Below are 455,755 nucleotides of genomic sequence, written 5' to 3'. Positions count from 1 at the left end.
CATGCTGTTGTCCTGGGCTTCTGTCTCTCCTTGCCTTGGGGTCTCGTGAAAGTCCGTGATCACAAACCTTCCAGGGCTTGCCAGCATTCGTGCTGATTCACAACCTTTGTTTTGCATATGAACACAATGTTAAAATATAACCTGGAGAACTTAAAACTGCTGATTCCTGATTTCCTGGTTTTAGAGAACTTTCTTTCAGCCAAAACACATAATAGAGACTGTGATAATAGAGACTGTTGTTTAATAGAGACTCATGATAATAGAGACTGATGATAATAGAGACTGATTGATAATAGAGACTGTTGATAATAGAGACTGATGTTTACGGAGCACTTAATGTGCGGTCCAGGCCAGAAATGCACAGACATCACATGTAGCTGACACCTTTGTGTAGTGGGCACAACTCAGACAGGGTAGCTAGGCCGGGCTCAGTGGCTCATGCCTGTAATCCAAACACATTAGGAGGCTGAGGCAGGAGGATCACTTGAGGCCAGGAGTTTGAGAACAGCCTGGGCAACATCGCAAGACCCCTGTCTTTACCAAAAATAATTATTTTTTTAGTTTGCCGGGCGTGGTAGTGCACATCGGTAGTCCCAGCTACTCATTGAGGCTGAAGGGGGAGGATCACTTGAGCCCAAGAAGTCGAGGCTGCAGTGAGCTATGATCGGGCCACTGCACTCCAGCATGGACGACAGAGAGAGCTGCTGTCTTTAAAAAACTGCCTCACCTTTAGAGAATTTCCTTTAGTAAGTCTGGAATAGGTCCAGAATCTGGAAAGAAAGGGAGGGAGGGAGGGAGGGAGGGAGGAAGGAAGGAAGGAAGGAAGGAAGGAAGGAAGGAAGGAAGGAAGGAAGGAAGGAAGGAAAATAAAAGAAAGAAAGGATAGCTAATTACCTGAAGAGGCACAGGAAGAGAGGAGAGCCGGGGGATTCCTGGCAGTTGAGATCGCATCACTCCACTACAGTTATTGACTCATTTGTGTAGTCCCGACTAAACTGACAAAGCACACCCGGGACTTCTTTCTATTGCCAGCACTTGGTAAATGCTTCAACCTACAAATTTATTAAATGAACAAATGAATGAATGATGTGATTCCTTAGGTTTGGTTCTCTGTGAATCAATCTAATTAAAAACAAAATCCTGTATTTACAAGGTACACTCAAGTCCTCTTGGACCACCAAAAGATATCCTATAAATGTTCTGTATCCAAAACCTCAAACATATCTTCAGCTTGTGCCTAAGGAGTTTTCAGAACATTCCCTGTTTGGCACTTGCTCCCCAGCCCCATGTTATAGGGAAATCTACTGACCGTGATTTCTCAGGCCTAGGTCCCAAAGAATGCAAGCCTCCATCAGAATAATTACATATATTTGATTCTTCTGAGAGAGCAAAAAAATAAAATTGAAAATAAGGAATTTTAAAAGTATGTATTTTAATGGGCAGTGTATGGGAGGGGCAGCTGCTTTTTGTCTTCATGTTCTGAAATGGATGATTGCTTAGGATTCCTGCTCTACGTACTCATTAGCGGAGACACCTGCCTTTCTACATTTGACCAACCAAAAACAAGCTTAACAAAGCACTGTTTTGTTTCAACAGGCCTGCTGACTCATATTAAACCTATCGTAAGATTTTTTTTCCAAATCCACCTGTGTTTAAATCTGCTACCATTGGATTGGGCGTAGTGGCTCACAACTGTAATCCCAGCACTATGGGAGGCCAAGGCAGGAGAATTGCTTGAGCCCAGGAGTTCAAGACCAGCCTGGGCAATATAGTGAGACCCCCCCCCCCCCCCCGCCGACCCCCACCACCCCATCTCTACAAAAAATTTAAAAGTTAGCCAGTGTGGTGGTGCATGTCTGTAGTCTCAGCTATTCGGGAGGCTGAGGTCGGAGGATTACTCTAGTAATCCTAGTATTTACTCCTAGGCTCTAGCATAGGAGTTCAAGGGTACAGAGAGCCATGATTGTACCACTGCACTCCAGCCTGGGTGACAGAGTAAGATTCTGTCTTAACAACAACAACAAAAAAAGATAAATAAAAATAAATCTGCTACCACTAATCTGTTGCTCCACTGCTCCCCTCAATTTAGCCCCTTTCCCCTCTCACCTAAGCCTACTTATTCCTTTGCTATTTGTAAGAAATTCAGTCATAAGATCCCCTGATTGTGGGGAGAGGAAGGAATGAGGTCAAACTGATTAGCCTCAGTTTCTCCATTCATTATCTTTGACTCTGTTCAGTTTCACAAGGACTGTCTGCTTAGGTTTATCTTGGTTTCCTCTGCCCAGAGCTTCTGCTGGCATCTGTTACCTGTAACTTGGCATCAGCCCACAGCTAGTGATATACCATGGTGTTCCCCAAACTGGGTAACGGTCCCCCTGGAAGAAGTTTAAACTTCAGGGTCTATCCTGTGCTGATCCTACCACTTTGGAAATTCCCTCTAAGGCTTCTCCCACTGCTGACACCAGGGTTTCTCAACCTCGACATTACCGATACTTGGAGCCAGATCATTCTTTGTGGTGGGGCTGTACAGTAGGATGTTTAGCAGCATCTCTGGCCTCTACCCACTAGATGCGAGTAGTAGATGCCCCTCTCCTAGTTGTAACAACCAAAAATGTCTCCAGAAGTTGCCCGTCTTCTCCCAGTGGAGAATCTATACTGACAATAAGTTAGTAAATGAGTCACTTATGAATCACAGGAGTTCTGCTGAGATTCATTTCAGTCATTGAGGAGCCTGCTCCTGTCAGGAGGTTCACATGGTGGTCCTGGGATGCTGGTGGCTCCAGCACAGGCTCTGATTACTGAGTTCTGTAACATGGTCTGGATGCCTCCCACCTTGCCAGCCCCTCTGCAGGTCAGAGACATCCTGTGGAAATCTGGCCGGCTGGTCCAGGCTCCAGTAATGGCGGGAATGGTTATCATGATCACATTTTCTTCTCCATTTTTTTTTTTTTTTTTGAGACAGAGTCTCACTCGGTCACCAGGCTGGAGAGCAGTGGCACAATCTTGGCTCACTGCAATCTCCACCTCCCGGGTTCAAGTGATTCTCCTGCCTCAGCCTCCCAAGTAGCTGGGACTATAGGTGAGCGTCACCACACTCAGCTAATTTTTGTAATTTTAGTAGAGACGGGGTTTCCCCATCATCTTGGCCAGGCTGGTCTTGAACTCCTGACCTTGTGATCCACCCGCCCTGGCCTCCCAAAGTGCTGGAATTACAAACATGAGCCACCACTCCCGGCCTCTTCTCCCTTTCTTATAACTTATTTGTTGGGTTCTATGAGGTTAAAGAAGTAAGACATGCAAGTGTTGGGAACTTTTTCCTCTTGAGGTTTGTCTCCTCCCTCCCATGGGCTACATTTTCTGCTCTCTCCTTACTGGCTTCCTCTGTTTACTCAGTTTCTGTCCCCCTGAACTTTAGCTTTGACTTTGCTCTGATGAGGATCTATCAGCAGGCAAGCCCTACTTAACTTGGTGAGGATTAGATTTTAATCGGTTTGAGAAGGCTTATGTTTGGGAATGAGCCAATGTTCTCCAAATGTTACCCTAAGAAAGCCTTAAGAATAGTTTGTTTTAAACAATCCCATTAAAAAGTGGGCAAAGGACATGAACAGACACTTCTCAAGACATTCATGCAGCCAAGAAACATATGAAAAAAAGCTCAACATCAGTGATCATTAGAGATATGCAAATCAAAACCACATTGAGATACCATCTCATGCCAATCAGAAGGGCAATTATTAAAAAGTCAAAAAACAGCAGATGCTGGCAATGTTGTGGAGAAAAAGAAACACTTTTACACCCTTTGTGAGAGTGTAAATTAGTTTAACCGTTGTGGAAGACAGTGTGGCAATTCCTCAAAGACCTAGAGGCAGAAATACCATTTGACCCAGCAATTCCATTACTTGGTATATACCCAAAGTAACAGAAATCATTCTATTATAAAGATACATGGACGCATATGTTCATTGCAGCACTATTCACAATAACAAAGACATAGAATAACCCAAATGCCCATCGATGATAGACTGGATAAAGAAAATGTGGTACATATACCCCATGGAATACTATGTAGCCATGAAAAGGAACAAGATTATGTCCTTAGCAGGCACACGTATGGAGGTGGAAGCCACTGTCCTCTGCAAACTAACACATGAACAGAAAACCAAACACCACATTGATATGGTTTGGCTGTGTCTCCACTCAAATCTCAACTTGAATTTTATCTCCCAAAATTCCCACATGTTGTGAGAGGGACCCAGCAGGAGGTAACTGAATCATGAGAGCTGGTCTTTCCCATGCTATTCTCGTGAAGTGAGTAAGTCTCATGAGATATGATGGGTTTATCAGGGGTTTCCACTTTTGCTTCGTCCTCATTTTCTCTTGCCACCACCATGGAAGAAGTGCCTTTCACCTCCCGCCATGATTCTGAGGCCTCCTCAGCCATGTGGAGTAAGTCTAATTAAATCTCTTTTTAAATTGTAAGTCCAATTAAACCTCTTTTTCTTCCCAGTCTCGGGTAGGTCTTTATCAGCAGCATGAAAACAGACTAGACATGTTCTCTATCTGGTAGCTGACTGATGAAAACACACGGACACATGGAGGAGAATAACCTACAATGGGGCCTGTCAGAGGGAGGCAGGAGGGGAGGAAGAGCATCAGGAAGAATAGCTAATGGACTCTGGGCTTAATACCTAGGTAATGGGAAGATCTGTGTAGCAAACCACCATGGCACGCATGTACCTGTGTAAAAAACCTGCACATCCTGCACATATACTCCTGAAATTAAAGTAAAAGTTGAAGAAAAAAAAACAAAACAAAAGAATGGTTTGTTTTTGTAAAGACAAATGAATCACATTGATTATTAGCAAGGAGGTTAAAAAAAAAACAGCAATGTCTAGTTACACAACTGCACACCAGATGGCCCTATCCACCCACGATTTTAAAGGCTAAAGCCCAGCTCCTAACAAGGGTCTCTACATTTAAACTTTCTTTTCTTTTTGACTGATTACTTCTGCAATAACTGACAATTTACGCACATAAGATTGATCAGATTTTACTGAACACAATTTGGCATTACTCAAAAGAAATGTATGCAGGAGGCACAAAGTTTTAGTGCAACATTCCTGGAGCCACATTTTATTAGTTTATTATCATTACCCTGAAGATGATCGTTTCCTTCCCCTCCCAACCTCAAATACACAAACACCCCGACAACTCTGCAAACCTGATTTAACTTAAATTGCCATTCCTTGGAAAATTAAGCCTGATGCTTTGGTGCAAAACTCAATGTACCAATGAGATCTGGGAGGCATCCTAGCTCTTCGGATAATTTCTCATTGAGAAGTAACCAATAAGGAAGAATGTTGAACAGCAGTCTTATGGAAAACTCTTCTAATCAATGCGTCCTTATTTAGGAAGATATGTTTGTATTTCATCTATTCATTCAAACACACAAATGAAAAAAAAAAGCTGTCTCTGATATATATATAGAGAGAGACTCCTTATATCCAGAAATAACAGTGAATTAGCAGAAGGTCAACAGTCAACCCAAAGAACTGTGGATTGAAGGTTCTAAGACAAATTTAAACCAAGACCTGTAAGGTATGCTGAAACAGGGAGAGTTCCCATGTTAGTTTCCTGTAATTTATCTTTTGAACCCAACTTATGTCACAAACTGTGACAGTGGCCAAGCCCTTCAACTTCCCTTAGTTTCATTGTCTGAAAAATGAAAATAATAGTAATGCCCACCTCACAGCCGTGTTACGATATTAAATAAGTCAACACATGTCATCATATATATGATGGGGTCTGATCAGGAAAATAAGCCAGGATTAACATTTGGATTTTTTTTTTTTTTTTAAGAGACAGGGTCTTGGTCTGTTTCCCAGGCTGGAGTGCAGTGATGCAATCATAGCTCACTGTAACCTCGAACTCCTTGGCTCAAGCGGTCCTCCTGACTGAGCCTCTCAAAGCACTGCCATTACAGGCATGAGCTCCCAACACCAGCAAACATTTCGAATTTGACAGAGGGAATTCATTACACAGGGTATGGAACAGCTGAGAAGACAAATTCGGGCTAATGATGCAAGTGAGAGATGAGCCAGAATGGAAAGTCATTTCCAGGACACAGGCTGGAGGGACGAAGAGGAGCTATGACAGAAGCTAGGGAGCCAGAGGCAAGAAGGGGGCTATGTGGAGTCCTAATTAGGAAAAAGGAGTCAGGCTGGCAGGACCAGGGGAAAGCAAAGAGGAAGCTATAGATCGGCCTTTCTTTACGGCCCCAGACACATGGCCCTCCTGCACAGATAACGCACACAGCACACAAGTTTCCTGCTTGTCATCTAACTCTTCAATTTATCAAACACTTCGGCTGACAGAAGAATGCAAGTTAGCTCCCTGCTACCTTGGCGTTATCCATCAGCCCAAGAATCATTTTAAAACTATATAAAATCTCCAACAAGCCTTTGTATCCTTGCCGTCAGCTCCTCTTCTGCTGATTCTGCCCATTGCAACCTTGCAACAGATTTTCCTACTGCCTTTAATAAATCCGCCTTTCTTTACCTACAACTGTCTTGGTTCATTCTTTTACACCCACGACACCAGCCCACATAGTCACTGCTCATCCACGACAGGCTGCCCTGAGGCGACTGGACCCTGGAGAAAGAATAATTGCTGCAGGAAAACCCTGCAGAGGTCATGGGGAGAAGAATAGCTGGCTCCCTGAAGTCACCTGCCAGGGCTTCTCATCGGATGAAACCACTCAGAAGCCAGAGGGCTTTGGGCACCTGGGAAGAATCTCCTCTCCAGAAGAAAGGGAGGGAATGGATCTGAGAGCAACAGGAGGAAACAGTAGCTCTCCAGCATCAGCACTTAGGACACTCCAAGTGTTAGCTACAGCTGCAGAAGCCTGTGATGGGGTCAGGAGGGGAAGTGGTAAGATCACTCTGAGCCCCTTAAGTAGGGTGACCATATAACTTTATATTCCTAATGGAGACACATTGGAGAGAGCAAGAGGGTGTTATTAAGAATTACTCTGAGAAACCTCTAGGATATATAGCCAAGCACCTGTCTAGCCAAGGGAGCCTTTCAAGCAAGGGAGTGACACAATCAAATTTGCTTATTTAATTATTTATTTATTTATTTATTTATTTATATATTTATTTATTTGAGACGGATTTTCACCCTTGTTGCCCCTGCTGGAGTGCAGTGGCGCAATCTCGGCTCACTGCAACCTCTGCCTCCTGGGTTCAAGCTATTCTCCTGCCTCAGCCCCCCAAGTAGCTGGGATTACAGGCACGCACCACCATGCCCGGCTCATGTTTTGTATTTTTAGTAGAAACGGGGTTTCACCATGTTGGCCAGGCTGGTCTCGAACCCCTGACCTCAGGTGATCCGCCCACCTCGGCCTCCAAAAGTTTTGGGATTACAGGCATGAGCTACCTTGCAGGCCCAAATTTACATTTTTTAAGCCCTCCAGCAAATGGGTGGGGAATGCATTGACAGGGAATTAATCCAGTCAAGCTGCTCTCAGAACTAACAGTGATTTAATTTGGGTGATAGAGTGGCAACATGGCCAATGGGGGTAGGGTAGGAGAGGAGGATGTAGTTGCCTGGGAGTTGGTAACCTAGGATGCCAACAGAGGCACAGTTAAAACAATGACGTCAGAACTTTGCAAATGTCTGAGGGGCCTCAGTGCCTCCTTAGCAATTGCTCTGTTTCCACCTCTTCCCTGCACACCCCTGGTTCAGCCCAGTGTCAGGTCCCACTGATACTGACATAGGAGTTAAAAAGTAATTACTTAGGCAGATAGTGAGGGTATGGGAACCATTGATAAGGTTTTCCTTTTGATGAAAAGCAGTCTCCAAATCATTTTCTTTTCTAACAAAGAGCAGCCTGTAAAATCGAGCTGCAAACATGGGCAAGCAAGCTAGAAGCTTGCACAAGTGAATGCTGGCAGCTGTGCCAATAGGAAAAGGCTACGTGGGACTAGGCGTGTTCAAAACGGTAGCTCCATCTTCTTTTTTCCTTTCAAACCATGTGTGCAGTAGGGAGCAGACAACATGGTGCTGACCAAGTGGAAAGCCTATCTGCTTAATAAGATTAGAGTGGAGTGGCCAGTCTTCCCCATGCAATATGTAAACGTCACACCTGTGACACGAGAACAACTACACAATCTGTAGGCCCTACATAAATCAGACACTGCCTCCTCAAGCCTATCTATAAAATCCATGCCTGGCTAATTTTTTTTGTAGAGATTGGGTCTTGCTACGTTGCTCAGGCCAGTCTCAAACTCCTGGCCTCAAGCAATCCTGCCACGTCAGCCTCCCAAAGTGCTGGAACTGCCGGCATGAGCCACCATGCTCATCCACATGGCCTTTATTTTTATGAACAAGTGGAGACATGGAGGGATTAAGTAACTTGCCCAGGGTGACCCAGTAAATGTCAGAGCTGGTATTTGAACATCTGCTGTCAACCACTATGCAATGTAGCCTCTTTGTACTCCTGCATTTTCACCTTTATGAGTTCATTTCCCCATCCCTCTGTCTCTGTGCATCCGTCCATCTGTCCATCACCACCCTATTCACCCAGTCCACTCATTTGTGTCTCCACATATCCAGACTGTCATTAATGTCTTGAATGGTGACTTTAGCTTTATTTTAACATTGCTTCATACAAGGCAGCAAACACATATGAGAAATTTACAATGTAAATTGCAGAAGCCAGAATATTTTAAACTATTAAGCTAAAATTAATTTAAGCAATGAGAGTTTAATATTTGGTTCAATAGGGGAAAAAATAATGGATTCTAAAACATTCCCCTATTTCATTATGTCTGCCTGTTAATGCCTTATCTAGGTTTACACGTGTCCATTTCTTATTTTTCAGCTGGCATTAAAGGGGATCTGGTGAACTTCCAATTTCTTTGGTCAAGCAGTTGACAGAGTAAAAGAGACTTGGCCTTGGAGGTCAGTTCATCTACCAGTATTAATTAAATGTCAGTTATATGCAGGTATTGAGGAAAGACTGTTCTACTCCAGTTTATTCCATGAACCAGCCACACACCCTGGCCAGCCGGCAGCCACACTCTCTCTTGCTGAGACACTACTATTTCTCCTGTTATTCTATAAACATGAAAACCTCTTCTTTTGTAGTTCCTGCACTCTGGGTAGTAAGTTCCAACCACGTACCTGCCTTGTCATAAGCTCTGTTCATAATCAACCTTTCATCAAATGTGGGTTTTATTCCCTAAAACAGTAACAGGAAAGAGAAATACTATAGCTGTGGGCCAAGTCCAGTTGGTGACGTGAGTCCTCACACTAGTGTTCTTCTGGTTGCTTAGCTCAGTCCATTGACTTCGCTCTGCCAAAAGTTCCTGTACTGTGGTAGGCAGAATAAAGGCCTCCAGTGATGTGCAAATCCTAGCCCTCAGAACCTGTGAATGCATTACATTACATGGCAAAGGGGAATTAAGGTTGCAGATGAAATTAAAGTTACTAATTAGGGAGGAAGATTGAGGCCGGGTGCAATAGCTCCCTCTTGTCATCCCAAACCCTCGGAGGCCAAGGCTAGAGGATCATTGAGGCTGCCAAGAGTCTGAGTCCAGCCTGGCCATCATAGTGAGACCACTTTCTCTACAAACAATACAAAAACCAGCCAGGCATGGTGGCCCACGCCTACAATCCTAGCTGTTTCTAAGGCCAGAGGATTGTTTAAGGCCAGAAATTCGAGGCTGCAGTAAGCTGTGATCACTGCACTCTAGCCTTGGTGACACAGTGAGACCTGGTCTTGAAAAATAAATTAATTAATTGAATAAAATAAACAGGAACATTGGAAAGGGTGGGTGGATCTGCGGGGACGATTGTCGCAGAGCCTCCCAGAGCATTCATCTCTGGCCTGCTGGACAGCACCGGGGGCAGGCAGAAGTCAAGCACACCCCAGAAGTGAGGGTCCCTGACCCAGGTGAACAGTGGCTCTCATAAGACAATCGCTATCCCCCGACCTCATAGCAACAGCAATGCTGGAGAACCCTGTGGCTAGGCCCGGTGCCATGAGCCAGGCTCCTTATGTACCAAGTCCAGTAGCCTCTTCCTCTGTCCCTTCGGCTTTCCATTTTTTGGGTTTTGTTTTTTGTTTTTGAGACACGGTCTTGCTCTGTCGCCCAGGCTGGAGTGCAGTGGCACGGTCTCAGCTCACTGCAACCTCTGCCTCCCAGGCTCAAGTGATTCTCATGCCTCAGCCTCTGTAGTAGGCTGAGTAGCTGGAATTACAGGTCTACACCACCACACCTGGATAATTTTTTGTATTGTTAGTAGAGACAGGATTTCACGATGTTGGCCAGGTTGGTCTCGAACTCCTGGCCTCAAGCGATCCACCCACCTCAGCCTCCCAAAAGGTTGAGATTACAGGTGTGAACCACCGTGCTGGCCATTTTGGGGAATTTTTATTGCTATTAAGCTGATGGGACTTACAGTATTTTTACACTGACTCTATGCATAGGCCCTTTCATAAAGCTAGACTATGCCTTTGGTGCAGCCTTTTTTTTTTTTTTAAAAAAAAAGGGGAGATTATTCTGGATTATCCAAGGGAGTCCAGTGTAATCACAGGGGTCTTTAAAAATGAAAGAGGAAGGCAGAGGGGAGGTCAGAGTGCTGCAGTGTGACAGGGGCCTGACGCACTATTGCTGGCCTTGAAGACAGAAGGAGGGGGCCTTGAGCCATGGAATCCGAACGGGAAGCCTCTGGAAGGTGAAAAAGGCAGAGAACCAGATTCTGCCCCAGAGTCCCCAGAAAGGCACCTCCTGTCTGACTCCATGATTTTAACCCAGCTTCAGGCTTCTGAGCCACAAACTGTGAGATAATGTGTGTTGTTTAAGCCACCCAGTTTGCAGTCATTTGTCACAGCAGCAATAGAAAATGAACACACATAGCTATAAAGAAATGGGGTTTTATTATTTAACAAATCCTCATGTAGCACGCACTACATGCCAGGCATGATAATAGGCCGTTTACCAATATTAACTCACTTCATCCTTACAACCACCTATGAGAAGACACCGTTTATTAGCAACCCAAGTTTCATAGATGAGGAAACTGAGGCACAAGAAACTTAAGTTAACTTGCCCAAGGCCACGTGGCAAGCGAAAGCTAACAGTGGCTGGGTTTAGAATACAAATAAGGGCACTAGCCCTGAACTCATCCTGTCAACTTGGTGCCCTGAGCGCTGCCTCTCCCAGACAGTGGAGCCCCAGCTCTGGTCCTCTGACGGGTGCCAAGAGATTTTCACTACTCCATGGGAAAGTGAGAAAAATTAGAAAAAAGAAATGGCTCATGCCTGTAATCCCAGCACTTTGGGAGGCCGAGGCAGGTGGATCACTTGAGGTCAGGAGTTCGAGACCAACCTGGTCAACAGGGCGAAACCCCATCTCTACTAAAAAATACACAAATTAGCCGGACGTGGTGGCACACACCTGTAGTCCCAGCTACTCGGGAGGCTGAGGCATGAGAATCACTTGAACCTGGGAGGCAGAGGTTGTAGTGAGCCAAGATTGCGCCCCTGCACTGCAGTCTGGGTGGAAGAATGAGACTCCATCTCAAAAAAGAAAAAGAAAAAAGAAATGAAAATTTCTTAAGCTAAATATATTCTACTTAAAGTACTGTCCTTTTATTTTCTGAGATCATATCTGTCCTACTTTTATTGCTTTCTGATGATTTTTTTCTCTCATCCCAGCATGTGTTATTAAGAAAATGTTTAGACCTAGGCACGGTGACTCACGCCGGTAATCCCAGTGCTTTGGGAGGCCGCAGTGGGCAGATCACCTGAGGTCAGGAGTTCGAGACCAGCCTAGCCAACATGGCAAAACCCCATCTCTACTAAAAATACAAAAATTAGCCAGGCATGGTAGCGGACGCCTATAATCCCAGCTACTCGTAGGCTGAGGAAGGAGAATTGTTTGAACTTGAGGGTGGAGGTTGCAGTGAGCTGAGATCGTGCCACTTCACTCTAGCCTGGGTGGAAGAGTGACACTCCGTCTCAAAAAAAAAAAAAAAGAAAGAAAGAAAGAAAATGTTTAGCCATCCAGAAAAGTTGAGAGAAGAGTACAACGAATGCGCAAATACTCCTGCCCCCATATTTGCTTTATTATGTATATAGTAGAGTTGGGGGTCTTGTTATGTTGCTCAGGCTTGTCTCATATTCCTGGCCTCAAGCAATCCTCCCACCTCGGCCTCCCAAAGTGCTGGATTAAGAGGTGTAAGTCAGCTTACTCAGCCCATATTTGCTGTAAAGAGCCCATTCTGTTGTGTGAGCTCAGCTAGATGAAAATGCATTGCCAGCGTCATGACAATTGACCTATGAATACATCAGCAGGTCTCTCCTAAGAGTGAGGTTATTATTCTCCATATCCCCAATGCCATTTTCATACCTAAGAAAATGACTGATATCTCCATTATGTCAATTAATTGTACCTAAACTATTATTTTGGGTTTTTAAAATTGAGATACAATTCACATACCATAAAATTCACCACCCCCTCAAAGTGTACAATTCAGTGGTATTTAGTATATCTATAGAGTTCTGTAATCATCACCACTATCTAATTTTAGAATATTTTCATCACCCCAAAAAGAAACCTATTAGTACTCTCTCTTCATTCTCCATAGCCCCTAATCCCTGGCAACCATTAATTGACTTCCTATCTGTATGAATCTACCTGCTCTGGGCATTTCCTATAAATTGAATCAAATAACAAGTAGTCTTTTGTGCCTGGTTTCTTTCACTTAGCACAACGTTTTTGAGGTTCATTCATACTGTAGCAGGGATCAATACTTTGTCCTTTTTATGACAGAATAATATTCCGTTATATGGATGTGCCACATTTTATTTATTCATTCATCACTTGATGAACTTTTAGGTTGATTTCACTTTTTTGGTTATTATGAGTAATGCAGCTATGCACATTTTTGTGTAGGCATGTGTTTTCTTTTCTATTCTTTTTTGGTAGAGACAAGGTCTCCCTATGTTGCCCAGGCTGATCTCAAACTCATGAGTTCAAGAAATCCTCCTGCCTCAGCCTCTCAAACTGCTAAGATGACAGGGAGGAGCCACCACTCTCAGCTGACATGTGTTTTCATTTCTCATAGCTAGGAGTAGAGTTGCTGGGTCATATGGTAACTCTACACTTCACTTTTTGTAAAATGTCTTTTATAGCTTTGTCCCCCTCTGAGCACCAACTCATTCAAGGTCCATGCATTGCACTTGGTCGCTTGTCTCTTTGGTCTCATTTATTCTAGAGATTTGCCCCCCCCCCAAATCTTTTTCCCTGTGACAATGACATCTAAAGGTTCCAGGTCATGCCGTCTTACAGAATGTGCGCCAAAGATTCTTCTGATTATTTCCTCATGGCCCTATTTAAATTGCTCCTCTGTCTCTATGTCTTCTGTAACCTGGAGGTAAGACCAGAAGCTTTATTAGATTCTTGGCAAAAATTGTTCTCAGGTAATGTGTAGTATTTTCTACTGTTTTGGTGTTAAAATGTTTTACCTTTTATGGAAGGTGATAGTGATGGCAGGGTATTGATTTGTTTTCTCACTTTTATTTTATTACTTTTATTATTATTTTGGATAATAATAATACCCAGGCTGGAGGGCACTGGTATGACTGTGGCTTACTGCAGCCTCAACCTCCAGGGCTCAAGCGATCCTCCTACCTCAGCCGTCTGAGTAGCTGGAACTACAGGAGTACACCACCACATCTGGCTAATTTTTAAATTTTTCATAGAGACACGGTCTTGCTATGTTGTCCAGGCTGGTCTTGAACTCCTGAGCTCAAGTGATCCTCCTGCCTGGGTGTCCCAAAGTGCTGGGATTACAGGTGTGAGCCACCATGACAGGCCAGTGTTTTTGTTTTTTTTTTTTAAATGGTCTTTCTTGACACATTGATAAAGTTGATAATCTCGCTATAAAACTCATTAAAAACAATGCACAAATAACGATAAAAACAACAAACCAAAGCTTTTCTCTATTGCGTGAAATCTGAAAGATTGGGATTCATTAAACTAGGTAGCTTGTAAACCTAGCACCTATGATAGGCTGTGAAATGGGTTCCCTGAAGCATAACAGGGAGAGCCTGATTTTGTTTTATCATGAAAGTCCCCAGGACTAAGTAATAAAGCACATTTTCTCCTGGGCCACACTTAGGCCCTCTCCCTTGGTGAGTGCATTCATTGCTGTGACTTCTGGAAATTAGGCCTCTAAGTTTGGAAACTTCACTGGAAACTTCACTGAAGCCCCAAGCTTCAAAGTAGCCGTAGCATATAATGGCTAACTTGCTGGCATTGGTAAAATGGCATTTCAGTCCAACTTCATTCCTGTCTGCAGGGAAAAAAATCACCCTCCCGTGGGGGCAGGTATGTTGGACCCAAGCACTCAAAAATTGCAGCAACAAGTCCATTCTGTCTAAAGTCTTTTTTTTTTAATTGAGACGGAGTCTTGCTCTGTCACCCAGGCTGGAGTGCAGTGGAGCAATCTCAGCTCACTGCAACCTCCGCCTCTCAGGTTCAAGTGATTCTCCTGCCTCAGCCTCCCCTTCCCGAGTAGATAGGATTACAGACACCTGCCACCATGCCTGGCTAATTTTTTTTTTTTTTTTTAGTAGAGACAGGCTTTCACCATCTTGGCCAGGCTGGTCTCGAACTCCTGACGTCAAGTGATCCACCCGCCTCAGCCTCCCAAAGTGCTGGGATTACAGGCGTGAAATACTGTAAAGTCTTTCATTGTCTGTTTAGAGTGTCTTATTTTGGCTGCCGAAGTTTTGAAGATGCCGCTCTGATCCATTGCTGTTATAATCTTGCAAGTAAGTTCTTCCAAAGAGTCCAGGGCCTGGAGCCCAAGATTCACCCCAGATTTTGACAGACATGCACATGCAAAGGTACCAGAAAGTGGGTGAAGGGAAAAAAGGAAAGGAAGTGATGACTACAAAGCACTCAGCACAGCACCAGGCACAGAGTAAGCACTCAGTACCTGTTAGCTATCGTCATTGTTGTTGGTGATTAAAGCTGGGCTGGCAGAACCTTAAGACTCAAAAATGAGGCACCACTCTGATGTTAGATCTGACTTTAAAGTATATGCATAACTGTATGGAACGTTTTCCAAGCATTATCAGATACACCATCATCAGGAGTAGATAGAGGTGGGTATTAAAAGCCTTGCTCTATAGAAGCAATAACTGAGGCTTAGTTTAGCAAATAGCAAAGACTTAGCAAATGGTAAAGCAGAGACTCAATCCAAATTCTCTCAATTCTAAAGTCTGCAAGTCTGCATTTTTGGGGGTTTGTTTGTTTTTTGGGGTTTTGTTTGTTTGTTTGTTTGTTTTTGGAGACAGGATCTCACACTGTTGCCCAAGCTGGAGTACACTGGCACAAAAACAGCTCACTGCAGCCTCAAACTCCTGGGCTCAAGCTATCCTCCTGCCTCGGTCTCCTGAGTAACTGGGACTACAGGAGTACACCACCACACCTGGCTAATTTTTAAATTTTTTGTAGAGACAGAGTCTTACCTTGTTGGCCAGGCTGGTCTTGAACTCCTGGCCTCAAGTAATTGTCCTGCCTCAGCCTCCCAAAGTGTTAGGATTACAGGGATAAGCCACCTCACTGGCCTGTGCAGTATTTTTAATCACCTCGCTGTACTGCTTCCCATGTTTGGCACAAGAAATCTGAACTTACCAACCAAATGAATTGTGTTTTCTCTGCATGTGTGGAATCTGCAAACAGCTTTGTGGTTCACTCCTTTAGAAAGTAAAGAATAACATTCTCCCCCTCATATTCCTAGCCTTGCTTCTCACCCTCACCAGCAGCTTCTCCATAAAGCCTTGTCTCACTTGGCAACTTGATCAGAGTAAACTACTTAAAATGCAAATCTGAACAGCCATTCCCTTACATAAAAATGTTTTCTTGAGAATGTAAAGAAACCCGTGGTGGCTTCTGGATTGCAAAACATTCCAGAGTAGCCGCAGCAAGTAACAAAAGGAAGCATTCTGCCATATTCACTTTAAAGTTTGTATTTGTACATGAATTATGTATTCTAAAAGAAATAATTATTAAATAAATACATAAATCAAATTTTTTTGGATCTCCTATCCCAGCCTTTACTACCACATGGTATCGAGGTCAGGTTCTTTAGCCTAATGTTTTATGAACTGGTCCCTATTATGTTTATGGCTTCATTTACGTCCTTCCCCTTTTTGGACTTGAAACTCTTAGTAATACACAAGTATACATACACAGTTGCCTGCTTCTTGCCTCTGCCTGTAATGCCATTTCTTTTTTCCTTTTAATGGATAATTCCTATTCATCCTTCTGCACTCTCTACTTTTGTATATATGTGTGTTATAGACCTATTTGGCAGCTGGTAACATTTATGGTTTCTTTCTCAAAAGGATGTCCTTAATTGCATAATGTAAAACACACAGTTACAAAGACAAGTACATTGAAATATAATTACTAAACTATTAAAAACAAAATTATATACAAATATCTGTAATTCATTAATTATGCATTAAATATCAAGATCTGGTGTGAGGTCTAACATCACTCTAATGTTTTTTATTTTAATTTCTGGGATATATATGCAGAATGTGCAGGTTTATTACATAGGTATACATGTGCCATGGTGGTTTGCTGCACCTATCATCCCATCATCTAGGTTTTAAGCTCCGCATGCATTAGGTATTTGTCCTAATCCTCTCCCTCCCCTTGTCCCCCATCCCCCAACAGGCCACAGTGTGTGATGTTCCCCTCCCTGTGTCCAGGTGCTGTCATTGTTCAACTCCCACTTGTGAGTGAGAACAATAAGTCTGACAATCACTATAATTTTTGTTAATTTTTTTTTTTTTTTTTTTTTTTTTTTTTTTTTTTTTTTTTTAGAGATAGGGTCTTTCTCTCTCACCTAGGCTGGAGTACAGTGGTATAATCATAGCTCACTGCAGCCTCAAACTCTTGGGTTCAAGCGATCCTCCTGCCTCAGCCTCCTGAGTGGCTGAGACTACAGGCATGTGCCACCATGCCTGGCTAGTTTTTAATTTTTTGTAGAAACGACAGTCTCACTACATTGCCCAGGCTGGTCTCAAACTCTTGGCTTCAAATGATCCTACTCCCTTGGCCACCAAAAGTGCTGGGAAAACAGGCACGAGCCACTGTACCCAGCCTCATAATTTTGATTAATGTAAGCAATATTTCATGATATCTACAATAACAGTAATTAAATTTTTTTTTTGTAAAGACGGGGTCTTACCATGTTGACCACACATGAATGCAAAACAGTGGAAATTTCTGCTGGTGACAAAGTCACAGGTATTACTAACAACACTGGCATGGGTTCTTACGTTGATAATTGAAAGAATGTTACTTTTCAATATAGGTATGTGAAAATGAAGCTGTAATCCTACCTCCCCTGACTCAAGTTCACAGACTCCTTGAGTTCTGTCCATGGAGCCCAGGTTATAAATCGTCGTTCCTGACTTAGCTGTTTCAGGCATCACCCCTTCTAGAAAGTCTTCCCTGAACCACCAGATAGAGCCAGTTGACCTCTGTGGTAGCCACCCTCCAAGGTGGCCCCAGTGATTCCTGCCACCTGATATTTTCCCTCTTATATAGTCCCTCCCACCAAAAATAGGGCCAACCCCTGTAATGACACAATGTGACTTGCAATCCTACCTTACGGAAGACATGTGGCTTCTGCCTTGTTCTCTTTTGGGTCACGTGCTGTGAGGAAAACTAGCTGCCATGTCAGGAGGACACCCAGGCAGCAGGTCCACAGGACGAGGAACTGAGGTCTCCTGCCGGTGGCCACATCAGCTTGCTAGCTAGGAGTGAGCTGTCTTAGATCCTCCAGCTCTGATCAAACCTTCAGGTGCTTGCAGTCAAGGCTGATAACTTCATTAGAGACCCTGAGCCAGACCATCCTACTAAGCCATCCTGAATTCCTGTGGTTCAGAAACTGTGTGAGACAATCAATATTCATTGCTATTTTAGGTTTGGGGGTCATTTGTTACACAGCAATCACTAATTGCAATAACTAACACATCTTTTTCTTTGTGTTTGCATAGGTAGATCACATGCTTTCCTCTAGCATAGCATTTAGTACATAGTAGTGTAATTGTCAAGGCACGCCTCTTTGTCTTCCCCTTATTGCAAGAACAATCACATTAATGACTGTGTCCAACTACGCTCATCCTGCAATCTTTAGAATCAAGTATGAAAGTCAGCATGGACCTTTGTTCACTGTGGACATTAATAAAAGTTTATTAAACATCAAAGAATTGGCAGCCACTGTTCTCCTCCCATACCTCAATAACAGCTGCTTTCTGGACATGTAATAAGGCTTGAATCAATGAATACTGCCATTATTAAATATTAGTATAGTCATTGTGGGCTCTCTGTATCTTCATTTTGTCATCTAATGGGCTAATAGTCCCTAATGAATGATAAAATCTAACATTTATTGAACATTTACTTTGTTGCAAGCACTTGCTAGAAATTATGTCATTCTACCAGTCACCCTATGAAGTAACCAAAATTATTATCCCTACTTTACAGTTGAGGCTAAGAGGTAAAACTTGCTTCCGAATCAGAGAAGTGGCAGTACTGCCCCGAAACCTACTTTCTTCTGACTCTTCATGACAGTACTATGTACTTCACAGGCTCCAAAAGAGATTTTGTGAACTTGTAAACTGCAAAATGCTGTTTCCAAACAAAGGATCCTTACTGCCCTTTGCTAGTGTGCCGTAGGTACTCTTAGAGGCCTGCAAAAGGGTAAAGAGATGAAAAGAGATTAGCATCTGGGAGAGAACTTATGCTGCCTGGGCTTATATACAGTACCTCATTGCATATCCCAGCCACCATTTAGAGAGGCTCTCCCGCCTCCATTATGCTGACAAGCACATCAAGAATGAAGGAGATGAAATTACACGGTTGTGGTTCTTCCCACAGCTAATCTTGGAGCTAGCATCCTAGTAAGAGCTGGCCACAGTGCTAGGTGTTTCAGACTGAAAAGCTAAGAACATTTCTAGCATTTGTTTAATAAAGGTAAATTAATTAGGATCTGGTTAGCCATAAAACTAGATATTAAAATAGCTTACTAAACCTAGATAACCTCTATCCCTAATAGAGATTAATATCTTGAATAAAAGACATGTGATTATAAAAACCTAGAAGAGAAGGGTCTACTCTTTTTTGAGACAGGGTCTCCCTCTGTTGGCCAGGCTGGAGGGCAGTGGTGCAATCATAGCTCACTACAGCCTCGAACTCCTGGCTTCAAGTGATCTTTCTGCCTCATCCTCCCAAGTAGCTGGGACTGATGGAAGACAGGTGAGCCCCAAATTGGGGCTTAGCCTGCAAGAGTTCTTGGCTTCACCCAAGAAAGAATTTAAGGGTAAGCTGTTAGTAGAGTAGAAGAAAACAGTTTACTGAAGCAGCAGTGTTATAGCTCCGGCAGTGTTGCAGCTCTGTGACTGCCCCTGCAGAGCAGGACTATGCCATAGGCAGAAAGTAGCAGCTCAGGGCAGTTCTGCATTCATATTTATACCTACTTTTAATTGCATGCAGATTAAGAAGCAGTTTATGCAGAAATTTCTAGGGAAAGGGTAGTAACTTCTGGGTCATTGGGTTGTTGCCATGGAAAGGGAAACTCACAGGCATTGCCATGGCAATGGTAAACTGACATGGCACACTGGTGGGCATGTCTTATGGAAAGCTGCTTCTACCCCCTCCCTGATTTAGCTAGTCCTCAATTTGGTCCAGTGTTCGAGCCCACCTCTAGAGTTGAGTGCCACCTCATGCCTTAGGACTACAGGCATGAGACACCATGCCCGGCTAAGAGAAGTGTCTTCAAAGTGAAGTACATACCTGTCTCACCCCACCTTTCCTCTTTACTAGAAAATGGACATGATGTACGGAACTTGTGCAACTATGATCCAATGAAACTTCTTTGCTTTATAAATTACCCAGTCTCAGGTATTTCTTTATAGCAGTATGAGAATGGACTAATGTGTGCCCTGACATAGGAATTAATTCACCATTAGTCCAATTCATTCAAGGCAACCCATTCCTCCTGGCCCTAGTCAAGACCTGAGCCTAGTCAAGGCTCAGCACAAATACAGCTTCCCCTGGAAGCCTTCACAGGCCCTCCAGAACCTTTGCTATGGTTTATTTATTACCCTATATGTCTCCTTATAGCATTTATCTTTATTTTAGTTGAAAAAAAATATTTTAAGTGTGTTAGTCATTTAATGTCTGTTTCACCCAACAGAATGTTAGTGACTTTAGACAGGGACCATGTCTTAGTCATCACTGTAATCCCCAGTACCTAGTAAATTGCCTGGCAAATAATAGGTGCTTAGTGAATATTTGCTGAGTGAATGACAGCTTTCTGAAGAGAAGTTTGAAATGATGCAGATACTCTATCACCTGGCATGTTCTGCTCGGAGATGCTGGTTAGCAAGCTGCAACTATAAGTGGCTTATACAGTTAAGACAAAAGTATTTCTTATAATCAGAACTCCTGACTTAGAGTGGTTTCAGGGCTGGTTAATTCCAGAACCCAGGCTCTTTTCTTTTTTTTTTTTTTCTACACAGGGCCCTGCTCTGTCATTCAGGCTGGACTGCCATGCCATGATGACTGTTCACTGCAACCTCAAACTCCTGGGCTCAAGTGATCCTCCTGCCTCAGCCTCCCAAGTAGCTGAGACTACAGGCATGCAGCACCATGCCTGGCTAATCCAGGCTCTTTTAATCTTTTCATTCTGCTATTCTCTTCAGGGCATCAGCTGGCTCCACTCATGGTTCCTAATATACTGACCTTAATTCCAAGGTGAGAAGATTATATCCAGGAGCAGAAAAACATTCCTTCCTTGTGCCCTTGCTCAAGAATGAAAGAAATCTCCCTGTACACCCTTCATTGGCCAGAATTTTGCAACACACTCATCCTTGATCATTGGCAAGGGCGATGGCATTCTGATGATCACTTTAGACTAAACCAGACTCAGTATTGAGTCCAGGAAGGAGCCCAGTTTTACCGCTTCCCTGGCCCATGAATGCAGTCATGACTGCATTGGCACAAAAGATGCTGGGTGTGTGTGCATGCGTGTGCCTGTGTGTTTGCTGATGCTGGGGTGAGAAGAGGAGTTTTATAAGCACCCAAGAATGCCTGCCATCCACCCTCACTGTGCATCAATAGGCTAGTAACATGCAGAAACTCATTAGAAGAAATATTGGCATCCAAATACTGTGTGTAGCCATGGAAGAAAAGTGCAATTTGCCTTAAAAACATTCCTATTTTTCAGGGTCATTCAGATGGCAATGGAGTGCTGATTAAATCCACTGAAGTCAGTAATTCACTGCAGACAAAAAATAAAAAAAAGGGGCCTCATAGTTACTTTCACTGTAATTCAAATATTAATGCCCTCATTTTCAGAAATTTAAAAGAAGTCAGATTACACAGATTTAGTGACTAATATAAAAACCAAAAGAAGGTGAACATTACAAGATACCAAGTCAAAATATTTACCATATAACAACAATAATAGCAGCAAGTAACATTACGTACATAGTGTTTATTTTGTGTTTCAGTGCCAGGCACTGGTAGTGGTATACTGGCATTATTTTACCTGATCACAAATACAAGGAATTCACAGGCTGCCTTGATGGTTTTAAAAATCTTTTTATAGAGCAACTGGAATATTTATATTCAATAGGCAAGAAGAGAGAAATATGTAATATATAGTACTAGAATATAACAATAATACAATAAGTATAATATATTGAGCCATTTGAAAGAACTAGGTGCAGTGGCTCACGCCTATAATCCCAGCACTTTGGGAGGCCAAGGTGGGTGGATCACCTGAGGTCAGGAGTTTGAAAGCAGCCTGGCCAACATGGTGAAACCCCATCTGTACTAAAAATACAAAAAGTAGCTGGGCATGGTGGCGGGCACCTGTAATCCCAGCTACTTGGGAGGCTGAGGCACAAGAATCGCTTGAACACGAGAGGTGGTGGTTGCAGTGAGCTGAGATCGTGCCATTGCACTCCAGCCTGGGTGACAGAATGAGACTCCATCTCAAAAAAAAAAAAAAAAAAGAACTAGATTGAGCATGGAGGTTCATATCTATCATGCCTGTAATCTAGCACTTGGGAGGCAAAGGTGGGTGGATCGCTTGAGTCTGAGAGTTTGAGATCAGCCTGGGCAACATGACAAATACCCATCTCTACAAAAATTATAAAAATTATTCAGGCATGGCGGTTCCCACATGTAGTCTAAGCTACTTGAGAGGCTGAGACGGGAGGATCACTTGAGCCCAGGAGGCAGAGGTTGCAGTGAGCCCTGACTGTACTACTGCACTCTAGCCTGGCTAATGGAGGGAGTCTCTGTCTTAAAAAGAAAAAAGAACCAATTTTTTTTATTGATTAAGGAAAGTTAGGGCATTAATAAATGTGAAAACCTTAGATGACACCAAAAAGTGTCAATTTTTGTTTGTTTGTTTTTGAGACAGAGTTTTGCTCTTGTCACCCAGGCTGGTGTGCAATGGCACAATCTTGGCTCACTGCAACTTCCACCTCCTGGATTCAAGCGATTCTCCTGCCTCAGCCTCCCAAGTAGCTGGGACTACAGGGGCCTGTCATCACGCCTGGCTAATTTTTGCATTTTTGGTAGAGACGGGGTTTCACCATGTTGGCCAGGCTGGTCCCGAACTCCTAACCTCAGGTGATCCACCCGCCTCAGCCTCCCAAAGTGCTGGGATTACAGGCGTGAGCCACTGCGCCCAGCTTAAAAGTGCCAATTGTTATTTAGAGTGAGGCAATGGTCAGCAGATCAAGGTAACCATTGGACCAGTTAGTGTCCTCTTCAATGTCACATCCCTGCCTGCCCTGCCTCTGGGGTAAGGCTGCCCCTCCAGCACTATGCAGTGTGGCAGCCCGTGAGAGGCCAGTCTTCTCCAGACTTCCCTGTTGGGAAATGGCACCACCATACTCCGAGCTCCAAATGCTACACACCCAGCAGCCAAGCTTGACCCTGTTGATTCTGTCCCAAAATGCATGAATCCCATGCATGAATATTGGGTGTTGTCTGGGAGCGTTGGCCCACATTTACTGCCTCTGGAACCCAGCATGGTGGAACGGCTGCTCTTTCAAGTGATGCTGGTTGCTAATTGCCATGGCATAAAGAAAGAGAGCTCTGGAGGGTCTCACAATGGTGATTAAATGACCTGTCGCTTCTATTCACAAAGCATTGGTGAGAGCAAGTTTCATAGCCCTACCCAACCACAAGGGGCCAAGGAAGCACAATCCTATGAAGGGACCAGAAGGCAGGCAGTTGGAACTATTCAGGAAACAGCACCAATCACCAGCTCCCCAGCCCTCTCACCATTTCAAATACCTTTGTCACCCTATTTATTTCTTTCATAGGAAACCACTATGAGAAATATCACTAACATCTTATTCATCATTTGCAGTTTTATTGTCTGTCTTCCCCTCTAGAATTGAATCTCCAACATGACACTGCTCGTCTGTCTTGTTTGTCATTATGTCTTCAGTACCCAGTGCAGTGCCTGCCACACGCTGGGAGCTCGTTCATTTACTCATTCATTCATACTACCAAATTATTGAACATATTAGTGTCCTTGAGTTAGCCTCACAAAGTGTCACAAATTGGGCAGCTTACAACTAATTTATTTTCTCATAGTTCTGAAAGTCAAAAGTCAGTCGGAAGTTAAGGTATCAACAAGGCCACACTCTGCTCCCTCTGAAGGCTCTAGAAGGTAATCTTTCCTTGCCTCTTACAGCCTCTGGTGGCTCCCAGGCTCATTGCCGCATCACCCCAATCTCTGCTTCCATCTTCAATGGCTTTTCCTTTCTGTTGCTTAAAAAGATACTTGTCATTAGATTGAAGGCCTACTCAGGTAATCCAGGGTGATATCATCTAAGATTCTTAACATAATTATATCTTCAAAGACCTTTTTTTTCCCCCAAGTAAGATCACATTCACAGGTTCTAGGGCTTAGGATGTGGACATGCATTTTGGGGGGGGCCACCATTCAACTCACTGTAAGCACCTACTATGTGCCACACACCATTCTAAGTGCTGAGATGACCACAGTGAACGATATGAATACAAATCCCTGACCTTATAGAGCTGAAACATTAGTGGGTGATTCAGAAAGCAGGCACAATAAACACGAGAAGTCTACACTGTGTTGGGAAATGAGTTCTATGGAAAACAATAAGGAAAGAAGGGGAGGTAGGGAGTTTAAGAGACAGGCTTCTAAATGTAAATACAGGGGGCAAGGGAAGGCTTCGATGGGAAGGTGATATTCGAGTAGACCCTGGAGAAAGGTGAGCTTGAAGATGATTTGTCACATAAACAAACAAAAGATTGACTCTTGAACTGCGAGTAGCACATTCTTTCTCCTTCTGGTTTTACAGTCATTATCTTGCTCTGATTAATACAAATCGTGAATCTTGAAAAAGCCCCTTCTCCTGCTTCAGGTGAGGTGTTAGGTTATTAAATGAGATAACACTGTACTGGTCCCTTTAGACTTCCAGCAACCCTGTAAGGACGATGAACTCCCAAGAAGCAAGAACCAAGCTGAGATCTTCTGACTGCATCAGTGGTTTTCAAAGCACAGTCTCCTGACCCCACAACATCAGCATCACCCTGGAGCTTGTTAGAAATGCAATTCTGGGCCAGGCACAGTGGCTCACACCTGTAATCCCAGCACTTTGGGGGGCCAGGATGGGAAGATCATTTGAGGCCAGGAGTTCAAGACCAGCCTAGGCAACAAAGTGAGACCTTGTCTCTACTTTAAAAACAAGACAATTAGCTGGGTGTGGTAGCATGTGCCTATAGTCCTAGCTACTTGGGAGACTGAGGCAGGGGGATGGCATGAGCCCAGGAGTTCGAGGCTGCAGTTAGCTATGATTATACCACTGCACTCCAGCCTAGACAAGAGAGTGAATACTCTCTCTTAAAAAAACAGTGCAATTTTGGGGACCTCACTCAAGACCTGCTGAAGCCCATTCCAGAAACTCTGCCTTTTTATACACCAATTTGTCCCTGTGAGTCTGACCCCAAATTCCCAGAAAGTCTTGGACACTCAATCCAAATCCTACCTCCTTTCCTACCACCTCTAGCCAAGAATCTGAGACATATTTATCTCAGACAGGTCCCCAAGTAGTAGGCCAAAGCCAGCTTGCCCTAGCCCTGAAGTCCTGAATGGTAGACTGCTCACCAGGGGGAAATAAAGATTTTTAAATTAAGCATCTCCTTAGTAAGAATCTTCCTTGAAATAATAGGCTGCTAGATCCTAGCAACATCCGAATTAGAGAATCACATTAGAGAATCTCATTAGAGAATCACAACATGCAGGAAAAAGGTTTTCACCTCTCTGTCTTCAGAGGCCATCCACTGCCTTTCTCATTTACTCATCAGCTAGTATTAGCTGAGTACCATGCTTATGAAGTTCCAGACACTGTTCAGTCCTAAAAATGGACACTGAACCAAACATACACAATCCCTATGATTTTGGAGTTTGCAGCCCAGAGAAGTAGACAGATAATTCATCAGATAGACAAACACATCACCAGATTGTGAAATGTGCTATGAAGAAATGAACAGGGTTCAGAGGTGGAGAACAACCTGAGGACTTTATTTTTTTTAATTATCCAAAGCAGTGGTTTTATTTATGACCTCTTTTTCTATTTTTAATTTTCATGGGTACATAGTAGGTGTATGTATTTATGAGATGTTTTGGTACAGGCATGCAGTGTGAAATAAGTGCATCATAGACAATGGAGTATCCATTCGCTCAAGCATTTATCCTTTGAGTTACACACAAGCCAGTTAAATTCTTTGAGTTGTTTTAAAATGTACAGTTACTATTGACTATCATTGCCTTGTTGTGCTATCAAATGGTCAGTCTTATTTGTTTTATTTTTTTTTCATACCCATTAACCATCACCACCTTCATCCTAGCCCCCGAGTCCTCTTCTTAGCCTCTGGTAATTATCCTTGGAGAGGCTTTTTAGAGCAGGTGGTTCAGGAAGGCCCTACTCACTGATGTCCTGTTGTTTGCTGCAAGAACACATGAATGAATGAGTGAATGGTTCTTCACTTTATTCTCACACACATTTCAAGTGGTCTGCTTTTCCAGTTTTTATTTTTCCTTTATCTGGTTTCTGAGAATCACTTATTTGAGAAGCACAGGGCAATGGATGTCCCCACTTCAGCTATAATGGTGTTAACTCAGGCATCCCTCCTTGAACTGGCGGATCAATGACCAGTGCAGAGGGGAACTCAACTGCTTTGATGATCCCTGTTAAACATACACACACACGCAAACACACACGCAAAGAGAGAGAGAGAGAGAGAGAGAGAGAGAGAGAGAGATTTAGAGAGAGACCGAGTGAGTTATTCCGGCATAAAAAGAGAAATGTGGATTCATTTTGGTTGAAAAAAATTACTTTGCAATAATTTGTTTTTATTTTCCTATAACTCCTGCTGTTTCAATGTGACTTTTAAAAAAAAAAAAACATATATATGCTTAGTGGAAAGGGCAACTTTCCCAACTTATCTTAACGGGTGTCCCTGAGTCACAGTTAGCAGTAGACAGTTCAGCCTTTTTCACGAAGCACTGCTTTCAAGGTTAGCCTACCTGGGTTATATCCCTGAGTCAACATTTAATCAGCAGCATGGCTGTAGGCAATTTAACCTTTCACCGCCTTAGTGTCTTCAGGTGTAGAATACTACCACCTGCTAAGTAGGGTAATTTAAATTGCATATGTAAAGTACACCGCGGTTTCCTGGGGGTGATATTCATTCTACTTCTCCTAACTCCTTCAGGTAGGCTTTGCACTACCTGGGGCACCAAAGGCCACAAAAGCAATCAAGGCAGCAAATGGCCACAACTGCCAGCAAAACAGGTCTATTCATCAAAACCCACAGGGCAAGAAAATGACTGCCTTGTCCCAGTTCCCAGTTCTAGGGTTCCTTCTATGCGGCTCTGACTCTAGGTAGAACTGGTGAGAAAAACTATTTTATTTTATCCTATTTTGAGACAGGGTTTTGCTCTTGTTGCCCAGGCTGGAGTGCAATGTCACGATCCGGGCTCACTGCAACCTCCGCCTCCCAGGTTCAAGCAATTATCCTGCCACAGCCTCCCAAGTAGCTGGGGTTAGAGGTGCCCGCCACCATGCCCAGCTAATGTTTTGTATTTTTGTAGAGACGGGATTTCACCACGTTAGTCAGGCTGGTCTCGACTTCCTGACCTCAGGTGATCCACCCACCTCGACCTCCCAAAGTGCTGGGATTACAGGCATGAGCCACTGCGTCCGGCCGAGAAAAACTATTCTTGAAAATGCCTTGCCTTGCTTATTTACCTTGCCTGCATCTGCGAAGACAATGAGTCTAAATTAGCTTCCTGGGAAGCTTGATGCAACCAGCTTTTGTTTTTTTGTCTTGTTTTGTATTTTTAAGAGACCAGGTTTGGCTCCGTCATCCAGTTTGGAGTGCTGGAGTGCAGTGGCATAATCACAGCTACAGCTCTCTGCAGCCTCGACTTCTGGAACTTAAGTGATCCTTCCATTTCTGGAGTAACTGGGATTACAGGCACGAACCACCATGCCCACCTAATTAATTTTTTTTTTAGAGACAGGGTCTGGAGTTCCAGGCTGGTCTGGAACTCTGGGCCTCAAGCAATCCTCCCAAGTTACTGGGATTACATGTGTGAACCACCATGCCTGGCTGCAACCAGTTTTAATTACAGCAATGACTTCCTCATTTTTTCTTGAATAAATCTCCCCCCAGCCCAAATCCCTCTTGGCTCCTCAGGCAAAGCTAACAAGACCATGTATTGCTCCATCGGTAGTTCTGCTGCCTCATTTGCAGGTGGACAATTTTCTTCTCTTTTTTTTTTTTAAAACAAAGTCTCACTTTGTTGCCCAGGCTGGAGTGCAGTGGTGTGATCTGGGCTCACTGCAACCTCCGCCTATCAGGTTCAAGCGGTATCTTCTGCCTCAGGCTACCAAGTAGCTGAGATTACAGGAATGCACCACCATGTCTGGCTAATTTTTGTATTTTTAGTAGAGACAGGGCTTCATCATGTTGGCCGGGCTGGTCTCGAACTCCTGACCTGAAGTGATCTGCCCACCTCGGCCTCCCAAAGTGCTAGGATTACAGTAGTGAGTCACTGCCCCTGGCGTAGATGGACTTTTCATTCATATAGTAGGAAGATGAGGATGGGCCCCCTATACAAGGCAGTTTATCTCAGTTGAACCCTCTGCTGTTGTTGGATGATTTTGAACTGTATTCTTCGTTCATCTTAATCTTCTTTTCTCGAGATTTAAACAACTTGAATTGTCAAAAACCAAAATTACAACAAATTTAAAGATCTCAACTGACTTGATGATTCTAGGATAGGGCAATAGTTCGTTCCATAAAACAGAATTAGTGTTCCAGTGAGCCAAGCAGAGGAGGCTGGCCTTGTAAGACACAGTAACGGTGCAGAAAACAGAAACCAAGAACAGAGTGTGTACAGAGTGCATTCATTACTTTTCAAAGTTACTTTTTCTTGAAAACCACGTACAAGAAGACAGAACAATAGAAAAATTAAAGATTTAAACGGGCCTGTTTGGGCAATTGGCTATTTTTCCTTCTCCTGATTTCTAGAAAGGTCAGACAAAAACTTAGTTTAGGTTTGGTGACACGAAACTTTAACATGCGTGACTCCATTTTGATTTTTAATCAGTTCCGTTGGGGCCTTGTGCAGGAGCTTAGTCCAAAACAATGGTCTCCTATAATTTTTATCTAACGGAAGTCTCCTCCATATTATTGTAGCAGAATGCAGGTCCAGGTGCTCGCCATTTGCAGAGTTCAATTAACAAGAGCAAGCTCTGGTAGAAAGAAAGTGACTTTATTAACCAAAACTATTGAAGGGGAAGCAGCTGGACTCCTATCCAAAGTAACTGCTTCAGTTGTGGTTGAGTGGGAAGGCATGGGTTTTAAAAAGGGAAAACTTGATAAGGAAGGCATGCAAGAATTGGGCTGAGTACAATGTCCTCGTGTCTTGTTCTGGTGGCCACCTTGGGTCCCAGTCCACCTGGACATCAGGCTGACGTCATCTCAACAATGGCCGGGTTGTTAATTCGCCACCTTGAAGCCATCTCTGGAACTGTGCAACTGGGTCTCCAGGCTTGGTCTGTTTCAAGATTAGCTCCTAGAACTTCTAAGAAGACACATAATTAGATACTAGCATACAGTTAGATAAATGTGAAGAGAGTGAGAATGGGAGGTCCGTGGAGTCTATTTCAAGGATAAGGAAAGGCTGGGCGCGGTGACTCACGCCTGTAATCCCAGCACTTTGGGAGGCCGAGGCGGGCGGATCACGAGGTCAGGAGATCGAAATCATCCTGGGTAACACAGTGAATCCCCCTCTCTACTAAAAATACAAAAAATTAGCCGGGCGTGGTGGCGGGCGCCTGTAGTCCCAGCTAGTCGGGAGGATGAGGCAGGAGAATGGCGTGACTTCTGGGAGGCGGAGCTTGCAGTGAGCCAAGATCATGCCACTGCCCTCCAGCCTGGGCGATGAGCGATACTCCGTCTCAAAAAAAAAAAAAAAAAAAAGATAAGGAAAGGCTTCTGCAGTTTGCCTCAAGCTTATATCTTGAAATCCAAGAGAAAGGAAAAATAAAAATGTTTAATGCATTTTGAAGCTAAGTTGTCCAACTACATTATGTCTATTTTCCCAAATACCTTTTCCTGCACTATGTATTGATTCATTGTATTCATTTTAATACCTAAGCCCTTACACTACATTACAATAGTTAACCTTTTCATCAATATTATCCAATGCTTGGCACAGAATAGAACACTAAGCAGAAAGTAACCATTGTCATTATTACTATTGGGACTATCATTATACATGTAAAAAGACTCTTCCTGTGTTCAAACTGTAGACAAGATTGAATGACAAGAGGTTGTCTTTACACCAATATTTAATATTTGAGTCTCCAGAGTCACCATATTACAACCAGGAGAATTAAAACATGATATGAAATTGCTCAGTAATGAATTTATCACCTATAAAATACCCATAAAACATAACTTTGTTATTGACAGTAACTTCTGATTTATCCCTGCCCATTATCAATATATTTTTGATTGTCCTAACTGATAGTCAACATCTAGCAATACAATGCAAGTACAGTCAATGTAAATAGATTGCAAAGCCGAAGTGCAAATCTTTCCAAAAGCATGGGCTTTCATAAAATCAGTTTGGGTGATTTCAGAGAACTGCTTCAATTATAGGCAAAGGAACTCACAGAAGAAAACTAGTTAACAAATGAGTTGGATAAAGGACGACGATGGACACTTAAATATATTTGGATTAAAGGGTTAGAAAAGAGTCACTGTCAAAAATTCATGAAGTTCTTGACTATTCTTTTGTCAACAGGACCCTCTTTGTGATGTTAATGTTCAAGTCAATTGTGAAGAGTAAGGTCTGTAAAGCTGTCACACAATTTTGTAGAAAAAATTAACCATTTCCTCCAAAAAATTAACATTTTATTCATTTTTTATTCTAAGATTTAGTGAAGTTGCTATTATGAACTACATTTGGATAAATATAAAATAAACTTACTCTCATAATTTATAGCTACAGCTTTTCATCTATTCATAATAAAATTTTGATCACATTTTAGTAGGGTGTAAGGCCTTACTTTAAGAGAACAAGTAATTTTACGATAATGAAGATCTCTAGTATGTTAAAATGATGGTGCTGCTGGGCATGGTGGCTCAAGCCTGTAATCCCAGCACTTTGGGAGGCTGAGGACAGGCAGATCACTTAAGGTCAGGAGCTCCAGACCAGCTTGGCCAACATGGCGAAACCCCATCTCTACTAAAAAAATACAAAAATTAGCCAGCCATGCTGGTAGTGCATTCCTGTAATCCCAGCTACTTATGAGGCTGAGGCAGGAGAATCATTTGAATCCAGGAGGCGGAGGTTGCAATGAGATTGCACTCCAGCCTGGGTGACAGAGTGAGACTCCATCCCAATAAAAATAAAATAAAATGATCATGAGGATTGTCTGGAAATGTGGTTGATGCTTTGTAATATGATGCCAAGTGTTAAAAAATGGGCACCAAAGACTATAAAAAATTATAATCATGTAAAAATATTTATATATTTGAATAAGAACTAAAGACAAAAATTAAGATGTATGTTAGTGTGGGAGAATTAAAGATAATTTCCTTCCTTCCTTTTCTTCCCCCCAGTATACTTTATTCTTAATAACTTTTGGCTAAATAAACAGTAAGCTCAGAAGAATAATCCAATATGTATTTGAGCCATTTAGTCTGGAATCTTAGCAATGCTGCATGTTCATTAAGGACATCCCTGACTTAATTCTCAAAGGGTATAAATGACAGCCTCCAATGTGGCCTCCAGTGACCCTACCCCCTGGTATTCATGCCCTTGAAATCCCCTCTTCTTGCATGTGGGCTGGACTGACATTCTTATGTGAAGAACATGGAGAAGAAATGGGATAGTACATCCAAGATTAGGTCATAAAAAGTCTGTGGCAGCTACTCGGGAGGCTGAGGCAGGAGAATTGCTTGCACCCAGGAGGTGGAGGTTGCAGTGAGCTGAGACCACGCCACTGCACTCAAGCCTGGGCTATAAGAGCAAAATTCTGTCTCAAAAAAAAGTCCGTGGCTTCAATCTTGGGGGCTCTGCCTCTCTGGCTTTTTGCTCAGTTACTCTGAAAAAAGCCAGGTGTCACACTGTAAGCTGTCCTACAGAGAGGCCCATGTCACAAAGAACTTATGTCTTCTGCCAAGAGCCACATGAGTGAGCTTGGAAACTGAGTCACACTCTGCACATTCATGTACACAAGGGCTCCAGTTAAGCCTTGAGATGACTAAAGCCCTTGCCAACACCTTTATTGCCACCTTGTGAGAGGCCCAGAGCCAGAAGCAGTTTTTTTCTCATATACTAAGCACATACAACTTTAATCAACACCCTCCAGAAAAAGTACCAAATGTACAAGTCAAAAAAAGTAGTTGACACAAGCTTAACTAATATCAGCTGCTTTTGTATACAGCTGTATACCCTCAAAAAAGCTATCCTATATGCATATACAAAAGTTGTTTACATAGGTCTGTACAGAACATTAATGAAAAGGCAAAGAAAACAGTGACATCATAAATGCTATTTTAAGCTACTAATTTGTGGGGGCCATTTGTTACACGACAATCAATAACACATATAAAAATTTATATTCAAATCTCTGGAAGTTTGTCCTTTAAGAGGACATGAAATTTACTTGATTTACTAATACCGTGCCTAGAAACATTTTTAACATCTCTGGATTGAGAGTTACAGAACCGCTTTTTAGAAATAAAGAAAAACAAGAAGTTGGAGTGTATCATCAAGGAAGGGATTATTAGCTAAACGATTCGGGTGGCCTCTAGGAGCTGAAAAAGGCAAGGAAGGCCAGGCACAGTGGCTCAGGCTTGTAATCCCAGCACTTTGGAGGCTGAGGTTGGGGGTCACCTGAGATCAGGAGTTTGAGTCGAGCCTGGCCAACATGGTGAAACCCTGTCTATACTAAAAATATAAAAATTAGCTGGGTGTGGTGGCATGCACCTGTAATCCCAGCTACTTGGGAGGCTGAGGCATGACAATCTCTTGAACCCAGGAGGTGGAGGTTACAGTGAGCCAAGATGGCGCCACTGCACCCCAGCCTGGGTGACAGAGTGAGACTCTGTCTCAAAAACAAAAACAAAATAAAAAGGCAAGGAAACAAATTCTCCCCTCAGAATTTCAGAAGGAACCAACCTCACTGACACCTTGATTTTAGCCCAAGGAGACCAACTTTGGACATCTGACCTCCCAAACCATAAGATAATAACTTTGTGTTGTGTGACATCAGTGAGTTTGTGGCAAGTTGTGACAGCAGTGATGGGAAGCAAATAATAAAGCTGATTAAGCTTTAACAGGGCAACAGTTTCCTCATCCATAAAATGAGGATATTAACAGTGGCTGCCTCCCAGGGCTCATGTGAGGATACGGAGTCAATGTGCTTGTAGTTCATAGATGGCTCCTGCACGAGCTCTGAGGGCGTGAACTCCATTCCAGGCCTTTTTCTAGTCAATGGGCTGTGGTCTTCCTCCATCAGTGTCCCATAGGAAAAAATAGCCCTCCAGAAAATTATTGCAGTGGCTATTTTCTCATTCTTCCCAAAGATGGCACAGTGATGATACCTTAGATACATAGAGAAGAAGTTAATTCATTTCATACTTTGGGATGTAAGAGTTAAAGTAAGAGGAGAGAAACATGAAAAGTGACTTAACAGTCAAAGACAGGTTTACTCTCCAAAACCAAAGAACTCTTCATGCCCTCCTCAGCAGGAACTAGCCAGAAAGAACACACTATCCCTCATCCTTTTTATAACTATAGGGACTGGATTGACAGAGCAGGGGCGTCGCCATTTTGGACAAACTCTGCCATTTTAAGTTTCTCTTGACTAAAAAAAAAAAAAAAAGCCTAAATCTAGCCCCAAAACATCAGCCTAATGGCTAATGTCAGCATAACCAGAAACATTCCAGCCCTAAGATAAACCCTCCTCCAACCAGAAATATGCCAACCCCAAGACAGCCTCCCCTCTGACCAGTGACATTCCAACGCTGTAATAAACTTTCCCTCACATAGAAACATTCTGAACCTACGATAAGCTCCCCACTTCCTAAACCCTTAAATATCCTTAGTCTGTAAAAGGGAATGTTCCTGACCAAAATTGGACAGAAGCCCTGTTTATCTTGGAGAATAAACCTGTTTTTAACTGTTAAGCCGCTTTTCGTGTTTCTTTCCTCTTTCTCTAACTCTTATAAGGGGTATAGGGGTTTATTCTCTCACTAATACCATTTGAGAAGGGTTGGATAGAAGATGTGGAGATGAACAAGGTGCCCTGTTCTAATATGCCCACAGTTAAAGAGGTACAGGTGGAGTATTTCTAATTGGAAATGCTTGGGACTAGAAGGGTTTCAGATTTTTTTTTTATTTTGGAATATTTGCATATATATAATGAGATATTGCGGGGATGGGACCCAAGTCTAAACATGAAATATATTTAGGTCTCATATATACTTTATACACATAGCCTGAAGCTAATTTTATAGAATATTTTAAATAATTTTGTGCATGACACACATACGATCCATCATAGGAGGTCACCTATGGAATTTTTCACTTATGGCATCGTGCTGGCACTCAAAAAGTTTTAGAGTTTGGAGCATTTTGGATGTAGGGATGCTCAACCTGTAACATAACTAACTGAACAGTTTGATTAAAGAAAAAAAGAAGGCTGGGTGAGGTGGCTCATGCCTGTAATCTCAGCACTTGGGGAGGTCAAAGTATGGGAATTGCTCGCACCCAGGAGTTTGAGCCCAACCTGGGCAACATAATGAGACCTCTGTTTCTATCAAAAGGGAAAAAAAATGACTTCCAAATTGCTGGGGCCCCAAAGCTCATGGAGGTGGGGCGATGGAGCGGATTCTAGATTCTAGGCTCCACCCCACTCTGAATGAATCAGTCTCCAAGGGAGGGTTCTGATACATTGAAAAATGATTTTTACCTTGAGATGCTTAACTGAAGTCTGCTGGGGCTAAAGGACAACCTTTTCCCCGCCCACAAGGCCTAGGGTATATAAAGGGTAATTCAAAGGGGCTTGTTTCATACAACTTTGAATTAAAAAAGAGGGGATCAAGGGTACATTAAGGGGGATGTGCCACAGATAGGAGATGTGTTTTCCTTTAAGATTGTTCCTGAGAATACTAACTTGAGTGTTTAGAAAGAATACTTAGAAGGAAAGTGATAATGTAAAACTACGAACTAGCTAACTACAAACAGCTACAAGAAGTTCTGCTGCAGAAAACAAATGCAAATTTGCAGTAGGCTCAATAAGGGCAAAGGGAATTGAGGAGAGTGGAAAATACTTGCTGTTTTCTTTGCTTCTTTGACTTATTTTTTGGTTGGTTGTAAGTGGGAAAACTTGAATCTGTCTTCCCACTCCCTTTGTCTGCAGGTTCACCTTTAGCTTGGAAGGAATAAAAAACTCGCCAAAATTTCCTAAGTTGTAGAATAGAAATAGTCACCTCCAAAGATCATTAGAACAATCAAGAACAAACATTTCACAAACCTAGTAATAGGTAGACAATGCAGGGTTTATCTTACCTCTCTTCTCTACTTTTCTTTCCTGAAGGTTAAAAACTGCCCAAACTTAAACTGTGCCAGCTACACTGAAATACTGAGCAGTACGAAATTACCTAGTAGCAATGTTAGGGGAGAAGGGGATATTCCAGGAGAACTCCAGAAAAGTCAGCAAGCTTGTTCCCAATGTCTGGCCATGGAAGATCGGAGCAGAAGACTTACTTGAAATGGTTCCTATGATACTGTTTTTCTTCAGGAAGTGTACTTAGATTCTATTCAGTGTGGTTATGAACCAGCAGGATTTGCATCACCTGGGCAGCTAGTTAGAAATACAAATTTTAAATTAGCTGGGCCTGGTGGTGCATGCTGATAGTCTCAGCTACCTAGGAAGTTGATGTGGGATGATTGCTTGAACCTGGGAGGTTGAGGCTGTAGTGAACCAAGATTCTCCACTGTGGAGTTACCTTTTTTTTTCCTTTGTCTGTTGACAAAGGTTCTTTCTTTGACCAAGCTTTAACCGGGCTTCTCTAAACCTTTTCCACCTACATCAAACAACATCATAGAGGATTGTTTGAAAGAATACTTAGAACGAATTTTTTGACTTTTGGGCTTCCATTTTCACCTCTGCATTGTCCAATTTGGGCAGGAATCCTGCTATGTCAGTTTGCCAGAATCCCCCATCCTGGAAATCTGATCTGGTCTTTGCTCCTCCGCTATCCCCAGGTGATACCTATTCTGATCTGCTTGCAGCAAGAATTCTGTTAGGTTTATGCAGAATACTCTTACCCTGAATGGTTTTTTCCCCCTTTTTTTTCTTTTTTTTTTGAGATGAAGTCTCGCTCTGTTGCCCATGCTGCAGTGCAGTGGTGTGATCTCGGCTCATTGCAACCTCCACTTCCTGGGTTCATGCAAGTCTCGTGCCTCAGCTTCTCAAGTAACTGGGATTACAGGTGTTTGACACCACGCCAGGCTAACCTTTGTATTTTTAGTAGAGACAGGGTTTCACCATGTTGGCCAGGCTGGTCTTGAGCTCCTGACTTCAAGTAAGCCACTCACCTCTGCCTCCCGAAGTGCTGGGATTACAGGCATCAGCCACTGTGCCCAGCTGACCCTAGATATTTTCTGTTAGTAATTTCTCATCCTCTGATTCCCTCACCCTCAAGGAGTCAAGGGATAGATCCTTAGCTATAAATCCCCACTTTTTTTCTTCTTGTATTAGGAGTTGAGCTCAACCTTCATTGCAAAACCCCATTGCTGTGGTTTCTATACCTACTGCAATGGTCCTATATAAAGTCTGCTTTCCTGTTCTTTAACAAGTGTCAAGAATTTTTTTTCTTTAACATATGCTGTAGCTTTTAAAAGGAAGTTACTGTGCATGGTCCACACTTGAGTGCGGAGTCATGTGACTTTCAGAGTGAAATAGATACATATATTACCTGGAATTGGTCTAGTTATTCTTAAATATACTTTTGTTTCTATTACAACTCCTTCAACATCATAGAGGATTGTTTTTTGGATGAAAGAATGAGAAAATGTTATTGGAGTTAGCATTTTCTGTCATGTATGTATTTCTCCTAATCCACAATACATAAGGGACTTCTTTGAACTGTGGAAGCCTTATGAGGCTGTAGGCCTTCACGGGCAGAAACCACGCTTAGCTGCCTTTGTGTGATAGGGTTGGGCAAATTTGAAAATATGGAATGTGCCATTTTACTTGGGTTTTTTTTGGCATTTCAACCCAAGTTTGATTCTCAATTTTCTAGTTTCAATATTCTTATAAAACATGACAGTTACATAATAGTATAGAATCTTACTGTTATGTAAGAAACTACCACAGGGGAAACTGAAGATCACAAAAAGAGGAGGGTTGCAATCAGAAAAAAATGTTAAAAAGCTCCTTAGGGGGGTAATGGAAAAAAAATGTTTGAGAAACATTGCTCTCAGATGATGGGTAACATGGGAGGGCCTAGGAGAGTCTGCTTAAAATAGATTGCCAAGACTGAGGTGTTCAAGAACATCAGATCTAGTCCTGTTTGCCTATTTGAGAGATGAGAAAACATCCAGAAAGATGTTGACGTTTCCATTCAGCAAATTTGTGGCAGGCCTAGTACAAGAGGTGAGAGTTTCTGAGACCAAGAACTAGTTCTCCTTCCAATTTACTCTTCAGCTGCAATCGAGCATATACCAAATGGCCCCAGGCTGGAGTGCAATGGCAGGATCTCGGCTCACCGCAACCTCCGCCTCCCAGGTTCAAGTGATTCTCCTGCCTCACCCTCCTTAGTAGCTGGGATTACAGGCATTTGCCACCATGCCTGGCTAATTTGGTATTTTTAGTAGAGGCGGGGTTTCTCCATGTTGGACAAGCTGGTCTCAAACTCCCAACCTCAGGTGATCCGCCTGCCTTGGCCTCCCAAAGTGCTGGGATTATAGGCATAAGCCATCACACCCGGCCTACTGCTGAGTAGTTTTTGATAAAAAAAAAAAAAAACCTCTGTGCTTTTTTTCTCAGCTGAGGCTGAGACCAGAGCGTGGTGGCACATGCCTGTAATCCCAGCTACTCGGAAGGCTGAGGCAGGAGAATTGCTTGAACCTGGGAGGCAGAGGTTGCAGTGAGCAGAGATCACAGCATTGTACTCCAGCCTGGGCAACAAGAGCGAAACTCTCTCAAAATTATCAAAAAAACAACTATGTTGTCATATTAGAACTGCTTTACTAATAAACCCAAATGGTCAGTGACTAAGAAAAGTTTTCTTGTCTATGAATAAACCATGCAATAGAGCAAGCATATATATAAGAGCAGAGGGAGAAAAATAGAATCCCCGAAATACCTAGAATTTTAACTGAGCAGTACATTGACGTGCAGTATGGATCGTTAAATACAAGTGAGGAAAAGCCCCAGATCTCCCTCAATAATAAACAGAATGAAACAAAGGCAGTCATCTGGGCTTCCATGTAGACCCAAGGTTGGCGATCCATGGTCCGTAGGTCAAATCTGCCTGCTCCCTGTTTTAGTAAAGCTTTTGGAACTGAGCCACAATTATTTGCTTGCATATTATCTATGTTTGCTTTAGCCCTGCAACTCCCTCTTGGAAGGAGATAGCCTCTACTGCTTAAGAAATGGAATATAATCAGACCCTTTCTGATTTCAGGATTTTAAAAGGAAAAGCTGGCCGGGCACAGTGGCTCATGCCTGTAATCCCAGTATTTTGGGAGGTTGTGGCAGGTGGATCACAAGGTCAGGAGTTTCAAGACCAGCCTGGCCAAGATGGTTGAAACCCTGTCTCTACTAAAAATACAAAAATTAGCCGGGCGTGGTGGCAGGTGCTTGTAATTCCAGCTACTCAGGAGGCTGAAGCGGGAGAATTGCTTGAACCTGGGAGGCAGAGGTTGTATGGAATGAGACCACTACTTCTCCTGTTGTCCTTCCCAGCTTCTCCACAGCCTCCCCTTTTCCCTAGTTTATAAGACCAGGAGAAAAGGGAGAAAGCAAAAAGTTGGAAAGAAACAGAAGTAAGATAAATAGCTAGGTGACCTTGGCGCCACCACCTGGCCCTGGTGGTTAAAATAATATTAACCCCTGACCAAAACTACTGGTGTTATCTGTAAATTCCAGACATCGTATGAGAAAGCACTGTAAAACTCTTTGTTCTGTTAGCTGATGTATGTAGCCCCCAGTCACGTTTCCCACGCTTGCTTGATGTATCATGACCCTTTCACATGGACCCCTTAAAGTTGTAAGCATTTAAAAAGGCCAGTGATTTCTTTTTTGAGGAGCTCTGCTCTTAAGACGCGAGTCTGCGGACGATCCCGGCCAAATGATAAACCTCTTCCTTCTTTAATCCGGTGTCTGAGGAGTTTTGTCTGCGACTCATCCTGCTACATTTCTTGGTTCCTTGACCGGGAAGCGAGGTGATTAACGGTCGGTTGAGGCAGCCCCTTAGGCGGCTTAGGCATACCCTGTGGAGCATCCCTGTGGGGGACTCCGGCCAGCTTGAGCGACGTGGATCCTGAGAGCGCTCCGGGGTAGGCAATTGCCCGGGTGGAACACCTCGTCAGAGCAGTGCGTGGCAGGCCCCCGTGGAGGATCAACGCAGTGGCTGAACACCGGGAAGGAACGGGCACTTGGAGTCCGGACATCTGAAACTTGGTAAGAACGGTCTTTGGAACTTGCCCACTCCATTTGAGTGGAAGCGTGGCCTGATCACCCACGGCGTGCCTGTACCGGCACTTTGGTTTTTGTTTTTGACTTGACTTGAATTGCTTGATACTTTGGTTTTGGTTTTGACCTGGCTTGGATTTCTGGATACTCTGATTTTGGTTTTGATTTTGGTTTGGTGTAAACTGAAAAAGTGTGTGTGTGCCCTTTTTACCCGTTCTTTGTTCTGTGGTGTGCGTGTGGTGTGAGCTTGGTGTTTTGTCTCGAGGAAACATGGGTCAGACACAAAGTAAGCCTACTCCGCTAGGAACTATGTAGAAAAATTTTAAGAAGGGATTTAATGGAGACTATGGGGTTACTATGACACCAGGGAAACTTAGAACTTTGTATGAAATAGATTGGCCAACATTAGAAGTGGGTTGGCCATCAGAAGGAAGCCTGGACAGGTCCCTTGTTTCTAAGGTATGGCACAAGGTAACTGGTAAGTCAAGACACTTAGACCAGTTCCCATACATAGACACTTGGTTGCAGCTGGTGCTAGACCCCCCACAGTGGTTAAGAGGGCAGGCAGCAGCAGTGGTAGTAGCAAAGGGACAGATAGCCAAGGAAAGATCCCCTTTCTCCCACCGAGGGAAATCAACTCCTGAAGTTCTGTTCGACCCAGCATCAGAAGATCCATTGCAGGAGATGGCACCAGTGATCCCAGTCGTGCCCTCCCCTTATCAGGGAGAGAGGCTCCTCACTTTTGAGCCCACAGTGCTTGCACCTCCGCAAGACAAACATATCCCTAGGCCACCCAGAGTAGACAAGAGAGGAGGTGAAACCTCTGGAGAAACCCCTCCCTTGGCAGCTCGTTTAAGACCCAAAACTGGGATACAAATGCCCCTGAGAGAGCAGCGGTATACTGGGATAGATGAGGATGGTCACATGGTGGAGAGGCGTGTTTTTGTGTACCAGCCCTTCACCTCTGCCGACCTTCTCAACTGGCAAAACAATACCCCGTCCTATACTGAAAAGCCACAAGCTCTAACTGATTTGCTCCAAACTATTATCCAGACCCATAACCCCACTTGGGCTGATTGCCACCAGTTGCTCATGTTCCTCTTTAACACAGGTGAAATGCAGAGAGTGCTCCAAGCAGCAACTAAGTGTCTAGAGGAACGTGCACCGGCTGATTACCAAAACCCCTAAGAGTATGTAAGGACCCAGTTACCAGGAACCGACCCCCAGTGGGACCCAAATGAAAGAGAGGATATGCAAAGGCTAAACCGATATAGGGAAGCTCTCTTGTAAAAGGATTAAACTCAAAATCCCATATTCGGTTGATTTTATGTTGATGGTCTACAGGCTTTAGCTATGTAGGGGGCTCTCTGGAGACCAAAGAAAATCTAGTCTATAGTGCTCATGTTTAAGGTGATGGAGACTCCCAAAGACAGTTGTCTCAAGGACTTTTGTCAAGACAAATGTGGAAGCCAGACTGACAACCGTCGTTTTCTTTGGGCTATGTAAATGTCTGTGGTTTCTAGACAGCTTGTGAGGCTGAAAACGTGACACTTCAAAAAGATATTTCAGATACAGTGGGTGAGCTAAGTAAATGTTTTGCAATGAAAGGTTTGGCTCTCTTTTGTCCGGCTTGAGAGTGGCTAATGTATATGCCATCTCTGTTTGGACAACTCTGGTTATCGCCTAATGTGTGTGAGATGACAGATGGGTTTCTAGAAGAGAGGATAATGGATTCTTTGATCGATTTCATTTGAAATGATCAATGTTTGTCCAAAGATGGAGCACTTCTGGGTTAGTGCCAAGGCATGTTCACTGCATTACACAAATTGATTAGAGAAGTCATAGTCCCTCACACTTGCTAAGCTGACGATTCAGCCTGTCAAGGTGCCATTGTGCAGTCGGGTGGGAAGGTCACCTTGGCCATAAATCCTGGAAGCCACCTGGCTGAGAGCTCTCTGTAAACAGCTTTCCAGAGGCAGAACTGACTGGTCATTAATGAGCTACTACTCAACCTTCCATCTTAGAATGGAGTGGATGAATAAAATGGAATAGGAAATACCCTCTGGTAGGCATAGTGGCTCACACCTATAATCCCAGCACTTTGGGAGGCTGAGGCAGGAGGGATCACTTGAGGCTAGGAATTAGAGGCTAGCCTGGGCAATATAGCAAGACCTCACCTCTATAAATAAAAATTTAGGCAGGTGTGGTGTACACCTGTGGTCCCAGCTACTCTGGAGGCCTAGGTGGGAGGATCCTTGAGCCTGGATGATCAAGGCTGCAGTGTGTGACAAAGTGAGACTCTGTCTCAAAATAATAAGACAGCAGCATGGCAAGCATACAAATCTTGGTACTTTGGGAGTTTGGATCTCCTTAGAAGGACACAGCTGAGTCTCCAAAATCAATGTAATTGAACAATTTGCACCTGTTTTACCAGAAGTCCATAATGGGCTGAGGAACGTCTGTTACGGCTACAAGATTTAGACCGAGAGCTTAAATGGATAAAAATAGGGGATTATAAACTGGAGTTTACAATGCCCCTAAAACTGTGTGAAGTAGTTTGTGTATGTGCCTATGTGTGTGCCTTATGGATGAGAGTGCAAGCTTCCCTGATGGGCTTTGTATTATAATTCCACAAAATAGAGAATTAGTATAAAAACCTCCCTTTTTTCACTCATATCTCCACTTCTTGATTTCTTCCTGATTTTAAGTGGTCCTGGGTTGATACCTAACATCAGTCAGGGGACTCTGTTGCTACGCGTGGATGGAAAAATGAAAAATCCTGATCCAGGTCGTCGTCGCGGCACTAGTGGAAGCAAGGCCTGGGGCTCGGTGGAAGGCGCAGGAGTTGTGGGTTGGGTGGGATCCACAGAACTGACAAGGGCATTTCAGCTCCTCTCCCTCATGCCTGGGAACCTTGGAGCCAAGCCCTCTCAGCCACTGTCATCATGACCAAAGGCTGTTAGCAAGGGCGGGAGCCTCTGACAGGCAGGAGACAATGAACTGGACCTGAGCCTGGACAACCTGAATGAAGGCCCTTAAGGAGCTGGCTGCCCTTCCAAAGGCCCCCATGCTGGATCTGTTCTGAAATAAATCTGGGGCTCTACTGTTGAATTTCCATGGCCTTACATGCCTGGTGAGGCTAGATTAAGAATGAGCTGCAGGAGGTGGGAGGATCGCTTGAGGCCAGGAGTTGGAGACAGCCTGGGCAACAGTGAGACCCTGTCTCTACCAAAAAAAAAAAAAAAAAAAAAAAATGGCTGGGCGTGGTGTGTACCTGTGGTCCCAGCTACTTGGGAGGCTAAGCGGGAGGATGGCTTGAGCCTAGGAGGTCAAGGCTGCAGTGAGCCCTGATTGTGCCACTGTACTCAAGCCTGGATGACAGACCCTGTCTTGGGGGCAGGGCACAGAGAGGAAGAAAAAAATGGGCTGTAACGGTTGCCCACAGACTTGAGCCATTTGGTCAACATCTAGCACCTGGTTCTCCTCAGCAAGCTGGCCACCCTGCCTGTCTGCTTTGCTTAGCTCAAGAACCTGAAGTGTCTGGACCTGTAGGATAACTCCCTGGATCCTCTCCTGGCCAAGGTGGCAAGTGATTGCTTGGATAAGAGGCAATGTAAGCAGCACGCATACGAGGCGTCACAAGATGTGAAGGCCGTGCAGGTGGGTTAGAAGCAGGAGAGGCATCAGAAGTAGGAGAGGCAGAGAAACCTGAGGCCAAGCAGCGAGCTAAGGAACCTCAGGAGGGGGAAAGAAGGATACCTTCAAAGCAGTTAAGTGGATCAGGAGAAGAAACTCAAGAAGGAAACAAACCAGGGCCCGAAATCCAAGTCCCACTCCTGCTCCCACAAGCCACCACCCGGGACTCAATGTCCTGTCTCTGCTGAAGCTACTGCTACTGTCTTGTGTGGCCAGTGGGCTGGTTGCTCATGGGTGAGAGAGCTGCAGCCTCTCTGCGCCAGTGTGAATGCCATCTATGACAATGCAGTTGCAAGGTCTACGTCACCACAAGATCTTCCAGTGGGGTCTTCCAGACCGACTCTCAACAGTGAGCTTGTCCTCAGCACTGCTGCCTGCCAGCCTGGGAGTTTGGATTCTTAGGGAATTGAATTCTTCTGGATGCAACCTTTTTGTAGCATTAGACCTTACCCACCATCACCAAATGACTGCTGATTGGCATTTGAGACCTTCTCCTTGTAGGAATTATTTCTTAGGGTTACCTGTTTTGGAATGAGGAGAAATGGTCATCGGGGTGTCGGGACGACAGTTACCTGCATGCCTAATGGAATAAGCTTGGGCATGGGGAGAGAAAAAACAGCCTTTTCTAGCTATACAAAGTTGTGTAAAGGCATGGGCCATTTCTACTAAAAGGTCAGCTGTCACTACGCGTGTACTTTTTTTTTGAGAAAGGTTCTCTGTCACCAAGGCTGGAGTGCAGTGGCAAAATCAAAGCTTACTGCATCCTTGACCTTCTGGGCTCAAGTGATCCTCCTACCTCAGCCTCCCTGGTAACTGGGACCACAGGCATGTGCCACCACACCCAGCTAATTTTTAAATTTTTTGTAGAGACAGGGTCTCCCTATGTTGCCCACGCTGGTCTCAAACTCCTGACCTCTGGTGATCTGCCTGCCTCGGCCTCCCAAAATACTGGGATCACAGGCATGAGCTACCGTGCCCAGCCTAGGAGGAAGTGTTATCGGGGGACCTGGGGAAAACTCAGCAAAACTAGCCTAAATAGTGGTGGGGATGGGGAGGGATGTACCTATTTTCTTTCAGGACCTCAGAAATTTAAGCATTTTAGTGGCCATACAAAATGTCTGGCTATGAAAGGGACTTCATGACCATCCAATCCAATATAATAATTGCAGTCAGAGAAACTGAGGCCTTCCATGACTTGCCTGTGGTCTCCCAGCTAGTCTGAGGCAAAACTGGATTTCCACTCTGTTATTTGTTCTTCCTTTACATTACGTTGCCTCCTTTATAATGTCCTGAGAGAATAAAACTCTCACCAGAACTATGTCTCAGCCAAAGTATAGAATCATTCATGGCAGACAGATTAATGACTCAGATAGAAATCTCATGCCATCAGGTCTTGGGCAGCTCCCATAGAGTCCTGCTGCAACTTTTGTGCCTTCCGTAAAGTGGCAACACTCTAGGCTCCTTGCCTCAATTTTAGAGCATTAACTCCCTAATTGCTAGTGAGCAAAGGGGCAGATCTCTGCAAAGCTACATTGTCTATAACAGCTCTATTTGTACATGGTGTGACTAAGTACCTCAAAAGTAACCTGCTTTTGCAGGTTTTTAAGGATCAGCTGCATAATACACTGAGGTTTAGAATTGATTCCAGATCACAACTGAGGGGAATGAATGGAAACAGAGGAAATGAAGGGAAAAAAGCAGCATTGTGGAGCTGAATAGTGGTGCATCCACCAGGACTAGTACTGATAAGGACGACACTGTCCATTCTCTTGTCTGCTAGATTAAGCATTTTTCTTGCCTCCTTTGCTTCATCTTTTCACAACTGGATGGAGGGATCAGAAACAACTATGTCATGGTCCTCATTCCTGAAAACTCCCCATTGCAAGCTCCTTGCCTCTGCCTGGAGGGAGAAAGAACCTGTTATAGCTCAGAGATGAAGAGGGCAGGGTCTAGCCTTTTAGCCCTAGTGGCCCATTTGGATAGGACTGCCACTCATGACTCTCCTGATACTGGAAGAAAGGACTTTGTTAATCTTCTCCCTCAAGGATAGCTCTGCTGCATAGGCCCACACCCTGCTCAGAATCACTACACTTTAGTCTTCCTCCAAGCTCCAGAGCCGTTGGTACAAATGCTTTACTGAAACTAAATATGTAAGATTAAGACATACGGAAGATAGCATAGTCGTCACATCCTGTTCCTTGGTTAGCTGAGGCAGCTCAGTGGCTGAGCCTAGTCAAGCCAACCCACAGGTTCATTCACGACTTCAAGATTAGATGCCGATTCTTTTGGATTTCTACAATTATTAAATACACGTCTGAGTGGGGGGAAAAACATCCGGATCCATCGTAAGACCATGCATCTAGCTATTGGATGACACCTTGGTAATTCATCTTCTCTGCTCATCTGAGAGGGGGGCATTATGCTGAGATCTTTTTCCTTGTCTTAAAATAGTTGTTTTGACCCATCTGCAAATATTTATATAATGTATTATACTAGGCTATGTGTGAGATCTGTGGGGCATACAAAAAATAAAAGTAATCTGTAACCTCAATGGGCCTACAGTCCTTCTGAGGCGTAAATAGAAAGCAGGCCAGGTGTGGTGGTTCACGGCTGTAATCCCACCACTTTGGGAGGCCAAGACGGGCAGATCACCTGAGGTCAGGAGTTAGAGACCAGCTGGTCAACAGGGTGAACCTCCCATCTCTACTAAAAATAAAAAAAATTAGCTGAATGTGATGGTGGGCACCTGTAATGCCAGCTACTCGGGAGGCTGAGGCAGGAGAATCGATTAAACCAGGGAGGCAGAAGTTGCAGTGAGCCAAGATCACGCCACTGCACTCCAACCTGGGTGACATAGTGAGACTCCATCTCAAGAGAAAGCAAACACTTTGGGTGTTTTCTTTGTGGCAGGCTCTTATAACCATACATTCCCCTATCTGCCAATCAGCAATCTGAGGTTACGATTGTCCGTCTCCACCGACAATTTTGAAATCACAACACTAAAGCTTATCTTTGATCTCATAGAAATTAAGTGGTGAAGACAGGGAGGGGGGAACAAGACACACTAGGGCCTGTTGGGTGTTGGGGCAAGGAGAGCATCAGGTTAAATAGCTGCATGTGGGGCATAATACCTAGGTGACTGGTTGACAGGTGCAGCAAACCACCAAGGCACACATTTACCTATGTAACAAACCTGCACGTTCTACACATCTATCCCAGAACTTAAAATATATAATGTGGTAAAGCGTACTTAATAAGTGCCATGGATGTTCTTGTTCTTGTTCATACATTGAGGTTGTTCATTCCTCTTAAGGAATTCTCAGTAAACCCTGAAAGTCCTTTTAACTTTAAACGTGAGAGAGGAGGACTCTTTCCATCCCAGGGGCAGAAATAACAGGAGGATGAGAAAGAGGGAACTGAGCAAGGACCTTCTGCTTTTCCCCTCCTGCTGGCTATTCCACTTGTTTTAGAAGAAAAGGTTAATTCTGAGTAGCATGGTAGAATCGTTTTCGAGAAGAATACTAATACTCTAGATATTTCCTTTTTTTTTTTTGGAAGGAAACTGAAGCTGAAAGAAAGGGACTGTGGGTGCCATCCATACAATTTGTGACTAATGTGTACCTTGCCAGTCTGCTCTCATGTTGACATGTGCCCAAAGCAGTTCTGTCATGCTGCCTCTTTTTCTAGAATGTCAAGCCTTGATCACGCTGATGATTTACTGTGTTAATAACACATGCTGTGTTTGTGGGAATAAAATTTCTACCTTCTGCGTATGTGTCCACCTGTTGGGTTATACTGAGAACGCTCCAAAAGAAAGGGCCTGGATGGGGACAGCTCAGAAAAGGTCACCCCAAAACTCAGTGCCATGAAGGAGACCAGTGCTAACTGAACATCTGCTTGGGTAAAACACTGCATTTGACACATCTACATCTCTCATTCCATTTAATTTTCAACAATAATCCTCTGAGCTTAGTACAAGTATACACAATTTTCAGGGAGGATACTAAGTTTCTGAGAAGACACTCACCTAATCTCACCTGGCCGCTAGTTATTGATGGAGCCCATATGTGAACTCAGCCAATTCTTACTCTTTTCCTCTATGGCAGGCTCCCTGCCAGTGTTTGTCATGGCAGGTCAGCACACGGGATACTGGATCTGAGAATCTGATCTCCAGGGATCTTCCCCTTATTCTGTTCCCCTTGGAGGATTCAGCAGATACCTGGAGTGGAGGATAAACGGAGGGGGAGTCATTGTCTTCACATTTGGGAATATGTGCTCATATGAAATGATGCAAAGGAGGACAAAAATAGTTGGCCAGGGGGGGTGGCTCATGCCTGTAATCCTAGTACTTTGGGAGGCTGAGGCAGGTTGATCACCTGAGGTCAGGAGTTGGAGACCAGCCTGACCAACAAGGTGAAACCCCGTCTCTACTAAAAATAAAAAAAATAGCTGGGCGTGGTGGCAGACGCCTGTAGTCCCAGCTACTTGGGAGGCTGAGGCAGGAGAATTGCTTGAACCCGGGATGCGGGCAGAGGTTGCAATGAGCCAAGATCATGCCACTGCACTCCAGCCTGGGAGATGGAGTGAGACTGTCTCCAAAAAAAAAAAAAATTGTTAGCATTCACTTCATTGCATACATGTATACAATGACTAAGGTATCTATGAGCTTTCTTATTCAATCCTCCCAATAACACAGAAAGGTAAGTACCGTGACAATTCTTACCTGTAGATAAGAAGCTGAGCACTGGAGAAATTAACTAGTCCCAGTCTTCTAGTTAACTACTAAGTAAAGGATCCTTGATTCATACCCAGCTCTGAGTTCTGAGCATTAATTACTTTGTTGCATTGCATCTGGTGTTGAGTGATTATTCTGTCCCCATCAACAACTGGTAGGCCACAGAAACCTTTTATTTATGGGCAGTTCAGGCAAGTAAATTTCATCACCTAATGAGACAGCTTTTTTATTTAGAGAGCTGTCAACCTGAGATAACCTCCCTCTCTGGTTTGGTGGTGGTTACTCATTTATTCAGAGCTGCTATTAATTTTAATTATTTGTTTGACCTTTGACCACCATAAAGTTCATCTGATTAAAAAAATTCTTTCTTAACACAAAAAATTGCTAATAAATACCAAAAGCTCTAGGTCAACAAAGACAGGCATGCTTGATTAAATATCCATGGAGCTTATAAAATATCTGCCTAGGCCGTTGGCATTTGTAAAGAGACATTTATGACTCCAACACAATCTTTGCTATCATTGGGCTATGGCTAACATATCAATCTTGACCATCAGCTTTGACTTTTCCTCTGGAAAAATAACATAAGCTTTCTACATTTTCTACATTTCTGGCACCATACAGAATTCATGCATTTTAAGATACGCACACTTTCTCAGCAAATGAGGCTTTTAAGAAGCTGAAATAATATAAATTCTGCATACTTTAAAATCCATAAAGCAACAGAAACTCTCCACAGGGGACAGGGAAAGGGAGGCTTCAAAGCAGGAGGAATGTACATTAAACATAAAAGAGAGTTTCCTCTCTCTGAGGGTGAAGGACAATGTTTGCCAAGAATGTTCTTCTTTGAAGATGACTGTGAATAGAGCCGGTTTCTTTGCAGTAGTTTTTGGATTCAGGGAAAGAGTCTTTTGAATTTTTAAATTTTCATTCCATGTATTCTTAAATCTCTTGACTGATCTCTTAGTCTTTTGTGATGGTGGATGAATTGTTAGGCAAAAGTAACTTGGTGGAAAATATCTGAAAAAACTGAAAGGAGAAAGAAAGTGTTAAGTTGTTCTGCTTTTGGTGAGAATTCCCCAACGTGTGAAGATTACTTTTTGTTCTACTGTCCTGATGTTGAGTATCCAGTCATAATCCACTCCTTGCATTGTAGTTTGGGATGCAAGCTGGTCTCTGGGTAACAGATCCATTTAACTGGCAAATGCAAAAGTTAAGATGAGTCCTCCACTTAATGCAACTTTTTTCTCTGTTGCCAACCCCCTTTCTTTGGATTTATGAAGGATGCATTCTAGCTCTTATATTTTTTAATAAGGTAGGCTGAAACTTAATGGAAATAGTGCATTACTGAAATGCTAAGCTCTCAAATCAGTAGGATGTGTCTGACAAGCACCAAAGTATTAAAATAAGTTGGCGCATTGACGTCCAGTTACATATATAAAACGTGGTTCTTGATTTAAAAATTATGGACCAAGAAGCAGCTTCTCTGCTCCTTCTGGAATCTCCACTTGGTTCAGCCTGCCTACCTCCACTCTGCCTCCACTATGTCCATCAAGGTGACCCAGAAGTCCTACAAGGTGTCCACCTCTGACCCCTGGGCCTTCAGCAGCCTCTCCTACACAAGTGGGCCCGGTGCCCCCATCAGCTTCTCTAGCTTCTCCCGAGTGGGCAGCAGCAGCTTCCGGGGTGGCCAGGGTGGAGGCTATGCTGGGGCCAGTGGAATGGGAGGCATCACCATCATCACAGTCAACCAGAGCCTACTGAGCCCCCTTAACCTGGAGGTGGACCCCAACATCCAGGCCGTGCACACCCAGGAGAAGGAGCAGGTCAAGACTCTCAACAAGTTTGCTTCCTTCATAGAGAAGGTACGGTTCCTGGAGCAGCAGAACAAGATGCTTGGAGACCAAGTGGAGCCTCCTGCAGCAGCAGCAGATGGCTTGGAGCAACATGGACAAACATGTTCGAGAGCTACATCAATAACCTTAGGTGGCAGCTGGAGACTCTGGGCCAGGAGAAGCTGAAGCTGGAGGCAGAGTTTGGCAACATGAAGGGGCTGGTGGAGAACTTCAAGAACAAGTATGAGGATGAGATCAATAAGCGTACAGAGGTGGGGAATGAATTTGTCCTCATCAAGAAGGATGTGGATGAAGCTTACATGAACAAGGTAGAGCTGGAGTCTTGCCTGGAAGTCCTGACTGACGAGATCAACTTCTTCAGTCAGCTATATGAAGAGGACATCCAGGAGCTGCAGTCCCAGATATCGGACACGTTTGTGGTGCTGTCCATGGACAACAGCCGCACCCTGGACATGGACAGCATCATCACTGAGGTCAGGGCGCAGTATGAGGAGATCGCCAACTGCAGCCAGGCTGAGGCTGTGAGACCATGTACCAGATCAAGTATGAGGAGCTGCAGGCGCTGGCTGGGAAGCACGGGGGTGACCTGTGGCGTTCGAAGACAGATCTCTGAGATGAACGGGAACATCAGCCGGCTCCAGGCTGAGATTGAGGGCCTCAAAGGCCAGAGGGCTTCCCTGGAGGCCACCCTCGCAGATGCCGAGCAGTGTGGGGAGCTGGCCGTTAAGGATGCCAACGCCAAGCTGTCCAAGCTGGGAGGCTGCCCCACAGCCGGCCAAGCGGGACATGGCACGGCAGCTGCGTATCAGGGGCTGATAAACTTCAAGCTGGCCCTGGACGTCGAGATAGCCACCTACAGGAAGCTGCTGGAGGGTGAGGAGAGCCGGCTGGAGTCTGGGATGCGTAACATGAGTATCCATTCGAAGACCACCAGTGGCTATGTAAGTGGTCTGAGCTCGGCCTAGGGGGGCCTCACAAGCTACTGCCTGAGCTCCAGCTTTGGTTCTGGCGCCGGCTCCAGCTCCACCAAGGCCGTGGTTGTGAAGAAGCTTGAGACCCGTGATGGGAAGCTGGTGTCCGAGTCCTGACATCTGCCAAAGTGAACAGCTGCGATAGCCCCTCCCAGCCTGCCCGTCCTGAGGCTGCGCCAGAGCCCAGAAGCGAGGCTGCTGTGCAGGAGAGCTGGGCGAACGGGAGACCCACCTGAGGCTCAGCCCTAGCCCTAAGCCCACCTGCAGGGGAGTTTACTATCTGGGGACCCCCCTTGCCCATGCCTCCAGCTACAAAACAATTCAATTGGGCTTTTTTTTTTCTTTTGGCTAAAATAAAACTTGAGCTAGCTCTGCCAAAAATAATAATAATAATAATAATAATAATAATAATAATAATAATAATAGTGTTTGCTCCTTGTAGAAAGTGTAGAAAAATAAGAAAAAAATTTCACCCACATTATGTCGCCCATAGGGTAACACTTATTAACCATTTAATGCAGTTTTTTTTCCTTTTTTTTTTTTTTTTTTTTTTGAGAGTCTCGCTCTATTGCCCAGGCTAGAGTACAATGGTGCAATCTTGGCTCACTGCAACCTCTGCCTCCCAGGTTCAAGCTATTCTCCTGCCTCACCCTCCCAACTAGCTGGGATTATAGGCACCCACCACCGCACCTGGCTAAGTTTTGTATTTTTAGTAGAGATAGGTTTCTGCATGTTGGCTAGGCTGGTCTTGGACTCCTGACCTCAGGTGATCCAATGCAGTTCCTTTCAATCACCTGTGTTTGTTAATGGCTGCATGTTTAAAAATCTGGAATAGGCTTAATGTGCTGGAAACTTAATATTTGTAGTATGAGGACAAAATAACTTATGCAGTTCATTTGACCGCAGTTTGTTTTTGATTACTGTGAAAGCTCTGAAAGTTACAGCTATAAGCAACCTTAACCTGTTTTGCAAGTTACTCTTGCTTGTTACTTGATTTCTGGGGGGATGTTTTGTCTTTGACTTTGAGAATCTGCTCTCTAGACTTACATAAATATGACAGCTTGTGTTACTAATGTTAATAGATTAGTTAGGTAATATGGTTAGTTTTAATAGGTAAAACACAACCCAAAGAGCACTGTCTGTGGTCTTAGGCAGATCTGGACTCCAGTCCTGGCCCTGCAGCTTCAAACCTGTGCAGCCTTAAGCAAATCACCAAGCTCAAATCTCTTTGATCCTTAATTTCCTCATCACTAAAATGAGAGTAAAAACCTACATCATATGGTTATTGTGAGATAAAAATAGGTGCATATTCAAAGAAAATCACCAGATAAACTTGAATTGTCGTCACACAGCGTGACTTAGAATTTTTCTAAAAAATCAACACGTATCATAATATGTAAGTTTTTGTAAGTGAAAAAGCCATACTGTTAAAAGGTTAAATGGTACCTGGCCTTCTATTTTTCCTTCAAATGATACCATGCTAAAAGACAAATAATAAATTAAGAGTGTTCACTTTTTGAAGGGTAACTATAGGGCTGATTTAGGTTGCTCATTCTGGCTAAATCTACACCTTGGAAAATTACTGTCATTTTAATTTTCTTCCCATTGTTCTTGGAGTACTCGGGAAATTTATCATCTCTTCTCAGAGCCACCTGATACTTCATTTTTGAGCAAGTGCTTCTAAAATGATGAAGGCGTTTTTTATCTCCAGTTTTTAGAAACCAGTTTGCAGCTGGTGGTAATTTTAATTTTCTAAGTACCTCTTATGAGCAAAAAACTTTGTAATGCCTTTCTGCCTACATTATCTCACGAAACGGTCACAAAAACTTTAATGAAACAGGAATATTCCACTTTCTACATGTTTTTGTTTTTTTATTTTTGAGACTGGGTCTTGCTCTGTCACCCAGGCTGGAGTGCAGTGGTGAGATCTCGGCTCACTGCAGCCTCCACCTCCTGACCTCAAGTGGTCCTTCTGCCTTGGTCTCCCTGAGTGCTGCTGTTATAGGTGGGAGCCACTGTTCCCCGGCCTCTAGATGTTCTTAAATATTGCCAGCAATTTACAGATGAGGAAACCAAGTCAACAGATGAGTTGTTTTGATTCCTGGCAAAAAGCTGGATCGGTATCTCTGGCTTTTTTTCCCCATTACAGAGAGGGAGGCAAGACGGTCATTCCATCGGTTGTCACTGAGTTCCTGTCATCGGCTGCACTGGGGAGCGCGAGGCTAAAAGGGGGCAGTGAGTTCCCTTGGGTTCCTCCTCACCTGGGTGCCCAGGAGCAGATGGAAGCCAGGCCGCTTCCCTTTCCTTTCCAGGAGGCCGAGCATGTGCTGCTGGAGGACACTTTACGCGGGCGAAAAAGTGGCCCCGCTCAATCAGCCCTTTATGTTGTCCAAGTCCACCCGCAGCGGCCCGGGGAAGCCAGCGCTGCAGCAGCTCCGCTCGCGGCCAACACTTCAGCACCTGGCCCTAGCGGACAGCGCCAAGCGTGGCTGCAGGCCTGGAGGCCCAGCGCCCACCCCAGGCACCGCCCTGCCAGGGCCGCCGAGGGTACTTGGTCGCCTGGAACGTCCCAAGCAGCAGCACTGCCCTCAGCAGCCGGGTGCCGCGACCGGAGCCAGCGCCTCGCCGCTGTCCGGCCCCTTCGTCTCCGCGCCCATTGCCCGGCCTGTCCTTCCCTGGCCTGCCTTGAGCTATCTCCCCAGGATCCCGCGCTGTAGCCGCTCCCCGGGGCAGCATTCCATCCCTCGGGCCCGGACACGCTGCCTATCTGGGCCATTGAAATGTCCAAACACATAAACAAGTTTGAGAAGGGGTTGCTGTAAAGGTACCCTTCCTCCAGGCTGAGGGCTCTAGCCGCCCTTGGAGTCTATCCTTGATGGCTCGTCTTGAGACCTTTTAAAACTCCATTGTTGTGCTCCCTACTTTATTTAAAAGTATGTTTCGGGAGGCTGAGGCACGAGAATCGCTTGAACCCAGGAGGCGGAGGTTGCAGTGAGCCAAGATCAGGCCACTGCACTCCAGCGACGGAGGAAGACTGTCTCAAAAAAAAAAAAAAAAAAAAAAAAGTTACCAATCATAAGCCACTACTTTTTTTTTTGTTTTTTTTTTTTTTTTTTTTTTTTGAGACGGAATCTTGCTCTATTCCCAGGCTGGAGTGCAGTGGCACGATCTCGGCTCACTGCAACCTCCACCTCCCAGGTTCAAGCCATTCTCCTGCCTAAGCCTCCCGAGTAGCTGGGATTACAGGCGTAGCCCACCATGCCCCGCTACTTTTAGTAGAGATGGGGTTTCACCATGTTGGCCAGGATGGTCTCGAACTCTTGCCCTTGTGATCCGCCCACCTCGGCCTCCCAAAGTGCTGGGATTACAGGCGTGAGCCGCCACGCCCAGCCTATTACTGGTAACATTTAATGCTGATATCCATTGTCATATATGTCTGTGTTTAGTGTATTCCCAGTTGAATTTGCACAAGGCTTTTCGAAAGCAATTTCGCACCATGAAACAAAGAGTCTGTGGTAAATATTCTTTGATACTATAATTTCACTTCTGGAAGTCTAACAGCGGAGAAAAATCTAAAGTTGAAAAGTCAACCACACACAAAAATCACACAGATGTTCCTTTAAAAACTAATTATAAAGACTTATTACAGCATGATATGCAAAACTAGAAAAATGAAAAACATTTTTACTTATTTAAATAATGATTTTGTTTTTTTTGACAGGGTCTTGTTCTGTAGCCCAGGCTGGAGTGTAGAGGTGGAATCATGGCTCATTTCAGCCTCAATTCCCTGGGCTCAGGTGATCCTCCTGCCTCAATCTCTTGTATAGCAAGGACTACAGGCATGGGCCACCACATCTGGTTTATTTGTTTATTTTTTGTAGACACAGGGTCTTGTTAATGTTGCCCAGGCTGGTCTTGAACTCTTGGCTTTAAGTGATTAAGTGATCCCCTCTCACCTTGGCCTCCAAAGTGTGGGATTGTAGGTATGAGCCACCACACCTGGTGTCTTTTGTTTTTTTTTTCTCTTGACCTCTGCTATTGAAAGCCAACTAAACATTTGTATTTAGAATGTTTAAATAAAACTTCAACCATAAATGGATTCAAAACATGGAAATCATGCATGTGCTGAATGGATTTGTATATTGGAATATTATGGAACCAGGGAAAGTACATTATAAAAATGATAAAAAGTGCTTATTTTATAAGTAAAATAAAGCAGGACATAAATTTTTAGTACAGTTGATGTAATCTCTGCAACTTTTATGGGCGATGGCAGAATTATTTAGACAGTACTGGATACATGTGCTCAATAAATAGTAATTGGATAAATGAAAAGACAGGTGAAGGGTAGTTCCTAACATGTTTTTTCTACTTATAATTTTCTGTAGCAAGATATGTTGGTTTTATAGGAAACAACACTTTTTTTAAAGATGTCATGTCTAGAAACTTTGTTCATAAATTGTATTTTCAAATCTTGACTTTATTTTATTTGAGACAGGGTCTCACTGTCACTCAGGCTAGTGCAGTGGCATGATCACAGCTCATTGCAGCCTTGACTTCCTGGGCTCCAGCGACTCTCCCACCTCAGCCTTTTGAATAGCTGAGACCACAGGCCTGTGCCACCATGCCTGGCAAACTTTTGTATTTTTTTGTAGAGACAGGGTCTGGTTATGTTGCCCAGGTTGGTGTTAAACTTCTCAGATCAAGCAATCCACCCGCCCCCAGCTCCCATAAGTGCTGGGATTACAGGGCTGAGCCACTGCCCCTGGCTTCAAATCTTATCTCACAGTTCTGTGAGTGATGGTTTAATTCCCACTGATAGATGAGGAAGTGCGGGCCCAACACCTTATTCTTATGTGAAATCAGATTGTAAGTGCCGAGTCTAGGTCTTCTGACTCCAAGTCCCTTGACATTTCCTGACATTGAACTCGGCTGGTATGTTCCAGGCTCTGGTTTGGGAGACAGGAATCAAAATTGCAGTCCCTGCCCTGTCCCTGGCTTGCTGGGTGATTTGGGGGTAAGCCACTTTCCTTTGTGTCCCTTCCTTTCTTGGGCTCTTGACCTGGTGGTTTATAAAATCAATCTTTCCCACTGTTTCTTTCAGTGGAGAGAGGACTCTCTTAGGATGTTGGATATCCTGTCTAACGTTGCTCCCCTAGTCACTTTATCACTCATCTCCTTGTTTTTTCTTTCGTCATTTTCATCCTGTCAATTTATTATGTCCCTTTACCATGTCAACCTCTTGTTGACATTTTGTCATATTTTCAGAAATGGTATTTATTTCTTTGCTTATTATATATTTTACCTATCTAGATATAAGCTTTGTGAGGACACAAGTCCTCTCTGACTTTTGCTCATCTGTACCTCCAAAATCTAGCACAGGGTTGGACTCACTCATGGTTAGCTCGGTAAGATACTTGTGGATGAAACTGCAGGAATGGAAGTGTATGTATGATAAAGATAAGATGAGCTCACTTCTCCCACAACATCCCCTACTACTACTACTGGGGTTACCCCCATTAGTCTTGTCAGGAAATAAAATGCTAGAGCAGTAGTTCTTGGCTGGGTGATTTTTGCTATCCCAGATGACATTTGGCAATATCTGGAGCTATTTTTGGTTGTCACCATTGGGACATGCTACCGGCATCCAGTGGTCAGAGGCCAGGGAGGTTGCTAAGCTTCATACAATGCACAGGATGGCCCCAATCCACTCCAGCTCCTGATAAAGAATCCACAGATCCTAAATATCAGTAGTGCCAAGATTGAGAAACCCTGTGCTAGAGAGATTGAATGAGGTTAGTTTGCTTATCTGTTTTAAAGTTTTCATTTGGGTGATTGTTTTGAAATAATTTCAAGGATACAGAAAAGTTGCAAGAATAATATAAAAAATGACCTTCTCCCAGATTCTCCAATTGGTATCTTACCATATTACATTATCATTTTCTCCATATATGTAATTATTTTTTCTTTCTGAACTATTTAAGGCCAAGTTGCAGACATGATGTTTTGTTACTTCTATATAACTCAGTGTGCATTTCCTAAAAGGTTTTACATAAACACAGCACAATTACCAATTATGATGACCCAATGTCATTATCTAATTTAAAACCTTATTCATATTTCACATATTATCCCAACTGTGTGTGAAGCAAGTGTTTTATTCCTCTTGTATTTGGGATGATGGTGGAGCTTGAGTCCCTGGCTCTAACCCATCCCAGTGTTATTTAACAAGAATTAAAGCTTTATGCCGGGCGCGGTGGCTCACGCCTGTAATCTGAGCACTTTGGAAATCTGAGGTGGGCAGATCCCAAGGTCAGGAGTTCAAGACCAGTTTGCCAACATGGTGAAACCCCATCTTTACTAAAAATACAAAAAATAAGCTGGGTGTGGTGGTGTACTTCTGTAATCCCAGTTACTCCGGAGGCTGAGGCAGGAGAATTGCTTTAACCTGGGAGTTGGAGGTTGCAGTGAGCCAAGATCATGCCATTGCACTATCCAGTCTGGATGACAGAGGCGAGATTCCATCTCAAAAACAAACAAACAAACTTCTCCTGGAGCCAAACACTGATGATGAACTCCTGCAACTCACCAACTTTGTTGGGTTGAGTTTGGCCTTTGGATAACACCCCGAGTGATATCTTTAGACAGAGTCTGGACCTATTAGTGGAATTTTCTGCAGTGAGGATGGTACCAAGCCTCCTTCTGGCTTCCAGCTGAAGTGTCAAATCCTACTTCAGTACGACACACATCCTTGACAAATGGGAAGCTTCATGATAATGACTTATAATAGGAACTAATATCTCCCAAATTGAGGATTCTTTAACGAGCATTAACCTGAGCAATAACAGAAATCCTTCAAAAGGCTTTTTAGATTTTCTCTCTGCCTTGCTTCCATAATCTTTCTTGACATTTCAAATGAATTCTACCTGAAATCCATGAACCAACCTTGAATAGAAAGGCTTATAAGTGAATATTATTTGTCAGATACTAGATACTTGTTATTATTTAGTCTACTAGGGCTTAAAATTTCATAAGACTTATTGGATGTTCTTTTGTTCCTTCCCTTTTCAGCTTTCCTTTGATTCTCTGCTGCAGCACATAATTTTTTTCCTCTATCCTAAGAGGACCAGTGTCAGGCACGTTTCAGGTGCTACATAAATGGTGGCTATTATAAGTGATGTTGCTAGAACTGAAGCCAATGTATTAGTTCCCTGGGGCTGTTGTAACAAATCACCATACACAGGGTGGCTTAAAAATAACCGACAATACATCCTGGTTAACACGGTGAAACCCCGTCTCTACTAAAAACATAAAAAATTAGCCTGGCATGGTGGTGGGCGCCTGTAGTCCCAGCTACTTGGGAGGCTGAGGCAGGAGAATGGCGTGAATCCGGGAGGCGGAGCTTGCAGTGAGCCAAGATCGCGCCACTGCACTCCAGCCTGGGTGACAGAGTGAGACTCCGTCTCAAAAAAAAAAAAAAAAAAAAAGACTATAGCTGGGTGTGGTGGCTCACATGGAGAAGAAAGGCAAATGACGATGGAGCAGAGGCTAGGGTGATGTAGCACCAAGCCAAGGCACCTCAAGGATCGCCAGTGACCACCAGAAGCCAGGAGAGAGCCATATCTGAGTCTCTTCTCCTTTTCTTATAAGAACATCAATCATTGGACTTAGAGTCCATCCTAATCCAATATGACCTGATTTTAACACATTGCATTTGTGTCATAGCCCCTCAAATTCCTATGTTGAAGTCCTGATCCCTGTACCTCAAAATGTGTACAGTCATGGGCTGCATAACGACATTTCAATCAATGATGGACCGCATATATGACTGTGGCTGCATAAGATTATAATACCATATTTTTATTGTACCTTTCCTACATTTAGTTATGTTTAGATACACAAATACTTAGCATTGTGTTACAATTGCCTGCAGGATTTAGTACAGCAACACACTGCACAGGTTTGTAGCTTAGGAGCACTAGGCTACACCACATGGCCTAGGTGTGTAGTAGGCTATACCACTTAGGTTTGTGTAAGGACACTCTATGATGTTTGCACAACAAAAACATTGCCTAATGCCACATTTCTCAGAATATAACCCTGTAGTTAAGTGATCCATGACTGTACTTGGAGATAGGGCCTTGAAAGAGGTATTTAGGGTGAAATGAGATCACAGGGGTAGACCCTAACCCAATATAACTTATGCCCTTATAAGAAGAGATTAGAACACAGACACACATAGAAAAGACTTTGAAGACACCAGAAGATGGCCATCTATAAGCTGAGAAGGGAGCCCCTTAGAAGGAACCAACCCTGCTGACGCTTTGATCTTGGACTTACAGCCTCCAGAACTGTGATAAAGTATATTTCTGTTTAAAGCACCCAGTCTGTGTTACATTATTATGAAAGTCCTAGCAAACTAATGCAGTCTGCAAAGACCCTATTTCTGCCTGGGTGTGGTGGTTCATGCCTGTAATCCCAGCACTTTGGGAGGTTGAGATGGGAGGATCCCTTGGGTTCAGGGGTTTGAGGCATCATAGTGAGTTCTTGCCTATATAAAAATTTTAAAAATTAGCTGAGCCCCAAAAGTTGAGGCTGCAGTGAGCTGTGATTGTGCCACTGCCCTCCAGCCTGGGTGACAAAGTAAGACCTTGCCTCTAAAAAAAGACTCTATTTCCAAATAAAATGATATTTGGAGGTTCTGGATAGAAAATGAATTTTGGGTATCTCTGTTAAACCCACTGTACACAGTATAAGTGAAAGACTGCAGTGAGAAATAAGGCTAGAGGGATAGTCTAAGACCAGATTGTGGACAGCCTTGAATGCCAGGGTTAGGGTGTCTGGCCTTTTTTCTAGGTGTACCAAACTCTGCCAAACTGAGGATGAACATGTGAGAAGCATGGAGAGGAATGACAATGAATAGATGGGGAAGGTTTGTTGTAATTCCTAAATCATCTCATCCTTTGAGCATCCATGGTGTGTCAGAGTTAGGGAACTGGTGACCTTGAATTGGTGGGAAAGGCTTTCAGGGTGTGTATAACCCCAAGGGGTTATGAATGTGTTCTCCTATGCCAATCCTGATGACCAAGTGCTGGCTGCTGGAATTCCACCCCTGACAAGGACTGTATAATGAATTCAGGATGTCTGCTGTGGACAAAGGAGTGGGAAATTGGGGTTGCTACAGTTTGTTAGTTCCCTTTAAAACACTTGTTGAAATTTGGTTTTCATTGTAACAGTATGGAAGGTGAGAACTTTAAGAGGTGATTAGGCCATGAGAGCTCTGCCCTCATGAGTGGAATTAGTGCCATTACAAAAGGGTGAGTTCAGCTCCCTGCTCTCTCTCTCTCTCTCTCTCATGCACTTCCTTATTCTCCTGCCTTCCCCCCATGGGATGATGCAACAATAAGACCCTTTCCGGATACCAGCTTCTTGGTCTTGAACTCCCCAGCCTCCAGAAATGTGAGCTGATAAATTTCTGCTCTTTACAATTTACACAGTGTCTGCTATTCTATTACTGCAGCACAAACACACAAAGACAGATGCCCAGGTGCCATGTATTTGAGATCCCTAGTTTGGTTCTTTAACCCATTGAATTGGTTGCTGAATGTCTGCCATAGCTTGTTCAGAGTCCAATTATTGTGATTAGACCAACTACTTTTGTTTATAACCGTTTTGGAAATCAAAGCTTTAAAAATATTCTGTTGAGTGTTCTATTGAAGTCTCATCCAAGTACTTCATTGATTTTTTTTTCTTTTTTTAATCCGAACAGAGTAGCCAGATGATACCAAGTTAGAGGCAGTAATGTGTAAAATCGCTTTCATGAAGATGTTTTGGTTTATTTCCTTCAGTTCAGGGAGTAGAGCCCAGAAAGCTCTCACTTTACAGAGGCTTTGATCTTCCCATCTCAGTTTAGCTATTGGCTGTTGAGTCCTGCATTTGTTAGCCATTCATCACCAATAACGTATCCCATGATAATACAGTAGCTTTTGGCTCCTCTGGGTACAGTTTTGATGCAGTTTTTGGTTCTTGTTATTGTTTTTAATAAAGAAACCAAACTTCAGAAGAATGCAAAGTATTTAGGTATGGAGGTAAATAATTTGTTTTGAGTGAAAACAGAAGTTTCTTTTAAAGCTTTGTGTTCTCTGATAAAATAACTTGATCAAATTATTTAATTCATTAATTTAATGAGACTTAACATCATGATTGGAACCTGGGGCATAGAGAATAGTGCTTGCACTTAACCCTTGAAAAGAGGAAATATGTTAGCGCATTAACTCATTTATTCCATCAACAGTTAAATATTGAGCCTCTACCAAAAGTCATATTTCTCTGGAAATACAATCAAAAAACAATTTTTCTAGTTCTGAGCCCTTGGAGTTTATAGTCTAATAAGAGAAATAAATATAAATGTAACATCACATCTGAAAAATTGAAACAGACAGGAGGTGTTTGTGCTATGGGAATTTACAAGGGGATTTGATTCTGGAAGAGCCTGTTACTTAAAAACTTTCTATTCTTATTAAGGCTAATCTTGTTTGGGGTGGCAAAATATACAACAATATTTCCTTTTCCAGACTTTCATAGGGTTAGGGCATCCATATAGCAGAGTTCTGACCAACAAAACAAACTGCAGTCTCCTGGAGGATGTTGGTCAAAAGAGGGGCAAACCAGGCTGGTGGTGCTATTCTACGTGTCTTTATACCTTGAATGTGGATGTGATGTCTGGAGTTGCAGAAGACAACTTAGGATTATAAGAAAAGGCCCACAGAATAGCAGAAACATCATTCCTGGCCTTACTGATTTTCTGAAACAAAGAATGCTGCAATTCCTCACTTTCAGACTTCTTGTTATGTAATAGTAATAATTCCTATTTGCTTAATCCACTGTTAGTCATGTCTTATTTACTTGCAGCCAAGCACATTCTTAAGTGCTGTGAAGGGAGTCCAGAGAAAGTTTCCCTGAAGTCTTGATTAGCTAAAGTTTGAAGAATGAGCAAGGTTTAAGCAGACGAAGGAAGAGTTTCTCTGCAAATATTTGTGACAGGGGAGATTGGTGCCCACAAAGGGTGGCAGTACAAACGTAAAGGGAAGAGAGAATGGAGAGGGATGAAGGGCAAGACCTTGCAGCATTTCCAGGCCACATTAAAGTTTTGTTTTTAAGAAACTTGGAAAGCCATTGAAAGGTTTGAATTAGGGGAGGATAATATGATAATACTTGTCCATTGTTAGACAAATGCAATAAGGGCTGTGAGTTATATAAGGTATTATGAATGCACAGAGGAAGAAATATGTCTTGCAGGAGGGCAGAAAAGGTCACCATTGTGTTGAATATTAAATAAAGAGAAGAAAGTCACCAGAAACACAATGATAAGAAAGAGTTCTAGACAGAGGAAAGAGAAATATGATCAGAGTGCTGCTGGTGTAAATTAATGGTGCATTTAAGTTCCCATGAGTAGCATAGTTTGTCTCAAGTGTAGGGCTCCTCCATGAAAGGAATGGAAGGTGAATTTTAAAATGTAGGAATAGGCAAGATCATCAATCCTCTGAAACAAAGCCTGAGTTATAGTTAGGATGACAGTATAATTTATTACCCAAACTGGGAAACTTTCAGAGTGAAAAAGGGTGCTATAAATTTTTAAACAATTGTCATTCATCAGCACTCTCCAGGGCAAATTGGAATGTAATCCATGGTCACTCTACTTGGGTAGATTAAATATATTGGACAACTGGAATAATTGGCTTTTAATAAGATAAAATTTGCACATACCATCTCCCCTTAAAAATGCATGTCCCACTTCTAGAAAGCTATCACAGATGCTAAGAACCTGCCTTTGGAGTTGCATGTAATAATTCCAATTTATACAGTTAAACAGTTAAACTGACTTCCAGCTTTTGAAGCTTTGAACTCGGCTTCCATTTACCAAATATGAGATGCGTTTCTACTGCTATCTACCTATCTCCATGAACCCATTTTCTCTTTCAATTGGAATACAGGTCTTTCTAGTCTCATTTCTCTTCATGGCTTATGTTAATCAGAATTCTTTTGATTGCAAGTGACAGAAACCCAACTGTGGGAGACATGCTGATCACCACCAAGTATTCGAGCTCTCTACCTCCTGGGCACATGGCTGAACTGCACTTGCAGGTATCTCTCAGAGTGGAAATGTTTACTATTTCTGTATCAGATCATTTAATGGCTGCTGTGAGTCTCTCCAAAACTCTTTTCCTCTGCTGTAGAGAATGACAGTAGTTGCTTCTCCATCCGCTGGTTTCTAGAATGAGCACAATGCCGAGAAGAGCCCCTTTTTAATGCACGAAGAATATGAACATGAAGGGACAGTAGTAACCTTTGCTGTTTGAAGCCACTCAGGTTTTGAGATTGTTACTGCATCATAACCTAGCCTATCTTGGCTAATATGCCAACTGAAACTAGCACAAATGAAAAGGAAGAATTGTATTCTGTAGTTTGGAGGCATTGTGGGGCAGCTCACAGAATGTACAGAAATAGAACCCGGGCCTTAGGGGATTGAAATGATGGACTAAGAACTATCAGAACACACACATTTTCTCCCTGTTGTTTTCTTTCCCTTCCCTCTCCTTCCGTTTTTGTCCCCTTATTTCTCATCACTGCTTATCTTTGTTTTGCTTCATTCTGCACATTGCACTCATCTAGAAAGAAAGAATTCTGCCAGAAGCCCTAAATTTACTTTGTCCTTATTGAACATGTCCAGGGGAAAGTGTTCCATTGCTCCCAGTTTCCAGGTGACAACCACTGGAAAATAATCTGATTGGCTCTGTGTGGGCTGCGGATACCTCCCTGAACCACCCACACTGAGAGGAGAAGTGTCAGCTTTGCTTGCTGGCATGTGTGCACATGTTTTTGACTATTGTATATTCACTTTATAGTTCCTTAGCAGAATTTTATTTAAACTATTTTCCATTTTGTGGGTGTCAGTTTAGAAAAAAATTAGATAGTAATCCATCTGCTTAATGCCATGTGTAATTATAGATCCTAATATTGTCTTCACAGACCCCCGCAGGTAGTCTTGCTCTCTTGCGTGATATGACTGACTTTTTCTGTCTCTCCATATTACCTATTACCGTTAGTAGATAGCCTTTGAATTTCTTGCACCAGATTAAATAAGATACTGAGCTTACTAAAATTTGATGTTATTTATTGCATCCTCCAAATACTAAATTTTGGGGGTTTCATTTGTTAGATGTGCCTTTTTTGGTGATGTTATGGAAGTTCTTGCTAATCTGAGAGAAGAAAATATTTTATATTTCTATTTGTTTAATTTATTTATTTTGTTACTGTCTTTTGAGATGGGGCCTCACTATGTTGCCCGGGCTAGACTGCAGTGGCTATTTATGGGTGTAAGCATAGTGCACTGCAGCCTCAAATTCTTGGCCTCCAGTAATAGAACTTTATTTTTAGATAAGAAATGCTGCCCAGAAATAAATGAGAGTTATATAAGATCTAGCACAGTACCTGAAATGTGAGGAGAATGCACTTACTTACCAGTGTCTACCTATTGCATTAGGGTCGTTATCTTTAGGAAGACTATGGTTATGTTGGAGTACAGAGTTGGCCAAAATCAACCAGATAAGTGGGAAAGAGAAAGAAGCCATTGAGCCTTGCAATAAGCCAGTTCTTCACAATACTAATTGAGCCTGAGTCTGTTATAGGTGTTTCCTTTAGCTTACTGATTTTTCTTGTTATCTCACTTAATGACGGGCATGGAAGCATTTTGGTAAGTAGAAAATTGCTGTCTGTATTGTTCCTTACTCAGAAGAACTGTAAATCTTACCCTTTTGTGCTAGCAAGCAGCAGAACTACAATTAATCAGAGATGGTGTCTGGGCAAGTAGCTGAAACTTTAGAACCTTGCTACTCATGCTGTGGTCTGTGGTCTAGACTTTTGGTGTGCACTGGGAGCTTGTTGGAATCGGCCCAGCCCCATGGGATCTGTGGTTTAGCAAGGGCCTCAGGTGATCTGCAAGCATTTAAAATTGGGAGAAGCACTGCTCTGAAGATTAGAATCAGCTTCCTGGTAAGGTTTGGGGAGAAGCACTGCTCTGAAGATTAGAATCAGCTTCCTGGTAAGGTCTGGGGAGAAGCACTGCTCTGAAGATTAGAATCAGCTTCCTGGTAAGGTTTGGGGAGAAGCACTGCTCTGAAGATTAGAATCAGCTTCCTGGTAAGGTTTGGGGAGAAGCACTGCTCTGAAGATTAGAATCAGCTTCCTGGTAAGGTTTGGGGAGCCTAGACTGTTTGGGCTTCGAATGTAACTGACATCTTTGGGAAGACGGGAAACGCCTACCTTCCTGAAGATGTCAGTTATATTCGAAGTTTTATCACCTGACACTTACATGATACAATGTTCACATCCTCTGACCATGACCTTGTAGGGGAGACATTGCTAATTCTTTATGTCATTGTTTCCACCAGGCTTCAGGATGCTTCTCTATCCTCTAGTCCAGACAGCTTTTATGGAAGCATAAGAGTTGGCCTGAGGCTGGGAGCATGGGCTTATGCCTGTAATCCCAGAGCTTTGGAAGGCTGAGGCAGGAAGATCGCCTGAGACCAGGAGTTCTAGACCAGCCTGGGCAACATGGCAAGACCCCTGTCTCTACAAAAGTAAAAATTAGCTGGGCATGATGGCACACACCTGTCGTCCCTGCTACTTTGAGCCCAGGTGGTTGAGGCTGCAATGAGCCATGTTTGTGCCATTGCACTGCAGCCTGGGTGACAAAGCAAGACCCTGCGTCAAAAAAAAAAAAAAAAAAAAAAAAGTTGGCGTGAGAGTTAAGAACAATTTATCATTCCTGCCTGAAGACCATTTGTTTGCTAGAGAGTACCCAACAGGCAAAACAGACCAAAGAGAAGTCTAGGTTAGGGAATCTTGTGGGTGTGGCTTTCATCTGCTTTGTTGGCTAAGTAACAAAGTCGAGGTCATGAGTTAGACCCAGGAACAAACCAGGTAATCTTTTAATCCATTCCTTCCAGTTTTGCTGTTTCCCATCATCTGTGCTTTGTCTTGCTAACTGATCTTGATATTCGCTAACCCTCATCTTGATGTCACTAACCTTCATCTATTCCTTTGCATTAACTTACTCTCTTGGTCTTCTTGAGGCACTTTGGGAAGGATTGCCTTATTTAATGGATCATCTTCAAATGTTGTCTTTTTTTTTTTTTTCAATAGGGTCTCACTCTGTCTGTTGCCCTGGCTGGAGTCAAGTGGTACAATCATGGCTCCTTGCAGCCTCAAACTCCTGGGCTCAAGCAATCCCCCTGCCTCAGCCTCCCAAGTAGCTGGGACTACAGTCATGTGCCATCACACTTGGCTAGTTTTTAAATTTTTTTTGTAGAGACCATGTCTTGCTGTGTTGCCCAGGCTGGTCTTGAACTCCTGACCTCAAGTAATCCTCCTGCCTCAGTCTCTGATGTCGTTGGGATTAGGGGCTTGAACCACCATGCTCAGTAACATTGGTTGTCTTTGTCTTTATTTGGGCCCTTGCAAAGGGGGAAGGAAAAACACCTTCTGTGAAGTAGCCTCAGACTGAATGCTTCTCAAGGTCAGCTGTTAGTCCAGATTGTTACTTCACCTAAGGAAATTGAGATACTGGATTAGAATCCACTCCCATTGCCTTTCTGAATGGGCTTTACCTTTTATTGCTCCCCATGGGTAGTAAGTATACAGGATCTGAGTCAGCTTGTTAAGTTCCAGTGACAGTTCCACTATTTCCTGGCCTGTGACTTAGGACAACTTAACTCTCTTTTTTTTCTTCTTCTGTAATATGAAATGATTCTAGAGCCTAATTCTCCAGGTTAAATTCCCAGGGTTGTTCCTCAAGATAAATGATAATTATATAAGATCTAGCATAGTACCTGAAATGTGAAGAGAATGCACTTACTCACCAGTGTCCACCCGTTTCATTATGGTCATTACCTTTACGAAGACTGTGGTTACGTTGGAAGTAGGGAGTTGGCCAAGATCAACCAGATATAATTGCAGCTACATTTTTTGCTGTTTTGAGACAAGGTCTTGCTCTGTCATCCACGCTGCAGTGTCGTGGCACAATCTGAGCTCATTGTAGCCTCAGCTTCCTGAGTTCAAGAAATCCTCCCAGCTCAGTCTCCCGAGTAGCTGGGATCACAGGTATGCCTTACCACACCTGGCTAATTTTGGTACTTTGTGTAGAGACAGGGTTTCGCCCTGTTGCCCAGGTTGGTCTTGAACACTTGAGCTCAAGTGATACGCCCACCTCAGCTTCCCAAAAAGCTGGGATTATAGGTGTGAGCCACTGCGCCCAGCCTCTGCAGCTAAAATTTTTTAAAAGTTTCCCTCCTCTAGCCAGACCATACCTCTTCATTGCCAGGTAAAATTGTTCTCTGAGTATATCCGAATCACCAGTTTGATTAAATTCAGGGTAATTCCCCTCAAACTCTGCCAAGTTTAATATAAACCAACATATTTTGAATAACTGTAATTAACACTCGAACACATTTTCTATTGATCAGAATTCAGGCTTTATTATTGAGCAATGAAAACAGCTAAAACTTAATTCCAAGCATGTGTAGTTAAAGTTTGCAAAGTGGGATATTGTTCACAAAACACATTCAATGTTTAAACACTATTTATTTGAAGAACAAAATATATTTAAAATTGTTTGCTTCTAAAAAGCCCATTTCCCTCCAAGTCTAAACTTTGTAATTTGATATTAAGCAATGAAGTTATTTTGTACAATCTAGTTAAACAAGCAGAATAGCACTAGGCAGAATAAAAAATTGCACAGACGTATGCAATTTTCCAAGATAGCATTCTTTAAATTCAGTTTTCAGCTTCCAAAGATTGGTTGCCCATAATAGACTTAAACATATAATGATGGCTAAAAAAAATAAGTATACGAAAATGTAAAAAAGGAAATGTAAGTCCACTCTCAATCTCATAAAAGGTGAGAGTAAGGATGCTAAAGCAAAATAAATGTAGGTTCTTTTTTTCTGTTTCCGTTTATCATGCAATCTGCTTCTTTGATATGCCTTAGGGTTACCCATTTAAGTTAGAGGTTGTAATGCAATGGTGGGAATGAAAATTGATCAAATATACACCTTGTCATTTCATTTCAAATTGCGGCTGGAAACTTCCAAAAAAAGGGTAGGCATGAAGAAAAAAAAAAAATCAAATCAGAACCTCTTCAGGGGTTTGTGTTCTGATATGGCAGACAAGATACAAGTCCCACCAGGAGATGGAGCAATTCAAAATAAGGGTAATGGGCTGACAAGGTATTATTGCCAGCATGGGACAGAATGAGCAACAGGCTGAAAAGTTTTTGGATTATATAGCACCTAGAGTCTCTGATGTAGGGAATTTTTGTTAGTCAAACATACGCTAAACTTCCAAGGGAAAATCTTTCAGGTAGCCTAAGCTTGCTTTTCTAGAGTGATGAGTTGCATTGCTACTGTGATTTTTTGAAAACAAACTGGGTTTGTACAAGTGAGAAAGACTAGAGAGAAAGATTTTAGTCTGTTTAGCAGAAGCCATTTTATCTGCGTGCACATGGATCAATATTTCTGATCCCCTATACCCCAGGAAGGGCAAAATCCCAAAGAAATGTGTTAGCAAAATTGGCTGATGCTATCATATTGCTATGGACATTGATCTTGTGTTGCAATTTTTTAATAAGTAAAAATTATGATTTTTACTTGATCTTAGAGATCATGAACCTATAAGTTATGATGAATCTTGCTTGGAGGACACATTGGAGAAAGACCTATTGAGGGATGGTGAACTCGCATATGTATCTCTTGCTGCTGCGACAGGCCTCATCACTCCACTTGCCCTGAGCTGATTGGGAGAACAGGACACAGTTTTCTCGCTTGCCACCGTTAGGCTGTGCACGGTCCCAGTTGAGGAAGGAGATAGCGATTCCGTTGACGTCAACAAACTTGCCTTCCGTGACCATGTCATTGATGCCCAGCCAAAAGTCATTGACACCTGGCAGGCTCCTTTTACCATAGTCTTGGAGGGCGTTGATTTCGTCGGAGTTCCTGGGGATAACCAGGATTCCTCCTTTGGAAATGCAGTCTTCATTGGCCTCATGGAAATGCTTCAAACCTTCTGAAGCAAGGTAGCATTTCTTGTGAACTTTAGTGCCTCGGAGACAGACTGTGAAGATGTGAAGTGTAACATATTAAGATGCATTTTGAGTGTATTATGACTAGGGCTGGACCTGGCAAATAGCAATAAGTATTTGTGGAATGAAGTATGATAATGATGAGACAACAGTTAAAATTTTCTATGTGCCGGACAACATGCTAAGCATTTTACATAAATTAAGTTACATAATCCTGACAACCCCATGAAGTTGTATTTTATTACCCCTATTTTTACATATCAGGATATTTAGGCTTAGAGAAGTTGTTACTTGTAACACCTTAGCATTTTTTTTTTTTTTTTTTTGAGTTGGAGTCTCGCTCTGTCGCCCAGGCTGGAGTGCAGTGGCGCCATCTCGGCTCACTGCAAGCTCCGCCTCCCGGATTCACGCCATTCTCCCGTCTCAGGCTCCCGAGTAGCTGGGACTACAGGTGCCTGCCACCACACTCGGCTAATTTTTTGTATTTTTAGTAGAGACGGGATTTCACCGTGTTAGCCAGGATGGTCTCGATCTCCTGACCTCATGATCCGCCTGCCTCGGCCTCCCAAAGTGCTTGGATTACAGGCGTGAGCCACTGCGCCTAGCCACATTTTTTTAAATGAAGTAATTTTTGCAGCATGTGAGATCACAGCTACCCAAATGCAGGTCTGCCCTATCCCAAGACATGGCCTTAAACTTCATGCTGTTCTGATATATACATGCTTGCTACTCTGTGTTGGATTTCTTTGGGAGTTTTGGAACTAGATGGTATTTAATATTTATTTTTAAAAATATTTGTTTAAAAAAAAAATGCTTGGCGTGGTGGCTCACACTTATAATCCCAGCACTTAGGGAGGCAGAAGCGGGTGGATCACAAGGTCAAGAGTTCAAGACCAGTCTGGCCAACATAGTGAAACCCCGTCTGTACTAAAAATACAAAAAATTAGCTGGATGTGGTGGTGTGTGCCTATAATCCCAGCTACTCAGGAGGCTGAAGCAGGAGAATCGTGCGAACCTGGGAGGCAGAGGTTGCAGTGAGCCGAGATTGCGCCATTGTACTCCAGCCCGGGCAACAGTGCAAGACTCTGTCTCAAAAATCAATCAATCAATCAATCAATTAAATTCTAGTTTTGCATGTGGAGAGACAGGGATTTTCTTAAGCAGATAACTGAGCCTTGGTAATATTGTTTAGATTATTCAGGATAAACTGAGCATAAAGATAGTTTTAGGCCGTAGCACTGGAGAGTCAGGCCTCAGAGCCCATAGTGCCTGGGTTTAGGTCTCATCTCTGACATTTAACTAGCTGTGTATCTCTTGAACAAATTACTTACCTTCTTTGTGCCTCATTTTCCTCATCTGTAAAATTAGGATCATAATAGCTTAAGTTGCTGGAGGATTAATGGATTTGTGTTTATAAAGAATTTCTAGTACCTGACTGTGGGTAAAGGATGAACCAAACTCACCTTCTGCATAAGCATTTGACTGTCTTTTAACTTTCTAATTCTGTTCCCCCGGAAGCCTGATAAAGGGAGTATGTCACCCTTGTTACTAGGCAACATTGCTTGTGGTAAAAATGACCCCAGGTTGGTAACATGCATCTGGTCTGGGAGTTATAAATACTTGATGGAAAGCCGTAACTTCAGTCTTCCCTGAAGGCAGTAACTTGTAATGAGGCAGGTCTCTTGTGAGGAACCTCAACACCTTGCTTTTGAAATTGCTACAAAGGATATTAGCTCCTTGGGGGATGAGCCTTGTAAACCAGGGCTGTTCCCAAACCTGCCCACATGGCTCACTTCCTCACCCCTTGGAGAATAGCTCCTGGGCAGTAGCGCATGTGGCTGCATAACTGTGGGGAGGAACGCTGGCGCTGCCCTGTTGGCAAGCTGCGGTTCTAACCCATGTCCTTCCAGCATCTTAGGCTGGGTGTGGCCCGAGAGAGTCCTGGTGGCCTGATAGGCACTTAGCTATCATCCAATAAATGCTAATCATTTTAGTCATTTCATACTGGCTTCATTCTGTTTCACTACTCTTTAGAGAATAAGTATGGACTGACTTTTCAAATTTATTCCTGAACTACTTATTTTTATTTCTATACCACCCATATATAGGAGAATGGGATTGTAAATGAAGCTGATTTCCTAAAACAATCATCTCCCGGCATTGGGGCCCTCTTATTGGCCACATTATTGATTTGTCAATGTTTCTTTTAAAAAGACGTCCCCCAGAAATTGACCCAGAAATTTTCCTGTCTCCTTTGGGACAAGGCACTGAGAAGGTCTGCACCTTACCTGTCTGCAGGGCTTGAATTTCCTTCAAGGCATTGACTTCTGTCCAGAGCTTTTCAATTTGAGTCTTCAGATCTCCATCCTTGTCTGGGGAAAATTTTAGGGTGGGATGGGGTAGGTGGATGAAAAGCGTATGATTAAAATAAAATCAAGCTTTGGAATGTAGGACCCAAGGCAATAGTGGTTTTGGTGAACCTGAGCCCAGTGTATACAAAAAATAATGCGTGAAAATAACTTGGGGCTGGCGAAGTGGCTCACGCCTGTAATCCCAGCACTTGGGGAGGCCAAGGCGGGTGGACCACTTGAGGCCAGGAGTTCGAGACCAGCCTGGCCAACATAGCAAAACCCTGTCTCTACTAAAAGTATAAAAATTAGCTGGGCATGGTGTTGAATGCCTGTAATTCCAGCTATTTGGGAAGCTGAGGCATGAGAACTGCTTCAACTTGGGAGGCAGAGGTTGCAGTGAGCAAAGATCATTCCACTGCACTCCAGCCTTGGTGAGGGAGTGAAACTCTGTCTGAAAAAAAACCAAACAAACAAAAAAACAATGAATGAAGGAAAGAAGGAAGGAAAAAAAGAAAAAGAAAATAACTTGGACAGGAAGATTCTTAAGAGCTTCATGGCAATCATAATACTAGAAGGTCCTTCTGTGAGATGAGGCTCCTTCTGTCTCTCCAGTCACATCCTGTGACTCTAGGCTTGTTGACTTTCAGGGTCATCTGAGAATGAGCTCAATCTCATCTTCCCTGTGTGTTCCTTCTGCTAGGATCACTCTTGCTCCAGCGCTTTCCTGTATTCTTAGCAAGCTTAAATATCTCCTCTTCTGAGAAGGCTTTCCTGGTTATACTATAATTTAGTATCCCTTCTGCTAATCTGTCTTTGAAACTTATTTTTCTTCATTCTCTAGTCTCAGTTCACATTTTATTTTATTCCATATTTTATAGAGTATTCTGTATATTTTCTTTTCTCTATTTTACTTTATTTCATCTGTCTTATTATTCTTGGTTCTTCTGATGCTTAACATGATACTTGGTACATAATAGGTGTTCATAATATTGTCTAGTGAATACACACTTTATGGTATACAAAATTGTTTTCACTTGCTCTTCAAACATAGCTATGAAGGGAGAAAAATTGGATTCCCACTGAAGAATGAGGACAAGTCCAATGAGAGTGTCTCAAAAGATACATGGCAGAATTCATACTCTGACTGATTTGGGTCCCCAGGTCCCCTGTCCCCAGTGTTCCGACTCAACACATGCCTCAGGTATGGTGGCTACTAGCAGGGTTAAGTGCTAAAGGTTCATATAGAAATACGTCTATATTAGGTATTAGCAACTTAAGTCTTGTATGTTCCTGGATGAGGCTAAAGGATCTTTATAGCTGTCCTTGACCAATCTTGGCTATAAGTAAGTGGCAGAAAACAAGAAGCCTTGGATAAATTGAAATTTCAGGTGTAATAAGGATTCTCTTAGAGATTGGCAGCTTGTGAGGTCTTCAAAAGCAGGAATTATAAATCATAACAAAAATTATTAAAAGCTTCCACATACTGTTTGTCAGAGATCAATTCTTTCAGTAGTGCTTTGAGAGAGACACAATCATTGTCTCCATTCTGCAGAAGAAAGAGTCCCGGAAAGCTGAATTCACCTGCTGAAGGTCACCCAGCTAGTAAAGTGAAGAATTGGGATTTAAATTTGCCCAGCTCCAGGCCTGTTCTCATTTCATCCCTCTTACCTGCTTCTGCACAGTGATTGCCTCTACCTTCTTGGTCCCGAGCACATGGCCCCAGACAGAGAAGATACTTAAAGCTTGGTATGAACTGTTCCCAGCTGCTTCTTTGTGGGGATTCCATGGAGGAAGTCTATGTTCTGTACTGGATTTTTCAGGACAGTCTAAAATTCACATGTGCTAATTCACTGTCCCCTTAAACATGTGCTTCATAAGCCAGATGTTTCCTCATTTGGGTTAGGAAGCTGTCTTCTGGAATATCCAGGGGTGGCCCCTGCCTCTGTTTTACTTAATGCTACACATCAGTTCTCAAAGCATCCCATGGCTCAGCTCAGAAATACTATAACCTAAAGATTTTTACCTGTGTGACCATTTAATCCAGAAAAAATGTAAGGGTGCATTCAGAATGCAAATTCATCAGCTGGTGGGGGCCGGGCTTGCAAAGACTGCTGAACACTTTCTTCCAAGGTATAAGCTGTCACCTCTAAAAATGTCATCCCCCATCCCTCTCAGCTTCCTGCTCCATTCTCCTTAAATAAGTGGCCTCTACTGGGAGATTGTAAACATTGTAATTAACATGAAGACACATGAATTGATATTAGGCTCCTGGGAGATGGTTATGAAATTCATTGTCCAGGGACTTGGCTGTAGCTTCCATCCTTTGTAGCTGATATAGATGTCTTTTATGTACAACAAACAAAGGGAATATGTGGAACAACTACTGAGCTGGAAAAGTCATATTTTATTCATGAATGCAACACATAAATTGAGACCTATGAAGCAAGTACCAGAGAGATCTTGTGTTTGAAGCTAAATTCTTCGGTTGCTATTTTGAGTCCCCCAGAAGGCTCCCTTTCATTTTACTGTTGCTCTCCAGAGGTAGACACAGTGTAGAAACACAAAAGTCATTCCCAGAAGACATGGCCAGTAAAACCATTATATGATGTTGGACTGTCAAAATACATAGGAATGGGCACTCCCATACACAGAAGATGGGAAGATGGATTGGTGTTATCATTTGGAGGGACAATTAGAAAGTATAATTAACCTGCAATTTTACTTCTGGAAATGTCTCATAACATCCTAACATGGGGAGCAGTATGTGTGCAAAGCAGTTACTTGGGGCTATTGAATCAAAAAGAGATGTATTGGGAGAGATCAGATTAAGTGATGACCCATCCAAACAATGGAATATTATGCAGCTGTTAAAATGAATAAAGTATTGCTTACACTGGTAACTATCCAAGGTTTAATAGATGAAATAAATTTATTTGCCTAGCCAAACATTCTGCATAGCCAATTCTTATTTTGTTAAAAATATGTATTTTAATTGTGCATTTTAAAAACTCTGGGAATAGGCTGGGTATGATGGCTCATGCCTGCAATCCCATCACCTGAGGTCAGGAGTTTGAGACTAGCCTGGCCAACATGGTGAAACCCCATCTATACTAAAAAAGATGTATGTACAAATATCAGCTGGGCATGGTGGCGAGCACCTGTAGTCCCAGCTACTTGAGAGGCTGAGGTACTAGAATTGTTTGAACCTGGTGGGTAGAGGTTGCAGTGAGCCGAGATCACACCACTGCACTCCAGCCTGGGTGGCAGAGTGAGACTCTGTCTCAAAACAAACAATCCTACAAAAAACAAAACACAAAACTTCTGGGAATAGTATTACCTGATAGTTAATAGTGGATAATTTTGTGGTGAGGATTGGGAGAGAGAAGATGGCTTTCACTTTTGATCTCTTTAACACTGGTATTATTATATTTCAAGGTACTTAAACTATTTTAAAAGTATATGGATGGGTGGGGATATAATTGCTTGATCGGTTTAGGTTTATTGCTTCACCTACTGTAGAATCTACTTTCTAGGACCTAATGGCAAAAAGTAGCAAAAACTATACTGGGGGAATGACATTTAAGAGGTGTGTACCTAGTCAGTTTTGTTTTGTTTTGTTTTTAAATAAAAGCATGTGCATGCACATGTGGTTATGACAGAGGCAGTGGGGAAGAAGGGGGTAAAGAAGTGGGAAAGAAGGTAGGGAGAGAGAAGAGAGTGGGAGGAGGAAGGGGAGGGAGGCCCCTGGAAAACCTGGATGTGACCTAAGCTGCGATTACTTCAGAAACACCCACACAGCACCCACATGCACACTCAGTCATGTTCAGACCCTCTTCACACATTCCTACTGGGTGATCGCCACTCTCACGAGGAGTGCCACTCCATCCAGCAGTGAAGAAACGCTGGCTACAGAAATGTACCATGTCACCCAGTATCTTCTCTCTCCCCTCTCCTTTCGATACCATCTTCAGCAATATGTTTCATCTACTCATGAGAAATATTTTAATCTTTCACCGAAAGAAGTACAGTATTTCTTAAGGAAAAAAGATTCCACTTAAGAAACCTTGCACTAGCCGGGCGCGGTGGCTCACGCCTGTAATTCCAGCACTTTGGGAGGCCGAGGCTGACGAATCACGAGGTCAGGAGATCGAGACCATCCTGGCTAACACGGCGAAACCTCGTCTCTACTAAAAATACAAAAAATTAGTCGAGCGTGGTGGCAGGCGCCTGTAGTCCTAGCTACTTGGGAGGCTGAGGCAGGAGAATGGCGTGAACCCAGGAGGTGGAGCTTGTAGTGAGCCAAGATTGTGTCACTGCCCTCCAGCCTGGGCGACAGAGCGAGACTCTGTCTCAGAAAAAAAAAAAAAAAAGAAACCTTGCACCAGACCTAAATTTTGTAAATAAATGTCCCTGAAAAAATGGTACTTTATAATCCTTAAAGCACAAGACCCCTTTTTACCCACCAGCCATCTGTCATGTGAAATAGACTGTAACCTTGCTGAAATTTGTGTATGTGTGTGTTGTTACTAATGGAGTGAAAATAAGGAAATAGTCATAATCTGAAATATCCTGAAATGAAAATGATGCAGAGGATGTGATAAAACATGACCCTCTGTCTTGTTTTTTTCTTTTGCTTAGGTTTCAACGTATTGCAAACACCTCGCTATCATCATTGTTCTTTTCAATTTCTTTAACCTGTTAACCCAATTCAAGTCACTCAAAATTTGAGGTTCCTGGGAGATTCAGTTTTGCATCACAATGCCTTCAAATACTAGATGACTTTGCATATTGACTTTTTTAAGTTGGAGAGATTCAATGTCTCTGACATGAAAAAGTTTAAATATATGGTATAGGTTGTCCTTATGCTGCCAAGGATATGGAAATACAGCTAATGATAACTAATGACAAAACAGGAAGTCACCATTACCAAAATCTCTATCCTCTGCTACACATTGAATAAGATTATAGTTATCTTAAAATATAACTGAATTGAGTTACTCAATATCTACTAGTGAAACAGTGTGCTCAGTTAATACATTCTTCTTGCCCCATATTAATAACACCAGATTTTCAGAAATCCACTTGAGCTTCCTCTGAAGCACATTCTATTTAAGCCCACCTAACAAAAAATATACAACACAGAATTCTTTTACTATCAAATTTTTTCCCTGTTGTTTTTTTTTAAAACCCAGCAGCCTGGTTTCTTTAAAATAAACTATCCCAGAGCATTACAAGTTCACTTAATCCCCTGAAATGCCATATAGGGATGATGGCATGGTGCCATCACCGAAGATAGTCTCCTGGAGGAGTTTGAAAATTAACATTGTCCAGCACCTCCCCACACTGTCTAAGCCTAGAATTTTGCTTGATTGAGAAGCCCCATTACCTCTCACTCGACGTTTGCTGTGCTTCCTGGCTTTTAATCTGGATGTGTGGCTGGTGGTCTGGTCCAGGAGTAAGGTGATCACCAGGATGCAAATTACAAGTCCATTCTTTGCCATGGCTCTGGGGCAAGCCTGCTGAGCCATGTTGCCAGCCCCCTTAGAGCAGCTATGGAAGGAGACTACACAGCTACATCTTGCTCTGGGATGCCTGGGGCTGGCTTATAAAAGTGAGCTTCGGAGGTTGGCTGGAATCCTGCTGACGGAATGTTTGAATGCCTCTGCTGGCCACAGCATAAGGTGGCCTCTTGTTCTTGTGCCTCATGTTAGGCTTTCTATTTATTTAATTTCTGCTGCATTTCCTAGTGATTTGCCTTTTTGGAGTGTGTCAAACTTAACTACAGGTTTAGCCTGCTTTCTTTTTTTAAATTTAAACTCTGAGAAGATTGGGGTCTTTGTGAAAAATTCTTTGATTTGGAACTCTGAAATTCACTAAATGTTCTGGAAAATGGATTCAATTTAGTTTTCAGGGCAAAAAAAAAATTGGAGAAAAAGGAAAGTTACTGCGTGTGTGTGTGTGTGTGGTGCCACAGCACCATTCAAGCCAGTGTGTCTACTCATACTCATGTGTCTGCGCAGCTCAAGTGTAGCTTGGAAGTAGTTTTCTCAGTGGGATTTATGGAGATTGCGGAAATAGATACTCGATGATAAAATATAGGGCTTTCCTCCATTAGGATTTTGTAGACTCATCAAGAATTACTTCCTTGGGGCTGCATGTGGTGGCTCACACCTGTAGTCCCAGTGGGAGGCCGAAGTGGGTGGATCCCTTGAGGTCAGGAGTTCGAGAAGAGCACGGGCAACATGGCGAAACACCATCTCTACAAAAAAATAAAAAAATTCATCAGGCATGGTGGCACACATTTGTAATGCCAGCTACCTGGGAGGTTGAGGTGTGAGAATCACCTGAGCCCCAGGAGTTCGAGATCACTGCCCTCCAGCCCGGGCAAATTACTTTCTTGGGAAAATGTACCTTACAGTGAAAAGAAAATTTTAAAAAGTGAATTATTTCCATTAGAATAAGAATTAATGTAATAGATCAATAGCTATTTTTTCAGGTCCTCACCAATCATTTTTCCTTGAACACATTAAACAACACTTTCAAGTGCATGATGTAATAGCACAGAAACCTAGTGAGAGACTCGCCGGGCGTGGTGGCTCACGCCTGTAATCCCGGCACTTTGGGACGCTGAGGTGTGTGGATCACTTGAGGTCAGGAGTTCGAGACCAGCCTGGCCAACATGAGGAAACCCTGTCTCTACTAAAAAACGCAAAAAGATTAGTTGGGCGTGGTGGCAGGAGTCTGTAGTCCCAGCTACTCTGGAGGCTGAGGCAGGAGAATCGCTTGAACTCACAAGGCAGAAGTTGCAGTGAGCCGGGATTTTGTCACAGCACTCCAGCCTGGGCGACGGAGCCAGACTCCTTCTCAAATAAAAAATAAAAATAAAATTAATGTAATGAGAAACTCAATTATTCCTACCTTTAACCATAGGCTTTAAGGGCAAGTTTTCGGGACCTGATAGGCTTTTGCATCAAAAGCAATGGACTTGCATTACAGGAATAGCCGAGAGGGAGGAATTTAGACCCAGGGAAAGGCCTTCCTGCATTCCACATGCTTATTTGGCTGACCAGGTGCAAATGGAGGGCAGTGGTTGCAGATTTGGAAGGTCTGAAGGACCAAGTTCATTTTGCCTTTGTTTTTTCTTTGAGACAATACAGAAAGAATCAAGGAATGAGTGCTTCCTTCTGAATCTTAATGAGAAAAACCACAGTCTATTTCATCTTCATTTCCTCCAAGTTAAAGCCATTTTGTAACCTACCAATATAGTAAGACCATAGTAAGACCACTGATGTAGGAAAGTCTGACATGATTCAGCAAAGTAACTGTACAATTAAAGATCTGACCTCCGGTGTTGACTCTTTGTACCAACATGGGCAGTTAATGCATGGGCATTTGAGAACATTGTGAAGACAGGCTGAGCTCAGTTCACAACCTACCGCTTAGCTGTGTGATCTCAGGCAAGTCAATAAACCTCTATAAGGCTTCTCTCATCTTAACAGTGGGGGCTAGGAATGCTTATTTTACAGGGCTGTTGGAAAGATTAAATGAGATAATGGCTATGAAGCACTTAGCGCAATGTCCAGTATTTAATAATAAGATCCTTACCATTAATTACAATGGTACATACAATTTATGGAATGCCATCTTTTTAGTCTTCACAGCAAGCCTGTGGGATAAGTAATAATATTATCTCCATTTTAAAGGTGATTGAGCCTCAAAAGTTAAGTGGTTTTTGTCTAACATCACTAAGATCTCAAGGAACTGAGTAGAAATTACAATCCAGTTTTGATTAACTCCAGAAGACCTGGGCTGTGAAAATGTGCTTTGGTTTGAACAGGGGAAAAGATCAATGATTTACACCTGATCTTACAATTGATCAAAAATTTTCTTTGCCATCTTCCTAAATCCTTTTAAAAAAATTTCAAGTTATGGGCCAGGTGTGGTGGCTCGTGCCTATAATCTTAGCACTTTGGGAGGCCGAGGCAGGAGGACTGCTTGAGCCCAGGACTTTGAGACCACCCTGGGCAATATGATGAGATCCTATCTCTACAAAAAACAGAAAAAATTAGCCGGGTGCGGTGGCACGTGCTCGTGGTCCCAGCTTGCTTAGGAGGCTGAAGTAGGAGGATGACTTGAGCCCAGGAAGTTGAGGCTACCATAGCCTCAACCGTGGTGGCCCATGTTTGCACAACTACACTCCAGCATGGGCAACAAATCAAGACTTTGTCTCAAAACACAAAATATCTTGAATTAATGTTGTGTATTTGTCACAACTGCTGAATGAATACTGATGTTAGTATTAACTGAAGTCCACAGGTTACATTAGGGTTCATTTTGGTAGTATTCGTCCTGTGGGTTTGGACAAAGGTATAGTGTTGTACTGAATAGTTTCACTGAAACTATTAGCTATTAACTATTCACTGGGATATTTAACCCCTGCTTTTTGTTCTAATTAAATATTTGAGAATTCACCTCTTCCTCACTTCCGGTGCCTGGTGCTCCTCAGAGCTCTCCTTTGGCTGCTCTAATTCCCCTATACTCTCTCCCTAGAAGACCTTAATTCTTCTCATGGCTTCAGAGTGCTGTCTGTGGCTCCCGCATCAGCCTCCCCAACCTGGAGCTCCTCCCTTCAGTCTCATATTTCCAGTTGTCCATGTGACACTTAGAATTCAATGTCTCAGACATTTCTAACCCATGATAGTCAAATATTGAATTCTAGCTGCTTCTCTCACTAATGACCTATGAACTTAAGTCTCATTCCTCCAGAGTCTCCCTTGTCATAGTTAATGTCTCCACCCACTCAATGGGCCAATTCAGAAACATGGGAGGCATTTATGAGGCCCCTGTCCTTGCCCTCAACACCCTTCCCCACGACCTTGTCAGCAGCAAGTGCCCCCACATACGTGTTGATTCGTGACCTTTGTTCTTCACTCCTGCCATCATCATCCCATTCCAAGTCAAGAGCTCTTGTCCTAACCCATCCCAACTCAGCCCCTTTCCAATTCAAATGGATGCACCACGCATCACTAATGAAATTGTCACTCACCTACTTGAAACCCTCCAGAATTTTCCATTGCATTTAAAATGAAACCCACATTGCTTATCATGATTGCTGAGGCCCTTTTACCTGGTTCTTCCTGGTGACTTGTTCCAGTTGCAAAGACCGTTTGCCATTTCTAAATCCTATCTAAGTCTCTTCCCACACCCCCACTGTGCTTTCTCTCATGGGTTTTCTGTCAGTCCACTCCATGCCTTCCCAAACTTGATATCTCGGTGTGTGCTGTTTTGTATAAGGCCAACTCCACCTTGTCCTTCAGGTCTGAACTCACATGCTACCTCCACAGAGAAGCCTTCTCAATGTGCATAATCTAGAAAGGTCCTGCCCTGTGGTTCTCCATCAAAGTACCCTGCTTCCTTGATAGGCTTCATCACAATTTGCTTCTCATTTAAAGACTTACCTACTTAATTGATTTACTTGCTGGATGCTGGTCTGTAAACTCCTGCAGGGCAGGGGCTATGTCAGGTTAGTTCAACCATGCATGTGATATGACACATGGCACATAGTATTTGCTCAATAATTATTTTTGAATGTGTGGCTGAACAGCTTTGCTTTTGCTTCCTTCTCTTCCCACCGCCTCTCTAAGGCAACAAGGCATTTGGCCAACCAAGGAAAACAGCAACGCAACCCATGGAAGAGTAAAGAGACTGAGACTCATCTGTTGTACCAGCACTTGGAGTCACACTAAGAAATCATCACACTCGGCACTGGAGAAGCTCTGCTTGTCTTGTGGATTCTTGGCCCTGAGGCCAGACAGGGACAGAAGCTGTCCTTTAACTTGTCTTCCTCCTGTAGGAATTCCAACTCCAGCTTATCCCTCTTCAGGGAAAAAGCAGAGAAAATGAAATAAACTAAATGGCTGACAGGATTGGCTAGGAGAAGAGGAAGTGGGATGAGGGTCTGTGGATAGTGATGGACCTCAGAACATTCTCACGTGAAGGTTTTTCTCCCTGTCACAAATGCTGACGGACATCAGACATGGCCTTCCCATTTAGGTGAGGCTCTCCCCCTCATATCTTATCAGGAAATGCACGTGGGATGGCAGAGACCTGAAAAAAAAAATCACATCAAAAAAAAAAAAAAAAAGAAATCACACACATCAAAGATAACAGGGTGGGGTGACCCCTGCCCCACCTTGTCTTTGGGGAAGGCAGATCTCACTGTTTCATTGGAGGCTGAACAATTCCTTTTTTGTAGAGCAGGATGATGTCACCAGCTTGTCTCCTGGGCTGGACCTGGGGTTCTGAAAGGACTGTTTAAGAAGAAACACCACATTTATAGCCAGGGATAGACGCTATAAAAATATTGCTTTTAGACAAAAAGCGTTTTGATGATGATTTTAAAACTGTCACCAGGGTTTCATTTTCTTTAATAAATGGCTGTTTGCAACACATTCACTGACCACCCTGTGCCATTGGTGTGTTTATTCCACTGGATGCTATTTTAAAATTGCTCTAAGCTGTTTTCCAGAGTCTTGAATTCTAATAAACAAATCTATCCGGCCTGATGGTTATTTCTCCATGAATACTCAAGGCCAAACATGTTTAAAGGCTGTGTTCAAAGGTTCCAGGGTAGCATTTAAAGGAAGCGATAGGACTGCACTTGGATATAGCACAGGCAACCTGAAATGTTTATAGGAAAGGTCGGTTTCTGTATACGTGCAAAGCTGCCTTTGGCTTTCTACTTCCGTTTCTACTCTGGCTACTGTGGCTATTACTTGTAGCTGGCTATTACTTGTTAAAGAATTTACAGAAAGGGATGGTGACAGGTTTTAGGGAAGAGGATTAAGAGACTGCTAAATTGGAGCAGTGCCGCATATAGGCCAAGAACAAGAACTCTTGATAGTTTGGGATTAAAGTCTCAGATCTGTTGTTTATTGCTTTTGCCTCAGGGGTTGGACTTCCTCATGTCTCTGAACCTTGATGTTCCGATCGATTTTTGCAGACCGTTGAGGAAGCCAGAGCATGTGTCTACAAGACAGACGCATCTCATTACAGTAGGTGAACAATCAAAGGGTGTCTGGGTTTCCTGCACTACCATCATACAGGTACACAACCCATCATACTTGCATAAGGTTCTCAGACTTGCCACTGCCCTGGCCCCAGTCTCGCAGATTTGGTTCCATGTGCACCCATGGTAAACACGCTTCTACTAGAGAACTTCTAAAACATGCAGTTATTTTATATTACCCCCCACCCTTAGCCAAATATTTGGCCTTAGAGATGCACATTGTCTTATTCTCTTCTGATCTTCTAGACTAGTGCTGTACAATAGAATTACTGGATGACCACATGTGGCCAGCGGCTGCCATACTTGATAGCATAGTTCTAGTGTCTAGCAAATGGACTAATGTTTAGGGGGGCATTTTGTAAATGGGTATTATATAAAATTGTTCAACCAAGAGGTTTTACAGTCAATAGATAGGTGACTTAGATTCAATTCGTCTTATCCTAGGCACTGTGCTAGATTTTAAATGTAAATCTAGTAAGGAAGATATAAATATCCTTGTCTTATAGAAGATGAGACCCAGGCTTAGTGAATTTTCTTAGACTTCTCAACTTCTAAGAGTTGGTCAGACTTGAGTCTCCCATATTGGGGCTTGGCTGGGGGTGCGGCCCACCTGGTGGTGAAGGGATATGGGGCTTTTTGGGCTTACCTAGGAGGTCATTGTGAAATTTCTGGTAAAGTCAGGGCAGCAAGATTAGAACAACAGAATCTCAAGTTAAGGAAAGACTTGCAGTCATCAAATTCGCGTTGATACTTGCATCCCTGATGCAACAACAGCTGGCAAGTCTCTGAACATTGTCCATGATGGAAAATTGACTACCTAGAAGCAAGGCTGCTAGTTTTACTGCTAGAACATTGTGTCTTACCCAGAAGGCATTCCTCCTTCTCTTCTGCCTCCTTTACTGTCTTATTATGACCAGCCCTCTCTCTTGAAAACCTGTAAGGAAAGATACAGCCCCCAATTTAATTCACGAAGTTCCCCTGACATTGCTGTACTTGACTTGCTCTGTTTCCACCACTTCCACCATTACTGTAAGCTCTTTGGGTTCTCGCTGCTTAGGTTACAGCTGCCTCTGACTGGTTCCCTCTGGTTCTACTCTGTGCACATGGTTGTCACCTCTCTAAGCTGGTGTCTAATGTGTGATTTCATCTTATACCAGCTCCCTTCCCTCTTCTAGGACCCAGTGTTCTCCTGGCTCCTTCCCATCAGACATGATGCTGAGGCCACTGTACTCTTGGCCCCACACAACCAGACACCTCACTTCTATACTTCCCAAAGCAACTTGCAGTCGTGGAAAAATGCACAAATGACATCTCACAGACCTGGAGTTGAACTGTGGTGCTCTCGTTTGCCAGCTCTGTGATTTGGGCAAGCTCACCAACCTCTCTGAGCCTCATATTCCTCTATCTTGGGGATCATAAAGACTGTTTACCAGCAACGATGGGGAGATTAAACAGATGCCCTGAGAACAGTTAGGATAATGGCTGATATCCATTAGAGATATTTAATATGTGGAATTACTACTAATGATTATCATGGTTAAAATAATATCTTAGTTCTTACCAACTTGACCCTGAAGTCCATTCCTCTCCATGCATCCAGCCTGTCCCCATCTGGTTGTCCCCTCTACCTTGTCCTCCAGCACTCACTGCAGTGAACAGTCCATTTTTAAAGGAAGGCAAGCATTTGGTTGATCTGTTTTTCCTAGGTGTACTGACATATAAAATTTATTGTGATTTTTGCCTGATCCTGCTGCCAGATACTCCAAGAATACAAAAAAAGCCAGTATTCCTCTCCCTTTCACCAAAAGCAAGGGCAGCCCAGAGTGGAAAAATCTTCCTAATTCCTCTCTGTGGCCTTCCCAAGTTTAGACTTGGTAGAAACAGTTTTTGGCCTTCAGGTGACAACAACAGTGTTCTTGTTCTTCCTCAGAATTCAGAGGCTTGCTGACTCTAACTGTGCTTGAAGCAAGATGACTGCAGGTTGCAGAGTGAACCATTGGGAAAGTTTGCCTTTTTGGGGATGAACTGATTTTCCAACCCTGATGCTGGCGGAAATTGAGTGATGGAACTAAGGTCATCTGGTGCTCTCCTTGAGCTGCTTAATAAACAGTAAAGCTATTCCTTTCTATTTAAATGACATAAAAAGGAATTGATTTTTAGTCACCTTTCCAGGAAGTGCTTCCTGAACCTGAAAACCTGCATGGAGAAATTGAAGAAATTGTTCTTAAAGGGTAAACCAAGGAAATTGTGTCCAAGATCCCTGTTTCTCACAAAAAATAAGAAAAGGAACCAGGTAATTAGATGGATTGTTCGTTCAAGGCATTATGTACACTTCTTTTGGTTCTGAGGTTAATAAAGACAAAGAAGAGAAAAAGGCCAGGCACAGTGGCTCATGCCTGTAATCCCAGCACTATGGGAGGCCCCCTTGAGGCTAGGAGTTCGAGACCAGCCATGGCCAACATGGCAAAACCCCATCTCTATTAAAAATACAAAAATTAGCCAGCCATGGTGGTATGCACCTGTAATCCCAGCTCCTCAGGAGGCTGAGACACGAGAATTGCTTGCACCCGGGAGGTGGAGGTTGCAGTGAGCCAAGGTTGTGCCACTGTACTCCAGCCTGGGTGACACAGCAAGACTGTTTCCAAAAGAAAAGGGAAGGCAACAGATGGGAAGAAGGATGGAAGGGTAGAAAAAATTTGGTATTGCACAAGTTGGTCTTAAGGATTTCACTGGACATGCAGCTGTATTTGTTTAGTTGATGACTGGAAATGTTGGGTATGTGAATGAGGTAGAAAGAGTTGCATTGGGGAATCAAGTATTTGTTAATAGAGGATTAATATACTAATAGTGGAAACCTTGATGATGGATATGAAGCCAGGACACATGTGGAGAGATAAAGTAGGCTCAGAGACAAATCTCTGGGGATTCAGGTATTTGAGAGGTGAGTAAAGGCAGCCAGAAAAGATTTAGCGGTCAAGAAAGCTAGAAAAAAACTGCATTTCCCTCTACTGATTCAAGAAACAGTTTTTTTGAACATAAGATGAAAGTTTTTCGGGTGGATGGAGGAGACGGAACTGGCAAATATATCAAAGAAATAAAATAGAAAAAAAAAATAAACCTTGGTTTTGGGACTTAGAAAGTGACTTCCAATAACTTCTCTAGTGCATTAGATGTGAAAGCCAGATTGCACTGAGGAAAATAGCAAGTAGATCTTAAAGAGTTGACTTTAAAATGATAAACCTATGATACAGGAAAACATCTTTATGACATAGGAGTAGAGAAGACTTTGTGAAACAACCTATGAAGAGGAAAACCCATAAAAGAAAAACTGAGAAATTTCCCCATATCAAAATTAAAATACTTGACATGACAGAAGTTTTTATAAAGTTAAAACCAAAAAAGAAAACCCATAGGAGAAAATATTAGCAATGTAACATAAAAGGAATTATTATTCAGAGTATACAAGGAACTCTTTTTTTTTTTTTTTTTTTTTTTTTTTTTTTGGAGACACAGTCTGACTCTGTCACCCAGGCTGTAGTGCAGTGGCACGATCTTGGCTCACTGCAACCTCTGCCTCCTGGGTTCACGCCATTCTACTGCCTCAACCTCTTGAGTAGCTGGTACTACAGGTGCCCGTCACCACGCCTGGCTAATTTTTTGAATTTTTAGTAGAGACAGGTTTCACCGTGTTAGCCAGGATGGTCTCAATCTCCTGACCTCATGATCTGCCCGCCTCGGCCTCCCAAAGTGCTGGGATTACAGGCGTGAGCCGCCATGCCCGGCTGGGAAAGGATTTTTTTTTTTTTAATGGGCAAGAATATAAATAGGCAATACACAAAAGACAGTATCAAAATGGGTTTAAAAAAAACTATGGTAAGATCTTGATAACAAGTAGGAAATCTGTGTTAAAACAGTAGCTCCATAATTTTGTCTCAATCTTTTGGTGGTGGTGATTGTGGTGAGTTTGATTATATTGAGTACTGAGGACATAGGACAACCATTTTCATCCATGTTGGGGCAAATGTAAATTAGTGTGGCTACTTTGAAGTCTAACAATAAAACCAAAAAATGTGTATGCTTATCCTCTACTATGTCTATCTAGGTGTTTCTGGCAGAGAAACATTTTCACATGCACACATACAAAAAGGCATGTATAAGGGTGGTTATTGCAACATGGATTAAAATATGAAGAAGCTGGAAACAACTTACATATCCATCAGTAGGGAATGGCTCAATATCCGTTGGTATTTTCCTACTGTGGAAAACTCTGAAGCCATTACAAAGAAGTGGGAAGATCTAGATGTTCCAACATGACCTAGGTGGAGTGGCGAGCACCTATTATCCTGGCAACTTAGGAGGCTGAGGAAGGAGGGTCACTTGAAGCCAGAAATTCAAGACCAGCCTGGGCAACATAGCAAGACCCCATCTCTCAAAAAAAAGTTGTGATTACCTGAGCAATGTGGTGAGTGTCTGTAGCCCTAACTACAGACCCAGGAGGCTAAGGTTGGAGGATCACCTGAGTCTAATAGTTGGAGGCTACAGTGAGCTGTAATAGTGCCACTGTACTTCGGCCTGAATGACAGAATGAGAGCCCATCTCTCAAAATATAAAAATAAATAGATGTTCCAGCATGCACAGACCGTAAGACACACTATAGAGTAAAAATAACATCAGAGAACAAAATAGTGTCTAGTATCATCCATTTAAGGCACACACAAATACTTGGTTCTTTCTATGGATGTCTCTGTTCAGGGAGGTCTGCTTGTATTTTGGGAGCAGGTGGGAAGGGTGTGTGGTAGGTGGAATTGGTGCTTTTGCAATCTCCAGCCCCAGTTCCCACCACTAACCCATTCCCTACGTAATCCCATCTCCGGACTCACAATCTTGCATGTACCTCACTCTGCAAGCCAGAAATGTGCTGGCCACAGGGCCACACACATCCATGCCCACAGGCAGGCAGGCAGAAGGTGGCTCTCACCGCAGGCTGTGCTGGAATGGCTGTGTGGGGTGGTGGTTAAGTTGCAGACCCGGGAACCAGATGACTTTGGTTTGAATCCTGGCTTTCCCGCTTCTCAGCTGTGTGCTGTTGCCATGCCTCCTATCTCATAGGAAGAGAGGATAATAACTGAACTACCTGCCAGGTAGAGATTAAATCCCTGAATACACACGAAATTTCTTGGAACAACGCTTGCCCCATAAAAAGTGCTAACAATATTCATTAAATAGTTGGGAGTGTTGAATGGTTTTCATCCTGGTTGGAAGTTTTTGTCAAGGTTGGGGATAACTGTCTATTTAGTGAGTTCTCCTAGAGGCTGTGCTGGAAACCCTGCCTCCTGATTCTCTCCTAATGTTATTGGGGTGGTAGGAAGCTGGCTGAAGGCTGACAGGAACCCTACTCTCTGTATTATACATAAGCTTTCCGTTGATGAGCAGTAGCTACATGTTTACAACTGTTAGTCTGCTGACAATGCAGGTAATTGCACATCATTTTAATGTATGTATATTTCATGTACCTTACTTTACTTAATCTTCTCCATTGTTTAATTCCTAATTTTGCTTCTATTGTAAATGATGAGATGAACATCGTTGTGTGTCAATATTTTTTCTATAGGTAATTTCCTTAGGACACATGATACTTGAAGTGGATTGATTGAAAGGCAGCATAGTCTACTAATTAACTCAGACTGGAGCTGGATCATCTGGGATCAAATCTAGGCTCCCCATTGGCTTTTGCATCAAGTTTTCCCATCTACCAAATAGGGGCAATAGTAGGATTTAAAGTATAGGGCTATTGGGGGCTTAAACATAATGATGCTTATAAGGTACCTACTCAGAACAATGTCTAGCCTGTATTAAGCATGAGTAAGTAATAATTACTGGGCCAACGGAAGTGAATATTGCCAATTTTATGGTTGATGGGAAAGAGGAGGTCTTAGCCTGTCTCCTTCCCAAGAGGAAGGGACACTGATTGGATTAGGTCAATTTTTAGGATAGTGATTGGGCCACATGGATAAGCAGGGGGAGTCACTGGCTCTTAAAAGGGCTTTGCTGGGAACAGCCAGCTCTTCCTCTTTGGGCATTCCTTCTGATCTCTCTGTTTCTGCAACTGAATGGATGGTGATAAGGTCCTGAAATACAAGTTTAGACTTAGAAAGATGCAGAGGCTCCTAAATTTGGGGAGATACTCTGTTCCAGCCCAGCACACACTGCACAGTTCTCTGCAGTGGGGTTTGGGGCACAAGCTCTGTACCAGCATAGCTGGTCTGTGTGTCCATTCACCATTGTCCCTGTGCGTGGAGGAAGAGGGTTAGATGGGCCAAGGCAGGATTTAGGGAGTTTTGTGTTCCCTGATACATTTTATTATTATTATTATTATTATTATTATTATTATTATTTATTTATTTATTTATTTTCGAGATGTAGTCTCACTCTGTCGCCCAGGCTGGAGTGCAGTGGCGTGATCTTGGCTCACTGCAACCTCTGCCTCCAAGATTCTAGCAATTCTCCTGCCTCAGCCTCCTGAGTAGCTGGGATTACAGGCATGTACCACCACACCCAGCTAATCTTTTTTTTTTTTTTTTTTTTTTTTATTTTTAGTAGAGATGGGGTTTCGCCTTGTTGGCCAGGCTGGTCTCAAACTCCTGACCTCAAGTGATCTGTCCATCTCGGCTTCCCAAAATGCTGGAATTATAGGCGTGAGCCACAGTGCCTGGCCTGTGCTCCCTGATATAATCGAATAATGCCCCAAATGTCACCATCATACGTAACTGTATTTTAAAAAGGGAAATGCCAATTTTCCCACCAGGAAAAAAAAATGTAAGAGGTAGATTTCAATTTTATATTTCCTCTCAGATGTGTTGAGAGGCCCTTGCAGGCTAGGAGGAAGATGGCAGGCTTAATGGAGAGTTACTGGTATCTGGAACACATTGCTTTTTCTCAGAGGCGAGAGCCTGCCGGGGTTCAGAATATGAGACAACTATTCTTTCCTTTCAGGAAACCACCAGCACATCCATTTTGAATGTCTGGTAAACAGCTTAGGAGTCAGTGTTTTATTAGTGTCTCGTTTTCATCTCAGGAGTTTTTTTCAGCGTTCGCTTTTCCCTGATCAGCAGAGGGACTGTCCAATTTGCACTGGATGCTGTTTTTCGCTAAAGGGTTTCTTCAAATGGAAACCAGACAGGAAACGCTCGCAGAGCCGGGCCAGTTAGGTGTGGAGACAGCAAGTCCAGGAGACAGGCTGATGTCCCTGAAAGACCCACATTCACCATGCCTGGCTTCTTTCTATAATTTATTTCTGCCCAGCGAGACTTGGGCCACCCTCCAAAATATATACCAGATAGCTCGGATTATTGTTGAAAAACCTAGTACTTGCCTTGAGTGTCCCTTACTGAAAATAAAGAAGCAAAGACAGCCTCTGGCCTGGCTTTATTCATGGTAGTTTAGCAGGAACCAGAAAAAGAATTATTTCTTTTTTTTGAGATGGAGTCTCGCTCTTGTTGCCCAGGCTAGAGTGCAGTGGCATGATCTCAGCTCACTGCAAACTCTCCCTCCTGGGTTCAAGCGATTCTCTTTCTCAGCCTCCCAAGTAGCTGGGATTACAGGTGCCAGCCACCACGCCCAGCTAATTTTCATGTTTTTTTAGTAGAGACGGGGTTTCACCATCTTGGTCAGGCTGGTGTTGAACTCCTGACCTCGTGATCCACCTGCCTCGGTCTCCCAAAGTGCTGGGATTACAGGCGTGAGCCACCGTGCCCAGCTCAGAAAAAGAATTATTTCTAATCAAAAATTAAAAGGATATTACTAAAAGGGGATTAATATATTGGACTTTTAAGCCATCATTAAAATTCTGCTATAAAAGAACGTTGATTAACACAGAAAATACCCATGGAATATTTCCAAAGGGGAAAAGCAGTTCATACAAAAGAATGCAGGGGCTCGGCGTGGTGGCTCACGCCTGTAATCACAGCCCTTTGGGAGGCCAAGGTGGGTGGATCAGCTGAGGGCAGGAATTCTTCGAGACCAGCCTGACCAATATGGTGAAACTCCGTCTCTAGTAAAAAACACAAAATAATTAGGTGGGTATGGTGGCGTGTACCTGTTAGTCCCAGCTACTCTGGAGACTGAGACAGGCGAATTGCTTGAACCTGGGAGGGCAGAGGTTGCAGTGAGCTGAGATAGCGTGATTGCACTCCAGCCTGGGCCACAGAGCAAGACTCCGTCTCAAGAAAAAAAATGCAGGCGGTAGAGAGCCATGGGTGAGGGATGTGTGCAGATGAGTATCTGTATGGTAGGGATAGGTCAAAATAATAGTGGTTCCTTTGAGAGGATGAGATGGTAGTTTTTTTTTTTTTTTTTTTTTTTTTTGAGACGGAGTCTCGCTCTGTCGCCCAGGCTGGAGTACAGTGGCGCGATCTGGGCTCACTGCAAGCTCCGCCTCCCGGGTTCAGGCCATTCTCCTGCCTCAGCCTCCTGATTAGCTGGGACTACAGGCGCCCGCCACCACGCCCGGCTAATTTTTTTTTTTGTAATTTTTTAGTAGAGACGGCGTTTCACCGTGTTAGCCAGGATGGTCTCAATCTCCTGACCTCGTGATCCACCCGCCTCGGCCTCCCAAAGTGCTGGGATTACAGGCGTGAGCCACTGCGCCTGGCCTTCTCTTTGTTTTTCTAAGTCTTCTGCATAAAACATATCAATGTTTTAAATAGACGTTTTATTGAAATATAAACAGAAACGTTTCCAAATTGGAAGCATATCACTTTCTGATTTTTCATAACATAAATAGGAATGCGCCTCTAGACCTGGCTATAAAGCAAGCTGGAGACTGGCAGCTCTCCCGACTTGTCTTTGTGCCTGTCCCAGCCACGACTCTACGAAGGGTAAACATCTTCAGTGGCTTTGGAAAGTGTCACTTGGCGATGCTCAGCTGTGTCCCAGACTTCCCTGTGTGTGTCCAGTTAAGGTGAGCCACCAGCTTTCCTTGCAAGATACCAAAGCAGGATGCAGTGAGAGGTGCCCATCTCCATGGCTGGCCCTGTGGACCCCAAGTGCCAGCATTAGAGCTTCATAGGTAGCAGTTTATAGACTGTTTAACCGGTATGCACAATTACACAGGGTCAAATCCCTGTAATAAACCCTTTAAAGTGTGTGTGTGTGTGTGTGTGTGTGCTCGGCACACACCTGCAATTCCAGCACTTTCGGAGGTCAAGGCGGGCGGATTGCCTGAGCCAAGGAGTTGGAGACCAGCCTGGGAAACATGGCGAAACCCTGTCTCTACTAAAAACATAAAAAAAGTAGGTGTGGTGGTGTGCACCTGTAATCCCAGCTACTCTGGAGGCTGAGGCATGAGAATCACTTGAACTGGGGAGGTGGAGGTTGCAGGGAGCTGACCGAGATCATGCCACTGTACTCCAGTCTGGGCAACAGAGTGGGACTCTGTCTCAAAAAACAAAATGGAGTTTAAAAAATAAAGTGTGTGTGTGTGTGTGTGTGTGTATACACACATGTGTATCTCCTGATGCGCTTTGTTTCCCTGAGTCCTGTGTGACACAGCATTAGAGGGTAGGTGGTGGTGACCCACTTCCAGATGGTTCCCAATGACTGCTCCTTACTTCTTGATATTCATTCATACTTACATAGTCTCCTCTTACACTGAACAGGGATGACCTGTGTAATGGATAGGATATTGTGCAAATGGGAGTATGTGACCTCCAAGATAACGTCATAAAAAGTATTGCAACTTCCACTTGTCTCTCTTGGATTGCTTGCCCTGGGGGAAGCCAGCGGACATTCAGCCAGAACCACCCAGCTAAACCACTCCCAAACTCCTGACCCTTAGAAGACACTAGATGTTGATCATTATTTTGAGTTGCCAAAGTTTGGAATAATTTTTTTTTTTTTAGAGACACGGTCTCATTCTGTTTTCCAGGCTGAAGTGTAGTGGTGCGATCATAGCTCACTGCAACCTTTAGCTGCTGGGCTCACACGATCCTCCTCCTGCAGCCTCCAGAGTAGCTAGGACTACAAGTGTCCACCATCACGCCTGGCTAATTTTTTTTTTTTAAGTTTTTTGTTAGAAACGTGGTCTCCCTATGTTACCCGGGCTGCTCTCGATCTCCTGGCCTCAAGCAATCCTTCCCCCTCAGCCTCCTAAAGCACTGGGATTACAGGTATGAGACGCTGCACTTGGCCTAGGGGTAATTGTTACACAGCATTAGATCCCAAAATTGTGAACAAATGATTGTATTTTTGGCTCTGAGTTTTAGGCTTGTTTGTTATCTAACAATAGATACAAAACTCATTTCTAAAATCCTGACAGTCATGCTACAAATCTGAATCGGTTAGTTGTATGTACTGCTGTAAAGAAAATCAGGCCGGGGCGGTGGCTCATGCCTGTAATCCCAGCACTTTGACAAGCTGAGGTGGGTGGATCGCTTGAGGTCAGGAGTTTGAGACCAGCCTAACCAACATGGTAAAACCCTGTCTCTACTAAAAACACAAAAATTGGCCGAGCATGATGGCGGGTACCTGTAATCCAAGCCACTCAGGAGGCTGAGGCACAAGAATTGCTTAAACCCAGGAGGTGGACGTTGCAGTGAGTCAAGATTGCACCACTGCACTCCAGCCTGGGCAACAGAGAGAGACTCCATCTCAAAAAAAAAAAAAAAAGAAAAAGAAAAAAAGAAAAGAAATCCAGTTAACACCATGTTGAACAAATGGGGGTATATTTTTCTCATATAAGAAGATATTTAGAGAGAGAGGGTAGTTCATTCTAGTGTGGGCCCAGTGGCTTTACATTTGGGTACTGAATTAGTATCTTTGCAATTTCTATTGCTTCCCCCTCAGTCACAAGATGGCTGCAGCACCTCCAAGTGTCACGTCTTCACAGCATCACTTTGAAAGGAGGGAGCAGGGGGTATTAATGGGAAGGAAAGATGGTGCTCACATACCTCCCTCTTATTAGAGAGGGAACTTGCTCTCAGATGCCCCCTAGCGGATTTCCCCTTAATGTTTCATTGGTCAAAATTGGGCCACAGGGTCATTCCTAGACTGGGGCCAGGAGAACATTTTCTGAGCGCAAAAAAGTACCAGATACTTGAACAAAACAGATGTTCTGGGCCCGGCACCCATGGCTCATGCCTGTAATCCCAGCACTTTGGGAAGCCGAGGCAGGCAGATCACCTGAGGTCAGGAGTTCAAGACCAGCCTGGCCAACATGAGAAAACACCGTCTCTACTGAAAACACACAAAAAATTAGCCAGGCATGGGGGCGGGCGCCTGTAATCCCAGCTACTGGGGAGGCTGAGGCAAGAGAACTGCTTGAACCCCGGAAGTGGAGGTGGCAGTGAGCCAGGATCACACTGCTATACTCCAGCCTGGGCTACAAGAGTGAAACTCCATCTCAAACAAACAAACAAACAAACAAACAAAAATACCAAGTTTTCTGTTAACAAGAGAATCAGCAGGGGCAGCTTTTAGATAGGTAGTCAGTAAGGTTTGCTGTAGAGTCTTTACCAGACAAAATCCATTAGATTTCAACCTTTTCAGGAAGGACTCTGCTGACCGTCAGAACTTTCTTATAAACTTTAGGGGGACATGGAGTACTGGATACTTTCTCTTTGAAACACTAAGCACTGTACTTTGTGTAATTTGTAATTTAACAGTGCCTGTATTTTTTACTAGACCACACCTTTCAGAAATGGGATCTGATATCAGAGTGGGTCTGATTCATGGCTGAGGATATGGCATCTGGCACACATGACTCCAAGTTCATTCTCCTCCTCTACTCTCCCTCTTGCTGTTTTTTGTTACTTCTAGTCATTAGGAACCATCGTGACAAAGTCAAATTCTGGTTTTCCACTAATTTTTTTTTGAAACGGTCTTGCTCTAATCCAGGTTGGAGTGCAGTGGCGTAATCATAACTCCCTGTAGCCTCAACCTCTGGCCTCAAGCAATCCTCCCACCTCAGCCTCTTGAGTAGCTGGGACTACAGGGATGTGACACCATGCCTGGCTAATCTAAAAAAAAATATTTTTTTTACAGACGTGAGGTCTCACTTTTTTGCCCAGGCTTATCTCACACTCCTGGCTTCAAATGACCCTTCTGTCTTGGCGTCCAAAAGTGCTGAGGTTACAGGTGTGAGCCGCTGAGCTCGGTGTATTTATAAATGCATCCTACAGATGTTGAATGGACTTGTTGAGCACAACTGTCTAATAAAGCAAGGTATTGGCTTTTTAGCAAATGAAATGTTCCACTCTGAATGGAAGTCCAAAGATGAGAATTGGGTTTCTCCTTTACTTTATAGACCTGACAATGCTTGGTTAAATATTAATCAGACACTCCTGGAGATGGGGCCTGAGTATGGTGATATAACTGTGGCTCACAGTCACAATTTAGGACTCATACTGCTTCCTGCTTCCTCTGGAATAACGCCATTTCCCTCAAGGCTTGTCAAGTTGAGAGTAGGTAGGTAGAGGTGACAGGAAGATATTCGATCAGACCTGGTTTGCTGGGCGATGAGTAGAGAGGACCCTGATTAGTTTTGACTAGACTGCAGCAGCCCCTCTATCCACCCTCTTTCAGATTTATCTGTTAAATATCGGTTGGCCCCACTATGTGCCAGAAAGTGTCCTAGGTGCAAAGATACAAGAGTAAACCTGACTGACAAATATCCCTGCCCTCATAGAGCTTATATTCTAATGTTTACTGACATCTTCTCTCTTGAGAGCTATTCCATGAATTTTTAATTAATGTCCACTAGTATCTGAGATAAAATTTATTTTCACCCAAGGAAGATCATACAGCTTTTTTTCTGCCCAGCATTTTTTTTTTCCACGTAGATACAAAACCTGAGTTGTGAGAAATGCATTCTTAGTGGTTTGGGTGGAGATGAACAGCTCCTGTTCCAGTGTTCTACAGGCAGACAAGTGAACCACATATGAACACCCAGAGAAGCTTACTTATCTCTGGGCTGGAGGCTTCTCTGGGGCTTAAGCATCAGAACTATCAATAGGACTTTATTTCCTCCCTGCTGAGCTTGCTGAAGAGACAGTCACTGGTGCTGAAGGTTCACATCCCATCTCACCCCCACAGAGAGGGTGAAACAGTGTTACATCTTTCGACCTCCTGAGTTCATTGGTGCTAAAATCAAATAAATACCTTACAGAATGGACCCACCTACTTACTGTTTTTCCTCTGCCATTTCCCTCACTTTCTACTTTCCCGCTCTCATCTCTCTCGTTTTCAGTATTTATTGAATTTTTTTTAGTTTCCTATTTGTGTAACAAATGACCACAAACTCTGAGGCTTGTTTATGATATGATCATATTCATGATGAGTTTCTACAGGTCAAGAGTCTGGGCTTAGCTTATCCCCTGCTCAGTTTCGCTCAGTCGTCCAGGCTGGAGTGCAGTGGAGTGATCTCAGCTCACTGGAACCTCTGCATCCCAGGGTCAAGTGAGTCTCGTGCCTCAGCCTCCCGAGTAGCTGAGATTACAGGCATGCACCACCACGCCTGGCTAATTTTTGCATTTGTAGTAGAGAGGGGGTTACACCATGTTGGCCAGGCTGGCCTTGAACTCCTGGCCTCAAGCAGTCCTCCCCTGCTTTGGGCTCCCAAAGGGCTGGGATTACAGGAGTGACCCACTGCGCCTGGCTGAGAAAAGGATATTTTAAGCGAGTTATCAGAGTTGATGCAGAACCCTGTGTAAGCCATACTCCCTGCCTCCAGGCCTCAGTTTCACCATTGGGAATGATTTAACTAATGCCAGCACATTCCTTTCAGCGCTATAAGACGAAGTCGTTGTTACCTCCATAGCCCAGCAAATTGCCTGGCAACATTACAGGAGCTAGACAAATGTCCGCTGGATCAACCAATGAGAGTGGAGTGGAAATTAAGATAAATTAGCTGTGTGTCCCGGACTGACCACTAGGTGGCAGGAGGCTGACGCCAAGTCCAAGCTTGGTACCCGGTTGCTGGCTGGCTGGGAGCCTTCTGGGAGGAGCCTTGAATGTCCTTTTAGGCTGGGGCTTGTCATGGCGGCGGAAGAGGGGGAAGGGAGGGAGGCAGAAGGTGAGGTCTCTTTCACAAAAGGTCTGACACTTAGACTTTCCCCTTTATCCTCAAATGAATTTATTTCCATTGCCATAGAAATTCACAGATAGGATTGAGAAAAAGCTTTTCATGCAACTGTAGATCTGTATATTTTTATAAATTTAGCATCTAATTTTTAAAAATATATTGGAACATCTTAGTTGCAAGCTCTTTCTCCCCTTCCCATGAGCCATCCCACACTCCTGACCTACAGACCCAGGTATAGAACAGGGCCTCCCCTGTCATGGTGAGATGACACTGGGCTGTGCAGTCTCAGATCATTTCCATCACAGGAGAGGCCCGGGTCCTAACCAGCACTTTTCAAAATGCAGCAGAATCGCCTGGGGCTGCTGTACATAAAAATGCAGATTCCTAGGCAATGGCAGTCTCCGTAGATCAGAATCTCTGGGAGGGCTTTAGTCTGCAATTGTGTTGGCTTTTCACAAGTCTCCTAGGATTCTGAGGTACAACTGAAGTTTGAGAAACACTCCCTTAGGCTTTCTGGGGAGCCTTTCTGGGGCTCTCATCAGCCCTCTTGGAGGTCCAGAGATGCTCCAGCTACCTCCAGCTTCACACACACACACACACACACACACACACACACACACACACACACGTGCATACACGTGCATATGTACATACACATATGTTTTTTGTTTTCTGGATTACGTGCACAATGATGCATGTACATTCTACAAATCCATAGATTATAAAAGCAAATAATGTAGGAAATAGAAATCCTCTATGATATTGTAGACCGGAGAGAGCTGCTGTTGGTAATTGCTATTTTAACTGCCTCCAATCCTGATGCATCCCCTATTTAGGTACTAAAAATGTAGCAGAGTTTTTTCTCCCAGGAAAGCTTCATAAAAGCAAAATAGGGTGCCCACCCTCATCTAACAAATAACTCATGGCTTCTTTATGACCAAATACGTTTTTTTTTCCCCTCCTGGAGAAATCAAATGTCAATGTGGACCTGTAGCACTATGACATCAAATTCTCTACTCCTGAAGGTGAAGGGCAGGGCTCCTGTACTTGTTTCAGGATTTTTTAAGGAGGTGCAACAGGATTTGCACTGCAGGCTCAGTGACTTAGCTATCACATTAGCATGTGTTATTGGGAAACAGTCCAGAGTCCAAGTTCAAGGATTTCTTACAACTTTTGTTTTTACTTTATAGTGAAGTTTAAAGTTTTTGAAATATGTACTTGTCACTGTAATCTTTTGAGACTTCCTTTTCTTACTGAGGTTAAAATTGTCCAGCTATGCTAATGAGTTGATGGTATGTGAGCTCTATGAGCCAAACACTAAGCTAAATGCTTTATGTATATGATCTTAATTCTCTTGATAGCCCAACAGACTGATGGCTGTTATCCTCACTCTATTTATAAGGAAAGTGGTGTGGTTACGTGAGGTTATGACAAGCCTGCCCGAGGACCTACAGATCGTAAATCAGCAGTAAGGCCAGGATTTATAAAATCCTTGTAGTTTGACTATAGAGCCATGTCCTTAATCGCTATAATATAGTGGCCATTCAACTTTTTCTGTGACTTGGCCATGAAGAATCATGGTAAATATTTGCTATTCTTCCTAAGGGAGAATTGGCAGCTTTGCTCATTCTATACGATTTCTTGTTTTATTCTCTTGACAATATTGCAAGGTGGTTTAAGCTCCTCCCATTTTGCTGTTCTACAAAATGCAAAGAACATGAGAAAAACCTCCACTGGACTAGATGATCCTAGGTCAGGGTTCCCCAGAGTGTGTTCCCCAGAATTCTGATAAAAGCCTCCATGGGAACTGAGTATTAGAACTCATCTCGGAAGGTCACAGGGCAGCTACTAGTGAGGAAAGGCTCTAAGAAGGTCTGTCATTAAAAGAAAATATTTGGTACCATTAGCAGTACTATTACCATGAACAATATCAAAGTACGATGAAAGGAACTGATACTTACAGAGTATGATAGGCAGAACTTGAAGTTGATTACCCTGCCCTCCCACCCCCTAGTATCTACACCTGTATTATTTTTCACACTGCTGATAAAGACATACCCAAGTCTTAAGAAAGAGGATTAATTGGACTTGCAGTTTCACGTGGCTGGGAAGCCTCACCATCATGGTGGAAAACAATGAGGAGCAAGTCATGTCTTACGTGGATGGCATTGTGTCCAGAGTTGGTTCCTTCTGGTGGGTTCGTGGTCTCACTGACTTCAAGAATGAAGCTGTGGACTTTTGCGGTGAGTGTTACAGCTCTTAAAAGTGGTGTGGAACCAAAGAGTGAGCAGCAGCAAGATTTATCCTGAAGAGTGAAAGAACAAAACTTCCATGGCGTGGAAGGGGACCTCGAGCGGGTTGCCGCTGCTGGCTAGGAGATGGCCAGCTTTTATTCCCTTATTTGTCCTCACCCATGTCCTGCTGATTGGTCCATTTTACAGAGTGCTGATTGGTCCATTTTACAAACCTCTAGCTAGCTACAGAGTGCTGATTGGTGCGTTTTTACAGAGCACTGATTGTTGCATTTTACAAATCTCTAGCTAGCTACAGAGCGCTGATTGGTGTGTTTTACAATCCTAGCTACAGAGTGCTTGATTGGTGCATGTTATAATCCTCTTGTAAGACAGAAAAGTTCTCCAAGTCTGCACTCAACCCAGGAAGTCCAGCTGGCTTCACCTCTTAGCAGCAAGCAAAATAAGAGAACTTGTGCAGTGGAACTCCTCTTTTTAAAACCATCATATCTTGTGATACTCATTCCCTATTAGGAGAACAGTGCAGGAAAGACCCGCCCCTATAATTCAATCACCTCTCACCAGGTTCGTCCTACAACACATGGCAATTGTGGGAGTTACAATTCAAGATGGGATTTGGGTGGGGACACAGGCAAACCATATCAACACCCTTATAGAATCTCCTTCCCTTGAGTTTGCATGGAACCTGTGATTTGCTTCAAACCAGTAAAATATGACAAGGTGAAGGGATTGATTCTGCGTATACAATAAAGGTCCCAAATTTGTTGGCTTTGAGTTCACAGATGACCCTGTATGGACCTAGCCTAATACTGGGAGCCCTTTATAAAAGGGTCCTGGCCTTCCATGAAGGGAGAAGTACGCTGCCATGCTGTGAGATGCCCTGTGAGCATGGAAGAGGACTCTGAGCTTCAGCAGGGAATACAGCCTGCTAACAAAAGCATTGCAGGATTGTGAGACCCCAGGCAAACAGCACAGCCAAGGGATGTTCCGATTGCTGACCCATGGAAACTATGAGATAGTAAATGTACATTGCCTTAAGCCCCAAAGTTTGTGGTAACTTATTATGCAGTAATAAAAAACGAATCCAGAGACCTTCTGTAAATGACCCAAGGTCATTTCACACAGCTAAGCAGCAGAAACTCTACTCATAGCTCCAGAGAAATTGAGGCATATACCCAACCATGCCCATACTTAGTGATACGGGAGGGGGGCAGGGAAATGCTAGGTAGAGAAGGGCTGGGTCCCTGGTGAGGGCTCCACTCTTGGGCTTGTGTCCATGGACCTGAGTGAGAACAGGCACTCCTGTTTTTCCACCCAAATGTTGCATTTTCCAAAACCACTGTGGCCTGCCATACCCCAACCTGTGCCCATAAAAACCTGAGACGCTAGTGGGCACAGATACAAGCAGCTAAATATGAAGAGAGAGCAGAAGAACACACTGACATACACTAGCAGACACCGGCAGACCATCGAGGCAGGACAATGTATAATTTAGTCGGGACAGTCAAAGGAGAGTCCAGCTCCTGGGCGGCCTGACTCCCGGGGAAGATCACCTTCCGACTCCATCCCCCTTCTGGCTGCCCATCCACTTCACTGAGAGCTACCTCCACCACTCAGTAAAATCTTGCACCCATCCTCTAAGCCCGTGTATCATCCAATTTTTCTGGTACACTTAGGGCAAGCACCTGGAATACAGAAAGGCCTCTGTATTAGTTTGTTCCTTATGGTAAGATAGAAGGTCTAATTGAGCAATTAATACAAGCTGCCTGCAGACGGCAAAACTGACAGAGTTCACTGTAATACACATCCGCTGGGGCTTTGGGAGCTGGAAACATTCAACCCCAGACACGGCTGTGGGGTGAGAGCCCAAAAGCACTCCTTATAACCTGCCCGTCTGTATGCTCCCCCTAGGGGTTTGAGCAGCAGGGCACCAAAGAAGTGAGCCACACCCCTGTTGCATGCCCTGAGGGAGGAATAAGGGAAAACTCCTCCGTTTCATTAGTCTAATGCCTGTCACATCGCTGGTGCACAATCAAAACGTGTTGAACAAATGAAGGCAGGGTTTGAACCCAGGTCTGTCTCCTTGCATCACATCATATTTTCCTCTTCTACTCTAACATCCTGGGTCATGCTCTGCGCTGGAGCTGTGTGTCTATGAAGCAAGCATACCTTACCTTTGAACTTAATCTTCAGTTCATCAATACATCTGCAAATATTTACTAAGTGTAGCTAAATTCTCTGCCTGACTTGGGATGGACTTGCCATGAAGTTTTGTTTGAAAAAAGAGGAGTTAAATGACCATGAAGTGGTCATGATTACAGGAGGCGGATATATTTAGGTAGGTCAGTGTCTGTGCAGACCACTTCCCCAGCCGAAGGTTGTGATGCAAGGGGCCCTCTTATCTATATGCCAATTGCAGAGATTGACCGTGAATTTGAGGAAATGGCATTTCACATGGATTTCCACCTCTAAATGGCTGTTTCATAGATACTTAGTCAGGTGTTCTTTAGGGTGAAAGTAAGTGTAGGAATATCTGGGCCAAAGATTTTCTCTCTTTTATCAACACACCTTCCCAGAGCTCTTCCTCTCTAGTAGCTGCCCTATGACCTTCTGGGATGAACTCTATTATTATTATTATTATTTTGGGGGGGTAGATGGAGTCTCGCTCTTGTCACCCAGGCTGGAGGGTAATGGTGCAACCTCGGCTCACTGCAAACTCCACCTCCCTGATTCAAGTGATTCTCTTGCCTCACACTCCCGTGTAGCTGGGTTTACAGGTGCGCGCCACCAGACCCAGCTAATTTTTGTGCTTTTAGTAGAGATTGGGTTTCACCATGTTGGTCAGGCTAGTGTCAAACTCATAACCTGAGGTGATCCGCTCACCTCGGCCTTCCAAAGTGCTGGGATTACAGGCATGAGCCACCATGCCTGGCCATGGGATGAACTCTAATACTCAGTTCTTACGGAGGATTTTGGCAGAGAATTCTGGGGAGCACATTCTGGGGAACCCTAATCTAGGATCATCCAGTTGAGTGATTTTGTTTTCCCATTACCATTTTAAACTCATTATTATACTTAAAAATTAAGGGAGGGTAAGGCAGGTGGATCACTTGAGGTCTGGAGTTTGAGACCAAGCCTGGACAACATGGTGAAACCTCATCTCTACTAAAAATACAAAAATTAACTAGGCATGGTGGCCCACACCTATAATCCCAGCTACTCAGGAGGCTGAGGCGCGAGAGTTGCTTGAACCCAGGAGGCAGAGGTTGCAGTGAGCCAAGATTGTGCCACTGCACTCCAGCCTAGGTGACAGAGTGAGACTCCATCTCAAAAAATAATAATAAAACAAATAAAAATTAAGATGTAATTGAACTATCATAAAATTAACCATTTCAAAGTGTACAAGCCCGTGGTTTTTTTTTTTTTTTTTACTATATTTATGAGTTGTGCAACCATCACTACTATCAAATTCCAGGACATTTTCATTTCCTTAAAAGGAAATCCATATCTATCAGTCACTCCTCATTCCTCCTCCCTGTATCCCCGATCTACCTATTGTTTGTATAGACTAATCTAATCTGGATATTTCATATTAATGGAATTAGAGAATATGTGAAGTTTTGTCTTTGGCTTCTTTCATTTAGCATCTACTTTTCAAGATTGGTCCAGTTGGTTTTAAACTTCAGGATGCATCAGAACCTCTTGGGGATCTTACTAAAGTTCAGTTTTTCTGGCTCCTGTAAAATTGTTGGTTTGGTTTGTCTGGGGTGGGAATCAAGAATCTACCTCTTTGGGCTGGGTGCTATGGCTCACACCTGTACTCCTAGCGGTTTGGGAGGCCAAAGTGGGAGGATCATTTGAAGTCAGGAGTTCGAGACCAGCCTGGCCAAGATGGCGAAACCCTGTCTCTACTAAAAATACAAAAATTAGCTGGGTGTAGAGGCATACACCTATAGTCCCAGCTACTTGGGAGGCTGAGGTAGGAGAATTGCTTGAACCTGGGAGGCAGAGGTTGCAGTGAGCCAAGATGGTGCCACTGCACTCCAGCCTGGGCAACCAAGAGGAACTCCATCTCAAAAAAAAAAAAAAAAAAAAAAAAAAAAATACAGAATCTACCTCTTTGACAATTTCTCTGGGTGACTCTGTTGCAGGCAGACCAGAGACCAACTTTGAGATCCTCCAGCCTAGTTCAATGCTCTCCTTTTTCACAGGAGGAGGTTGAGGCTCAAAGAGGAAAAGTGGTGTCATGGAGGTCACACAGCTGCAACACTCCATCCAGGGCTTGTCTTGGGTTTGAGATGTGAGGCTCAGGCTTCTATCTCACTCTTTGGACCCAGTACTGTTGTGATTTAGGAGCTAAGAAGAAATTACTTAGATAGTGAAGGTATGGAAGTCCGTTAGAAACGAGCTCAGAATTGAAAGGAAAATGAGCACTCAAAGGATTTCTCAGCAAGGCAAATTTACTTCTGCAGAAGGGTGCTGCTCATACTTCTGGCAGCTGCAAGAGCACACCAAACAAAGGAGAGAAGGAGTTTTTATCCCTAACGCAGTCCCTATCCCTGTGTCCTTCCCCTATTGGCTAGGGTTAGACTGCATAATCTAAGCTGACCCCGATTGACTAAGACTTAAACTTTTCCAAGTAGGGTAAATGTGTGATTCGCAAGGGAGGGAGGGGGCAGTAGTGGTCCCTCTACTACAGCACAAAGCATGTTCAGACGTGTCCGGGCAAGTCAGGGCACAACAAGAGCAGGAGGGCTGCTCTCAGACTAGAAACAAAGTACAAGGAGATGAGGCCTCCAAACCAAGGACAAGGACATTACACAATTAACCCTTTGAAGAGGAATTCATCATCTCTGGCAAAGTCCTTGGTAAGGTTTCCCTTTTAATGTAAAGCAGCCCCTAAATCATATTCCTTTCTAGCAAAGAACATCCTGTAAAATCAAGCTGCAGACATAAGCAAGCTGGAAGCTTGCATGGGTGAATGCCCACAGTTGTGCCCATAGGAATATACTACTTGGGAATAGGCATGTTCAAAATGGCAGCTCCATCTTCTTTTTTTGCCAGCCACGTGTAGAAGTAAGCAGCAGACAAGATGGCCCTGGCCAAGTGGAAAGCCCATTTGCATAATAAGATTAGGTTGGGGTGACCAGCCTTTTCCCGATACTATGTAAACATCACATATGGTCAAACCAATCTGTGAGCCCTATGTAAATCAGCCACTGCCTCCTCAAGCCTGCCTATAAAATCTGCTGTGGTCCACACCTTTCCCCCACTTTTTTTTTCCTTAGCATCTCTCTCACAAGGAACTGCTCTCATCTCTCCTTTCTTTTGCGTGTTAAACTTTCCACTCCTTAACCTATCCACATGTGTCTGTGTCCTTAATTTTCTTGGAGTGAGATGACAAACCCGGTTTTTACCCCAGACAACAATGCTGCTTCAGTAGGTTTTTCTCACAGATATCCCTGTTTGTTCTTTATAATAATTCCTTGTGGGATTCTCTGGCATCTTGCTAGAACTCACGTACCACCATCCCACCAATGCCCCAAAATTAAAAAATGACCTGATGGTTATTAGGCACGTAGACATTTGGGAAGGTTTACAGAAGACCTGGATTCTGAAGCTGTAGTTGCTTCTTGTGGCCTAATAGTCAAGCCACATGTCTTCTGAGCTAGGGGTTGCATAGGTTTGGTCCTACCTGCTATAAGGTTTCCAGATTTAAAAATACGGGTTGGATGGATGCCCAGTTACATTGAAATTTCAGATAAACAATAACTTTTGTGGTATAAGTATGTATCATGTTATATTTGGAACATAATTATACTAAAAAATTGTTCCCCCATTGTTTGTGTGAAATTCCAATATAACTGCATATTCTGTTTTTCACTTGGCAACCCACCAAGTGGGTTGCCTCTTTTACTTTCCTTGGGGCAACCCAGCTTAGTGGTTGATAGTGGCCAAGAACATAGTTTCTGGAGGCATACAGCTTGGATCTGAATCCTGGTATCATGTAGCTGGCTGTAGAACCAGGGTGAGTTGGTTAACTTTTCTTAGCCTCAGTTTCTTCATCTATGAAACAAAAGCACAGTCTCATGTGGTGATGTTACCAGAAAGGGGTCCTGATCCAGACCCCAAGAGAGGGTTCTTGGACCCCATGCAAGAAAGAATTCAGGGTGAGTCCATAGTACAAAGCAAAAGCAAGTTTATTAAAAAAGTAAAGTGGTGAAAGTACAGCCATTCCATAGACAGAGTAGGGCATTCCCTAAACTAAGGGGGAACGCATCCACCTAGGTACAATACTTATGTGTGTGTGCGTATGTGTATATATATATGAGATAAGAAAAGATCATGGGAGGCTGGGCGCAGTGGCTCATGCCTGTAATCCCAGCCCTTTTGGAGGCCGAGGTGGGCGGATCACGAGGTCAGTAGATTGAGACCATCCTGGCTAATATGGTGAAACCCCGTCTCTACTAAAAATACAAAAAATTAGCCGGGCGTGGTGGCGGGTGCCTGTAGTCCCAGCTACTCGGAAGGCTGAGGTAGGAGAATGGCATGAACCCAGGATGCAGAACTTGCAGTGAGCCGAGATTGTGCCACTGCACTCCAGCCTGGGTAACAGAGCAAGACTCTGTCTCAAGAAAAAAAAAAGAAAAAAGAAAAGATCATGGGGAGATGAGCTCTGCTACAATGGTTTGTGATAAAGGATTAATTTTCTTAATTACTATATTTTGCAAGAATCAATATTATCTTTCAAGCAAAATTAGGAATGCTTCTCTTCTCAAGATATGGGGATATCGGGACCCTCCCAAGTCTGGGTCTGTTTAGTAAACACTATGAATCTGCTCCCTTAACCATAAACATCTAGAAGCTAGGAATACCTCACTTTCTGGGAATGCAGCCCAGCAAGTCTCGGCCTCATTTTCCTAGCCCTCACTCAGGACGGAGTTGCTCTGTTTCAAACTCCTCTGACAGTGAGAGGATTAAATGAAATAATCCATCAAGATTGCTTAGCAGGGATTCTTCCTGGTGTTAACAGATAAATAAATATGACTGGGGATTCCCAGTACTCTCTCAGTACCACATTAAAAATTCTATGGAGGTTGCTTTGGTAGTTGGTGGCACTGAAGCTTAGCCCTTTTAAAGTACTGGGACCATTTTGGGGGGGCCATTTCAGGGAGTTCTATCTCATTTGTGGGACTGCAGATGCTTGGCAGCTGGATATAGACTACAGGATTGGTGGGCAGATGGTTTCTCTTTCCATCTGGGTCTCCTGATGTGGGGAACAGAACTTCTCTCCTGATGACTCATTGTTGAAGCTGGGTTTAGCCAGCATTTAAATAGAAACGCCTGGCTGCAGACAATATTGTCACCACCCAAAAGTGAGGTCTGTTTCAAAACTGTTGTGAGCAAAGTGGATTTCTAACAGGCAAAACCAGTGTATTAAATTTAACATACTGGCACATCTTCTCAGCCAAGAGCTGTGCAAAAATGTCAGGCTGCTCTGTCCTACCGCCTTCCCTGGTTTTAGCTACTCAATGGGTCAAAGTTTCTGCAAGCCTCATTTGCTTGAGAGAAGGTTTCCCCAGGTTGAATGCTCTTACCACTGGCGCACATACATTAAAGAGCTTTGGATCACACTGGGGGAAATGCTTTTTCTTTTCCAATGCTCTCCAAACCTTGATTATAGTATCGAGGTAGTTTTTTATCTTGATGGTGGTATGCCTTTTAAAATCTTTCTAAAATGTGCCTCTTTCTTTTTTATTAAGAAACTGGTCTCCAGTATTAGAGAATTTGATGGGCAATAGTTTTTAACTTGCCACTGGGGATTAAGGTCTGATTTTTTTTTTTTTTTCTTATCTTGCCCAAATATCTAAGGGGTCTGGGAAGTCCTGCCCTGCAAACCATAAATTCTCATCAGATGGGTTTTATTTAACCCTATATATCATGACTCACATTCCAATCTGACTCTGGCATAACATTATGTGACAAAGAAGAAAATCAAAATATTTTACCCCAAAACATGTTTCTTTCCCATCTCTTGAAATCGCCCTGCAAAGCTGTCCTTTGTGTGGGAAAATTTACATCTGTAAAGAATCTCTTAACATAGCTACATCTTTTTCTTTCAAGCCCTCCCAATCCCAAAGAGATTAACTGAGAGTCTAGCACCTTTTAAAGGTCTTGAGTAGGAAACATTTACATCTATTGTCTCTAAGGGCAGCCACTATGAGACTTCAAAAGAACCTTGGTCTCCACAGTCTTTTATCTTAACCTGAACTTTTCCTTTCTATTGATTCCAGGTCTTTAGACAAACTTGACCAATTGTCAACCAGAAAACGTTTAAATTTACATACAGCCTGGAAGCCCCCTCACTTTGTACAGCCTTTCTTGGACCAAACAAATGTATTCCTCAAATATATTCGATTGATGTCTCGTGCCTCCCTAAAATATATAAAACCAAGCTGCACCCCAACCACCTTGTACATAAGTTCTCAGGACCTCCTGACGGCTGTGTCTTGGGCCATGGTCACTCATATTTGGGTCAGAATAAATCTCTTCAAATATTTTACAAAGCGTTAGAAACAAGAGCTTGGAGTTGGAAGGAAACCAGCAGTCAAAGGATTTCTCAGCAAGCCAGATTTACTTCTGCAGAAGGGTGCTGCTTACACTTCTGGTTGCTGGGAGGGCATACCCCACAAAATAGGGAAGGGGTTTTTATCCCTAATGTGGTTAGTCCCTCCTTCTGTGTCCTGTCCCCGTTGGTTGGAGTTGGACTGGACAATCTAAACTGAACCGATTGGCTACAGTTTAAAATTGAATATGGCTAATTAGATGGGAAGGGAGAGGCTGTCCATTATGGTACAAGGCATGTTTGGGCATGTCAGGGCACGGCAAAGGCAGGAAGAGCTGTTTAGGCAGGAGGGGCAGCTTACAGAATGGGTAGCCAGGAGCAAAGAGGACTCTTTCCAAACAACGGAGATGTGAATTACAGATTGGGACTGGCAAGAGATATTTAAAGAGCAGGTAGCTTAGGAGAAGGGACAAGGAAAAGCTGATCTTGAGAATGAAGAACAAAGAGGTCAAAAACTAAAGCTTTGAAGCAGAACTCACTGTATCTGACAAAAGTTAGATTTTTTTCGTCGACAACTCTAATAACATGTTTTATGATATTAATTTTGTTAGTGATTTTTGGTAACTTTTTATTATGATTTCTAGCTTATTGAAAAGTTGCAAAAATTATATAAGGAATTTTTTTATCCTATATCCAGATTCACCTGACTACATTTTGCCCCGTTTGTTTTATAATCTTCATTCTGTCTCTTGATGCGTATTTATTTTGGAACCCTGAGAAAATGAATGTTGTCTTCAACATTCAACATCAGTCTCCTTTACACCTAAGTACTCAAGTGTGTAATTCCTAAGACGTTCTCTCATATACACACAATGCAATAATCAAAATCAGGAAACATGATATTGATGCAACGCTGCGCTCTAATCTAGTGCATATGCAAATTTCATCAATTGTCCTGATAATGTTCTGTATAAGTTCCCCCCAACTGCTACTGCCTCACTCCAGAATTCAGTCCAGGATCACACATTGTATTTAGCTGTCTTGTCTACTATTTGGACTCTTTAAATTTGTAACAGTTCTTTAGCCTTTTTTTTGGCCCTTTTGATTTTGCCATGTTTGAGGAGTACAGGCCATTTTCTGGGATTATTTTCTTAGAATGTTCCTCAGATTGGGTTTGCCTGATGTTTTTTCCTGAATAAATTTAGTTGTGCATATTTTGGCGTGGATATTAAGGAAGTGATGTTGTGTCCCTCTCAGTGCATACTATTAGGAAGCAAGTAGTGTCGGCTGGTTCACATTGGTGGTGTCACCTTTGATCCCTTGGTTAAGATGTAGCCTGCTGGGCTTCTCAACAATAAAGTTATCAATTTTCACTTTGTAATTAATTGGTAATTTGTGGGGAAACATTTGAGGCAAGGAAAACCTGCTACTCATTAAACTTTCACCAACGACTTGATTTTCTAACTCCATTTTGTTTGTATTTATTTGTTGGCATTTGACTACAGTTGCATATTAGTTATTGCTGGGCTCATGGGTTTTTATTTTATTCGTGGGTTATGATCTACTATGTATTTATTTTGTGCTGAAATTGCTCCATATTTGACCAGTGGGACTCCCTAACCTTGCTCCATGGTATTAATGCTTATAATTGCCTTCTATTCATGGACAATATTTATTTTCCATTTATGGTAGTAATATAATTTAAAAATACATTTATATGACTTTAAAAGTAGGTGGATTTAAAGAGAAGCATTAATGATGTAATGGGGTATGTGTTGAGGGGGAGGTGTGTATACGTGCATGTGTGTATATATATCTACATATATAATATTAAAAAATATTAGTGATACCCGGGACCTAGGTATGGCAAAAATCACAAAGTGGTACACAAAAAATTGAAATTTGGCAAATACTGCTCTTGATCCATGAATATGTTGGCTGTATTTTTTTGTACTTCAAATATTTGACCATTACGTCTTAATGAAAAATCTGGACTGTTTCAGGAATGACTATAGTTTGGCATTCATACTCTCTTAGGCTGCTCTTGTCACTGATGTGCGATAAAAATCCTTTGCCAGCTATGTGTCCTGATCTTTTTAAAATAAATGTGCTTTTTATATGGATGTAACCGGGAAGTGGAACCATCTGAGTTATAACCCTGGCACATGATTCAAGACCCAGTTCAAAGGCTCTCTTTTTATCAGATAGGGTTCTTCGGTTGCATGTAACAGAAATCAGGTCTGGCTAACTTAAGCTCACAGAATCCAATTTTAAAACTTCTGGTCTCAGAGAAAAATAGAAACTTAAGCAGCTTTGGGGATCTGGGTATCAGGAATTCATGGAGAGTATCTTTAGGGCACTGTCTTTTTTTTTTTTTTTTTTTTTTTTTTTTTGAGACAAAGTCTTGCTCTTGTCCACCAGGCTGGAGTGCAATGTTAGGATCTCGGCTCACTGCAACGTCCACCTCCCGGGTTCAAGCGATTCTCCTGCCTCAGCCTCCTGAGTAGCTGGGATTACAGGCGCCTGCCACCACACCTGGCTAATTTTTGTATTTTTAGTAGAGATGGGGTTTTACCATGTTGGCCATTCTGGTTCCGAACTCCTGATCTCAGGTAATCTGCCTGCCTCAGCCTCCCAAGTGCTGGGATTATAGATGTGAGCCACTGTGCCCGGCCAAGGACGTTGTCTTTAGAATGAATGAGCTCTACCCTATTTGTCTGTGTTTGCATCTCTCTTCTTAAACTTCAAATTACTAGAACATTCATTTGACCTTCCCTGGGTCATGAGCCTCACTTGAGTAAGCAAGGGCTAGGCACGTTGATTTACAGAAACCCCAACACAATATATAAAGGGTGGGTCTTTCCCCAGAGGAAAATCAGGGGCAATGGACAAAACACATCACAATTACAGTTGCTTATGTACCAGGCACTCACATAAGCATCTTACACCTACTGACTCATTTAATATACACCATAACCTGATAACACTTCAGCATCATCATACCCTGCTACAGAGGAGCCAGCAAAGGTCCAGAGATCAAATAACTTGGTCAAGGTCATCCAGCTAGTAACTATACAGCTGGTCAGGATTCAAACCCAGGCCATCTGTCTTCAGAGTCTCTAGTTTTGACCACAGAACTATGAGCCAAATTTGGCAGGCAAAACCAAGAGTGTCCATCCCACCTCCATTCCATAGAGCTTCTTTATCCTCTATCCAAACACCACCTCTTCCACTGTTGCGCCCCCAAGCCCCATGCATCTCTTCTCTTTATGCTTCTAGCTTTTTCCTGGTGATTGATGTCCCTGTCTCACACCATCTTCTCAACCATGGACTTTTTTTGGAGGTGGGGAGACAGAGTCTTGCTCTGTTGCCCAGGCTGGAGTACAGTGGCACAATCTTAGCTCACTGCAACCTCCACCTCCTGGGTTCACTCCATTCTCCTGCCTCAGCCTCCTGAGTAACTGGGACTACAGGCGCCGACCACCACGCCTGGCTAATTTTTTGTATTTTTAGTAGAGATGGGGTTTCACCGCGTTAGCCAGGATGGTCTCGATCTCCTGACCTCGTGATCCACCCGCCTCGGCCTCCCAAAGTGCTGGGATTACAGGAGTGAGCCACTGCACCCGGCCCAACCATGGGCTTTTTGCCAGCAGTGGCCAGGCTGTGTTTAACTTCTTCACAACATGCAAAACAGGGCCATACACATAGCCAAGGCTTAGTAATATTTGTAGAACTGAATCAAGTCTCTTTCATAATATTAACATTAGGAGGGAGAGTGAGAGAGAGAACGAGAGGTCCTGAGTAAGAATGGGAGTTTTAAAAATACACTCTGAATTTATCTAGTTAATAATTAAATTATCTAAGTGCAATTTAATGATAGACTGACTTCCTTCATTGCTAGTTGATTAATCTCAAAGGACCATTGGGATAATTAAACTTCTGCCTCCAAACAAAGACAAGCAGAACAGCTCTTAACATCCGCGGTCAGCCTGAGCAGCAGCCTGGGCTCAGTAAATTGATATTTTGTTTGTTTTAGCAAAGGATGAAGAGAACAAATGTATTGTGATTCTTGGGGCTGGTCTGATTCCCTTTTTCCCAGCATAGCCCATTAATTCATCACTGCTGCTGGGTCCTCTCCTGTTGGCCTTGGATAGAGTTCTCCAGGATCAGGAAAACAGCAATAATCCCTTCTCACTCCCTCAGGCTTTTGAAATACTGTGAAGGGCTGGTCCCAGAAGTCAATTTAATTATGACACTAGCTTAGCTGTTGAATAATTTTTTCCAGCTTAAGCAGTAATGCATGTTTTCAGTGACTTGGACATTAGAGAGAACTTGGCTTGGTTTCTAAGCCCTAATTCTGGAAACTCAGTTGCTAGCTGTGTAGTTTTGGGCACTTTATTTTACTTTTCTGTGCTTCATTTTGTCATCAGTTAAATGGAAATAGCATCACTTACTTTATAGGGTTTTTTCTGGGTGTAGTTGGCAAGTTAAGACATGTAAAATGCTTTTACTTGGGTTCCACAATAGTATCCCTCAAGACAAGGACTTGGGTGGAAATGGTTTATTGGGAATGTGATCTCAGAAAGCAGGAGCAGGAGTGGGAGAATGAGACAAGGAAGGAAGAAAAGCCAGTAAGGGGCATGCTGTTGACTGAGTTGCCATTGTGGGAAATTTGCATTTCATCCTGCCAAGGGGCCCTTTGAGCTACTGTGTGGAACACACCTTCAAATCATGCGACTAGAAGGTGGGAAATCTTGGCATTTATCCACTGGCTGCCATCTTCCACTGGTTGAAGCTACGACCTGCCCCCCACCACAGTAACTCTGGGTTACCCCCATGCATTCGTCTCCTGTGATGTTGGAGGAAGCCTGCAGGCACAGTAGAAAGACCAGTGCAGGTGCTTGATGTGGAAAGCTGTCCCCATGCCAGGAACTGTCTATAGCTGCAGGTGAACTCTGGTGCACCAAGACAATATGTGGTGGGTGTCAGTGGTGATTTCTACAGGGGCTTCAAACAGTGTCTGGTACACAATGAGTATTCCATATACTGTAGCTGTAGTGGACATAGGTTTAACCATCCAGCATCACTTCCTATAAGGATCCTTCTGCAGCTTGACATGGTCCTGATTGGCTTATCAATCAGGTTGCTGGAACCTACAGGTGTGGGTATGTGACCCGGGCTGGCCAATCAATAGCCATCCCTCTGCTTCAGTGACTGTTTTACAGACTAGCATGTGACCAAAGATGGGCTAATCGGAGCCTTCCTGAGAGCACCTTGGTTCACACTAAAGCTAGTGAAGAGAAAGTTCTTTTTCTTTGCCAGGTGGTCGTTGGAATGCCTGGCCTCCATCTTGTCCCAGCCATTGAGAGGAGTCTTTCTGTCACATGGAGCCCTGGGTTCTAGACCGGACTCTTCTGCTTTCCGACTGAGTGTACATAGGCAGGCCACCTAACCTCTCTGAAATCCAGGATCCTTATCTGTAAGTGAGGATAATGCCTGATTTTCTAGGCACTGCCGCGATTCAGTGAGGGTATGTGTCAAATGCCTGGCAAGTAGCAAGTCCTCGGCAAATGCTAGTTTCATTTCCATGGTTGGTCTTGATTCAATTCCATTCTATGGGCATCTGTCAACTCTGAGCTCGGGCACGTTTTTGAAAACGATTCCAATCTTTTGAGTGTCAGTGTTTGTGAATATGCTGCATGGGTCATTTGCACTAGTTTTAACTCCCATGAATGGTGATTTACTTTCTGGGAGCTTCTACTTCCATGGAGACGATGCCCCATATCTCCAGAAAGACAGAACCACAGCCCCTCCTTGTCTCACAACTCCTGAAATGGAGAGGAGTTCTTTTGTTCCCATCCATGCCAATTCCATGGGCACCTTATCTCATGACTAAATAGACAATGGGTGGATGCTGGGAGACTGGCCAAAGAACTGTTATTCCAATATGGCACTTTCATCTGTTCCACCTCCCACAACTGAACCAAGTGAAATAGTAAAGCTCATTCTGGGAAGACTTCCCATGGTCTTCTCTTACTTGAGACACTCTCTAGCAATCTCTTGATTCATCCCTCAGTGAATTATTCTGCTTTTAGTACAAAATCCAGAACCTTTGAAGTGAAATCCATGGATTTCCATAATCCAGTCCTATTGATTTTCTATCTTTCCTCTTGATGCATGCAGTGGTTAAGTGGACCATTCCATGAACCTACCCTGGGCTTCCTCACTGATGGACCTAATGATAGTTACTTCTCCTAGATGTCTCTCTTTGCCTGTTCCTGATAGATATTTCTCATCAATTACAGCCTCTTTGCCACTCGGCCCACATAAATGCCCAGTACCAAGGCAGGCTCTACAAACAAATTGCCATTTGCACAATAAGTACCTTATTTATTACCACATAATTAAACTGAGTTCCTGAATGGCAGGGGCTATGCACTTATTTTTGCAGCTAAGACACTAAAAATAATATGTCGGGAACATACTAGGCATTTGATCAGTGTTTTAATGAGTGGAGAAACCTGGTTTTGGAGGCATTTGTTACCTGGCTTTTGGACTGGAATTGTGGGTCATGATTTCAGCCGGGTTACACCTACACTGTTACATTTGATCTAGAATATATACAATATGATCTTCTCCATTTTAATAGGAGAAAGGTCAGACCCCAAGCAAATTCCCCAAGTTTGACCCCTGGTTTGAAAGATTCTAAGGCTTATGCTCTTGCACAGTTGTTTGTGAGTGTGCACTCCTGTGCTGTGTTGATGTTTCAGTTACTCCTGTCTGAGTTTCTTCTTTGTATGGGTGTTTGGGTGCCAATTTGAATAACATACTTCCCAGCATTTTTGCTTGGCTGGCAATAGAAGCTGTGCTCATGGCAGAGAATACCAAAACATTTATTTTATTTTCTCCCACAAACAAATCTGGAAGCAAAATATTGAGATCTATATAGTCTCTGTTGTTTTAAAAAAAAAAAAAAGTAGAAAAAAGAAGCTAGGCCGGGCACAGTGTCTCATGCCTGTAATCCCTGCACTTTGGGAGGCTGAGGCGGGCGGATCACTTGAGGTCAGCAGTTCGAGACCAGCCTGGCCAACATGGTGAAATCCCGTCTCTACTAAAAATACAAAAAAACTAGCTGGCCGTGGTGGCACACACCTGTAATCCCAGCTACTCGGAAGGCTGAGGCAGGAGAATCGCTTGAAACCAGGAGGTGGAGGTTGCAGTGAGCGGAGATCACGCCACTGCGCTCCAGCCTGAGTGACATAGTGAGACGCTATCTCAAAAAAAAAAACAACAAAAATAAGAAAAGAAAAAGAAAAAAAAAAAGGCTACTGAGTTTTTCCCAAGCATCCCGTTCTTCCCAGCATTGACAAGTGGAGGTAGGAAAGAGAACTAACGTTTACTGAGTGCTTGCTGTGTGCCAGGCCCTATCCTGTGTGCTTTAAGTACCTTATTCTCACGGTTGACATGTGCTCATCTTTCATTACTTCACTCAAGCATTGCCCCCTCTGTGTCTGGTTTCCTTGCCATTCCCTCCCTACTTTGCATCTTCATTATGCCCTCTCCCATTGCATCTTTAAAGCTACATTTATATCTTACAGTCCATTCCTGCCCTTCTTCTACACCTGCCTGTCCAAAATGGTAGCCATTGGTCACAGGTGCTACTGAACGTTTAAAGTGTGTCTAGTCAAAGTTGAGATGTGCTGTAAGTATAAAATATATACCAGGGCCAGGTGTGGTGGCTTACCCCTGTAATCTCAGCACTTTGGGAGGCTAAGGCATCACTTGAGCCCAGGAGTTTGAGGCTCCAATGAGTTAGGATCATGCCACTGCATTCCAGCCTGGGCAACAGAGCGAGAACCTGTCTTTAAAATAAATGAAATACACACCAGATTTTGGAGTGTTAGTATGAAAAATGAACATAAACTATCTCAATCTTTCTGTTGATTACATGTTGAAATAACATTCTGTAAACATTGGGCTAAATTATATTAAAATCACGTGTTTCTCCTTACTCATCTAATGTGACGACTAGAAAATTTAACTTTGTGACTCACATTATATTTCTATTGGATAGCACAGCTCTAGACTGAATTTCTTGAGGCAGAATCTGTCTTGTTTGCTTTCTATTTCTGTGACCTGGAATAAGGTCTTGCATTTAGTAAATGCTCATTTAAAATGTGTTGAGGAAACACATGGAATTGTGTAACAGAGAGCCCAGATTTTTCTGGTCCCAATGAAGAAGAGACCTACAATTTGAAAGGAAGATCCTAATGAAGTAACACATCCTGATGAGATGGCAAGGCAATTTGGCTATCTCCTCTGAGCAGAAACTCTATTCTCCAAGTGAAGAGAACAGTTGACAGAACAAATGTAAAAAAAGAAGGGGTGGTGTGAGGTAATGGGATATAGCTAGAGTGGTTACTAAGACTGAAATACAGTTTGTGGAAAGCCTCAAAAGCTTCCCCCATTAACTTCAGAATATAAAGTAAGCTCTTGAGACAAGTTACAATAGGAGCTGTGGGCACTGCTTCCATATCTCCTAGCAGTTCCCATACAGACCAAGCGCTTCTTGTGGCTTTCCGCGACCAGTGTCCGGCGACAGCAATGTGCTTGGTTCATACAGGCAGCAAGATGGGAATGGAATTAACACCCTTGTTAAGAGTAGTCCCCAACCAACAGTGCATGGGAATTTATGGGTAATCATGACTGCCTCCTTACCCTTCAATGGGACCATTCTGATCATGCCTACAGACTCTTGTAGTGGTGCCTGCTCACCAACATAGCCTGAATGGGCTTCTTTCCTCTTCTGTCCTACTTCCCCTACCTCCTGCCCTCTGTGCTTCTTGGGGTCACCTCCCCAACACGACTTACATTCAAATGCTTGTTTCAGTGTCTGATTCTGGAAGACCCAAACTAAGGCAAGAGGAGTCAAGGCATTTGACCATCTGGCTCCTGGCCACCTATGGGCTCTTCTTATTTCTCCTTCCATTAAACCCAGCACCTACCCTCAGAAATCGCCTCCCAAGCGTTTACATCACACCATTCATTGTATGACCTTGTTCCTTAACATTTAAGATTCCCAGCTTGGCATTCAGCGGCCCCCAGACCTGGTGCTGACTTCCCATAGTGCCTGTCTTCCACTCTACTCCCTCCCCACCATCTTGTATTTCAGCTACACTGTTCTATTCTCTGCTCCTCAAATTTCTTTCCTCCTTGCTCATACACAAATGTTTCCTATACCCCAAATGGCTTTTGAAATGTTAATACCCTAACCTCCTTCAAACCTTTAAAAATTAATTTGGGCTGGGCAGGGTGGCTCACATCTGTAATCTCAGCACTTTGGGAGGCTAAGGTGGGAGGATTGCTTGAGCCCAGGAGTTCCAGAGCAGCCTGGACAATATAGTGAGACCCTGTCTCTACAAAAAATTAAAGTTAGCTGGGTGTGGTGGCACACACCTGTAATCCTAGCTACTGGGGAAGCTGAGGTGGGAGGATTGCTCGAGCCTGGGAGGTGGAGGCTGCAGTGAGTGGAGATCATGCCACTATACTCTCCCTGGGTGACAGAGCGAGACCTTATCTCAAAATAAAAAAAAAAAAATTATTTCCAACTCCTAGTAGACCTCTTTCCCATTTCCAGTTATAAGTGAACATGTGGATTTCGTTTTAGTTTTTGTAGGTGAGCCATTTTTAAATGTGACAGTGCACCAACACTGGCTGGATGTAGCCATGAGATTCATACAGAGAATGTGAGCATTAAATAAGAACATACAGCACTTTGGGAGGCTGAGGCAGGTGGATCAACTGAGGTCAGGGGTTCGAGACCAGCCTGGCCAACATGGTGAAACCCCATCTCTACTAAAAATATAAAAATTAGCTGGGCATGGTGGTGCGTGCTTGTAATCCCAGCTACTCGGGAGGCTGAGTCAGGAGCATCACTTGCACCTAGGAGGCGAAGGTTGCAGTGAGCTGAGATCACGCCACTGCATTCCAGCCTGGGTGACAGTGAGATTCAGTCTCAAAAAAAAAAAAAAAAAAAAGTATACAACAAAGGTCAAATGCAGTGGCTCATGCCTGTAATCTCAGCACTTTGGGAAACCAAGGCGGGAGGATCGCTTGAGCCCAGCAGTATGAGACCAGCCTGGGCAATATAGGGAGACCCTTGTCTTTACAAAAAATAAAAAAGCTAGCTGGGCGTGGTGGCATGTACCTGTGGTCTCAGCTACTTGGAAGGCTGAGGTGTGAGGATTGCCTGAACCCAGGAGGCTGAGGCTGCAGTGAGGTGCGATTGTGCCACTGCACTCCAGCTTGGACAATGGAGCAAGACCCAGTCTCAAAAACAAACAGACAAACAAAACAAACAAAAACCCACAAATAAAACCAGGAAACTTAGTAGTGTGTGACTTCCTAAGAAATTCACCAACAGCATGACTTTCTGCTTTGTCAATTCTGGTTTATATATGTGATATTTTACTGACATAGGCCTGTTCCGTTGGCTTCCTGCTGAGAAAGATGGTAAAGCACAATACACCCTCCCCAGCCATGAATTCCTCTTTTGTGAAACCCTAGCTGGTGGATATTTACTTCTTAGTATCTCTTTGATAACCTTGAGGATTTAAGATCATGAAAACGAAGGCTGTTGATGAGACATGTGAGTTTCAAAATCAGTATGTCACCAAACACTTGTATGGAAGGTAAGAAAAATAAATATGCTTCTGGACACGCATATTATTTGCTACCAAGCAAGACAAATTTACAAGCATATCCTTGAAATCAGAGAAAACCAAATCCCTAACGGGTTTCGAGTGAACAAGGGATCACTAATTTGAAATGCGTTATATTTTACCCTTATTTAAGGTTCAAGGTAGCATGATCAGGTGGTTAAGAGCATGAATTCTGGCGGCAAAAGTATGGCTGGAAATTGGTGAGTTGTAGCTTTCACTTAGTAGCGTGTGATCTTAGGAAAGGGCGCAGGCTCCCTTGTGTTTCAATCTTGTCACCTGTATGTGGACATAATGATAGACCTTACCTCTTAGGGCTGTGGGGAAGGCATGTGAGTTAATATGTGGACAGTTTTTAGCAACATATAGTAGGTTGCCTTATAAATGTTTGGCATTATTATTGTTATTTTATTCTTTTTTTTTCTTTTTTTTTTTTTTTTTGAGAGACAGAATCTCGCTCTGTCACCCAGGCTGGAATGCAGTGGCACGATCTCGGATCACTGCAAGCTCTGCCTCCCGGGTTCACGCCATTCTCCTGCCTCAGCCTCCCGAATAGCTGGGACTACAGGCGCCCGCCACCACACCCAGCTAATTTTTTGTATTTTTAATACAGACGGGGTTTCACCATGTTAGCCAGGATGGTCTCAATCTCCTGACCTCGTGATCCACCCACCTCGGCCTCCCAAAGTGCTGGGATTACAGGCATGAACCACTGCGCTTGGCCTATTGTTATTCTATTATCGTTATCTGTATCATCACTGTCATCATGAACATATGATAGTTTTTTTTTGGTTTTGTTTTGTTTCTGAGACCGAGTCTCGTTCTGTCACCCAGGCTGGAGTGCAGTGGTGTGATCACGACTCACTGCAACCTCTGCCTTTCGGGTTCAAGTGATTCTTCTGCCTCAGCCTCCTGAATAGCTGGGATTACAGGCATATACCACCATACCCAGCTACTTTTTGTATTTTTAGTAGAGATGAGGTTTCACCATGTTGGCCAGGTTTTCTCAAACTCCTGACCTCAAGTGATCCACAGGGTCGGCTTCCCAAAGTGCTGAGACTACAGGTGTGAGCCACCGCGCCCGGCCCATAGGATGTTTTCAATATATATATATTTTTTTAACCTAATGGTTTTACTTTCTGGTTTGAGGGAACCTGAAAGTGATTTTAAAGGCTTTTCTCCTCTTAACCCCTATTTTCTCCATGTGGTCTTTAGTTTCTTATCTGGAGATGCTCCCATTAGGTTTTTAACTTTTCTTGTTTCAGTTCCCCATTCATTGCATATTTAATAGTGCGACTGCTTATCCAGCAATGAATTATGTGGAATAGCAGATGCCAGGTGAGGTTTTGCTATGCTGAATACTTTATTTATATTTTTATGTAAACATAATTTGCTTTATAGGCACAATATAACAAAAGCTCTAAAGCCACAAAGACATTAGACAATGTTTCAGTTCACTTCTATCAAGCTTAAATTACAGAGAAGCCTTCACAGTTCCTTTAAGGCAGACTGAGACATTCTTTACACTTCCTTCAGAAAAAACAATCAAGAGACAGGAAAGAAGGTGCTTAAAATGAGAGTACGTTAAACAATTAACTTGCGTCCCCCGGTTCTTCATGGCAGAAATTGGTCTTATTGGTCAAACTCTAGTTTTCTCGTTCTGTATTCTGAAAGGGTTTTCTTTAACCATCTGGAGTAATTTGCGATTACTGGATTAACTTTGCTAGTTAAATAAAACCAAACCAAACCCAGATTTGGTAGGGGTGGTGGGGGAGAGTGCCTTTTTATGCCTCTCCTCTGGACATAACAAAGGCGATGTGAATTCTGAATGTGGCTGAGTTCCCACTCCCCGGGGGAAGGAGAGCCCTAGTATGGCCAAGGGCTCTTCACTCCTTCAGCTCTGGAAAATGTCATTTCTACCCAACTTACTAGGAATGCCACTTGGATGACAGTTCTCCCTAAGACCCCCTTTTCAGCATGGTTACGGGAGAAACAGCCAATAATATAGCACTTAGCAAAGGTAATAGGGGAATAAACGCCCCATTATCTCTCTAAATGACCCAGAACTGGAATATTGGTGGGTCCTGGAGTACGAAGAAAAGATGATGCTGGTGTCCTCCTTTGGGATACTCTCACCCCTTGGTTCCTCAGATGAAAGCACCCTTTCTTGTCTTCATATTTTACATACACATTCACAATGAGGAGAAACTCTTCAGATAAGTATTTGGCATACATAACTCATCATCATAAGCTTAGGATAGGTAAAAAGACCACGAATGAGGTGACATTTGCTACAAAAGGACTTTGGAAATCAGGTAATTGCTAAGATGCATTCGTTCCTACCACTTGCGGAAAGGGTTGGGTCCACCCTAAGGCTTGTTGGTGGAGAAACTGGGCAATGTAAAATCCCTCTGATGTTTTTCAGAACACAAAGTTGGGGTATGAATCAAATGAGCTCCTGGTATCTCCACATTTGTTTGTGAGTGATAGTTAAGCATTTTAGCCAAAAGGACTGGAAGGACGGGGTGAGGAGCTCCCTCTGTTTCTCGAAGGTAACTGTATTCACCTCTCAAGCACAGTCAAATTGCATGGGGGTGGGGTTCCTTAGGAGCTGAAAAGTTGAACAAGGTGTGTGAGCAGGTGGCTTGTTCCTTGGTTTCCGAAGAGCAGGGCGCTGCAGATTCTACACCGGGGTTTATATATGGGAGGGGAGGAACTGTACATCTGACATCAGATGCTGAATATAAACCTTTTGTATCCCTAGAGTTTGTTACATGTTGGGACATGCTTTGGCAAGGAAGGAGATGCTCATTGACTTTTCCACCTATGGTCTGCAAAGGAACTCTTCTTTGGGAAATCCATGGTCAAAGTGGTCACTTTCCACCAGGAATTGAAATTTACAGAATTGGTAATGCAGGTGGCAAGTGTGCAAACACCAGCAATGCTCAGGAATGACTTCTGAATGTGTCTTGTATGTGGTGCTTTCTTAAAATTGAAACAGATATGGAGCAGGAAGAATCCTGCCCATGAGATGTATTTTGGAGGAGAAATCTTCACAGCAGGTCCTCAAACTCATGCTGTTGACCCATTGTCTACTGTGAAAAATCCATACCTGCCTCCCTGTGTTTACAGATAAGAGCCAGTGAAAGGGTCAGACACTGAAGGGGTAGAAGAGAATGGCTCAAACTTTTGACCGTAGTTGTCTCTTAAATGGAGAGAGAAAAAGTACTACTAGGAGAGTTTCTAAATTTGTGGGCTCATGAAAACATCCGGCCTACTCTCTTTCTGCTGGCCAAATTGGCAAGTGTTCTCATCAGAGGCATGGGTGGCCAGCAGCAAAAAAGTGTCACTGGCCTGAGGAATTCTAGGAGCTGGACAGGGCTCTGTGATAACACCTTTCCATCCAAACTTGTCTTTGCCCACGTCTGGTCTCTTAGGCATTGGGCCTGGGACTTGTATTAATTTGCAAGGCTGTTCTAGAACTGTCAAGAAGAACCCACAGATGGATGGTTTTGATACAGGGGAGAGGGGAATGTGTAATACACAGATAGGAGAGGGACATAATACTGCATGGCATGGGATTGGCACTTCAAAAAACAACAGTGATCAACAGCTTTTTAGCTCAGCTGACTGCAGACAAACACGACACGCACTGGACTACAGCATTTGTTCACTGGGGCACAGAAGAGTTTTCTCAGCCGGGTCCTCATCTTCCAAACCATCCTTCACATTCTCCCACCTGGGTCCTCAGTTACTGGATAAAGGGCATCCGCTCCTTGTTCTCGCTGTCTCCCTCGTGGTCCTCCTCCTCTTCCCCTGCTTCACTGGTCTCTGTGCTGTCATTGGCCATCTGTAATTCAAAAGAGGATGTTATTGAGGGTTGTGCAACCCAGCCTCGTCATCTCTGAGCATCTGACAGAGTCCTATGGGAGGACTTCTTGGGGGCTAGGAACTAGGGTTGCTTGTTTCCCTGGAAGGCAATGCAGGATTAGCTGTCATATGTTGGGCACCCTGAGAGACGGTGCTGAGATAAGGATTTGAATACCAGTATCTGGAATTTAGGAGATGATCCCAGGAAGCAGTAGCAGGGGAGTGAAGAAATGAGACCAAAAAGGGGAAGAATCCAATGCAGGGTATGTTAGTAAGTTGGTTCCTGTGTGGGCAGTGGGACTCAGTCCTGCTGGGGACCTCTGAGAGACCCTGGGGGACACATCTTAGAGCTGTCTCTTCTGAGGGAGGAGGAAGCCATGTTATGGCTAAGGGCTGCTCTCAGGGGAGGTGAGTTATCTCCCTGCACCCCACGCAGTTTCTGTGCAAAACTCAAGCATGCTCTGGTGACAAGAGTTAGCTCTCAGGCAGAGAGGGGCAGGTGCCCACAAGAGGTGCCCCTGGAGCGCAGGGGACCCGAATGCCAAGGGGAGGTGTGAGGGGTATTGAGAGCATCAGCTGCACAGAGTCCCCAGGGTTGAAGTCTTGATGCTGTCACTTAAGAAGAGCAGACACAACAACCAGAACAAAGGTGTATTGATCTGCTTTTTGGTCTCTCTTCCCCCAACTGGAATATAGTTTCTGGGAAGACAGGGATTTTGCCTGACTCCTTTTCTTTTGTTAATCACTGGTACCTGGCATAGTTATGATTACCCCTCTGGGTCTTCATTTCCGCCATCATTACAGTGGCGATAAATCCACCTACCTTATAAATTTGTTTTAAGAACCAGGTGAAAGAAAATGGAGTAATGTATCTAAAGAGTCTAGCAAAGGGCTGAGCATATGACAGAGACTCAGAACAAACTAGTTCTGTCCATTAACATCCCCTACATGATCTGTGCCTCAGATTTCTTTTCTGTTCTTATCCCCTGATCTAGATTGGGCCCCAGATCTCCCACACTTGAGTCCTTGGCTGCTTCATGGCTTATTCTGACAAACAGGAATTTGGCCCCTGAATCTCAGCTCTCCCCATGTTGTCTCACCTGAAGCTGGGTTCTCCCCCTTGGCCACACCATGTGCAGTGCCTTCTCCCTGGAATGTCATTCCTCTACCCCCTCTGCCCAGTTCATCCAGTCCATACCTATGTTTCCTTTAGGGCTCATCCTGCTTCCTCAAGGAAGCCTTTGCAGAATTCCCTAACTGGAACAATCTCCCTATTATGAGCTTTCATGGCCCAAATACCTCTTCTTTGTAGCACTGATCAAGAGCTGCAATGTCCCATTTATATGAATGGCTCATTGGCCAATGTCCATCTGCCCCTGCCAAACGGTAGACACCACGGGAGAGGACCATGTCTCTGCAGTTTTCTTCCCTACCACTAGGTACATATGCAACAAGTGTTTTAGGATAATGAAGAACTAACCAGCTAAGCTGTTCCTTAGTAGTGTATATTATAATACATAGTCACCAATATGCCAATTGGCTCGCAGACATTGGTTCTTTTAATCTTCTCTATGGCTCTTTGAAGTAGCAGCAATAGTAGTAATTATTGTTGTTAGTTCTGTTCTACAGCAGTGGAAAGGGAGACCCTGAGGTGATGTGAACACAGAATCCATAAGGGCAGCAGAGGTCAGTAGCCTTCAGGAAAGGCCACCTCTATTCTCTGGGGCACTGGTCAGATGGCCAGGACTGGGGCAGGGCTGCCCGCTGGTACTGTGGGGTCTGGAGGCAGCAGTTCTGCCTCTGCTCTGACCTCATGACACATCATAGGATGAGTTTCGACTTTGCTTTGGTCCAGCCTCATTAAGAGGAGGCTTTCAGCAGGAGAGACTCCACTCTTAGTGTTTCCCAGGAAATTTACTTCTGGAGCTGCCAGTAGCAGTCGACTTCCCCTGCCTGGGTGCTGCCCACACGCCTTAGAGCCCAGACTATTCTAGAGGAGCAGTGTGTGTCCTGCAGCATGCTGGCTGGGCAGATTCGGGGCTGAGTGAGGGCTGAGACTGGTCATGGCCGGGCGCGGTGGCTCACGCCTGTAATCCCAGCACATTGGGAGGCCAAGGCGGGCAGATCACCTGAGGTCAGGATTTCAAGAACAACCTGGCCAACATGGTGAAACCCCATCTCTACTAAAAATACAAAAATTAGCCAGGTGTGGTGTGGTGAGCACCTCTAATCCCAGCTATTCTAGAGGCTGTGGCATGAGAATTACTTGAACCCGGAAGGCGAAGGTTGCAGTGAGCTGAGATCACACCACTGCACTCCAGCCTGGGTGACAGAATGAGACTGTCTTTAAAAAAAAAAAAAAAAAAAAAAAAAAAAAAAAAAGTGGTCATTCCAGTAGGAGAAAGCACCTCTGCAGGCGCCTCTGTCCCCTCCTCCAGCACCTGCTGAGCGGACAGCGACACATCCTGTGGAGCCTGGAGCTTGAGTTGTTTCCTCTTCTGTCAGGTGCTAACCCTAAAATGACCTCACTGGATCCCTCCTGCATCTCCATGTCTTCTGTTTAACCTCAAGACATGCTCCCTTTCCTTCAAGTCTGCTTTTCCATCTAGATAGGCCGTAGCCTCTTTTCCACCACGTGGTTGCTCTGATTACCCATTCTCTACTGTCTTTTTGTTTCTTTAGGTCCCAGGGATAAAAGCCTTCAAGGGGGCCCGGTACAGTGTCTCATGTCTATAATCCCAGCTCTTTGGGAGGCCAAGGCAGGTGGGTCACTTGGGGTCAGGAGTTCAAAACCAGCCTGGCCAACATGGTGAAACCCTGTCTCTACTAAAAATAATAAAAAAAAAATTAGCTGGGTGTGGTGGCATGTGCCTGTAATTCCAGCTACTCAGGAGACTGAGGTGGGAGGATCGCTTGAACCCAGGAGGCAGAGGTTGCAATGAGCCGAGATTGTGCCATTGCCCTCAAGCCTGGGTGACAGAGTGAGACTGCATTTCAAAAAAGAAGGCTTCAGGAGGTTCAGAAACAAGGACAATGACATTGTGTGTGGCACAGGCAGATCCTGTGCCTTTACCCTGAAAGGTGGATTTTTCAGCATCTGCTCCAGTAAGAATCCTCCCTTGGTAAGACAGGCCTTCCTATCAGCCCGAGGACTTGGGAGCAACTCATGTGTGATGGACACAGGAGCATCCCAGGGTGGGAAATTGGTGCCAACTATTTTCTTGAAAGCCATAAGCTTCCAGGATGGGCCTAGAGCCTGTCTGCCTTCTCCAAATGGGACTGAAAGAGACTTGGTCATATGTTTAAAGACTACAAAGAGGTGTACAGGAGACTCAGGATCCAAGTCACTCCCTCCCCTCCCTCTCGTTGCCCTCTCATCTGCTTTGAACAGCCCTGGAACTTAGTAAGTATTTAATAAGTTATATCCATGTTGTATCAGTCACTTAACAAGAGGGTGTTTTACAATGTTGAAGGTGTCCTTCATTGAATGAAATGACTGTCATACCCAAATTACATTATGGTTACAAGTCAAGGAAATACTTTTAAAAATACACACTCCTGGCCGGGTGCGGTGGCTCATGCCTGTAATCCCAGCATTTTGGGAGGCCGAGGTGGGCGGATCACAAGGTCAGGAGATCCTGGCTAACATGGTGAAACCCAGTCTGTACTAAAAATACAAAAAAATTAGCCAGGCATGGTGGCAGGTGCCTGTAGTCCCAGCCACCTGGGAGGCTGAGGCGGTAGAGTGGCATTAACCTGGGAGGTGGAGCTTGCAGTGAGCCAAGATCGCACCACTGCACTCCAGCCTGGGCGACAGAGCGAGACCCCATCTCAAACAAACAAACAAAAAAACACTTTACATGACAATATGCAAGAAATTTTAGTTCTTTTTTTTTTTTTTAAAGAACTGATGCAGCTTCAAGAATCAATGTGTATGTAAATGAAGAAACAAGAAACACTTCCCGAATATTTTTTCTGTTAAAGATAACCTGGGGGCCAGGCATGGTGGCTCACGCCTGTAATCCCAACACTTTGGGAGGCTGAGGCGGGCGTATCATGAGGTCAGGAGTTCAAGACCAGCCTGACCCACATGGTAAAACCCCATCTCTACTAAAAATACAAAAATTAACCAGGTGTGGTGGTGGGCCCCTGTAATGCCAGCTACTCAGGAGGCTGAGGCAGGAGAATCGCTTGAACCCGGGAGGCGGAGGTTGCAGTGAGCCTAGATCGTGCCATTGCACTCCAGCCTGGGTGATAAAGTGAGACTCCATCTCAAAAAAAGATGACCTGGAACTTAGTACATATCAGACAATGCTTTATGAATACTATTCTAACTGGGAACTTATCAATCTCCACTTTACCGATAGGGGATCAAAGCTGAGTAGTCATGTAACTTGCCCAGGTCATAAACAGGGGCTCAAGGTTTTGAATCCATGCAGTCGGATGGTCTGTGCACTGACCACACCACTACATAGTTCCTCCTCGAGAGGCCCCAGGGAGAATAGGTGGGATGTGAGTTTGACATGCTATACTCCTGGTGGTATCCCTGGGATATAAGGGTTTTATTCTGGTGAAAGAAAAAAAAAATCACAGCTGGGTGTGGTAGCTCACGCCTATAATCCCAGCACTCTGGGAGGCCGAGGTAGGCAGATTGCTTGAGCTCAGGAGCTCAAGACCAGCCTAGGCAACATGGTGAGATTCTGTCTCTAAAAATAATATAAATAATATTTTAAATTATATTTTTATTTATATTTTACATTATTTTTATTATTTTATATTATTATTATTATCATTTTTGAGACAGTCTCATTCTAGTCCCCCAGGCTGGAGTGCAATGACGCAATCACGGCTTACTGCAATCTCTGCCTCCCAGGTTCAAGCGATTCTCCTGCCTCAGCCTCCCCAGTAGCTGGGATTACAGGCACCTGACACCACACCCGGCTAATTTTTGTATTTTTAGTAGAGACGGGGTTTCACCATCTTGGCCAGGCTGGTCTCAAACTCCTGACCTCAGATGATCCACCCGCCTCAGCCTCCCCAAGTGCTGGGATTACAGGCGTTAGCCACCTCCCCTGGCCAATAATAATTATAATTAGCTGGGTGTGGTGGTGGTCTCCTGTAGTCTCAGCTGCTCAAGAGGCTGAGGTGGGAGGATCACTTCAGTCAGGAGGCGGGGGCTGCAGTGAGTTGAGATAGTGCTACTGCACTCCAGCCTGGGTGACAGAGTTTAAGACTCTCTCTCTGAAAGAAAGAAAAAAAAAATCTGTGGAACCATCAGGGAGCATCTCGGAAGCAGCTGGCATCATTCTGTTAGGAACATGAATGTGAAATTATTGAAATTTTCCAGGAATTTCTCCCAAGAGCTAGCAGCTGTAATAGACAGGTCTGTTGTTGCTATGCTTTCCTGCCTATGCCTTCAGATTGCTTTTGATATGCTCTCACTGAAGCACTGGCCTTTCCTTTTCAGCATTCATCTCAGTTTGTCATGAATCCCTCATGTATGACATCATTTGATTACCCCTGGTCTCCTCCACTAGCCCACAGGCTACCTGTACTTCCTTCTACCCCACCCGTGTCTGCATCTGATTGACCCGTGGTGCTCTCTCGCGTGGAACTGAACAGACTCCTCTGCTTTTCACTCACCAGTGGAGTTGGGGTCTTTTCTACATCCAGAATTAACTTGCCAATGTTCCCTCGGTCGTGAATCCGCTGCATGGCCTCCTTCACCTGCGCGAAAAGGTGAGAAACAGAGGTGCTGGTTAGGCGAGATGTTCCCCAGTTAAAAAGGGGGCCTGGAGAACTCAAACTGTCAAGTGACCACCAGAGGGCGCTGCGGCTCAAGTTTAGTGGCTAAGAGGTTGCTGTTGGACGCTGGGGTGCAACTACATTCTGGTTGGGCCATTCACACACACTGATCTTGTGCAAACATCTTCTGGGTCGGAAAAGTGAGGGTGACAGCTCTTGAAATAAGTAGATGAACATTCCTTAAAAGGGTGGGGGAAGGTTCTCTGGAGTTCTCAGAATTATGTGCTGCAGGGTGGCAGGGTGCATTAGTCAGATTAGATTTTGACCAATAGAGATATTTTCTGAAGGTCATTTGTGCCCTGCTTACTTCAATGTTATTTAACTGTGACTCGTAGTTGGGCTAAATTGACCCATTACTCAAGGCTGAACTGAACTCAGGAAAATTCTCACGATTCTGGTTATTGGGAGGAAATGTTGTCTCTATCTAAGTGCAGTTTCCCCTCAACACTATAATATTCTCCCCAGGAAAGAGGGCCTCCTGTTTCTTTTCAAATGTTGGGGGCTTGCCAGGCCAACAGGTGTCTCCTGGGATCCTCTGAAACGGTAAGTTTGTGGCAGAATCCAATTTGCCTTTTGAGCATTTCATTCTGTTGCCATGTGGAATTCCAACTGTTGAGGTGGGGATGGGGAGGGAGGCATGAGAGTTAAATGAAATCCAGAAAGGGCAACATGGAGCTTGGTGCTTGGTACAGGCCCATGCTCCACATCTCAATGAAATCTGCGTGGAAATGCAACATCTCTTGATTAAGAAAAAAAAAAAAGTTTTAATAGATCTAGCCTAAATATTTTTCCTGAAGTCTCAAATGTTTAAAATTTGTGTTAATTCAGTCCAAAAATATTCATTAAATGTTGCGTCTAGCCTAGATGCTATGGTTAAACAAAATTAAAAAGTAAGATACAGTGCCTGCCTTTGAGGAACTCACCCTGTGGCTGATTGATAGAGCAGTATTTGCTTGTATGAAAACCGAAGACTTCTACACATTTGGATAACAACTTGACACAGCTATTAAAATGTTTGTATTCTAATTGCTTTTCTGGAACTTTATCCTAAAGACATAATTTAAATTATGGGGAAAAAAACTTATTACACAAAAGATACTCAATTACAGTATTGCTTTTTATGGCAGAACATTGAAGCAACTTATATGTCCCAGAGATAAGGGGATGATTAAGTAAATAATGACTCTCACATGTGTCTACTGAAAGGAAATGATATGTGGTTGTTAAAGAAGATAAAGATATATACAGCTAATTACAAAGACTACATAGCAGAATTAAATGTTGTAATATTGCTAAATGAGAACTGACATGCATATTTAAAATGTTTTAATCTCTAGCTCCATAAAAACACACATATACTAAAATAACTAGAAAGGGCTATGGATATATGATAAAACATCATGTAGAAGAAATGGATGCCTTTTAACTTTAGCGTCAGTCTGGTAACATATTATCAAATCAGTATTTAATATAAATGCACTTTTAAATGCAGTCTTTGGACAACCTGGCAGTGATCGGAATCAACACATTTTTGGGGGGACAGGGTCTTGCTCTGTTGCCTTGGCTGGAGTAAAGCAGTACAATCACAGATCACTGCAGGTTTGACCTCCTGGTCTCAAGCAATGCTCCCACGTCAGCCTACCAAGTAGCTAGGATTACTGGCAAGCGTCACCACGTGCTCAGCTAATTTTTTGCCTTTTTTTTTTTTTTTTTTTTTTTTAGTAGAGATGTGGTTTTGCCATGTTGCCCAGGCTGCTCATGAACTGTTGGCCTCAAGTGATCCTCCCCCGTTGGCCTCCCCTAAGTGCTGAGATGACAGGCATGAGCCACTGTGCCCGGCCCTGATCTCTGATTAATAGTGTCATATGATTGTTAAAATTTCTTGACCCTAATACATAATTCAGTAGATTCCTTTTATTTTTGTAGTGAGCTCTGCTTTTCAAAGGTTTTCACATTTGTTCATTATAGCTACTGCCCACCGGGAATCTTCATATATTGTAGCAGACACCTTCTAAAATGGTTGTCAGTCATCCCCATTGCCTGGTACTCATCCCCTCCCCGTGAACATGGGCTACACCTAGTGACTTGCTTCTAAGCAACAGAATAGAGCAAAAGTGATGATACATCACTTCCAAAATTAGGTAATAAAGGACCGTGACTTCCATCTTGCAGTCCCTCTTTCTCTAACTCTTGATGCTTCCTTGTTCTGATGACTCAAACTGCCATGTTGTGAGCTGCCCTATGGAGAGGTCCACATGGCAAGAAACTGAAGGCAGACCCCAGCCGACAGTCAATGAGGAGCAGATACCCTCGGTCCAAATGCCAGTGAGGAACTGAATCCTGCCAACGACCACAGAGACCTTGGAAGCAGACCCTTCCCCATTTGAGACCACAGCCCCAGCTGACACCTTTGTCAGAGGCATTTGAACCAGAGCAACTCTGTCCTGAGTGAGGGCTAGGAAAATGAGGCTGGGACTTGCTGGGCTGCATCCCCAGAGAGTTAGGTATTCCTAGCCTCTAGATACTCACGGTTAAGGGAACAGATTGATAATGTTTACTAAACAGACCCAGACTTGGGAGTGTGCTGATAACAATATCTCGATATCTTGAGAACAGAAGCATTCCTAATTTTGCTTTAAAGATAATAATATCAGGCCAGGCATAGTGGCTCACGCTTGTAATCCCAGCACTTTGGGAGGCCAGGGCGGGAAGATCACTTGAGGTTAGGAGTTCAAGACCAGCCTGGCCAACATGGGGAAACCCCATCTCTACTAAAAAAACAAAAATTAGTTGGGTGTGGTGGTGGGTGCCTGTAATCCCAGCTGCTTGGGAGGCTGAGGCAGGAGAATTGCTTGAACCCGGGAGGTGGAGGTTGCACTGAGCTGAAATCGCGCCACTGTGCTCCCGCCTGGGCAACAGAGCGAGACTGTCTTTAAAAAAAAAAGAATTGATTCTTGCAAAATACAGTAATTAAAAAAATTAATCCTTTATCACAAACCCTCGTAGCAGAGCCTGTCCCCATGCTCTTTTTGTTTGTTTGTTTGTTTGTTTGAGATGGAGTCTCTGTTGCCCACGCTGGAGTGCAGTGGCGTGATCTTGGCTCACTGCAAGCTCCGCCTCCCAAGTTCATGCCATTCTCCAGCCTCAACTTCCTGAGTAGCTGGGACTACAGGCGCCTGCCACCACGCCCGGCTAATTTTTTGTATTTTTAGCAGAGATGGGGTTTCACCTTGTTAGCTAGGATGGTCTTGATCTCCTGACTTTGTGATCCGCCTGCCTTGGCCTCCCAAAGTGCTGGGATTACAGGCGTGAGCCACCGCGCCCAGCCCATGCTCTTTTTTTATTCTTCATTTAAACAAGCATTGTACCCAGGGTGAACGTGTTCCTCCTCTTTCAGGAACTCACTACTCTGTCTACGGCATAGCTATTGTTTCACCACTTGACTTTCTTGAACTTGTTTTTGCTTTGCACTGTGGACTGGCCCTGAATTCTCTCTTGTGTGAGACCCAAGAGCCCTGTCTTGGGGTCTGGATCAGGACCCCTTTCCTGTAACACCCCAATTGCAGCCTTGTGAGAATCAAAGGACCAACTAAGCTGTGCCCAGATTCCCCACTCACAGAAACTGGGAGATCATAAGTGCCTCTAAGTTTGTTGGGGGTGGGGGAGTTAAATGCAATAATAGATAATATATTCTTATCTCACATACATAATTATTACCTTGCAAAATATATCCCCATTTTACAGATAATGTACCCTGATGCTCAAAAATAGAAGCAATTTACCCAAAGATTACGTAGTTAATTGTGACACAATTGTGGTTGGCACTCAGGGCTGCCAGACTTCAAAACTAAAGCTCTTTCCCAGTTCTGCCTAGTCCGTACTGCTTTGTTTGACTCTCAAAGGCAGAGGAATGAGGTAGGTAGTGTCTCACGTCATAGATCTCCAGCATTCAGTTATTTATCACCCTGGCAAGTTATTAGCATCTGAAAACTCCTTGGAGACTAGGAACAACTTTTAAGCTGCCTCTCCAGTAAGACAGAGCCCAGAGAAACTGAAAAGCTGTTTTCTCACCAGTTAAAGCTTATTGTGATGCTAGGAGAAAAAGCTCCCTGCAGGGCTGCCTCTAATCTGCATGCTTTTTGGATATTTCTTTCTGAAATGAACTGACTCCTTGAAGTCCCTTACGGAAAGGATGGATAAAGGATTAGCAGTATTTCCAAGAGGCCATTTAAGTAGCCTGACCTCCTATTCACGCTGTGTGCATTTCTATCCTCTTGTTAGGCTGCTCTTGGAGCCTTTCTGATGACAATGTTGAAGGAAAGAAATGATATTGTTCTTGATTAATTCTTTCTTAGGCCACCATATGAGGCCCTTTGCATAAGTTGCTTCCTTTTATCCACACACACCAAGCCTCTTAGAAGTGTCTGCATCAGTTTCACAGAGGAGAAACCTGATGATAAGCAGAGTTAAGCATCACAATGATTAGCTGAGTTAAGCACCACAGTTTCACAGATAAAACATCCAAGGTTCTTGCCTCTGGTGCCCATCTGAAAGGTGGTGAGAACCATGGGGGATCTGAGAGGGCAGCTTCCCCTTCCTCTGTTGTCAACACCCCAAACTGCTCTCATATAACACCTTGGCAAAGCAAAGTCTGCACAAAAGAGACATTGCTCCCAAATTACCGTTTATAAGTGAAAGCACCCCGGCGGGGGTGACAGTGCCCAGAAGATAGTGGTGATGGGCTCGATGGGCTCCAGAAAGCTCAGTAGCACGTGGGAGACTTGTCTTCTCCGTTGGGACCACCAGAGGTGCTTTTTTTTTTTTTTTTTTTTTTTTTTTAAAGTACTCTACTGCTTAAAACCCTTCCCCACTGTATTCAAGAGAACTGTCTAGTAGACCTGCATTGCCTAATCCTATAGCCACTAGTCAATGTGGCAAGTGCGCCTTTGAAATTTGGCTAGTAAAAATTGCCACGTGCTGTCAGTGTAAAATTCACACCAGACTTCACAGACTTAATCACCATAAAAAAGAATCCAAACTATTTCAGTAAGAGTTGTTGACATTTATTACATGTTGAAATAACAATTATTAAAATTAGTTTTTTGTAGTTTTGAAAATATGGCTAGAAACTAGAAAATTTAAAACTTTGCATGTGGCTCACATAATTCTGCTGAACAGCACTGGACTGCATGTTTCTGGAGCTGGTAACTGTTGCCTTTTCTGGCTTTATTGCTTTTCTTCACCTTTCATCACACACTCACGTCCACCACTTACGATGTATCTGAAGTTCACTGGGCTCTCTGCACTGTGTCTCTGTACGTCCTGGGTCCCCTCCTGGAGTGCCCTGGTCCTGAGCTACCTTGGATTTGTCTTGCTGTTGTTGACTTGGATGTGAGCTCTTCTAAGTATTTGCCCTCCACCCTCAACCTCACAGTCTCGCCCAAGCACTTACCCCTTCACACCTCAGTTGGCTAGTGATGTCAACCTTACCCCAGCCTTGTAAGTTACACATCAGCCTCTCCTCTCCATTGCAAATCAATAGAACAGTGCCATCTAAAATAAATATAAAGCGAACCACAAATGTGGCTAAAAATTTTCAAATTAACCACGTCAAGAAATGTAAAAAGAAACTGGTGAAATTAATTTTGAGATATTTTCTTTAACCAAATATATCCAACATGTTATTTCAATATATACTCAATATAATGAAGTAATAATTTACGCTTTTTTGGGGGGGACTGTTTGGAATCTAGGGTGTATTTTACACTGAGAGTAAATCTCAATTCAGATGAGCCACACTTGAAGTCCTCATTGGCCTCCCATAGCTCATAGCTACCATATTGGGGATTGCAGCTCTATATGGGCAGGACAATGGTGTCTACCTCAGAGTCCATAGTGCAAAAGGACATCTGTCACACAATAGCTTCTGGGATGAATGAATGAATGAAAAAGTGGATATGTGGAGACAGTGAGATGTCATGTGGCTGAGCCTCACCTAGAGGTCTTTGTCCTGCCTACCCCACATCCTAGAGCCCCTGGCCTGGGCAGCTATCTCTTGGTGGCCTGCTAAGTGCAGCCTGGGTGGCCCAGCGGAGTCTGTTCATAATCAGGACCATGGTCCCACACCCAGTCTGGGATGCCACGGCCAGCTGCGTGGCTGGCCATATCTGGTCTTGGCAGCTGGATTTTCCAGGGCTGGGATTCTGGATTTACTCAGGCCATCTCCAACAGAGCTGGTTTCCCATCCAGACAGTGGAGGGAGGAAATCTGAGTCATGTCATTCAAGCACCTCAAGATGCCAACATTCTAAGCTCAAAGGACATCTGGACTTTCTCTGACACTTCTGGTGTCTGGGAGGCCAATTTGACAGCATCCCAAGTGCATGGTGGCAGGAGGCAGTGGGAACATTCCAGGGCTGAAACCTGGTTCTGCTTTGAGTTGGTAATATCATTCTAACAACTGGCTTCCTCTCTCTGCATCTCATCTTATGTGAGTGATAATATCTATACTACTCATTCGTTCACTCATTCATTCATTCATTTATTTATTTGTTCAGTCATTCAACAGAACCAAAGCCCTGGGCCGGGAGCTGGCTGAAACAGATGTTCTCTCTCTGTCCTGGGGGAATCACAGTTTCCCTTATTAAATAGGCTTATCATAATCATAAAAAAAAATGTGCTACAGGCAGCCGGGGTGGCTCATGCCTGTAATCCCAGCACTTTGGGAGGCCCAGGCGGGCGAATCACCTGAGGTCGGGAGTTCAAGGCTAGCCTGACCAACATGGAGAAACCCTGTCTCTACTAAAAATACAAAATTAGCCGGGCATGGTGGTGCATGCCTGTAATCCCAGCTACTCGGGAGGCTGAGGCAGAATTGCTTGAACCGGGGAGGCGGAAGTTGCGGTGAGCTGAGATTACGTCATTGCACTCCAGCCTGGGCAACAAGGGCGAAACTCCATCTAAAAAAAAAAAAAAAAAAAAAAAAAAAAAAAAGTGCTACAAAGGGCGTGAGCAGTGTTCCACGATGGAGAATAGATGGTGAGGGGTTGGGGGAGAGTGACCCAGTTAAACAAGATCCCTGGGGAAAGCAGACAGAATGACCTCACACTCCCAACCCATCCATTCCCTAATCTCCAGAACCTGAGGATATGTTTGTTACCTGACATGGCAAAGGGACTTTGTAGAAGTGATTAAGCTAAAAATCTGAGATGGGGGATTATCCTGCATTATCTGGGGGCCCCATGGAACCACAACGATTCTTGCAAGAGGAAGGCAGGAAGGTTTGGCTCAGAGAGCAGGTGATGGGACAAGGGAAGCAGAGTTTGGAGTGATGCCCTTGCTGGGGGGACCGTGAAGCAAGAAAAACGCACGTGGCCTCTGGAAGCTAAAGAAGGGAAGGAAATAAATTCTCCCTTAGGGCTTCCACGAGGAACGCAGCCCTGCTGACACCTTGATTTTTGGGCTTTCAGAACTGTAAGATAATACTTTTATGTTATTTAAGCCACTACATTTGTGGTCATTTGAACAGCAGCTTACAGGACACTAATGTAGGTGGGTTTAAGGAGGTGATGGGTGAGACCTGAAGAGCAGGAAGGAGTGAGCCACAGAAAGAGCTGAGCAATAGGGATTCAGGGAGAGGGGGAACATATGCTTTGGCTCCAGGTGGATCTGAATCCCACGTGGGATTCTCTAAGAGGAGGCCAGAGTGGTGGAGAAAAATACAAGGGCAGGTGGAGGGGAAGGCAGCGGCCAGATCCTGGGGTCTGGAAGTGGAGAGTGTGGCAGATCTTGAAGTCCCTAACCAGCCACTATTTGCACCACGGAAGGCCCTTTTGTAAGACTTTCGGTTTTGTTCTGAAGGTCTTCACGTATTGCGAAGACGTCCTCTTTGCTAGTGAGACAGCTCGTCTCTGATTGCTTCAAATCATTTCTGTGCTGGGAAGTATCACAGAGAAGTGAAAATCACTTTCCCATGGCTTCCCCAATATTCCCCTGTTTACCAAATGCATATGCCTTTCCTGTGAGGACCCAGCCTGTACTGTGGAGCCACGGGAGTCTCAGGAGGGATCCAGGCTCCTGCATTCTCTGACTGTGTGACTTCAGGCAGTTCCCCCAGCCTCTCGGTGACACTGTGGGTTTTTCCCCCCTTTATTTTCTACGAAGTGAAGGTAAGGTTTTGTATCAGTTTCCTATTATTACTGTAACAGATGACCACCAACAGTGACTTGAAGCACAAATTTATTATCTTACCGTTCTGGAGGTCAAAAGTTTGAAATGGGTTTTACAGGGTTAACATCAAGGCTCCGGCAGGGCTGCATTCCTTCCTGCATTTGTTTCCAGGGAGGAATTTGTTTCCTTGACTTTCCCGTCTTTAGAAGAAGCCCTTGCATTTCTTTGCTTGCAGGTCCCTCCCACCGTCTTCAAAGCCAGCAGGGTAGAGCTTCAAATCTCTCTGACTCTCACCCTCCTCCTGCCTCCCTCTTTGAAAAACCCAGGAGGATCTCCCCATCCCCAAGTCCCTAACTTAATCTCATCGGCAAAGTCCGTTTTTCCATGTGAGGTACCAGATTCACAGGTTCTGGGGATGAGGATGTGGGCACGTTTGCGTGGTATTATTCTGCTCGGCCCAGGTTCTCACCCACCTAATAGAACTGCCGTGAAGGTTGAGGGCAGATGTCTGTTAAGCATCTGACACAGTTACTGGATCCACTAGAAGCCTCTTTAGGAGAAAACTTGAGGATCCAGCGCCCTCTACTCGATTTCTGAAAGCTGTCTATGTCCTCCTCACCCAGAACCCTAAGATTGTTTCTTTTCTTGTTTTGTTTTTGAGGCAGGATCACTATCTATTGTCCCGGCTGGAGTGCAGTGGCATGATCACAACCCACTGCAGCCTCTACCTCCCAGGCTTAAGCAATCCTCCTGTCTCAGCCTCCCAAGTAGCTGAGACTGCAGGCATGAGCCACCATGCCTAGCTATTTTTTCTTTTCTCTTTCTTTCCTTCCTTCCTTCCTTCCTTCCTTCCTTCCTTCCTTCTTTCCTTCTTTCCTTCTTTTGTAGAGAAAAGGTCTTGCTATGTTGTGCAGGCTGGTCTTGAACTCCTGGATTGAAGCCGTCCTCCTGCCTTGGCCTCCTGATGTGCTGGGATTACAGGCATGAGCCACTGCTCCCGGCCTATTTCTTTCCTTATAGGATTATAGGATGGTCCCGCCTATGATATACTCGAGGCCACCTAATAAAAGGGGGACTCCAACTGGGTTCTGTTTGACTCCCAAGTCCAGAGGAGAGATTCTACTCTGAGACCTGGGCCCCACTTAGAGGGGCCTACCCTGGCCTTCCTCTGCTTGCATCCCTACCTATGTCAGCACCCCTACCTATGGCTCCCTTTGGTTGAAGCCAAAGGGACAGCCATGCAAAGCAAAGTCTCCCCCAACACATACACTTCTAGACCATGCTTTGGGTTCCTGGCCTTCCAGAATTCTATTCCCAAATGGCCCCAAGACCACATGAGGACTTTTTCCCACTACATGGGCAGGACCCCTCCTGGTGGTGTGGGTGGGACTCTGGGGTGGAGACAGAAGGGGACTGACCACGGGCTGGGATCCTCCATTTGCACTCTTGCCCAGGGCCCTGCAGATGTGAGGGGTGGGTCTGGCTACAGGACACAGTGATTACGTGGCATGACTGGCAGGTTCTGGAAATTAGGATGTGGGTATGACATAGAGACTGAGGAGAGAAAGAATTAGAGATGACTCACAGCTGACCAGGAGGACTATGATACTCTAGACACACTAGTCAGAATGGGGTTCCCAGTGAGGGATTTGTCACAATGCAATGATGATAATGACAAAAATGATGACAACAATATTCACATCTGTATAGCATTCCCATCATCTTTGCTGAGCTTCATTTTGGAACAACAAACCTTAGGTTCCGAGATGCTAAGTGTTTCACCTAAGATCACACAGCTGATAGTGGAGGAGCTGGGAGTAAGGTCAGAAGGCAGGGGGCCAAGCCCAGGCTTTTCCATTAGACCTGGTTTCCTCTCCAAGGAGAAGAGGCTGCATTCATGTCTAGTGTTGTGTTTGAGATCCTGGCTGGGCAGCCAGGGGAAAATGGCAGGAAATTCCTGGGTATGGGGCTTAAGAGAAAGAATGAGGTTGAGGAGGCCAATCTGGGATCATCCTAAGTCAAATGAAGAACCGTGGTGCTACCTGGCTGTTGTGAGTCACAGACTGATCCAGTCCTCGATAAGAAGAGGGCCATGGAAACCTTGGAGAACAATGGTTTCTTCTCCCACCTCCATCTCTAAAATGTAGATCAGAGATTGGAACAGGCCCAGGGATCTGAGAGCCAGGAGTAGGGCAAGGTAAGGGAACAAGAAGGTGAACAGATCCGAGGGAGGAAGGAGAAAGACTGGAAGGAAGCCCTTGAACCCGGTTCATGGTGATTTAGAGAGGGTTGACTTAGCAAAGCGGAGTGGGCAGGAGCTAGATCACCGTGCACCAAGGAGAAGCCCCCTTGGTGACAGCCTGGAACTCCTGTCTCCAAATTTTTTGCTTCTCTGTGAATAGACGTGCAGCCAACAAAGACTCTTGTTCCTCAAGCCCATCCTTTTTGAAAACTGCCCCAGCTGTTTCCCTCAAGGTTAAAGACAGACAGCAGCACAGGAGCTGCAGCGTCCTGATAGATGCTCTCAGAAAAATTTATTCAAAAATATTTCACTCTGTGTAGCTAGACTCATTAATGCAGAGTTCCTGATTTGTTTATTTAACCCCAGTGGATTGCAACCCATTGGAGCTGAACTCATGCCATCAGTTCATGCTCTCAATGAAGTTGGCTGGTGTTCAAGACTCAGCGCGTGACCCATGGGGAAAATTTAATTGGCTCACCCCATGCAAGCAGAGGAGCAGTAGTCACGGTCATTTCTCGGCAGTAGTTATAGTCATTACTGTCTGCAATGAAATTAGGAGAGGTGGGGTGGCTGGAAGCCTCAATCAGGGCTGAGGAGGGGTCCTGGGCTGCAACCTTGGGGTCTTGGTTATCAATAGGGGGTTCCTCCACTCTTCCATTCTCTGGCCTCTATTCATTCCCCCATGGACTATATCTACTGGGCTCCTTGTCCCATGGCTTCCAGTTGGCTTTGGCCAATGAGATCCTGCTAGATCAGAAAACAGGAGAAAGGAGAATGAAGATATTTCCCCTTTCATTCCTGCCTTGTGATGGGTCTCTGGAAGTAGCTATGCCTCTTCACAACTACAGCTCCTGCAAGGTCCTAGCTTTCTCTGTGCAATCTGTTAATGCCTTTGCTTCCTCGTGCCCCTTCAGGCCCAGGGTGGGTAATATCTTCCTACTGTGGCTAGTTTCTGGGCATCTCAACATCCCTGTTGAGTTGGTTTCCTTAACTCTGATACCTTTAGAACCCCAGCTAAGTGTGCTGCTTGCTTCCTGCCAGGGTACTGACTGATATATTTGGCTCCAAGCTTTTTCATTCAACAAATACACTGAGTGTGTACTAACTGTTAAGCCCTGGGAAGACAGTGGCAAGCAAGCCAACCCCCTACAAGACCCCCTAAGCTGGTGAGGCTTTTACAGTCTCATGGAGCCATGGGCTTTATCCAAGAATGACTCAAACAAATGTAACATTACCACTTGGTAAGATGGTGTTATGAGGTTGTGGATGGGGATTTGACCTGGTTGGGAAGATCAGGGAGTGCTTCTCTGAAGAAGTGATAATTGAGCTAGGATTTAGAGGATGGATGGGATTTAGCTATGGCAAGAGGAGAGAGAGAAGACCATTCCAAGCAGAGGAAGTGGAATGTGACAGGAGAGACTGAAAAAAGCCAATGGCCTTGGGGACAAAAGAGCAAAAGTCAAGGTGGGACAAAATTCTGGAAAGTAGTTGGGGACTTTGGTTACTACATTCCAAAGAGTTTCCATGAATGTGGTTGCAAATCTAGAACCTCCTATCTCCCCTCACCTACGTGAGTGGTTAGTTCCTTCACACTTGGGCCACGAGGGTTAATAATCCTCAGTCTTTGTTTGGGGCTTCATTTAGTGCTTCATAGTAGCCAACTTCCTTTTTAATGGTGTGAAAGGCACAAAGTCATTAGGGTACAAATGACAGCACTTAATAACCATAGCACTTGGCTTATGCTATGAATGATAATAAGCATATCCGTGTAAAAAGGGGGAAAAATCAAGAGGGGGGTAATTCCATGGATCACTACGCCTGTTAGATGATAAATTAAAAGCTTTGAAAAAGAAGAAATGAGTAATACTTTAATTAAGAAACACATCTACCAAAGTCATCTGTGAGATATTCCTCATATTAACAATATCCATCTTTGGGAGGGATTGATGATTATCTAAAACATAAAGTGGGTATTTAAATGTAACATGTTCATTGCAAGTAGGCTTGAGATCTGGAATTTCTGGCTTTTGCCAAGTAGCTTCTTCTGGAGTCTAAAGTGCGTGAGCCCCAAGATTCTGACCCAGATGGAAGAGTGACTGGAAAAGTAGAATGTCAGGAACCATGAATTAATCGACTGGAAGGGTAGAGAAAGGATTCAAACACTCAGCTCCTTTTTAGAGCAGCTGCATGTTGGGTCTTTGCAATAATGTGGGGAATAGATGAGGGTGGGGCAGAGGAGGTGACTGGCGTGCAAAATTTAAGGAGGTGGCCATTCTCTGAGTCACACAAGTGCAGGATCAGCACCTGAAAGTGAGCGCTGCCTTACATTTTATACCCTAGCTGTCTGTCTTGACTAATCATAGTCTTGGTCCTGCAAGAATGGTTACTATTTTTAAAGGAATGGGAGAAACATTCAACCAGCTATTATAAAGGAAGTACCTACTTGGCAACAGGATAACTAGTGGGATTCTTCAAGAGGATTTTTAAAGGGGCTATTAGTAGGAACACTGGCTTACAAGAGACAGAATGTTCTTCGAAGGAGAAGAAGAGAAAGCAAAAAGCAAGGCAGTGTAATCTGGATGGAGCAACTGTTCCTTTTGTCCTGCGTCCTTGGATGGTAGTTGTTCTCCTGATCAAATATACATCATGGTCGTAAGGGGTTCATATGAATTAAACATTGAACCAAGAGCCAGAATGTTCTACAGAAATCGAACTCATAATGAAACCAAATTATATATTCTTGTCTTATTGTGTTTTGAACTAAAGCAGAGGGAAAAAAAAATCTGGTGAATTCCCTCCAGTGTTTGTGTTAGTTAACAACGCTCCACAGTGCTGGATTTGGGTGGTTGAATAGAACTGAAGTGGACACTCAGGGGATGCTGATTCCTACATGGGAGTGAGACCTGGGGAAGAGGATAAAAGACATGTGAGGTACTTTAGCTTATGGAGATGCTCAGTCCCTTGGAAAGACCTGCGGGAAAATATCTGTTGCGCAGTGTGTAAGAGAGATGCTTGAGGTGTGATGGGCACAGAAGAGGAAGCAATTTATTTGATATGGGAGAAGGATGAAAACCAGAGGAAGCTGTTGAGAGGAAGTAACTTGAGTAGAAGTTGGTCACTCAGCCAAACGGAGGGACATATAAATAACCCAAGAAGGCCAGGCATGGTGGTTCATGCCTGTAATCCCAGCACTTAGGGAGGCTGGGCAGGTTGATGACTTCTGCCCAGGAGTTTGAGGCCAGCCTGGCCCACATGGCAAATGCTCATCTCTACAAAAAATAAAAAAATTAACCAGGACTGGTAGCACATGCCTGTAGTCCCAGCTACTTGGAAGGCAGAAGAAGGAGAATCACTTGAATCTGGTGGGCAGAGATTGCAGTGAGCTGAGAGCACACCATTGTACTCCAGGCTGGGTGACAGAGCAAGCCCCTGTCTCAAAAATAAATGCATTAATAACCCAAGGAAATATTGCTCTAGTAAGAGAATGAGGGGTTAAAGTAACAACCTGAGCTCCCACCACTCCTGCAATTCCACACGAGAATGGTAGAACTATAATTATTTTATAATTATTATTATTATAAATTTTATATTAATATAATTATAATTATATATAATTGTTTTATTTATTTTATTTTTTTGAGACAGAGTCTCGTTCTGTCGCCAGGCTGGACTGCAGTGGCCCGATCTCAGCTCACTGCAACCTCCGCCTCCCGGGTTCAAGTGATTCTCCTGCCTCAGCCTCCCGAGTAGCTGGGATTACAGGCACGTGCCACCACACCCAGCTAAGTTTTGTATTTTTAGTAGAGACGGGGTTTCACCATGTTGGCCTGGATGGTCTCGATCTCTTGACCTTGTGATCTACCCGCCTTGGCTGCCCAAAGTGCTGGGATTATAGGCGTGAGCCACTGCACCTTGCTAAAAAATAGATTTTAAACTTTTTTTTGGCTTTGAATCTTTCAACAAAACCCTCAACTCAGGGAGAAAGATATTATATTTCTGCATGGAGGACTCTAGTTATTTACTAATGATGTAATTGCCTTGCTTCCAGGTAACACTGGTTTTATTTACTCATAGATTGGTAGCTATGTCATTCCATAATGTCTGAAGGTTTTCACCCGGAATTGTCAAACATGAGAATTCATGGAAAAGGGCTAAAAATTTAAGAATTCCAAAGACCCTTCAAAACCTTGAAAGTTCTCAAGTGGGGAGCTATCTTTGAAAGGGATGACAGCCAGACCTAATAGCATTTGGGAAAGTACCATTTATTAAGTTGGTACAAAGGAATTGTGATTTTTTCCCTTATTTTCAATGGCAAAATCCACAATTACTTTAATAGAAGTCAGAGGTGATCATTTCTTAGGCTTGGAGAAAAAGGGCTGGTTTGCAGGAATAGGTGGTATTTTTAGTACCTAAGGAAACTGAGATACGTTGACTCTATAATCCATATATAACTGTTGTCTACACAAATGCTAGGGTTCCTAGGCTGCAAAATTAGTCAGCCAACAGAGACAGAGCCCAAGCCTGGGATAAAGAGTCTGGGGAACAGACTAAAGTATAGAGTGGAAATAAAAGAGCGATTCTATTTGCGAAAGCATTGCCAACCAAAGTGTTCTTATCAAAAGCCGGTTCTCCCCCACTTTGTCTAAAGCGGGGTATATATTGGATCCTCCCACGAGGAAGGATAGGAGGAGCAAACTATAGGCTCTGAACCTAAGAATGTAATAATATGAGAGTCACCAGATGCCCATAGGTTGTAATGGGAGAAGATAAGTCTCAAGGAAAGAGATGAACCCCAAATTGGGTAAATGTAAAGGACAAGGCAGAGGTGGTAAATCTATGGGGTGGTGGAGGCCGTTGCTCATGATCATTGCGGCAGCTGACATATGACAAGTGCTTACCAGGTGCTGTCACCGAGCAAAGCACCTCATGTGCATGACCTCATTTCATTGCATCAACCCAATGAGGTAAGTGGGAGTTTGTCAGGCTGTCAATCAGGGGTACATAAAAATAGGCCCCCTTTTCTTCCTGAGTCTCTGTTGTTCAAGGAGGAGAGTCGAGATGAGAATGAGGTTCAGGAAGGTTAGTGGCTTGTCCAAGGTTATTTTTTCTTTTTAATTAAAAATTTTTAAAATTTTTAATCTTTGTGGGTACATGGTAAGTATGTATATTTATGGGGTACATGAGATGTTTTGATACAGGCATGCAATAGATAGTAATCACATCATGGAGAATGCAGTATCCATCCCCTCAGGCATTATCTCTTTGTGTTGCAAACAATCCAATTATACTCTTTTAGTTATTTTAAAATATACAATTAAATTACTGTTGACTATAGTCACCCCACTGTGCTATCAAACAGGTCTTACCCATTGTTTTTGCTTAAGGTTAAACAGTGGATACAGAGAAACTAGGCTTTAGACCCCGCTTCATACAACCACAGGCTTGATGCACTGTTGCCAGGTATGAGACAGTGGGTTGGAAGCAATGGAGAGCGAAGAAGGAAGGAAGGATGTAGGACGCTGGGTATTGTATTGCAGGACCAGGAATGGTTTATTTCCTTTGTACTTCTATATGCATCTTGCTTGTCCCTGGGTCATTTCACTCATTCCATTCTCTCTCTTTTTTTTTTTTTGGGGGGGGGGATATGGAGCCTCTGTCACCCAGGCCGGAGTGTAGTGTTGCGATCTCAGCTCACTGCAACCTCCACTTCCCAGGTTCAAGAGATTCTCCCACTTCAGCCTCCCAAGTAGCTGGGGTTACAGACGAGTGCCATCACCCCTGGCTAATTTTTGTATTTTTAGTGGAGACAGGGCTTCATCACATTGGCCAGGGTGGTCTCGAACACCTGACCTCAAGCAATCTTCCCGCCTTGGCGTCCCAAAGTGCTGGGATTACAGGTGTGAGCCACCACGCCCGGCCCCATTCTCTGTTGAAGAGTTCCTCAATCTAGTAGCTATTGGCATTTTGGCCCAGATAACTCTTTGTTGTGGGGGCTGTCCTGGGCACTGCAGGATGTTCGTCAGCATCCTTGGCCTCTGCTCACTAGATGTCAGTAGCGCTACCCCGTTGTGACAAACAAAAATGCTTCCAGGCATTGCCAAATGTCCCTTAGGGAGGCAAAAGCACCTCCAGTTGAGAATCACAGTGTTATAAAAACTTTTTCTATATCTCTCCCCTCCCATTGCTCCATGGGCTCTTGAAGAGCATGCACCTGCCCCATCTCAGTATCCACATAACATGTTGCACACAGGGGATTTTGTTCTGCTCTTTCCCAAGAACGAGGAAGAGTGTGTGGTACACAGCTCAATAGGCGCTCATGAACAGAACACAATATGGTCTCTGATTTCAAAACACTCAAGTGGTTACATTAGCTTTTCTTAAAAATAGAAATTAAAGACTGCCTGCATTAAAATCACGTGTGTTTCCTATATTTGGAGTTGATCTTTAAAAAAAGTAAAAAATCGCATATGTTGCTTTTAAAAAGTGATGTATTGGCCTCACCCTAGGCCTCTTTTATTGAGACTGGACAGGTAGTCTACTCCTGGTGATTCTGGAACTCTGACGTTTTAGAACCTTTTAATTCAAAAGTGCTTTATTTAACAAATATTGACTGCCTACTGTGAGAAGGCATCGTGCTTGGGTGACTCATGCAAAGAACAAGAAAGACAGGTCCCCTGCTTGGCTAAGATGCCCCTGAGAGGGGGAGATGATGTTCCATTTATTTATTATTTATTTTTTTGAGACAGACTCGCTCTGTCGCCCAGGCTGGACTACAGTGGCACGATCTTGGCTCATTGCAACCTCTGCCTCCCGGGTTCAAGCGATTCTCCTGCCTCAGCCTCTTGAGTAGCTGGGATTACAGGCATGCGCTACCACACCCGGCTAATTTTTATAGTTTTAGTAGAGACCGGGTTTCACCATGTTGGTCAGGCTGGTCTCGAACTCCTGATCTTGTGATCCGCCTGTCTGGGCTTCCTAAAGTGCTGGGATTACAGGCGTGAGCCACCGCGCCCGGCCTGACATTCCACTTTTTGCTATCTGGATAGAGCCTAGTTTAACACTTGACTTAAATATCCTGGCATGCTGGAAAGCAGCAGATAGCCGTGACTACAACCCTTTTCACTCCAGGGCAACAGACAAGAAATCGGATCTCAGCTTTGGTTCTGCGCAAGTATCAAACAACTTGATTTCTGCTCAGTGCATGAAGAAACCTTCAGGATATTGTTTTTCTGTTAATTATACCTATTCATTGTCTCCATGTGGCCGCTCAAAAGACCCAGCAGCTGAGTTTCATCTGCTGATGGTTTCAGGGACGAATCTCAGTGGTGGTGGGGTCACACAGGATGTGTGTGAGAAGTTAGAATTAGCAGGTTACAAGAGCAACCCACAGTTCATGGTCTAATGAGCCAGATCTTAGTGCAACATGAGCAGAAAACTCAGAAGCAAAGTTGCATGCTGGAAATGCAGTAGGTGGGCTTGTTTCTTTTCAAGGAAGGAAACATCAGGATCTAGTGTGAACCAATGCCTACTAGAGATACACGTGCTCAAATTAAGACATGCAAATCAGGCTGGGCAAGATGGCTCATGCCCATAATCTCAACACTTTGGGAGGTCGAGGTGGGAGGATTGCTTGAGTCCAGGAGTTCCAGACCAGCTTGGGCAATGAAAAGACAGTTGGATGTGGTGGCACGCACCTGTAATCCTAGCTATTTGGGAGGCTGAGCCCCCAGGAGTTCGAGACCGCAGTGAGCTGTGATTGCACCACTGTGCTCCAGCCTGGGTGACAGAGTGAGACCCTTTATCAAAAAAACAAAATAAAACCAAACAAAAAGAAATGTAAATAGGTGTTCTGTCAAATGAAAAAAAGTCCAGAAATAAAACTGTATTGGGCTATAACTTCAACCAAGTAAACAATTGTTTGCATACAGACAAGGACTAGAAATAATGCTTTAACAAATCATACCCAGTCTTGAGCTAAACTAATCATTCTTTTCATTAAAATTAGGAACACATAATAATGTTTGGGTAGTATATTAGTTTCCTAGGGTTGCTGTCTAAGTACCACAAACCAGGTGGCTTGAAACAACAGAAATTTGTTTTCTCACAAGTTCTGAGGCTTAGTCTGAAATCCAAATGTCAGCCGGATTGGTTCCTACTGGAGGTTCTGAGAAAGAATCTTTTCCATTATTTTCTCCTAGCTTCTGGAGGTTGCTGGCATCTTTGGTGGCCCTTGGCTTGGAGACACATCACTCCTGTCTCTGCCTCCATCATCATATGGCATTCTCTCTCTCTTTTTTCCTTCTTACAAGTACACCATGTTGGATTAAGGGTCCACCCTAATCTGATATGACCTCGTTTTAAATATCTGCAATGTTGTTGCAATATATCTGCAACAACCCCGTTTCCAAATAAAGTCACATTCTGAGGTTCAGGGAGAAACATGGATTTAGGGGGACACTCTCCAACACAATATTGTTAGTAACAGCTTTTTTTTTTTTTTTTTTTTAAATGGAGTCTCACTCTGTTCCCCAGGCTAGAATGCAGTGGTACCATCTTGGCTCAGTGCAACCTCTGCCTCCCAGGTCAAACGATTCTCCTGCCTCAGCCTCCTGAGTAGCTGGGACTACAGGCATGAGCCACCACGCCTGGCTAATTTTTGTATTTTTTAATAGATACAGGGTTTTGCCATGGTGACCAGGCTGGTCTCAAACTCCTGACCTCGGGATCTGCCCACTTCGGCCTCCCAAGGTGCTGGGATTACAGGTGTGAGTCACCAGGGGCTCATGGCTCTGCAGGCTTTATGGGAAGCATAGTGCTGGCATATGATCAGCTTCTAGGGAGGTCTCAAAGGGGGAGCAGGCATGTCACATGGCAAAAGCAGATGCAGGCGAGGGGTGGTGGTGGGGGGTCACAGGGAGGAGGGGCCCCACAATTTTAAACTACCAGGTCTGGTGTGAACTCTGAGCAAGAGCCATTCATGAGGGACCTGCTCCCCTGATCCGAACACCTCCCACTAGGCCCCATCTCCAACGTTGGGGATTACATTTCACCATGAAATTTGGGTTGGGACACAGATCCAAACTGTATCAACAGGTTTCTTCCTGACTGTAGGTCCCTAATCCTCCCTTAGAGCATTTACCTTAGAAAACTTGATATTGTAAATTATTTTTGCTCCTTTAAGACATAAATCTTCTACAACCCAGGAATGTCTTTCTCAAGGACTTGGGAACCATCCCTTCAAAATGTAATCAAGAAAGATAGCATCCCTATCTCCCAGTCTCTGGGAAGGATAAGAGCCTAACTTCCATAAGCACCAATTAGCAAACACAGATGGCTTGATGGCTTCAGCTCACCTGCCTTCTTCCTGAAACGTCCTTTAGGACTTTGCCACTATCTCCCCCTAGTGCTCAAAAATTCTCTACCTTTTGTTTCAAAGGAATTGAGTTCAATCTCTCTGCCCTGTTGAAATAATCTTGCCTAGTAACAGCTTTCAGTTTGTTTTTTCGTGTTTTTTTTTTTTTAATTTTAAACTTTTAAAAGTTGTAAAACACAGATACAGAAAACTACACAAAACCAATACATCAAAGTAGAACTTTGTCAGCCACCCCGAAGTCCTTTCTGTGTCCCTTGTGCTAATCTCACCTCCTTCCCCTCCCTCAAATGTCGCTGGCTCAGTCCTGACTTTTAGAGTAATCGCTTCCTTAAATTTCCTTAATTTCACCCAACTCTGCATCCCAGGCATTATAGTTTTGTTTTGCTAATTAAAAGAATATACACGCACTCATACTTTTAAGTCCTATTTATTTATTTATTTTTGAGACAGAGTCTCACTCCATTGCCCTGGCTGGAGTGCGGTGGCGCAATCTCGGCTCACTGCAACCCCCACTTCTTGGGTTCAAGCGATTCTCCTGCTTCAGCCTCCCGAGTAGCTGGGATTACAGGCTCCCGCCACCACACCTGGCTACTTTTTGTATTTTTAGCAAAGACGAGGTTTCACCATATTGCCCAGGCTGGTCCCAAGCTCCTGACCTCAAGTGGTCTGCCGGCCTCCACCTCTCAAAGTGCTGGGATTACAGGCGTGAGCCACTACACCCGGACCTTGAGTCATTTTAAAACTACAAATTACCCTTCCACTTTGCTGCTGTTCCCTGCAAGTTGTACTGAAGAGCTCCCATTGTTGAGCTTTGTGGAGTTGCATACCGTCTGGACTTTACGGATTTTGAACAGCCAGTGCAGCCAACGTATCTTTCCATTCTCTGTATTTCCTTCAGGTGGATGGAAGCTTTGATCAGGTTAATATATTTTCTTTGCCAAGACCGCGGGCGCTGCTGTGTCTTTTCTCCAAAACCTATACAATGGCTGGCTGGCTCTCTTTCCAGCATACTAACTTAATGCCTAGATCCAGTAATTTACCGGAGGATGAATACAGTCGTGTTCATTTATTAGCTGCCATAATTTTATAAGGAGACATTTCCCTTCATCCATTATTTGATTACCAGTGATAAACAGTTTGTATAGGAAAGGCCGGATAAACAATGGATCCTTTCCTTATGTTTGCCAGTAGAAACAGCCTTTTAAAAGGAGAAAAATTAAAGAAATGGAATAAAGCTGTATAACATTCACTAATTTAACAGTTACTATATGTTATTCAATATTTAAAAGCAAAAAACTGGAGCAAAATGTCCATCAGGCTTAGGATGATTAAGGGCAACACAGAACATCCCTGAAGATCACTGCTTCCCATTTCTCATTAACATGATAAGATCACGCTGAACATACAATTTCTTATTCTGCTTATCTATATAAAATATATATTAATGCAAATTATAGGTTGTATCAACCTCACAACCTTGGCTATATCTGAGTAATAGGGTTAGGGCTAGTTTTCATTTTCTCCATTATAACTGTGTGTGTGTGTGTGTGTGTGTGTGTGTGTGTGTGTGTGTGTGTGTTTAGATGGAATCTTGCTCTGTCGCCCAGGCTGGAGTGCAGTGGCATGCTCTCAGCTCACTGCAACCTCTGCCTTGCAGGTTTAAGCGATTTTTCTGTGTCAGCCTCCTGAGTAGCTGGGATTACAGGCACCCACCACCACACCTGGCTAATTTTTGTATTTTTAGTAGAGATGGGGTTTCCCCATGTTGGCCAGGCTGGTTTTGAACTCCTGACCTCAAGGCATCCACCTGCCTTGGCCTCCCAAAATGCTGGGATTACAGGCGTGAGCCACTGCACCTGGCCAATGTTTTTGTGTTTTAAAAAATGAACACAATGAGCACATGTTCATTGGATAATAAGTTATTAAAAGTGATTATGAGGCAACCACCAGCTCACTTTGATCACCACAGCAGTGAAACGAGGCTACAGAGCCATGGCTGAGGGAAAACTTAAGGGTACAGTCATCTGGAATCTTTCATTAGAAGCTGTGTAAGTAACACCAAAATAAAAGTGACAACCAACTGTCTAGGAAGAGCCACGTGCTTCACAAAGGGCAGGACAAGCATTGCCATGTCATAATCGGCAGCCTCACCTGCTGTATTAGTCCCTTTGTGTTGTTATAAAAGAATACCTGAAGCTGGGTAATTTTTAAAGAAAAAAGAGTTATTTGGTCCATGACTGTGGAGGCTGGAAGATTGAGCATCTGGTGGAAGCCCCAGGCTGTTTCTGCTCATGGCGGAAGGTGCAGGGGAGCTGGCACGTGCAGAGATCACACAGTGAGAGAGGAAGCAAGACAGAGAGGTGAGGCACTAGGCTCTTTTTAGCAACCAGCTCTGGCAGGAACTACTAGAATGAGAATTCACTCTCCATTCCTGCAGGGAGGGCATTAATCTATTCATGTGGAATCCACTCCTATGACCCAAACACCTCTCATTAGTCCCCACCTCCAACACTGGGATCAAATTTCCACATGAGGTTTGGGGAACAAACATCCAAACTCTTAGCACATTGCCTATTCTTTTTTCTAGGATGCCCCAGCATAGGATGCCCTGTCAGTACCCCAGAGATCATGATCCTAGGAAGAAGAAACTCATTGTCTGCCATTGCCTCCACCTCCCTTGACTTACTCGCTCCAGGCCACCAGAATCTAGACTTGACCTTTAATTGCAGAAGGACATCTCCCTGCTGCAGGCAGTCGATCAGAGATCTTGGCTCTAATCTCCACGTGTGTATTGTCTCCACTCTGTCACTGCATCATTCGAGGTCTCATCATCTCCCTACAGTATTCTTTTTCTAGCCTCCTGTTTGTTCTCTGAAGGTCCCAGCTTCTTCGTGCTCCAATCTGCCCCCATCCTGCTGCCACAGTCATGATTACTGATAGATACAGATTACTGATAGATCTTATGTCTTTCATGTCCCAAGGGTTTGATGCTGTGCTGTAAATTCAGTAATGATAAGTGACAGTGATTTTAATGGCTGACACCGACCCCTTAGCACACCAGCTGAGTGCATGCTAAGTGTCAAATGCTTTCCATGGAATAGTCCCTTCACTCCTCATTATAACCCTATGAGGAATGTACCATAATTATCCTCATGTTACATATGTAGAAGATGAACATTAGGGACATTAATTAACCTGCCTAAGGTCATAAACATAGTATGTCAAAGAGCTAGGATTTTAACTTAGAATGTTTATGAAATATTTACAGATGAAATAATATTATGTCTGGGATTTACTTTAAAATACTCCAGAAAAATAGTGAGAAAGGGAAGGCAATGAAGGAAAAAATCAACCAAATATTAATCATTGTGGAAACCGGGTAACAGGGAAGGAGTATGGGGGCAGGGGGTGTCAGTATCCTATAATTGCTGCTTTTATATGTTTGAAATTTTCCAAAAAGTTTACAAAATGTGAACTTTGAGCTTTCTTCCCCAAATGACAACTATAACGACAGTTCCAGCACTCAAATGCTCAACTGTGACACCGTATTGCTAAGGACCCAGCATATGTTTGATGATGGTGTTGCAAATGAGGGGTTTGGATTTCCTAGGAGTTAGGTGTTAGAGAAGTTCAATGTGTTGTTCTCATTTCCTAGATAGACAAGTGTACCCTTTCAATCAAATGGCCTGTGTTTGTGGGGTAATAACCTCCACCTACTATGTGCCAGGCAGCATGCAGAGATGAGCACATGCAGCCTCTGCCCTTGAAGCCAGGAGAAGAGGGAAGGTGGCCATGGAGACAGTCAATTCCAACAGAGTGTGGGAGGAGCTATATCCTAGCTATGAATGAAGAGGCATGTGAGTCCAGTGGAGGAAATTACTCAGTTTAGAGAAGAACTACTTTTCCATTGGGTTTTAAGAGGGAGATGGGGCCGGGCGCGGTGGTACACACCTGTAATCCCAGCACTTTGGGAGGCCCAGGTGGTTGGATCACCTGAGGTCAGGAGTTTGAGACCAGCCTGACCAACATGGGGAAAACCCTGTCTCTACTAAAAATACGAAATTAGCTGGGCGTGGTGGCACATGCCTGTAATCCTAGCTACTTGGGAGGCTGAGGCAGGAGAATCGCTAGAATCTGGGAGGCAGAGGTTGTGGTGAGCCAAGATCATGCCATTGCGCAAACTCCAGCCTGGACAACAAGAGCGAAACTCCACCTCAAAAACAGAGGGAGGTAGGCATTTTTCAGGAAGAGAAACTGCATACACTCAGGCAAGAGAACAGAGTTCTGAAAGGACTGAATGCATTGCTCATTCAGGGGACTGGGCGTGAGTGACAGTGCTATTGGGTGTCCTGGGGATGTTGTGTGCTGGGCCAGGTCAGCTGGCCCCTCTTATGTGAGCAGGAGGGAGCTGGGCATGGTCTTCACTTGGACACAGCTAGAAGTGTGTTTCGGGAAGATAACCCTGAGAGTAATATTGGCCAGTGGGCCCTGGATGGGGAGAAACTGGGAGACCAATGACAACTGGGAATTATGGAGGCTGGCGGGGTGAGACCAAGATTTGAGGTAGGATGCTGAGACATGCTGTTAAAACCCACTTGATCTTTACGATTGCTTCAGGTTTTTTAGAAGCCAGGTAATTCCCCAAAGGGTGAAAAGAGTCCCTAAAATGACCTATGCTTTCAAAGATTCTTCATCAAGGAGACATGAGATCTGAGGTAATTTGATTTATCTTCATCCACTTTAATTAGCACTAGAAGCAGATGGTCTTGTGAGCGCTGGAATCCTCCTTATGTTCCTTCCGTCAGTGTCAGTGTGACTTTAAAATCTAATTTTTAATTATCTCTGCCCATTTGCAGAGGCACGGAAGGGAAACAGAAAAGGGCTCACCCTTTCTTTCCTGTGTCCTTCCCACTTGCCTATTAGCTGAGTGTTTTCCTCTAAGTGGCAAGGAATATCTATCAGCCTTGAGGCTGTGTTGCCATGGTAACGAGATAAAAACAGGCTCAACAGACAGGGAATTAAAGTAAGGGGTTGAGGGAGGTGTTGCCTTCCAGCAACTTTCCATTCCTGCTCAGAGGCCAACTAGGGATGGATAGCCAGACTTCAGCCATTCTTGTTTCAGCCTGGGCTTCACTGGGATCTCAAATGGGACTGATCCCAGAGGGGTGGCTATGAACAGTAGTCAGGTCCTCTAGAGTCACAAGGAAGGGTGAATCTAAGAAGTCTCCATAACCAAGAGTTTGGTAAGTTGGGGAGGTAGGTGGCAATTCTAAGAATCAATTGAAGTCACATCTTCCCAGAGTGACATGTTCATTTTTGTTGGTATAGCTACAACAAACATTTTAGATATAAATACTTTTTAAATAAAATTCCAAGTAGAGGTTTATTTCTTTAAGATACATTCTCGGGCTGGGTGCTGTGGCTCACGCCTGTAATCCCAGCACTTTGGGAGGCTGAGGCGGGCAGATCACGAAGTCAGGAGATCGAGATCATGCTGGCTAACACGGTGAAACCTTGTCTCTACTTAAAATACAAAAATTAGCTGGCCGTGGTGGCGGGTGCCTATAGTCCCAGCTACTCGGGAGTCTAAGGCAGGAGAATGGTGTGAACCTGGGAGGCGGAACTTGCAGTGAGCTGAGATCTCACCACTGCACTCCAGCCTGGGCATCAGAGTGAGACTCTGTCTCAAAAAAAAAAAAAAAAAAAAAAGAACAAGTAACCTAGATGTCCAGAACAGGAGAGTGGTTGAGTAAACTCTGTTAGAGCTGTTTGTTAGAATATTATGTAGCCATTATAGTTTAAAATGCTTATGAGTGTACAAGAGGGAAAAAAAGGCAGTCCACAAATTTTTTTGTACAATGTGATAATGTCTAAAAAACGGCAAGCCCTGGCCGGGTGTGGTAGCTCACGCCTGTAATCCTAGCACTTTGGGAGGCCGAGACGGGCAGATCATGCGGTCAGCAGTTCGAGACCAGCCTGACCAACATGGTGAAACCCTGTCTCTGCTACAAATACAAAAATTAGGTGGGCGTGGTGGCATGCGCCTGTAATCCCAGCTACTCCAGAGGCTGAGGCAGGAGAATCACTTGAACCGGGAAGCAGAGGGGGCAGTGAGCTGAGATCGTGCCACTGCACTCCAGCCTGGGCGACAGAGCGAGACTTTGTCTCAAAAAAAAGAAAAAAAAAAAAAAGTCAAGCCACTAAAGAAAACAAAACAAAGAACAAATCCCCATCTGTCCAAAAAGGAAATACTGAAAGAAAAGACAACTCATACAAAAGGGTTACTGTTGGTAATGGGAGTATGATTTTTCTTGCTTTGAAGGGACATGGTTTTAAATGTCTCTGTTGAATATGTGCTACTTTTCTTATCAGGAGAAAATAACAATTGAAAAAAGTTCTGGCCAGGTGTGGTGGCTAACACCTGTAATCCCAGTGCTTTAGGAGGCTGAGGCAGGACAATCGCTTGAGGCCAGGAATTCGAGACCAGCTTTGGCAACACAGTAAGAGCCTGTCTCAAAAACTATATATATAAAAATTACATGGGCATGATGGTGAGTGCCTGTAATCGCAGTTACTCAGGAGACTGAGGTGGTAAGATCACTTGAGCCTAGGAGTTTGAGGCTGCGGTGAGCTATGACTGCATCACTGTACTCCAGCATTAACGACAGAGTGAGACACACTCTTTCTCTCTCTCAAAAAAAAAAAAAAAAGTTCTGCAATCTGGAATTGGCCATTCCAAGTGAGTCAGTGGCCTCACTAAGCACAGATACCACAAGCCATGTTTTTTGTGCTCTTCTATGTGCTAGAACAGTTCTTGGGTTTGTGCCCCCACAGATTGGACAGACTAGGTCTGATAGCTTCTGGATGGTTCTGAAATTGAACACTCTGAATGGCCTGTGACTTAAGCTGGATAATCTGTATGAACATACAACCGACAGGTTTTTGTACCATGGTGAGTCTATAATTAGCCTCATCATTCTTCATTATCTGGGATTCCATGCAGGCTTTAAAGAAATTATCCCATGGATGAAGACAGCTTGGAAGAGTGTTTAGTTTCTGTGTGTGTGTGTGGCGGGGGGCAGACTAGGAGAAACCTGCCCCATGAAGTTTCCATCTGTTTGGACTCTTTTCCTTTCTTGCCGTTCACCACTCTGCAGAGTCTTGGCACAGAGAAGAGACAGGTACATGTGCCTCTCAGCCACCCACAACTGTTTAAGGAACTAAAATAGACCTAAAATAATAATAATGATGAAAATATCTATTTGAGCTCTGACTACTGTAGGCAGTATAATAGCAAGAGTAATGATGATAATGATTATGTTTGTTGAGAACATAACAATATACCAGCAGTAACTGGCTAACTGGCTTACAGGCATTATCTCCTTTAATCTTCACAACAATTTTATACAAGACAGGTGCATTATTTCTGTTTTTACAGTTGAAGAAATTGAGGATCCTAGCACTTACTATGCTCATGGTCACAGAGCTAAAAAAGTGGAAGAGCGAGGATTTAATGATGGGAATAAGACTGTTAAAAATCTATTCTGTCATGCCCATTATCCTTCGGTCATTTATTGCTTTAACAAGTCGGAGACATCTTTATACCTCTGCCTGGGGAGTGTAAAATTTAGTTACAATTTTTAGGGGCTATGCTACTCTTTCTTAGGATGGTAGCCTAAGGAATTTCTCTAGTATTCCAGTAGAGTAAACACATCTTTTAGAGGGACCAAGCTCACTTAATCCTTAGAGCAGGGTTTTTTATTCTTGGCATGGTGACATTTGGGGCTGGATAATTCTTCGTTGCAGGGGGCTATCCTGTGTATCTTGAGATGTTTAGCACAATCCCTGGCCTCCATTCACTAGATCCCAGTCATACTTTTCCAGTTGTGAGAATCAAAAATGTCTCCGGACATTGCCAGCTGCCCCTCAAAGGACGAAACTGCTCCCAGCTGAGAAGCACAGCCTTTGATGTAGCGTTAGAAATGGGAGGTTGGAGGGGAGCCAGGTCTGTAGCCAAGCAACAGGTAGGCAAAGGCAGGTGGCATCAAGCTCTAAAGATACATCATCTTTGAAGCTCTCCTTTAAACAATGCTCACGTGCCCTGGTTCTACACCTGTGGGTGTGGAGGAAAGAAATGGTGATGCTAATTGCATCCTAATAACTGCCACATGCTATGTGAGAGCCCTATGCTCTTGTGCTCCTAGAAATTTCATTCCTTAGAGGCTAAGTGACTTGTCTGAGACCACACAGCTAGTGAATGCTAGGGCTACTTTAGGAATACAGGGTGGGTCGGGCGCAGTGACTCACACCTGTAATCCCAGCACTTTGGGAGGCCGAGACAGGCGGATCATGAGGTCAGGAAATCGAGACCATCCTGGCTAACATGGTGAAACCCCATCTCTACTAAAAATACAAAAATAAATTAGCCGGGTGTGGTGGCGGGCACCTGTAGTCCCAGCTACTAGGGAGGCTTAGGCAGGAGAATGGCGTGAACCCGGGAGGTGGAGCTTGCAGTGAGCCGTGATGGTGCCGCTGCACTCCAGCCCGGGAAACTACAGTCCAGCCTGGGAGACAGAGCGAGACTCTGTCTCAAAAAAAAAAAAAAAAAGAAAGAAAAAGAAAATAGGCCAAGTGCGGTGGTTCACGCCTGTAATCTGTAATCGCAGCACTTTGGGAGGCTGAGGCGGGTGGATCACCTGAGGTCAGGAGCTTGAGACCAGCCTGACCAACATGGTGAAACCCCATCTCTACTAAAAATACAAAAATTAGCTGGGTGTGGTGGTGAGTGCCTGTAATCCCAGCTACTCAGGAGGCTGAGGCAGGAGAATCGCTTGAACCCGGGAGGTGGAGGTTGCACTGAGCAGAGATAGAGCCACTGCACTCCAGCCTGGGCGACAGAGGCAGACTCCATCTCAAAAAAACAAACAAAAAAGAATACAGGGTGGGCTGGGCACAGTGGCTCACACCTGTAATCCCAGCACTTTGGGAGGCCGAGGCGGGCAGATCACCTGAGATCAGGAGTTTGAAACCAGCCTGAACAACATGATGAAACTCTGTCTCTACTAAAAGTACAAAAATTAGCCGGGTGTGATGGTGGGTGCCTGTAATCCCAGCTACTTGGGAGGCTGAGGTGAGATAATCGCTTGAACCCGGGAGGCGGAGTTTGCAGTGAGCTCAGATTGTGCCACTGCACTCTAGCCTGGGTGACAGAGTGAGACTCTGTCTCAAAAAAACAAAGACAAAAAACAAAAAACAACAACAACAACAAAAAACAGGGTGGTTACTGAATTCAAACCACTGCTCTATCTGCACATGTAAGTGACCCTGTGGCCTCCCTCAACTCGATCCTTCTATGTTGGGAGAGTCAGTAATTGAAAAAGAGAAATGAGGCAACTATGGATGCAAGATTTCTGTTTCTCCAAAGGCAGTGTGGCAATTTCTCAAAGAGCTAAAAACAGAACTACCATTTGACCCAGCAGTCCCATTACTGTGTATATATTCAAAGAATTCTCCTCTCTTCACAATTGTATGCGCATATGAAAAAAAAAGCTCAACATCACTGATTGATATGGTGTGGCTGTGTCCCCACCCAAATCTCATCTTGAATTGCAGTTCCCACAATTTCCATATCGTGGGAGGGAACCAGGGGGAGGTAACTAAATCATGGGGGAGGGTCTTTCATGTGCTGTTCACGTGATAGTGAATAAGTCTCATGAGATCTGATGGTTTTATAAAGGGGAGTTTCCCTGCACAAGTTATCTCTTGCCTGCCACCATGTAAGACATGCCTTTCATCTTCCACCATGATTGTGAGACCTCCCCAGCCACATGGAACTGTGAGTCCATTAAACTTCTTTTTTCTTTGTAAATTACCCAGTCTCAGGTATGTATTTATCAGCAGTGTGAAAATGGACTAATACACTAATCATTAGAGAAATGCGAATCAAAACCACAATGAGATATCATCTCAAACCAGTCAGAATGGCTATTATTAAAAAGTAAAAAAATAACATGCTGGCAAGGTTGCAGAGAAAAAGGAATACTTATACACTGTTGGGAGGAGTGTAAATTAGCTCAACCATTGTGCAAAGCAGTGTGGCAGGCTGGGTGTGGTGGTTTGTGTCTGTAATCTGGGCACTCTGGGAGGCCGAGGCAGGTGGATCACCTGAGGTCAGGAGTTTGAGACCAGCCTGGCCAACACGGTGAAACCCTGTTTCTACCAAAAATACAAAAAAATCAGCCAGGCTTGGTGGCATGGTGCCTGTAATCCCAGCTACTCATGAGGCTGAGGCAGGACAATAGCTTAAACCCGGGAGCTGGAGGTTGCAGCGAGCCAAGATCATGCCATTGCACTCCAGCCTGGGTGACAAGAGCAAGACTCTCAAAAAAAGGCAGTGTGGCAATTTCTCAAAGAGCTAAAAACAGAACTACCATTTGACCCAGCAGTCCCATTACTGTGTATATATCCAAATGAATATAAATCATTCTGTCATGAAGATACATGCATGCATATGTTCATTGTCTGGTTGATAGCTTGAAATCAGCCATGGTGGGAAGATTTACACCATGGAAATTGGCAATAGATACAAGTGAGCAACTGCTGATACAAATCAACATATGACAGCACATCATAACTTGAATCAAAATCTGTTTCGGTGAGTAGGATGAATGGCAGCAGGAGATTCTAAAGGTAGAGAGTTACTGCTAATGCAACAAGCTGCCACTGGGTATTTCTGCCTCCAAAAGGCCCCACTAGCATGTCCCACAAGAAGCTGGGCCTTATCTTCTGAGAAGCAAGTGACTTTTGCTTATTCCAGGTACCACCTTAGTACAAGAAACATATTAACTGACATACTAATAACATATTTAAAGGAAAAGCCCACTCTGCATCCATAAATGGGAAAAAAATCAGTATTATTTGCCATAGACAGCTGAACATAATAAGCAAAATGTAAAGAAACAATTCTAATACATTCTAACTTGATACTGTTGCCAGCCTGAAGACTCTGAACTTGAAGCCTGCTCCCTCTTTGTTGAAAAGGGAGAGGGATGTGTTCAAGAGGTGTTAAAGCAGATTAGTACCTCACTGAGACTTTAATCTTAATATAATTGGGAAGATTGAGAGGGAGAAATGCAAAGGAAACAATGTAAGGCTATTCCATGTCCCAGCCCCCCACCAAGTCATCTCACATAAGAGTAGAGCTGTCTTTGGGAAACATACATTAGGTGATGCTGGAAAATTTGAAGACAGACAGAAAACCACTATTATTTTTAAATTAATTATGGATGTATCATTGAGCTGGGTGCAAAATTCATATTAACTTTTGAGCTAAAGACAGTGGTGTGGGGCTGGGCGCAGTGGCTCATGCCTGTAATCCCAGCACTTTGGGAGGCTGAGGCGGGCGGATCACGTGGTCAGGAGTTTAAGACCAGCATGACCAACATGGTGAAACCCCATCTCTACTAAAAAATACAAAAATTACCCAGGCATGGTAGCACGTGCCTGTAATCCCAGCTACTCAGGAGGCTGAGGCAGGAGAATCGCTTGAACCCGGGAGGCAGAGGTTGCAGTGAGCCAAGACTGTGCCGCTGCAATTCAACCTGGAAGACAGAGTGAGAGTCTGTCTCCAAAAAAAAAAAAAAAAAAAACCAAGTGGTATGTTAGACCTGGCTTGTACTAAGCTCATGAGAATCAATAGCTACATTTTCAGGAATACAGTAAGTCAGTTGATAGCACATTTGTAGCTTGAAATTGGCCATGGTGGAAATTTTGATGCAATGGAAGTTGGCAAATGCTGTAAATCACAGTTCCCCACCCCTAAGATTTGCTTGTTAAAACATTCACTAGCGTATCACTGGCCAAAGCTTTCTTGACATTTTGAGCTTGTTGAGACTCTTTAAACCATAGTCTTAGGCATCTGGAATGTCCATTTTCTTTCTCCTGCCTTGGAAAATTTCTGTGGAAAACCTTGATGCACTGATTAACTTCCTTAAGTCTGATGATCTCATTTCTATTACTGCATCTTAAAGAAGAGTGATAGAAACTACTGCTGAGAAATTTGCTGTAATTGATCATTGTATATAAAGCAGACTAACAAGCCTTTCCAACCCACACTCTTTAATGAGCTATTTTAGTGCTAGCCCTGCTAAATGTTTTAAATTTATAATGCCCTGGAAACTCATCAGTTTCTGAGGGTGTAATGATTATTAGGAAAAATAAACCTCAAGATATAAGACAATAAATTGAGTGCAGGAATTTTTCACCCTTTGTATTCCTTCAAGTCACTACTGTCTATTTTATTCCAAGCCTCTCTGTGTATCTTTTTGGTCTAGAATCTCAAACCCTTCGGTAGCAAGAGGGTTTGAGATTTTCTTGTACCCAGGAAGCAAGAGAAGAGCCAAACCCAGGTTACTGGATTTAGGGAGAGAGCTTTGGAGTTATGTTCTTCTGGGGCTATTTCTAGCACATAACTGTTACCACTGATGTGATGGTCAATATGTAACAACAGATCTCTAAAGGGAGCCCTGATTTGTGGCACTTGCTGAGTTATCACAGTTCTCAGTGTAACTAACTACTCCCACCGTCCCCACCCCGCCCGCCTCCGGCCCCCCACTGGTTTGAGCTATGATATAACACCACTGATGCCTAGCTGGAAAAAACATGCACACAATTGGCTCTCAGGAGCTCGTGCATACTGGCTCCAGCACCCCACAGAGTGTTGCTCAAATATATCTCCAGTCTTTCTGGTGTTTCAAAGAATTGGTTAAGCGTTTAGTCCTACAGGGAGGTTTAAACAAGCATTTTCCCAGAGTTAGCCTGGAGAGGTCGTCACGAATTCTGTTTAGCTAGCAGAGGAAGGTTACTTCCGTGCACTGTGGGTGGAGTACCTAGGAACTAACAGGGCAACAGAGCACTGAGAATCAGGAGGCAGGTAGAAGTGGGAAGCCCAGATCTGAGCAGTCCAGGTTGATGCAGGCAGGAAAGGTTTAAAGTCTCATTCCTGGAGTAGACAGAAGATCCAGGGTCACACCACCCAACCCACTCCTCTCTCCCATCCCCACACTCCTGTTTCCCCTTTTATCTGCCTCTTCTTTAGAAAAAGCAATGATGATCTTTTAATATAAAGTAAAAAATGATTTGTTGTGTTTATTGCTTATTTTCTTTCCTCACTCACCTATTTTTGCTGTATTAGTCTGTTCTCACAGTGCTGTAAAGAAATACCTGAGACTGGGTAATTTATAAAGAAAAGAGGTTTAATTGGCTCATGGTTCCGCAGCCTGTACAGGAAGCATGAGGCTGGCATCTGCTTGGCTTCCGGGGAGGCCTCAGGAAACTTACCATCATGGTGGAAGGTAAAGGGGAAGCAGGCACGTCTTTACATGGCCAGAGCAGAAGCAACAGAGAGAATAAGGGGGGAAGTGCCACACACTTTTAAACAACCAGATCTCATGAGAACTCGCTGTACAGTACCAAGAGGGAATGGTGCTAATCCCCATGATCCAGTCACCTCCCACCCAGCCCCTCCTCCAACACTGGGGATTACAATTCAACATGAGATTTGATGAGGACACATATTTAAACAATGTCACCCACACAGTAGACTATAAGTTCTAGAAAACAGATTTTTTTGACAGAGCGTTCAGTTTTGTTTATAGGTATATCCCAAGTGCATACAACACAGACAGCTAAATAGTTGGAATTCAATAAATATCTGTTGAATCAGGATCCAGCAGGCAAGGGAGACATAAGACACATTTAGAAGAGTGGTTTCCAGTTCATCTGTGCATTAGGGCCACTATGGTAGCATATTAAAACAGAAAACTCTGGGGCCCATCCCTAATAACTTCTGATTCATTAGGTCCAAAGTGGAGCTCAGGAACTGGTCCCAAGTGGTCCACATGTAGACACAGTCTATTTAGTCAGGAGGTATCAGCAACAGTAAACAGTGCTCATAAAAAGAAGGGTTTTGCCCTTTACGCTCTTAGAGTCATTCTTTCCAAATAGTAGCAGGAAACACGTTTTCCCAGTTCTTAAAAATACAGTGACTTAGCATATTCTTTCAGAGCACTGTGATTCTATCTTAAGTATTTGGGCAAGTTTCCTTCGGTAATTTTCAACTCTCTGTCTCTTCTGAATTCCCAACTAGTGGGCTTCACTGTGAGTTTAAGGCTCAGGTTATCTCCTCCCCTTATGTAATTCAAGGGATTCAACTCGCCTTTTCAAGGAGGTCCTTCTCCCGGTCTGAGAATTTGTGAGACAGTCAGGTGGGAAGGGCCCCCTGGCAAAACTCCAACTGGCCTATTCACTGGGAGGAGTGCATACTGGGATGTAACAGAGCAGGAGCACCGTCATTTCAGACAAGCATCACCACTTTAAGTTCCAGCTCCCTTTCTAGCCTCAAGCATTACAAGGAAATCACTTCTCTTCTAACTATAAGCAGCCAGAAAGAGCAAATAGTAAAACACAAATAAAACAGCTCGGCCACAAAGGGAGGTAGTGGGGGAAAGTCTCTTGGGTAACTGTCAAGCCACCCTTCGTGTTTCTCTCCTCTTTCTTTAATTCTTACATTTGGTGCCAAAACCTGGAATGGGTGTTGGGAGCACAGGCTCTCTTGCAACTCAGGAAGCAGTGGGCAACGGCGGCTCACTGTGAGTTAACCTCTGGATCCTGAAGGTCTCTGGCCACCCGCCCATCTTTTCCCTCACTTCATTTTCAACTGATTTGCGTGAGGAGGACGATGAACCTGAAGGGAACTGTGAGGCTCAGGCTGGGGCTACTCCCAGGTGGGCTCTCAAAACCCTCAGGTTGGGCAGGACGCGGTGGCTCACGCCTGTAATCCCAGCACTTTGGGAGGCCGAGGTGGGCAGATCATGAGGCTAAGAGATCGAGACCATCCTGACCAACATGGTGAACCCCGTCTCTACTAAAAATAAAAAGTTAGCCGGGCGTGGTGGCATGCACCTGTAATCCCAGCTACTCGGGAGGCTGAGGCAGGATAATTGCTTGAACCCGGTAGGTGGAGGATGCACTGAGCCAAGAATGTGCCATTGCACTCCAGCCTGGTGGCAGAGCGAGACTCCGTCTCAAAAACAAACAAACAAACAAACAAACAAACAAGAAACCAAACAAACCCTCAGGTCTTAGGAATCCACCCCTGACCACTCGCAAGTGGGATTTTGCTCCCTAACCCTTGCTCCCTCTTCCTCCCTCTCCTTCCTCTCCTCTTTCTTTAATCCTTACAAGATGGAGCCACAGTAACTAATGCTGTTTGCAGCAGGGAGGAGCCTGGCCCCTCCTCTTCCTGTGTGGAACCTGGGATTCAAACTGTGAGGCAGGAAGTGCACAGGTAGGAAGCACGCTCTCTCGCTTCACTAAGAGTCTCTGTTTCCCCTTTTTTTCCTTTTTGCCGAGTAAATCCCATTTTTCTCACTCTTCGAATCGTCTGCAAGCCTACATTTTCGTGGCCATGTGACAAGGACCTCATCTTTAGTTGACTTAAGGAGAAGTCCCCCAGCACTTGGGTCGTTTTCTTTGATGTTGGCTTTTACATAAAGGTGGGTGCCAGGTGCAATGAGGCAGAAAGGGCTGCCTGCGTGGTGACTTGAGGAGACTGAGGCTCCCCTTACTCACTGTAGTCATCCTGGGCAAGTCAGAAAGCCTCTCCCAGCCTCAGTTTCTTTAGCTCTAAAGTGGAAAATTGTCCCAGAGGGTTTAAGTGAGGAAGAAATATAGCTGAAGATGGACAAGTGTTTCGCAGCCTTAAGTCTCAGTATAGTAACATAACCAGGAATGTCCAGCTTGCTATTCCAGGCCATGGCTCCCCCTGTACCTACCAGGTCTTTCCCCAGCCAGTCCTGGGAAGTTATAAGAAAAGTCAGTGGTGCGATAGTCTCCCCACAACCTTATCATGCCTTCCCATTTCTTCCCACCTCCTTTTTTTTCTCCCCAGGTATGTATCACTGATTCTCAAAAGAGGAAAATTAAGGAGTGTCAAAAAGAGAACGAGAGAGAAGCAGGATGCTCTGGAGAATGAAGTGAGTATTTATTAGGCATCTACCATGTTTTAGACAATGCCGGGTACTTCAGATACATGATCACACCAGAATTCCCAATAGCCCTGCAAACAGGTATCATTTCTCCAATTTAATGAATGAAAAAAACTGAAGCTCATAGGGTTTAGATATTTTGTCCATGGTCACACAGGTAGTTTATGCCAGAGATGAGCTTTAAATTCTGGCCAGCTTAACATTACAGCCAGTGCTGGTCTACTGTGCAACCCTGCAGTCAGCAATCACTGCAGACACGATCCAACCAGTCTGAACCTCTTTCCCACATTTTCCCCTTCTCTCTCTCTCTCTTCCCCCCACTCATCCCTCTCCGTCTCTGTCCCTCTCACTCCTTTCTTCTCCTTTTCTCCCTTCCCCGCCACCGCCCCCATCTCTCTCTGCCTCTTAAATTTGGAATAAGGGTAGTTTTTTTTTTTTTTTTTATAAACCGTCATTGAATGGGGAGTGGAGGAAATACTGAGCACAAGGCTTGTGCTAATTGGAAGGTATTTGAAAAAAAATTCTCGTGCCCAAAGAAGATGCTCACCTCGTATTTCCCAAAGAGTTGTAATTCTCTACAATATGAGTTCTCTTACCCGCACTACCAATTTATTTCATTTTCTGTAATAAACAGTAATGACATTTCTTAACTGCACTCCATAAAAAAGTCTCAATTATCACTTTAAAACTGTATCATATCAGATGAGTGAAGAGACATCTCCTACAACCTAAAAGAGATTTCACTCTTCCAATGAATCTTTTACTATTTTTTTCAGAGATGCTGTACATTCTGTAAATCATTTTGCTGGTTTCAATAGAAAGTCCAGACCAAGTGGAATAAAGTGCATTTTGTGGGTCAGATGTAAAAGACAGAAGAGACCTGCCCAAAGAAACATTCCGTGGTACCAGAGGAAATCGAGCACCAAGAGGCCTTTTTATCCCCCCTATACTCAAAGATGAAAACTAGACTAGGGTCCCTTTTCAAGGTAAAATGACAGGCAGGTCCATTAAGCTGCTGTGAAATTGTTCCCCATCCTGCAAATTCATCCACCAGACCGGGCCCTGCATCTTACTCATCCTCATGTCTCCATTGTCTGATATAAGACCTGGCACAAATTGGTACTTCCTGCTTGTTAGTGAAACTCAATATATCACACAATTAAGTACTTTTCCATTTTAAGATTGAACAGTAAACCTACCCTGTCTCCCTCTGTTCTCTGCTCTAACTCCTAGTTTGCTGTGGTGATCACCCTTTAGTGTCTTAACAAGATTCAAGGCACTGTTCACATCCCACTAAATTAGTTCCCTATGGTTCCTATAACAAATTACTACAGACTTAGTGGCTTAAACCAACAGGGGTTTATTATGTTATAGTTCTAGAGGTCAGAAATCCAAAATGGTTTTCATTGGCCTAAAATCAAGGTGTCAGCTGGGCCATGTTCCTTCTGGAGGCTCTAGGGAAGAATCCATTTTTTTTTGTTTGTTTGTTTTTTGGATTCTGCTTGCATTCCTTGGCTCAAATCTCCCCAGCTCAAGGCTCTTAACTTAATCACACCTGTAAAATCCTTTTGGTCATGCAAAGTAATATATTGACAGGTCCAAGGGATTAGAACAGGGTCATCTTGGGGGTGTGGGGAGCATCATTCTGTCTACCAAAACCACAGAACCACAGCTCTTCAGGCCAAAAACCTAGGGGTTTTTCATGATTCTCTTCTTCCCCTCAATCTTTACGTCCAATCTGCCAATAAATCTGGTTGGTTTAACATCCAGAATATATCCTGAATCTAATGACTTTTCACCTTCTCTTTTGAACAGTCTTATCCAGGCTACCATCAATTTTTGCTTGAATGACTTCAGTAGCTCCCTAATTATTCTTCTTACTTCTATTCTTACTCCTCCCTCTAGCAGAACAGTCTATTGCACAGAAATAATAATAGAAAAGGAACCTTAAGAAAAAGAACACAGACCACGTCATTCCATCGCCCAAAGCACTCCAGTGGGTTTCTTCCCATCATGGCTAGAAATTTTCCAGATTCCCGATTGTGCCTCCCTCTCCCAGATTATGCACCATCTGCTTACTTCTCTGACCTAGGCTATGTGCCATCTGACTACTTCTCTGACCTCATTTACTGTTGTCCCCTTCACTTCCTTGCTCCAGTCGTATTTGCCTTATTGTTGTTGTTTTTTAAATGTACCCAGCCCACTGTCACCTCAGGGCCTTTGCACTTGTTAATCCCCCTCCTTCCAGCTCTGCTTAAGACCTCTCCTCCTTTGCTTCAGCCTCTTCTCCTCAGATCACCTCTTCAGGCTTTGCCTGACTCCCCTATTCAAAATACCTGCCTTCCCCATCCCTTTTACTCCATTCCTTTAGCTTATTTTATTTTTCTTTCTGAAATTTTTCCATTGTTGAAATTATTTGACCATTTTTCTTGTTTGTTATTTTATCCTCATACAGTTTTAAATTCTAGGAGAGCAGTGTCTGCCAAATTCTCTACATACTGACTAGTAAATGGTTCAGGTAGGTGTTTAATGAATATTCAAATGAATGAATGGATTTCTGATTTAATCAATCCTCACAACAACTGTTTAAGGTAAATACAGTTTTTGGAGTCAGGAAGATATGGGTTTGAGTCTGGCTTTGTCACTTATTAGCTAAAAGAACCTTGGACAAGTTACTCTACCATGCTGAACTATTGTTTTCTTAGGCGACAATGGGAACTAAGATAGGGGTTTACTATAAGTCCAAATGAGAGAGAGTGATGAAACTTCAAGGAGTGATAGTTGAAGTATTCCATCACATTAATTTCTTCTGACACTGGAATGACTAAGAACTTAGGGTCCTGAGGTGGAAAGATTTGTACTTTTCCATATCTGGTTCTCTTTTTCCTAAACACTCAGGAAGACTTCACTTCCCAGCCTCCTTGGAGTCAGGTGGGGCCATGCGATCAGTTCTAGCCAATGAAATGTGTGGGGGAGAATTGTCCCCAAGTGCTTGGAATCATACCAATGTCCCTCTGTTTCTGTAGAGTTCTAACATGCTTGAATCCTACCATTCATTCTCCTGCGAGCTATCTCAGCACTCCTGGTAAAGAAAGACCTCCTTTGTTTTTTCCCTTTGGATTTCTGTGAATCCAGGAGGCAGGCAAGAATGCAGGTTTGTGGGCAGAACAGAGAGGAAGAGAAGCTTGGAGGTACTGTGGCCAGCACAAATGAGTGGATCTCAGGGATTGCTGAATTGGTAGGAGGTGGCATTCCTTTCACCAGACACTCTGTTTCTACTGCAGGTACCAAATCATAAAGGACTGTCCTGCTTTTCTCTCAAGTGTAAGATATTGTGTTGCTACGATTTGATAATCTGATGGGATATAGGATGGGACACCAAAATCTTGTGAACTTGTATTCAGTGAGATATGAAGAAAAGAGTTTCCACAGTCAAATAAGTAGGAAAATGCTGTATACTCTGTCAACAAGAAGTCCTGCAGGAAAGAAACCTATCTAACTTAGTTTAATCTGGCATTTTAAAAATTTACTGTATTTTGGTTGGGAGTGGTGGCTCAAGCCTGTAATCCTAGCACTTTTGGAGGCCAAGGCGGGAGGATCATGAGGTCAGGAGATGGACACCATCCTGGCTAACACGGTGAAACCCCGTCTCTACTAAAAAATACAAAAAAATTAGCCAGCTGTGGTGGCGGGCGCCTGTAGTCCCAGCTACTTGGGAGGCTGAGGCAGGAGAATGGCCTGAACCCAGGAGGCAGAGCTTGCAATGATCCAAGATCGCACCACTGTACTCCAGCCTGGGTGACAGAACGAGACTCCATCTCAAAAAAAAAAAAAAAAAAATTACTGTATTTCAGGCTTATATAATGCATTTCCTTCCTTGCCATGAAAGAATAAGAATCCAAACATTCCCATGAACTAAATGCTCAGGCGTGGATGAATGAATGAAAATCCAAGGCAAAATAATACATGTCTACTCCCTTAGTGGTAAAACAGGCAATCCCAAAACATAGCAGTAAAGATACAATGTTTTCACAGTACATCAAAGTTTTCCTATAAAAAATAGCAAGTCAAAGTTCACATAGTTGCTTAGGTGATTTTCCCCTAACACTTTGAACTTAAATATAATTACTACTAACCCTACTAACTCTAGCATGTGCTAGCATTTAGTAAGATCAATATATATTTTTCCAGCTGTGTGATTTTCATATTGCCCCCTGCCTAGGGGCTTATAAGATATCACTACATATTCAGACTTCATTATTTCCTACTAGGATTCCACTGTACAACAATCCATGCTTACAAAAATAATTTTCCATTATAAAATCACTTTTTAAAACGTATGATGAAAAGTAATTCTTGCATATAATTTCTGTATAAAATTGGGTGACGTCTCATATAACTGGTGAATTTTACACATCAGAAAATATAGTATTTCACCACAGAACCCTTCTTTCCCCCTTCCCTGAGCTATTTTTAACATCTCACAGACCTTACTCCTCCATGAAACACATTTTGGAATATCTGATGTAAAAGTTATTTCTATGTAGGCTGCTTTTGTTTCCCAGAGGTAAAATTTGTGATCTTGGCTGAGTTATTTCTTTGTGGGTCTCAGTTTCCTTATTTAAAAGGAGCTACTAATACAGTTAAAGCCTAGAGCCTTTCATTTCCAACATTCTTTCATTCTGAGGGTGCTGACGTCATTTTATATAAAGCTAGGCTGCCTAATGCCCACCCACGTCGTTCAATGAAAGAAAGTTTATTAAAACTTCTTCTGAGAGTCATAATTCTATCGAGGAGGCAATCTAATAAGAGCATTAAGACATTGGCTGTGGAGTAGAATAACCTGGGTGTTAATTGCAGGTCCACCACTAACTGACTGGCTGTGCACTCTTGAACAAGTGATTACTTTTTAGCTAAATCTGTAAAATGAGGAGGGTACCATTATCCACCTTTAGAGTTTTGAGGTTTAAATGAGATAAAATTTAAGATTCTTAGTACAGCGCCTGGAAGATCCTAGCTACTCAATGAATTATGTTGAATGTTGTGTCTTAGATTAAATTAGTGTAAAGCCAGAAAGAATGCAGTGTCAAGAGAACAGCCTGCTTTTCTCCACCTGCTCTTTCCAGAATGACAAACACACTGGGTAGGAGAGAGAACAGTGTTCTCTCCATGCCCCCTTGAACAACTCTGCATGTTGGAGCAGGCCAAGAGGAGATGTCCATTTCCTGGGAAGAAGACTGAAGGTTTTCTTAACAGTGGGGGCTTTCAACACCCTGAGATTAGGATTATCCAACCACCAAATGATGATCCATACCTTGCAGAGGGTTTTATTGAGTGCTACGGAACCTACCTTGAGATATAAGCGGGGCACGGGCCCTGGAACCTGTCAAGAACGTTGAGTCCGGATTGAGAGTCTCTTTGAGTTTGATTCAGCGAGGGGTTATCTACCTCACACCTCCTTCCGTACCAGTCTTACCTGCCACTGCAGAGAGCCATTCAAAGGACAGGGCCAGACTAAATTCCTGTGGGCCCTTCTCCCCGAGGTAAGAGATAGGATCAATGGATGGGGTAGGTGGAATTGGCCATTGTTTGGAAACAGCTAAGCCATGTCCCCCCAAAGAACATCAGTAATGATACTCATGGGAGAGACCTAGTGGCTTTCACTGAGGCCATGCATGACCAGGAAAGACAGACAATACAGGCTAGGGGTCGAATTCAGTGGTTCATCTCAACAACAATAAGGAATATGTGTTGGGGGTGGGTGCTTGTGGTTCATTCCAAGGAAGACATGGAATATGGGCTGGAAAGAGGGGTGTGGGTGGTTTGTTTCAAGAAGGATACGAAGTTTGGGCTGGAAGGTAGGTCCTTCTAAAAGGGATAAGGAGTATGGGCTATGGGTATTGGTTGGAGGTTCATTTGGAAATAAGACATCTTTTCTGGAAAGGCACGCAGGAAGAAAAATATATCATGTTGAAGAGGACAGTGACTTGGAGAACTCGCTGTGTTGCCCAGGCTAGTCTCAAACTCCTCCACTCAAGTAATCCTGCTGAGGCCTCCCAAAGTGCTGGGATTACACACCCAGCCAGAGGGCAGTTTTTGAGTTACTGTGCTAACTTCCGATACCAGTTCTTCCACTTATTATCTGGGTCTCCTCGGACAGTTTGCTTAACCTGTAAATGTTTCATCAAATATAAAATGGGGATAATTCCAACACCTACCTCATGTCACCTTGTGAGTATTTAAGCATGTAGTGAGGGGGAGAGTGGCCTTTGTTTCTTTCTGTGAGGGCTCTCTATCTCACCAAAGCATTCCCATCTGACTCCCTATCTGTCACCCTCTCCGTCCTGAAAATGTTAGTGTCTTGAGATATGTTGACTATTTGGAAAAATGGGGCTCTTTTCTTCCACTTGAAATTACATTTATATTTTAAATGTTCTCTGGAATACATCCATGATTTGCTGGAGCTGAGAATTGCTAATAAGGCTTTATTTATGAAGTATTAAACACTGAAGGAAATTCAGCTTGTCTTGAAACTCCCTAGGGCCTAATACAAATACATGTACCTAAAAACACATGCACAGAGGGCTCATATAACTCCTCTTTCTACCAGTGTTGAGAAAATGTTGCCAATCTTTCACTAATGATCCCTGCCTGGAAGAGAGTATCCCGCTGTTCAGGCAGTACTAAGTCTAGAGACTCATTATTGAAGGAGAGGGGGAATTTCTGGAGACAAAGAAAAATGTCGCGTTCCATCAATCCAGAGAATGCAGAGCTCAAATAGAGAGCATTCAAAGTACATCAGTATCACACAGCATAAAAATAATAGAGCGGCTAGGCACGGTGGCTCACACCTGTAATCCTAGCACTTTGGGAGGCCAAGGGGGCGGATCACGAGGTCAAGAGATCGAGACCATCCTGGCCAACATGGTGAAACCCCATCTCTACTAAAAATACAAAAACTTTTACCGGGGCATGGTGGTGCGCACCTGTAGTCCCAGCTGCTCGGGAGGCTGAGGCAGGATCGCTTGAACCCGGAAAGGGGAGGTTGCAGTGAGCTGAGATTGCACCACTGCACTCCAGCCTGGTGACAGAGTGAGACTCCATCTCAAAAACAAACAAACAAACGAAAATAGAGCATACTGGCACAGTGACTTAGAAGACTTCAACAGTCATTTAAAAAAAAAATTCTTACTCTCCTGACACCCCCATCAATTTAAGACATTTTGTGTAATTGTTTTTGTTACTGATTTTGGTGAGTAATATGAAACACGTCATTTACGAGGGGCTTGCTTTCAAATCTTATTTCCTTGATTACAGAAATTTCTTTAAATATCACTATGGTCAAGGGGAGGGCTACAAATGCCTTATTTAAGAGGAAATGTTGGTTGTCACATCACATCCAAGATAGCGGTTTCTGAGATGACAGTTATGGAAGATTCAGCTATGACTTTTGTCTCTCACAGGATAGTGTTATGAAAAATCTCAATACTTGATCTTTTAAAAGATGAGTGACCATCTCCCTCCATCCCTGAATTCTCCCCCAACCATGATGGAATAATCATAAGAGAGAAATAATAGCAGTCACAATAGCAGGATTAGCAAACAGCTGAGTTTTTACAAGTGTGTTAAGCAATTATGTAATTTTTCTCATTTAGCATTCTCCACACACACATTTGCTAGAGGGAAGCCTGGTGACCAGAGAGATGTTGGCTTCCCTGGGACTTCTCAGGTCACAAATGAACCAGAGCCAGGTCTTGCTCTGGTTCATCTTTACAAAAGGAGGCCAGCTCTGGGGTCTTTGATTGAACTAAACAATATTAAAATGACTTTGTCAATAAGGCCTGCTGTGAAAATGGCCCACTTGAGCCCAGTAGACACTGAAGATACTGCATTGTTTTATTATTCTGATATTGTATGGAAGAGGCATCCCATCCTAATGGGAAGGATTGAATTAGAGGTCAAATGACTTTTGATTTCCATGCAGAAAGAGAGTCAGAACTGTAGATCAGGGATACTAGTGGTAAGAATTTTCAAAGGAAATTGAAAAGTTTATTTATTTATTTATATTTATTTATTTTGAGACGGAGTCTCTGTCACCCAGACTGGAGTACAGTGGCGTGATCTCGGCTCACTGTAACCTCCACCTCCCGGGTTCAAGCGATTCTCCTGCCTCATCCTCCCGAGTAGCTGGGACTACAGGCGTGTGCCACCACACCCGGCTAATTTTTTAGTAGAGACGGGGTTTCACTGTGTTAGCCAGGATGGTCTCGAACTCCTGACCTCATGATCCGCCCACCTCAGCCTCCCAAAGTGCTGGGATTACAGGCAAAAGCTACCGCGCCTGGCCAAAGTTTTTCAATTTTTTTGAGGTGCAAATCAGGACAGGCGGCCTGATGCAAATGAATGGGTGTACCTAGGGTGGCCATAGGATGACAGCAAAAGCTAGTGGCTAAAGAGTGCAGATTCTGGAGATGGATCAATTGGTTTTGATCCTGTTTGTACTTCTTACTAGTTGCTGAGCCTCAGTTTCTTCATCTGTAAAGTAGGGACAACAGTAGTACTCACTATATGCAAAGCCCTCCCAACAGTGTTTTTTTTTTTTTTTGAGATGGAGTCTCGCTCTGTCACCCAGGCTGGAGTGTAGTGGCGCGATCTCGGCTCACTGCAAGCTCTGCCTCCCAGGTTCACGCCATTCTCCTGCCTCAGCCTCCTGACTAGCTGGGACTACAGGTGCCCGCCACCACACCTGGCTAATTTTTTGTATTTTTAGTAGAGATGAGATTTCACCATGTTAGCCAGGATGGTCTCAATCTCCTGACCTGGTGATCCTCCTGCCTCGGCGTCCCAAAATGCTGGGATTACAGGCGTGAGCCACCGCGCCGGGCCATAACAGTGTTGATGTGTACTAATTCCTCAGGAAATAGCCTATGACTGTTATGTTGTCTTCTACATTCCTAACCAGAGAGGTAGCATATGTAAATGTGTAATGGTCCTTGACAATCTGGAGGAAGTGATTGGTGGATTTCTAACTTCAGGGGTAGCCACGATAGAGTGGCCCAAGAAGCCAGAGTCTCTTTCTAGGTCACATGTGGAAGGAGGGAGGGTGTCCCCACCAAGGGAGACTGCAAGCGGAATGGGACATGTCTGTGTCTCAGTGCTGGAAACAAAGGCTCAGCCAGAGTTCTAGAGGGGGCAGTGATTTGCTCAGAAGAGTCATTAGTGGGGCATAGAGGTTGGTGAGGACTGTGAAGTCAACCTTAGTTTTTATCCTGAAATACTCTTTAGAAAACCTGGCCACACTTCCATGTCCTTAATCAACCACCGTATCTTTTAGCTCTTACCCCTACTTCTACTTTTTTTGAGATGGAGTCTTGCTCTGTCACCCAGGCTGGAGTGCATGGTGCAGTCTCAGCTCATGGCAACCTCTGCCTCCCAGGTTCAAGCGATTCTCCTGTCTCAGCCTCTTGAGTAGCTGGGATTACAGGCGCCTGCCACCACACCCTACTAACTTTTGTATTTTTAGTAAAGATGGGGTTTCACCATGTTGGCCAGGCTGGTTTCGAAACACCTGTCCTTAGGCGATCTGCCTGCCTCAGCCTCCCAAAGTGCTGGGATTACAGGTGTGCACCACCGTGCCTGGCCCAACTCCTATTTTATTACTCCTATTTTTTTTTTTTTTTTTTTTACTTTGAGACGGAGTCTCACTCTGTTGCCCAGACTGGAGTGCAGTGGTGCGATCTCGGCTCACTGCAAGCTCCGCCTCCCGGGTTCACGCCACTCTCCTGCCTCAGCCTCCTGAGTAGCTGGGACTACAGGCGCCCGCCACCATGCCTGGCTAATTTTTAGTAGAGACGGGGTTTCACAGTGTTAGCCAGGATGGTCTCGATCTCCTGACCTCGTGACCCACCCGCCTCGGCCTCCCAAAGTGCTAGGATTACAGGTATGAGCCACCGCACCCGGCCCCGACTCCTATTTTTTAATGACAGATTATCAGCAGTAAAGGATCAAATGCATACATGCCATTGATCACTCAAGGACCCAATAAAGCATCTAGGCAGCTTCATGGTCAAGGACTTTCAAAGCCAGAAGCAGGGGGAGGTGGGGGGAATTAAAGGAAGATGCTGCTTCTGGCTTTTTATGTTGTTTGGTAGATTTCTCAAAAGGCACTTTTCTGTAACCCAGCAACAACTCTGCAGGATCACCATCTATTTTATTCTTTCAATTTCCTGTAGTCTCTCTAGATTTTACGTCATCTGCAGAACGAGGGAAAAGCAAAATTGATTTTAGGAAGGGAAACTGTAAAAACAGTTCTGGGCTAGCTAGTCTCATCTCCTGCTGAGTTCATTTTATTAAAGGAAGCAGTGAAAACGCTAGAACGTGGAAAGCTGAAATAATCTTTTGTTCTTATATTGACTCTGGGCAGAGAAAAGCAATATTGATTGAAGCGCCATTGCATATATGGACCTCTTTAATACCCCGAAACAACCCTTTCCACTAAGGGGTATTATTAGCTTGATTTTGTAAATGGTAGGCTGAAACTCAAGCCACTTGATCGAGGTGAAATTAGTGACTATTTGGTAAAGCTGGGATCAAATTCACATTTGTCAGATTCAGATAACCAGAAGGGGTAGATGGTTTGGCCAATTCTGCAACCAGGGCCAGGACTAGGCAAGAGAAAGACCAGGGGGTGTAAAATTTAAGGAGGCCCTCACTCTCCAGGCTGCACGTGAACCTGAGAGTGAGTGCCTCCTTAAATTGTGTACACTAGGTACCTTGCTTGCCTGACCCTAGTGTGCCCTGGCAGTAACCATTGCTTGGTGGTAGGGAAGGCAAAAGCTACTAATTTTGAGGACTACCTATAAGCTGAACATTCCATGAGGAGCTTTACATAACGGACCACCCATGTTCTCAAAAGCCTTGTGGGTGAGTATTCTTACCTTTAATGCATACACTATTAGACAGAGATAGTTTTACATATCTTAATTCTTATGGAAAGGGCCATGTATTTGGAAAGAAATCCTTTAGTAAAATGAAAAGGTACAGAGACTGAGCTGGCTATCTCTCTACCCAGGGCTTAGGTAATTTATTTGCTGATATTCTTGAGACATTACCCTGCTAGACAGAGGGGGAAAAATTGAAGGTCTTGGAGTCTGGGTTGAGGGGATATGAAAATAAGGGTAAATGGGCCAGGCGTGGTGGCTCACGCCTGTAATCCCAGCACTTTGGGAGGCCAAGGCAGGCAGATCACTTGCCAGGAGTTCAAGACCAGCCTGGCCAACATGGTGAAACCCCGTCTCTACTAAAAATACAAAAAATTAGGTGGGTGTGGTGGCATACGTATGTAATCCCAACTACTTGGGAGGCTGAGGCAGGAGAATCGCTTGAATCTGGAAGGCGGAGGTTGCAGTGAGCCGAGATTGTGTCACTGCACTCCAGCCTGGATGACAGAGCAAGACTCTGTCTCAGGAAAAAAAAACAGTGGGGAGGAAGGAAAATAAGAAGTGGGTGGAAGCTTGGAGAAGGCTGGGAGTTTGTGCATTTTGATGTGCTCATTCCCGGCTCTCATACACTAAAGCTTAAAATGCCTGATATGTGTGCCAGGGAGGGGCATCTTATGGGACCCAGTGAAGAGGCTGAGCTTGATGCTGGGGTGGTCCTGCATGAAAAAGAGATCCTGCCTGCAGTCATGAGGAAAACCTCCAGATCATAAGCCCTAGAAAATAGCAAATATTGAAGGAAGAGTTTCAGACTTTCAAAGACCACAACATTGACTCGGGGGTGTCTGAGTCAATATAGCTTCTCCGGGAGAAAGGGGGATGCCAGCTGACATCTGTATTATGTACACATGGAGACAAGGAGGTTCAGAGATGTTGAATCAGTTGCTCAGTGTCTCACAGCTGGTAAGAACCAGTGGGGATGCAACTTCTTGTGTGTCTAGTTTCAGAGCTGCATAAATAGATTTCCTCATCTTTACTGGGGGAAGGGAGGGGGGGAAGGCAGACCCCAGACCATGAGGGAGAAATCCAAGCTTGTGGAGAGACAGTCAGCTTGACAAATGGGTCCTGTACACACCAGTGTGTCGGCTGCTAAGCTCATATGAGCTATCCTGGGATGGTTTTCACAGCAGCTTTTGTTTTGTTTTGTTTTGTTTTCCTCTCTCCCCAGTGTAGTGAAGGCACTTTGTTTTCAAAAACTGTGTGAAGCCACCCTGGGTACCAACTTTGAGAAAGAAGCAGGCTTGGGAGAAGCCTTTGTCCATCTCCCTCACTTTACAGATTGGGAAACTGAGGCCCGGAGGAGAAAGCTGTGTGACTAGGCAGGAGGCTGGCTTCTGAAAAATACCAAAGAAATTCTACAGAAGTCCAACAGAGAGTAGAAAAAACCTGATAGGTGAGGATGCTGGCTTAATTTTGTTAACATCAATCTTTCCAGGGACCAAGATTTTAAGACCTGATTCTGGGCCCCTGAGTTTATTCCATTCATTCATTCATCCATGACAGAGTCTTGCTCTGTCTCCCAGGCTAGGATGCAATGGCATGATCTTGGCTCACTGCAACCTCTGCCTCCAGGGTTCAAGCTATTCTCCTGCCTCAGCCTCCTGAGTAGCTGGGACTACAGGTGCGCGGCACCATGCCCAGCTAATTTTTTGTATTTTTGGTAGATACGGGGTTTCACCATGTTAACCAGGATGGTCTCGATTTCCTGACCTCATGATCCACCCACCTTGGCCTCTCAATATGCTGCAATTACAGGCGTGAGCCACTGCGCCCAGCCAAAGTTATTCCTTTTAACGGATGTTCAGAATTGTCCTCCAGAAGCCGAGGTTCGGGGGGTCACACAGGTTGCAGGGTCTCCTGCTGAAGGAGGAATTGAGAGCTGGGAGAACTCTCCAAAGCCCACCACTGTGGCAAGGAACTGCTGACTTTTAACAGGCTGCAAGGTACAGTGGTGGCTCTGAAGATTTAGTGCTTGTAGACGTCAACGAAGATTGAACAAACAGGTCTGGGTTGAGGTCCCGGAATCTGCATTATAAAGCTCCCCAGGAATTCCAACTCAGGTGGTTCACAGTGCACACTTTGAGGGCCACTGGCACAGTGAGAGTGGCATGGGTTGGAAAGTCAGGCAAACTTAGGTTTAAATCCTGGCTCCATGGGGAGGGGGTTTCAGCCCTCTGTTCCTCACCGTTTTTATCCATCAAATGGGAAGCGTTTGGGAGTGTGCAAGCTTAAAGGGAATTTCTAAAAAGTGCCTAAAACACTGCCAGGCACATAGAGTGGCATTCACTTTAATACCGTCCTCTCCCTTTGCCCTATTTTCGAGGCTGTTTCCCTACTTCTCCACTGCATAAGTCCTGTCCTTGCTGGCACATGTCACAGCACCTCTCTCTTCATCACATGCCCAGCTGTGACAAGCCGCTGACAGCTGCCTGTCTTTTCATTGTTAAGAATTAATCTCCTTGCATTCTGAGGCCAAGGCAGGAAAAGAATTTTCCTTTGCAGCCATTAATAAGCAGCACATTTCTAACAGTGGCTTAGGCTCCCTTTGTCTGTTCATTTGAAACGTGTGTGACTCTGCTGCCTTGATGGAACTGGCCTTGGTAATTACTATAATTCTGTGGCTCTGAGAAACTCAGCTTGAACAGAGTACCTTTTAATTCCAAGACCTAATAAGAACCACATGGATGTTGTACATGCATTTGTACACGCAGACATAGACACAGATACACAGAGACACATACAGACACTGCCCCTCCACCCCCGCCCGCCATCCCAAACTCACACAGCGAGAGATTCTTCATTTATGAAATAAAATATTCCACATGCTTAAATTTTCCAGAAAGTAACTTGTCTCAGTAGGTGCTAACCTGAAAAAAAGGTTTTTCTAAAGTATATGTGGCTAGAATGCAGTGGCTCATGCCTGTAATTCCAACAATTTGGGAGGCTGAGGCAAGAGAATTGCTTGAGCCCAGGGCTTCAAGACCAGCCTGGGCAACATAGTGAGACCCTGTCACCATAAAAAAAAATTATAAAAATTACCCAGGTGTAGTGGTATGCACCTGTAGTCCCAGCTACTCGGGAGGCTGAGGTGGGAGGATTGCTTGAGCCTGGGAGGTAGAGGTTGCAGTGAGCTGTCATTGTGCCACTGCACTCCAGCCCGGCCAACAGAGTGAGATCCTGTCTCAAAAAGAAAAAAAAGTGTACAAGTTTCCTTGATTGTTACTTATTCAAGTAGGATTTGAGGTGACTTAGTACAAGTGCCTAAAAGTCACAAATAAAGTGACCAAATTAGGACAAAGGGAAAATATTAGTAGAGACATAAAATTAAGTCACAGGTAAGAGGAACAGATAAAATAGATACGAAAGGTCCTGCATAGGTTTACAGGAGAGTGCATATCTGACTTCCACAGCCGATGCAAAAATAGGAATGTAACTAATTAAAGGATCTGTGGTCCCCAGAAGATCAGAACAAACACATTTCTCAAGAGAAATAGTTTTCTCTCCCACTGGATGTATTTCTTCCATGGGTTCTCCTAAAGGAGAGTCACTTCCATGGATAAAGTTATCAAGCACCCGTATGAGATACACAATAGAGCTGCTTCTTAATGCAACACGTCTCAGTGCAAACATAGGGGAATGTCAACATATTGTTCAGTAAAAGCAATTCCATGAGGAGTCAGAGGAATAGTCCCGATTTACAGTGTTCTTGGGCTATGGCTTATTCCAGCTGGAAAGAAAGACTGGCTTGCTTCCTTGCCCAGCCCCATGATGCTATTCCTGTCAGTAATGGCCCTTCTTACCATTAAGATAAGATTTGGCATCAGAGTCCTTGTGCAAACAGATTTCCAGGTAGCCCTTCGAGGCAATGAAACTGGCAAATGAGATAAAGCTGATTTGCCACTGCTGATCTAATGAAATGGATATTTGTGTTAACTTCTGATGAATTATCTACATGTATGTATGTATGTGTGTGTGTGTATATATGCACATACACACTACACACACACACACACACACAGTCATATGACACCTAATGATGAGGATACATTCTGAGAAATGCATGGTTAGGGGGTTTTGTTATTGTGTGAACATCATAGAGTGAACTTACACAAACCTTGACGGTATAGCCTACCATACACCTAGGCCGTATGGTACAGTTTATTGCTCCTAGACTACAAATCTGTACAGCATGTTACTGGACTGAATACTGTAAGCAATTGTAACCCAATGGTAAGCATGTATCTAAACACATCAACATACAAAAGGTACAGTAAAAATATGGTATTAGAATTTTATGGGATCACTGTCTTAAGCAAACGTCTGTGGACTGAAATGTCATTATACAGAGCATGACTATATCCACACACATTTATATATTATATACATTCATATACATATATTGACATATGAACACATACATATTTCGATATTCAGTCTTCTAAGTATAATTCAGGGGGTGTTTTCAAATGCTGATGAGGTGTGTGGAGTTGTTTTGTTCCTACTAAAAATGGCAGCTATGTGTCGCTGAGTCCTTGAGAGGGCATTTTGGAGGTCTCATCTGCTTCCTTCTCCTGCATTGCTGGGATACAGGCTATCACTTCTGGCAGTTTTAAATGGACCTGCCTCTATCAGTTTCCTCCACCTTTTGAACATTCGTAACTCACACCAGATCAGATTAGACACAGCCAAGATTTGCAATGGCCAGACTTGAATGAAAAGCAAAAGTTTCCAGGGACTGACTAGGTCCTGTTTGAATGGGTGAATGCTTGGCAGCTCTGTGCAATCCTTACAGCAATCACTTTGCTTTTCCTTCTGGAATTTTGTTTGTATCCGGATACGGTTTGATTTTATTTATTTATTTTTTTTTGGACAGAGTCTTTGTAGCCCAGGCTGGAGTGCAGGGGCACCATCTTGACTCACTGCAATCTCTGCCTCTCAGGTTCAAGCAATTCTCGTATGTCAGACTCTCAAGAGGCTGGGATTACAGGCACCCACCACCATACTCGGCTATTTATTTATTTAGTAGAGATGGGGTTTCACATGTTAGCCAGGCTGGCCTCAAACTCCTGACCGCAAGTGATCTGCCTCCCTTGGCCTCCCAAAGTGCTGGGATTGCAGGTGTGAGCTACCACGCCCGGCCAAGGTTTGTTTTTTAGATAAATGAGATATACTGAACCTTTATTAATAGTAATAGGTATCTCTTGCTCTGTGAATTCTGAATTTCTGAATTCTTGCTCTGCAAACTCAGGAGCTAAGGGCATTTAGAAAGCGAGGGATATTTTGTAATTTCTTTGTCCTTCTCTATCACAGTCATCTCTCCTCTATTTCACACATTGACTCACTCATCTGCATGAGAGCCACCAATTGAAAAAATGGGATCTGAGAAGGCAGTTCAGACTCGCTCAGTAACGCTTGCAAATTCCCACATCATTCATCCTACCCCAGCTCTCTTAAGCAGGGAAGCGGGTGGTGTTTTTCAGTTCCATGTATCTCTACCTCTAATTAATTTTAAATAGGCTGCCTGGCAACACTGTTGCTGAACACTTCACATTCCAGCTCCAGCTTCTATTTCTGTTAATTGGAGAATGTTTTGTTTCAACTAATCAGTCCAGCATCCTTTCCAATCAAAACAGCATCCTGGTCTAGGCACAACACCTGTCAATGAAAGGCACCGGTCTGGTTTGCAAATCAGGAAGCACAAGGGGCTCTCTGTTTTCCCCTGGACACCTAGGTTGCAGAGAAAGCTGCTGAAACACACACACACATGCACATGCACACATGCGTGCACACACATGCATGCACACACATGCACACACACACACCCTCAAAACTCCAGAAGGACTTTCAGCCTTTCATTAGTGCCTAGTTGGATTCAATGCACTTCCTCTCCCCTATTGGCACAGCCTCTACTGCAGAATGCCTCAGCACTGTTTACATAGCCACGACTCTCTTGAATAAACAAGAAGCTAGATAGGAAGGAATGATGGATGGTGCCTGCTTCCTGAGCAACTTAATTTTAACTAATAGCCATGGTAAGCTCAGGAGAGAGAGAACTTATTCTACTGAACAAACATTTACTGGGAGCCTATCTTAGGCTGGGTGTTCTGCTATGCGTTCTGAACCTTGAGATCAATAAGGGAAGGCTCCTTCCTCCAGGGAGCTCAGAGTTGGAAGGAGGAGAAAAATGGGCAAAGTAAGATTTAGGAATGATCAGCTTGGGAGGGCTGATGCATTCATTGCCTTTCCATATTAAACTTACAGTTTCCGGGATGAAGCTGGATATTGAGAACCAATTGGAAGATGGTATTTTTCCATCCTCCTTACAGCATGGATCAGCCAAATGGGTCGCACCCTCCCAGCAGACACTGGGGCCTGACATTCTAGTGTTGATCACAGCGACATGAGGAGAGCAAGGGTTGAGGAAGGGGACAAGGAGGGAGGGAGACAGGTGGCCAGTGAAGGAGTCTAACGGCAGGATGATGGTGGGTGGAATTACAGCAGGCCCTGTGGAATGAAGAGAAAGGACTAGATTCAAGAGACTTTTGGGGGGAAGAAGGAAAGATATATGTGTTTGAATATGTGCCTGCTGAGGAGAACTTTCTACCTTGGTTTCCTGCACGGATGGTAGCACCATTAATTGGGATGTAATAAGAAAAATGTTTCTAAATCTTTGAATCAGTACTTAGCTTATTGGGCTCACTGTATCACCTTTTCCTGGCCTCTGAGACACCACAGAATAAACAGCTTGCTGGGCCAGCTGGTGAGTGTCAGTGAGAGAAACTTCCAGTTTCTTGAGCCAATTAGCAAGTTCCTTAATGCCTTTAATTTGCATCCCGACACCTCCCCATTCACACATTTATTGGATATGGAATTCTTCAAACTGTTTCTTTTTGATAGAAAAGATTCAGGCTGTGTCTCTGCTCTTTCTTTCCCTATTTCCCTGCCTAGTTGGGGGACGAATAATTGATGTTTTCCTAGGGTGAAGGGAAGGGGCAGCCCAGACCTTGAGAGTCTTGCATATACAGAACTTCAGTGTCTGGCTTCAACTGATTTCCATCTCTGGGGCTCCCCTAAGCAAAGACCAGGGAGGTCTGGGGATTCAGAATCCTTGTAAATCATGTATCTTCCCCTCAAAGGCAGAAGAAATCATACACTCTCCTTATTCCTCTTTAGTGTACTTTGGTAATAATCTCTCTTACATTCTCTGGAATTTACTGGAACCAGAAAGGCAAGGCAGCAGAGTGGAGGGAACCTTAGATTATTCAGATAGAATCTTAATCGCTACTCCATCCTCTACCAGTTCTTTCGAGTCTCCGTTTTCTTATCTGTAGCCCTGTAAACTGGCTATTAATGGCAGCTACAAACAAATCAAAACATAAAGAAACTATGGTTTATTCTCTGAGCTGAATGAAAAAGTGCTTTCTTAATTGCAATGATTTGAAGTTGAACAGGAATCATTGGGACTGAATTAGGATGAATTTAATTATCTCTGTTACATTTGCACTGAAACCTGAGTTCCTTTAGCAATTTTTATTTTTCAATATTAAAGGTAATGTGGTTAAGGGCAGTACTTTAATAAAAGGTAATTTCCGGGAAATTATGGAGCACAGCTATGCCTTTCCACATAATGGCTACATCTTAGAGCTCAGGATGGCTTGCCCCTTCCTTTTTCGTTGCTTCCAATTTTTCTCCCCTTCTGGTCCTACCTCCTGTCTCTTGTCTTACTGCTAACTGGGAAGATGAGCTTAGATTTCTTTTTCTCCCCTCTTATCGTCTCTCTAGATTGGTCTTCAATTAATGAAGTGAGGCTTTCATGGTGACTCTGAGAATCTAGCTTATATTTCAGAGGCTCCATTAGGCCAAGGGACAAATTAACTCAACAATATCTCTTATCTAAATCCTTCAAGTGCTGGTGGATGAATAATAAACTTTGATCACCGAAGTAATACACAAAGATGATTTTTTTAGAAGTCAAAACAATGTCTATTAGAACTCCCAACTGGCATGGCTGTTGCTGTGAAAATGACTAATATTACCATGAGTGCAATCGCTACTAATCAGAGGGCACTCTTTGCCAACAACAAAGTGGGAGAATGACAGGGGTTGCTTTGAAGATGTGTCTGACTTAGGAAAAAAAAAAAAAAAAGAGCAAAGCGCAGTGTAGTATAAGGAGGCTCCCTGTAGGAGTAAATTTAAAAAGCAATGACAAAAGACGATTCCAGCATAGATTCTTTAGAGAACCTCATTCTTTCTTTGACATTCTATAGGTGATAAAAATAACAAAATAACAATTTACAAAACGCTCTTATGTATATTTTTAACGCTCAGAACAACTTAATGGGAGCAAAGCACAATGTTGCAAGCCTGTAGTCCCAGCGACTGGGGAGAATTGCTTGAGGCCAAGAGTTTGAGACCAGCCTGGTCAACATATTAAGACTCCATCTCTAAAACAACAAATAAACAAAAATTAAAAACAAAAACAAAAAACCCAGTGGAGAGAGAGTAGTAATATTCCTGTTTTACAAAAGCGGAGAAGACAAGAGCTTCACAACGATACAGCTACTTCGTGGCTCAGGTAGGGCCTGAATTCTGATCTTCTGAACCTGAGCCCCTTGCGCCATACCATGTTGTAAGGACGCTGTTGCAGGGAGAGTTCTAGAGGAGGCAGCATTTCCAAGGACACTTCTTTGCTCAAGAACACACAGTGAGTCCCCACTGTTGAGTGCACGAAACCCAAACTGACTTCCAGGAATTACAGCAGAGGTTGTGATTTCCCTGCCCTTGGCCCCCTTTCGTACAGACCCTACCGTGCTACTACCCCCATTTCTTCGTCTGAAGGCTTTCTCTTGCTGATGCTGCCTGCACAGCAGGCCAGAAGTGCCAGGGAATTAATGTTCCGCATTCCCAGAACAGCTCTCAATGAATGACTTTTGGGAGTTGATGCTTAAGTATGCCAGCTCCTCATCCGAGCTGGGTGTTGTGCACTGCTTCTCATAGCGCCCCAGTAGGATTAGCCTTCATTTACCCACAGGAGTAGCTGGCTTGACAATGCACTTCGCAGGAGTTGTCTTCCCTTCCTCGTCTAACTTTCCCATCTCTTCCACCAGTGTGTTCTGGGGTCCCAAATACACATCTTGTATATGATTCTCTGTCTCAGGGTCAGCTGCTGCTTTGTGAGACCCTCTATCTGGCTCCGTCTTCTAGCCAACCTCACTTGCCATTAGTTCTCCATTGGTTCATTCATTCCCACAGGCTTGGTCTTGCAATTGCTGTAGTGATGGAACACCAACAACAGGGCCTCCTGCCTCTAGGCCTTTCCTTATGCAGTTTTAACCCATGCACTTCCTTCAAGGTTTTGCTCAAGTCCCACTCCTCTGGGGAAGCCTTCTTGGTGACTCACAAATAGGTAGACCAACTCACAGGCCTTCTGTGACATTTCCCTACACTAAACAATGTCATATACTGCCTTGTCCTCTAATTCTTATTTTATCCATACCATTTGTTTCCCCCCAGATGGACTCTAAACATCTGTGTATCAAGATCATGCTCACAGCCACTGGTGTGCAGATAAATGTTTAATAACTGACTCTCTGAAAAAATCCGTATATGCATACATTTATGATAATTTTTTACTGACATAGAGGATGTGTAGTACACAATTTACGAATGGTAATAAAAATATACAATACTCTTTACTGTAAAGCCTATGTAGTCTGTTTCCAGAGAATGCTTTTGTTGAGTTTTGCCAATCTATGGTTACGATTCAATCACAATTTGACAAATTGAGTTGCATTCCAATCCAACAACTCTTTTTTTTTTTGAGACGGAATTTTGCTCTTGTCACCCAGGCTGGAGTGCAATGGCACAATCTCGGCTCACCGCAACCTCCGCCTCCCGGGTTCAAGCGATTCTCCTGCCTCAGCCTCCCGAGTAGCTGGGATTACAGACATGTGCCACTAGGCCTGGCTAATTTTGTATTTTTAGTAGAGACGGGGTTTCTCCATGTTGGTCAGGCTGGTCTCGAACTCCCGACCTCAGGTGATCCGCCTGCCTTAGTCTCCCAAAGTGCTGGGATTACAGGCGTGAACCACCGTGTCCGGCCCATCAACTCTTTACCCAATCAATCTGGTGTTATTAAATCTGATATGTGACTGATATTTGATCTATGATAACACTATTTCTTACCATCATACAAATTTCATTCAATGAACTGTAACCTCTTTCAGCTTCAATAACCGGCCCAACAACTCTTTACCCAATCAATTTGGTGTTATTAAATCTGATACGTGACTGATAACTGATCTATGGTAACACTCTTTCTTACCATCATACAAATTTCATTCAATGAACTGTAACCTCTTTCAGCTTCAGTAATATACGTGGTGTATTTTCAAGTTTAATTTGCGTTATTTACATTTTTTTCCATTACTTTCTTTCATCTACACAATAAACCAAGTGATAAATCAAGCCCGGATTGTAGCGTTTGCTGATTTCTTTGGTGTGAATGCTCACACCATGGCTGATTTTCAAATTACCAAAATGACATAACTGAAAGTGGGGTTGGGACACAATGCATGGTAATGCTATTTTATAGTACTCCACCATACAGGTACAATGAATGCATACAACCTCAAAAGCATAGATAGCCAAATGAGAATATAACTAAAAAGTTGTAAGTTATAAATGATTATTCCATTTGTTTTTAATACATATTTTAAATCATTAGTTTATATAATTTAATAACTATAATAGTTTTGTTGAATGACTGGCTCACAAAATTCCTGATTATTTAACAATTGGCTCTTGTGAGCTGGTATGAGCCAGCTCCAGCATACGCTGCATCTATTTTGTAATTCAGATTGTCTAATGTGATTCTGGGCTGCAGTAAAAGCTCTCTGAATACTTGCTGTGTGAGTGAGTGGCTTTGGTTTTCAAAAGAACAGATGACCAAAGAGCTTGAGAAAATAAGGCAGCCTTCAGGCATTTTATCAGTCAATGTTGTTGCTGAATAAGAGCCTCTCTACCAAGAGGGAGCCCTGCATATCCTCATGAGGTTCGTAGAGTTGGTCCTGGCTCTTTCACCTCCCCTAACTTACATCCCCAAATTTATTGTATTTTTATGTCCTAATTCTATGTCTGACTAGGATCTTAAACTTACTGTTTATATCTGATGTCCAATATTGTCTTAGGCAGCTCCTGGCCTTTGTTACAATACACATTTATGCATAGACTGTCCCCCTCCAACCATGTCAAAGAATAACCTGGCCCAGTCCAGATGCCAACATGTCCCAGAGTGGAGTCCCAAGGACGGAGCCCTGGGACATTGCAAGATAAAGCGGTCAAGGAGAAGAACCAACAATGGAGACTAACAAGCAAGGAAGGGCATCCTAGAAGCCAACTGAAGGAAGCATCATAGTAGAGGGAGGGGGGTCTCTGTATCAAGATGATGAGGATCGAGAGCTGATCACTGGATTTAACTTTGTTGGGGGAGGGGGGTCCCTGTTGACTTTGACAAGAGTGGGTTTGGTAGAATGTGGGGGCAGGAGTTTGCTTGGACTAAATTTAAATGAGAATAGAAGGAAAGAATTAGAGACAAAAAGCATAGACAACTCCAATGGGTATAGAGTTTTAGAGTTGCAAGACAAAAACGTTACAGAGATGTGTTATATAATATTGTGTATATAGTTAACAGTGTGCTATACACTTAAAAATTTAAGACAGTACGTTTATGTGTTTTTGCCACAATAAAAATATTACTTTCAAATGAAATTAAAATTAAATCATTTAATCCAAATAAAGCATAGACAACTCTTTCTAAATGTTTTGTAGCAAAGGGGATCGGAGAAACAGCAAAAGCTGCTATAGACTGAATGCCTATGACCCCACCCCCGCAAATGCATATGTTGAAGCCGTAACACCTGATGTGATGGTATTAGGGGGTGAGGCCTTTGGGAGGGCGTTAAGTTTAGATAAAGTAATGAGGATGAAGCCTTCGAGATGGGATTGATGCCCTTAGAAGAAGAAGAAGAAAAACCATAACTTCCTGTCTCTGCCATATGAGGAAGCAGTGAGAAGACGGCCATCTACAGGCCAAGAAGAGAGCCCTCACCAAGCACAAAATCTGCTAGTACCTTGATCTTGAACTTGCGAGCCTCCAGAACTGTGGGAAAGAAACATCTGCTGTTTAAGCACACAGTCTTTGTTTTTTTGTTCAAGCATCTTGAGCAGACTAAGGCAATAGCTATCAGGTGGGGTGAGGTCAAGAGATACTTTACAATAGGAGAAATAGCAACATGTTTGCCTTGCCAGTGAGAATAAGCCAGTTGAAATTGGATGCTATGTTTAATTTTTAAAATTTCATTCTATTGTAAAAAATAATAATAATAAACATAAAGTAGATTTTGGGAGGCCAAGGAGGGAGGACCGCTTGAGCCTGGGAGGTTGAGGCTGCAGTGAGCCGTGACCATGTCACTGCACTCCAGCCTGGGTGCAGAAAAAAAACAAGGTAGACTTGTATAATGAACCACCTTGTCCCCATTCACTCAGCCTCAACCATTATTAACATTTTCCCATTTCTGTTGTGTTTTTCATCATGTTATTTTGTTTATTGAACTCATATTATATGAAAGACTCAATCCCAGGCGCTTTACTTATGTTAACTTCACCCCTACCTTGATGGTATCTTGCTGAGGGTGATCAACCCCACTTTACTGATAAGGCAACTGATGTTGAAAACAACTAAAGAGAACTCACTTATGCTGGGAAGTGGTAGAGTCAGGACTTTAACTCAGGCTTGACTCTTTCTAGGCAGCTCATGGTAAAATGTAGGCATTCTGTAAATGTGTACTGAATGTTTGTCTTTCTACTATGTCACACTGCCTTAGAGGAACTGAAGAGGTATGGTGGGCCCACCCCTTATATTGTGGGGTCCAAGATGAGACTACAAAGAGTACAAATGTGGGCCCATGTGTCATATGTCTAAATATTCAGTGGACATAAATCAACCTAACATACCGTCAGTTTGTTTTAAGTGAACTATTTCTATCCTCCTCCCTTGACAAATACACCATCATCAAGCCCAGGAGGACCAGGTTCCCATTTGGAATTCTCATCCTCCCGAGTTCTATGCCAGAGGTGGGGAGTGAGGACAGCTGACCCCACTCCCTGGGGAGTCCCTTTCTTCATATCTCAGCCCCATCCATCCCCTTGGGGTGCCTTGTGTACACTCGTGTGGACCCAGAGTCTGCACGTGCAAGCTCCTTCCCCACCTCCCACAAACAGCCACTCCTCAGGCTTTGGGAAGTGCAATCTGGTGGCACATTTGACCCACAGGAGGATGGCCTAGAAAAGAAGCTTGTGAAGACACTGCAAGAGGGCTCAGGGCCATTTGGTCAGGGGATGCTGAAGTCTTGGATAGGCCTATATCCTCTTGGCCTTGTAGAATAGCAAGGGTGAGGCCGAGGGAGGGTCCATATAGGGTCCTATGAAGCCCAGGGCCTTGGGCAGGGGCCTGTTTTTATGAATTTAAGAGAAGTACTGAATCCTTAGTACCCCACAGGACACTATGCCACAGGATGAGAAGGTCTGGTCTCCCCAGGGCTGATAGTAGGGGAAAATGATCAAGTAATTAAAGCCACCAATCACCTCATTGTTTTGCTGCTCCCTTATCATAACCAAGGACCTTGGCTGCTTACAATGTGTATTTTCCTTTTTCTTCCCAACTGGGACACTGGGATAACCAACGATATTGCACTTCTGAGATGGAGGTTATGTTTTTCATTGTGAATCAGCTAGGATTCTGGTTTGAACACTGGTCTTACTGGGTGGTACAGTTGGTGTACACTGGCAGGTTACTGCAAACCAGTTCTGGGTCCCTGCCTGTGGGATGATAGTAAATGTTTGCATGTAGTGGTTACAAGCAAGGTTGCATGGGTTCAGATCCCTGCTGTGCCACTTGTTAGCAATGTGACTCTGGGAAAGTTATTTAATCTCTCTATTCTTTTGCCTCATCTATTAAAATGGGGATAGCAATTGCATCTTATGGGGTTGTTTAAAGATGTACTGTCGTAATGCTCTTAGAATGCCTGGCATATAGCACATACTGAACAAATGTCTAATAATTATGATGATGCACTGACAGTTTTGAGAAGTAGTAGCTTAACTAATGTCAAGGAGATTTCTTTAATGCAGGGCTTCTCAGAGTCTTTTAAATGTTTTGATGCCTAGTGTATTCTTTTCTTTTCTTTTCTTTCTTTTTTTTTTTTTTTTTTTTGAGAAGGAGTCTCACTCTGTTGCCCAGGCTGGAGTGCAGTGGAGCGATCTCGGCTCAATGCAAGCTCCACCTCCCGGGTTCATGCAATTCTCCTGCCTCAGCCTCCCGAGTAGCTAGGACTGCAGGCAGCCGCCACCATGCCCTGCTAATATTTTTTGTATTTTTAGTAGAGACGGGGTTTCACCGTGTTAGCCAGGATGGTCTCGATCTCCTGACCTTGTGATTCGCCCGCCTCGGCCTCCCAAAGTGCTGGGATTACAGGCATGAGCCACCACGCCTGGCCACCTAGTGTATTCTTAGGAAGTGATACTGTATAATGAATTTCCAAACTACTAGGATTCATGTTTGTGAAACATATCCTGAGAGGCTCGTTTTTTAGCTTTAACTGGACATCTGTGAAATGTCCCTTCACGAGAAAAAGAGCAGCTGCCATTTCCCAAGTTTTCATTTTCTCTTTCCTCAAAGCAGACATGCTATCCATGCTTACACATCAGGTTCTGGGGCCCTAGCCAGAGTCTTAGGGAATCAAGTAGGACTTCAGGGATGCCTTTTTCCCTTATGAGAATAATTCATATGTTTGCAAATAATATTCCAACTCTAATTGAATTTCACCTTAAAGGGCATTCTTGTTTTCTAAAGAGAAATGAGAAGTTTCCTAAAACTGCCCTCTCTAGCAATTTGGCTGTTGTCACATTCTTGAAAAGTGGTTTCAAACTGAATTCTTCTATAGGCCTGTGGTGTTCTCGCAGGAGCCGTTCTTACGAGGCAAGAAGGGAGGGCGAGCAGGCTGGACTGGGTTGAAGGGCAGGAATGTATGCAGGCATGGAAAAATTCAGAGCCCCAGTGATGTCGGTTCAAATCCCAGGTCCTCCACTGAGCAGATATGTGATCTTGGACAAGCTCCTAAACCTCTCTGAACCGTTGCCCCCTTACCTACCAAAGTTTGATTGGTTGTGGGTAGATTGCACGAAAAGATACAGGCAGAGTGCTCAGCACTCAGTAGCTCAAGAGAAGTCTTTTTTTTTTTTTTTTTTTTTGAGACAGAGTCTCCCTCTGTCGCCCAGGCTGGAGTGCGGTGTTGCGATCTCAGCTCACTGCAACCTCTGCCTCTTGGATTCAAGTGATTCTCCTGCCTCAGCCTCCCAAGTAGCTGGGATTAGAGGCACACACCACCACGCCTGGCTACTTTTTGTATTTTTAGTAGAGACAGGGTTTCACCATGTTGGCCAGGCTGGTCTCGAACTCCTGACCTCAAGGTATCTGCCTGCCTAGGCCTCCCAACATGCTGGGATTACAGGCATGAGCCACTGCACCTGCCAAGAAATCTTTATAATCCTTACTGCAGAGAGGCAAGGAAAAGAAGTGCAGAGGAGGTAAGATTTAGAAGAAATATATAGCTTATGACAGAATATCATCACCTAATTTTCAAAAGCTGTTTAAGTTTTTGTCTTTCATGTCTTACTGTGTGACTTCAGGCAAGCGACTTTACTCCTCTGTGCCTCATTTTCTTCTGTAATCCATAGGGATAAATAATAACATCTACTTCTCATGGTTATTGTGAGGATTAAATGAAATACAGCCCTTATAAAATGTTTAGGACAGTGTCCAGTACATGGTCAATGCTCAATGTGTGTTGATTATTATCATCATTGCTGTATGTTATTGTCATATTATTATCATCCTTTGTCCACATCCCCCTGCTTCTCTCTTTCCTCCTACTCAATTCCACTCTCCTTTTCCTGTCTTTTTATTTTGTTTTTAAGACGGGGTCTTGCTCTGTCGCCCAGGCTGGAGTGCAGTAGCGCCATCTCGGTTCACTGCAAGCTCCGCCTCCCGGGTTCACGCCGTGCTCCTGCCTCAGCCTCCCAAGTAGCTGGGACTGCAGGTGCCTGCCACCACGTCCGGCTAATTTTTTGTATTTTTAGTAGAGACGGGTTTCGCTGTGTTAGCCAGGATGGTCTCAATCGCCTGACCTTGTGATCTGCCCATCTCGGCCTCCCAAAGAGCTGAGATTACGGGCGTGAGTCACCGCGCCCGGCCTCCTTTTCCTGTCTTGAGCCACTGACAGGTCATGGCGATCCTACAATGAGCACCTCTTCTTCTGCAGCTTCGGGAAGTGTTCTTGGCTTTTTCTGAACTCCAACAGGGCCTATTATCTGTAATCATGAAGAGGCTTGTGATGGCTTTTTTTTTTTTTTTTTTTTTTTTTGAGACAGAACCTGGTTCTTGTCCCCCAGCCTGGAGGGCAGTGGCGCTATCTCGGCTCACTGCAACCTCTGCCTCCTGAATTCAAGCAAGATTCTCCTGCCTCAGCCTCCCAAGTAGCAGGGATTACAGGCACTCACCACCACGTGTGGCTAATTTTTTTGTAATTCTCATAGAGACGGAATTTCACCATGTCAGTCAGGCTGGTCTTGAACTTTTTTTTTTTTTTTGAGACAGAGTCTCACTCTGTCACCCAGGCTGGAGTGCAGTGGTGCCATCTCGGCTCACTGCAAGCTCCACCTCCCGGGTTCACGCCATTCTCCTGCCTCACCCTCCCGAGTAGCTGGGACTACAGGCGTCCGCCACCACACCCGGCTGATTTTTGTATTTTTAGTAGAGACGGGGTTTCACCATGTTAGCCAGGATGGTCTCAATCTCCTGACCTGGTGATCCACTTGCCTCGGGTTCCCAAAGTGCTGGGATTACAGGCGTGAGCCCCCGTGTCCAGCCCTTTTGATGGCTTTTCTATCATTGCCTGAAGTGGATATTTCAATCTTTCACTGCTACTCTCTGCTTTTATTATGATTCTCTCTAAACAGGCACTAAAATGATGGATGGTGAGAAACATAGCTAAGGGCTTTTGCTTTTGATAGACCACAACTGCCTAGCTCAGGGGTAAATCTAGCACTTGACACCACTCCTCCCTGCAGGATAGGGGAGGAGGAGAACTATGAAGTTTTGGGTACTGAGCTTGTAAATTAACTGTTGGGGATATAAAACTGAACATGATGTCTACACCTGCTTTTAGAAAGCTTATAGCTTTATGGAAAATATGGACAATAAAAAAATATATCTTTGTGTTGGAAGTAATAGAGTGCTGGGGGTACATAGGAGGGACTTGAGCTGGGCATAGGGTGTCCAAGAAGTGAGAGCAAAACAGAGACCAAAAGGATTATACAGCAATGGACCTAAGGCAGGCCTGGTGCCTAGGGCTGCTGAGAGAGGTTCTGCCTGGATATTGATTTCTTTATATAGCCTCACAGCAAAAAATTCTCAATGTTCTGAGATTTTCCCCAGTTATCTTGTACCAGGTTGTCAAACACAGACATAGCCAGGGTTTCTGCACACAGGAGACCAGCAAAAGTGAGCTCTGTGCCTGGTGGAATCTGCCCTTCAGGCCATCGTATTGTCAGCCAACTCTGTGGAACTGGAGTCCAGGGAATACGTATGGGGCACTGACTCCGATAGCTGATTGTGCACATCTCTTCCCACTTCTGTATTCAGTGATGTCATGTTGATAACCCGCTATTGGTCACGATGGGAGTATTTACAGCGTGGAAATTGGCCAATGCTACACAGCAGGGCTTTTTTTCCCCCGCTAGGGCTGGTTGTTAAAATATTTAATATTTACCAGCATTTCACTGTGTAGACCTCTAATTGGGAGTTTTCTCTGCTGCCTCCTGCAAGATGTAACCAACTTCATAGGTCCCTATATCTTATCCCATGAAAGAAATTGAATCCACTGTATTGAACACCTCTTCTACATCACTTTAAATCTTCTGGGCCCCTTTATACCCTAGCTGCTGTTGCCAGGGCCAGATCCACACAGACTTTGATCAACTTCTTGCATGTGGAAGATGGCAGTTCCTTGGGCCCTGCCTTTAGCTCTGCTTCACCCAGAGGTAGCTCTGATGTGAGAGAGGGCAGCCCACTCACATGCACAACCCTAAAATACTGGGAGTTGGTGCTTTGGAGCCACCCTTGACTAATGGGGAGTGACCGTTCCCCCCTTAGTTTTTCAGGAAGACAGTTTTGAGTTGCATTTCCGTAGTTTCCCCAGGGATTGGGATCAAACACCAGTCACTCACAGCAGTAGCTGCCTTTGATAACCCATCCTTCCTTCATTTTCCAGATGCTCTTCTTCTCCCTCACTTTTTCTCTCTGGGATCATTTCTCAAATAAGTTCCTGCACATAAGTCTGTATCCCAGGCTCTGATTTGAGGCGATCCCAAACTAAGTGTTGACATCTGTCCATCAATCGTATGACTGTCCTATTGTGCAAGTCACAGTGTAAAATGGTAAGTATGCTGGTGATGGAGAACCAGGTCAAGCACAACATCGTCTTTGAAGCTTTGCCTGGTTTTCCCCAGACCTGGTGATGTTTTGCTTCCAAAGGAGCTCTGAAAGCCGTCTCCACATTGCACTGTAATTATCAAATGAGTTTAAACATCAAATCTCTCTCCCTCCAGGCTCTCAACATTAAAACAAAGGGGCTTTGCTGTCCTCACCTTACAACATCCCCTAGCACAGAGTAAGTGACAAACTTTTTGATGAGTGAATAAAGAAGGTACTTTAAAGAACTTTTAAGCACATCTGGGAAGAACCATTAATTCAACACTCATTACTGGGGGGACAGTGGTGAAATGAGTTCCTGATGTGAGCCAAGGCCTTCCAAAATTCATGAGCGATGGTGAGGGGAACCTCAAACATCAAAGAAGGTTTGAGTAAAGAAACCTAAAAAAATTAGTCAAGGAAAAGTAAAAAATTAAGTCTGGAGTAAATATAAGCGTAAACCTCCTAGATCTGACAGAACGCTTGGAATGTCAGGGAGAGATGCAGTAGCTATTGACTCTTTTTAGTGACTATTTTTTAGAACCATGTTTCTCAACACTGCAGGCCTATGATAAGCTTATAAACGCTTCAGAGGACGCACAAACACAGGTGATGAAAGTCAGAGACAGTGAGTCATATTTGCAAAGCAAATAACGTATGATGCTGTAACACAACAAACCTACACTGCAGCTAATGATATAAACAGAATAATGATGCAGGGAAGGCTGCCAACCTAGAAAATAAAACAAGGAACATCAACTTGTGAATAATGGTACAACAGAGGACACTTAAAAACAGCAGCTAGGTGGAAACCAGAAGCAGGAAAACAATCACATAAAAATGGATCTGAACAGAAAAATGATCTCAGCAGGGGTGGCGAGGCTACTCTATGTTTGCACTCAGAAGGTGCCTTCAGGGAACTTCTGAAAAAACCTCCCTGTCAAATTTTTAAGTGTAAAAAGTAAGGTTGGAATCTCGGCAAACAGAAGAGGTCAGCAGCGAGAATAACTTCAGGCATCTCCTCTCAGCTACTGCTTTTTCTTTCTTGATTTTGCTTCAAATTCTTTTCTTCTTTGAAGAAAATCAAGCCATGCCAACAAACGTAATGTTTTCATTTTTCTTTTAGCCATAGGAAAATTATTGCAAGATTTGGTGCATCTAAAACATTCAATTTTCTTTACAGGTTGCCAACAAGAGACATACAAATAATGCCCAATATATTGATAGAGAGGGGATGTTTTATAAGGGTCTTTCATAACCACATTAGTCAGATTTGAATTCCTCTTACTTGACACCAGTATTTCCTAGGAACCTCTCTCCTTGTTGAGCGTGGAACACTGTATTTTAATCATTGGTTTACATTTCTCCTTTACCACCAGTTGTTTTTTTCCTTGAGGTATTTTGATTTTCTAACTCTTCATGGCCTTGTCCCAGGCTTGGTAAATAGTAGGTGTTAAATGAAGAGAAGTAGGCTTACAAATGAATGAAAACAATGAAGTGCAACCATGTGTCAATTGAAAAAAAATTTTTCTTACATAAAAATATGGATTAAGGAAGGAATCCATATGTTGCCCAAACAATATTTAAAGCACATTTCTTGGCCCAAAGTTCTTATATTAGTTAGAAAAGTAAGAATGCTCTAAATCTCTCCCTAGGGAATATAGGAAGTGTTATAGATTGAACGATTGTTCTCCCTAATTTCACGTTTAAGCCCTGAACCCCAATGCAATGGTTAGAGTATTTGGAGATGGAGGCTTTGGGAGGCACTTAGGGATTAGATGAGGTCATAACGGCAGGCCCCCATGATGGGATTAGTGCCCTTATAAGAAGAGACTCCACAGAGTGGGGACCGCGTGAGGACACAGTGAGAGGGTGGCTGTCCACAAGCCAGAGACAGCCCTTACCAGGAACCAAATTAGCTGACACCTTGATCTTGAAATTCCCAGTCTCCAAAACTAAGAAGCAAATCTCTATTGTTTAAGCCACTCAGTCTTTGATATTTTGTTATGGCAGCCTGGAAAGACTAATACAGGATGGAAATAAAGCAATAAACAAAAAATCATGTTAAAATTAAAAGCTGTTGTAAAAAAAGCAGGATATGAATGAAACCTCAGAACAGACAAACCACATGGATACACCAATGGTGCCTTTAATGGAAAAAAAAAAAAAAAAGCAAATCAGTAACACCAAGAATAAGATAGAGTGGTGTAAAATAATACAGAAGCGTTTCTCTTTTGATGGGGGAATATGGTTATTCCTTTTGGGTTATTAGGCTGGTGCCAAAGTCATTGTGGTTTTTGCCGTTAAAAGTAATGACAGAGGGCCAGGCACAGTGGCTCATACCTGTAATCTCAGAACTTTGGGAGGCTGAGGCGAGCGGATCACAAGGTCATGAGATCGAGACCATCCTTGCTAACATGGTGAAACCCTGTCTTTACTAAAAATACAAAAAATTAGCTGGGCGTGGTGGTGGACGCCTGTAGTCCCAGCTACTCGGGAGGCTGAGGCAGGAGAATGGCATGAACCCAGGAGGCGGAGCTTGCAGTGAGCCGAGATCACGCCACTGCACTCCAGCCTGGGTGACAGAATAAGACTCTGTCTCAAAAAAAAAAAAAAAAAAAAGTAATGAGAGAAACCGCAATTACTTTGGCACCAACCTAATAATTTTAAAATCACGTGGCATTGAATAATTATTTCTAAAAATAGAAAACACCCAAGGCGATCTCCAAATCAGAATTTCCAAGTCTAGATAGGGTGGTTGTACCCAATTTCTCTGTAAGATATTTGGGCCTGTGATTTTTCCATTTTTGTACACCCTGGTCCAGTCCAATGCTTGGCTTAGAATAAGTCTTCAGTAACTAGTAGTGCTATTATTATTTTTAGTATCTATTATAGGTGTTATGTATATTAATTTTCACCCTCAGAAACTAAGGATCAGGAAGACTGTATTATATGAGGTACTAACTACCTGTTGCAAAGTCTATTTCCAAAATTATTTCAAGAAGCAAATGCATTTTTAAGCCTTGGACTCCAAATGAAAAAGAAAAACGAAAAGCAAATCAGAGGTAGAGCTTACATAGCGGGGGGAATATCATATTTTCTGTGTGCTTGTCATATGCTGTATCTATCGTAATTCCTCCCAAATTTACAGGTGAGAAAACTCCGGTTCAGTAAGAATAAGTTTCTTGGCGAATTCTAATTTACTAAATGAGATCTGAGACTAAACCCAGGAGATGTCTATTAAAAACAAAGATGGACTATTCTCAAGGAAATTTTTAAGAAAGGGAATGCTGCACATTAAAAGTATTATCTACTATGAGAGTGTAAGGTATAATCTTTTTATTCCTGTGTTACTTTTTTTCTTTCTTTTTTTTTTTTTTTTTTCAGACAGAGTCTCCCTCTGTGGCCCAGGCCGGAGTGCAGTGGCTCCATCTCAGCTCACTGAAATCTCAGCCGCCCGGGTTCAAGTGGTTCTGCTGCCTCAGCCTCCCAAGTAGCTGGGAATACAGGAGTGGACAACCATTCCCAGCTAGGTTTTTGTGGTATTTTTAGTAGAGATGGGGTTTCACCATGTTGGCCAGGCTAGTCTCGAACTCCTGACCTCAGGTGATCCACACCCCCCCCACCCCCCCATCGGCCTCCCAAAGTGCTGGGATTACAGGCATCAGCCACCATGCTCGGCCTTTTTATTCCATTGATTGATTGATTGATTGATCTATTTTCTTTTTAGCACTTCTTCTGGTAGGGGCCATCCTTGTACAGCTTGTTGAGGGTCTTACATTGTTTTACCAAATATAATATTGTTTGGCATTTAAATTCCCTTTTAAAGTATTTAAATTGGTTTTGATTTTAATTCTATTTTAAAGCATTTAAATTGGTTTTGATTTTAATTCTATTTTAAAGCATTTATTGGGTTAAGAAGAATACTTAGTGACTGAATAAAAAATAGCTGCTGAATTTCATCAAATGCCTTGGCATCTACCAAGATAACTACTCAATGTTTTTATGGTAATGTGATAAATTATATAAAAAACCCCATTGACTATTGTCCCTTGACATATACAGATGAGGTTAATTACTCAGAAATGAATATTACCATGCATTTCTTATTCCATCCATGGCCTTCTGCTCCTTTTTGGCTAATTAGAACCAAGGATAAAGAAAGGAATAAGATGAGCTCATCAACCAGTAATGTCTAGGGCTGTGTATGCTTTGTTTTCTAATGGAATTTTAGTAAATTATACATAAACCCAAAAAGTTTAGATTTTTAAAATGCAGCACATTGGAAGACCTGAAATAACTGGTGTTTATATTATGTGAAAACACTGCCACAAATAAATCAGAGTTAGGAAAATGGTGAATGACTTTGGGCTGAAAAACTGGCTGATAGCTTCTCTAAAATGCCTGTTAAGACAGCCACTTCCTCGGCAAACCATAAATGAGGTGAAAATTATCCTGAGAAACAGCAAGAATAAGACCACCACTGACAGTTGTTCTTGAAATTGGTATCTCTTCTTGCTCTGCCCACTTTGGTTGCGCTGGACATTGGTTAGATTATTTCAGGTTAGGGGTGAGGGTGACCCACAGTGGTTCATTTAATGTAACTTCTCTGATTGAGTGGGAGTGGGATGTTGTGCTGAGAGAGATCTGATGCCAAGTGGGATTGATTAGTGATGTCTGCCATGGGGTGTAGAAGGAAGTGCTGATGGCCTGCAAACCTGGGAGTTAGAACCACATTGTGCCTAAAGAGAAATGTATTCCACCTGCTCTGAGAGGAGACTAAGTAAGAGGCACTTGATAGGACCCAGGTAACAATTCTTTTGAATGATTCTGTGACTAACGGAGGAAAAGCAGCAAAAAATGCATTAAATACTAACTAAAAGGTAAACTATGGGCCAGGCACGGTGGCTCACGCCTGTAATCCCAGCACTTTGGGAGGCGGAGGCGGGCGGATCACAAGGTCAGGAGATCAAGACCATCCTGGCTAACACGGTGAAACCCCATCTCTACTAAAAAATACAAAAAATTAGCCGGGCATGGTGGCGGGCGCCTGTAGTTCCAGCTATCCAGGAGGCTGAGGCAGGAGAATGGCATGAACCCAGGAGGCGGAGCTTGCAGTGAGCTGAGATGTCGCCACTGCACTCCAGCCTGGGTGACAGAGCAAGACTGTCTTAAAAAAAAAAAAAAAAAAAAAAAAAAAAAAGGTAAACTACTGGTCACACACCTACCACCATCTTGTTTGTATATCTCAACATCAGCCCCACCTCGGAGCCATCTGGCTATCACTTGCTGTGTCTTCTCCCATTCCAGTCCTCATTCACCTTTTGAACTTGATGCTTGCCAACCGTGAACTTCCTCGCCCTTGCTCTGTCAATGATGCTGACCCAAAGCAAATGCCTCTTGCATTTTGCTGTGACTCTGTGTCTCTGCTTAGAAAAGCATCATAACATGCCCTTAATTTGCTCATAAAGGCTCATGAGCAGACTTGGGGCATTTATAATGACAACTGGTTGCGGGGGGAGTGGTGGTCAGAGAGGGAAAAGATGTATGGGAGTAAAGCCAGGAATGGGGTACAGTCTGACAATAACAATGGTTTTGTTTAGGGTGGCACAATTATGGGCAATATTTTTGCCTTTTTTTCTATTTTCTTTTTTTTTTTTTCAAGACACAGTCTCACTCTGCTGCTGAGGCTGGAGTGCAGTGGCGCGATTTCAGCTCACTGCAACCTCTGCCTCCCGGGTTCAAGTGATTCTCGCGCCTCAGCCTCCTAAGTAGCTGGGACTACAGGCAGCTACCACCACGCCCAGCTAATTTTTGTATTTTTAGTAGAAATGGGGTTTCACCATGTTGCCCAGGCTGGTCTCAAACTGCTGACCTAACCTGATCCCCCCCGCCTTGTCCTCCCAAAATGCTGGGATTATAGATGTGAGCCACCTTGCCCGGCCCTTTTTTCCTATTTTCTAAATGTTGTATATTGTAGTTATATATTTATATAGCTTATTTTAATTGCTATATAGAAAAAATTATGCTGGGAGAAAGGGCAAAATAAGCACATAAGCAAAGCTCACAAATACACAGATATATGCAGACACACAAATACTCATATGATCTCCGGAATAAGGAATGTGGCTTGGATTCCCAGCTCTACTACCTTGTGCAAATTACCTTACTCAGTCTATGTTTATAACACACACATATCTGTGTAATGAACATAACACCTGTCCTGCCTATCTCTGTGGTTTTACTATGGGGCTTCATCCCCACAAAGGCAAGTAAATGCTGTGCAAATAGAAGGTGTAGAGTCAGGTATAGCCTCTTTGAATTGTCACCTCTGCACTTCCAGCAAAGCCTTGCATACGGTGTAGCTTGGGAAGTAAACATGCTCATGTGGAGTATGTCCAACTGCCAAACAATAAAAATGCAATGAAATTGGAGCCTAACTAGTTGGTAATTTGTAGCCATTTGGGTGAGGCTGAAAGGGAGATGGTGAGGCTCAAGTACTGGCCTTAAAGTCAAGGGAATCTGTGCTACTACTTAGTAGAGTTGTGTGTCTTGGAGAACACATCCGCTCTCCGCATCTAGGTCTTCTTATCAACCCTGGAAAGGTTGGGTGAGCATCACGTGGTTTTCAGCTCCTGGTCATGGGAACAGAGCTCAATCACCACATCCCCATCCTCACTCAGTTGGTGTCTGTTGAGCAAACTCACTGAATGATAACACATGTGAATGTGCTAGGGAAGCTATGAAAATGACACACATTTTGGAAGGGAAGTAGAAAGGAAGAAGCAAGCTCAAGTTGTATCAAGCACCCACTCTGTGGCATTTCCATACACAGCATGCAGTTTACAGCTTACACACTGCTTGCAATAGACTTTGAAACAGGCAGGAAGAGCAAGGGTTACAGATGCAGAAAGGTTTGAGATGCAGTGTCACCTGTCTAATCACAGAAGGTAGGAACTGATGAACCAGGGTGTTCAAGCCAATCTCTCCACTGCAAATCAGGATGCCTGACGGGGCAACCAGGTTGAAGAGCTCAGGACAAAGTCATCGCCGCTCCTGGAGGGGGTTGAGGCCTTGGTGACAAGCACAGCTTCAGGAGAGAGCCAGTCTGAGAGTTGAGTTTTGGCTCCACCACTTTTTGTCTGTGTAACCTTGACCAGGTCACTTAATGCTCTAAGCCTCAGTGCCCTCATCTGTAAAATGGGGGCAATAATAGTTCTTTCCCTACAGGATTGCCATGAGTCTAGATGAGCTAATGCATGTAAAGTGCTCAGCACAGTGCCTGGCTCTGGGCAGATATCACACTGTAGCCATGATTGCTCCTTTGTCATTTGTCCATGGCTCTGCTGGCAGCTGCTCACTTAGAGTTTATTAAATGACTAACTGGAGCGTGGCACTTTCCTGGCAGAACCTCCCAAAACAAGCTAACAGTTTAGTAATCAGAGACTAGATGGTTGGAGGGTTAGAGGAATGCAAACACCAGCATGTGTTTATCATTTGTGCTGTTCAGAGCTTCTGTTCCATAAAGCAGCTCCCACAGTTGCCTTTGGAAATGAGTACAAGCACGAGGAAAGGGCACTGGTAAGCCTGTTTGCAGCACAGCAGTAGCACATCAGGGAGGAAACCAGCTCTGGGAGGTTTGACTGCAAGGTGATGGAAAGGCAGGGCCCCACCCAACCCACCCCTTCTGATCTGGTAACAGAGGCTGGCTCGTACTGGGTGCCAGGGCATGCCTTAAGCCCTGCACACACAGCCTCATGATATTTTCACAGCAACCCCACAGAGGAGGCCCTGCTATCATCTTCATTTCACAGATAGCAAAGCAAGGCTTAGGAAAGAAATGAAGCCACTCTCCTAAGAAATCACAGCTATAACTGGAGGAGGGGAGACTTGAACTTAATCTGGAGTTTGCCCTTTTAACCCTCATGCAAAATTTTATCTCTTTAGCCCTTTATAATTTGCAAGGCATCTCCCGTTTTTGATCGTATGTGACTCATAGTTTGTTATGGATATAACTGTGTCCCCCCCCTCTTTTCCAAATATTTATATGTTGAAATCCTAACTCCCAGCAACTCCATCGCAACCTTATTTAGAAATGGAGATTGTGGAGATGTAATTAGTTAAGATGAGATTATACTGAAGTAGGGTGGGCCCTAATCCAATACTAGTGTTCTTATAAAGTGGGGGAATTTTGGAGATAGATGCCCACAGAGGGAATGCCTTGTGAAGATGAAGGCAGAGATAGAGGTGATGTGCTTATAAGCCAAAGAATGCCAAAGATTGCCAGACCTAAGAGAGATGCATGAGACAGATTCCTTCATGACCCTCAGAAGGAACAGACCCTGCAGACACTTTGATCTTTACACTTCCAGCCTCCAGAACGCTGAGACAACACATTTCTGTTGTGTAAGCCCCTTGGCTTGTGGTACTTTGTTACAACAGCCCTAGCAAACTCATACACAACTGTTTTGGGAAATAAAGTCAGCTGTTCCTATTTTATAGGGGAGGAAAAGGAGGAAGAGAAAAATGAAGTGCTACAGGACAAACCACTAGGAAGTGGAAGGGTTAAGAAACCCAGTTTGGGCTGGGCGCAGTGGCTCACACCTGGAATCCCAGCACTTGGGGAGGCCGAGGCCGGTGGATCACCTGAGCTCAGGAGTTCGAGACCAGCCTGGCCAACATGGTGAAACCCCGACTCTGCTAAAAAATACAAAAATTAGCTGGGCATGGTGGCTGGCGTCGCCTGTAATCCCAGCTACTCAGGAGGCTGAGGCAGGATCATTGCTTGAACCTGGGAGGCAGAGGTTGCAGTGAGCCGAGATTGCACCATTCCACTCCAGCCTGGGTGACAAGAGTGAAACTCTGTCTCAAACACAAAACAAAAAACAAAACCAGTTTTTTGGACCAAGAATTTGCCCCCATCCAATCAGACCTGCTTCTGCACATTATAATATGCCTCGTGTCAGCAGAGTGGTTTACAGTGTACAAGAGTTCACCACATATGGACTCAGTTGATTGCACAATAATCATAAATCCTATGCAATAACAAGGAACATGGTAGTATCCCCATTTCTAATGGAGGAAACTGATGCTCAGACCGAAGTGTGGATTCCAGAGGTGGGGGTAGTGGTAATATCCACAGCATGTTTATCTGCCAGGATGTGACCTTTTACTCATGCATTATCTGATTTAAATGTACGTCCCAAGATTCAAGAATCTTGGTCTGCAGCACAGTTATCTACTTAGTCTAGCAAATAAAGAATCTGTGATTAACATATCAGTACAGATATCTTGGAAAAATCTTGAAACTGGTCCTCTGTTGCCTTTCTGCAAATAAGATATATTAAGTAATTTCTCCATCAACCTCAAAGGCAAATAGAAACTTTCCAGTCTTTGGAAACAGCAGAATCCTGGTCTGTGTCTTTTAAAACACAGCCAAGGGCAGTGTGAGTTGACTCTGTCCCTGGCTCACAAGGAAATCCAGTTTTGTGAAGTATTTTCATCTGAATGACAGGCGTAAAGGCAAGGACGAGCATTTTCTTTGTAACAGGAATGTATTCAGAGCTGAGCTCCCAGACTCCTAACAAGGAGTGCTGAGCTGTGAATAAGCCTAATTCTGCAACACGCTGGTCTCCTGGTGTAGATGAAGTTGTCTGCTTAGAACCTTGATGGGAGATGCTGCACCAGGCTGATGAAAATGCATGCCCTGAGGCCCCAGAAATCTTTCGCGGGGCATATCCTGTGTTCTCCTCCCTTGGCACCTTGCCAAGAGTCCCTGACCTCAAATATCTCCACTCTCTGGGGGAAATGCATTTGCAATGCCCTGTAATGACAGCTAATGTTGAGCACTTACTCTCTGTCAGTCATTAAGCTAAGTACCTTTTGTACATTAGGTCATTTAATCCCTCTAAATAGAAACCGAAGGAAGGTAGCGTTATTCTCTCCATTTTTCACAGGAAATTGCCCATGCACATGTCAATGAGGGAGGCAAGCCCATGGGATCTAAAAGCAGTACCTCCTAACTCAGGGTTGGGATAATGGCAAGAGGGAGGAATGGTTTTACGGAAGAGTCGACACCAGGGCTGAGTCTTAAAAGGTGACCAGGAATTTTGCAGGAGGACAAGGATGAGGGAAGGGCATGCAGGCCAAGTTAACAACTGGAACAAAGGCAGGGAGGCTCAGAGTCTCAGGTTTCTGAAAATCACAGTGGTCCAGTAAGGCCAGAGGGATGGGTATATTCCGGCGGTTGGCGGGAATTCCTCCTATCCCGTTTCCTCTCCCCTCCATTCGAGGTCAGCCTCCCCATCACTCTGTGCTCAGCCTGATGAACCTTTCTTCTGTCCTTGAATGTGCCAACCTCCATCTTTCTCTCCAACTTCCAGGCCTTTGCCCAGGCTGTGGCACAGGCCTGGGTCTCAGCCCTGCCCAGCTCTCTTCCTCCAGGCTTCGTTCCCTGCTTATATAATTGTCTGACTGTTCACTTCCACCATCCTGGCTGCCCCTAAGCATAGGCCCAGGCTTTCTCACTTGCAACTGTGTTTGCAAAGCCTGGCCCGGTGCTTGGCGCGCAGCAGGCAGGCACTCTGTAAGCATTTGTTGAGTGGCATTAGTGGTATGTATTAGTTTCCAGTTGTTGCTACAATAAATTAACTCAAATTTACATAAAACTACAAAAATTTATTCTCTTACAGTTCTGCAAATCAGAAGCCTGAAATTGTCTCTTTAGGGCTAACATCAAGGTGTCAACAGGGCTGGCTCCTTAATTTTTGTGCCTTTTCTGGCTTCTACAGGCTCTTCCCATTCCCAGTATCACATCACCCTTCTTCCTCTGCTTCTGCCATCGCATCTGCTCCTCTGACTCCAACCCTCCTGCCTCTCTCTTACATAGGCCCTTGTGATTGTATTGGATCCATCTGCATGATCCAGGGTATTCTCCTTGTCTCAGAGTCTTTCATTTAGTCACACCTGCAAGGTCCCTTTTGCCATATGAGGTAACATGTTCAAATATTCTAGGGATTAGGATGTGGACATCTTTAGGGGGCCATTCTTCAGCCTGTCACAGATGGATACACTGAGGCAGAGCTGTGCCTTAATTTCTTTGGTCCATTGGGCAGCTCAGAGCAGAGCTGGGTGCAAGGGCATGGCAGGGCCTGGGGGCGTGATAGTGCTGGTAAGTTTGAGCTGCAGAAAACACATGAGGCCAGCTGGGAGAATGTGCGTAGAAATCGGAAATGTGTGAGTGTGTGTGTGTGTGTGGGCAAGTGGCTGGGGTGATCACGTTGAACTGAAAAATTTAAAATTCCACTTAAGGGAAAGAAGTCACACAGGAAGGAAAAAATGAAGTGTAGGGACCTACAGCAAACACAGCAATTGCTTCTGGAGCCCAATTTTGCTCATCTGAAAACTGGGAGAATGGACAAGGTGGGATGGTTTTCTGAGGCCACACAGCTAGGATATTAATAAGGATTGAGGCCAGGGATCCAGAGATTCTAAGGCTGTGCCTCTTCCCCATCTCCCAAGTTCTCCTGATCCCAGCATTAAACAGCCCTTCAATCTCTCCCTTTCTCATGTGTAATATACGTGTATACTAGCATATCTATCTTAGCATATATATGATATCTCTATATCGGCTTTATATATAATTCATATGCTATACAATTCACCCACTTAAAATGTATGATTCCATTTTTTTAGCATATTCAGAGTTGTGAAATTATCACTACCATTAATTTTAGAACATTTTTATCTCTCCAAAAAGAAATGCCATGCCCCATCAGCAGTTCCTCTCCATTCTCTCCAAGTCCCCCAGACCTAGGCAACCACGAATTGGCTTTCTAAATAGCCCTCCTGTGACCTCTGTTCCTCCTGGCTGGGTTCCGGGCGTTTGTCCTGTTCAGTGCCAGGTGGGAGGCTTGTGCTGGCTGTTGGCCTGTCCTCCCTGCACCTTCCCTTCACCAACCTCTGCATTCAGACTTCTGCCCCCATCTTTCTACTGACACTGCTTTCTGAAAGGTCAACAATGAGCCTGGGCCAAACCCAAAGGCTGTTTCTCTATGGACTTCCTGGCTTGTCAGCAGCAGCTGACACTAATGACCTGTCAGATGGCCGTGGTGGTTCCTTTACTGCTGCCTTTCTGTGGATGCCTCATCCTCTGCCCAAGGACGAAGGATTCACAGACATGCAGGAATAAAGCGGGGGTTGTAGGGTTCTGGTCTTTCCCAACATAGTGGAGACGCTAATGTCCATAGCATGGACTCGAGAGCCAAACTGCCTAGGTCTGAAAGCTGGTTTTGCCATGCATTGGCCGTGTGACCTTGGGCAACGTATTCCTCTCTGTATGCCTTCATTCCCTCATTTGTATCATAATGTGAGTAACAATTATCACCACTAGGGGTAATCATGAGGATTTAATGAGTTAATAAATGCAAGGTACTTGGCACATATAAACATGCTATGCTAAGCATTTCCTAGTAGCATTATTTTGCTCATTCTTCAATGAGTTTATTCATTATACCTTTCCAAAAACTTCTATACATCAGACTTTCCTGGGGTTCAAATTTCCATCAAATTCAATGGTAAGCAGGGACTATGGGCAAGTATAATCTCTCTAGAGCCTCATTTTTGCGATCTGTAAGATGGGGATAATAATACCTGGATACTATTGTGATGTTGGGAAGTTTAGATCAGTTAATACATAAAGCACTTAGAACAATGCCTAGTACTTAGCGAATCCTCTAGAAATATTGTACTGTAGTAGCAGCAGTAGTAATAGTAGTAGCAGTCGTAGTAGTAATTATTCAGCCTTCTCTCACCTGAATGTGGTTGAGGATTTGACTTGTCTGTGGACAGCTCCACTTTCATGGCCTACTATGACTTTAAACCAAACTCACATCTAAGCTCATCAACTTTTTCACACCAGTGTCTATCCCTGCTAACTAAAATGCCATTGCTGGCTTCCCTGTTCCTGACCTCCCAGCTTAAAAGACCCTTGGTCATTGCTGACTCTTGCTTCCCCTTTGTCCTTTATTTCTGATTTCCTTTCTGTCAATGGCTGAGATGGGTTTATTCTCTGCCATCCCACACCCCCACTTTGGTTGGTGGCTTACCTATATTCATGCCCCCAAAATTGCCACAGCCTCCCAGCCAGACCAGCTGCCACCAGTTCACCCTCCAAACCACTATGTACATGACACAACACACACAGCCTGCTTTTGGGAGAGGCTTTTTTTGTTGTTGTTATTTAGTTTTTATTTCATAATCATAAACTTCACTCTGCAATCCAGCCAGGCATGGAAGGGAACAAGGAAAACATGGAACCCAAAGGGAACTGCAGCGAGCGCACAAAGATGATAGGATACTGCGAGCAAATGGGATGGAGGGTACCCTCCTGAGCTACAGATAGAATGGTCTGGAGGTTAAGATAAAACACAAGTCAAACTTATTAGATTTGTCCACAGTCAGCAATGGTGACCTTCTTGCTGGTCTTGCCATTCCTGGACCCAAAGCACTCCATGGCCTCCACAATATTCATGCCTTCTTTCACCTTGTCAAAGACCACATGCTTGCCATCCAACCCCTCAGTCTTGGCAGTACAGATGAAAAACTAGAAACCATTTGTGCTGGGTCCAGTATTTGCCATGGAACAGATGCCAGGACCTATATGCTTTAGGATGAAGTTCTCATCATCTAATTTCTCTCCATAGATGGAGTTGCCACCAGTGCCATTATGGAGTGTGAAGTCACCACCTTGACACATAAACCCTGGAATAATTCTGTGAAAGCATGAACCCTTATAACCAAATCCTTCCTCTCCAGGGCTTAGAGCACGAAATTTTTCTGCTGTCTTTGGAAACTTGTCTGCAAACAGCTCAAAGGAGACACAAGGGCCCACCATCAACCGCACTGTCAACCCCAACATAGTGGGATTGACCATGGTGCAGCAGCAGTGTCTGCAGAGCCAGGAGATGCTTTTAAATCCTTGCCCCACACTGTGCTCAGTGCCTCAGAAGGAGCTCCTAAATCTTTAAAGAGGGTCCATGCCAGCTAGTTGAAATCTGCCATAGTGAAGTTGGACTTTCCACAATTTCTCCTTGAGTCTTTGCCTCCTAGTTTGGGGTGCAGTATCTGTTTTGGATGCTTGGCCTCAGTCATCCTCTCTGTCCCCTTCCCAGTCTGGTGCTAGAGTTGAAGTTTCTTCAGAACTGACAATCACATTACTCCACAGCCTTGACTCGGGCCATTCCACCTTCTCTGTCCTTGGTGTCCCACATTCATCTCTTTTCTTTGAGACGGAGTCTTGTTCTGTCACCCAGGCTGGAGTGCAGTGGCGGGATCTCAGCTCACTGCAACCTCCGCCTCCCGGGTTCAAGTGATTCTCCTGCCTCAGCCCCCCGAGTAGCTGGGACTACAGGTATGTGCCACCATGCCGGGCTAATTTTTTGTATTCTTAGTAGAGACAGGGTTTCACTGTGTGAGCCAGGGTGGTCTCGATCTCCTGACCTGGTGATCCACCCACCTCGCCCTCCCAAAGTGCTGGGATTATAGGCATGAGCCACCGCGCCCGGCCTAATCTTTTTATCAAGTTACCCTCTTGTCCTGGGACAGATAAAGGTCCCTGTCAAGCTCAGCATCACATTTTCTTCCTTCATTTATTCTTTCAGGCCAGTCTATCTCTGTACAGGTTTAGTGACAGCTTAGAATGAAAAACACAAATCTAATTAAACCATAGTCATTAACATGGAGGTAAAAATGCAGAAGACTCAGCGAGACTGAGGACACTTACATCCAATAAATGACTGCATTTGGACAGCGACCTTCACTACAGCCAAAGTGAGGAAGACAAAGTTTTTCCTACCTCCCCAAAAAAGGATGATACCGTCTCATAGACCAGCTTCAACAGAACTTTCTGCAACGATGGAACAGTTCTATAGCTGTGCTGCACTGGGCACTTGAAATGTGCATAGGTGGCATGAGGAACTGAATTTTTTTGTTTGTTTGTTTTTTTAGACGGAGTCTTGCTCTGTCGCCCAGGCTGAAGTGCAGTGGCGCGATCTCGGCTCACTGCAAGCTCCACCTCCTGGGTTCATGCCATTCTACTGCCTCAGCCTCCCGAGTAGCTGGGACTACAAGCGCCTGCCATCACGCCCGGCTAATGTTTTGTACTTTTAGTAGTGACGGGGTTTCACCGTGTTAGCCAGGATTGTCTGGATCTCCTCACCTCGTGATCCGCCCGCCTCGGCCTCCCAAAGTGCTGGGATTACAGGCATGAGCCACCACGCCCGGCCGAGAAGCTGAATTTTTAATTTGACCTAATTTAAATTAGCTTAAATTTAAATAGCCATATGTGACCAGTGGTACCGTACTGGAGAGTGTAGCCATAGACTTTTATATAAATCATGTAAAATAGTAAAGATAATGTCTTTTTTTTTTTTTTTCGACAGGGTCTTCCTCTGTCACCCAGGCTGGAGTGCAGTGGTACGATCTCAGCTCACTGCAACCTCCACCCCCAAGACTCAAGTCATCCTCCCACCTCAGCCTCCTGAGTACCTGGGACCACAGGTGTGTACCACCACGCCTGGCTAATATTTTGTAGTTTTAGTAGAGATGGGGTATCACCATGTTGCTCAGGCTGGTCTTGAACTCCTGGGCTCAAGCAATCTGCCCACCTTGGCCTCCCAAAGTGCTGGGATAACAGGTGTGAGCCACCACGCCTGGCCCAGATCAGGTCTTCAATGAACATTTAAAAAATTGTTGAGATCTCTGTGCAGCCCTCTGTGTACTATGAAGTGGCAGATGGGGGAAAGCAATTTTAATCAGAGACCACAGCTGTATCTAAGTGTGAATCTTTACAGTGATCATACTTGGGGCCAGAGTGGGCCTCAGGGAAAGGAGAAGATGAAATGGTGTCATGCTTCTTAGGCCCCATACTCTCCAACAGCAATCCCCCTACCCAGGATGTAAGCTCAAACTCCTCTGCCTGGCAGCAAAGGGGACCATGATTTGACTCCATTGACCAAACAAATCTTACTTCCTCTCCTCTACAGCCAGCAACTTCTGCTTTGTTTAGCCCAGACTTTTCTCTCTACCCCACCCACTCCATACTCACTCCCACTTCTGTGATGTTGTTCATGCTGTGCCTCCTGCTTGTCATATCTATTTCTGGTAACTCCAGTGTCATCCAAATCATTCCTATCCTTTCCTATCCTTCCCATACCAAGCAAGCCCCACCTCATCTGTAAAATCCATCTCTCAACATTCTCTCTCTTTTTGTGAAATGGTGTCTTGCTCTGTTGCCCAGGCTGGAGTGCAGTGGCACAATCTTGGCACACTACAACCTCCACCTCCCGGGTTCAAGCGATTCTCCTGCCTCAGCCTCCCAAGTAGCTGGGACTATAGGCGTTGCCACCATGCCTGGCTAATTTTTTGTATTTTTAGTAGAGATGGGGCTTCACCCTGTTGGCCGGGCTGGTCTCGAACTCCCGACCTCAAGTGAACTGCTTGCCTCAGCCTCCCAAAGTGCTGGGATTACAGGCATAAGCCACTGCGCCTGGCTAACATTCACTCTTAACATTGTTCTCTCTTGTTTTCAAAGCCAGTTGCAGTTGAAATTAATACTCTGTTATTGCATACTAAGTTATTGTCTAATTGTTTTATAGATTTTATTTTTGTCTCAGACATTAAATTATAAACTCAAGGGCAGGAAACACGTTGTCTATGACTACTGTAGATTTTATATTCTAAAATAGGATTGTCATATAGCACATAGTAGGTGCTCAGCAATGTTACTGCTGCTTGGTTGACAAATGCAAGTATTAACATGTTGTCTAGGACTTCTGTAGACTCAATATCCTAAAAGAGGATTAGCACACAGCACACAGTAGGCTCTCAACACTGTTACTGCTGCTTGGTTGAAAAATGCAAGTATTTTTTATTTCTTTTCCATCTCTAAACTGTTTGGTGAGACTAACTTTCTTCCAACTTAACGTACAGCTGCACATTTAGTATCTGGAAGCAAACCCGAGGCTGCAGTAGACCCACTCTGCTTTGTGAATTAAATTTACAATAAAGTCAAAGACAGATGGCTAAGAGGAAACTTTAATCGTCTCTGATATTATTAAATCTTCTAGTCTGAGGCTCAGAGAGCCCAATAAAATTTTCTTTGAATCCCTGTGGGCTTTATATTCCATAGATGAAGTTATAGAGCTGGATTGAGAAGCAATTTTGTGCAATCATTTACCAAACGGGAGGGGAAAAATCATTACAGTCCTTCAGAGGTTTGCAAGTAATAAGCATGTTACACTCTCCTCAAGCCCAGAAGAGCTGCGTGGGCTTGATAAACAGCCACGTTTGGTCCGACTGCAGCTCCAAACAGATGTCTGTAGATATTGCAGAAAGCCGGCAGAAAGTCGGTGGGTGTTCTTGATGAGTGGCTGTGGGTGCTGTTGTTGGCAAACAGGCTACAGCTGTCTCTCTCCTTTCTATGGAGGACTATCTTGCTACAGGAACGTAGAATTCCTTTATCTGGCTGGTGACTGTCTTTGCCATCGTGGCTTCTTTTAAAAGCAGTGGTTCTCAAGTAGGAGTGGTTTTGCCCCTACCCTTGTCCCACCCAGGAGACATTTGACAATGTCTGGGGACATTTTCTATTGCCACCGCTGGCGGTACGGGAGTAGAGGCCAGAGATGCTGCTCACCATTCTACAGTGCGCAGGGCAGTCCCTCCCTACCCAGCAAAAAAATTATTCAGCCCAAAATCTCAATCATGCCCAGGCTGAGAAACCCTGTCTTTTATTTATGTATTTACTTATTTTGAGAAACCTTGTCTTAACATAATCTTTTAAAATTATACCTTGTTCAGTCATTCATTCATCTATTCATTAATTCACTCAATCAACACATATTTATTGTTAAACATAGAAAATGTCCAACTAGTCCTCTTTCTCTGTATTGGTGGATTGTTCCATTCACACAGTAAGTATGTACTGAGCACCTATTCCATGCCAGGCACTGGGGTCTGGAATAATATAGTCTAGGTCTTCCCTCATGTAGGGTTTAAATTCTAGTGGAAGGGAGGCAACAGTCTAAGCAAGCTGAGAAATAAAAGAACAGGATCATTTCAACTGACAGTAAATGCAATGGAGAGTATCAAATGGAGTAAAGGGAGACAGAATGGCCTGGTCTGCAGTGGCTGTGCAAGGTGCTACTTTCAAGAGTGGGGCTGGGGAAGGCTTCTCTGTACAGGTCATACTGAGGCTGAGACCTGAAGGAAGCAGACTGTCAAAAATTGGGAAAAGGAGTGTTCAAAATAGAAGGAGCAACATGTTTGAAGGCTCAAGACAGGGAAGGCCTGGGTGGGCTCAAGGACCAGAAACATGAATGCTGCTGAAGCTTGGGTGGAGGAGGTGAGGGTAATGGATGGGCAGGAGTCACACAGTGCAGGGCCTTACAGACCTCAATGAGGAATTTAGACTGTATTTCAGGTATAGCAGGAAGCCATGGAAGGATTTTAAGCAAGGTTGGACATGATTTGGTTTAGGTATTGCTTGAGTCCACCCAGCTTAGACGACAGTGCTAAGAATAAAGATGGAAGAAGTATGTTCAAGGTAAAGTCCCAGACCTGCCTGCATATGATGCATGACTCAGTCAAGCACGCTGCCAGCCTTGGCTTTCTCATCTCTCATTAGTGCTGGTCCTGAGTACCTTTGCTCTGTATCCTTAGTGGACTCAGTCTTTGAGCCAGTGCTGACAACCCCAGCACACATGAAGCACCATTTCCCCCAGCACTGAGGGTTGGAGATGAGTCTTGCTGCCTCACGTGTACCATCTGTGCCTGGCCAGACCCTCCTTAATGCTAGCTGAGCTTCTCCATTGGGAGGCTTCCTGGTCTGTAGTTAGCATGCTTTTCCTATTCCTTAGCTGGAATGAGATCTTCCTTGAATATCAGACTTCTGTAGTTGCCTAGTTGCCCAGGATCCTGCCTGGCAATTTCAGCTTCTGTCCTGATGGATAACACCCTTGGGACCAGGATGTGGTACCTCCTGACTCTGAACCTATAGCAGCCCCCTGCTGCTTAGAGTAAAACCCAAATTTCCATCCAGCCCTTGTTAACCTACTCAGACTCTCCTTGTACCATTCCCTCCTTGGCTCACAATAATGCCCCTTTGGGATTTACCAAAATCTTTTGTTCTTCACCCCTTTGTTTTTAGGGATCTCCTTGTGTTGAATTCTCTCCCTTTAGTTTCTTGCCTCTTTCATGTTCCAGCTCCAATGATACCTATTGAGAGAAACCTTCCCTCTTTAAAGTTTCTCTACAGCATGCATTCTCAATAAGCATGATATCACCCCAGTGGGATGAACACTGGCTCTTGGAAGATAAAATAAAGTTACTCTTTTAACATATAAAATACAGATATACACACAGGACATAAACACACATGTATGTGTACATACACACACATATATGGTAGTAAAACTTCATGAGTTTATTAGGCAAAATAATATCTAAAAAGTCTCTTTAGAGGAGCAACAATGAAAAATAAGTTAAGCAACATTGCTCTGTGGAAACTAAGTCTCCCCCCTCCACTCACCAACGTATATCCAAATTTATCTCTTTCTAAGAACTTATTACGACAGGCAGCTACCTTGCTTATTATTGTTTACTTCAGTATTTTCTATCTCCTCCTACTCCTCTGAATGAAAACTCCATGAAGTCATGGGATCTTGTCCATTTGTTCATCATTGTAGCTCCAGCATTTGCCCAGTACTGGGCACATAGTTGTTGTTCAGTAAATGTTTGGTGATTCAATTACCATTGTAACCAAGGGGTGATTTCAAATACTAGAACAAGAACCCACTGGGCCAAGTGGACTCCTCTTGGATTTCAATTCTCACTTAAATGTTACCAGATTTGTTGGGTCCTTTTGGGCACTGAGTTCAAGTGTAAGTCACCTTCTCTGGCCCATGGACAAGTATATCTCTTAGCTTTTTTCTTGATGATTCCGTTTTCTCTCCTTCCTGACCATTGAGAACCCAGTAACCAGGTAGCCCAGCCCTTTCCCTGTTCCAATGAGATATGATAGTGAATACCATATGGGTGTCTGACTCACTGAATTAAAAACATTTAAAGAAAATTATAGCAATAGGCTAGCTGTATTGGCAATTACACAGCAGAAGGCATGCACAATTATCTGATACGATTTAGCACTAAATTGAATCACGGTGAGCATCTGCAATAGAAAAAAGACTGGAAGGAAGCAAACCGAAATGTTAACAATGTTATCCTTCTCTGGAATGTGGACTTGCAGTTTATTTTCTCCTTATGTTTTTGGTTAATTTAGGAATTTCTGTAATGAGTATTTATTTTGTCATAAGAAACAAGGTTTTTGGTGGCTAAAGGTTTTAAGCCCATCCATGACACTGCAGTATTAGAGAGAGATATAGGCACATTCCTGCTCCATTGATCTAGGACCAGTTGTATTTGAATATACAGTGACCCCCAAAGAGCCTTTCTAGTGGTATTTCTGTGCTTAGAGAAGCCATTGGATTTGGGCCAATGTAATCGTTCAGGCAAACAGACACAGCCTTCTTGCCAGAAGCACACCCACTAGAACTTTCGTACTTGTTATTTTTTTAAAAAGTATTTGTGACTTGCAAAAGTACAACAAAGTACTTGTACCATAAGGCACTTCCCTCATGCAAAATGCAAAACAATGAAAAAAAAAACATTCCCACATATTTTAAAATATTTTTCAGGGGCGTCATGGCTCCCTGAAGCCAAGGCTAAGAAATCTTGACTTAGGTTTCTTAGCGAAATGCCTCTTAAAATCCAGGCCACATCTCTTCATTTCTTCTACAAGGAGCTGCCATTAACTGACTCCCCAAATGCCCAAACCTTCCCCTTACTTGAAGGATTTTCTAGACCCTGCCTTCTCCTAGCAAGGGCCATGTGAACCAATACAACCAGTTCATGCTTCAGTATCCTTCGAGGCTCCATTAGGGGTTCTTAATGTTCTTGTGATCAAGGAATGCTTCCAAATACTATAACTTTTGGAAGATCAACTAACAAAAAGACTCAATCCAACTTTAGACCCAACAATTCAGCAGTAATTCCAAAGTCCATCGTGATAGCTAATGTCTCATCGGGGCTCAAGGCATCCAGCGGAGCACACAAATCATTTTAGCTCAGATCACTGTCTGCTCTGACACTGATCTCTTATGTACTCACAAGGTGACAATATGTATGATGCCTCAACAATGTACACATGCTCTTGTAACCACACCGAATTGTAGACATTGATCAAAATTTGGTGGCCTTACCTGGGAAGGGTTCAGAGCACAAATGGTGTGATGAGGCACGTGGTTTGCAAATCACCAAAGAGCTTAAAGTATTTCTTATATCCAAAGTACTATTCTGTGGTACAGGTGACTTTTAGGACCCTCATTTAAAACAAACCCATCTGGGAAAAAAATCATTTAGTAGAAGATTGTATTTGGCTGCCCAAACCTTCCTGAGTTAAAAAGAGGAGTTTATTTGCAGAAGAAAAGCACCATTCTTACCTCCTCCAGAGCCCACAAGGAGTCCACCACAGGCTTGATCTTCTTCTGGTTGTAGAGCCCTATGAGTTTTTCCACCACTCCCCGAATGAGGCCCGCCCGGCCTTGTTTGAAGAGCAGATTTAAAAGGGAAAACCCCGCGATGACTTTGTTCTCCTCATACAGCTTGATGGGGTTCACCTTCTCCACCTGCCACCACTGCAAAGAGAGGTGGTATTGGGTTATAGGAACTCAATACCGGGGTTAAGCCTACATTGGCAGCATTGCTGATGTCATCAGCTACTACAGGGGGAACGTGGGGCTGCAGCTCAGCAGATTCCAGCTGGCCAAGGGGTTGCTCTTGGTGGTGTATTTTTTTATTTTATTTTTTATTTTTATTTTTTGAGATGGAGTCTCACTCTGTAGCCCAGGCTGGAGTGCAGTGGCATGATCTCAGCTTACTGCAACGTCTGCCTCCCGGGTTCAAGTAATTCTCTGCCCCAGCCTCCCGAGTAGCTGGGATTACAGGCGCCCACGACCATGCCCAGCTAATTTTTGTATTTTTAGTAGGGATGGGGTTTCACCATCTTGGCCAGGCTGGTCTTGAACTCCTGACCTCGTGATCCACCCGCCTTGGACAGTGGTGTATTTTTTTTAAAAGCATCTATTTTTCTAGGCACTGTTGCAAGTGCATGGGAAGCAATAGACATTGATGCTTATGAGACGCTCAGGTCTAAGTGGGAGAGAGAGCCCAAAACTAACTACATGGCCACATGTAGTTGAAATATTAAGTACATGGTCAGGATCATCAGCTCCGGACTTGAATCGTGGCTCTACAACGTTCTCTGTGATTAAGTATAAAGCACTTGGCTCAGTGAATGGTGGTGGTGATGATGGGGTTGTTAAAGGAACTAGGATGGCAGAAAAGTTTACACAATGTGGTGGGGAACATGATGGAGGTGGCCACTCTGACTGCAGAAGCAGCTTTCCTGGGGGAGTGGTTTTGATAAGGCTAAATCTGGGGAGGCGGGTAGGGATCCATCGGATGAAGAGGGAGGAGGGATGATTTAGGAAGAAGTAACAGCATGAAGAAATGATGAGGCCAAATTGTTGGGACTGAATCAATGGTTCTGAACTGGGGGTAGTTTTGTCCCCCAGAAGGCATTTGATATTGTTTGGGGATTTTTGTTTGTTTGTGATGACTGAAGCGGGAGGTGGTGCTACTGGCGTCTAGTGGGTGGAAGCCAGGGATGCAGCTAAACATCCCACAGTGCTCAGGACAAAGAATATTCACAGCAAAGAATAATCCACAACAAAGAATTACCCAGCCCCAAATATCCATAGCATTAAAGCCGAGATGCCCTGGACTAAAGTTCTGGGTGAAATACCTACAAACTATTTAATGTGGCCATCTCTTTTCCAGTCTGTCATCTCCTCCCTTCATATCAAAATAAGTAAATAATCCACTGGAAACCTAGAGAAATGGGGATCCAACTGCTTTGTTATGATTTAATTGCTTTTCCTTTGGTGCTGGTTATAGGTTAGAAATCCAAGCGTCCAGTTTCTGGGGGATTCTAGGGGATAAGATGTTCAAAATCATTTCAATACAGGATGCAAAGAGGAATGTGATGGGCATTTAGAAACATTGATAGCCTTTATGTTATCATTGAGCTCATTTATATCCTGTTTTCGAAAAGAATTAAGGAGACTGACTAAAGTGAAAATTTTTTATTTTTTTTAATTGGGAAGCTCGTGTCACTAGGAGAATAAGCATGGAAAAGGCAGGTTGAAAACAATGATGAGGTTCATATACAAAATTATTTACAAAAGCACATTCGGAGAGGGCCGGGGGACCAATAAGAGCCACGCATTTGACCTTAGGTTTCTTGGCTTTCAGTTTTGATGGTCTTACCTGGCAAGGGTTTGTGGCACAGATGGTGTGGTGAGGCATGTGGTTTGGAAATCACTAAATAACTTAACGTATTCCTTACATCCAAAATTCTATTCTATGGGACAGTGATTTTTAGGACCCTCATTTAAAACAAACCAACTTGGGAAATACAGCAAATATAGAAAAATAATAACTTGATTCACAGTGTATCTGCAATGCCTCAGTGAATGTTTGTGGAATGAATGCTTGCTGCAAATGTACAGTTGTGGTTAAGAAGGTTATAGAGCTGAATGCCTAGTTTTGAATCTCAGCTTTGTCACTTACTAGCTGTGTGACTTTAGGCAAATCTCTTAACTTCTCTGTGCTCAATTTCCTCACTGTTCCTCATGGGGTGGTTATGAGGAGTAAATGTGTTAATGCATATCAAGTGCTTAGCACAGTGTCTGCCACGCATGAGGTGCTCTATAAACATACACCACTTTTATTATCTTAATTTGAACAAGATGTTTTTGGTTTAGTGAATAAGAGCTCCAAATTTGGAGTCAGATTGCTCTGTAAATGTTAACTTCTTCTATTAGTATCATCATCGTTATGGTGTGAAAGAAAATAGCATGTTTGACAAATAGTGAGGCACAAACTGCAGCGATTTTAAGATGCAACATCATTAAGATAGCTGAGTGGGAAATTCCTGTATAATTCCAGTCGACCTTTAATTTCTAAGCCCTTCTTGAATACATTGAAAAATTTTTTTTCTAGGACTTTTCAGAGCAAAGTTCCACCTCTTCGTAGGCCCTCTCTTCAGTTTTCTTCCAAATGACCCTCAGTGTTTGAGCAGGCCTCTGAAAGAAAACATCCTCATTCTTGACCTCCAGGTACAAAGCGTTCTGGAAATAGGAACCCCTGCTTTGGGCAGAGGAATCTCCATCCCCATCCTGGCTGTGCATTTATGAATGCCTTCATTGAGCATGGGCACGCTGCAATTATTTCATTAACACTGTGTGTTGGGATTGTGCATTTAGAGGAGAAAGGGAAAACACTTCTTACAATTGTATGTAATTTGGGACCAGTGTGGTTACCCACAGCAGTCTGTCAACATCATGTTAATTACAGCCACAGCAACAGAGCAGCTGTGCATGGCACAAAGCCTGTCTTCAGGGGACACACTCCAGACAGCATCCTTCATTACACTCCATTCTTGCTCCTCCTGTCGGTTCTGTAGTTAGGATGATCCTTGACCCATATTTTAAAGCCCAAATGCAAAGAGAAGACCTTTGATTTGAATCTCACAAATGCAGGGAGTATTATCCATTCCAGAATGTTTGGGGCTGATGTTTCTGGAAGCTGATGTTGGCACTTTGAGGGCATATGAATAGCACATAGTGCCATACTTAGAATGAATTCCAAACTCCTTACCATACTTTTCACTGACCACTTTGTTTTAATTGCCTCCACCCACCCTGCTATTTTCTATTTTAGCACTTGATTTTTATCCTCTTCAGAGGTTTAATAGCCATTTATAATCATGTTAATTAACATATCTTGCTTATTTTGGGTTTGTCTCCCTCATTAGTATATAAGAACCAAAAAGGCCCAAAGTGCACCTATCTTATGTGCTGTAATAGCCCAGTGCTTGGCACAATACCACAAACAGCAGGTGCTCAGAAAATGCCTGTCAAATGAGTGGATCAATTGACGCTGCACTGGCACATAGAAGTCCAAAAGTAGAGGGGGCAAAAATAAACCCTTGTGAAAAGCAGCAATCCCCTGTTGGGGAGGGGTAAAAATAAAAGTTCCTACCATTTGACCCAGCAGTCTCATTACTGGGTATATATCCAAAAGAAAGTAAATCGTTCTATCAAAAGGACACATGCACCCGTATGTTCATTGCCATTCTATTCACAATAGCAAACACATGGAATCAACCTAGGTGCCCATCAATGGTGGACTGGATAAATAAAATGTGAGACGTATACACCATGGAATACTATGCAGTCATAAAAAAGAATGGAATCATGTCCTTTGCAGCAACGTGGATGCAGCTGGAGCTCATTTTCCTAATCAAATTAATGCAGAAACATAAAAACAAATACTGCATGTTCTCTCCTAAGTGGGAGCTGGGTACTCATGGACATAAATATGGGAACAGTTAACACTGCAGACCACTAAAGGGGACTGGGAGGGGGGCAGGGGTTGAAAAACTATTGGGTACTATGCTCACTATGTGAATGAGAGGATCATTTGTACCCCAAACTTCAGCATCATACAATACCCGGGCAAAAAACCTGCACAGGTACCTCCTGAATCTAAAAAGTTGAAATTACTAAAAAAAAAAAAAAAAAAAAAATACCCTGGAACGTGCGAAGAAAAAAAAAAAGCAACATGGGCTGGTGCTGGTGTACTGGTGGTTCATTTCAAAGAAGAGAAGGAATTTGGGCTGGGGAAGGGGTGTTGAAATGATATTTAAAAAACTAAGTTTGGCCGAGTACGATGGCTCACACCTATAATTCCAGCACTTTGGGAGGCTGAGGCAAGCGGATTGCTTGAGCCCGGGAATTCAAAACCAGCCTGGGTAACAGGGTGAAACCTTGTCTCTACCAAAATAAATACATAAATTCGCTGGGTATAGTGGCACACACCTGTAATCCCAGCTACTTGGGAGGCTGAAGCAGGAGGGTTGCTACAGCCCAGGAGGTGGAGGTTGCAGTGAGCCGAGACCATGCCACGGCACTCCAACCTGGGTGACAGAGCTAGACTCGGTCTCAAAAAAGTTCAAGCCAACATCAGTATAATTCTAGCAAGTATAGCTCCAGATAGGAAGATAGATCAGAGTCAATTTGTAGTGAGGTGAATGCCCAGGGATGTCGCTTTGCAATGGCCGACAAACTAACCACCATATTGAAAGCATGATCACCCAAGAGAGTGGTTCATGAGCTTGTCTGAGTCTACAAGTCACCTCAGGATCTTGTTAAGGTCATAGGGTCCTCATTTCTATCTCCGATTCAAGAGGATGGGGAGACAGAGAAATCTCAAGTACCCCCAGAGACCTGGTCAGAAAGTAGCAAAGTGAAAGGCTGGCCGCTCTATGGAGCAAAGAAAATGCACTAATGCTAAGTTCATTTTTGACCAATAATTAAAGACACCAACACTTAAGCAATTTTGACTGAAATAAAGCTGTAGCTTTCTTGAGTTTCTCTGACACTCCCACCTCTCTGTTTCATTTAGACAAAAGTAGTCTAAATTCTGGTCCTGACCATTTGCAGGGAATAGGGCAGGAGTGCAGGTTTTATGGGAAATGAACGAGGAAATTGAAAGACAAGATTAAGTCAATGCCTTATGATAGAAGAGCTCACAGCTGGGTGCGGTGGCTCACGCCTGTAATCCCAGCACTTTGGGAGGCTGAGGCGGGCAGATCACGAGGTCAGATTGAGACCATCCTGGCCAACACGGTGAAACCCCGTCTCTACTACAAATACAAAAATTAGCTGGGTATGGTGGCGCATGCCTGTAATCCCAGCTACTAGGGAGGCTGAGGCAGGAGAATCGCTTGAACCAGGGAGTCGGAGGTTGCCATGAGCCGAGATCGTGCCATTGCACTCCAGCCTGGTGACAGAACGAGACGCTGTCTCAAAACAAACAAACAAACAAAAACAAAGCTCTCAACATGTGAATCAACATGCCACCACAGTACATCAGATGTGCCTGGATACTTACTGATTTTGCAAAGCTGAAGAAGCTCTTGGTCTCTCCAGTTACCATGTTGGATGAGCCTGAAAATGAAAGATTCCCACATTAAGCAATTGCTAATGAAAATGGACATCTCTTGTTATGCATGAAAAAAATGGCAATTGTTTGGTCCGGAACTGGAGAAATCTTGAAAACAAATTTAATTAAGCCTTGGCAAAGTGAGGGGAATGAGAATGAGGCATAAAGTTGACTATGTTAGCTGACTGTCCCTGATCAAAGAGAAAGTGACATTTCTCATGATGACCGTCTTATTACTTTGCAAAATTTGGCATATAGCAAAAATATGATGTAGGCCAACGTTTGAATAAAATGATGAGTTGCTGAAATGTCTTTTTAGGTCTGTTCTTTGAGGCTGAGAAAGGAACTCCTTAGTGAATCTACTTTGTGATTCTGAATTTGATTCCCCAGCAAGTGAGGGGCTTGGGGCTCTGACCTGGACTGGGTACCTAAATGGTGGGAGAGGTGGAGCAGAGTTAAAATATAGATGGATTGGAAAAAATGGGTATAGAAGCTCACAGGTGAGAATGAAAAGGGGCCCAGGGACCAAAGAAATGGTGTGATCCATGTGTCAGCTCCAAAGAGGTCTGAGACAAGCATATGAGAAACTGAGTTTTGCCAATTGGACAAGCAGTATTCAGAGGGCAGATGGGAGGTGGAGTTGGGAAAGATTCCCTAAGATTCTCATACGGAGAGTAAAGACCCTTTATAAGGTTTCGGGGCAGGGGAGGGGGGAATGAGAGAGCTCTTAACAGTATGGGGAACATTCAAATACCATACAGGTGCTTTTTCAACAACTTTCCTGCCTTGTCTTCAAAGATTTTGGAGTAATTTCTTCTCAGAGAGGAGTTATTTAATAAAATAGTCATGTGTATTTTACACTATTTAGCCTGGGTAAACTAGTAGCCAGTTAATAAGTTGGTGCAAAAGTAACTGTGGTTTTTGCCATTACTTTTAATGCCGAAGACTGCAATTACCCTTACACCAGCATAATAGTGAACCATTGCTTCTGTTTTTATGGGGTGAGTACCACGGGGCATCCCAGTACTAGACTTTGATTAATTAGTGACCAAGTGATCAACGTAATGAAGTAGATAATTGTGAACTACTCACATGGGATTAATCAAGTTGAATTTCACCAAAATGACATCAAGAAACTGGGACAAAAATAGAATTATTGGTAAATGATAAGTAAGGATGACTACATCGTCCATCTGCATTTGACTCACATGTTAGTCATATCCGATATCCTTGCAACGTGCAGGGACTCTCACTGATAATAATAAACCACACGTCCACTTCAAAGGAAATACATGGCTATGATTGAAATTACTGGAACATTCCAGCAATGGGATGTTTACCTGCCTCTGGTGAGTTCAGCCTTCTTTCTGTTACAATGGTCTGAAGATGACAAAAAAATGCTTGCATATTTATACCTCTCAAATATCTATTTTATAAGCTCTTCAGGAAATAGCAGGGAAATAAGTGTTTTTTTCTGAGTTAGCCAGAATTAAAACTCAGTTTTCTATTGTACCTACAGGGGACAAGGTACCAAGAATCTTAAACATTGGATAAACCCAATATTATTTTGCTTCAGATTATGCCATCTAGCTTCAAATACTCCTATTTTAGTTTGTGGAGACTAATGTGGTTTTTTTTTTTTTTTTTTTTTTTTTTTTTTTGAGACAGAGTCCCGCTCTGTCGCCCAGGCTAGAGTGCACTGGCGCGGTCTCGGCTCACTGCCAGCTCCGCCTCCCGGGTTCATGCCATTCTCCTGCTGCCTCAGCCTCCCGAGTAGCTGGGACTACAGGCGCCCGCCACCATGCCTGGCTAATTTTTTGTATTTTTAGTAGAGACGGGGTTTCACCATGTTAGCCAGGATGGTCTCGATCTCCTGACCTCATGATCCGCCCGCCTCGGCCTCCCAAAGTGCTGGGATTACAGGCGTGAGCCACTGCGCCCGGCCTGTGGAGACTAATGTTTAAATTGGTTTGCATGCCTATGACAGAAAAGAAGAAAAAGAAGAGAGAAAGGAGGCCCTGGAGCCTCATTTTGCTGGAGAAAATCTTCTTCCAGTTGTTTTGCATACATCTCTTCCACTCCTAAGACATAGAAGTGAATGTAGAAAGAGATGGAAACAGACATGAGTTCCATCTATCCAGGGCTTCTGTCTTAAGAGTGGGACGCTCAGGAGGAGTTTAGGAGAAGAAGAACAGACATGTGTTCCATCTATTCAGGGCTTCTGTCTTGCGTGGGATGCTCAGGAGTAGTTTAGGGGAAGCAGAGTGTGTACTTTGCAACTTCTCAAATAGTAAAGATCCTCCCTTAAAACATGCATATCCTAGCCACTCTTCCCCATCCTACTGTGGGTCCTTCATGCCTTCTTTATTTCTGAACTTCCTTTGAAGTCATTCATATTTTCCACCTGTGCTACCTTCTGTGGGTGATGTCCCTTAGTGGTTCTAGTCATATCAATGACCACATTGGCTTGGTCTTGCTTTATCCCATTTGAAATAATAGGATATAGGACAGTAGGCACATGTTATTTTAAAATTGAAAATAACTCACAGTAATAGAAACATTATAGGAAACATTAAAAAATGAAACACCCCCATCCCACTACCCCAACATATCAGCACAATTCACTTTTCAGAGCCTTTGCAGGCACATATGTAGAGGTACCTATTGCTGACCACGTCCCTGCTGCTGTTTTGCACTCACCATATAAAATGTAGGTTCCCAGGGGTTTGAGAAGACTGAGACCTTTTCCAGTGTTGTCCCCACAGAGGCAATCCAAAACGATGTCCACACCTTCAGCAGAGATTCTAAATGGTGAGAAGGCAAAGCAAAATTCTGTGACCTGTCAGGAGCCAGACTGTCAATCCCTTTCCTTTCCTGTGTCATATTGTCTGACTCTCAGAATTAGGAACCCTGAAAGCTCCAGGAGTAGCAATAAATAGGGCAGAAGCCCAGGAGGTGGATATGTCTTCCCAGATCCAGTGATAAAAATTTCACAAAACTGGAGGCAGCTAAGAGTCTGGGTGGTAGCTGCCACTGGGAACCAGCCTGGGCCAGAGGAATGAACTTGGGGTCAGTGGGTCTGAGTTTGTGTCTAGCTCCTTTACTCAAATTCTCTAGCTTCAGCTTTATCCTTCGTAAAGTGGAGCTAGTATGTTTCTTTGTGGTAAGAATGAAATGACGCAACAAAAGGGGAGGCTCAGGCAACTCCTATGTGTAGAGCAAGGGTTAGTTGCCTGGTTCTGTTCAAGGTGCTGGAGATAGAGTGAACCAAACCAGTGTTCTCCCTGTCTTCATGGGGCTGCTTCTCTAGCAGGGCCTGGCCTTCCTCCCTCCTAACCTCCCTTTACAGTGAAAACATAAAGCACGTTAGTCTAACTCATAAGCTTCTCTTTCTCCAATGTCTAGGTCCAACCTAAAACTGACTCTGAGAGGAAGAGGGTTAAATAGAGATGAACTTCCTCCAGCAATGGGAGGTTGTGGAGTAGAAAGAAGCCACATTTGTACTGCATTAGACAAAGCATTTGTTGATCTCTTCTATTCATTTCTTTATACATTCATTGATTCACTCACTCACTCACTAATGCATGTAAGCAACTTTTACTGGGCTCCCACTCTTAGAACATATACAGGAGGGGGCTGTAGAACAGGAAGACTCTGGAGATTGTGGGGAAGATATTCATGCCCACAGAGATCCCTATTCTGGCAGATCCCTGCTCTGTTCAGACAAGAATGGCATTCCTTGTGTTTGCAAGTTTGCAGGATTAACTTGTCTTAGCAAATATCTCAATTTTTCTACCCCCAAGTTCACCCTAGCAAAATTTAGGCATTGCAGCATGTGTTAACAGCTGGGTCCTGTGTCCACAGTTTCACTAACTAGGAAACTGCATGTACATCTCCTGGGTGCAGAGACTAAGTCAGCTTCCCTATGCAGCTGAGTCTTTATGTGACTATGCCCTTCAAAAGCCCTCATGTCATGTCCAAAATCCAGCCCACTACCAAGGCTCATCCAAAATGATCAGCTTAGCTTCCTGCCTAATAGAGCTCTTATCTGCACAGGGGTGTCCTCTTAAGTCTCACCTGAAAGTTCAAAACAAAGTAATTAGGACAGTGGATCTCAAACCTAAGTGTGCACTGTAATAACCTGCAGGGTTTACTAAAACAAAGATTGCAATCCTTCCTTTCTTTGATCCTGTAGGTCTGTGGTGGGGATTTGCATTTCTAACGTTTCCAGGTGCTGCTGCCACTGCTAATTCCAGCTCCACGCTCTGAGAATTACTGATCTAAGCCAGTTACTTAGGAGCCAGACTGGCTTTTTTTTTTTTTTTTTTTTTTTTACAAATTAATTTGTTCATTAAATATTCAGCAGTGGGCACTGCACTAGGCACTGGAGGATGTAGTATATTGCTTTCTCCTCTTTTTGGAGCGTATAAGAGGCAGATATTCACCAATAATTACACAAATAAATGTTAAGTTGAAATGTGGTCTCATGCCACTAAGGGGCTCTAGAATTGTGTAAATGGAGAATTTTCCCAATCAGGGCTATCAGAGAGGCATCCCTGGGGAAGGGAAGGAGTTAAATAGGTAAAGAGTGAAGGGAATAGTGTCCTAGGCAGAGGGAACAGCATGTGCAAAGGCCCTGTGGTTGAGGAAGACTGGGAAGCAGCCAGTGTGGCTGGAGTATGAAAACAAAGGGGTGTTTGCTTCGGGTTGGGCTGGAGAGGCAGGTGGGAGTTGGACCTCATGGACTCTTGGTTGGTGAGCTTCAGGTTGGTGGTCAGGTCTTCACCTTGCATTATGGGGTGGGTAATTGTGCTCCTGTCTCCCTCACTTCTGCCCGGGTCTGTTTTCTGCTAAGTTTGCTCACTCTTGCGAGAGTGGGGTCCTGGTCTGCTTTTACCAGCCCACCCTCCTGAGCCATCAAGTCATCTCAGTGAACTGCATTTCTCCAAGACCTCTCCCCTTGCCTGCAGGATGCCCACCTGTGGTCAGAAGCAGCCTCACCAATATTAGGCCATGCATACCTCCTGCTGTACCCATGATGGGTCCGCCCAGCCTTGAATTTTTGTCCTCTGATGCCCCTCACATCTGCATTCTACTTGGCGGGCCACATTCTCTCCCACAAACTGCCAGTCATATCTCCTTGTATTAGTCCCACCTTGACCTGTTGCTCTGTCCGCTGGACTCTGGTTCTGCAGAGAAGCAGGGCATGTCCATAGCCAACAGTGGCCTATAAACTCCTGTGCACTTCCCCATCTTCACCTCCCACCCACAGCTCAAGGCATTTGGCCTTTTGATTGTCCCTAGAACTTTCTGACCTCAGGGCCTTTGCATGTGCTGTCATCTCTGCCTGGACAGCCTATCCCCTGCTCTCCTTAGAGCTGGCTCCTTCTCATCCTTCAGACCTCACCCACATACGATCTTTCCAGAGGACCTGTAACTAATCACTCCACCTAAAACGGATCTCCATTTTAGTTTCCTTTATGCTTTAATGTCTACACTGGAGATACTTTTTAGTACCTATCATAGGTTGTAATTATTTATTTATTGACTTTCTCTTCCACCAAAATTTAAGCCCCTTGGACCATGTTTGTGCTGCTTATGATAATATCTATGGCCCTTCTCTTCCTGTTGGATATAGTGTTGCTTCTCAAGAAATAGTGATTGACCAGAGGAATGCACAAGTGTTTCAATGAATGGGTAACTGAATGAATGAAAGATGATGAAGAAAACAGTTTAAGACTGCTATTCTGTGTCTCTATATGTGTGCTTCCTCGGAAAGGAAACTCATATTTCAGAGCTCTCCTATATAACAGCTATTTCATAATTAACCCTCACAAAAAGCCTATGAGGCAGGCATTTTAACTCCACTTTTAAAAAAATGAAATCACGGCTTACAGATGCAGCAATCTTGCCCAAGCTTACGTAACTAGCACAGCTGGAATTCAATTCTAGGTCTAGTTTAACTCCAGAGATGATGGCCTTTTCACCAGTCTGAGTTTAAGACTTAATAAATGTTCAAGCCAGTATTAAGTATGGAAGCATCACTTTAGCAAGCAGCTCTGAGAAGCAGCCAATTTAATTTAGTCTCTGAAAAATCCAGGCTTAAATTTTGTCTTGAAATAAATACACATACATTCAGAGTCTGATTACATTTGATCAAAGTTTGGCCTAGATCAAACATCTAGACCAAAAGATTTCTGTTTTCAAGCTGGTTTTCCCCGAGAGTTTATAGGAAAGACCCAAGTTCAGAGTCCCACAAATTTACCCTTAATTTCCAGCCACTGGATAACCATTTGCTGAGTGTTTACTACATGCTAGGCACTGTGCATGCTGAGTTGTGAATACACAGAGAAGGCAGAAGTTTGCCCTCACCATCCAGGAGCTCATGGTGTACAAGGACAGACATCTATAAATGAACCAAACACAGAGTGATCACTGCTCCAATAGAGCAACTTACGAGCATTGGAAGATGACCCTCTGTTGAGGGTTGGCAGCAGAGGGAACCAGAGGGAACAGGATGTGCAAAGGCCTTATGGTGGGAGGAAGACTGGGAAGCAGCCACTGTGGCTGGAGCATGAAAACAAAGGGCCGCTTGCTTTGAGGTTGGGCTGGAGAGGCAGGTGGGAGTTGGACCACACGGACTCTTGGTTGGTGGGCTTCAGGTTGGTGGTCAGGTCTTCACCTTGCATTATGGGCTGGGTAATTGCGTTCCTGTCTCCCTCACTTCTCCCCAGGTCTGTTTTCAGAGCAGAAATTGGCCAGGTGACAAAGGGAAGGCACTTCTCAGAGAATAGTATGATAGCTTGACCTAGGACAGTGAGAAGGCTTTGGGACACCAACCATGGCAATCAGGAGGCCTGGCCACTGACTCCTTGTAGAAGGACCCTAAGAATGGCTATCACAATCAACAGCTCACATGGAGGTGGGTACGCAGGGGAGAGGGGTGGCTCAAGGGCAACACAGTACTGGGCTTAGGAATATACATTTTATTTCAGTGTTAAGCATTCATTTCTGCTACTTACATGCTGTGTGACCTTAGGTGAGTTACTTAGCCTCTCTGTGCCTCAGTTTCCCCAACTGTGGAAGGGGATGATGGTGATAACACCTACATTTTCTTTATGAAGCTTGAATGAACTGATGCAAATGGAACACAGAGCCCAGTTCATGGTAAGCTCTGGGTCCATGGTAGCTTTGATTGATTACCATTTTTCAAAATGCCCCACCTTCAAGTCTTTTGGTTGGGAAAAGGGCATGAAAAGAAAGAGTACGCAAAACCTCTCCAACTCAACCTTCAGGGTGGGTGGAGACACCAGCCCAGAAATGACTGGAGCTGAGGCTTGATGCTCTTGACCTTCCAAAGAGAGTGTGCCACACTCTTGAGCAATTACTATGTCCCAAGTAGAATGCTAAGAAGTTCGTAAGTTTTTAATCATTGAGACTGGGTCTTGCTCTGTTATCCAGGCTACATTTATGCCTCATGCCAATCCTCTGACTCTGGGGCCATCATTATCCCCATTTGATAGACAAGGAAAATGAGGCTCAGTGAGGGTCAGGTGACTCACCCCTGGGCCCACTGCATAGAGTGGGAAGACCTTAGTTTGTTCCATCACATCTAGAAACCAGGCAAGGGCATCAAAGGTGAATTAGGGTTTCATAGGGTAAGTAGCGGCCAACCCTGAGGCGACCACCACTGTCACTTCTATGCCATGCAGGTACCTAGCAGGGATGAGAAAAGCTGGGGGGTGCTTTCTTGGGCTTAACACTAGAAGGAGACACTTGTGGGTCTCCTTCACATTCAGGCCACCTGCCCCCGTCCATGCCTCTCTCTCGGCATTTCTACAGTTGGATCACATGCATGGCTGGGGGTCAACAGAACCACAAATCCTCTCCTTCCTGCTGTCATTGCATCCTTTTGAAGGTCAGTGGTGGGGTGGAGGGTGGGAGGAGGTAGGGGAGGTGGATTCTGAGGGGGAGAAGTTGGGCAGAGGCAGATATCATTCTCAGCACCTGAGGGTGAGGATGCTTTTGCTCTTTCTGTCAAACCATTCCAGCAGCTATTGCTCCTTTCAAGGGTAGAAATGTTCCTTCGGGTAAGAATTTCAAAATTGAAAAGTGCTCCACCTCTGTTGAGTCCCTTCTATGACAGACCCCATAGAAAGACTGTACTGAACTGGATTCAGTTGGGTCTATTTAGAATGTTCCTGGTCCCATGAGCAGCCTTGGGACTGACCCTGCCTCAGTTACACCCACACTGAAAAGCGCTGCAGTAGCCCTTTTAATGAAATAATCATGAAAATCACAAGTGGAGCCGGAAGGCTCATCAGAGGAACAAAGACCATCTTCATCATTTCTGTGCCCCCTGACTCCGGTTTCTGGGGGTGTTCACCACTGCCTGCATATGTATGATTATTACATGAAAGCGAAGAAGGTGTGGCAGAAGGCCAAATGCAGCAATTCCTCTGTGTGCTTTTTCCTGCTGCCATAAATCTCTGCGGATTTAAAAAGCAAACACAAATAGCCCCAGCTCGGGGATTATATGAGCCAAATTCAGCAGTAAGATATTTCAGAGTTGCTGTTCCAAGACCTTCATGTCTGTCCTTCCTGTGTCCCCAGCCCCGGGCCCTGGATGGTGAATGCTGCCTCTTTCCTTCTTGCCCACACAGATTAGGGAAGAATTTCTCTTGAGTGGCAGTAGGTTCCAACAGAGGCGGTACTTAGAGAGAAACCCTTTGACCTTGCCAAGAAAAGTATTCCTCTTTATGGTGACTTTGCTCTCCAGCTGGGTCTTTGGCTCTCCACTCTGTTTTCTCTTTCTGAATCCCTTTTTCTGAGAACTCATCTGTGCCACAGCTTTAACCATCACAGGATGAGACTATTTCCGAGTGCCTGGCATTTAGTAGGCTTTGCACAGGGTGCCAAGCACCGTGCCTGGTACGCGATAGGCTTCTTATAGAGGACTGGACACAATGCCTACTCTACGGTAGGCTTCTTACAGAGTGCCAAGCACAGCACCCAGCACGTGACAGGTTTCTCACAGGGGGCCAAGCCCAGTGCTGATGTGTGGTAGGCTTCTTGGTAAGTGTTTACTATTAGTAGTTCCCATATGTACTTCGCAATACTACCTCCAGGAATGCCTTCTAGATCCCTTGGTCCCTATTCTTTCCAGGTGATTAGACTCTTATTAATTTCCACCAGTTTTAAAATAAGCTCCTATTATGTGCCAGGCATTGTGCTAGAAGTGCAGGAGTTCGGTCTGATCTCTGCCTTTTCTGATCTTATACTCCTTGGCTTCACCTATGACTGCTATCGGGTGAAGCAGATAGCAAGATTCAAGTCATTTTAACAATTAGCTGCTCCCCCTCGATCGGGAGTTTGATTCCTTCCTCTGTGGGCTTTGTGCTCCTTTGGCTAGAGATTGTGCTTTATCGCAGTTTCCTAACTTCCAGAGCCAGCTCATGTCAGTCATTTGGAAAATGCTCGAAGTGGGTGGTTTTTTTTAATCATTGAGACTGGGTCTTGTTCTGTTGCCCAGGCTGCAGTGCAGTGACATGCCCACAGCTCACTGCAGCCTCAAACTCCTCGGCTCAAGAGATCCTCCTGTCTCAGCCTCCCAAGTAGCTGGGACTACAGGTGTACACCACTACACCCAGCGAATTGTTTTTTAGAGATGGGAGTCTCATTATGTTGCCCAGGTTAGTCTCAAACTCCTGGCCTCAAGCTATCCTCCTGCCTTGGCCTCCTAAAGTGCAGGGATTATAGGTGTGAACTACCACATCCAGCCTAAGGGAGTGGCTTTGTACTCAATGGAGCTCCAGTCCCACTTTCCCTGGCCTGTTATGCAGGCCCCTGGAGTTCTCACTCTCACACTGTATTTATCTTGTCTAAAGGAAGTCATTACAGCTCCATTCCTCATTGTCTAACAACAACAAAAAGGAAAAGACGTCTTGGTCTCATCTTGCAGTATTTTCCCTAGTCATAGGTCATTCTCTCGTTCTCCTTCAAAATCTCTATAGGCACTGCCTCTCCCTTCCCCCTTCTGCTACTCATTCTCCTGATTTTGGAGATCTCTTCTCTCACCATTCCTGTACATGGCAGCCAGATCATTTTTTTTTTGTAGTTTCACCTTTCTGAACAGTGCTTAACTGCTTCAAATCTGCAAAGAACTCTACATTTCTGACATAATGCAATGTTTACTCCATTTAAGAGCTTTCAAGAGTCTCATCAATCTAGCCCTGTTCTCCACCAGGGTCTGCAGTCGTTTCATATTTTCATGACTTGAAGGGCAGGGGGGTGCCACTGGCATCTAATGGGTAGAGACCAGGGATGCTGCTCAACATCTGCAATGGACAAGGCAGCGCCACCGATAGCAGAATGATCCCAGCCCAAATGTCCACAGTGCTGAGGTTGGAAGCTCTGATCTAACCAAGCACCATCCAAGCACCTCACAAAACCACATGCTTTAATACAGGCAATCTGGCTTCCTCCCTGGCTGAGGAGCAAGCCGCCCTCACTTCCTTTGTGAGAGTCAGTGTGGGTGCTAGAAAGATCACAAGCTCTGGCACTACAGCCACCTGGAACTGAGTCCCGTCACGTCTATTTGTGTGATATTTACTTAACTAGGCTTGCCTTGCCTCCCTCTGAAAAATAAGCACAGTATTTACTTCATACAATGTGGAAGACCCAAAAGAGAGCTCCCATGTGTTCTTCAGGCTTCCATTTAGGCATTGCTCACCTGTGCCCCCACAGTGCTCTGTACTTCCCTATCAGCTGCCAACCCCATTGTCTTGCATGGGGATTTGCTTGTTTTGCTCACCATTGTATCTTCGTAGTCTGTTTGTAGGCCTCACTAATATAGATGGTACTCCATTTACAATGGTCTCACTTCATAATTTTTCAACTTTGTGATGTACCCATACAACTGTTCAGTTTCTCACTTTCAGTACAGTATTTGGTAAGCATTAAGAATCCTGAGTTGTGTATACCTGACTGCATACAACTCGAGGTTTTCAACACTTTATTGTAAAATAGGCTTTGTGTTAGTTTATTTTGCCCAACTGTAGGCTAATGTAAATTTAGGGTAGGCTAAGCTAAGCTATGACATTCAGTAGGTTAGGTGTATTAAATACATTTTTGACTCATGATATTTTAAGCTTATGATGAGTTTACAAGGATGTAACTCCACTTTAAGTTGAGAAGCATCTGTACAGAATAAATGAAAAAACAAAAGGTCTGAAATAATATTGTGTACCCATTTCCCACCCAATGTTTTGAAATGTTGTGTTTTGTGGGTTTTCTTTCTTTCTTTTTTTTTTTTTTTAAGATAGTCTCGCTCTGTCGCCCAGGCTGGAGTGCAGTGGCATAATCTGGGCTCACTGCAACCTCCACCTCCTGGGTTCAAGCAATTCTCCTGTCTCAGCCACCTGAGTAGCTGGGATTACAGGTGTGCACCACCTCACCTGGCTAAGTTTTGTATTTTTAGTAGAGACGGGGTTTCACCATGTTGGCCAGGCTGGTCTTGAACTCCTGACCTCAGGTGATCCTCCTGCCTCGGCCTCCCTAAAGTCCTGGATTTACAGGCATGAGCCACCAAAGCCTGGCCTTAAATATATTTTTGACTCATGATATTTTAAGTTTCTAATGGGTTTACAGGGATGTAACTCCATTGTAAGTCGAGAAGCATCTCTACATGAATGAATGAATGAATGAATGAATGAACAAAAGGTCTGAGATGATATTGTGTACCCATTTCCACCCAATGAAGTTTTAAAATGTTGTTTGATTTTTTTAAAGGCAGGTTTTTTTAATAGCTTTATTGAGATATAATTGACATACAGTAAACTGTACATATTTAAAGTGTACAATTTGGTGAGAGATTAAATATGTTCACACCTGTGAAACCCTCATCACCGTCCACGTAATGAACATATGCTTCACGCCCAAAAGTTTCCTTGAGTCCTCTTGTAAACCAAGAGGAGTTTTGCAGAATAGAAAGCTGACAGACTCACACACCTCCAAGGCCAAATCTGTTCCTACCTCTCAATTTCCTTATCTGTAAAATGAGGAATGTTCACCTTGCAGGATTGTCTCAGGTGCACAGAAAATGGTCTAATTGAACTCGTAGCAGGATGGCAGGAGAGCAACAAAGCGTGGCTATTATTATCTGCCCTGTTCTGTCCAAGATTCCCTTGTGTGGATTCTCTCACGCTTCCCCCTCCACCTACTGAAATCGATCGCAACCTTCAAGTGCACCTGAGGGGCTGTCCATCTTGACGTGCTCTCTCTGATCTTTCTCTTTTCCTTATTTGTAAAGCCCTTGCAGTTAGGTACACACAACTCAAGGTTTCTAACGCTTTGGCTTGGTTTCACTCATAATCATCTCTCTCCTCCTAAAGAGAGAGAAAGTAACGGATGTAAAGGTTAGGTCTGTGTCATAAATATTTTTTTTTCTATTCCCTTTACAACACCTGCCTCAAGGCTGAGAATGTGTTCAAAGGAGGCTTCCCGATTGACTGGCTTATAAAAGAGTTTTCATCTCAAGAAATTTTATCTTTTTTTTTTTTTCTGGTTCATTGTACACCTAATAGCGTAACAATATCTGTGATCAAAAAATAAAGAGAAATCACTCTGCATTCCACTCCTATCGCATGTTGGCAGTTGGATATTTTCCCTTTCCTTTCATTTTAAGTCTACATGCACCGAGAATTTGTACAAAGCTGTGATCACAGAGTAGATGGAATCTGGCATTCTGCTTTTTTCACGCAATGTGCTACCATGGGCATTTTTTTCATTTTGTGGCTGTCTTCATAATTATCATTTTTTAAGGGACTGCCCAATACTCAAGTATGTGGGTGTGGCATAATCGACTGAACTATTTCCCTTCTGTTGATTGTAGGGGCTTGTTCTGAATTTTCACTATTGCAGACAATGCTATAATTCACTCTGTCAACATGTGCTGAGCACTTACAATGAAGCAGAAGCAGGGTTTGGCTCTGCAACAGGCAGCCTTGTACCTGTAGCTTTGCTCTTCTTATTTCCTGAGGGTAGGTTTGCTAGGACGGAGGGTTGTGTAAACGTATCTGTAACTTCCTGGGCATTCTGAGTGTAATCCCAAGGTCTCTATTTAAAAACACAATGAATTGTGGGAAGTCACCTTTGAAGGAAGGTGAGGGTGAGGTGGGTCTCAAATGCCTTCTGTTCTTCTGACATCAGCAGACACCAGTGATGTGGGGGCTAAGAGAGTAGATCTAGGGCAGTGGAAAGATAGAGGATGGGAAGGATGCTGAGGAAATGGAGCAGGCAGGAGTTCTCTGGTTATGGGCTATTACTTTTTCAGAAGAGATGCCATCTCCCTTCTCTTCCCACTCCCCACATCCTGCCAGCTGCACTGGCCTCCTTTCAGGTTCATAAGTTCAGCAAGCTTTTCCTGATGTGGGATCCTAGCCCATGGCATCCCTGCTAGTCAGAAATGCTCTTCCTTTGGCCAACTTCTCATCCCTCAATTCTCAGCCAAAATCCCACTCTGCGATTGACAGTGTTTCTGATTTCTCCATCAGTAAGTATTCGATAGCACCTTGCATTTCACTACCAGAGCACATGTCGAAAATGTGAATCAGTTATTTCTCTTTATAGTTTTATTTTTTGTCCCCTCTCCCTCCGTTAAGACTCTATATTCCACAAGGACAGTGGCTCTCAAGATGGCATTGCTGGATCTCTGGCTCTGGCACAGTCTCCAGGCCATCACAGACACAAAGCACAGATGTATTAAGCAATTGTATTCATGCGTACATGAAAGAATGCTTGCAAAAATACACGTAAGGAAGTCAAAGAAACAATGACTGAAGGGACAACGATAGTTCATTTTCCAGACCACAGCTTAAGAGAGTCAAGTTAAAGATAGGAAGAACTGACCGGGCGCAGTCACACCTGTAATACCAGCACTTTGGGAGGCCAAGATGGGCGCATCACGAGGTCAGGAGATCAAGACAATCCTGGCTAACATGGTGAAACCCCGTCTCTACTAAAAATACAAAAAATTAGCCAGGTGTGGTGGTGGGTGCCTGTAGTCCCAGCTACTCGGGAGGCTGAGGCAGGAGAATGGCGTGAACCCAGGAGGTGGAGCTTGCAATGAGCCGAGATTGCACCACCGCACTCCAGCCTGGGTGACAGAGCGAGACTCCGTCTCAAAAAAAAAAAAAAAAAAAAAAAAGGATAAGAAGAATTACCTGAGAGCTATGGAACTGGGCAAATGGATGTCCTCAAAATTAGCCTGCAGCCTCTAGACATCTGAGAAACAGAGGGTCAACTTCTAACATCTAGCTTTAAGCTTTCCTTTCACATCCTGCTGGAACTATTGGGACAACCTTAAATTATATGCAATGCTCTGCATTCAAAATTGAAAAATAAATCTGAAAACTAAGACCATCAGAACCCCCTCCTTTTCAAGAAACTTCCCAAGTTTCACCAAATCTGTTCTAAAACTATCACCTCAAATAACCAGCTCTCCCATCCACTTGTCCTTCAGTTTTCCCATCTTAATCTGTGATTTGAAGAAAATTGTTTCCCTTTTGAGACAGGCTCTTGCTGTCTGTCACCCATGCTGGAGTGCAGTGGCATGATCTCAGCTCACTGCAACCTCTACCTCTCGGGATCAAGCGATCCACCCACCTCAGCCTTCTGAGTAGCTGAGACTACAGGCATGCATCACCATGCTCATCTACGTTTTGTATTTTTGTGGGGGGGCACAGGTAGAGATCGAGCTTCACTATGTTGGCCAGGGTGGTCTCAAACTCCTGGGCTCAAGTGATCTGCCCTCCTTGGCCTCCCAAAGTGCTGGGATTATAGGCATGAGCCACTGTGCCCAGCCTTGTTTCTTTATTATGATTCTATCTGGACAACGTAATACCTTTGTACGTAACAATTTTGTGTTGGAAAATGAGAATGCCGAAACAATGGCTCTGGCCCAAATCTGAATCCTCTCGGAAGCTCTGAGTGGCATGGACCCTGAGAACAAGCCTGGGGCCCAGAGCAATAGCCAGAGTGAGACACACAAAATCATCTAAAACCATGATGGCAGCTGGGTTTCCATCTGCTTCCCTGTGCTGACAAACATGTGGCCATGATCAATAACTTCAGAATCACAGGTTATAAACCATCATTCCCCCAGGTGACTGCAACAGCCAGCAAATGATCTTGCAGCCCCAGCCTCCCTCTACCCATCCATCCCCTCTGCACCACCAGTGATTGTTCAAAACTCAAATCAATCATAGCCCCATTTTAGTCTGTCAGTGGCTCTTGGTCACACCCAGGTTGGAGTCCACATTTGCTGGATTGGTGTACATGGTCTTTATGTGCATCTGATACCTGTCTCCTTGCTCAGCCTCACCTCATGCCCCTTCTTCCCTTTCCCCCCAGGTGTCCCTTTGCCAACACCTATAATTAGATGAGATAACAAGACATCCCTGGACTTGCACCCCAGTAAGCCTTCTTGTAGTTCTCCCAGCCTCTGAGGCTCTTGCATTCCTCAGTATGCATGCACACGACTTTCCTTTCCCAGAGCAGCCCCCTCCCTGCCCCTTTCTTCCTATGGATAATTCTGGCTCATGCTTCACTGTTCAGAGAGGTGCTATCTATACAGGAAAATCACGGGCTCCGAAGTTGAAATGCCTGGCTTGACTCCAGGCTCCACCCTTTACTGCCAGTGCCAGGCCTTTCTGGGTGCACCCAATGACAAGGTTTCTCAGTTTGCTTTCAGTAAGGCGTAGCCAACGACCTGAGCAGTAGTGCTAGACTATGAGAAGGGTGTGTGTTCTTTCTGGGACTGGCCCATAAAACCTCCTATTCATGACCCTTTGGTGCTGTCTGCCCATCTGTTGGCTAGAAGCAAAGGACCTTTAGACCCAAGACAATAGTGGAACCATAAGATGAAAAGAGCCTGGGTCTCTGAATGCTCTTACAGAAGATCATCCACCAAATATCCACCTTAAGCTATCATGTGAATGAATGAGAAATAAACTTCCATGTGTTAAGATGGTCAAATAGGAGCTAGCGTAACTTTAATACATTAACTTTCCAAGTTAGCCGATTCGTTCCTTGGTGATAATAGTGAGGTTAAGAGGATTAAATGAACTAATGCGTGTGAAATATTTGGCACAGAGCTAATAATACTAAGCCCCCAATATATGTTTGCTACATATTATTATTATCCCTCTTTTAAATAAGTGCTACTGCTCTTTGAGAGCAGAGCAAGGGCCAGCCTGGTGCTTTTTCAAAAGCAAACATCTTACCTTTTAACTTCTTGCACGTAGTCTGCATTTCTGTCAAAGAGGTGGGTCACAGAGTCTTTGATTGCTTCATGCTTGAAAGTAGAGGCTGTTCCAAAGACAGTCACGTTGGGGACAGTGGAACACAGCTGAGCCACAGCTTGACCCTGGAAGGAAAAGACAATAGCTATGTCACACATAGGAGCCACCAGATCATAGCCAGTCTTGCTGGGTGTAGAGCAGGATTTCTCCATCGGCACTATTGACTTTTTTTTTTTTTTTTTTTTTTTTAGAGATGGAGTCTCACTCTGTCACTCAGGCTGGAGTGCAATGTGCAGTGGTGCGATCTCGGCTCACTGCAACCTCTACCTCCTGTGTTCTAGCGATTCTCCTGCCTCAGCCTCCCAAGTAGCTGGGACTACAGGCACATGCTGCCATGCCCGGTTAATTTTTTGTATTTTTCGTAGAGATGGGGTTTCACCGTGTTGCCCAGGCTGGTCTCGAACTCCTGAGCTCAGGTAATCCACCCGCCTCAGCCTCCTAAAGTGCTAGGATTACAGGCGCAAGCCACTGTGCCCGGGGGGCCTTTTTAAGGTTGGATTAGTCTTTGTGGTAGGAGACTGTACTATGCATTGTCAGATGTTTAGCCCTCCAGGCCTCTACCTACTACATGCCAGTAGCATCCTCCCAGTTGTGACAACCACAAATGTATCCAGACATTGCAAAGTGTCGCCTTGGTGGAAGGACAAAATGTCCTGTGGTTAAGAATCACTGGCATAGAGGAAAGTCAATGGGAATCAGGCGAATCCAAGCACCAAGACTTAAAAACTGATATCTTACAATGCCACCTACTTCACAGCGCTCTTGCAGATGTCTTAGTTTGGGTACCCCAGAAGCCGAACCTAAGATAACGATTTGGATGTAGGTATTTTACCTGGACAATGATCTCCGGAAATAACAAGGTATTAAGACAGTAAAAGAAGGCAGCCAATAAAAGATGTGTTATCAAGGCCATATCTACCATGTGTAACTGGAGCTCAATCCCTCTGGGGAACCCTGTGAGCAAGTGTAGAATACGCCTCTGAGTTATCCCAACCATGAGCAAGGAAGCCGGAGTATTTATCCAGCACATTTGCATCTGATACTTGTTGAGGGCTGCTTCTGCAATAGTAATTCTTGTGCCTATCTGGCTTCTTCCAGTCAAGTGGGCTCCCACAGCAGACAGAAGTCCTAAGCAACCTTCGGCATGTTAAGTGCAGAAAAGATAGGATGTGGCTGACAGCATCTTCTACAGGGAAGTGTAAATAAGGTATTTTGCAACACAGGTCAAAGACCTGGCACAAAATGTGACACTTAGATAATAAATCCTAATTACCTTTCCCCCTTAGGGGCTTATTATATCCATTGCCGAGATGTCCAGGCATATAGAGAAGAGGTCAACACAAGTTTTAAATATTAAGTGGTCCAGGGGAAATCACAAATGCAGTTAGGAGCAGGTTTATTTTTCCATATCGTTTTTCAGTATGGTCAAACTTGAAGTCATTGGACAAAATGTTGTGGTCATGTATATTCAGGCATTTTCCAGTAAAACCCAGTTTTCTGGTAACTAAGGTGCATTCTAAAGCCAAGTGTTGTCTCTTTCTGGTGTTCCATCTGCCATTTTAAGGAGGGAAAATATTCTACCAGCGTCATCTGTGATGTTAATTTCTGCCTATCATCTTATTTTCATGTCTTCATGCTGGCGGACTAAATCAGGTTGGCAGGTCAATTTATGGAAATGTCATCTTATCACCCGTTGCAATTAAAGGCAACACTGAGAGAATCACAGAATGTCAGAGTTGGAAGATCATCCAATTACCCCCTCCCCTGACTGCTCTATAGATAAAGGAAAAGACATTCAGAAAGGTTAAGGTTACCCACTTTTTCAGAGGCAAATCTGGGATTCAAAGTAAGGTCTCCTGGTTTCCACTTATTACCACTTTCCATTGTTATGCTGTCTACTTATTTTGACATTTTAAGCAAAGCAGGCTTTAAACTTCCTACCTAAAATAGACATGTTGCTGGCACACTCCCTTGGAGGTCAACATTTCAGAATATGGGCATGAACCTGAGACTCTGGACAGGCTATAGTTTTCTGTCCTAAGAATAGCATTGATACTTGTTTAATTCTCCTGCCTTCTAGATTTTATAAAGCAAAGAGAGGACTATCTTTTCTAGGGAGGGTAAATATCAGCAACCAATGCAGCAATTCTCTAAAATTTGCTGGCCTCAGATATGTCATAGTTATAGCTCCTTATGGACAGCGCTTGAGATAACCTTCTTACTACTGGGATGGGAAATTACAATTAGTTCCAGTCTCCCTGTATTCCCTTCGCCCTCTGTCCTTAGGCAAATAGGATATTCATTTATTCATTCAACTATTTTTCAAATTTCTATTCTGTACTGGTTGCACTGTGCTATGAATGCCAGAGTGTCCAAAATGATTGGCATGTGTTAATCTCCGGTCCCAAGCTGCCCACTGAGTCCTGGACTTGGGTCTCTATCGTTTTGGCATTTGTCTCCACCTGGCTGTCCCAAAAGCGACACATCACACTCAACTGATCCAAAACCTAACTCGTGGCCATCTCTGAATGAGTTACTCCCTAAGTCAGTTTCCTAGTGCTGCTGTAACAAAGTTCTACTGACCCAGTGGCTTAAACATCAGAAATTCCTTTTCTCACAGTTCTGGAGGCTCAAAGTCTAAAATCAAGGTGTTGGCAGGGTTGGTTCCTTCTGAGGGATGTGAGCGAAAGATCTATTCCAGGCCTTTCTCCTCGGCTTGTAGATGTGCCTATTCTCCCTGCGTCTCTCCACGCCGTCTTCTCTCTATGACACTCTGTGTCCGAATTTCCCCTTCTCATAAGGACACCAGCCATATTGGATGAGGGCCCACTCCAGTGACCTCAATTTAACTCGATTGCCTTTGTAAAGACCCTATCTCCAAATAAAGTGACGTTGTGAGGTACTGGGGGTTAGGGCTTCAACATATGAATTTGGAGTGGTGGGGGTGGGATGCAATTTAACACTCCTCTTACTGTGTTTCCTGCTTCAGTGGATGGACTGCACCATTCCCCAGCGTTAAAGCCAGGAATCTGGGCAGCATCCTGGCCTCCTCTTCCTCCCTCAACCCCACGTCCCTATATTCAGAAACTGTGTTATCTCTTTGTCCTCGACAGCTCTTATAACTGTCTCTTCTTAGTCTGGATCATCACATTTCTCACCCTGGACTATGACAACACTCCTCCACCTGACCTGGCTGTTTCCAAAAGTCCTTCTGTGGTCAGAGTGACATTTCTCAAACACAACACTGAACATGTCACTATTTATTTTGGACTTCCCAATGTCCATCACAGCTTTCAGAATAAAATGCACACATCTAGTTTATCACACTAGACTGGCCCCTATTATCTGACCCAGTCTCCCCTCATTCACTTATTTCCTCCGCTTTTCCAATTTCTACTCCCTAACACACACCGAACTTCAGCCACCACAGTTAGCATTTGCCATGAGCATGGCATTGTGCAGCCCTCAACCCTGGCATTCTCAGAATGACCTTTCATCTTACTTTTGTTTGTTATTAGAGACAGGGTCTCACTCTGTCAGGTTGGAGTGTAGTGGTTCAATCATGGCTCACTGCAACCTTGAACTCCTGGGCTCAAGTGATCCTCCTGCGTCAGCCTCCCCAGTAGCTGGGACTACAGGTACATGCCACCACACCCAAATAGTTTTTTTTTTTTTTTGAGATGGAGTTTCGCTCTTGTTGCCCAGGCTGAAATGCAGCAGCACGATCTTAGCTCACCACAACCTCTGCCTCCTGTGTTCAAGCGATTCTCCTGCCTCAGCCTCCAGGGTAGCTGGGATTACAGGCATGTGCCACCATGCCTGGCTAATTTTGTATTTTTAGTAGAGACGGGGTTTCTCCATGTTGGTCAGGCTGGTCTCGAACTCCTGACCTCAGGTGACCCGCCCGCCTCGGCCTCCCAAAGTGCTGGGATTACAGGTGTGAGCCACCAAGCCCAGCCTTTTTAAAATTTTTTTTTGTAAAGATGGGGTCTCACTATGTTACCCAGGCTGGTCTAGAATTCCTGGCCTCAAGTAATCAATCTTGGCTTCCCAAACCACTAGGATTACAGGCATGAGCCACTGTGCCCAGCGTCACCTTATTTTACTGAGGAAGAAGCTGAGGTTTACAGAGGTTAGATGTCTGCTCCAACACCACTAGAGTAACAGCTTGATCTGCTTCACTCCTGGCTGCCACACATACCAGCTGAGCAACGTATTGGCACCTCTGTTCACTCGTCTAAAATATTTGGTTAGCAATACTCTACACAGTCTAGGTTTACTGTGAGATTACGTGATATAATGCATCAAAGTGCCTAGAACAATCAATGCTCAATACATACTTGCTATCACTACTCCTAAGTCCTCTCTTACTATTTTTCTTGGTCTTATTACATTTGCAGTAGCAGCATATCTGCTATCCTGCTATCAGATCCTGCGTGACTATGCTATTTTAGCATCAACGCCAGTTTCCCCACATGCTTTCCCCCTTCTCATTATGCCCTCCCTTCCTCTTTCTTCTTCCAATCAGGGCTATTCCCACTCAGTCATCTCCATCCCCAGGAATCCTTTCCAGCATCCCAGATAGAGTTGGTTGCCCCCTTTTGTGCCCCTTTGACTTGTGGTTCTTTTCTCCCGAAGCGTGACCACCACGGCCTCTGTGGCTTCTGCCTGCCCCATCTGTGAGCTCTGTGGGGGCAGGGACTGTGTCTCCACCGGCCCTCTGCTCCTGTGCCCAGTGCAGAACCTGGCACATAGTAAATGTCTGGTAAAACTTGGTGGACGGATGCATGAGAAACTGGAGGAGTTGAGTGTATGGGGGCAGCCCTTCCCAGTCGTTTTGCAGCCTTCATGTCCTTTAGTGTTGTAGAGTTGGAGTAAAGCGTGCATTTAATTAACCTATGCAGGTTCTGACTGAAGCAGAACTTCACTATTTCTATTTTAAAGAAAAACATGCACATGGTTAAAAAAAAAAAAAAGAGAGAGATAATATAGGTAATCCAAATCACTTATGTACTTATATTATTATATAACATATAATATGTGAGTATTAGATAATGGATAAATATATGACTTATAACTAGAATAATGTACAATTAATATATATAGCCATGATGTGTATATGTATAATTATATATACATAATATATACTATCTATTTAATAAGTAATAGAGAAATAGAATTACTAATAACACAATTAAGATTAGTATGCTATGTGAGTATTATGTATAATATATAATAATCTATACTTTTATATAAAGATTAATGGATGGAAAACACAAATTCATCACATATCTACTTGCGGCCTTTCTGTTCTCCATCACCTGTCTTAGGCAATGAGAGGCCCTGGTAACATTTTCAATAAATTTTAAATAATGCTTAGCATTCTGTATTTAAGCAGAAAAGTGCCTTCCCACACATTTATAGAAAATCTGTATTCTCCCTTCTCCAACTCCCGAGGTGAATGCAGGATCAGCAGCTCATTTATCCTCATTTCTCCTACGTGCCTAGCAAATAGCATGGACTCAATAACATTTGTGGAAGACAGAATGAACTTTCAATAAAAAGGACCTTGCAGTTTACCTCCAGAACCAGAACATAAAATGAACAAGACAATCCATTCTCCCAGTCACTGCAGTAAATGACGATTTGCATGCGCTTGTTTTTAATGGATTTTCCTTCCTTCTTTTGAACGTAAGAATTCTGCACCACATCTGCCCTTCTCTTCCCTTTGGCTAACAATACAGCATTAATAGCAGCTGCGGCTTCTTTTGTCCCACCATGGGGCAGATACTGTACTAAGGTGCTTCGTTAAATCCTTAAACCACCTTTAGTGTAAGTATTTGTGTCTTCTTTTCATACGTAAACATGGGGATTCAGAGAGAAAAGGAAAGTTCCCAAGGTTACCTGGCATGTGAATGAGAAAGCTGGAAGTCAAATGCAGGTATCCGTGACTCCAAGGCCACTCTGCTATTAATCTTCTCATCTGTGCAGCTAAGCCCTCGAGTTGCCATCTTAGAGACAACTTCGGGTCTTTGCCATCAATTACTCTTTGGATGGCTTTGTCTCAGGTTCATATGGGCGAAGAGATTTTCAACCAGATGTTAATCAACTCAATCCTTATTGCAGAGCTGCTGGAGTCTCCTTAATCAGAGCACAGGCAGCAGGGAATCCAGGGACTGTGGTAACAAGGGAGCTGATTTAGGTCCCTGAAATATATGACCCTGATCGACAGACTGGCAGTTTAAAGCAAGATCATATTCCAGCATGTAAACGAATGATTAGAGGAGTGAATTCATCTCTTTAAAGGCTTACTACACTGCCTGGTACATATTAAGTACTGAGTAAGGAGCAGTTTTTAGCTATAACAGTTTTGAGATTGGGATGGGGCCCAGTTGAAATTCTTTTTACCCATTAAGTGGGAATTTAGGCTAGATGAGCCTACCAGTGCACTGAGATTCAGGATTTAGCATCAGAAACTCAACTAAGTAAGGACAGAGAATGGATGGCTTAGGAAAATGTCTATAATGTAAATACTGTCTACTCCTCCAGCCTTGTTTCTCACTGTATTCCAGAACTCTACCTTGACCACAAGGAAAAACAATCAGTTCTTCCTAAGTGCCACCCTCTCTTTCACTGTAGGATCTTTGCACATACAATCCCCACTGCTTGGAATCCTCTTTCCTGTCTTTTCTCCCGGTTTATTCCTTATATCCTTTGAATCTCAGCCTCTCTGTTACTTCATTGAGTCATTCATTCTATCACTACAGTGTTTTTTGTTTGTTTGTTTGTTTGTTTGTTTTGACGGAGTCTTCCTCTGTTGCCAGGCTGGAGAGCAGTGGCACAATCAGCTCACTGCAACCTCCACCTCCTGTGTTCAAGCAATTCTTCTGCCTCAGCCTCCCAAGCAGCTGGGACTACAGGTGCCCGCCACCATGCCCGGCTAATTTTTGTATTTTTAGTAGAGATGGGGTTTCACCATGTTGGCCAGGATGGTCTCAATTTCTTGACCTCGTGATCCGCCCGCCTTGGCTTCCCAAAGTGCTGGGATTACAGGAGTGACTACAGTGCTATATAATGAGCATCTCTACTGGATCAAACATTATCAGAGGTGCCAGAAATATAAACGAGTTATTTATGTATATGGTCCCTGTCTTGGAACTTGCATTGTAATGAAGATGACAGACATTAATAAAATAAATAAACCATTAAAGTACAATTATATTCCTAAACCATGAGAATGAGAGCACCAATTCCACTGAACCACTAGCAAAAGACTGCATTGGTGCACTATGTTTTTGGACATATGCAGACAATGAAGGGCATGCATTAAAGTGGAGTGTGTGGGCATGTCGGGGGAGATAGATAAGGAGAAGGAAAGGACTCACCTGTGGTCAAGTTTCTCAAATGGGTTGTGTGACTAGGGGTAAGCTCATGTCTCTGTGCCTTGATTTCACTTTTTTTTTTTTTTTTTCTGAGATGGAGTCTCGCTTTGTTGCCCAGGCTGGAGTGCAGTGGCACGATCTCGGCTCACCGTAACCTCTGCTTCCCGGGTTCGAGCGATTCTCCTGCCTCAGCCTCCTGAGTAGCTGGGACTGCAGGCACGTGGCACCATGCCCAGCTAATTTTTGTATTTTTAGTAGAGACGGAGTTTCACCATATTGGCCAGGCTGATCTCAAACTCCTGACCTCGTGATCTGCCTGCTTCAGCCTCCCAAAGTGCTGGGATTACAGGCGTGAAACAGCACGCCCAGCGGTTTCACATTTTTAAAATGGGAACTTGGACTTAATGATCTCTGTGGTCTCTTCAGTTCTAAGATTTCTTGATCACATTGACTAGTTATTTAGCTGGGCCAAAAACAGTGTATTTGGAGAAATCTCCCAAAAAGTATGAAGGTTGAGTCCCTGTACCAAGTTTGATGAAAATGGAACTTTCTGTTACTAACTTGACCATTTTCAAGATCATCTTACAAAAAGAATTTTGTATATCTCTTCTAAAAGTTGTTTTCACTGTTAAACAGCTCATGAAAACCACAGATCATTAATGTAGTCAAAGAATGGAAATGAATTAGCAGAATGAGCTTGTGAATGTTCGGAGAAGAGACTTGGAGGAGATGGTGAGGTAAGATTTTCTTCTTCCAAAGATTGTCAGTTTATTTTTTCATCTTCATCGACGCATAGAGGTACTTAGATGAGCAAAAATAACTGAAAATTATCACAAAATCAAGTACATTGGATGCATGAGCCATACTTACGTTTTTCTTACAACAATACAAGCTCCCACATTGAGGTTTAGACACAGAGTCAGAAACATTTTTTTCAGATCACGCTGTCATTTGTCTGCTCAACAATTCAGTGACTCAATTGTTGTAAGAAGAGGAAATTCAAACTCCACTGTGTGGGCTGATCCATGTGACCTGCCACCAAAGGCAGCAAAGACTATTCTGTGTTCTCACCTACAATGCTTCAAGCATCAGTCAGTTTTTCTTTTTCTTTGTTTGTCACTGCAAAGCTGTTGACCTACACGTGATATGCGCTGTGACACACAGGTGCCGAGAATTTCAATGGCAGGAGGTTACAGGGGTGCATGGCTGAGATAGGAGAGAGGGAAGAAAAATGGAAAAGAGTGGGACAGGCATTTTTCAATTGCTCAAAATATAAGTATGGGCAATTTTTTTTTTTTCGTTTGAGACAGAGTCTCACTCTGTTGCCCAGGCTGGAGTGCAGTGGTGCGATCTTGGCTCACTGCAACCTCCACCTCCCGGGTTCAAGAGCTTTTCTTGCCTCAGCTGCTCAAGTAGCTGGGACTACAGGCACGTGCCACCATGCCTGGCTAATTTTTGTATTTTTAGTAAAGGTGGGGTTTCACCATGCTGGCCAGGCTGGTCTCGAAATCCTGAACTCTCCTTGGCCTCCCAAAGTGCTAGGATTACAGGTATGAGTCACGGCGCCCGGCCTCATTTTTTTTTAATCCCCAAAAGAAGTAGGCATATTCTTTGAGAAGACTTGGTGGACAGTGTCTTATTTTTTTCTCTTTTATTCATTGTATGGATCCGTGCTTCTCAGTGTGTGGTGCCAGAGCCAGCAGCCTCAACATCACCTGGGGACTTGCTGTAATGCAGATTCCCAGGCTCCAACCCAGACTTATGGAATCAGAAACTTCCAGGATGGGGCCCTGCAGCCTGAGTTTGAACAGGCCCTCTAGGGGATTCTGATGCAGCTCAAGCTGAGAATCACTGACATAAATCATCATGGTAAATCACTGGCACATTCCCTGTGATTTAGAGGAGAAAGGCCCCATGATGCTCACAGTATCTGATAATCAGGTATTTTATTTAAAACCTGGATGTGGCCTGACTATTCGTATATAATTATACATTCCCTGGAGAATTCTAATGTGCTGACGGCGCTGAGATCCACTGCTCTATAAAGGCATCCTTCTAATTTGCTCAATTATGGCATTGTAGCAATCCACTTCCTCTTTTCCTAGTTGAGGCTGACATCAGAGTCCATGGGTTTAGTGTGTGGGATCCTGTAGATCAGGGCATGACCAACACAGTCTTCTGTGATCAGAGAAGTAGGAAGAGAAAATAAGCCCCCATCCCCATTAGCAGGCTCTGAGGCTCTTGATGCTTGGCCACGGTGCACCGGGTTTTCCTAGCCTGTCACAGCTCTGCTCCAGCAAGTGACTGGGAAGATGACAATTTAAACCTTTTCTTCTACTTAGACTGCTCTGAGCTCATTGCAAAGGTCCTGGATTAAGAAGCAAGTGAGGCAAAGTGGTGAAGCATATAGGTTGATTCATTCAACTCCAGCTCCACAGAGTTTACTGTGTACCTGGCAGGGCTCAACATACCCTGTAAATAATAGCTCATTCGATCCTCATCACAACCTTTATGAGGTAGGTACTAGTTCATCCTCATTTCCCAGATGGAAGAACCGAAGCACAGAGAAGTTAGGTAACAGCCTACAGTCACACAGTAATACCAGGGAGAAGATCTGAATCCAAGTAGTATGACTCCAGCTTCCACAATTTAACCACTGCCTTATGCTGTAGGACAGTTGTGGATCTGTAGGCCAAAAGGAGAGAAGGAAGGGGAACCACCTCTTCCTGGTAAGTTACGCTTTGTCAAGCACTATGCTGGGTACTTTACACACATCTCATTCTATCCACCCAACATCATATTGCCATCTGGAAGAAAGGCTCGGAAAGAGCAAGGGAACTTAGAGTAATCTTGCCAGGATCATTGGAAACTGAGGCTCAGAAAGTCTAAGTACTAGCAACTGGAAGTGGTGAGGTTTAAATGCAAGGGGCCTTATTGCTAAGCCTGTGGGGACAGGACATGTTCGTGAAGTGATCTGGCAACAATGACTCCCACTCCCCACATAAACTCAGCTGCCAGCCAGTGCCCGAGACGCCTGATCAGATCCCCCTCAGCTGGGTTTCCTGACACCCCGTCCTCACGGAGCACAGCAGGCAGCTTCAGGATCAAGGGTGGGAGGGAGGTGACTTTTGCTTTCCCAAAGCTTCTCCTAGGAGGTGGCTCCATGAGCCCGGGCCTACGGGATGACACACCAGTGACAGCCCCTCCTCTGCTCTAGCTGAGAGAGAGAGGTCAGTCCACTTTCACCTCATGGTATGTTTGAGGGTCAAGCCAGCACAGTTTTGTTGTTTGAGCAATAAGGACGGGCAGCCCCGAGATTGGGAGGGGGAGAGGAGCACTAGTATGGCCCTGGAGGAAGAGACTGTGGGAGATCCCCGCTTTCAGAACAAGACCCAAAGCAAGCTAGCTCTGAAGGGAGCCTTGAACACGCAGGAACAGAAAACCTGAGTTCTGATCCTGCTCTTGCCATTTCAGGGCTCTGTAGCTTACGCCCCTCAAATGTACAAGAAGGACAGGAGCAGAATCTCCGAGGGTCCTGTGTGATGGCGCTCAGCACTGGGGAAACACGACAATATGGACTTTGGAGTCAGGCAAACCGGAGTTTGCAGCCTAGCTATGGCACTGACAGGCTGTGTGACTCTGGAAAGCTACTTCATCTCTCTGAGCCTCAGCGAACTCACATGCAAACAGGTTAGCATACTTAGTACAGTGCCAAGCATAGTGGATGCTCGGTAGATTATAGGGCCCTGCTCTCTCTCTCTCTTATTATTATTTTTTTAATACAGGTTTTCAATCTGTTGCCCAGGCTGAGGTACAGTGGCATGATCATAGCTTGCAGTAAACTCAAACTCTTGGTCTCAAGCGATCCTCCCACCTCAGCCTCTCATATAGCTGGAACTACAGGCACTTGCCACCATGTCTGGGTAATTTAAAACAATTTTTTTTGTAGAGACAGGGTCTCACTATGTTGCCCAGGCTGGTCTCGAGCTCCTGGCCTCAAGCAATCCTTTCACCTCGGCTTTCCAAAGCACTGGGATTACAGGCATAAGCCACCGTGCCTGGCCAGCTCTGCTCTTCTTACTCTAAAGACTGTATCATTCCATGTTATGGTCTTCGGTTTACTAATTCCAGGTTAAATAGCTTTTTTCACACCCTCTGGGATTTCTGATTGTCAGTGGCAGGGCAGGGTTGGAAAGGTTCAATCTGTAACCATAGCTGCCCCTGCTCTACCCTACCACAGTTTTGTGTGAATTAGAAAGACGGGCTAGTATCTGTTGCCGGGCAGAGCTGTGAGCCCTAGCAACTAGAGTGTGGCCATCTCTTGCTTGCCCCACAGTTTGGTGTTTCTGTGCAGTGTGCAGCCTGTCCAACCGCACATGGCAACTCTGCTAATCAACCCTTGTAGAGACCATAGCAAGGCTTGTGTCTGTCATCAGCAATACTCTCCAAATGAGGGGCACCATGCATGGCCACAGGACAACCCATAGCCCACAGACTGACACACTGTTTGAGAGTTGGACTCCAGCAACCGTGGAGCCGTCCAGTCCACCAGATGGCAAAGTCCCCTTCACAGGGCTCTAAATCAAGGAGTGCAGGAGTATTAGAGTCACTTCCAGGCTGGCTGCCTTCCATGTAGTGCATTTGGATACATTTCCTGGATGACTGTATTTGCATGGTGGGATGCCGGATTCTCATTTCCAGCCAAATTACAATTTGCACCCACAGTTTGAAGTTGTGGTTTTGATAAATGCGTCTCTTTCAACCAAAAGAAAACAAAAACAAAAACAAAAAACCAAACGACTCAAACTACTATTGTGTAGGGTGCCCATATAATTTATTATCTAAATTGGGACTCTTTTTGAGAATGAAAGGGGATGCTATTATTAATTCCCCTTGATCAACAGGCATAAACTGTGTCTTAGGCAAATAGGGTCATATAGTCATCCTAATATTAAGTCAAGGAAAATAATTAATAGGGTGGCCAGGAGAGAAGGGCAGAGGGGCAGCATCAGTGGGACTTGGATTCTGATCCTTGGATCTACTGCTAAGCACCTGAGGGAACTTGACCTGGTTACTCTGAACTGATAGCCTTAGCTATAAAGTTGGGATGATATTACCTACCTCACCAGGTTACCATGAGTGTACAACAGAGAAGTGTGCATACAGCCTTACACGGAATCAAACACAAAGTGGGGGCTTAGGAGATGTAAGCTCATGTCCCCTACTCCTGTCTTTACCCATCTCCTACAATGCCTGTACCCTACACACGGGGATTTGTACACCAGCATGCAGCAGTGCCTGGCAGAAAGCAAAGGCGTTTACTTGGGACTATCGTGTTCACAGCTCAGCAGCCTGCCTTCCTGCCTGGCACGCGTGTCCATGTTTGCTGGAGGCACCTCATTAACAAGGCCTCTCAACAGGAACAGGAGCCTGACCTTGGTTTCAGCACCTTCTGATGTGATCAACAATTCCATTTCAAAGTACCTGCCCTGAACATGAATGACTCAAACGCTCAAATCATTGCTCCGTTTCTGCCAGTCCTCAGAGATCAGACATCGGGACTCTTTCTGTGACTTCAGATCCTGCGGCTGAGGTTCTGTTCTGGGCGGGACAGGACCCATCACAGCTGGAAGGTGACATCGGAGGCTTCTGGATCAGAGTACGTTTTAACTGTCAGTCTTGTAGGGAACTGGAATGCAGTGGCCAGGTCTCCAGATAGAAATTCCTACTGGGATGTTTAGTTCTATTCATTTCACCTTTGCCACCTTTCCATTCTCAGACCTGCCTTCTTTGTAGGACAGGACCCTTTTCAAAGCTCTATGTCCCGCTGTTTCCTATCAATGACAAACTTTCAAAGTTAACTGGCTTTCTTTGCGAGTGTAGTAAGAGTAAAATTATTTCACTGTTAATATTGTTTACCAAGCCATCCCCCTTGCTCAAACACTGGTATCACTAGGACCACTGCTGTCATCAGTGACCTCTTATCTGGAGCCCCTGGTACACAGCCAGGCATGTAGAATTTGTTCATAAAAACATGGAGATGAATGAATGAATGGATGAACGAATGATGATTTCTTCACATTTTCCCCTCCTTTGACATCTTAGTAATGCAACGCCCTGTTCCTTTCATGGTATGCTCTCTGTCTCATAAATTTTGCACATTTGTTTCTTGTTTCATTCAGTGGACATTTATGTGCCACGTACCTAAGTGCCATGCACTGTGCACCTACTTTTTTTTGTTATTATACTTTAAGTTCTGGGATACATGTGCAGAATGTGCAGGTTTGTTACATAGGCATACACGTGCCATGGTGGTTTGCTGCACCCATCAACCCATCATGTACATTAGGTATTTCTCCTAATGCTATCCCTCCCCTAGTCCGCCACCCCTTGACAGGCCCTGGTGTGTGATGTTCCCCTCCCTATATCCATGTGTTCTCATTGTTCACCACCCACTTATGAGTGAGAACATGTGGTGTTTGGTTTTCTGTTCCTGTGTTAGTTTGCTGAGAATGATGGTTTCCAGCTTCATCCATGTCCCTGCAAAGGACATGAACTCATCCTTTTTTATGGCTGCATGGTATTCCATGGTGTATATGTGCCACATTTTATTTATCCAGTCTATTATTGATGGGCATTTGGGTGGGTTCCAAGTTTTTGCTACTGTGAACAGTGCCCTATACTGGGTAGGTTCTGGGAACATGAGGTGGCATGTTCTAGAGGCAGACCATCTGCGGAAGTACCCCTGATCACGTTTACTGGATAGCTGGCGTTGGGCAAATCACATAAGCATTCAGAACTTTTGTTTTTGTCGTTTTTGCCCCTGTGCATGGTAACCGTGTCTCCTGAAGGTGGGTGTAAGGAGTAAAGGAGATGACCTCAGTAAGGGCTTAACACCCTGCCTGGTACCAGCTAATATTAATGGTAAGGACTTCAACTCCTTACCTGTCTCTCCAGCAAGATCATGGACCAGGCATAGTCCCACATGGGGCAATCCCACATGGGGGGCCAAGACAGAGGCAACGTGACGAGCATTGAAAACACAGCTCTGGAGACTCTTAGGACCTAAAATGTCCTTGAGTCATCCACTCCAACCTCCTACCTGGTGCAAGAGGAGCTTCCTGACTCAGCTTCCTCCTATAATATTTCCAGGATGAAAACTAATGAGGTGGAAATGGAGCACTAATTGCCTCTCTAGTCAGCCCGTTCTATTTTGAGGCACCTCTGATTGTTAGAAGGTCTTATTTAGAATATGCTGTCCACAGCCTTCCTGTAAATTTTGCTCTTAGGAAGCATGACACACAAAACTATAGGTTTGTATGTCTCATATCCCTTCTTACTCCCTGTTGATATTTCCACAACGTTCCTGCACCGTGGATCTTCTCTTTTCCAATCTGAGCATGTTTAATCCCTTCAACTCTTCTCTTTGGCAAATGGCACTACGTCCAGGGGACGGTGGCCTGGAAGGTGATAACCCTCTTAAACGTGGCACAGCAGAACCATCTCCTTCCACTTGAACATCAGCAGTTCTTGATATTTCTTTGTTGACAGCCTACTTTTGTATAACACAATTTTTGGGTAGCATACTTGACTGATAAAAATTCAAATAACACTAAAAATGCAGGCAAGATTACATTGCCATTCACAACCACAGCACAACAACATCTCACAGTCTCTACAGTGACACTTACTGTCACTGACACTTGGTTTTGCCACTCGACTTTAGAACTTCTTAGTGGTCTGACCTGGCCCTTTTGATGCATGTGCACAAGAAGAATTTCTTACATGGTCCAGTGAAAGGGTGATCTTCCTCAGGCAACAGCCTCAATTTAGTACTCACAGCAAGTGGTATTGCACGTCACACTGCATTTTTGAGCTCTATCATGTCCACACTCTGATGGACAGGCAGGACATGCATATTCAGTTGTACCAAAAATGAAATGCACCCATGGGTTAAAATATGGTGGTGCACTTTGCCGAAGTTTTGAAGTACACAGCTAGCACAGGATGAGGGCAATACGTTTCCAGGACCACAGGTTTATACGTCAGAAGCACGGGAAGACCGGGGGAGAGGTGATTATTTTGGTTTCTGTCTCCCTTCCTCCTCTCATACACCTACTGCTTTTGGCCACTATTTAGTGGTTGCAGGTCACAATCAACAAAAGAAGTAAAGGCACATCAGTCATAGTTTAAGAGCTTTTTTTTTTTTTCCTGCTTTCTCATTTCCAAAAAGCTCTTGGCCTGACTGAAAGCAATTACTTCTCCAAGAGCAGCAAAAACTCTGAACATTTTAGTAAGTTCTCCTGATACACTTAAACATCAGAGAATGAAATGCTGCATTTTGCAGAAGGACCTACTCTGACCTCTACTAAGCTCTTTATAAAAAGTATTATTATGAAAGCAACACATTTATGCCATTGTAAATCACGAAATCTGGAAAATACAGAAAACTATAAAAATGTCAACTACAATGCCATATCTCAGAGATACTCTAAATAATTTGGCTTATTCTGTTACAGTAGTTTTCTAATATGTATTATCAATAATTTTTTTTATCCACAGAATTGGAATCACACTGAATACACCACTATATACCCTGATTATCTTTTTCTTTCTAAGCTTACATTGTGAGCATTATTGTGGGTAATGACAAATTATTTAACACCCCATTTTGAATGACTATGGAATATTCTATTATATAGATATACCATAATTCCTTTTAACCAACTATCTGACAAGAAATTATGGTGTTATAGTATTATAAACTGTATTTCAGTGAACATTTTTGTATAAGTATCTTTGATTCTAAGTTTCAGAAGCCAGAGTCTAAGTCCATCTTACCTATGACTGTATACTTTGTGTCTAGCTCATTGCTGGAAGAACTGCTGATGCTCAATGTTTGCATAGAGACTGGCTGGCTGTTTGACTAACTCTCTGGTTATCTCTTTAGAAGATATTGCCAGTAGTGAAGGTGGCATCCTGTCTTTCATCAGTATACGGCAGCCCTACCAGTATGAAATCGTGAGGTCAAAGGGTTCAGTAAAATTCTAAAGAAAATATTTGGGGCAGCAAAGCAAGAATTTCTGTCATTGTGGTTCACTGAGGGATCAAGCGGAACCTGCTGGGGGCTGTTTCTGCTTTGGTATTGGGAAATCAAGCAGTCACTGGCATAATGGCTTACAAGCTGTTTTCAGTAATGAAACTGTGTCTACATGTAGCTCACATGTTGATGACAATGTACTCACTTATTAATTCTACATACTAATGTATCCTCCCCCTGTGTAATTAAGAACCTCATTATCATTACATAGGATAGGCAAAGTTCATCCATTTAATTTGATCCAACACTTGCCAAGCACCCACTCCATCCCAGACCCTGTGATATGTGGTGGAAGCACAGAGATGCTAAGGCCCATTCTGATTTCAAGAAGACCCCTCTAGCACAGGAAGACCCGGGATAATTGCACACATTAGTGCCTGGGATATAGAGGCAGTTAAGGCATAGCTGCTGGATGGATGGACGGACAGATGGACGAATGGACAGATGGATGAATGCACAGATAGATGAATCTAATAAGGGTAATATTAGAAAGATAATGTAGAGGGCATAGAGGCAGAAGAGCGGGAGGGGCTTCCAAAAGGAAGTGACATTTAAATGGTGAATAGAAACTTGCCAGGCAGAGGAAAAAGGGGAGCTAGTCTGGCTCTCAGGGTGGACGGTTGGACAGTGCAGAATTACATGGAGAGGATGAGCGGACAGGCTGGGCTGGAGAGAAAGCGACTGGGGAAGGGGATGATGAGGAGAGGTGTTTGTGTTCATCTTGGCTGATCATCAAAGACTTGTTCAAAGGGTTTGAATTTCCCCACAAGTGGACCCTAGGGTAAAAGTGTGGGTGCATATAGTTTAGTTGGAATGGGTCTCAGGAAGTCAGATGAACGAGTTAGGGTGGTGAGGCGGGGAAGGGAGGAAAGCCTACAAAGTGGCTTACCCCTGTGAACAACAAAGCTCTATTCTAGTGGGGCCCCTCTGAGAGGTGACATAGAACACACCTCCTAACTGTCCCACAGAGGGGGAGAGCACACTCAGGAACATACTGCCACACTCTTATCCCGCACCTGCTGAGGGATGCGCCTGTGGCATTAACTCAGGGCTCTTGCAACCTGCCTGAACATGGGCCAAATTGCAAACCAGGAAACAACCTCAGGCAGAGCTGTGGGCATCTGCCTGTGTGAATGGGGACTGTCAGCGCCGACCTCAGGGATGGGGATATGGCTGTGTCTGCTACACAGCCCAATGGCCAGCAGGCTAGATCTTAGCAAGCAAGCTCTGTGACTAGGAAGAAAATGCTCTTCCAATGACTTAATCTTGATGGCAAGTCCTGTCTGGGATGTTTGCAATTTCCAAAAGCTTTGCAAAGTGCTTTCTTCCTGCTTTTCACATAACTGCCTCCTTATCTCTGCTTAAATGTCACCCACTCAGTGAAGACATCTTTGATGATTTAATGTGCAGTAGGTCTCTCTGCCTGATATTCTCTATGATAGCATCTTGATCCTTTCATATATATATATACACATGCACACACACGTATTTATCGTGTGTGTATATGTGTATATGTTTGTGTGTATATATAGCCATCCCCAGTATCCTTGTGTGATTGGTTCCAGGAGCCCTCTGTAGATACCAAAATCTACAGGTGTTCAAGTCTCTGATATAAACTGGTAGTGCAGATGTGGTGGCTCACGCCTGTAATCCCAGCACTTTCAGACGCTAAGACGGCTGGATCACCTGAGGTCAGGAGTTTGAGACCAGCTCGGCCAACATGGGGAAACCTCGTTTCTAATAAAAATACAAAAAGTAGCCAGGCGTGGTGGTGGGCACCTGTAGTCCCACCTACTTGGGAGGCTAAGGGGGGAGAATCACTTGAACCTGGGAGGCGGAGGTTGCAGGGAGCTGAGATAGCGCCACTGCACTCCAGTCTGGGTGACAGAGCAAGACTCCATCTCAGAAAAAATAAAAAAAAATAAAAAATAAACTGGTGTAATAATTACATATAACCTATGCCCATCTTCCTGTATACTTTAAATCATCTCTAGATTACTTATAATACTTAGCACAATGTAAATGCTATGTACACAAGCTGTTATACTATATTGTTTAGGGAATAATCACAAGGAAAAAGTCTGTACCTGTTTAGTACAGATGCAAGTATCCATTTTCAAAAAATATTTTTGACCTGTGGTTGGTTGGATCCACAGATATGAAACCCATAATATAAGGGCTGGCTATATCTTATTTACACACACATACTATATGTATAATATGTATATGTGTGTGTGTGTATATATTTGCTGTATAGCTATGTGCCTTTCTCCCTTACAGATGGTCCTTGAGGACAGTGACTATTTTGTTTGCCATTGTATTCCAGATACCTAGCATGCCACCTGGCTCATAGTACATGCTCAGTAAAGATCTGCTGGGTGACCCAAGAAGGTCCACCACCTGTCTCCTGCTCTCCCTGGCAGAGGAAGGCAGAGGCAGGTTGGTCTCTCTGCTGGTCCTCCTCCACAAGCCCAGACCTCTGGGTCTAATTGTCTCCCCATGCTGTGGGGTCGCATGGCTGGGGAGGGACCCTGAGTGAGCATAGGTTGTATGCAAATATTAGACCAGTTTTTATCAGGGACCAGTTTGTATCAGGGACAGGGAGTAGACTGGCCTCTGTTTGGCCCTGTGAAGGGGGGTCCAGGTCTGCACTGAATACAGCCTTTTTCTCATCGTGGGGATGGGCTCTAGAGAACAGGGCTCCTTTTAGCTGCTGCTCTTGAGGCTTAAAATATTTCCCGTTCTTAATGCATTCCTGACTGGACGTGTCTCCTAATCAACTCAAATCCTGGCTTTCAGCCTCACTGGTGTAATTAATTCCCTGGAATGTTTAGAACTTTCTGTAGGAGAACTCAGGGGTTCCTGGGAAGTAAGGTTTGCCAGATAAAATTTGTATTTGCTAAATCCAGCATCTCTCCTGGGGGTCAACCTTCTGTTGGGGCTCTGGAGATCTGGGAGTAATGTGCCCACCTCTTTAAGTTGGGGCATCCTGGTGCATCCTTACCACCCTGCCAGCCCCATGAGCTTCACCCCTGCCCTCCCACTGCCCAGCTGGCTTCTCGGAGGCCAACATGACCCTATAAACCATTGAAAAAACAGCCCATAGCAAGGTCACCTTGATGCTCCCACAATAGTTGAGTGGGCAGAGGCAATGAGCAGATGGGTAGACCCGTACCTGCTGTCCCCTTTCTCATTTCCTGACCTATCTTTGTGGCTTAAAACACAGGATTTGAGAAGGACCTATCTGAGTGTGAATTGTACCTCTGTCTTTGCCAATCTTGTGACTTTGGGTGACTGGCTTTATTTCAGTAAATTCTGAGTTCTTAAATCTCAAAATGAGTTGATGAGAATACGCTATACCTCACAGAGTTGTGAGCAGAAATAAAATAACGAATGCAAGGCACTGAGCAGCATGCTTGTCAAAAATGGAACGGGGAAAAATACATTTCCTTGTTTAATTTTACATACATATTATGCATACAAATTTACATGGTAAAATTTGAAAAATTGCTACTTGGTATTATCTTGGAATTCATTCATCCATCAGTTTATCCATCCAAGGAGTTGTGAATAAAACTCAATTAGTGGGGCTGGGAGTAGAGAGAGCAGAGGTGTTTTAGGAAACTGACATTACAGTAAGAACCAGGGCCCTCGTGATTTATTTCTGGCTGCCTGTGTCACTTATCACTACCTACCCCTGGCTTTGGCCATACCCGATTCTTACAGCTCTCTCAAAGTATCATGTTCTCCTGGGCTTTTGTGCCATGTTTCTTGGCTACCTAGAAAACTCCTATTTAAGAACTCTGCTAACCTATCATTCCCCCACTCCGCACAGGAATTAATCATTTTTTTCCTGTGAATTACTTTCGTTGGTTCTGTCATTGCAGACTCCACACTCCATGCACATATTTGGTTGCTCGTTGGTCTCCTCCAGGGAACTGGGAGCCCTCTCAATGCAAGCACTGTGTCTTACCCATTTCGTCTCTGCAGGGCCTTGTACAGGGCCAGACACTGAGTGGGCACCCATCTATAGATCTACAGGAGTGTGTTTCCAATGGCTCTCAGGTTCATCAGGGCCCAGAAAGAGTTTTTAGACTTTCTCCTTGGAAAAGAGCAACCAGACTGGTTTTGAAAGCCCTTGGTAGACTGGGCGCGGTGGCTCACGCCTGTAATCCCAGCACTTTGGGAGGCCAAGGCAGGCAGATCACCAGGTCAGGAGATTGAGACCATCCTGGCTAACATGGTGAAACCCCGTCTCTACTAAAAACACAAAAAATTAGCCAGGCGTGGTGGCGGGTGCCTGTAGTTCCAGCTACTCGGGAGGCTGAGGCAGGAGAATGGCGTGAACCCGGGAGGTGGAGCTTGCCATGAGCCAAGATCGTGCCACTGCACTACAGCCTGGGCAACAGAGCGAGACTCTGTCTCAAAAAAAAAAGAAAAAGAAAAAAAGAAAGCCCTTGGTAGCTTCTCCTGATGGATAAAGGCTTAGACACCACTAAGTCTTTCAGAAAAAGTGAAATCCAGGCTTTTCCTTGCACCAGTTGAGACTCGCATTTTGCCACCATGTTCCACCCCCATGTAGAGCTCAGGACGATCATCTCCAGAGGAAATAGTTTCCAGGCTTTTTCAATCATGTAGGAAGCCCCCACCTTTCTCCCTTTGTCAGAACAATGAAGCCCACTCTAAAAAGCAGTTTCCAGGAGACAGGGTGATGGAATTGTCAGCTCTTTGACATAGAGGACATTCCTGTACCGTGGACAAAGTCTGACATTTGTGAGACAGAAGAGGTGGTAGTAATTTACGCTTCCAGTGTCCCATGACTACCATTAGGAGGGTGACAATCTGTCATGTGTAATGGGTCAACAAGGAGGAAATACACCCAGGCATTCCTGCCCGATGAGAGAGTTATATATGAACATTTCTCAATGCTCATAAAAAATGTGTTATTGGCCAGGTGTGGCGGCTCATGCCTGTAATCCTAGCACTTTGGGAGACCAAGGCAGGAGGACTGCATGAGCCCAGGAGTTCAAAACCAGCCTGGACCAAATAGTGAGTTCCCATCTCACCAAAAAGTTTTTAAACATTAGCTGGGTATGGTGGCATGAGCCTGTAGTCTCAGTTACTTGGGAGACTGAGGTGGGAGGATTGTTTGAGCCCAGAAAGTTGAGACTGCAGTGAGCCCCGATTGCACTACTGCACTCTAGTCCAGGCAACACAGCAAGACTCTGCCTCAAACAAACAAAAAAATGACATGTTATTGGTGCATACAAGGCCATTTGATTTAATAGTTAACTTTTAAATCCATGTAGCTTGCTTAAGGTTTGAAGCTAAAGTTACCATAACCCTTAAGATGAAGAGGAGTGAAAAAGTGTATAACAAGCATGTTTATGTAATTTGAATATTTGCCTTCTGAAATCCATGCTGGATTGTGTAATAAGATGATTTCCAATACCACAGTTAAAAATAGCTAAGTATGCATTACATTCTAGACCCTATGCATTAAATGAGTGTTTACAAATGAGCAAGCTGAGACTTCGAGAGGTGAAGGAATGTGCCCCAGGTCTCACAATCATCAAATAGCTGGGCCAGGAATCAAACACGTATCTGCCAAGTCCAGAGCCCTAACCACTGCATTGTCCTACCACGGGAGTAAACATATTCATCACTAAGTTGCTGTGTATTTTACAAATACAACTGGTCTGTAGTATTTTCTCCTGACATGCAAAACGAAATGAGTGTTCCTAGGATGAGGAGCACAGATCTGAATACCAGACAGATTTTATGGATACAAAATAAAAAAGAAACTGAAGAAGATGAATAGCATCTAGATACTCTTTATCGGTTGTTTTTCTTGTTATTTTACAACAAGAATGGAATGCTCCTGATACTCTAACTACTAGCTTTATGCTACAGAGAGAGGTCAGCCCTTCCACCAGCTGGGCCAGCATACAGAGATGTTTAAAAGGGGAAGAGGTCATAGGTTTGGTTTTGAAAGATTTCGAAATAACCATTCACGTGTGCCCTTTTATGAGAACTTCCCTGACTACCTGCCTCCCTGCCTCCCCACCTAATATGCTGGACTGCCCATTTGCTTTTATGAGCAAACACTAAAACGTGTACAAGGTAATGATTCTGTTACCTCTTATCTCTGATGCAGGGCATGATATTGGCATAATCACAGCCACCACTCACTGCAGGCTCTCTTGGAGAGCTAACGATTCCATAGATTATCTCATTAAACTTCACAGCAACCTTAGGAGGGGAGGTGTTTTGCCAATTTTACACATGAGGAAACTGAGTCTTAGATGAAGCAGCTTGATTAAGATCACCCAGCAAGGTGCGGAAGCTAAGATGCAAATATAGGTCAGTCTCACCCCAAAGACTCTCAACTCTATGCCATCATAGACATAAATGACCATACACTCATTCAGGGTTGACATTGAAGATCAATACATTCTTTAAATCCATATTTAATGTGCTTTGCATGTTCTAAAGCACCTCCATGCAATGAGGGTGATATTTAATTCTTATTGAACTGCTGAGCATCAGGTTCTGTTCTAAGTGCTCTGCATCAGTGGTTCTCAACCTTGAGCATGCATTAGAGTCTCCTGGAGGGCCCATGACAAGATAGATTGCTGATCCCGCCCCAAGGTTGTGTACCACCCAATCACTTACTGTCATTTCTTTCTCTATTCTCCTTCTCACTTGTCATACTCTGGTCAGTTTGTCAAATGCCCAGGTCTCATGTTCTTGCCCATTCTTTTTTTTTTTTTTTTTTTTTTTTTTTTTTTTTTTGATATGGAGTATCTCTCTGTCGCCCAGGCTGGAGTGCAGTGGCGCGATTTCGGCTCACTGCAAGCTCTGCCTCCCAGGTTCACACCATTCTCCTGCCTCAGCCTCCTGAGTAGCTGGAACTACAGGTGCCCACCACCACGCCCAGCTGATTTTTTTGTATTTTTAGTAGAGACAGGGTTTCACCGTGTTGGCCAGGATGGTCTCCATCTCCTGACCTCGTGATCTGCCCGTCTCGGCCTCCCAAAGTGCTAGGATTACAGGCGTGAGCCATCGCGCCCGGCCGTGTTGTTGCCCATTCTTAAAACACTGTATCCTTTCCCCCTTCATTCCCTTCACCTCTCATTCCCTCCCCCTCCTTCAGACATCAGTCCTCAGTTTAGTCCCTGAGCACAGTCATCTTGGGTCCTCTAGACCAGGCACTTACGTCCTCATGTTCTGCGGCAGCTTTTACTCCTCCCTCTAGTACCAATTACCACTGCCATCGATGACTAATGCGCCTCTTTGTAAGTCTATATCATATCCACAGGACTGCAGGCTTCAGGAATATGGGATGAGACCTGAGTTTGCTCACTATGGAATACCCAGAGACCAACACAGTTACCCCCAGGGCTTGTACTTGACAGATGCTGAAAGAAAGAGATGGGGGTGGGGGGTGGAGAGAAAGAATAAAGGGGAGAAAGAGAAGGAGGAAGGGAGGAAGGAGAGAAAGAGAGAAGGAAAAGAAGAAGGAAAGAAATGAGAGAGAGAAAAAGAAGAAAGGAAGGAAGGAGAGAAGGAAACGGAAAAGAGAGGAAGGGAGACAGAAAAAGAGTGAAAAAAAAGGAAAGAGAGATGGAAATGGACAGAAAGACAAAGGAACAGAGAGGCAGGGAGGGAAAGGAGGAGGGAAAGGGAAGGAGACAGGAAGTATAGATCAGTTTGTTGCGGTGGGGAGAGGGACATAGCTTGTGTGAGGGGCAGGGAGTGCTCAAATTTAATCTCTCTATCCTGTCGTGGAGTCGGACGCCCAGGCATGTTGAGAGCAGGGGGGTGAGTGCAAGGAAAAGGGAAACTGCCAAATTTGCCATGACATGAGCTGCAAAATGAACACAATCAGAGTGACCAGTGGCCAGCCTGGGTGATGGGGGGCCAGGGCCAACATCCTGGTGGGTGTCAGTGAGAACAGAGACCACGCGCCTCAAAGGCAACGAGGCTGCTTCTTGCTACACACCTCCCTTTCCCAACTGAACTGATTTTTCTTCTTAATAAAGGCAATAATAATCTGAAAAGCAACTGTGGCCTTTTGGGTATGTCACTGGGAAAGTGGATGGGTCCCCAGAGTCATATAAACCCGGCCAAGAGTAGTCCCTGTGTTTGGAGTTCTCAGCATGTATCCAAGGGGCCAGAACTATAGAGCTAAATTTTCCCTAAAGTCTAATTATTTCATATGTGGTCAAGGAAAGCGATGTTTGGAAGGGGGCTTGAGACAATCTCACCAGTTCATAGAGCATGGAGCAGCGGCTGTCAGGGAAGATAGACCAAGGGAGATGAGATCGGCTTTCTTTGCCCCTCGCTCTAGGTTTCAACCGTCAACCTAACCTGTTTGCTTCTGGCTGTAAATGCCAAAGTATCGCTGGGTAATATTGTCTAATGAGACAGTGATAATAATGATATAATAGGAATAATAGCAGCTAACATTTGAATTTTCTATGTGCCAGGGAGCATCTAAGTCCATTACAAGACCCCCTTTTTAAAATGCCATATAATAAGGATACAATACGTATTAGACCTGTTCTTTATAGAGGAAGAAACAAAGTCCAAGGAAGTTAAAGTACTTGCTCAAGCTCTGTCACCTGGAAACCAGAGAAGCTGGCATGAAAACCAGCTCTGACTCCAGAATCTGGACCCTTAAGTTTCATACCATTTTTATAATGTACATACTGCTGGTTTTGGCCCTTTTCTGTCTTCTTTCCCTTGATTCTTTCATTTCTTCTACAAATATTTCCGAAGCAGCACCAATGTGCTGGGTACTGAGATCAGTGGTTGGGATACAGGGGATGAAGGGTTCACACCATCCCTGCCTTCACGAACACAGCAGCCTGAGGTTTAATTTCATGGACACAGGAGCCTGAGGTTTAATTTCATAGATGCAGCAGCTTGAAGTTTAATTTATGGACACAGCAGCCTGAGGTTTAATTTATGAACATGGGAGCCTGGGGTTTAATTTCAGCCAGATAGTTAACATCAAGGTAGCTCCAGGCACCAAATCTGCCTGACCCCTTGAGAAATCAGCTGTGTCAACTAAAGATCCTCCCCTCTTCCTCAGCTCCTGGGAAAACCCAGGCAATCCTTAACTCACGGAGGCAAAGTCGACCAACAAAACCCGTGGAGTGAAATCCCTTCCATCTCACTCTAGGCAGAGGCAGGGCTTCTTTCAGCACTGCCTACCTGTCAGCCCAGCCTAGCACTTAAACACATGGGCTCTGTATTCAAAGAGAGTGCACATGCCAGCTCTTCCTCTCTATAAGCTGTGTGACCTGGAATAAGTTACTTAACCTCTCTGTGTCTCAGTTTCCTCTGTTAAAATGAGGTGCGATAGTATCTTATAGACAATGTATGGAAATTATTGAGCTCAATCTACTTTAGCTCTTCTGTCTTCCTGAGCTTATATATTTATTCAACTAATATTGCATAAATAAATCTGTCACAGAGGCCAAATTCACCTATACGATATTTATAATAAAGTTAGTTCATTTGAGTCAATCATGATTTACGGTCAAGGAGATAAAAACAATTAAAATAAAGAATGAGTGATGCTTTTTCAGCAATAGACGTGGATTGGAAGAGGTGTTTTTAGATCTATATATTTACATATTTTTAACCTAAGGCATTTTGCTGCTATGAGGAATCCAGTCATGTGCTGTTGGCATTAGAGATTTCTGGGAGCAAGGAGGCGGGGCCCTCGTTCCACAACATATCTCAGAAATGTCTCTGACATTTTGGAAGGCAAAGGCCTGTTTCCCAGGGTCAGCAGTTAGGGAAAGAGGGTCTTAATCATTCCAGTGAGTCCCCAGCCATAGCCCTTCCTGCTGATGTGCAGATGCAGTTAATCCTCATCGCTTTGATTATTCATGAAAGACATGATAAAGCCATTTAGTTCTCTTTAAATTTTCAGGGCTTCTGTTTCCCATTATTGCAGGACCCTGGGGACCAGGTATCTGGCCATAGTGAAATCTCCCTTATCCTGGGGCTCACGGTGGGACAGGCAGAAAAAATGAGCGAGGTGCAGGTGTTTCTGAGGCCACTGTGTGGTATAGTGTCAAGAGCACTGAATCGGGGGTCCCTAGCTCTCTATATTTGAGTTCAAATTGGATCCTCTGACTATAATTAACATTATAGCCTAGAAAATAACACTGAAACTCTTAGTCTCAGAAATCAGTGGGTGTTCAGTCATGTGCCAAGCACTGCCCCAAGTTCACAAGTAATACCTAAGGCTGGCACTAACATCACCTCCACTATACAGATGAAGAAACTGAGTCTTAGTGTGGTTAGGAAGATGGAGCTGGGACTAAACCCAAGGAGTCTGACTTTAGAGCTCATACTCTGTTCTCTTCTCTGTCACATACTATTCAACAGGGAGGATTTTAGGAGGGTTAAATGAACAGCATTTTTTTTTTTTTCTTGAGACAGAGTTTTGCTCTTGTTGCCCAGGCTGGAGTGCAAAGGCATGATCTTGGCTCACTGTGACCTCCGCCTCCGGGGTTCAAGTGATTCTCTTGCCTCAGCCTCCTGAGTAGCTGGGATTACAGGCATCCACCACCACGCCTGGCTAATTTTTGTATTTTTAGTAGAGATGGGGTTTCACCATGTTGGCCAGGCTGGTTTTGAACTCCTGACCTCAGGTGATCCACCTGCTTTGGCCTCCTAAAGTGTTGGGATTACAGGTGTGAGCGACCACACCCAGCCATGAACAGCATGTTTGAAGAGTCTAGTACACAGTACTTGACTGACAAAAGTGAGTGTATGTCTTAATTCCCTTCTAGCTCTGAGATCCCATGCATTGCCTGCTAGTTGGGGCCTTGAAGGAAGTGGACTCAGCACAGCTGGACCATGGGATGATGGATGGAGTGATGCTGGGACAGCCACAGGGGCCATGAAAAGGGGACCTCATTTAATGAATATTACATACCAGAGGCAGCCAAAAAATCTGGAAAGACTATTCAGACTGTTGGATAGCATGAGAAAGAACCCCAAAGACTGCTTAATAGATTTAAATTTACAAGATCACTGGGAATGATTTTTCCTCCCCCTGGGATTAACTCAGTTGGCAGGGCTCTCCTTAGTTCAGCAAATAACTCTTCTAGAATATAGAAAAAATTGGCTTGTGACAGCTTTTTGATTCACAAGTATTTACTGCATTTACGACGTGGCAGGAACCAGACACAAAAAGAAAAAGAACCAGTTGCTTTGATGGAGGGGCTTATAGGTTTGGGGGAATGAAATTAAAAAAACAAAAGCAAACCAACACTTAACAGTAATAACAATAACAATAATAAAGATAGCTAACACTTACTTTATGCCTGGTCCTATGTTTAGTGTCTCCCAAGCATCAGCTCATTTAACATACACAGAGACCCTCTGAGGAATAAATGCATTGTTATTATTCCGATGACGTGAATGAGCAAACTGAGAAGTATTTTGCTCGCGGTGGTAAGCTTTGGACATAGACTGACTCCAGGGCCCAGGCCATTAATCTTAGGAAAATGAAGGGATGAGGAGGATGCAGTCTGGGATGCAGAAAAGCCTAACACATGGTAGGTGATGTCAAGGGCCTGGAATCTTAGTGATTTAAGATAAGAGAAGCTTCTTTTTTTTTTCTCCCTTGCTCACATAAAGCTCAAATGCAGGGACTGGATAGAGACGGGGGATAGGAGAAGAGAGTGGAGTTATTCAGGGTCCCAGGCCGATGAAGCCTCTGTAATCTTTAACACGGGCTTCCCAGGTTGACTTCAACACCTACCAGAAAACTGGGGAGAAAGAAAGAGAGATCATAGAGGATCTCACAGGACGGGGCAGGCCTGGAAGTGATGTGCATCGCATACCTCTGTCCATGTTTCGTTGGTCCAAACTCAGATGCATGGGCCCTGCTAGGTACTAGGGCAGGGGGCAGGGAGGATGGTTTGAAAATGCAGTCTCTGGCTGGGCAGCTGCTTATAAGCAGCAATTCTGTCCACAGAAGCAGACTACAAAGCTTCTATAGAACAGGCAAGGGCCACACACCTTACAGAGGCTGCAAGTCCTTCGGTATTACTGAAGTAAGGAGAAATAGAGGAAAAGTGGACAGAGAGAGAGAGAAAGAGAAAGGAAGGCAAGGGCCTAGATAATGAGAGCCGTGTGTGTCCAGAAGCTAAGGGGACTGAACTTGTCCTGAGAACAATGGGAGCCGCTGTGGATTCGCAACAGGAAGTGACAAGAACAGATTGGTATGTGTGGAGAACCATTCTGGTTGCAAGTAAGGAGTGAAAAGAATAAGGAGAGGAAACTAATGAGGAAGCCTGTTGAATAGCTGCTGCAATCACCTGGGGAGAGATACTGGGGCCAGAAGTAAAACAGCAGTGAATGGAAGACGGAGAGTTAGGTGATGTAAGAAACGCCCTCCTGTCCGGAATTCTTTGTATGAAGGCCTACCCCCATTCCACGTCTCATGAAAGCCCAGCCCACCTCCACTTCTAATGAAGCCCCCCTCACCTCTCATGAAAGCCTATTCCCACTTTCATTTTTCTTTTTTTTCTTTTTCTTTTTTTTTTGAGACAGAGTCTCACTTTGTCACCAGGCCGGAGTGCAATGGTGTGATCCCGGCTCACTGCAACCTCCGACTCCCTGGTTCAAGCAGTTCTCCTGCCTCAGCCTCCCTAGTAGCTGGGATTACAGGCACACGCCACCATGCCCAGCTAATTTTTGTATTTGTAGTAGAGACTGGGTTTCACCGTGTTGGCCAGGATGGTCTCGAACTCCTGACCTCGTGATCTGCCCGCCTCGGCCTCCCAAAGTGTTGGGATTACAGGCGTAAGCCACCACGCCCAGCCCACTACCACTTTTCATGAAGAACCTCCTCCTCCACCCTTGTTCAGTTTATCTGCTTATCATCCACAGATTAGCGTTAAATGCCACTTCCTTGGGGATGCCTTCCCTGATTCCACCCCTCACCTCCTCTGGTGCAGGTCAGGTCTCTGTTCTCAATACTCATATCACCTTGTATCTCCCTGGTGTAGCACTTGGCAAAGTTATCCATGTGACTATTTGATTTATACGCCCATCAATGTCTAGGGCTTCTCATTGAAAGAAGAGAATCTGTCTTATTCCCTACCGAACTCCTAGCGCCTAATTCAATGTCTTGAACAGAGTAGGCCCTCACTGCATATGTGCTGAATGAGTGAATAAGTAAATGAATGAATCACAGGATTTGGAAACTTGTAGCATGTTGAAGAAGAGCAAACCATGATTCTTGGGTTGCTGACTTGAGTAACTGGGTAGATACTGGTGCCTTTTAGGGTCAATGATGGTTTTCTTTTCAACAAAATATACTCCTGCGGTGATGCTGTAGATGGTTTTGTCTTTTCTGCTAAAACTGTATGAGTGTATCTTGCATGTCCAAATCCTTCAGCCACTGAAGATCGTCACTTGCTCCATGCTGTTGTGGCTTAATGATAAGATGATGTTGGTTCAGGGAGGACCACAAGTGCTCAGGCACATAGATGGTGTGGAAAAGCCTCATAATGCCCCCTTTATAGATTCTTCCCCTCCCTTGTGTGGTTTATCCTTTTAAATAGTTTGAATGACACTGGGAAATGCCTCATCCATAACGAATAGAATTTAATCATTGAGTGGTTACCAAATTTAACTCCATCTGAAAGTTAAGCTCTGCTTTCCTTTCCAAGGTCTATGGTCCAGCCCAGGCTGTGGTGATCAGAGAAGCTTCTCTCAGCCTGCTTAGTGTTTTCCCCAAATGTCTTAGCTGGATGCCTGTCAAGAAAATCTCATCTGAGCCCGGTAGAGATCCAGGAATGCTTCTTCCAGCCCTTCCTGTGACTTGCAATTGGGACCAGACTAGAGGAAGTTACAGCTGTCTTTAGGTTGTCTCTAAATTGTCCTCATGGTAGGGAAAGCTAAGACCACATCATGGTGGAGCTGGAGAATATGCCTAGAGGTGAAAGAATTTGAAAACTCATTTGCCTTCGTGGAATCCTCTGGGTAAAATAGTCTGTCACTCCGTGTTTCTCTCCAACTCTTTATCTTGGAATAACTTTAGTTTTACCGAGAGGTTGAAAAGACTATACAGAGATTTCCAAGATACCGTTTGCCCATACTTCCTTAATGCCAACACCTGACATTGCTATGGTACACATCAAAACTAAAGAAACAACACTGGGGCTGCGCACGGTGGCTCACACCTGTAATCCTAGCACTTTGAGAAGCCGAGGTTGGTGGATTGCCCGAGGTCAGGAGTTCGAGACCAGCTTGGGCAACAAGGTGAATCCCTGTCTCTACTAAAATACAAAAAAAAAAAAAAAAAATTAGCCGGGCATGGTGGTGGGCGCCTGTAGTCCCAGCTACTTGGGAGGCTGAGGCAGGAGAATCGATTGAAGCCGGGAGGCAGAAGTTGCAGTGAGCCGAGATCAAGCCACTGCACTCCAGCCTGGGTGACAGAGTGAGACTCCATCTCCAAAAAAAAAGAAAAACAACAAACAAACAAAAAACACAAAACAAACCACTGGTACCAAACGGTTAATTAAACTGCAGACTTTATTCTGATTCCATCAGTTTTTCCATTAATGGCCCTTTTCAGTCCAGGAAACCACATTTTGTGTGTATTTCTCATAGCTCCTTTGTCTCTTCTCATCTGTGATGGTTTCTCAGTCTCTTCCTATGGTTTTCATTACCGTAACAGGTTTGAGGAGTACCGGTCAGGTATTTTATAGACTTTCCCTCAATTTGGGCTTGTACTATGTTTTATCATGATTAAATTAGGGTTATGGGTTTGGGGAAAGAATATCAGAAAGGTAAAATGTCATTCTCATCATCTCAGGGAGTATGACACATACATGGAAGCAGCACCTTTTCTGCATCAAATATTTGGCCAGGAGTAATTCAATAAACATTTATTCAGCCACTGATAGGTACCCAGTACTATGAATATAAAGAAACCTCTCCCTCCCTTCTGCTCTCTTTCTTCTCTGCCTCATCTCCTCTCTTCTTACCATTTATAGACTATATGTCAAGTAGTCTGCTAAGCCCTGTGTTTCTCCCTTAATCCTTACGTGAGGTAAATGTTACCATTTTCATTTTATAAAAACTAAGTTCTTTGCCTAGTGTCCCCCCACCACCTATTAAATGACAGAGCTGAAGACTGGATTCAGGTTTGCCTGTCTTCTTCTTACCAAACAACCCAGCCTTCAGTAGATGATAACTCTGCCCATGAAATGTTGCTGGGAGGATGAACCATGTATTATTCTGTTCTCACACTGCTAATAAAGAAATACCCAAGACTGGGTAACATAAAGAATAAGAGGTTTGGCCAGATGCGGTGGCTCACGCCTGTAATCCCAGCACTTTGGGAGGCCGAGGCGGGCAGATCACCTGAGATCAGGAGTTCGAGAACAGCCTCGCCAACGTGGTGAAATCCCATCTCTACTAAAAATACAAAAATTAGCTGGGCATGGTGGCTCGGGCCTGTAATCCCAGCTACTCAGGAGGCTGAGGCGTGAGAATCCCTTTAACCCGGGAGGCAGAGGCTGCAGTGAGCTGAGACTGCGCCACAGCCCTCCAGCCTGAGAGAGTGAGACTCCATCTCAACAACAACAAAAAAGAATAAGAGGTTTAATGGACTCACAGTTCCACATGGCTGGGAGGCCTCCTAATCATGGTGGAAGGCAAAGGAGGACCAAAGTCATGTCTTACATGGTAGCAGGGAAGAGAGCTTGTGCAGGTGAACTCCCCTTTATAAAACCATCAGATCTTGTGAGAATTACTCCGTATCACAAGAACAGCATGGGAAAGACTCCTCCCACTGGGTCCCTCCCACAACATGTGGGAATTATGGGAGCCATAATTCAAGATGAGATTTTGGCGGGGACACAGACAAACCATATCAAACCATAGACAAATAAAAGGCTGTAAGGATTCTCCTATAGCTTTTATTAAAGGGTTAAGGCTACCCAGACAAGAGAGGACAGTATGGCTTCCCAGAGGAGCTTACATCTGAATTGGGAGAGAATACCATTTTGGAAAGAAAAAAACAGCATATGAAAAGGCACAGAGGTTCAGAGCTTCAAATTTTGCTACTTTGATGCTATTAGATTACATTAGGAGTACACCATAAGATAAAGAGTGTTCTGAGTAGAGTGAGAAGGTCAGGGTGGCTGGAGGGCAGAGTGCTGATCTTGCCTCATCTTCCCTGAGACAGTTTCTGAAAAGGCACAGAATAGAGGCGCATCTCATGTTCCTCGAGGGGCTGGCTGGAGGTGGTGGACCAGTGACAGCATCAAATGGGGTCAGGAAGCCGGGGCACATGCTGGCACCTAGGTTCACTTCATTTTCTCTAACCCTCAGCTTCCACTTCTGTAAAATGGGAATGATGCTTGCTTACTGCCTATAGTAATCTCTGCTCAGATGATATGATGATAAAGGTAAGAGGACTCTGAAAACTGCAAAGCATCAGATATCAGACACAAATGCAAATAACCTCACAGGAACAGTAATGCCACTCTCCAGAAACTGAGCACACCCGGATTAAGAGACTCAGAGTCATAGCAGCTTTATCAACAAGGCTCATTAAACGGGACTGGCAACAAAACTCGAGGCCCAACATGAGTCTCATTCTGTTACCTATTTTGTTACTTTTCCTTTAAAGGATTGTGACCCAATTTTCAACCAGTTTCTAAAGATCTTATTAAGAGCACTGCCATTTGGGGCCATCTTGTCATGCTATTGTCAGAGGAAAACAATGTCCTCAAAGATATGACAGAGCATGGAGGCAGTGGGCAATTCCAATGAGAGTGTATCCTGCTCCAGATTGAATTATTTTTCCATGCTGTATTCAGGTTTCCTTAAAACCATAGCTAAGTTTGGTATTCCTCACATGCTGTCTGCAAATTCCCCATCTCAGCCTTTGATGAAACTCGGACAGAAGTCTTGGTGCCATTAGGGCTACACACTTTACATAACCCTATTTAGGAAACTTTGCCCCAGCTATTACTAGGTTTAGTCTTCTTTGTCATCTCATCGACACCAAGTTAGCAAATATGTACCTGGGCCCGTCTTTTGGATCTTGAAAACATCTATGCTGAGCACTGGGTAGAGGTTGAACAAATATTTGTTAAATGAAGGACTGAAGAATCTGGGCTGGCTCTCCCAACATTTTGGGCTGTTGAATGGAAAGAGAAGAGGTTTTGGAATCAGCCAAATTGAGGTACGAATCGTAGTTCTGCAATTCGCTACTTTGATTTTCTTCAGGCCTCTGCTGGCGGGCCATAATGAAAAGGGAGGGAGAGAGGCAGCCCCAGGAAAGTGGTAGTATCGGTTTCCCATAAGTGGCAACAAATTAACACAAACTTAGTGGCTCAAAACACAGATTTGGGATATTAAATTGCTAGAGGTCTGAAGGGCAAAATGGGTTTCGCTCGGCTAAAATGAAGGTCTTAGCAGGGTTGTATTCCTTCTGAAAGCTCAAGAGGCGAATCCATTTCCTGCCTCTTCCAGCATCTAGAGGCCACCTGCTTCCTTGGTTCACAGCCTCCTCCTCCATCAGAGCCAGCAGTGTAGCTTCTCTCATTCTCTCTCTGATTCTTCTACTTCCCACTCCCACCTTTTTTATTTTTATTTTTTTATTTTTTTGAGATGGAGTTTTGCTCTTGTTGTCCAGGCTGGAGTGCAGTGGCACGATCTCAGCTCACTGCAACCTCTGCCTCCCGGCTTCAAGCGATTCTCCTGCCTCAGCCTCCTAAGTAGCTGGGATTACAGGCATGCGCCACCATGCCCAGCTAATTTTGTATTTTTATAGAGATGGGGGTTTCTCCACGTTGGCCAGGCTGGTCTCGAACTCCCGACCTCAGGTGATCCGCCCGCATTGGCCTCCCAAAGTGCTGGGATTACAGGCGTGAGCCACCGCGCCCGGCCCCCACTCCCACCTTTAAGGACTCTTGTGATGACACTGGGTCATCCTGAATAACGCAGGATAACCTCCCTATCTCAACGTCCTTACTTTAGTCATACCTGTAAAGTTCCTTTTGCCAGGTAAGGCAACATACAGGTACCAGGGACTCACTGGTCTCTCCCTGCAGGGGAGTGTGATGGTGTGGGCTCTCTGCAGGACTCCTTAGATTTTGTAAGACAGTGCCCCACCCATCCCGGCTCAGCGGAGTGTTCACATATGTGGATCTGCACTTTGCCAAAAATCTCTTCTCTAATGGTAACCTTTAATTGCCACACACCACCTATCAAATCTCGTTTCAGAGAACGCTATTCAAAGAGACCAGCCCGTCTGAGAGATGGGTCCAACTGCACTTTTCAACTCTGCCTGAAGATTAAACCAGACCACATCCTTTTGGCCCAAGAATATATGCTCTCACTAAATCTTGCTTTACTTTGATGCTCTTAGATTACATTAAGAGTGCACCGTAAGAAAAACCTTCATGGAAACAGTTGCATTTACTATAACAGCTTTGTTGAGGATGTTTATTGCATTTCACCATACATTTCTTATGAGAAACCACAGAGAAAGAAAGAGTCCTCTGGTCCCCAAAACCAGTGTTAGTTATGGTTACCCCTAGTAACTGTTTTATTTCAATCAAATGAACACTAGTTCACATGGATGACCATTTCCCCCTATTTTCACTCACTATTAGAAAGCTAAGAGACAAAATTGTACAACTTCAGCAAAGCTTTAGGACAACATAGCCTGTGCTATGTGCATTGACTTATTTTCCAACCCTCATTGTCCACTTTCCCCAGTTCCTTCACCTGTTTTACACTTTAGTTAGTATTGTCGGTAGCATCTGTAAGCCCAGAATAGAGCACGATAAAAACTTCTTTTTATTTTCCAAGATTATTTTCCTTTTGTAAGACACATGCCCCTGACACATTCTTCTTTGCTCCAAGAACAAAACAATAAAAATAAAAACATGAAATGAAATATCATAGGTGTAAATGTATAAATACTAATTCTCAGCAGAACTGAGTCCAGCGTCATTGTAAAGACTGAAGCTTATGCTGATAGTATGACTACAAGTCTCTAATACTTTGTATGCTGAGCACACTAAGATCATAAATGCCAGCATTCTAAATGGCTTGCTTGCTGTTAACAGATTCACTGGAACTGAAAGCCATTTCTTTTCTACGGGATGCTTAGCTTTTATATGTCTTTATTCATGGTCGAAAGGTATCAGCAAATTTGCTAAAATGATTGAAGATATTTTTCTTAAGGCATTCCTAAAGTTTCCTATCTTTGCCTTCATGGTTCTGGATGTGAGCTTGTTTTCTTAGATACAAACAACGGAAATGTGCTCTACACTATATAGAGTTTTAATAGTTACAGAAAGCCAAGTTTTTCTTTTTTAAAATCAACGGTATGCTAGCAAAACCTCCAGTGAAATATCTCTGAGATACACCAAATCCTAAGAGTTTATTTCTGAGTTCATCAAACTACAGAATCAGTGACTCTGAGAACCTCTCAAAACCTCTAAGATAGGGGATTAATCTCTATATCCACAGAGTCTAGAACATGTTATGTGTTTAATTAATATGTTTTGAACTAGTAGGTAGTACCTTCCACTCTCAGAAACACTAACGTTCCACCCAGACCCCAGTAGACCAATGACAGACATAGTGCTTGCCATGTAGCAGGCATGCAATATACACTGAATGCCTGGCAATGAGACACAGACAAACCATGAGAGAAGTTTCTGCCATCCCTGAAATCTAGAGCAGAAATTTTGATTTCCACCATTCTCCGCCTTGGCAGAGACACACCTGACAGATGACGCTGACATGTGCAACCACTTTCATGAATGTACTTAGGTTTATGTATGATTTCTAGTGTGCTGGTACAATCTCTGCCCACTCAAGAAAATATAGCAGAATACAAATTAATAAGAATGTCATTAATATGGGAACCATCTCAAGTCCACTGCAATTTATTGAAAAAACTAAATCACTGACAAAATGACCATTTTGTCATTTCAAATAATAGCAGTAGTAGATGACTTGTGAGACGTCTTACAATGATTGACACAACTTTTCATCATGATACCAAGACTGTTGAGAATGCTTCTCTTTTTCTTTTTTTTTTTTTTTGAGACGGAGTCTCGCTCTGTCGCCCAGGCTGGAGTGCAGTGGCGGGATCTCGGCTCACTGCAAGCTCTGCCTCCCGGGTTCACGCCATTCTCCTGCCTCAGCCTCCCAAGTAGCTGGGACTACAGGCGCCCGCCACTACGCCCGGCTAATTTCTTTCTTTTTTTTTTTTTTTTCTTTTTTTTTTGAGATGGAGTCTGGCTCTGTCGCCCAGGCTGGAGTGCAGTGGCGCAATCTCGGCTCACTGCAAGCTCTGCCTCCCGGGTTCACGCCATTCTTCTGCCTCAGCCTCCCGAGTAGCTGGGACTACAGGCGCCTGCCACTACGCCCGGCTAATTTTTTTTTTTTTTTATTTTTAGTAGAGACGGGGTTTCACCGTGTTAGCCAGGATGGTCTTGATCTCCTGACTTCGTGATCTGCCCGCCTCTGCCTCCCAAAGTGCTGGGATTACAGGCGTGAGTCACGGCGCCCGGCCTGAGAATGCTTCTCAACAGGAACTATCTCTGAAAGCCATTGTGTCCTCACAGGCCATTTTGGTGACCTTCCAAAACTCCAGAGAAACCATCTCTCAGGCTTATCCTACCCCAATGCAATCATCTATATGGGCTTTGCTGTCCATGTGAACTCTACCAGAACCATAGTGATGATTCCTGCTAAAGGACATAGCTCACATAAGACCTCAGGGGGGTGTCACTCCACTTCCACCATCATGACCTTAAAGAAGAGAAGTTACAAACAGCTGACTTACCACGCCCCCACCAGCTGAGTGCACGAGCACAGACATCCCTTCCCGGAGGTTGGCAACTTCAAACAGCATCACATAGGCTGTGACGAAGTTCATGGGGAATGCAGCAGCCTCGGAGAAGCTCATGTCATCCGGGATCTTGTAGACAAACTCCACTGGTGTGCAGACCACCTCTGCCCAGGCATTGTAATTGACAAATGCCATGACACGGTCTCCAATCTGGGCATGGGGAAACACAGAGTTAGTGGAGGCTACCTCATGACAGAGGCTCAAGGAGAGAACAGAATTACTGGGAGCTGGCCAGGCGCTGTGGCTCATGCGTATAATCCCAGCACTTTGGGAGGCTGAGGTGGGTGAATCAATCAAGATCAGGAGTTCAAGACCAGCCTGGCTGACATGGTAAAACCCCATCTCTACTAAAAATACAAAAATTCACCAGGCGTGATGGCGCATGCCTGTAGTCCCAGCTATTCAGGAGGCTGAGGCAGGAGAACTGCTTGAACCCAGGAGGCGGAGGTTGCAGTGAGCTGAGATCATGCCATTGCACTCCAGCCTGGGCAACAAAGCAAGACTCTGCCTCCAAAAAAAAAAAAAAAAAAAAAGCATTATTGGGAGCTATCCACGGTACAAACACATGGTTTTTCCTGACTCATACACTTGAGAACTCTATCCAAATTTTTTAGTATCACAATCATTTTTTTTTTTTTTTGAGATGGAGTCTCGCTCTGTCACCCAGGCTGGAGGGCAGTGGCGTGATCTCAGCTCACTGCAAGCTCTGCCTCCTGGGTTCACGCTATTCTCCTGCCTCAGCCTCCCGAGTAGCTGGGACTACAGGTGCCTGTCACCATGCCCGGCTAATTTTTTTGTATTTTTAGTAGAGACAGGGTTTCACCATGTTAGCCAGGATGGTCTCGATCTCCTGACCCCATGATCCGCCTGTCTCGACCTCCCAAAGTGCTGGGATTACAGGCGTGAGCCACCGTGCCTGGCCCACAATCATTTTTTAATACTTTGATGAAACGAATAACTTTTAAAATACATTTGCAGTGCAAAAAGCTAATACATTTCACAAGTAATACAACTGATTTAATGAACCATTGACAGCTCTATGTTTCTTGTCCACCCATCTTCAGCCACTACCCTCTCCTCTCCAGAACCAGCTAAGTTGGTTAGTTGAGAACCCATTCCTTGAAACTCTGAACATTATTTAGGTGGTAGTGAAAGTCCTGGGAAGTGTCAGTGCATCTAAGGAAGGTAGCAAAACAATGCAGAGCCCTCCTTCATTCTTCTGAAACCACCTTTCACCTGGCAAACTTCTGTCCTTCCTTTAGGACTTCTCAAAAATGTAGTCCCCATAGCCAAACATGAGGAACTTACAGCCTGGCTGGAGAATGGATTCCTCCTCATGCGAGGTTTTTCTTTTTCTTTTCTTTTTTTTTCTGAGATGGAGTTTCGCTCTTGTTTCCCAGGCTGGAGTGCAATGGCACGATCTCAGCTCAATGCAACCTCCGCCTCCCAGGTACAAGCGATTGTCCTGTCTCAGCCTCCCAAGTAGCTCGGATTACAGGCACACATCACAATGCCTGGTTATTTATTTATTTATTTTTGTATTTATTAGAGACGGGGTTTCACCATGTTAGGCTGGTTGTGAACTCCTGACCTCAGTGATCCACCCGCCTTGGCCTCCCAAAATGCTGGGATTACAGGCATGAGCCACTGTACCCAGCTGAGAGGTTTTTCTATATGTACATTTGATCACTATGAAATCTATGATTTGCTAAACAATCATAATGTACTAGACTGTAATCTTCATTTTGTCAGTTAATCTACATGAAAGCTTAATAGGATATTATTCTTATTATAATTTTGAAGAAACTGAGACTAAGAATGGTTGAGTATCTTGCCTAATGACATACAGAGTGAAGCCTGTCTAATTCCAAATATTTTTCCATGACATCACAATGAGCACCCGCCATGTTTGCATATGAAGCCCCTTTTTGATCTTAGGTTCTAGGCACTGGAGATAAAACTGTAAATGAGGTACAGCTCATGCTTTCAAATTATTCATATTCTCTGATATTTTCATATGACAAGTGCTATGAGTGATAGGGCTTAGAGGAAAATCTACTTGGAAGGGATAATATTTCAGAAGAGAATGCAGTCTTAAGCCAAAAGCATGAAACTATGATGACGATGTTTCAGATATCGGTCCAAAGATAACAGAGTTCATTTTTTGGGTGTGGGAATGGTGGGTGGGGTCAAGGGATGTCAGAGTAGCCTGGAGGTGAGCGCTCCCAAAACCCTGGGGATTTTCCAGGTTGGCCAGTTCTGCGTATTTTGGAATAGAGCTGCTTCAGCCTCAGTGTGTGTCTGGAACAGGATCCAGAGGACTTGATTGTCCGTTTGGCTACAGGATGATATAGTATAAAGACAACAGACTGATCTTGGCACCATTCAGACCTGGGTAATGAGGAGTTCAGGTGAATGAGACAGTTGGAGACAGCATCAACAATGTTCTAAGTGAGTCTGGCCACCTCTGCTCCAGCTGCCAGGGCAGCTCTGTCGGGGGCAGGGGTTCGGGTTACCTAATTCAGAAAAGACACCTGAACCACAGAATCAAATTGCTCTGCCCCAGTGTGTCTTCTGGGGCTCTCGTGACAGCAACAAGAGCAAGGCAAAGTCTGGTCTGCTCGCTTTGAGAAAAGAGGCAAGTAATTAATCAATGTGATGATCCGACAGCTGGGCAAGGAGGACATTCTCACTGCCTCCTTGCATCTCCTTTCCTTATCCTTGGGTAGCCTGGCATAAACCTAAGCAGGTCTTCCCCTCTCTGAATCCTCCCAGGACTGCTGGAGAGGGAGAGGTCCTTGCCTAGATTTATCTGTATGTTATCTGTGGCTCAGCCCCCACATGCCTTCTTCTCTCCCCTCCTCCAAGCCCCTAAATGACCCTAGATTTCTTGGATACTGGAAGGGGGTGGCTCTCCACACTAGTGGTGACAGCAGTCTGTTCCAGAGAGGGTACAATTAAGAATAAAACATCAGCCAGGCCAGGCGTGGTGGCTCACGCCTATAATCCCAGCACTTTGGGAGGCTGAGGTCTCGGGAGTTCAAGCCCAGCCTGATCAGTATGGAGAAACCCCGTCTCTACTAAAAATACAAAATTAGCCAGGTGTGGTGGCCCATATCTGTAATCCCAGCTATTTGGGAGGCTGAGGCAGGAGAATCACTTGAACCTGGGAGGCAGAGTTTGCAGTGAGCCAGGATCGCACCATTGCACTCCAGCCTGGGCAACAAGAGCGAAACTCCGTCTCTAAATAAATAAATAAATAAAATAAAACATGAGCTAACAATAAAAAGTGGCAGCAGTGGGTGGGAGCTCAGACAATGTGAGCAAAGGAGAAGGAAAGGATCAGCCCCTGTGCCTGTTCAGTATTGACGCCTGTGTCTCCCTTATGGGCATGCTGGAAAAGCAGCAGGAAACACGAGAAAGTGCATGCTCACACCCTTATGCTTTTGTATCTACTATTTCTGCACTTGGTGCTGTCTTTCTTTCAGGAAAATATTTGATTTTCCTTTAAAGCTCAGCTCAAATGTTCTTTTCTCCAAAACTTTCCCTGACGACCAACCTTCCCCTACAAAAGCAGAACTGACATCTCTTCTTATTGCTGTCAGTATCTCTGTTTATTGAGAGCTGCTTGTGTGCTGGCACTGAGTAGACAGCAAATTAAATTACTGCATTTAATTCTTATGACAACTCCTTATGGTTGCTTTTATTATTGTTCCCATTTTATAGACTGGGACCTAAAGCTCAGAGCAGTTAAATAACTTGCCCAAGACCACACAGTTGTAAGTGGTAAAGACAAGATTTCAGGCTGGGCACGGTGGCTCATGCCTGTAATCCCAGCACTTTAGGAAGCTGAGGAACATAGATTACTTGAGGTCAGGGGTTTGAGATCAGCCTGGCCAACATGGTGAAACTCTTTCTCTACTAAAAATACAGAAAAATTAGCCAGGTGTGGCTGTAATCTCAGCTACTTGGGAGGCTGAGGCAGGAGAATCGCTTGAACCTGTGAGACAGAGGTTGTGGTGAGCTGAGATCATGCCAGTGCACTTCAGCCTGGGCAACAGAGTGAGACTCCCATCTCGAAAAAAAAAAAAAAAAGACAAGATTTCAACAAAAGTCCACCTAATTCCTTATATAATCCTTCATAATTATGCAGATCCCATTATATTGACTTATCCTTTTACATGACTAGCTCCCTCTCTAAATGGGGAGATCTTAGAGGGCAGAGGCTGGGTCTTATTGATTTATGGATTCTCAATGCATGACCCAATGCTTGGTGCATAGTGAGTGATGGGTTGATGGATAATTACAAGTAACTGAACGTTGTCTAACTTCTCCATGGGTGGGAAATGGGAGAGAATAAGGGAAGAAATTCAGTCCTGGAGAAGCTTTCAGTAGTCTCATAGGAAACATCTGTAGGTCTAAAGGGGAAAACCAGTGTCTGCAATTGACTAGAATGCACTGCTAGGGCAGGGACTGCTGGGGCAGGGAAACTACTGGGGAAGGGGCTGCTAGGTGCTATTGTTATTGATAATAATAAATGGCATTTACCAAAACAAAAACTAATATGTTCCTGAATCTGCGCTAAGTGCCTTTATTTATGTGACCTTATATAATTCCCACAAGAACTCCATGTAGTTCTTGAAGTTCATGACTAATAATGAACTATGACTGTGCCCTTTATATAGATTGGAAAATTGAAGCTGGAAAGTGAAGGAGCCTTTGAAGAGCAGAAGCAGAAGGCTTCCAGTTCAGATCTGTCTCTCTGCAGAGCTCTCCTTTGTTCTAGCCAGTTTCCATCTTCTTGGTGTTGCTAAGACAAGCTGTTACTAAGAGGAGGCTATCCTGACTGACGGCTCATGCTGGTTTGAGGGTCCTTCTCTTATTCTGCAGGAAAAGATACAGAAACAATGGGAAACACCCCTACAGAGCTCGAGCTTGAGGATGTGAGCATCGATGAGCTTTCCTTTTCTTGGCAAGGGGTTTGGTCTTCAGCTAAATGTGTGTTTTTGCTGATTTTAGGGGGATTCTAAAGCAGCACTGGTTCATCTAGCTGGAAGTAGCCTCAGCCAAGGCCATGGTGAGTTTTCTTAGTTCTAATATATTTGTAGAGGGAGAATCACGGAAACCCTGGGAGTCACCATGACTATTGTCATCTCCTCCTAGTGTTAGGTAAAAGTTCAATCTGACCAGGTGCGGGAGTCTACCTCAATCCTCTTGAAACCATGAAAGAAATGGCCTCAGATAGTCTGATTCCAGATACAAATAATTAATTCATTACACTTGAGAAAAGTGCTCCAAAGGAAACATAACGTTATATAAGGGTGCATAACAGAGGAACCTACAAAGTGTGGAAATATTAGTTGAACTTTTCAGGGCTCAGTTTCCTCAGCTCTGAAATGGGTATAATATTAGTAAAGGGTCTTTATGAAAACTAAATGGCATAATACACACCCAACGCACTTAACATGGTGCATGGAAAATGAGGAAAGAGCAATACATGTTTGCTCTAAAAGAACAGATTGGTTCCTGACCTGATGGAATTCACAGTTTAGCAATCAGCAGTTAAATACTGACTCATTATATTTCAGAAAGCAGGAGGAACAGCTGTCTAAGGAGGAAACTGGGGTAAGAGAGGCTGTCCCACTGTCAGTGAGTGTCCCAATCCCCGGAAGGGGTGAAGACCAATTAGTGAATGTGAAGAATATCATCTTCAGGCTGGGCGCGGTGGCTCATGCCTGTAATCCCAGCACTTTGGGAGGTTGAGGCGGGTGGATCACCTGAGGTCAGGAGTTCGAGACCAGCCTGGCCAACACGGTGAAACCCTGTCTTTACTAAAAATACAAAAAATTAGCCAGGTGTGGTGGCAGGCACCTATAATCCCAGCTACTCAGGAGGCTGAGGTAGGAGAATCACTTGAAACCGGGAGGCAGAGATTGCAGTGAGCTGAGACTGTGGCATTGCACTCTAGCGTAGGTGACAGAGTGAGACTCCATCTAAAAAGAAAAAGAAAAAAAAAAGAAAAAAGAAAAGAATATCATCTTCAGTGCATCAGAAGATAACTAGGGTCTAATACTAGCATCCTGTTCTTCACAGAATCACGAAAACCCAAAGACACAGCCTCAGTCCCACAGAATAGCTGATGGCCTCCAGGGTCAGCACAGAGTGTAATGAACAGAATATTTCAACCACCTTGGCAGTGGTGCTCATGGCCATCACTACAGGGCTGGCTGCTCCCAGATCTCTCCTTTGACTTTGCTCCATCACTTCCATTTCATTATCAAAATAGCAAATATGTCCAAGCCATAGGTTCAGCTCCAGTCTCAGAGTCCAGAGGCAGGCACATTTAAAACATAACCACTTCATCTCATTATTTGATTCTGCTAAGAAAAAAAAAATCAGTCCTGGCCAAAATGCACCCAAGTTATTCCTTTATTACCCGGCCTCCGGTGACAGCTTTTCATCATCCTTTGCGATCTATCAAACCAAGAGAGCTATTCAGTGTGCTGCTGCAAGGAATTCCATCTCCAATATGACTGAAGATCTTAAGTCAAAATTATAGATGGAATACTAGTGTCAGTTTTCTCCCATATCACACCCTAACTGGAAACGAGTAAGTGACTTATTTTTTTGTGCAGCCACAAGTCACTGGAAGGGAGAGAGTTTAATGGGTGGGCTTGATAGTAAACAAGCCAGGGCAAATTAGCAAAAGATAAGTCATATTGAAAGGAAAAATATACATAATCAAGTATAGTAAGTTCTCCCTCTAAACCAAGTTGAACAATGTCCCTGTTTCCTGTTATATTCTAAAATAACTGGTTATTTATTCAATGCTTGGGGTTAACGGAGTGAGCTGCATGATCTTTTCTTTGGGGACCATGTGGAGGATTGAAGAGAAGATAATATTTCTTATGTGCAGCACTTTCAGGGTGAGATAGTGTGCCTTTGGTTACACTGCTTACCTGGGGACAAAAAAATGTAAATTCGTATAAAAGAAAAGAAAAGACTCATTTACTGCCTCTTTCTCAACATTTATCTGCTGTCTTATCTGAAAACCATTGGCAAAAATACTAATAAATGGGATGAGATTTCCAGACATTTTTCATAATGAATTTGGAGCATATTGATCTTTTCACAGGATACTGAGGCTCAGACACGCTGAGACTGAGAAGCAGGCTCAAATTCAATTTCAAGGGCATTTTGGCACTGCATTTTATAGGATTCTTCTTTAGCTCTCCTGTCCTGCATTTATTATTGCAGTATTTGGGGGCTGGGAGTAGGGAGTGAAGATCATGAGACTGTAGGAAGGATAAACAAGCTCTGGTGATTTGAATCCGGGTTCTAGTGGTACTAACTACCCTTCTGACCTCACAGAAAATTACTGAACCCTCCCGAACCTCATCTGCAAGGGGATAACAATCTTTGCTTTGCAGGGCTATGGTGGAGGCTTAAAAAAGATAACTTCTCCATGGTTCTGATTATAGCGGGTTCTCAAATGTTCATTCCTCCCTAGGGGAGCACTTAGTTATGAGTAAGAGCCCTTGTACCTGATTTGCATTGGTTTTTCTGACTCCAAACTACTGCAATTTTGTGTAATTGACTTGTGCACAGGTTTTCAGTTTTTATAGACTGGTTTCTATTTGATTTGCGTTATAATAGTAGGAAGGGTCATACATCTTTTTACAAATTAAAAAAGGTTTTATTATGGAGAATTTTGAACATGTACAGAAGTAGTCAGCATAATGTAATAAACCTTTTTGCCCATTTCCCTACTTCCAAAGCCATCAATCCATGGCCAGTTCTGTTCTACTTATCAGGTACCTCCACTCTTTGACTTTAACATCTTCTTCATCCAAAATGCTACCTCCCCAATTCCTGAAGTAGTTAGGGATTTATAAATGATTACTTAAATGTACCAGTTAAGTGACTATTTGAGGGAGCCAGGTTATAAAATAGAGAGTCCATTTCCTCTACACTTCTGTGTTTTGTAGTTGCATTTTGAGCTGAAGATGATCAGAAAATGAGAGTTCCGGATATGGGAAGGGGCTATGCACACTTAGTTAATCCAAATGCCAAATACTTTTGTTGAATAGCTGCATGACATGAATGAAGGGGGAGACAAGATTTGTCCTGCCCCCTGCACCAGAATGCTGCCAGGAGCAACCAAGATAGTCTATAAAAAAGGCATGAGACCTTAATGACTATAAACATTGTCAACAGTCCAAATAAGAAGACAATGATAATAATGCACGCCATAGGTTATTTCAGACATTTCTTTCTGCATCATCTTTTGTTGTCTCAATGGATTCCAAATGAATATTACTCTTCAATTGAGAGCCAAACATTACCTCATATCCTTTCACGCTGTCCCCCAGAGCTTCAACAATCCCAGAACACTCAAATCCTGGCACCAGGGGAGTCTTGGGAGGGTTGTCAATATTCCCTTGTCGCACCATCAAGTCAATGAAGTTTAATCCACTGTAAAGAGCAAATGTGAAAGGAGAGAAATTCAAAATGAGATCCAAAAGAAAGCACCGACCTGGTTTTCTTTTCTTTCTTTTCTTTTCCTCCTTTCCTCCCTCCCTTCTTCACTCCTTCCTGTCTTTTTTTTTTCTTTTTGGCAAAGTATCCCTAATAGTAATGCCGCTTAGCTAGATGTCACCAATAATGCAAAATTCAATTATCTCTATGCAGATAAGCAATACATTTGTGGCAATGAAAACAGTAGTTGCAGAGTTTACACTGATTCAAGAGATGGCCCCTTTGTCTTCTCTCAGAGCCTGTTTATGCTTACTCTAAAAACATATTGACTAGCCTGGCTATCAGAGTTCTTAGTACTTAATCAAAGGTAAAAGATTTACCAGGAAGTGGTTATAAACAGACACATGGAAAGCAGCCAGACCTAATGGCCACTAGCCAGTGCCTGAGAAAGAGAAAGAAGACCTAAGGTCTCAAAACAACCAACCACCTCTCCTCAATCATCACACACACTTACATCAGCACTATGCATAAACAGCTCCCACAATGGTGAATATAAGCCATCAGGAGATTACATTATGTTCCACTGGAGGAGAGGGGACTCAAAGAGAGATCAAATGAATGCCCCAATAGATATGGGAATACTGGAGTGTTTCAAAAATCTAAGTTATTTCCAGATGAGAGATATTATTAGATATTTTTGATTAACACATTACTTTTGGAATAAGAAAGTTATTAAAATATATCAAAGTCATCATAATGGAAAACCATACACTTGATTCCAATGACGCTATTAGCAATGCTCCTGGACTCTTTTTATTTTATCAGAACTGCTCTTGGGAATTCCATTTAACACCCATTTGCTAATCACATGGGGAAACACATCCCATTAAACATGCATTTTTTCCCAACAGATGTGGTTCTAATGTACTTTTTTTTTTTTTTTTTTTTTGAGACAGAGTTTTGCTCCTGTTGTCCAGGCTGGAGTGCAATGGTGAGATCTCAGCTCACTGCAACCTCCACCTCCCGGGTTCAAGCGATTCTCCTGCCTCAGCCTCCCAAGTAGCTGGGATTACAGGTGCACACCAACTCGCCTGGCTAATTTTTGTATTTTTAGTAGACATGGGGTTTCGCCATGTTGGCCAGGCTGGTCTCAAACTCCTAACTCAGGTGATCCGCCCACCTTGGTCTCCCAAATTGCTGGGATTACAGGCATGAGCCACTGTGCCCAGCCAACTTGAACTAGTTCTAAAGCACATCTTGCTTATTTCTTCCCTGGTCTCTTTGGACCCAAGGAAGCATCTAACTCCACCTATGCCCACTGGTCTCACTTATGAGTCTCATACACAGGGACTGAATAAAGGTGAGTAAGACGACTTCCTTGAAGTCTGGGCTCAAAACTCACCACCTTCTCAAAGTTTTCCCAACCACAAATTAGAGAAGTTTCACATACTGAACCCGGCTGGTATTTCTCTAAAGTGCAACCTCCTTGAAGGCATCTGTATGCCTCATATTTCTCTGCTTCCAGTGTGCCTGGCATGCATCAGACCCAAAGTAATATAGCAGGGACTCAAGTAACATCTGCTGAATGAAGGAATAGTCATGGATATTCAAAAATATGTGCTGCCAGTTTGAGTGCTAATTCCTTCTAAAAAGCAGTCAAAGAATTTGGAGTAATGGATACATTTCTGAATGATATTTGTAGACTCCCAAAGATCCTACTTCAATGATTAGTGGTTATCCAGGTCATTTATTAACTGAAATGTTAATAATTTAACATGGCCACTTCCTTAAGAGCTTGGGGAGACTGGGGTACAAATCCCAATTCTACCACTTCTATCTCTATAACCTGGGAAAAGTTACTTAACTTCTCCATGCCTCAGTTTCCACATCTGTAAAGTGGGAGTTATGACAGTACCTACTTCACAGGGCTGTCATTGAAAATTAATGCACATAAAGCACTGACATGTGGTGCCACGTACATAGTCAGTATTCAATACATGTTAGCCTTGAAATTTGCATCTTCCGTTAAGAAGGCAGAAGTATGTGATATATTTTAGGAAGGCACTCGTAAAAAAAGGGTTAAAAACAGTTTCACAGCTGACATGGAAAAACTTCAGCTATCTCTGAACTTCACTTGTATAAAATGGCCGATTTTCTGACACAATCAAATAAATAACGCATCACTGTATAACAGTAAATAAAATTTCTACAACCTGAATCAAGCACTCCATCTCATTTCATGTATATTTTAGCTCATTGTGTTTTTCTTTTCATGAAAACCAATGATTTCCCAAGGCCCTGTTGGAAAAATGCTAGAAGAAATTTGTTGCCATTTCTGCAAACATGGCAGCCCCCTGGAGAAGGCCTCATCTTCGACACTTATTACGCTGCTCAACTGGGCTGCCTGCATTCGCCATCCAGCATGAACTGGGCCCAGTGATGGTAAACTGAGAGCCAGCTACTTAAATTCCAATGAGAAGAGGCTAACACTGACTTTTCAAAAGCCTGTAGCACCCTGTTTCCTCAGTGAGGCATTAGGCGATTCTGTCAGGTCATGGAGAATGCCCCCTATTTTTAGGACGCAGGTGTATTTTGGAGACGGAGACTAGGACAGGTCAGTATTGTTTATTTCCACACAAAGGGGATGTAAATAATTGTTAACAGAGTACTCCCGAGTGTTGGATCAGACCTGTTTCTCCTGATTTGGATATAGCTAGCTTTTGCTGAGCGTTTAGTTTGTGTCAAGAACTGTGCTAAGTGCTTGACTTTTGTTATTTAAGACTCATCAATACTCCTCCTATGAGGTATGAACTATCATACCAATTTTTCAGATCAGAAAATTGAGACCCAGAGAGCGTAAGTAACTTGCTTGCCATCACATCTTTTCAAAGTGTCAAAGTCAGGATCTGAATTCATGCAAAGCCTAGAACCTGACCCCTTAGGCAATACACTCTACCTCTTTAAGGGGAACTTCTCTATGCCCCGCCCTTGCCCATACAAGAGCCATGTTTATAGCTCTTTATATCTTCCCCCTTGCAGAGAACTGACTGCACCAATGTGGGCCCAGTATTGGAGGAGTGGCCATTCATAATCTAGACGGGAACCCATTCCTTAAACTGAATAAATGAGCTGGTCCAAGAACTGGGTGTTCTCTGTAAAACTATGAATTGGGAAACACACATCAAGAGAACGACTTAGCAATAGAAAGGATGTCAAAAGACAGAAGTGAGTGACAGAGATCTAGTTGACCTGAGCTTTGGGGAAGCATACGTGGAAAAGCCAATAGCTGGAAGAATTAAAAGAAAAAACACGAACAGCAACAGAGTCAACCCAACTCCCTGCACCAGGATGAGGCTTTGTAGACTTCCATTGCTGAGTTCCCTAGAATGAGGAGAGGTCCAGTCTCTGGGCTTGGAGAGGTCCAGCTCCATCACACCTCCTGCTCTATGATTTCCATGAATTCCTTCATTACTTCACACATGTGTTTATAGCAGAAGCTCTTTGCTTGGACTACCTGTGTGGTCCCTGTCATATGAAACCAAAAGATACAAACTCAAACGAATACCGTAATCAATCACCCATTGGGACAGACATTGTTGACTCTACTTTTTTTTCTTCAGACAAAAATAACTTTGTTGGTTTAGAGATAATAAGTTATTTACCCAAGGCCACACAGTAAATAGTGAAATCTATGAACTTAAAAACTTGAGTCTAATCCTTTTCTTTTTCTACCACAACAGAAAAAATAAAATAAAATAAAAAAACAGGGGCATGTCAATGCCCCTGTTTTGCACAATTACAGTTTCCAGTATTCTCTAAGGTAATCTGATTCTTAGTTAGAATGTTTTTGGGGGTGGCAATGACTATGCCTGATGACTCAGGCCCACAAATGGAGTAAAAATTTTATACAGCTCTTAAACATTTCAGATCATTGCAAAAAAAGAAATAGTGTTGGAAAGTGCCTGACATAAAGTTCTGCCAGGTAATCCTATTTTTCTCAAAGATTGGTATAATTTTAATAAATAATATAAGACTGTCTCAGTTTTCTTCCCATACTAAATTATTAGTCAGAGGCTAGGTTTAAAGAGTTATCATTGAGACATGGCATCCTGAAGGAATGAAGATAGAGGTTTGAAAAAGAGACCCTGAAAAGCTCAACAGTTAGAATGAGGGATCTGAAGATATGTTAGGGAAGATACAGGAAAATTGGGGGACAGTTCCTTAAAATAATAACACTTTCTTATATTTGTAGAGTACAGCATGGTTTACCATGTGCTTTCATACACATCTCATTAAAATTCGTAACAAGCTGAGAAAACAAGTGCAGATACCGTTAATCCCATTAAATAGATGTGAACATTGAGCCTCAGATAAGAAAACTGACTTGTTAAAGGCACCACAACACCACTGACAGTACATGACAGTGACAGAGCCGAGACTTGAATAAAGGTCTTCCAACTCCTTCCTTATTGTGTATCCCATAACACCATGAAATCTCAAGTAAATCAAATGTTACTAAAATCAAGAGTTTTAAGATTCGGGAACGGCAGGGCATGGTGGCTCACGCCTGTAATCCCAGCACTTTGGGAGGCCGAGACAGGTGGATTACCTGAGGTCAGGAGTTCGAGACCAGCCTGGCCAACACGGTGAAACCCTATCTCTACTAAAAATACAAAAATTAGCCGGGCGTGATAGCGCACGCCTATAGTCTCAGCTACTCAGGAGACTGAGGCAGGAGAATCGCTTAAACTTGGAAGGCAGTGAGCCAAGATCACTCCACTGCACTCCAGCCTGGGTGGCAGAGCGAGACTCTGTCAAAAAAAAAAAAAAAAAGATTCAAGGACAAGAAGGCTGAAAGGAAACAGTGAAAAGAAACAGATGCAGGTGCTTGGGTTTTAATCCCTGTGCTGCCATCAATTAGCGGTGGAGTTTGGCTGAGTCTCTGAAGCCTTCCCCAGCTCTCATCGTCTGTTTGTTTGATGGTCCTTTATCCTGTGGGCTCTGTTTCAAACATTATCAAAATCAAAGCTTAGGTAGAGAGGAAGAGACGCTTGGTGGTCTTGAGAAAAAGACATTGACTTGTATGCTTAGACTTTATATAAGAGTTAAAAGCTAGCCTTGGCCTCTACACTTTCTTTTCTGTTACCTAGTAAGTGATGAATATCACCCTGTAAAGTCTCCTGAGAGATGGTTAGGTGCCTTTATTTTTGTCTTGCCAAAGTCAACAAACATTGCTCCCGTGATGATACTGCTACATGTTAGGTATTAAGGGATGGAGTGTTTTAATCTCCATTTTGTGCAAAAGGGAGGTGAGACCAAGCGAGAATAAAGTACCTTGTCCAAGGTTATATAGTTCGTACCAGAACTGGGAATATAAGCCCTTTTTATATGACTGCCAAGCTTGAGTTCTGACCACCAGGCTGTCATTGTGTGATCTATAAACCATGGTAGGCCGCTGTGTCTTCTTGTCCCCAAAGCTTATCGTTTGGAATTTTTTTTTGGATATGCTAACAATATCAAATGAAGACACATTTGATTTCTTAAAAGATATCACTAAGTGGATGACAAAAGAATCAGCCCAGCTATAGTTTATTAATTTTCCAATTTGAGGTTAAAAGTGACTCAAAAGAAGGAGTTTAGCAAAGATACATGTAGCATGGAGATGCTCCCTTGTCTTCTACTCTCCTGGTGAAAAAGAGGCAGGGGTTGCTCATATGAAAAGATCTTAGGCCTCTTGCTATCCTGTTCTTTCCTCAGGTTGTCAGTATCCTCAGCATCAATCATGAAAATCCAAACAGTGTCAGATCATTAAACAAATCTCCCTCTTCCGAAACCTACTTCTCTATTGATGCAGATTATAGAGCCTCATCCTATATTTTCCTATTATACTCAATAGAAATCCCAAGTCTTGTTCTGTCATTAGTTCAATTAAGAGACAGACTGCCAAAGAATCTTCAGAAACCCATTGTTTTATTAGGTTGGTGCAAAAGTAATTGTGGTTTGTGCCATTACTTTTAATACTTACTGTAGGGATTTTGTTAAGTATATAATTTGCTACAATATATATTTACGACTTTATGAAGACAGTACTTTTTCCTCAAATCTCAGCACAAGGATTGGCTTTATGGATCTTATAGGCTCAGTACAGTATATACATTGGTTATGTTTATTTCTTTGCATTGGCTGCTAGGAAGCTCTGAGCCAAATTTGTCACATTCATTCTCTATATCATTTTTGTTGTTGTTTTTGAGATAGAGTCTAGCTCTGTCACCCAGGCTGGAGTGCAGAGGCGTGAACATGGCTCACTGCAGTCTTGACCTCCTGGGCTCAGGTGATCCTCCCACTTTGGCTTCCCAAAGTGCTGGGAAGTGTGGGAAGTGCTGGGCCACCGTGCCCGGCCTCTATATCATCTTAATAATCAACTTCATCTTAACCTCTGAGTACTTTGGAGATTCCATTTTTTAAATCCTTATACTCCATTACCAGTGTTAGTAGTATTGTGAATGGTTCTCAAACTTTATTATTCATCAGAACTTCCAGGAGGGCTGGTTAAAACACAGATTTTTGGGCCCCACCTCTGAGTTCTGGACTCAAGTAGATCTGGGGCGAGGTCTGAAGTTTTTCATTTCTAAGTTCCTAAGTAATGCTGATGCTGCTGATCTGGGAACCACACTTAGAGAATCACTGATCTTGTTTTATTTTTTAAAGCTAATTCAAGTCTTTTGCTAAATGAGACAGAGTACAAATTAAATGGTTAAATAGAAAGTAAATGAAAAGTTCTCATTGTCCTCTAGGGCAGTTGAATTTTTGATCTTAGTCCAGAGGATTATAGTTATCCTTGCTAGATTTGGTGTTATTAGATTAAGTTCATCATTCTCATTTGTCTGTCTCTTTCTTGAATTCTAATTCTTTCATCAAAAAAAATTAATTCTCCCTCCTGGATTTGTAGCCTGTGAAAATGTGGTTATCATGACACGAGCTTCTACATCCAAGTTGCTGATAAAAATATCAGACAGGCTGCCCCGTTCCTGGTTACTAAGGATGTTTGTGAAGACCATGAAGGATGTCATGGAGGAAATTTAAAACACAAGACTAGCTGACATCCTTTCTTCAAATCTGGAGCTCTCATGATTCTATGAAATAGTTCCAAGACACCTTGAAGTCACATGTAGTAAACTCGATAAAGACTATGAACCCTCTCTCTTTGTGGGCAATGGCAGTAGATCCCCTCCCTCTACCCATAGCAGCAATTGCTGAGAAGAGGGGATGAGCCTTGAGTACAATCACTTTTTGTAATGCAAGTCAGGATCATCATGACATTTATTTTTTCTGAAAGTGCACATCCTGGCCCCAGCTCTGAGAGTCTCTTTAGTGAAAGCACACACTCTCATGTGCTGTTAGGGTTGCAAAGGACCACTTGAGTAGCCCAATGTCAGCTGTTCCCATGGAAAAAAAAAAGATCAAAAAAGAATGGACTCTTTCTGAGAGGGCTGTCCTATAGGGCTTTGTGACTGTTGGAGGCATCCCCAAGAAGCTAACAGAAATCTGGCCTTTCTAATTTCTCTGATGATGGAGGATGGGAAGGAAAAGAATTGATTTGTGGCTAGCAATTGTAATAGGTAACTTTTATGGGGCGCTTTCTATGTATCAGGCATGGTGTTGAGTGTCATTTCAGTTTTACAACAACCATAAACAATGCTAAGAGATCAACAATATTACCCCCATTTTACAAAGAACAAAACCAAAGCACATTAAGGTTTACAAAATGTTGGTTTTACCTGGCTTACATTACTTGCGAAAGCAAGTGATGTAAATCCAGAGCCTGTGCTCTTGACTAATGTACTTTGCTCTCCTAGAGAAAGATCATGGCTCAGTTTTCCCAGTTACAAAGACAAGAACTCTCCACTCAACTAGCACATTGAGCCTACTGTATACTATGCCGTATACTAGGTAGTGGATGCCCAAAGTTAACAAGGGGCTCCAAATTCTCATGGGGAAACAGAATCATAAAAACTGATCACAGCTGGGCACGGTGGCTCACGCCTATAATCGCAGCACTTTGGGAGGCTGAGGCAGGTGGATCACCTGAGGTCGGGAGTTCAAGACCAGCCTGACCAACATGGAAAAACATCATCTCTACTAAAAATACAAAAAATTAGCCAGGTGTGGTGGTACATGCCTGTAATCCTAGCTACGTGGGAGGCTGAGGCAGGAGAATTGCTTGAACCCGGTAGGTGGAGGTTGTGGTGTGCTAAGATTGCGCCATTGCACTCCAGCCTGGGCAACAAGAATGAAACTCTGATTCAAAAAAAACAAAAACAAAAACAGAAACAAAACTGATCACTGTACGATGACAAGTGGTCTTCTAGAGCAACGGTCCCAAACCTTTTTGGCACCAGGGACCAGTTTAATGGAAGACATTTTTTTTCCATGGAGCAGGGGTGGGAGGATGGTTTTGGGATGATTCAAGCACATGACATTTACTGTGCATTGTATTTCTATTATTATTACATTGTAATATATAATGAAATAATTATACAACTCAGCATAATGTAGAATCAAGTGGGAGCCCTGAGGTTGTTTTCCTACAACTCGACGGTCCCATCTGGGGGTGACAGGAGATAGTGACAGATCATCAGGCATTAGATTTTCATAAGAAGTACACAACCTAGATCCCTCACATGTGCAGCTCACAATAGGGTTCATGCTCCTATGAGAACCTAATGCTGCCGCTGATCTGACAGGAGGCAGAGTGCAGGTGGTAATGCGAGTGACGGGTAGTGGCTCTAAATAGAGACGAAGCTTCACTTCCTTGCCCACCAATTACCTCCTGCTTGGTGGCCCATTTCCTAACAGGCCACAGACCAGTACTGGTCTGTGGCCCAGGGAGCCCTGTTCTGGAGTATAGGCAAAGTGCTCATATAGCCACCATGGCACATGCTAATGTACAATATAACCATGAAGTCAAAGCATCAACCTCCAGAAAGTTCTCCCCAAAGAATTATTCCAAGCAGTCCTCTGCAATCACCAAAGCTAAGTTTAGATCTTTAGCTTTAGCTTTCTGGCTCCTCCTCAAGTGGGTTGCTTGACCTTGGGCCTTAGTTTTTCCATCTCAACAATGGGATAGTAACACAACCACCTTACGGGGTGTTGTGTGGATTGCATGTGACAGTATATGTAAAACAGAGTACCTCGTACACAGTAAATGCTCAACAGATATAAGCTTGCTATCCGAATCACTGTCATCACTATGACACAAAGAAAATGCCATAGGTCAGGTTCCCTGGGAAACAGACTCCGAGACTGAGATTTGCAGCAAGAGGTCTGATAGGGAGTGTTCTAAAAGACAACTCCTAGATGGGCAGGAGGGAAGCTGGACTGGGGACGGGGAGAAGTTGAACTCTGATATACCAGTAAAGAGGTCTCAGTTCATCCTTGCAAAGTTCCAGACATAGCATGGTTCCTTGAGTAATTCTGAACAAAGACATGGGGACTGGGCCTTTGCACCCCTGCATCAACCAGTCAGGAATGAGGGCTGCCCCCAGGGAGGGGGTGCAGGCTTGGGGAAGGAGACTTTCTTTGGCTGAGAACAATTCCTCAGGAGAAACCAGCTGTGAGCTGTCAGCTGCCATCATTCCTGGTAGCTGGGGGAGTGAGCACTGAGATTCTAAAAGGATGCTTTAGGGGTGGTGCACACTAGCTCCCACTACAAGAAGAGTAGTGTGATCTCTCCTTTCAGGGTTTATTCCCCTGTGGTCACAGAGCAGCTGTCACTGATGGTGAATTTTTATGAGGCTCCTTTGCACGGCAGTTCCTGAGGAGGAAAGATCTGGTGGTTCTTATAACAAATGGTGCAAAGGCAGGAAAGAGAATGAGACCTTTAAATAAAAACCTGAAAGAATGAGAGGGAGGGGAAAGAACCTGCTGGGATCAGGTGCTTCTCACAGAAAGTATCCCTTAGGAATGGGCGTGCCTCTTGCTCCCATTCTCTCAGCCTCTCTGGCCTCACCCCAGCTTTCCATGGAAGGGAGAAGACAGCACAGAGTGGCCATGTCTTGATTTCTCCCTGGAGCCACCAAGGACCAGCATTCCCATGGAGAAACAGTCCATTTTTGCTATGATATGACAGCTGTTTCCTAAGATATGTTAAAATAAAGTTCTTATGTTTTATGATATGTTATCATATCATAAAAGATATGATAAAAGTAATGTTTAGTAAAAACAGTTGTTCCCATAGAAAAAAAGGAAGTGAAGATTAGAAAAATAAAGAGATCAGCCTGGGCGCGGTGGCTCACGCCTGTAATCCCAACACTTTGGGAGGCCGAGGCGGGCAGATCACGAGGTCAGGAAATCGAGACCATGCTGGCTAACATGGTGAAACCTGTCTCTACTAAAAATACAAAAAACTTGGCCGGGCGTGGTGGCTCACGCCTGTAATCCCAACACTTTGGGAGGCCGAGGTGGGCAGATCACGAGGTCAGGAAATCGAGACCATGCTGGCTAACATGGTGAAACCTGTCTCTACTAAAAATACAAAAAACTTGGCCGGGCGTGGTGGTGGGCACCTGTAGTCTCAGCTGCTTGGGAGGCTGAGGCAGGAGAATGGCTTCAACCCGGGAGGCGGAGCTTGCAATGAGCCGAGATCTTGCCACTGCACTCCAGCCTGGGTGACAGAGCGAGAGTCCATCTCAAAATAAGTAAATAAATAAATAGAAAGAAAAAGAAAGAGATCGAGGAATTTAAAAAGGGGGCAGAGGCTGGGTGCTGTGGCTCAGGCCTGTAATCCCAGCACTTTGGGAGGCCAAGGCAGGCAGATCACCTGATGTCAGGAGTTCAAGACCAGCTTGACCAACATGGTGAAACCCTGACTCTACTAAAAATATAAAAATTTGCTGGGCATGGTGGCAGGCGCCTGTAATCCCAGCTGCTCAGGAGGCTGAGGCAGGAGAATTGCTTGAACCCTGGAGGTGGTGGTTGCAGTGATCTGAGATCTCACCATTGCTCTCCAGCCTGGGCCACAGGGCAAGACTCCATCTCAAAAAAAAAAAAAAAGGCAGAGACTAAGGAAAAAATAACACAAAAAGTAACAAGCAGATAAATACATGCAGGATTGGTAAACTGCTTGGGGAAAATCTATGAAAAATCACACTTCAGGGCTTTCTATGTGTCTGTGGGAAGTCGGAGATCACGACACTGGCGGAGAGGCAGGCATCAGGGAAAGCACCATCAAATTCTCAATAGAAAGCTTTACCAGCCCTCTGCCTCGGAACTTTAACCAGTCCTGCATTTGTGGCAGCCTTTGCCAGCTCCGGGCAGAAGCAAGCAGACCTCGTGCGAGGCTTTGTGCCAAGCAGACGCAGTAAGGGAAGGTGTGCTCTTTGCTTATTCTGCTCTCGTCTTGCTGATAATATGTTCATCAAAGCACTTAACTCCCAATCCATGCGGGGTCAAAGAAGCAGATGTTTGATTAATTTTCTCATTGCCCCAGAACTGAAGCTTTTGTTTTTGTTTCTTAATCTCAACTGAAAACTTGAAAATGCTTAGGAAAATAGGCATTGATCTCAGAAAATCTTGGGCATAAATCTTTTTTCTTTTTTGATTTGCTCAAGTGCCAGTTTTGTTATCTCAAGACTGTGGGAACAGACTGACACAAATTTGCTAGGAAAGAAAAAGCTCACAGTGACCAAAGCAAGGACACTGTTTATGCAAATCTCAGATGGCAGCTCTTATTTGAGAACAGCCAGAATTGTCTCAGAGAGGTCTTAGGATTCACCTGAAGAATCCACCTGTGTTCAATCAGAGGCTGGAAAGGGTATGCTGGGATGCTCAGACTCCCTTCCCACACTGCTGGCTCATGGCTCTTGACACTGGTCCCCTTGGTGACCAGTTCCACATAACCCTGTCCACCCTCTCTAACCACTATTTTAAGATAAGCAAGCCACTGCAGCCACGGGAGACATACGGAGTTTTCCGACCCATCTGATTTTATTCATAATCTACCACTTTACATTAGTAGTGCTGTCACTGCCCCACTGAGATCCCTTTGTCCATAACATATGCTGGGAGGAAACTGGGAGAAAAAAGTTCTCTTTGCAGTGGGACTTGCTAAATTTGTACATGGCTGCTGGAGCTAAAGACCACCGCCTTTTCCAGCCTCAAGAAGGAAGCTCATTGTAGCAGGAGCACAAGATGCCAACTCATGAGGAGAGAGAGGAAAAAAGATGGAAGGGGAAGGAGAGGGGAAAGCGTAGAATCCCAGGGACAAACTCATCATGATGGCCAGCATGGCTGAAATAAGGACAGAGAGGAGGGAGGAAGTGACTTGGCAGTGATGATGAGGGTAATATAGCTTGGGATACAGTTGTACAAGTTCTTTGTTTCTACCGTGTCTGGGAAAAGAAATACATTCAGATCATATGCCCAAATTAGTATTCAAAACACACCTCAGTAGTATTTCCAACACAGAACAAAACAGCCAGGAGACATATTGAGAATCTAAATGTCTAGAGCCAGTTTTCAGCAGAAACAGAAAAGCCAGGTCCGAAAGGGTCCAAAACAAGCACTCCTAGATGCTGAGACTAACTCTTTTGACTTTGAGACCTGGAGTTATTTACTCTCAGCCCCTCCTCGGGACACAGCAGGAGGTATTTATTCCTAAGGTTCCTGTAAAGGTTAACATCTTTATGCTCCATGTTTGATGTTGACCAAGGCATTCACTTCAAACAGGTGTTCGGCAGTGACTGGTTGCATAGAACATTTAATGTCATCCAATTGAAATTCAACAGACCCCTCTGTGTTTTGGGGCTTGGCTAGGCACTAATGTCACAACAGTGACAATGACATCTCTGCCTTCCAGGACTCAGAGATCAACAAAAGAATGACTACACGGCATGACAGTTCCATAAGAGGAGGCTGTACAAGAGTCACAGCTAGCACAGAGAGGGTAGTTCTTAAATCACGTCACTGGGATCAGGTTCTTCTCACAGAAAGTATCACTGAATGGGCGTGCCCCTTGTTCCTGTTCTCTCAGCCTCTCCAGCCCCATCTCACCTCTCCACAGAGGGGAGAAGATAGAGTAATGATGGTTTGATTTCTCATCGGAGCCAAAGATGGACAGGGTCTCAATGGAGAAATAGTCCATTTTTCCTACAACGTGACAGCTATTTCCTAAGACATTACTGCTGATAAAAAGAATGTGTAGCCAGGCATGGTGGTTCACGCCTGTAATCCCAGCTCTTTGGGAGGCCCGGGCAGGCGGATCACGAGGTCAGGAAATCGAGACCATCCTGGCTAACACAGTGAAACCCCGTCTCTACTAAAAATACAAAAAATTAGCCGGGCGTGGTGGAGGGCGCCTGTAGTCCCAGCTACTCTGGAGACTGAGGCAGGAGAATGGCCTGAACCCAGGAGGTGGAGCTTGCAGTGAGCCGAGATCGCACCATTGCACTCCAGCCTGGGCAACAGAGCAAGACTCCATCTCAAAAAAAAAAAAAAAAAAAAGAATGTCTAGTAAAATGGTTGTTTCAATAGGAACAAAAAAGGAGGTGAAGACTTGAATAGACATGTCCAATAGAACTTTCTGGAATGATGGAAATGTTCTGTCCTTGCTGCTCTCCAATATGGTAGCCACTTGGCCACATGTGGTATTGAACACTTGAAATGTAACTAGTGTGACTAAGGAACTGAACTTTTAGTTAGGTAATATTTAAGTCTAATGGATCCTAAGGAGGAGAGAGTAGTAGCATCTCTACCCTATTATCTTCCCTGTAGACTATGAGCAACTTTAGGGCACAGGGCTTGTCTTAAAATCCACCTTTCAATGTTCAGTGCTTAGCACAGGGCACATTAAAGGCTGGCAAACAATAATTTCTGCACTGAAGGTGTAAGTAGGAAAATACCTAGGAATGATTTGAGCCCTATTCTTTCTTCTCACGAAAGAAATCATTGCTGGGCTGCCGGCCCTGCTGTGTCCGCTGCCGTGATGGTGAGAAGGAAACTGAGAAGATCAAAGGCCTGCTTGATTGATGCGCCTCAAAAAAAAGCAAGGATTTACTCCTGAAAGATTAAAGACTAGATATGAAGGGTGAATAAAGATTGCCAAGAAATGGCAAGAGCAAGGTTTCAAAGTCTGGAAGAGTTTGAACAGAGTAGGGGAGAGTTTGGAGGGAGCAGCGGCACTTAAGGGATGTACACAGGAAAAGAAAATGTTTGAGAAGTTTTGTCCGTGCCATGAATGGATGCAACTTTAGTGTGTGTGTGTGTGTGTGTGTGTGTGTGTGTGTGTGTGTGTGTGTGTGTGTGTTTGAGATGGGGTCTCGCTCTGTTGCCCAGACTGGAGTGCAGTGGCACAATCTCGGCTCACTGCCACCTCTGCCTCCTGGGTTCAAGCAATTCCCTGCCTCAGCCTCCCGAGTAGCTGGGATTACAGGCGCCTGCCACCACACCTGGCTAATTTTTGTATTTTTAGTAGAGACGGGCTTTTACCATCTTGGCCAGGCTGGTCTTGAACTCCTGACCTTGTGCTCCACCCCCCTTGCCCTCCCAAAGTGCTGGGATTACAGGCGTGGGCCACGGTGCCCCGGCAACTTTAGTGTTTTCTAAGGGACTCAAGACTTTCACAGTGCTTTTCAATTATTTTGGAAGCTGGGTCTCCATTCAAGAACAAACAGGCCTAGCTATCTTAAGGATACAAAAGGAAAAAAGATGACTAGGAAAAGGAAAGAAAACTGCTAAAAATGCAAAAGGAAGTTGTGGAGTCTCCCACATGTGCTGCTGGCTGAGGACAGAGATGCTGAGGCTCAAAGCGGTGGGAGGGTGAAAATTGCCTTTGCCATTCATTTCCTATGAAGTAGTAGTCCCAGAGACATGGACTGTCTGTCTCTCCTCCGGGGTCAGACAGAGAAGGCCTTCAAATCTGAAAGGACTGTTTCAGGAAGGTGGGCGCATGGATGGCTGCGTCATGCATCGTCGATTCCGGCTGCAAAACGTTGAGTCAGAGTTTATTATGAGGTCCCCAGTAGGAACAATTTTAGGGAGTTTAACTGAGTGGATAAAGGGAAACCAATTAGAAAATCATTCAGACCAATCATAGGTATGGTAGGTTTAATAGCTCCCCATTAGCTGATTGAACTAGGCGTAGCGTAGATAAATGAAAGGCATTTCTTTCTGATCCTAGATGAGGGATGCTTTTTTTTTTTTTTTTTAAATGAAAGTGTGTACTTTGATGGATAGTCTGCTCAAAGGTACAAGTGTGCCTGTGTTGGGAGGAGGGGTAGGAGTATGAAGAGTGCAGTTTGAAAGTCTCATCAGAGCTCCCTTGAATCATATGGCTCAGACTATCTGGGCCAGTGGGGCTGCCCCACAATCTGTTCATTTGCTGAAGGGCAGCTATGTATTCTGGGAACAATAACAAACCTCATCCTAAGGGTAAAGTGAGTTGGAGAATACAGGCCTGGATGAAACCGTTTCAGATCAAACTATGAAGGGCTGCATTCTTAGTGTAGTTGTTTCTTATTGCGGAACGTTCTTTTCAGCTATTACTGAATGTTCTTTTTTTAGCTCGGGAATCTCCTGTGTAGGACAAAACAGTGAAAAGTATGGGCTTTGGAAAGAAACGTAATCCTGTTTTGAAGCCAAGGTCTCTGTAGCTTGCGTGAAGGTTAGCAAATTCCTTCACTTTCTTCATCATGCTTTTTCACGGGTAGGATGCTTGGTATCACAGGGATCACCATAGAACACTTAGCATAGAGCTTGTGGAACTTGGAAAGTACCCAAAAAAGGCTACTATGGGGCCAGGGGCGGTGGTTCACGCTTGTAACCCCAGCAATTTGGTAGGTCAAGGTGGGCAGATCAGCTGAGGTCAGGAGTTCGAGACCAGCCTGGCCAACATAGCAAAACCCCATCTCTACTAAAAATACAAAAATTAACCAGGTGTGGTGGCACATGCCTGTGATCCCAGCTACTCGGGAGGCTGAGGCAGGAGAATTGCTTGAACCTAGGAGGCGGAGTTCGCAGTGAACCGAGATCGCACCAGTGGGCTCCAGCCTGGGCAACAGAGTGAGACTCTGTCTCAAAAAAACAAGAACAAAAGGCTATTATGATAATAGTGAAATATAATTAATGTATCTTTCCTATTAACTCCAAACAGTGGGAGCATTAAATATACAAGGTAGCATGTGCTGCTTTGTAACCTGCACTGGGGGGAAAATGTGCCACAGCGCAGGCAGGGAGCCTGATTTTCTATCTGGAACAGGGAGAAAATGGGGACATATTCTGGGTGGCTTTAGTGTATGGCAGTGGGAAAAGAACAAGGCAATAGGAAAGGTTCAGGATCATTTGGGCAACCAGGAGAACTGTGTTTCTGAGTACCTGTGCAACACCTTCTAGGCAACCCTTGAAACTCTCTGTGGGTACTGAAGGGTGCAGTTTGGGGTGCCTGATACCTACGAAGGGTAGGGACAGAGTCGTGGAAATAGGGTTTATGATTTTAACATCCATGTTGGTCGGCCTTAGAGTCCCCAGGTATACCTGATAATCCCATGTATTGCAGGGATGCTTGAGTGATTGCTCATGAAATAACAGTCATTGGGCCTGCATGGCAGGTTCTCTCTAAGAGCTTTGGTCTGCGGCACTCGATGAAGCCAGATATCAACAAGGAGAAAATTACAGAGCATCGTGAGAACTCAGAGACCCACATTTCCCAGGCTAGGGAAAGTCATTATTCATTTCTTCTTCCAAGAGAATAGACTGTGTTAAGGAGAAGTAAAACTCCTGAAAATATAGTCCTATGAAAACATAGTTTGGTATTCTTCCAGGTTCTCACTCACAGATCTGCATGTGAGAGGCCTTAGGAGAGATTTAGCTTCTTGTAGGAGAAAGCTGAGATGAGGAAGGGAAGCTTGAGCCCCACTGACCAGGAATGGCCACTGTTTGTATTAGGAAGGTCATGTTTACTAGAAAGTCAGTAATATATTTACTCATTCTCCAGACTTATTGAGTGCCTACTGTGAACCAAGCACCATGCTTGGCATCATGTTAACTGATCACAGAGAAAATTCCTAGAACTTCCAAGATTACCAAAAATATCTACAAGATGATGGGCCTCAAAGTTGAAAATATGTGTTATTTAATGTGACTTAATAACTGTGGTAAGAAAGGTACAATCACAGGAGAGGGAATGGACCTGACTTCTCCAGTTCCCCTCCGATTCTTCACTTTTTACTGGATGAAGAAGAGTCTCGCATCCACTCATGATGGCTGCCATTTAAAATAGTCTCATGTGCTTCTTATCCCCCTCTTTCTGGTAATTGCTCTCCATTCCTTTTGGAGTATTTACCCTCTCCTTTTCCCCCAATACACACCACACACACACACACACACACACACACACACACACACACACACACACACACACCATGTATTCCAGTGGGGCTGTCAGACATGATGCTTACCTTCTTTTAGACCAAGGTAAGAGAGCATGAGGCACAGGTGTGGTCAATCACAGCTCCTCATTTTCTTAAGCCAGAGAGAGAAAGAGGAGAGAGAGGGAGGCAGTGGAGAGGAAAAGAGATGGAGAAAGTGGGAGGGAGAAAAGGGGAAAGACGGAGGGAAAAGAAGGGAAGGAGAGAGACAGAGAAAGAGGGAGAGAGAAGAAGGAGGGGAGGGGAGGGAGGGAGAGAGAGAGGGAGAGACAAGGAGAGGAGGAGGAGGACCGGGAGAGGAAGAGAGGGAGAGAGATCTCCAGGGGCTGGTATGTGATTTGCAAAGGACCAATCAAAGTCCTTCCTTAATACATAAAAACTGGGAGAAAAAAGTTCTCTTTGCACTGGGGCTCGCTAAATTTTCACACGGCAGCTGCAGCTAATGACCACCACCTTTTCCAGCCTCGGGAAGGAAGCTCATTGCAGCAGGAGTACATGAAGCTAACTTATGAGGAGAGAGGATGAAAGATGGAAGGGGAAGGAGAGGAGAAAGCCTAGAATCCCAGGGACAAACTCATCATGATGGCCAGCAGGGCTGAAATAACGAGAGAGGGGAGGGAGTAAGGGGGTGGCCTTCCCGCCCTCTGAAGATCTCTAAGCTTGGTCCAGTTTCTAGCACACAGTAGAAGCACAGTGTATTTTGGTTCCATTTCCTCGCTTGTCCCTTCAGGAATTCCTCTTGATCTTCTTGTATATGTCATGACACAGTGGCATATCCTGTTTGAGCTACTTTTGATGTCAGGGTTTTGTGGTCTTTGGCGGATACAGGTGGAGTCTGAATGAGGGACTCCATTCAGAAAACTTTATGAAGCACAGAGGGACTTTTTAATGTCCTATTTCTTTGTACCTCCTCCCCACCATTAATATCTATCAAACACATCTTCTATGGCACACACACTTCATTTATTCATTCATTCAACAAATATGAAATGTATCAACATCCTTGCTAGGCACTTTAGCTGCATTATCTTCTTCTTTCCCCACACAAAAACTTTTACCCCATCCATATTACAGATGAGCAAACTGAGGTTTCAAAAGACTTAATCATTTTTCCAAGGTTATACAGGTTGCTAAAATTGTTAGAGCTAGGATTTGAATTCAAGCTTGTTTTAGTTCACACATTAACTACTTTATAACCAAGAAGCCTACTGCCTCTCATCTGGCTTGGGTGTATGGCTAGTGCCAGGTTAAGAAAGGAATCATTGTCATCCCTGGCTCAGAAGATAATTATCCTGCATTAGGCTCTGGGGACCACAGTTATTTAGAGAAGTCAAGAGTGAGAGGACCCAATGCTTTGGCTTTGGGTTCTGTTTGGTGAAGCATTGTTTAGCATGTCCCTGGCTCCAGGAAAATTCTGGGGATGAGACCTCAGGGGTCAGTGACAGGAGACTGAGGACAGATGCTGACGGCATGCTCTCATCAGGAAAATATCATGTTCAAAGATAAAACAGCTTCTTTCACTGGAACATCTATTTTGTCTCCTGGGCCTTCAGACATAAAATTCACTCATTTTCATACCATGGCTCCAACCAATTTTCTGTATGAGATCACACACAGAGGAATCAAACTAATTTCAGATTACATGCTCGCCACCCTTTCCTGTGAAGAGTCTCTTCTTCCTTCTAATTACACTTTTTCTTCTGTGACAAATGCCAAGATGTCCAAAAGGCTCTCTCTTAGGAAAAGGAAGTCCCAGGAGCTTGGAGGTCATCGGGGCACTATTTCTTCATGCCTGGGTGAGCTCTGCTGTCAGTGTTGAGTGTCAGTGATGTGTCCAAAGCATGGGATTTGACTCCTTTGAATGAGAGTGCTCCAGAGACTGGATTGTCTATATACACCCAGCTAGCAAAGCTAGCTCCAGAGGCTGGATTGTCTATATACACCCAGCTAGCAAAGAAATCCCTGCAGCAACCCATGGGTGGGGATGCAGGGGGCTGGTGGGAGGGCAGCAATAGATCAGTCCAAATCCATTCCCAACCCTGGAAGTTGGGTGGCTTTGAAAGCTAGCATCCTAAAAAAAGAAAAATTGCTGGGCGCGGTGGCTCACGCCTGTAATCCCAGCACTTTGGGAGGCTGAGGCAGGCGGATCACCTGAGGTCAGGAGTTTGAGACCAGCCTGGCCAACATGGTGAAATCTGTCTCTGCTAAAAATACAAAAATTAGCCGGGTGTGGTGGTGCATGCCTGTAATCCCAGCTACTTAGGAGGCTGAGGCAGGAAAATCACTTGAACCTGGGAGGCGCAGGTTGCAGTGAGCCAAGATAGCGCCATTGCACTCCAGCCTGGGTGATAGAGCGAGACCCCATCTCAAAAAAAAAAAAAGATTTAAGGGTACAAGTGCAGTTTTGTTGAGTGGATATACTATGTAATGGTGAAATCCGGGCCTTTAGTGCACCCACTGCCCCAGTAGTGACCACTGTACCATTAGGCAATTTTCAACCCTCATCTTCCTCCCACCCTCACACCTTTTAGAGCCTCCAGTGTCTATTATTCTACTCAGTGTGTACCATGGCCATAGGTACCCACTTCTAAGTGAGAACGTCCCAGATTGGACTTTCTGTTTCTGAGTTATTTCCCTTTGGATTACAGCCTTCATCTCCATCTATGTTGCTGCAAAAGACATGATTTCATTCCATTTTGTAGAAAAGCCAGCATCCTACTCCGTGCTGGCAATGTAGTTTAGTGTGAGAACGCTAGGCAAGAAAACAAGAGATGGCAATTCATGTCCTAGTTCTGTATGTAAAAGCCCAAGTCATTTAGGAAGAAACAACCTTTATTGAGTGCCACCATGTGCAAGGCACCGTCAAGACTGCTACAGACACTTAGCTAGTCTTTGTAACAATAAGTAAAAGTGCATATCATTAACAAAGTGAGGAAGTAGATAAGTTGAAAGTGCTATTTGCTTAAGATCACACAGCCACAGTGAGGTAGAGTTAGGATCTGAACCCAAATTGGTTATAGCTTCTCACTATTTCCACTCCATCCCTGAGTCCCAGCTTCCTCTCCTAGAAAACATGGATGATAATTTCAGTGACACCTACCCCATGGGGTGGTGAAGATCAGATGAAAAGCTGAGGTACATAGTAGGCTTTGTCACTGCAAAGATGCTGCAGATGGATGGTAGGGTGGGTGCAATAATCAGTCCCCATTCCCTTTGCCCATCATCAGCTACCTGACATTGGTTTCTCACTGGTCCCTATATAGTTGAGATCTGGCTGCTGTTCATGGAAACCTAGTATATGTCGAATGTTCTATAAGGTTGTATCTCCATTTTGTAAGTAAAGCAAATAAGACTTAGAGAGCTAAGCAACTGGCCAGGTGTGGTGCCTCATGCCTGTAAATCCCAGCACTTTGGGAGGCCGAGGCGGGCAGATCACCTGAGGTCAGGAATTCGAGACCAGCCTGGCCAACATGGCGAAACCCTGTCTCTACTAAAAATATAAAAACTAGCTGGGCTTGGTGGCAGGCACCTGTAATCCCAGCTACTTGGGAGGCTGAGGCAGGAGAATCGCTTGAACTTGGTAGGTGGAGGTTGCAGTGAGCCGAAATTGCGCCACTGCACTCCAGCCTGGGCGACAGTGCAAAACTCTGTCTCAAATGAAAAAAAAAAAAAAAAAAAAAAAAAGAGAAAAAAGGGAGCTAAGCGACTTGCTGAAACACAAATGGTTAATAAAGGGCAAAGCAAAATTTTAATCCATGTCTGCCTGAAACCAGAGCCCCAGCACTTTCCAAAGGATAGGCAGCTTCCTCCCCGTCTGCGCTGATTCCCTACTAATGCTAGTTGACCAACTTGGTGGAATGAATGAATCTTTTCTGAATTGACCCATCCACCTTCATTCCTGCTCTTCCTTCAGGCTCTTCCTTTTGATCCCAGGTTATTTTTAATTCCATAGTTTCAACCCCCCAAAAGGTTTAATCCTGAGGAAATACCTACTACAAACAAGCCATCAGAAGTATGACAACAGTGTTGGTTTTTAGCAAATTAAAATGTTCTAAATGGCACATTTTAGCTATTTGTTATTAAGCTGTTAATAAGCTGTTAAGCTATTTGCCATTTACTTCGCTTTTATTTTCTGAAATTATTTCTACTTGGATGAATCCTATTTCATGTAAAATATTATTAAAACAAATCTTAATTTCTCAATCTTTCCCCCCGCCCCCACTGTAAATTCTACCAATTATTGCTTCCATTAGTGAGGTTATTCTTTGGTGGCTATTAATTTTTTAGCAGCAGAATGGAAAAATGGGAAGACAGAAGTATGTGAAGATACAGATTGAGGGAGAGGGGACACAAAATGGAGAGAAAAGACAAAGGCTTCTCTACTGATAGATCAAAGTATTCTCAGGGGGTAAGATGCTAAGTATAAACAGTGGGTTCAAATGATGGGGTCAAAACTTATTTCTTTGTTCTCATGAGATAGAAGAATCACTGATTCTAGGTTTCCTTTCCTCTTCAAATCGCCAGAAAAGCAAGAAGCCCATTTCATTATTGGATAAAGAGCGGATATTGTCACCATCCCCAGTCCTCATCAGCAAGGACTCAGTTGATGAGAGAATGCAAATTTCATTAAATAAAAATGACCCGAGCTAGCACTTCCATGTTCTTTCTCATCATCAAATGAGCCTTAAATATGACTCAGCATGGAGTCATCCTTTCCTCTCAAATCCTGATGCTTCCATCCAATACAGAGTGATTCAGAACACATTATTCCAATCTCCATGTCAGAGTGGCTCCTGGCTTGGCATTAGAAACCCTCTGAGCAACATCTTAGTTTTACAAACATCTTAACCTCATGGATGCCACTTGTTTATTTTGAATAAACACAGGGAATATCATGTTGGCCACCTTTCATTGCATCAACCTTACTGGTGACAGTTTAATGCTCTGTTGTTTGGGGATAACTTATACTTGGTTTGCCAATGTAGCAATGGCCTGATCAAGGTAAATGAGGCAGAGGGAGGAACTCCAATATCTTTAGTGGTTCAAGGAGTGGTGATTGTGATTGTGTTTAATCAGCATGGGTGTTCTGGGTCAACAGTCATAGTAACTCCATCTAGATGGATCCCCCAAAGCATCCCACATACTGTATCTCACAAGTGTAGATGAAATGGATGTGGTGCATAAACATAATGGCCGTTTTGGGGTGGGAGGCAGGATAGTACTGTGCAATTTTGAATCTTAGCAGTTGTATTTCAAATCAGTCAAATACATTCATGGCTCTTTCTCTGTATTCCTGTCTGTGTGCCCGTCTGCCTCTCTGTGTCTCTTGATCTCTCATGATTTGTGTGTGTGTCTCTCTGTCTCTTTCTCTTTTATGTCTTTGTCACTGTGTCTGTCTGATTCTCCAAAATGTAAAGAGCCATTTGGGTTTTAGGCACACTTGGGTGTTCACATGGCTCTTCCACTTAGCAGTCTGTGATCCTGATGTGTCTGTGAATATCAGTTTCCTCATCTTTAACTGGAGATGGCAATACTGATTTTGTTGAGTTGTCATTAGGATGAAATGAAACAAAGAGTGTATTGCAGCCAACTCAGTTCCTGGCTCATAACCACTGATCAATACATGTTTGTTCCTTCCCTATCTCCAATTTACTATACCCTCGTGACATATTAGAATTCCACCAATCTGGTAGCTTTCTTCTGATGTGGCCTGCCCTCAGCCCATTTTCAGATCAGCCAATGGAACCATGACTGGCTGGAACCATTTTTCATCCACTTGGTGTCTTTCCAGCAGTTTCATGTAGCCTCTTGGTGTAAATCATTCTGGGAAAATAAATGTCCCTAATCCATTAGTGCCCTTCTACTGCAAGCCAATTTGAACCACAAACCAGACAAGGTTTGTTAATGGCCACTTAAATACATTCCTGCAGCCCAACCTGGAGACCCTCTGCCAGCCTAAAATCCTAGCAGCCCCGGTCTAAGAGACACTCAACTGTGACAAGACTGATAGCAGCAAAGGCACAGTTCTGACTTGTATCAGTTAGGGGCGAACCATACACCTTGGTTTGCCTAAGACAGTTCCAGTTTATGATTGTAGCTTCTCCTATGTAGGAGTAATTATAAATAGTGCCCCTTCTGCTTTCAGAAGAGGTTCAGTTTGTTTGAAACCAGCCTGAGCAACATAGACTCTGTCTCGACAAAAAATAAATTAAAAAAAAATTAGCTGGGCACGGTGGCACATGCCTGTGGTCCCAGCTATGCAGGAAGTCAAGGCAGGAGGATCACTTGAGCCAGGGAGATCAAGGTGGCAGTGAACCATGATCACACCACTGCACTTCACCTTGCGTGACAGAGCAAGACCCTGTCTCAAAATATAAGAGTTCCAGTTTGAATAATAAACTATATAAGTATCTATGGCAACCAAAAGTAAAAGTTTACATAATAATGGTTACCATTTTTTGACTACTTGCTATGCCTGTCTCAAAATACAAGAGTTCCAGTTTGAATAATAAACTAAAGTTTATACGGCAACCAAAAGTAAAAGTTTAGATAATAATGGTTATCATTTTTTGACTGCTTGCTAAGCACCAGGCATCCTTATAAAGGTCTTTGTATATGGCATGTCATTTAAGCTTCATTACAATACTATGAAGGGGGATGCTATTATAAAATGGATGCTCTATTTTATAGTCCGGGAAACAGAAGTTTGTTAACATGTTTTTAACAACAACATGGCCAAGGCCAACCAGAAGGCGTGGTTTGTACCTCACCCAGATCCTGTCTATGGGCAGGTGCCCATCCCCAAACTGCTGGAAGTGTTGGATGCTCAAGCCTCAGAGTCATCCCTTTCCCTAGAGAATTTTGCTCAGTCAGATAGAAGCCACTTCTGCTTGAGAGGCTCAATGTCCCCACTTAGAAAGTAGCTCACAGCCAATGACACACAAGGCTCCCTCTGTTCCTTGCTTCAAGGTGAGACTGACTCTGCAGTGGGATCCAGCTAAGACCACATCTTTGCTTAACTCCTTCCTCTTCCCTAGCCTGCTTCCCTTGCTCCCATAGTTCTAAAAGCACACTTTCAATAAACCACCTGAAAAAGGATCCCTGCGTCAGGTTCTGCCTCCAAGGAGCCAGACCTAAGACATCCAGTTAGCAAGTATCAGAGCTGGGACTCATGTCTAGGAAGCTCTCTTAATCACTAAGCAGATGTGACATGATATTGCCTATATTATATACATGATTAAAATGATGGCCTCCAAGTTGTAGGTCACCAAGCAGCATATATCACATTGGTTTAGATATGGCAACAACGACAGTCACAATGAATCCTACTTATTGAATGCTGACAACGCGGCAGTGTCTTTCTTGCATCTGATCCTTTCAACAATACCATGAAGTTCATTTTATTATCCCCACTTTGCAGATAATGTATGGGAAGTTTGGAGACACTGAGACACATCCCCCAGGGGCATATGGATAGGAAGAGATGAGGCTTAAGCTTATATTCAAGTCCCTCTCTCTTCAAGGGCCACATGCTTTTTCCACCTGGTCACTTAAACCTCTTGTTGCGTAAAGTATTCCATGAATAATTGGTGAAATCCATCTGCCATCAAAACTGACATTTTAAAAAACAATTTAGACAGAAGACTCTGCTATCATTCCAACCCTGACCCCAGCAACAGTTCTTTTTGAGCTGCATTTGACCAAAATGTCTCTACTTTCTGGAGAAAGCCATACTACTTTGGAAATAGCTAGAGAATATTCTCTTAAGCCAGACACAAAAAGAGCAAAGGAACCATCTTCGGTGGAGAAAGGAAAGAAAGTGAGACTGCATGCTAAGAGGGGAATCACATGTGCTAAGGCTTTTCCACCAAGGGAGACAAAAATGGAATAAAAGGAAAATAGCAAAAATATAAGGAGAATTAGATTCAAATCCTAAGTCTACTATTTTTTGATGTTTTTGGCAAATTACTCAATGTTTCCAAGCCTCAATTTGCTCTTCTGTTCTGTAGGAAAAATACCCATCTCACTGGCGCATTAATGAAAAAGGGTCCATGATATAAAATGGATATTTCTTCCTGCCTCATCTCTTCCATTTTCATAAAATTCATAGCCAACTTGGAACGTCATTCCAGGTCTGTCTAATACTGGTTCAAATGGACTATGCTTTATTCCAAGCAAAAAGCATATCCTATTATGACAAAAAGGTTTCTATTAAAAATAGAGAGCAGATAAAAGGGAGACCATCATCCAGGAAGCCATCGGCTGATTCATAAAAATACAGAATGAGTCATCCTGTATCCCAAGGCTAAAACTTATAATCAATGATCATGTCTGGCCAGCCAATCCCAGCCCAGAGGAGAAGGAGCTGCCCAGTGGGCCATTTACAAGCCTATTACAATCCTTCCTTGTAAAACCATTAACTCTGCTTCCAGCTTGGTGAAAGGAAAATCAATCTGGGCTGTTTGCAACACTGTATTCCAAATGTACCTGCAGCCTGGTTGGCTTTCTGAACAACTAGGGTCGGGGAAGTGCAGTGATTTCTGTGTGTGTGTGTGTAGCGCCACTGAAGAACAGGCTTTCACATCTGGCTTTGAAAATCAATCTCTTGGCCTTCATCTTGACATTTATTATTTCAAAATGCTTCAGTTCCTATCAGCAATTATGCAGTTAACATAAGACTGGAAAACACAGAACTATGTGTACTGCAGATGATGCTCTTTCCTTTAAAAAGTAGTTTTATCATTTTCCCTCTCTGAATATGTACTCTAGAATCCTAGAATCCCATCCTCAATTTGGATGAAGGGTCATAAATTACATACGCATACATATGCAACTGTATATATAATTGTATATATGTATATGCACATATATGCATAGGTGTGTGTATACAGGTAATTTTTTTTGATGAAGTGGTTAAGGAAGGAGAGTTCTAAATGCATGGTTTTAATTGTACTAAGCAAAAGCTCTTCCACCAGCAAGTAAAGAAAAATAATGACCCAACAATCCTCCTCCGAGCTCTTTCCTCAATCCATTCATTCAGCGATAACTTATTTAGGATGTGCAGTGGGCCAAACAGTGTGGGGTGGGGGAGTGGGCTGGTCTTTGGGGATTTAGCTGCGAAAGGGCAGATATAAGCTCTCCTTCTGGGATCAAACAACTTGGTTCAATAAGAGTTTATTGTACAGGATCCCCCGGTTTGCAAAAGCCTCTTCCCTTACCCGGAATTCCCCACAGAGACTCACGAGTCGTGTTCAGAGTCAAACCTGACCAGCTGCATATATGAGCAGCAAGGCAGGGATCAGCGGCTGCTTCTCCCACTAGCTGCTTTCTAATCTGGCCGATGAAACCTGCGTCTGTTCTCAAGGTGGTGAACGGGAGGGGACCCTCGTTTGTATTTCTCGTGCCTCTAGAGAGGTCCAGATATTGGGTTTCTGATCTAACCTAGAAGCTCGTGAGCTGGCTGCTGCTTTGGAGAGCAGTATGTACTGGGGGGCTCTAGAAAACAGATGGGAAGGAATAGGCTCGTCTCACCGTGATTAATAGCAAGTTCCCCTTACAAGTTTAACATGCAAACCTAGTGTTGGGTCCAGTCCGCCTCTGCTGGGTAAGCTCTTCCCAGAACTTCAGGGAAATTACAGTGCCCGCACACAGAGAGGCTTAAACTCTCCCCGGGAATTTCAGCTGAGCGTGAGGGCCTGGAGAAGTTCCCCCAGGGGGAATGGGGAATAGAGGGCAGCTTAGAGAGCTGAGCTCCTTCTGAGATGGGACCAGGAATTCCGGGGAGACTGATCAGGGTTTTTTCCCCTCTCGGAGAAACAGAGGATGGAGAGGGGCATGGAGGGGGTTGCGCTGCAGCCCTGGTCTCCACCCTCACCAAGCCTGGGTGCAAGGTACCGACCCTCTTCCTTCCTAGTTCCTTTCCCCGTCAGGCTACGGGGAAGGAAGTGGGCAGGAGGCGGGATCCAGCCCTGCACCCTGTCCCAGGCCCTTCAGGACAACAGCATAGAGGTGAAAAAAGATCATGTATCAAATTCCCGGCCAAGCCACTTAGTGGCAGCTGACTGATCTTGGGCAAATCACTCATTCTCGCTGAGCGGCGGCTTTCTTACCTGTAAACGGATCATGATGGCACCTGACTCATTAGGTCCCAGGAAGTATTAAATAAGATCGCACGTGTAAAACTACCAACGGCGGCTGGCACACAGTGGGCTTGCGGTTCTTAATACATATATTTTTAATTCTGTTAAGCATCAACCCTCCCGTGCGAAAGCTGAGTTGTCCTCTCAGACGGAGAACTCCCGTAGCGCAATCTTCCAGACCCGGGGTGCCTGGGCGCCAGCATTCTCCCCGCGCCCAGGAGCTCACATTCTCCTCCCGTCACCCCTAGATCTGGCTTGGGGAGGCCGCCCCTCTGCATCCTCCCCAGCTTTGGCCCGGGGAGGCTCTGAGACCCGGGTGAGGGCGCGGAGGGGGTGCGCGCGGCGGTTCTACCCGGGCAGCATCCCAGCCGCAGCTTTCCCACCCCCTCCCCAGCGCCCAGCGCGCAAAAAGAGAGAAAGCGAGAAAGGCGCGGATACTGGACCAGGCTTTGACGCGGATCTTGAGCTCGCCGTCCTGAGGCTCGGGCATGGCCTTCCTGAAGAGCCGCAGCTTGTTGAGCCCCCCGAAGCCAGCCAGCACCACCGCGCGCATCTCCTGGGCGTCCCCGAGGCGGTGCGAGCCGTCGCCGCCGCCGCCCTCCGCCGGCTCCTTGCCTGCCTCCTTCTCGATCATTTGCTCCGTCTCCTCCGCCTTCTCCACGCCTTCCTTGGCCATGGCGCTCGAGGGCGCGGGGCGCACGGGCTGCGGTGGCTGCGGTGGCTGCGGCGCTGGGGGAGTGGGGCTCCTCTCCCGCGGGTTCCTCCTGTTGAATGTGGGATGCTCGGCTGTGCAATGGCTGCAGCCTCTGCGAGCGCCGCCGCGGTCCACAGCCTCCGCCGTAATCCTCACAAGAGCCGTGCCCTAAGCGCTTCACCCCCGCCCCACCCTTCTTTCCTGTCCCAACGAAGCCTCAACTCCAGTTCCTGAAATAGTCCCAAGTTAGGGTCGGGATCGCGGCCCTAAACCCAAATTTGCCGAAGATCTGTGACTAAAACGAGCCTAGAGAGACCACCCTGTCATCCCCCTTCCTGTGGGCCCAGTACTTGGTTATATACGGCACAGGCTCGGGTGCCTTGAAATGGACCGAGACTAATGTCTGGGCCTGGAGGATGCCTTACCGCGACAAGGTTGCCCTCTCTCCCTCCCATCTTCGAGGCTGGGCGGGATAGTCGGGAAATTGGGTCGTTTCTCAAACAGCCAGTTTTGGGTGGAAGGGCGGAGAGGTTTGGGAAGCAGGGAACTAGAGATCCCGCTCACTGCCCTGAAGAGTCCAGTGCAGGGTCTTTTCACTCCAGACCTGCAGGGTCAGCCGGGATGCTCTTTGCTGGGTATCACCAGGGGCTTCCTTACGACGGCGAATTCTCACCACCCACACCATTTCGGGCTATTAAAGAGGCTTCAGACAAGAATCCTGTACCAGAAAGGATCCTGTTCGTGTTCTGATCCCCGGAAGACCAGTGTGTACCCGCTCCCCAACATGCATGCACATACACAGAGTAGTAACTGGCGTTTTGTTTTGTTATCAGGCTCTTTGAGAAAAACAGCTCATAGAAAAACTTGGAATTTCTGAAATAAAATAATGGGGAAGGACGTGGTTTTCCTAGGGGCAGTTTAAGGAAAGAGATGCAGGTGAGGAAGTAGGTCTATATTCTATTATAGTTGCTATGCCATTGCCAGCCTTGAGATCTTGGGCAACTCATTCAACCTTCCTGAGCCTCAACACACTCATCTATAAATTGGGTACATTGATTTTTTTTTCTATATTGTGTGAAGTGCTGGGGTGGACATGATTTCAGTGAGACATGGTCCTTATATTGGAAAAGGTCAATTTCAGAGCATGAGGCATGAAGGACACAGTCAACAAATGTGGTACAATGAATGATGTAAGTGCTGCCTCTTCTCTCCCCTCATTCTTCCTGTGCCTCACTGCTTTAAATGCCCTTGTCTTCTATTCCTTAAAAAAAAAAAAAAAAAAAAAAAAGACGATTGCCATTTTCCCTCCTTCCACAGGGTTCTGCACCTGCTGTCCCCTTGGCCTGGGGTATGTGTTCCATCTCCTTTATCTGGTGTTAACTCCTACTTCGTTCTCACCTCAAGGGTCCATTCCTGTTGGGAGGCACTCCAACCTCCAGATTGGTGTCCTCCCTGACTATAGACACTTATGTCCCTTTGTAGCCAACTTTTATATGTTTACCTGATAATATCTGTTTCCTTTATCCAACTGTGAACTTCATGTGAGCAGGAGCTATTTCTACTTTTATCCAGCGTGGTTTTCCCAGGGCTTAATACATGATTGGTACATAGTAGAATATGCACAGAGGCAGCCTGTTGAAAAACTGGTCCAGAGAGTTGGAGAAGTTCTCATGGAGGAGGGAACATTTGGGCTAGACCTTGAAGGATAAGGCAGGTTCTTCTGGCAGAAAAGGTCGCAAGCTCATTCAAATAACACAGAAAGGTAACAGGTAAAAGGGCTTTTGAGATTCTGGTTTGTTCTATGTAGGCAGAACATTGGCTGTATTTAGCAATCATTGGAGATGAGGCTGAAAGGTTTATTGGGACCAGCTTTTGAAAGTTCTCACATACCAGGTTATAAAATTTAAGACATAATCACAGAGGCAATTGGTGCCATAAAGGCTTAAAAAACAAAAACATGGGGAGAGCATTACCAGAACTGCATTTTAGGATAATAACTTTGACAGTAAGTGGGTGATGGATTAGATGATAGAGTTACTGGAAGCATCGAGATCAGTTAGAGACTAAGTGCAGGCAAAAAAAAAAAAAAATCCCCAAAAAGAAACAAAATAAATGAGAATGGTCCCAACTGAGGCAATGGCCATGGGATGGAAGGAAGAGGGCTAAAAGAAGCCTGAATAGGGCTTGGTTAGTGAATTGAACATTTTATTGTGAATCCAATTGTCCAAATTGTTTGTCTTGTTTACATTGTGAGATACAGTGTTTAGGCTGGATTCTGTCCTGAAACAAGAATTTGAACACCCGTCGTTTATTTTGGAAGTAATCCCAGGAAGCTCTGGCTGGGAAGTAGGAAAGTGAGACAGAAAATTGATACTACCCAATATGAGATGTATTAATAAGCAGATTACCGCAGTGGACAATTGGAGCTCAAACCCGCAGGGGACATTTGAGAGACAGTGTAGAACAAGTCTCAGAGTTGTCTCACCCAAGGAGTGAGGACATAGGTATTTATTCACTAAAGTCTATGCTTGATTGGTCAAGAACTGTTCCTGGAATTGTTAACTCCTTGACATTTCCATCCTGTCCCATGTACTTGGGCTGAGAGAATCCCCAGGCAGAGAATTGTGGATGCTCTTTGCAGGAAGCTATCATTTTATACATGGAATGATGAATTCCATGGAGACATAGCTTTGGCACCAATAATATCTGCAATATATGTTATTGTTTTGGAGGTGTCTACTGTTCTAGACACTGTAGGTATATTTCTTAATTTGATTCTGAAAATAATCTCATGAGTAAGAATTCCTATTCCCACTTTATGGAAGAGGAAAATGAAAATGAATCTTAACATGATGAATTATTGTGCTCAAAGGAACATGCTAGTTATAATGAGATAGAAGACCAACTCCAAATCTGTGCTCTTAAGATCTCATCATGCATGTTTATACGGACAGGCCAAACCAGTTCTGCCCCTGATTGACAATACTCCATGGCATTTTTTAATGTTCCCTGCTCTTTTTTTTCACCGCCTACTATCTCTGTACCACCAAGGTCCCTTGCCTTGGTTCTGAGTGTTTGTTTTCCTTTGGCATTAGTAAAGTAAACCCACTTTGTAGTCAGCACACAGCATGTTAAAGAGAAAGTGTTTGTCTTACAGTGTGTTAAAGGGAATATAATTACTCCCTCCAAGGGAATCTTCTGGCTGTTTACAAACCCCAGATTATAATTGGTAGGCAGCTGATTATCACAACAACCCAGAGAGAACCCACCACAGTCTGTGCTGCTTGTGGGGGGGTGGGGAGATACCCTCTTCTGAGTCCTATATACCACTATTGTTAAATATTCCCAACTCTGGTACTCCCTGGTGGAACGTGGAAAGAGCCACAGTGCATGGCATATCTCCAAATAAACACAATAAATCAATTTTTAATTTGTAAAATTGATTCCTTGGACATTCACTCAGAGCCTCCGTTGTGGAATTTCTTACATTATTGTAGAATAATGTGCATTATGTACATCATTGTACATAATGTCAAACAGTGGCCACTGATGGTAAAACAGAGTATTACAGCTCAGCTCTGTTACCTTGCAAATGGTCTGGGGCAGGGTATGTGCACGTGGGGGTGTGTGTGGGGGGTGGGGGGGGATGTAGAAGGCCAGATATAGGAACCCCTAATAGAGGTAAAGTCTCTGAGTAAGAAAATATGGGAAACCATCAGTACTGAGAGGTGACAGCATACTGGCAGCCCTCACAGCCCTCGCTCACTCTCGGGGCCTCCTTGGCCTTGGCGCCCACTCTGGCCGCGCTTGAGGAGCCCTTCAGCCCGCTGCTACACTGTGGGAGCCCCTTCCTGGGCTGGCCGAGGCCGGAGCCGGCTCCCTCAGCTTGCGGGGAGATGAGGAGGGAGAGGCCCGAGCGGCAACCGGGGCTGCGTGCAGTGCTTGCGGGCCAGCTGGAGTTCCTGGTGGGCGTGGGCTTGGCGGGCCCTCACTCGGAGCGGCCGGCCGGCCCTGTCGGCCCCCGGCAATGAGGAGCTTAGCACCAGGGCCAGCGGCTGCGGAGGGTGTGCTGGGTCCCCCAGCACTGCCGGCCCACTGTCGCTGCCCTCCCGGGGCCTTAGCTGCCTTCCCGCGGGGCAGGGCTTGGGACCTGCAGCCCGCCATGCCTGAGCCTCCCCTCGCCGCTCCATGGGCTCCTGTGCAGCCTGAGCCACCCCGACGAGCGCCACCCCCTGCTCCACGGCGCCCAGTCCCATTGACCACCGAAGGGCTGAGGAGTGCGGGCGCACGGCAAGGGACTGGCAGGCAGCTCCACCTGCAGCCCCCATGCGGGATCCACTAGGTGAAGCCAGCTGGGCTCCTGAGTCTGGTGGGGACTTGGAGAACCTTTATGTCTAGCTCAGGGATTGTAAATACACCAATCATCACTCCGTATCTAGCTCAAGGTTGGTAAACACACCAATCAGCACCCTGTGTCTAGCTCAGGGTTTGTGAATGCACAAATGGACACTCTGTATCTAGCTACTCTGGTGGGGACTTGGAGAACCTTTGTGTCGACACTCTGTATCTAGCTAACCTAGTGGGGACGTGGAGAACCTTTGTGTCTAGCTCAGGGATTGTAAACGCACCAATCAGCGCCCTGTCCAAACAGACCACTGGGCTCTACCAATCAGCAGGATGTGGGTGGGGCCAGATAAGACAATAAAAGCAGGCTGCCTGAGCCAGCAGTGGCAACCCGCTGGGGTCACCTTCCACACTGTAGAAGCATTGTTCTTTAATTCTTTGCAAGAAATCCTGCCGCTGCTCACTCTTTGGGTCCACACTGCCTTTATGAGCTGTAACACTCACCGCAAAGGTCTGCAGCTTCACTCTTGAAGCCAGCGAGACCATGAACTCACCGGGAGGGACGAACAACTCCAGACGCGCTGCCTTAAGAGCGGTAACACTTACCGCGAAGGTTCACGGGTTCACTTCTGAGCCAGTGAGACCACGAACCCACCAGAAGAAAGAAACTCCGAAGACATCCGAACATCAGAAGGAACAAACTCTAGACGCGTCACCTTAAGAGCTGTAACACTGACCGCAAGGCTCCGCGGCTTCATTCTAGAAGTCAGTGAGACCAAGAACCCACTAATTCTGGACACAGTACACTTTTAGAAATCGTTTTCTAAATTATTTGGAATGGTTCAGTAACTTCCCAGAGAAATGTTATTTAAGGAAGAGGGTCAATGTCTTTAACTATATGCTTTAATAATATTTGTTGCATTGTATTCTCTTCAATACAATTAGAATCATTTGTTGTACATATTTCATCTTTAAAATAATCCTATGCTATAGGACTATTATCCCTACTTTACAGAGGAGAAAATTTAATATAAACTGAGTAACTTTCCCAGAATTACTTCCTAAACAAATTGCAGAGTTGAGATTTGAAATGGGAGCTATTTGACTTTGAAATGTATGTTCTTAACCACCACACTTCAATGCTTATGGTTTTATTTGTTGCTCTTTTACTCACAAGAATGCCATCAAATAGGTTAAGAAAAAGGAGACAAATTTAGGAGGTCAATAATGGAGAGAGGTAAAAGATTCTGGCTGTTGAAATATCCTAACAAAATCCAGGGAGTTATATTAGAGGATTTGTGCCATAATTTCTTATAGTTTGTGGTTAATTCCCAATGAGCACAACATTATTTTTCAGAGAAGTGCTAGAGAAGTGTGCAGCCCATCCTGATGGTGGCAGTATACACTTCCTGTCTACACTTTGTAGGACGGGTCTTACATGGTAAACTCTAGTTGTGTCTGAGGGGAAAAAAAGTGCACTGATACTTATCACCTTTTGAGTGGTGACCTTGTGCTGTTGCTAAATGCTGGAGATAACATGGTGAATAAGACAAATATATTCTCAGTCCTAATGGAGTTATCAGCCCTGTTGAGGAGGTATATATTGGGTTGCCCAGGAGCAAACGTTTGTTAATTTGAAGATTTGCATACATACGGCTTGAGAAGTGATCCCAGGAAGCACTGGAAGAGGTCTGTGAAGGTGAGACAGGGTAGGAAAGAAGCCAATATGAGGTGTATTACTTAGCAGGTTATCACTGCTATAACCTGCTTAAATCCTGCTGGGGAACTCTAGGAGACAGCGTAGAGCACATCTCAGATGTATCCCCATCAAGAGGCAAAGAAAATGGAGAATCCACCAGCTCCTGTTAGTCCTTAGTTGAGGACTGTTTCTGTGGGGCACTAGCCATCTGCCACTTCTAGCCTGCCATGCACATGGGCTGTTTGGGAATAGGCAGCCAGACAAAGCTGTCCTGAAAGAGTTGCAGGTGTTTGTACTTGGAAGCCATGGGGTCGCTGTGCATGGCAGTGATGAGATCCAAGAGGGGGTAGGTTGGGCACTGACCATCTCTGCTACATATATTAAACCAAAAAAAAAAAAATCATGTAAGTAATTAGTCATTTACCAGTTCAATAAGTGCTGTAAAGGGGAAATACAAGGGGCTATCTGCATGGTCGGTAAAAGCTTCTCTATGAAAGCAATGGTAATGTATTAGGTTCAGCTACAGACAACAAAATATAATAATAAAATAAAAATTGGCTTAAAGAATATAAAATACATTAGGATGGGATGGAGGCTGTACATTATCATCAAGGATCAGTGTTCCTTCCTGCTCTGTACTCCAGGTCATGAATCACTGGCCTCCATTCTCATAGTTTAAGATATAGCCATCACATTTATGTGCTGGGTGACAGGACAGAGATGCGTGAGAGGGGAAGAAAGACCCACAGCTTTCATCTTAAGGGCACTTCAGGACTCCACCATAATACATGTACTTATCTCATATTAGCCAGAGCCTAGTCACATGGCCACATCCCACTGCAAAGGATGCTGGGAAACCTAGTTTTTTCTTAGCTAAGTAACAATGTCCAAGTAAAAGCTAAGGTTCTACAATTAATGAGGAAAGGGACAGATAGCATTAGGAGGTGTAGCAGTATCTTCCACAGATGCCACTGAAGGGCTTTAAATAAATGAATGATAGTCTGTGTGGAGTATTGAGGAGTCCCCATGGCCTCCCTACAACAAAACATTACCCAAGAATCCCAGTCCCTGGGATTCAATGCTTCCCTCTCACAACTCCTCTGTAAGATACATTTTCACCCTGTTGGAGTTTTCTCTCCATAGGGATCCAGCTGCAATTTTATAATGGATGTTAACAGGAAAACCCTAACCAAAAGTGCTACTCATAAGACCCTGAACACCATTTTAGCTCTCTATTAATCTGCTCATGTATGAATAGAAATAGAAACATTTCACCTGCTCTTACTCATCTCCATAAGCAGCTGTTATCCATGTGGAGATGATCTTATCAATTGTTTAGTATCATTTGGTAAACATGGTTGGTCAAGTAAAGAGGAAAATATACAACATAGGACTAAGGAATTTAAATCATGTAGTTTGTTTTTGAAATTTCACTCACACTGAAAGATAATTTCTGAGTGATTTCTTGTACCCCTCCCCTTGAATATTATCTAGGGTCCTCCCCCTAGTGTGATGCTGTATGATTTTTTTCTCTTTTTCTTTTCTTCCTCTTCCTCTTCCATTTCTCCTCCTCCTCCTCCTCCTGCTCCTCCTCCTCCTTCTTCTTCTTCGCCTCCTCCCCCTCCCCCTCCCTCTTCTTTTTGAGATGGAGTCTGGCTCTGTCACCCCAGGCTGTGGTGCAGTGGCAGAATCTTGACTCACTGCAACCTCCACTTCCCAGGTTCAAATGATTCTCCTAAATCAGCCTCCTGAGTAGCTGGGACTACAGGCATGCACCACCACACCTGGCTAATTTTTGTATTTTTAGTGGAAACGTGGTTTCACCATGTTGGCCAGGTTCGTCTCGAACTCCTGACTTCAGGTGATCCGCCCACCTTGGCCTCCCAAAGTGCTGGGATCACAGGCGTGAGCCACTGTGTCCGGCCCCTGTGTGTTTTCTTGTATGAATCACCACACAGTAATGCTGCCTGCCTCTTCCAAGCACTGCAGAGAGCTGTGTTTTCCCTAAAGTACTTTGCTATAGATCATGATGAGTAATGGGATGGGGACGTAAAATTCAGGTTCAGAAATAAACAAAGCATTTACTCCTCAAATAGGGTCCAACAGAAACCAGAAAGGGGACGAATTCCTCCCCTGCACCGTTTTTTCCACCTTACAAGCTGAGATCATCATACTATAAATAAGGATGAACCAGCCCTCCAGCTAATTCACTCTCTTGTTGCCCTGATGTCTCTGGTTGAGGCTAAGAGCTGATGTCCCTGAAAGTTTTGTTCCTTTTATTGTTGGATTGGCCTATATCCAGTTGGTTGGGGCTTCCTTGCAGTAATGACTGTGAAGCTACAAGACCTCAATGTAACTGAAAATGCACACCATGAAAAGGGCACATTTTGCCTTTCCTGTTCTGAGGGTAGCAGGCTTAAATCCCAGGAAATGGGGAAATGTTCTTCAGAAATCCTGTCCTATTCCTTTTAGTATGCCCCTTCTCTTCACAGAGCCTAATGGGGTACTTTCCACAAAGCAAATGGGAAGAAGTCCATCCATCACCCAATTGTCCAATCATCCATCTATCCACTCATTCATCCAATTCTACATTATTTTTTTGTTGTTGTTTTGTTTTATTTTTGTTTGTTTGTTTTTTGAGACAGAGTCTTGCTCTGTCGCCCAGACTGGAGTTCAGTGGCACGATCTCAGCTCACTGCAACCTCCGTCTCCCAAGTTCAAGTGGTTCCCCTGCCTCAGCCTCTCGAGTAGTTGGGATTACTGGCACCTGCCACCATGCCCAGCTGATTTTTGTATTTTTAGTAGAGACAGTGTTTCATCATGTTGGTCAGGCTGGTATTGAACTCCTAACTTCAGGTGATCTGCCCACCTCGGCCTCCCAAAATGCTGGGATTACAGGCGTGAGCCACCATGCCTGGCCCAATTCTGCATTCTTGATATGCACTAAGGAAGGTAGAAGGAACACATACCTTGTTTCCAGGACTTGTTCAGAACCCAGTTTTCCCATTTCCTACCTATGTGAATTTTAGGCTCTGAAAGGTTAAGAGAATTGCCCAATAAATGAGTATTAGAATATCTAATTCTGCATGAGATACCATGCCAAACTCTTCCAAGTATTATTTCCCATGCATAACAGTTGATCAATGGACAATAATTTCCTGGCTACTTCCTTCATGAATAAGGCCTGGCACCTGTCTTGAGTGGGGAGGCAGACACATAGAGAACATGGTGCAACGTTTCAGGGAGGCAAGACAATGTAAAGAGAGGCTACGTGCATATGTCTTGGGATCGGACAGGCTTTGTTCCTGGCTTGACCTTTTCCTAGCTATGTAACCATGAACAAGTTCCTTAATCTTTCCGTTGCTTCATTCTTTTTTTTTTTTTTTTTTGAGACGGAATATTTCTCTGTCGCTCAGGCTGGAGTGCCGTGGTGAGATATTGGCTCACTGCAACTTCCACCTCCCGAGTTCAGGCGATTTTCCCACCTCAGCCTCCCGAGTAGCTGGGATTACAGGCACCCGCCACCACACCTGGCTAATTTTTGTATTTTTAGTAGAGACAGGGTTTCATCATCTTAGCCAGGCTGATCTCCAACTCCTGACCTCGAGATCCACCCTCCTCAGCCCCCCAAAGTATTGAGATTATGGATGTGAGCCACTGTGCCCGGCCTGTTGCTTCATTTTCTAATCTGTGAGGTGTAGACATTGATCACATTGTCTTCACAAATATGTGGAGAAATTTAAAACAGCTGATTGAAATAAATGTCTATGCTTAGAAAAAAACTCTTTACATGTTAGTACTTTGTAACTGCCTTTGTCATAGCGCTTAATATTAAACACCTGTGTCTAATTTGAAATGGTTAGAGTTTAGTTAAGTGGTTTCCAAAGTCTATTCAACGAAACAGTGGTTTCCTAAATGTTGATGGATGCCAGGGTAAAAGGAGGGTCTGTGGTCAAATTAGCCTGAGACACTCTGGGTCAAATACAGTTAAGCAGCTTTCTTTAATGTAGATTTAGAGTCTTAGCATAACTCTTGAATCTCTACATAGGGATTCAGAATACAGCTTTACTGAGACTTATTAGACTTCCAGCCCTTTGCCCTTGAAGTTAACAAGATTAGCATTCTGCAGGATATCTTTTGGGGAAAACTGCTATAGGTAAATAAATGGATAACTATTTCTAAGTGTCTGCTCAAGGTTAGGCATTGTAGAAGGAACAAAAGAAAAAAATAACATGACTCTGACCTCAAGGAACTGAGGGGCTTACTTAAGATAAAATATACCACAAATTGTTTTAAGAAAACTTTAAATCCAGGCCCGAGAACATTATGAAGCAAATGAAGTGGGCCTGTTGTGGGACATAACAGAGAGTGGTGGGGACTGTGAGAAACCGGAGTGCAGAGGGCATTCTAAAAGAGATAGTGACTGGGCATGGTGGCTTAAGCCTGTAATCCCAGCACTTTGGGAGGCCAAGACAGGTGGATCACTTGAGCCCAAGTGTTTGAGACCAGCCTGGGCAACATAGTGAGATCCTGTATCTACAAAAAAATGCGAACATTAGCTGGGCATGGTGGCATGTGCCTGCAGTCCCAGCTACTCAGGAGGGGAGGCTGCAGCAGGAGAATTGCTTGAACCTGGGATGTTGAGGCTACGGTGAACCATGATCACACTACTGCACTCCAGCCGGGGCGACAGAGCAAGACTCTGTCTCAAAAAACAAACAAACAAAAAACTCAACTTTGATCCATCATTGTAATGTGAAAATGTGAGCTCAGGGTTGCTGGGGCTTCCAGGTGTTTCTGAGAGGCCAAAAGTCTGAATCATTATGTGAAATATACCAAATTTATAAAATTTTGACAAATATTACATAGGCTAAACAAAACATGTCTGTGAGCCAAATTTAGCCCATATGGCTCCAATGTGCAATGTTTTCTCTAAGTCAGAGGTGATTTTACGCCTTGGGGGACACTGGCAGTGTCTGAAGACATTTTTGATTGTTACCAGTAGTGCTACAAGCATCTGATGGGTACAGGCCATAGATGCTGCTAAGCATCCTGCAAGGCACAAGATAGCCCTAAAACAAAGAATGAGCCAGCCTAAAATGTTAATAGTGCCAAAGTTGAACCACCCTGTTCTTTTTTTTTTTTTTTTGAGACAGAATCTTGCACCGTTGCCCAGGCTGGTGTGCAGTGGCATGATTGATCTCGGCTTGCTGCAACCTCTGCCTTCCAGGTTCAAGCGATTCTCCTGCCTCAGCCTCCTGAGTAGCTGGGACTACAGGTGTGGTAGAGACAGGGTTTCACTATATTGGCCAGGCTGGTCTCGAAGTCCTGACCTCATTATCTGCCCACCTCAGCCTCCCAAAGTGCTGGGATTACAGGTGTGAGCCACCGTGTCCGGCCTTTTTTTAAAATTTATTTTATTTTTTAATTTTTATTTATTTATTTTTGTGAGATGGAGTCTTGCTCTGTTGCCCAGGCTGGAGTGCAGTGGCGCGATCTCTGCTCATTGCAATCTCCGCCTTCTGGGCTCAAGCAATTCTCCTACCTCATTCTCCCAAGTAGCGGGGATTACAGGCGTCCACCACCACGCCTGGCTAATTTTTGTATTTTTAGTAGAGGCGGGGTTTCATCATGTTGGCCAGGCCTGTTTCAAACTCCTGACCTGAAATGATCCACCCGCCTCAGCCTCCCAAAGAGCTGGGATTACAGACATGAGCCACTGCACCCGGCCTGAACCACCCTGTTGTAAGCCATGGATCCTTGGTTTCTGGGAGCAAGGTAGCCTGTGGTTTTGACTTGCTGCCTGTGTGACTTTGGAAATGTCCTTGTTTTGGTTGGTAAAAGAAGGTCCTTGGACTAATTGATGCTCAAGGGACTTTCCAGCCCAGAGGCTGAGGTCACATTAGTCCTCTCTATTGGCAGTGGCCTGGCACACAAGGGCTCTCTTTGCAGAAATGACATTGATCGGAAATGATAGCTATTGATGTGACAATACACACCAGGGGAATGTTCCCAACCTGGAATACTGTTTGTCCTTTGGATGAGCTCAGAGGTCTGTTTCATGCAGGTCTCATTGCAGACACTTGAATACATTTGAAGCTGATGTTAGAAGGCTACTAAATCATTCTGGGCAATTTTGTTTTAGAGACTGCCATATTTTGTTGAGGGAAAAATCAAAGGACACACTTTAATTTAATACACCTCTCCTTTTCCAAATAGAGACAGTCTCCCAGATATTGATTTTGAGTTTTGGCATTGCATGTGCCTGTTTATCTAGTTGGTCATTGTGAGCAAAGTTTATTTTTTATCTTAAGGATTTAACTCAATCATTTCCACAGTGGAACTGAGCAGGCAGGAAGATGAGGTGCATGGGGGGACGGAGTGACACTTGGATCAGGAGAATCAGTGATGGGGGGGAACACAGACTACCTGTACATGCAGGTACTAAAGACTGGAGTCTCCAATACATACACCCAGGACGTTACTGCTAATGCCCATCCCCAGGCAGTGTGAGTCACCCAGGCTGCTCGCTCACTCCGTGTGGGCTGCTATCACAAAACACCATGAACAGAGTGGCTTATGAACAACAGAGATTTATTTGTCACAGTTCTGGAGGCTGAAGTTCAAGATTCAGGTACCAGCAGTTTTGATGTCTGGTGAGGATCTGTTACCTGGTTCATAGAATGGTGCCTTCCAGCTGTGTCCTTACATGGTGGAAGGGGCGAGGGGATCTCCCTCAGTCCTCTTTTTTTTATTTATTTATTTTAGTTTAGTTTTTTGAGACGGAGTATCACTCTGTCACCCAGGTTGGAGTGCAGTGGCGCGATCGATCTAGGCTCAGTGAAACCTCTGCCTACGGGATTGAAGCGATTCTCCTGCGTCAGCCTCCTGAGTAGCTGGGATTACAGGCGCATGACACCACGCCCAGCTAATTTTTGTATTTTTAGTAGAGATGGGTTTTCACCATGTTGGCCAGGCTGGTCTCGAACTCCCGACCTCAGATGATCCGTCTGCCTTGGCCTCCCAGAGTGCTGAGATTACAGGCATGAGCCACCACGCCCGGCCTTCAGGCCTCTTTTATAAGGGCACTAATCCCACTCAAGAGAGCTCTGACCTCTTGACCTAATCATCTCCCAAAGGCACCACCTCCTGATACCATCACCTTGGGGATGAAGATTTCATATAAATTTGGAGTGGGGGACACAACTTCTAGTCTATTGTACTTCCCTCACATGGTATCATTGCTTCTTTCCTCAACACACTGCAGAGCTTCTCAAGCAGGTACATTTCTAGGGCGAAAGGGCTTCCTTTCTGTGATCCTAGAGAGGTAGAGACAGAATGTTGTTTAGTGATGTTTGGGTGCTGACCCTATCCCCCTATCCCTCTCCAAGAGGAGATATGGCCTTTAATGATGCTGCATTTCATTCAACAACCACGAAACAAGGTGTTTGCAACATTTACTTTAATAGCAGCATGTCAATTGTTATGGTAAGTTCTTCTGGGATCATGATACAAGCTTGAGGATGTAACAGCTGCAGAAAAATGAAACCCTATGTGGAGAGTGCCATCTGCGTCTATGCTCCTGTTAGGGGCTTTGGGGCCCAGAGGAACTGCACCAAACCATGCTATATCCGCCCCTTTTCTGGGTAGCAATTGCTCTTATACCCTTAGTTTGTTAGGCTGGGAAATCAATTCACTTGTATGGTAGGTGTGAGAGCAAATTCAGGCAATTCTGCCAATCCCCTAACATACTTGCAATGCAACATGTAAAGATTCACTTTACCAGTGAAGGTGCAATGATGCCTGATGTGCAAGTGTCTTAGTTTAGGATAAACCAAGATTAGGAACCCTGCAACTCGGATTTGAGGCCAAGTAGGAGAGGATCCCAGGAGGCACTGGTAGTGGAGTAAAAAAGTTAGAAAAGGAATGAAAAGAAACAGGAAAAGGGTGCATTTTCAAGCAAGTAGGCATCTGGGGCTCATCCCCACTGGGGAATTCTGGAAGATGGTGGGAAAATGTGTATTTTGAGTTATTCTACATAGCCACTGGTGAAGCTGGGATATTTATGCACCAATAATTCCCCTTCTTTCATGGGTTGAGGGCTGCTTTCACAGGAATTAACTTTTCAGAACCTCTGGCTTGCTCTACTTTCAGGCCAACCAGGCTCCCATAGCAAAAGCCCTCAGGCAAGAAGTAGCAGATATTCACAGTGAGCATCTTTAGCAGTAGAGAGTTGAGAGACAGGGCTATGGGTGGAGAAGTGATGGCACCTGCTGTTTGTAACACATTGATTTAAATTGTAATTATCATCATACAACTTGTATGAGTGTAAGCCAGCTGTAATATCCTCATGCTTATGGCTCTTATAAATAACTCTAAAAAGCAGGGCGTGCTTACACACTACATTTGTAAAGCAGTAAAAAGCAATACAGGTGAAAATAACAATAACGCAATGTGAGGCATGGTGGTGTTTGGTCAAACAAAATCAAAGTTTGCAACACAAGTATGGTACCGACTACTAGGGGGCAGGTTCTGTAGACTCTACCCTGCCTGTAATATTCTGTAATAACTACACTCCCTCCCACTTTTCTATCTTTCAGCTGCTGCAAAAAGTCAATCCTGGAGCTCATTTGCTCTTCACTTGACATAAGTGCTTCCTTTGGTATTAATTTTTTTTTTTTTTGCACCAGTGAAGGTTCTTACTTGAAACTGATTTAACATATTAAGGAAAGGGATCAATTGAAAGAATGTTGGGTAGCTCACAGATGACTGGGAAGTCTGCTTTGGATGCCTGCTGGAACAATGGAGGTTGAGAAACAGCTAGGACCCCAGCTGAAATCATGCCTGTCTGGTAAGGATGTTGCTTTTACCATTTCTGCTAACAGGAGACACTTTTGTTTGTGCAACCACCGCCACCACCAAACGGGGTACCATTGCTGCTTCATTGCCACGTTGCTACTAAAACCTCAACCATGAAGTTGGTTGTGAATCTGCAGTAGAACTTGAACCATAAGCCTGTATCCAAACTTGGGAGAGGCTGGCAAAGCCAATGCCTCATGTCATCCATATTAGAATGGGATGTGGGCCTTCCTACCTCTGGGACTCAAGGTGTGGCATACCCCAGACACGGTAAAGAGGTTCCATTGCTAGGCAGCCAAAAAATGTGACTAATGTCTACTAAAGTGTCTTTCTTGTTAGTGTGCACAATTAAAGAGGCAAAAGAAAAGCTTGGTGGACAGGTCCTAAAAGATTACTGAAATGTTCAAATAAAAAAATTTTAACAGTTCAAATATAGGGAAATGAGAAGTGCTAAGTACATAAGGACAGTAGAATCTTCTCTCTGTGTGCCTGTGACCATGTCTTGTCCTAGAAGGCAGAAGTTATGTCTATACATTTTTTTTTTTCTTTAGAGACAGGGTCTTGCTCTGTCACCTAGGATGGAGTGCAGTGGTGTGATCTCAGCTCACTGGAGCTTGGATCTCCCAAGCTCAAGTGATCCTCCCACCTCAGCCTCCTGAGGAGCTAGGACTGCAGGCATACACAACCACACCTGGCTAATTAAAAAAAAAAAATTGGCCAGGCGCGGTGGCTCATGCCTGTAATCCCAGCACTTTGGGAGGCCGAGGCAGGCAGATCACAAGGTCAGGAGATCGAGACCATCCTGGCTAACATGGTGAAACCCTGTCTGTACTAAAAATACAAAAAAAAAAAAAAAAAAAGAACATGAACTCATCATTTTTTATGGCTGCATAGTATTCCATGGTGTATATGTGCCACATTTTCTTAGTCCAGTCTATCATTGTTGGACATTTGGGTTGGTTCCAAGTCTTTGCTATTGTGAGTAGTGCCGCGATAAACATACGTGTGCGTGGTTGTGCACATGTACCCTAGAACTTGAAGTATAATAAAATATATATATATATTAAAAAAAAATAGCCGGGCATGGTGGTGGGTGCCTGTAGTCCCAGCTGCTTAGGAGGCTGAGGCAGGAAAATGGCGTGAAGCCGTGAGGCGGAGCTTGCAGTGAGCCGAGATTGTGCCACTGCACTCCAGCCTGGGCGACAGAGCGACTCCCTCTCAAAAAAAAAAAAAAAAAAAAAGTAGAGACAGGGTCTCACTACGTTGCCCAGGGTGGTCTCAAGCAATCCTCCCTCTTTGGCCCCTCAAAGTGCTGGGATTACAGGCGTGAGCACCTTGCCCAGCCTATGCCTACACATTTCTTAATGGATAAGAATAGGTCTTGAATGTGTATGTGTAAAGAAGGGGAATGAGCTGGCAAGAAAGGGAAGGAAACAGTTTATATTGAGTCTTCAGCTCCCAAACATGAATAGATTGGGGGCATTGAGTTAATAGGAACCAGAAGAGAAGGCAATTTTTGGAATAGAACAGAAAATAATTCTACTTGGTAGGAGAAAGGAAATCAATAAAAGGTATATTGAAGCCCTGGGAACTTCTGCTATGAAGAAAGAACTCATGGGTATAAAACTAAGAAAGACCAGGGTATTTAAAAGAATACCAAAGATTCTACAGAAGAAAAGGTACTAAGGGAATATTCAAAGACAATCTGGTTTTCTACGACACTTGCTCTGGAAATAAAACTCCAAGGAAGTTAACCACAACCTCCTGAGCAGCTGCTCTTCCTGACCTTGGTTAACACACTAGAGCTTCTTGAGGGGAGATGAAGATTTTATTATTTTTAATAAAAAACTATGGGGTCCCAGGTAAATTTATCTTACCAACTTTTCTCTGATTATACACAAAATGAAATTATTCCCATAAGAAGAATATTGGAACAGATGGACTGCATAATCTACTTGAAATTTTTTCCCATCTGTATTTTTGGGCATCTGGGTATTAACTGGGGATTTCATGGGAAGGCATATGCTCAGAAGTGAAAGTCATTTTGAGATAGACACAGCTCAGTTGAGAAGACCATCATCATTCCTAGAAAAGGCCCAAGACAGGGCAGCAATTTAAGAATGTTCCAGTTGGTGAGCAAGAAGTGTCTGAAAAAATAAACTTCAATAAATGAAACTTTAAGTGCTGACCTTTCTGCTGTTGCCAGCAGATTGCAAAATTGTGTGAGAGTGTGTTTGTGTGTCTTTGAATGCTACAATTCAGTTTGGTTCTACCTGTGGGGTAAGGGACCTGCGTGGAGTATTTTTGGAAGTGTAAAGTGGTACAAACATGTGAGAGAGTGATTTGGGTATATGAGACAAAAGCCTTAACAAGATAAAACTTTGGACCCTTTTTAGTAAAGATATTCTTAGTAAACAATTAAATATATGTGCAAATATTTCAGCTCTAAGTATTTCTATTGCAGCAGTAATTGAAATACTCCAAACCTGGAAATCTAAACTTCTGATAACGGGAGTCAAGATAACAGATTTATTTTTTATATCCATACAATTGAAAACTGTGGGATCTTTGAAAATATTATTCATGGAAGCCTATTTTGATCAGGTTTAAAACGCACCCCAAATAATATGATAAAAATAATATAAGTAAAATAATATATCTTACCTTTGAGGTATGTACATATGCATATGTATTGAGTATTAAGATTTGGAAAGATCAGTGTCTTCATGGTGATTATCTCTGGTTGATGTTTTATGGGTGTCCTGAAATTTTTATTTTATTTTTGCATTGCTATATTTTCTAATTTTTCTACAGTTAACATACATGGCTTTTATAATCAGACATTTTTTAATGACCATGTTTTAAGGGGAAAAATATCCAGCATAGTTCTTCCTTTCCAGCTTTATCGATGAGAAAAGCAAGACATAATTTTTAATAAGTGAATAGTTGTGTGGTTTGCCATGTTTAATATACATCTCATGAATGGACACAATATCCTGTGAAGTATAAATCCTTTTATCTTCATTTTACCCTTATTTATAAGAAGCTGAGAGGTAAAGGGATTATATACAGCTTGAGAATAGAAAAGCTGAATTCAACCCAGGTGGGCTTGTTCCAAAACCCGTATTATTTTCACCACACCAGCTGTCACCCAGTTCCCAAATGATCTTCCAGAGAAGCCCCTTTACCCCTGCTTTTGATTTCCCAGAGTTCTTGCTTCAAATTGGCTTTGAGAGGCCAAGGCTGCCTTTTAGGGGGAAAAAACCCACAAGAGTTTATAGTCTATCTTATTTTGAATACCCAACAAATATTAACCTTTGGAGAAGGATTATTTCTGCCCTTGCTCCTCTTCCTAGAACAGAGAGTGTACTGAGCCTAGGATAATAGCATCTAGTAATAGGACACAGGGTGAAGAAAGAGGCAGGCTCTTCTGGGACAGCACAGAGGGAGCGTTATACTTGGCACTGGACAATCTGGCCGCCTTGTAAATGCTTCACTGGCAGGGTCCAAGGTGAACCTGCATCCCCGTTCCCAGTGGCCCACCCAGAAGAAATTCAATGAATTAACAAATGAGAAGTGGGTCAACCTTCCTCCAAGAGTGGGGTAATCTAAAGGATTAAAGGTACCAAGGGCAGTGGAGGAGGGAGTAGAGAGAATGTCCAAAGGGAGAAAATAGCTTTTAACTTTCTAACTGCAAAATAGGCAATACTAAGGCATAACGTTAAACACTTAGATGAAAGGGCCTATCTCTAATCAGTTGCTGGGAGAGACCAAAGAAATAGGGGAGCCATTGGCTCTGGGCTTGGTCTGAGTTGGAATGTACATCTCAAACCCAAAGTATAGGATTGTTTGACACATGTCGAGTCTTGTTTCACATTGATCCCCAGTGTGTAAGTGACTGACTGACGCTAAGTTACCAATAGATTTTACCACTCATCTCTTCTCATCCTGGTTTATTTTAGTTTATTTTCTGAACAGGTGGAGCATTAACATGCTTCCAGAAGTCAAAACTATATAAAGGATATACTCCGAGAAGTATTCCTCCCTTCTGTACCCACTCCATCTTGTTCCTCCTAGCCAGCTCTTGAAGGTAGCCAACTTCATAGTTTTCTGGCTTTTCCTTTGTGTTTCTTTTTGGAAAGATGTGTGAATGTATACGCATTTTGTCTTTTTTTCGTCTTCTAACACAAAAGGTAGATTCTATATATTCCTTTTTGCACTTTGCTTTATTTTTAACCTGACACTATCTCCTAGAAATCACTCTATAATCATTTTATACAAATCCTCCTTCTTTCTTTCTTTTTTCCTTTTTCTTTTCTTTTTTTTTTTTTTTAGACAGAGTCTTGCTCTTGTCACCCAGGCTGGAGTGCAGTGGTGCGATTTCGGCTCACTCCAACCTCCGCCTCCTGGGTTCAAGTGATTCTCCTTCCTCAGTTTCCCGTGTGGCTGGGATTACAGGCACCCACCACCATACCCAGCTAATTTTTGTATTTTTAGTAGAGACGGGGTTTCACCATGTTGGCCAGGCTGGTCTCAAACCCCTGACCTCAGATGATCCACCAGCCTCGGCCTCTCAAAGTGCTGGGACTACAGCTGTGAGCCACCGCACCTGGCCAAATCTTCCTTATTTCTTTAACAGCTGCCTAGTAATCCATTGTGTGTATGTACTGAAGTTTATTTCCACCCAGTTTTTAACTCTTGACAACTATTAAAAATTCTTTTTAAAAAATAGAATAAAACACATCGATGGCCTGTGAGATTATCATCGCCAGCCTGCACATTTGCATAGAGTTGAACATGTCCTCAAGGGAAGGAGAGGGCTCTGGGGTTGGCATATTGGGATGCAGAAGCAACCAGTTCCTGGTTGGGTGTTGAGAACATTTCCCAAGACTGAGAAAGGGTCACGGGTACATGAATGGTTGGGACACACTTCTCACTGTTTCACAGTGCACCAGGGAGGAGACAGATACCAGAGGAAAGTGGCTGTGGGGAGGACGCTCATAAGGAGGCAGAGCCCCAGGTACCAGGACCCTCAGCCTCACAAAGCACCTGCACTCAAGCTGTGCATGGAAACAACAGAGAAATCCTCCTTCAAGGAGCCACATGAGTAAGAACCAAGAGCCTCCTGAACAGAAGTTCTGCTCTTGGGAAGACTTCTAGTGCCTTCACAAGTTGGAGGGAGATCCATTATTGTATTTCCTGCCATCCCAATGGAATTGGGAAGATCGGCATAGACTATTCCTTTATATATTTGTGTATTTGTTTATCGCTGAGATGCAGAAGACTGTTAGCAGATTAAATTTTATTCAGGGAAACAAATGCAACATTTCTTGTATCCTGTGTATTGAAGTTAGATTCATTCCTCCTTCCTAGGTACTATCTTATTTGATTCTTACAAAACTACTGCTGAGAAGATATTATTCCAACTTTATAAGTTTTGACTCTAAGATCCTCAGAGACTAAGCTTCTTGTCCAAGACCACACAGCATATAAGAGGCAGCACTGGAGTTTGTACCCTATGTCCGACTCCAAACTCCCCAATTCATCTTTTCCAAAGAATAGCACTTCTCAAAGTAATGGAACCCATAATGAGTTCATGGTCACAGAAATCACACTCCTTCAGAGTGTTAAAAAATATACTCTGGCATGTTTTGTTCCTTCCGTTCAAACTCAGGAAACTCAGGAAGTACACAGAAGTACAAAGTATTATGTGCTTTAAAGTCTATATAAGGAAATCTGCAAGTGTCCAGGAATATTTTTGAACAATCGGATGAAGCAGTCATGGATATTTATTTGTCATGTTTTGTGAATGACACAACTCAATTTCACTTTTTGCTTGGTAGAGTCGGAAATTCACTCTAAACAGGAGAAGCAGCAATGAGAACTTCAAGAAGAGATATAAGGTAAATCAATTCAATTGACTATCAAAGTAGCTTTTTCTTTCTTTCTTTCTTTCTTTTTTTTTTTTTTTTTTTGAGGCAGTCTTTCTCTCTCACCCAGGCTGGAGTGCAGTGGCAGGATCTCGGCTCACTGCAACCTCCGCCTCCTGGGTTCAAGCAATTCTCTTGCATCAGCCTCCTGAGTAGCTGGGATTACAGGCACCCACCAACACACCTGGCTAATTCTTGTATTTTTGTATTTTTAGTAGAGATGGGTTTCATCATGTTGGCCAGGCTGGTCTTGAACTCCTCACCTCAAGTATTCTATGCGCCTCGGCCTCCCAAAGTTCTGGGATTATAGGCATGAGCCACTGTGCCCAACCTCTTTTTTATTACTGTCTTTGATTAAAAGTAAAAGAAAACCTTTCACAATGAACTTAAGGGAAAAGTGAGGTGGTGTTTGGAAGGAAGCCAAGGGCAGACAGGAGAGCAGAACAGGGAAGACGTCTGCAACCCAGACTGCCATTTTTTCAGTCTCTCTGGGACAATGCGGTGTTTTGTCTTTGCTTGTCTCTGAAAATTTGCTTTTCTCTTCCCTTTTTTCTTTGCTTCTCTGTGCATGTGTTGGAAAAGTATTATTTTGGCCTTCAGCATGTCTCCTCTTGGCTTCTTTCATAGACAAGAAAGGAAATAAGTCAACCATCGTGAATGAGCACAAATGAGCTTAGTAGAAAATGAAGAATCTAAAAGAGACTTTCTCCTCCCAAGTTCTAAATGACCTTTCGGTGGGTACAGAGCTGGCTCTTCAATGGAGGGGAGTTCAGGAGGCAGTGGGGGCAGATAGAGGCCTGGAAGTTCACGAGGGTACATTTGCAAATTGCCCAAGGTTGTGCTTTTCTAAGAAGCAGAAACAGGGTTTCAACCCAGCTGTCTCTGACTTAAAATCATTAGGCTAGAAGCAATCAGTTCATGGTTGGGTGTTGAGAACATTTCCCAAGACTGAGAAAGGGTCACGGGTACATGAATGGTTGGGACACACTAGGACTGTATGACAGGAGTTACTTTCCTATTCCTGACTCCCTCGTGTGTTGTTGGGAACTTCAAATAAGGTAAATAGCTGCTAATAATATCTTGGGAATTAAGGCGTACCCACCATATGTGACAAGTTTGTTACTGACAAACCCACCAAGCGCCAGACACACCTAAAGTAGCAGAACCCAGATTCAGAAGACAAGTGAGGCTGAGTTGTGCAATGCGGGCACGGGGCCTATCTTGATTGAAAATATTGATATTTCATTTATCATGGATTTTTTGCATCAATTTTGATTTTTTAGAAATAACACATTTAGACCGTTACTTATCTTGATTGCTAAGGTTTTTGATGCCCCCTGAAATTTTGCATCTGAGGTGAGTGCCTCACTCTCCTGACCCTACTCTTGCCCCTTGAGCCTTTTATCTTAGCAGGTTTCCCAAAGTGTGGGACACATAAAATTAGAAGTTCACACATAATTTTAGGTGCTACCTTGCCGTGATGTTACATAACATGGGGCACTTCATGAGAAAGTTATCTTTCCTTTTTCTTTCCCCATTCTTTTTCACCTTTGCTCCAAGTGAAAAAGTCTCAAGTTGAGTGCTAGCAAATATTCTGACACTTTTCTGACATTTGCTCATCTACTCTTTGAACAGTAAGGATTGGACTTCAGGCTCAAATCCCCAGGAGGCATCCTAGGTATCTTTCTGTTTGCCTTCTAGATCCATGCTCTTCCTTTTTCCATGCCCTCCTCAATGCCCTGGAAGACCTATCTCCATGGAAACCATTGGAGCAGGTCAACAGGCTGATCTGGCCTCTAGTTTCTGGATTGTCCTAATAATCAGAGATACCAGCAGACAATTGGAAGACAGGAAGAGGAGAGCAAGCTCAGAATCCTTATTTCTCCAGCTCATTCCCTGTCCCATTTGGCTTTGTTCCTGTAAGGCAGGTTGTAACTCCCACTAGGTCGCCCTTCACTTCCAAATATCACCGACCCTGTGTGTTCCAATAACCACCCTCATTCCTATACTCTCATGCCTAGGGTAGTGTTGCCAGAAAAATACAGAATATCCGGTAAAATTTGAATTTTAGATCAATGACAAATCACTTTTGGTATAAATAGGTACCATACATTGCAAGAGACATAATTATACTAAAAAAAACTTTATTGTTTTCTGAAATTCAAATGTCACTGGACATCCTGTGTCTTTATTTACTAAATCTGGTAAACCTGGCCTCGTGGATAATTGCCCTCTAATGTTACCAGCTATTTTTTTTATTTTCCTTAACTTTGCCCACATCATTGTTAATAGTTTCTCCATTAAACTCTCCTCCACTTCCCCATTTGACGATGTCATCTATTTTGTGATGTGCCCCAGACTCGTCACACTTCTATTAGTAGGCATCAATACCGTATCTGGCTAGAATTTTCTAACGTTGTTTTGTTTCTCATTTTTAGTTTACCTTCTCTTTATGGCAAGTGATATTTGTTTTCCTTTCATGGTAGTGAAATATATTTTCTTTTAAAAATAATTGGCTGGGCATGGTGGCTCATGCCTATAATCCCAGGACTTTGGGAGGCCGAGGCAGGTGGATCACTTGAGGCCAGGAGTTTGAGACCAGGCTGGTCAATATGGCGGAACCCTGTATCTACTAAAAATTCAAAAAAAAATTAGCTGGGCATGGTGGTGTGCACCTGTAATCCCAGCTACTCAGGAGGCTGAGGCAGGAGAATTGCTTGAGCCCAGGAGGCAGAGGCTGCAGTGAGCAGAGATTGTAACACTGCACTTTAGCCTGGATGACAGAGCAAGACTCCCTCTTAAAAAAAAGTTTGAAAATAGCAGTAGAGATAGAACATAACTATTTCAAAATTCATAGAGAAGGTTTACACGTGGACTTCCTTTGAGAAATACTCAGAGACAAAAACCATGACCTCTGGAGGCCTGCTGACACTGGTTCAAATCCCAGCTCCATCAGATAAGGCTGTTGCAAAGATGGAAGGAGATCCTGAATGCAAGGCCCTCAGTAGGGTGTTGGGACTGGGATCATAGCTGGGCCGTATTTAAGTAAATGCTTGCACACACACACACACACACACACACACACACACACACACCATCACCCACCCCAAAAGTAGAGTGTTTCACCCAAGGACACACAGCAAATGTGAGGACTGAGGCTGGAGTGCAGGAACTTGGCCCTGAGCCCAGTGTTTTTCCATAAGACTACAGGCCCCGTTGCCTGGTGTGCCAGGGAACTTCCACGTCAGCTGGCCCTGCTCCTTGCCCTGCAGCCTGTCTGGAGAGAGTGGTCAGTCCCCATGACGTGGTGTTTTGGGAGGCTACAGTCAAGGCATCTGAGTCTTGCCAAGTTGATGTTTCAGAGGGAGTTGTTGAAGACAAAAATTTTTCATTGGGCTTAGTAAGCTCAGAGAAGAAAAGAAGAGGTCTTGCTTCACTAGTGAATGAATGAATGGATAAATAAATAAATTCAGGGAGGTGTGAGGTAAATCTCAACCTGCCAAACCCTGGCTGCAGTGCCCTATCCCCATGCCTCCTGTATACTCCCCACCAGCTGCAAGTTGACTTCATGTGGCATCTTCTCCCCTTCTGGGAGAAATTTCCCACTTCAGGAAATTAGGTCTGGCCTGGGCCCCTCAGCTCTCTGGAATGTTGGTTAACCTGCTTCTGAAGTGGTATTCTGACCTGATCTAAGAATCTATTATGTGCAAAGCACAGAGACGGTGCCCAAGAATGAGCAAGAAGGATTGAGGATCCATAAATGTGTTCTCTAGTCAAGGAGAAGAAGCACATTTATGGAGCCACTCATGCTGCCATGGACAGTCCTAGAAACCTCACACACAGCCTTTCCCTCAGTCCTCACGATAGTCCTGAGATGGGGAAACTGCACCTCGGATACCAGTGGTGTTACCATCCAGTGTGCCCATCCTGTTAACTCACTCATCCTTACAGCTGCTCCTGAAAGAAGACACTGTTATTATTATTATTATTATTGTTTTAGATGGATTCTTGCTCTGTCGCCCAGGCTGGAGTGCAGTGGCACAGTCTTGGCTCACTGCAAGTTCCGCCTCCCAGGTTCACACCATTCTCCTGCCTCAGCCTCCCGAGTAGCTGGGACTACAGGGGCCTGCCACCACACTCGGCTAAATTTTTTTGTATTTTTTTTTTTTTTAGTGGAGATGGGGTTTTACCGTGCCAGGATGGTCTCGATCTCCTGACCTCGTGATCTGCCCGCCTCGGCCTCCCAAAGTGCTGGGATTACAGGCTTGAGCCACTGCGCCTGGCCAGAAGACAGTTATTGCCTCAACTTACAGGTATGGATGTGGAGGCTTAGAGAGGTTAGTGACGTGTCCAAAATCACACAGATGCTACGTATTAGAGCCAGGATTAAAACCTAGCACTGCAGCCCCAAATCCCAGCCTCTTTATGTCAGATTCTGCATGGCATGTGGTTAAGGAATTTGCTCACACAGCTGGTGAGAGGCAAAGCAGGATTTGAGTCCATGCACTTTCCTCTATATAATTATGCATCTCAAGGGATTTATTGTGTTGTAATCTTGGAATCCACATTTCTGTTGAATTGGGTTGAAGTACCATAAAAGTGCTGTGGGACCAAAACTGGGGTAAGAGAGGGAAGGAGGAAGGGAAAAGAAAGATGGCAGGTTGGCATCATAGGAGTTTATACAGAAGGCAGCGTTGAAGGATGGCCTGGATTTGATGAGATGGTCATATGGGCTGGACATTAACTGGGAAGGGACAGTGTGAATAAAGATTGGAGGTAAGGACAATGTGGGGACACAACTGAAGAATTATCTAGATTGTCTGCATCTTTGGTGCATGCCCATATTGGCTGTCTCTGTAGGTAAAGTTTCTCATGCGTGTTCATTGGGGTCCATTCTGTAGAGGTCTTCCTTCTGATATTCGACTCCAGACTTCTCACTCATAGGCACCAACCACATGAATCTTCTACCATTTTGTCCTTAAGTTTTCATGAGCCAAGGATTTGCCAGGAAAGCTAAGAGCAGGCAGAACTGGCATGAATAGAGACTCAAACTTTCTCAGCCAAGAGCACTTTATATCAAACATCCCTATCTTTCCTGGGTAGGTGGTTGTAGTAATGGGCTTCTCAGGCTTGGCACTGATGTCTCAAGTATCTCTGGAGGGGACAAACCTCTGCTTAAAGATGCATGTCTCTTAGGTGGCCAGACAGCTACATACATTGGCTTCTTTGGAAAGAAATAAGTTAGTTTGTTTTTTGGCACAAAGCCTTGTTATGTCAGGTCGTGTTTTGTGAAGCAAGAAACATGATGACTTTCATATTTGCCTTCTTTGATGAAAGAACAAAGCTGAGAGTTTTGCGTTTTTCCAACCTCTTTGCAAAGTGTGCCTTTCCAGAATTGTAAACAAGTAAGTAACTGATATCTGTCCAGTTTGCAAAGGGCTTTAGCACTTTTGATCCTTAATATAACTATTGGGAAAAATGGGTGTTAGTGTCCAAAGAGTCACTGATCTCTACAGACAGTTGACTAAACTGAGGCTGGAATTGGTTTGTAGAAATCAGGGATGAGAATCCAGCAAATGCAAAACTTCAGTGCTTGGTTCAGTACATGTGTCATTGTGTGATGGTATCTCTCAGGTGCTATTTCTCCATCATTTAAATTTGGTAGCACATTACACTTCCACTTAGCACATTTCAAATGTAATAAGGGTTTAAGAAGTGTTAGCTACACAAGACAACAAGTGTTGACAAGGATATGGAGAAATTGGAGGCCTTGTACGCTACTGGTCGAAATGAAAAATGGTGAAGCCACCGTGGAAAAGAATATGGAGGTTACTCATAAATTTAAAAATAGATCTACCAGGCTGGGGGCGGTGGCTCTCGCCTGTAATCCTGTCACTTTGGGAGGCCCAGGCAGGCGGATCACGAGGTCAGGAGTTTGAGACCAGCCTGGCCAACATAGTGAAACCCTATCTCTACTAAAAATACAAAAAATTAGCTGGGCGTGGTGGCACATGCCTGTAATCCCAGCTACTTGGGAGGCTGAAGCAAGAGAATGGCTTGAACCCAGTAGGCGGAGGTTGCAGTGAGCCAAGATAGTGCCATTGCACTCCAGCCTGGGTAACAAGAATGACATTTCATCTCAAAAAAAAAAAAAAAAAATAGAACTCCCAAATGATCCAGTAATTCTACTTCGAGGTATTTACCCAAAAGAATTGGAATCAAGATCTCGAAGAGATATTAGTATCCTCATGTTAATTGCAGCATTATTCACAATGGCCAAGAGGTGAAAACAACCAAGACCAACACAAACCTGAATCTGAGAAACACTGAGCAGGCAGCAGGCTGAGCTTATCTTGAAGGAATCCAGGTGCCTTCCAGGCCTGCTGCCCTAAGAGCTCTCTTGCCACTTAATACCTGGTGTCCCCTCTCCAGTTAAAAAGGATTGAAACAGCAACTGGCATGTTGATTACCACCAAACAGCTGCACCCCCAGCTCAGATCAGAGAGGCATCTGCTTGGAACAGAACATTTTGTTATTCTGGGTGCCTTTTTCTCCAGCAGTTCAAGCGTGATGGTGCATATGAGAGATATTGAGCAGATATTTATTCAAACACCTACCATAAACTGAAAAGTTAATTTAATTGCTCTGAGCTTTTGAAATAGCCTCCAAACTGTTACCAGAATGACCTTTCTTCAATTACTTCTGACCTTGTCAATGACCTGATTTTAACCCTTTAATGGTAGCCTCCTATCTACAGGATGAACATCAGTGTCCTTGGTGAGTCATTCAAAGCATTTCCTAATGTGATTCTTACTGACTTCTTTGCTTTATCTTCTGATCTCTCTGGCTTCATATATACACTCTAGTTTACCTAATCGCTACAGCTCCCTGGATGGGCTTTGCTGTTTCATGTCTTCTTTTATGCACTTTCAAATGCTGTTTCTGCTGTTTGGAATGTCTCTCCCTGTCTTGGTCACCTGCTGCATTTCTAATCATTTTTCAGGACTTAGCTCACCACTTTTGTAAAGCCTTTGAGATTAACTACTTCCTGCCATTGGAAACATATAAACCTAAGGGATACATTCATTCATACTGGATTACGATAGGTTATAGTCAATTTATTTACTTGCCTTTCTCCATGAAGGCATCTCCAGGTGAGCATATACTAATTGTGACAGCCACTAAATGAATACAAATTTCAACTTTTATTAAAGACCTACTAAGTGCCAAATTAGAGACCCAGGTATAACAGGCTGTATAATAGCCCCCCAAAACACCCACATTCTAACCCCTAGAACCTGTGAATGTTTCCTTAAAAGGAACATTGCAGATGTGATTAAGTTAAGGATCTTCAGATAGGAAGATTATCTTGGAATATGCAGGTGGGCCCTCAGTGTAATTACAACTGTCCTTTTAATGGATGGTAAGAGGAGGGACCACGTGGCAGTGTGAATACTGAAGCAAGGTGCTATACTGCTGGCTTGGAGATGGGGAAAGGAGGCATGAGCCAAGAAATGAAGTGCTAGAAGCTGGAAGGCAGAGGAACAAATTCTCCCCCAGAGCCTCCGGAGGGAGCACGGTCCTGCGAACACTTTGGGTTCAGCCCAAGAAACTGATTTCAGATTTCTGGCTGCCAGAAGTTCAAGAGAATACATTTGTATTGTTTTAAGCTGCTAAGTTTGCAGAAATCTGTTACAGCAGCAATAGGAGCCTAATACATCAGATAACAGATATAATAGGACAGGAATGACAGATGGTAATTATAGAGGAAGTGTGAAATAGAGCAGTGCTTCTCGAACTTCAGTATGCACAGGAATCACTGGGGATCTGGTGAAAGTCAGATGCTGAGTCACTAGGTCCAGGGAAGAATCTGAAGCTCCACATTTCCTTGCAAGCTCCCGGGTGAGGACGTTGCTACTTGTCCAGGGACATCACTTTGAGTAGCAATAAAATAGCAATGGCCAAATGTAGATGAGACAGATCAAAACAAAGAGTTTTGGAGAGGCAGCTGTGATTCTTGATATAATTTCTGTTTTTTTTTTTTTTTAATTTGTACACACTTGTTTTGTGGCCTAAGATATGGTCTATTCTAGAGAATGTTCCATGTACAGGTGAAAAGAACGTGTATTCTGCAGCATTTGAGTAAAATGTTCTGTAAATATCAGTTAGGCCTACTAGATGGAGTGTGTAGTTTAACTCTACTGTTTTCTTTGTTGATTTTCAGTGTGCACAGAGTTTTAAGGACACAAATCAGATGGGCATGAGTGAAGTGCCCAGGATGGACCTATGTTCATCCCACCAATGATTCAGTGCCCCTCCTGGTCAGGTGTCCAGAGGCCTCACACTTTTATTATGTCCATTATTCCCAGCAACCCTGCAGAGTAGGCATCCTAATGCTTGTTTGACAGATAAGGACATGGAGGCCTAGAGGATTAATGGCTTTGGCCACACCCACATGGGACTAGAATTGTGTAACTCCAACATATGTGGGTTACTTTTTTTTTTTTTTTTAACTTTACTACCTTTTCGAAATCATGGATAATATACATGTGCTATGGGGCTTTGCAGAAAGATTAGTGATCCCAGCTAAATGGAGATTTTCATCCTCCAATGAAACATGCTCATATTACCAGGGACAGAAATTGGACTTGCTAAACCTAGGCTGAAAAGGAACCAGAGTTTTTATCAGGGCATCTTCTTAGGGAAAGTGACAGCCCAAACGCTCAGAAGGCAGAGTGAGCCCTGCGCAGACAAGAGGGCTGAGAGGGTGGAGAAGGAAGGGCCTTGCCTCCCTGTTGGTGGTAGAGAGGATGTAGAGGAAGGTGCATGAGTATGAATCAGCCCTGTAAGAGACCCCACAGGGTCAGATCAGAGAAGCTAAGGGCAGTCAGCAAATCCAAGGAGCAAGGAAAAGGCAAAAATAGGAGGAGAAATTAAGACTAGTTCCAGATCCAGGACTAGATCCAAAACCAGAGACTAGATCCAATGCCAGGACTAGATCCAAATCCAGGACTGGATCCAGAACGGGGACTAGATCCAGAATGGGGACTAGATCCAGATCCAGAGACTAGATTTGGATCCAGAGACTAGATCCAGACCAGGACTAGATCCAGAACCAGGACTAGGTCCAGATCCAGCACTAGATTCAGAACCAGGACTAGACTGAGAACCAGGACTAGATCGAAATCCAGGACTAGATCTAGATCCAGAGACTAGATCCAGAACCAGGACTAGATCCAGAGCCAGGACTAGATCTAGAAGCAAGACTAGATCCAGATCCAGAGACTAGATCCAGAACTAGGACTAGATTCAGATCCAGAGACTAGCTCCAAATCCAGGACTAGATCTAGATCCAGAGACTAGATACAGATCTATAACTACAGAGGGACAGCAATGGTATCAAGAGCCAAACATCAGCCACAAAGGGAGCCACATCCTTTATCCATCGCCAGCTATGCAGCCTTGGCAGGTCTCTTCTTCTGCTGCCTGAGAATGGTTACACTGATGCTGAGTGGCGGTGAGGAATGGAACGAATCTACACAAGGCTTCGGTCATTCTATGCTGTGATGAAAGTGACCAATTCTCTTAGAATCACAGTGTCTGCTATTGTTCTTTATGAGTTAGTGGACTTATGGTCCCAGATGGAACAAAGTGACCTGACATACGAGTTTGCCACAGAGTTCCTGCAGCTTCTGAATGAACAAGCCCTATATTAGCAAGCTTTTTCTTGGTATTGTTTGGGTTATAGTTTTATGGCATAGAAGATAAAGAGAAATCTTTGCATTTTTTCTAAATTATTGAAGATCATCAGAGGTTAGGAGGAGAAAGGAAAAGTAAACTTTGGGTAGCAAGTTTTAATCTTTTTTTTTTTTTTTTTTTTTTTGAGACACAGTCTCGCTCTGTTGCCCAGGCTGGAGTGCAGTGGTGCGGTCTCGGGTCACTGCAACCTCCAACTCCTGGGTTCTTGCCATTCTCCTGCCTCAGCCTCCCGGGTAGCTGGGACTACAGGCACCTGCCACCACGCCCGGCTAATTTTTTGTATTTTTAGTAGAGATGGGGTTTCACCATGTTAGCCAGGATGGTCTCGATCTCCTGACCTTGTGATCTGCCCGCATTGGCCACCCAAAGTGCTGGGATTACAGGCGTGAGCCACCGCGCCCAGCTGGAGGATTGTTTTTATGGAAGTGCTGGTAGGGGTGGGATGCATTCTTTCCTTTGGACTTTAAACTTGTGAACAGAATTCTATAATCCAGGTGTTTTGGGTATTGTTTCTAAAAATACTTTGGCCCCTTAATGATTTAATTTTTATTGATCAACTTTAGGGTAATGGAGGATAACCCAATAAATTAATAACATATTGCATGGTTCATTTCTCATTAGCTCATCCAAGATCAACTGCAGAGGAGGACGAGGGAAATTTTATATGGGAACAATTATCTGAAAAATGTGAGTATCTCAAGATAATCTGATTGCTTAGTTTTAGCTAACCCTGAGGTCTAAATACTTACAGCCAAGAGAATTTATCTGATGAGTTTAGTCCAAGAAACACAACTTTATTTTCCCACTACTAGCTGAATATAAGTGTCAATTTAAGAGTGCTACATGCCCTACAAACATCGATCGCCTCATGTTCCAAATGAAAAAGTTCATTAGTGAGCTTCTCTCCTGATGTGTTATTATTAACTGGAAGCTAAAATTAATGAATTTTGTCGGATTGCCTCAAGTAGTGATAGGGAATGATAGAATTCTTCAGCAGTCGATTTCTATTCTATCATCTGCTTAGTTTTGTTGTTGTTGTTGTTTTCTTTTCTTTTCTTTTCTTTTTTTTTTTTTTGAGGAGTCTTGCTCTGTTGCCCAGGCTCTGGAGTGCAATGGTGCAATCTCGGCTCACTGCAAGCTCTGACTCCAGGGTTCACGCCATTCTCCTGTCTCAGCCTCCCGAGTAGCTGGGACTACCGGTGCCTGCCACCACGCCTGGCTAATTTTTTGTATTTTTAGTAGAGACAGGGTTTCGCCGTGTTAGCCAGGATTGTCTGGATCTCCTGACCTTGTGATCCACCCGCCTCGGCCTCCCAAAGTGCTGGGATTACAGGCATGAGCCACGCGCCCGGCCTTTTTTTTTTTTTTTAAATAAATGTCACTCATAGGGGTCTTCTGAACTTAGTATGGCCTGGAAATCTCAGGGCACAATGGATAAATTGCATTATATTTCTCCACTGCTGTAAATGTATTTGATATTGGGGTTCCTTTGGTTGCAAGAGACAGAGATCCAGTTCAGACATGCTTAACAAATCATGTTATCCACACACATAACTTGGAAATTCACTGATGATCAATAGCCAAAGGCAATATGAAAACATGCTGTATAGATGAAAAACACAGCTACCACCAAGCCCTTAACACATCTGATTTCTCTTCTTTTGGTCTTTCATGGGAAATGTAACATTAGTGGGGCTGGAATATAGGTTCTGTAATAGCAATCCTCACTTAAGTAGCCTTGTGTTCTTGGGCAAGCATTGAAATTCACCAAATCTTTCACTGTACAACAGAGCTTGCCATTCTAGTCTGGCACATAGGATTATAAGGACAAGTAAACAAGAAGCCAAGTGACAGAACTCTATGAATATATGTAATCGTCCATTTCATTTGTTCTTTGGGTCCTTTTAGACCCAACTGTTTCTAGTAGAAGTGGGTGTGGAAGAGGAAGCCATGGAGAAATAGTTGCCTACTCAATGTGGGCAGAGAATGAAGGTTTTCAAAATCGACAAGTCCCATGAAACGACGCACTCTTAGTGTTGTACTGAAAATCTGCAGAATGAGAGACACATGTCTTCTGAATATGATGGCTCAGACTATTTCTTATTTATAATATTTTCCCAAATAATTTCTCATATTTTTCTGTAATTTAAATCCATATTTTCAGGTCAGGATGCTTGTGATCGTTTAGTGGACTTGAAATTTTGCACAATGATGAACGATTTTTTTCCTGTCTTGATAAGCAAGTCATAGGGGATGGTCTGGGGAGATACATCAAAATTGTTTAATACAAGCACGTGTTTAGAACCTCAGAGCCCTACAGAGGCTTCCTACGTTTATCTGTATGAAGATCTCTGTTTTCTCCCCTGAGGCTGCACATAGGAACTGCTAAAGCAGTACAAGAAATACCAGCCACCGCAGTCTATCTTATATAATGATTTCCCTTTCAGTCTCAGGTTCTTCTGCCCAGACTCAGCTTGTTATCCCAGGCTTTATTCCTTTCAGGTTGATTTTACCCAAGGGGACTTGTGCTTCTGGCATCTTGTTTATAGCGGGATACCCTACAAAGCTCCAACATGCCTGCGCATGGCTGGACTCCAATGCTGGCAAGTTGCAATGTTCTTCCTGGTACATGGCTCAGCCCCCATGTGAATCGGTTAAAGAAAATAGATACCCAAGAGAGGGAGCAGCCACAGCCTCACATATCTTCCTTACATTTAGAAAACTTTCTCAAACTTCTCAGAGTGTTTTATATGTGGCCATTTTTTACTGCAGGTGTGAATATAGTAAACTGGGGTTAGAGGGGTGATGTTATGGCGCACGCAAGCAATGGACTTGGAGGGAGAACGAAAGGGAAGGAAGATGGTCTCGCAGCCATGAATATTCTACTAAAGTGTGGCCTGGGCAGCTAAACTGATGTACTCCAAAGATGTGCCAACGATGGCCTCCCTCTGATCACCTTAGGTGAATTCAGTCCCTGAAAATTCTAGTTTCAGAATTTGAATTTTTGCTTTCTATCTTTTTTAATTTAGGGATTAGGTTTTTTGTTTTGAGGGGATTTTGTGTTTTTAAGTTAAAAAAAAAAACTCCTCATACTCAGACATTCCAAGTCCTTATATTTTATATCCTTTCAAAACTTTGTTTTTAAAATTACTTTTATGGATTATTAAAGCAGTGTGTACACATTGTAGAAAAATTAGGAAAAAAGCCCCCCAAAAATAAAAACTACCAAAAAACAAAGAATGTAAGTGATAATTATAATCCCAACCTCCTCCCTGAGAAGACAATTTTTAACACCTCTATGAATATCCTTACAAATAGAGAAGTATGGATAAAACTGACAAAAATGAAATCATATATATCTTTCTATAATTTACCATAATTTATTTAAACCATTTACAACTTGTTTGGTGTCTAGGTTGCCTTCAATTTTTCCTAATGTATACAAATATAAAGCTGGACTAATTAGCTGAGAATAAATTAGACAATCTTTAAAATAGAAAAAAATGAATAATTCTAAAACATAATTAAATATGCATGAATAGTACTAAAATTAGCCCATGATGAAACAAATCATCAGTATTAAAAAATAATACAAATTAAAGTAGCAGTGCTTGGGAATTTTATTTTTACCTAATCATTACTGTGATTTCATTCTTGTATTGACCTACTTCTTGGCAATAAAATGACCTTGACCATCTAGTTTTCAGCCAAATTAATTCATTCATCCACTCAGTACTTATTTATTGAATTCCTAATGGAAAATAAAATATAATTGAAAGTCCCCACACTCACAGAGCTTGTGTTCTAGTGTGAGAGATAGGAAAAAAAACCAAGTATGTACCCAAAAAATACCAGATATGGAAGTAAAATATGGGTGCATGAGAGAGAATGACATCAGCGTTAGACTCTTCCAGGAAACGACAGGTGTAGTGAGAACTGATGATAAAACAAGTGCCATCCATGCAAAAACCAGGGTGAAGACAATTGCTGGGAGAGGGGCATCTAGTGCAAGAGCACTATGGTGGGGGCAAGCATAGCGTTTCCAACAGGAGAAAGAAGCACAAGCTGAAGGAAGTTCAGTGGCCAAGATCAAGAAGGGTCAGAAGTAGGCGGAGTCCACAATGTGCCAGTTTTGTCAACCAAAGACAAAGGTTGAACTTTATTACAGGCACAGGTGGGTAAGCGCACTAACCCACGCCTGCAATCCCAGCACTTTGGGAGCCAGATGAGAGAGGATCATTTGAGGGCAGCCTGGGCAACATAGCAAGACCTTGTCTCTACCAGAAATGAAAAATAAAGAAAGAAAAAAATAAAGTCAGTCACAGTTGGACGACACTAGAAGGTTTTAGGCCAAGAAACGGCATGACTTTATTCATGACTTCAAAAGATCACTCTGGATGTTGGGTGAAGAAGGGCATATAAGGAGCAAGAATAGGTGCAGGGGAGGTAAGGGGTTGAGGGGGATGATGAGTCTGGGACCAGGTGCTACAGGTGGAAAGGGGGACAGGATGCATTTAGGGTGTGAATCAGAAGCAGAATGAACAAACTTGCTGATGAAGTGCAGGGAGCAAAGAGGGAGAAAAACAAACTGAAGCATAACGCCTCTGGGACTACTAAGAAGAATTATTTTGTCTGGTGAGTGTTTTTGGACAAATAGCATAACATGTTTGGGCACCTATTATAATATAAAGCATAGTACAAAAATTGTTTCTGATAATAATAATTGTACTTTCCACTTATTAAGTACATGCTATGTACTTAATGCTGATCTCTTTTTTTCTTATTGAACATAGAGGGGATAAAAATATGTACGTTGAATTAAATACTATTCCTCTCATCTCACTTATTAAATTACCAAATAACCCATGTTTTCCATATGGCCTTTGCCCGTTTGAGGATTGCATTGCCAAGGAAACAGATTGTTAAGCACAGGCTCTGCAGGTAAATCCTATTAAATATGTCATAATTCAAACAAAATGCACAAAGCCAACTAGGCTTGGGTTTGGAATATTAGCTTCCAAATGTCCCCCTCCTAAGGCCTAACTATATACTTAATAAGGTTCAACGTTTAGATGCCTGTCTAATTCTACCCAGAGCCCTGGACTTGTACATTCCTGACCCAAATCCCTGATCTGAATGTCAGAATTTTTAATTAACCTCCCCAAATGGCATTTTCACATAATAAACTCTATGCATGCTGCTAGCTTCGAACAGTAGACAAAAAGTGATCCTTTTCTTTTCCTCAGTCAGATTTTTCCTTTGTAAAACATTAAGCAGAATGGCTTCATTACCTGGATATGCTTAAATGAGGCTGGGGAAAACCCAGAATTGGAGATTTCAAAAGGAAAAGGAATTAGAGATTAACTAGTTCCAATCCGCTTTATACGTAAGGAACCTGAGGTTCAGCAAGATTGTGATTTCTGTCTGCAAGGTTACAGAGCATATTTATGGACAGTACTAGGGGCAATGCCTACCTCCCCTGGCTGGTGATGTCTTCCTTTGTCTCAGGGTTCTTCCATTCACCACCCTCCTCCTAAAAGTCATCCTTGTTGTTCCTTCAGTATAAATTCTTCATTTCCTCCTCCCTCACCTACGTCCTTTGCTCCCCAGTCGTCTCTTCTGGCCCTCATGGCCTTAGCTCTACCTTTCTTCTGCTCATTTCCTAAATGCAGCTTATTCCTCCAAGTCCCACTCCTGATCTTATCATTCACCCCCCTCACTGCAACTCAGGCTCAGGCTCATCAAGCTCGTTACTGGATCAATGAATTCACCCACCAAATGTGTTTTGCACAGCATGTTTTTTTCAATTCAGTGCCCATGGCTTTTGCTAGAAGGCTGTCCTCATTTGACCCTTGTCATTTCATTAAAAAATATCCAGTGGAGTGAGAAAAAAGTGTAATTGAAACCAATGTACCACAAATAAACTCTTCTTATTTAGGAAAATTCACTGCTGAGCTTATTGAATGTGGAAGGTGGGTCCTAGTGGGCATGAGATGCATGGAGCCAAATAGACACCATCCTCTGAAAAGGAAATGAATGTCATTTTGGTGGTGGGAGCAAAGAGAAAAGCAAAAAGGAAGAACAAGCATGTGGAGGAATACAGCATCAGCCTGATACCCAACTTGGTAGAATGGACAGGACTTTTAAAGAACAAGAAAAACATAATATTCAAATTTAAGTTTGGCTCTCTTATGTTGCAATCAAAGTTTACCTGGCTGATATCCCTGTGTCTCCAATTAAAGCCACTCAATGATTTACATACAAGTTACTTTAGGAAAAACAAGGAGAAGCAGTCTCTGTCCTGGATTTGGGTTGGCACTAAGGAAAAAGACCTCAAGATGCAGAATACAGAACTAACATTCACTGAAGCTGGAAATTGAACCTAAGGTGATTAGAAGAAAGGTACTCTCTGAAGGATTTGAATAAATCTTGGGGAGAATATCGAGCTTTCCACTGGAATTACAATGGGGATTTAAGGCAAGTTTTTGTAGATATGAAGGGGCATGGGTCCTAAATATATGGCTAGCATTGAGGCTAGAAGGGTAAAGAAGAGCTAAGTCTGCTCCTCTGGTAGTTCATAGTACATCAAGACAGCTAGGTATGGAAATAACTAAGTTACAAGGCAAAAACTGGTTAAAGATAGGAGCCACTCACTCATGTCCACTCTGGTAGAGCACTTTATATACCTTATACAGTAAATGCAGGAGGGGGTGATTTACAACAATGCTAGACCACCTTAGGTTGACCTTTGTCAAGCAGTCTGTTGGGAAGAGACTGAATTTTCCTTAGCCCACTGAATTAGCTATTTGAGTAGAAATAGCTACTTCTCATTTAGTTGTACTCTTTTATTTAACAAATATCCATTGAGCACCTACTCTTTACCCAGTGTTGTGCCAAGTGCTAAGAGTACTCTTGTGTATGGACCAAAATTGAGACATGACTGTGCCATTATGGAAGTTGAAGTCCAGAGAATGAGGGGACATCAATCAAAGAATCAAGGGGATATCATATTGTAACTATGACAGGAGTTATGAAGTAGAGGTACATGGCACCAAGAGAGCTTATAACAAGGAGAACTAACCTAGCTAAGGTGTCAGAGAAGGCATCCTTCAACAATAAGTATGAGGTAACCAGGCAAAGGGAAATGATTGAGGGATCAGCTTGTGCAAGAGTTCTGAGGCACCCATGGACTGAAACTGAGCCTCTACAGGCCAGTGCTGTAGGAGTGGATGAGCAGGGAGGGGGCTCATGGTACTACACATAACCAGATAGGTAGACAGGAGCCAGGACACGGCCTTGTAAGAGCCATCCATCTTTTTCATAAAAAACAATGGGAAGCCATTTGAGTGCCTCAAGAAAATATGATGATATTTATATTGAAAAATAACTCTGGCTATAGAAGAGAGATGGTGCAGGGTAATAGTTACCAGATAGATGCAAAAGTTTTCAGACGTTTATGACAGCTTTAACTAAGTTGATGTCGGTAGAGATGAGAAGAACTAGATTTGATAGATATTCAGAAGATAAATTCAGTACGATTTGGCGACGGATTAGATATAGGAGTGTCTTAATTTGGTTTACCTAGAAACCTAAAGACAAGATTCAAGTTATTTATTTGGAATCTACAGGGCACATTGTTATGGGAGTGGAGAAATGAGACAAAGAAGGGAAGGCAGCCAATGAAAAGAAGTGTGAAACTTGCCACCACAGCGGGCACCCAGAGTTTAGTTCAGTTTGGGAGCAAGTACAGAACACCTGTCTCAGAATTATCCCACCCAAGGGGCAAAGAACCTGAGCTACTGATATGCAAAATCCCATCAGTCATTGGTTGAGGGTTAATGTAGGGGACATTAATTCCCTGTCACTTCCAGCTGGCCTGCTGTGGCTTTGGAAAAAGCCTGCAGGAACACAGATGCAAATGTTGGCTGTTGGAAGTGATCTGGAGCTCACTGCAATGGTAGGGTCCTAAGGATGTGGGTAGGACACAGACTGTATCTGTACATGGGGTGATCATTACTTCTCCAGTGTCCTAGTGTCCTGGCCACACATGAGTCATCTAGAGCCACTCTGTCCAGTAGAAATATACTGTAAGCCATGTATGTAAATTTAAATTTTCTAGTAGCCACATTCAAAAAAGTACTAAGAAACAGGATAAATTAATTTTCACCCTATATTTAACCCAACATCTCTAAAACATTATCATTTCACCATGTAGCCAATAGTAAGTCTTTGAAATCCAGTGTGTATTTGACTCCTACAGCATCTCAATTTGGACTAGCCACATTACAGGTGCTCTGTAGCCAGGGGTGTCTTGTGACAGCTTCACAGTTATCTCATGGGCTAGCCCAGACCCAAAGGCTTCTCCAGGAATGTTGATTCAGACTTTGATACATTTGCTTTAGCTTCTGTTTACTGGACCAACAAAGAAGAGGTGCAAAGGACACATATGTTATCAAAGACATCAGTGAGTTGACTTGGGTCTCCATTGTCCCTCTTTGTTCCTTATAGAACCTAAAGGCAGTCTATAGAGGAGTCATGGGGGCAACTGTGGTGGGGGAGAGGTGAGAAGAGCCAAGCAAGCAGTAATCTGTCCCCCTCACATACTTAACTGTCAGAGCAGTTTTACTTCTATATGTGGCAGGCAGGCCAGGCATGGCGGCTTATGCTTGTAATACTAGCACTTTGGAAGGCTCAGGTGGGAGGATTGCTTGGAGCCAGGAGTTTGAGACCAGCCTTTGCAACATAGCAGGACCTTGTTTCTATTTATAAAATAAAATATAATAAACATGATGTGGCAGACAATGAGTTTCCCATCATCCTCTTCCTTGTTAGCCGGGTCTGCCTCTCACAGTGGAGGAGAAAATGTCAGATGCCTATTTTCCTAATTTTTCTTGCAATTAGCATATGGGCTTAATCTGTCCAATGGGTCATATAGCTAGTGATGAGAGGAGACTGGGTTTTCTGTCTTCAGTCTTTCCTACCATACCATATTGCACTTCCAGAAGACTCTACATGTGGATAGGTCCATTCTAAGTTAAGAAAGAATAGAACCTAAGGTCCCCATAGTGTAAAAGGGTGTGAGAAAAGAGAAAAGAGAAGGATATAAAGACGTGTGTTTGTGATATGTTAGGACATTTTCCAGTGAAAGTTATAGAACTCTTTCTAAGCTTGCTCAAGCACGTTAGGGAATTTAACTACGAAGGGTGGGAGCATTTCATGGAAACCATGGAAACATCCGGGTCTCAAGAACAAACATCCAGGGATTCTAATGCCTTCACAACACACGACTGACTTTCATTGCTCTTCCATTCTGGTCATTGACTTTGTTCTCCTCTCTTGTTGCAGACAAGCTTTCTCTGCTTCCCAGGGCAAATGGTGGAACACAAACACCCACATATGCTCTCTTCCGGAGGGCAGGCAGACAGACTCTGCTGTTGCTTGGTACTAATCCCAAGGGAATTACTGAGGGACTAAATCTGATTAACTGAGTTTATGCTGGGAGGTCAGCAATGTCCTGTTTCCATGGTAATCCCAAGACAGAGGGCAGAGCTATTTCTCAAAATGAAGAGATGTTTCAGAAGGGGGCTGTGTAGTTTCCTAGGGCTGTCCTAACAATTTGCCACAAACTTGGTAGCTTAAAACAACCGAAATTTGTTATCTCACGGTTCTGAAGGCCAGAAATCTGAAATCAAGGCGTTGGCAGCATCACCCTCCCTCCAAAGGCTGTGGGGAGGACCCTTCCTTTCCTCTTCCAGCTTCCGGTGGCTCCTGGTGTTCCTTGGCTCGCGGCAACATAACTCTAATCTCTGCCTCTGTCTTCACATGGCTTCTTCCCTGTGTCTCTTGCAACTGTGTGTCTCAAATTTCCCTCTTTTTTTATTTATAAAGACACCAGTCATTGGATTTAGGGATTACCGTAAATCTAGGATGATCTCATTTCAAGGTCTTTAACTTAACTACCTCTGCAAAGATCTTATTTCCAAATAAGCTCACATTCACAGGCATTGGAGTTAGGATTTGGACATATCTTTTCGGGACCACTATTCAATTCACTACAGGGGGCTAAGATGGGTTAATATATGTTTGTAACAGGTTGAGAGTTCTAGCAAAATGTTCCCACTATCTTCAGTTTATCATTTAGCCTGATATTAGACCATACAGATTTATAGTCAGAAAAAATAACGTAGGCAAATTTTCAGAATGCTGTTTGGGATCCGTGAAATATAGCTGAAACTGAAGGCTGATGGAAGAAGATGAAATGAGACTAGAGTGAAGAAACACGTGAAGAAAGTGAGGAGAAGAAAATAATCGGAAGGAAAACTTCAAGTTTCACATAAATGATAAGTGAAAAAGAGAAAAAAATTGACACAGAGATGTCATTGACATCCATGATGAAGTAGAGAGTAAGGGCTTGAAGATTTAAAATGAAAATTGAGGAAAGTTATAGTTGAGGAAATATTAAACCAAGTCTACACCTATAAAATTAAAATTTATGGGCTTGAGTATGAGATCTTTAAGAAGGATAAATTGCTTCAGGAAATATTCTTCTTCCAGTTGTATCTGATGAAATCCCTGACACGACAACTACTGCTTAGAGCAAAGACATATTTCTACCATTATTGGCCAACTAACTTTAAACTCTGACTTCTTGGGCTCACTCATCAGTATGTACATGGGCCAAAATATTTCCCAAGCATATGTTACCTTCTGGCATTGCTCAAAGTTTTTTGAAAATCGAATGGACTTTAGATCCGGTATTTAAGTAGATCATACAAGTCATAAGCCACTGAATTAGGGGCCACCTATGGGTTTGCCATTGATCCTTGGTCCATTCATTTGAGGATAGGGGAACTCAGAGTGAGGGGTCTTATGGTGCATGGATCTGTCCCTTCCAGGGTTAGGTCTGGAATAAACACAGAGATACACATGTATTATACAGATATGCAAAGGAATGCAATGAAGTGGTGTCCATGCTATTAACATAAAGTAAGGGGTAGTTGAAGAAGTGTGCATGGAGAAATTGGCTCATAAATTCTGAGTTGTGTTCAATGTGGCGTGGCCCAGGGAGGTGGCTGAGTGGGGATGGGAGGGCAATGAAAAATTCTTAACAGGCCGGGTGCAGTGGCTCACTCCTGTAATCCCAGTACTTTGGGAGGCCGAGATGGTAGGATCACTTGAGGTCAGGAGTTTGAGGCCAGCCTGGCCAGCATGATGCAACCCCGTCTCTACTAAAAATACAAAAATTAGCCAGGCATCATGGCACGCACCTGTAATCCCAGCTACTCAGGAGGCTGAGACAGGAGAATTGCTTGAACCCAGGAGGTGGAAGTTGGAGTGTCCCAGCATCAAGCCACTGCACTGCAGCCTGGGCAACAGAGCAAGCTCCATCTCAAATAAATAAATAAATAAATAAATAATTTAAAAAAATCTTAATTGGGTATACACACAGGTCCCATTAGGAACCACACCAAGTATGTCACATCTGAGACAACTGGACTGGGAGATGATCACTCTAGCAATTTTAACAAAACTTCATGCTATTCTCAAATACGAAAGCAACTGTTAACAAGAATGAACAGTTGAATAATATCTAATCATCCTGTCTAAGAGGTGGAGGAACGTTTTCCCTTCTCAGTCCTTTAACTGGAAAGCTGGCACCATGAACAAGTTGTTAAATTAGCAAGTATGCCAGCACTTTCATTTATTAATTGGTATGTTCCATTTTAATCAAAATCATCCTGGCTAATTACTCATTTCACTGTGTGCAGCACCAGCTGAATAAGCTGGAGGACATGATGAAGGAAAAAATAAATGCTGTACTCTCTCTAGTTTATTAACTTGGAATTGTTTTCCCTTTCATATGTGGTGACTCAAGGGAGACGTAAATTTAACCTTCTATTCTTGCCTCATCTTCAAGTATGTGGTTATAGCAGAAAGAGTATGGGCTATGAAACTCAGGCATGTGGGTTTGGATGTTGGCTTTGCCATTTATGAACTGTGTGACAATGAGGAAAAAACTAGCATCTCTGATCTTCAAGGTCTCCTATCTAAAAATAGGAGTAATAATAGCATGTACTCACTACAAAGAGTTGATGTGAGGGTCAATGAAATAAAATGAAAGACTGGGTACATAATAGATAAATGTTAGTCTAACTCTGAACTAGAGAAATAACAATGATTATTGTTATTGTTATGATATAATGTTACAGTTATAATAGTACCATAATTAGTAGCCAACTGGTAACTGGGCACTTATTTCCCAGGCACTGTTCTGAGCACTTTGGTATGCTTTAAGTAAAGAGGTCACATGTGTTAACTCATTTAATCCCTGACAGCCCTAAAACAGAATTTATTTCTCCTACATTACAGAAGAGGAAACTGCGATCTACAGAGAAGGAATAACTTGCCCAAGGTCACAGAATAGGCTGACACTGGAGCTGAGGTTCAAAGCTAGGCATCCAGACTCAGCACTCTTAACCGCTTTTTAAACATTTTTTATTTATACTTATTTATTTATTTTGAGACGGTGTCTCGCTCTATCACCAGGCTGGAGTGCAGTGGTGTGATCTTGGCTTACTGCAACCTCTGCCTCCCGGGTTCAAGTATTTCTCCTGCCTCAGCCTCCCAAGTAGCTGGGACCACAGGTGCGTGCCACCATGCCTGGCTAGATTTTGTATTTTTAGTAGAGATGGGATTTCACCATGTTGGCTAGGATGGTCTCCATCTCTTGACCTCGTGATCCACTGGCTTAGGCCTCCCAAAGTGCTGGGATTACAGGTGTGAGCCACCGCACCTGGCCATCTTAACCACTTCTTTACCAAGATTGCAGGGTTGCAAAGAAGACAGAGTTGAGCTGTCTGAATGGCAGAATCTAGAGCATTTATAAAATCTAGGGACTGGAGAGATTAGATGTTTTGGGATGTCCATCTAGTCCCCACTTAGCCCTTGCCTTTGAACATATTTTTGGGTTCCTGGAAACCTTCCAGGTGACCCATGTTAGGCCAGATAGAATTGGGGACTGAGGCACTGAGTGTCTGTTGTTTTTCTATGTCGGTGTCAATCAATTCAAGATGTTTCTTGTAGCAATAATGACAGGATACAAAAGAAAAGGTTCACATCCTTCTGGCTTTGAGGTAGTTAGCTGTGTTTGTTCCTTACTGCCTTTTTTTTTTTCTTTGACACAGTCTCACTCTGTCGAGTAGACTGGAGTACAGTGGCACAATCTCGGCTCACTGCAACCTCTGCCTCCCAGGTTCAAGCAATTCTGCCTCAGCCTCCCAAATAGCTGGGATTACAGGTGTGCACCACCACACCTGGCTAATTTTGTATTTTTGGTAGAGATGGATTTCACCATTCTGGCCAGGCTGGTCTTGAGCTCCTGACTTCAAGTGATCCACCCGCCTCAGCCTCCCCGAATGGTGGGATTACAGGCATGAGCCACTGCGCCCCGCTGTCCTTCTTGAAGCTGATTTATTCAGTGGCTTCAGAGAGTCCCTGAGATCCGTACCTTGCCAATAACTTATTTTATTTGAGCCAGATATATTTAACTAAGACTCTGAACATAGATACTATAAAATACACCACTAAGAAGGAAGGGGGCAATACCTCCTTTGCTAAGCATCCAGCCCCATAAATTGTGTGGCCATGGGTGTGCTCAGATTGACTTCAGCTGGACCAGGCAGATCTGGGAGAGTTCACATAAACAAACAGTTTGGAAGGGAGGCTTTCTGCACTGTCGGAGAGGTCAACCATCTACCCGGCAATTATACTGCTGTCAGATTGTAAATACACATTTGCAAATGCTTCTGTAATTGTTCGGAAATAGTTCAGGCCTGTTCATGCAGGGCTGGTTACAGAATGTTAATGGGGTAACGTACCCAACATCTGCTTTCATGGTTGGAACCAGATCTCTGCCATTTAAACATATATGGGTATAAAGCAGCCAATCAGGTATTTGCCTTTGCCAACTCTCAGAAAAGAAAAACTCAGCCGCAATGGACAGTCACATGGCTGATTGATAGGTTTGGTGTGGGCATCACATTTTCAACTATAACAAAGTCTTATTAAACATGGTTTGGCTCTCTAAAAAGCTAATAACAACAATAAGATGTGAAATCGCCATCACAGAATTGTGGTTAGGTTGCTTGACTCACTTGCCTCTCTGGCCTCATGAAGGATGATGAATATAATTAAACAAAAAAATCCATGCTAACTCTAAAGCATGATATAGGCAGATACCCACATAAGAAGTAGAAGATCTCAAGGGTGCATTACAGAATGTCTGTCTTTTCGTCTTTTGATTTGGGGCTTATGCTTTAAATCACTATTTTGCTGCCGTCATCATCTCGAAACATACATCATTATCCCTCCCAATTGGTAGGCATATAAGCCTCTTATATTCCTCAATTTCAGCTGTTTTGGATGATTGCTGAACCCCACCTCCCACCCAGGGAGGGCATCCTATGTGTTCCCCAGAAGCCACATGTAAGGTGTCAGATTGGCCAGGCTCGGTGGCTCATGCCTGTAATCCCAGCACTTTGGGAGGCCGAAATGGGTAGATTACCTGAGGTCAAGAGTTTGAGATCAGCCTGACCAACATAGTGAAACCCCATCTCTACTAAAAATACAAAAAAATTAGCTGGGCGTGGTGGTGGGCACCTGTAATCCCAGCTACTTGGGAGGCTGAGGCAGGAGAATCGCTTGAACCCTGGAGGTGAAGGTTGCGGTGAGCCGAGATCACGCCACTGCACTCCAGCCTGGGTGAAGGAGCGAGTCTCTGTCCCAAAAAAATAAAATAAAATAAATAAAGTGTCAGATCATCCCCATTTCTAACTGCTTGCAACACTTCAAGTTCAGATGAATATTCTAGTTATTTTCAGGTGCTGGAGCGTATTGGTTAGCTCTGCTATAGAAAAGTGACTCCGAATTACAGTGGCAGACGGATGATACAGAATTTTATTCTTTTCTGATGTAACAGTACCAAGTGAAGAGCCCAGGTTAGAAGGTTACTTTGCTCCACAGAGTCATTCATCGATTCAAGCTCTGACATCTTTCGGTTCTGCCATTCCCCCAGAGAATGTCCTCATTTGTATGGTCAAGGCTGGGTTGCAGAGAAGTCCATGTTGCAGCTCATGGAAAAAAAGAACCAAAGGGACTCAAGAACACTGGCTTATGTCTTAGATTGGAGATGACCTGGAAAGTCAACTTTCACCCATAACCCATTGGCCTAAAGTAAGTCCCAGAGTCAACTTGAATTGCAAGGGATCCGGAGTAATGCTGTTTATACCTGGAGTGCTGGGGACCCAGCTTAAACTCTACCACCATAGAAGACAGGGAAGATAGATTTTGATGGATGACCAGAAGTTTCTGTTACATGTACAACAGATTAAAAATATATATATTGCCAGCTGGGTGTGGTGGCTCATGCCTGTAATCCCAGAACTTTGGGAGTCCAAGGCAAGTGGATCACCTGAGGTCAGGAGTTCGAGACCAGCCTGGCCAACATGGCAAAAACCCATCTCTACTAAAAATACAAAAATTAGCCAGGTGTAGTGGCAGGCGCCTGTAATCCCAGTTACTTGGGAGTCTGAGGCAGGAGAATCGCTTAACCCAGGAGGTGGAGGTTGCAGTGAGCTGAGCCAAGATTGTGCCACCGCACTCCAGCCTGGGTGACAGAGCAAGAGTCTCTCTCCAAAAAAAAAAAAATTATATATATATATTATAAATATATGTGTGTGTGTGTGTGTATATGTGTGTGTATATTATATATGTGTATATATATTGCCTACTGCAAATAAGGTAAATGCCACATGGTTATATATTCAAAAAATCTTTATTAAGGGCCTAGTATGTGCCAGATATTCTTTATTATATGTGTAAGAAAAATATTATTAACATATTGTGGGTGAAAATATGCAACACTATGAACATAGTTTTCATTTTTGAATGGCTTTTACTTTTTCAGACAATAGAAGGCAACTGGAAAAGAGGCAAGGATTCTAACTACATACTGCAGAAAAAATATTCACACCTGTCAAATTCCAACAGCTGGCATTGTTGTTGTTCTACGAATAAGCACACACAGAATCCTCGTGAATAGTTCTTTGTCTCTTGCTCTAGTAAATCATAACCTGCTTGTAGCTTTTTTATGAACCTTCAGGAATAACTCTTCAGAGGATGCTAATACATCATTAAGATTAAATTGAACCTCAAAGGTGGGTTTTTTTTCCAAAATGATAAAGGCCACCAACACTGCAAGGTTTGCCGTCATTCCCTTGATCTGGTAAGTGACACCGTCTTCAGGGTTTGTGTACTCAAAGATATGATTAATAAAACGGTGACCAAGACGTGTGACGTAATGCTGGTCATGGACCTGTGGATGCAGGAAATAGGCCAGAGGCACCAGGAATACATCCTTAACTTCAGCAGGATTCGGCTGGGCCTGGAAGTTGTGGTCTATTAAACCCACAAATGGAGTTATCAATGTATCTGTCTAAAAGCAGAAAACAAAACAGACAAATTAAGAAGTGAAGTGATACTGCTTCAAATCCTAAAATCATGCCACTTCTAGGTGAGCTAAGAAAATACACCGAACCTGGGAGAAGGGGAAGAAAGCTTATTCCGGAAACAAATTTATGTTCCCCCTAAAATGGGAGTCATCCTGCTCTACCTGAGGTGACATCTATGAGATGACTCTGAAAATGATTTCTTGTATGAACATAAAGTAGTACAATCTTTTGGAATGGCAATTTGGCAGTATCATAAAAATGTGTTCGCTTTGACCTGGGAATTGCATTTGTGTATCTGTATGATAAATTCCTACCAGTAAGAAAAGACACAAGTATAAACCTGAAGAATTAGTTTCAACAACAGCCCCAAATTCTAAAGTTATCACTCTTCACTTTATAGGCATTTAGGTTATATAAATTAGGGTTATATCCATAAAAGAGGATACTATGTAGCCTTTAAAAACAATGGGATAGACATCTTTCCTTCTCAGTAAAGAAAAAAATGTGCTATACTTATGAACAGAAAAGTAAAGTGATATAATACTAGTTATGACATATTCCCATTTATGGAAAAATTTCATAGTACATACACATATATATATAATTATGTGTCTTATATATAACTATATGTGAACTACTTTATATAACACACATGTATATATTACATGGGAGAGGGATTTCTATTTACAACCACAACTGCTTGCAAATGAACATGAGTGGCCGGGTGTGGTGGCTCACGCCTGTAATCCCAGCACTTTGGGAGGCTGAGGTGGGCGGACCACCTGAGGTCAGGAGTTTGAGACCAGCCTAGCCAACATGATGAAATCCCGTCTCTACTAAAAATACACAAATTAGCCGGGTGTGGTGGTGCGTGCCTGTAATCCCAGCTACTCAGGAGGCTGAGGCAGGAGAATTGCTTGAACTTGGGAGGCGGAGATAGATTGCAGTGAGCCGAGATCATGCCACTGCACTCCAGCCTGGGTGACAGAGAGAGGCCCAGTCTCAAAAATAAAAATAAATATATAAAAGTAAAAAAGCAAATGAACATGAGTGTTGTCAAATGAAAGACTGTTTTGTTATACTGGAAACCCTGAGAGGGAGGCCTGGGGCTGAGTGAGGATGTGGGAACTGGTAAGAGCTGCCTGCCTTTGTATTAGAAAGTGAGAAGAACTGGAATTCCTGGAGCATCCCAAGAGGAAGTGGGTGGAAAAAGCCAGAGAGGTAGACACATGGTGAGGCTGGGACCTATCCGGCCTGCAGAATGTTCTGAGGGACAGCCAAAGACAGGAAACCAAATTTAGGAACAGAGACAACTCAGACCATTAACCAAAATAATAGTGAAAGTCAACATTTGGACCAGGAGGAGACAAGAGGAACATAGACTTCGTATGTCCTTGGGGCAGGAAATTTGGGGTCATTAAGTTACCCGAGGGCAGAGGCAACATTCTACCAGCACGTAACACCACACCTGGCATTGGGGAAATGCTTAGTCTCTGAATATGGAGTTTTCCAGGTGGACTCTGAGATAAGGACTCAGATGCAAGTGATTTTTTAAGAAAGTGCTCCCAGGGGAAACAGTTAAGGGGAAGAGGGGAGCAATACTCATAAGGGAAGAAGGCTGGCAAGGGCACCATGGGGTGTTCTGGAGGGTAAATTAATATGCAGTTTGTCCCACATGGAGACAAGGGAGCTGGGATTTCATGCTCCCCAGCCCCAGTCAGTCACTGGTTAAGGACTACCTTGCCAGAGGTGAATTCACAGGCACTCCCAGCTCTCTGTGCAGGACACATGGCAAGGTGGCTCCAGTATCAAGGGTACCAGTATTCAGAAGAAAGCTGCCAAGTGTTGTCAGAGGCGTTTGAACCAGAGCAACTCCATCTTGAATAGGGGCTGGGTAAGATAAGGCTTGGAGCTACTGGGCTGCATTCCCAGGAGGTTAGGGCATGCTTAGTCACCAGATGAGACTGAGATACAAGTCATAAAGACCTTACAGTAAAGAAGGCCATCAAAACGCACCAAAACCAAGATGGCAATGAAAGTAACCTCTGGTCATCCTCACTGCTCATTATACGATAATTAGAAAGCATTAGAATGTTAAAAGATACTCCCACTAGTGCCATGACAGATTACAAATGCCACGGCAATGTCAGGAAGTTACCCTACATGGTCTAAAAATGGGAGGAACTCTCACCTCTGGGAATTGCCCATCCCTTTCCTGGAAAACTCATGAATAACCCACCCCTTGTTTAGCATATGATCAAGAAATAACCATAAAAATGGCCAACCAGCAGCACATGCTGTTGCTCTGTTATGGAATAGCCATTCTTTTTTTTCTTTACTTCTCTAATAAACTTGCTTTCACTTTATGGACTCACCCTGTGAGATCCTAGAACCCTCTCTTAGGGTCTGGATCAGGCCCCCTATCTGGTAACAGTGAGTTATCAGAAGCCCTGGGGTTGTAAGAGGAATATGAAGGGGCCTGGACAGAGCCCCAACAATGTATGCTCAGTAAATATTCGTGGTTGCTGCTACCATTGGTGACCACAACTTACGGGCACCTAGTCTAGTTCCCAGCACCCTCTGATTCCTTACAACAATCTGATCGCGAAGAAGCCTTAACAACTACAATTAGAGACGTGAAGAAACTTGCCCAAGGGCATATTCTGCTGATACTTGGCAGAAACTGGATTCGACCACAGATGTGTTGCTCATACTCCTGGGTATATTTCAGAGACCTTTGCAAAAAGTAGTACATAAATGTCTGACAAAAGGGAAAACTGGGGTGGGGGTTGTGGTGTCACAGCCTGCCTGGAAGGCTTATGTAGCGGGTACATACATAGGTGCATACATACATAGGTAGCTACTCTGGAGGCTGAGGCAGGAGAATTGCTTGAACTTGGGAGGTGGAGGTTGCAGTGAGCTGAGATCACTGGGACTCGAGATCACTTGAGAAAAGCCAATAGCACCCTTCCACTCCCAGCTATGATCTCCAGACATTACCAAATTCCCCAGGGTTGAAAAATCACTCCAGGTTAAGAGCCACGTAGATTAGATTATGCTTATAATTTTCAATAAATGGCATTTTTGTGATACATTTTAAAAATTAGCAGGGGCCAAAAAACAAAGCAACCCTCCCTTGCACTTCCAAACAAAGCAGACTTTTTAAAGCCTTTGTTTAATCTCTCAATCACGCCATTTTAGAAATCTCCTGTTCCAGGAGTATCTGGCCCCCAGGAATCTCCCAGAGACACTTTCCTGTTAATGCTCCTGAATTCTATCCACCCACATGCAGAACTCAGTAGCACCTGGGGACCTTGGGAACAGAGTTAGTCTCATTTTGGAAACTTTTAATCAGTATAGCTAAATTAGTTAATTGATTTCTAAAGTAAATCCTCCAAATGCTGGTGGATTTGCGGAAATCAACTGTAAAGAGTTCCCATTAGAAAACCAAATGGAAAAGTAATTGACACATTTCGTGTGTAATCCCATGTCTCCATCTCGCTTTCATACACACACACTTAGAAAACATTTATTGAGTGGCCACTAGCTTTTTGCAAACAAAACCACCCTTGGGTACTGACCTTTCTATTTTTAAAAAGGACCCAATTAAGACAGACATTGTCTCAGCATCACTGATCTTCAAAACACTGCCCCACCAAGACTTCAGTCAAGTGGAACATAAAGGATCATCTAACCCACTGGTTTTCTAAGTGTTAGGCAACAGTGGGACTGTTCTTTTGAAATAAAAACTTACCCGAAAGCCCAATATATAAAACATTAAGGCTGGGTGTGGTGGCTCACGTCTATAGTCCGAGCACTTTGGGAGGCTGAGGCAGGCGGATCATGAGGTCAGGAGATCGAGACCATCCTGACTAACACGGTGAAACCCCGTCTCTACTAAAAATACAAAAAATTAGCCGGGCGCGGTGATGGGCGCCTGTAGTCCCAGCTACTGGGGAGGCTGAGGCAGGAGAATGGCGTGAACCCGGGAGGCGGAGCTTGCAGTGAGCCGAGTTTGCACCACTGCACTCCAGCCCGGGCGACAGAGCGAGACTTGTGTCAAAAAAACAACAACAACAACAAAAAAAAAACCATGAAAAGTTTATACCTACCTCTGATACTGTGTGATGAGAGCACTTCACCTCTGTGGTGTTCCCAAATTATGACCCCAGCTTAACGATGAGAAAAATATCAGACAAACCAAAATTGGGGAACATTCTATAAAATACCTGACCACTACATCTCCAAACTGTCAGGGTCATGAGAAGAAGAAAGTCTGATAAACTATCACAGACCAGAGGACTAAGGAGACATGACCACAAAATACAATATGGTATCTTAGATGAGATCCAGGACAGAAAGGACATTAGTAGAAAAACTAGTAAAAAGCAAACAGAGCATGGAGTTCAGTTAACAGTAACATGCTGACACTGGTTTCTTTGTTGTGACAAATGTACACAGTGATGTAAGATGTCAACCACAGGGGAAACTAGGTCTATGGTCTAATTTCCTATAGTCTAGTTTCCTATGGTCTAGTTTCCTATGGTCTAGTTTCCTATGGTTTCCATGTGGTCATATGGAAACTAGGTCTACATAAGAACTCTCTGTACTACCTTCACGACTTTTCCATCAGCCTACAGCTATTCTGAAATTAAAATTAAAGGTTTTATTAAAACATTTATATGGTAAAATCATGCTGTTATCCAAGATCATACTTCTTAATACAATATTTACCCCTTCTAAAGTCAGTTAGTAAAACAATGAGGTTGTTGTGGTGAACCGATAGAAAGTAAGATCAGAAGCTGAGCACAGTGGTTCACACCTGTAATCCCAGCACTTTGGGAGGCTGAGGTGGGAGGATCACTTGAGGCCAGGAGCTCGAGACCAGCCTCATCAACATAGCGAGACCCCCATCTCTATAAAAAAAAAAATAAAAAAGAAAATAAGATGTGGTTATCTCAGCTCCAAAATTCATTTTTAAAAATATTTTAAATGTTTTGATGTATATTATACTATCAAGGAAATCCTGATCCAACACAAATGCAGTTATGAATAGTAATAGTTTTTAAATAGCTTGCCTAGTGATTTCACGGTTCTATTCAATTAATGTATCACAGAGAGGCTTTATTCTATAGTATGTAGAAAAATGAATATCCTTACGGCAGAAGTAATGCATTGGTGGTCTCCAAGGGGCTAAAATTTGGTATCTAGCACATTGGAGTGTCTGTTCTTTTTTCAACTGAACTCTCAAAACCAATGTATACTGGAGAAAAATAAATGTGAACTGAATGTTAATAATTCTGAAGCATCTCTCTAGGGTTCTATGGCATCCAGTTTGAAATCCACTGATGGGAGTTCAACCCTTTTATTTCTGGATGGGGAAAGAGGGGTCCGGAGAGGCAAAAGGGGTTGCCCATAGCCACTTGACTCATGAGGGGCAATGTCTGTAGGAGAACCTGTTCTCTTGACTTTATGTACAGTACTCTTTGGGGTTATGTTTGGAAAATGTGGAATCCTGAGAACAGTAGATCCACCTGGGGGTGGGGACGGTGCTCATGAGTGTCTCAGGAAACCCTTACATCAATAAGACATGGCACCAGGCAGCAGACAACTTCCACTTGGTGAGGACGGAGACCCACTTCCTCCTGGGCTTCCCGGAGAGCTGTGGCTGCATCATCCATGTCTGTAGGGTCACGCTTACCTCCAGGGAAGCAAACTTCTCCAGGGGCCCTTCTTAGCTGGATATAGAAAGAACAGCGCTACAATGTGGGATTCTAATTTTGGAACTATTTATGCATTCAACAAATACTTACTGGACTTCTATTTTGTACCAGAGACCATTCTTACCCAGGTGGTGGTATCAAGACCCCTATTGCCCACAAATGTGTTTTCTTGAATCCTTTTTAAGAAATGAACCTTGAAAATTTTTCTCACTGCTAACTTTTATTCTATTTGTCCCCAAAAGATACCACACACTGTATTAATCTGTTCTTGCACTGCTATAAATAAATAACTGAGACTGGGTAGTTTATAAAGAAAAGAGGTTTGGTTGGCTCACAGTCTCGCAGGCCGTACAGGGAGCATGATGCTGGCGTCTGCTTGGCTTCTGGGGAGACCTCAGGAAACTTACAATCATGGCGGAAGGTAAAGGAGGAGCAAGCACTTCACATGGCTGGAGCGGGAGACAGAGAGAGGGAGGGGAGGTGCTACACACTTTTAAACAACCTTATCTCGTGAGAACTCACTCACTATTGTGATGACAGTACCAAGGGGGAAATCCGCCCACGTGATCAAATCACCTCCCACCAGGCCCCAGGTCCAATATTGGGGTTTACGACTGAACATGAGATTTGGGTGGGGACAGGATCCAAACCATATCACACACACACAGATTGACACTGCTAGGGGGAAAAAGCTGAAAGAATAATGTAAGGGGCAATATTATCAACAGATAATTTTGTTGAGTCCTTTAATGGCTGCTTATTATGTTCTGGGCATGTTGTTTCATAAAGATTTTTCCCACTGGGTCCTCAGAACAGTCCTATAAGCTACTAATTTTTGAACGAGGTGAAATTCACATAAAAGTAACCATTTTAAAGTGAAAAAAAGCAGAGACGTTTAATACATTTACTGTGTTGTACAATCATCCCTACTATCTCATTCCAGAATATTTTCATCATCCCAGAAGGAAACCCCATACAACAGTTGATTCTCATTCCCCTCTCCCTCTGTCCCTGCTTTCTGTCTCTGTGGATTTACCTAGTCTCGACTTTTGTGTCTGGCATTTTTCCCTTCACATATGTTTTTGAGGTTCTTCATGTTCTACGTGTATTGGTACTTCCTTTTTTATGGCTGAATAGTATTCTATTGTGTGTATAGATCACAGTTTGTTTATCCACTCATGCATTGATGGGCAGGTAAGCTACTCTTTTCTTTTCTTTTTTGACATGGAGTCCCGCTCTGTGTCCCACGCTGGAGTGCAGTGTGCGAACTCGGCTCACTGCAAGCCTTGCCTCCTGGGTTCACACCATTCTCCTGCCTCAGCTTCCTGAGTAGCTGGGACTACAGGTGCCCACCAGCATGCCCGGCTAATTTTTTGTATTTTTAGTAGAGACGGGGTTTCACCATGTTAGCCAGACTGGTCTCGATCTTCTGACCTCGTGATCTGCCCTCCTCGGCCTCCCAAAGTGCTGGCATTACAGGCGTGAGCCACCGCACCCAGCCATAAGCTACTCTTATACTATTATTATTTCCATTTTCAGACAAAGGAACTTAGGCTCACAGAGGTTAAATAACCTGACCAAGTTCACTCAGTGAGCTGGAATATAAACCAGTGTTTAATTTACGAGCCTGTGTTTTTAATCAGTACAACACACATTTATCAAAAGTTTAGTAAGACACAAAAAATATAGGCCCTGGAGCTATTAGCATTGTGTTGGCATCTATGTTTATCTTTGCGTGTGTTGGTAAAGGAAAAGAGGTCTCCTCTTTCCCCGCATTGCCCCCTTCCTTGATTCCATTCCTTCCTGCCTTTAGGAGAACTGACAGTGTCTCTATAGCATCCTAAAATTACCCCCTTTCTTATCTCTGTCTTTAAAATTATTTCTCTCATATCTTGGGCAGAAGTGGAGAGGCACAAACCCTCCACTGTTCTCTCTTCTGCAGGGCCAAATATCTCAGCAGAGTGACCTCAATTTCTTTTATGCCCACTTGTGCCTAGTACCCACTATCCTTTCTCTCCTGAATTGTCAAGGAGCCCTCAGGCTCAGCAAGAGTCCTGGGTCTGCCTCTTTCCAACTGTGTGCAATGGGGTAATGACAGTGTGCTCCTCACAGAGCTGTGAAGATTGTTCCATGAGGATGGAGCGGATGCACGGGAATGGTGCGTGGCCACATTAAATATTTAATAATGAGAACTTGTAAGGTCAGTCCTGGACATTGAGAAGCTCAATCAAGAGATCATGTTGCCATTTTTAGCACCTAGGCCATATATCTATGTAAGGATAAACTAGATGCCTGCAATGGCCTGAATGTTTATTCTCCCATGAATCCATATGTTGAAATCCTTACCCCTAAGGTGATGGTATTAGGAGGTGGGATCTTTGGGAGGTGTTTAGGTCATGGGGGCAGAGCCCTCATCAATGAGATGAATGCCCTTATAAAAGAGACCAGAGACAGACTCTTTGCCCCTTTCCCTGTAAGGACACTGAAAGGATGACTATCTATGAACTGAAACAGGGCCCTCACCAGACTCCAAATCTTCTGGCAGCTTGATCTTGGACTTCCCAGCCTCCAGAACTGTGAGAATTAGTATCTGTTGTTTATAAGCCACCCAGTCTAAGGTGTTTTGTTATAGCAGCTTGAGAGGACTATGACAATGCCATGATAAACTTTTTGATATTTTATAGGCTTCAGCCTCATTTGGGCAAGACTTAAAAATTTTTTTTTAAGTCCTTCTGTGCTGATAAATCAGGAACACTGCAGAAATTGCTGCCATAGCTAAATCCTTAGACATCTTCACATCAATTACAGTTGTAAAAACAGGTGAAAAGAAGGCTGATGGACATATTTCTACTGTCTTGAACACTCACCAGCGACTGCAAATATGTCTTACCAAATGCGTAAGAAATACACCTAATGTTACAGCAACTCTGAAACAGTGCTTTATTGTTAGAACGTTCAACTCCAAGGCAGCCAGGGACAAACGCACCTCCAAGCAGTCATCAGGCTTGACAGAAACAGACCTGATATGATGCCTGTTTTAAATGTACAGTCACGTGTTACTCAACAACAGGGACACGTTCTGAAAAATGCATTAGGCGATTTCATCATCGTGTAAACAACACAGGGTGCACTTGCACAAACCTGGATAATATAGACTACTATAAACCTAGGCTATATGGTGTAGCTACTGCTTCTGGGTTACAACCTGTATACCATTTTACTGTCCTGGATATTGCAGGCAATAGTAACATAATGGTAAGTATTTGTGCATCTAAACACGGAAAAGGTACAGTAAAAATATGGTATAAAAGATCAAAAATGGTTCACCAGTATGGGGCATTTACCATAAATGGAGCTTGCAGGACTGAAAGCTGCTCTGTGTGAGTCAGTGAATGAGTGGGTGGTGAGTGGATGTGAAGGCTTAGGACATTAAACACTGCTCTAGACTTCATAAATACTAGACACTTAGGCTATAGTATGTTTATAAAAATATTTTTCTTTTTCTTTTTTTTTTTTGAGACGTGTTCTCGTCTGTCGACCAGGCTGGAGTGCAGTGATGGGATCTCAGCTCACTGCAGCCTCTGACTCCTGAGTTCAAGTGATTCTCCTGCCTCAGCCTCCCAAGTAACTGGAATTACAGGCACCCGCCAGCATGCCTGGCTAATTTTTGTATTTTTAGTAGAGATGAGGTTTGGCCATGTTGGCCAGGCTGGTCTCGAACTCCTGACCTCAGATGGTTCCCTCCACCTTGGCCTCCCAAAGTGCTGGGATTACAGGTATAAGCCACCACCCCCCGGCCTTTTTCTTTTTTAAATAATAAATTAACTGTAGCTTACTATTACTTCTTACTTTCTAAACTTTTTAATTTTTAATTTTTTGACTCTTTTGTAATAACACTTAGCTTAAAACACAAATACATTACACAGCTATACAAAATATTTTCATTATATCCTTATTCTAGAAGCTTTTTTCTATTTTTAAGGATTTTTTTTTCTTTTTAAACTTTCTTGCTAAAAACTAAGATACAACACACAGAATAATCAATATCACTGTCTTCTACCTCTACCTCTTGTCCCACTGGAAGGTCTTCAGGGGCAACAATAACATACATGGAGCTCTCATCTCCTACAATAACAATGCCTGTGTTTTTTGGAATATCTCCTGAAGGACCTTACTAAGGCTGCTTTATAGTTATTTTTAAAAAATAAGTAGAAGAAGAACACTCTAAAATAATGATTTAAAAGAATAGTGTAGTAAATTTCATAAACCAGAAATGTCATTTTTTATCATTATCAAGTATTATATATTGTGCATAATTGTATGTGCTACACTTTTAGACCACTGGCAACACAGTAGGTTTGTTTACACCAGCATCACCACAAACATGTGAGTAATGTCTTGTGCTATGACATTATGACTGCTATGATGTCAGTTGGTGATAGGAATTTTCAGCTCCATTATCATCTTTTGGGGCCACCATTGTATATATGGTCCATGGTCCATCATTGATGGAAAAACAGTTTTGCAGCACATGACTGTATTTTGAAAGGTTTCAAAAGTATCTCATAGCATACCAATTTTATTCAATTTGCCTTGTACACCTATTCCAATTAATAGGTAATAGGAATTGGAAAAGATCATTTTGGATTAGTGAGAACATTGCTCTCAAGAAAATGTTATCCTTGAGCTGGGCAATGATTTTTAAAATATGACCCCAAAAGCACAGGCAATGAAAGCAAAAATAAAACATGGGGTTACTTCAACTAAAAAGCTTTTGCACAGCTAAGGAAACACTCAACAGAATGAAAAGACAATCTGTGGAATGGGAGAAAATATTTGCAAACCATACATCTGAAAAGGGGCTAGTATCCAAAATATATAAGGAACTCAACTCAATATCAATAATAAAAAAAAATTTAAAAATGGACAAAGGAACTAAATAGACATTTCTCAAAAGGTATATGAAAAAAATGCTTAACATCACTAATCACCAGGAAAATTCAAATTAAAACCACAGAGAGACATTACGTCACACCTTTTAGAATGGCCATTATCTAAAAAACAAAACGTAAGTGTTGTTGAGGATATGGAAAAAAGGGAACTATCACACACTCTTGGTGGGAATGTAAATTAGTACAATCATTGTGGAAAACAGAATGGAGGTTTCTCAAAAAATTAAAAACAGAATTGCCATATGATCCAGCAATCCCACTACTGGTTATATATCCAAAGGAAATGAAATCAGTATATCGAAGAGGTCTCTGCACACCCATGTTTACTGCAGCATTGTTCACAATGGCCAAGACATGGAATCAACCTGAGTATCCATCAACAAGTGAATGAAGAAAATGTATATACAGAGAGGAATATTATTCAGTCATAAAAAAGAAGGAAATCCTGTCATTTGTGACAACATGGATGAACCTGGAGGAAATTATGTTAGGTAAAATAAGCCAGTCACAGATGCCACATGATCTCATTCATATGTGGAATATTAAAAAGTCAGTCTCAGAGAAGTAGAGAGTAGAATGGTGGTTACTAGCTGCTGAGGTGGTTTGGGGGGAGGTTGGGGAGATGTTGGTCAAAAGATAAAAAGTTTCAGCCAGTCAGGAGGAATAAATTCGAGAGATGTATTGTATACTATGGTAACTATAGTTAACATACTGTATTCTTGAAAATTGCTGAATGGATATAAAGTGTTCTTAGTGCAAAGATGATGACTATGTGAGATAGTATGTTATGTGTGGTGACATGTTACCATATGAGGTATGTGTGTTAATATGTTACTATGTGAGGTAATGTGTGTGGTGATATGTTACCATATGAGGTAGTATATGTGTTAATATGTTACTATGTGAGGTAATGTGTGTGGTAATATGTTACTATGTGAGTTAGTACATTGATTAGCTAGATTTAGTCATTCCATAGTGAATATATACTTCAAAACATCATGTTGTACAGGATAAATCTATACAATTTTATCTGTTGATTTAAAATTTATTTATTTATTTATTTATTGAGATAGAGTCTCGCTCTGTTGCCCAGGCTGGAGTGCAGTGGGATAATCTCGGTTCACTGCAACCTCTGCCTTCTAGGTTCAAGCGATTCTCCTGCCTCAGCCTCGCGAGTAGCTGGAACTACAGGTGTGCACCACCACACCCAGCTAATTTTGCATTTTTAGTAGAGATGGGGTTTCACCATGTTGGCCAGGCTGGTCTCAAACTCCTGACCTCAGGTGATCCCCACACCTTGGCCTCTCAAAATGCTGGGATTACAGGTGTGAGCCATGCCTGGCCTAAATTTTTTTTTAAAGAAAATATGCTATTTTGAAGAAAATATGTATGATGACATGTTACTATATGATGTATATGGTGATATGTTACTATGTGAGGTAATATGTATAGTAATATGTTACTATGTGAGGTATTGTGTGTGGTGATATGTTACTATGTGAAGTAGTATGTTACTATGATGTGAGGTAGTAAATTAATTAGCTAGATTTAGTCATTCCACAGTGAATATATACTTCAAAGCATCATATTGTACAGGATAAATCTCTACAAGTTAAATCTATTTAAATCTAAAAAGATAAATCTATTTAATTTTGTTTTTAAAAAAGAAAATATTACGCTGTTTTGAAGAAAACAGGCACATTTCTAAAACTGACTAATCAAAAACTATTAGCACTGCAAAGGGCTCTAAGCACAAAAGCGGTCAGTTATTTTTTTGATAAATAGTATACATTTCTTATTCAATAAAACCTTCTGAAATGCTACTCAGAGGCCAAGTAAAGCTGCAGCCTAATTTCCTAAGACTTCAATCTTTGCTTTGTTCCTGAATTTTCTCTTGCCTACTTCCAGTCCCAGAGAATGGGGTGCAGGGAGGAGGGTGGAGGAGGGTAGAAGAGGGGACAGAGGAGGGATGCGAGGTCAAGGGTGTGGGGGAGAAGAGCAGGACCGATAATGCAGAGCAGCTAATTCCTGAAAACTATAAAGTGGGTGGCTTTGAAGGCCTGAAGGGCTGTGCCCAGGTGTGCAATGGAGAAAGGGGTTTGCCAGCTCTTTGCTGGGCACCAGGGATCTAGGGTTCTGAGAGGAGTCCCTTATCCAAGGTGGACCCGGACAAGGAGATAACGAAAACATAGGTAGCATCCAACAGCATGCAGCACTATGGCATGCCAGCAGCCGTGCTGGGCGTTTTACAGATCTCTTTCAGGCTCAGAACAACCTTGCACATGAGGCGCTGTTTTCAGGCCCATTTTAGGGATGAGAAAACCGAGGTGATTAAGAGATTTACGAACTTTGCAGGCTGGGCGTGGTGGCACACGCTTGTCATCTCAGCACTTTGGGAGGCCAAGATGGGCAGATCACCTGAGATCAGGAGGTCAAGATCAGCCTGGCCAACCAACATGGTGAAACTCCCTCTCTACTAAAAATACAAAAATTAGCCAGGCGTGGTGGCGTGCACCTGTAATCCCAGCTAATTGGGAGGCTGAGGTGGGAGAATTGCTTGAACCCAAGAGGCGGAGGTTGCAGTGAGCTGAGATCACGCCACTGCACTCCAGCCTGGGCGACAGAGCGAGAATCCTTCTGAAAAAAAAGAAAAACTTGTTCGAGGTTCCAGAGCTAGTGGGAGATTGCACATTTGAGAAGGGTTAACCCACTTCTTGCCTTGCTTTCCCCATCCACTGGGGGGAAATCTCCTACCAGCGCCCTGCTTGTGTGAGGGGCAGAGCTCCAGTAGAGCTCCAGAGGGAATTTCTCACCCCTACAGCCAGATAGTGTTTACAATCAGATTGAATTAAATTTAAATAGTTTTTAAAAAGTGACCTTAATAATCAACAGGCAAAAGTGGCTCTGGGTGAAACAAAAGAAACTAGAGACCCCGTTGGTTGAGTTTGTAGTATTGTCTAGATTTCCTATATTATTGTTTGTTAGACAATTCTCTTTTATTTATTTATTTATTTTTATTTATTTATTCATTATTGAGATGGAGTCTTGCTCTGTTGCCCAGGCTGGAGTGCAGTGGCACGATCTCGGCTCAATGCAACCTCCACCTCCCAGGTTCAAGTGATTCTCCCTGCCTCAGCCTCCCCAGTAGCTGGGATTACAGGCACCCACCACCACGCCTGGCTAATTTTTTGTATTTTTAGTAGAGACAGGGTTTCGCCATGTTGGCCAGACTGGTCTCGAACTCCTGACCTCAGGTGATCCGCCCACCTCAGCCTCCCAAAGTGCTGGGATTACAGGCGTGAGCCACCGCACACGGCCATATCTGATAATTTTAAAAAATATATGTAAGTGCTTCTCCTGTGCTTATTGGCAGAGGTGGGAACAGACACTGGTCCCCTGGTTTCCATTTAAGTATTTCCCCCTGGAACCTGGATTTCTATCATGTCCTGAGTTCACGGCATTTCTGCCTGGCTCAGACCGAACACAATCCACACAAGTCTACTTCCACGTCCACAAAACTCCAGCTGATTCCTTGGCATTTTTTTTTTAAACAAAATACTTTTCATTATTCTGCTTAAAAAGCCTGTTAATATGGCTTATTTTCTTTTTGTACTTGGATAAGCTTAAAATGACTGCTTCACCAGCTTTTCCTTGGAAGTTCCCCACAGCAAGGGAAACTGACTGTGCTCACGGGTGTGGGGGTGGTAGAGTTTCGATATTTGTCCTTGCCCAAATCTCATGTTGAACTGGAGTCCCCAGTGTTGGAGGTGGGGTCTGGTTGGAGGTGACTGGATCACAGGGGCAGATTTCTCACGCATGGTTTAGCACCATCATCTTGGCACTGTCCCCATGATAGTGAGTGAGTTCTCATGAGATCCGGGGCCATTTAAAAGTGTGTGGTATTTCCCTGCTCTCTCTCTTGCTCCTGCTCCCCCTCTGCCATGATGGTACACTCCCTGAGGCCTTTCCAGAAACTGAGCAGATGCCTGTGTCATGCTTCCTGTACAGCCTGCAGAACCATGACTCAATGAAACCTCTTTTCTTTATAAATTACCCAGACTCAGATATTTCTTTTTCTTTCTTTCTTTCTTTTTTTGAGATGGAGTCTCGCTGTTCCTCAGGCTGGAGCGCAGTGGCACAATCTCGGCTCACTGCAACCTCCGCCTCCTGGTTTCAAGTGTTTCTCCTGCCTCAGCCTCCTGAGTAGCTGGGATTACAGGTGTGTGCCACCATGCCTGGCTAATTCTTTTGTATTTTTAGTAGAGATGGGGTTTCACTATGTTGGTCAGGCTTGTCTCGAACTGCTGACCTCGTGATCCTCCCACCTTGGCCTCTCAAAGTGCTGGGATTACATGCTTGAGCCACCATACCCAGCCTCAGGTATTTCGTTATAGCAATGCAAGAATGGACCAATACAAGGGGTGAGCCAGAAACTCCATTCCCAGCCCATTATTTCTGTAAAGTGACATCATTTATCTTAAAACTTCAGGTCATGTCTGACAGGTCACTTGACACTAACGATGACAGCTAAAACTTACTGAATTCTTCCTTGCCAAGTACCTGGGTTATATAGGTGCTTTACATTTGTTACCCTGTGAAATGTTCATAGCAGCTGTATGAAGCAGTTACTAATATTTTGTCCTCATTTTACAAGTGAAAAGACTGAAGTACAGAGAGGGCAAGTAACGAGGCCAAAGTCACAGCTGGCAAGGAGAGAGCCTGGATTCAACGTGGACAGCTAGCTTTAGAGCCTAGGCCGTTAACTTCTATGCTCTAGTATTTTCACATTATACTGGGGGTGGGATAGTCTAAAACAGTGGCCCTTGGTGGGGGGCAATTTGGCACCCCCAATCCTGCCAGGATAGTAGGCAATTCTGAAGACATTTGTGGTGTGTGTGCTACTGGCATACTGGACAAAGGGACAAAGGTGTGTGTGAGCTTGTGTTTGTGTGTGCTACTGGCATCTGGTGGGTAGAGGCCAAGGATGATGGTAAACACACCACATTATACAGGACAGCCTCCACACCAAAGAATTATTCAGCCCCAAATGCCAATAGCACCAAGGTTAGGTAACCCTAGTGTGAAAGCGTTTTAAACTGCTTGCTAGCTAAATTCCTTCATTTTCTTGTTAAACCTTCTCCAAGAAACACCATGTTATCCTGTGGCTTGTGGTTGTATGCCTCTGACATCACAATTTTGAAAGCCCTTTTGAGAATTTTGGCATCAAAGTGTGTGCAAGTGACAAAATCTCGTGAGGTCTTCTGATGTCCTGAGGTTTAAGGGCAGGAAATTTTTTGTCCACCTACCTTCTCTGACCGGACGGTGAACAACAAATGGAGTTTTCCTTCTTTAGCCACCAATGGCAAAAGGACGGAGTATTTGTTATATGGCAAGTGAGAATATTTGCCTCCAATATCATACTTTCTTAAGCGGGCCTTAGCATCATCTAGCAAACTGTTTCTAAAATAAAAACAAACCAGACAGACATTTTAGCAAGCAGAGTTATGGTAAAAAGCTTATAGTCCTGCCTCTGTTTCTGCTTTGTTGTGTATTTAGGAGTTTGCCATTTCTGACTCTCTGTGTATTTTTCAATAACACGACAGAAATGATACTATCTAAATTGCGTGGTTGTTCGCAAGATGAAAATGACAAAAAAACCTTCTAAGCACACAGTTTAGTACACAGGTTCTCTTTGAAACATAAAGTATGGTAAAATGTTTTTTCAATAATGCAACAGTTGAATTTTGAAACCCATAATTATATTCAGAGAAGACAGGTTTGATGAAAAAGTCATTGTTAAGGTTAGAAGGTTAGAAGACTACCTTCTGTTAAGCTGGCCCTTATGTTCTCAAACTCTTATGTCTTCAACTGCTTATAATAGTGGTTCCCAAGCTTTAGCAGCAACAGAATCACCTGGAGCGCTGGCTGTCACATAGACTGCGAGGTTCAGTCCCAGACTGTGACTCAGTAACTCTGGTGTAGGGCCTGAGAATTAGCATTTGTATCAAACTCCCTCATGACAGCGTTACTGACGCTGTGGACAGGGGAACACATTCTGAGAACAATTTCCCAATAATATGCAAGCATTTGGATTTAAAACCGCAAATGGTGCCCTTCCTATGTGGACTTGTTTTGGTCCTTTTGACAGGTGTGTTCTACTGCTAGTTTGTATAGTGGGTTGAACAGTATCCCCTCACCCCTGAAATTCATGTCTACCCCAAACTTCAGAGTGTGACTTTATTCAGAAATAGGATCTTTTCAGATGTAATTAAAGTGAGCTCTAAATCCAATGACTGTTGTCCTGATAAGAAGCAGAAACGAGCCCAGTGCAGCGGCTCACGCCTGTAATCCCAACACTGGGAGGTTGAGGCGGGAGAATTGCTTGGGCCCAGGAGTTTGAAACCAGCCTGGTCAACATGGTAAGACCCTGTCTCTACAAAAGAAAAAAAAAAAAAGCATAAATTAGCTTAGGCATGGGGCATGCAACTGTATTCCCAGCTACTTGGAAGGCGGAAGTGGGAGGATCACTTGAGCCCCAGAGTTCAAGGCTGCAGTGAGCCATGATTGCACCACTGCACTCCGGCCTGGGTGACAGAGTGAGACCTGACTCAAAAATAAAATAAAATAAAAGAAGAAAAAACATGGAGAGATGCACACAGGGAAGAAGACCATGTGAAGATGGCGGCAGAGGTTGAAGTGATGCTGCTGTGAGCCAAGGAATGCCAGAAACCACCAGAAACTGGAAGAGGCAAGGAAAGGTCACCCCCAGAGCCTTCTAAGGGAGTGAGGCCCTGCCGATACCTTGATTTTGGACTTCCAGGCTTCATAGCCATGAGAGACCATTTCTATTGTTTTAAAACACCCAGTGTGTGGTACTCTGTTATGGCAGCCCTAGAAAAGGAACAGCTGATTTTACTTTTTCTGTGGGAAGGCAGCTTTGCATAGTGGGCAGAATCAGCTATTTAAGATACCCAGAATTGGCTTCAAATGTATATAGGAGGCCTGGTACAGTGGCTCATGCCTGTAATCCCGGCACTTTGGGAGACTGAGGAAGGTGAATCACTTGAAGTCAGGAGTTCGAGACCAGCCTGGCCAACATGGTAAAACCCCACCTCTACTAAACATACAAAAATTAGCCGGGCATCGTGGCACATGCCTGTAATCCCAGCTACTCAGAAGGTTGAGGCAGGAGAATCGCTTGAACCCAGGAGGCAGAGGCTGCAGTGAGCCGAGATTGCCTACTGCACTGTAGCCAGGGCGGCAGAGTGAGACTCTGTCTCAAAAAAAAAAAAAAAAAAGTGTATACAAATGACTTCTCTGAGTTTCATCTTCATTTGTGTCAGGCTTGAGGATATTTAAGAAGATTAAATGATGCAGTTCATATACTGTGGCTGGCACACAGCTGGTGCTCAGGGAATGGTAACCACTGTCATAAATCTCCCCATCATTAGATAAGCAGTTGTTTGCAGGAGGTATTTGCTATTTTTTGCCTCTTTCTAGGTGGCAGGGTGCTCACCAGATGTGGTTGGGTAACGGCAGTGTATTTCAAAGACCAAATGGCCTGAAAAAAATCAGTGAATGCTGGCACAGGGATTGCACAGTGCATCTGGATGCACGCAGGCCAGCCTCCAGAAAAGGAAACTGTGGGCTGGTGGCTTTTAACCACCCGGAAACCACAGAACTGACCAGACAAACCAGCCAAAGTAAAAGGCTGCAAAAACGTTATCTGTCCACTTTAGGGGCTGGCCGCTGGAATAATCACCAAGGTATCAACAGCAGTAGCAGCCACCCCGTTCTGAGCATGGTCTCAATTTTGACGTTTCTCATTTTATCCTCACAACAGCCCGGCAAGTGATCACAGGGTCACCTCCAGGCTCAGAGAGTTTACGAAACTGACAGACCCAAGGTCACAACTGAAAGTAGCCACCGGGGGACTTGAATCCGGGGCTGCCTGCTGCGGGTCTGTGCCACTGTCGGGGGTCCTGGGGTCCAACTCTGGAGACGCGGATTGCAGAACAGCCAAGCCGGCTGGGAAGGGGAGCAGCGTGTATGTAAACCATACTGGCTTAAGCCGGCTCTGTTCCTGGCCAGAGCAGTGCAAAGGTTCGGGGACCCTGCGGGTTGCTGGAGGCGAGTGCTCCCCCATCCGGCGCTCGCAGGTGGACTGGCGGGAGCTGCAAAATCAGTCCCGGCCAAAAGGCCCCGGTGGCCTCCGCTACGATCAAGGCCGGGCCTGACCAAGCTCGGGGTGCCAGGGCCCGGAAAGCCTTTACCTGACTGGCTCCTCGGGAAGACCAAGTCGTGACATTGCCCTGGGGAATGTTTGTTTCCGGGCGGACTCCTCGGAGCTGCTCGGTCGGTCGCGCTTGCGCAGAGCAGCTCTGGGCTTGGGAGCGGCCTAAAGCCAGAGAGAGGGGCGGGGCTTAGAGCACGAGGCGGGGTGGTGTCTGGGGCGGAGACAGGGGGCGGGGCGGTGCGAGATCTGGGATCGGAGGCCGGGATCGGGGCGGGGCGGGGCTTATAGCCAGAGGCGGGACTTGAGGTGGGGAGAGGCGCGGGGCGGGACTTAGGGCCGGGTGTTCCTGGTTGCTCAAAGCAGTTTCTGCCGGGCTCCTTGGGCTTCTATGGAAGCAAGAGGTATAGGAGGAGTTGTGGAATTTAGAGCTGGAAGAGTTAAAAAAAAAAAAAATACAGTGTTGGTGAGGTGATAATATTTTACACTCGCATTCGCTGTTGCTGGAAGGTTAAGGTGATTCATTCAACTTTTTGGAACTGCTGTCAGCACCTGTTCACCGACCACCTGTATGCACTGGGTGCAGATCCCACAGCTAGCGAAAAGACACGTGGAGCTCACAGTCAAATGGTAGAAACATAAATTAATCACACAGGGCTGGATGCAGTGGCATATGCTTGTAATTCCAACACTTTGGGAGGCCAAGAGGGGAGGATCACTTGAATCCAGGAGTTCGAGCCCAGCCTGGGCAACATGGCGAAACCCCATCTCTACAAAATAAAAATAAAAAATTAGCCAGGCGTGGTGGCACACACCTGTGGTCCCAGCTACTCAAGAGGCTGAGGTGGGAGGATCGCTTGAGCCCAGGAGGTCGAAGCTGCAGTGAGCCGTGATAGCACCACTGCACTCCAGCCTGACAGAGGTAGACCGTCTCAAAAATAAGAAGAAGAAGATAAGAAGTTTTTAATGCAAAAAAAAAAAAAAAAAAAAATCACACTGATAAAGCAGTGGCCTTTGGTCCTTCTAGAGCGTGTGAAGGAGAAATGTGACCCAATTAGGAGACAGAAGAGGCTTGGTAGAGGAAATAGAAGTGCAGCTCATCTTGAAAGCAGTAGTTCTCAAAGTGTGGTCCTCAGACCAGCAGAATCAGGATCACTTTGGTCCTGTTAAAAATGTGGACTCTGGGCCAGGCGCTGTGGCTCACACCTGTAATCCCAGCACTTTGGGAGGCCAAGTCGGGTGGATCACCTAAGGTCAGGAGTTTGAGACCAGCTTGGCCAACATGGTGAAACCCCATCTCTACTAAAAAAACAAAAATTAGCCAGTGGCAGGCGCCTGTAATCTCAGCTACTAGGAGGCTGAGGCAGGAGAATCGCTTGAACCTGGGAGGCGGAGTTTGCAGTGGGCCGAGATCGCGCCATTGCACTCCAGCCTGGGCAAAAAAAAGCGAAACTCTGTCTCAAAAACAAAACAAAACAAAACAACAACAACAACAACAACAAAAACCAAGAAAGAAAGAAAGGAAAGAAAGAAAAGAGAAAAGAAAAGAAAAGAAAAAAGACGAAAAGAAAAGAAAAGAAAAGAAAAGGTGGACTTTGGGGCCCATGTCACAACTGCTGAATCAGAAGCCAGGTGTCAGGCCCAGTGATCTGTGCTGTAAGGGGATTCTGATGCTCTGTGCGGGATAGAGGACATAAATGAGGAAAAAGGCAAGGGAGAGTGTTCAAGGAAGAGGGCAAAGTTTGTGCAAAGACAGCAGAAAGGGGCTGGAGAACAGTGTGTGTGAGGGAGCCTGGTGCGAGCTGAGAATCCAGGGGTCAGTGTAGGGCTGACTTCTCCCTTACAGGCACAGGACACACACAGTAATTTTAGGGACCTGTGAAAATGTTTTAATTGTAATTTCTTTTTAAATTAGAAGAAGAAAAGGTATGTAATAAAAGCAATATATAATAATGAATCCAGCTTGGATGATAGTCATTTTATGAATTCAGTCATAAAATATTCACTTTAAAATTATTTTATGGAAGAAGGGGTGCACAAAAACAAAGTAGCTAGGGCCCATGAAAGTAATATTGTGGCTGGCCCTAGGTCAGTGGGGCAGTTTGTGAAATTATTAATGAAATGAAATATTAATGAAATATCGCTGTGATATTTACAACATCCAGTGTTTACACACCGTGACATCAATGAAATATCGATGTGATATTTATAATATCCAGTGTTTACACACTGTGATATTAATAAAATATGGCTGATATTTGTAATATACAATGTTTACACACCGTGATATTAATATAATATCGCTGTGATATTTATAATACCCAGTGTTTCCACACTGTGATATCAATGAAATGTCTCTGTGATATTTGTAATATCAAGTGTTGATGCACCATAACATCAATGAAATATCACAGATATTTACAACATCCAGTGTTTACACACCATGACCTCAATGAAATATCAATATGATATTTATAATATCCAGTGTGTACACACCGTGATATTAATAAAATATGGCTGTGATATTTGTAATATACAGTGTTTACACACCGTGATATTAAGCAAACATCGCTGTGATATTTATAGTATCCAGTGTTTACACATCGTGATATAAATGAAATATCGCTGTGATGTTTATAATATCCAAGGTTTACAAACTGTGATACCGATGAAACATCGCTGTGATATTTATAATACCCGATGTTTACACAAAGTGTTTACACACTATGATGTTAAATATCGTTGTGATTTTTATAATATCCCGTGTGAAATTAATGAAATATCACTGTGACACTCATAATATCCAGTGTTTACACAGTGCTTACACGCTGTTACGTTAATGAAATATCACTGTGATATTCATAATATCCAGTATTTACACACAGTGCTTACGCACTGTGACATTAACGAAATATCGCTGTGATATTCATAATATCCAGTGTTTCCACACAGTGCTTACACACTGCGATATTAATAAAATATCGCTATGATATTCATAATATCCAGTGTTTGCACACAGTGCTTACACACTGTGACATTAATGAAATATCGCTGTGATTTTCATAATATCCATTGTTTACACACAGTGTTTGCACACCGTGATATTAATGAAATGTTGTGATATTTCTAATATCCAGTGTTCACACATAGTGTTTACACGCCATGATATTAATGAAATATCGATGCAATATTTATAATATCTAGTGTTTACACATCATGATATTAAGGAAATATCGGTGTTATATTTATAATATCCAGTGTTTACACACCGTGATACTAATGAAATATCGCTGTGATATTCATAATATCCAGTGTTTACACACAGTGCTTACACACTGTGACATCACTGAAATATTGCTGTGATATTTACGATATCCTGTGTTTACACACTCTGATATTAGTGAAATATCACTGTGATATTGACAACATCCAGAGTTTATACACTGTGATATCAGTGAAATATCGCTGTGATATTTACAATATCCAGTGTTTACACACTGTAATATCAGTGAAATATTGCTGTGATATTTACAGTATCAAGTTTACACACTGTGATACCAGCAAAATATTGCTCTGATATTTACAATATCCTGTGATTACACACTGGTTACACACTGTGATATCGGCGAAATATCACTGTGATATTTACAATTTCCAGTGGTTACACACTGTGATATTGGCAAAACATCGCTGTGATATTTCCAATATCCACTAGTAACACGTTGTGATATTGGTGAAACATCACTGTGATATTTACAATACCCAGTGGTTACACACTGTGATATCAGCGAAATATCGCTGTGATATTTATAATATCCAGTGTTTACACACAGGGCTTACATGCTGTGATATTAAAGAAATATCGCTCTAATATTTATAATATCCGGTGGTTACACACTGTGATACTAGTGAAATATCACCCTGATAATTATCATCTCCAGTGGTTACACACTGTAATACTGGTGAAATATCATTCTGATATGTATAATATCCAGTGTTTACACAAAGTGTTTACACGCTGTGATACTAGTGAAATACCGCTCTGATACTTATAGTATCCAGTGTTTACACACAGTAATACTAGGGAAATTTCGGTCTGATATTTATAGTGTCCACTTTTTACACACTGTGATACAAGGGAAATTTCGCTCTGATATTTGTAATATCTAGTGTTTATACACTGCGACATTAGTAAAATTTCTCTCTGATATTACTAATATCCAGTATTTACATACTGAGACATTAGTGAAATTTCACCCTGATATTTATAATATACAGCGTTTACACACTGTAACATTAGTGAAATATCGCTCTGATATTTATAATATCCAGAGTTTACACACAGGGTTTACACACTGTGACACTAGTGAAATATCAGTCTGATACATATAATTTCCAGTGTTTACACAAAGTGTTTACACACTGTGATACTAGGAAAATTTGACTCTGATATTTATAGTATCCAGGGCTTACACACTGTGATACAAGGAAAATTTTGTTCTGATATTTATAGTATCCAGGGTTTACACACTGTGATACTAGGAAAATTTTGTTCTGATATTTATAGTGTCCAGGGTTTACACACTGTGATACTGGGGAAATTTAGCTCTGATATTTATAAAATCCAGGGTTTACACACTGTGATACCAGGGAATTTTCGGTCTCATATTTAGAGTATCCAGGATTTACACATTGTGATACTAGGGAAATTTTGCACTGATATTTATAGTATCCACGATGTACACACTGTGATTTTAGGGAAATTTCGCTCTGATATTTATTGTATCCAGGGTTTACAAACTGTGATATTAATGAATATTGCTCTGATGAGGATACATGTAATATCCAGGGTTTACACGCTGTGATATTAATGAAATATCGCTCTGATGATAATAATTGTAATATCCAGTGTTTACACACTGTAGTATTCATGAAATATTGCTCTGATGATACTTGTAATATCCAATATTGACACACTATGATATTAACAAAATATCACTCTGATGATACTTGTAATATCCAGTGTTTACACACAGTGATATATATGAAATATCAGTGTGATGATATTTACAATATCCACTGTTTACACACTGTGATATTAATGAAATATTTCTCTGATGGTATTTATAATATTCAGGGTTTACACACAGTGATATTAATGAAATATCTCTCTGATGATGTTTATAATATTCAGTGAGTGAAATATCACTCTGATATTTATAATATCCGGTGTTTACACACTGTGATATTAATGAAATATGGCTCTGATATTTATAATATCCAGTGTTTACACACTGTGATATTAATGAAATATTGCTCTGAGATGTATAATATTCAGTATTCACACACTGTGATAGTAATGAAATATGGCTCTGATATTTATAATATCCAGTGTTTACACACTGTGATAGTAATAAAATATCGCCATGATATTTATAATGGCAGTGGTGTACACACTGTGATGTTTATGAAATATCGCTCTGATAATTATAACATCCAGTGCTTATACACTAAAATATTAATGAAATGTCACTCTGATATTTATAATATTCAGTGTTTAGACACAGTGTTTACACACTGGGATATTAATGACATCTTGCTCTAATATTTATCATATCCAGTGTTTAGACACAGTGTTTACACACTATGATATTAATGAAATATCACTGTGATATTTATAATATTCAGTGTTTACACACTATTGATATTAATGAAATATCGCTCTGATATTTATATTATTCAGTGTTTACACACTGTGATATTAAAGAAATGTCACTCTGATATTTGTAATATCAGTGTTTACACAGTGTTTAAACACGTTGATAATAATGAAATATGACTCTGATATTTATAACATCAAGTGTTTACACACTGTAATAGTAATGAAATATCCCCCTCATATTTAAAATATCCAGTGTTTACACACTGTGATATTTATAAAATATTGCTCCGATATTTATAATATCAGTGTTTGCACACACTGTTTACACACTGTTATATTAATGAAATATCACTCTAATACTTATCATATCCAGTATTTACACTCAGTGATTACAAACCATGATATTAATGAAATATTGCTCTCATATTTATAACATACTGTGTTAACACAATGTTTACACACTGTGATATTAATGAAATATCACTCTGATATTTATAATATCCAATGTTTACACACGGCTTCCATGTTATTATGAATAATATCACAGGGTGTACACCCACTGTGATATTAGCCATTATATCAAAGATATTATAAATAATATCACAGTGGATGTACAACCAGGGTGTACACCCATTGGGATATCAGCAGTAAAATCTAAAATATTAGGAGTAACATCACAGGATGTACACCAAGTGTGATAGCAGTACTGTGATATTAGCAGTAATATAAAAGATATAAATAACATCACAGGGTATACACCCATTGTGATATTAGCAGTAATGTCGAATATATTAATACTATCACAGGGGGTACACTCACTGTGATGGTGGCGGTGATATTGAAGGTATAATGAATAATATCACAGGGTGTACACGAACTCTGATATTAGTGGTAATATTGAATATATTATGAACAATATCACAGGGTGTACACCTACTGTGATATTAGTGGTAATATGAAAATGTTATGAATAATATCACGGAGTATACACACAGAGTGTACACCCACTGCGATATTAGCAGCAATATCGAAGATATTATGAATATTTTCACAGTGTGTACACTCAGGGTGTACATCCACTGTGATATTAGCTGTAATATCGAAAATATTATGAATAATATCACGGAGTATGCACACAGGGTGTACACCCACTGTGATTTTAGTGGCAATATCAAAGATATTATGAATATTTTAACAGTGTTTACACACAAGGTGTACATCCACTGCAATATTAGCTGTAATATCGAAAATATTATGAATAATATCACAGGGTGTACACACAGTGAGTACGCCCACTGTGATATTGGGAGTAACCTCTTGAAGAAGATATTAAACATAATATCACAGGGTGGACACACAGGGTGTACCACCCCTGTGCTACTAGTAGGATTTCTCTAAGAAGATGTTAGGCATAATATCTCAGGAAAGGTACACATGGGGGATACACCCCCTGTAATATTAGCAGTAATCTCTCGAAGAAGATATTAGGCATGATATCAGAGGGGATTACAAACAAGGTGTACCCACGCTGTGATATTAACAGTAATCCCTCAAGATATTAGGCATAATATCACAGGGTGTACACCCACTATGTGATACAAGCAGTAATGTCTCAAGGATATTGTGCACAATATAACAGGGTGTACACCCAGAGTGTACACCCACTGTGACAGTAGCAGAAATATCTCTAGGATATTACGCATAATCTCACAAGGTGTACACTCAGGGTGTACACCAACTGTGACAGTAGCAGAAGTATCTCGAATATATTGTGCATAAATTTACAAGGTGTACACAAAGGGTGTACAACCACTGTGAAAGTAGCAAAAATATCTCGAGGATATTATTCATAATCTCACAGGCTGTACACCCACTGTGATATTAGCAGAAAGAGCGTGAGGATATCATGTGTAATATCACAGAGTGTACACGCGTAATATCAATGTACACCCACTGTGATGGATATTAGCGGAAAGATCATGAGAATATCATGCATAATATCACAGGGTGTCCACACAGGGTGTAAACCCACGGTGATACTAGCAGAAAGATAGGGAGTATATCATGCTTAAGACCACAGGGTGTAAACACAGGATGTACACCCACTGTGACTGATATTAGCGGAAAGATAGCAAAAATATCATGCATAATATCACAGAATATACACACAGGGTGTACACCCGCTATGATAGTAACAGAAAGATCCCCAGGATATCATGCATAATATCATAGGGTGAACACCCACTGTGATAGTAGCAGAAAGATCGCGAGGATATCATGCATAGTATCGCAAGGTGTGCATCCAGGGTGTACACCTACTGTGATGTTAGCGGAAAGGTCGCGAGAATGTCATGCATAGCATCGCAAGGTGTGCACATAGGGTGTACACTCACTGTGATATTAGCAGGAAGGTCACGAGGATGTCATGAATAGTATCGCAGGGTGTGCAAACAGGGTGTACACCTACTGTGATATCAGTAGAAAGGTAGGGAAAATGTCATGCATAATATCGCAGGATGTGAACACAGGGTGTACATTCCCTGTGATATTAGCAGAAAGATCGCGAGGATATCACGTATATAATATCACAGGCTGTACAGCCACTGTGATGTTAGCAGAAAGATTGGGAGGATATTATACATGATATTATACATGATATTATACATGATATTATACATGATAATATCACATGTATAATATCACATGGTGTAAAGCCACTGTGATATTAGCAGAAAGATCGCGAGAATATCATGTATAATATCACATGATGTAAAGCCACTGTGATATTAGCAGAAAGATCGGGAGGATATCATGTATAATATCACATGGTGTAAAGCCACTGTGATATTAGCAGAAAGATCGCGAGAATATCATGTATAATATCACATGGTGTAAAGCCACTGTGATATTAGCAGAAAGATCGCGAGAATATCATGTATAATATCACATGGTGTAAAGCCACTGTGATATTAGCAGAAAGATCGGGAGGATATCATGTATAAGATCACATGGTGTAAAGCCACTGTGATATTAGCAGAAAGATCGGGAGGATATCATGTATAATATCACATGGTATAAAGCCACTGTGATATTAGCAGAAAGATCGGGAGGATATCATGTATAATATCACATGGTGTAAAGCCACTGTGATATTAGCAGAAAGATCGGGAGGATATCATGTATAAGATCACATGGTGTAACGCAGGGTGTAACAGTCACTGTGATATTAGCAGAAAGATCGCGAGAATATCATGTCTAATATCACATGGTGTAAAGCCCCTGTGATATTAGCAGAAAGATCGGGAGGATATCATGCATAGTATTGCAGGGTGCGCACCCAGGGCATACACCCACTGTGATATTAGCGGAAAGGTCGCAACGATGTCATGAATAATATCGCAGCGTGTGCACACAGGGTGTACACCCACTGTGATATTAGCAGAAAGGTTGTCAGGATGCCATAGTTAATATCGCAGGTGTACACTTACTGTGACATTAGCAAAAAGATCGTGAGGATACTATGCATAAATATGCATAATATCACAGATTATACACGCAGGGTGTACACACAGGGTGTGCAGCCATTGTGATTGATAGATATTAGTAAAAAGATTGCGAGGGTATCCTGCGTAACATCACAGGGTGTACACACAGAATGTACAGCCACTGTGATTGACTGCTATTAGCGGAAAGATCGCGAGAATAGCATGAGTAACATCACAGGGTGTACACACAGGGTGTACAGCCACTGTGATGGATTGATATTAGCAGAAAGATCTCTAGGATATTCTGCGTAACATCACAGGGTGTACACACAGGGTGCACAGCCACTGTGATTGATTGTTATCAGCGAAAAGTTGGCAAGGATGTCTTGCATAAAATCACAGGGTGTACACACGGTGTACAGCCACTGTGATTGATATTAGCGGAAAGATCACGAGGATATATTGCATAACATCACAGGGTATACCCCAGGGTTTACAGGCACTGTAATTGATTGATATTAGTGGGAAGATCGCAAGGATATCCTGCATAACATCACAAGGTGTACACACAGGATGTAAAGTGACTGCGATTGACATTAGCAAAACGATCGCGAGGATATCCTACATAACATCACAGGGTGCACACACATGGGGTACATGCGCTGCGATATCACCTGGAAAATCTCGAGGATATCATGCATAATATCACAGGGTATACACCCACTGTGATAGTAGCAGAAAGACCGTGAAGATATCATGTGTAATATCAGAGGGTGTACACCCACTGTGATAGCAGAAAGATCGTGAAGATATCATGTATAATATTACTGGGTGTACACCCAAGGTGATAGTAGCAGAAAGATCGCGAGGATATCATGCATAATATCACAAGGTGTACACCCGCTGTGATAGTAGCAGAAAGATCACACGTGGTATTGGAAAAATGACACTGATAGACTTGCTTGATGTGGGGTTGCCACAAACCTTCAATTTTTAAAAGACCCAATATCTGCAAAGGATAATAAACTGCAGTGCAATGAAATAAGTTGTGCCTGTATATCCTGCCTATTAAAAAAATGGTGTAAGGTGATTGAACTGATATTAACGCAGAAGCTAAGTGGGGAAAGTGAACTGTATAAGTGGTAATTGGGGGGGGCGGGGGGGCGGGGTCAGAGGCAGTAATTTTACCAGAAGCCAAGGATAAGGTGCTAAGATGTTCAAAGCATTTACATTTATCTTTGAATTTCCAGGTAGCCAAGGGAAGAAAACAAGAACAATTCTCTCTTTTTCATTCCATGTCTGTGTCCTGTTAAATGTTTCTACCTTGTATTTTCCTTGTAGTGTGTCCACAGATGATGGGCCCCTGTAGCTGCTGGGGAGGACCAGAGTTCTTACCCCTCTCAGTAGGGCAAAAGAGAAAGTGAGAGTAGATCAGCATATAAGTCTTAAACCTGCCCTTACTTCTGAGGGGTGGGGCATCCTCTGTGTGTTTTACTAATGACGTTTTTTGGGAACTGACCTTACAAAGTCCACACTAGTTGCAGTCCTGGACCCAGTCCAGTACACTGGAGAAGGGCCTGCAGAGATTGTGGTTTGTCCCTGGTAGAATAGGATTTTAACAACTACGAAGTCCACAGAAAGGCAATGAGTAATCAAAGAGTTTTGAAGGGGAGGAGCCGGCATCGTCACTGAGGGGTATCACATGTGGATTAAGTCCGGGTGCTACAGAGACAGTTGAAACTGGATTCAAATCCGGCCTCAGATCTTGCCTGCAGTTTTAAACTGGTAGGTTAGATAATGGGGCCACCCCATCAGGGCTGTTTCAGCACCGGTTGAAATTATGTACATGAAATAGGATAGTGAGTTCTTGGTACATAATAAATGCTCCCTCAATGGCAATGTCACGTGTGCTGATTTACAGAGATCTTTTTGAGCTGATTGTTGCTCATCTTTTTACCTTATTATGCTTATAGGCATTCAAGTGTAACATGTTTCAGCTGAGTGTGAAGATAATACTGTTGCTCACCGATTTCTAGTTCTCCCTTTCTTCTTGGACACATAGGAGACTCCTCTTCCCTCACAACTAGGCAGAGTCATGAGACTTGTTCTGGCTAATGACATGTGAGTGAAAGTGATGTGTGCCTCTTATGGCTAAGACAGTGAAAAAACCACTGCAGGAGTATCCTGTTTCTGCCTTGCAACAGTATCCTTGGAGCCACACATTGAGGGAACTGTGTCCCAAGATGCTAGAGCTCTGTGAGCCTGGGTCTTGGGTGATTGGAGGAGGGCTCTCCTCCACCCATTCCCCTACTCTTGCTATTATATACACACATACCATGTTGGACATATAATGTGAGCGTGGCATGTAATAAAAATAAGCCACTGAAAATTTGTGTTTATTTATTTACTGCTTACCCCATTCTAGCTTAACTGGTACAGCACTTCAGTCAATGGATTTCCAGTATCCAGCAGAGGCAAATTTGATACAGTGGAAACAAACATCTCAATTTTCATTGAATTATAGTTAGGGGTCATAAAATTATGCTAATAGCCTTGAATGCTCTATTACTGAGAAATTAGAACCTTCCAGCTAACAAACACCGAGATCATGTTAATCAAAGAATGAGTTATTTCTCTGAAATAATACGTGTTCAGCGTTTTTATTTCTATTATGTTGTTGCTGTTACATTTGGATCTTGGAAATGTTCCTTGTAGATAAGTGTGTGCCTTACAACAAATCTATGAGGTGGTACAAAGCCTACATATGCAAATGTGTGTATAGACATATATGTATGTCACATATTAACTATCATGTATAGCACAGACTAAAGGTGAATCTGGATGAAGGTGAGTCTGGAGTCTGGCCGGGGGTTTTACCACTTAACTACGCAGAGTCTGCCATCTTTGAGAAGTTTAGAGAGGCTTTTTTAGGAAGAGTTTTGCATTGGTCTCCCGAGCAGGTAGCAAGTATATCAGGACTTCCTCCCTCATTTAGAAGCGAATCAGAGCATCTAACAGAAAAAAAAAAAACATTATAAATGAAGGAGAGCAGAGAAGGAGAATACACTGCTGTCTAGAGCAGTGGTTCTCAAACTTCAATGTGCGTCAGCATCACCTGAAGAATTTGTGAAAGTGCAGATTCCTGGGCTCCACCCTAGAGTTCCTGATTCATTTGTTCTGGAGTGGGGCCTTGGAATTTGTATTTCTAGCATGCTTCTGGGTGATGCTGCTGCTGCTACCTGGTTCTCAATACCTCACTTTGAGAACTGCTGCCCCAGAGCTTTGCTTGTCCAAGCGTATTCTACGGATTAACAGCATTGGCATGAGCTGGGAGCTTGGTAGGCATGCAGAGTCCCAGGTCCCAACCAGACCTGCTGAATTGGAGCCTGAGTTTTACCATGATTCCCAGGTGAGCTGTGTTCACAGTGAGGTCTGAGACACATCACATTGCAAGAAAGAGAAGTGCTTTCCAGCACAATATGAGCTTTTGAGAACCCAGCTGCTACTAGTAGTGGTTCAGCTTCCCTAGTGTCTACCAAGTTCTGCCACAGTCCCTTTCTGTTTTGTGATCATATTGAATAGGTTTTCATGTTCCTCTGATCCCCAAGTGGAAGTAAACTTCCCAGCTCTGAATGCCCATTGTAAGTTACCAGTTTGCACGATACTGCAGTAGGGGCTATGATACCTCCACAGTGTGTTGTACAATGTGGTGTGTACCAGCTCTGAGTTTCAATCCCAGCTTCACTACTGCATTGCTTTGTGTCTTTGACAAGGTAGTCTCCTTAAGCCTCCTTGTAAAGGAGCTTAATTGTCAGATCTACCTTACAGGATTGTTGCAGATTGTTAATGTGCATGAAATTCTGGAACAATGTTGGACATATAGTGTTTCTTAAATGATAGTCATTACTATGTTCTCTCTCTCATGAAGCTTTTCAAATCTAAGCTTCAATCATGAGTTCTTATCTACATGCCCAAACACACACTGTGACTGTACGGATGTCTGAGCTTGTGGATAAGTGTTTCATCCATCTCTATATCTTGATAGCACTTAGCACACAGTAAGATGCTCAGTAGATGTTGTCTGAATGAATGAACCCGCAAGTATGTGTGTACATTGTGTGTGTTCTCACTGTACCTATAAGGCTGGGAAGTGGGGCTTTCAGGAACACACACAAAATGCAAGAATGAGAAAGGTACAATATAATCAAGCAGCAACTTGTTTTCCCGGTTTCCCGACTCTTGAAGGCTGATTCTTTGTCAGAGAGAGGCAAAACCAAGGCACTGTGAATCTCAGTGGCACAGTAGGGTTAGAAGACACACCCAGGATAGGACAGTCCAGGAGAAAAGGCCAGATACCCAGGGAGGTGGGGAGCTGAGACCAAAACCCAGCCCTGGGCTGGCTGCCTCACACTCTCTCCCAGGTGAATGAATTATGCTTAGCAGGTCTTGAAACTCACTTGCCACGCAGGTTGCCACATCTTTTCCCACACCTTCCCCACTCCACTACCGCTACCTCCACCTTGTGTCATCTTGCTCAATTATTGATACAAGAAAATAAAACCCAAAGGAGGGTCATAGCCCACAATAAGCTGCCAAGACATCATAGGCTGTTAGACTGTCACTTTATCTAACTCTGGGCTCAAGAAACTGACTACATTGTTCACTCTAGTACCTGACAAAGACTCTCCTTGGGTAAACTTTAGTAAGGCTCCTCTTCTTGACTAGGCTTTGACTTTGGATAAAACTAAAGTGCTGTCTTTGGCCTGCCTGTCCCAGTTTTAGCTTGAATGTTACTATGTCAGTTTAGCAAGAACCTCCATACCCTTGATATCTGATCACCCTCCGTACCTGCTCAATTTCCTCCCCCACAACTTTTGGTATATAAGTCCTTGACCTGTCTCTAGTAAGAATCTCCCTATTCTCTATGTCTCCTCTTAGTAATTTTCTTTCGATTGATCCCCCTCAGTCTTCTCACTGGTGATCAATCCTCAGGTGTCTGTGCTATATTCTAAGTTGAGCCTAATCTCTCCTAAGATGATTATGATAGTCTTGACACCTGTTGCGATAGACCTGCGCAAAGTCATACTAACCATTCCAACATGTGTGACAATAATTTTTTCTTTAACCATCCTCAGACCCAAGCACAGTGTGTGACTGTCGTAAATTTGTGTAACACACTTGCTGCCTCCACGCCCACCGTTAGGCCTGACATAGGTGGTTTGAAAACCAGTTGTACCTCATCACCTTTGGCCTAGTTAAAAATTCCTCTCCTCCTGTCCCTGTTTGCAGTATAGCCCGCTTGTTCCTCATCCCACTGACCCTAAGCCCAACACACCAATGACTGCTGATCATGATAAAACACAATGGTCAACACCAGATTCATGTAAATAAATTTCCCCCTTCTCAAACATGTTTTCCTTAAACTAGCCAATCCATAGGCCCCTGGGAAAATCTAAGGGATGATGCCCCTGGACCTTAATAAAGTCCTGCTCCCCGAGGCCCTCCCTCTCTTGCTCTCTGCCCATTGGTTGAGTTCCTTGTGGCCTCCAGACTTCCTGTAGCCTCCTGTTGGCAACTCCGACCTCTCTGGATCTGTAAATAATACAATTTTTGTTTCATGCATCACGATTTCACCTTCTCATTGTGTCTCACCTGCCCTTCACACCTGAACCTAACTCTTTTCCTGTTGAGGGCTCTCCTAGAAAGTGGCTACCTTGGCTCATGGCCACTCTCCAGAGAGAAACCTGAAGACCAGATTAGAGAATATGACAACAGCAGCCCATGGTAGTGTGACACATGAGACTGGGGCAACGCAGAATAGTATGATGTTTGGATTCAGGGAGTTCTTCCCCTTTCTAGCTGTGTGACCCTAAGCAGATCACTTAACCTCTGTGAGTTGCAATTTCCTCTTCTGGAAAATGAAGATAGTACCTATACTACCTATCTCAATGGGTTGTTTTGAGGATTAAATAAAATAATGCAAGAAATGTATTTAGCTCTGGTTCTAATACCAAAAAAACTATGTATATATTTATGTATATATGTTTTCATTTACTTAGAGATGGAGTCACACTGTCACCCAGGCTGGAGTGCAGTGGTATAACCATAGCTCACTGCAGTCTCAAAATCCTGGGCTCAGGTGATTCTCCTGCCTCAGCCTCCCGAGTAGCTGTGACTACAGTTGTGCGCCACTACACCTCATTAACTTTTTAAAATTTTTTGTGGAAACAAGGTCTCACTATGTTGCCCAGGCTGCTCTTGAACTCCTATCCTTAACTGATTCTCCCACCTCAGCCTCCCAAAGTTCTGATATTATAGGCCAAACAAGTATTTAGAAGATGCTACGAAGGAAAACCACAGGTTTTCATGTTCTACTTGAATTTGCAATTCACCCCACTATGCACTGGCTACATGATCTTGGGCAAATTGTGTCACCACCAATCCATTTCCTTTTTTGTAAAATGGGGTGACGATACCTATGTCAAGGGACTCGAGAGGTGTGGTGAGAAATAATTGGAATCATCCATAAAATGGAGAACTCTCCATATTCATTCAACAAGTAATAGTGCAAACTACATATGGGACACTGGAGATAGAATGATCAAGCAGACCTGATCTCTTCCACCACATGACTTATGTTCTAATGACACAGACACATAAACTGATAATCAAGGAAATAAATATATAACTTTACATTTTAGTAGGGGTTGGGCATGGTAGCTCATGCCTGTAATCCCAGCACGAGGTGACCAAGGTGGGAGAATCACTTGAGCCCAAGAGTTTGGGGCCAGCCTGGGCAGCATAGTGAGACCCCCCGTCTCTCTCTCTCTCTTTTTTTTTTCTTCGAGTTGGAGTCTCACTCTGTCGTCCAGGCTGGAATGCAGTGGTGTGGATCTCGGCTCATGGCAACCTCTGCCTCCCGGGTTCAAGCAATTCTCTGCCTCAGCCTCCCGAGTAGCTGGGATTACAGGCACACGCCACCACACCCAGCTAATTTTTGCATTTTTAGTAGAGATGGGGTTTCACCATCTAGGCCAGGTTGGTCTTGAATCCTGACCTCATGATCCGCCCGCCTCAGCCTCCCAAAGTGCTGGGATTACAGGTGTGAGCCACAGCACCTGGCCGAGACCCCTCTCTTCACAAAAAAATACAAAAAAAATTATCCTGTAGTGCCAGCTACTCGGGAGGCTGAGGCAAAAGGCTCAGTGGAGTCGCAGAGTTCGAGGCTGTAGTAAGCTGTGACTGCGCCACTGCACTCAAGCGTGGGTGACAGAGCAAGACCCTGAGTCAAAAAAAAAAACAAAAAACAGTAAAGTGAAATAACTTTCAATAGGTATCAAGAAGGGGAGAAAATACAGAAACCTCTAAGAGTATAAAGGGAGGGGGCTAATTGAGAATGAGTAGATTCTAAGAAAGTAGAATTTAAATGGAGTTCTGTTAAATGAAGGAGAGAAGTACACATGAAGTCCCAAGGTGCAAAGGAGCTCAGAGCATTGGAGGACCCAAAGGGACAACAGGTGGCTGCAGGCAGCGGGGAGGCACTGGGGCATAGAGATGTGGGAAGGGCCAGATCATGCTGGGCCTTTTCAGTCATATTACAAAATTGGAGATTTAAGCCTCCATTGCAATCTAAGCATTACCAGCATTGTAAGCATCCCCTGAAGATTCTCTCCTTAAATTGCCTCCTAGTTGCCATGTTTTTGAAAACTGTTTATGTAACAGCTGTGGCAATGAAGCTTTGTTGTTCTGTGATTACTTGTCTTGCTAACATCTGTCGGTTCCTCCTAGAACTCTGTTTACCTAAGTTGGTGAGGCTGGTACCTAGACCAATGGGCTTTAATATGATAAATGGCCCACTAAAGTGAAAGGAGCAGGCATACAATGTTAATTTCCGTTCCATCCAGGAAAAAAGAAAAAGGTTACCAGCTGTGAAAAACCACCCGACTAGAAGCAGGTTTCTGATTGTCAGCCCGCTGAGAGATAATCTTGTCAGCATGACCTGCAGAAGTGGTAATAATTTGCAATTATGTACCAGCCTTTCTCTTAGGGCACACAAACAGTTTCTAAATATTTCCCTCAACTCAGTGAGGCAGAGATGCTGGGATGTTATCATTTTGCAATTAAAAAGTCATCTTAGAATAAATGCTTTAATAACCTTTCTCATGTTGCGCGTTTGGGAAGCTTCTCGAGATTTTTTCCAGGAGGGAAATGGCACCTAGTGATGTTACGTGAACACATAAGAGCTTGGTGCTTTCCTGCTTGTTTTTACTCTGGGTTATTGCTTAAATTCTGAAGCAGCGCCATTTTGCTTTCCTTTTGCGTTTAAGCTGTACCATCAGATGTATTAGAACAAAAGCCGTTTAACCCAGACATCCCCCAGAACCAGTAATACCTTGGCGAGCCCTTTATAAAGGCCAAAGGAAATAATGGCAATGAGCTCCTTCTTTAAGTTATTCCAACAACTTCCTACATTGTTGAAGAATGTATCTCACTAATGGATTGCTGAGAAAAACACTTCCTTTTCCCATTTCAGAAATCCTTCCAGAGCTGAGACCATGCTTTCCATCACCCACGAGAACCAAGTGTCTGTTACAAGAGGTTATGGTGATGGTCTCTGCTAAGAGCCCTGATAAATGTGGGCTCTAATCTTGGTTTTGGAAGCCACTAACCTTGCATGACTTTGGCAAAACCACTTAACCTGTGAAAACTTTTTTCCCTTTTATTTGAAATGGCTGCCTTCTTGTGATTGCCCAGAAGTTCTTCTTGCCCACTGCACAGATAAAACCAATTCACTGAGACAGAGGTATTGCAGCAGAAAAAGAGTTTAATTAATGCAGGGTTAGCCACATGGAAGATGGGAGTTTATTACTCAAATCAACCTCCCTGAAAATTCAGAGGCTAGGAATTTTCAAAGATAGTTGGGTGGGCAGAGGGCTAGGGAATGGGGAATGCTGAGTAAGTCCTCCATGCATCAACTTCACCTCTCTCAGAAGCATCACAAGACAATAAAAGGAAAAAAAAATACCCTTTTCTTGAAACAAAAAGTCAGACAATTTATTAGCATCAGGAGAGTAGAGAATGATCTTCAGACATCTAGTATAAGTAACTCAACTTCTGATGGGGAAATTGGGACATTGACAATGAAATGGCAACATGTCCAAGTTCAGAAAGTTTAATAGACAGAATTGGGATTGGGACTTAGATCTCCTGTTCCAAGCCTGGAGAGGGAAGTTTGAGCAAATGAGAGTACACTGTTGGGCTTTGAGCTGTTTAAACTTAAGCAGTGGAAGTCAAGGCAAACACAACTTTCACAAAATTGAACAAGAAAGAGAAATCTCATGCAATAATAAAAACTGTGCACTAGAAATATGGCTAGTATGAATTCAGGCATGCTTTAAATATAAAATGCATACCAAATTTTGAAGACAGAAATTGTTAATAATTAATTACATGTTAAAATAATACATGAGATGAAACTAAATATATTAAGATTTCTTCTGTTTTTCTTTATTTTTCTTCTACATGCGGCTACTAGAAAATTTAAAGTCACATATGTGGCCTGCAATTATATGGCATATTACATTTACATTTTTACTGAATAGTGTTGATGTAAGGGACTTAGTAAAATGCAGTTTCCAGAACCCCTCTCCAGAAGAAGTAAATAGCATCTTTGGTTTTGAAATTTGAGGACCTTAATTTTAGGATTCCCAGGTAATTCTGTTGCAAAGTAAGTGTTGAGACTAGAATGTGGCCCCAGTAAGCTGGAGATGGCTGCGGGCTGCCCCTTTAGTTCACCGCAGTCTGCACTATTCCCTGTTGTCCCCTAGACATTGAAGCAGAGCATCCCTTGACATTGATCCTACAACAAACATCAGCACAAGTGAATGGATACAGATGAGTGTAAAATATTTTTATTTACCCACGTCTCAAACTTACTTGGAGGAAAAATATAAATCATCTTTACTTCCACATATACTCCCTCCCATTTTTCTTGAAAGACAGAATTCTCTTTAAGTGTATCAAAGGCAATGAATCGTGAGGCTGTAATCCATTTTGCTCCACTAGGACGCAGCCAGGGGTGATCTGCCTGACCCCTCTGGCTAAGGAAGTTATCCAGTTAGCTCATCTAACCAGAGTCCAACTGTTCCCTCTGCTTGTGGCATGTGTGATTCTAGCCCCTTTATGACTGTAAAAATGCTGAGTAGTTAATTACGCTCTGAATCTCATCAGGATTTTTCAATAATTTTTTATGTCAGACGTGGCTGAAACCCTCTTAAGTTTGGTCAAGATATTCTGCTTCTACCAAGAGTTAAAACTGGCTGATGTAAATTTTTTGGGCCGGGCACCGTGGCTCATGCCTGTAATCCCAGCACTTTGGGAGGCCGAGGTGGGTGGATTACTTGAGGTCAGGAGTTCGAGACCAGTCTGGCCAACATTGTGAAACCCCGTCTCTACTAAAAATACAAAAATTAGTTGGGTATGGTGGTGCAAGCTTGTGGTCCCAGCTACAAGGGAGGCTGAGGCAAGAGAATTGCTTGAATCTGGAAGGTGGAGGTTGCAGTGAGATCACGCCACTGCACTCTAGCCTGGGCGATAGAGCAAGACTCTATCTCAATATAAATAAGTAAATAAATAAAATAAATTTTTTGAAAAACCAGACAATTACTTTGTCTTTTATTTACAATCTGGGCTATACATTTGAGTGCCCTCTTAGCAATAAGCTGTGAACAAAATAAATTTCATGTGTTAGGTTAGATTTAGGAGTGTCTTTGTTCTGAACCATAGACAGCATTGATCATTATCATTTTGCAAGGAGTCTCTGGGATAATCCTTTTCTTGGGAAAGGTAGGACTTCTAGAGAAAATCCCACTTGGGAGAAACACTTCCTATTTACTTATTGTCACTAGACGATCCTTAGTGTCAAGGGAGCCGGAGATATAAAACTGAAAGATATGACTTGATTGTAACACAGCAGTGGAATCCCAGGTATCAGTGTTGTGTTTGAAATGTTGAGAGTATCTATTCATTTTCTTTTGCTGCATAAAAAATGACCACAAGCTTAGTGGCTTAAAATAACATTTGTAATTTTTTTTGTTTGTTTTGCTTTGTTTTGTTTTGTTTGAGACAGAGTCTCACTCTGTTGCCCAAGCTGGAGTATAGTAGCAGAATCTTGGCTCACTGCAACCTCTGCCTCCTGGATTCAAGTGACCCTCCCACCTCAGCCTCCTGAGTAGCTGGGACTACAGGCATGCACCACCACGCCTGGCTAATGTTTGTATTTTTAGTAGAGATGGGGTTTCGCCATGTTGACCAGACTGGTCTCGAACTCCTGACCTCAGGTGATCATGCCGCCTCAGCCTCTGGAGGTGTTGGGATTACAGGCATGAGCCACTGCTCCTGGCCATGACACTTGTTATTATCTCATAGTTTCTGAAGGTCAGGAGTCTGGGCATGGCTTAGTTGGAACACTGCTCAGAGACCCACAAGGTTGCAGCCAAGGTGTTGGCAACATTGCCGTTCTCAACTGGAGCTTGGGGTGCTTTTCCAAGCTTATTCCAGGTGCTGGAGGAATTTAGTTCCTTAGGGCCGAAGGTCCCCATTTTTCCAGGAGTTATCAACAGGGTTAGTCTCAGCTCTTGGAAGCCTCCCTCTCACCACAAAGCGGTTTCTTTTCTTCAGGCCAGCAAGATCACATCTCTGATGCTTCACCTTCTTGTAAAGTCTGATTAGGTCAGACATACCTGGGATAATCGCCCTTTTGATGAACTCAAAGTTAACCAGTTGGTAAGCTAATCATAAGTGAGATGTCCATGTCCCACACTCAAGGGAAGGGGACATACGCTGACGTGGGGAGAAGGGGCAGACATCTTAAAACCTTACCTATCATAGTCTGTCTTCTGGCCCCCAACAATTAACTCCCTTCCAAGGGTCTCGTGCCATTATAACACCAATTTGAGATCCAAGATCTCATCATCTAAATTATGTTCATCATAGTAACCTATTGTATTCACTCATTTCACTCACCCTCAGGGGGAGAAGATTACACAGGTGTATACAAAAGGTGGCACTTTTGGGCACTATCATAGAATGCCTATGGTCACAGAGCATCTACCTATGACTCTTAAAATGAGTAAAAAGTCATTTTTGCTTGCAGTGTTCCAGTCGTGGCATATTAGGCCTTTTCTGATGTGCTTGGGAAGCCAAACCCTCAATATCTTTATCTTCCCTGTGATTGGATTTCCTTATCCCTGCTTGTTAGGCCACTCCTGAAAGAGTCTGAACTGCACACAACCAGGCTACTCAGAAAGAGATCCCCAAAGTGGACTTTCTAGGAATGGCAGAAGAAATAGCACAAGCACCTGTCCAAGTTGTGGCTGTTAAGCCTGCTGGATCAAAAATAGAAGTTCCTGCCCTCCTCCAAGCAGAGGAGAGAGGATTCTGTTTTTGCAGGTGTTTGGAAGTTGGCGCAATAGCCACAAAACTCAACCCTCTTCCCCATAGCATGTATCCACCTCTAGCTAGAGGGGTAAGAAATTATAGCTCTTATTTCCCCTTTTTGCAAGGATCTCTGTCTTTGCTTCCACACTGGATTTCCAGAGAAATGAGACATCTTTAAGGCATGTTTATGCTTTTTCTCCTTATGTTTGAGTCTTTGATTCCAGGTAAAGGTCATTTATCTCAGGGAGAAAAGCCTATTTCACACTCTCCTGGAACTAGGAAAATAGCCTTTTGATCTCATTAATAAAGTTATAGATTGGGCTTAATCAAAAATAAATATTGTTGCTATTTCTTAGTCAATATGTCATACAGATTTCTATAAATTTAGAAATCTATAAATAACATTAATATAATTTCTATTTGATTTTCAATAGCTTATGTGTAGATGTATATACATAGGTGTGTAGATTTTGAGATTAAACTTTTCAAATTAAAGAAATACTATAAATCTTTCTAGAAGACTTAGAAAACTGAGGCTAATTAAAAGAGAGAATTAAAATAATCCTAAATACCATCACAGAGAAGTAACTACGTTATTTATATTTTTCTGTAACTTTAAGAAACATATTGCAGCTTGTATACTTAAAAAGGTTTTTTTCTTATGAAAAATTGGAGTATTCTATAATACGAACAGTTTTTTGTCCTGCTTTTATCACTAAACATGTTATATCATAAACTCTTCTCCAGACCGTTTTTTTTCAAAAATTATTTGAAATTTGGTAGTTAAAATTTGCATTTTTGATGAATTGGAGTTGGTTCTTGTTTTACCAGTGGAGGCTGGAAATACGTCATTAAAATTATTATCTCTCTACACGATGATGGCAATGATATTAAATATAACTTCTAAAGAATTACCTTTTTATCTTTCAGCCACAGAGTAGCAGTCTTTGTAAGGTGACTACTTGCTCATTTTTCAGGTATTTAGTATGAATATGAGGAGAAGGAGGAAATTTACTCTCACTGATGTTCTCTCTGTGGTCCAAGTGCTCCCTCATTCCTTGATTGGCAGGGAGGCAGCATAGAACAGGATTTTCCAGCATGGGCTTCATGGGTTTGAATCCCACCTCCACCATTTGTAGGCCGTGTGACTTTGGGCAAGCTACTTAACCTCTCTGTTCCTTAGTTTCCTCATCTGTAAAATGTGAATAAAACAGTGATTATCTCATAGGGGTGTTGTATGGATTAAATGTGGCAATAAATATCAAGCAATTTAGATGAATTCTAAAGTAAGAATGGTGAATATTTACAAATGTCAGATATTCTCCTTCCCCTCTTTCTTCTCCTTATCATCATCATCATCATCATTTTCATTTTTTACTTCTAGCTTTTCTTTCACTCTTCAGTATGAAAACGCTTCAAGAAGCAAAAGTTTTATTGGGATGTATATCTTGTCTTTTCCTCATCTAGCATAGTGTTCTACCCTTAGTTAAAGTTGCTTCATAAATATTTGTTAATTATTTTGTCTTTTTCCTGCTCTACAAATAGACAAGCATTTTTTACTCCAAGGACTATACTCCAGTCATTGCTATAACACACAGAACAATTTCATATACAATAGTTGCACAGTCACACAGTTATTTTACAAATTTATTGCTCAATTATACCAACCTATTTTATCACATCATTATGTACACCTATGATGTGCAAGGCCTGAAGTGAATGCTTTGTGAGCCACTGCCCCACCAAAAAGCCAAAAGTATACTATGTTTTTGTGTTTAGAATGTGCTCAGTATTTTGTTAGTCTTCTAGTTTTAACACAGACCTGTCAAAGACTTTGCCTACCTGATTATTTTTATGGTTTTTGGCTGGTAAGGCTCCAGTTTGGAGAACAGTGTTTTTTTGGTTTTACCAATTTTAGTAATAACTGAATAAAAAGGAAGTTTACTTGTAAGTGAATTCTGAAATTAAATATTATATACAAATCATGCAGTCCAGGTGTGATTGTAAATTTGTTAGCCTAATTGGATTTGCTACAAGCTTCTTCCTTTGTCTTGCGGAAATAAAGGAAAATGAGCACCGAAGAGTCACTGAGTAACAGTGCCATGACCCAGTCACAACAAGCAGGTTGGAAAAGTTGGTGCTAACTGAGGCCTGGCAGCGTCTTTCTCATCATTTCCCTCTCTCTCACCTCCAGCCCTTTATTCTTACTCTTCTCTCTACTCCTCACCTCTTATTAAACATAAAGTAAAGCTCCATGACCCAATTCAAGATTCTCCATGGAACACTTTTTGATAGAAAAAGATGGAAGGAGCTACTTTCGGGCTCGTGACAACTCTTGTTTGCAGTTCTTATTGATAATAGGCTAGATAATGAACTCATGGTTTCCATGAACTAGCTAGGATTTCTATCCTATGTAAAGTAGCAATTCCCTGCTTTATTTTTCTTCGTAAACTATGACTACCTGAAATTTCATTATACATTTTACATGCATTTGTTCATTGTCTAACCCACTAGAATACAAACACTGTAGGTGGAGGGCTTATATTGAATTTACTACTATATCCCCCAGTAGCTAAAACAGTGCCTGGTTCTAGTCTCTACTCAACAATACTTGTTGAATGAATGAATACTTATGCAAGAGTTGACTGGTGTACAATATAAAGATAGAATTCTGTCTCTTATTGCCCTCTTGCTTAAGAAAAGCAAGACAGTGGCAATGAAGACCAACATAAACCACAAAGAGATGCTATGCTTACCCTTCACTTCTCACATGCAGGCTGTCAGCAAGGCTGTAAGTTCTGTTTTGAAAATGTCTTGAACCTGACCATCTCTGTTGCTACCAGCCAAGTCTAAGGCATCGTCATCTCCATATGCAGTAATGCAAAAGCCTGTTTACGGATGTTTCTGCTTCCCTCTATGTCAATCCATCCCCTCACACAGCAGCATGAGAGATCTTCTTAAGTTTGAATTGCATTGTGTCAGTATTTACTAAAAATCCTGCACACCCAGAACTCTTAGTGGATAATCCAAACTGGTCTCCAGGCCTTTGCGGCCCAGCATGACCAGCTCTTTCCTTGCTCATCAATGTCGTCTCATGCTTTTCCACTTGTGGCCTGCCATACTCCAACTACGTTGGTTTTCCCTCTGTACCTGGCATTTGCCAAGCTCTTTCCCACCTCTGGGCCTTTGCATATGCAGTCCCCTCCATCTAGAATTCTTTTCCCCAAACCCCTTCTCTTCTTTTAGGCTGAGATGTCACCTTTGTAGAGATACCTGCCATTCTCCCCACCGAAATAAATGACGTTCTGTTAGTCTCTGTCGATCCCTCTTTTGTTTATGTTCATTGCCTGTGTTACAGCCTCTGATTATTTGTTTCCTTCTCTTATCTGTATCCCTAGAGTGTAAGCTGCAGGAGGGCAGGGAGAGTGATTGTCTTTTTCACTGTTGTGTTCCCAGTACTGAGCATGAAGCTGTTCGTTAAGCACTAAGCAGGTGCTGATACTAGTTTCTCATTGCTGCTGCAACAAATTGCCACAAACTTTGTGGCTTAAAAGAATGCCAATTTTTTTATCTTAACAGTTCAGGAGGTCAGAAGCCCAAAAGGGGCTTCACTGGGCTAGAATCAAGGTGTTGGCAGGGTTGGAGGCTCTGGATGTTCTAGGCAGGGCAATCTGTTCCCTTGCTCTTTTTGTATTTTGGAGGCTGCTCTTGCTCCTTGGCTGGTGGTCTCCTTTCTCCATCTCTCTGTGCCTTTCTTTCATAGTCCCATTTCCCTCGGACTCTTCTGCCTCCAACCTCCACTTTTGAGAGCCTTGTGATTACAATGGGCCCACCTAGATAGTCCAGGATAATCTTCCTAGTTTAAAACCAGCGGATTAGTGTTCTTAATGCCATCTGCAACCTGAATTACCCTTTGCCATGTAATTAAACATGCACAAGTTCTGGGGATTAGGAGATGGACATCTTGGGGGACCATTATTCTACCTTAATAAATATTTATAGAATATTTGAATAAACAAATGGCCAAGTAGTTTGGAAGTTCCTTGTGGACAAATGGCTGTATTTACGTGTCTTTTTGTTGGCTTTTGTGCTTGCTTAAGCTAAGCCGATATTCAGGCTTTTAATTACTCTGGGCCCTTCCTGATTCTCACAGAGGTACAGGGGACTCAAGGATAAGTTCTTCCTTTAATTACCAGCTTCAGAAGAGAACCTGGAGACCCTTAAGGCACTAGGTGAAGAGGGATTTCAAGATCTAATTAAATATCTAATATTCTTTGGAAGGCATGAGATTTATAGATGGTGCCACTGTAATTGGCATGGTCTCTCCAGGAGTGACAAATGTAGGCATTATAAATGTTTGCACATAAGGTAATTCTAACCAAGATGATTAATTTCTGGGAGATAAATACAGGTAAGCTGAAGGCCATGTTTGCAATCAAGTAGAGAGCATTTTCTTCGATCTGAATTGAATTCCAGCAATGGAGTGGAAAAAATATAGAAGTAGATATTTCATGGGGACCATATGAATGGTGCCATCCTCACCTATAAGTGGGATGAAGTAGTAATGTGTCTACTGAGAAAAGTTGCAGACATCCAGCATCCCATAATCTTGTTTTCCCCAAGGACAACACAGTAAAGATAGTTGTGCAAGATGATTTTTTCTTCCTGGGTGAGACCTCACATTTATCTGTCATCTCTTGGGCTATTTTTAGTGGCAGTGCTTTGAAAACTTAAGGAGCCTATCTCCCTGCACCAGGCTCAAGCACAGGGTTGCTATGCAACAGGCTCATCTCCCTGGTGGTTCTCACACTCTTTTCTCTCAGATATTCAGTGAACTGGACCTTGGCTGAAACCAAACAATAGACTGAAACTGCCTCATGAGAAGAAAGAGCAACAGCTTTGGAATCTTACCTGCCAGAGTCCTCACTTCACCTGCTCCCAGTTGTGTGACTGTGGGAAAATCTCCTTATCTCCTCAGGCCTCAGTTTCCCTTTGTGTAAGATGGGGATGTTACTGGTATTTAACCCATGAGGTTACTGTGTGGAGCAAATGTGATTCTACACTTAAAGCATTGAAAACAAAGAGGTTTCACAGAATGGTGGACCATTTTCAATTTGCACAAATTGAGTTTTGTAAAATTGTGAAGAAATTCTATCTGTTAACACTTTGCCCCTCTACCTATTGTGTTTGTTAGACTCTATCATAAGAGACACAGTGGCTCAAGCCTGTAATCCCAGTGCTTTGGGAGGCCGAGGCGAGAGGATCACTTGAGGTCAGGAGTTTGAGACCAGCCTGGCCAATGTGGTGAAACCCCGTCTCTACTAAAAATTAGTTGGGCGCGGTGGCTCACACCTGTAATCCCAGCACTTTGGGAGGCTGAGGCGGGTGGATCACGAGGTCAGGAGATCGAGACCATCCTGGCTAACACGGTGAAACCCCGTCTCTACCAAAAATACAAAAAATTAGCTGGGCGTGGTGGCGGGCGCCTATAATCCCAGCTACTCGGGAGGCTGAGGCAGGAGAATGGTGTGAACCCGGGAGGCGGAGCTTGCAGTGAGCCGCGATCGTGCCACCGCACTGCAGCGTGGGCGACAGAGCGAGACTCCGTCTCAAAAAAAAAAAAGAAAAGAAAAGAAAAGAAAAGGAGGGCTGGGTGCAGTGGTTCACACCTGTAATCCCAGCACTTTGGGAGGCCGAGGTGGGTGGATCACTTGAGGTCAGTAGTTCAAGATCAACCTGGCCAAAATGGCAAAAACCCGTCTCTATTAAAAATACAAAAATTAGCCAGGTGTGGTGGCCCATGCCTGTAGTCCCACCTACTGGGGAGGATGAGGCAAGAGAATAGCTTGAGCCTTGGAGGCAGAGGTTGCAGCGAGCCAAGATTGCGCCACTGCACTCCAGCCTGGGCAACGGAGTGAGACTCCATTCCCCGCCCACCCACCCCCTAAAAAGAAAAGGAGGAGTCAGCAAATGGGATAGCATAGGAATAAGCAGCTGGAGGAAAAAGGAGAGGGTCGGTCATAGGGGAGAAGAGAGGAGGAGTCAGGGAGGCCATGCAGCAGACTCTGACTCGGGGAAGGGCTCCTAACTGACTTTACCTCCGACTTGGGCCTGGGAGGAACCAAATCAGTATTACTTTATCGAGACAAAGTGATTTAACATGCCTTTATTAGATGTATTAGAGTTAAGGATCTGTCTAGGAGTGATAGTTTTATAGTGCTCTTCAATGGTTCTCAGAATGTATTTATGACATTTTGGTAAAGAATTCTTTCTTCCTCTCAGAGCGATGGTCATTTAAAAACGGTATAATATGGTTAGCGAAGACACATACACCATTGAATGGTGCGCCCTGAAGGGCCAGTGAACTGTGTAGACAGATACAATTTAACCCTCTTCATTCCTTCCTCATAGGTAAGGCAGTGATGAGGGAGGGGGGTGCGTAATGGACACTTGGATAAAACAATTTACAAACACAACCATGTTCACCAGCAAAATTATTTCATCTGTGTAGTTCAACAACTTTGGTACCAGTGCCCCATGGAAATAAAAAAGGCTTCCCTACAGCTTGTCTTCCTCCTCTATCCCAGCTGATCTTACATATTTTCTGTTAATTCTCAACTTCCAAAACACATTTCTGCTCTAATAAAATGAATGGACGTAGGTGACAGAAAGCAATGATTCTTGGAAATTATGAGTATGTTCTCTCTCTCCTCCTCCCTCTCTTCAAATGCACATTACGTCCTTACTGTGTTCCAGATACTGAATTAGATTCCGGGAATAGAGCAGAGAACAAAGAACACAGAATCTTGACCGAATTGTCTGTATTTTTTTTTAAAAGGAAGCAAATGCCTTAAAAATGACCCCACATAGATACTTATGAAAATGATAAAGAAAATAAGCAGAATGTGGTGATGAGGAAAGGAAGAGGTGCTTGTTTCCTATAGGATGGCCAGAAAAGGACTCTGAGGACGTCATATGTAAGCCAGGAGCTGAACAATAAGTCTTGAAAAGAGCTCGGGAAGAAACCTGCAGGCAGAGGGAGCGCCCAGGTGGGAAGGTGCTAGAACTCACTAGCAGTGGGGGAGTAGCGTGAGGCATATTGAAGAGGAGGAGAGGACCCCAGGGACCTGATGACCGAGCCCTGAAGACCACCTGTGAAGACTCTGAAGGTGCAGAGGGCGGTAGCAGAGATGAGATGGGTGGGACAATTGTGAATGGCCACACCTGTTCAGGTAGGAGCCCAGGGTGCCCTGCCCCAGGGTATGGCTGATGATTGAAGACAGGAGGGCAGATTTGAGGAACATTTTACTCAGTCCCATCTCCATGTGACTACACTTGCTATAGTAGTATTTAAGATTTATTTATTTATTTATTTATTTTTTGGGCAGAGTTTCGCTCTGTTGCCCAGGCCGGAGTGCAGTGGCATGATCTCAGCTCACTGCAACCCCCACCTACCAGGTTCAGGTGATTCTCCTGCCTCAGCCTCCTGAGTAGCTGGGATTACAGGCACACACCACCACACCCAGCTAATTTTTGTATTTTTAGTAGAGATGGGGTTTCACCATGTTGGCCAAGATGGTCTCGAACTCCTCACCTCAGGTGATCTACCCGCCTCGGCCTCCCAAAGTGCTGAGATTACAGACGTGAGCCACTGTGCCTGGCCAGTATTTAAGAAATTTTACTAACTCGTGATAATATCTCTTCCTGGAGCTTTGGGGGATGATGACATCTGCTAGATCCTTTTCTATAGTGCTGTGAGGTATAAACTAAGCTGCTTTTGGGTACTCAATTCTTGTTAATATCTGTAAGAGAAGGAGGCTTGTTAAAATATCACCCTCGGCTTTCATATTCTTAAGGGAATATCACATGGCTTCCCATAGCCTCCTTTGAAGGGTTCTTTCAAATTAAAACCATGGTGCTGGTGGAGGAAGGGAATAAAATGATAAAGTGTTTTTGCTTTGAAATTCACTGGAAAAACTGCCCAGTCAGTAAGCATTTATTAAGTGCTTCCGTGTAGGGCAGCTTTTGACCTATCGAGTCTCAGCCTAGTTGTAAAGTCAGAGACACAAGTAAATAATGTCAGTGGATTATAGGTTTGAATATAATGTGTACTAAAAAATGATGGGGCCACAAAGTCAGGAGTTAATGCTGCCTGTTGAGACTGAAGAGATTTCTCAAGGGAAGTGAGATAGAGGCTGGGTTGACAAGTCTGAGCATTGGTTCACCAGGTGGAAAAGGGGAGTGAAGGGACTTCAGCCATAATGAAATAGTCTGTGCAAAGGCCCTGAGGCAAAAAGAAGTATGCAGGTCTCCAGAAAGCTGAGTCATCTTAAAGGTACATGGTGATGAGCAGCATCAGATGGGACTGGACAGCTGATAGTGGGTAAGCCTATTATGGGAATCCAGGACATTCTAAGCAATTTGGACACTCACCGATAGGTCAGTGTTTTTTTTTTTTTTTTTTTTTTTTGAGACAGGGTCTTGCTCTGTTGCCCAGACTGGAGTGTAGTGGTGTGATCTCGGCTCACTGCAACCTCCACCTCCCAGGTTCAAGTGATTCTCCTGCCTCAGCCTCCCGAGTAGCTGGGACTACAGGTGCCTGCCACCACGTCCAGCTAATTTTTGTATTTTTAGTAGAGATGGGGTTTCACCGTATTGGCCAGACTGGTCTCGAACTGCTGACCTTGTGGTCTGCCCTCCTCAGCCTCCCAAAGTGCTGGGATTACAGGCATGAGCCACTGCGCCCGGCCAGGTCCATGTTTCTAAAACCCAGTTTCAATCATTCAAGTATCATTTTTCATTATATAAGACCAGTTATAATTACATACATAATACCAATATTATAAAATTGTTTTTTCTTTATTTTGTTTAATGTACATAGGAAGGAAATTTTTAAACATAGTATTTTAAAGAAACTTTACATTTCAACTGAATTATGAGTTTCGTGTGCTTGGTGAGTTTTTACATGTTACATGTTAAATACATGACTTCTGAAACATAAAAAGCTCATCTGCAAACTCCCTATAGTGCCTCACCCACATAGTATCTCATGCCATTAATAAAGCTGCAGGTGAAGAGAAGAGATGGAGGGTTAGAAGTGAGTGTATGATATATCACACCTGTGTCTGAGAAGCACCGCTCAAGTGACAGCGTGAAGAGTAGAGCGGAAAGGAAATTAGATTTTCAAAGTGCATTCCATTCATTATCTGCAAAGTTCAAATAATTATACAAATGAGGTACCTTCTACTGTGTCTGCAGTAGCACGGGGGGAAGTCACAGTATCGCAAGCCTCTGATTTTGTGGTGTTAGAGATATCAGTGCTCTCTCCCCTCCTCCCCTCTGCCCTGAGATTCTTGGATTCTGCCTCACCTCATCGGTGTTTTGGTAGAATTCAAGATTCAACAGGCTTTTTGATGGGAGGTGACATCTTTGTGCTAGAAGGGAATGTTACTGTGGAAATAAATATTGGAGGAGACACTGTAGTTCCTGAAGGACCATGGTGATAAAATCAGCTGGGACCTGTTCCCTGCCAGTGTTCAGGAAACACAGGGAGCCTGGGTGGTCTATTCTGGCCACCCAGGCCTTGCATCAAGACCTTGCCAATCCCTTTCCAGCAGGATAATGGAAAGCCAGAATGGGGCTCAAGGCATGTTTGCCTGCCTCATCAAATATAGGAAAAACAGTTCACATGGCATCTCGCTCCAGGGTCAAACAGGCAGATTCCTCCAGGGGCTCAACAGGGGCTTGATGAGAATGTAGTGGAATTGGCAAACTAGAACACCTGACCCATTTAAAGGGACACATAGTGACTCAGCAGTGCCTGCCTCTCTTCCAATGATGTCAAACGAAATTGGCCTGGTGTCTTTACATCTCTCTCTTTTTCAAGGAAATCGGGATATTTTTTTCTTTTTTTTGGTGTCATCTCACTAATTTTGTTGATTGTCTCCCTTTTCCTCTCCTCTCCTCTCCTCTCCTCTCCTCTCTTCTCCTCATCTCCTCTCCTTTCCAAAAAGGGAAAGCTCTGTGGCCCAAGCAAAACACACCTGCAAGCCACAAACAAACATACATGATATGCAAGGCCCATATGATGTATGGGCCCTACATCATAACCTCGGAACTAGCTTACCTTCCCATCTGATTTTGCACCATTTCTGACAGTTATTGGTCTCTGCTTGATCACCTCTGAAAGCCAAAGGGCTCACTACCTCAAAATCAGCCTTCTGCACTGTTAGACAGAAAATGCCTATGTTCAACAGAGAATTCTTACAAAAAAAAAAAAAAGAAAGCCCAGATGTCTGAGCCTGGAACTCAAAACCAACTTCCCCACCTGATATGGTTTGGATCTGTATCCCTACCAAATGTCATGTTGAATTGCAATCGCCATTGTAGGAGGTGGGGCCAGTGGGAGGTGACGGAACATGAGGGCGGATTCTCATGAATGGTGTAGCACCATCTGCTCGGTGTTGCTGTAGTGATAGTGAGTGAGTTCTCGTGAGATCTGGTTGTTTAGAAGTGTGTGGCACCTCCCTCTGCTGTCTCTTCCTCCTGCTCCCGCCACATGAGACTCCTTGCTCCACCTTGCCTTCTGCCATGATTGGAAGCTTTCTGAGGCCTCCCTAAAGGCAGAAGCCGCTATGCTTCCTGTACAGCCTGCAGAACTGTGAGCCAATTAAGCCTCTTTTCTTTATGATAAATACCCAGTCTCCGGTATTTCTTTATAGCAATCAGAAAACAGACTAATACAGCACCTCAGCCTAGCACACGCCTTGGGAGCTGTTCTCTGGCCTCCAGATTGGCGTATCAGTGTCTCCTGAATTTACCTTCTACTTCCCCAACATCAAGGTTTTGTTCATGTACTCCCCGTGTCTAGAATCCCCTGGGTTCTGCTCTTAAATGTGCTAAATTTAATAGCTTATTTTTACAAGCTAGCAAAGTCATGTCTGCAAAAGTAATGCACTTCATGAAGAAAGCAAATTATATATTATGAATATAGTTTAAAAAGGTCCTCAAGCTGAACCTACCTATTTAAATGCTGCAAGTCAGAAGCCCGATAGTTTTAAAGGAGGAATACAAAATGACAAAATGAATTTTGCATGTAGTTTCAATCCTAAAATATGTGTGGATATTTTTCTCAGTAAGAGGATCAAAAATGAGACTAACTGCAAGAAGTGAGAAGGTGGGAAACTCCGTAATTGGTTTGGCTACTGGAACACATTTCCATGAACTACTTATTGATTTTTCTAGTTTTTCCCTGGTTAGGGGTTTATGAGAGGTATGTTCTGAGTTGGCAGAAATGTAGCACAGACACCATTATCACCAATCCTTCCTGAGTCCATCACAAACACTACTAATGGAGCACAGTGCTTTTTCTAGCAGAATGTGAGCTCTGCAGGGCAGAAACCACCCTCCCTCATTCACGGATACATTTCCTGCATTTGAGACAGTTGCTGGCATATAATATTTGTTAATTAAAATGTTTGAATGTCTAACCACTAAGGTCAGACTCACTTTCAGAATCTTCCCCAACAGGTTTCTCTAGGTGCCTCTGATCAATTGAATTGGAACGTGATTGTCAATCCTGACTTTAAGATTTCTTTTAGGCAGCTGAGGTGGTGGTGGTGGGGGAAGATTTCAGTGCTGGGGGGCTGTGTTAAAAGCCTCATGGGAGGTGGGGTGGGGTGAAGGGCTTTGCATCTGTAGGAATGCTCTCATTGCCCTTCCTAGAAAACAATCCTAGAGTGGTAAGGGGTGTTGACATAGAAGCCTCTTATTGGGGAGTTTGAACACTGTGGCCCATGTTCAAATTCTAAGAGACTCTTAAGTCTCTTCAAACACACCATCTCCAATTCCCGTTTTCCTCAAAGGAACTGGGGAGATGGATGCACTGGGAACTATACTGCACCTGGAAGATGAGGTTCCACTACACAGATAGCTGGTGCTTCTCACTGTGCACACAGGGTTCCAGAAAAGCAGGCTGGGGTTCCCTTTTCTCATCCCCTAACCCCAACTTCAAATTTTACCATCAACTGGCTACAGAGCCTGAAGTCTTGAGATCCATGTGGCTGGCAGGTGAGGAGCCTGGGGGAGTTTCAGGGAAGGTTTTAGTGAGGAAGAGCATCTGAGTTGGGCTTTCAACACGGAATAGAGATTTGAACAAGCTTGTCCCATGACCTGAAGCAGAACACAAAGGTGGCAGAAAATAGCATTAAGTTTGGAGTCAATGGAGATGGTCAAGAGATGCCCATCTTTTCTGAAAATGCTGAAAAGATACATAAGACTGGCCTTTAGATTTGGAGGATTGAGATGTGTTTTACTGGCAAATAAAACTCTGGTTTGATCTTAAGGAGTAGTGGTACCTTTAATCAGAAGTGAAGGCCGGGTGCCGTGGTTCAGGCCTGTAATCCCATTACTTTGGGAGGTGGAGGTGGGAGGATCACTTGAAGCTTACAGGAGTTTGAGACCAGCCTGGGCAACCTAGGGAGATCCTCTCTCTGGAAAAAAAAAAAAAAATTTAAAAATTAGCCAAGTGCAGTGGTACATATCTGTAATGACAGTTACTTTGGATGTTGAAGTGGGATGATCACTTGAGCACAGGTCAAAGCTGCAGTAAGCTCCGATCACTCCAGACTAACAAGAAAGCAAAACTGCACTCCACCTGGGCAACAGCGTGAGACCCCCATCTCAAAAAAAAAAAAAAAAAAAAATTGTGAAGACTTCCAAAATCAGGGAGGGATGAAGGACAGTTTAGGTGACTGGAATTGTGAGAAGTGGGTTGTAGAAAGGCTCAGTGAGGCATTTCTATCCAGGGGAGGCGGGTACTCTATGCCTATTTGTTTTACAGACATACCATTAACTATTTTAAGGACTAATGCGAGCAGAAGACAAACATATTTAGTTTGGGACAAACTGGTTGGGTGCTTAAAAACATAGAAGGATCAACATTTCTGTGATTTTTTTTTTTCTTTTTAACTTCCTGGGCCATGTGATGGATCGTACTGCTAACCAGCCAGCAGGTAGAATTTGAGGCGCTGATCTTTCTCTCTGCAGCTGGACTTTTCCGCTAGAGACTTTTTCTCCCTGTCACTTTGGGCTTCACCAGTCCCTGCATTATTACCACAAGCACAGAGGACTGTGTGCTTCCCTTAGCTCATTTCTGATGGAATGCAAAGTAGCATTGTGGATGAGATAGGCATTTTCACATTTTTTCAAATAATTTTTTTTCTGTCACTGCTTTTGGCAGGCTTTGTAGCCTCCAAGCAAGTAGAGAACTGTATTTTATTTTCAAACAGCCAGAAGGAGAATTTCATGAAATTACAATGATTAGCAGTTTGTAGTTAGTGAATTCCAAGGCTGTTGGACATATAATCAGGGGGTGATGATACTACTCCTTCCTGAGGGCAGACTGACTTCTGGAAACTTTTAACATGGCCCAGTGATTTGGAGGGATTTGGGAGCAATGAGCTCTTTTTTTGTTTTTTGTTTGTTCGTTTGGTTGGTTGGTTTTTTATTTTTGAGATAGGGTCTGGCTCTGTCACCCAGGCTGCAGTGCAGTGGTGTGATCTTGGCTGACTGCAACCTCCATTTCCTGGGCTCAAGCAATCTTCCCACCTCAGCCTTTCAAGTAATTGGGACTACAGGCACACACCACCACACCTAGCTAATTTTTGTACTTTTGTAGAGATGGGGTTTTGCCATGTTGCCCAAGCTGGTCTCGAACTCCTGAGATCAAAGCAATCTACCCACCCCAGCTTCCCAAAGTGCTGGGATTACAGGTGTGAGCCACTGTATCCGGCCGTGATGAGCTCTTTGAGTGAAAAGTAAACCTTGGGGAAAAGAGGAAAATATATTGGTTGGAGAGACCATGGGGGAGAGTCAGACTTAATTTACCCATTAGGATCATTTCCTGTAATAAGTTGAAAAGGGATTTAGGCTCTATTAGAGTAGAACTATATGAAAAAATTGACAGAAATTTCAAAGCGAATGAAAGAAATGTACTTCAAGGACTCTCATTAGACAGCAAATTATCTTCCATTAGACAAGGTTCAGCTCTAGACAAGACCTACAGGAAGGGAGTATCACCAGTAATCACTGGCTTTGCCACACATTTTTTACCCCCAGTGGCTTTGTAGACACAAAACGATGCCAGGGGTAGGACCAGAAACAACTCCACTGTCAGCCCAGTGCTCTCTGCTGCAAACATCTGTGTATTCCTAGGCAGGATATTGGCCATATATACTCTTTGATTTTCTATCTAAGGACCCAGAGCTCTCCTACTTTGTGATTCTGGGGTCTCTGTTGGGAGATGGACCTGTATGCCAAAAAAGATGACGCGTAACTATATTATATTGCATGTAAGATCCAAATAGGAGGAAGGAGGAAGAAATCAAGTGGAGCTGTGATGACTAGAACTTGAGTCAAATGTGGTAGAACCTGGAAGGGTAGTGGTGAATGGCACAGAATTTGCAGAGAGTCCTGGGCTCAATTCCTGCTCTGCCACCATCTGGACAAGTTAGTAAGAAGTGACCTCTATCTCTGACTGAAATGGGATGACCGGGCTAATTTGCAGAGCTGATTGAAATAATGTGTATGTATAAGAGTTAGGACAGTGACTTAACAGTGTCACCTAATATCTGTCCTCCCTTTTGGGTTGCCGAACAGAGTTCCAAATTCTCTGCTACTCCTTCCATTGAGAGGTAGAGTCCAGTTCCCTCCCGCTTCTATCTGAGCTGGCTCGAGTGCCTTGCTTGACCAGTAGAATGATGTTCTGGGACTGAAAAGGCTAGATCATAAGGGGTCTTGCAGCTTCTGCCTTGGTTTTTTGGAAAACTTGCTGTTGAACTCTGAGACTGTCATACTGGGGAGACCACGTGTGTAAGCACACAGAGAGGCCCGAGGCTGCATAGAGAGAGATGGTGGGCAGCGTTGTGCTGAACCCTATTAACCTCAGTAGGACAGCACTAGGTTCAAGAAACTGAAGAAGTGAGCCAGAAAAAGAGATATGGAGTTTTATTAGGGGCTTACCTATGAGAGAGAGAGTCCAGTGGTGGTGGGCTAGACAGGAGAACCACCTAACTTACAGTCCAGCGGCAGTGAGCAGGACAACATCCCTGCATGGCCCAGCAGTGGTGGGCTGGGTAGTTATACTAAACTGCAACCAATTGCAAACAGCATACAGTTTATATATAATAGGATTTTCACTTAATACCCTCCCTTTAATGACCTCTACCTGGCCACTTCATCCAACCCAAAACCCAGGACCTTAGTCCCCTGTATGGCCCATGTTCCATGGGATGTGACAGCAGGAGGGTAGGGAAGGAGTGGGGGGTGGCCGGGAGAGCTCAGATGTTCCTCATAGAGTCTGCCATACAAGGTCATTCTCAGGGTATGCTTGTTATTGCTATCAGGGCATTTACCCTACAGGTAGTTCCAACCATCCAAACCTAGGCCATTGGGTCAAGGCAGCAGAATACTCAGACGTTGTGCAGCAGAGATGAGTGGTCTCCTTTGTACCTCACAGAACCATGAGACATAATAAGAAATAGGGGTGATTTTAATCCCCCAAGTTTTGGTGTGGTGTGTTATGCACCAAAAGTTGCTGCCTGGATGCTCACATTCATGCTATTGAGCTGTGAATCCTTCCTTCCTGGCAGTCCCCACATACCTCCTTCATTCTCAAATTTGCTTCAATTCTGAGTTTTGCCTGGCTCTAAACACTTGCCTCCGAGTTCTAGTTTCACCTACACCAAAATCACAAAGAGAACATAAAATTGAGAGTGTATAAGGAAGTGCCGGGTACTTAGTAAATACCTACTAAAGAGAAAATCAAATACAGTTTCTGGAGAATCTGCCAAATAAATGGCTTCACTGAATTAAACAAGTTTAGTAAAACTGGGTGATCCATTTGGCACAGCTTTTGTCGTGACTTAGAATACTGAGTGTGGGTCAGCTTCTATCTTTATTTCAGGCTTCTAACCCAGCACTTGTTCTCTCAAATGAGGAAGAATTCCAAGTGCATCTATCAAAATTCACAGTTGGATAAAGCATACCCTGGGGGTTGGTTCCCTCCTGCAAAATGCTTTCTTTATTTTGGTAAATCATACATTGTGAGAAAGAGTTAATATGCTTCCTCAGAGAAAGATAGAGTATTTTTCACTAGTATTCAATTGATCAGTGATCCATTTGTTTTATCTGATGGCTTTTCAGTTTATAATGAAAGTTAAGGACTTTCTTTCTACAAAGATGCACATATGCATGCAAACAATATTCTTCATGTACCTATGGAAGGAGTGGAGCTTGGTCAGAGACCTCAGAAGCCCATTCCTGCATTGAGAATCCTTGACCTAAAAAGGATCTTATAATTTATTAATACCTTCTTCCTAGATAGAATGCTCCTAAACAAATTTTTTATTTGTTTGATTTGCCTGCTTGGGTCATATGGTATAGAAGAATCTTTCTCCTTCTCCGAACCATCAAGGTTTTTAGTAGAGTTAAGGTTGTTGATACGACTTTGAAAAGCTTTTATACCGCTAGGCTATTGAAGGTAATTAGACTGATGCCTTGCCTTCTTCTTTGTTTGATTTTTCTCTTGGATGTTTCTTGATTTTGCTCCATTTATTAAAATCACACTCAACAGACCTACGAAAGCATCCGCTTGTAAGGAGAACTCATATTTAGCTTGAAATCAGCTAAGGAAAGTCTCCTCCAACCACACTGATTGCAGAATGCAACGCATAATTAAGTGTTTACTGAAAAAGCCAGCAAACAGGGCCTGGGGGAATATGTCAGAGCAGCTCTGGTCTCCATAGCAACATCCAATGAGCCTTCCAGAATAATGAATGTGTTCTCAGGATCACTGATGCAAAATGACAAAACGGCAGCTAAGAAGAACAGAAAATCAACTACATCATTATGTTCAGAGAATTAAATATTTAATATCTTCGCTTTCTCTCCAGCATTCAATAATCCACATTTATTTTTGGTTGTTTCTAAGTTGCTTAAATGGAGGGCAACTGACATCTGTTGAGTACACCCATAACTGCACGTCTCAATGCCAGTTACATAGCACTGTGGAACACATTTTAAGCAATTAGGAAAATGTAGTGTCAAAAATCACAACACAGTTTTTATTAGTCATGATGCTAGACTATCCTCTCCCACTGATGAGAATATATTCTGCTTGAAATGAAAAATTAAAAAAAAAACACTCCAAACCTCTTTGGGCAATTTTCTTTCCTCATTGAGAAGTGAGTTCTGAAATTGAGTGGTCTTGGAAGGAGGTGGGTGGGGTTGAGGAGCTGCCAGTTTTCTGAGGGTGTTAAGTGCTCAATGAATGTTTTCCTACATGGAATCTTGGAGCCACATCCCTGACTCGGACACTTGGGGCTAAGGAAGCCTCAGCAGCCACAGCCCAGACATCTTTCTCTCCACTTTTTGATTTTCTCATGAGGTAACTAGGCATCAGTGGGTCAGGGCTGTCTCCTATTATCAACAAGATAATTTACTTTGACTCAGTGACATCACCATCCATGACAGGCAATCAGACTATACATGTAAAAAACAAAAAACACTAGCTCAGTGGTCACCAGTCAGTGCTAACAGGAGGACCAATGCAAAAGAAACTATGCAAACTAAATAAAGACGGGGGTCTGAAGGAAAACTTACCTTTATTTTCCCATCTCTACGTTTGGGAGATTTTTGCTACAGGATACTTATTTACGATATATTGCTGAATAATTGGTTTAGCATAATGGCATATTTATGTGTGTGTAAGCATATTCATATATACATTGTAGAATAGTAATACTACTAGTAATCACAGTAATATTATTTATTGAACAACTATGACTTGTCATGCACTTTGCTGGACAGTTTCATGTTTATTGCATATGATTATCATAACGACCCAGCAATGCATTTTATCCCCATTTCCATATAAAGAAACTGAGATTCAGAAAAGCTAGATAACTTGCCCATGACTAGAAAAGGATAGGTGAGAATTCAAATAGAAATTTGCCTCCAAAAATGGTTTTATAGGAATGTGTATGTTTATATATGTACCTGGGGTGCACCTCATGGGCCATGGTTAGGTAGTTTCATGAAGCTGGATGAGGAATCATGCTAGTTAATGCAACACCAAGGATGTATTGCAGCCTAACAAGCCCATCATCTTCAAAGTGTGTGTAACACGTGGTGAACGCACTTGCACCGTGGCGGTTTCCTTTCTCCATCTGAGGATTCCACAGAGTGCTCCAGCGGAGTTTGTTGCTTCCTCTGAGAAACACTGAAGAGGAGGTGGGTAGCAGCCAGTCAAACCGCCGGAGACAAGCTGCAGCTCTTGATAATAAATGTGTGCAAGCCTGGCTGTGTGGAGTCGGGAGTATCGGCTGATGCGTGTTGTGCTGAAACCAGCCTCCATTAGGTGAGAATCACCCTGAATGGGAGTTCTGAAATTTAAAGTTTCTACTGGGATATGAATGAAATGGAGGAGAGTGTGTGTGCATTATTAATATAGTCCTCATCATTCATTACCTTTGGCTTTTAGGATCTTGTCTCTCACACAGCCTCTCAATAGATGACTATAATTTGGAGGTTGGATGACCTGAGACCGTTATGTAGACGAAAGCCAAAAATTTCTAGAACTGCGATATGCATCATTACTTTTCACAATTCCCTGTAGCAAAGAATATGGATTTATTTTTTTTTTTTTGGACAGGGTCTCACTCTCTCACCCAGGCTGGTGTTCAGTGGTGTGATCTTGGCTCACTATAGCTTTGAACACCTGGGCTCAAGCTACCCTCCTGCTTCGGCCTTTTGAGTAGCTGGGACTCCGGGTGTGCACAACCATGCCCAGCTAGTTTTTCAATTTTCTTTACAGACAGGGTCTCTCTGTGTTGCCCAGACTGGTCTCGAACTCCTGGGCTCAAGCAGTCCTTCCACCTCAGACTCCCGAAGTGCTGAGATTATAGGTGTGAGCCACCATAACGGCCAGAATATTACAGTTATGAGCAAGACACATCAACCTCTGTACTCATATTCATAAAAATTGTAGTAAGTATTCAATAATTGTTAGAATGATGATGTAATAAAATAATAACCAAGGACTTTTTATGGACTATCTCATTTAATCGTTATAGCGATGCTTTCAGGTGAAGAAACTGATGCTTAGCAAAATTTAGTAACGAGGTCAAGGCCACAAAGCTGATGAGAGATAGAACCAGCAGCATTTTTGTAGACCTGACAGCCAATTCTAGGTTCAGTTTCTAGTTATTTTTGTAGAAAATCAGAAGTTAACTAGACAGATATTCAAAGCTATCCTTATTTGTAACATATTTCAGTTAACGAGATTAAGACCATGATGCATTTAATAGATAGGGCTTATTCTGTGTTAATCAATGCATTCATTGGTCCATGCAATATGATTGAGTATACACAATGAGGCAAAGTCTATACTGAGTACTGAAGAGATAAAAATAAGTAAAGTATAGTTCCTTGAGAGAGGCTAGAAAATCTTATCATAAAAGGCATACACAGGGTATTAGGAAAACCAAGAAAAAGAATACTTCACTCAGGTTTAGAAGTGGGAGTGGAGTTCAAGGTAGTTGCACAGAGCCAGTAAGATAAGTCAGAAAGCTGTTGTAAATGTAAAGAGGAATGGGCCAGGGCATGGCTGGGAAATGTAGAAGGGTAGGGTAGGGTGACAATCTGAATATATAATTACTGGGTTACTTACTAAGAGACCTAGCAGTCGTTTCCCTTTCAACTTCTCCCCAACCATGGAGCAAGAACAAGGTTCGAAGCAGCTTAAAACCAGAAGGCTCTTTGGATTAAAGATAGTTGAAATTCCCAGCATTTTGGAGTTCCTAAAACAACTCAGGAAACTCATGCTCCTGCTAACATTCTGTTTTCTACAGCACCTTTGTCCCAGGGGTAATTACAGGGCATCTTTTTTTTTTCCTTCACACTATAGCTCCTTTTTCTTTCTTTCTTTTTTTTTTTTAAGAAAATCATTTGTCTTATTAAAAATGACCAGTATGAGAGGCCAGGTACGGTGGCTCACGTCTGTAATTCCAACACTTTGAAAGGCTGAGGTGGAAGGATTGCTTGAGCCCAGGAGTTTGAGACCAGCCTGGGCAACTTAGCAAGACCCTGTCTCTACAAAAAATTACCCACGCTCCTGCAAAATAAATAAATAAATAAATAAAGACCAGCCTGGGAATGTAAAATAGCGCAGCCACTTTGGAAAACAGTTTGGCAGTTTGTTAAAAAGTTACACATAAAACAAGTTCAGGCCTGGCACAAAGGCTCACATCTGTAATACCAACACTTTGGGAGGCTGAGGCATGAGTATTACTTGAGCTCAGGGGGTTGAGACAAGCCTGGGCAACATAGGGAAACCTTATCTCTTTAAACAAAACAAAACAAAACAAAAAAAGCTGGGTGAGGTGGCATGCACCTGTAGTCTCAGTTACTCTGGAGACTGAGGTGGGAGGATCGCTTGAGCCCTGGAAGGTGAGGCTGCAGTGAGTAGTGATCATGCTGCTGCACTCCAGCCTAGGCAACAAAGCGAGACACAGTCTCAAAAAAAATAAATAAATAAAATTCAAAGTATTAAAAATTAGACATAAATTTACTATATAATCCAGCAATTCTATTACAATGTATCTACACAAAGGAACGGAAAACACGTGTCCACATGAAGACTTGGACATGAATTATCATAGCAACATTATTTGTAATGGTTGAAAACTGGAAACAATCACAAATCCATTGAATGGTAAATGCTTAAACAAAATGAACTGCATCCATAAAAGGAATATTAATCAGGAATAAAAAAGGAACAAAGCCCTGTTACATGCTAGAATGTAGATGAATCTGAAAAACATATGCTGAGTGAAAGAAGCCAGATGCAAACACAGTTTCTATGGTGGCATTGACGTGAAATGTCGTGAAAAGCAGAACTTTAGCAACAGAGGATTAGGGGTTACTGGAGGTGGAAATGAGGCATATAACCTCAAACTGACACAAGGGACCTCCTTGGGCTAACGGAAATGTTCTAAAACTGGATTATGGCACTAGTTGCATAACTGAAAATTTACTGCAAAAATCATTGAATTGTACACTTAAAACAAATGAATTTTATGGTACTGTATATAAATTATATCTTTAAAAATATTTTTATAATGATCAATAGCCTTCTAAAATTTTCATTTAGGTTAGATGGCATATCTGAAATGTCATTTTAAACATTAACAACTATAGCAGTCATTTTGGCTCCACACTCTAAAAAACACAACTTTCAAAGCTGTTTTATTCTTTGGCTTAGGAAAGAAAAGAACACAAGACTTTAAGATGGCTCAGGGATTTAGTAAGTCATTGAAGCTGAAACTTTCCACCATGTTCATTGAAATTAAAAGATTATGATTTGCAGATGTTTTCCAGTGGGTCTGGACTGTTTGTCAGCATTTCAGATTCTGTAGAACTTTTTGGGCATGCAATGGAGCAATTAGTGCTGACAGCCCTTTTCTATAATTGTGCTATATCTAAGGCTAGCCCTGGAAATAAACGGTGTTGCTCAACTAACAGCTACGAATTAGCCAAGACAAGAGCATGTTACTTTCCTTTGGTTATGTATCAAATTAGCATTTCACAGGATCGCATGTCTTTTTTGAAGAGCCATGAAGCAGACATTATGGACGCATTTAAAGGAGTCTAATTTGCCTCGATTCTAGTTGTATGTATTAAGCCAACTTTTCTTGGATAAGGACTGAAAGGTATGTAGAGAAATTTAAGTCTAGGAGAGAGATTTATAAGATCAGCACAGATCATTCCCAAGAATCCAAGCAGGCATCGCATGACATTTCAGACTTAACCTTTCACCTCCTAGGAGAGCTGGGTCTTCTGCTCCAGGCTTCCACAGTGATTAAGAACAGTCACTAGTCTCAACCACGCCTATGTTTTGAGTTCTGATTCTACCACATGTTACAACCTTTTTTTGTTTGTTTGTTTGTTTTTTTGAGACCAAATCTCGCTTTGTCGTCCAGGCTGTAGTGCAGTGGTGTGATCTCGACTCACTGCAACCTCCGCCTCCCAGTTTTAAATGATTCTCCGGCCTCAGCCTCCTGAGTAGCTGGCATTACAGGTGTGTGCCACCACGCCCAGCTAATTTTTGTATTTTTAGTAGAGATGGGGTTTCACCATGTCGGCCAGGGGTGGTCTCGAACTCCTGGCCTCAAGTGATCCACCCACCTCCACCTCCCAAAGTATTGGGATTACAGGTGTGAGTCCCCGTGCCAGGCTTTTTTTTTTTTTTTTTTCCTGGGACAGGGTCTCACTCCTGTCTCCCAGGCTGGAGTGGCAGTGGCACAATCACAGCTCACCACAGCCTTGATGTCCTGGGCTCAGGTGATCGTCCCGCCTCAGCCTCCCAAGTAGCTGGGACTATAGGTGCATTGCTAATATTTTTTGTATTTTTAGTAGAGATGGGGTCTCTTTATCTTGCCCAGGCTGGCCTTGAACTCCTGGGTTCAGGCAATCCTTGCCCCTCGGCCTCCCAAAGTGCTGGAATCACAGGCATGAGCCACTGTGCCTGGTATCTCCTACTATCATTGCAACTTTTGGTGAATGATATGGTTTGGCTGTGTCCCCACCCAAATCTCATCTTGAACTGTAGTTCCCATAATCCCCACGTGTCGTGAGAGAGACCCAGTGGGAGGTAATTGAATCATAGGGGCACTTACCTCCATGCTGTTCTCATGATATTGAGTGAGTTCTCACAAGATCTGATGGTTTTATAAGTGGTTCTTCCCACCTTCTCACTCTGCACTTCTCCTTGCTGCTGCCACGTGAGGAAGGATGTGTTCGCATTCCCTTCCACCATGATTGTGGACTTCCTGAGGCCTCCCCAGCCATGCTGAACTGTGAGTCAATTAAGCCTCTTTCTTTATAAATTACCCCGTCTCGGGTATGTCTTTATTAGCAGTGTGAGAATAATCTAATACAGTGAGTACCTGACATTTTTTAATCCTCAGATTTTCTGTCAGAAAACATAAAAATTACGTCTGTTCCAGAGGGTTTTGTTTTGCTTCTGTTTGTTTGTTTTTGAGACAGAATTTCGTTCTTGTTGTCCAGGTTGGAGTGCGATGGCACCGTCTCAGCTCACTGCAACCTCCGGCTCCCGGGTTCAAGGGATTCTCTTGCCTCAGCCTCCCAAGTAGCTGGGATTACAGACGCCCACCGCCATGCCTGGCTACGTTTTTTGTATTTTTATAGTGACGGGGTTTCACCATGTTGGCCAGGCTTGTCTTGAACTCTAACCTCGGGTGATCTGCCCGCCTCAGCCTCCCAAAGTGCTGGGATTACAGGCGTGAGCCACCGCACCCGGCCCCACTGGGTTATCGTGAGGGATTATAAAAATAATTTATATGGAGAGCTTGGCCCAAATTAGGTATCACAAAACATAGGCTATTAGTAACGGTAGTTGTGGTGTCCTGTAGAATCTTCTATCAGAGATAGAAGCACTGTTTTGTAATTATAGTTTAGAAACATCTAGAATGTGTTCAGATGTGAACTATTTGAGGAAGGAAATATCTTCTTATGTTCTTGGCATGAAGCACCGTGCCTGTCACACTGTGTTCCTCTATAAATATTTTTCTACTCATTGAGCTGAATGGTGCCTCATTTTATAGATGAGAGAAGCAAGCTCAGAGATGGTGAATGGTTTCCCTAGGTTGCATAATCTGTGCTATGATGGAATCCAGTATTTCTGGTCCTTCGCCTGAGGCATTTAGCCCGGTTAGCAAAATAGAACGATTGGCTGGGAAAAAGCTGGGAAGTGGGGCAGATTCATAACACACTGGCCAGGCTGCAGATCAGGAGGGTGCTCATGTTTTTAGCTGGACCTCATGGTTGGTTGCCTGAACCACTGTCTCCCTAGCACCTTTCATACCCTGAACTCTACTTTTCACTGTGCCTACCCAGCAAAACCTTAACATTGTGTCAGTAGTGAATTTTCCTTCCCTATTCTTACTCCCAGGCTTCTGAACTTTATGGCAGAAACCCATGTGACTAGGCAGGATGCTACATTACAAATTTTTGGATTCCAGTGCTTAATGAAGTACCTGGGACATAGTAGGCACTTGGTATGTCTTTGAGAGAGTATGTGAATGAGTGAATGAATTAACATGTCTTAGTTCAAAGTCCTGTAGTTGTCTTTGGTCAGCTCCTCTCCCACCTCCAAAGTCATTGAAGGCAATATAAGAGCAGCTGTGAGCCCATTCTCTGGAGTTTAGACCCAGTGGCACCATTTCCTATCAGCATGCTCTTGGGCAATGCACTTCATCTCTTGTCTTTGTCCTCATCTAACAATAGGGATCTCTTTGTCCTCATCTAAAAATAGGGATAGTAAGAATATTGACTTCATTGGGTGAGTGAGAGGAATTCATGCATTAATTCACGTAAAGCACTTCGCACTTGCCTGGTACATCAACGAATATTGTCCTATTATTATTATTATTACTCCTATAACCAACACAACCTCTGACTCCCAAACTGGGGAGGAAGATTTTGCTCTTGACTTGAAGGAGAGATTTGGATCCCTTAGGTGTGAATGATCTCACATTCTAAATTCCTACTCCCAGATTTTAAACCAGGGAGACACGTGGTCCAATTTGTATTCTAGAAAGAGTACAACTTCAGGAGAGTTACTTCAGAATAAGCCAAAATGTAGAACTATAGAAATTTAGAGGAGAAATAAGATTTGAGGGTCATTTATTAAATAAGATTTGAGGGTCATTTATTAAATTTGAGGGTTATTTATCAAATACGCCAAAATGTAGAATTATAGAAATTTAGAGGAGAAATCAGATTTGAGGGCCGTTACTTTTAATGGCGAAAACTGCACTTACTTTTGCAACCTAATAGAAAACTTTCACCATCCATTTGGGAAAATTGCAATCCACAGTTGAAGTGACTACCAGACTGACTCCAGGTCTCGGGCATATTGAGTCCCAGCTCCAAGTATTTAATATTTCTCATGCTGTCATCTCTTAGCGCACAGGCAAAAATGTGTCCTGTGCTTTTTAACCTCCTCTGACGCTGGTGGGTCTGTGCCATCCTCTCGTTTAGGTCTAACGGGGAGAATGTGTTGTATAATCCTGCCCTCTGCTGGATAGTGTGCATATTGCAGCAAAGGGAAGTGCATGAGAAATCCGTCAATAAAGCCAGCCAGATGTCAAACTGAAAGATTCTCCCTGCAAGGAGAAATGGCAATCCTGGGGTTCCTTGGGGTGTGTGTGAGGGATTTCTTGGAATTCTGGTACCAGGATGGAAAGCGTAGTCTTTTATTAAAGGAGCGGGGGCCGAGCAGTGGGGGGTGATAATGTTTCTTTCAAGAGGAATATTGGAAGCGGCCACTCCTTTAGCCACCCGTGTAATTGTCATTCTTTTACTAAGTCTCAAACTCTTTCCGTATTACTAAGAGGTGTTTTGCAGGAGTCCTGGTCTATTCTACTTTGTAAGTCTGTGAACATTTAGAAATTGGTTTATCAAGTCCCAGAAGAGTGCATGCAATGAATCTACCCTGTGGACAAAAAAATTTGCCAAGCATAGTCAGTTTTATAAAAGATGATCAAGTTAAACCGGGACTGAATGTAGCTATGAGTATAACCATTATTATGTCAAGAGGGTGACAGCTTCACAACGAAGCCTGTAATTCTCCATCACAGCGTTTATCTTGCTTATTGAATTCCTTAGACTTTCTTACAAGGCTACAGACTGCATAAGGGCAGGGATCATATTCACCTTATTTTGCTGCTGTAGCCCCAGAATTTAGTAACAGTGTCATGTACACACGAGATCCTCAATGATTAGTTCTTGCCTGACCAACTGAAAATCCTGTTGACTGTCTCTAAAGTCGTGTTGATAGCTGATAGGTGAAAAGTTCCTTTGTGTTTTTGGATAAATATCTGCAGTGTGGGTCATCGTGTTGCAATTGTTTAGTCTTCGACTGTGACCACAACACAAGGAATCCATGGAACTAAAAGTACATATTTGAGCTTAACTTTCTGAGCATTGAGGCTACCAACTCCTTAAAGGGGCAACCATGTGAGTAACAAGGCTTAATTTGATTATTTACTAATACAAAATGTGTGCTTTTATTAACTAGGGTTAGAGTTTTGCATTTACTGGCAATGAGAATTTGGGCAAGCCATTTATTGACGCTAAGCTTCTGTTTCTGTATGTTTCTGCGTGGAGATACAAGTAGTATCTATTTCATAGTTTTGTTCTGAAAAATAAACGAGTTAATTTATTTAATTTACTTGGCTCCAAGGCTTATACGTGGAAAATGATCCGTAAATATTATCAGTAAAAGAAGCGGGAGGAAGATACAGGAAGGAGAAAGAAATAGCTATGGTTGTTTTTTCAGATACAATTGGTGATTTCATTGCCCTTGTTATATTACCTATTAGGCATAATGTTTGTTAAATCTCATTAATTCAAACTACCTTTTTTTTTTTTTTTTTTTTGAGACCAAGTCTCGCCCTGTTGCCCAGGCTGGAGTGCAGTGGTGCAAACTCAGCTCACTGCAACTTCCACCTCCCGGGTTCAAGCGATTCTCCTGCTTTAGCCTCCTGAGTAGCTGAGATTACAGGCACCACACCTGGCTAATATTTGTATTTTTAGTAGTAACAGGGTTTCACCATGTTGGTCAGGCCGGTCTTGAGTTCCTGACCTCATGATCCGCCTGCCTCGGCCTCCCAAAGTGCTGGGATTACAGGTGTGAGCCACCGCGCCCGGCCTCAAACTCTTTTTTTTTTTTTTTTGAGACAGCGTCTGGCTCTGTCGCCCAGGCTGGAGTGCAGTGGCGCGATCTCGGCTCACTGCAAGCTCCGCCTCCTGGGTTCACGCCATTCTCCTGCCTCAGCCTCTCAAGTAGCTGGGACTACAGGAGCCCGCCACCGCTCCCGGCTAATTTTTTGTATTTCTAGTAGAGACGGGGTTTCACTGTGTTAGCCAGGATGGTCTCGATCTCCTGACCTCATGATCCACCCGCCTCGGCCTCCCAAAGTGCTGGGATTACAGGCGTGAGCCACCACGCCCGGCCTCAAACTCCTTTTATATAGAGAAACCACATTTTAGGTTTTAAGTTGCTACATTATCTAGTTGGAGAAATTACTTAAAAATACAAAATTAGCTGAGTGTGATGGTGCGTGCCTGTAATCCTAGCTACTTGGGAGGCTGAGGCAAGAGAACCACTTGAACCCAGGAGGCTGAAGTCACAGTGAGCCGAGATGGAGCCACTGCATTCTAGACTGGGCGACAGAGACTCCATCTCAAAAACAAAACAAAACAAACAAACCAAAAGCAGTATTTCATTTTTTTTTCTTATTTCAAAAAGTAATCCATTCTCACCATGGGGAAATTTGAAAATATAGAAAAGCACCAAAGGAAAAAAAAATTACCATTAACCCCACCACTCAAAGTTAACTACTCTATAACCTTTATGGATTTTTACATTTTATACAACTCTTATTAAAATCATTCTGCCTTGTAACTTTTCTTACTTGTCATGACTCCTCTCCCACACTATCAGAAATCAAGTTTTAGAAGAATATTTAAAGACTGACAGTACCTGGTTGCATGGGTTCACCGTAACAGAGGTAACTAGAACCTTGTTGCAGGATGTGAGATGGTTCCAGGCTGTACTCTATGACAATCACATTGTGTGAAGCCACCTGATGACCTAAATCCTTGCACGGATTCTTTATACTTTTATTGGGGGTAGGTGTTTTGGCAGTGGAGTTACTGGGTAAAAAGATATCCATGAATATACTTTTCTCAATACCACACATGGTTTAATTATCGGAATCAGATCTCAAATATACACTGAACCTCAAAAATGGTGAGGGATAAAGAAAGATCTTCTGTCTAAACTCCAAATTCTAGCAGGGCGCGATGGCTCATGCCTATAATCCTAGCACTTTGGGAGGACGAGGTGGGAGGATCACCTGAGATCAGGAGTTCAAGACCAGCCTGGACAAAATGATGAAACCCCGTCTCTACTAAAAGTATAAAAATTAACCAGGCGTGGTGGTGCACACCTGTAATCCCGGCTACTTGAGAGGCTGAGGCAGGAGAATCGCTTGAACCCAGGAGGTGGGCGTTGCAGTGAGCCAATATCCTGTCACTGCACTCCAGCCTGGGCAACAGAGTGAGACTCTGTCTCAAAAAAATAAACAAAAATGGACTCCAAATTCTGGCCTTCTTTTTTTTTAAATTTTATTATTATTATATTTTAAGTTTTAGGGTACATGTGCAGGTTTGTGGGGTGGGGGGAGGGGGGAGGGATAGCATTAGGAGATATACCTAATGCTAAATGACGAGTTAATGGGTGCAGCACACCAACATGGCACATGTATACAAATTCTGGCCTTCTTTAACCTTGTTGACTCTCTTGGTGCATTTACCCAACTCCTCTGCCATCCATTTTCCACCCTTCTGAAGGGCAGTTCGCATTGCTCCTTGCTCCTTCCCTGGGAAGTAGTAGTGACTCTGGGCCATGGCCCTGGTAAGTGTTTAACAACTGACTCTCCAGAGAAGTGAGGGATGCCCTCATGTGTAGCATTTGCCTTCTGTATTAGTCAGGGTTCTCTAGAGGGACAGAACTAATGGCATATATGTATATATGAAAGGGAGTTTATTAAGGACTGTTGACTCACACGATCACAAGGTAAAGTCCTACCATAGGCCGTCTGCAAGTTGAGGAGCAGGGAAGCCAGTGGTGGATCAGTCTGAGTCCCAAAACCTCAAAAGTAGGGAAGCCCACAGTGCAGCCTTCAGTCTGTGGTCAAAAGCCCCAGGAGCTCCTGGCAAACCACTGGTGTAAGTCCAAGAGTCCAAAAGCTGAAGAATTTGGAGTCTGATGTTCGAGGGCAGGAAGCATCCAGCAGGGTAGAAAGATGAAGGCTGGAAGACTCGGCAAGTCTGCTGTTCCATCTTCTCCTGTCTGCTTTCTCTAGCCGTGCTGGCAGCTGTTTAGATGGTGCCCACCCAGATTGAGGGTAGGTCTGCCTCTCCCAGTCCACTGACTCTCCAATGTTAATCTCCTTTGGCAACACCTTCACATGGGTATTATATGCACAATGCTGTGAGATCAAGATAGTTATCGCCAGCTTCGTGATCACAGACACACCCAGGAACAATACTTTGCATCCTTTAATTCAATCAAGTTGACACTCAGTTATTGACCATCACACCTTCCACGGTGTAAATTCCCAGCATGGCCAATTTTAAGCCACCAACATGATATCCCTGAACATGGAGCTGGGAAGGGAAGTGCACAAGTGGCTCTGAAGAGCTGGAATGAGCCAGCTCTAGCATACCACTGTGGGTACCAATGAGTAGACAAAACAGCCACCTGTCCCCTCTTCCTTCCCTAAGGGAGCTATGAAGGCCAAGAGACATGTTGCTTTTCTCATTCCTCTTTACCTTAGGCTCCCGTCAAAGCCTTGAGAAGAACCAATTGTCATTCCAGGTGAAAAAAAAGCACCTCACTGTCCCTCTTTACCTCTCCCAAATATTTTCCATCTGGTTGTAGAGACATTATATTTCAAAAAGTTACACATGCTTCCTTTTCATAATTATTGGTAAATAGTTTAACATGCAAACATCTAATTGTGGGAATGATAACTGAAATCTGCTTATACTAACATGGAAATGACTACCATAAAATCACTTCCTGTTTAGATCGTGTTAAACATACTAGATGGGTTTCAGAAACATTCGTTTGCATTAACAACTTCATTTTACAAATTAAAAAAATCAAAACACAGACAGGTTCCTTAGTATGTCCAGTTGGATTTCAATTTTTTTGTGCAAATATTTGCAGAGCATCCCGGCATATATAAGGGTTCATATTGGATGCAGGGATGGATACAAAGCTGGACAATTTGAAGTGCCCCATATTGGGCATTTCCTAGTGTCAAGAAATGGGCTAGAAATTTTACATATCACCTATGTGGTTTAGTCTTCATGATGAGCCTGCATGGAAGGTTGTTTTCATCCCTGTTCCATAAAAAAGGAAACACTTTTGGGATCAAACCCAGCTCACTGACTCCTGGCTGCAGGTCTGTTTTCTGAGCCACTCAGTATTGGTCTGCTTAAGCTGCCATAATAAAATACTATAGTTTGGTATTGGGTTGCTTAAACAACAGAAATTAACTTTCTTGCATTCTGGAGGCTACAAGTCCCAAATGAAACTCCAGCATAGTTGGGTTCTGGTGAGGGCTCTCTTTTTGGCTTCTTGCTTTATCCTCACGTGGCTAGGGAGGTGGGGTTGGGGGAGAAAGAGAGAGTGTGCTGCCTAGCTCTGGCCTCTCTTCCTCCTCGTATAAGGACACCAATCCTATTGGATTAAGGCCCCACCCTTATGGCCTCATGTAACTTTTTTTTTTTTTTTTTTTGAGACAAGGTCTTGGTCTTTTGTCCACGCTAGAGTACAGTGGCTAAATCTTGGCTCATTGCAACCTTCTTCTTCTGGGCTCAAGCCATCCTCCCACCTCAGCCTCCCAAGTAGCTGGGACCACAGGTTGGTGCCACCATGCCCAGCTAATTTTTGTATTTTTTGTAGAGACGGGGTTTCACTATGTTACCCAGGCTGGTCTCAAGCCCTGAGCTCAAGCTGTCTGCCCACCTTGGCCTCCCAAAGTGCTGGGATTACAAGCGTGAGCCACTGCACCCGGGTGACCTCATTTAACCTTAATTACCTCCGAAAGATTCTGTCTCCAAATACAGTCACAGTGGGGGCTGGGGCTTCAACACAGGATTTTTGCTGGGACACGATTTGGTCTATAGCACATTCCAACATGCTTCTTTCCCTCCAACAGTTTCAAATATATGTATTTGGGTGCATATGTTTGAAAATGATCATTGGAACTCAGCTCTCTTTCCCCCAACTCTGTCATCCCATGTGGCTTACACCGTTAAGAAGAAAGATGGGCTTTAATCAAATGTTAAATGGCAAGCAATGGAAACAAAATACTGGTTTACACCCCAACCTAGATGATTCTCAAATGCATTATATGATGTAAAAGAAGTCAGACTCAAAAGACCACTAAGTGGATGATTCTGTTTATATGACATTCTAGAAAAGGTTAAACTATAGGGATAGAAAATGGATCAGTGGCTCGTGGATCTTTTGGGGGTAGGAATTGGGATGGAGAAAGGAGTCAAAGCAGTATGGGGGAATTTTGGTGGATGGTAGAACTGTTCCATATCTTGAGTGTGATGATGGTTATACAACTGAATGTGCTTGTCAACTTGCAGAACTATGCCATAAAACGTATTTTCTGTTTACTGTATGTAAGTTTTACTCAGAGTGGCTGGGATTGCTGTCGTTCATGTCCTGTCACGTGAAGTCTGGGGATCCAAGCTGCTCATCCTAGCTCTGCCCTTCTGCCTCCTTGGGTGTACCTTATGGGGACTCTCCATATACAATTTGTTTTTATAGTAGCCAGCCACTCAGCAAACATAATTTTTCTTTTTCTTTTTATCTGTGTCCTTATTGATTTCTGTGTCTGGGAAACAGGCTTGGCACTGGGCAATTTCATTTATGTTGTCTGGCATTATATGCACAATGCTGTGAGATCAATATAGTTATCCCCAGTTTCCTGATTAAGAAACTGCATCTGTGTTTCCTTCAAATAACACAAGTGGTAAAATGGTAGAGTAGCATTTCCATCTTGGTACGCCTGGTATCATAAGTGTTCACTTATGGCCTCCTGATTAGTTTGTCTCCTGTTAAATATTGCCAGCATTTCCTTTCATGGCTCAGTGTTGGTGAGAATACTACTTAACAGAAACCCCAACTGAAACCGAGTATCTCTGTGATCCCAAGAGAATGGCAACATCGACTGAAACTTCTTTCTCCAAGGCTCCCACATCTTCACATCTCATTCCATCACATGCCCAACTCTGAAATAATTGTTGTGGACACAGAGTTGCACACATTTTGATTGGCTTAAGCCAATCCTAAGGCTCACTGCAAGGCTGGGAAATACCGTTTTGTTGTTCAGAAGGAGAAAGGGGAGTGGGCTGCTGGGAAGGCTTCCAACAAATATCTGCTACAGTCCTCAAGCCTGACCAAAAAAGCTCACTCACTGGCCAAAAATATGTTTCCTATTATCTATGGGTGTGTTGTCAACATCTTTTATTTGTAAAGATGCAGACAGGGTTGGAAGGTGTCTTGTCTAACACAAGTATCTGTGGTCAGTCTCTGGAGGGGCACCCTGAGCTTGCTGGAGCATCATCACTTTCTCAGTTATGATAGAGGAAAGAGGGTTAGAAGGTGGCTTTGGAGTGTGGCAAGAGAAGTTGTGATCTTCCTTTTCTTTCTAAATCCACAAGCATCTGAAGATCTTCCATGGATATAATTCTGGTGAGAGTGGAAAGAAGAGGAGATTTGTGGTCACTTTTGTACAATAATTAGAATCAACATTTATTTAGTGTCTTATGCAGCATATATTTTTGGGATTTATAAACAAACAGCATGTGGAGACTGCTGCGTACTGAGTTAAAGATGTAGTTTTCTCCAACCACATTCTATTTTCCAAAGATCTCCATTTAGTATGCATGGCAGATCTGCACACAGCTTGTTGTCAAGGATGGAGTGTTTCATCCTTTATTCCAAATCTGTGACAGAGACAGCTGGATGTTCTCAGTATGTGTTCTCTCTCTTTCTTCTACAGTCATAATAATAGAATAAATTGTAGAATAAAAAACTACATTCTTCAGTCTCCTTTAAGACTACTCATGGCCATGAGATTAAGTTCCATTCACTGGGATAGAAGCAGAAGGGGTATGTGTAACCTCTAGAAAGCATTCTTAAAAAAATAAAAAATTAGAGGCGGGCTTTCACTCTGTCATTCAGGTTGGAGTGCAGTGATATGATTGTGGCTCACTGCAGACTCGAACTCCTGGGCTCAAGGGATCTTCCTGTCTCAAGCCTCCTGGGTAGCGAGTAGCTGGGACTACAGGCACATGTCACCATGCCCAGCTAATTGTTTATTTATTTATTTTTTTTATGGAGACAAGGTTTCACTATGATGCCCAGACTGTTTTTGAACTCCTAGCCCCAAGCAATCTTAGGAAGCAGTCTTGAAGGAAGGAAATGTGACTTTCTGCCTTTCTTCCTTCCTTCTGGCTGGAATGTGGGCAAATTGGCTAGAGCTGGGGTTGTCACCTTGGATCAGTGGGTGAGAAATGTGTGCTGATGTTGGTAGAGAAACAGGATACAAAGCATCTGGGTTCTTGATGAGCATGGGGTCATCATTCCAGCCCTGGACTGCCTGTGTTTATGTGTAAAAGAAATAAACCATCATGTACAAGCCATTCCAGTGTTATTTTTCTGTCACTTGCAACGGAGCCTAATAATAACACTGATAGCTAATGGTTAGAACAGTGTCTGGCTTACAGAATCTTCACAGAGGGAAGCCTTTACATGGACTCAGTTCATCTTTACTATAACCCACACGGGTTATTGTTACTTTACCCCTTTTATGAATTCATCCATTCTTGCATTGCTGTAAAGAAATACCTGAGACTGGGTAATTTATAAAGAAAGAGGTTTAATTGGCTCATGGTTTCACAGCCTGTACAGGAAGCATGAGGCTGGCATCTGCTCGGCTTCCGGGTGGGCCTGAAGACGCTCACGATCATGGCAGAAGGTGAAAGGGAACCAGGCACATCTTGTATGGCTGGAGCGGGAGCAAGAGGGGTGTGGGGTAGGTGCCAAGCACTTTAAACCACCAGATCTCATGAGAACTCACTGTCGTGGTGACAGCACCAAGGGGGATGGTGTTAAACCATAAGAATCCGCCCTCATGATTCAATGACCTCCCACCAGGCCCCACCTCCAACACTGAGGAATACAATTGAACATGAGATTTGGATGGGGACACAGATCCAAACTCTAACAGGAAAGTAAGTCCAAAGCCACACACACACCAAGTGGTGAAATACAGATTTTTGAACCAAGGCTATTTGGCTTGAAGAGTCCCTGTACTTAATCTCGATGTTGCCTTTAGTTAATATTAATGTTAATACCACCCAGCCGGCTCTGCTAGAGAAATCTGTACAGAAGGAGCTCACGTCTGGCACAGCACACTGAGGAAGTTACTAGATTGGAGTTTCTTTCAGAAATTGCTTTCTGATGAACTGAATGCAGATAATCTCAACCATATGGATTAAATTGCCATTAAAATATACATACAGGTTTAAAAGTTGAGAGCAAAGCATGTAGCCAAATACACAGTGTGTTTCCTTATGCTTGTAAGGCTGGATAATTAGCCTAAAGTGCCCAATGGCTCCAGCACGTTGAAGTTCACCTATTCCTAATTAATTAGGTTTTGTGGTGTTTTTAGAGTATCTTTGGGCAAATTACAGATTGAACAGGACCTTCTCTCAAGCTCCTGAGGGCAGATGTGTGTTTGGTGTTTCCAAACCTAATTTATTGTAACCTGAGAAACTTACTCTCTTGTTAACAGATAATTTTTTCTTGTTTCTATTTCAGAATTTCAGACTTAAAAATCTCTTATGAGCTTTTATAAACTGGGGAAAGCAATCTCAGATCAGATAAAATCGAAGGAATCATATTCATATCCAAGACAACAGAGATCTTGAAAGATTTTATCATGATTCTTGAATTGCTTGTCAATAATTGTGTGAAAAAACAAACAACCCCACAAAGCTCTGTTGTTTGTCAATAATTGAGTGAGCTCGATAATAATTGAGGCCTGTTGGGCTTCGTGGGGTTGTTTGTTTATTTAGTCAATTATTGACAAGCAATTGTTTACTAGATGCTGTCTTCTAATAATGTCATTTTGGGTAAGTTACTTCATATACATTGTCCCTAATTTATACAACATTTATACAAGGTTAAAAGTCCTTTGCACACAGTAGGTAACTGAAAATGACAGTTGTAGTTGTTATTGTCATTGTTTTCAAGGCACTATGCTAGGCAAAGAAAAAATTAGCATAAAGTTAGAAAATATAGGACAGCCCCGGTGCAGTGGTTCACACCTGTAATGCCATCACTTTGGGAGGCCAAGGCAGGCAGATCACTTGAGTTCAGGAGTTCGAGACCAGCCTGCACAACATGGTGAAATTTTTATCTCTACCAAAAACAAAAACAAAAAAATATTAGCCAGGTGTGGTGGCAAAAGCACGCCTGTAGTCTCAGCTATGCAGAAGGGTGAAGCAGGAGAATCCTTGAACCGGGGAGGTGGAGGTTGCAGTGAGCCGAGATCACACCACTGCACTCCAGCCTGGGCCACACAGCGAGACTCTGTCTCAAAAAAAATAAAGAAAGAAAAGAAAAAAACAAAAAAGAAAATACAGGGAAAACTTGCTATATCCTCTCTTCACCTTTACAAAGATGGCTACTCATTCATTTATTTAAATGTCAGAAAAAGTTTATTCAGCATCTATTATTTTCCAAATACTTTACTAGGTACTGAACACTTAAATTGATGCTTGGTTTTGGTTTTAAGAACTCTCCTTATAATCTACAGTAAAGCAGCACAGTCCAGCAGAAATACAATGTGAGCCACAGACGTAACTGAGATTTCCTAGGAGTCACATGGGAATGTAAAAGGAAACAGGTACAATAAATCTGTTAATTTAACAAATTTGTTAATGTATTTTGTTTCCATTACCTCTGTTATCTTTTCAACATAAACTCAATATGAAAAATACTAATAACGTATTTTACATTACTGTTCATACTAAGTCTTCATCTAGTCTATATTTTACGAATACAGCACATGTTAATTTAGATGCTAAGTTTCCATTGGAAATACTTGGTCTGTTTTAGATTTCATAAAATTTACACCTGAAAAAGTAGACTTGCATACTCCAGTTGTTCCATACTTTTAAAATTTCCATAAAGGAAATCAAGTATCAGCTTTTATATTTATTAGAATTAAATAAAATTAAAAATTGATTTCCGTTGTTGCACTAGTGGCAATTCAAATATTCAACAGCCACATGTGACCAGGCGCTACCAGAATGAACAGCAGAGGTCTGGAGATGGCGGTAACCAGTAAATAATCATAGAAATAATAGTTCAGTGAAAATGTGGTAAGGATTTTGAAGGAGCCGTTAGCAGCACCGAGAATGCATGAGCAGAGGATCAGCCTGGGAGATGAGGACACTTTCCTTGAAAAAGGGATATTTTGACCAACGTCCAAAGGATGACCAGGAATTTTTCAGATAAAGGAGGTTGAGAAAGATCATGTGCAGGCCAGGCGCGGTGGCTCACGCCTGCAGTCCCAGCACTTTGGGAGGCCGAGGCGTGGGATCACTTGAGGTCAGGAGTTCGAGACCACCCTGGCCAACATGGTGAAACCCTGTCTCTACTAAATATACAAAAAATTAGCCAGGTATAGTGGTGCGTGCCTATAATCCCAGCTACTTGGGAGGCTGAGGCAGGAGAATTGCTCAAAGCCAGGAGGCAGAGGGTGCAGTGAGCCAAGATCATGCCACTGCACTCCAGCCTGGGCGAGAGAGTCAGACTCCATCTCAAAAAAAAAAAAAAAAAAAAGAAAAAAAGAAAAGAAAAAAGAAAGAGCTTGTGCAAAGGCCCTGTGGTACGAGGGAACATGGAATTTAAGAGAGAACAGAAGGAAAGCAAGTGTGGCTGGAATTAAAAACAAAAACAAAAAGAGGAGTAGAAAAGATAATGCTAGTGAGATTAATAAAGTCTAGGCCATTCAGGAACTTATGCACTAAAGACCCAAATCCCTACCATGACCTAAGAGGATTGAGAAATTATTGAAAGATTTTAAGCAAATCCAATGTGATTGGATTTGCATTTTTTAAAAAATAACTTTTCCCCCTTATTGCATGTTCTCTAGGATCCCTCAATAGAATGCTTCAGGAATCATTGACACACATTCATGATTGACAAGTGAGAAGAAACCCATGTTCCATCTCAGGATTAGGGGCTTCATTTAGAGTGTACAATCCAACAATAAAAGGTGGTTCCCCACCCCTTAGGAACTAGATGAGATTAACTCAACCCCTTCCCTGACCATCTGGTGGAAGATGAAATTCCCTCTCAGTCACTGTTCAAATTCCCAGTGGCTTGTGACCTAAAGTACTATGGCAGCTGTCTGACACAGAATTATATAACAGAAATTCTGCAGACAGGAGGTGACAGATGTGCAGCCCGACTAGAGTGTCTGGTACTGGATGGAGCAGGACAAGTGTCAGTTCTTTACCCTCTCCCGGACACCTTCCAGAATAGCTGATGTGCTTACTCCCATTACAGTATTTAATCTAGTAGGGAAGACAGAGAAACTGTAATGTCTTGTTAACTTTTTGCATGCCTAAGAGAACGGTTGCTAGGTGTGGTGGTCCACGCCTGTAATGCCAGCACTTTGGGAGGCTGAGGCAGGGGGACAGCTTGGGCCTAGAAGTTTGAGACCAGCCTGGGCAACATAGGGAGACCCCTTCTCTACAAAAAAGTAAAACCTTAGCTGAGCATGGTAGTGCATGCCTGTAGTCCCAGCTACCCTGGAGGTTGAGGTGGGAGGAACTCTTGAGCCTGGGAGGTCAAGGCGGCAGTGAGCCATGATCATACCACTGCACTTCAACCTAGGCAACAGAGCAAGAGTCTGTCTCAAAAAAAGTGTGTGTGTTGAAGGGGGGTCTATGCCTTGTGTGTAACACTGTGCCTGGTATGTGGTAAGTTCCCAGAGATAATTAGTGAATAAAAACTTAGCAAGAACTGGACACATGGAGGAGAGATAAAGACATATAAAGACATCTCAGTTGGGAAAAGCTGTGAGTAAAGAAACTGAGAAATGAAATCAAAAGGATGAAGTTCTTTTTTTTTTTTTTGACAGAGTTTCGTTTTGTTGCCCAGGCTGGAGTGCAGTGGTGTGATCCTGGCTCACTGCAACCTCTGCCTCCCAGGTTCAAGCAATTCTTCTGCCTCAGCCTCCCAAGTAGCTGGGATTACAGGTACGCGCCACCAAGCAAGGCTAATTTTTGTATTTTTAGAAGAGATGGGGTTTTGCCATGTTGGCCAGGCTGGTCTCAAACTCCTGGCCTTAGTTCATTCACCTGCCTCGGTCTCCCAAAGTGCTGGGATTACAGGCAGGAGCCTCCACACCTGGCCCAATACATGAAGTTTGTTATTGTTAAGCACATTGCTGCTTTTCTTCCCATGTAACTCCACCAAAGACATTTTTCCCCCCAAGTTTTCTAATGGGCTGAAATCAAGTTGAGGATAGGGACCAGTGTTATAAATAAAATGCTTGTTCCTTGCTACCACAAGGAAAAATTAACATTCAGACAAAAAAATTTTCTCAGCAAGCCAACTTTACTTTCTGCAGAAAGGGTACTGCTCATCAGCAATCTTGCCATGAGAGTACAATGAACAAAGGAAAGATAGGAATATTTATCCCTTACGCATTGGGTGCTTACTGCTGTGTCTGATCTCTGTTGGTTGGAGCTGGACCTCCCAGTCTAAGCTAAACCTGATTGGCTAATAACTCAAAACTTTTCTAAATCGGTAGAGGCAATGGAGAACAAAATGAAAAGAGGAAGTTGCTTGCGAAAGGACTTAGAAAAGTAATAACATTTCAAAATAAGGAAGGGGCATAGGCTGTGAGCTGGAACTTGCCTGTGAACATGCCTAGCACAAATATATTGGTTAAAGTACAAGGACATAGAATGTACTACGTGCCTGTGAGCATGTCTACCACAAGTATCTTGGTTAAAGTACAAGGACATAGAATGTACTTATTCCCTTATGTCTAACAGCTGCATAGGATAAGGCTTAACAAAGAGTTATTAGCAAAAAGCAAGAAGGCTTTCAAGAAAGTCTTTAAAAGAAACTATTATTTCTAATATTTATTATTATTATCCTTTAACAAGAATGGAAACTTTGAAGAGAACTTTTTACTTTCCATAACTAGGTATTCTACATTAGCACATCTCAACCTTTAACATAAATCACCCACAGACCTTGTTGAAATGCAGATTCTAAATCAGCAGATCTGGTGGGCCTGAGGTTCTGCATTTATAACAAGCTCCCAGGTGATGCTGATGCTACTGACCTGAGACCACACTCAGAAAGCCTATGTCTATACAAAAATCTGCACACAGATATACTTATAGCAGCTTTACTCACAATCGCCCATACTTGGAAGCAACCAAGATATCTTTTAATAGGATATAGTAAGGTAAATATGAATAGTTTGTGGATAAACTGTATACATTCAGACAATGGAATATTGTTTAGCACTGAAAACAAATGAGCTATCAAGCCATGAAAAGATATGGCAGAAACTTAAATGCATATTAGTAAGTGAAAGAAGCCAATCTGAAAAGGTTAGATCCTATAAAATTCCAACTATATGACATTCTGGAAAGGCCAAAACTATGGAGAGAGTAAAAAGATCAGGGATCACCAGGGATTAAGTGGGAGGGAAGGATGGACAGGTGGAGCACAAAAGATTTTCAGGGAAGCGAAATTACTCTGTATGATGCAAGTGATAGACACGTGTGATTATGTATTTGTCCAAAGTCATAGAATGGACATAAAGAGTGAACCCTGATGTAAACTGTGACTTTAGATGATAATGGTGTGCCATTGTAGATTCATCAGTTATAACAAATATACCATTCTAGTGTGGGACATTGATAATGGGAGAGGCCATATGTATGTCAGAAGTATATGGATATGTCTCTACCTCCCTATCCATTGTACTGTAAACCTAAGACTTCTGTAAAAAAAATCATTATTTATTTATTTTATTATTTTTTATTTATTTATTTTTTGAGACGGAATCTTGCTCTGTCATGCAGGCTGGAGTGCAGTGGTGCGATCTAGGCTCATTGCAAGCTCCGCTTCCCAGGTTCACACCATTCTCCTGCCTCAGCCTCCCGAGTAGCTGGGACTACAGGCGCCCGCCACCACGCCTGGCTAATTTTTTTGTATTTTTAGTAGCGACGGGGTTTCACCGTGTTAGCCAGGATGGTCTCCATCTCCTGACTTTGTGATCTGCCTGCCTCGGCCTCCCAAATTGCTGGGATTGCAGGCGTGAGCCACCGCGCCCGGCCAAAAAAATTATCTTTTTAAAAAAATTCTCTATTCATCCCTCCCTCCCCCTCAGCCCCTGGCAATCACTGATTTTTGTTGTTGTTGTTTTTACTGTCTCCATAGTTTTGCCTTTTCCTGAATGTCATGTAGTTGGTGTTATATAGTAAACACAGACACACACATACACAGACACACACACACACACACACGGCAGGGGAATGCACATGGTTAATGATTTTTTTTGTTTTTTAATGCCATTTTTGTAAAATTCAAAAGCTACAAGCCCCGATGACAATGGTCTTTGGACTCCTGGTTCAGAGTGATTTGCAAGCCTCATTGAAAAGTCCACTAGGGGGAGAAGTTTAGTAGCGTTGGAACTCTTCTCGTCAGCCAGAAGTGATTTTTTTTTCCCCTTGAAGAGTCTGCTTCTCAATAAACAAAAGATCACTCTCAAAATTAAACACTCCCATGCCAGATGGCTTGATGTGCGTGTCCGAAGATTTTCCTGAGGCACGTGTGAATGAATGTTCAGCAGAAGAGTGGCGGGCGTCTGGGAAGAGCTGATGCTTCCATCCCATGGGCAGCCAAAGGGTGGGCGTCTGGGAGCAAGAGCCTGAACATCTCCAAAGATCGCGGCTGTGCGTGTTTATTCACAATGAGTGAAACAAACTCCTGGATTGTTTAGGCATTGTTGAGGAGATCGCACTAGGCTCCCACAAGAATGCTGCATACACAGCAGGGTTGTTCTCAGTACAGGTTAGGGGCAGACACCCAGCAGTGCTGAGAGATTCTTCCTGGGGTAGGACAAGTGTGCCAAGAAGCATATGCTATCCAGAGAGAGGGCACCTTTACTCACTGTAGGCTTTTAGCTACAATGTATAATTGGAATGATGTTCTCAGTGCTAAACCTCCTAAGATGATGTTTGCCATAGTGCCAGAGGTTTAACCATCAAGGAATAATGTTTTGGAAGCAGTGGCCCTAGACAGCCATCATTTGTAGACACTTTTCTCAATTTCTGCCATGGCTGTGTGCCACGTTTCTTTAGTTTCCTTTAAACAGAGTCATTTTACTTAGGATAAAATAAGTTATTTTCAAAAGAGGCATATAGCTATTATAATTGGGAAAACAAGTTCCGTTTGCCATAAATAGAAAGCATGTGTAAAAATAAATTCAACAAAGACACAACCATATTACTAAACTCTAGCTAGAGACTGTGCCCTCCTCAAGGTTTTGAAACTGAGATCTGCTCCCTAGTAAACAAGGGAATTAGCAAGTACTAGAAAGAGGTGTAAAAGATGTTTTAGTTCCCACATGATTTTTTTTCATTTTTTCCCCTTCAACAAAATAATCAAGACGCCTGAAAGGCTGAGAGATACAGAGCTAGGGACAGAGTCCTACTAACTTAGTGTATTAGTCCATTTTCACACTGCTATAAAGAATACCCGGCTGGGCGTGGTGGCTCACACCTGTAATCCCAACACTTTGGGAGGTCCAGGCGGGTGGATTACCTGAGTTCAGCAGTTCGAGAAACCCTGTCTTTACTAAAAATACAAAACTTAGCCAGTCATGGTGGCACGCGTCTGTAATCTCAGCTGCTCAGGAGGCTCAGGCAGGAGAATCGCTCGAACCCAGGAGGCAGAGGTTGCAGTGAGCTGAGATTGCACAACTGCACGCCAGCCTAGGCAACAGAGCAAGATGCTGTCAGAAAAAAAAGAAAGAAAGAAAAGAAAAGAAGGAAGGAAGGGAGAGAGAGAAAGAGAGAGAGAGAGAAAGAAAGAGAAAGAAAAAAAAGAAAGAAAGAGAAAGAAAGAAAGAAAGGAAGAATACCCAAGAGTGGGTAAAGTTTAAAGGAAAGAGTTTTGACTCACAGTTCTGTATGGCTGGGGAGGCCTCCAGAAACTTACAATCATGGCGGAAGGCAAAGGGAAGACAGGCATCTTCACACAGCTTTTTCTTTCTGTGTCATTCAGAGTTACTTAATGTCTGCATAGCCAGCCAATCTGTGATCCACCCAAAAACACCTAACGTACCACCAGTGGAACTCCTCTAACACTTGGGTGAACACAGCTTTAACTCAAAGAGATGAAAGCATCACCTGCCAGAAAGCTCTTCCTCTGCTGCCCCAGAGGTGAGAAGCTGCTCAAGTCCTTCAAGAAGAAGGAAGCTGCAGATCTAACCCCAAAACTGCGTTGTCAAAAATAACAGATAAACTAGAATTCAGAAGCATCCTGTTACCTGGCTAGCGGTCTGTATTTCTCTCTTTGTTTTAGCATCTCCAAATAAAGATATTTGAGCTAGTTTTGTTGACCCTCTGGGGTGAACAAACTAAGGTCTGTTCACTAAGATTGCTTAGGAAGAATTTGGACAAAGTCTGCTCCTCATTTCATCTCCCCCATCACTCAACATTCTGTTTGCCACTAAGCCTTGCAATTTTTGCAGTCTGTTCCCTGGTTTTCATCCTACATGGTGCTGCCATTACTCTAAAATATCATTTGCTGTTGCCTGAACATTAATAATGCTTCTGGCTGGGTGCGGTGGCTCATGCCTGTAATCCCAGCACTTTGGGAGGCTGAGGCAGGAGGATTACCTGAGGTCAGGAGTTCGAGACCAGCCTGACCAACATGGTGAAACACCGTCTCTACAAAAAATACAAAAATTAGCCAGGCATGGTGGCGTGCGCCTGTAATCCCAGCTACTTGGGAGGCTGAGACAGGAGAATCACTTGAACCCGGGAGGCAGAAGTTGCAGCGAGCCGAGATCATGCCACTGTACTCCAGCCTGGGCGACACAGCGAGACTCCGTCTCAAAAAAATAATAATAATAATAATAATGCGTCTCTGACCTCTCCATCCTTTAGTCCATCATCCACAGAAAATGATCTTTCAATCACATTTTTCACTCTGGTCTTCCTCTGCTTAAAGATTTCTGAGTGACTTGCTCAAAGTCATGCAAATTGTGAGTGGCAGAGTTGGGATCCAAATTCAATTGTGTGGTTCCAGAGGTCAAAATTTATCACCACATGAGTCTTCTTTACCAAACAACGTAAACAACTGACATTTTGTGAAGAGGTATTTTGTAGGCTTTCAGAACCCAAATATGTTCAATATTTCCCAGGCATAAAAATAGGTATTAACAAATCAATGTTCATTAAGCATGAGATTAATGTGGACACTGGGTGGAACTGAGAAGTTCGGGAGGTAGGGTTAGCTCCTGGCCTGGCTGAATCCAGAAACCAGGTGATATGGTTTGGCTGTGTCCTCACCCAAAATCTCATCTTGAATTGTAATCCCCATAATCACCACGTGTAAAGGGAGAGGCCAGGTGGAGGTAATTGAATCATGGGGTTGGTTTCCTCCAGGCTGTTCTCATGATAGTGGGTGAGTTTCATGAGATCGGATAGCTTTATAAGGGGCTCTTCCCTGTGGCTCTTCACTTCCCTCTCCTGCCACCTTGCTAGGAAGATGTGTGTCTTCCCTTTGCCTTCTGCCATGATTGTAAGCTTCTTGAGGCCTCCCCAGCCATACGGAACTGTGAGTCAAGCCTCTTTCCTTTATACATTACCCGCTCTTGGGTAATCTTTATAGCAGTGTGAAAATGGACTTAATACTCCAGGTTTGTAGGATTCTGTCCCTGGCTCTGTATCTCTCAGTCCTGCTTAAATGTGTATTGCTCCATTCTTGAACAGATCTTCCCCTAGTGGTAACTAGATGGCTGACAGAAGCTCACTAACCCCAGCAACTTACAGGGAAAGAGATGACTCAGCAACTTCCTCGGTCGTACTTGCGAAAGTTCTGAGACTGAAATCTCATTAGCAGGCAAAGGTCAGGTGATGATAATGAACCAATCACTGCAGCCAGGGAAATGGATTATGCTGATTGGCCCAACCCAGATCATCTGCCCTCCCCTGGAATGGCGGTGGGATTAGCCCCATCTGAAACAAAAGGATGCGGGCTGGAGGAAAGCAGTTCTCCAAAAAGAAACTGAGATGCTGTTACCAGGGTAGAATGAGGAGAAAAGGGGAGTAGATGCTGGGTAGGTGAAAGCAACAAGTGCTGGTTGCACCCACTCTGTGCTTGTGATTGGTTATATATTGTGTGAGATGAAGAGACATTGAAAGCATGTTTTGCTCCCAAAGCATTATTAATCGGGTATTGGGTAAGAAGAAACATGAACTAATTAGAGAACAAGTGAAAGATATTATCTCCAGCTTATTGTTCACAATAAACAGCGAAACGAGGTATAATAGGAATTCAAAAAGGGACGAGTCATTTTCGAGGGGCAAAATCACTAGAGAGTTATCTCGGAGAAGGAGAGTCTTGAGAAATAAGTGGGAAAGGTGGGCAAAGGAAAGATTTCAGTCTCCACGGCCTCCTCCTTCTGCCGTCACGCCCGTGAATATGTTATCTTACATGGCAAAGGGACCCTGCAGATGAAATTAAGGCTCCTGATTAGCTGATAATCAGTCGTTGGGCAATTTTCAGTTGCTGAGTCCTCTAGCAACCTCTCCCTACAGCTCTTCCCTGGAAGTTTCCCTTAGCAGGGGATGAAAGGATATCGACCACTAGCTTCAGCTGAGTGTTTAATAAAATATTAATAAGATCCTTTTGAATCAGACGCCAGGGGAGACCTAGAAATCTGCATGTTAAGTTGTCCTTCCCAGATTGACTCTTACGCATATTAAACTTTGAGAACCATTGGCTTGTGAGGTCAAGGGGATAACATTAATAATGTAGGACTCTACAGAATATTGCAACTCGAGCTTCTGCTCAAAAGCTCCTCTGCTCCCCTTCCCTTCAACTTCCCTTTCTACTTATCTGCTTTCTTTGATCTATTGGTTGTGCGTCAAATTTGCAAATGGTCAGCGAAGGGCTTAGGGGTGAGACTGGTGTGTGGTAGAGGCATTTAAAATGGATACATGATAGTGGTTGGTGGAAAAAAAACACTTGAATTCTTGGCTTTTCCCATCTCAAGCCCTACTTCTGTTTTTTTTTTAGAATGGGAGTTTTGAGCCTGTGAGCCATATATAATTTTAGATGTTTATAGACGTTCTGGAAGTTGGGTTTCAAACTATGTGCTGATACATACATGAGAATTTTAGGTGGAGGGATCTATGGCCCTGTCAGTATCTCAAGGTGGTTTCTGACCCTGAGAAATATAAAATACCACCACCTTGGAGACATATTCTTGGGGACCAAGGTCTCTTCATTGAGATTGCTCAGGAAGAACTTGGACAAACTCTGCTCTTCATTTCATCTTTTAGTTCATTCGTCTCATTTTTGAGTAAACTGGAACTCTGAAAGTCCAAGCTGCCAGCCCAGCACCTTTCTTGTGTCCTGGGATTATAGAAATATGAAAGGAATTTGTTTTGCTGAGTAATTTTGAGTAACTTGAGCTCTGTATTTGGGGGAAAAAAGAAAAATCTATTAAGCAGTCCTGTGCCCTATGGCGTAGACAACATTTCTCCAACTCAGATGTCCCCCCAAATTGAAATCACTGTTACCCTGGTGGTCCAGGAAGTGGCATGCCTGAGTTTGAGAGAACAAGACTCATCACTGGGGTGATCTTTAATAGAACTCTTTGTTGAACAATGGTTTTTACCCCAGAATGTGATCACAGCTGTTTTATTTTAGCTAATGCAGCATTTCAAGCAATTAAATCCATATTCCTCTGTGGCTATTTATTTTCACGAAGTAGTTCTCAGTGTATTGTCATGAAAGAATTCTTTGAGACTTGCAAAGTTAAAACAGTATGTGGAAATTCTTTTTTCTTCTAAAATAGCCACATCTGCTTCTTCAAGTTGTCTTCCCTGTGTTGATGTCTCATAAGGATGTCAAGTTGTAATCTCTAGGAGTTGGGTTCAGTGGGAATAAAAGAGATTTATTCTTAAGGGACTATAGAATAAATATTATGGTAAGTCACAACCTAGCAGAAGGAAAAGGATCTATTTCTTTTGACAGCAAAATAATCCAAAGTATATAGGTAACATGGAGATCTTAACTGTTAGAAAATTAAAAGTTATTTCCTGGTTGTAAAATTGCACACTATATGAATAAAAGATTTGATGTATCTGATTGTTACTCCCTTTTCTTCCTTGTGGTTATATGTTGTGTATTTTATTCCATCATTCAACACATATTTATTGAGCTGCTACTACATGTCAGAAATGAAGAAGATGGGTACAACTCTTGATCTTGTTCAGTTTCTATCATTTTTGGAAATACAGACAAAAAGCAAGCCAATGAAAACAATGAATAGAAGAATTATAGACTATGGTATGTGCTAGGAAAGAAATAAAGGGACTAAAGTAGAAAAAGAATTGGGAAAGGTAACTTTAAAAATACAGCCATGGAGCCTCTTTTGAGGACTGAATACTTAAACTGAGGCTTAAAAGAAAAGATGATTCTTAAAGGAATAATTCATATATTCATGTGAATAGGGGAAAAGGGCATTGTACATACAGGAAATTGCTTATACACAGGCTTAAGATGGGAAAGAGCTTGGTGTGTTTGAAGAACTACAGGGTGAGTGACATGGAATAGTGAGATGAGAATGAATGGAAAATGAATATTATTACTTTCATCCTATTGAAATGTGATCATACTCTTGGGTCTGAAATTACACGGGAATAGTTAGTGCCATCTGGCTTGTCACTGCCTAGGGATGAGGTATGTCCCTCTCAGCAAAATCCAGGCTATAAAGAGACTGTGGGTGGGTGGGAGCAAAAAATGGTAGGGTGCTTTAAGAAGGGAGCAGATTGAGTGATTGGTTTTTGTTTAGCAAAGCTACAGTGAGCACAGCAATCAACCTGCAGGGCTCACACAGCCAGAAGTCAGCCAAGATGCCAGAGAAACTGTTCCAGTCACTGGGGCTATACAGGAGCCTCTAACAGGGAAACATGACGATTTTACATTGTTTGTGCTTGCTATATGGATAAACTTTTTTGTTTTTAAATTAAAAGAGAAATAACCTAATTTCATCACCAGTCTCAACTGTGCTAAAGAGAAGTAGGGAAGGGCTCCCACTCATTGCATCCTTCCCAAGACTTGAGCTAAGGAATAGAGGCAACCTGGGATGGTGATGGCAGCAGGAATCAGAAAATGGAGAGGAGAGAAAGAGATCAAGGTCTGTTTTGTCAGTTTCCCTCCTCTTCCTCCCCTGAGTCAGGTTGGTAGTCTAATGCATGTGGTTTATCAAAATGATCTAAAAACACTGGGTTGGACACCATGCTGTCTATTCAATTCACTTTCACTGAGCACTTAACTCCAGGCAAAGCCTTGTGACAGGTAGCTTTGGAGATACTAGTATGAGTTGCATACTAACTTTCACTTCACGGAGCTTGAAAACATTAGGGAGAGTCATCATGTATAGAAATAAATGCTGTGATAATTCAAAACAAGAACATGTTATTTTTGGAGGGTAGAATCTGGAAAGGTTTTATGAATGAGGAGGAATTCCAGACAGACTTCAAATGATGACATTTGGGTGACAGGAGAGCTGGAGGAGTCTCAGAACATGATCATAGACTGGGCAGTAAGACTTGGTCATTGGTGTGTGTGTATATTGCTGGAGTAGAGAGGAGGCTTTAAAAATGAAAGCTAATGCATCTGGGGCTTAATACCTAGGTGATGGGTTGATAGGTGCAGCAAACCACCATGGCACATATTTGCCTATGTAACAAACCTGAACATCTACGTACATATCTTGGAACTTTCAATTAAGTTTAAAAATAAATAATAAATAATGAAGATAGTCAAGATCATTCCCAGAGGTTCCAATGAACAAGGCCTAGGAATCTGTATGTTCAAAGCACTGCCCATGAGTCTGATCCAGAGGGTGCAAGAACCACACTTGGAGAAATGCTGGTCTACAGGAGAGAAGGCGGACTTCAGTGGTAAAAATTCTTGAAGGGCATCTGTGTGGTGTAAACCTGGAAATACTAGTAGAGCCACACACACGTAAGTCTTACATTCTCAGTGCTTTATTTTGTAACGTAGCTACCATTTTTTGAGGAGTCATTATAAACGAGATCCTCAAAAGAACATTGTGGGCAAGTCACTCTAGTCTCACTTAAGATGAGGGTACCTAACCTAAGACTTGGTTAAGTAACACATTCAAGGTTCCCCACATAGTAAGTGGAAAAGCTGGGATTCATACCCAGTTGGTCTAATACGTAATGGGTGCAGGAAGTCAAAGTGATGAGAACAGAGATTTAGGATGACAATTGACTGCATGATGAAAGAAGAAACTGGTGGTAGGGCTCTAGTGTAACAGCTCAGACAGACAAGGGTTAGGTACGAAAGATCTGCCCCAGTTGCAAGAGAAGGGAGATGTTGCATGAATCCCTACAACTTTTTGTCAGACTGAATCACATGAGGTTGAGTAGGACAACCACACTTATTGGTGTCTCAAGATTTTGGCAAGGTAGCAGAAGCCTTGCATAACCACTTACAGAAACCTTTCTCCTTTGGGACTCCTAGTACTTGGTTACTGTGTGTGTCTGTTAAATATGATTTATTTACTCCCAAGTCTTTCCGGCGCACAGTGGAAAAATAAGTGGTTGAAATCAGAACTCCTGGGATCAAATCCTAACACACTCCTTAATCTCGGGGTGATGCCGTGCATTTAAATATTTTTATGCCTCAGTTTTCTCATCTGTAAAATGCAGAGAGAGTAGCTACATCTTCAAACAGTTGATAATGGGGTTTAAATGAAATAACACCTGTTAAAGGCTTGGAACCACCTCTCATACAGAATAAGCACTCATGAAGTGTTAGCATTTACTCATTGCAACTTTTTAAATACAGAGTCTTGCTTGGTCACCCAGGCTGAAGTGCAGTGGCGTGATCTCGGCTCACTGCAACCTCCGTCTCCTGGGATCAAGCAATTCTCCCGCCTCAGCCTCCTGAGTAGCTGGGATTACAGGTGCCCGCCACTGCACCTGGCTAATTTTTGTATTTCTAGTAGAGACGGGGTTTCGCCATGTTGGCCAGGTTGGTCTCAAAACTCCTAACCTTAAGCGATCCACATTCCTCAGCACCCCCAAAGTGCTGGGATTAGAGGCATGAGCCACCGCGCCTTGCCTGATTGCTACTTTTAAATTCTATTTTGATTTTGAATTTCTTCAATTTCCAGAATTTGTGAAATTAGGATTTGCTTCTTGCTAGGTTTATTAACCATAGGCTTATTTGTTCACTGATGACCGAAGTTTCTATGTCAAGTGTCTGTCTTTTGAAGAGCACAACAATGGACAGTGATCAAGAGGAAATGTCTCTGCTTAATTTTATTGTTTTCGCATCATCTAAGGAGTGTGAAGTGGGTTGATAATTCAGTCCTAGAAGGACATTGGAATGTTAAAGAGGAAACCTATTGTTGCAATTATATCAAACTTGGCTCTTCCAGTGACAGAGAGAAGCTCCATCATGGTAGGATTTCCTTCTTAAAATGCAAACAAGGCACTGCTCAAGAGAAGGAAGGAGAATATTTTCTTTTTAATCATGCTGCCTAGCAATGTCTCTGGGGCTGTTACGGAGGTAGCTTTTATATACGACTCACATAAGTTTAATGACTAAAGGTTGTTATTGTGTTACTGTTTTTCTCCCTCCAGAGGAAGTAATGCAGCAACTCTGTGTTTGAAGACTCTTCTCATTAGTCTTTTTATTTATTTGAAATTGGTGCCATCATCTGCATAAATCATGGCAATTCTAAGAAGCCTGGCACTGAGTATGGCTGGCTGTTAAGAAAATACGCTAAATTACTGAAAGAGCAGCTTTGCATAGTTAGGAAGAGGGTTCTACTCTAGAGTTCTCAGAGGAAGTTAAATTTATGATGGAGGCAAAAGAATGAGACCGAGCCAGATATTTAGACCTTAGGGAAGAGTAATCCAGGTGGAAGGAAGAGTTGGTGCAAAACTGTGAGCCTTTGCCAGGAAAGATACGACACATTTGAGGAGCTGTAAGAAGTTCTGTGTGCTTGTGTGTGGTGAGCAAATGAGAAGACGGTGTGAGTGGAGAAATGCCAGAAGCCAGAGGAATAGGGCTTTGAAGTCCATGATTTCCTTCTGAGTAGAACTGAAGCCATTGAGCACATCTAAGCAGGGCTGTAAGATATTCTGATTTATATATTTTAAAACATTCCTCTGATCTGGTAGAGAATAGATTAAAGACAAAATTAGAGACAGAGGGTCAGTTGGGAGGTTAGTGCTGTCTGCAGTGGAATATAGTAGATACTTAGTGAACTTTGTTAAAAAAAATACTACACAGTTTATTTTCTCTTGGGTGCTTGAGTTGAAGAAAAATTGTGGATTATTCTAAAGTTAGTGTGTACATGAAAATAAGCAATTGTAACCCCTGAAGAGCTGCAGAAGCTTCTTAACTTTTCTGGAAATCGTTTCAGAATTCTGAAAATTAAGCCCAGTACCTGTGTGTGGGTGTGGAAGCTTCTCTACAGCTTGGCTTGTCTAACCTGAGAGCACAACACAACAGTTTTAGAGTGCATTGAAGAAAGTGAAAAGCCTGGTCTCCAAGAAGGGAAGCGTCTGTCAGTTAGAGGTCATTTACTTAAAAAAATAAAACCAGAGACAGAAGAGTCTAGTGGAAGTGGGTGCAGGATGCTGAAAAAATAGAAATGTCAATGTCATAGTTACCAGCAGGAACTGAATCAGTTGTGGGGGAAAATGGACAATGGGGCACCTACTCTTCAGGGGCAATGGGATCCATCCTGCACGAGGCCCAGGGCATGGACATGACCCACCCTGAGGAGCCTACTCAGCACTAGACAGGGACTAAGCTAATTTGGAAACTTCTGACACTCTGAGAATAATTGCAAGTCAGTTTGGCCAAGGGCAAATGACTGCCAATGGTGAAGTCATTTTGCAGAATTTTGCTTACCCAAACACTACAGCTGGAGGAAATAAATGAAATTTAAGCAGTATATTGGACTCCCAGAGAGAAACTTGTAAGGTAGAAAAGGAACCCATTTAAAGAACCTTAGCTCTTCTTAGAAATCCATGGAATTAATGAAATCCAGCTCTCTCTCCCTAGTTGACCTCAGTTTCCTCGTTTCAGTCCAGGCCTGGTACCGAGAATCAGGTTTTTAGAAGTATTATCTGAGCCTGCTTAGAAGTCACTTGATTCTTCTTGCTCACAAGCAAGGAAGCTAAGATCAATGAATCTTGGCTTCATGTCGTTGGAAGCTATATTTTTACTCAGAACTGGGAAGAGTGCTTTAGTATTGTAGCTGCCTGGCAATGGAACAGACTGCCTTGGGAGACAATAATAATAATATCAGGTTAACATTTATTGAGCATATACTATGTGCCAGACACTAGGCTAAGTGTTTCACATGCATTATCTTACCTGGTTCATAGCAGAGATCATTTTACAGAGAAAGAAACCAAGGTTTAGAAGAGTTAAGGCTGGTGCCTAAGGTCACACAATTCTACATTTTTATCCCTGGGGTGGGGTGGTCCTTGGTAAATAGAAACTGGGTGTTTCAAAGAATAAATGAAAGAATTAACTTGATTAAATTCAAGAAATGTTTTTGAAAAGCTATTATGGGTCAAACAGAGTGTTCGGCATTTTTGGATAAACAAAGACCAATATGATCTAGGTTATGGCTGGAAGATCCTTCCAGACTACTAGGAACAATTTAGCATATGCTTTCTAATTTATAAAATTAAGCATTTACAAAGTTCTAGAAAATGCGGTGGGAGTATTTGGTTACATCTTCAGGTAGAAGATAATTAGGAAAGGCTTCCTGCATGAAGGGGAATGTTGAGGGATCATGTGGGAAGGGAATTGAAAACAGGTTGGGGACCACATGGAGTATTCCAAGCTATGGAGCTTTCATTTTATTCACATGGGTATGAGGAATTCACTAGTGCTTTTTCTGGTAGGGGGTGATCTGAAAGCATCAAGAATTACCTGCTAGCTGGAAATGAAGAGACCTACTTAAAAAAAAGAGCTAAGGTGGGCCAGGCACAGTGGCTCACATCTGTGATCCCAGCACTTTGGGAGGCAAAGGCAGGTGGATCACTTGAGGTCAGGAGTTCGAGACCAGCCTGGCCAACATGGTGAAACACTGTCTCTATTAAAAATACAAAAAATTAGCTGGGCGTAGTGGTGCATGCCTGTAATCTCAGCTACTCAGGAGGCTGAGGCAGGAGAATCGCTTGAACCTGGGAGGCAGAGACTGCAGTGAGTCGAGATTGTGCCACTGCACTCCAGCCTGGGTGACAGAGACCTCACAATCCCGGAGGAAGGCAAGGAGGAGCATGTTATGTCTTACATGGATGGTGGCAGGCAAAGAGAGAGAGGTTATGCAGGGAAACTCCCGTTTTTGAAATTGTCAGATCTCATGAGACTTACTCACTGTCATGAGAACAGGACGGGAAAGACCTGCCCCCATGATTCAGTTATCCTATCGGGTCCCTCCCACAACATGTGGGAATTCAAGGTGAGATTTGGGTGGGGATACAGCCAAACCATATCAGCCATGGACAAGACAGATTCAATCCTTGTCTGCATGGAACTTAAATTTCTGTGAAGAGATGATCACATACGTAATTAGTAAATTACAATTGCAGCAAGTGACATAGAGGAAGAATGTTAAGAGTGTCCAGCTCCTAACTGGTACTGGGCCAGGCTTTCATGAGAAAGGAAATTCAAGTTGAGACCTGAATGTAAGTAGGTTAGTCCTGGCATACCTATTTTAAGTGCCATGTTTCCTTGTACTTTTAATAAAAACAGGAAAAGATGTGGACCCTTTAGGGTGCTTGAACCTGTAAGCTGCACGCACCAATGAGATTCTTGGTGCAGGTATAAAATGTCTTGATACAGATCTTCATGATGGAAGGTGTTACCCACATGTATGTTGCTAATATCAGCTCTTGCTTCTGCTGACTTCACCAACTGCCTTGTTAGTTGGCCTTAGGTTGCCTGGGTTATTCTTATATTCTGAAAATGTGCTTCATTTTCTCCAAAGCAATGACTTGGAGGAGACCAGAAATGATGCTGTGGTAAGAGAATGACATAGGAATGTAGAACTGAGGGCTGAGACTCTGGCTGGAGATCACTCGGCCTGCCCACAAATCTAAAAATGCACAGTTTGACTGTAGTGCTGGAAAATATCTCCTAATGTCTTGGCTTCTGTCAACAGAAAAGAGAAAGTTAAAATCATGGATGGCAGCAATTTTATTAATTCAGGAATCTTAGCACTCTAACACTGCTCATTTTGCCCTAATGATTAAAAAAAATCATTTCACAGTGAATTTGTCTTGAACAATGTGCAGCTTATTGGAAAGGGAAGAAAAGAGGGAAGGGGGAGCAGAATTACAGATTGAGGGCACATCGGGGACTCTTGAGAAATACTGTTGTTCTTCTGGGAGACAAAGCTGGAGTGGGCTTAAACGCTTGTCTGTTGATGCCACTCTTGTCATTTTTCATTGCATATTGCTGTGCTGATCTGATTGTTGGATGCCTTTTCTTAGTATGTGGAAGCATCTGCCAAGGTTGATCCAAGGAACTTGGAATTGGGCTGAACCTGTTCATCACTATGATCCAGACATCTCAGCTGCCTTCAGTTTTCTGATTGAAAAGCTCACATTTTTGCCTGTGTGGATAAGTTGACCCCCCAAGGGGGCTTTCAATTAAGTACAAAGCCAATAAAATACCAGCCACTGAGGAGAAAGGGTGACCTCATATTGAAGTCTTCTATATTTTCTTTTATAAAGACATGAAATAGGGCTGGATATGGTGGCTCACACCTGTAATGCCAGCACTTTGGGAGGCTGAGGTGGGAGGATTGCTTGAGCTCAGGAGTTTGAGACCAGCCTGGGCAAAAGAGCAAGACCAGGTCTCTACAACAACAACAACAACAACAAAAAAAAAAAAAAAAAAAAAAAAAAAAAATAGTTGGGTGTGGTAACATTCTCTTGTACTCTCAGCTACTTGGGAGGCTGAGATGGGAGGATCACTTGAGCTCAGGAGGTCAAGTGGGAGGTCACTTGAGCCCAAGGCTGCAGTGACCTGTGGTCATGCCACTGCACTCCAGCCTGGGCCACAGAGTGGCAGAGAAAACAAAAGTAACATAGTAGATCTGCTGAGATCTTCAAGGTATCTCTTTCACTGCAAATTCTTTTCACAGGTGACATTTATCTTTATTCAAAAACATTACCTGAGCATCTAAAATATGCATGGTTATGGGTTGGATGTGGTGAGTAGTACAAAGACACGTAGACCTATTTCTCCCAAGAGCTTCCTGAAGGCAGGAAGTAAAGCAAACACAGATCACTGCATTATGAGGTTAAGGTAGATGTTCTTACAACAGAAAACCTATCTCAATGACCTGTCACTTGCCAGGCTATATATGGGGCTCAAAAGACCTCAGAGTTGTGGTCCGAGAAATGCTATCCAAGCACTCTAGGGTTTGGGGCAGCAAGAATTCCCTTCTGGCTACAGAAATGGAAAGGTTCCTTGGAGGTGGGGCCCTTGAGCTGGGTTTCAAAAAATGGAAAGTGTTTTAATGGACAGAGATGGTGAGTTGGGTAATTTGAAGGTGAGAATATGGCCTGAGCAAAAATAGGGATGAAAAAGATTTGCGTGTTTGGCAAAGGGTAAGTGCCCAGCCTGGCTGGGAAGAACTTTGCTACAGAGCAGTGGGTTATCTTTGTCATACAACTCTCTCTGTTTTTTGAATGTTGATTAAGATATCACATAAATTAAAAAAATACAAATCACATTCACAGCTCATGGAATTTTCACAAACTGTATACACCTATGTAACCAACACCCAGATCAAGAAAGTGAACGTTAAGTGTCTCTAGAAGATTCCCTCACTCACTTTCCATCCATCCCTCAAGGTAATCTTCCTCCTGACTTCTAACAGCATAGATGAATTTTGCTTGTTTTTGAATATGATATAAAAGGGATTACACAGTGAGTGCTTTTAAATGTGTCTGGCTCCCTTGCTGTGTATCACAATTGTGAGTCATCCTGTTGTTGGGTGTAGTCGTAGTCTGTCTGCTTTTATTACCATGCAGCATTGTACTGTGTGACTGTACCACCATGTTCTTACCCATTCCACTTTTGTTGGCATTTGGGTCATTTCCACTTTGGGGGAAATTGTGAATATGCTGCTATGACTGTTACTGCACAATGTCAATTATTGATGAGCGGATTGATGCATTTCTGTTGAGTAAATATCTAGGAATGGAATTTCTGGATTGTAGAATTGAAAATCCCCTTTTAATGACAAATACCTCTATCCCACATGATTCTAATTATACTTTTAATATTCCTAGGTTTGAAAATATACAATGATAAATATCTTGTGAATTCAATAACATTTTAGAATCAACTGGTATATGACTAATTACAGAAATATCTTGATATGTGCATGATGTATTTTGTCTGCAGACAGGGGTTAGTGTGCATATGGACACGCAGATCCCATGCAACAACTGAGTCCCCAGTTGGGAGCCATAGACTTAGGTAAATGGTGAGGTGTGAGGCCAAGGAGCAATCATCAGTTTAGTTCCCTAGCATTTTCATTGTTCTAGGCCAAGACTTTAGAGAAATCTAGTGGGAGTTTCCCCCTACATTTTTTGTTCTTCCATGAGAAACCACATGTGCTCCCTAACTATAACTGTTGCATTGTTAGGAAGATAGTATAGTCAAATGGAATAATGACAACCATTGGAGAGGAATCTGGGTTTGAACCCTAAACCTACCACTTATTGTATGACTAGGTAAGAAATGAATTGTCTATGAGCCTCAATTTACTCATCTGTAAAATGGAACTGAGAATATCTGTTTAGCATATGGATCATGAAAATTGAATAAGCTAATGTATGCTAAGTGCCTGACATTGTGCCTTCTCACTGAATGGTAGCTGTGGCTACTGATTTGATTATCATCATCACCGTCTTTTCCTACCTCTGCATGTGTTTTCTCCTTTGGGTTATGTTCTTTCTCTGGGCATGTATTACCCGTGTTGTGTAGTGATTGCCTCCTCCCCATTAGTCTCATAACTAAGGAAAACCACTTAGATTGCTCAGCACCTTGGGCCCCAGGCATTTTTCCTTTTTAGATCCCCAAACGTGCATTTGGTGTCCAAGATCCCATTTCATCAAGCTTGCTGGTGGACAGAGCAAATCTGATAAGTTCATTGTAGCTGGAGGGCTTATGGCTGATAATAACTTCCTATGTTTGCCATCTCCCTAGTCAGTTGCCTTTTGAGTTTTTAATTCATCCAGAGAAATGAGTTGAGTGATGGACTTTTTGGTCCCATGACCAATTTCTGAGGGAGTTACTTTTGGTTAAAGAGAATGTTTTGTATCTCCCTCTTAAAGCATTGTTTGTGGGAGACTGATGGTTAATTTTGTGTCAACTTGACCGGGTTAAGCGATGCCCAGAGAGATGGTAAAACATTATTTCTGGGTGTGTCTTTGAGGGTGTTTCTGGAAGAGATGAGTATTTGAATTGGTAGACTGAGTGAAGAGCCACCTGTGCCAATGGGGATGGCATCATCCAGTTCATCAAGGGCCCAAGTAGGACAAAAAGGCTGAGGAAAGGCAGATTCACTCCCTGCTTGAGCTGGGACATCCATCTTTTCCTGCCCTTAGACATCAGTGCTCATGGTTCTTGGGCCTTTGGACTTGAACTGGGACTTTTACCATGGGCTCCTCTGGTTCTCAGGCCCTTGGGGTTGGACTAGGACTACATCAGTAGTGTTCCTGGGCCTCCAGCTTGCAGTATGCAGATTGTGGGACTTCTCAGACTTCATAAACACATGAGCCAATCACTGGTAATAAATATTTCTATATATTTCCCTATGTCTTCTTGGTTCTGCTCTATGGAGAATCTGCTTACCAATACAGGTATTTCCTATGTAATCTTCAGGGGGTGCTTTGTACCTGAAGGGTTATGGATATTGTATGGAGCTGGTGGAAAGTCTATGGGGAGGGGGCTTGGCTGAAGGTATGAGAGGTGGAAGTGTAGAAAAGAGCTAGTATCTTTGACTGGGTCCTTTCTATACTTCCAAGGAAGTAGGAGGCCAAGGAAGGTGGAAACAATGCCACCAGATGGTTTCTCCTACCTTTCAGAAGTAAATTTGATTTCAAAGCCAAGCAAAGAGAGAGTCAGATGGTTTGGTTATTTGTCTGGGTTTGGGGTGAGACAACAGGATAGAGGGAAGTTTCTGGCAACGGGCCTGACAAAAGCTGAGGATCAAGCAGGCGATGAAGAAAGAGTGAGTGACAGGTCACACCCTCATGGGGCACTAGAGCAGTCCTTCTGAGGAACCGATTCCCAGGTGATTATAACTTTTGATGAAGAGCAGTCAGATAGAGTTGTGTTTTGAAGCACACAACTGTGGATCCAGTCAGTTCTTAAAACACTTAGAGCTGAGCAGATGGATTCTAACAACTTATCTGATGGTAATGCCTGTT

At 43.4% G+C, this 455,755-nt stretch overlaps 3 protein-coding genes, 3 long non-coding RNA genes and 3 pseudogenes across 15 annotated transcripts, besides 38 other annotated features; 4 read left to right on the top strand and 5 right to left on the bottom strand.

Annotated features, from left to right (window-relative positions):
- On the bottom strand, positions 30,014-47,983 carry LOC107984897 (uncharacterized). Its single transcript, XR_001752267.2, has 4 exons — positions 47,823-47,983; positions 47,127-47,318; positions 35,467-35,563; positions 30,014-33,299 (listed from the first exon to the last, which is right to left on the bottom strand). It is a non-coding gene; the product is annotated as an uncharacterized LOC107984897 (long non-coding RNA).
- Positions 32,238-32,407: an enhancer, noted in NCBI's record as "experimental_45838 CRE fragment used in MPRA reporter constructs". NCBI's record gives its function as "activates a minimal promoter by MPRAs in K562 erythroleukemia cells, with activity observed for the non-introgressed 16:78100851 variant allele {active_cell/tissue: K562}" and the evidence as "EXISTENCE:reporter gene assay evidence [ECO:0000049][PMID:34662402]".
- Positions 33,683-33,852: an enhancer, noted in NCBI's record as "experimental_45804 CRE fragment used in MPRA reporter constructs". NCBI's record gives its function as "activates a minimal promoter by MPRAs in K562 erythroleukemia cells, with activity observed for both the introgressed and non-introgressed 16:78099406 or rs12927231 variant alleles {active_cell/tissue: K562}" and the evidence as "EXISTENCE:reporter gene assay evidence [ECO:0000049][PMID:34662402]".
- Position 33,767: a transcriptional cis regulatory region, noted in NCBI's record as "Neanderthal adaptively introgressed variant 16:78099406 (GRCh37/hg19 assembly coordinates) or rs12927231 in the experimental_45804 CRE". NCBI's record gives its function as "modulates activity of the experimental_45804 enhancer by MPRAs in K562 erythroleukemia cells {active_cell/tissue: K562}" and the evidence as "EXISTENCE:reporter gene assay evidence [ECO:0000049][PMID:34662402]".
- Positions 35,416-35,585: an enhancer, noted in NCBI's record as "experimental_45737 CRE fragment used in MPRA reporter constructs". NCBI's record gives its function as "activates a minimal promoter by MPRAs in K562 erythroleukemia cells, with activity observed for both the introgressed and non-introgressed 16:78097673 variant alleles {active_cell/tissue: K562}" and the evidence as "EXISTENCE:reporter gene assay evidence [ECO:0000049][PMID:34662402]".
- Positions 42,821-43,449, top strand: LOC100131126 (leucine rich repeat containing 59 pseudogene; annotated as a pseudogene).
- Positions 45,993-46,162: an enhancer, noted in NCBI's record as "experimental_45663 CRE fragment used in MPRA reporter constructs". NCBI's record gives its function as "activates a minimal promoter by MPRAs in K562 erythroleukemia cells, with activity observed for both the introgressed and non-introgressed 16:78087096 variant alleles {active_cell/tissue: K562}" and the evidence as "EXISTENCE:reporter gene assay evidence [ECO:0000049][PMID:34662402]".
- On the top strand, positions 49,304-51,039 carry KRT8P22 (keratin 8 pseudogene 22; annotated as a pseudogene).
- Positions 63,089-63,258: an enhancer, noted in NCBI's record as "experimental_45605 CRE fragment used in MPRA reporter constructs". NCBI's record gives its function as "activates a minimal promoter by MPRAs in K562 erythroleukemia cells, with activity observed for the introgressed 16:78070000 variant allele {active_cell/tissue: K562}" and the evidence as "EXISTENCE:reporter gene assay evidence [ECO:0000049][PMID:34662402]".
- Positions 64,488-64,657: an enhancer, noted in NCBI's record as "experimental_45596 CRE fragment used in MPRA reporter constructs". NCBI's record gives its function as "activates a minimal promoter by MPRAs in K562 erythroleukemia cells, with activity observed for both the introgressed and non-introgressed 16:78068601 variant alleles {active_cell/tissue: K562}" and the evidence as "EXISTENCE:reporter gene assay evidence [ECO:0000049][PMID:34662402]".
- Positions 65,897-66,066: an enhancer, noted in NCBI's record as "experimental_45593 CRE fragment used in MPRA reporter constructs". NCBI's record gives its function as "activates a minimal promoter by MPRAs in K562 erythroleukemia cells, with activity observed for both the introgressed and non-introgressed 16:78067192 variant alleles {active_cell/tissue: K562}" and the evidence as "EXISTENCE:reporter gene assay evidence [ECO:0000049][PMID:34662402]".
- CLEC3A (C-type lectin domain family 3 member A) lies at positions 67,175-76,728 on the bottom strand. Its single transcript, NM_005752.6, has 3 exons — positions 76,535-76,728; positions 71,086-71,169; positions 67,175-68,829 (listed from the first exon to the last, which is right to left on the bottom strand). The coding sequence occupies exons 1-3, from the start codon at positions 76,647-76,649 to the stop codon at positions 68,435-68,437; spliced, it is 594 nt and encodes a 197-aa protein (NP_005743.5). The 5' UTR covers positions 76,650-76,728; the 3' UTR covers positions 67,175-68,434.
- Positions 78,924-79,093: an enhancer, noted in NCBI's record as "experimental_45548 CRE fragment used in MPRA reporter constructs". NCBI's record gives its function as "activates a minimal promoter by MPRAs in K562 erythroleukemia cells, with activity observed for both the introgressed and non-introgressed 16:78054165 variant alleles {active_cell/tissue: K562}" and the evidence as "EXISTENCE:reporter gene assay evidence [ECO:0000049][PMID:34662402]".
- Positions 96,046-96,245: a silencer, noted in NCBI's record as "silent region_7735". NCBI's record gives its function as "represses an Ori minimal core promoter by ATAC-STARR-seq in GM12878 lymphoblastoid cells {active_cell/tissue: GM12878}" and the evidence as "EXISTENCE:reporter gene assay evidence [ECO:0000049][PMID:35858748]".
- Positions 101,183-101,352: an enhancer, noted in NCBI's record as "experimental_45539 CRE fragment used in MPRA reporter constructs". NCBI's record gives its function as "activates a minimal promoter by MPRAs in K562 erythroleukemia cells, with activity observed for both the introgressed and non-introgressed 16:78031906 variant alleles {active_cell/tissue: K562}" and the evidence as "EXISTENCE:reporter gene assay evidence [ECO:0000049][PMID:34662402]".
- Positions 102,009-102,178: an enhancer, noted in NCBI's record as "experimental_45524 CRE fragment used in MPRA reporter constructs". NCBI's record gives its function as "activates a minimal promoter by MPRAs in K562 erythroleukemia cells, with activity observed for both the introgressed and non-introgressed 16:78031080 variant alleles {active_cell/tissue: K562}" and the evidence as "EXISTENCE:reporter gene assay evidence [ECO:0000049][PMID:34662402]".
- Positions 102,685-103,884: an enhancer, noted in NCBI's record as "MED14-independent group 3 enhancer chr16:78029289-78030488 (GRCh37/hg19 assembly coordinates)". NCBI's record gives its function as "activates an origin of replication core promoter dependent on BRD2, BRD4, P300/CBP and CDK7 cofactors, and independent of MED14, by STARR-seq in HCT116 cells {active_cell/tissue: HCT116}" and the evidence as "EXISTENCE:reporter gene assay evidence [ECO:0000049][PMID:35650434]".
- Positions 102,825-103,324: an enhancer, noted in NCBI's record as "H3K27ac hESC enhancer chr16:78029849-78030348 (GRCh37/hg19 assembly coordinates)". NCBI's record gives its function as "activates a minimal SCP1, AML or CMV promoter by ChIP-STARR-seq in primed H9 embryonic stem cells {active_cell/tissue: H9 hESC(primed)}" and the evidence as "EXISTENCE:reporter gene assay evidence [ECO:0000049][PMID:30033119]".
- Positions 103,325-103,826: an enhancer, noted in NCBI's record as "H3K27ac hESC enhancer chr16:78029347-78029848 (GRCh37/hg19 assembly coordinates)". NCBI's record gives its function as "activates a minimal SCP1, AML or CMV promoter by ChIP-STARR-seq in primed H9 embryonic stem cells {active_cell/tissue: H9 hESC(primed)}" and the evidence as "EXISTENCE:reporter gene assay evidence [ECO:0000049][PMID:30033119]".
- Positions 104,104-104,796: an enhancer, noted in NCBI's record as "H3K27ac hESC enhancer chr16:78028377-78029069 (GRCh37/hg19 assembly coordinates)". NCBI's record gives its function as "activates a minimal SCP1, AML or CMV promoter by ChIP-STARR-seq in naive H9 embryonic stem cells {active_cell/tissue: H9 hESC(naive)}" and the evidence as "EXISTENCE:reporter gene assay evidence [ECO:0000049][PMID:30033119]".
- Positions 105,490-106,182: an enhancer, noted in NCBI's record as "OCT4-NANOG-H3K27ac hESC enhancer chr16:78026991-78027683 (GRCh37/hg19 assembly coordinates)". NCBI's record gives its function as "activates a minimal SCP1, AML or CMV promoter by ChIP-STARR-seq in primed H9 embryonic stem cells {active_cell/tissue: H9 hESC(primed)}" and the evidence as "EXISTENCE:reporter gene assay evidence [ECO:0000049][PMID:30033119]".
- Positions 106,183-106,876: an enhancer, noted in NCBI's record as "OCT4-NANOG-H3K27ac hESC enhancer chr16:78026297-78026990 (GRCh37/hg19 assembly coordinates)". NCBI's record gives its function as "activates a minimal SCP1, AML or CMV promoter by ChIP-STARR-seq in naive and primed H9 embryonic stem cells {active_cell/tissue: H9 hESC(naive and primed)}" and the evidence as "EXISTENCE:reporter gene assay evidence [ECO:0000049][PMID:30033119]".
- Positions 106,877-107,569: an enhancer, noted in NCBI's record as "OCT4-NANOG-H3K27ac hESC enhancer chr16:78025604-78026296 (GRCh37/hg19 assembly coordinates)". NCBI's record gives its function as "activates a minimal SCP1, AML or CMV promoter by ChIP-STARR-seq in naive and primed H9 embryonic stem cells {active_cell/tissue: H9 hESC(naive and primed)}" and the evidence as "EXISTENCE:reporter gene assay evidence [ECO:0000049][PMID:30033119]".
- Positions 106,877-108,102: a biological region, named in NCBI's record as "MED14-independent group 3 enhancer GRCh37_chr16:78025071-78026270".
- Positions 106,903-108,102: an enhancer, noted in NCBI's record as "MED14-independent group 3 enhancer chr16:78025071-78026270 (GRCh37/hg19 assembly coordinates)". NCBI's record gives its function as "activates an origin of replication core promoter dependent on BRD2, BRD4, P300/CBP and CDK7 cofactors, and independent of MED14, by STARR-seq in HCT116 cells {active_cell/tissue: HCT116}" and the evidence as "EXISTENCE:reporter gene assay evidence [ECO:0000049][PMID:35650434]".
- Positions 112,885-113,054: an enhancer, noted in NCBI's record as "experimental_45488 CRE fragment used in MPRA reporter constructs". NCBI's record gives its function as "activates a minimal promoter by MPRAs in K562 erythroleukemia cells, with activity observed for both the introgressed and non-introgressed 16:78020204 variant alleles {active_cell/tissue: K562}" and the evidence as "EXISTENCE:reporter gene assay evidence [ECO:0000049][PMID:34662402]".
- On the bottom strand, positions 119,169-310,712 carry VAT1L (vesicle amine transport 1 like). Its single transcript, NM_020927.3, has 9 exons — positions 310,361-310,712; positions 282,226-282,355; positions 273,815-274,030; positions 236,386-236,528; positions 222,803-222,906; positions 220,052-220,107; positions 214,474-214,668; positions 127,343-127,426; positions 119,169-121,679 (listed from the first exon to the last, which is right to left on the bottom strand). The coding sequence occupies exons 1-9, from the start codon at positions 310,591-310,593 to the stop codon at positions 121,581-121,583; spliced, it is 1,260 nt and encodes a 419-aa protein (NP_065978.1). The 5' UTR covers positions 310,594-310,712; the 3' UTR covers positions 119,169-121,580.
- On the top strand, positions 127,556-169,542 carry LOC105371351 (uncharacterized). Of its 2 annotated transcripts, XR_007065124.1 has the most exons (4): positions 149,540-149,647; positions 149,875-150,071; positions 163,237-163,321; positions 164,110-164,579. It is a non-coding gene; the product is annotated as an uncharacterized LOC105371351 (long non-coding RNA). The 2 variants fall into 2 exon arrangements; XR_007065123.1 differs by lacking the exons at positions 149,540-149,647; positions 149,875-150,071 and adding an exon at positions 127,556-128,047 and having other exon boundaries at positions 164,110-169,542.
- Positions 129,360-129,977: an enhancer, noted in NCBI's record as "H3K27ac hESC enhancer chr16:78003196-78003813 (GRCh37/hg19 assembly coordinates)". NCBI's record gives its function as "activates a minimal SCP1, AML or CMV promoter by ChIP-STARR-seq in primed H9 embryonic stem cells {active_cell/tissue: H9 hESC(primed)}" and the evidence as "EXISTENCE:reporter gene assay evidence [ECO:0000049][PMID:30033119]".
- Positions 131,215-131,833: an enhancer, noted in NCBI's record as "OCT4-NANOG-H3K27ac hESC enhancer chr16:78001340-78001958 (GRCh37/hg19 assembly coordinates)". NCBI's record gives its function as "activates a minimal SCP1, AML or CMV promoter by ChIP-STARR-seq in naive and primed H9 embryonic stem cells {active_cell/tissue: H9 hESC(naive and primed)}" and the evidence as "EXISTENCE:reporter gene assay evidence [ECO:0000049][PMID:30033119]".
- Positions 131,834-132,451: an enhancer, noted in NCBI's record as "OCT4-NANOG-H3K27ac hESC enhancer chr16:78000722-78001339 (GRCh37/hg19 assembly coordinates)". NCBI's record gives its function as "activates a minimal SCP1, AML or CMV promoter by ChIP-STARR-seq in naive and primed H9 embryonic stem cells {active_cell/tissue: H9 hESC(naive and primed)}" and the evidence as "EXISTENCE:reporter gene assay evidence [ECO:0000049][PMID:30033119]".
- Positions 135,354-135,423: an enhancer, noted in NCBI's record as "active region_11154". NCBI's record gives its function as "activates an Ori minimal core promoter by ATAC-STARR-seq in GM12878 lymphoblastoid cells {active_cell/tissue: GM12878}" and the evidence as "EXISTENCE:reporter gene assay evidence [ECO:0000049][PMID:35858748]".
- Positions 135,524-135,583: an enhancer, noted in NCBI's record as "active region_11153". NCBI's record gives its function as "activates an Ori minimal core promoter by ATAC-STARR-seq in GM12878 lymphoblastoid cells {active_cell/tissue: GM12878}" and the evidence as "EXISTENCE:reporter gene assay evidence [ECO:0000049][PMID:35858748]".
- Positions 135,824-135,903: an enhancer, noted in NCBI's record as "active region_11152". NCBI's record gives its function as "activates an Ori minimal core promoter by ATAC-STARR-seq in GM12878 lymphoblastoid cells {active_cell/tissue: GM12878}" and the evidence as "EXISTENCE:reporter gene assay evidence [ECO:0000049][PMID:35858748]".
- Positions 142,388-142,557: an enhancer, noted in NCBI's record as "experimental_45464 CRE fragment used in MPRA reporter constructs". NCBI's record gives its function as "activates a minimal promoter by MPRAs in K562 erythroleukemia cells, with activity observed for both the introgressed and non-introgressed 16:77990701 variant alleles {active_cell/tissue: K562}" and the evidence as "EXISTENCE:reporter gene assay evidence [ECO:0000049][PMID:34662402]".
- Positions 179,711-180,210: an enhancer, noted in NCBI's record as "H3K4me1 hESC enhancer chr16:77952963-77953462 (GRCh37/hg19 assembly coordinates)". NCBI's record gives its function as "activates a minimal SCP1, AML or CMV promoter by ChIP-STARR-seq in primed H9 embryonic stem cells {active_cell/tissue: H9 hESC(primed)}" and the evidence as "EXISTENCE:reporter gene assay evidence [ECO:0000049][PMID:30033119]".
- Positions 204,496-204,996: an enhancer, noted in NCBI's record as "H3K27ac hESC enhancer chr16:77928177-77928677 (GRCh37/hg19 assembly coordinates)". NCBI's record gives its function as "activates a minimal SCP1, AML or CMV promoter by ChIP-STARR-seq in naive H9 embryonic stem cells {active_cell/tissue: H9 hESC(naive)}" and the evidence as "EXISTENCE:reporter gene assay evidence [ECO:0000049][PMID:30033119]".
- PPIAP50 (peptidylprolyl isomerase A pseudogene 50) lies at positions 206,361-206,854 on the bottom strand (annotated as a pseudogene).
- Positions 220,756-221,955: an enhancer, noted in NCBI's record as "P300/CBP strongly-dependent group 1 enhancer chr16:77911218-77912417 (GRCh37/hg19 assembly coordinates)". NCBI's record gives its function as "activates an origin of replication core promoter dependent on BRD2, BRD4, P300/CBP, MED14 and CDK7 cofactors, with strong dependence on P300/CBP, by STARR-seq in HCT116 cells {active_cell/tissue: HCT116}" and the evidence as "EXISTENCE:reporter gene assay evidence [ECO:0000049][PMID:35650434]".
- Positions 246,953-247,454: an enhancer, noted in NCBI's record as "H3K4me1 hESC enhancer chr16:77885719-77886220 (GRCh37/hg19 assembly coordinates)". NCBI's record gives its function as "activates a minimal SCP1, AML or CMV promoter by ChIP-STARR-seq in primed H9 embryonic stem cells {active_cell/tissue: H9 hESC(primed)}" and the evidence as "EXISTENCE:reporter gene assay evidence [ECO:0000049][PMID:30033119]".
- Positions 264,315-265,278: an enhancer, noted in NCBI's record as "NANOG-H3K27ac-H3K4me1 hESC enhancer chr16:77867895-77868858 (GRCh37/hg19 assembly coordinates)". NCBI's record gives its function as "activates a minimal SCP1, AML or CMV promoter by ChIP-STARR-seq in naive H9 embryonic stem cells {active_cell/tissue: H9 hESC(naive)}" and the evidence as "EXISTENCE:reporter gene assay evidence [ECO:0000049][PMID:30033119]".
- Positions 265,279-266,244: an enhancer, noted in NCBI's record as "NANOG-H3K27ac-H3K4me1 hESC enhancer chr16:77866929-77867894 (GRCh37/hg19 assembly coordinates)". NCBI's record gives its function as "activates a minimal SCP1, AML or CMV promoter by ChIP-STARR-seq in naive H9 embryonic stem cells {active_cell/tissue: H9 hESC(naive)}" and the evidence as "EXISTENCE:reporter gene assay evidence [ECO:0000049][PMID:30033119]".
- On the top strand, positions 278,889-356,406 carry LOC107984878 (uncharacterized). 6 transcript variants are annotated; one of them, XR_001752258.2, is made up of 7 exons: positions 278,889-278,957; positions 325,255-325,505; positions 329,492-329,603; positions 331,357-331,416; positions 338,447-338,597; positions 341,824-341,889; positions 356,224-356,406. It is a non-coding gene; the product is annotated as an uncharacterized LOC107984878 (long non-coding RNA). The 6 variants fall into 6 exon arrangements; XR_002957866.2 differs by lacking the exon at positions 338,447-338,597 and having other exon boundaries at positions 356,276-356,406; XR_001752260.2 differs by lacking the exons at positions 278,889-278,957; positions 338,447-338,597 and adding an exon at positions 315,476-315,720.
- NUDT7 (nudix hydrolase 7) lies at positions 357,016-376,762 on the bottom strand. 4 transcript variants are annotated; one of them, NM_001243657.2, is made up of 5 exons: positions 376,659-376,762; positions 373,692-373,845; positions 363,290-363,448; positions 362,533-362,626; positions 357,016-357,694 (listed from the first exon to the last, which is right to left on the bottom strand). In NM_001243657.2, exons 1-5 carry the CDS (start codon positions 376,691-376,693, stop codon positions 357,624-357,626), a joined length of 513 nt encoding a protein of 170 aa, NP_001230586.1. In that variant the 5' UTR covers positions 376,694-376,762; the 3' UTR covers positions 357,016-357,623. The 4 variants fall into 4 exon arrangements, with proteins under 4 accessions (NP_001230586.1, NP_001230589.1, NP_001099133.1 ...); NM_001243660.2 differs by lacking the exons at positions 362,533-362,626; positions 363,290-363,448 and adding an exon at positions 363,769-363,882; NM_001105663.3 differs by lacking the exon at positions 362,533-362,626.
- Positions 376,630-376,924: an enhancer, noted in NCBI's record as "tiled region #41; HepG2 Activating DNase unmatched - State 1:Tss, and K562 Activating DNase unmatched - State 1:Tss". NCBI's record gives its function as "activates a minimal TATA promoter and a strong SV40 promoter by Sharpr-MPRA in HepG2 and K562 cells {active_cell/tissue: HepG2 | K562}" and the evidence as "EXISTENCE:reporter gene assay evidence [ECO:0000049][PMID:27701403]".
- Positions 376,787-376,916: a silencer, noted in NCBI's record as "silent region_7734". NCBI's record gives its function as "represses an Ori minimal core promoter by ATAC-STARR-seq in GM12878 lymphoblastoid cells {active_cell/tissue: GM12878}" and the evidence as "EXISTENCE:reporter gene assay evidence [ECO:0000049][PMID:35858748]".
- Positions 415,161-415,330: an enhancer, noted in NCBI's record as "experimental_45434 CRE fragment used in MPRA reporter constructs". NCBI's record gives its function as "activates a minimal promoter by MPRAs in K562 erythroleukemia cells, with activity observed for both the introgressed and non-introgressed 16:77717928 variant alleles {active_cell/tissue: K562}" and the evidence as "EXISTENCE:reporter gene assay evidence [ECO:0000049][PMID:34662402]".

This window comes from Homo sapiens, chromosome 16 (assembly GCF_000001405.40).
Source record: "Homo sapiens chromosome 16, GRCh38.p14 Primary Assembly".
NCBI classification, from domain to species: domain Eukaryota; kingdom Metazoa; phylum Chordata; class Mammalia; order Primates; family Hominidae; genus Homo; species Homo sapiens.
The sequence above is the reverse complement of the archived record's forward strand: the minus strand, read 5'-3'. Positions and strand labels throughout refer to the sequence as shown.

What these genes read in the sequence shown, in the direction of transcription:
- CLEC3A (NM_005752.6), bottom strand. Translation starts at nt 76,649, where the DNA reads ATGGCAAAGAATGGACTTGTAATTTGCATCCTGGTGATCACCTTACTC. An exon ending in CAGCAAACGTCGAGTGAGAG is followed by an intron (nt 71,170 to 76,534) that starts GTAATGGGGCTT and finishes AATTTTCCCCAG; the next exon opens with ACAAGGATGGAGATCTGAAG. An exon ending in AATTCAAGCCCTGCAGACAG is followed by an intron (nt 68,830 to 71,085) that starts GTAAGGTGCAGA and finishes ACATCTTCACAG; the next exon opens with TCTGTCTCCGAGGCACTAAA.
- VAT1L (NM_020927.3), bottom strand. Translation starts at nt 310,593, where the DNA reads ATGGCCAAGGAAGGCGTGGAGAAGGCGGAGGAGACGGAGCAAATGATC. An exon ending in AAGATCCGCGTCAAAGCCTG is followed by an intron (nt 282,356 to 310,360) that starts GTCCAGTATCCG and finishes TGCTCTTTACAG; the next exon opens with TGGATTAAACTTCATTGACT. An exon ending in ACTCAGCTGGTGGGGGCGTG is followed by an intron (nt 236,529 to 273,814) that starts GTAAGTCAGCTG and finishes TTTTCCTTCCAG; the next exon opens with GGTCAAGCTGTGGCTCAGCT.
- NUDT7 (NM_001105663.3), bottom strand. Translation starts at nt 376,693, where the DNA reads ATGTCACGACTTGGTCTTCCCGAGGAGCCAGTCAG. An exon ending in TCACCGTCCGGTCAGAGAAG is followed by an intron (nt 363,449 to 373,691) that starts GTAGGTGGACAA and finishes TTCTATATCCAG; the next exon opens with CTAAGAAGGGCCCCTGGAGA. An exon ending in TGGTGCCATGTCTTATTGAT is followed by an intron (nt 357,695 to 363,289) that starts GTAAGGGTTTCC and finishes TTCTGCTTTTAG; the next exon opens with ACAGATACATTGATAACTCC.